The sequence below is a fragment of the Schistocerca americana genome, chromosome 2 (genome assembly GCF_021461395.2).
Source record: "Schistocerca americana isolate TAMUIC-IGC-003095 chromosome 2, iqSchAmer2.1, whole genome shotgun sequence".
Lineage (NCBI taxonomy): Eukaryota > Metazoa > Arthropoda > Insecta > Orthoptera > Acrididae > Schistocerca > Schistocerca americana.
The window spans coordinates 447,610,854-448,187,569 of NC_060120.1; the positions used below are offsets into that span (position 1 = coordinate 447,610,854).

Here is a 576,716-nt window from a genome sequence, read left to right on the forward strand (position 1 = left end):
TGGACGTGAGTCGTGCTTCGGTAGCTCAGATGGTAGAGCACTTGCCCGCAAAAGGCAAAGGTCCCGAGTTCGAGTCTCGGTCGGGCACACAGTTTTAATCTGCCAGGAAGTTTCATATCAGCGCACACTCCGCTGCAGAGTGAAAATCTCATTCTGGAAACATCCCCCAGGCTGTGGCTAAGCCATGTCTCCGCTATATCCTTTCTTTCAGGAGTGCTAGTTCTGCTAGGTTCGCAGGAGAGCTTCTGTAAAGTTTGGAAGGTAGGAGACGAGATACTGGTAGAAGTAAGGCTGTGAGTACCGGACGTGAGTCGTGCTTCGGTAGCTCAGATGGTAGAGCACTTGCCCACGAAAGGCAAAGGTCCCAAGTTCGAGTCTTGGTCGGGCACACAGTTTTAATCTGCCAGGAAGTTTCATTTAAAAACTTGTTTGATTTGCCAAAAAGCTAAACCATCGAGCAGGTGTAGTGCTATTGAGTTACATCCGGTCATACCAACCATACCCAGAGAATTAGTCTGTGCCAATATCATGGGTCCAGTCCCAGTTGGACGTCTGGTACAAAATGCCTAGTACTGTTTTATAATGTGTTCACAAAATATGTTAAGATGTATGCATTTAAGTCAGTAACAGCATCTGCCATAATATGAAGATTTTGCCAGCACCATCTCATCTGCCTATGAGAGGAAAACCTGACAAAATTCATAGAGACAATGCTAAAAATTTCACATGAAAAGTGGAGAGATTTTCTAGAGGAAAAATTCCATCCACAAAGTAATTTCATGGAGAGGATTCAATGAGAACTTTACAGAGTTATACATAATTATGTTAGTTCACATCATTCTAAATAGATAAATTACATAGAGATTATTGGAGAAAGAGTTAACAGTTTACCCATATACAGTACAACGTAGACACCTATTGAAGTAATGTTTAACAGAGGGGAGAGGAATGAATGACTGCAGCCTCCATCTTAACCGCCAAAAGAAGAATCATCGCTTCAGGACATGTTAAGAGACACACTAATTGCAATTACATATCAAGCAATGCTATGAAAAAGGGCGTGTCACAACAGACTGGGTGAAACCTAATAAAGCTCTGTGGGCGATCTAGTAATTCTACACACTCATCCAAATTCTTAGCTCGACTTAAGAAAAACTGTAAATGGCAGTTACTATACCCAGGTCCATACAGGATAGTAACATACCACACCCTGGAAGTTAAATTTTGGCATCACCTCAGTCGTTAAAGATCAAAGGACATTACTGTCACCATGATCTAAAAAGATATCTATGAGCATAGATATGGAAACTGCAATACGAAAAGTTAAATGTTAAGTATACTAGTGTATGAGCAATATCACACTATCAGAAACCAATGAAAACTCAACTACAAAATGTCAATGTATTCATGATAATGCGATTTTTTTCTTTAATGTTTGCCCAAGGCATGCTGATTTCTGTATTCAGTTTTGCTGACTGATGTTATTTATAAGAATATTTTACATGCAAAATGCCATGAATTTACTTATGTGTTTCTACAAACAGAACTGATATATAATGCTAAAATGTTGTTCCATGGTGTAGATTAGTTTAGTAACTTAAAGATAAGGTAACATGTCTGGCCTAAGACCAAACAAGAACAGTAATCTCGAATTATTTGAAGAGGTTTTCTGAGTAACGTGAAACTATGATTTTCTGTATATGTTAGTATAGAAATGGCAGTACTCAGATGAAGGAGATCACTTCAGACATCATTAATAAGTATAAATTGATGGAATGACCAGCAGAGAAACTAGAATTTTTCATTTTAAGGAAGTCTTTGCACGCATGTGTGTTGAAACCTTTGTGTAAATTTTGTATATGTGAACACAATTTTAATTTAACACATGTGAGTCGATGTTTTGTCTGTTAGTTAAGACTGAATAGTTATTAATGACCTAGTGATGGACATAAATTATGAATACATAACATTATGTGTGTCGATGAAGCACAAACACACTCTTTGTGAGCATGTTTCTCCAAATGCTAAAACAAAGATGATGCACTTGGCAAAGTCAAAGTCTCATATCCATTAAATAAACAGGTGTAAACTTTGTTGTCTTATTGTTAAATAGACAAATGGGCGAGCGACCGAATGACCTGTAAACTTATAGAAACAAAATGATGCGCTAAGCTCAAAAAGTCCCACTCACTAAGTGGAAATCTGACACATAATCGAAATGTATAAGCAATAATTAAAAATCAGTACTATATAATTATGAAAGTAACGACATTAGTAAAACCCAAAAACTTAAACCGATGGGTTCCACAGGGATGTCATTCATATCGTTAAGAGTAAAAAATACAGTGTGTGTAGTTGAAATCTGGACATTGGACTTCCTAGATGGGAAATGCTTGTGTCAAGTATAGACTCTTGTAAAAGCAACATGCGAAATTGGAACATGAATATTTAACAAACATTATGGTAGTCAATCAAACGTGAACACATACTAAGTGTTGGGAAACGCTCATCGAACGACAGTTGCAGCCACAGTGAAAAGACTTTGAATTTCAGTTACCAAAGCATGAACCTGTGACACTGTCGGTTGGTGCACCGATGTGTTGTGAGGATGGGAGATAATCTGAAAGGTTAAAACATCCAAACATACACATAAACCCACAAAAGCAGCAGCATTCACGGAAGATGCGAGCAAATAATCACGAAACCAACAAGCCTATGGCTGCGTGTAACTGCCATGTGCAACAACACCCACGGCAATGCTATTCTACTGTTAGTCCTGTGTGGGGGTGTGGAGCAGGGTTTCAAATAAACACTCAAAGTAATGATCACAGACACAACAAATGACCATAATTCGTAGGACGCTAAAAGTGCAGGATGGTAAACTCTGTGCTCTGCAACATTAAGAGCTGTGTAGATCGACCATGTACACTGTGTTTTGTGTACACCATTACTACAAAAAAATAACGATAGAGAAACGAAATCTAGTCTTAGCAAAAACAATATCGACCATATCCCACCTTAAAGACATTTATGTATTTTAACTAATCTCTGTGATATATTTTGTTTAAATAAATGAGTTGTTGTTTTATGTCTCTCTCAATGTCATGAGGAGACACACTTCTGTTTCACCTCTATTTACAACCAGATGTCTTTTTCCGTTACAGACCCTATGACCATTTTGTAATGTGCAGCATTTTATTTAAATATTGTAAAATATATTGAAGTTAATTAAATTGGTTGTTCTAATAATTTAATTAACATTGATCATCACTATATTAAATAATTATCTATGTTTCTCATTACAGATCTGGATTGTCTGTTGCCATATGCCGATACCCAAGAGATGCATTTGGCCAGCAGAAATTGTCAATGGTGTTAGAACAAATTGCATGATCAAAGTATCTAAGAACCTCATCAGTAGTGGGACAAGAGTGGCACCAACCCCACATTGCGTTGTTGCCAAATTTATACGAGATGGCGAATCCAAAATGGCGGCTATAGATGTGGCAATGTCACAGCTACATCATGGCAGGAAGTTCAGTTTTTGGCGGGAAAACAGGTCACTTGGGGTACCTTCACTAACCTAACCCCCTCTCCTCCGCCCTCCCTTCCCTCATCCCTCTCTCCTCTTCCCCACCTGGAAATTGGTGGGAAAGAGACACAGTTTGTGCAGGGCTGTTGGAAATGCTGGATGTAAGTCTTAATTTTGCATGCATGCTCCCTTCTTATATCTGAAAATTGGTAGAAAAAGGATTCAGTCCACACCGGATAGGGTAGACGTAAGTATGCAGTATTTATTTAAACATTTTGAGTTGTTGTAGACAGTAGCTCCACAAAGTGTGTCCACCATGAAGTCTGGAGTCCAACTGACGCATTTCATAACACCGCCAACAGAGGGCGCTGTCGTCCCTCCCCCTCTCACTTCCCATGACATAATCCAAGATGGCGGCATGGGGAAGAAATGGCAGGAAAAGGACTCAGTCTGCATCTAGCTGCCCTCCCCCTCTCTCTTCCCATGACATAATCCAAGATGGCGGTATGGGGAAGAAATGGCAGGAAAAGGACTCAGTCTGTGTCTAGCTGCTGGACTGGGAGGATGGGCGTAATTGTTTACTGTGTTCAATGGATGAGATGTCTGTGCTGGAGGAGTATATTAGCATCTGAGGACTGTGTCAATAGCAATTATATTTGATTAAGACTAATATGCTTCACAAAATAATGAAGATGGGATTAAGTTATGCTTCACATTTCATGCTGATAAATGCATATGCTGTAACCGCAGGTCATTCGATAAATGTCCAGTCAATCAGTCTTCCAAAGTGCAAAAGTCAAGATATGTACCCCAGAGTCCCTGTGCTCCGTTGGAAGAGAGGCAATGTGCTGGCTTACGGCACGGTCAGGGAGCGTTCTGGCTTACAGCACGGTCACACAGTAGCTGCTAAGAACTTCCTGTCACATTGGAAATACCCACGGCCTTCCTCCTTCTCATCCCTGGCGCATGGATATCTTTTGTCGTTGAACACGAAGTGCTTCAGAAGTTATTACATCTGGTGTTGTGGTATATTGTTACCTACGTAAGTTGAAGGTATCATAGGAACTAAATGTGTCACTGTATGAAGAGAGAGAGAGAGAGAGAGAGAGAGAGAGAGAGAGAGAGAGCTTTGCAGATGACACGAGAATATTTAAAGAAATACACGTTTTATTCCAAGGAATACCACCACCACCACACTCGAACATGGGCTCTAAAAGAAAAAGATCGCGACACAGTTGTGAAACTGTCACAGAGACACTTTACACATTTTGGGGGACATACCCTTGTCTTTGAGCACAAGTTGCTTCAGGAGTTACCAAATCCAATTGAATATGTCTCTAAATGCACTTTCAAAAAGATCGATGCACAGTAGTTTGCTTCAATTTTGCGATTATACTGCCACACTTGAACACATACTATAAAAATAGATTGCAGCAACCTTTTGAAACCTCTCAGTCGTACTTCACTACTCCAGAATATTTGCGTGCATAAACAAATTAGGTAAAGTGTTTGACACTACAATACCTTTGCAGATGTTGCTTTAAACAATTTGTTTCAAATACTCTCGGACATAAAACATTGCATTGTCTTCCTAGGTGCATGTGGAACGGAAATAAATTCTGGAAGAATACACTAGAAAAAATACATCGCTAAAATAAGTGAGCACAAACACACCACGTCGAAACTCTGAAGAAGATCCTGTAAAATATTCTTAAATGCACTGTCACAGTAGTTTGCTACACGAGGTACGCTCACAACTGGGGGACTCGCAAAGCGGCAGCACGTCCGCCAGCGGACGCAGCTCGCCACAGAGTGTTGTGCAGACGAGAAGGTGGGTTTTTCCAGCTGGATCCATGAGCGTGCGAAAGCCATTGCCAGCACCAACTTGTGCTGCGTCTCAGACCAGCATTCATCTGTAGGTAGAGTAGAATGTCGCTATGGCTCCGTGGGTAAAATGGCGGTTGGAGGGGTTAGAGGTTATATAAATCCTCGTCCTGGGTAGTCACTCTCATTTTGGCTTCGTCAGTTCATATGTGTACTTGATTGGTGCTTATCAGCATTCCTAACCTTCCTTTGTTCGCTTGTATGGAACTCATTTACAAGATGAAACGTTCAGTCAGCGACAGCATCAGCAGCGGTGGCAGTAAACTCCTTCACCAGGGCAGTCTACCAAGTAAATTAATTGTTCTAATCATTCAGTGTACCTACGTACGCACCATAATTTTAGTACCTATCAAAGAACTTGTTTAGGTCGTAGTCGGAAGGGGCAAAGCTCCAAACTACCGAGCTTTTGAAAGGCTCGTTGCTGTAATTTTAGTGTGTGACGAATTTTTATTCTGCAGCTGGTATTACAGCCCTTTTTTTCCCTTGTCCTATAGCCTACATCGCTGACATGCTGGCTGATGTAGATCGTCAGCTGGAGGCTGGGAGACTATTGAAGCAACAGCCTCCAACAATACTAACTGAGTTGGCGCAGCAAGAACGTAAGTGCAGTTATTTTCTTATTCTTAACATGTGCCTGTTTGAGAAAAACATTTTTTTGTTCATGTAAGATATAGTGGTTCTTATATATATTCGTGGGCAGGATAGAAACACACGCCCACGCAGCATGCAGCGCCGTGCAAAATGCCACTGACAGCTGCACAAGAGGCGGCAGCATCAGCTATGGCCGCTGCACCGCCTGCCCCTGCACCATCGCGTACCCCCTGGCATCTGTGCGTGGTTCAGTCAGAAGAAGAAGTTGAAGAGCGGCAACGATCTCCCATCCCCCAAGGCTGCCGATGGTGAAGATAACGGCATATAGCACCAGCAGCATCACTGGACACAATCGCCACAACCAGGGTGTTCCCACTGTCCCTCACTGCCGCCACCTCATCCTTCTCCACCTCTGCCTCATCACCCTCGCTGCCAATGGAAGGTACATGTGCCTCGACTCATACCCCTGTGCACCTCGCCAACTCCATCGTCCACAGGATGGACATCTTCGTCATCCTGTAATTGTAGTAGTAGTAGTAGTAGTAGTAGCAGTAGTAGTAATAGTAATATAGATGATCCTGTGGCTAACCGCAGTTTCCTATCCCATATTTTTAGTCAAGGACATCAGCTCAGTGACACCATACCACAGTTAGAATACTTGGTGATTGCAGACGCTTTTGAGGAGCAAATCTCTTTCATGAGGTTCGAGAATCCAGCAGCAGGGTACCGCAACCTATAACGATATGTCTACGTAATGCGTATACATAAACATACAGTTATAAATGTCCCCGTTCGTAATCGTTAATTATAACAATATGTTTACTTTTGTGCTGTAACATATAGCTATAATCAGCGGTGGAAATATATTTGCGAACGCCGACCGTGTGCGACTGTTTCTTGTTGGATCGTCTGATCAGTCAGAAGTTGCATTGCAGAGGAGAGTAAATGCCTATTCAAAATATAATTATTCTTGCATAGTTCAACATGAATTTCCTAAGGGACCGTAGTTTATCATGCATTTACCAATAGAATATGGCGCGGAGAAAATATTTCGCCACATACAATTATTCTTGCATAGTTCAACATGAATTTCCTAAGGGACCGTAGTTTATCATGCATTTACCAATAGAATATGGCGCGGAGAAAATATTTCGCCGCATACAACTTCCGTCCGATTTCGACGAAAGAATTCGTGACTGTGAACTCTCTATTTGGTAGAAACATAAAGAAAATTAAATAACTTCATGAAGGAGTGAGACATAGATTCTACACTAAATAAATAGTCCATACACCAGTTCCATTTAACTCTGAATTTATGGCAATTAATAGATGAACTTACACTACAATGAAGAATTTAAGATGGATGGCGTTTTGACTGGCACTTCTCTTCTCGTAACGAAAATAATTCCTTTGACGTTTTCAGATACACGTAGCACAATAAATCTACTGCTATGCAGTATTGCACTTTTAGTATTGCACATTTAATTTACACTAAAATAACATTATTTTTAACGATAATAATACGGCGGCAAGACATGCGCGTCCGACACAAGTTACAGGAGACAAGAGAAGAATGAGTAACTGTTCATCGAGAATATCTCGTACATCAAAAAAAAAAAAAAAAGTGTAAAAGTGTTCTTCTTCTGTCCGTTTTTCGCGCCGCGGTTTTCAAAGTCAATAACTCACTGCATCTCTGACGGCGCCTCGACAATAAACAAGTTACGTCACAGGTCGATCACCTTTTACATTCTCGCAACGTTATTTGCTAACTGTAGCTGTTGCCGAGCGACTGCTCGTTTAGTGAATGATTTAAAATGATAAGGCAATCACATAATGTTACAAACCCTGTTGGTTTTCTAAGGGCGTGACTTCCTGTCGTGGAAATGGAGCTCCTAAGAGTAGTCAATGTTCTGCAGTATCTCGCTACTAAATTCAGTGCGGTGCTCTGCGTCAAACTATCGCATCCCCCCCCCCCCCTCCCAAGTTAATTCTGGCATCGAAGAGACAAGTCTTCACTAATTTGGGAGGAAAATGACGTCATAACATGGAGCACGTCAATCGCCAAGTTGTTTCATAGATCCACCTTGAGTACTATACTGGCTCGGTTTTCTGAGATGGAAGTGAGAGCACCCAGCCGAATACTACACCTGGACATCGATTAACATGTCTACGATCTGGTAAACAGTGTGTCTAGCTATATCAAGCTCCCTAAGGCTATAGCTAATAAGCAGGCATGCATTAATGTCTAAAACAGAAAGGATCAGGTTTGATTTGCATGGTCAATCCTGGCTTGCGAGAGAAATTATAACTGCGGAGATCATCCTGAGCATCCCAGTACATACCATGTAGGTGATAATATTCATGGATGTTATAACTTTAATGGTATCCATCTTCCCATCAAGATTCAGAACATACCTAAATTTGAGGCACAGAATACCGGGATATCAGTTCATGTTAATGGCCCGGAGAAGAAAAGCAAGGCAGATGAGCAGGACAAGCATATTGTCGTCGGTCCCCTCCATTTCTCAAAATTGGCCAGTTAGCGTTAGTTGCATGCTAACGTGCTGCTCTTCTCTGAAGGTGATAATTATCTTTATGTTTGGATCAAAGACATGTCCTGAATCCTTTACAGCCTATTGTCGAAAAAATGTTTGCTGAAGGAGCATGAATTATCTTTCCTCAGGCAAGTTATTAGCAGAGCATCTAGCAGTTTACATTGCCAAGGACCCAGTAGATGTTGTTATGCCTACTGAGGAAAACAAATTCATGAAGTTTAAAAATGCTCACCACTAGGAGTGATGCTTGTTTGTAGTGTACACCGACTCTGAATGCCCCCTCCCTCCTGCGACGTGCTGTGAAGGTGATCCCACAATCTCACATACCACATTTATGGAGAAACACGTTCCACATGCGGCAGCGTACCAAATTGTGTCATCCTATGATTCCAGTTTTAACCTCTACAAATCTTACGTTGGACATAATCCAGCAGTTTGGCTGCTCACTGAGCTCAAAGAACTTTCAATGGAGGTTGATAAGCTTTGTAGTGACAACGTTCCCATAACCAAATTGAAGGAGAATGAAGATTTTTACAATAACGCAGTTTAATGGCATATTTGTGGGCTGCTGTTAGACAGAAAAGCGGAAACTCCTCGCATGGATCACTGTCAGCTTACGGGGTAGTTCCGCGGCACAGCTGATACTGCATGCAGTTTGAAGTACCTGCTACAAAGGCACATACCCGTTTTCTTCCGTAATTTAAGCAGGTATGACACTCCCTCACTAGTTGAGCACTTGGTTGTTTTCGCCATGGAGAAAGACCAGGTCAGTGACGCACCACTCCAGGAACTTGTTGAAACTGTACTTCAGGTGGAGCTGCATTTCCTCATGAGGAAAAGTTTCAAATTGTGACTAGGAAGGGCTTTTTCCCCATACGAGTATGTGGATAGTATGGCGAGTCTCAATTAAACCAGGCTACCCGATGTAAACTGCATTCTGCATGAACCTTACAGGCGATGCCATAACGAATGCAGAGTATGAGCATGCCATGAATGTCTGGCGGGAATTCAACATCTCCACCTTAGGAGAGTACAAACGGCTTTCCATAGACACAGACGTGAGCTTGCTTGCAGTCGTTTTCGAGAAATTCCGGAGCCTATGCATGGCCACAAATTCTCTGGGTCCTGTCTTTTATTTGCGGCACTGCATTCTTGTTGTTGTCTTGTTGTCTTGGGAAGCAATGCTCAAGAAAACGAACTGCAGTGTCAACTTATTGACCGATACCGATGCTGACATGTTTCTTTTCTTTGGGCGAGGGATCTGTTGTGGACTTTGCTAATGTGTCCATTGGCATGCCAAAGCAAATAACCCACAGATGGATAACTGATTTAATGCATCCAAAATGTTCAAATGTGTGTGAATTCCTAAGGGACCAAACTGCTGAGGTCATGGACCCTAGTCTTACACACTACTTACACTAACTTATGCTAAGAACGACACATACACCCATCCTAGAGGGAGAACTCGAAATTCCAGCGGGAGGGGCCTCGCAGTACGTGACATGATGCCTCAAACCACCTGGCCAATCTGCGCGGCCAACGCATCCCTTGGTTCGAGCTACATAATCTACCTGGATGTAAATAACTTACAAGGGCATGCCATGCAGCAATCACTGCCGATTGATGAGTTTTGGTGAGTGTCTGAAGACGAATGCAAGGGTTTAGGTGAAAAATCATGAGGTTTATGGCAGACAGCAGCTGAATAGAGGATATGTGGTGGATGTAGAACTCACATACCCCATTAGTTTGCATGACATGCATTCCGATTTGTCGCTGTGTCCAGAGCAACTAGTTCTGTAGGGAGGCTCCACCACAAAACTGATGACAACGCTGGAGAATAAGCAGAGATACACTATTCATTATTGTAATCTCCAGCAGCATCTCAGCTCAGGGACAGGGCTGGTTAGCATCACCCAGGCTGTCTCCTTCAAGCAGTCCCCTGGTTGAAGGAGAGTATTGATTTGAACACGAGACAGAGAGCTTCCGTGGCATGTAACTCTGAGAAAGATTTTTACAAATTAATAAATAACCAATTTTCGGTAAAGCAACTGAAAATTTGAGGGAAGGAAGTTTTATTAGAACCGAATGGGATGGGCATTACGGTGTAAGAAAATGCGTCTCCAGACCAAATTTTAAGGTCACCATATTCAATAACATCTTTGTTGCTGTGGAGATGGCGAAGACTGCAGTACAGTTTACAAAACCTATTTATGTTGGGATGTGCATACTAGACCTATCCAAACTCCGCGTGTATCACTTTCATCACGAGTTTAAGGAAACTCATTTTGCAGATCCTAAATTACTTTATACACATATCAAAACAAAATTTTTCGTCACCTCGGTTCCGAGAGTTCTGGAAGCTGTACCAGAAACTGGAATAGAGATCAACATAAACATCATTTCCGCCATTTTTATACCTAATGAAAACCACACATTGCAAGTTGTACCACCTACAGCAAGACCTTCAGAGGTGATGGTCCAGATTGCTGTACACACCTCTAATACTTAGTAGCACATCTTCTTGCATTGATGCATGCCTTTATTAGTCATGGCATAATATCCACAAGTTCATCAAGGCGATTCAGCGTAGATCCCTCAGAGTGGTTGGTGGGTCACGTCGTCCATAAACAGACCTTCTCAATCTATTCCAGGGATGTCCAATAGGGTTAATGTCTGGAGAACATGCTGGCCACTCTAGCCGTGGGATGTCGTTATCCTGAAGGAAGTCATTCACAAGATGTACACGATGAGAGTGCGAATTGTCGTCCATGAAGACGAATGCCTCGCCAATATGTTGCCAATATGGTTGCACTGTCGGTCAGAGGATGGCATTCATGTATCATACAGCCATTACGCGCCTTCCATGACCACCAGTGGCGTACGTCGGCCCCACATAATGCCACCCCAAAACATCAGGGAACCGCCACCTTGCTGCACTCATTGGACAGTGTGACTAAGGCGTTCAGCCTGACCGGTTTGAATGCACACACATCTCCAACGATTGTCTGGTTGAAGGCATATGCGACACACATCGGTGAAGGGAACGTGATGCCAATCCTGAGTGGTCCATTTGGCATGTTGTTGGGCCTATCTGTATCGCGCTGCATGGTGTCGTGATTGCAAAGATGGACCTCGCCATGGTCGTCAGAAGTAACGTACACTGTATACATTTTCATCTCACTGCAAGTGTAAATTGTCATATGGATAGAATTCTGAATTCAGGTAGATTCTGCCATTACTGAACTTGCAGCTGTCGAATACAATGGAATCATTTGCTATATTTTCTCTTCTATCAGTCAGAAACACAAATGTGATGAATCTAGGTGTCTCTAGCTGCGGGTTTAATAGCCCATGTTTGTCTGCTTGCAGTTGGTAGCACTCGCTACTCGAAAACCTCCCAAGAGCGAAATGTTAGTGATAGAAATGTAACGGAATTCAGGGCTCTTAAAAGCTTTAAACGCTCCTCTCTGATACACTGATGTGAGGCATTTTCCATTTTATCTTGCTGACTGTGTTTACATTCTCCTCTTGAGCTCCTTGAATGTATGGGTTATTATCCAATGCACTCCGTACAGAATGAGTTCCTATTTAGCATTCACAATAATCTGCCTCATGTCCTCAAAGTAACCCATAAGCATTTTTAAAGGTAGGCATGCAGTAAGTCGCTCGTTCTCTACAACTGCTCTATCTGCCGGATCGTCTATGAACCATCCCGCATTTTCTAAACCATTCACATCCATGGGTGAATCAGAGACGTATCTTTTAAGGGTTGATGTTATGCCATCATTGCGTGTAAGGTCGAACTCAGACCTTTTGAGTCCATAGCGTATCTCTTGAAACAGGAATGCTAAAGCGATACGTGTAAGCTTGGATCCCACTGTAGTGCTGCCGTCGGTTTTCTGGAATGATTCATCAAAATATGTGAAACTCTTGCATGGAAGCATCAGTGCATCTTTGTGCTGGATGACAATCATAATTTCATCATTCCTGTTAAGTGTGTTTGAAGCACAAGGTTTACATGAGAAGTATGTCTGATGTACGAGGGTGAGTCAAATGAAAAACGTAAATATTTTTTTAAATATTATTTATTGTGCAGAAGTGGTACAAAGCTGTATCACTTTTCAACATAATCTCCCCCACGCTCAATGCAAGTCCTCCAGCGCTTACAAAGTGCATAAATTCCTTTAGAAAAAAAAATTCGTTTGGTAGTCCGCGCAACCACTCATGCACTGCGTGGCGTACCTCTTCATCAGAACGGAACTTCTTTCCTCCCATTGCGTCTTTGGGTGGTCCAAACATATGGAAATCACTTGGGGCAAGGTCTGGTGAATATGGTCCATGAGGAAGACACTCAAAATGCGGATCTGTGATTGTTGCAACTATTGTTGGGGTAGTGTGGGGCCTTGCATTGTCATGTTGCAAAAGGACACCTGCTGACAGTAATCCACATCGCCTTGATTTGATGGCACGACGCAGATGATTATTTTAGGAGATCTGTGTATGATGCACTGGCGACAGTGGTCCCTCTAGGCATGTAATGCTCCAAAATGCCGCATTTTGCATCCCAAAAGAGAGTCAGCATAACCTTCCTTGCTGATGGTTCTGTTCGAAACTTCTTGGGTTTTTGTGATGAGGAATGGCGCCATTCCTTGCTCGCTCTCTTTGTTTCTGGTTGGTGGAAGTGAATCCAAGTTTCGTCCCCAATAACGATTCTTGCAAGGAAGCCATCACCTTCTCGTTCAAAGCGCCGAAGAAGTTCTTTACAAGCATCAACACATCGTTCTCTCATTTCAGGACTCAGCTGCCGTGGCACTCATCTTGCAGACACTTTGTCAAACTGGAGCACATCATGCACAATGTGGTGTGCTAACCCATGACTAATCTGTAAGCATGCTGCAATGTCATTCAGTATCACTTGGCGGTTTTCCTTCACTTTGGATTCAACTGCTGCAATGTTCTGTGGAGTCACAACTCGTTGTGCCTGACCTGGACGAGGAGCATCTTCCACTGAATTCACACCATTTGCGAACTTCCTATTCCATTCATAGACTTGCTGCTGTGACAGACATGTATCACCTCACTGAACCATCTTTCGTCGATGAATTTCAATAGGTTTCACACCTTCACTACGCAAAAACCGAATAACAGAACGCTGCTCTTCCCTGGTGCAAGTCACAAATGGGGCGGCCATTTTTTTCTGATACTGCGATGGTATGTGTGTATCTGCACTATGCTGCCACCTACAGGCCATTCTGCACGCTGTTTGTAGCACGCTTACTAACTTACACGATAACGGCGCGAAATTTCGAATTGTTATTACAAATTTAAGGTTTCACTTGACTCACCCTCGTATAATTCGCTCATCATACCCTACTGGACTTGTTATATTGAGTGATGACGTTATTGCAAGGTTTCAAGCCAACTGATTTAAGAAACTCATAGTTCACACGTGTTATCACTTTGCAGTTTGGCAGTGAAGTGACGTGCTGGGGATTGCATGCACTGGTTTTATACCAAACTCCTATCCTGCCTTAGATGTAATTGTACAATGATTTCCTCACCACAGACGTCAACATGTTGATTATTCAGATCCACAATACGCAACTCCAAATAACCCAGTGTCTGAACTGTCACTGGAAAGTATATAGCATTGCTAGGAGTCTCAACAATTTCATACCGTGTTGCAACTGAGGAGAAGAATCCGTAAATAGTATGAATCAGACTGTCGTTTAGATAGGAGTCAGTTCCAATGCTATACTCGTCTCGGATTTTGTTGATGGACGGTGTGGTTCAAATGGCTGTGAGCACTATGGGACATAACATCTGAGGTCATCAGTCCCCTAGAACTTACAACTACTTAAACCTAACTAACCTAAGGACATCACACACATCCATGCCCGCGGCAGGATTCGAACCTGCGACCATAGCGGTCGTGCAGTTCCAGACTGAAGCGCCTAGAACCACTCTGCCACATCGGCTGGCTGGACAATATGTCCACAGTCTGATGTGACTTGTAAAATTTGCTAGGATCCTTCTTCAAAACCTCCCTTTAGTGAAACCCAGTGGGCGCTCTATTGAACCTTTCTGGTAAAAGTCAATCGTTGCATTTACAGTCCTTATTTCAGATTTAAGTGTATTGATGTTGGAACAAAGCTCGATTCCTTTTCCAGACTATTTTAAGACTTCGTTTAAATCGTCAGTACCGTACACCAGACTCTATATCCACAATGTCTTGTTCACCATTGATATCCAGATAAAGGAGCTTACCAACTTGTACACTGAGTGGACGAACCATGTTAGTGAATACAAGGCTCTTGGAATACCATTGACACCTTTCCTTTTAACAATGTTAACACTTAATTGGTGTAAGATGGCAAGGAAAATCAAGGGAGCGTGGATTGAAAATTGCCAGTGTAGCATAGACCAGTTCCAGATAATACAGTTTATCAACAAGTATAGCTTATCCACCGCCTACTGCAGAGCATAAGTACTCCTGTTCCTTCATTGATGGCGAAGACGATCATGTCCATCTGAGCAAAGTTCTTATTTAAAGGGGAGTTGTTTCGAGTGCCTATGAATACAGAGATGTTGGATCCAAGCAATGGAGGAATAGGACTAAAGAACTAACAGCCATCAAGTCTAAAGCGATGGTACTGTGTGGCAAACGAACATTGAGTGTAGTGTGTATGAATCCAGAATGCGTTACAGCAAAACTGTACGAATTTGTCAGGCTGGAAAGTGTGGAACCGCCAGTAAATATACAAAAACTAACTTTTAAAGTAAAACATGTTAGGGAGTTTTATCTTGAACGAAGCTACCTTAGCAAAAACTTTTAAAATCCAGCAACATTATCACAGAGGTGATTTTAGCAGAAAGAAGGAAACATGAAGGGTAAAATAACATAAAAACTAATTATGATGGAATAGGATGAAATGTAGCCTGGAAAAATATCAGTACTGATGTTCACTCATCTGACGTGAGAACAGTGTGGCACAAAGTAGTCAATAACATCAGCAGCACTAATGAGCATCTCTTTGCCATAGGTTTAAGTGACACTAACTTCTGCAGTAAATGCAACCTTGTTGATACAGTGACTCATCGGTATGGGCGAGGAGATAGGATTATCACCTGGAGCTGAACCTGGGAGAAAATTGCTCAAATAACAAGAACTTCCACAAACAATATACCGTCTGACATTTTCTTCAGATCAGCAGAAGATTGCTACCCTCAGGCGAAAAATAATGCAGTGATTTGATTGATGGGCAAATAAACAAGCTGATTGTTTAACAATATTGGGAGTGATGAACATACTGAATGAAAATGTATATGGAAACCGCATAAGAAAAAAAAACACTGAAGAATATGAATCACAATAAGAAATATGGTAACACGTACTGAATTGTCCTTAAGGTATAGGTTAGGGACATGTGGATTCCTGGGATGGGATAGACCGTGAAGTACTAGGAGTACCATGGAGAGACATCTCTACTTCTGCGAGTAGAAGGACAAAGTTCGTTTCAGTGCAGTTTGTTAGTGCGGGTTGCCTACATCAGGGGCAGGGTATGCACTCAGGGTTAAACCTATTCTCCTTTGATTGACATGTCATTAACCTATTGTTCTCTTTAGATTGACAGGTCCTCAACCTATTGTTCAGCTAAGAGGATCATTCCTTTTGATTGATAGGTCCCTTAACCTATTGTTCCCCCACCCCCACACCCCCTTCAGGAAACCTCCTACCCGCTAGCTGCTACAGGTATACTTTCAGGTCTGAATTATTGGAATAGCCCCCCTCACTCTTAACAATTTGATTGAGTACTTAATTAAACTGATCAAGAAATCAGTAGCCAAAACAACCACCTCTGGCCGTAATAACGGCCTTTATACACCTGGGCATTGAGTCAAACAGAGCTTGGATGGCGTGTGGAGGTACATCTGCCCATGCAGCTTCAAAACGATACCACAGTTCATCAAGAGTAGTGACTGGCATATTGTGATGAGCCAGTTGCTCGGCCACCACTGACCAGACGTTTTCAGTTGGTGAGAGATCTGGAGAATGTGCTGGCCAGGGCAGCAGTCGAATATTTTCTGCATCCAGAAAGGCCCGTACAGGACCTGCAACATGCGGTCGTGCATTCTCCTGCTGAAATGTAGGGTTTTGCAGGGATCGAATGAAGGGTAGAGACACGGGACGTAACACATCTGAAATGTAACATCCACTGTTCAAAGTGCCGTCAAAACTTTCATCATGTCAGCATGTTGTAGGTGTCGCCACCGGCGCCAACTTTGTGTGAATGCTCTGAAAAGCTTAACATTTGCATATCACAGCATCTTCTTCCTGTCGTTTAAATTTCGCGTCTGAAGCACGTCATCTTCATAGTGTAATAATTTTAATGGCCAGTAGTGTATTTTCCATACACCGCCATAGAGAAATAAACAATATTCTACACATTGTCAAAAATTGTTTAAACAACTTTCCATACACTGCAATCGTGTTCCCTCCAAATGGCCGATCAACAGAGTCTTCTTCCCACCTATTTCCAAGAGAGAGGGTGGGAGGGGAGGGGTTTTACCAGAGAGGGAGAGGTTAATTAATTTGGCACTGAGCACTATGGGACTTAACTGCTGAGGTCACAAGTCCCCTAGAACTTAGAACTACTTAAACCTAACTAACCTAAGGACATCACACACATCCATGCCCGAGTCAGGATTCGAACATGCTGTCGTAGCGGGTGTGCGATTCCAAACTGTAGCGCCTAGAACCACTCGGCCACTCCGGCTGGAAATTAATCAATTTAATTAAGTAGTCAATCAAACTGTTAAGAGTGAGAGGAGCTATTCCAATAATTCAGACCTGAAAGTGTACCTATAGCAGCTAGCAGAGAGAGTAGGTAGGTGAGTGTTGAGGACCTGTCAATCTAAAGAGAACAATAGGTTAATAACTTGTCAATCAAAGGAGAATAGGTTTGCCCCTGAGTGCATACCCTGCCCCTGATGTAGGCAACCCACACTAATAAACTGCACTGAAACGAAGTTTGTCCTTCTACTCGCAGAAATAGTGATGTCTCTCCATGGTACTTCTAGTACTTCACGGTCTATCCCAGCCCAGGAATCCACATGTCCCTAACCTATACCTATTCTGTTAAGGACAATTCAGAGCGTGTTACCATATTTCTTACTGTGGTTCAGATTCTTCAGTGGTTTTTTTTTTCGAATTCAGCTTCCATATACATTTTCATTTAGTATGTTCATCACTCCCAATATTGTTAAAAATGTATCTTGTTTATTTGACCTTCGGCGAAATCACTGCATTATTTTTCACCTGAGGGTAGCAATCTTCTGCTGATCTGAAGAAAATGTCAGACGGTACATTGTTTGTGGAAGTTCTTGTTATTTGAGCAATTTTCTCCCAGGTTCAGCTCCAGTTGATAATCCTATCTCCACACTCATACCGATGAGACACTGTATCAGCAAGGTTACATTTACTGCAGAAGTTAGTGTCACTTAAACCTATGGCAAAGAGATGCTCATTAGTGCTGCTGATGTTATTGACTGATTTGTGCCACACTGTTCTCACGTCAGATGAGAGAACATCAGTACTGATATTTTTCCAGACTACATTTCATCCTATTCCATCATAATTAGTTTTTATCTTATTTTACCCTTCATGTTTCCTTCTTTCTGCTAAAATCACCTCTGTGATAATGTTGCTGGATTTTAAAAGTTTTTGTTGAGGTAGCTTCATTCAAGATAAAACTCCCTAATATGTTTTAGTTTAAAAGTTAGTTTTTGTATATTTATTGACGGTTTTACACTTTCCAGCCTGACAAATTCGTACAGTTTTGCTATAATGCATTCTGGATTCTTACACACTACACTCAATGTTCGTTTGCCACACAGTACCATCGCTCTAGACTTGATGGCGGTTAATTCTTTAGTCCTATTCCTCCATTGCTTGGATCCAACATCTCTGTCTTCATGGACATGAGCATCTTTGCCATCAATGAAGGGATCAGGAGTACTTACGCTCTGTTGTAGGCGGTGGATAAGCTATACTTGTTGATAAACTGTATTCTCTGGAACTGGTCTATGCTACACTGGCAATTTTCAATCAACGCTCCCTTGATTTTCCTTGCCATCTTACACCAATTATGTGTTAACATTGTTAAAAGGAAAGTTGTCAATGGTATTCCAAGAGCCTTGCATTCACTAACATGGTTCGTCCACTAAGTGTACAAGTTAGTAAGCTCCTTTATATGCAGAAATTTACTTTTGTATTCACTTACCTCGGCACCTAATGCGGAACAATATTTTATAAGTGCCATCTCTAGTTGTAACACATCTGCATGGACTCTGATGAATACGCCTACAACGTCCACGTCTGCACCTACCACGGTCTTTGTTCCTTGAACAGTAATGCCTGTCAATCTATGCTGTAGCTGTCTCAGGAAAGGTTTCAGCGATATGACGAACAGAAGCAATGATAAGGGGTTTCCGTCAGTAACACATGTTTTTATTTTGATTCGATTTGTCATTTGATAATTAACAGATATTTGTACAGCAACACTCATTTCCATGTCGTTGATGATGTCGATGGTTATTGGCAGGACGTCCATTGGGCGCATTGTCTCTCATCAGGTATTTGTGATAAATTTGATCAAATGCATTGTGGAAGTCTATGAAAAGCAGTCCATATTTAATGTTACTCGTCTGTGTTAGCGCAATATCATCGCGGTACAAAGCCACAGTTTGTAAAATAGTTGTTCTAAAAGCACAAGCCTGCTGTTGGCCCATAATATCAGTGGTGCACGGTATAAAGCGCTTATTAATTACTCGAGCTATAATTTCATAATCCGAATTTAAAAACAAGATCGGCATGAGTTATTTATTTTTTTGTAGCCTCTGTACTTCGAGATCAACACAGTTTTGCACTGTTTGAATTCTGCAGGCACTGGGTTTCCCCATAAGACTTCACTGACAATTTTGGTGAACTTTTCTCCTATTAGGGTCCTAAATCTTTTATTGAATTCGATGCGCACTCCATCAGGTCCTCGAGATTTCCAAGCGGTAGAGCTGTGCATGATTTCCACTCCTTCCTGTGTGATGTCCGAAGAAATGCTCTCATCTTCATCTCGCGATATTCGTGGAAGATTCTTCTTCGTTTTCTTTTCCCGATGCGTACATGCTTTCATAGCACGTGGAGATTGCTTTAATTTTTCCCTCCTGGGTGGTGATTATGTTACCATCACCTCTTTGAAGTCCATCAACGAAAATTCTTCTTCTGTTCTTGGCATGTCCGACAAGATGGTACAATACAGCAGTCTCATTTCCAATGACTGACTTTGCTTTGGATTTTATCATAAGTCCCTCCAGTTCCTTACGTTTCAAATTTATTAACTTTGTTTTATTTGCTTGATGTCTTTTAATCTTGTAGGAACTGCATCTGTGGACGCATTAATTTCTTCATTCTCAGGGCGCCGACTCTGTCTAGATTTAGGCAGTGAACCTATGAAGAACCTTTTGTAGCAATCCTCATGATAGCTTACATCTGAAGGGTGTAGATCGCTAACGGAACAGATACATCTTTGGATGGTATCTCCCTATTCGTCCTCCTCTCCTGTGCACGAACTAAAACGGTGTTATTGCAACTGAAGGAACGAGCACTGTGGTAAGGTGATGAGGTATGCCAGATGGCGTACAGCTAAAATCGTGGAAGTGGGCCAACACGCAGTGGGGACAACCACACCACGAGTGTGTGAGGGCATCGAGAGTAGATGGCACGGCAGTGCGTCATATGGTGCAGAATCTGCCGGCCACAGAGCGGGATTCGTCAGGAGTAAGGGTGGTGACATGACCGAGAGCACGCCGTCATTCGAGAAGTGGAAGTGAGGGCAACTGCACCGATCTCATTTGCAGTGCGATGGTTTTATGGAATGCCGCACGATGGAACCGTCTGTGCTCTCACAATCCATGTGTTGTCCTTCAGTGATGCGGTTGTTGTCTATAATGTTGAAGGTAAGAACCTTAGGATAGAAGTCACTGACGTCTAAATCGAGTTCGAAGGTCGATGATATACCGCTGATAGCATGAGGGTCGTTGGCCGTTGAGGAGGGTACTTGGCCCAAGTCGTCATTGGATGTGGTATTGTTTAATGTCCATGCGGTTTTCAGTCTGTTAACGGAAACGTTTTTGGTTTACTGTTCAGTAAGATGAAGAAGGTTCGATTGACTCATAGAAGCACTTTTTTGGGTCCTGTGTAGGGGTGTTGTAGTGCAAGACATACTGTGTCGTCTCTTAACATGACAAAGTCACAATCTGCAGGAGCTTTGTGGACGAACACTTTTAGTACTGAGTGTGGGAGAGGCGACGATTTCTGAGATGTGCTATGTGTTTTTTAACAAGAGCGACTAGGTCTAGCAGATCGTGGGTCGGTTTTCAGGAAAGACAGTGCCTTATCCTATAGGACTTCAGCAAGTGACGCTCCAACATCGTGTTTGTATCCTGAGCGGACTCTGAGAAGAATCCAAGGAAGTGCCTCCAACCATAGTCCTCCGTGGCGTATAAGGATCACTTTTAATGTGTGGTGCCAATGTTCCACCAGTCGTTACTTTGTGGATGATATGCAACAGTTCTTAGCTGTGTGGTACCTGTCAAATTACACAGTTCAGAGAAGAGTGCCTACTCAAACTGTCTGCGTAGGTCATTAATGATTGACGTGGGACAGCTAAATTTTGATTCATATCCATGTTTCAATGAATTCCTTTGCGTTGGCTTCAGTCGCAATTTTTTAAAGTGGTATCGTCACGACCCATTGTGTAATTCAGTTGATAGCAAATAGGATGTAGCAGTAGCCGTCTGATACTGGCAGAGGGCTGACGAGGTCGACATGGACGGTTTGGAAGCGTCCTTAAGGAATCTCAAGCTGACCAAATGATGGTCGTGCATGGCGCGAAACTTTACTTTGTTGACGTGGTATGCATGTGCAAGCCCAGAGTTTGCAGTCTTTTTTAACATTAAGCCAAATAAATCTCTCCATGAATAAGCGGATTGTAGGGCAAAAGCCTGGATGTGCCAGATTGTGAAGCTGTTCGAAGATGGTTTCAGGGAAGCTTTCAGGTACGTGAGTGCATATCTTCTTTTGAGAAGTATCACATATTATGAGCAGTGTCATTCTGGGATATAACGAAGTTAAGTTCTAAGGTTGCTGTGTGGGTCATGAGTGATGGCTTGTAACAGATGGCCGTTATTGTTTTGCCTTGGTAAACTGATCATAATTGATAATGGAAGACAAGGAACTGACCCATGAAAAATAATCCAGTAACGTTTTCTGCGACTTTAAGGTGGAGGATGTCAGTTGTAAACTGAGTTACATAGTCCAAGTGCCGATACCATTGGTGGATAGAGTCTACGAGAGGGCGGAGATCATTGCAAATAATAAGGGAGGAACCTTCAACGTCTTGCCTGATATCATACTGCCTTATGGAGCTCCAGGATCTCCCTGTTGTAAGATGACTACCTGCACTGGCACAATGTGATTTTACAAGAAAAGACCTGGAGCAGCAGTAGCATGCCTCCTGAATCTTGCTGTAACACACCCCCAAGAATGGAGTAGCTCGCTGTGCATTAGGATGGGGTGTGTCAAAACGAAAACTAGTGTGAGGTAGTGTTTGACGCGCTCAAACGCTGTTTGTATCTGGCTCAAATACTGCCTGTATCTGATCTGTGACTTTACGTTTGCCAGTGGTATGTTTGCCCGCCAGAGTTTGTGATAGGGATGCTTGCAAAGCTGCTGCTTGAGGCTGATGTCTCCTGTAGAAATTTTTCATGTCTGTAAATCTGTGTCATTCTTATGTAACTCTTCAGGCTTTCCCGGCGAGATCTTGACATGTGGAACAATCGGGTCTACTGCCGGATGTTTGTGTCGCTCTGGCACAATATTTCGCCCACGTAACTCGTTGCCTTCTTCAGGTGCTACCTCAGACTGCCGTGTTGGAGGATCTTGTACAGTATTTATGCCCAGAGGGCGCTAGGTGCTCTCTTTGCCGTCCGCGCCCGCCTGGCGCTGCTTGTAATGTGTTGTCTCTTCCCCGGTGTTCCCCCGGACGTCCGCGCCTGACTTGGGTGCCATCTGTGGCAGCTCTCTGAGGCCAGGCCTGTGTCGGGCGTTCCGTTCGCGGTCCGCGCCCGCCAGGTGCTGCTCCTGAGGTTTTTACCCCTCCCTGGTGCTCCCACGGACGTCCGCGCTCGGCTCGTCCACCATCTGTGGTCGTGGCAGTTGTCTGGGGCCGGACCCGCATGTGGCGATCCGTTCGTGGTCCGCGCCCGCTTGGCGCTACTCCCAAGGTGTTGGCACTTCCCTGGTGCTCCGACGGACGTCCGCGCCCGCCTAGTCCACCATCTGCAGTTGTGGCAGCTGTGTAAGGCCCGTCTCGCGTCAGGGGCTCTGTTGGCGGTCCGTGCCCGCCTGGCGCTGCTTGTAAGGTGTTGTTTCTTCCCCGGTGCTCCCTCGGACATTCGCGCCAGACTTGGTCTCCATCTGTGGCAGCTCTCTGAGGCCTGTCCTTTGTTGGGCGCTCCATTCGCGGTCCGCGCCCGCCTGGCGCTGATCCTGCGGTGTTGGCACTTCCCTAGTGCTCCAACGGTCGTCCGTGCTCGACTTGTCCATCATCTGCGGTCGTGGCGGCTGTCAGAGGCCCGTCCTGCGTCGGGAGTTGCGTTCGCGGTCCGCACCCGTCTGGCGCTACTCCTGCAGTGTTACTACTTCTTGAGGAGTTTGTTGGTTCATTTCGTTGAGCCCTGATAAGCTCCAGAGCCGGACTCCACGCCGAGATGAGCTGGTAACCGCTGTCTCGGTTTATTAGGTTGTCTGTGACCTTGATCTCGATGGCCCCCTTTATGACACTGTCCCAAAATCTTGGCGTCTGTGTCACAATTTTGGTGTTGTTATAGTCAATTGAGGGGCCGAGCTCCAGACAGTGCTCCGCTATGGCAGATTTTGTTGCCTGTCCAAGTCTGGTGTGCCTCAGGTGTTCTTTGCACCTGACATCCACCGTCCTGGTTGTCTGGCCAATGTATGACTTTCCACACTGGCATGGGATGTTGTAAATGCCTGGTTTACGTAGCCCCAGGTCGTCCTTCACACTCCCTAGCATGGTCCCAATTTTGGAGGGTGGACAGAAGATACTCTTTATATCATATTTTGAAATAATTCTGCTGATCTTTGCAGAAATAGGTCCAGCATACGGCAGGTATGCCACCTTCTTCGCCTCCTCTGGCTCCTCTTGTGTACCCTGTGGTTGACTGGTGGTACGAAGTGCCCTTTGGATGTCTGTGGAGGAGTATCCATTTCTGCTGAGCACCAGCTGTAGATGCTCTGTCTCTGTGGCCAGACTTTCCGTATCTGACAGGGCTCGAGCCCTGTGAACTAATGTTTTCAAGACTCCATTCTTCTGCGCCGGGTGGTGGAAGCTACTGGCTTGAAGGTATAAGTCAGTGTGAGTGGGCTTACGATACACACTGTGCCCCAAAGTGCCATCTGCCTTCCTCTTGACCAGGACATCCAGGAATGGGAGTTGTTCATTCTTCTCTAGCTCCATAGTAAATTTTATACTTGGGTGGCGTGAATTTAGATGTTCCAAAAAGTCATCTAGCTTCTCCCTACCATGGGGCCAAATGACAAAAGTGTCATCAACATACCTAAGAAAGCACTTGGGTTGGTAAGTGGCTGATGCAAGTGCCTCCTCTTCGTACCTTTCCATGAAAAGGTTGGCTACCACAGGTGAAAAAGGGCTGCCCATTGCCACTCCTTCCGTTTGCTCATAAAATTGACCCCCATAAAGAAAATATGTTGAGGTCAGTACATGCTTGAACAGGTCGAGCAGGGCACCATCGAACTTCTCTCCAATGATATTGAGTGAATCGGTGAGTGGCACTCGTGTGAAGAGCAACACCACATCGAAACTGACCATGATGTCAGAGTCCACGATGTGTAGCTGCCTTAGCCATTGTAGGAAGTCCTCCGAGTTCCGAATGTGGTGTTCACATTTGCTCACATATGGTGCCAATATCTTCTTCAGGTATTGTGCAGTGAGGTATGTCGCTGCGCCGATGTTACTGACAATAGGTCGAAGAAGGACCTTCTCCTTATGGACCTTGGGGAGTCCGTAGAGTCTGGGTGGTACAGGTGCTTTGGGATGAAGCTTCCCCATGTGTCATTCTCGTCATGTGGTAGAGGCAGTTGAAGGATGATCTCAACTTGTTGTGGTGTGGACCTAATTCCTGATTCCTTTAGGATGTGTTCGAGAAAAATAACTTCTAACAATTAAGTTGACATTCGTCTTAGCTTATTATGACACCATTCTAAATGAGAATGCCGGAACCTTGCTTCAATGCTTGTTGCACGATTCCCTATTGGATGAGAAAATTATTATTGCATCTAGGTAGGCATTAAGAAAATAATATGTTGAAAAGTATTCCATTAATGAAGCGTTGCAACTTTGAAATGCGTTTTTAAATATGTACTGCATGAACTTGAATTCGAATAGATCAGATGGGGTGATTATTGTTGTTTTTAGTTTCTGTACCTCAGCTGCTAAAAATGGAACCCTAATAGGATCACTTTGTTGCCCATCTTTTTGTCTTGTCTAGCTAACAGTTGAAAACTGTTTTTCTAAAAAAAAGGTGGATTATAAACTCGCAATTTATGCCACATATTAAAGTCTACAATTCCTTGTTGTTGTAAGGAAAAGCTTCTAAGTTAACGCAATCAAAAGATATGGCCATTTACGTTACATATGAAAACCTATACGTTACTTCCTTTTGATCTGAAATCATGAATCTGCCAAGAAGCAAGGTTCAAAAGTAAACGTAAAGAAAAAATCCGAAAAGTGTTAATTTGTAATTATATCACAGAAAAAAATATTTCTTTCGTCATTCGATGTCTGACTTTATCTCTGTCCATCTGTTAAAACCCTTTTTTCTCAGGAGCAGAGAGATGTATAAATATGAAATTTATGTCGCAGAGTAAGGTCTAAGGTCTTACGTGCAGCAGTAACGGTAACATACAGTAGTTGTTGCAACCAGTTTTTTTTTAGCATCTGGCCGATTACGTCTCTCTTTCTAAGACATAGGGGTAGCACCCCCAAGAAAAACCTGTGTTGATTTTCGGTCAGTATTATTTTGCATCGTGTGGAATCATTTATTGGTCAAGTATTATACTTAGTAGTAGTGGGGTATGTTTGATATGTTTGCATTTGAGGATCGGGCTTATAATATGTGTGTTTGTGTTCAGACATGTGTAAAGGTGATGGCTCTTTCCAGTTGTATGGAAGGTACATATATTTCCATTTCCCGAGCCACAGCCTTCAGCAGGGTGTATTTCCGATACTTCGCTAATTGTCTAATGCCGTTCAATTGAGACCATGATTATAACATCTAATTGTAAATATAATGATAAAACATATATGTGACCGGTTTTCTAGAATGATTCTGTGTATGCATGGCCTGTGGTGGGAACGATTCACGTTTCCCATTAACAGAAGCATCTGTCCGAATGTAGAGGCCTGTTGGAGTGTAGAAATGTATCTGAGCTAACTTTGCCGTCTTCTAGACGACTGATTAGCGAACTAATACCTCGTATGTGTTTGGCGGCTTTCGTGGTCAAGTGTAAATTTGAGAAGATTGTGTATGGAGTTCTGCGTGCCTGGACCGTTATTTCCTCCCATGTAAATTGTTCGGTTGATTGCTTCTGCACATTTCACGCCTTTATTTAGTTGAGAGAAGATCGATTGTGGTGTGTGCATCTACCATATGGAAGACACGTTTGCCTGTTCTCTAGACATGGGAAAGACCTTAGTTGGCTTGTAAATTATGGGGATTATTTGGAATCTGTTACATCACTGACACCGGTATTCGAGAGTGGAAATATTAGTTTTCTCTGTTTCTAGTTACTCAGTGGTTTACAGCTCACTGCACCTCACTAAAGTTTGGGGTTTGTGGAGGAATAATTTCCAGTCTATATCTTGGGAATTATGTTGCGCTAGCGATTGCTAGGATGCTACCTAGGTTCTGTTAGGGCAAGAATTTTCGTGCATACAAGCTGGGACATCAAAAAACCCCACGAGGTTGGCTGGGTTCTTATTTTTCACATAGTCCTGTTACTCTGTCATCAACGGTAAAGACACGTGCTGCCCAGAGGTGTCTCGCATATGGGGTCTGCCTGAGCACACCTTGGCGTTCTGTGATATCAGTATAACTGTGACTGTATTCTCGAAAATAGAGGCAACTTTCACCTGCATCCGGCGGCAGCTCACAGCTGTGATGGCGCGTCCCTGGATCGTCTGTACTCCCGCCCGGTCACTTCAGCACCGGTGTCTAGGTGAACACGTATTTCGAGAGGAATTTCTCAGGTATCAAGTATGAAAGGAATGCTGCCGCCTCATGCATGCGATACACTAACGGGCGTCTGTGTGTGGTTTGACAGCTGACGGTTTTGTCACTTCATGGGGGCTGTTGCTAGCCTCGTGTGCGCTCTACTGGACAGGGGGTTGGGGGGGGGGGCGGTGCCTGTACGCATTGTTTGCGTATCTGTTGCATTATTTTGCGAGCGGGCCTGTAGGCTGTGCTATGCACTATTTGGACAGTTTACAAGTTGATTTCGGGGCGTCTGTGTGTGGTTTTACAGTTGACGGTCGTGTCACTTCACGTGGGCTGTCGCTAGCCTCCTGTACGCTCTACTGGACAGGGGGTGGGGGGGGGGCGGTGCTTGCACATGTTGTTTGCATGTCTGTTGAATTATTTTCTGAGCAGGCCTGTAGGCTGTGCTATGCACTATTTGGACAGTTTACGACTTTATTTCGTGTACTGTGTACTGATTTATTTAGGAGCAGTTTGCGGGTTTGTACTGAAATCATTTTGGTAAATCAGGAGTTGTTTGCGTGTCTGGAAAGCGTTGTTTAGAAGTATTTTACAGGACTGCAGACTGTGTATTGTGACCACAATCACATCAGGGCGAGTGTTTTGGGTCAGTGTGATAAATTTACTCCACTCCTAAATAAAATGTTCCATAATGAATAGAGTACACTCCTTCCTCACTCTCCCCAGCAGCTCAGCCCAGGCTGAGTCATTTTCGCACCATTTTCCCCCTTCAGACCACCATCTTGTTTCATGTCACCCTCTCGTGGCAGTACTGTGTACTAGGTCGGTTGGAGTCTAGATCTCGTGGTGAAGACACTGCCTGCAAAATAAAAACTCATGTCCAGCACAGGCAGAGTCGTTTTCCCGCCATTTCTCCCCACCATCTTGGATTACGTCACAAAACGGGCGATAGTGCTCTCTGGTGGTAGTACTGTGTACTAGTCAGTTGGAGTGCGGACCTCGTGTTGAACACACTGGATTGTGGTGCTGACTCTAATTGTTTAAATAAAGACTGGTGTATGATTTCGACAGTTGACAATTAGCATTCATGTTTGCAGAATCTTTTAGGTGGATTATTATTTTGACAGTTTACGAATTGTTAGGCTTTCTAGACGTAAATGTATTGCATTATTTACGAGTGGTTTGCATGTCTGTAGGCTGTGCAATGTGTTATTTTGATAGTTTACAATTAGCAAGCACATTAGTAGAGCATTATACTTGAGTTATGTGGGAGTAGTTTGCAGGTCTATATGCTGTGTGGCATCTCAGAGCGTGTGTCATGTATCACTGTGATAAATATACTCCATCCCTAAATAAATTGGTCCAAATAAATAAAGCACACTCCTTCCTCTCTCCACCTACCCAGTGCTGGGTGAGTTCTTTTCCCACCAACCCCTAGGAAGATGTGGCGACCGGGCGTCTTACGTTAGTGGAAATGATCTTTGTTTCCCGCAATTTTATTAGGTTGGTAGAGAAATCCCAAGTGACCTCTCATTATGGCCAAAATTCAAACTTGGCACCGGTTCCTAGGAGGAGGTGGCAGTTGGGTGACAGGTTAGTGGAGGTAGCCCAAGTGACCTATCGTCCCGCGATTTTCTTATGTTAGTAGAGATAGCCATGGTGTGATGCATTATCCTATTGGAATTTGAACTTTCCGCCATTTTTCTGGGGGAAAGGAGGGGGGCGTGGCACTTTCCCACCAAAAGTCACCATATCTGATAATAGTAGTTGTGTCGTCAGCTGACGTCATGGCCGCCATTTTGGATGACTTCATGCACTGTTGCCAAGTCTACACGCCGCCATCTTGGATGACGTCATCGCCGCTATCTTGGATGCATCTGGCAACAAAGGAATGTGGGGTAGCTGGCGCATTTTGTTAGTGTGGGATGCCCACATTAGGGGCATGTTTGCCCCTGAGTGCGTACCTGCCCCTGATATAGGCAACCTGCACCAACAAATTGCGCCAGAACGACCCATGTGTCATTCTTGTGTCCTTTAACGGATTGTCCCTGTGTTATGTGTTTTCTGTGTTCAAATACCTATTTGGGCTATACTCTACAGACTGCTGTGCTCTTTAACAGAGTCTGTGTGTATTCAGTGTATCTGTTTTCTATGTTATATCTGTTTCGGACCGCAGTCAACACAGACTGTTGCATCCTTTAACGGATTTCTCTGTGTTCTATGTTCTGTGTTATATCTGTTTTGGACCATAGTCAACACAGACTGCTACATCCTTTAACGGATTTCTCTGTGTTCTATGTTCTGTGTTATATCTGTTGTGGACCATAGTCAACACAGACTGCTACATCCTTTAACGGATTGTGTGTTTGTTCAATGTTTGTCTGTGTTATATCTGTGTTTGACCGCAGTCAACATAGACTGCTGCGTCCTTTAACGGATTATGTGTGTGTTCTATGTTGATTGTTATATCTGTTTTGGACCACAGTCAACACAGTCTGCTGCGTCCTTTAACGGATTGTATGTGTGTTCTGTGTTACATCTGTTTTGGAGTGCAGTCAACACAGGCTGCTACATCCTTTAACAGATTCTATGTCTGTGTTATGTGTTTTCTGTGTTTGTCAAATATCTGTTTGGGCCACAGTCCACAGACTGCTGCGCCCTTTAACAGATCGTGTGTGTGTGTGTGTGTGTGTGTGTGTGTGTGTGTGTGTGTGTGCTACAGAGATTTTTTTCCATACTGGATATTATAATCAGTCTTTCCGCCTTTATAGAATTCATCCCTCGCATGTTGGCTGAGCAAGCCCATCAGCTAGAGGTCGAGACGGCTGGAGTACAGTGCGAATGTAAGTACATTTGTAAAACATAGTTCTTAGATAAAATAATTTCGTGTAATATATATTGGTTCCCTAAGTGCCTAGATTGAGCTGTCTGAGACATATTCTTTTCTTTTCTTTCTAGATAATTATATGCCTAGGGAGGGAGTCGCAGAGGGTTTCATGCAAACAGAGCAAGGTGGGGTGAAAGCCCTGACTGGGTTCATGAGACGGCGGCCGCTGCGGATGAAGAAGAATCCCAAAGGCGCAAGTGTATGACCCTCTTAGATGAGGCGGAGGGTATACTTGAGTGGGTGGTAGACCTCACTGAATATGCAGGTGAGTTGCTCAAGCCATGGAGCCAGAGTGGAGAAGGTGAATATTTTTGAACTTTATCATTACAGCAAATAATTACAATTATTTAGTCTTATTATTTATTGCTTTAAATCTAGATGATTAAACTTATTTTTTCTTATTTATGTTACAGGTGTATCACATGAAGTACATCGTGCATCTAGAGCAGTGGTTGTGGGGGCAGGAACTGGCCACACACCACAGAGACACACAGCACCGTGTATAGCGCTGATCAGAGCTGCACGAGAGGTGGCAGCAGCACCTGCCCCCGCACTGCCGCAACCCCTCCGGCGGCCATGGACAACTAAGCCGGCAGAAAAAGAAGAAGAAGAAGGGATCTGTCTCCTACCTCACCAGTAAGTAATGTAGACATCAGACCCCAGGAAACATCGCTGCAGCATGGTTGTTCCCACCGACCATCACCGCCTTCACCTCCTCAGAGAGTTCGCCCCCGCCATCAGCGAAAGGTGCATGTACCAAGGTGCATACCCCTCCCTACAGCTGACACACCCTCACCAGCTCCGTCATCAATGGGAAAGACTCCTAGTTGTAGTAGTAGTAATAGTAAAATTGATTATTCTATGACTAGCAGTAGTGCTCTCCCCCGTCCTATTGATAGTGAAGGACATCTGAATAACGGTATAAGGGCCACTCTAAAATACTCAGCAACTGCTAGGGTTTTTGTGGGATGCATCTCATTCACAAAGATTGAGAATCCGGGAGGGAGATGTCGCGACCCTGTCGGGTTTTTAGGAGTGTGCCTCTCTGTCTTGGAGACCGAGCTCCTCAAAGTCCTAGACGATCCGAGATTTAACGCCATTAAATGCAATGCAGTACTCTGCTGCGAGCTGAATCACCCCCCTAATCATCCAGCTGATGCAGAGGCTACAACTCTGCACTATACAGGGTGAGTCACCTAACGTTACCGCTGGATATATTTCGTAAACCACATCAAATACTGACGAACCGATTCCACAGACCGAACGTGAGGAGAGGGGCTAGTGTAATTGTTTAATACAAACCATACAAAAATGCACGGAAGTATGTTTTTTAACACAAACCTACGTTTTTTTAAATGGAACCACGTTAGTTTTGTTAGCGCATCTGAACGTATAAACAAATACGTAATCAGTGCCGTTTGTTGCATTGTAAAATGTTAATTACATTCGGAGATATTGTAACCTAAAGTTGACGCTTGAAACCTCCGACGTTCAGCTGCATGTTGTAACAAACACGGGCCACGGTCGGCGAGCAGCATCTGCAGGGACATGTTTACGATGACGACCGTGTTTACGAGTGTGGCTGTAGTGCACTGTTGTGGTTTGGTCTAGCTGTCGCAGTGTCCGCATGTAGCGCTTGCTACGATTGTTATTTTGCATTCGTCTCCGCACGCAGACCAACTGTAGTACACCGTGTTACCAGACGTCTGGGATAGTGTAGTGTTGTAGGAACTGTGACCATGGTGTATTCGAACTCTGAAAAGGCGGAGATGATACTCATCTATGGCGAGTGTCGACGAAATGCAGCTGAAGCCTGCAGGGTGTATGCAGAACGGTACCCGTACAGAGAGCATCCAACGTGCCGCACATTGCAAAACATCTACCGCCAACTGTATGCAACAGGTATGGTCGTAGCACGCAAACGGGTCCGTAACAGGCCCGTCACAGGAGAAGCGGGTGCAGTTGGTGTGTTAGCTGCTGTTGCCAGGAACCCACACATGAGTACACGGGACATTGCGAGAGCCGGTGGACTGAGTCAAAGTAGTGTCATGCGCATACTGCATCGTCACCGCTTTCACCCGTTTCATGTGTCGCCACATCAGCAATTACATGGTGATGACTTTAATCATCGGGTGCAATTCTGTCAATGGGCATTAACAGAGAATGCGTTGCAGTTCTACCTGTTTACCGATGAAGCGGGTTTCACAAACCACGGGGCAGTGAATCTACGGAACATGCATTACTGGTCCGTGGACAATCCTCGCTGGTAGAGCGACAGCGACCATGGACTGTAAATGTATGTTGCGGAATCATTGGCGACCACCTCATTGGTCCTCACTTCATTGCAGGGGCCCAAACAGCTGCAACATACATCGCGTTTCTACAGAATGATCTGCCAACGTTGCTCGAAAATGTCCCACTGGAAACGCGTCGACGTTTGTGGTATCAGCATGATGGTGCACCTGCACATTCCGCAATTAACACTAGGCTGACCCTTGACAGGATGTTCGACGGGCGTTTCATAGGACGTGGAGGACGCATAAAGTGGTCAGCCCATGCTCCTGATCTTACACCTCTGGACTTCTTTCTGTGGGGTACGTTAAAGGAGAATGTGTACCGTGATGTGCCTACAACCCCAGAGGATATGAAACAACGCATTGTGGCAGCCTGCGGCGACATTACACCAGATGTACTGCGGCGTGTACGACATTCATTACGCCAGAGATTGCAGTTGTGTGCAGCAAATGATGGCCACCACATTGAACATCTATTGGCCTGACATGTCGGGACACACTCTATTCCACTCCGTAATTGAAAACGGAAATCACGTGTGTACGTGTACCTCATTCCTCATGGTAATGTACATGTGCGTCAGTGAAAAAGACCAATAAAAAGGTGTTAGCATGTGGACGTAATGTGCTGTTCCAGTCTCTTCTGTACCTAAGGTCCATCACCGTTCCCTTTGGATCCCTACGTAATTCGGTGCTCTCCGATACACACGATCGAACAGCGGAGGAGTGGTACTCAAGCGTCAACTTTAGGTTACAGTATCTCCGGATGTAATTAACATTTTACAATGCAACAAACGGCACTGATTACGTATTTGTTTATATGTTCAGATGTGCTAACAAAACTAATGGGGTTCCATTTAAAAAAACGTAGGTTTGTGTTAAAAAACATACTTCCGTGCATTTTTGTATGGTTTGTATTAACCAATTACACTAGCCCCTCTCCTCACGTTCGGTCTGTGGAATCGATTCGTCAGTATTTTATGTGGTTTACGAAATATATCCAGCAGTCATGTTAGGTGACTCACCCTGTATATGGGGTGATAATGGCTTTATTTCTCGGAGCACATCCATTGCTAAGTGGTATCATGAATCCACCTTGAGCACTACTAACGGCCCAGTTTTCCGAGATGGAAGTATGCAGGTCCGCTAAAGTGCTCAGCAATATACCACATCTTGACATCCATATACATGTCTATGGTCTGGTAAATGGAGGGTCCAGTTATATTAAGCTGCCTAAAGATATAGCTAACAAGAAGAGGTGCATTAATGTCAAAAATAGAAACGATCAAGCTTGTTTTGCGTGGTCAATCCTAGCTTGCAAGAGAAAGTACAAACGTACAGATTATCCACAGCATCCGAATAGTTACAAAGTCTATGATATTAAGACATATTATAGCTTTGATGGTACAGTGTTCCCTGTCAAGATTCAGAACATACCTAAATTTGAGGTGCAGAATACCAGAATATTGGTTCACATTTATGACCTGGAGAAGAAGAGCAAGTGAGATGAGCAAGACAAGCACACCATCTTCGGCCCACTCCATTTCTCAACATTTGCAGGTGAGCGAGAGCTGCATGTAAACATACTGCTCTTCTCTGAAGGTGATAATTATGACTATGTTTTGATCAAAGACATGTCCTGGCTCCTTTCCTCCCAACTATCAGCTAATCCTCGTCCAAAACATACTTGTATAAGGTGTCTGAATTATTTTTCATCAGACGAGTTATTAGCGATACATCTATTAGATTGGCTTCCAAGGACCCAGTATGTGTTATTATGCCCACAGAGGAAAATAACTTTATTAAATTTCAAATTGCTCACAACCAGCAGCGATGTCCGCTTGTAGTGTACGCCGACTTTGAATGCCTGCTGGCTCTTATTACTCGCTGTGAATAGGACCCCTTAGCCTCACATACAACCTTCACACAAAAACACATACCTTATGCGGCAGCGTTCCAAGTTGTATGTGGATATGGTCTAAACATAACTGCTACGAGGCTTATATCAGGGACGATCCTGCGGTTTGGCTTCTCACTGAGCTTGAAAAACTTTCGTGGGTAGTTGATAACCTCTACAGCACCAACATTCCCATGACCAAATCAAAGGAAGATGATGAATTGTGAAAAAAGGCGGTCAATTGTCATATTTGTGGGCTACCGTTAGATAAAAAAGCGGGAATTCCCTGTAGAGATCATTGCAATCTTACATGAAAGTTCCACGGTGCAGCTCATAATGCATGCAATTTGAAGTACAAGTTACCAAGGTACATACCTGTCATTTTTCACAATTTGAGTGGGTATGACGCTCATTTTATCATTCAGTACTTGGCTAATTTCGGTATGAAGAATGATCAGGTCAGTGTCCTACCTGAAAGTGTTGAGAAGTACATTTCTTTCTCAAAACGAATGGAGCCAAAAATTACGCTCTGCTTCCTTGACTCTTTATGCTTTATGCAGACTTCACTCCACAAACTCGTTGAAACTCTACCTGAGAATAATATGCATATCACTCGATCTGCATTTCCTGATGAGGAAAAATTCCAACTTGCGACTAGGAAAGGAGTTTTCCCATACGAGTATGTTGATTGTATTGCCAAACTCAATGAAACCAGGCTTCCTAACATATCTGCATTTACCAGTACTCTCACAGACAATGCCGTAACTACAACAGATGATGAGCATGCCATGAATGTCTGGTGGGAATTCAACATCCCCAATTTGGGGGAATATGCAAGAGTATACATGGACACAGACGCGCATTTGCTTGCAGATGTTTTCGAAAAGTTCCGGAGTGTATGTATGGCCACGTACTCTCTGGACCCTGCCTTTTATTACATGGCACCTGGGTTGTCCTGGGACGATATGCTCAACAAAACGGGGCACAGCATTGAACTTGAGTCTAGTGCTACACTGCTTCTATTTTTTGAGTGCGGGATCCATGGGGGACTTAATCAATGCGTCCACAGGCGTGCCAAGGCAAATAACCCGCACATGGGTGTCGGGTTTAACGCATTCCTTGATTCGAGTTACATTATGTACCTAGATGTGAACGACATATGGGCAAGCCATGATGCAGCCACTGCTGGTTGGTGGGTTTTGATGGGTGCCCGAAGACAAATTGAAGGGATTAGGTGGAAAAATAATGGGCCTTGCAACCGATTCTGATGTAGGTTTTGTGGTAGAGGCAGCCTCACATATCCTAATAATTTGCATGGAGAGACAAGGGACTTGTCATGAAGTCCAGAAATCAGCATTCCTAATCTGTTGGCTTCTGTTGGAGATAAGCAGAGTTATATTATTCAATATCATCATCTCCAGCAGTGCCTCAGCTTAGGGCTGAAGCTTGTTAGAAAAACCCAGGCTATCTCCTTCAAGGAATCCCCTTGGTTGAAGGAGTATATTGAACTGAATACAGGAAAGAGGGTCGTTGCGAGTAATGATTTTGAAAAAGATTTTTATAAATTAATGAACAATTCTATTTTCAGGACAACTATGCAGAATGTAAGAAATTAACGCGATATTTTGATTAGAACCGCATGGGAAGGGCGTTATTGCGTAAGAAAGTGTATCATCAGGCCAAATTTTAAGTACGCCACCATCTTCAATGAAAACTTTGTTGCTATGGAGATGACTAAGACTGCAGTAGAGTTTATGAAGCCTATTTATTTGGGGATGTGCATGTTGTATATCTCCAAATTCTACATGTACCGCTTCCACTATGAGTTTGCAAGACGTCATTTCATAGAACCAAAGTTGCTTTATATGGATACAAACAGCTTTATCTACTGGACCAAGCACTGCGATCCATATGAAATAATTAGTTGCCATGGTAAAGAAGTCGACATCTCTTCTTATGAGGTCGATAATTCTTATGGTATTGTTCCTAAGAACAAGAAGAATATCAGTCTCATGAAAGATGAGGCGAATGGTTTACCGATTGTAGAGTTTGTTGGATTGAGGTCCAAAATGTAAGAATATCATACAATAGACAGGGGCACCCAGATGTGGGCAAAGGGTGTTAGATGTGCAGCATCTCACGCTCTCACAGTTGAAGACTATTTGCAGTGCCTGTATGGTCGCAGTGTTCAAGGTATTCCTCCACACATCGTTTGGCAAACAAGTATTCGATTGCGAAGTCACGAAGTGTACACTGTACTGCAATCTAAAGTAGGATTGTCACCTCATGACGATAAAAGAGTCATTTGAGTGAGGATGGGGTGGAAATCCTCCCATACTCACACTATTTACTTGAAGCAAAAGTAGGGATGGGGGCTCTGATTGAGAGATAGAGAATGAGTGTGTGAATGGGGTGGGGTTTATGTATCAAATAGTATGGCTCTTTTATCATAGTGTTATTATTGATTGTGTGTGTGTGTGTTGTGTGCTGTGAGTGTGTGTATGTGTATGTGGGAGTGCAAAAATATGTGTGAGTGTAAAATATGTTTGAATGTTTAAATACATCTACTTATATATATATATATATATATATATATATATATATATATATATATATATATATATAAGCACTATGTGCTGAAAAAAAAAACAATACAAAAATCATTTCCTTATGTATACATATAATCACCATGTCCTGGAAAATAAAAAATTATTGGGACTTTATATATCTATAAGCACAATGTGCTGAAAAAAATAATATTATTGTCTCTCTTTCGTTATTTGTGTGTGTGTGTGTGTGTGTGTGTGTGTGTGTTTGGATTGGATGCTTTAGAGCCACCCAATTAATTGTTATTATTAAAGTATTTCAGCTGTATGTGGTGGAAAACGTCTAGAGCCACCCAGTTCAGAAAAATATTTAGAGCTGCTCAGTTAAGTTGGGTCCACCCAGTTAAATATTGTTATTAAAGTATTTCAGTGATAAATATATATTTCAAACATATATATAGAACTTGTCTCGTTAAGCTGGAGCCACTCAATTAATTATTTCACGGAAAATGTCTACTTCAAGAAAAAATTTTAGAGCCATCTAGTTATGTAGGAGAACGTTAATTCACAGAGCAGCTCGGTTCAGTATAGTCTGTTTGGAAGGAATTTCATTAGTAATAGTGTTTAGCATGTAAGTTAGTCTACACCTCTGCTTTAGTTTTAAATATGGCTCTATAACTGACATTCCCTTCGAGGAATCTGCTACTTGTGTTGGATTCTAGCAATAACAATAAGTTAAGAATATCTCTGCATCGAACTGAACTGTATCTCTAAAACGTTACACTACATCGCTGTTCTTACTTTAAAAAAACCTAATCGTTATTTATTTATTTATTTACTTTTGCTAAAATATATCTGTGGACATTCTGCAGCCACATCTCCATTGCACGCGCGCTTGTCTACAATCATAGCGCCTTCAACACACATTTTCAGAGAATTCACTGCAGACGATGGGCGAGGAATGCGAAAGTGTACCTATTAATAGCACAGGTAGCGCAAGTCCCCAGGTGACAGCACACAAGGCTGTGGTAAGTGAGACACAAAGTTCCAGTGGAATGCAGGTATAGATGGAAGCAGGTATAGTACCATGAGTAAACTTACATGCTAAGGATGTAGGTTTAAAAAAAAAAGTATACAAGGATTGTTAAGGAAAAAATTTCATTTATTTCTCATCCAACTTAAAAGTAATTTGACATTTTCATAAGCAGATACAGTAGCACTTTTTTGATAAATGTTTTCGAGTTGGTGGATAGAACGATAACTGTAGAATTACAGGTCTTCCATAGAGGCAAATTTAAAGATTCCATGCATCCATGAGATCTTCTCCTTCCCCTTCACATAAACGATGATGTCCATGTGATCGAATAATTTAAGTGGTCACCATATCTTTATAGGGTATGCCAGGATCATCCCAGTGAATTCCATGGCAGAAATGTGTTAACCACTTTGCACTCTTCCGTGTCTTAGCACACCTCACATGCTTGTAAGACTTTGGTGATGCATTGTTTGCTGAAAATGTCCCCATTATTTCAGCATCTTGTGTGTAAGCTACAAACACAACGTCTTTAAATACGAACTGTCTGCACTCACGATCATAGAACCCCTGAGCACCAGCAATGATGTTCACACCATGAGCTCTAGGAATGCTACAGCAAAAATTCATTTATACAGCTCATTGTACAACACCGGTAAGTGGGCAGTAGTTGATCACACGGTCACGTAGAACTAGAGCATACACGGTAGTGTGTTCTGGGAATTTTGTCGATGATTCAAATTCAATTCGCACATCTATAGGTCGAGACTTAATTATCTCATTCTGTTTCGAGCAGTCTATTACGATGATTGGTGAAAGCTCCTTGAACTTACGCGGACTGAGCAGACACCCTCCTCTTTCTCCTCTGGCAAGTTTGTAGTAAGAAGCACGAAATCTTGCATGCATGTCATATGCTAGACTGTAGACATTTTTATTCCACTGCAGATGTAAATTGTCATATGGGTAGAATTCTGAATTGAGGTAGACTTTGGCGTTAGTTAACTTGGAGTTGTCAAACACTGTGGAATCATTTGCTGTATTACCCCTTCTATCAGTCTGAAATGCAAGTATGATGAATCTAGGTGTCTCTAGATGTGTGGAGGTTTTAATAGCCCAAGTTTGTCTGCTCACAGTCGGTAACACTGGGTACTCGAAAATCTCCCACGAGCGAAATGTCAGTGACAGAAATGTATCTGAATTCAGGATTTTTAAAAGCTTGAAGCGCTCCTCGTCTGATACACTGATGTGACGCATTTTCCATATTATGTTGCTGATTGTGATCATTCTCCTCTTGAGCTCCTTGAACGTATGAGTAATTGTCTGTCGCAATCCACACCAGAATGAGTTTCTGTTTAGCGTTCATAATAATCTGTCTCATGTCCTCAAAGTAGCCCATAAGCATTTTTAGAGGTATGCATGCAGTAAATCGCTCGTATCCTGCAACTGTTCTATCCTCTGGATCGTCTATGAACCATCCTGCATTTTATAAACTACGCAAATCTGCAGGTGATGCTGAGACATACGTTTCAAGGGTTGACGTTATGCCAACATTGCGTGTGCGAACGATCTCAGACCCATTGAGTTCATAGTGTATCTCTTGGAACAAGAATGATAAAGTGTTATGTGTCAGCTTGGATCCCACAGTATCGCGCCGTCGGTTTTCCTGAATGACCCCTCCAGATACATGAAACTCTTGCATGGAAGCGTGAGTGCGTCTTGGTGCTGAATGACAATCATGATTTCATCGTTCTTGTTAAACATGGTTGAAGCGCAAGATTAATGAGAGAAGTGTTCCTGACATGTAATTCTCACATCATACTTTACTGGACTGGTCATGCTGAGTGAGGACGACATTGCAGGTTCAGGCCAACTGACTTAACAAACTCGTAGTTCGCATGTGTTATCACTTTGCTGTTCCGTAGTGAAGTGGCATGCTGTGGATTGCGTGCACTTGCTTTATACTGTACACCCATCCTTCCTCAGATGTAATCGTACAATGATTTCCTCACCACGAAAGTCAACAAGTTGATTATTCTGGTCCACAATAGGCAGCTCCAAATAGTCCAATATCTGAGCTGTCACTGGAAGGTGACAGGGGTCTCAACAATCTTATAACCCGATGCAACTGAGGGGAAGAAACCGTAAAACGTGTAAATCAGACTATCGTTGAGACAGGAGTTCGCTGCAATCTTACACTCGACACGGATTGTGCTGATGGGGAGTATGTCCACAGTCTGATCTGACTTGTAAAATTTACTTCGATCCTTCTTCAAAATCTGCCCTTTTGTGAAACCCAGTGGGCGCCCTATTGAAACTTTCTGGTTAAAGTTCTTATTTCAGATTTAAGTGTATTGATGTTTGCATGTAGTTCAATACCTTTTCCAGACTGTTTTAAGACTTCGTTCAAATCGTCGATATCGTATGCACCTGGTTCTATTTCCACAATATCCTTTCCACCATTAATATCCAGATGCAGTTTATTGTTAGTCTCAGTGTTATTTGGGATGCTGTTGTACGTCTCCAGTCCAACTAATGCAATACTCCATTCACCAAAGCTCAAATAAAGTGGCGGGAAGTAATTTGTACGCAATACAGATGATCGTTCTTTTAATGTCAAAGTGTATGACACTGCATCTGAACCTCAACTGATGAATGAATGTTTAAACCTCCTCCTTACATAGCATGCTTCTTCTTCTTCTTTGTGAATGTCAAGAGAAACATGATGCATAGATGTACACAGAGGTGTGTATTAAAAGTCCTGATAGCTTCGATAACTGTAGAGCACCCGTCTTCTGTGAGTGAAGTATCGTTGTAATTCTTCTGGTGGTTGCAGGTCACCAAATCAGTCGAAATAGTAGATGGTATCCGCATTTTTCATAACATATGATACCCAGTGGGTGCTGGGGCCTCCAGCAACATCTAAATTCACAACAAGGCATTCACCAGTTTTCCACATTGTCTTCGGTAATGTATTCCGCATAACACACCACAGAATCTTGGTATCTTGAATATGGCTCTAACAAACTTAAGAAGATCAGTATTTGTGAGTGGTCGATGTGGTAGGATCGCTAATGGGCTTTTTTTTAATTATGAATAGACCAAGCCCTTTCCTGTATGGTTTCAAGTATAGTTCTTTTCCGATGGCTGCGGCTTCCATCATGCAGTTATGTCTTCTTAAGTCTTCTAAATGTGCTTGGGAGTTTTGCGCGTTCTTGACCCTTCGAGTTATAGCTGCAGCACCACCAGCAAGGGAACCTACCGTCGAGAGCGCGAAGAGGTCGGGGATGAGAAATGGAATAAAACATCCAGATGTCTTGGGTATTGTTAGAACTCGAGGTGCTTTAAGCGATCCTCCTCCTCCTCTTCTTCTTCTTCTTCTTCTTCCTGCATATTTCTGTTTCAGTGCGTTTTTAGCTGCATACATCGCTGTCAGGACACAGTTCTTCAAACAGCTCTGCTTCCCACCCTTGTCCTTCTTCTTTTTGTTTAGTGCACAACGTGCAGCATTCATAACTCGCTTGAAATTCATCACTCGCCAAACCCAAATTAATTTTCCCACGCATGGTTTTATCAACTGCAAATGCTGCGATGCTTTGACCTATATCAGTATTGCCTTAGCCTTATCAGCTAAAATCTTATCTGCAATGTGACGACTTGATAGATCTTTATTTGCAGCGTATCCAATGTCGTGTTCCATACAGGCTTCGTCGAGCAGGTTAACCCCCTTATCACCTTGCGCCAAGCGTTTCTGAAGTTTTGCCTCGGATCCACAGTAGTTATACCCACAGATGTGTAATTCCACTGGCAGTTTCCCTAGAATACCACCACCTCCTCTAATGCACCTCCTAGCACACATGTTATGCTAGTGTGGTGGTTGTGCACTATGCACGCCCATTATATAGCAAATCGCTGGCATCAATCCAGCTGTTTTGTGCAGCAGGAAAACCAAGCCATTTGACCAGTGCTTTATTTCTCCAACGTCTTATGACTCTCTCCACGAGAAAAACATCCGGTTCTGAGCTATTCTGCAATTCCTCGGTGTAGAAGCAGCCTGCAATTTCTTCACCTTTACTATCCTTCAATATATAAGTTCTAGGATTCGTTCGTTGCACCTTTGAAACTGTAAATATCTCAGGTGACCAGTTCAGTAGGTATGATTTCTCAAATGCCGTCTTGTGTTTTGAGATATGCACCAAATCACTTACTTCAAATTTATGTTTCCGTGGATTCAGCATCTTAATGCGATAGTACACCATATCCATGAGTCCATTATCATGAACATCGATTGGTCTCAGTTTTATTGTGGTATGTTTGGTTCGATTATACTAATAAATTTCTGGCAGGATATATGTCCATTTGTATGAGCTGCAGAGGATAAGACACATCCACATTCGACCTTTCATTGTTCTGTTCAGGTGCACCACGATACTTGCCTTCAGGTGAGTGAATGTTGAGTAGCGATGTATTCCATACTGCTGCATCACGGTCGTGAAATACCTATTGTAGAACTCCCCACCGTAATCGGTTTGGAGGTTGTCTGGGCATCGATTCGTCCCTGTCTGTAGCAAACGCTCAAAAACATCGGCAACCTTTGTACCCGGTTTTGTTTTGACAGGTAATGCCCAGGCAAATTTTGAGTACCGGTATGTATCAATAACCACTGAAATATATTTGAATCCATTATTCTCATGTCAACATTCCCTCATATCTACAAGATCAGCTTGCCACAAGTCATCCAGCCCTTTAATCATAACATACCTACGAGGGTGTGTTTTACGAGCTCGTTTGTGCAGTTCTCGAACTACCTTCTCCGTACTTTTTCTATGATACCTCTCTCTCTAAGCTCCGAGATTGTTGAAACAACCTCTTTCGAATGAGCTGTATTACCTGCAGCAGCTGATTCCATGAGCAGCCATAGTCGATTTATTAGCTCGCTGGGGTTCGTCTTAATACATATACAGTGGGATTCGATTGTTCACTACTTTATGCTCAATGTCAATACCGCTGCTGCTGTTGTTGTTTTCGCCTTCAAGCATTGATTTTATAATGGTTTTATATTTCTTGTTACACAGGCTTTTCATGATCTTGTGTACACCAGTCATGGGCAGTATTTCACGGTATGTTTCTGAATAATTTATAGGTTTTTAGGCAGGTCTTTGGAAAATAAGATTCATTAAGCCGGGTGTTCTCTCAAACCGTCTATCACCAATCTGTATTGTGTCATCAGTTATAGGATGTGTACCCAACATGTATGGTCTTCCTCTGCTAACGCTAAATGTTCTGTCTATCTGACTGAGGGTGTGACGAATAATAAATTCGTCAATGGCAGCATCATCGTTATCGTGTGTTTTTGTTTTTGGTGAGAGCTCTCAGAGAGATGCTCAAAGGTCTCTTTTAGTGTTTTCTGTCGATCCATATGCCCTAACCTCAGCAAACATAATTTCTAATGAACTGCTTTCCGTGCTTGAATCACTTTCTGCTTCGTCGATATCTCGGTGTATACTCTCCGCAGTGTGAAGCTTTATATATTCGGTCATTTTCTTCTTCCTCTTACTATGTACCTGATCCCCCCTCTCAACAACAAGGAACTCTACATCTATTTTCCCCTCAATTGCCTTGACCTTTTCAGTTAAATTGGCTACCTTCTTACCGACTTCATTAACTAATTCATTTAACGCATTCACCATTCTCAAAAGAGTCTGAATATGTCTCTAGTTCGCCGGCGAGTGCGGCCGTGTGGCTCTAGGCGCTTCAGTCTGGAACCGCGTGACTGCTACGGTCGCAGGTTCCAATCTTGCCTCGGACATGGATGTGTGTGATGTCCTTAGGTTAGTTAGGTTTAAGTAGTTCTAAGTTCTAGGGGACTGATGACCACAGATGTTAATTCCCATAGTGCTCAGAGCCATTTTAACCACGTCTCTAGTTCCTCCACACACCCCGCAGCTCGTGGTCTGCCGGTAGCACTCTCGCTTCCCGAGCACGGGGTCCCGGGTTCGATTCCCGGCGGGGTCAGGGATTTTTCCTGCCTCGAGATGACTGGGTGTTGTTGTGTCGTCTTCATCATCATCATTCATCCCCATTACGGTCAGAGGAAGGCAACGGCAAACCGCCTCCACTATGATCTTGCCTAGTAAGGCAGCGTGGGTCTCCCGCGTCGCTCCCCTACGCTCTATAAAGAATTATAGGACTCATCATCATCATCACCTCCAACTTTATGCGCAATAGCCTGAATTTTCGCATCCACATACAAGCGCATGTTCTGTCTGTGTACAACCATACTCTCGGGTTGAGAGCTAGACATACGCGCAAATTTGTCCATGGTGCGGCGTATACTGATGTACTAAGCTCTCTTAGCGTGTTATATATGCAAAAACTCTTGAAAGTTTCGCCTGTACCTACCATCACTCGGTTTTCTTGTTTTATCAATAACGAGAAACCCATACTGTTAATGATTCCAGCAATCTGTGCATATATCTACAAAATAATTGAACGACACGTAAGTTCTGACATGTGCCTGGTAAATGTGTTTTAAATTCAGGTTGTATTGTTTGAAGGTTATAATGAGGTTTGTGTTATCCGTAACCAACCGAATATGTTTGGCTCAGATAAAATACATCAACACCCATATGACGACTGAAACAGAAATATTTTCGAATTTGGTCTTGGTCTTCCACAGCAACATTGTCAATTATGAAGACGGTATTTGGCTTTGCTTTTTCAGGTGGAGGGATATCACCGTTTTCACTGAATGTTGTGTATGTAACACCATCTACACTACGCAATATCTCTTCCAGCAGCTGATACTTGGGTTGAAACAGTGTTCTTCAGAATACACAAACATGCTCAAATCTGACTCCATCTATATGTGTTAGCAATCATGAGGACATTAGTCTTCCCACAACTGGATGGACCTATAATAATTCCTCATATATTATCAGGAAGGAGTATTCTGATCTTCTTGTTCTTATCCAGGTCTTCCCTTGCATCTTCACAGGACCAGTCACCAATGATGAGGAAGTTTCACCCACCCTGCCTTGATACTAGCTACACCGGTACCGACAGGTAGTTAACATATAAAATACACTTGACAAGATATTAATGGTATGTGTAGTCACTATAGCTCCATCACTTAACCAACTGAGCTATATTGACTACACAGAGAAAACAGCTATGTATTTTACCAATGAAGAGTAACTTGATCAATCATCATCTCAATATTTCATATAGCATTGAAAAAAAATTAATAATTGTAATACTTTGGCTATAGTGAGAGAGGTATGAAATAAAACACAAACACAGTTTGAGATTATATATACGTAAATTATTTATTTAAATATCATACACAGGGTGTAGCACTTCAGGAATAACATTACAATCTCTATGTATCTTATCCTTCTTCGCACCTGTATAGTATTTACCAAATAAAGGTTTCTGACATGCAGTAAATTCAGCGCATATCTGCCTCAAGCCAATAGATGATTCACCATACTCAGCTATTTCACACACATTTAATCTGTTTCTCTGTAGGTTTAGCATACATGTGCGAACAAAGGCGCTGCTTTCAATCGTCAACATGTACACTATGCACACGTAGGGAGTTTACAACATCATTGTATGCAGAGTCTATGCTAGGCAACCAATGGTTCAGTCTGTCCAATGCAAGACGTATGGCAGTGCCCAGATTGTATAACTTCATAACTGAGGCATGTCTTAGATAAACACAGTTGTCACCCGATTTCACACGTAATGCACAGTCATCACACACTGTTGTAATAGGAAGTGTCACACCAGTAAAGCGAATGTCTGGGGGGGGGGGGGGGGGGGACGAGCTGGATAATACTCTATAGTCATCTGCTGATTGATGTAACACTCTGCACAACATATTTCATCCCAGTCGAACTCGGAAATTGGCACTTTAACACATTTGGATACATTTTCAATCTCCATCCTCGCTTGCAGCCCCCAGACATGATGTGCTTCTATAGCAATGTTCACACGTTTCGATCCACTGGGAGTTAAATTGTATGCAGAGGTGAAAAGCGTAGGTGCACTCGACGCCTTTTCATGCACTGTATCTGCACTCTGTGGTTGCGCTAACACAGGAGTGTTCTGCTGGGATGAGTCAAATGTTGATGACCAGTACTGACCTCCATCTTGTTGTTTAACACCGCCAGCGAGAGAATTCAATGTGCTGGGGGCAGATCGCATGTCCTCATCACACAAATCGATGAGTGGGATGGACAACAGCAACTCCTTGTCCTGCTCCATCAAGTGGGCTATGTGCACTACCGGATCCCATGTGGCCACTATTGGTTCAGACCTGCTGGATGCTGTTGCTGCAGGTCACAACAATATGACAGATGAGGTTGCTACAGGTCCGGACGTGGCATCAGAGCTTGGCATGTTGGGGCTTGACCCTGTTGAACAAAGATGAGGAGGCATTAGACATGGGCCAAGACGTGAAAACATTGAATAATAACAATAAAACTAAGGCTAAGCAGAGAGAAAGATGTGATATGGGATGCTTACTTTTCCGTTTAATCCTTTTCTGCATGACTGTGCTGGAGTGCTACTGCTGTTGACACTTTATTGTTCTTCTGCTGCTGCTGACTGACCGAACAAGACTGAGGTCCCAGAGCTGCTGAGCCTCACCTATATCTCCTACAATGACGCCACCAGATACTACCATCCTACTGGCTGAAGTCGAGCACGTGACTGGATTAAGTGTTCCCATTGGTTGGTCTGATAAATAGCAGCTAGCCCTAAATTTGGAAAAATGTAAGTTAAAGCGAATCAGCAGGAACTTCAGACCTGTAATGTTCAGATGGAGTATTACTAATGCTTGACAATAAAGTGCTTTAAATATCTGCGAGTAACGTTGCAAAGCGATATGAGGTGGAACGAGTATGTGAGAACTGTGGTAGGGAAAGAGAATGGTCGACGTTGGTTTATTGGGAGAGTCTTAGGAAAGAGTGGTTCACCTGTAAAGGAGACCACATGTAGGATGCTGGTGCGACCTGTTCTTGAGTACTGCCGAGTGTTTGAGATCCATACCAGGTTGGATTGAAGGAAGAGATCGAAGCAATTCAGAGGTGGGTTGCCAGATTTGCTACCGGTATGTTCGAACAAGAACTCAAATGGGAATCCCTGGAGGGGAAGCAACATTCTTTTCAAGAAATAATACTGAGAAAATTTGGAGAACCGGAATTTGAAGCTGACTGCTTAATGATTCTACTGCCACTAATGTACACTGCACGTGGGCCATGAAGATGAGATAAGAGAAATTACCACTCGTACAGAAGCAGATAGACACTCATTTTTCTCTCGCTCTGTTTTTGAGTCAAACAGGAAGGCAAATGACAAGTAGTGGTACACGGTATACTATGCCACACACCGTATGGTGGCTTGCGGAGGTATCAGTGTAGTTGTAGATGTAGAAACTATGTCATGCCCATCACCATTGTTGTCTACACTACTGATGCATAGTTAATGTTGCATGATCGAATGTATTCGACCCAGTAATGTAAGATGAGTGTCTAGAGATTCATGCTCATGGGCAACTATAGCCAGTTGTAACTGTAGAGGAAGTTTCACAATCCACAGAGTCCAAAGCATGTGATCGGGCATGAAATGAATGTCAATCTATGTATGAAGATGACGCCATAAATTATGATGGTGTTTTATCACTAAGCACTTCGTCCTAAATGACATGGTGATATTGATTCTCTGGGGAGTCATTGAGACAGCAAAATAAAATAGCTTCCGCAGTTTCTGTATATATTGTGTGTTGATGGTGCGAGGATGATATTACTTATTGGGTCTATATTTTCTCCTATGTGATTTAGGAGTGTAATGAAGTCCATGGCACCACTGACTGTATTGTCTGGAGCGAAGATATCGTCCATGGTGATGAACGACAACACTTGTTAGTCTAGTCTGAAAGGCAGTAGTTTGAGAAGGGTCCTCTAGTTGAACAGTTTGCCATGTCCTTGGGAGTACAGTCAGGCACATATAGACTAACAGCGAACAATGTGATGTACAGTAGACGGTATGGTAGGTGATGCTGCTAGCTGCAAGAGTACCAGTGCACTCGTATTTATGGGTGGTCCAGTTGACTGATCGAATGCGATTAAACATACACACCTGGAAATTGAAATAAGAACACCGTGGATTCATTGTCCCAGGAAGGGGAAACTTTATTGACACATTCCTGGGGTCAGATACATCACATGATCACACTGACAGAACCACAGGCACATAGACACAGGCAACAGAGCATGCACAATGTCAGCACTAGTACAGTGTATATCGCCCTTTCGCAGCAATGCAGGCTGCTATTCTCCCATGGAGACGATCGTAGAGATGCTGGATGTAGTCCTGTGGAACGGCTTGCCATGCCATTTCCACCTGGCGCCTCAGTTGGACCAGCGTTCGTGCTGGACGTGCAGACCGCGTGAGACGACGCTTCATCCAGTCCCAAACATGCTCAATGGGGGACAGATCCGGAGATCTTGCTGGCCAGGGTAGTTGACTTACACCTTCTAGAGCACGTTGGGTGGCACGGGATACATGCGGACGTGCATTGTCCTGTTGGAACAGCAAGTTCCCTTGCCGGTCTAGGAATGGTAGAACGATGGGTTCGATGACGGTTTGGATGTACCATGCACTATTCAGTGTCCCCTCGACGATCACCAGTGGTGTACGGCCAGTGTAGGAGATCGCTCCCCACACCATGATGCCGGGTGTTGGCCCTGTGTGCCTCGGTCGTAAGCAATCCTGATTGTGGCGCTCACCTGCACGGCGCCAAACACGCATACGACCATCATTGGCACCAAGGCAGAAGCGACTCTCATCGCTGAAGACGACACGTCTCCATTCGTCCCTCCATTCGCGCCTGTCGCGACACCACTGGAGGCGGGCTGCACGATGTTGGGGCGTGAGCGGAAGACGGCCTAACGGTGTGCGGGACCGTAGCCCAGCTTCATGGAGACGGTTGCGAATGGTCCTCGCCGATACCCCAGGAGCAACAGTGTCCCTAATTTGCTGGGAAGTGGCGGTGCGGTCCCCTACGGCACTGCGTAGGATCCTACGGTCTTGGCGTGCATCCGTGCGTCGCTGCGGTCCGGTCCCAGGTCGACGAGCACGTGCACCTTCCGCCGACCACTGGCGACAACATCGATGTACTGTGGAGACCTCACGCCCCACGTGTTGAGCAATTCGGCGGTACGTCCACCCGGCCTCCCGCATGCCCACTATACGCCCTCGCTCAAAGTCCGTCAACTGCACATACGGTTCACGTCCACGCTGTCGCGGCATGCTACCAGTGTTAAAGACTGCGATGGAGCTCCGTATGCCACGGCAAACTGGCTGACACTGACGGCGGCGGTGCACAAATGCTGCGCAGCTAGCGCCATTCGACGGCCAACACCGCGGTTCCTGGTGTGTCCGCTGTGCCGTGCGTGTGATCATTGCTTGTACAGCCCTCTCGCAGTGTCCAGAGCAAGTATGGTGGGTCTGACACACCGGTGTCAATGTGTTCTTTTTTCCATTTCCAGGAGTGTATTTTCAGTTAGTTGTGTTGTCTACATCTACATCTACATTTATACTCCGCAAGCCACCCAACGGTGTGTGGCGGAGGGCACCTTACGTGCCACTGTCATTACCTCCCTTTCCTGTTCCAGTCGCGTATGGTTCGTGGGAAGAACGACTGTCTGAAAGCCTCCGTGCGCGCTCTAATCTCTCTAATTTTACATTCGAGATCCCCTTGGGAGGTATAAGTAGGGGGAAGCAATATATTCGATACCTCATCCAGAAACGCACCCTCTCGAAACCTGGCGAGCAAGCTACACCGCGATGCAGAGCGCCTCTCTTGCAGAGTCTGCCACTTGAGTTTGTTAAACATCTCCGTAACGCTATCACGGTTACCAAATAACCCTGTGATGAAACGCGCCGCTCTTCTTTGGATCTTCTCTATCTCCTCCGTCAAACCGATCTGGTACGGATCCCACACTGATGAGCAATACTCAAGTATAGGTCGAACGAGTGTTTTGTAAGCCACCTCCTTTGTTGATGGACTACATTTTCTAAGCACTCTCCCAATGAATCTCAACCTGGTACCCGCCTTACCAACAATTTATTTTATATGATCATTCCACTTCAAATCGTTCCGCACGCATACTCCCAGATATTTTACAGTTGTAACTGCTACCAGTGTTTGTTCCGCTATCAAATAATCATACAATAAAGGATCCTTCTTCCTATGTATTCGCAATACATTACATTTGTCTATGTTAAGGGTCAGTTGCCACTCCCTGCACCAAGTGCCTATCCGCTGCAGATCTTCCTGCATTTCGCTACAATTTTCTAATGCTGCAACTTCTCTGTATACTACAGCATCATCCGCGAAAAGCCGCATTGTCTTGACTTAGCTGGCCTTTGTGGCCGAGCAGTTCTAGGCGCTTCAGTCTGGAACCGCATGACCGCTACAGTCGCAGGTTCGGATCCTGCCTCGGTTTGGATGTGTGTGACGTCCTTAGGTTAGTTAGGTTTAAGTAGTTCTAAGTTCTATGGGACTGATAACCTCAGATGTTCAGTCCCATATTGCTCACAGGCATTTGAACCATTTGAATTTGTCTTTACACACATGTGAAATGGTTTCCAAAAGGAGTGGAGTTCTGTATGGAAAGACAAAACATATTGTTTGGTATATTCCATTGTTCAACATTGTTGCACACTGTCATATCACCATCCAAGAGAATGTGACTATGATTGTGATCATGTGGAGTCACCAAGACTTAGCAGACAGTTACACTAAATAAACATACATTCCTAATACTCTGTAGAACTACTTTTATTGATGAAACGAACATTCACCAAATAGTAACCAAACAGAGTAGACTGACAACTATTACTGTTACCATTTTTTACCAGACCTGCATCAGTATCATCCATGGCTGGACTGACAGTGTCACATTTATAAGATTACTCAATTATAATACAAATAACATGCAGCAGCAGAGCTGGACTAAGCAAATGAAAAATTTTAATGTAAAACACATTTTCAACCAACATTTCCTTCATTAACTAGATTTAGTACATTTGGAGAACGTTCAGTAGATCCATTCATTGTCATCAAAGCAAAAAAATTCTCTATTGAGTAAAGTAGGAGTAGTTTTAGGTCTGTTGCAATTTTTTCTTGAACTTCCCCAACAGTACCATCACAATTTTTGAAAGTAATTAAATGAACATTCTCACATTGGTCATCAGAAAGCTATCTCTTGTTTTCTATAGCTGGCAGCTCAGTAAGTTCAGTCTCTTTGTTCCAAGTGTGGTTGTGTACCTTATGCCTCTTATGAATGTACCTAAGATGTCCCTGTCACAGATGAGACACTATAATATATAATGGCAATAAACAGTCATTATTACCAATCTCGTTAATAACTGCCTGCAGTGTTTCTGCTTACTGCTCACTGTGATAATTGCTACTGACTTCTTTTGAAGTAATCGCAAATTTGCAAACTGATGAATAACTGTTATTTCATTACTTGATCACCTATTACTAAATCAACCTATGCCTATGTTTATTAACAGTTTGAAACAATTCTCCTCAGTCACTTAAACTTTAGATGTATTACTGCTGCCTATAGCTTTTTCTTCTACAAATATGTGATATAACAATAAACTATTCCAAAATTAAAGTAAGAAGAATTTTGAAATATAACTGCAGCTGTAATACCATAAATGTGCATACGATAATAACAATAAGTCCCTTGCTTCACATTATAATAACTGACGCTGAATAATAGGAAATAAAAAAAATTCCAAAAGATTGGAAAGTGGCTCTACACCATCCATTGCACACGGAAGTAACAATTACAGAAGTGGTACTTACATCCATTTTACAAATTACTTATAATATGTTCTCAACAATATTATTAAACAGGTTGCAATCTATGGTTGACAGTCAATTAGATGAATATCAAGGTGGGTTTAGAAATTGGATAAATTGATGAGAACAGGATTTTAATTTGTAATCTGTAATTTGTTACATGTTAATAGTTCCTAAGACATAGTTGTAACATTCAGTTATTACGAAAATTCTTTTGATCTATTGATAGTGGAGCATTACATAAAGTAGACAGTGAATTTGGCGATAAAATTATGCTGGCAAACCTAATCTAAGAAACTCTGATAGGCACAACTTCAAAAGTAAAGTAGAAAGACAAATATGTGTGATTGTGAAATTTTTGTGGAAACGAAGATTTTAAACTACTGCATCTACAGAGAATCTGTTGTTCTCCAAAGATGACAGCAGTGAATGTTTGGTTTAAGGCTTAAACAAGATGAGTTATTTCATTAAAATCTGACGTAAAACTATTTACATAATTATAGAATATTACACTAGTGTCAAGTATCAAATTATAAGCTTGATAAATTAGAAACATTAGAAAGAAGAATTACACAGAAAACATTAAGTTCAACGAAAACAAAACACAAGATTATTATTTCTTGAACACATTGACAGTGTGGGTAATAATCGACTCACTAAAGTGATCATCAAATAATTTAGGGAAAACAAATTAACAATCACCTGGATACAAGAGGTAAGGAAATACATGGAAAGGAATAACGTAAGAGAAGAAGAGGTATTAGGAAGAGAGTTTTAAAGAATTAGTTTAGTACTGGAAGGACTCAAAGGCAGTAGGGAAAAGAAAACTGGCACATAGTGAAAGAATGAAGCAATACCAGAAGGAAAGAACAACAAAAGATTAAGAATTGGAACGGGAATGTGGTCCGTAGAAAGATGTAATGCAGGAAGACGAAATGATTTTGACACAGGCTTTAAAATCAAAATTAGAAATAAGACCTTCGCTACATGACTGTCAATAGCGACAAGAATCATTTTATATTATTTTACCAGTCCCGGCAGTTTTCTAGCTATCTTCCAACTCTCATAAATGATTTTTTATTTTACAGTGCTAAGTATCTGATTAGGCTCAGTGTTTATAATGAAGTTTAACAAGGCATGGAGGATGAGTGCACTCAAGGAGGTTATACTCTTGCAACATCAAAAGCCAGTAACTAGTCTACACAACACAAACAACTGTAACTTGTAGTAGAAGAGATTGGGACAAATGAATATAATTATTAGGTGTACTCTGTCCAGTTAGCAAAACCAGTGCAAAATATAAAGCTAAATCCAAATCTTCAATCATTACCTAACCACAATGACAATGAATGCCAATACTAATCAGTAATTGTCATTAACCCTTTTGTCAAGACAGCCCATTTAAGTAAGTGCTAAAAGTAGCAGATATTAAAGTAAAACAACATGCTGATTATATTTGTATGTAAAAAATGATTCTGAAAATATATGAAAAATTCACCCTGTAGCATTAGATAAGACCACTGTTAGTGCAGACACTAGACTGAGAAAAAGTGATAAAACATAAAAATCATAGAATCACCAATTTTTCTCAATAAATGACTAATAGTATCTACTTATGACCATTGGATTGGTCTGATACATAATGTGAACATCACCATTGGAGAAAAAGAGCTGCTACAGCCTTCTGTCTCATAAATACAAATATTCAGTATAAGGTGCTTGTACTGTGAATGGATAAATGCCTTAAGCGTTACTATTACAATTACAAGTAGTTACATTCAACACACAGATTGTGTCAGAATATGTAATAACCTATGGAACAGAATTTCAGGTGTATGTATCCATATATATCATCAGTATATTAATATACAACCATTTAAAATTCGGACTTATTACCAGGCAATGTACGCTATACAATCAAAAGTATTCAGACATCTATTAGCAGAAATTAATGTGTGATGTGCCCACACTTCGCCTTGATCGTGGTTTGAATTCTCCTGGGGATAATTTCAGAGAGATGCCTGAACGTCTGTGGAAGAATAATAGCCCATTCTTCTTAAGAGCCAGTATCAGAGAAGGTAGTGATGTTGCACACTGGGATATAGAACAAAGTCTGCATTCTAACTCATCCCAAAGGTGTTTTGTTCATTTCATGTGAGGACTCTGGGCAGGTCAACCCATTTCAGGAATTTTATTGTAGACAAACCATTGTCTCACAGATGTTGCTTTATGACAGGGTGCACTGTCATGCTGGTACAAATAATTGTCATCTCTGAAACTACTCATCTATCTGTACACAGTAAAAAAAGCTGTAAAATGTGATCATAACCTTTTGTCTTTAACGTTTCCTTTAAGTATAATAAGGGGCCCACACTATAATTACAAAAAATACCCCCATACTGCAATACAACATTATCTGTACTTCACTGTTGGCATTACACATGTTGGCATGTAACTTTTAGTAGGCATTCATCAAACCCAAAACCTTACTTCAGATTCTCACATGATACAGTTTGATTCATCACACAAAATCACTCGTTTCCAGTTGTTCATTGTCCAGTGGCGTCGCTCTTTTCAGCGCCTGAAGTGTAGCTTAGCTTTAACTTTAGAATGGTGTGGCTTATGAGGGGCTGCTCAACCACTGTACCCCATATTTTTTAACCCCCTAGACACAATCATTGTGTTAGCTGGACCGCTGGTAGCACTTGAGAATTTACGAGTGATGTCATCTACTGATTTCATTCGATTTTTTACGACCAACTCTGCAGTGCTCGGCAGACCCTATCAGTCAGGGCATTAAGTCTCTCTTATCTTGGTTTAGCAGTTGCTGTTATTTCGTGTGGCCAATTCTCAGTCACATCATCAATAGTCGACTTGAATAGCCTTAGAAGAATGTCTGTGATGAATCTGTTACTCAGGTGACATCCAGCAACTAGTCCATGTTAGAAGTCAGTGAGCTCCCCTGACTGACCAATTCCGTTAATATTTCTTCTCTGTCGACAATACAAAGTCCCCGTTCCTTTTATAGTGGTAGATCCACCTCCAATAACATCTAATGATCAGTTCTGTATTACGCAGAGGGTGTTCAGTAGAGATCAGAGTGAGATCTGTACAGTTGTATTAAACTCACTAGCAGCTCCTACGTCGTCATATCCGAACTCTCCGTCTCTGTATACTTGAAGACATGCCTCACAATTCACCATCACACTGCCCATTTAACGATAAACTCGTCGCTTCACTTTTTTCAGGTACAAATGGTAACGCAGGAGTGGAAGCATTGCTGCTCATTAGCAAATGTTGGATGTGACAACATTGTATACCAGTACAGTAACTGATCTGCTCTTTAGTAGCTTTCATTTTTTCTCCAAGGAATCTCTTTCTTTCCTCAGTCCACTTTGTCCCTGTTCTGGTGGTTATTTCATTTTCTGGCAGTACTTTACATTTTCCAATTTTTATCTTTATGATTTGTACGGTGCTCGTTAAACATCAATTACACAATTGATCATAATATCTGTGTAGAAGGTGCAAGATCAGAAGGTCTGGACATTGTATTGCAACGTAACACTGTCACAAGGGGGGGGGGGGGGGGGGGAAATTAGACATGCAGACAAACAGTTTATATTTACTTTTAAAAGGTTGCTTAAGTAGGATCAGTTGTAGCTAACAATTTGGCTCTGAAATTTAAGGCCAATTGCTTTATCTATGAAATGTCTAGAAACTCAGATTTTGGTGGGAAATTCAATACAGTGGGAAATTAAAAAATCGGCAAATCGGCCAATTGTGCTAACGTTTTTCCTATGGTAGCAGTGTTGTCCTAAGCAAGAATTGGCGGAAAAAGCAAGATGGCACATTGTCGTCCTGGCTGACTCGGAATACTGGCCCTGGCTATATGACTTCACAATCCAAATCGTGGAACACTGGTGCAACCTTAGTATGATGTCAGAATTCATGACAGCTGAACAGGAACACAAGGTGGGCTATCGAACATGGCGACCTGGCCATACTGGCACAACTCTATGTGGTCACAATCCAACTCAGACCTGTTAGACTATTTATAACAGTGTAGATTCTGGTGTACTGGCGGAGACTTGAAATATTGGCACATACGAAATCACAAGAAAACACGAACAATGTACATGCCAAGTTCAACGGTTTGTCAGACGATATTAGGTCCCAAATCGTGGCTGACCTAGGGCCTAAGTTTGAAAGTATGAGATAGTGTCTCGGGAAAATAGAACTACTTGTGAACGATCAAGTGAGAGCATGAGGGGACTGAAGCTAAGCGAATTACAGACATTAAGAGATGAATGCGCCCATGAGTGCGAGGAGCTGTTTGCCTTGTTGGCGAATTAACATATGTAGGAAAATGCATCTGTAAACCGGAAGGTTGAGAGTAATAGTGTGACCATTCTCTTGCTAGAAGGGCGCTTTAAACTCTTAAAAGTAAATGGTGAAGAGGAACAGCTGAAAGTCGAGATATGAGGTTTTGAAGCTCACAGGAAGTGTATTGAATCTTACTATGATGGAGAATAGTGATAGGACTGTGCCAGTAGCCAGTTGTGAAATGGAGAAGATGAGGTCACTGTTAAGATTTCAATAGTCCAATATAAAATTCAAAGGAGGGGCAGTGGTGTATTGCACATTAAGAACTGTCTGAGTTGCAAAATAGAAAGAGAATGCTGGGGTAGGACAGTGAGAGGCAGAAACTTTCGTGAGCGTTTTCTGCAGGAGGATGAGCATGGTTATGACTATGCGACTTTAACTGCAGTTACTCGAACCTTAGGTATATGGGCTATTGATGGATCTGTTCAAAAAGCATGAGTCGATGAAGTTGTAGGGTTAAGTCATGAACTTCTGCTTTCATGCCCAGCAGCTAACTCACTGCAAATAATAACTTGTACTTGTGATCCTCCAGTCAAATAGTCTATGCATTGGCTAGAAATGAGAACTGATAAAGTAAACAGTAAGATTAAATAGAATGTAAATGAATAATTAATAAAACCTTTGTATTATAACGTCTGAAACTGATGTAGGTGACACTAAAGAATTCTGTTGATTAATGCTTATTCAAGAAAATCATCTCAAACAAACTGAAAGTGGTCCTACGATTATCAATTACAATATGGACAGAACAAAAACAATATTAAAACGCAATAAAAGCTAAACAGTCATACAAGATGTGCGAAAAACGAAGTCTATTTCGTGAACACAATACACTAAATATTCACCAGCTTTAATTCAGATTACAGTATGACGATTTACACCTCAAACACGAGAGAACTGAGTAGGAACACATACACTAACCTCATGCACTCCCTACTGGTGTTGTGCCTTGCATGCATTTTCATCCAGACTGAAAACGCAAAAGAAATTACTGTTAAAAGCTGTTCACTGCGCTAAAGATCATGCACCACAGGTTAAAGTTCTGCACTGTAACACATTCACACCTCATGGAACTTAAGGTACCTTCAAAAGTTAGTTTTCTACCGGCTTTTCACCGCCCAGAATCAGTCATTCATACAACCCAATTCCACATGTTACCTCCGGCAAGTCTGCCTTCTTACAGGTCTAATGTAAAAGTGCTCTCACTCGATCCCTTGAGAGCACCACTCAAAAAGTGTCACATTCTACAGACAGGATTTCACTCAACTCGACCACTTTCCACATTAAACTATTATAACTGTATATAAATAAAATAATGTTACAAACAATCAGTCACAGACCATTTACAATAAATAAAAATAATTATTTGTTCATAAATAACTAAGCAGAGTTCTTGCACAAACTCGCTGTCTTATAGTCGAGGATATGACGTTCTGACAAACATTTGCATAATGACAAAGATATAAATATGTAATAAATCAATAAATAAAATAGATACAGACATGTGGCTTTCAAGGATGATAGCCATAGAACAATATTATCATCTGAGACAGTGTTTGTTGAAATTACCTAAAGCGTTTAAAAGTTGTTAATCCTGAAGTTCGTGGTGAAAATCTTTAGCCACTATAGAATATTAGATTTTCTAGTTTTTTAGATGTTTCATTGGATGAGCCTAAATTTTCTGATACCACAGATGTACTCAGATTTGCTTCAAAATGGAACTGTGATTCATTGTTGAATTTCTTAGAGTTGTAAGTAGTCATATTTCAGACTGCTGTTACGGCATTGAATAGTAAAGAGTAGAGAATCAGAAGTTTCTATTAACAATGCCACAGGCAAAATCAAGTCATGCCAGAGACAGAGGCAGGAAGCAAGCAAGTAAGTCGTGAGTGGCTCAGGCCCTCGAGGCATTACAACACCATCTGTTGATTGAGAATATGCAGAAGACAGTGACAGAAAAGCAAAAGAAGTGACACAAGCATATTCATTAGTTTGGAAGATATGTTACAAGAGTCGCTATCTCTTACACAAGAGCATGTAGCAAAGAACTGACACAGCAGTTAATAGCCTGTTAAGTGAACATAGCAGAGTCATTATGAACAGTCTTGTGTCACAGCCTCACTCTAGCTGCCTTTAAATACTCCAGTGTTCCAGCTCTTGTCATGAACTGATTTTTGAGATTGATGGCATTCACCATAGTAGCACTCGATTCCATGATTATGATACTGCAGTAAATCAATGTCCTAGATGCTCCAGCACAATCTGTGAACTAGCTGTTGATGGACTCGAGATGATGGTGAACTTCGTCTTGCTACCATCTGCTAATGGAGAAACTAATTCTCTTTCAACAACACCACATTGCAGGGCGTTGCCAGCACTGAACTTCAAGATGGAAGCCAACAACAGGGCGTCTTGGGGTCCACATTCTTGTTCTGGGAAGGAGATCAACCAACCACAAGACTACCAACACAGGTACATCGCTGATGGGTTCTCTAGGGTCACTGTGGAATTTGGAGTGGGACTGAGGACATTCCAGCAGCCAGTGTGAGATCACTTTGTGGTGCCCAATGGCAATACAGTTAATTATTATGCTTTTAACACATCCAAGAAGTGTGATAGTGATTTTTACTGGCTTTTTAAAACCTCAGACTCGTAGGTTCCATTTTTTTTTGGTAGGTGAGGCTTTTCAAATGTGTGTAATCATACATTTGTACTTTACAATGCAGATCGTTTTATGTTTCCTGTCATAATTTTTGAGGGGTGTAGTACGTACAAAACAAATACTTATAACTAACACATGTTATGTAAGAAGTCGGAAGATCCTAATAAAATTCGGTTTTGATATACTAAAGGGTGTTTGACATGTTATGGCCATCTCTGGCACAACGGCCTTATAGACAAACTAAGTGATGCTGGTTTCCCCGACACTCATATCTCACTAACAGATGTTTTAACACTGACGTGAAGGGCAAACAATAGACACAACACAGTATCCAAGCTGGAGTACCCCAGGGAAACTTCCTGGGGCCCATCTTGTTCAACTTCTACTTTAATGACTTTCCAGCAATACAAAACACGACGCAGATGACACGGCTATCCTTGCATAATGCTGAAAACCGTTGAACATAAACTCATGAATACAGTCGGCACGCAGAACTGAAGAGTCTTGTTTGGAACAATGGTGTATTAAAGTAAACGTCAACAAGTGTGAAGCAGTTCTGTTCACACACAGACTGAAGCTACTGCACAAACAGGAACACAGTTGACAGGTAACACTACATGCATGCCCAATACACTTCCGAGAAGGTCTGATATCTCGGTGTCTGGCTATACCAGAAACTTACATGGGGGTACCACACTGAATACACTGCCAACACAGTGCACACGAGGCTCAAACAACTGTACCCAATGCTCAACAGGGAAATTAAACTGAATAGGAGGGTGCCGAGCCCAATATACATGACACTGATTAGAGCTCTGATGACGTACGCAGCTCCTGTCTGGGAACACGCAGCTCCTACACGCCTGAGCCACCTGAGGATCATACAGAAGAAAGTGCTACATATGATTAGCAATGCTCTACGCTACACATGCACCATGTATCTTCACAATGAATACCGCTTTGAAACCCTCAAGGAAGTAGTTAAAAAACATGTCACACAACTATACCAGAGCTGGAGACACTCGAATAATCCTTTCATCCTTACCCTCAGAAACTATGATCACAACCATAGGTGAAATAATAAGAGGCCAAAGACTCTACTAGCTAGGGCATAATCACCTATAGCTAGGTAACATACACAAACAAACGACATTGGCAAGCCCCTGCAAATCGGCAGCATTGACTGGATATGCCAGCTACTACTAAAACCGACCAAAATGCTACATCAAGGAAACAGGCAAGCTCGCACACTAATGAAAAAAAAAACAACACTATCCTACACTGTGAATCCTATATATAATCTATCAAACACTAAACGATGATGAACCCAAGCATTACATGTACGCTGACTCTGACTGAGAAGCCAACACCGGCACCCAGCTGCAGCCGCCAAGTAATACCACTGCACATCAAAAGTATCCACCTACATGATACCCACTACTAATAAAACATACCCTTGCATAACCTGTTGCAGGCAACAAGAAAGTCGCTACTGCTCATACAACACGACCCAACTATTGCAGAGGTTTGCACTTTTTCTCCTCTGCCCTTCAAACCGCTACCCTTCGTTCAACTTTCGACCTACCTTCAGATGAGCGCGTATTAATGGCTAATCTTAACCAGACGTACGCAAACATCGCAGTACCCACATCCTGCAGACCTCACTTTAGTTAAAACTAACAGTTACGCAGAGATAGCAGACCTTTTGTGTTTGCCACCACGCCAGTGTGGGCATGGAGGGGCTCCACCTCTTCCTTATGTTATGGCTGGGCCAGAAGAGAGAATTTACAGAACTCCAGCCTATTCGGCTTTTTTGTTATCCAACTTGGTCTTCCGCTACACCAAACTGGACAGTTGAGAGTTAATGATTTAGCCACAGTTGTACCATGTGATGGTACATGTGATACCAATCTTGAAGATGTGCAACACAGCATTTCTGTAGAAATGGGGATATGTACTAATTGGCTTGAGACAAATGTAGCACAGAAGAATGACAATAAAACTAAAGACATAGTTACAGTAACAATGGTCTCACGAAACGTGAACAAAAACACGGTATCTTCTCATAGTCACTGGCCGTGGACTAACTATTGAATGAGGCGGCGATGGTCAGCTCGTAACAAAGAACAAGCGGCATTAGTGCTCCAGTCCCTTTGTTCTACGTGAAACACGAAAAGCAATCAATCACCAATTATTTCACACATCATAACGGATAAAGTCCCCTTAAGTATATTTTAAAAAGATATATTTACCTTACGTCGCTGAGGTGGCAAAGGCAGCAGTATGATCGAAAGTTCTCTCACACATCAATACGACAGGTGATTTTAAAATTATACATATGCAGAGGATTGGATAATATAGTACCGGTAACTAATTTGTCGATTTCTTCTACCGCATTTCAAGGCGTTTTTTGCACAACAGTAAATCTTACGTGATATAGCGCAGAATGAATTTTTATATCTGCCTGTCAAACACACTAGCCCAGTCTTGAAATGACGCAGCGGAACAGTGACCGTTTCTTGCAACAGTTCATATTGTCTTCTCTAAAAATTGGGAACATTCGATGTAATGGATTCACATGGGTGCAGAATCGCATAGCATTTTCTTTTGCATTCTAGTGACGCTTCGTGGCCACTGTGTTGCAGTAAGGCGCGAAACGAAATAGGAGGATCCTTATCCGACAAGTTCACATAGCAACAGTTTCGGTATCCAGTTTGGAAAGAGATCAACGACTGTGCTCGAATATTTCTTTCTCTGAGCTGATTTTTGTGACCGCCTTTTGACTGGCGGTGTTCCATATGTTAGTACGGACTTATATTTACGTTAGCTGACTGGTATTGCTGTAACGCAATGCTTAACTGAGCTATTTGTGTGAAAAAACATAAAAACATACATGCCAACACTATAGATAATAAAAGAAACAATAGTTATGCTAATTACGCTGCAGTCGTTTATACTGTGCTGTTATAACTTTTTAAAAGTTTGGTTACATTCAAAGAACGACTGATGGTCAGAAATATTATGTATTTAATTAGCAAATTCACTATTCTAGAGGAAAATAAAAGAATAAAATATAAACGTTACCCCATCAGTAACTGAACAGGTGTGCAGTTTCCGAATCTTGCAAGTGCCTAACTATTTAGTAGTGTATCTCATTATTTATAATAGGTTATGGGTCACGTAAGAAAATGGGTAATGTAAGAAACCCCTGGTATTTATTATATTACATATTTCTAGCAGTTGTTATGGCGCACGAAATCGAAATTTATCATAACGCAAGCATCACATCGATTTCGCATGCCACTTCAATCGATGCAACTTGTATTATCTCTATACATTTTAAGGATGTCGATATTGGGAGAAACTGCGCAATGCTCGTTTTACATAAGTTCCTAGTAAACAGTTTCTCCATCCCCTGTATTTAAAAAAAATATTTCTGTGCGACTGATAATTCGACTCTCTGGAGAAAAAAAAAGACTAAACGAACTGCACCGTCATTTTTCATAAGGTATTTATAGTTTGATAGTATTTGTTTTCTTACGTGCACAAAGGTTCTGTATGTTGTCCAATAAATGTTTAAAGTTAACTTCAAAGAAGTATCTAGTTTGGTTTATAGTGGGTGATGTCTGCACCCTTATACAGATGGACCATCACGATGAAATTTCCATGTTAACTGATGACACTTTCAGTAAAATATTTCGTTAGATTTCTCAGCGGTTTGCATATACTTTTGAGCTATAACTCGACCAAGAACGTCACATAACTCCCGGAAAGCTCATCACTTTGTTCACAAACATCTCGAGGATGAAGTATATTATGTGCTGATTATAGTGCTCAAAACACCCGTTTTATCACATCCAGCCTTGTGTACACGAAACAATTAGTGTTCTCGATGGGGATGCCATACCGTCAGCGATTATGCTTTTGAGACCCAGAATTATGATAGTGATTTTTACTGGACCCGTAAATTACCTTTTGCACAACATAGGACACAATTAGTTACTGAAATATACTGTGAAATAACAAGAACAATAGACGTTCCAAAGTTTTTGAATATATACAATTTGTAGTTCGATTTGGTACCGAAATGTTAACTTCGTAACTTACAAATGACAAAGTCTGTTAATCTGGAGTAGGAAAAGTAACGAGACATAAACTTTTAAATTCCGCTCTCTCACTCTCTACTAGGAAATCGTGTCTTGAGCATTCGAAATGATAGATTTTAATGACATGCCCTAGAACACTTTCCGTGAGCTGTGCAGTTACTTTCATATGTTAATATACTAACAGGACAAAGACGTTTGGCTTCTTGTAAGCCATCAAAGTTTGTTTCTGTGATTTCCTGAAATAATTCCAAGTTAAGACTTTATTCAGACCTACTTTCTTCTTTCACGAAATAGTACATCAATTACCTTCGAAGGGAATGCACACAAGAAAGGGAGTGGAACATTAGTTTCAGAAGAATTCTGAGAAGGGATACCAATTACTGTGTGGCAGTATAGGAGATGTTATGGATTACAGGAAAAGAAAGAAAAGAATATTTAATGATTTATGTTTTTGATATTGATTTTTATAGTTGGTGTTGCTGATGTTCTGATACTCAGACTATGTTTAAAAATTTTATTAGACAGCAAATAGTAGGCCAGAAATAATTTTTGTGCTCGGGAAATGGAGAGCAGTCCTTGACATTAGTTAAGACGAAAAACATTTCAGAGTGTAGCAGTTAGTTGAAACAAAAAATAAATCCCTTTGTTATGCAATGAAACTAGGCTATTTAAGAAAGCATGATCAAAATTTTTCAGGTGTTTGGTGTAATGAAAAATGTTTGATTTGTCCTGGCATTTGTATGACTGCATCATTGAGAGAGATCATTCTGAAATGTGAGCTATAATTAAACAAGGATTTAGCAAAGAGACACACAATTTTGAAGTTCACTTTGATATAATGTGCAGAGACTTGTTGTTATACATTAACTGTTGCTGGTGCCAAAATAGTAATAGTAATTAGCCTCTAGTGAACATTACTATAAACTCAAGTGAACATCTTTCATTGTTGCAGCTTCATAAGATAAATTTTGTATTCATTTGTAGAAACACATTATGTAACAACAATGAAATAGGTTGGTTTGGTACTCGCTGCATATAGGAAGCACTGAGTGGCAGACAGACACATTTAAAGCACAATTAAAAAGCAGACTAAGCTATCAAAGTGCTTCCTAAAAGGTAAAAAAAAAGAAGTGGGGGGGGGGGGGGGTCAAATACTGTCACATGGCCACAGTCAACTCCGCGCACTCAGGCCTAACTCCGGGAACTCGGGCGTGAATAGGCTACAGGTCTCGTTAGCCGGAGATAATGACTGTGTGTGAGGAATTTGTCAAGCAGCTTAGTCTACTTTTAATTTCGCTTTAAATCCAATTTAGACTCACAGAATTTTCAGGAAAATGAAAGAGAATTGAAGGGAAGCAGAGGGCTCTAACTATTTCAGTATGTGTTGCAAATTGTATAGTTTGTCACATTTGGAAAGAGTCAAATCAGAATAAATTTTTAATGTTTACTTGCCAAGATTTTAGGCACTTTTCGAGTTTAGGGGGACAAAATTTTCGAAAATATTTTTTCTCAGTTTTTGATCAGTTAGACTATGTTGATCTCTTCCATCCCCGATAAAAACTTTTTAATATATTGCCCTCTCTTGATGGAGCCACTGTGATGCTTATGTGGGTTCCTGGCCAAGTCAGTCTGACAGAAAACAAGGCTGCTGACACTACTGCCAAGACTGCAGTTCTTGTACCTCAGCCCGCTAGACCTTACATTCCCTCCGATGATCTCTGTGTTGACGTATGTCAGCAGGTGGTGTCACTTTCCCATTCCTCCCTTCATGGGATCAAGCTCCGGTTTATTAATCTCAGCGCCTTGGACGATCTTCTCTCGGCCTTCTTGCCGTGAGATAATTATTTTAACTAGGTTTTATAGCAGGCACTGTCTTCTTAGCCATTACCATTTGTTAAGTGGTGCTTGCCCACCAATTTGTGCTCAACCTTTGACGATCTGCCATTTCTGACAAAATGCCCTTTTTCTAACCACTTACATTCACATTTGTGTTTGCCGTCTGAGTTATCGGCTGTTTTAGCGAATGACGCGCGAGCTGTCAACTGCGTTTTACTTTTTATCCACCATAGAAATATGGTGTAGGCCATTTAATTTTTAGTTCAAGACCTCCGTTTCTTTTTGGCATGCTTTATAGACCTTTCTCCACATCACTGTTTTTAGCTGTCTTCTCACCCATTGATTGCGATTAATGTGTAGTCATGTTTAACTCCTCTCTTTGTCTTCATGTTATATAGTTCTGATGTGGGCGGCATATGACCCTAGTTGGTTTTGCGTTCTATAACAAAACAAACAGCAATATATTACTTGTATGAGGCCCATTCAATTAATTCTCTGCATTGTCTGACAATTTGAAACATTAATTGTGGTTATCTGAGTGGGGCAGTGTATGAGCTTGGCAGAAGAGATAAAGCACAAGTCACACAATTGTGAAAACGACAAAAAGTTTCCTTTTCAGCAACAACCTGCCTTGGAGATATTCTGTTTCGTAAATATGAAGGCACTATTACTACTGCATCTCTTATCACTGTCAGCACTAGTTGGCAGAAAATTTGAGAGTATTGTTCCTTTGCTCACTGGAGTGGTAGATCTTTATTCAGTGCTAAAGCAACAGTCAAGAGTTGGCATAAGACACTAGGCAATGTCTTTCAGTGATCTAAGATATGTTGAACAAGTGTAGAGAAGAACTAAACAGCACATGTAAAAATGTTAACTTTTTGAAGAACAATATGTTTGTTATCCTGTAAATTGTTCCATATTACTGTGAATGATATTCAAGAAAAGATAATCTGAAACGGTTATGTTGTGTATGACCTCAGAAATCAGTATACACAAAATGAGAGAACTAGCTCTCAGTTGTGAAACACGAAATGGTGTGTGTGTGTGTGTAGTCCTGTAGAAATTGTAGATGCCGTTTTTCCCTCCTTTTTATAAGGAATGGCAGTGGACATAAAGGAAAGATTTGAAATGCATTACTTTCTTATAATGTTTCAATTTCTTAAACTTCATATCAGCCTTTCAAGAGGCTCACGTAAATCCTGACCAGGTTTAAGAGGTATTCTTAGGTTACTACGTCTTTCATGCCACAGAAAAAAAAATCTGTGGTATTGAAGTATAGTGATCACACTTTGCAAGGGAGGCACTGAAATTCTTGAACTGTGTTAACACTAACAGAATATACCGGTCTACTGATGCACCCTTGACTTCAGTTCATGATCGTGAACAATATCTTTACAATATAATGCACATTGTCTAAGTTATTTGTGTAGCAGAGATTACATAATAAGAGGGAATGAAAGGCAAATGGATCTGAAAAATTTAAACTATGCAGAAACAAGAGGAAAGGTTTTGTGATGGAGAGAAATCACAGTTCGTACATGCTCCAGTTTTGGGTCCACCTATTTCTCTCCACTGCTCACTAAGCAGCTTGCAGTTTTCAAATGCTTTTTATAATCACAGTTCATATGTCACTGCTGTAAGTCAATATTTGGGAAACACAATGCTTGTGAACTTTCCTTCCTTTGTTCTTCACTCCATCTAGCCAACTTCAACTGTCCCAAATACAATAACACGATGTGTTAATACTTCCATTAGTTGTTGAAGCTTATCTACAACAGAGGAAAACAGTGAAATATCATTATCAAAACAAAAGTGGTTCAGGTGTGCTTCGTTAACATGTATTTCTGTTTCTCAGTTGATTGGTCTGAAGACATAATGAAGACCTGCTGACAATACTTTCTGTGGTATGACGACTCCCTGCCTAATTCTGTATTGAGAATTTCACACTTTTGAGATACAATTCAGTAGGAGCTGTAGGATTGATGTGTGAATTTCTTAGTATGCTAAAGAAAACTGAATTGAAGACTATTCATACAGATTTTGTCAGACTGAGTATGAATCCGAGACATATTCATTGCTCCATTAATAATTCCATTCACAGCTTGAATAATGGTCCATTTTAAAGTTTATATTACCTTCTAAGGCCAGTTTGTTCCTTTGCTTGATAAAAATCTAATGTACACTCCTGGAAATTGAAATAAGAACACCGTGAATTCATTGTCCCAGGAAGGGGAAACTTTATTGACACATTCCTGGGGTCAGATACATCACATGATCACACTGACAGAACCACAGGCACATAGACACAGGCAACAGAGCATGCACAATGTCGGCACTAGTACAGTGTATATCCACCTTTCGCAGCAATGCAGGCTGCTATTCTCCCATGGAGACGATCGTAGAGATGCTGGATGTAGTCCTGTGGAACGGCTTGCCACGCCATTTCCACCTGGCGCCTCAGTTGGACCAGCGTTCGTGCTGGACGTGCAGACCGCGTGAGACGACGCTTCATCCAGTCCCAAACATGCTCAATGGGGGACAGATCCGGAGATCTTGCTGGCCAGGGTAGTTGACTTACACCTTCTAGAGCACGTTGGGTGGCACGGGATACATGCGGACGTGCATTGTCCTGTTGGAACAGCAAGTTCCCTTGCCGGTCTAGGAATGGTAGAACGATGGGTTCGATGACGGTTTGGATGTACCATGCACTATTCAGTGTCCCCTCGACGATCACCAGTGGTGTACGGCCAGTGTAGGAGATCGCTCCCCACACCATGATGGCGGGTGTTGGCCCTGTGTGCCTCGGTCGTATGCAGTCCTGATTGTGGCGCTCACCTGCACGGCGCCAAACACGCATACGACCATCATTGGCACCAAAGCAGAAGCGACTCTCATCGCTGAAGACGACACATCTCCATTCGTCCCTCCATTCACGCCTGTCGCGACACCACTGGAGGCGGGCTGCACGATGTTGGGGCGTGAGCGGAAGACGGCCTAACGGTGTGCGGGACTGTAGCCCAGCTTCATGGAGACGGTTGCGAATGGTCCTCGCCGATACCCCAGGAGCAACAGTGTCCCTAATTTGCTGGGAAGTGGCGGTGCGGTCCCCTACGGCACTGCATAGGATCCTACGGTCTTGGCGTGCATCCGTGCGTCGCTGCCGTCCGGTTCCAGGTCGACGGGCACGTGCACCTTCCGCCGACCACTGGCGACAACATCGATGTACTGTGGAGACCTCACGCCCCACGTGTTGAGCAATTCGGCGGTACGTCCACCCGGCCTCCCGCATGCCCACTATACGCCCTCGCTCAAAGTCCGTCAGCTGCACATACGGTTCACGTCCACGCTGTCGCGGCATGCTACCAGTGTTAAAGACTGCGATGGAGCTCCATATGCCACGGCAAACTGGCTGACACTGACGGCGGCGGTGCACAAATGCTGCGCAGCTAGCGCCAACCGACGGCCAACACCGCGGTTCCTGGTGTGTCCGCTGTGCCGTGCGTGTGATCATTGCTTGTACAGCCCTCTCGCAGTGTCCGGAGCAAGTATGGTGGGTCTGACACACCGGTGTCAATGTGTTCTTTTTTCCATTTCCAGGAGTGTATTATATGTTTGGTGATCATTCTAATTATTATGCTGTATATTACAAAAAGGTTGATGAATCTACATTTTTTTGTCTTGTATGTTTCCTTTTGCATGGAATGATTACAGCAATTTTGCAACACGAGGGGTATTATCTCCTTAATAGCCCTTCAATGTATACTTTCACAAATTCCTTTTGTATTACTTTTTCTCCTTCTTTAGTCATTTATCTGAATAACAGTTGTATATCAATAAAATTGTTCTGGGTTTGAAGCCACATTGTCAGCTATGAAATTTTGACATTTCGGCGACTATTGCAAGGTGCCTTCTTCAGGGTGTATTTTATAGTTGACAGTGCGGCCTCAAAATGAGAAGAATTTTATTGACTGTGACAACTATTGTTATTGTTATTATTATTATTATTATTAAAAATGTCATCATCACTTTTTGTGTTTTTTCTTGAATATCTTGAAAATTACAGTGTGCAGTGAAAATGTTTCCCGGAATATAATTCAACTACATTCCTACAAAAACGGTCCTACTTATTTTTCTATAGACTAATATTTGCGTGTTGCAGAGGATGTTAAAGCTGCAGATTTCTAATGTAGGGTTTTAATATTACAAAATTAGTGTTTATTGTTAGATGAAGTAGGTAGAGAAAAATATTATATGTGTGTAATACGAGGGAAGGCAGGTGGCAGCAGGATTGTGGGCATGCACTTTGCTCCTTCATAGGTGCCCCACTACGTCACAAAAGCCAAAGATGTTCATGAAGTTACACTGATCCTTCCACAGCTTGCCGTATGAAACACTCATGACACAGTGTGCAGTCATTCCTGGGGTTTGTTTATTGTCCACAAAGTAGATTAACACTATATTGAATACAGATATGGGTTACTAGTAAAAATAATGCAAGAAAAACATACGTACAGATTCTGTGTAGATCTCTGCACACTGCTAGAGGAGAAATTTATTTTTATCATGCTGAACTGTAGCATTCTTCTGGGAAGGGCAATTTCATCTACCATGAGCACTATTTGCTTTTTAATTTGTTTCCCATCCAGTTCTTATGTACATAGACAAAATAGCATCACTGAGTTCATGTTTGTATAGTGGAGTTCATTGAGTGAGTACTAATTTGCAATTGTTAAGTGAGCATTTCTGTAAAATAAATTTCTCTAAACAGTGGCTGAAATGTGTTAATTTGTAAGTGTGATATTATTAATTATCTATGTAGTATTAGTAAGAAAGGGATTGGCTGGCTTGATAAAAGTGGCACCTTGCTGCTGTCTGTTGTTGACAGCACATTGTAAAACCATAGAGCTGTTTTTTGTACTCACCTGGTGGTGAATACATGAATGACCAGAAAGTTATTGCACTTCTCTCACCATTAACTGTGTTACTGGTACGCTGCATAAATCTGTTCCCTTTAGGAATTGCTGGCATTGTAGAGCTGGCTATACTAAGTGGAGCCACTTTTCACACATCCACAGTGTATATTGCAAAGTATGCGTCAGTATGTCAGATTTAATGGGACTAGTTATGTTCAAACCTAGAACAGTAATCTGGTGAAATGCGCTGAAGTTGCATAGTACCTCAGTGACCTAATTCTGTTATAGAGAGAGACAGTTTAAGACTCTGGACCTGTTGTGACGTTGGGTGAGCTTAGACTGGGGTGATGCTTTTGATACTCCCCCCCAAGGGAAAAGTATTTCAGCCACTGATAGTTAAGACAACGAAATCAACACTGTTGAATACACAATGACAGCATGTTATACTTGGGGCAGGCTCTTCAATGTAATAGACAGTTGACAGCTCCAGCTGTTGAGCTTTTTTTTCATGATTGTTCTTTTAACAACTGTAAGCAAATAATCACGTAAGAAGCTAAAAATAACTCCACTGTACAAACAGGAACTCAGTGAAGTTAGTCTACTCACATGGAAGAACCAGACAGGAAATTTTAGTGAGGTGCAACCCGCCTGTAAACCGAAAAGCATGCAGCACTAAATGGTAGGGGAAGTTGCCTTTCCTGGTAGAATGCTACAGCTTCTGTACAGGATGACTAAGAATCAATTTTTCCTCTACCAGTGTAAAACAGTGTGCAGACATTACGTAGATTTGGTCCATATGTATTTCTTCCATTAGTATTGTTGGTAACTCATACCTGTATTCCATGTAACGTTACTGCACTGCCGCCCGTGCATGTGTGCGCATTGTGGTGGCAGTGATTCATAAGGCGAGCTAAGGAAAGGCCCATATGACTGTACGAAACACCCTGTAGTGGCTTTTTATGATATAGTGGGGCAGAGAGAGTGGGGATTTTATTGCACGCTCTTCAGTTGGTAGACCTGCAAAGGAGGGGGGGGGGGGGTGCATCCTCAAAAACCCTTCACCTATGTTCCCCCATTCATCTACCCACCACCCATTCTCCCACCCTACAACATGCCCATCACGCAATTTATCCCTTAATATGGTTCTACCACTTAAATGTAGTATGCAACAAATTTAATACTGGATCTTAACCCACTTCTTTTAACAATAAACATTACTTTTTTCTGTTGAGTACCTCAGTAAAAACAGGACCCTCACAGAATCACACTCCTGTCCATCTGTCTGTCTCTCCGTCTGTTACAACCCCATTTTCTCAGAAACAGGTCAGGTTATCAAGTTGAAATTTATGTCAAACACAAAGATCTACGGTCTCATGTGGGTGTAAAACACTTAAGCTGCCAAGTCAATGCAGTCAAAAAGTATGGTCATTTATGTCACATATTTTGATACTCACTGCCTCACTCACCAAAACCTATAGACAAACTATCTATATACATAATTAAGTTTGTATGGTAACCCCAGAGTGCAAGTTATTCTGGCCTTTGTCCAGTATTATACCATTAAAACATTAAAATAATCTGATTTTACCATCCCTAGCAAAGTGGAAACTATTACCCCTAGAGAAAAAAGATAAAGATTTTTTGTAATAAATTTAATGTATATAAACGTAGGCTTCCCCGGCCATTGCCACAATCAATAAAATTTAAGAAAATGTTGGTAGTCTTACATATTAACAATGTGGTCACAAACCCTGAAGAATTTTATTGAAATTTAATATAGTTTAATTTTGTGTTGGGAAAGATTTTTGCAAGAAGCTTTGGTTCTTTAGTTATTTGAGAAAACATATGTGACCTTTAAAGGGCCACGTATCCCCACGCTCACACCTACCAGTAAGGATTTTTATTGTGTTGTTCATGGCTCTCCATCCCACCAATGTACAAAAATTTGTGACTATACAAAATTTTTCCCCTAATTTTCCTTAGCTGGAGTAAACCATCTTCATGTGGCCTTGTTCTTCATACATCAAACGACTTTACACACCTCATCTATCATTATTTCCAGATTATTATTATTATTATTATTATTATTATTATTCATTAACAATCTGATTTTCTAACTCATCTCTTGAATTGCACATACATTTAAAAGAAATGTGTGAACACTTACCTCTTTATAATTGAGTTGCTTGCTGCCTTCTTAACAGAACTTAAAATCATAATCGAAACTTAAACTGTTTCTTCAGAAAATCTTAGTCTTCCTCTTACTCTCATACCCAACTAGAAAGTGTGAAATTACGTAGCTGTTGAATTTGCTCCTCTCTCAATTTCTTTTTAGTTTTCTCAGTGAACTGTCCCTTGCATTCTTCTGTCCAGCCCAGTGGGTTCCAGTTTTCAGTTTCTTGGCGAACTTCTGAATGTTAACAAGTGTGCTGAAATGCCGATATGGAGGATTATTTTGGAATGTTGTTTGTTAAAGTCAGTTGGTTTGTTTCTTTTCTATCAGAAACTGAACAATATGTCTATAGAATGAAAAGCTTCTCTGAAATCCACAAATATAATCATTTTGTCTCCCTGTGCATATCTGTAAGTGGTGATGGTAAGGCACATTGTAAAGCTAGAGAGAATCGCTTTTTCAGGCATAATTTATAGAAGTATATATAAACGAGAACCAGTCTTTTTGAAACTGATATGTGGTGTGAGATGGGCAGTTAACATTGCTAGTCTATTAGGCAACGAAACAGTTTGCATAAAAGTTGTCATTACGTTATGCATTTATGTTTGTACTCGAATTTACCACTCTACTGGTGACACACATTCAAAATATCATCTGATTAAAGGCCTGGAAATCAAGATGTTAGGTGGCGCAGTGGTAGCACACTGGACTCGCATTCGGGAGGACGACGGTTCAATCCCATCTCCAGCCATCCTGATTTAGGTTTACCGTGATTTCCCTAAATCGTTTCAGGCAAATGCCGGGATGGTTCCTTTGAAAGGGCACGGCCAATTTCCTTCCCAATCCTTCCCTAACCCGAGCTTGTGCTCCGTCTCTAATGACCTCGTTGTCGACGGGACGTTAAACACTAACCTAACCTAACCATCAAGATGTTGCATTTGAAAATAAAGGAAATCGCTATGAGGCAGACAGTACCACGTAGCTGTAGCTTTATCTTTGAAATGTGTAAGCCTTTCTGGAACAGTGAAAAATTATATTGGAAAATGTCTCGCAAATAATCATTTGGTAACGCTTGGTTGGTTGTTGGTTGGGTGGGGTCAAGCAGTGAGGTCATCGGTCCCATCAGATTAGGGAAGGATGGGGAAGGAAGTCGGCCATGAGCTTTCGGAGCAACTATCCCAGCATTTGCCTGAAGCAAATCGTGGGAAACCAAATCAGGATCGCTGGATGCAGGTTTGGACCGTTGTCATCCCAAATGAGAGTCCAATGTGCTAACTGCTGCACCACCTCACTCAGTGACTCTTGATAAAAGAGCAGGCCCGAGTTGGAAATATTCTGTAACAACTCTCGTCAATTGGATGTGAATATGGTGGTATTTTTGGGACTTCAAATTAAGAAAAATCTTCAGATAAATAAGTATAGCTTGTTTCTTCTCTAGTGACCAAGAATAGCTTGGAGAAGGCTAATCTGCCCTCTACTGCAGTGAATACATTGTTTGCCGATTTCTCAGAATTAATCAGGTTAGCATTGGAGGTATACGGCATGACTGAGATATTCTCGATCTTGTACTGACCATCAACACATTTGATCTTGGCAACATTTTGTGTCAAGCAGGCACTATACTTTTTCACATGCCAGTGTTGCACCATAAGTAATTTGATTCAATATTGAAAAGCACCAACTGGTGAGTTGTGATACCACACAGTATCATCTCCTCATTGTAAGGTACTAATGGTGCCAATTCTTCTGGAAAACCTGGAATTCTCAGGAAATTACATTTTACCTCAAAAAATGAGAGAAATGCTGGCAAATTCTTTGTTTTATGACCTAGTACTGAAATTTAATTTTATTGAGTTTCATAAATCATAAATTTTAAAATACTTAATGTTTCAAAGTTTGTTAATTATATGAATATTACTCCATATAAACTATAAATTTTTAAAAACTGCAGTTTAACTACTGCTTATGGCAATTATATGTCAGCTGACAGGAAAGAAAAGTTATATTGTGGTATGCTCTCCCCCCCCCCCCCCCCCCCCCTTCATCATTAATTTATAAGGACCATTGTGACACTGTCGAGTTTGAGTGGCCACTCTGGTACAGAAGACATCAGCCCTGAACATATTCCTGGATTCAACACATATCACTGACCACAGAGATTACAGTGGGTGCAGGAAAAATGCCATTGGATTCTAAAACCATAGTACAACTTTGAGCAGAATGATGGGTGGTAGGGTAAGAATGAGGGAAAAACTGCATGGACTGATACTTCATGCTTAGTAATAGAGCTCCTTTCAGGCAGGTGGTGGAGGTATTCACACTTTTACACGGTGTACATACAGCTCTGCCATAATCTCTCGCATGCCACCCTCCACCTCAAAAAACTATCCAATCTCCTGGTTTCCCACCTCCGGAAAGGCAACTCACTCACCCTTCACAACCTTTCCAGCAAACCTCAACCTCCTCTCATTGCACACAGACCTAGTCTCTCCCATCTACTCAATCTCCCACTTCCAGCTCCACTCCCCCCAAAACCTCAAAATTCTAATCAACACAATCTGGAACCACAACACCCTAATTCAGTAGTTAACCTTTCCCCCAAACCTCTCTCCCAATCCGAAACCTGTGTCCTATCCAAAGGCCTCACCTTCAGCCCTACTCCCAGATTCAACCAAACAGCCCTCGTCAAAGATTTACTGTCCTACACTCGTACTCTCTGCTGGAAATATCACTTTGCCATGAAGAAAAATGATCCTAATCCTACTCCTAATGATACAACTCCCCAAGACACTATCCAAATTGAACCCTGCCTGGAACAGTTCTGTCCTCCGTCACAGTGGGACCCACCTCCTCTTCCTCAAAATCACCCTCTCCAAACCTTCCAGGAATTTCTGACCTCCAGCCTTGCCTCTCAATCCTTCTTAAAAAACCTTAATCCTACTCCCAACATCACCACTGCTGAAGCCCAGGCTATCCGTGATCTGAAGGCTGACCGATCCATCGTCATTCTTCCAGCGGACAAGGGTTTCACGACCGTGATACTTGATCGTTGGGTGTATGTGGCTGAGGGACGGAGTCAGCTTTCAGACAACACTACATACAAAGTTTGCCAACGTAATCCCATTCCTGATGTCCAGGCGGAGCTTCAAGGAATCCTCTGAACCTTAGGCTCCCTACAAAACCCTTCACCTGACTTCATCAACCTCCTGACCCCACAGACACCCCGCACCCCTACCTTCTACCTTCCTCCTAAAATTCACAAACCCAATCATCCTGGCCGCCCCATTGTAGCTGGTTACCAAGCCCCCACAGAACGTATCTCTGCCTACGTAGATCAACACCTTCAACCCATTACATGCAGTCTCCCATCCTTCGTCAAAGACACCAACCACTTTCTCGAATGCCTGGAATCCTTACCCAATCTGTTACCCCTGGAAATCATCCTTGTAACCATTGATGCCACTTCCTTATACACAAATATTCCACACGTCCAGGCCCTCGCTGCGATGGAGCACTTTCTTTCACGCCGATCACCTGCCACCCTACCTAAAACCTCTTTCCTCATTACCTTAGCCAGCTATATCCTGACCCACAACTTCTTCACTTTTGAAGGCCAGACATACCAACAATTAAAGGGGACAGGCATGGGTACCAGGATGGCCCCCTCGTATGCCAATCTATTTATGGGTTGCTTAGAGGAAGCCTTCTTGGTTACCCAGGCCTGCCAACCCAAAGTTTGGTACAGATTTATTGATGACATCTTCATGATCTGGACTCACAGTGAAGAACAACTCCAGAATTTCCTCTCCAACCTCAACTCCTTCGGTTCCATCAGATTCACCTGGTCCTACTCCAAATTCCATGCCACTTTCCTTGACGTTGACCTCCATCTGTCCAATGGCCAGCTTCACATGTCCGTCCACATCAAACCCACCAACAAGCAACAGTACCTCCATTATGACAGCAAGTGCCCCACTTGTGACAGGATACTTTCCGGGACTGGATCCGACTCTGAATGTGGCTCTCCAGCAGGGATACGACTTCCTCAAATCCTGCCCTGAAATGAGATCCATCCTTCATGAAATCCTCCCCACTCCACCAAGAGAGTCTTTCCGCCGTCCACCTAACCTTCGTAACCTCTTAGTTCATCCCTATGAAATCCCCAAACCACCTTCCCTACCCTCTGGCTCCTACCCTTGTAACCGCCCCCGGTGTAAAACCTGTCCCATGCATCCTGCCACCACCACCTACTCCAGTCCTACTCCAGAGCCACGTGTGAAAGCACCCACATGATTTACCAACTGACCTGCCTACACTGTGACGCTTTCTGTGTGGGAATGACCAGCAACAAACTGCCCATTCGCATGAATGGACACAGGCAGACAGTGTTTGTTGGCAAATTAGGATCACCCTGTGGCTAAACATACCTTGGTGCACAGCCAGCACATCTTGGCACAGTGTTACACCGTCCGTGTTATCTGGATACTTCCCACTAACACCAACCTGTCAGAACTCCGGAGATGGGAACTTGCCCTTCAGTATATCCTCTCTTCTCGTTACCCACCAGGCCTCAACCTCCGCTAATTTCAAGTTGCCGCCGCTCAAACCTCACCTGTCATTCAACAACATCTTTGCTTCTGTATTTCCGCCTCGACTGACATCTCTGCCCAAACTCTTTGCCTTTACAAATGTCTGCTTGTGTCTGTGTATGTGCGGATGGATATGCATGTGTGTGCGAGTGTATAGCTGTCCTTTTTTTCCCCCTAAGGTAAGTCTTTCCGCTCCCGGGATTGGAATTACTCCTTACCCTCTCCCTTAAAACCCACATCCTTTCATCTTTCCCTCTCCTTCCCTCTTTCCTGATGAAGCAACCGTTGGTTGCGGAAGCTTGAATATTGTATGTTTGTGTTTGTTTGTGTGTCTATCAACCTGCCAGCGCTTTCATTTGGTAAGTCACATCATCTTTGTTTTTAAATATATTTTTCCCACGTGGAATGTTTCCCTCGTGACAATAGTGCCTTTTGACGCTTAGAAAATTTGTAATTAATGTGAAACCTGAGTCAGAATATATGAAACAAATACTAAATGTACCACACTCACAATTATGACCTATTCCAACACTTCATGCTCCTTGTTATCTCTCTGACTTTAGGTTCAGATAGAACTGCTGATATACCTCCAATTACAAACTGCTGCTGCTGCTGCTACTGCTACTACTACTACTATTATTATGTATTCACTAATGTTCATTCATACAATGTAGGCCTACAGAGATAGATAAAGCTGGTTCACTATAAGATTAACAGATGTCAGGAGCGTGCGTATATAGTACAGTCTTGAAATTGATAAGTGTGCTTGAGGCCTTTATAGTTCTCAGCACCTGGACTGTTAGAACTACCTGCTGTTTAAAACTGAAAGGTTCATGGTTGCGTAACCTAAAAAACCGATATAGCACTGGATTTACATTAGGTGCCAGCAACAGACTGCGGCACTCTTCCCCCACCCCAATCCCCAATTTTTTTCCTGTGTAAATGTGATATTCTCATGTGTTTCATCGTTTCTCATGAGGCACTCTTGAGCTGCTTTATGGTATCCGCTCATTCTACATATTTCTGCCTGCGTCGCCACCATACATCCTTTAGTTTGTTAAAGATTTCAGGTATTTTACCTGTTTGTATTTCTTCGTTTCTCATATTTCACTCAATTCAAAGCGAATTTCGCTGTCGATTCTCTCTATTGCACGGTCTGCAAGTCTGCGCTATAAAATGCTTAAATGTTCTGACCCCTGCTGAAGGTGACCAAAACCTAGGAATGTTTTACTTGTACACCATGCTGTGGTTACCTACGCAGAAGCAAACTGACTCTGGCGTAAAAATCTGTGACTGGACATTATACTGGTACATTGTTGTACCCTCCTCAAAAGAGCCACGCAGTCGCAGCATCCTATCTACATGCAATCGCAGCATCCAATTTACCGTTTTGTTTATTTTAACAATGCACTGCAATTATATCCGATGAAACGACACACAAATCCGTTTTCTGTGAGAAGTATTCTGTCACAAAGCTATGGAGTAGAAACAGTAGCAGTCTTGTCTGATGGATTTTATTTATTTTCCAGGCATGTTTAAGAGTGTGTACATGTTCAGCTATTGCATTTGGGGTCACTTCCCCACTCACGGCCAAAGTAGTATGTCGATTCAACAAATTCAGGCCCAACGACATGTTCTTGATTTTAAAAAATTTGCAGGTATTGCAACTTTTTCTGTGTTTTTGTTGATCAGTGCAACCAGCAGCACAATCACCGTATAATTGCATGGATAGTCATCTTTTGAAAATTGGCTAGGGTAGAGTTCAATGTAACCCAAGAACAAAAACCTTGGCAGTTGAGATTTCTTTGACAGTTCAGAATCGGTATTAATATGGGAGTGTAGAAGTAACGACTTTATATTAAACCATTTTATGTGTTTTATTATTAAAATCCAAGGTATCTGTGACACGTGAGATGTGTCCGTGACAGCAAATTATACTTTCGACGTAGGGAGAGACTGATAAATTGTGAATGCTGACCATTCCCACATAAAGTCCTGGATCTTCGCATGTCAGGATCTTCACGAGTGGCTGGGGCACGTACAATCATACTCACTTTACTACAAATCGACTACTAGCCATAGCTACGCTGGAAAAAAACAAATACTAACAGCCGCCCCAGGTACTCGAAGTGTGTTTCTGTCAGCATTTCCAAAGCATCCAGGAGATTGGTTAAAGGCTCTTCTGCATACGATCTCCTTTCACAATCCCCTTGCTTGCAGAGCACCCAGAACACCAGCGTTTGTAGAGAAGTACGGAGTTCATACAGCGACATTTTGGCCTAAAGAGCAGATATGGTGCCGTGTAAGTCCCTTCTTGCCCAAATCCAAAACAAGCCCTCAGCACAGTTTGTTTTGAGCCCCTAGAGCAACTGTCTGTCTACTGAAACTTCTTCGATGTTTTGCCTACATCGTATAGTCTCGGATCCTGAGTATGCCCTTTGGACGATGTGTCGGTACATGAAGTCTGAGAAAACCACTTTGAGATGTGAAAGTTAATTTTTAAACAAAAAGTACAAAATTATAAACTTAGGCTGACCTTCATACAATTTCCTTTGAGGAAACAGGATCGTATAAAGAACTTTTGGATCCAGTTTAGCACGGAAGAATGCTGCTACAAGTCGGTCGAAATATCGGCATATATTTATTTTACAGTGCGAATCTGATTAAAGCTGTCATAGATCAAATGACACTACTTGAAAACTTAAATGCGATTTGTTCTAATAACGAATTGTTTTTCTTTGAAACTTTCACGTCTGTTTTTAGCTACTTTACTTTGTTGGCAGTCTGTCAGCCATTATCTAAATGAGCAGACTTTGACAGGCGTTCCTCTCTGGTGTTTGATTCGCCTGTTTCTTATTGGGTCCTGGTGGTACAGTGTATGTGAACGTTTGAGTCACGTGATAGTTTGTTCCGCAATGAGTGTCATTTTACACCAGTATTCCTTCCGTCAAATCTGTGTTAGAAAGAAAAAGTATTTTTTATCGTAGTAATTACAGGCTGCTGTTATTGTTGCGATACCCAGATTGACAGAAATCCTAGAGTGATTTTTCTCCACCGGTGCTCTTACTAGTTAAAGCACATGATTAACTTCTGAATAACTGCTTATCTTGGTGTGACCAAGAAAAACATAGTACAGTTGACTACGTATTTGATAAAAATTTAGGATTACAAAACCATTGGTCTAGCGGTTCTAGGCGCTCAGTCCGGAACCGCGCGACTGCTACGGTCGCAGGTTCGAATCCTGCCTCGGGCATGGATGTGTGTGATGTCCTTAGGTTAGTTAGGTTTAAGTAGTTCTAAGTTCTAGGGGACTGATGACCACAGATGTTAAGTTCCATAGTGCTCAGAGTCATTTGAACCATTTTGAACAAAACTATTCGCCAGCAGTGCACCAACCATGCAAACGAAGCTGCAAATTCTGTTACCCTACTGTGTGCACAAGTTGGCGCTCATTCCGCGCTGTGCATTTTGCGTGGTGCAGTAGCAACTCCTGTACGAACCAAAATGTTTAAGTTGTGATAAAATTATTTCATAGGTGCCAATTATGCTACCCTCTCCAAACTACTTTGCAGTGGTTTTACTCTGTGACTGAGGCGTAATGATACTTGCCGACATATTTCCGATTCGTTTCAACTGATACGAGGGTAGACTTTTAAGATTAAAAAAAAACGACAGTCTTTCATTTCATACCGATGTTTTTACTGTTTCTATAAATATTCGGGCGTAAAATTCACCGGCTTTTGCAGGTCTTCGAACCAACTATATATCCCCACGATGTCTGTACCTCAGAGACATGCTTGTTTGATGGATTCGACTGCTTCTTAAAGTGATGAAAATCCCTGATCAGGCGTTTTGATATAAAGGTAACAAACAGAAGTCATAGCGACAAAGTTGGTGAATCCATGCAATGACACACGAATTCCACGTTTCTCTTCGCCAATCAATCAATTGACGAGCCGTGAGCGAGCTGTCATTTTCCTTACGAATAGTGAAGTGATTGTTTCGATAATCTGTTGACCACAAGACTGTGCTTGACAGAGAGAACGATAACTGCTCGTACTAATTTTATTCGTGCCCAATAATGAAACAGGCGGTTGAGAGCCTTCCCCCCTGAATATCTGCTAGTGTCTTGTTTAATTTGTCAAAGGCCCAACGCCGACGAACCTAACGACCTCGAATTCCAATACGAGTCTCCATCGCGACAGCTTCGCCTATCACATGTTGACTGGTACCTTTTCTTTCGCTGCGATGGCGAGCACGGGCAGTATCGATCTATTATTGGTGAAGCATTTTCATTACGAATACCTGTGGTTTCTCTCTTGTTGACAAAGATGCAAAAACGGCCACAGCATCGCAACGGGCTGGCAGAACAGCTGATAATGGTATCTACTCAGCTCGCACGCGACCGATGTGTAGCTGTAACAGTTTCCCTCACTAGGATGAAACCCGCTGTTACAGTCGCCATTTTCGTAATGCGGGCGCGCGGAGGATACGTTAAATAGGTTGCATTTTTGTTAAACACAGTTTCGTGAAGCTGTCTGCTATAACGCTTCCTGGATTTCAGCCCAGTTCCTGTTTCTTGATACAGTATCGTTCCACATAAGAAGTCATAATTGTCGTTTGTATCGGTGAGTGATTATCGAACACTACTATTCCAAAAGGCTGTTGTAATCTGCCTTTGCAGTCAGCTATTGAAGGAATATAACCAATGTCAGCGTTTCTTTTCTAATGTCGTTGAAAGATTAACATAATTTTGTGTTTTTCTATTGTACTCAATTAGTATCCGTGGCGTTGTTCAGGTGGGAATCCCGTCCTCCACAACTCAATTAGCGCACGTGTACAACCGGACGAATAGCTATTTCCAGGAGACGATATGCTACTACCGCTTAACAGCGCCGCTGGAGTTGGTAATGGTCTCATCTAGGCGAAGAATAGAGTTCACAAGTTTCTTTGAATGTGTCGTATCCAAATAAAATCACTCACAGATCATTAGAATCCGCAGAGTTACCAGGGCAGGGGGTGCTAATTACGAAGTCTCATCTGCTGTTGCAAATAGTCACGAGCATTTTCTATGGTATTAAGATAGGGCGATCATGCGGGAAAATCGAGGTGCAACTGGACGTCTGAGAATTCGTCCAACCAAGAACATTTGTATGCAGCCCTACAGACACAACGTTTTGCCTTCTTGGAAGTGTTTACAGCATACTTACCACGAAGCTGTAGAGGAAAGGGAACACTTAATCACCGCGACTATTGGAATAATGATCCTGATTCATGCGTACTCTCCCATTTCACTCAACTCTGTTCCATGACCAACAATTCAGATCGTTTGCGCACCGCCCAAAAGCGGGTAGTCCAGCTGGGATCCGACTCTGGACTCTACTGAATGACCTCCAACAGCTTCCTTTAGTCTGTGTTCCTAGGGCTCCGTCCCAACACCTCCCCGTATCCTGTTCTGTGATACCTTTGGACCTCTCTTGTGGCCCCAAGAAGGTTGCTGATCCTACTCTTATCCCGTCCACACACAGCAACCTTCACATGCTGCGTCACATGTGAAGGTTGGTGTGTGTGGACGGATTACTCCTGTAACCGAAATATCAGATCTGAAGATGGTTCTAGAGGAACCGAAACCGGTCATATGAATAAACATTTTGCAATCAAGACGGATTATAAGTAACATTGTAAAACCACTGATTGCGGTTATTCCTTTAGACATTTGTCTGTTTTTGTAAAACTTGCAGAACTGTATCCACTATTTTCGCTGATAGTTAATGCCTGATAGTACCTTGCGAGTACTTTCAAGTTTCTGAGAGTCTTGCGGAAGCGTTTAAACACAGTAGAGTGAGTGTGTACGCGAGAGCTGAGAGACCACTCTCCGCGAGATTTTTCTATTTGCGTGAAGGAAGAGTTGCGATGGAAGAACGTCGGGCTGCGGCTGTACTTTTAATACTTTTAGTGGCAAAGAAAAAAGTAAACGATCGCGTTCGTGTTGGGTAAGAGACAGGATCAGGCGACAGGATTTTGGAGCGTGCAAGCAAGAACCTATCTCATTGTAGAGCTTTCGATGGAAAATCCGCGACAATATCGAAAATTTCCGAGAAAGCTTTGGAGATGGAGGAAATACTACTCTTTAATTAGACCCAAAATTTCTAATCTAGATGGTGATACGCGAAAATCCATTAGTGTTAAACACAGACTGCTTGTCACATTAATGTTTCTAGCGTCAGCTGCATTTATTGTCTGTAATATTAGGTTAAATAACAATTTCGATGAAATAACATTACACCAGTTTAGTCTTGATACCCATAGACGTTCAAAAGCCAAACAGGGCGGATATCTGATAAATGAAGTATTTCTGGGTAATATATATAAAGAACTTTTTTAATTTAATTGTCTTATGGAACCTCTGTTAAATTATCGAAAGTCTTTTCTTCAACACCCGGTATAATAATGTAACCAATAAATACCACGTAATTTAAAATTATAGATACAGCTGTATTACCTGAAATTAAATGGTAATTTTCCGAGTTCAAAACGATTACTTTCGCACATAACTTCACTTGTTTCTCTGCGTTAATTAATCTGTGTTGCAAAACTACTTTGCCGTACACTTGGATTATGGATATTCCGCTAAATGTCTTCAGTAGAGGTGTTACAAACTGTGTAATTTCAGCCAACAAACTTCATTACTTATCTCAGTCCCAGTAGTCTAGAACAGTACATTCATAACACTGGCTATCCCTCGTACAAACAAATTATGCGCAACTTCGTCTAGAGTCCATTTCCTGGCAGCTTTCTTCTACTTTTTTGCCGACACATCGCTGACATTCACTCACAGTATGTATCCATCGACAGTACTCGTTTGTAGAGCAACGTATTGCGCTGTTGATGTAACGCAGGGAATAGCGCAGTTTTTCACCCATATTTTCATACGAACGTGGGATCGAGTGTCTTCAGTGATAATTCTTATCATTTTCGTTTGTTAATTCTATACAATGTGTGTGCGATATTTTGTCATTTGCTGCGTAGCATTGTTTAAATCCAGACTTTTCGAAATAGCTCATGCTGTTCATTTAGGAGGTAAAACGGACGATTTCTTCGCTGAAAACATGTCGTGGGCACATGTAATGGCTCAAAAAATGCAGTTTCGTGGGACTTCTATTTAATGTGTACGTGATATTACCAAGATGTAGTGTAAAAACTGTGATATGCGACACAAATCTGGGACGCAATTTGGCCGTTCAGCACTCTCCGAGTACTCTGAGCACTTCCGATAACGCCGGTATAGTTAATAATCCCTACAAAAGAATGGCCCTGACTAACAATAATCTATATACCTTTCATGAATCACTTACCTCACAAAAATCTTTGTTACTCCAACTACTGCAATACAGCGAGCGCCAATACTGCCAGCTAAATGAAAGGTTCTAACTACGGAAGGCACTAACTACTGATAGGCATAGTTAGCAAATGAAATATTTTGATAGAGAACAAACAATGTATTTACCTTAATAATGTTCAAGTCATATGACATCCATCTTTACAAATTTCCTTTTTCTGGCTGACACACCTCAAGATCGTTTATAGTGACCTCTCAAAACTGCCATTTCTGTCCCCACATCCACCACTGCTGTTGGCTCACCTCAAACTGCTCAACACTACAATAGTGAATATTCCAACTATGCCAACCAGCGACGGACAGAGTCTGTGATTTTCATACAGAGCGCTACGTCGCGTTACCAACATAAAAACCTAAACAGCCTACTTACACTTACACAGGTATATGCGAATGATGCACTTAACATATATCGGGCAGAGTTGGTACTTGGTGCAGATGATAACAAAGTCTGTTAGATAACAAGAGAAGAAACGGTCACTAGAGTTTTTCAGGGATTTAAAACTGGCAGACAGGAGCGCCTGTGATGGTGTACTCAACGACGAACCTGGGTGCACAAATGGCAAAACGTCATTTTTTCGGATGTGTCCAGGTTCTGTTTACAGCGTCATGATGGTCGCATCCGTGTTTGGCGACATCGCGGTGAACGCACATTGCAAGCGTGTATTCGTCCTCGCCATACTGGCTTATCACCCGGCGTGATGGTATGGGGTGCCATTGGTTACACGTCTCGATCACCTCTTGTTCGCATTGACGGCACTTTGAGCAGTGGACGTTACATTTCAGATGTGTTACGACCCGTGGCTCTACCCTTCATTCGATCCCTGCGAAACCCTACAATTCAGCAGGATAATGCACGACCGCATGTTGCAGGTCCTGTACGGGCCTTTCTGGATAAAGAAAATGTTAGACTGCTGCCCTGGCCAGCACATTCTCCAGACCTCTCACCAATTGAAAACGCCTAGTCAATGGTGGCCGAGCAACTGGCTCGTCACAATACGCCAGTCACTACTCTTGATTCCTGATTTCTCAGGATCTATGCAGTCAAACTGCGTGAAAATGTAATCACATGTCAGTTCTAGTATAATATATTTGTACAATGAATACCCTTTTATCATCTGCATTTCTTCTTGGTGTAGCATTTTTAATGGCCAGTAGTGTATTTGCTCGTTCCGGATGTACTAGAGGTGGACAACCCTTTTATCTCCAGAACCATTAAATATATGGAGATGCCGGGGGGGGGGGGGGGGGATTTAAAGCACCTACCTCCGGAATACGAGTGCAGTGTCTTAACACTGCTCTCGGACATTATTTTGTAGTTGTATTTCCCATCATTCGTAAGTTTCTGTAACTCTTTGTAGTGGTCATCTACCTCTTCATCATAATAAGAGCACGTTGGTGCATGTACCTCAGTGGTTTACATGGAGTTTCTTTTTGTAAATATTTATTCGAGCTGTTATGTTTCGAGTATACGTGAAATAGTATGTTTTCTTGTGTATCATACAAGCTACAAGTAGAACACAAGTTCTGATGTTTATTCGAACTGACATTATATAGTTACAAATCTGATAAAGACTGTATCCCATTTGGTAATATATATCCCCTCCCCCCTTCTAAATTCACTAACTTAACCTCGGCTTCTAATGTTCTGCAATTTACTGCCCTAAATTAAAAAAGTAGCACAAGAACCTGGGTTTATAAGACCCGTGTTATAACTGTTTAGTTAAACTTCGTGTACGGGAAGGAACGGGCTTTCGGCCTAAATCATTGCCTAGTGTGCACAATCCATTGCTCTCTATACTGTGTCACTCGAACCGTGACACCACTGTTCCATGAACTCGCGTGGGGCAGAAGGATACTAATGTTACGCTCACCTGATGGGACCCGAGGAGTTGGGCGAAACACGTGCACAGTGCTTTTTAAACATCGACATAGCTATATTCAGAAGCAGCATCATACCAGGCCCGTGTGCGTCTAAATCTTTGGAATCAACACGAGCATTCCACTTGGCCCGTCCGTACATGGAGGGACGAAAAAGGTATGTAAAGGGAAGGTGATCTAAATCCGTAACTGGTTGCAACTGGCTGTTCCACACACTAACACACTACACAACTGTTGCAATGAGGAACTGCAGTTGCCGGTCGCAAGCATGGGATAGGAGAGAGGGAGTACGACTTGCTGCACCTCGCATGTCGAGTACAGATACAAGTTGAGAGAAAGTCATGGTGCTCCCAGGATTCATCCGTATAGCCAAGGAGCCGCAGAAAAAATCATCGCTTTCTATGAAGGACTAAACAGTGCTACAGTGATCTGACAGAGATGATTTCTTCCGCCATAACACAGTGTTTCTATTTTTAAAACCCAGAGGTCTTGAGATTTATATAAGCTACACCGAAATACGGTGAAAGTGGTTTAGCACACTTTCTGTGAATAGCATTGTGTTTACACGCATTAGAAATTGTGGCTTTCTGTCGTGTTCCCATCGTTATCGCTGTTTGTTTGCACATTACAATTTATTACGCTGGTGCATAAGTTCGTTGCGTTTAGTCATCAAAAATATATTATTCTCACTATATACAGACCTGGTGAACGAGGTAGGTGCGGAATGACTTCTGAATCCAAATCCTGTATAGTGTTTTTTGTAAGTGTAACAGAATGCGGGCGGGCTTTATAGTGTACTAGTATCACTTCACACTGTCTTGCAGGGTGGTGTTCTTGGAATGCGTGCGCAAGACGTCTCAGTTGTTGACAATAAATGTCAGCAATGATGATTAAGACTTCGGGAAATAAGTTGGAAGTATCCTACGCCGTTCGCTGTTCCGTCAGATGCATAACATTATCTTTCGCGGATGCGCGCAGGTCTTTTTTGTACGGGGAGTTGCTGCCTTTTTTTTACTCAACCATTCCTCTCCTTTCCTTAGCATAAAGACACAATTTCTCGTCACTCACCAGCAACGACACATGGTCGTGGTCGGCATTGTTGTCGAGCCAATTGACGACGAGCAAGCAGAAACGCCATCCGCTGATTTTACCCATACACCCGATTTTTTAACCTTGCCGATTGCATGTAAATGCCACAGAATGGTGGAATGATAACAGTCCATCACATTTGCCAGTTCTCGAGTACACTGACGTCGATCATTGTGGATTAATGCGTTTGAACAATCATCAAATCTCGAAGGTCTTCTTGAACGTGGAGTCACTAATGCCAAAATAACCACTTTCTTGCCGTGCTCTGCCCAGTAGCGTTATCTCCGGCGTTAATGTTTCTGGCTGTCCCCGCTGCTGGCACCCTTCTATTGAATTGAAACAGAATAATATGTCGGAAATGTTTAGATTCTCCACTGGGGGCACTCGGCATTTTCTAACTCCACAGTTCTACTCACTATCTCCAAATGATAAAATGACAACGTGTAAACTCAAATGGCAACAGTAAGTTACAAATAAAAAATGCCAATCGATAAATAAACCCATAGCAACAGGAGTACCAACATGCAAAACAAAGACGAAACGAACTTATGTACCAACCTAATAACGTTACGGAACGACGCAGGGGCTGGTAGCCAAAAGAATACTCCCGGTATGACTTTTCTTTATGCATTTGCTGTCATTTACGTACCGGTAATTTTATTTTAAACAATAGATGTACTGTACGCTAACCACTCGCCATATCGACTTCTCGGTTCACACGACGCCTGGTTGTCAAATCCCTCTTGCAATAGCATGGCATATTGTATTAAGTGGGATGTTTTCCACTTCCCGCACAAAGCTGGTGTCCAAAACCTGCTCGTTCATATTCAGCTTAAAGCAATACAGCGATATATTCGAGACACGACCACCTCGTATCGCTCAGCAATCGCGGATGCAGAGTCACTGGCAACTGGTTGGTATCGCGTTGCAGCCGATTTGCTGTCACTCTGAAGTTGCACCGTCTGCGGAGCCCTATTTAACCACACTGGAAATTATTCGCAAGCGACATTTAAACAACTCGCGTCGGCAATGTGTTTCAGTAGAGTAGTTCCGTGTGCGCAGGGCCTTACTGATCACGTGGCAGCAGGGCCCTCAAGGCAGAATTGTACTTTAAAGCCTGGCGGTACAGAACGCCGCAGTACAGACTCGCTACGGACAGGAGCTATGAGCCCTTGTTGGCGGATTTGACTTGGTGTGGTAGATCTATCGTACCGCGGTACAGGCGCAAGCTGCTACTGAGGGTTCGGCGGCTTCCACAGAATGACAACTGACGCAGCAACAGCAGCCGCTATGTTGCCCTCGTGGCGTCCCTTGCCGCTGTGAGCTCCGACCTTCTGTTGCGGAGAAACCCGCACGGCAGCCCGCGTTCTGTCTGGCCAGGCGTTTAAGCGGCCACACGCTCAATATTTATTGGGCAAAAATATTGTGCAATATATATCGCGAAAGTGCGAGCCCAAGAATGTAACAATCGTACTGCGCAATATTTACGCCTGAGACACGTAAGTTTAGAAAGAACTTGCCTTCGTTGCGAACTCGTGCTCGGCGATGTGGAAATCGGGTGTATTGGGAGTGAATGCTTGTCTTGCAAAACGTAAACAGAGTAATAAGTCTGAAAAGCTTCCAGTGAATGGATCAGGGACTAATTCACTGCAGAATATATTCGTAAACCAAAACAACAAGTAATGACAAATTCAACAAGTTAACTGTGTAATTTATAGAGTACATGAGCTGTTTTCTGTGTGTTTTTCTATTGTAACAACTGTTGCAATCGAAATAGAACAGTTATTTATCGATTCTGAGTGAAAGCTTACATGATATGTCAGTGGTGTGACAAGTGTTCCAAGAAATGAAAGTATGCTCACTCGACAGGCGATCTGATCTTATTTGTCAATTCTGAAACCCGCTACAAGTAAAATAAACATTTCTGCTTATTGTTGTTACCATGAGCGTCAGTTTCCTTTGCTACTGTGGAAGAAGAGGTACTGTGGCTGGTGTTTCGTAAACAGCCAGGAATTCAATGTCTCAAAGTACCGCAAGATGCTTCAATCAATATACATCCTCTAGCACACTGATATTTTTGTCTTTTCCTTTTTTCAGTTCTTTGCAAAAATTCATTCGGAGTGAATTTCTCTCGATCCCGGCAGGAGCTGCCTTTTCTTGTGCAATACCACCCTTACACGTTACCGTATATTGGGCGAACGTCAATATTTTTTTGCGCGGTAAATATTGAGCGTCTGAGGGCCCCATAGCAATCAGGACGGACGGACAGGTGGTCGATGTTTGTGATATTCAATGCATCCAATTCTAGAAAGTTGCAGACATACACAAAAAGCTGTGCAAAGTCAGAATGGTGAACAATCATCTCTAACGAACATTAAAATGACAACGCCAGAAAGGATAGTACATAACGAGCTTTTACTTATTGTACGTACTGAACCGAATATGGCAAAAAAAAAACACACACACAACCTGACTAAAAGAAGGGTCTGGTTGACGTGACACATCGTGAGATACCAGGAGACATTAAGGACTCGCCAATTTCTCAATTGAGGGAAGAATTTGTGAGGGGAGGGGGACTGCAGACGGAAACCAAGGCTTGAATGTAGTAAGCAAGTTCAACTGGGTTTAGGTTGCAGTAGTTACGCAGAGATAAAAATACTGTACGATCCGCATCATAAGGAGTTTTTGGACTGAAAGCAATCCATACACAGTAGAAGAATACACGATAAAATTTGTATACAGGCCTCCTGCCCACCTTGTATACCAGTCAGATTCCTCTCAGAGTATGCTGATACAATAGCTCCATATTTAGCAATTATATACGAGGTGCGGCTAGAAAAAAACCGGACTGATGCTGGAAAAAACATTTATTTACAATTATTTACAATTTCATGTTATCTCCTTCAATGTACTCTCCTCCTCGGTCCCTACACCGCTCCATACGAATTTTCCACTGTTCATAGCAATGCTGCAGATCATTTTCGGTAAGTCCATACATTACTTCCGTCGCTTTTTCTTTTACTGCTTCAACAGTCTCAAATCTAGTTCCTTTCAAAGCTGACTTGACTTTAGGGAAAAGAAAAAAGTCGCAGGGGGCCAAATCAGGTGAGTAGGGTGGATGATCTAAGATGGGAATGTTGTGTTTTGCCAAAAACGTCTTCACTGACAACGCACTGTGAGCTGGGGCATTGTCTTGGTGAAGGATCCATGACTCTTTTCTCCACAAATCGTTCCGTTTTCTCCGTACTCGCTCACGTAGGGTAGCCAGGACGCTAATGTAGTAATGCTGATTCACTGTTTGTCCCTCTGGTACTCAATCAATGTGCACAATCCCTTTGATGTCAAAAAAAAAAAACAATCATCATTGCCTTGAATTTCGATTTTGACATTCGTGCTTTTTTGTCGTGGAGAACCAGGAGTTTTCCAATGCATCGATTGGCGTTTAGTTTCGGGATCGTAAGTAAAAAACCACGATTCATCGCAAGTAATAACATTTTGTAAGAAGGTGGGATCACTTTCAATGTTTTCCAGGATGTCAGAACAAATCATTCCTCGGCGTTCCTTCTGTTCAATTGTGAGACACTTTGGAACCATTTTTGAACACACTTTGTTCATGTTGAAACTTTCCTTGTCAACTCTTGTTAACTCAGACACTGCTCTGATTGTTAAACGGCGATCTTGTCGAACAAGTTTACCGATTTTTTCAATGTTTGCATCAGTTTTTGCTGACAATGGTCTGCCAGTGCGAGTGACATCACTGGTGTCTTCGCGGCCATCTTTAAATCGTTTAAACCACTCAAACACTTTTGTTCGCGATAAACAATCATCGCCGTACACTTGTTGTAACATTACAAACGTTTCACTTGCAGATTTTCCTAGTTTGAAACAAAATTTGATGTTAACACGCTGTTCTTTCTGTACACTCAACATTTTTCGACGCACAGACAAAACGTCAACTACTTAAAACAGACGCCACTGGCAGACTGAGTGCAGGAGGCAGACGAAACTCGAGCAGTAGGCGGAGCGAGAGTCACGTGACAGGCCACGCGACTTTCAGCCTTATTGCATTCGTTTTATTGTTTCACCAGTACTAGTCCGGTTGTTTTCTAGCCACACCCCGTACAACCGCTCGCTTACAGAAAGATCCGTACCTAAAGACTGTAAAATTGCTCGAGTCACACCAATACCCAAAAAGGGAAACAGGAGTAATCCGCTGAATTACAGGCCCTCTTCACAAGCGTCTTCTAACCAGACTGCATGCCTATGGAATATCGCCTCAGTTGTGCGACTGGATTCGTGATTTCCTGTCAGAAAGGTCACAGTTCGTAGCAATAGACGGAAAGTCATCTAGTAAAACAGAAGTAATATCCGGTGTTCCCCAAGGAAGTGTTATAGGCCCTCTATTGTCCCTGATATATTAACGAATTAGGAGAGCCCTCTTAGATTGTTTGCGGATGATGCTGTCATTTACCGTCTTGTAAAGTCATCAGATGTCTAAAACATACTGCAGAATGATTTAAATATCTGTATGGTGTGAAAAGTGACAGATGACCCTGAATAAAGAAAAGTGTGAAGTTATTCACATGAGTACTAAAAGAAATCAGCTAAATTTCGATTACGCGATAACTCACACAAGTCTGGAGGCTGCAAATTCTACTAAATACTTAGGGATTAAAATTATAACCTAAATTCGAACGATCACATAGATAATGTTGTGGGTAGAGCCAACCAAAGATTGCGATTCATTGGCAAAACACTTAGAAGGGGCAACAGGTCTGCTAAAGAGACTGCTTACACCACGCTTGTCCGCCCTATTCTGGAGTATTGCTATGCGGTGTGGGATCCGCAGCAGGTGGGACTGACGGATGACATCGAAAAAGTTCAAAGAGGGGCTACTCGTTTTGTATCATCGCGAAGTAGGGGAGATAGTGCCACAGACATGATAACTGAATTGGAGTGGCCATCATTAAAGCAACGGGATCTTCTCATGAAATTTCAATCACCAATTTTCTCAACCGATTGCGAAAACATTCTGTTGGCACCCACCTACATAGGGAGAAATGCTCATCACGATAAAATTGAGGGAAATCAGGGCTCGCACAGAAAAAATTAAGTGCTCGTTTTTCCCGCGCGCCCTTCGAAAGTGGAACGGTAGAGAGACAGCTTGAAGGTGGTTCATTGAACCCTCTGCCAGGCACTTAAAGTGAATAGCAGAGTAACCACGTAGATGTAGAAAATGTAGTACATGGAACTGCCACCCTTGACAGCAACTATGGCTAACCTGGCAGTGTATTGAGTCGAACTGAGCTTGGGCGTTAGATACAGGTACGTCATTCGATGCAGCGAGGCAGGTGCTGTGCCCTTATAACGATGACGAATGCAGACCGACCCAATACTTCATCCTCGGGGCCTCCACACACAGATGCTGTACGCAGAACCGGGACTCGCCTGAGAAGACCACGTGCTGCCACTCACGAGCACACAGTATGTGCCAAGTATTATCGGTGACCGCACTGCTGCCTGCTTGCCTCTCGTTGCCGCCGTGCTGGCAGTCCGTAGTGCAGGGCTTCACAACATACATGCTCGCGGAGCAAGCTGTGAGCAGCAAGGCGCGAGCACGGAGCAGCGCAAGCACGCTACCCCTACTACCGGACCAGAGCGGAGAGTGGGGAGAGTCACGTGGGGCACACAACAGCTGCCGCCAGTCAATGTAAATCCGCGGCCACCTGCAGGGATATCACTCACGAATTATTACTGTGACAGATGAAACAAATAAAGGAGAATGTACACGTGCCACCTAATTTTATTACCTTAGTGTATGCCTCTACATTCGTATTAATTTGTGAACTGTTACACAATAAAAGGTGTCACTGAAGTGTGAGATTCTCGGTTATGTTGTACTTTTTGCCCTTTACAATTGCGTCTATGTTCGGAGTAATTGTTCTTGTGCATTGTAGGCGCAGCGTGCAGTTTAAATTTCGATCAGACAATGCGTTTCTCAGGCGCGTCTTGTTACATTTCATTGCGGAGAAAAGTTGTTCACAAACATACGTGGAACCGAACACTGATATTATTGTAGCCGCCAGTTTGTGCAAAAGAGGAAATCTATCCTGAGGGAAGTGTCTGTAGAATTCCAAAATGTTTTTCTTGTTCTGAAATTTGTCTCTGTATTCTCTGTCACACTGCAGGTCAGTAATTTCTAGTTGCAGCTGAGTGCTGTCAGATCTTGAAAGCGTTGATCAAATTCTTCCTTATGGGCAACTAAACTATGTGAATAACGATCACAGTCTTTGTGAACATCTTGCATGGATGATAATTTAGGAAAATGAGCTAGATTTCCTGTTTCCAGCTGACTCACCCAAAGTGTCAATTTCATTTTAAAAGCTCGTATTCGATCTATGAAATGAGTAATTAGCAGATCTTTACCTTGTAGTGAAATGTTCAAAGCATTCAGGTGGCTAGTTAAATCTATTAAGAACGCGAGATCACATTTCCATGAAGGCTCTTTCAATTCAGGAATACACATGTTATTTATGTCCGTGAACATGTTTATCTCAGCTAATAGGCAAAAAAATCGATTTGATAATTCACCACGACTAAGCCAGCGGACCTCGGTGTAATAAGGCAGGCTACCATACTTTCATAGGATTTGTCGACCTGGAAAAAGCGTTCGACAATATAAAATGGTGCAAGGTGTTCGAGATTCTGAAAATAGTAGGGGTAAGCTATAGGGAGAGACGGGTCATATACAATATGTACAACAACCAAGAGGGAATAATAAGAGTGGACGATCAAGAACGAAGTGCTCGTATTAAGAAGGGTGTAAGACAAGGCTGTAGCCTTTCGCCCCTACTCTTCAATCTGTACACCGAGGAAGCAATGATGGAAATAAAAGAAAGGTTCAGGAGTGGAATTAAAATACAAGGTGAAAGGATATCAATGATACGATTCGCTGATGACATTGCTATCCTGAGTCAAAGTGAAGAAGAATTAAATGATCTGCTGAACGGAATGAACAGCCTAATGAGTACACAGTATGGTTTGAGAGTAAATCGGAGAAAGACGAAGGTAATGAGAAGTAGTAGAAATGAGAACAGCGAGAAACTTGACATCAGGATTGATGGTCACGAAGTCAATGAAGTTAAGGAATTCTGCTACCTAGGCAGTAAAATAACCAATGACGGACGGAGCAAGGAGGACATCAAAAGCAGACTCGCTATGGCAAAAAAGGCATTTCTGGCCAAGAGAAGTCTACTAATATCAAATACCGGCCTTAATTTGAGGAAGAAATTTCTGAGGATGTACGTCTGGAGAACAGCATTGTATGGTAGTGAAACATGGACTGTGGGAAGACCGGAACAGAAGAGAATCGAAGCATTTGAGATGTGGTGCTATACACGAATGTTGAAAATTAGGTGGACTGATAAGGTAAGGAATGAGGAGGTTCTACGCAGAATCGTAGAGGAAAGGAATATGTGGAAAACACTGATTAGGAGAAGGGACAGGATGATAGGACACCTGCTAAGACATGAGGGAATGACTTCCATGGTACTAGGGGGAGCTGTACAGGGCAAAAACTGTAGAGGAAGACAGAGATTGGAATACGTCAAGCAAATAATTGAGGACGTAGGTTGCAAGTGCTACTTTGAGATGAAGAGGTCAGCACAGGAAAGGAATTCGTGTCGGGCCGCATCAAACCAGTCAGTTAAATTGTCTGTGTTTTAGCCCATGCTTCCTTATATAATTGGTTGTACGAACAACAACACTCATCACATTTTTTAGAGCGATACTCTTTGCACATAAGTTTTCCTGGTGGATCTCACAGTGAACGCCCCTTATTTCATTCGGCACGGTCAGTTTTTGCATTTTCTCCTTCAACAGCGCAACGAAACCTGATTTTTTTCCCCCGTCATCGCTGGTGCACCGTCTGTAGACACTGAAACTAAAGAATTCCACAAAAATCCTATATTTTCAACACTTTCTTCAACACTACTTAAAATATCACCTCCGGTTGTAGTGTTCTTCATGGATACTACATAGAGGAGCTCCTCCCTCACCTGAAGATCTCTATTAACACCTCTAATAAATATGGCAAGCTGCGCTGTTCCAGTGATACCAACACTTTCGTCCAGAGCTAGAGAATACGCCATAAAATCTTTACAGATATTAGCAAGCTGGCTCTGGACGTCGTCTGCCATGTCCTGTATGCGACGCATAATGGTCATGTTAGATAATGGCACAATCCGCAACTGTTCAACTTGAGATGGACACAGATGTTCCGCTGCAACTACCAAACATTCTTTTATTAAATCGCCATCAGTGAAGGGGGTAGGGATTTTGCTAAAAGCAAAGCAATTTTGTAACTCACTCTGAGAGCTGCCTCAGTTGATTTTTCTTAGTCGTCCAGATCTTCTTCGGATAGCTTCCTTTTAAGTTTAATAACTTCCTGTGCACGATCTGGTCCATCAAATTTTCCACTTCCGTAGTCTTTCGCGTTGTACGACATATAATGTCGTTGCAAATTAAATTTCGTAAAAGAATGCAGCGTTTTGTGACATACTAAACATTTTGCAACACCATCTCTTTCTGTAAACAGATACAATTCCTCCCAATGGGGGTTGAACTGCGAAAGCATGGTTGGGGTTACACAACGGCGACTTGTCATGATTCTGAACCAGCGAAGTGACTGTTAGAGCTGATCGTAGTACTTAAAACATTACACAGTCGGCGCGAATTCAATAGGCAAGCTGCGGCCCTATTCAAACGTGCGAGCGCATTTCCCCTCCCTCCCTACTCCTGGACATTGCACCTGCTCACGAGCACGTGCCTGAGCAGACGCGAGTACTCGCGCTCAAAACCGGCCAGATGCCGTAGTGCACCCGTTTTTCGACGTGTTTGATGCGACCCGCCGCGAATTCCTCTCCTGTATCAACCTCTACATCTTAGTAGCACTTGCAACCTAGGTCCTCAATTATTTGGTGGATGTATTCCAATCTCCGTCTTTCTCTACAGTTTCTACCCTCTACAGCTCCCTATAGTCCAATGGAAGGTATTCCCTGATGACTTAACACAGTGTATCATCCTTCTTTTCAGTTTTTCCTATATTTCTTATCTCCTGATTCTCAGAGAATCAATACTCTTCTATAGTACCACATCTCAAATGCTTCGTTTAACAATAGAAGCGAAAGACTACATGCCGGTCTTACACCCTTCTTTATTCGACCACTTCGTTCTTGGGCTTCCTTACTGTTCGCTCTTATCTCTTGTATATATTGTATTTTAACTCTTCTTTTCCCGCAGCTTATCCCTATTTTTCTCAGAATTTCGAACATCATCTAACATTTGACAAGGTCGAACTCTCTTTCCTGGTTGATAATCCTACATGGCCAAATGAACAATTTATGCTTCCCCTCTCAGGCGCCATCCGTGTAGAGCTGTTGAGATCCTGCATGGCGTTATGGCCGCCAAGATCCCATCGATTCCACATTCTAATGACAGTCACGAAGATCCCGATCAACGCGAGCAGCAGAATCGCAGAACAATAAACAACAGTATCGGTAGGCCACGATCCCGCCGCTGACGAATTTATGCTGTAAGACTCCCTCCCCCCCCCCCCCCTTTTTACAAGGAGTGTAACACGATCTGCTAGCAAACAAACAAGCAATGTTCAAATGCGATTCCCGAAAGTGAAACTCGTTGCCTCCGGGTGTTTCAGTTTTAATGGGCTGTAACGTATCTACGTTTGTTGCCCAGAAATCAATACTTTATGATGGTAATACCACTGTAGATGTATGAAACCTGAATTTGGTTGCAATAATTACACGTGTGTTGTTTGAAACTGATAAACAATATTTTATTCAAAATAATCCCCCTTGCTATTTATACATTTGTCCCATCTCTCCGACAGGCTATGAATGCCACGCAAAAAAAAAAAAATTCTTCATTTGAAGCGAACCAGTCAGCGAGCAATTTTCGTACATTTTCATACGAATTGAAGCGTTGTTCAGCGAGGGCGTATTCCAGCGTTTTAAACAGAAGATAATCGGACAGAACCAAGTCTAGAGAGTAAGCCGCATGCCCTAGCATTTCCCAACTGAACGCCTCGATCGTTTCCCTGACCCGTGTTTTGTTGTGTGTGATGGGCCGTTATCATGGAGCAATATGACTTTGTGTTGCCTTCTTACATATTCCGGTCGCTTTTCACATAATGCTCGATTTAAATCGATCTTATGCAGTTGGTAGCGACCAATGTTAATGGCTTCACCAGGTTTTAGCAGCTCATAAAAGATGACACCCTTCTGATCCTCGATCCTCTCAAACACAGAGCATTGTCTTTTTTCCAAAGTGATTTGGTCTTGCAGTGGATATCGATGGTTTGCTTGTATCTAGCGAGCTGCATTTGATAAGTGGTCTGTCGATTTGCTTGCTGTCTTTCATTCAGTTCATGCGGAACCCATTTTCCCACTTTTTGCACCTTTCCCATAGCTTCCAACGGAGGAGAAATGGCTTTCTGCGTCACATTCAATTGTACCGCGAGTTCCTGTTGTTTGGGTATCATCTTCATCCATTAAGGCCTGCAACTCGTTGTCTTCGAGCGTTCTCGGTGACTCCCTTGGCTCGTCGCATCTCACGTCAAAATCACCACTTTTGAATTTCTTGAACCACTCGAAACACTGTTTTCCCAAGAGCATGTTCCCCAAAGGCTTCTACAAGCATTCGAAGCGATTCTGCAGCAGTTTTCTTTAGCTGATAACAGAAAACCAATACTGTCCGCAAATCGTACTTCGTAGGCACAAAACTCGACATGTTTAAGGGTTTGAACAGATACCGATGTGTGGAGTTGGGTTACTACACATTAGCAGTCTCGACATTCGTCTTAAGCCGTTCCAGGCAGCAGATGGCGCTGCAGGCGCAGTCTCTCGGGCCCTACACTGACGGCTAGCACCCTCTGTAGGGAAATTCCGGTTTCATACTTCTACACTTGGTATCTATAGCCAAATGATTACTCTACAATTTACAATTAAGCGCTTGGCAGTGGGTTCATTAAACCATCTTCAAGCTATTTCTCTACCGTTTCACTCTCGAACAGCGCGCAGGCAAAGTGAACCCTCAAATCTTTCTGAGCGAGCGCTGATTTCTCTTACTTCATGATGATGATCATTCCTACATATTTAGGTGGGCGCCAGCAAAATATTTTCACACTCTGATGAGAAAGTTGGTGGTTGAAATTTCATGAGAAGATCTTCCCGCAACGAAAAACTCCTTTGTTTTAATGACTGTCACCCCAATTCACATGAGCTGCCCTTCTTTGAACTTTCTCGATGCCCTCCGTCGACCCTATCTGATGCGGATCTCTCACCGCACAGCAACTCTCCAGAAGTGAACGTACATGTAGTGCAGCAGTCTCTTTAGTAGACCTGTTGCATTTTCTCGTTGTTCTACCAATAAATCATAGTGTTTGGTTTGCTTTGCCCGTAACATTACGTGATTGTTTCAAATTAAGTTATTTGTAATTGAAATCCCTAAGAATTTAGTAGAACTTACACTCTTTAGATGTGTGTGCTTTGTCGTTTAACCGAAATTTAGCGGAGTAGTTTTGGTAATAATGTGTACAACTTCACTTTGTGGGTGAAAATCTGAATTTGACATCGTCATTTATCGTGGTTTGCCGTCTTAAAACTCCGGTGATGTTATTAATAGGTCGTCGTCGTCGTCGTCGTCCCCCCCCCCCCCCCCCTCCTCGTTATAAAGTAGTCATCTTTTGCAGTTACACATTGTGTTTTTCAGGGTACTGCAGCTTCAGTTATATCGGTCATCCTCGTTACCGAAATGTTTCGTCTTATGCCGTTCATAAAACATTTCACAGTGAGTTAAACACTTTTGATTCTACAAAATGATTTTCAGCGCGTGCATAGAGAATACCACAGTAGAACAATTTTTCGTTCGGCTGTCCTACCACGCTATTCAACCAGTTTCTGTATCACAAATGGACAGACGTGCTTAGCTTGTATTCAAAAAGCCATTGATAGGAGAAGTTATGTGATACAATACTGCTACGCCGACATTCTATTCCCATAACGGTGCTGAACCAATCCCGTTGCGGTGGGCCTCAGGCACACATCTTGACGAGTTGCTCACTGCGACACTTGGGTTCTTCAGATTGTGGGCTACTCACGTGGGACAAAACTGGTTATAGACGGATAACGTGATGACTTTCAGAACTAAAATGGAGCTAACAAGAAATCTCAGCGACTTCTCACGATTGTGATGTGTATATAACGCTAAACTGGAGTGAATTTGCCGGCCGGAGTGGCCGTGCGTTTCTAGGCGCTGCAGTCTGGAGCCGAGCGGCCGCTACGGTCGCAGGTTCGAATCCTGCCTCGGGCATGGATGTGTGTGATGTCCTTAGGTTAGTTAGGTTTAAGTAGTTCTAAGTTCTAGGGGACTGATGACCACAGATGTTAAGTCCCATAGTGCTCAGAGCCATTTGAACCATTTTTTTTTTTTTTAGTGAATTTATGAGGTACAAAAAACAAAAGGAAAACAGAAATCTATGGCATGCTCCAAAAGCGTTGAATGTCATTCACGTGATCCGGCTGATTTGCAGTTGATTTATCACGAAATATCACATCCTGTTCTTCAGATACAGTTCTTACTTTATAGTCTGTTGTATCATATTTTCAGTACGGTTACTTCGTGCTCCCTCCGCTGTATTGCTAGAAAATATTTCAGTGCACTCTGCGTGCAAATCGTATTTGCTTTTTTACTCTGCTCATAAGTTGGCGTATTTGCTTTTTTACTCTGTTGAAGTTCATGTTTGGAGTCCAAACGATATACACTGAAGCGCCAAAGAAGCTGATACAGGTATATTCAAATACAGGTATATGTAAAGTGGCAGAAAACGGCGCTGCGGTCGGCGAAGCCTATATAAGACAAGTGTCTGGCGCACTTGTTAGATCGGGTACAGCTGCTACAGTGGCAAGTTATCAAGATTTGAGTGAGTCTGAACGTGGTGTTATAGTCGTCGCACGAGCGATGGACACGGCATCTCAGAGGTAGCGATGATATGGGGATTTTTCCGTACGACCATTTCACGAGTGTACCGTGAATATCAAGAATCCGGTAAATATCAAATCTCCGGCACCACTGCGGCCGGAAAGGATCCTGCAAGAACGGGACCAACTACGACTGAAGAGAGTCGTTCCACGTGGCACAAGTGCAATCCTTCCGCAAATTGCTGCGGATTTCGAGTCTGGGCCATCAACAAACGTCAGCGTGCGAACCATTCAACGAAACATCGATATGGGCTTCCGGAGCCGAAAGGCCCATTTGTGTACCCTTGATGACTGCACGACACAAAGCTTTACGCATGCCAGGAGGGTACTCTTAGAGCTGGTGGAGGCTCTGTAATGGTGTGGGGCGTGTGCAGTTGGAGTGATATTGAACTCCTAATACGTCTAGATACGACTCTGACACGTGACACGTACTTGCGTCCTGTCTTATCACCTGCATCCTTTCATGACCATTGTGCATTCCGACTGACTTGGGAAATTCCAGCAGGACCATGCGACAACCACACGTCCAGAACTGCTACAGGAACACTTTCCTGAATTTAAACACTTCCGCTGGCCACCAAACTCCCCAGACAATAACATTATTGGGCATATCTGGGATGCCTTGCAACATGCTGTTCAGAAGAGATCTCCACCCCTTCGTATTCTTACGGATTTATGGACAGCCCTACAGGATTCACGGTGTCAATTCCTTCTAGCACTACTTCAGACATTAGTCGAGTCCATGCCACGTCATGTTGTGGCACTTCTGCTAGCTTGCGGGGGCCCTACACGATGTTAGACGGGCATATCATGTTCTTTGGCTCTTCAGTGTTTTGGCAGTGCAAATAGATCATATTTTTTTTTTACAACGAAAGAAGATTGAAGTTTTTAAATAAGTTTCTCCTGATATTTAGCGAAATTTTGTACATGAAGAACCAGTACATCATCTGCTTTTCCGTAACTGGGCTTCAGCCTTACTCGGTGCGAAAGTAGTGAAACGTAAGTTCTCGGATGGTTAACTTAAGGGAGGAGTGTGTTTCAGCAACATTCATAACCTCGTTGTTATCAAAAATAGTTTTCTGTTGGTTTTCAAATGTCTATGGACATTTTTTACTAGATAAATTTTGCGTATATATTAACACAAAGAGTAGACGCAATTTTCTCGCCCACATTGACCTCTGGTATCAATTGTATCGGTTATTTTCGTCAACGCAAATTTATTGCCTCATAATAATTCTATGGACTTTCCTCCTCCCTCTCGCTCCCTACCTTTGCAGAGTTTCACTGTTTTCTATTTGAAGTACACGGCGGCGTAGAAAACGAAGAATGCTTTTTTCCAAAACACAAATGCATCGAATTTGATTGCTCATCCCAGTTCGTTTCTGATATTTTATGGCATTTCCCGCACACCGTTTAGCTTACTCCGTAACCTGCAGCTGTTTCATCCATTCGGGACTCTTCATTTTGTGACAATATTTTCACCCGAAGTACAAAAACATTTTTATTAACAATTATAAATACATGATTCAGATGTAAGACATGCAGATAATATGCGTGTAACTCGGTTGTAAACTTTCATGCATCAACTTATTAGTAAAGCTTAATGGGTAATGTGTGTCCCTTCGCTCATGTGATTGTCTTCTGTGCCCTACTGGGGTTCGCTATAATTGATAACATTATACCGAGACTTTAGACAGAAATTATTTCATGTTTTATGTCATCCGCATTTCTCCGAGAAACTGGTCCAGTCATGGATCGATTCAGTATACACTTACGTGTCCATCTGAAATGATATGTGTTATTGAAAACTGTTTTTATTACTGTAAATCATCATCATTTGTGTTGATCTGTCGGCCGGAGTGGCCGTGCGGTTCTAGGCGCTTCAGTCTGGAACCGCGTGACCGCTACGGTCGCAGGTTCTAATCCTGCCTCGGGCATGGGTGTGTGTGATGTCCTTAGGTTAGTTAGGTTTAGGTAGTTCTAAGTTCTAGGGGACTGATGACCACAGATGTTAAGTCCCATAGTGCTCAGAGCCATTTGAACCATTTGTGTTGATCTAAATTGCATGACATGACCGCTGAACATGCATTGTAATACCAAATCGCGTTTTGGATTTGACCCGGCAGATCTTAGGCAACATGTATTTTCGAAGGCCTTCTCGACCGGAGTGAAATTCTACCAAATTCTTCCTGACCGAAGACATCATTATGTGGTCGAAACACTGGCACATCATTTTAGAAAATGACGACGTCCACAACCCAGGTGTTAAAGGGAATTAACACAAAATGAGCCGCGCGGGGTAGTCGCGAGGCTTAAGGCGACTTTTACGGTTCGTGCGGCTCCCCCCGTCGGATGTTCGAGTCCTCCCTCGGGCATGTGTGTGTGTGTTTTGTCTTTAGCGTAAGTTAGTTTAAGTTAAGACTTAGCGTAAGTTATTTTAAGTTAGATTTAGTAGTGTGTAAGCTTAGGGACCGATGATTTCGGCAGTTTGGTCCCATAGAACTTACCACAAATTTCCAAAAAAAAATAACACAACATGTATAATGGTTATATTAGTGATTCATTAAAAATTTAATTAATGTTCAACATATTTGAATATATATCGTTGAAAGAGAAACCGACAATCACTAATAGTGTACATGCAATGTAGACGCAAAATAAGTATACCGGTATTGTAAAAAAAGGTCGTGAGTTTCTCCTCAGTCAAAGTGTAAGTTTTTACCGATTTTTTTTTTATCTGCGGCAGCTGCTGTCATCAGAGGTCATCTGTAGATGTTATGGTAGATTTCATCTTTTGATTTCCATAGCAGATATCTAATTTAAATTGCTTGTAACGAGAAGGAGGTGGGTGGCGATTCCGCTTCACGTGGGACTGCAGCTAAGCTGTCTCGAGTACCGTCAAGTACTATAATAAGGCTACGTGCGTTACGCGCACATCGGCTTCGTTATAATACGGGACAACAGCTTTACTGGCGCGTTAACTTGGACAGCACTGGCCCGTCAGCTGATACAGTTAGCCTGCTCTGACATGAGCTGATGCTGCTAAGACGTACTGTAAAAGAGGCGAGCAGAGGAGCAATACAGTTTCGAATATCGTTTAATTTTTAAGCAGAATGAAATAATACACTGCAAATCTACCACAATACGCTCTTTTGACAACTAGACGAAAACCGAAACACGTTATCGTTTTTAGCTAACGTACTGTTGTAATTAAAAACAAGAATGATGAAAATTCCTGACTTAACCACAGGGTAATTTTTCTGCATAAGCTGTGTGCATCGTAAAAGAGTATTGAAGGATTTCACCGTATAGTTAAATATTGAAGCCACTGAAGGTATTACTTACAGTCAGTCATCTGGCAGTCTCTTAGGTCCTTCCTTATCCGAATCCGGGAGATACGTGTCAGTTCTGGAAGTGTCACCCGCTACGTTGATAACGAACCTATCAACAGCAGAATCCACGAAACCCAACAGGAGGAGCATTTTCTCTTCTTCTTTTATGACGAGCCGTTCTATATCCCGCCAGCGTTCGGCAGTGACGTGTGAAATGCTGCGTGCGTTAGTTCCAGTACGTCTGGCAGTTTAACAGTCTTGTTACTTCTCTGGCCAAATCTCGCAGCTTGGCTCCAGATCCGTTCTGTTGGGTTCATATTGTAATGGTACAGTAGCAAATGTAAAAATGCAGCATTTTTATCATGTGCTCGATGCTGTGAAATTTTTTATGTTTCTACGACACTTACCTACGTCTGTGGTATAAAATGGTGGACGTAGTCCAAATAAAGAGGATTTGCTTTTTCATTTTTGCCATAAAAATTAAATTCTTATGTCTTCTTAAACAAGTTTTGTGAACAGTCTTTCACAAAACATCGACAATTAAGAATTTGTATTTGAAATGAAAACAGGAATTTCTCGTCCAATATTTAATTACAAACAAGAAGACGTATTTCAAACTGAACGAGTAAAAAAATGGTACTGGGGAGATATAAACTACGCACTAATATCCGTATGTGGTTCACATTCCAATACGCTACCGACTACGCTACACGTTCAACGAAATTTTGTTCAACAACTGCAATATATACAACTTCAAAGCAGATTTTCTCCGTAAATTTATCAAAAACATTAAGAACAGCTATTTCTCGGCACTTCTTAACCGTGTTCTACGCGCTTGTTTCACTAACGAAAGGAAAGCAGCCTCAGCCATTTTCATACTGCGCCTTAACAGCGTGACAATCAGAGCACAACGCTGAAGAGGCTGTGACTGTACACGAGTTCTGAAATAAAAACTACGGTACGTAGCTAAAGCATGATTAAGAGAAACGTTGATGGCTGTTAATACAATTGAATATATTAAAGTTTCATTTAACGTAACTTAGTAATAAGAGACCTAATACATAAATACGTAGGACCTACTTCCAAGTGCGTAATAACACCAGTGTACCTGTGCTACGGCTTTTGACCGATCATCGCGTTTGTGTTTGTTTGTATCAGGTTTATTCTTATGATGAACAGATTATAGTGAAGTATTGTATAATATATTAGGACTTTTTGACCAGACGTATACTTCCTCTCTATTCTGGCCTTGCACACTGGACTCGCATTCGGGAGGACGACTGTTCAATCCCGCGTCCGGCCATCCTGATTTAGGTTTTCCGTGATTTGCCTAAATCGCTCCAGGCAAATGCCGGGATGGTTCTCTTGAAAGGGCACGGCCGACTTCCTTCCCTAATCCGATGAGACCGATGACCTCGCAGTTTGGTCTCTTCCCCCAAACAACCCAACCCTCTGGCATTGCGGTTGCTTCCGCTGTCTAAGGAATCGTGGCGCTGTTGCCTGTTTACTGAGCGTCGTGTCGGTATTGCATACTCTGATTTTCGACGAAGTTGATGCCAAAGTATGACTCACATATGTGTTATACATTTCGTACTTACCTGCAGCAAAAAAGAGAACTGTATCATGATTTGCGCCATCACATTTATAAACGTTCGTTTACTTTTTTTTTCCGATGCGTGCTTTTGCTTCTTCACAACTTAAAAGGGAACAGTCCCAAATGCCAGTAAATGTTCTTGATGAGATTTGGCGAGCGTGTAGAGGAGACAAAACAATTCAATACGTATTATTTTTTGTGTCCATTTTCACTTTTATGGGGTAAAACATAATCCGAAAGGTAACTCGGCGTTTTAGGTTTGGAGGGAATATCTTCGAAACGAAGATTTTTTAAAAAAGTTTCTTATATAAAAGAAAGTATGTAATTAACATTCTTGAACACTGTATAATCGAATTTTGTAATAATCCGAAATATTGCAAAATACCCCATCATCATTAATTAATTTTGAAAATGAAAACTTTTGTTGCAACATAAATTAAAGAAGCTTCCAAGCGGCGTACAATCATGTGTAATAAAGTTGGTTTCTGAAATACCATTTTTGTAAAAAGAAGCTGTACACAATGTGCTGTCAGAGTATTTTCAACAAAGCTAATTAAAATATCCAAACATTAATTATTAGTCTTGTTATTTTACATTTTTTTGTTTTCTAGTTTACCGTTTCACTTACGTGTATTTTGTTAACTGAAAATAACACGCAACTCATTATTATGATAAAAATCATTACAATAATGATAATCTGTAAATAATGCTTAAAATGTTTTCTTACACAATGCACATAAAATGAGTGAAATTTCTTCTCATAATACAACGGCACACAAATACATCGAAATTCAGGTGATCCTCTGTACTGATTTGTATCAGGCATATTTCAGCACATTGTTAAGCCTTGGCCGGCCTCTGTGACCGAGCGGTTCTAGGTGCTTCAGTCCGAAACCGCGCTGCTGCTACAGTCGGAGGTTCAAATCCTGCCTCGGGCATGGATGTTTGTGATGTCCTTAGGTTAGTTAAGTTTAAGTAGTTCTAAGTTCTAGGGGACTGATGACCTCAGAAGTTAAGTCCCATAGTGCTTAGAGCCATTTGAACCATTTGTTAAGCCTTGGCGAAAAGAAATGATTATGTACTAGCCACTGCAGCTTGAGTATATTGTTACTCAAGTGGAGACTGACATCACAATCATCCACAAAACTAGATCTGAAAATCTCACAGAGTTCTTCCAACATCGAAAGTGGTATACACTCACAGTACCTGTGCTGTCGAGTTATGTGGGAACATCAGATGAACTAGTTCCTTGCCCTCAGGTACGCTGCTTTTCTATTTGGTTCTTTCACATTGACAGCCTCAAGAATCTTTCCCTCATTGGGAAAGAAAAATCTTTAAAATATCATTTCACCTAGTCAGACGTTTGTTTACCCGATTTCGATGCAGTCACGAGGACATTTAGTGCTTCAAAAAGAGAATCTCGAATTCTCAGTCCAAACTCACTATTAGTTTCTTCTAAAACTATGAAAAGGCTGGTGGTCAGTGTCAAAAGCCCATTTTGATCATCATATCAGAGGACAAGAAACCTGTTCATCTGGTGGTCCCGAAGGACTCGACGACACAGGTACAGCCGTGACATGTATTTGGCTTTCAATGCTGGAAGAAGCTGTGTGAGAAGATTTTGAGATCTAGTTCGGTTGAATTATTATGATGTCAGACTCCACTTGAGAAACAACAGAATCAAGCTGCAGTCACTAGTAATAATCAGTTTTCTTAGCTGGGGCTTACCGATGTAGTGAAATATATCTGATACAAAATAGGAATGGGCAAGGGCGGAGAAAGGAATTGGTTCTGTCCTTTTCGGGGAACCTTCCAGCATTTGCACGAAGATATATACAGGAACCACGGAAAATTCACATCTAGATGGCTGTGCGGGGATGTGAACTTCCGTCCTCCCGAATGCGTGTCTATTGAGTGGCCTGACTTCTGCGCCACTACGCTCGGCACCTACGGCAAAGAGGCTACTCATTTACCGTTAGTCCGATGTCGTCGTATACAGGGCGCGAGGCGGAACTTTAAACTCAGCCAAACTGCGTGCTCTGCACAGTTTACACTGTGATGGAGCATCTGAGCTACACTTTCTCTGGCGATATCGTTAAACGCATGAGCTATAGTGAAACGTCACAGTCCGATCCGGACATGGACATAACGAGAAATTTCTCTCTCATCCTTCCTATGATTTGGTAACAACGTATAGTCTAGAAAAAATGTGGTAACATTAAGTTAGAATTGTGACTATCTCTTTGCCTAACGATTTTAAAGTCGTAACAGTAAACATGCCAGTCTAATACGTTTAGAGTTTGCATGTGAACTGTGTATATAATAGTTTCCACTTAGAGTCCTACAAACGAATTCTCTTTCGAATGCCAGGTGCCAATGAAATTAGAATTGTTGCGTTGTTGAGTTCTTACGAAGTGCCGTCGTCTCATTGAAGACTTTATGTATGGGGAGAGCACTGTATTTGCTTGTGTTTGATGTCCTTGGACTGCAGTTAGGCTGGTGCAACACTGGCTCGATCGGCAGTGAAAGCTTGAGTCCACTGAACTGCATTCCACTGGCGCTCGAAAGTTAAGGGCAATGGAACAGACTAACCGTTGCAGCTTGCCCAGCGTTTGCTCTAGCAAAGTGATTAAAGCACAGAGCTCGTACATTTGGGTAGTTCATATCCCTGGGTGGAGATTGTCTCCTTAAATCGCTTTTCTAATTTGAGCTTGCGATGCACCTTTTAATGACTGTATTGCCCAAGATTAATTGAACGTTAAACGTTCTTTTGTCTAGCGTTTAGTTTCAAATACTTCATGGCTCCTCAGAAACTTGGCTGAAACCTTTCAGGAACGGCTGAGATGATATCCGACATGCCTGGTGTTCGGCTTCATCGACTGTTGTAAAATACTAACTCGAGCCGTTTGATCGTTTCCTCTATGCTTCTATCGTAATCAGTTACTTCAATCACTATGCCAAAACACGAATTGCCACTTTCATAGGAAAGCAGCATTACGACAGTCGAATGTTTATTGCTTGAAGAGCACCACCGTCCACTCTCCGTTCACGCTTTAGTTTTCCTGCTTGCATTGACAACTTCTGTGATAATTGCGTAAGCTACAGCGTTTGTTAAAATAGGCCAACACAGTTGAGTACTTCTTCCGTTCCGTGAACTATCACAGAATTTATGTATGTTCTGTCTCTAAAGAGTAACTCCATCGGTCTGTGCTAATCTGAGTGGTAAATCATAGAAGTTACAGTTTTCCTTTACTAAATGTGGATATAAGTTCATAATGTGGCAATACAGAAGTTCATTTTGCAGCGAGAACATAGTATAACCTCATTGCAGTCCTTTAATTATTACAATTGGAAAGAGCAATATTCGGTATGCTCTACAGTATTACTTTATTATGTTAACCGGTTTCCGATAACAAGGTCCATCATCACACTTTGACTAACTATAGTCGTCATAGAGAGTACATTTTTTTCATTATTCATTCGTTTAATTGACCTCAGTTGTAGGCCATTTAGTCATTTCAGTGAAATAACGATACATTACAAAAATTATATCAGCATTTTTTTATCTAATTAATGCTTAATATCTCTTATTTGGTAGAATCGACCACTAAATCTTGACATGAGTAGTATGACAAAGAGACCAAGGCCCCAGGTCGCATTGTTTCCAAATATATTCAAGATGGCGGCGGTAGATCGATAGATGTGGCAACTTCGCAGTGACACCATGGTGGGAAGTGCAAATTTTGGTGGAAAAATAGGTCATTGGGCTACCTCCACTAACTCTCCCCCCCCCCCCCAATCCCCCGCCACCACCCCCCCCCCCCAAACAATTTGAGGCAGTAGCTCCATCCAGTGTGTTAACCATGAGGTCCAGAGTCCAACTGACCTAGTACACAATACTGTCGTCCCTCCCATGACGTAATCCAAGATGGCGGTCTGGGTGGTAAATGCCGGGAAAAGGACTCAGCCTGTTCTCGGCTGCTGGAGAGAGGAAGGAGTGTACATTATTTCTTTTGGAACAGTTTATTTAGTTCATTCGTTACACTGATACAAAACACTTGCTCTGATGTGCTTGGGGTCACACTACATAGCCTACAGATTTGCAAACTACTCGTAAATCACTTAAATAAGGCATGTAAAATGCTCTGCAGACACGCTCACTAATTATAAACTGTCGAAATAATGCAGTACACTGATGTACAGACACGCAAACTACTCGTAAATTGTCAAAATAATGCATGTAAAAGGCTCTGCAAACACACCCACTGTCGAAATAATACATTGCACAGCCTACAGACTTGTTCACAAAATAATACAACAGACACGTCCACTACAAGGAAAATTGGCAAAATAATGCTGTGTAACACTGTGCCAATACGCTCACAAATGCGCTTCGGAAGGCCAGCCGTACTCAGGCCACCGCCACAGAGACGAACGCCGGGGCGCGAGTGATCGCTCTCATGCCACTGCCGCTTGCACCCAAGAGGTGAAAGTGGCGTTTATTTTCGGGTATACATTTAGAATTCTTCGAGTGTTATACTGACTTCACATGTCTCTGTAAATAAGAGCCAGTTCACCCTCAGGACGCACACATGCTCACCTAACCACCGTGGCTGAGGCGTAACTGCCGGTCCAGCTCTGAGAGAGATGTTTGCATAGCGGCTCACCCTTGCAGATGCAGCTAGAAGGTTCTCAGTGTTATTCTGACGTCACAGGTCTATGTAAATAAGAGCCAATGTGTTGCAATGCTTCCAAGAATAACACAGGGTGCATTCTCCTCAGTGATGATAACGGGACATGCGTGATGCCTCCGGCCGCATATGGGTTTACTCAGCAACCATGCGTACCTGCTGTTGCAGCACAGGCCTAATTGCCAAGTGCAAGATGTTTGCTTAGTGCCACACCCACGCAGATGCAGCTAAAAGGTTCTCAATGTTATATTGACGTCACGTGTATATGTAAATAAGGGCATAGTCTACGTCTTGGAAGTAGTAAAATGCTCCAGAAATAGTTGACAATCGCCTTTTTATGTGCTTTTGTGATGTCTCAGCTTCTCTGAATGGAAATTCTTGTCATAACAGAGCCTATTTACGAAAATAGCTCAGAGTAACACCGAATGCATTCCTCCTGATGGTCCTAACGTGGCAGCCTATCCTGGAAATCGTGAAGTCCTGCTTTCAACAAACACCTCCAAACGAAAGCGTACGCACCGCTATGTAGAGGCTACTAAGTCCCAGCACAAAGGATATCTTGTGAATGAATGGAACATTCTTATCGGCTCTTACTGAATTTATCCGCCAAATTACTGATGCTGCCGGTGTGGAAGCACTGTCTGCCTTTTTCTTTCTGGAGACGAGACTCAGCGGCAAAACTATTTTGTACAGATCGCCATATGCACTGACAGTTAAACCCTGCAAAAGTGGCCTACAGATCGTCAAATACATATTCTTGCTCAGTTACACTATTCTGCCACTGAGTTGGATATTTGCTTGCATATTTCAGCGTGGACGCGTGACTAGAGCGCCCTCAACGGACCGAAGTCAATCTCCGAACTGTTGTACAAAGATGGGCTCGTTTCCCTTTGGCACAATGGCGTTACTGTTTCTGCCCCAAGCTACTTGCTTGCTTTCTTGCTTTCTACACCCATCTCCAGACTCTGGGATTACACGAACTTATGTAATTTCACATGGTTTGCCAGAACATCATCCCATTTTCGCGATGCTGCTCGATATCAAGTACATAGAAATATCACTTGCTTAGCAGTATCTCTTGTGCAGTAAATTTCAAAGATATAGAACGGAAACAATTTCTCTATAAACTCGAAACTTTAGTGAGGTGGAGCTTACTATAAACAACTGACTAACTAGAAACTAATCTCGTCTGAGAAGACCTTTACATGAAACCGCGAAAAAATAAAAATAGAGGAAACTGATAGTTTCACTCGCAAATACCGATGTCTGTGATATAATGCATCCCAAATCAGCCTTATAATTTACAAAGTCAGCTAAGGTGTTGTCTAGAGAACCAGCAAACGTGTCTTCCACGCGTCTTGTACTTGCTAGATGCGCACACTACAATCGAAGTTCTCTCAACCACACAAAGACGGCAAATGTGCAGAAGAAGCAGTCAACCAGATAATCTACAAGGGAGGGAATAATGGTCCAACACAAACACACGTCCATATTGAATCTTCTCAAATTTCCACTTGATCACGAAGACTATCCTACACTTACTAAGTATTAGTTCACTATTCTGCTGCCTAGAGGACGACACGGTTAATTCAACTGCATTCCAGCATCCCAACAGGCCTCTCGATTTGGACGGCTCCTGCCTTTAGTGGGAAATGTGAATAATTTCCGGCACAACCGACTGTCGGCGCGCCACGCACTCAAAGACAGAATCATCTTAGGAATGTGGCAACGTATATATATATTATCACTGTGCTTACTATTAAATATTACGATTGCAGTCTCAATTGGACAACATTCGACAATAAGGGAAGTATCGGAAATAAACCTTGCTGATGGCTGTGGCTATGGAAATAGATGTATCTGTAACATTCTTATGACCTGACATACTCTTCACTTTGCTATCACAGTATTCCACGTCAGATCCATACCTTCCTTACGACTGGACATATTTATTTCCTTCGCACATGTCGGAACACAAACACATACTTTACAAGCCTTATGCTCAAGGCAAACCTATCACGCATCCCCTACTACTAAGTATAATACTTCGCCAATAACTGATTGCTGGTGATACGAAATAATACTGAGTGAAATCAGCAATGGGTGGACATGTCTCGCAAGTTTTTCTTGCGAGTGCTACCACTGTGTCTTAGAGAGCCATAATCGTCTTATAAACTGCCAGATGTTAAAAAACACGATCTCAACAACTACTGTATGTTACTGTCACAAGCAGTCTTGGTTCTACAGGTGCATACAAATATCCACGTTAAAAGCTATACTGGCTTTATAAATCGAGGTATGACATTACCTACGAATGAAGTGGTTTTTCCAGACAAATACCGCGACACTGAATACTGATGGTGATCGCCAGAGTATGTATTATCAGACCAACTTTGTGGTTACACATCGCCGACGATGCAACCTCGTGATAAAATCACCGAATTTAGAAAGTGATTCGGCTAAGGAATGTGGTATGAAACCGGTATTTGCAACTCCCTCATGCCACCAATGGATATTTCTCCAGTAATTATAACACATTCTGTCTCAGTGCCACAGCAGAGGTTTGGTGATATCTCGACTGGGTTACAGGCGATAGTTGATTGAGAAGGATCACAAACACTAGATGGTTTGCTGATCGAGGTCATAAGAAATGCGCACTAGCTTTTCAGATCTCTAGTGTTACGGTATCCGCTAGAAATCATGTCTATGATTTGGAATCAAGTCTTTCCATTCAAGAATATACCTGCGTTGTATCCAACGGAGAAGTCCTTTAATGATTACGGCCACTAGTGAACCATATTTCTGTTACTCTCATATCTCGGAATGAGCCACCTTTTTTCAAACCTATGTGCTACACTTAAGTTTTAGATAGTCCCTATGACTGTAGCAACTGCTGCCATTTCTGCAGCTTTGAGCATGTGGTCGTTCCAACTTGAGTCTGAACTGAGCAGAAGTCGGAGAGAGCAATATCCACCACCTTCTGCAACCTGTGTAGAAACAGTGACCTGAGTTAGTGCGACAGGGACCGTGTTTTGGCCATTTGGTGGGAATGGGAACAATTTGTCATAGCAGAGTTGTGTAATTGAGCATGAGTCTTTCCATATTTGACGATCTGTAGACCACTTTTGCAGGGTTTAACTGTCAGTGCATATGGCGATCTGTACAAAATAGTTTTGCCGCTGAAAGTCTCGTCTGCAGAAAGAAAAAGGCGGACAGTGCTTCCACACCGGTAGCATCAGTAATTTGGCGGGTAAATTCAGTAAGAGCCGACAAAAACGGTCCATTCATTCGCAATATATTGTTTGTGCTGGGACTTGGTAGCCCCTACATAGCGGTGAGAACGTTTGCGTTTGGAGATGTTTGTTGAAAGCAGGACTTCGCGATTTCCAGGATGAGGTGCCACTTAGGACCATCAGGAGTAATGCATTCGGTGTTATTCTCGGCTATTTTCGTAAACAGGTTCTGTTAGGACAAGAATTTCCATTCAGAGAAGCTGAGACATCATGAAAGCTCCTACAAAAGCGACGGTTAACGATTTCTCCAGCACTTCGCAAATTCCAGGAAGGGACTGATAAGTAATGGACGGGCAGTCCCGTTAGGATCGAGAGGGAGAATGCAGTCAGTCTTATTCTGGGCTATTTTCGTTAACAGGTCCCGTTAGGACCAGAATTTCCGTCCAGGCAAGCTGAGACATCACGAAAGCTCCTACAAAAGCAATCGTTAACTATTTCTGCAGCATTTTGCTATTTCCAAGAGGTAGACTTGGCTCTTCTTTGCATAGACACGTGACGTTAGTATAACATTGAGACCCCTTAGCTGCACCTTCGCAGGTGAGCTGCTACACAAACATCTCATGCTTGGCAATTAGGCCTGTGCCGCACCAGCAGGTACGCATGGTGGCTGAGTAAACACATACGTGGCCAGAGGCGTCTCGCATGGCGCGTTATGATTGCTGGGGAGAATGCAAACGGTGCTATTCTGGGAAGCATTGCAACACATCTCTATAGCGCTTTCAGAGGGGAGACTTGGTTCTTACTTACACAGACCTGTGGTGTCAGGATAACATTGAGAACCTTCTAGCTGCATCTACGAGGGTGAACTGCCGTGCAAACATCACTCACAGTACTGGACTGGTAGGTACGCCTCAGCCACAGTGGTTAGGTGAACAAATGCGCATCCAAAGGGTGACCTGGCTGTTATTTACATAGACATGTGACAGCAGTATAACACTCGAATAATTCCAACGATATACCTGAAAATAGACGCAACTTTCACCTGCTAGCTGTAAGTGGCAGTGGTGTGTGTGTGTGTGTGTTGGCTAACGCCCTGGCGTTTGTCTCTCCAGCGGTGGCTTGAGTGTGGCTAGCCATGCAAGAAGCATGCACGGGGTCGGCGGCGCCGGCACGTGCACGCGCTAGAGTCTGTGATACGTCGTGCGTGGTTAATGGTAGTTCGAAAGCTGTTTTTGCATGCAATGAGTGTTTGTGCATTGCATTATTTTCGGCTGTTTAAGCTTTGTGAGCGTGTTGGCAGAGCGTTATATAGCATTATTTTGCCAATTTTATGCATAGTGAATGTGTTTGTTGCATTATTTTGTGAACAGGTCTGTAGGCTGTGCAATGCATTATTTCGACACTGAGCTTGTTTGCAGAGCCTTTTACATGCATTATTTTGACAATTTACTAGTAGTTTGCGTGTCTGTAAATCTGTGTACAGCTCTGTATGCTGCGTACTGCATTATTTCGACAGTTTATAATTAGTGAGCGTGGCTGCAGAGCATTTTACATGCATTATTTCCGTGATTTACGAGTAATTTGCAGATCTGTAGGCTTTGTAAGGTGACCCCAAGCACATCAGAACAAGTGTTTTGTATCCGTGTAATAAATGAACTATGTGAGATCCATCCCTGAATAAATTGTCCCAAAATAAATAAAGTACACTCCTTCTTCTCTCCAGCAGCTGAGAACAGGCTGAGTCCTTTTCCCGCCATTTTTCACCCGACCGCCATCTTAGATTACATCATGGGAGGGACGACAGTGCCCTTTGGTGGCAGTACTGTGTACTAGGTCAGTTGGACTCTGGACCTCATGGTGAACACACTAGATCGAGCTACTGCCTCAAATTGTTTAAATAAAGACTGCCAGAAAAAAAAGACTTACATCTGTCCTATCCAGCACAGGCTGAGTCCTTTTCCCAACAATTCAAAGGAAGAGTTGGCGGTCGGATGACTTAAGTTAGTGGAGGAAGCCGTTTTCTTAGGTTAGTGGAGGTAGCCCAAGTGCCCTTTTTACCGCCAAAATTTGAACCTCCCACCATTTTGGAGGGGGAGGGGGCAGTGAGGGGAGGTGGTAGGTTAGTGGATGTAGCCCAACTGACCTGTTTTTCCGCCAAAATTTGCACTTCCCACCATGATATTGCAATGTATCCACATCTATCGCCGCCATCTTCGACCCGCTATCTTGAATAAATTTGCCAACAATGCAACCTTACGTTTTCAGAACATAAAAAGGCGATTATAATGACGTAGGCTCTTGTAGAACTTTGCGTTTAAGAAATACTGAACCGGTATGTTGTTGATAGAAGTTAAGAAAACCGTGGCTTCTTAATATTTCTCGCATTAAAGAAGATCTTATTTGTGTCTCCATACGTCATAACTTCACATTCGGACGCAGGGGACAAATATATGTAACCGAACTGGTTTTTCTGGAAATGATCTGTGATTTACACTTATCTGCTTATGTTAGTGGTAGCTTGTCGTGGTCCGTTGAAGAAATAAAACCAAGGTCTGTTGGGAACTTGTATTCGAGTTTAATCATGTCCTTCGATCTGCGAGCTCCGAAACCATTTGCCTAGTCAGGTATGGAGCGCTCGTTTCCAAAAGATATGACCATGTTCCGTAAAAGGATGTTTCATGTCTAGTGGGGTTCCACTGTGTATAGCTTTCTTAACCACGTCGTCTGCTTTCTCGTTACCTTTACTTTCATGATGTGCGTTAATTCGCGTAAATGTAATTTGCCTTTGTATTCTTAGGCATTCGTAGTACTCAGGTAGAATTCTGAGTAGATGCTCGTTACTGATTCTCGGGAATTTAGTCCTAGATAGTGTTTTCAGCACTCTCATAGAGAGTGACAGAATTACAAAAGACGAGTAAAGTGCAACACTGTATCGCTTTCAAGCCTGCTGGAGCGTTACCGGGTATATCGAGGTGTGCTGGTAAATGAAATTTTTGCTGTATGCGAAGCTGAGAACTGAAAACAACGCATTCTATTTTATTGTCGTCTGCAGTGCTCAGCTGTATATGTGAATTATATAGCTCCCATGTTCCTCCGTCTGCGATGTTTTGTTTACCTGCAAAAAGGCAGCCTTTCCATCAGTAGTTTCAAATGCAGTCATATAGAAAAGCAAGCCACTGTGTGTTCTAGAATTTTTCGCGGCAAATGCTTGCAAATTCTTTGCAAGTTGAATTGAAATTAGCGTATCTTGCCTCATAGTTCAATGAGTACTGACCTAATATTAAACGGTGTCTCGTGTTCGAGTTGTGCATGGGTTGGTCTACATTTCATAGCCCCTAAGCAGGTGCGCTACAGTCTCTTTCATTCCTATGATACGCTGCTGGTTGATTATTTATATACTACGAACCCGTAAAACGGTCTGGATCGAATGAGAAAACGGTACAGAAGTATCAACGGCAAGAGCACCCCACCCCGTAGTCGTTAGGTATGTGTATGAAATAGAGTGGGAAAAGAAAGGGAAGGGGTGAGTGGCAGTACGTGATTTCCAGCGACACAGAGCAGCGTGGTAATGCAGTAGCAGAAGTTCAAAATTTGTGCCGGATCGGGACTCGAACCCGGATTTATCGCTTCTCGTGAGCGGTTGTCTGAACGGCTTCAGCCATCCTGACACGCTCCCTTACCGACTCAGATTTCCAACTTCTGCGCACACTGCAGTGCAGCGTCTCTCGTCCATTAACCCTCTACTCGCAAATTATTGATTCCCACAAGAGTGCGGGCGATAGTAGTGCATCCGCACTGAAACAAACGTCAGGTAGCCCTTACGTTGGTGCTCGTTGCATTTCATGTCGCTTTGCAACGTTGCGCCCAGCAATTTAATCGACGTGACTGTGTCAAGCAGCGTACCACCAATATTGTATTTGAACATTCCTTCTCATCTGCATTAGCTTATATTTTTCTGCACTTAGAGCAAGCTGCCATTCATCACACCAAATAGAAATTCTGTCTAAGCTGTCATGTATTCCCCTACAGTCACCCACTGACGATACTTTTTCGTTTACCGTCATTAGCAGTCAAAGATTGCTGTTCACCGTATCTGCCAGATCATTTATGTATATAGAGAACAATAACGTTCCAATCACACTTCCGTTGGGGCACTCGTGACGATACCCTTGTTTCTGATAAACACTCGCCGTCCAGTACTTAAGAAGTCTTCGAGCCACTCACGTATTCGGGAACCTATTCCTCATTCTTCGTCATCAGCCTGTTGGGAGCATTGCGTGAAACGGAAATGAAGGTCTATGAAGTGGGCACGTTCCCCTTCTTCCATAGTTGGCAGGATATAGTGTGGGCGAATGCTTCCTAAATTGCGCTGATTCGTTAACAGAAGCTTTCCAACATCATAGAAATTTATTATATTCGAAATCAGAATATGTACAAGAATTCTGCAGCAAACATATGTTAAGGATATTGGTCTGTAACTTGGCTGTCCCTTCCATTTACCCTCCACCTGCGCTTTTTTCCTGTCGCTTGGGACTTAGCACAGGGTGAGAGATTTGCGATAAATGTAAGCTAAATAAGGGGCCAATGCCGAACAGTACTCTCTCTAAAACCGAATTGAGATTCCATCTTGACCTGGCAACTTTTCTTTTCAACATTTCAGTTGCTTCTCAACGCCAGGGATGTCTATTTCTGTGTTCTTACGGGAGCCTGCACGGTCCTCTTGCGTAAACGATTTCTTGACTGCGAAATTTTAAACTTCGGCTATCCTTTTGCTGTCTTCTATTGGCATACCATACTGGTCGACGAGTGCATGTATGGAAACTTCCGATATGCTTAATGAAGTTCCGTAGGCCCAGAATTTTCTCTTGTTCTTGGCAAGATCTTTCGGTGACGTATGGCGGTGAAAGTAGTTGTACGCTCCGCTCATCGAACTTTTTATAGACGTAGAAAGTTTTGCTAAATTTTGGCTGCTGAAATTTCCTCGTCCTTCATTGCACCGAAAGTGCAATAATCTCTTCTTCATCAGCATTTTCCTCAGTGGGTCTTTTCTGTCCCTGATACGCTTAATCGGTACATACTGCTCCCGATCGCGATTGACAATGTTTAAACTTCCCCTGTCCTCTTGTTTTTATTGTTAATTGCCGTTTTGAAAATGACTTACTTGCCATGTGTAACACATGCAGTTCATAAGTTGTGAATAAACGGTGTGCAATGGTTGCTATTTATCATTTTACTGTATTTCTGAATCAAGGATTTTTCGGTATTTATACCAATCTGCAGTTTTCATGTTCCAAGTCGACTCATTAGAAAAAACTGTTTATTATTTTAACGGCTGATAGTCATAGTTAAAAAAAGTACTCTGATCCCTTGCTGTCTTACTGTACAGACAAGGATGTAATTTGATTAAGATAATGAGAGGCCACTGTCATATCCATTGATGTCTCGTGCCTATTCATTCATATAACATGCGCATGCTATAATGGGCGTTGAAATCGCCAGAAGCTAGGAATAGTTTTGTTAAAGTGTTGTTACATTATTCGTAGATATTGTCCACAGTTCCGGCAATCTGCGGGACGATATACAGATGCAGTGCAAAACTGATAGCTGCCAGTAATTTTTTCTGCCGCTGTTGCTTGAAAATTGAGGTTAGGGATTGAAATTTATTAGTACCGCATTTGCAAGTAAGTCATTGAAGCTATCCCCCCTTTACCATAATTCCGAACTAATGTTATCACTTGATACCCTCCCGATGTCAGAGTTTGGTTTTATCCATGTTTCAATTACTGCAACCAGTGGAAAATCATTTGAGGAAAGTCAATAATATACTGAGCAGCTAATAAATTTGAGCAGCTAATTACTGACGCCGGGGGAAACGTCGTGCGCGAAAAAAAAAACCGAAAATTTGACCAACAGATGGCGCTGTAAGCGTCAGAATACGCACTGCTACAGACGCACGGCACACGGCTGTTCTTCGGTTTGCGTCCCAGACGCCCGACATGACTGTCTCCATGAAGGATCGCGCAGTTGCTGGTAAAGCTCTCTTACAGGAATGGTGGCAGTGCCCCAACAGCCCTGCAGAAGTTCCACGTAACGGAATAAAAAAGGCATTGCTTTGAGTCTGGAGAAAATTATTACAACATTCGAAAAGACAGATTCTTTTGAAGTGCAGTGTGGCAGAGGGAGGAAGGCAGTTGATACGACGCGTGGCAAAGAAAAATTGGAAATTTGTGGTAAGTTCCTATGGGACCAAACTGCTGAGGTCATCGGTCCCTAGGCCTACACACTAATAAATAAACATATGCCCGGGGTCCAGACTCGAACCTCCTATGGGCGGAGCTGCGGCAAGGCACCCAAGCCCACGCGGTTACCCCGCGCGGCCAAATATGTCGAACACATGGCCACAACATTGAGGGGTTGAGCGGTGGTGTGCAAACATGCAGTGCCCGGGGAATTGGTCGAACGTTGGACATGCCTGCGAGATTTCTTAAAATCCTTTGTAACATTCTGCATTGCTATCCATACAAACTCACCTATGTTTAGGAATTACTTCCTGCTGACCTCCCAGCAATACAAACGCTCGCTCTGGAACTTCTCGCTCGCATGGAAGTGGGCAATGAACGGTCATTTGACATTCTGTGGACCGACGAAGCTCATTTTCGTCTTCAAGGACATATCAAAAAACGTTCAAATGTGTGTGAAATCCTATGGGACTTAACTGCTAAGGTCATCAGTCCCTAAGCTTACACACTGCTTAACCTAAATTATCCTAAGGACAAAAACACACACACACACACACACACACACACACACACACACACACACCCGTGTCCGAGGGAGGACTCGAACCTCCGCCGGGACCAGCCACACAGAAGGACATATCAATACGCAGAATTGCAGAATATGAGCAACGGAAAATCCGCACGCACATCAGCCAGTACCGCTCCAATGTGCGAATGTGACTGTGATGCGGGTTGACAGCGTAGTTTATCGTAGGGCCACACTTTTTCGAGATGAATTCTGCGGGTCCTCTTGCCTCTACCGTCAGCGCCGTTCGAACCCTTCAAACGTGGAATCGTTAAGCTCATTTTTATGCAAGATGGAGCTGCTCCGCGTGTTAGACAGCCAGTGAAGCGGCTGCTGCAGAGGCATTTCGGAAATGCTGGAATTATCTGTTGTCATTTCCCTACCGCTCGGTCGTCCAGATCACCTGATCTTGATTTGTGTGATGTGTACAGTGCTCCAATTACGAACATTGCTGAATAGAAGGCATGCACTGCGTAGTGCATTCTGGACGTGACCTCCAAGACATTCCAATCTTTTGTGCTACATGATGTTTTTCGATTTCCGCTTGTGGTAGAAAATGGTGTGCATCATACTGGACTTCTATTGCGCCAGTCTCACAATCAGGAACTGATATCATTTTGCTTTTTATGCCGTTTTTGGCCTCTGGACAATTGAAAACCGATTTTTCCCATTCGCTGTGGTGCAATTTTCTAGTGGTGGATGGGCTTAACTAACAGTGCCATACGGTGGCCGAGCGGTTCTAAGCGCTTCAGTCCGGAACCGCGAGACGGCTATAGTGGCAGGTTCGAATCCTGCCTCGGGCATGGATGTGTGTGACGTCACTAGGTTAGTTAGGTTTAAGTAGTGCTATGTTCTAGGGGACTGATGACCTCAGATGTTAAGTCTCATAGTGCTCAGAGCCATTTGAACCATTTTTGAACAGTGCCACAGCTTTTGTCTGCCGAACTCGTGCAGTCATGTGGTGCATAACTCGTGCAGTCTTGTGGTGCATTGAACAATACGGATGGTGTAATTTGCAACTCAAACAGTAGCAATCGTAATGCGATTCATCTATCATTCGTAGGCGACCACATTTACGTTAAGAAGCCTACAGCGCCAACTATTGCTAAAATTTCGTTTTTTTTCCCCACGAGGTCCTGTGTCACAATACGCTGTTCAAATTTGAAGTCATTCTGAGCAGTGATTTTCTTTCCATAGCATTTTAAAACTGGAATATTAATTACAGACATTACAATACATATCCACCACTCTCCTACCTTGAGCGTTGGTTGTTGTTGTATTAAACGAAACCTTGATTGCGAACTGAATACGCAATGAATGAATGGATAAATCGGCTGGGATCACCTGCACTTCTCTCCAGTTGCTGGATGTGCGAGGACACAGTAGCGGCTTCAGTGACAGTATTCAGCATACTTTTAACCTGCGAACTGGCAGGATTAGAAAGTTCCGGATGATCCAGATTATCTAATAGTATTCTAATCGTAAACCGATAAGCCATACAAATACATACTACATGTTTCCTGTTAAAACCGACTGCGAGGAAGAAAACAAAGCAGCACATTGTTGTGTTATCAAATTTTGTTTAAAATTGCATTTAAGGACAAAGAACAGTATATGGGCGAAACAGTATGTCTAATGGTTTAAATGCCCGCTATTGTAGTTAAAAGTAATTTGACTGAAGAAAACTAAACCACTCATTCTCGTTGCACGGCACAGCTTTGTCTTTCTTGTTGTCGCTTTGAATAGAAATCCTGTAAATTGTTGTTTAAAAAAAATTCTAACCACTGGGCGTCTGGATATTTACTACAGTATCGTGCATAAAATTTTAAGCAAAAACGTTTCGAGGTTTTAGCTATGTAAAATAAATTTGTCAAGAACTTGAGGGATTTTTGGTAACGCTGTGAAACATCGACTAGGCTTTATATACTGAAGTAGCGCGGATTTTAAATACATATTTCTCTCTCTTTCTCGTCCATCCTAACGTTTATTAGAACATCGTGTAAAAATTTGAAGTAAGTCGGTCTAAAACTTTCCGAGCGTTTTGCTAGAAATGTCGTCCTCTTGGATATACCATTATATATTAAAGGAACATGTAGCCTATGTCCATCAAAGTGTTTAATTAGAGCAGCATCGTGTAAAATTTGACGTAAATCAGTCTCGAACTCTTCGAGAGTTTAGGTAGAAACTTTCCCCTTTGTATATACAGGATGATTAAAGTTAAGCTTTCAAACCGCTGTAGAAATAACACCACTGGTCAGTATGACGTAAAATTGCAACGGAATATTATCGGAGAAGGGAGGAAACGTATGGCAGAAGAAAAATAAACAGTTACAAAATGTAGCAATAGATGGCGCTGTAAGCATCATAATTTAATAGTGGTAGACTACAAATGACAAATGAATCATACAACAATGCCTAAGGTGTACGTTTGGCGTTCAACAAAGTGTACTACTCAGTGTGCATGGGTGTACAGGTGTGATACTAATACTTACGTAAGTCCATCCACCACGGCAAGGTCACATCACATCGGATGGGAAAAACTGGTTTCCAATTGTCCTGAGGCCAAAAACCGCATAAAAAGCATCAATCAAAATCAAATCGGATTAATAATTTCCTGTGACTGGCGCAAAACGTGTTCAATATGCTGTTCACCGTTTTCTGCAACAAATGGGAATCGAGAAACAGCATGTTCCACAACTGATCGAAGTGTTTCTGGGGTCATGTTCAGACTGTGTTTCGCTATGCGTGCCTTCAATGCAGATAAGTTTGCAGTCGGAACACTGAACACATCTTTCAGATAGCCCCACAGCCAGAAGTCACGGATTAAGATCAGGTGATAGGGACAGCCAGCCTGTAGGAAATGACGGCTGATAATTCTAGTATTTCCGAAATTGCGTTGCAGCAGTCGCTTAAACTGGATTTGCAATGTGGGGAGGTGCGCCATCTTGCATAAAAATGATCCCATCCACTCTGTTGGAGAGCTGGAATGACTTGGTAGCGCAAAAGACACTCATAGCGCTTACAAGTGACGGTACGGGTAACAGGACCGGAAGCACCTGTCTCTTCTAAAAAATATGGCCCTATGATAAATGATGCCGTAAACCCTCACCACACAGTGACCTTTTCAGGATGAAGTGGTACTGGTTGATTTGCGTGTGGACTTTCCGTTGCCCACATTCCACAATTCTGTGTATTGACATATCCTATCAGATGGAAGTGGGCTTCGTCTGCACACAAAATCTTCCACGGCCAATCATTGTCCACTTCCATGCGAGCAAGAAATTCTAAAGCAAAGGTCTCTCTTGCTGGCAGGTCAACAGGAAGCCACTCGTGCACATGGATAATTTGGAATGGATAGAAAAGAAGGATATTTCGTAGGATTTTACGCACCGTGCTCACGGTCAGTGTCCGGAACTTCCGCCGAGCGACGTGTGCACTGTCGTCATTCTTGTAATACAGCTTTACAAGCAGAGCGCGGTCCTGCATTGAGACAGTCCCGGCGAACGTCGCAGACGCGAAAGGAGGGAAAGCCGTGTACCCGGCGTGTTTCTGCCAACTTCAATGGGTCGTGCGCATCACAGGCGTTTTCATTTACGTATTCTGACACATACTGCGCCATCTATTGATCAATTTCACACTTTTTTTCCTTCTGCCATACGTTTTCTCCCTTCTCCGATAATATTCTGTTGCAATTTGACGTCATTCTGACCAGTGGTGTTATTCCTACAGCTTTTTGAAAGTTTATCTTCAATTATAATTACCCTGTATTTAAAAAATATATAGTTATGTCTATCCAAGTGTGCATTAGAGCATATTCCAAAAATTTGAAGTTAATCGGGCAAGAACTTCCCGAGATTTTTGGTAACAACGTTAAACGCCAACTTGTCTTATATGGTCCAGATTGCCTTTATTAGGTTAGGTTAACTGTGTTATCAAATTTAATATTTCAGACACAAGCTTTTCTGTCAGCGACGGGTTCTTGTCGTCCTCTCCTGGAAGTTGCCCAAATATGCGCTACTGTTGAGATACTGGTAGGTGAAGTCCACTCTATAATGTAAGTGCAGTTGTCCAGTGGAACCAAAATTTTGCTCAAAGTTCAAGTGGATGTAGATTGTAATGTTTAGGCAGAAATGAAGAGGCCTGCCCGTGGAATGCTAAAGTGGATAGCTGCATCAAACTAGTCTTCGGACTTGAGACCATAACAGGAACAAAAACATGACCATTATTAGTCGACTAGAATATTATTTATTGCATCTGGGTGTTTGATTTATCGTGATATTTTTCGATTACACACTGCAGCAGTTGATAGTAGATGCACAACTGTCTGTCACAGTGCGATGCGATTTCTTTAGCCACCACCGTATTTGTTTACTGTAAAGTCACCGCGTGTTTCCGATGACGGTCACGGGAGGCCAAATGCAAATAATATTTTGGGTCAGGTAATACCCGCACTGGAGTGAACACTGGTTATTACTGGGAGTCCAAAAACTGATCAAGGTTTGGATCCGTTCTTTGTCCCCGTTACGGGGCTGATAGGAGCATCCTCAGTCTGTTTTTCCTGTATTAATGGCCTACTAAACACCTGTAATCCGTAGAACTCCGGGTACGATCTCCGCAGACTGTACCCGTATTTTTTAACTCTACCCTTGGTCCTGCATTGATTTGAAAATATATCTGCGCTTTTTATCGCCTGTTTTTACAACACCAAGCGGTTGTACTTCAAGCAGCTCCACATGCGATCTACACATGATGTATGTGGCTGTTTTAACTCTTATCTTTCCCACACCCATTGAAGAAGAAGAAAAAATTCAACCAACATCACAACTAGGTAGTGAAACACATGTCTTCTACTGAGCAAGTTATCACATCTGTTAGGGTACTCATTTTAAAACACATGTTTACTAGACTTCGTTGCTACGAATGATCTGTTAAGAGTATGGACTCTGCAAACCACCGCGAAGTGCATGGGAGAGGATACATCCGATTTACCCGTTATTATTAGGGATACTTCCCGTTCCATTCACGTACGGAGCGCGGAAAGACAGAGTGATTGAGCGCCTCTGTGCGTGCTGCAATTATTCTAACCACTATCCGTACGTGAGCGATACGTAGGGGATTGCAGTGTATTTCGAATCATGTAAAGCCCGTTTTTGATACTTTATTAATAGAGTTTCTCGGGATAATTTACGTTTATCGTCAAGAGTCTGTCTGTAAGTTCAGTTCCTTCACTTATCTCTGTGAAACTCTCCCATGGATCAAACAAACCTATGACCATTCGGCAAGTTTGGTACTTTTATGGCTTTAAGTTGGCATCGCTGGGATGAGCCCTGATCAGCTGACATATCAACATTGTTTTGTTTATAACCTCAAAAATACATTTCAAGATGGCGAGTCCGTTTGAAACGTCCCCATTAGTTGAACAGCGTTCGGATGTTCGTTTTTTACTTGCTGAAGGCGAGTAACCAGTGAATATGTACTGTAGAATGTTTAAAGTTTATGGTGAAGGTTGTATGAATCGTATAGGTTTTTCAAAGTGGATAGAGCAGTTCAAAAATGGTCGCAAGTCAGGACAGACGAACATCGTTCTGGCCGACCAGTTGCAGTTTGAACTCCTTCACTTGAAAGTCGAATTGATGACATTATTCGTGCCGACCGCCGTGTGACTGTGGAAACGGTAGTTGAAAAGGTTAAAGTTAGTACTGGTGCTGAAGCATCGCAAAACATGTGCACGATGGGTCCCAAAGGAGTTCATGCGGCTACACAAGGAAACAAGGTTGAGAGTGTGCACAGAGCTAAAGGAACGTTATGAAAGAGAAGATGAGCACTTCTTCAACAAATATTAACTTGTGGTGAAACTTGGGTTCACTATCGTGAGCCAGAATCAAAAAGACAAAGCATGCAGTGGAAGCACACCAACTCACCTGTCAAGAAAACATTCAAAACCCAAGCCCCAGCAGGAAAAGTCTTGTTGACGGTGCTTTGGGATGCTGAAGGTCCTGTTTTTTGTGATTTTCTCGAAGAGCAGCGTGCAATGAACAACCAATACTACTCGGATTTGCTTTTAAACAAGGTGTAGCCAGCCATGAGAGAGAGACGTCATGGATCTCAGAGAAGAGGTGTGATTCTTCAGCGAAACAACGCACGTCCTCATATTGCTCAACTAACCTGTGAAACCATCAACAAAATGGGCTGGCAAGTACTGCCTCATCCCCCTTACAGTCCTGATTTCCATTTGTTTGGTGCACTGAAGGAGGTATTACACGGGAAGATGTTCCAGAACAACGAGGACGTGAAAACGTTTGTGGGAAATTGGTTCAAATATCAAGATAAAAGAGTTCGTTGCAACTGGGATAACAAAGCTAGTAGCCCGTTGGAACAAGTCCATAAATGTTCAAGGGGATTCTGTTGAAAAATAGAAAAAGCATTGTTTTGTAAAAATTATGCTTTTTTTCTCCAGACCAATTTGTCTCTTTAATTACTGAATGACCCTCGTAGAACAGGTCGCACAAATGATTTGTAGGCAATCTCCTTTGTAGACTGATTGCACTTCCCTAGTTTTCTACCAATAAACCGAAGTCTACCAGCTGCTTTACGCACGACTGAGTCTATATTGATCACTCCATGTCATATCCTTACAAAGTATTACACCCACGTATTCGTAAGAGTTGGCCGATCCAGCTGTGACTCACTGATATTATAGTCACAGGCCATTACTTTTTTTTGTGAAGTGCAGAATTTTACATTTACGAAGATTTAAAGCAAGTTGCCAATCATTGCACCACTTTGAAATCTTATCAAGATCTAACTGAATATTTATGCAAGTTCTTTCAGACACTACTTAATGATAAGCAACTGCATTACCAGCATAAAGTCTGAGATTACTATTAACATTGTCTGCACGGTCATTAATAAACAACATGAACAGCAAGGATCTTACATATTTCCCTGGGACACACCCGAAGTTACCTGTATATCTGGCGATGACTCTCCATCCAAGACAACATGCTGCGTCCACCCTAGCAACAAGTCCTCAGTCCAGTCACAGATTTCACTTGATACCCAATATTACCGTACTTTTGACAATAAGCGTAGATTGGTACTGAGTCAAATGCTTTTCGGAAATAAAGAAATACGTTCAATCTGATTACCTGTATCCAAAGCAAAGCTTTCAGTGTTTCATATGAGAAGAGGGCGAGTTGGGTTTCACATGATCGATGTATTCAGAATACGTGCTGGTTGGCATTCAGGAGGTACCTAATCATGTTCGACCTCAGAATACGTTATAAAATTCTACAACAAATCGATGTCAGGTATGTTGGACGGTAGTGTCGTGGATCATTTTTATTGCCCTTCTTGTAGACGGGTGTTACCTGTGTTTTCTTCCAAATACTAGGCACGGTTTTTTGTTCGAGGGATCTACGACAGATAGATAGAAGAGGGACCAACTTAGCCGCATATTCAGTATAGACCCTGATTGAAATTCCATCGCACTCTGGAGCTTTGTTCAATCGTAACGATTTCACAGCTGCTGGTAAACCTTTCGGGATGTGAGGTCGTGGTCCAAGAAACTCTTCTGTTCCTGACGTTTCTTCCAGGAGTGCGCAGGACATCTTCAGAGGCGCTCCTCCGCTGTGTTGCCGACTGGAGGAGCGCCTCTGAAGATGAAGATGTCCTGCGCAGTCCTGGAAGAAACGTCAGGAACAGAAGAGTTTCTTGGACCACGACCTCACATCCCGAAAGGTTTACCAGCAGCTGTGTCATCTAGTCGTGAAAGCCTTCTTCTATTAACGATTTCAGTTGTTTCTCAACAGCACTGACGCTAATACTGATAAGAGTAGTCTTTTCAGTGGTACGGGGAAACAATTGGAGCAATTCTCCTGGATTCTCCTTTGCAAAGGAACTTTTGAAAACGGAGTAAGCATTTCAGCTTTGGCGGCTGCCGTCGTTCCTATCCTACTCTGAATGTTGGTCATTACAGCTAGGGCACCCTTTACATTGACTTTTGTTTAGGTGGCTGCATCGAAGAAAAAGGAGACTTCAATATATTAAGTCTTCAGTGATGCTTTCCTTTCTGATTGCCAGCCGAATAACGATTACATTATTTCGTCTTCGGAGGCCATGTCGTAGATAATTTTCTTCTAGGCCTCATATTCGTGTCTTAAGGGCGAGTCCGATGCGAAGCCGCGAACACGCTGCGTGCCAGTGTTTTTCTGAACTCGGCAGCAGTGCACGCTGACGCTACGGGCCGCCGGGTAGCAGCACCTGTAGAAATTCGGCCCCGATTACGCCGCCAGGGAGCAGCAGCGTCGCGTCGCCGATGCCGCCGTCGGCGCTACGTAACTAGTCAAGACTGAGCGGGGCTGCGGGCGGCGGCGGCACGGCCTTCTGGCGCGCGTAAGTTCACTCACCAGCCTAGCGCTGGCGGCTGCGCGCTCTGCTAGCTCTATATCTCGGTGTTATACTTTTAAGTGTGCAAGAGAGTGTGTGTTGTGTTGACGCGAACATCGCTACGAGTGGCATGCTCGTAATGGCGATCAGTTTTATGGTCACTAGTGAAGAGCGTGGGCAATGTGTAGTATCGTGTGATATTCGAATAGCTTTAGGCTTTCCTCTTCAAGTTACTGCCAGGGTTTAGCGAAGCATATCCTGACGCGCAGTTCGATGAACGAGATTGCGTCCCCAGTGCCAGAGGAATGCGTTAGGGCGGCGACTTCGATGACGTATCGAGCGGTTGCGAGTACAACCGAAGCGAACCGAACTTGATCCCCGGCCAGCTGGTAGCGCAGGCGCACTCGCACCGGCTGCGGCCGTATTGTGCGCACTGTGCTGTTTCGCTGACGGCAGGGAAGGAGACTGCTGACTGGTGGACGAATTGTCGGGGCGCACAAGGGACAGCGCAGCGCAGCGCGGGACGGGACATGGGAGTCCGGTGGAGGCGTGGCTTCGCCGGGGGCTAGGGAAGCGGCTCGGATCAATGCAGGCGGCTGCGCTCGCCGACCTTCACGCAGCTGCTTGTGCCTTCACATTATCGTCAGAGCGCCGAATTAGCGACACGTGATTTGCACGTTTTTTCGCGCAATTCTATTCTTCCGTAATGTACATACTTGGCCTGTATGCCTGTAATGTACTCTACATCCTGCATTCTGTCAGTGTTTTCTGCGCGTATCTTTTCCCCATAGCTCTCTTTTTATCATTACCACCGTATACTGGTCACTAACCCATAATCTGTTGCGCATTACCACAAGAGTCATAAGAGGGCTTTTTATCACATTTACATGCAGTGCATCTTCGGAACAGAAAAAATCTATTTCCACCGTCGTTTTTGTATGTTAGTCCTGAATTGATTGTGATAAGCCTGATCAAATATTGGTTTTCCCGAGTGATAGTTGTTTTACAGTATTAGGGCCAGGGAATCAGTTGTTCAGATATCATAAGCACAGTGAAGTGAGCTGAGGTATCAGTAGAGGGAGTGCAATTTCCTTATGAATGTCAGTTAACGCTTGAGGAGGAGATTGTTCAAAAAAAGATGTTTATAAAGATTTTATGCACTGTTAATAAACGCATTCAAAACTTGTATTCCTTTCACCAATACCGCGCGCGTCTTTGGGGAAAAATGTGCGAAGTGATCGCTATTTAAACATGATTGTACTCCAACACTTTAGAAACTTGTAGTGGTCAGATAGCCTTCGAACGAGTAAAGACGCTTTCATATTTCTGTACACAAGAGTTTGGGAATGTTGTGTTACCACCCATTGTTAGTTTACGAGAGGCATTGCCATAAAAACAGGCGAAACTGGTACAGCAGTTTATTCATTACCGAGCTACACACGCTAGAGGATTGTTGCCAACAATTTCGATTTTGATAATTCAGCAAACATATCGGCATTTATGTATCTTTTTTATCTAATGAAGATAAAATGTGTGTGCCTCTAATCAAGTAAACAAAATGAATAAATTTCTCGTCAGTCAATAATTCTTCTCATTCAATCCACTTAAATCACTCCCCCTTCATTAAACAACATTTTTAAAAAAATTGTAGCGAGCAACGACCCAACGCTTTTTCAGAATCGATATTCTATTTACATGTCCAACCAGAAGCAGTATTAGGAAATTGATTTTGCAGAAAATCCATATTTTATTTGCGAGCCCACGTACTTTAATGTATTAATTGGTGCGCGTTTCACAATACGGAGAAGCCGATTTGTTAACTTGCGAACGGAACAATCAAGCAGAAGCTTAACGCTAGACTTAAGCTCGGGGAAATTTTCTGCTGTCAACTAACCATACTTGTTTCTTGCCAGTATGTACCAGTAGCAACTTGCCTGCCAGCTGCAACCCACCTTTCAGTGGGAACTGGCCGAATACACGTGTGCGTGGAACACTGTTAATTTGTCAAGGATAAACGTCCCGTCACTAGGACAATACACTCCAGTGAGCCATGCGGGAGGTGAATCAACACCCCTCCCTCCCTCCCTCCCCTCTCTCTCTCTCTCTCTCTCTCTCTCTCTCTGAACGGTTTCAATCTGTCATACGACGAATATGGAAGAACGTTCACGCTTGTGTGACACAATCGTGACCACGGCCCCTCTGTCATCAATAGGTTATGTAGTTGTTATTCTTTGTGGATTTTTCCCTAACAAACCGTTTACGTTTCAAAACTGTTTGTCAGGAGTGTAGCGATTAGCCATAAGATAACACTGAATTGCAACTTCACATGTAAATAGTTAACTGATGAAGTAGGAAAATCATTGCAGTTCTTACAGAAACTAAATGACGAGCGTTAATATGAAACAGCAGGCGGTTTATTTAAGAAGTCCACCTTCTTAAAATGTTAACCTTTCTCTTGGTCTCACTGGTTCGCTACACACAGTACTCCTCGGACATCTATATATACGTGATACGTCTCTCTCTCTCTCTCTCTCTCTCTCTCTCGCAAGTCTAACGATTTTCTGGTACTCTTGAAAATATGGATATGAAAATTGTTAGCAGCTAGATTGGCGAAACCGGAACTATTTTTCTACTTTTTTTTCTATGGCTTGAGAACATAGCGTCATTTCCGAAAAAAAAATGAGGAAAAGAACTGCAGTCAACCATATTTTTTGAATGCAAAATATTTTATCAGGCTAATATCCACAATTGAGGAACAAGTTAACAGAATAAAAAAAAACCGTTTCAGTTATAAGTGATTTCTTGTTAATTTGATGACCGGTTTCGAAGCCCGAAATTTAGACTTCAGGTGCCACCAAAAAATTATGTTAACATAAGTTTGTGGCTGTCGGGCCAGTGAGCCATGGTGGGGTCACAGCCACATCAAACACACGCATGGGAGCACAGGACCAGCAACCGTTTTCGTGTGTGTGTGTGTGTGTGTGTGTGTGTGTGTGTGTGTGTGTGTGTGTGTGACCCCACCATGGGTCACTGGCCCGACCGCCACACACGTTAACATAATTAATTGGTGCACCTGAAGACGAAACTTAGGGCTTCGAAACAGATCGTGCAATAAATTCTTACTGACAACCGAAGCGGATTTTTATGCTATAAATACGTTTTGAATGAGTGATTGGTTTCACTGTAATTAGTTATGTGCCTAGGCATATAATAATCAGGCGCCAGAGTACAATTTTCGGCAAGTGTCAAGGAAAATTTTACTTTTGGTGCGTTACAACGTTTAGGTCTGCCGCATTGATGCGTGGCAAGCTGAACAATCAGCCAGACTGAATTCAAAGTGTCTGCCTTGGGAGACAGATGAAAAAAGAACTTTTTACTTTCGATGCATAGTGCACTGAGACGGCAGTGATAAAATTATGGAACAGTGCGGAAATAAAAATAATAATGTAAAATGAATTGTGAGACGATTCAAAGTTCAGGACATCTGCATCCTTTTCAAGGGAAGCTTTTAGTGGATACGGGTGACAATTTAAGTCCCGAACGTTTGCTGGATTATGTAGATGTATGGTGAGAGCTTACTTAGTTTAGTGTTGTTTAGTGTGTGGAATGATAGAATACGAGCCGTGATGTTACGAAAAGCGATGCTACTACTTCACCTATCCACTGGAATGTCAATGAGCTTAACGGTCTCGTCTGACGAAGAGATCACCAACAGCAACGCCAAATACGAAACTGCGGAGTTTGGAATTCAGCCCATGACATTTACATAATCTCTGGCAGTTAAGAGCTTTGCACTACAGCTTCCAACATTTTATTGGGTAAATTGTAATAAAACATTCTCCAACTAACAGGGCTTGAATTAGTTACCCCGGCTAGAGTGACAACACTTTAGCGACTACGGACGCTGATTGTGATATTCCCCCTCGCTGAAACCCTTAATCCAACGTTTGCATCTACATAAATACGCCACAAGCCTATGTGTGGCCCGTGGTAAGGTTACCTTTTTACAGTTACTAATAATTTCCTTTCCTGTACCACTTGCAAAAAGAGCGCGAGAAAAACGAGCGTTGACATTCCTCCGCAAGAGCCCTAATTTCTTTTATCTTCGTGGATGTTGTGCGATATGTGTGTTGGTGGCAGTAATCGTTCTGCGATCAACTTCTCTGCATTTTATCCATAGTGTTCCTCGATAAAAAAACGTCGCCTTCTCTCCAGGGATTCCCATTTGAGTTCCCGAAGCATCTCTCCATAATACTTGCATATTGATCGAACCTACAGACAACAAATAGAGAAGTCCGCCTCTGAATTGCTTCGACGTCTTCCATTAATCCAACCTGGAGGGGATCCCAACACTCCAGTAGTACTCATGAATGTATTTAAACGCGGCCCCCTTGACAGATGAACTACATTTTCCTACAATTCTTCCAATAAACCGATTTCTTACCAGGATCATATCGCTGTGCAATGCTCCAACTAGATATCTAATTGACGAGACTGTGTCAGGGAGCACACTACTAACGCTGAACTCGGAACATTATGGAATTGCTTTTCCTACTCAACTGCATTAACTTATATTTTTCCTACATTCACAGCAAGCTGCCATTCATCACACCAACTATAAATTTTGTCTGTGTCATCACGTATCCTCCTACAGTGACTCAAGAATGACACCTTCCCGTGCACCACAGCGTCACCAGCAAACATCCGCAGACTGCTGCTCAACTTGTACCTGAGGTTGTTTATGTACCAGCGGAAAAATGCTCTTGTCGAAGCACGAAAGAGGCGACTATGCCTCTGAAAAAAAAGGGCAGAAAAGGGAGGAACCAGCTACCTCAGTCCTCATCCCGCCTTCCTCTCTAAAATTTTCAGCATGCGAAAATATTTGAGCTCTTTTAACAGAACATTCCAAATCGTTTTATCCAAGTGTCTCTTTTAGTTATGCCTTCATACTCAGCATCTCTCTCCCACTTTTTCCTTTTTCTCCCTTTGATTTACAGTATGTCCCACAGCTACTGTCTCTTCTCTCACTTACACTGTCTCCTTTTGTCTCTCTTTCCCACTGCAACTGTCTCCACCATTTCTCAGCAATTAAAATTCTGGTAGGTCCAACTTATATTTCCCCCTATATCTACATGTTTAACATTTCGGTCCAAAATGCGGCCTGTCCCTATACCACTATTAATTAAATATTTTACGGACTTTGTAGTCTTTCCAGTTTTACATAATTTTTGTAGGTCATTTTTAGTCCTTTCCAGGTACTTTAACCCTTTCAGACCCGAAATTTTTCTGAAGGAAGAAAAATTTTTCTTTATATGGTAGTGGTCTTACGTGATTTTTTAATGATTTTAGGAGCAAGATTTATACAAAAATATGTACCCGTTTCCAAAACGTACTTTGTTCACTTGGCTTCACTTTAAGGACTAAAATAACTAATTATGAAATATTCTCTATTGTAATAAATAGTAAAATGATCATTCAATAATTTCTATGTAAAATAACAATAGCAATCTTCAGTTATACACTGGAATATATCGAACCATGTATTCTGGTGGTCACGAGTTGCTGCTCACTGCTACATTGACTTGCTGATATTTTTATAGTGATGCCCAACGGTTGGCAGCATTTGCGTGCGATGAAAAGGTTAAACATTTACAAGTGTGTAGCTCAGGTTCGCTTAAGGAAGAAATACTTTTGTTGCAGCTAACAGACTGTAAACAATTGTAGCCAGAGGGTCTGAAAGGGTTAAGAACTTTTTAGCTGTTTTTTGTCACAGAAGTACCTCTTTGGCAAATTTGCATAGGCGTGAAATATGTATTATACAGAGAAAGCGCTTCATAAAATTTTATTGGTGAATAAATGCTGACTAAAAACATAGTTTGGTGGCTTCATCAACCTTGCGACGACCCTAGAACCGTTGTCATATGTTCAGACCCGATATTTCTTACGTAACTATAGTATATTTCAACACATTGGGTCTAAGAATAATTATATAGAAAAAAATTTCGTTCATAAACCCTGCGACGACCCTAGAACCGTTGTTATATGTTCAGACCCGATATTTCGTACGTAACTATAGTATATTTTAACATATTGGGTCTCAGTCAAGAATAATGATATCGAAAAAATTTTCGAAGTTCCCCAAGAATATCATCTGAGCAATCCAAAGTAAAAATTTCGACGATTGGCCGTGAACTGGTGCTTCTCTCGGGGCTTTTATCACGCCAGTGAACAAATGTTACCTTTAGATGCCGTCTAAGGTCCGTCCTAGACCACACCTAATGCAAAAGAACTGATTTGCTAAATGTACCTGGGCTTGAGGAAGTGGGTAATATTTAAATTTTGACCCTGTACTGTATCGTAACTGCAGTGTACCCGTTCTTCCGATAAGTTACAAATGATCGGTAGGTCAAGGAATATCAAAAACGATTAACCCCTTATCTCTCTGACCAACAGAACCCGTGATACGGAAATTGAGGTGGTGTATCTGTCGCAGTCACAAGGAGCTCAAATCCACCGAGACAGAAACCGAAGGTGCATGTGATAATTGATTGTGCGAGACTCAGTATTAGGGGTGGAAAACGTGGATTCTTCCTTCACCTACCAGACTCACCTTGTGATGTATCCGAAAACTTCGAAAAACCTCGCTTCACTTGTACATAGGCTTCCCACTCATACTATAATCACCGGTGGAGACTTTAACCATCCAACAATTAACTGGGAAAATTACAGTTAGTGGTGGGGATTCTGTGATACTCTGTGAACCATTACTAAATGCCTTCTCTGAAAAGTACCTAGAATAATTAGAAACTCCATCCATGATGAAAATATATTGAATCTAATGGCAACAAATTGACCTGAGCTCTTTGAGGATGTCCATACCGAAACTGGCATCAGTGACCACGATGCCATTGCGGCAACAATGATTACCAAAGTACAAAGGACAACTAAAACAAAGATATATATGTAAAGTAAAGTAGATAAAACATCAGTAGTGTCGTATCTCAACGAAGAACTTGAAACTTTCAGCACATGGTAGGAGCATATAGAGCAAATATGGCTTAAGTTTAAAAGAACAATAGATCATGCACTGGATAAATATGTATCCAGTAGAACAATTCATAATGGGAGGAACCCTCCACGGTATACAGTACGCTGTGCCATGCACTTCACCGTGGTTTGCAGAGTATGTAGATGTAGTAGACGTAGATATGACCCTTAAAAATCACATTTTCCTCGCGGTATTACTGCATAATAGGTTTAAAACAAATTGTATGGTTATCGATAGAGCTGCTGAAAGAAACGCGTTTGGCTCTCAAGAGCAGCGCGTCATGCTTTCAGTGACTGCCGATATAGAATATTGTCATATGATATTTCACAAAACCCAAAGAAATTCTGGCCGTATGTGAAGGAAGTATTTGGCACCAAAGTTTAGTGATACCAGCCCCTAGCGAATGAGTCACGAACTGAAACTGAACGTAGCAAAGTGAACGGTGGAAACTCTTGACTCCGTTTTCAAATGTCCCTTTACAAAGGAAAACCGAGGAGAATCAGTTCAATCCTCGTACCACTGAAAAGATGATTCTAATCGCTATTAGTGTCAGCGGTTTTGAGAAACGGCTGAAATCGTTAAATCTGAATAAAGCGCCCATGGTCCCATGGAATCCCTATCAGATTTTATACTCAATTTGCGGCTGAATTAGCCTGTCCCCTAACTATAATTTATCGTAGATCTCTCGAACAAAAATGCATGCCCAGTTCTTGGAATTCTTGGAAGAAAACCACAGATCACACCCGCCTACAAGAAAGATAGTAGAAGCGAACCACAAACCTACCGACCATTATCCTTGACAGCGATTTGTTGCAGACTCTTAGAACATATTTTGAGCTCAAACATAATGAAGTATCTCGAACAGAATGATCTCCTGAATGCGAACCTTCATGGATTGCGAAAACATCGATCGTATGAAACCCAACTCGCACTTTTCTCACGTGACATACCGAAAGCTTTTGATCAAGGCAGTCAGGTTGATTCAGTACTTCTCGATTACCGAAAAGCACTTGACTCGCTACCACACCTACGCTTACTGTCAAAAGTAGCATAATTTGGGGTATCAAGTGAAAACTGTGACTGGATTAAGGACTTTCTGCTAGGCAGGACCCCAGCATGTTGCCTTGGACGGAGAGTCATTGTCAAATGTAGAAGTAACTTCGGTTGTGCCCCAGGGAAATGTATTAGGATCCTTGCTGTTCAAGTTGTTTACCAATGACCGGTAGACAATATTAATAGTAATCTCAGACTTTTTGCAGGTGATGCAGTTATCTACGATGAAGTACTGTCTGAAAGAACTTGCATAAATATTCAGTTAGATCTTGATAAGATTTCAAGGCAACTTGCTTTCAGTGTTCATAAATGTAAAATTGTACACTTCGCAAAACGAATAAAACGTACTAGCCTAGGACTATAATATCTGTGAGTCACAGTGGGTGAAGTAGGTGGTAGACTTTGGTTTATGTCCGCCCCGACAGCTGCGTGCTCAGCGCGACGGAATGCAGTGCAAAGGGGCCCGGGTTCGATTCCCAGCTTGGTCGGAGAATTTCTCCTCTCAGGGACTGGGTGTTGTGTTATCACCACCATCTCATCCTCATCGACGCGCAAGTCGCCGACATGGGGTCAACTCAAAAGACCTGCACCAGGCGACCGGTCTACCGGATGGGAGGCCCTAGCCACACATTTCATTTTTCGGTTTATTGGTAGAATTCTGGGGAACTGCAAGCAGTCTACAAAGGAACTGCCACCAAATCATTTTTGCGGCCAGTTATAGGATAATGCTCAATTAGGTGGGACCCGTACCAGAGAGGACCAACAGGGGATATTGAACGTATACATGAATGGTCACCGGTTTGTTTGATCCATGGAAGAGTTTCACAGAGATGAATGAAGCAACCGAACAGGTAGACTCTTAACGATAAATGTTAACTATCCAGAGAAACTCTACTAATAAAGTTTCATGAACCAGCTTCAAACGACGACTATACGAATATATTACACCTTCCTACGTAACGATCATATAGGGATCGCGAGGATACGTTTAGAACAGTTACTGCACCCACTGAGGCATTCAGACAATCATTCCTCCCGCGCTCCTTACGTGAATGGAACGGAAAGAAACCCTAATAATTGGTACAGTGGGACGTAAGCTGTGCCATTCACTTCACCGTGGTTTGCAGAGTGTATATGTAGATGAAGATACGACCCTTAAAAAATCGCACTTTGTTCGCGGCATTGTCATGTACGGACCGATGTATTACTTGGACGTGGAGAGAACAAGAGCGATCCTATCACACTTCCCTGGGGCCCTCCTGACAATATCCTTACATCTGATGAACACACACGAAACTTCTTCTGATAGTAAGTTGTGCCAGAGGATGACTGCTGGTGCTTCTCTTACACCAACATAATAGGGACCTCTGTAATGACTTGAGGCTTTAGCTGGTGATCAGAGCTATTTTGTTTCCTGGCGTTGTCGTTCAGTTTCTTGAGTCCACAAAGGTGTCAGAAATAAAATCAAGCATAATTTCTAGTCGACGCGAAAGTATAAAATGACTATCGACCATAAGGTGTGTAACATAAAATGGAAGCAAAGTGTAGCATTACCACGAACTGGAATATACAATGAAGTTACATGTAGTGGTTGTGTGTTAGTAACTCACACTTCTTCACAAAATATGATGACTTATCCAAAAGATCACAGCGTTAAATTCAGGATTGTCCCAGGTGCAAGTTCTTGTCAAGGACGCTCGTACCACCGGTGGAATGGTTCCTTTCGTGCTGAGAATTTCAGTCTGCTGTTGCAGCCCCTGTCAGTCTTCGAGTATAGTTCCGCCGAAGCTTCAATTTGATTCAATACGGTAATTTTGCCATCTAATATATATATATATAACACACATTTTCCCTAGGTAACTATTTTAAATGTGTTTTAGATCAACATACGTACTAGAGACCTCCTTCGCTTGGTTTTTTGTGCCCCTATAGCATATTTGTCTAGTGCTCCTGATCATTTCGCAAGGCTGTTGTTTGACGATATTCCAATGGGCATAACAGTTTTATTCAATTGCTGTCACAGTTCGTGCATATTCATAAATTGATTATCGCACGAAATTAATTTTTTGTCGATGAAACTACTGGATAATTTGGTCATGAGCAGTTTTTGGACTGCTTCCACCTACGCTGATAACGAAATTAGATATATCCCCAGAGGCACCAAAGAAAAAGGCACCCACAACTTAAGGAGATTTCTATTTAAAAAGTAATTTCTGGTAATACATTTATCCCACTGTTAGACAAGACGGCCAGCGCCTTCATGGAAAAATGTTTGCGGTTGCCTACGGAACCATAGTTGTACCCCTATTCGCCCGAAGCTTGTCAGCAGCCACGAAAGTTGTTCTGCGGGGCTCCAAAAATATGGAAAACTCCATGAGGAGAGATTGGAACTGTATGGAACATGCGTAAGGGCTCGCCAGCGAAACTTCTGCACCGTAGTCCAAACAGGCACGCCAGCTTCGGGAAAGGCGCGACGACCTTACGCTGTGACTGCAAGATCCCGCTGCTCACAGACTTTCTGGAAGAAGGGGGCCGCAATTAATGCACAGCGGTACGAGGTCACCTTGTAAAAATTGAAGCGCGCCATTAAATTCAGACAGACGCCCAGGCATGATGAAGGACGGCATCATTCTGTTGCGGTGTAACGCCCGCCCACATGTAGTCAAGGTTGTCCCGACTACACTGCAGGAGCCTCCTCCCAGGGGGCTCACAACTCTTTCGTGAGTTCGTGCTTGGCTACCACAGGGCCCTAGCCTTTGCAGCATTACTTCCTTATCGTGCTGCATTATTATACTTCAACTATCACATTCCCCCTCTGCCTCTCCATCAGATGGTTTTCTTGGTGCCGACCCTGCTTGGATGTGGTTTATGATTGGGCCTCGAGTTTCCACTTCCGGCGTATTCTACAAATTTCCATTATATAAATACAAGGTCCCCGTTGTTAGGTTTGACCTGCTACCATTTTCAAAATTTCTTCAGAAGTGCGGATTGTGCAAGGGAAGTCGCCCAAAGCGGCCATCTATGCACGCTTCTCTGTAATATGGTAATACACCCAAAACCCAGCTCACAAGGGAACCTCCCCATCGCACCCCCCTCAGATTTAGTTATAAGTTGGCACAGTGGATAGGCCTTGAAAAACTGAACACAGATCAATTGAGAAAACAGGAAGTAATTGTGTGGAACTGTGAAAAAATAAGCAAAATATACAAACTGAGTAGTTCATGGTAACATATACATCATCAAGGACAATAGGATCGCAGGAGCGCCATGGTCTCGTGGTAACGTGAGCAGCTGTGGAACGAAAGATCCTTGGTTCAAATCTTCCATTGAGTGAAAATTTTTATTTTCAGTTTATGTGACAAACTCTTATGTTTTCATAACTTTTTTGGGAGTGATTATCACATCCACAAGAAAACCTCAATCGGGCAAGGTAAAAGAATCGCCAAGTGTACAAGTTAGGTGGGTCGACAACATATTTCTGTCATGTGGTGCACTTGCCGTCACCAGTGTCGTATAGAATATATCAGATGTGTTTTCCTGTGGAGGAATAGGTTGACCTATGACCTTGCGATCAAATGTTTTCGGTTCCCATTGGAGAGGCACTTCCTTTCGTCTACTAATCGCACGGTTTTGCGATGCGGTCGCAAAACACAGACACTAAACTTATTACAGTGAACAGAGACGTCAATGAACGAACGGACAGATACTAACTATGCAAAAATAAATAAAGTAAAATTTTCACTCCAGGGAAGACTTGAACCAAGGATCTCTCGTTCCGCAGCTGCTCACGCTACCACGGGACCACGGCGCTCCTGAGCTCACATTGTGCATGATGTTGCCTATGTGACCCATGGACTACTCAGTTTGTATATTTTGCTTATTTTTTCACAGTTCCACACAACTTCTTCCTGTTTTCTCAATTGATCTGTGTTCAGTTTATCAAGGCCTATCCACTGTGCCAACTTATAACTAAATCTGAGGGGGGTGCGATGGGGAGGTTCCCTTGTCAGTAACAATCCCATGACATCTGGTGTGTTACTGCTCTCACCCTAATAAACTCCGCACAAGCCACCCCCACAATGTGGCTGCGGAACTAGACTGACGGTATCCTATATATTGGTGGAATGTCTTCTACTTTAGGTCCTTCGTACTAACTACAGTCTTCCAGATTCCATATCTGTAATATTAGTAGACATTTCACGAATGGTTGACCTGGTGCTCAATTATCTACGTGAAAGTGGTTTTTATTTTCAGCTATAAGGTTTTGCTGTACTCCTGGAGCAGGGGTAGGGTGATTGCGGTTGGAACCTCTCTTCTTGTTTTCTAGGTCTGGGACACATGACCACTCCGCCATCCAACGACCACTCTTTTATCCTTCTGTTTTTCTGGTTATGGGTTTGCCGTACCCTTTAATGCCTTCTACTGTGTGTGGTTTTACCTTCCTCAGTTCATATTTGACCCCTCTGGCTGGATCTCCCCACTTTTAGTGGACCCTCTCTTCTGCAAGTAACTTTTGAATCATGGAACTGATGACCTCAACATTTAGTCCCATAATCCCTCCCAATCTGTCAATCATAGTGGCCACCCCATTGTGGGGGGTCGTCAAGTACCTGCACAGTGGTAGCCCCCTAACCACACAGGGATTACACTGTTGGTACCTGAGCTGAGAACTCACCATGTATTCCAAGGAGTATATGCCCATCATGACTGGGGCACAGGGACTCCAAGTAACAGATTACTGACCAGATAGCTCTTGCTGAGGCTGGGTGGTGCCACGGGAAGAGCCACTGTTCAAAGGGGGTGGTCCCATGGCGAAGCTGCTGCAAATGAAGCGGGTGAAGTTATCTACCTCTGGTGGCCATGAGGCCCCAGAAGTCTTATGAAAGATCAGTCCTCTTTCAATGTGCAGAGAAACAACCCTAAAATGTTCCCTTCCTTGCTACGCCATGGGAGGAATGTGAGGCTATGCGGCAAGCATAGCAATACTTCCCCCCCCCCCCCCCCCCCCCCCCCCCCATATTTGGTTCGTACAAGGACTGATAGTGATTCCTTCTTGGCCATAAAACCCTTGTTTTTTTGTGGGGAACTTAGAAGACAGGTTTGAGGAAGTGGCAGCTATCTCTAAAATGAAAACTGGGTCAATTTTGATAAAAATGGCATCCACTGCCCAGTCATGGTCACTGCTCTCTTGTAAGGAGGTAGGGACGTAATGGTGACTGTTAGTCCCCACACAGTCTAAATTTAGTTCAGGGCATCATTTTCCACAGAGACCTGCTCTTACAATCTGATGATGAACGAAATGCCAACATTAGCAGCGGAGTGTGCGCTTTGCTTGGGTCTACATAAGGGGCAAAAGGACAATAGGTCTACTGATGCCTTCAACTTGGCCAGTGAGGGCGATTCACTGCCTGAAAAGATCAAAGTGATTGTATATCAATGCAATGTGAAACCATATGCCCCCCCCCTCTCCCCATGCAAGTGTTTTAAATTTGAGCACATGTCTTCGCGTTGCAACGCCTGCTCCATCTGTAGATTCTCGACGAGTGTTGCATGTGAACACTCCCTGTGGACCTTCTTCCATCTGTGTCAACTGTGGAAGCACCATTTTTTCCTGATCACCAGACTGTACTGTTTTCCAGAGAGAAAAGAACATACAAGAATAGAAGATACTGGACAAACTCGGATACCAAGAGACCAAAATGGAGAATGAGTGGTTGCACGCAGCACATCAAACATCATCTTAGTCTATGTCTATGATATCACCCCCTTTGCCAGCGGTACTCCCGCCGATTGTATCTCCTACAGTGGGCCCTCATGGCTGCTCAACCATGCCTGCCCCCGTGATGTTTGGGATCTCCACTCTTGCTGATTCGCCCACACCTACTTTGGAATCAGTGGCTTCACACCTTCCAGGTATATTGGTCCCAACCGCCCAGCTGGAGACAAATCACCTTTCTCTCGCCATGAAAGGGTTCCTCGAGACACTTTCTTCCAAGGTTTCCACTGGTCTGCAACTGGACACCAGCCAGCGGCTGAAGGAGCCACAGGCTGCTGGTCACAGGGTTTTGCGATCATCATCTTTATGTGAAACTGATTCAGAAAAGCCCTCGCAATCATCAAAATCCTCCAAGTAGACGAAAGACAAGAAAGAAGTCCACCAAGTAGGAGAACATTCCAGTACCCTCCCCCCCCCCCCCCCCCTGATCCCAGTGGCAGCAGATGACCGTAAGGTATAACCTGCCCCCTTGGTCACTTCATTCCCTCGCTGTACATTAACAGAGTTATTCTCAAGTGGCATTGTAGCGGTTTTTTCCATAACCTGACTGAGCTATGACATCTTTGAAGCACTTCACCTGCCTTCTGTATTGCCCTTCAGGAGACTCGGGTTTCCAGCAACACAGGCCCCAGCCCTTCGCGAATTCTGGGGATATTATAAGAATCGTGCCGCCTATGACAGGGTGTCAGGTAGAGTTTGCATATATGTTCAAGAGACACTATACAGGGTGATTCATGAAGATATGCAAATATTTTAATATGTTACTCTACAAGTAAAACTAATGAAAAAAGCTCATATAAACATAGGACCGCAAATGTTTAGTTACAGAGTTATGACTAATAAGATTTTGCCTGAAATTTAGCACCTTTGCTAATATGAATGCATCGCAAATCTCTATGAAGTTAAAGTAAAACACGATTTCCATTTATTTTGTAGTTATTGATCTGTAGAATCTAATAAAACATGTCCCAGACGTGTATCTGCAGTAGTTTTCCGGAACATCCAGAGAAGCAAAGATTATTATACAACTAAATGTGTTTACTTTCTATTAAGACTGTAGAATTGTTCATGCCATTGTTGGCAACCGTTAGTGAGTTGTTTCAGTTATTTCCTAACCTTGAAACGATTTAGTTTGCTGTATTGTTCATTGAAAGAACACAACAACAACAACAACAGTGTATGTAAGTGAAACCATATAGTAACTGTTGTAGTTTATAGATTATTTATTAAATTGGGATGGTGCTGTGGTATTGATAAAAGCAGAGTATCTGACACATTCATACAGTTTCCGTTGAAGTTAATACCATCATTTTTCCAAAATTAAATTCTCTACATTTTCTGTTGAAAACTTAGTGCAATTGTCTGGAATTTAAAAAAAAATTGGGCCAAGTAGTTAATAAAGTAAAAACTTCACGAAATTACTTCCTTGCTTTTCTGGATATTCTCGAAAACTACTGCAGATACACGGCTATTAGCGAAGTTGCACCGAGTGAGGTGGCTCAGTGGTTAGACACTGGACTCGCATTCGGGAGGACGACGGTTCAGTCCCGCGTCCGGCCATCCTGATTTAGGTTTTCCGTGATTTCCCTAAATCGCTCCAGGCAAATACCGGGATGGTTCCTTTCAAAGGGCACGGCCGACTTCCTTCCCCAGTCCGATGAGACCGATGATCTCGCTGTCTGGTCTCCTTCCCCAAACAACCCAACCAACCAAACTAGCGAAGTTGCGAAATTTCAGGCAAAATCAGTTGTTAACCATAACTCTGTAACCAAACATTTGCGGATCTATGTTTACACGAACTTTTATCTTTAGTTTTACTTGTAGAATAACATATCAAAATATTTGCATATCTTCGTGAATCACCCTGTATAGCGAACTCGTGCTCCTTCGTACACCTTTGGAGGCTGTGGCTGCTCAGAAAGGCCATTTCAGATTATTACTCTCTGCGATATTTACCTTCCTCTGTATGAAGTGTCTCCGAACATACTGTTTGCATTGGTTTCTCTGCTCCGCCCAACTTGCTCTGTCTTGGGTGATTTCAATGCTCATAACCCTTTGTGGGACGGAACCGTGGTCACTGGCCATAGTGAAGACTTCAGCAATTTACTGGTATATCTTGACCTTTGCTTCTTGAATACTGATACACCCACACACTTCAGTGTGATGCATGGAACCTTCTCGTCTATTGACCTTTCCAATTGCAGCCCTTGCCTTCTCCCACCCATCCACTGGAGGTCCACGATGACCTCTGTTGTTGTGACCACTTCCGATCTCCCTGTCCGTATCTCAGTGTCACTCCCTGGACGCCTGCCCCAACGGGCTCTCAACAGTGATGATTGGGATGCTTTCGCCTATGTTGTCGATGAGACAGACCAGAATCCTACCAATAAAAGACGGAAGTGAGAATACTGGGTAAGTTCCAACCATTGGGCCACGTACCTCTCCTTTGTAGGTTTGGGTAAGATCAGACGTCTCTATGGATACCAGACACCTGCAGGTGTACCTGTTATTACCTTGAATGGCGCTGTCTTCACCAGACGCCATTGTCGAACATTTTGCTCTGTGCACTGTGCTCCAGCCTCAGCCTCTGAGAATTACCAACCTGCCCTTTCTGTCCTAAAACAGTGGTTGGTGCAAAAGCAATTATCTTTTTTACTATAACCACCTGGAGCCGTATGCTATTCTACTCAGTGAGTGGGAATTCGTCAGTATCCTAACCCACTGCCCTGGTATGGCCCCAGGGCACGACCGCACCCAAAACAAAATGATCAAGCACCTACCAGTGGATTGTCAGCAGCATATCCTTGCCATGTTTAAACATGTATCGAGTGAGAGCAAGTCCCCATCCCAGTGGATAGAAAGCATCTTTGTCCCAGTACTGAAACTGGGTAAGCACCTTCTGAAAATTGACAGTTATCGCCCAGTTAATCTCTGTAAGTTGCTTGAACACATGGATAGCCGACAGCTGTGTTGACTCCTTGAGTCTGGGGGTCTGCTGGCTCCTCGCAGCGTGGTCATCGCCTAGGCCTTCCCACTACTGATAGTCTGGTATACCTGAAGTCTGCCATCTGAACAGCGTTTGCCTGATGTGAACACCTTACAGCTGCCTTCTTCGACCTGCAAAAGGCTTTATGACACCACATCCTTGCTATCTTACACGAGTAGGGTCTCTGGGGTCCGCTAACGATTTTCATCCAGAATTTCCTGTCGCACTGTCCGTTACAGATTCCAGTTGGTACTTCCCATTGCAATCCCTTATCCAAGAGAATGGGGTCCCGAAGGGTTCTGTAGAGTGTAATCCTTCTCCTTCTATTAGCCATCAATAACTTAGCAACAACTGTTTGCTCCTCAGTACCAATTTCCTTGTATGCTGACGACTTTTGCCTCTACTACTGTTCCTCTAGTGTGGATGTCACTGAACGTAGACTACAATGCTCCATACATACGGTGCAGGCGTGGCTCTCACCCAAGACTTTCGATTTTCTCCACCAAGACTCGCGTCACACAATTGTCGCCGTCGTGCTATTCACCCACAACCAGCACTTTACCTCGTTGAACAACTACTTAGTGTGGTGGAGACACACAGCTTATTAGGACTGGTCTTCAGTTCTCGGTTGACGTGGATTCCCCATCTTCTCCAGCTTAAGCGAAAGTCCTGGCTGCCCCTTAATACACTGAGTAACACCATCTAGGGTGCAGATTGCACTACCCTTCTGAAACTTTACAAAGTCTTGATACAATCCGACCTCAGTTATGGGAGGCTGGCATACAGTTCGACACTGCCCTCAGCGTTGCGGATACTGGATCTGATGCACCACTGCTAGGTTCGACTTGTAACAAGGGCCTTTCGAAGTAGCCCTGTGAATTGCTTACTCGTGACCTCTTTGACCCTGATCAGGGATTACGATTGCAGTAGGCATCCAGTCTGTCATCTCTGCACTGCAGTTGTTTCCTCTTCCACCTCTCCTCTGGACCCACTCCCACACACCTCCATGGTGCACACCCCAGCCACAGTTTCGTTATCACAAGGTCCAAAAGTTCTCCATCCTTCTGCAATTGTTCACTATCCTTGATGTATCCCAGGGTTCAAAAGTAGTCTATACTCATGTAGGACATACTGAACCGTTCTCCTTGCCAGATGGTTGTTTCTTCACTGCACAGTTGGTAGCCATCTCTTGTGCTCTTGAGCATATACATTTCTGCACTGGTGGGTCCATTCTCATGTGCAGCGACTCCTTGAAGAGTTTAGAAGCTCTAGACCAGTGCTATCCTCGCCGTCCCTTGGTCATTGTTATCCAGGATACCCTGTATTAAACAGGCCCCATCGGGATGCCGAGGGATGAACTTGCTGATAGCCTGGCCAAACTGATTACCAGTAAACCAACTCTTAATCGGGATTCCAGAAACAGAGCTCCAGTCAGCACCATGAAGTTGTAGGTGCCTGGAATGCAGAATGGCTCACTCTGACTCCACCAAACTAACTACAGGTGACGAAGGAGACTACAGATCTCTGGAGGTCCTCATGCATGCATCTCAGAAGGGCTCCACCATCCTTTTCCAGCTCCACACCGACCATACACATGGCACACCCATGATCATCTCCTCCAAATGGAGGACCCAACCCACTGTCGTTGTGGCTCATGTTTAATGGTGGTCCACATTTTGCTCTACTGTCCCAACCTAGCCACCCTTTGGCTGACTCTTTAATGTCCCTGACTTGCTACCCACTGGTGTTAGGCGACAATGCCCCAGCAACTGATTTAAGTTTTATTCATGAAGCAGGCTTTTATCACACTCTTTAGGAGGGGACCGCTTAACCTTATCGGTCCGTTGAGGGACTGGCAGAAAACACTATTGCATCCTCTGCAGCTGTCTGGGCTTGGTGTTCCAGCTCGGTCTTAATCCTGCCTGTTCTCTTACTCTTCTCGCCCCCCCCCTCCCCCTCCAAATGGTCAAATGGTCGTTTAGCCCTGTTCATCGTCTGCCTCTCTGTGCTTCTCTTGCACTGTTGCTAGTCTTTCCAAGGCAATGTCGGAGTAGAGTACCTTTGGTAACTGGCGGGGGCTGGAGATGAATGCCCTTCATTGCACTCTGCTTTCAGTGCCTTCCGGCTGCTCCCTAGATGGGGCATATGGCTTGCTTTTCTTCCTGTCTCCCTTTCTTCTTTTTGTCCCATACCACAGCTTTGCTGAGATTGGTAAATGGTGGGGTTTTCTTCCTCTGCGTTTTGCATAGTAGGCTATCTCTGATCTACAGTCATATAGACGTGTCTGTTAGAGGACAAAGGGACTGACGACCTAGTAGTTTGGTCCCTTTAACCAGCCATACAACCAACCAATCCGTACAGCTCATATCACTCTCCATGCGATTTACGTATTTTTGGAGCCCTGAGGAAAGACGTTCACGGCTGTCGATTTGCTTCGGACGAAGACTCGCACGCCTGAGTACAATCGTGCTTCCATAGGTAACCGCAAACATTTTTTCCGTGAAGGCATATGTGACCGTCTTGTCTCACAGTGGGATAAATATATTACCGGTTTTCACGGTTACTTTTGAAATAATAAACAGTTTACATACTTCTTTATCTGTCTCGTTTTCATATGACTCCCCCATAATTTATATAATATTTTACACTTGCACTGTTTACATTACCGTCAAGTCTTTCTTTACTCGTACGTAGTTCTTGCGCTTGAGCAGAACACGCTCCGTATCACGGATGTAACTAGGATCCACATTTTTCAGGGCAACATGGATCTTCAGAGTTATATTTTTTTGCCTGTGACTAGGATACAGGCAGCTGCCGGGACTACAGGCTTCTCATTGTTCGCAAGCGATGTATTCCGGCCGTCAGGTCGCATTCACACTGGCGCCGTTTTCAGATGTGGACTGTGCTCAGAACTGCTGTGGAAAGTCTCCAGTTGAGCTCTGCCTGTAATGCTAGACAGCTGATAGCACATAGCAACGCTCCGCCCAATCAGTCTCTTAGGAATCTGTCACAGACACATGTAATTTGAATACAAAATTCGTTTTGCGTAAATACAATTCAGGAGGAGCACTAACCTATTGTCTCCTTTTCATCCCTTCGGCTTCATTAATTTCATCCTTAAGCTGGTGCTCGATAACACCAATAATCGAAGGTTTCCCATTTATTTCAGCAGTGTGTTGCCGCTCGACCGGTCCTACCAGACAAAGAATAATATTTCACATCTTGCTAAGGAGTAACTGGAATGGAGCTATCGGTCGTGATTTAGTTTCCCTCAAATACTGCTACCTCTGTGCTGCATTATTTTTTAACAACTTGTTTGCGTCTACAGAAACGTACTTAAGTTTAACATATCTATGACAGCTGTGATTACCTGGTCCAAGACTAGAAATGAGATAAAGGTATAATTAAACCTTCACAACCACCCATTATCTGGACTGTTATTCGTTCAAACTTTTTTATCAAGTTCTCACTACAGACAAAATACTAGCGGCATGTACAGTTTTCTGAGCACTGCAAAGGCTGTTGGGATCGACTGAAAAGATTCAACGCACGAAAATGGAAATAGCGCAGCTGATTAATATCAGTTTTCCGTGAGAAAGGTAACGTCGAGAGCTTACCTAATTTCAGAGTAGCATAGGAAAATTGTTTAATTTCGTCCTAACGCGAGTGGGACGAGAAAATAAAAGGAAGTGCTCGTTTATGCTTTAGTAGTGTTACCAAATGACATTTTTTTTTTCGAACATCTGTATGTAATTTTATTTCGTAATTGCGTTTTGTAAACTGGAAGTTAAAGATATAAAAGGTAGAAATAAAGATCCTCGATTTAAACTCAATTGTTTAGGCTAGTTTCCGTGATTTATTTATGAAACTGGTGCAATGCCTGTTTTTTGTTTGCAGCTTTTCATCAGGCCGAAAGTCTCTCATTGTCATGTTATCGGCAGTACTTTAAACGGTTTCATAAAAGAAAAAAAACTTCTAACAAGTAAGTTTTTCACCTTGGCAACGTGAGTGATTCCAGTCAAGTCGGGTGGCTAGGGCCAAGGCCGCATCAAACAAGAATTTCGTTTGCAAAGCTGGTCTCCTAAGTAACATCTTCAGTTTTTAGCATAGTTGAATCAGAAAATACTCAGCAGTACCCAATTGATATCGTTTTAAACATGTAATTTGAGGTTTCCTCGTATAACTGGGAATAATGGTTGAGTTTGCCGACACTAGAATGATAGTTTTAACGCTGTCGGACTTTGAACTAATTCTAATTCTCGTGTGTGCCTTATGCAATAATGAAGACAGGCTTTGCTGACACTCAGATTTGTGATCCTTTCTTACAGTAGGTCTACGGCGTGTATCATCTTGCCAACAGGATGAATCGTCGCCTGCTCATGTAAACACAGAAGACTGGCTCCTGTACGCAAAAGAAATATCTATTAGTGAATAGTGAACTATGCGTTATTAAAAAAAAAGGTATACCCATTTTCTTCCCAAAGATGAAAAATATTCTCCCACTGCTCTGCAAGTCCCCGAAGACCGAAGAGGGTCGGGGGAAGTGAGATGTTGATGTTGTTTGGCCTTTCGGAATGATTTTAAAAATGTGCAGCGTTTTGAATAGCATCGCAAGGATCGGCGTTTGCAGTGTCTTTCGATATATTGAACTCTGATGCTTGTGAGTGACCCTGTGGAATGTTTACCGCTCTGTAAGTATCGCCTAGCTCGAGACGTGTATTCATTCGTTACTAAAGGAAGCTAACCACATGTTTAACTTCAGTGAGTGTGCTTTGAACGAAGCGGAAGAACACACGACTAAGTAGTATCAGCAGCACTGGAAAACAATTCAATTATTAAAGCATAAATACAGGATTGAACTACTTCGAAAATAGACCGCCGATACCACGAATCAGTTTTTCTAAAGATAAATGTTTGTCTCTGCTGTTAGTTTATGGACGACCGGAAAAAAATTATTATTCATCATTATGTTTCTCTTTTCACTGGAGTTACATTTCGATGGAACGAAACCAAGCAGAACTTCCACTGCGGAAGAACAGCACGTTGAAAGCGAGAGCATAAGATACGGAACGGAACACACGCTTGTAATGGACAAAGGTGAGACAAAATTCGACCGTAGCCTTTTCAAAGGAACAGCAGTGCCGCGCATCAGTAGATTTTTGGGAGTCTTTGGTAATCATGGTTGGGGTCCTGGACTGTTAGCTGTCGCAGTCGTCATTTTCTCGAACAATATTATAAAATGTCTTTCCCAGCAAACTAAGTTATTGACTGCACCGCCATTTATGTTTGAAAATGTGTTTTATAGCCTCAGGAACACAGGCCGGTGGGAACGGGTGAGAGAACACAGTTGCTTGCATCGCAACGACTGATGGCTGTTAGGCGCTCTGATAGATGACTGTCGAAAGAAACAGTAGGAAGGGTGCGGAGGAGCCAGGCAACCAAAATAAATAGAATTTTTTTCTACATTAGGCCATAAGCAGGATTCTGTGGTAAAGTACGAATATATATTGAAACGGTAAAATAATATACGTAGTCCTACGCAAGTGTAATATTTTGAGACAGCACCATTAAAGGTGTTCTCAGCAGTCATCATCTAATCTATGTACGGCATCATTCTTGAATGCAGATGTCATTGTAATTGACGGAATACTGGATGGCTTATCGCAAAATAATTCTTTCTCCAAGAGGTACAACCGTTTCACGTATCTGCCACAACGCCTATTATCCATCACAGTTATGAACTTGTCCTTCGTTTGTCTTACAGTTACAAAACTTTACGTCAACTGTACTGAACATCCAAATAGACGAGAAAACTAAAAGATGTAACGTTTGATTCATTTTCCAAGGGGCATAGATATGATGGCGCCAAGCTCGCGTTATGGATCTGTGAATCCATGCAATGTCGCGAGAACATGAAAGACGGAGGACTTTGTCGTGGTTTGAAATCGCACAACTGTGTTGATTTGCTGACTTTCGTCTTACCGGGTTACAAGTGGTTTGCGCCTGCTCATCTCACTGATTTCGTCAAATTTATGCTATAGCCAGGGCTTGGTCAGAATTGAAATAACAGAAGTGGGAGAGTTAGAGATAACCAAGCCTTTAGAAAATATAGAATGTATGGCGCGGGCGGCGAGGAATGAGCCATCTATGTTATCGTATGAGGGTAAACTCAAAAGTAAGGTCTCCTATTTTTTATAAGTACATAGATCTGTTTATTTCTACAATGGTTTACATCAGTTTACGGCTTGAACATTTAGCTATTTTTTGACATAATCACCATTTCTGTCGATGCATTTTTGTAGACGCTGTGGCAGTTTTTGTATGTCCATGTCATACCAGTTGGTCGCCATGCTGTTCAGAAAGTTATGAACCTCTTCTTTCACCTCGTCGTCGGAGCTGAATCGCTGGGACCACAATTAACGCTCACAGGTACTGTGAGACATTGAAAAAACTCAAAACGGGCAATTCAGAACTGGAGAAGAGGAATGTTGAGCAAGGGTGTACATATTCTCCATGACAACGCTCGCCCACACATCGCTCGGCAAACCGTTGCTCCCCTGCAACAGTTTCAGTGGAACATAATCACCCACCAATCCTATAGTCCTGACTTGGCGCCCAGTGACAACAGCCTGTTCCCTAGGTTAAAAGAACATTTGGGCGGATAGCGATTCAGCTCTGACGACAAGGTGAAAGAAGAGGACATACAAAAACTGCCACAGCGTCTACAAAAATGCATTGACAGAAATGGTGATTATGTCGAAAAATGGCTAAATGTTCAAGCTGCAAACTGATGTAAACCATTGTAGAAATAAACGGGTCTATTGCGTCACTTACACTGCAAATAAACTGATGTAGTACTCAAAAAACGTATCTTGGTTACTGACATTTTCGTAAAAAGGTTTGAAATGAAAAGTAATGGCAAAGGAAAATTTGGAATTGCATATAAATTTGCAGGGAAAGGACTGTAAGCCACACACGAGAACTTCATATATAAGATTAGATACTTTATTGTTGTAGAGTTGATGAAGCGATAATCAACGTAAAAACGGGGAAGCTGTAATTTCCGAGGCATCTTGCACACATTACAAACGCCGCATTACACAGTTATTTTAAAATAAACAACACGTAACGCATCTTTTCGCCAAATATTGACGAGGATAGCCGTTGATGTATAATGGAATGCATTTTGTTACAGCCTTCTCAGGATGTGATTTGTTTTTTTATCTAGCTATAGTAGCTAGCGCTTTTGAAGCTTTGACCAAATTGTTTGCCTGACGATAAAAGTAGACAGGGCTGAGTTGCATTTTTGCTGTAGAGAAAATCATGGTGTGAAACGAACTGAATCGCAGGACGATTTGCCTGGCGCAGCTGTAATCTATACTACTATACCACGTGTCTCTCCCATTGGTCGTCACGGGAATTTTCACGATGTTTTTCCAGATATTTGCAGTTTCGTTTTTGCAACGTGTGGTTCTATTAGCCCAAACAAATCTTTCTCATCGCGTTTTTCATACGTCGCCCAGCGTCGACGAAAAGGATCGATTTGTTTCATCATACAAAGAAAATGATTTTTGAGGTAGAATTTGATGCCCATTCGATAGAGGAGTCCCAGATTGGTCTAGTGCGTTATTTACTTCATCACACTGTATTAACAGGAACAGTAAAACATGAGAAATAACAAGTACTGCGGCAACGACTGAGCAGCATTTCATCATGTAACTCAGCGCCGGCCAGGGGGAGTCTTGTGAGATTGGCACCCGACTTTCGAGAAATATACTTCTTTCTTAGCGTTCTTGAGTGGTATACCAGAGTTCTAGAGTTCTCTGAACAAATCTTGAATAGTTCTGCAGAATTTAGCGAAGAAAACAATAACACATGGGAAAATTTTAATCTTGTGGAGAAAATAATCGCCACATTTGCAAAAAAAATAATCACAGTTCTGAATAGCGCTCCAAGAGTTCTACAGAAAATCCTAATGACATATCTTTGTGCAGATTATACTTTCAGATAATTACAATAATGAGGGACCCGTGGCCACAACCGTGTAAAGTTGGCACATGACTGTAGAGAAATATACATTCTTTTCAGAGTTCTTGGTTTATTACAGTTATATAATGCTCAGTTCTAAATTTAAATAGTTCTCCTTCTCTGTTCTAATTTTAAATAGTGCTGCAAAATTTCGCAAGGAAAACATTTGTAAACGGGAAATTTTAACGTAAAAAAATTATCAATTTGCGAAAGTAAAATTGTGGCCACAGTTCTGAATAGCTCCCCAAGAGTTCTACAGAAAATCTTAATGACATTTTTTTGTGCAGGTAGTAGTTTGAGAGAACTGAAATAATGGAACCCAATTTTCACTACAGAGAATATACGAAATCGCACTAATAAAAACTTTGATGTAATTTCTTGTGAAGATAATCGTTTATAACTGCAATACTGTGTGGCCCACTTCACTAACACAAAGCTTTTCGATCGGAAGCTTAGCTTTGGTGTCCTGGTTGTGATCGTTGCATGTAGGTACAAGTTGGCATACATCGTGTCGACCATCCTCATGTATCCGAGTGCTGACCTTAGCAATCTAATGGTAGTTCGAGTAATTGACGGAAAAAAAATTGGAATTTTGCGTGATTCTCAATAGCGTTAAGAAAGCTGAAAGGAATAGCGCGGTTGCGTGGCGTACAGTGACTAGGATAGCAGCGTCATATGCAGGAGGTTGTGGGTTCGAATCTCGCCAGATGCAATGAATTTGATTTATTTTTAAATCTTTATCGAAATGAATTTGATCATTTTTATTCAATTAATTGATTTCAATGCAATTTTTTAATTCCATTCCTTTGTCACATACTTTTAATCATAATATCAACTTCATTTGTTCTCATTTTTCTTCCTATCATACTTTCTCCATTTGATTTTTGTTCATGTGTTATTTTTATGCATTAATTACGATTTAATTTCTTTAGTTGCAACACCCAGTTTTTTGTCCGGGTTATTGCGATCATCAGATCAGTTTCTCATTTTACTTGAAGTTCGTTTTGCTTATAAACCCGCCTTTCTTATAAATTTTCATCTTGGTATTTTGCCCATAGTGCAATAGGTACTTCGGTTATGTTTTTAATGTCTGTAAGACGATTACCGTACAAAAACTTGTCGATCTCGTACCAAAGTACATTTGTCTCACACATTGCACGAATATAAACAGATTACTTCGCCTTTCGTTGTTTAACTGATGGATCGGAGTTGTCAGGTAATTCAATAGTATGATAGGTAAATATAATTAATTTCATATTCACAAAAATTCCGACTGGAAAAAGATTGATATAAAGATAATGTATAGAACAGGAAGGAGTGGTTCATGCAGTGTTATTCCTTCGTGAGGTAACTGAAAATTCCTGGGATCTTTTGGGTCTTGTTCAGAGAGAATGAAGTTACTCAGAATTCAGTCGGAGTGTGATACGGCTACTGCAGTAATAATCTTAAAAGGGCCCACAAGATAGCGTTCTTACAGCACCTGTCTCGACGTGTGGTGGTCACTACCACTCGACTGCCTCGCTGCAGCTCTTTGGAAGTCCGCCGCGACATGTGGGGAGCGGCCAGGCGCCGCGCGGGTCGCTCTGTCTATATGCTGTGGAGAGAGACGACGGCAACACCGCGGCGGCTGCCGTTAGCCCTGCCGCGGCCTGCGTGTGCCCGGCGGCAGTGGAGGGGGTAACAGCGGGGCGGGGGGCGGAAACCAGTCTGTTTCGCGGCGCATTTGCAAGTTGCTCGTCAGTCTGCAAATCTGGGCATCGTGTTGAATGACACCCGCGCTACACATGGAATCAAATCATGCTTTAGTTGTGGTTACTGATGATATTTTACAGCAAAATATCAGTATTGTACCGTTTGCATCAAAACTGACCCTTAACATACCATTCACACAGAACTAGGTTTCATTGCTCCCCGTAAAGTTTGTCGAATTTAACTGCGTTTTCTGACACAGTTTTCTATAATCTCAATACTATACACATTTGCGGTTTTAGAAGTGAACTACTTTCACAACCGTACCATTTTTGCTCACGCTGAGTGAGCGAAGTAGGCGAAGAACAATCTGTGGGATGTGAAAAAAAGTCTATCTCTCTGCAAAGACTGTTCGGTGATGGTTTTAAAATTAAAATCATACATTACCGGTCAAAGCCTTATTAATGTCCAACGCTAAGCGCGTCACGTTTTGTTATTTCATTCTTATTTTCAGTTGCTTTATCCTCCCAGGGAAAACGCCAAGAGTTCACGGGAACTCTCGAAAAGCATCGTTTTTAGTTGGATAAAACAGCAATTCAAGAAGTATGTGATAACATAAATAATCTATTTTCCATACGGAAAACCTTGTGTTTTTACACTGTTGTAGGTATTCCCACAAAAATATATGAAGTGACAATGTCTGATCTCAGAGCTGTTTGGTTGTTGAGTTTGTTGGTAATAATTTTTAAAGCAAGCAATTCCTGATATCTGCCGACATAAAAGTAATACGTTGTGCTGATCAATTTGCTGTTCGTTGTTGAGTCAGTGGGTTACAGTAATTTCTTCTGCTGCTGCATATCCACTGACGGATGTTTGCGAACACATTTGGCCTGTCTTCTCTATCTCTACCACCAGTATGAATCAAGTTCCCACGCATACCAGTTCACTGTCAGACGTTGCGGAGCCACGACAGTTCGCCTACGAATTCCTTTGTTGCCTTCAGGCTTCCCCTTCATTATCACTTGAAGAAAGTGATAACTTTCATTTCGAATCACATAATCTAAGTAAGCTGTTTTCTTACGTTTGATTGTGGTTAGCAGTTCTCGGTCTCTTTTTTACTATTCTCAAAATCGCTTAATGAGTTTTCCTTGCTGTCCACGGAGTTTTCAGGATTTTATGATATAACCACACCTCGAATGCTTCGAACTCGTTCATAGTGTTTACTTTCAGCGTCCAACTTTTTACGCCATGCGAAAGTACCGGCCACACATAACTCTCTCTAAATCCAATTCTGAGATTTAGATCAAAGTCAGTGCTTGTTAACATTTGGTTAAATTTCATGAACGCACTGCGGGCCTTCTCTATTTTACATCTGAAGTCCATGTCGGAAACCAGTTCTCGCATAACCACGTCCCTATTCTCACTTTCCATGGGTTGATTATTGTGCACTAATTCTACATTTTGATGTGCATTTTAATTGAGCGTGACTGCCATAAATTTTGTCTTTTTGGTGTTGATACTGAGGCCCATAGTCCTACTGTGCTCTGCAAATGCAGTAAGAAGTTCGTTCATGTTATCAGCAATTAAGACTGCGTTATTTGCATATCTTACGTTGTTAATCCATACCCCATTTACTTCGATACTTATCTCACGGTCTTCAGGCTCCTCCTGGAATATACAGATTAAAGAGGAGTGGTGAGAGCGCACGTCCTTTAACTCCTGTACAGATTCTTTGTGCTTCTGTCACTTGACTGCCAATTTTAACCTCAGCTGTTTGATTCCAATAGCCGGCCGAGGTGGCCGTGCGGTTGTAGGCGCTACAGTCTGGAGCCGCGTGACCGCTACGGTCGCAGGTTCGAATCGTGCCTCTGGCATGGATGTGTGTGATGTCCTTAGGTTAGTTAGGTTTAAGTAGTTCTAAGTTCTAGGAGACTGATGACCTCAGCAGTTAAGTCCCATAGTGCTCAGAGCCATTGGAACCATTTGATTCCAATAAAGATTTTTTTATGCAGCGAATATTTTTTTCCGTCTAAGTGTTCTCAAAATTTTTACAAGATCATGGTGTTGCACTGTTGTCAAAAGCTTTTCCGTAATCCGTGAAGCGCACAGTATCAACTCCCCCCTCTGATCGCAGCACTTCTGAACCAATACCTGAATTGCGACCCTGTCGAAATCCAAAATGTGAACATCCCACATTTCTTCACACTTCGCAGTGATTCTATGTTGAATGATCTTTAGGAATATCTAGAGGGTATGGCTTATTAGGCTAATTAGTCTAATCTCCGCATTTTGTTGCATTGCTCTTCCTGGGCAAAGGGATAAAGTGTGACATCAGCCATTTGTCAGAAAATTTACCCGTATTATAAATCTTATTAAATACATTTGGGAGAACTAAGATAGTGTTATCTAATAGTTTCAGCATTTCAACTGGTATTTGATTGGGACTGACTGCTTTCTTAGCTTTTGCCGTTCCTCTTTCTGTTCTGATTTAGACAATTGTAAAGGCAACATCTACAAAAAGATGGTAATATGGTCGCTGCAAACCCAATAATTTAGAGTTATATATCTGACAAGTTCTACGTCGTACTTTCGTTTTTTAACCAAATAAACGTACGTAACACTGCATTCTGTATGAGATAAATGCTAAACAGTGCAGGGGTTGCCATTATTTCTTAAAGAGTGGACCCCTGCACGAATGTCGAAGGAAGGCCAGAACACACCTCCTGTAGTAGGAATATACCTAGTAACGCCCTCTAGTTTTTAAACCAACCTTTTTACAATAATTTAATTTTACACTATTTAATTTTTTTCTGAGAGTCCTCACTTTCATGGATACAGCGATCCTTAACGCTCACATTTCGATGGAAGTCGCTAGCCTGTGTTGACTGAAACTCACGGATTCATTTAGTAAACACGAGATCGCTACAGAGATACTCACGAAAGACCTTTGGCAGATGCTACAAGCCAACATATTATTTCTTCCCATGTAAATCTCGCTAAATGATAATGATGGGAAGAACTGCCTGCACAGCATTCGCAAATAGAACAGGAAACTACCCCCGTCACATAATGTAAAGTAGCTTGTGGATTACAACTGGCATAGCAAACGGACCTTGGAAACAGCAAATAATTGGAATATATTTAGAGGATATAATTTTGATTTTCTTATGCTTGTGATTATAGTTTTTTGAAAAGCACGTGGGTGATTATTGATTGTTACTGGATCAGCATAGGCCTTTGAGATTTAGAAACATTACTGCATGGAAGATATTTCGCATATTTGACAGCAAGACTGCTGCAGATGACACCGTAAGGTCATTGTATGTCAGATCCCCTAATTTCGGAACATTTTCTGCTTGATCCATATGGATTTCGATGAAATTTTAAGTAGCCTAAACATTTACACATGTCCTCAATGAACATTTAAATGTTTGCCGTTCATCGAAGCATACTGACAGAGATTAGTCACTTGTTTACCTCCAAGCGCGGCTTGGCGCAGGGCTAGCGTGAATTTGTTGCGACTTCGAGGCTCTGTTTTGTTTGAAGACATGAAATGTCGCCATCTTGTACAACTTACTGCATTCCCTTAACAAAAATAAAGAAAAGGATTGCACGGACATTATTCAGCCAGTTAACTTTAGGCAAAGTCACCCGAAAAAATTCCTATATATCAGGGGCTAAAGGTATGACTAACGTGAAACTTGGCATGTACTGGTTGGCCACGATGACTTGACGATTTCACTTTTGCTGCCGGAAGCTGAGAAAATCGGCACTACTTGAAATATATTCATTTGTCTCCAAGTGATCCAACGTCAAGCTGACCCTACAACGAGAAGTATTACAAAAGGCTTGCGCCTACTAACAAATAACTTAAGTAAGCACTTGCTGTGGTGTTGACATTAGACCACAAACTTGCTCAAGTTTGTGTCTTCAAGTCACTGGGAAAGTTCATTTCAGGAACTCGCCGCAAATACTTGTTACAGAGGTGCAGTTGTTCTTAAAAACCAGAGCAGAATCGCGACGGAACACACAAATAAAAACAGAAAAAAATGTTAGAGAAATATATATTGATGTTACCAAGAAACACTATTCAGTTCATTAAAATCAGAGGACGTCACTTGGATTAAAAACTTTGAGAATATCGTTTGCACATTTCGAACAAGTTTTTGTCTAATGTGTAATCAAGGTACTCGACTACACGAAACAAAATTGAGGTGCGGTATCTCACCAAGAGATGTTCATTTCATTACTCTTCGATTTTTGCAAGCAATATTTTCTACCTTTATCATAAATACAATGCACTGATGTTTACAGCACCTTTCAAAAATCAGCTAAAATTTAAAGACGTCTGTACAGCCGTTCTGCTTTACGTTCCGGTGAAACAAATTGATTGGTATACTCTTTTCGCAGTTCCTTGACTGATGGTACAAATTACGTGTGTGAAATTTACTTCTGTAAATTTGAGAAGTACCCCGAAAAGACAAATCCGGCAAGTACCTGCAGCAAGATGGAAGAAACTAGAACGAATAGCACCCAATAGCCGAGTGAGCTCTGCTTTCAAACTTCCTTACAAATTAAAATTTTGTGGCGGGACACGAATCTGGAAACCCGACCTGGCACACAGTTCTAATTTGTCAGAAAGTTTCGTGCAAGAAACTGTTTCCACTAAGTTGCGTACTTCTTGAATTAAGACGTAACTAGTGGTCGAAGATTCGGAGGGGGTGGGGGTGGTTTGCAGATACCTACGTTCGTAACTATTCCACTCAGTTCTGTGATTGTATGGATAATACGCCAAACCACAGCAGAAAGTTCGACAGAATGCCTAATAAATACCTTTTCAGGATTACAATGTTAAGAATGGTTGCAAGATGAGGAAAGAAAAGTGCAACGATTCAAAGAGGAAGACCGAACTGTTATCCACAGAAAAAGAAAACAAACCAGCCTTGAAAGTGTAGGTCGTGAGGAAAATCGATGAGAGCAGAAGCCACAAAGTACACGTTTACCGCCCTACAACTGCGATCTAAATCATATAGAATTGGCATAGGCCAAAATAAAATACATTTTCAAGGCGAACAATGTCGCTGGTGACATGTCGAACGAAAGATTGCAGAAACTTCCTAATGTTGCTTTACTTTCAGTTACTGCACAGGACTGGCAAGGTTACTGCAGGAATCTGCAGCAGCTGGAGCAAGAGTACGGGACACGAGATGGAATAATTGAAGTGGCCATCAATGAAGTTATCATTAGTACCATGCCTTCAAGCGGTGATGACGATGATCTTGAAGGAAAAAAAACAACTGACACTGTTCTTTAGTGATCATCATTTTGACAGTTCTTTCAGGCATTAAATGATGCTTTGTAAACATTATTGCTGTCTGCGTTTGTGCAAACAAATCCCAAAAATCAGTTTTTTACTTTCGATTCATAGTGTGCTGTAAGTCGCACATTCATCTGCATTCACTTTTCATTTTTCCGATACATAAGTTATAGGTGAAAATCTCGAGCAGGAATGTCAACAAATTAGGCGATTTCCGATCAGGCAGAAGTGTCACTTAAGCGGGCAATGCTCCGCTTGTGCCGCCAACGATTTCGTGTTAAGCGCAAAACACGGGTAGTGCCACCAATGTTGCAAGCAGTTCCAATTATGTACCTCTTTCCATTGTTGTACCTCTTTCCACTACTGAATAAATTAAGTGCAAGAAGTGCAATTTGTAAGAAAATAAAAAATGCGGCATTTTCTACATGATTTAGAAAAAAATTATGTTCTATACAACTTTCCAAATTGGGCTCATTAGAAAGATCACCGTTTTAATCTCAAAAAAGTGTATTCGATTATCCAACGCGGGCTAACAGTGCTAGACGATTTGAATCAAAAGTTGGCGCGAAAATCGCGTCACGAAAAAAAGGTAAACTCCGGATTCTTTTATCTCGTAGAGTAAATGCATGGTGAACATGAAACTTAATACGCAATAGCTCGGCAGCACTAGGATGTGGTCTACAAAAATTAACACACCTGTTATTTTCCAGTAGTCGACGAATTTGGTGATAAGATGACGATTTTTGTGAAAAGATGTAAATAGAATATATTCGACATTTCTTTTACAAATGCCGTTCTTTAAGCTGCAAAACCAGTCTCATTCGAAACAACGTGTTGAAGCCCGTAAATTGAGGCATAGTAAGCGGAAATATCGCACTGCGAATAAAGTTTTAACTTTGGCTTTTTATATCTCGTTGATTAAATGCATAGTAAACATCAAACTTTGGACTCAACTACTTAGCAACATACGGTTTTCCAACATAAAATTGTCATTCACGTACGGGTACTGCTATATCTCGGCCAGTATTGCTTCCACGAATGTTAAACTTTACCAATGTTAATCAGGGACATGTGCAAGTGTTCGCATAAAATTTCAACGAGACCTCAGTGATAGTCCAGCAGGGAGGCCTAGGTGAGTTGACGTGGACTTGATCCCTTATATACAATATATAGCTGGAAACCTTTCACTCAATTGATTTTATTATATTATTTGTGACAGATAATCTTGAAATTAATGCTTTCAGATTCACAGAGATATCTACATGAAGAATTTGTCACCTTTGACGCAAAAAGTTGTAAGCACTGACGTCAAGTCTGTCTGAAAGCCCACTGCCGACTAAATAATGCCGTTCGTAGCAGGCATGTGCTGGCCTTGTTGTCACGACTGCATTGTTGTGTAATACTGTGTCGCGTAGTGACAGTGAAACTACTGTAATTACAAGAACGAACGGCGAGGCAGCTAGCAAATCAGCGGCGGGCCACGGTCAACCGATCTTGTGCCCCTCGTAAGATCTCATTCTGGACATTTGATTGGGATATTTGGTGCAGGATTCCGAATGCGTAAAACAGATGTATGAAGGTTCGTTTTACACAGTAAACTTAAAGGCTATCGTTAACTGGCAAGACGTTTCTCAGATAAGTGAAATGTAAGGGAACGCAAATCACCAATGTGCAATACGTAGTAAATAGTTGCGGTGTTCAGGTCAGTCTTTCGATGGAGTATGCCTACTGATTTGCTTTTCGTCCTAGAGCAATGTTCTAATAAGATGTGTTGTTTTTCTCAACAAGAAGAGCCAGTGTTGCCAATTAACAAGAATGAATTTAAAAAAAATTACCTTAGAAATTTGTTTTGTGCACACAAAATTATAATTATTCCTGTATGATCCAAACACAGAAAAACTCCATTAGTCAGCTGTCGTAGCAATACCGTCAGTCGCGACTGTATAAAGCCTTCCACCTCTTTCCTGCTAATCCATAATGTACAGGGGGAAAAATTATTTATTTGGACAATGTTGCCTCAACAGTGCAGGAGGTACGCAACTCTCAGTCCTAGTCTCTATTTTCGAATGCATTGTGGTTGTAACACAAATGCAGCGACAGAATAATAAATAATTAGTGGTTCTTGCATGTCGCCTGACCAAAGGAGTGGTCACGGTAACGTCACACTTTGTTGTTGTTGTTGTTGTTGTTGTATTCAGTCTGAAGACTGGCCTGATGCATCTCTCCATGCTTCTATGCCCTGTGCAAACCTGTTGATCTCCAAATAACTACTGCAACTTAGATCCTTCTGAACCTGCTTACTGTATTCGTTTCTTGGTCTCCTTCTAAGATATTTACTCACACACTTCCCTCCAACACTATATTGGCGATCCCTTGATGTCTCCTGTCAACCGATCCCTTCTTCTAGTTAACTTGTGCCACCGATTTCTTTATCCCCAATTCTATTCAGTGCCTCCTCATTAGTTATATAATCTACCTATCTTTACTTCAACACTCTTCTGTAGCACCGCATTACAAAAGCTTCTGTTCTCTTCTTGTCTAAACTGTATATCGTCCATGTTTCACTTCCATTCGTAGCTAAACTCCTCACAAATACGTCCAGAAAAGACTTCCTAGCACTTAAATCTACATTCGACGTTAACAAATTTATCTTCTTCAGAAACGCTTTTCTTGCCATCGCGAGTCCGCATTTTATACCCTCTCTACTTCCACAACTATCAGTCATTTTACTGCCCAAATAGCAAAGCTCATATAGTACTTAAATTGTCTCGTTTCCTAATGTCAATCCCTAAGCATGACGTGATTTAATTCGGCTACATTCATTTATCATTGCTTTGCTTTTGTTGTTCATCTTACATACACCTTTCAAAACACTGTCGGTTCTGTTCAGTTGTTCTTCCAAGTCATTTGCTGTCTCTGACAGAATTACAATGTCATCGGCAAACCTCAAAGTTTTTATTTCTTCTCCCTGAACTTTAATTCGTACACCAAATCTTTCTTTTGAATGCTTCACTGCCTACCCAGTGTACAGTTTAAATAACATAGGCTCTAACCCTGACTCATTCTCTTTCAACGACTGTTTCCCTTTCATGCCTCTCGACTCTTTATAACTGCCATCTGGTTTCTGTACAAGTTGTAAGTGGGCTCTCGCTCCCTGTATTTTACCCATGCTGATTTCACAAATACATTGTCCAATCACATTAATGTGACCACCTGTCAAAAACCTGAAAAACAGCCTGTTGCAGAGTGAACCGCTGCGAGACGTGTAGGGAGGTAGTCAAAGAAGTTCTGGAGCGGCGCGACTAACAAGGACGTGGAGCCGAGCCGACTCCACTACCGTGACCGGCTGTGCCAAGTTTCTCGCGTGGCACGAAGAGCCCGATTGAAGTGGTCCCATATATATTCTCGATTGGTTTTAAATCCGGGGAGTATGATGGCTAGGTGATTATGGTGAACTAATCCCGGTGCTCTTTCAACCACGCACGTACACTGCGAGCTGTGTGACACATTGCATTGTCCTGCTTGTAGATGCCATCGTGCCTAGGAAACACAAACTGCGTGTAGGGGTGAACATTGTCCCCAGGGATAGATGCATACTAGTGTTGATGCATTGTGCCTTCTAGAACGATGAGATCACCCAGGGAATGTCCTCCTGCAGCCTGTGACCTTCGCTTGCAGACGTTTCACACGCTACCGGCTATATGTTCGACGGAGCATCAAACGTGATCCATCTGAAAAGACCACCTGTCGCAACTCAGTTGAAGTCCAGTCGCGGGATTGGCGTGCCAGTTCCAGCCTTCGCCGCAGATGGACAACAGTGAGCATGGGTCCACTGTTTATAGCCCCTTGGTTCATCTTGGCGGTCAGCTGCTCAACAGTTGTTTGTCTGTTCACCCATGCACATCTTCGTAGCTGTCGTTCACCGATGGCATCCATGACCCTTGGTGCACCACTGTTCCCTCGGCGCTGCTTCTGGATAACGCTACGCTGTAAGCACGGCGGTGCGCGAACAGTTAACAAATTGAGCCGTTTCGGAAATGCTTCCACCCTTGGTCCGAAAACTAGTGATAGTGCCCTTTTGGACGTCAGATAAATCGCTCCGTTTCCGCATTACGACAACGAATGCATTGTTTTTCGCTCCCCCCTGGCACGATTTGTGTGTACCCTCCACTGCTAGTTCAGCCACCTACCAACTGTGGGGGTGGGGGACGACGACGACGTCGAACTTACGCAGTGGTCACATTAATGTTACTGGACCGTGCAGAAAGAGCACATGAAAGCTGACTGAAACCGGCAATAAAACAGTACACATTGAGTGGAACATGTATCACAAGGCTAGCCTGGACGTCTACGATGCCTGTATTTATTGCCTTAAACCATGTGATCACACGTTGTGTTATTATTACCAGTTACGAATGCGAAATAATTTGAATGAAGATAAATATCAGATCTGAGTTCAGCATCATAGTCGATTGCTGCTGTAGGTCATCTCTGTCTCTGGTGCCTTAGTGACAGGACGACTCAGCAAAAGCGTGCGTATAATCGATCATGCTGTAGTAACAGCTAGATTTGTGCTTAACCAGTAGATACTGGCAGAAAGTGTGCTTAAAACAGACAGCAGTGTAAGGATTTCGTTTGATGCTTTACTGAACGTGCTTTCCCAAATTTATTTTGAGAACGAATATACTAGGGTCGTGTCGTAATCTCCAGGTAACAGAAGAACCCACGCTTTTACTAGAGTCAGTTAACGCATTGGAGGTTACCGCCAACCATAAGCCTGCCTTAGTGTCAGTGACCGCTACCGTTGAAAAGAACATGTTAATAAATGTAGGAAAATAAACAGATCAGCAAATGCAACGAGAAACAGTTGGATGATTAATCGAACAGCCAACATTAAAAATTCATCTCTATAACTGCAAACACGGATGATCAATGCAAACAGTTCAAGAGTTTAGTGCAACAAGTTTTAGATATGCATGTATCGATATAAGGCGACGGATGTGAACGACCCGCTGTGATTCAATATCCAAACTGAAAAGTTAATATGAAAGTGCAGACAAGTCCAGCATATATTTAAGATATTATTAAAGTTATTCTGACGCACGAACTCTGAACGAAGTCAAAATCAGCATAAGGAAAGCAATATGAAAAGTGTTCAATATATTTGATAGCAAGGTTCTATCTTATGGAATTGACGTAAAATCGTAGGAAATTTTGATCTTAGTTGAAGTCAGCAAATAGGTGAAATGAAATGATCGTATGGCTTTGATGGCGGGGAGGCTACTTTTAAAGAAGTTCGGTCGCCGGGTTGTAAGTCTTATTGCAGGTGACACAACAGTGGGCGACTTGCGCGTCGGTAATGATGAGGATGCGTACAACCCAACAACCAGTCCACGAGCGGAGAAAATCTCCAACCCGGTCGGGAATCGAACCCGCACCCGCTGCACGTTACCACTCAGCTAATCAGGCCGACAGCAAACAGATTAGTCATCTTTACGGTCCTTATTGATCTACTGGAACCAATACAGGACGACACAAGAAGACCGAAATGCTGAATTTTGTCTTCCGAAACTGCGTTCTCGGTTAAGATTATGGTATTCATTCGCCTTCCGATTGTCTGAACGGTGCCGACTTGGTAAATATAGATATATTACCGAATTTTAAAAAATCAACAATACTGGGTAGACCACTGGACCTGTTGAGATAATCCGTGCAGTTTGACGTAAATAAGAAGAAACAACTTGCTGCCCACATAGCAATGGGACAACTAGTCGTTCTACACCATTGGAAAAAAGCACAGGTGACTTAATTTTTCAGAAAACATTGTCGGATTGAAGCGCATACCCACATACCTATACCCAAGGGTGCACCCAGCTAGCGTCCAAGGAAGGGCAAATGCTTCTTCAGTGTGTAATTGGCTTGCAGCGTCACCCACGGGCGTCTTCTTGGGTCGTTACTGTTTCCAACACGTGTTGTCCCAGGAGGAATGATCAATATTCAGGGATACGATAGGAACGATCATTCGAAGCAAAAATGTCTCAAAAATGAATATCTCAAGAGCTGTGAGCGTTCGTCCATCTTCGCTATTGTGTTAATAGCTCTTAAAAGTACACATTTTAGAGCCCTTGTCTACTAGACATTTTTTTTCTTATTTTGATCCATATTACCTCTTCCCAAATTGTGGAAAGCAAAAAGAACTTGCAGGAGAAGAGATATATTTCACATTATTGAAGACGTAGTGCTCATAGCTCTTAAGATATGCATTTTAGACTCCTTGTTTACTAGATTTTTTTTGCGCTTCGGATGATTGCTACCGCCATACCCCTGAATACTGAACGTAACTCCGGGGACAACCCACAGGTTGACAGATACCTTGCAGAACTTCAGGAGACTGATCGCGGATGATGCTTTGTATGTAGTATGCAGGGAAACTGCAACGCCCGAACAGTGTAGCAAAATGCAAAAGGACGTACGAGGATCGACACTTGGAGCGGAAACTATCATCTGACTCTCAACAAACACAAATAGAAACATTGCTCCAAAATCGATAGAAAGACCCAATGTTGTGCGATTAAACCGTTGGGAATTAATAACTGAAAACAGTCGAAGCTATAAACATTCGGAGCGATTAACAAATGAAATAGCAACATAAAACTAGCTTCAAGGAAGACAGGTTCCATACTGATTCATTGGAAAACTGCTATGTAATTGGAGAACGAAAGTAGTAGTTCCAAAATCGTAAGTATTGCTGGTCAGTGTGAAACTATTACTAGATGGGATTAATAATGACTGTGAGATCAAATTCAAAAAAGGGACGCCATGTATGTTGTGACTTCCGTTTAGTTAACACAATTATTAGAGGAAATTTAAAGTAGGCATAACAAATGTATAAATATGGAGCAATATTGGAATGTGCCTCTCTAGCCTGAAGGCTTTACTTCTTTCTGAGAAGGCGACATCGGACATGTGTAGACGTTTGTGACACCATCTGAAAAACTGTGCTCTAATAAGATGGTAGCGTCACACTGAAATGAGAAGACGTGCGCTTCTTACATCTGCAACAACTTGATGTACTAGGGGGAGGTGGCGGAGCTTGGACGCTGTTGATGGGACATACACAGTACATGTACTCAGTTTCATTACTGCAAGTTTTAATAGGTTTCTGTTGCGTACGTTAACGTTTGATAGTATTCACCCGCAAAGCCGCTAATTTTGGCGTTCAATGCACTATTGTCTCAAGCTTCTGTAAATATCATATCTAGAAGTACACACGATATATTTACTTCTTGACAGTTTGAACATCACCATCGGTTGTAAGCGTGATTTCAGGTATTTTTGGTTAATCTTTACAATAAAAGAAAATATAAGCAAATTAGTATTTGCTAGTATGATGCATGATTTTGTATCATGATTCTGTTTTATATGCGTAGATGTTGCGCAGTAAGCACCACCATGTTGTGGACATAACACTAATGTTACGACGTTGCCTGCGATACTAATGTGAGTCGTCGTAAAGGGGTACGAGCGCCTGCGGGCGGAGGTAGCGTTCACGGTATATCTGAATCTACTCATACTGAGAGGTAAAGGCGTCAGTATGAAGGCCACAAATATCGCCGAGGTCATAGTACTGACGCTTCTACTGGTCATTCTGAAGCATGGATAAGACTTCTCGCTACCAGTGGCGTGACTCAGCTGCCATGTTTTACGCTGGCTCGTACGGTCGAAAACTCAGTCGTACTAGTTACATCGTAGAAACGGTAAGGCCAGTAATATGCAGGTTGCAGGACGCCCTGAAGACATCAATAGTCACTCGGCTGTAATGTTCCCCGATACGATGCGCCCTCCGTGCACCATTACGGTGAGATGCACGAAATTAAGCTTCTTTACAGAAACTCTTTCCCTGCTGAACTTCGAAGGCTGTGAAAATTTAAGAGTGTGTTTTTGTGCTTCATCTACAATAGATATCTAACTTTTATTATAATGCGGAATTGTAGCCATTGGTGTTGATAGCAAGCGTCTTCGCGATGAACAATTGAATGATATCGACTTTTAATGTACAGTCTTAAATGTGTGTCATTCCATAATTTTTTTCTGTCATGTTGATACCCACAACACGCTGTGGTATTAGCAAACTTGCCAATTTACGACAGCTTTCGATGTCGGACACAGATCAACTCGTTTACTGCTGTTACGTGAAATAGGACTAGACGTTAAATTCTGATAAAAAAAGTTGACAGACGTCTGAGTACGGATTAAAAATTTATGTTTGCCACAGCAAGAAATGTGCTCGCTCGCCAAAACAGGATTCCAGCGATTTTACGCCACCTAACAAAAGCGATCACGAGTTTTTCGTGAAAAGACTGCGAGAACGTAGGAGAACTTTAATTACGAATTTAGGTACCACGAGAAATTTAATCGAAGCTGTTACTGTTCTCCGATACTCGTAACAATCAGGCGTGCAACAGCCTGCCAACTGGGCGCCTGTTTTACCAGGCGAAAAGTTTGACGTAGATAAACGCAACGAGTGTGGCGTATTGCAGGAACCATCCCAGAATTAGTGATTTGCCATACATTAAATCCACTGAAAATCTAAATAAGGATGAGTGCAAAGCAGTATTAAGAGTCCACAGGTAACGTTACGCTAGGGGACAGATTTCGTCTGTCGCTGGGTATGTTTACCTTCCACTGTGTTATTTAGCAAAGGACTACATAGTGTCTTAAAGTTACACTTGCTAACACCTCTTACATAGGCAGTCACTTCAGAATATGGAAGTTATTTTTAAAGAGCAGACGTGAAAATTAATTACGTTTCCAAATGCACAGACATTTACTTTGCGTCTGAGTGTGGGATGTAATAGCACATTTGTAAATCCAAAATATAGGTACGTTAACCTCTCTTTCTTAAGTAGGAATTGCAGGCTCACTTTTATGTGTGTCTCAAAAGGAAAGTTTACCAGATTTGACTTAACGGCAGTGAGACATGGTGCTAATGCGGAAACCGTTCCAAAACCGAGGATTACACTGTGGTCAGTGGGAAGATGCATGCCCGGGAGTCCTTAGGAGATTTCTTTGTTTATTTGTTGTTGATACAAAGTGAATTTATAGCCTTTTACTTGATACACGTTGTATAATACAAACCGTAATTGTGATAATAATTGCAACAACAGATTCATAAAACCATTACATATTTTTTAATCAGTGTATTTATCGCAGCTAGAATGACCCACAACATAATGTCTTAAAACTAAATATCAGGTTTATATTATGTACCTTTTGCTAGACAAGCCAAGCCGCACAGGAATTATGATCCGGTATTTCTGCACGTACTGGTACTCGGCGCTTGGTCTGTACTTACCTGTTCAAAGATAACAAAATACAATTGCTCAGTGTAACTGCGTACGGTGTTACTATGAGTTCATGTTCGATTAAAAATCTTTTTCTTTGTGCAATGCCAGCATCTAACACCGCATCCTCACCGGATTCACGTGGAGCCGGTTGCCTTGGATATCCCATGAGAAGACAGAGCCGGACGCCCTACCCTGTCCCTCTTTAATGAGATTCAAAAATCGCCTTTGTTCTTCCACATGGCATTGTTTGAAAGAAACATCTTGTAGTTTATAGTACAATTTTCTCCTTCTGCAGCAGTCGTTAAAAGTTGCTAGTCTGTAATTCTTGATGAACTGCGTAGGATGCTTTTTCTTCAGTTTCTTGATGGGGACTACTTGCATTCTGATTCGCGTCTAATTTGCCAACGCTGTGTCCAAAGCTAGACTATCAAGCAAAAAAAGACGTACCCACTATCAGATTTTTTGTTCACACACTGTCTAAATACAATGTGTGGAGCTCGTTTCCAAAGCGTACTAAATCCAACTGGAGAGATGTGTGAGTAGAGCAGAAAAATTTCCTGTACCCACAATAGTTCTCGTTTGTAAATCGCAGCTGATATACAGTTTGTCAGGGACTCTGATTCGCGTCTAATTTGCCAACGCTGTGTCCAAAGTTAGACTATCAAGCAAAAAAAGACGTACACACTATCAGATTTTTTGTTCACACACTGTCTAAATACAATGTGTGGAGCTCGTTTCCAAAGCGTACTAAATCCAACTGGACAGATGTGTGAGTAGAGCAGAAAAATTCCCTGTACCCACAATAGTTCTCGTATGTAAATCACAGCTGATATACAGTTTGTCAGGGACTCAATGACAGTTATATTTACAAAACAAGTATCAGTGACATGACTTTTAGAAAAATTTAAGGCATTCCTTATTATTATTGTACAATTATCAGCAACGTAATCTAGGATTTGGTACTTCTGTAATACAAATTATTTTAAAAGTGTACAAATTATACTTCATTAACAAATAAGGCTCTTCTCGCAAAGTAAATTCCAAATCGTAAGTATAGTTAATTCTGGAGGCAAGTATTTTCTTAGTGGTTTCTCTTTTTCTCCCCCAGTGCTGTTCTCTGCATTATAATTGCAGCGTGTAGTTTCATCACCACCAAGCCCTGCAGCACCTCTTGTTTCAGAAAATGCTGACAGACTATTCATTTTGTCATCAGCTGCATGCTCAACCCCCCCCCCCCCCCCCCCCTCGCAACGTTAAAAATACTTAGGAATGTAAATTTACAAACAGGGATCTTCCTCTGAAGAGCAGTTTGTATCCTGTAGTTTATAGTTTCCTTTTTGCTTGAACATTTTTTCATACCTTGAACGTTCTTTCTTATCTTCATCAGGCGTTCTTCTTTCAGGATAGTTCAAAAAAATATCCCCTTAAAAAGTTTCTCTGCCTTACAGGATCCGTCATGTTCCAATAGTTATTTTCACGTATCATGTCCTTCTGACATGCATAAGGCTTTGCAAAAGCTATCATTACCTTTTCACGTGATTTGAAGTTTTGTACTTGCAGGAGCATTATGTTTTACGCGTTTCGAAACACTTCGATTCCAGACAAGCAAACACACAAGAATATTACACGAAATAACACAATAACTAACTGCAGTTGGCGGACTGCGTTTGTGACGTCACAACACTCAACAAGATTATTGCAGGAGGATTTAGTACTTCTTGCTTGCTACGAAAGTTCAGAGAGATTTGGAATGTTTTGGTGTAAAATGCTGGATTTGACTGTGTAAGAGATTTGGTTCTTTTCGCGAGAAAATATTTACTTGTTAGATCCGACAAGCTATTAGGTAGGGACTACAATTCCTAAATTTTTTTTTTTAATTTTATGGATTCGGTACTTTTGGAAACAAGCTCCACGTATGTCACTTTCAAACAAATCAAGCCTGCCCAACACTGCACAATTACACGTCTGTGTTCTTATCCTGTTAATTCTACTCCTATGCACAGAATGTGAACTATATATCCTGTCAAAAAAAATTTTCATCGTTTCGGAAGGGTTTATAAAATTTAGTTCCGATCTTTCTCGAACCATAGGAGAAAACCCACGAACCCACCTGCTATGGTTGTCGCTTCCCAGCCACGTTTTCATTCAAAAAGCATCCATTCCTCTATTTGTTTTTTGATAGTACTGTCTTGCATTTTTGCTAGATTGCCTCTCCGCACGCAAAGACAAGCTCCTGGATGTACCTTATGTCTATGGGGCAAATGACTAAGACCAAGAGTGCCTCCATAGGCGGCGTGTTAAAAGCATGCATGTTTGGAGGCGACACAATTTGTCTGCAACGTGCACATTTTGTAATTTTACACTGAACACACTCCTTGTATAGCTGACTATTCCTGTCCAAATGGCATGACAATCGGCGGTCGTTTTCATCATTTTGGTAGACCCGTGTCTCCTTAAAACATGCAAAACATCCAATTTCCTGCCAGGAATGTCGTCCACATATCTGTATGTCTCGCTTATACAAATGAGGAAGTCTTCCGCCCTACTTCAAGTTAGGATATCTCATCACCTTACGTTTAAGAGAATATTTGTTCTCTACACTGCCGGTGAAAATTGCAACACCCTCAAGGACAAGGTCATTTTATTTGCAAGCGAAGTGACAGGTAGTTCATCATTGTAGCAATATAGGATAACAAATTCAGACAAAGTGAAACAACACGTCACAGTAAAGGGTGCCCAAACAATCGCATCAATACACGGCGTATCCCCCTGTGGCGACAATGCGGGGGTGTAACCTGCAACCAAGCGACCAGAAAGTTGCCGAATGGCATTCTGCGACAGACTGTCGCAAGCGTCTTGCCTTTTGTTACAATTCGACAATGGTTATTGCAGGTCTTGGAGAACGAGTAAGTTCCCGCTTCGCCGTTCCCGTTGCGTGTACAACTGGCGAGAGATCTGGTGATCTTGCTGGCCAAGGCAGTTATTGTACACCAAGAACAGACGTTGAGTCGCAGTGACTGTATCTGGACGTGCCTTGCCCTGCTGAAAAAGCGTATCACCTTCATGTCGAAGAAATGACAGCAGCCCGGGAATAGCAGCCTATGCAATATAGCGTGCTCAAGTTACTTTACCCTACAGAGAAACCAAATGTGGCCGGCCACGAGTTGTAACTGATGCACCCCCCCCCCCCCCACCCCAAACCGAGAAGCCTGGGATGGGAGGTATGTGTTGGCGAATGCTTTCTGGAACAGGCATGCCATATACATGTACGTCACTCACACGGACAGAACCTATTCTCATCACGAAAACAACAGAGCACCATTCCACTTTCCAGTCAACTCTTTCACGACGCCAGAGTAGCTGTTCTAGTCGTGTCAGTGGTAGCCTCGCCAGAGACATACGTGATCTTAATCCTGCTGCAAGTAGTAAGGACAGAGAAGGTGCAACATGCACCGGATTTCGTTCCTGGATGATATTCGGTGGGCCACTGCTGCTCGCACAACGCCTCACCCTGACACGCGGCATCCATAGACGTGGGAATGATCCCCAGAGCACTGTCGAGCAGTGGTAGCCTCGCCAGAGACATACGTGATCTTAATCCTGCTGCAAGTAGTAAGGACAGAGAAGGTGCAACATGCACCGGATTTCGTTCCTGGATGATATTCGGTGGGCCACTGCTGCTCGCACAACGCCTCACCCTGACACGCGGCATCCATAGACGTGGGAATGATCCCCAGAGCACTGTCGAGAGCAGCGACACATCAGCGATACACAGTGCCCAACACGATCCATCCAGCTTTCCGCAGGCCCAATATGCGACCCCGTTGAATTGGCTGAAGCTGTTCAACGGGAGTACGAATTCACCGGTGGGGCGAGGTTGTACGCTAGAATAAAATCAGCACAGGTATTGCCTGCAGAGCCAAAACAGAGGGCGTTCAGACAGGCCTCCAGAGCGCCATCTGATCGCCGACCACTGTGGCTAGTGAGTCTCTAACACTGCAACTCGTAAGTATGCACAAATTCTACCCTGGTGCCACTTGAGGGGTTTGTATTTTTTCCCGGCAATGTTTTTGCAGATACTGCAAGCTTTCGCCGTGAAACTATGTTTCGATCGTCTTGGGTTTGTTACTCATGAGTCTCCAACTTTTCCCTGGAGTTTTGGGATATAACAGTCATTAAAGTGCCATCAGCATATGAAATGACACCATCAGTTATTTTCTTCTAGTTTCCTTGACAGAGATTCGATTGTGCTCTGTGGAGTATTTTGTGCTCTGTGGAGTATTTTGTATCAGTGTTAGTTTCCTTCTGCAGTCATCCTACAATAATTACTGCCTTACACTAATCTGTGACAGTGTTGCGCTGGTATCTAGAAACGTCCATTTCGCTAAGCCATGCAAAGAAGATGGGCATAACAAATTATCCAGTGCTCCGGCCATACCTACCATTCCCAACTATATGCCTTCAATTGACAATAAAAGTCATAGCAAGATTGATTGCATCCTTTATTTCTTCCACATTGGCACTCAGTCCTGTGAGGTTGTTACCTCTCACGCACGAAGTTCTTTATCACTTTTCCTAAAATTCTTATTAAACAAACAGATGTGTATAACGTAAGTCAGCGTATCAGCGTATAATTCATTCAGCACCTGGCACAGCGAGAAGAGTACAGAACGGTAACGAGAAGACCGTGGGGTCGAGTCCCACTGCGATTACTTTTATTTTATACGTCTAGTTCCGAAGGACCAAATTGTAAATTTGTCTACCTGTGGGTTACAATTTCCTTGAACATAATTAATATTAATCTAATATACACCACAAAATATAAAGTAAACGATTAAAATATAATTTTTGTAAAAAAAAATATAATTTGTTGACAAATCGCGTTATACATTATACTACGTCCTTCTGTCCCCTACAGGTTACACTCGAATTCAAATATATTTTTAAAAGACAACTGTAAAATTATTAAAATTATTATTTTAAATAATTATTCTCTGGCTATTCATTTACATTATCCCATATTAATTATATTGATTAAAATAGAATAAAGTAGTAATAAAACGCTTAAAGAGCCTCTGTCTGTCAGCCATTTTCTATTCTGCCTTGGCAACAATCTGTTTCAACACGACGACGATGAACTACTGTTGCATGAGGTGCTGACATCTTTGAGCTTCCTTGATAAAAACGTTCCAGTGTTGGCAACATGATCCGAGCTCCGAAAAAAAAATTTCAAATAATGCTATGTGTGATGTCCCCCATAGGGGACACCAGGACTGAAGAGGTTAAGGAACAGAAGTAATTGTGAAACGACAGAATATGAATAAAGTAAACCACTCGTTCACAGTGCAATATACTGTAACCCTTTCTGGAAAATTATTACCAACGGTTACATTTGCTAGCGGGAGAGTACTGGCTCATCTGGACCGAGGATTCAATAAACGGTGGATGAGCATCCGACAAAATATAAGAATGCAATTATCTCATAAAAATCTGGGAGACTTAAAACAGACTTATACAAAAATTTTTTCACTAGTGTCATGAGTCCGCAGGTCGTGGTCCAGTGGCTAGTACTGCTCTGGACCACGGGGTCCCTCGTCCGATTCCCGGCCGGGTTGGGGATTTTCTCTGCCTGGGGGCTGGGTGTTGGTGTTGTCCTCATCATTTCATCATCATCATTCGTGACAGTGGCTAGAATGGACTGTGTGAATCGGGCTATGTAAAAATTGGGACATCGTACAGGCGCCGATAGCCGCGCAGTTGAGCGCCCAACAAACCAAACATCACCACCACTGGTGTCATGAAGTCCAACGTGCAGGAGGACGCATTTCTTCTTTTAACTGAATTGTAGGAAGGACAAATAAATTCACAATTATACGCAAATTCACTCCGCTAGTGCAACACTGCGATGTCTTTTTTTATCGTTAGGTAAATAATTTCGCCAAGAAGCCTCCAAATTACCTTTAAACCACATCTAGAAAAGACTGCATCAGAATACATTACACTGGACATCACCAGCTATCCTCGGCAATATTTGGCGAAATGATGCGTTATGCTTGGTTTGCTGCCAAACAGTGCTATGAAAGAGAACCTTTTAGGTATGCAAAGAAAGTTTGCTTTTGTATAGCAACACTATAACAACCGTGTTACTGTGCAAATGCTGCGTTTTAAATTGTGTAAGATGCCAAGGAAATAACTGCTTCCATATTATTACAATGAATATCACCACAGCACGTGTATATACCTGTAAAATAATAAAGTATCTAATTTTGTATCCAAAATTCTGTTGTACACCTTACAATCGCTTCCTGGAAATTTGTAATGCCAAATTGCCCATTGCCTTTCCTTTTCGTGATTTTTTAGGAAAATGTTAATAAATACAATATACTGAGCACTTTTTTAGTTTACTTACAATGCAAGTAACGCAAAACCTGAAAACAGAAAAATGTAATTGCATCGGGACTCGACCTCCTCCCACCTTCTGATTACTGTTACGTACTCATTCCGCTGGGCCAACCGCTGCCCGGAGAATATACTAACTTAATGGCTCATGTCGCGCTCGATTCGCAGAGAAGATGTATTTTTTTTCTAAACACTTGGCCATCTGGCGCTCCCACTTGTATCGCTTTTAGTTCTGGCCAAGCCCAGCAATACCATAAATTTGGGCGAAATCTGTGACGACGTGTAGGCGCCGTCCCCTTTTTAGTACATGCTGATACCATTGTTCGGTTTTTTATGGAAGATGAATAAATTTTTGTGCTGTTGTTTTGCAGCAAGATTATCTTGTAGTCGTCGCACTGTTACGGTTTTCCACAACTCTGCACTCCGCGCGTTTTAGCAAGCTGTGTGAACTCTTTGGCTATTGTTGGGGGCCAGTATACCGTGCGACTTTCCTTAAATACAACTGTTTTATACAGTGAGTCAAAAAAGTATTCGTCTAGCTGCATATCTTTTCTAAAACAAAGTATGTGTAACATGAAATGAAATGTGTACAAAATCTAAAGAGCCAGTCATATAAGAACAACCTCTGTAGGTCACTTTTGTTGAAAAGCAAGGAAAGAAATACGTCCAAATCGACAGCAAGGTTAACGAAATAGAAAATGTAATACAAGAGGTAGTTCATAAAGTATTCGACCACCATCTGAACACGCCGAAATTTTGCGCGCAGTGATTAAAGTACAAAGCTGACTAGAGTCGACCGTGCGTTGCCCCACTCTGTCGCCTGTTGTGTTTCTGAGCGCCATAGTTCGTAAGGGTAATGAGACGATGCTTATCCAAAGGAAACTTATTCTGCGCTTACACAATGAGTGCAAATCTTCTCTCGAGATTGCTTAAGTAGTCGGTAGACCTAGATCGACGGTTTAGTCGATGGTAGATCGATTTTGCGAAACAAAATCATAAAGAAACCAACCACGTACTGGACGCCGTCACACTTTGACTGATGCAGACGTGAGATTTATCTTGACGGAAATGAAGAAGAAACATAAAATCAGCGCTCCTAAGTTGGCTGGGGAGTTAGTCTAGGGGAAAGAAAGTATGTGCTAACACAATCAGAAATACCTTCAAAACGTATGGGTATCACGGCCGGGTAGGGCGCAAGAAATTTTGGGTCAGTGAACAGAATCGAAATAAACTTTTTCGTTTTGCGACAGAACATAGATTCAAAAAGGAAGACTTCTTGAATAGAGTAATATTTTCTGATAAGAGTGAATATAACGTATTCGGGTCGGATGGCAGGCTAATGGTGTGGCGTAACAAGAATGCGGAGATGTTGCCACGCAATCTTGTGCCAATGGTTAAACACAGTGGTGGCTCCCTGACGGTGTGCGGCCTATGAGTGGTGCAGGTGCTGGAAAATTACATCTCGTAGAAGGTACAATGGATCACCATATGTATATCAACATTTGAAAGGACGGTGTGAATCCTAGCGCCGAAAAATTCTGTCTGCAAGGAAATTACATTTTTCAACAAGATAACGACTCAAAGGATACGGCTCTAAATGGAAGGTTGTGGCTCCTGTAAAATACCCCAAAACAAAACCCCTCCTCAGAGCCCAGAAATTAATCCTGCAGAACACCCGTGGAAAGTACTGGAAGACAGTATCAGGAGAAGACACATTTCTAGCAAGAGAGACCTAAAAGAAGCACGTAAAGACGAATGGGACAAAATTCCAGCCTCACTGACGGCAAACTTGGTCAAGTCGATGCCCAGACGACTACAATCAGCAATAGCTGCAAAAGGAAACCCCACTAAATATTAATTTTTGTAATTGAAATCATATTTTCAGATTGTAAATTAAAAAAAAAGAGTGGACGAATACTTTTTGAAGTAGCCCTTGAATAAATTCTCCACTTTGTCAAATTTGTCATCGTTATGGATGTACTTATTTCCTTGTCAATCAATAAAAATGACTTACCATGGTTCGTTGCTTATGACTGGATGTTCACATTTTGTGTTCGCTTCCTTTCACGTGACATATACGTAGTTTTTTTTATTTTTTTTTATTTTTTTAATTAAAACTAGACGAATACTTTTCGGACTCACTGTACATCGTTGCTGTGGGAAAGCTTCTGTTAAAGTCGTGATTCCTGGGGACATCATGTGTACCTTCGCTCACCTGTTGAAAATGACATACTAAACCCCCAATATAAGATTAATTATGCCTCATTCAGTGGATGCTAACCATTGCGAACGAATTATCTGAGCGCGTAGAACTGTATTACGTGAACAAATATTTGACAGGTATAGGCTGCTGATTTCGTGAAGGAACTACCGTAAACTGTAAAAAATATTGTACAAACCAATGTATTTGCTAAACACATTGAGTAAAGTAGAATAAAAAAGTCGGCTATCGGCTAGCAACGAAAAGAAAGCTAACAGGATTTGTGTTAGACACATGGCATCCCACGATACATGGCCCTGTTTCAAGTACTGCTATACAGATGGGGTGGTAAACTAAACGGGCCTTCAAACGTCAGGCACGAAAGAAATCACGGAAGGGTGAGCCAATACTCACAAAAGCCATTGCCCGAATTGCTTCAGGATATTTATGTTGTAGTGCAGATTAGCCAACTATCATTGTCAAAGAAAAGACTAGAACAATGCTGGGTAAAAGCGCAGTGAAGCTCTCACCTTGGTACGCAGTAGTGTTACGCGAATAAATGCAGAGTGGCGGCTAATAGCACTGCGTGTGTGCGCTACTCAGCATTGAAATGACCATAATGACCAGATACACAAATTAAACTAAGCGCACAACTTCATTGTTTATGGAGGAGAATGTTCAATATGTACATTATAATGTATTCAAAAGTGTCAGTATGTACATAACAATAAACATTTGTTCAAAACCGTCTAGTCTTATCACATATAAATCAATATTGCGTTCACGAGGTTCGATCGACATGTCAGTAGGGTGATTCCATGGATGATAATAGAGATTTTCAGAAGTGCTGGAGAAGGGTGTATGTATCAATTTGGGTTAAGGGATCTCGGTCTGCAAATGATCCGTATCGGAAGTTGTTAGTGAAAATCGTTCTGATACCCCTCCGACAGTGAATACCGCTACCGGTACTATTGTCAAGTTCGTAGGGTAGGTAACTTTGTCAGAGGACCAAAACAAAAAAAATCTCTTGTAAACAAGAGCGCTAAAATGCATACCATACGAGCCATGCGCACTTGTTCTTAGATACTATAAAGTACATCTATTTTACCGCAAGCACTTTTGTATCCATATTTTTGGAGCTAGTAGTGTAAACAAAAAAAAGTCCACTAAATATGGGCTCTAAAATGTATATCATAAGGAGTTGTGACTACTTGCTCAGTAGTCGAAGTAGCGAAGATGAGCATAGATGTAAGATCTGTACAATGAAGAGCCAAAGAAACTGATCCATCTACCTAATATCGTGCAGTGCCCCCGCAACCACGAAGAAGTGCCGCAACACGGCGTGGCATGGACTCCACTAATGTCTGAATTAGTGTTTGAGGGAATCGACACCATGAACCCTGCAGGGCTGTCTATACATCCGTAAGAGTATGAGGGAGTGGAGACCTCTTCTGAATAGCATGTTGCAAGGCATCACAGGTGTGCTCAAATAATGTTCATGTCAGGGAGGTTTGGTGGCCAGCAGAACGGTTTGAACTCAAAAGAGTGTACCTGAAGCCACTCTGTAGCAATTCTGGACGTGTGGAGTGTTGCGTTGTCCTGCTGGAATCGCCAAAGTCTGTCGGAATGCACAATGGACATGAATGGATGCATGTGATCAGACAGGATGCTAACAAACATGTCACCTGTCAGAGTCGTATCTAGACGTATTAGGAGTCTAATATCACTCCAACTGCACACGCCCCACATCATTATAGAGCCTTCACCAGCTTAAATAGTCCCTAGCTGACACGCAGGGTCCATGGGTCCGTACGGTTGTCTCCATACCCGTACATGTCCATTCGCTCGATACAATTTGAAACGAGACTAGTCCGACAAGGCAACATGTTTCCAGTAATCAACAGTCCACTGTCAGTGTTGACAGGCTCAGCGAGGCGTAAAGCTTAGTGTTGCGCAGTCATTAACGATACATGAGTGGGCCTTCGTCTCCGAAAGCCCGTATCGACGATATTACGTTGAATGGTTCGCACGCTGACACTTGTTGATGGCCCAGCATTAAAATCTGCAGCAATTTGCAGAAGAGTTGCGTTTCTGTCACGTTGAATGATTCTCTTCAGTCGTCGTTGGTCCCATTCTTGCAGGATTTTTTGCCGGCCGCAGCGATGTCGGAGAGTTGATGTTTTCCCGGATTCCTGATATTCACGGCATACTTCTAAAATGGTCGTACGGGAAAATCCCCACTTCATCGCTACCTCGGAGATGTTGTGTCCCATCACTCGTGCGCCGACTATAACACGACGTTCAAACTCTAAATCTTGATAACTTGCCATTGTAACAACACTAACCGATCTAACAGGTGCGCCAGACACTTGTCTTATATAGGCGTTGTCGACCGCAGCTCGGTTTTCTGCGTGTTTGCGTATATCTATGCCTATACCAGTTTCTTTGGCGCTTCACTGTATTTCAGAGCGCATGTTTATCAGGCGTTGATTCTTGTTTTGGCCCATTCTACCAGCACTGAAATTGCTTACGCCACAATCTTATAAGGGAACCTCCCCATCGCACCCCCCTCAGATTTAGTTATATAAGTTGGCACAGTGGATAGGCCTTGAAGAAACTGAACACAGATCAATCGAGGAAACAGGAAGAAGTTGCGTGGAACTACGAAAAAATAAGCAAAATATACAAACTGAGTAGTCCATGTGTCAAATATGCAACATCTAGGCTAACGTAAGCCCAGGACCGCCGTTGTCCCGTGGTTAGCGTGAGCAGCTGCGGAGCGAAAGGTCCTTGGTTCAAGTCTTCCCTCTAGTGAAAAGTTTAATTTTTTATTTTCAGTTTATGTGACAAACTCTTATGTTTTCATCACTTTTTTGGGAGTGATTATCACATGCACAAGAAAACCTAAATCGGGCAAGGTAGAAGAATCTTTTTACCCATTCGCCAAGTGTACAAGTTAGGTGGGTCGACAACATATTCCTGTCATGTGACGCACATGCCGTCACCTCTGTCGTATAGAATATATCAGACGCGTTTTCCTGTGGAGGAATCGGTTGACCTATGATCTTGCGATCAAATGTTTTCGGTTCCCATTGGAGAGGCACGTCCTTTCGTCTACTAATCGAACGGTTTACCGGTGCGGTCGCAAAACACAGAAACTAAACTTATTACAGTGAACAGAGACGTCAATGAACGGACGGACAGATCATAACTTTGCGAAAATAAAAAATTAAACTTTTCACTCGAGGGAAGACTTGAACCAAGGACCTCTCCCTCCGCAGCTGCTCACGCTAACCACGGGACCACGGCACTCCTGAGCTCACGTTAGCCTAGATGTTGCTTATCTTACACATGGACTACTCAGTTTGTATATTTTGCTTATTTTTTCGTAGTTCCACACAACTTCTTCCTGTTTTCTCGATTGATCTGTGTTCAGTTTTTCAAGGCCTATCCAGTGTGCCAACTTATATCTAAATCTGAGGGGGGTGCGGTGGGGAGGTTCCCTTGTTAGTAGCAACAGTACCGATACATGTATTTCACTGGCAGAGGTATCACAACGATTTTCGCTTATAATTTTAGACACGTTGGTTTCCGGACCAGGGTCCCTTACCTCAAATTGATACATTCAGCCTTCTCAATCATCCTAAAAATTTGTATTATCATAATGGAAACACCCTGTATTACGAAGCAATTCCCAGGCTGTAGTACGTATGGGACAGCCGTCAAACACTTGCTTAAAGTAAAGTGAGGAGTACTTCTGAGACAAACTACGATCTTTAAAACAGCGCAGCACAGCTCGTCTGCTTGCAGTCCTCTGTCTGAATCCAGTAAATTGCAAATAAAAAGACATGTATCCTTTTTCCACTAAAAAAAATTTATATGTAGTGTAGGACATCGAAGGATAAAGAAGAAGAAACAAGAATGCGCTAAAGATTTGGATTATCAGTTAATTGTAGCATCTCGGAAACACTAGAAACTGGCAGGAGAATTCATCTGCTGTAGTGGACGGAATGTGTTCGGTGTTCAGCCGGATTGACGATTCATGTTTTGTATAAATTCGTTGCCTTTGTTATATGAGCTCCCCGCCTAGAGCTCAGCCACACTGTGGATGCATTTATGTGACATTGTTTCAGGGCTGGAGTATGTACAAACCTATACGCAAAGAAGCAGTGCTCACGCACCTGAAAATCTGACAACACACAAAGCTGAAAGTTGCAGCAAAGTACTCAGTCATAATTGGGAATCCTTATCAAAGCATGCGAGGAAGCTTCAAAACTCCGGTGCAAGAAGCCAGTGTTGCAATGAATAATTCTCGATAATATTTGCACCCAGTAAAAATTGTATCTCAAGATGTATATTGTCAGCTCTGTTGGCGAGTCTATGGCACTTAATCTGTACCACGTAAGACAGATCCAGATTCTCAGGAATAACGATTAAGCATCCTCTCAATGCCAAAGCCTTGTAACTTTTGTAACACCGACTTGGATATGTATGTGACGGCTCTTCGTGTGTGTATATTGGGTGACAGTTATTGAACTAGGCGAAATAAAATCGTTTTAACTTCTAAACGGTTTGTGTTAAGACGTTCAAACTGCACGGTTGGCCGCGGGGCATGATGGGAATTAGTATGCGTTGAATGGCTTCGCTTATGGACGATGCCCACTTTAATTTGGATGGGTTCGTCAATAAGCAAAAGTGGCGCATTTGGAAGGCTGAGAATCCACATTTCGCGATCGAGAAGTTTCTTCACCCTCAACGGGTCACTGTGTGGTGTGCTATGTCCAGTCGCGGAATAATCGGTGCGATATTCCTCGGTGGCACGGTGATTACCGTACGGTACGTGAAGGTTTTGGAAGATGATTTTATTCCCATTATCCGAAGTGACCCTGACTTCAACAAGATCTGGTTCATGCAAGACGGAGCTCGACCCCATCGAAGCAGGAGAGTGTTTTGGTGCCCTGGAGGAGCCCTTCGGGGATCGCATTCTATCTCTGGGGTACCCGCCGAGGCCACTGGCATGGCCCTCGATTGGCCGCCATATTCTCCGGATCTGAACACATGCGACTGCTTTTGTGGGGCTGTATTCAAGACAAGGTGTACAGCAACAGCCCTAAAACCATTGCTGAGCTGAAAACGGCCATTCAGGAGGTGATCGACAGCATCGATGTTACGACACTTCAGCGGGTCATGCAGGATTTAGCAATTTGTCTGCGCCACATCATCTGATGGCAGGCATATCATAACCGAATGATGCATGTCATGAGGCATGTCATAACCGAATATCTGTAGTGACGTTGATCCAAATATGTATAAAATGTACTTCAGAGATTTTTTCGCAGTGATGTACTTAACTTGATTGCTTAAAGTTACGTATAAAAGATTTACTTTAGGATGCTTATCTGCCTCTGTTTTCACATTTCGAGTATTGGCAGGTTATTTGATCACTTTCAGACAAAGCCTAGAAATACGAAGACAGATTAGTATCAACGAGCGGGGGACTTAGCGTAGCGTGACACAGCCGTTTATTGTAACCTACTGATTTCGCGGCTCCATTCGTAACAGTTCATTCGTCACTGAAATGCACTCCCGAACATGTAAATCATACATCTTCAATAGAGCGAAGGCTACAGCAGATGCTTAGGACAGTAATGTGAGACATAGAAGACAAATGAGTGCATATGTCTCTTCTCAGTACATTTATGAAGTGCAATACAATCAATGAAAAGCGACATTAAAGGGAACACAATTAGTGGTAAAAGAGTACAGTGTGTGTTCCATTTGCTGGCAGTACAGTAGACCAGTGTTTTTCAACCTGTGGATAGCGACCCTCTGTAGGGTCGCAAAGCCTTGCTCAGGGGGTCACGGTCGCAGGAGAAAGCAGTTACAGCATGGCTGGTAAAAATTAAAAATTAAAAAAAAAACTTACCCATTTTTTGCTCGCTCAGAGCGAAGTGGGAAGACAACAATCACGTCCGTACTTGCTGGCGTACTCGGACAACTGATTGCAGTGACCGAAAACGCGCGACTATGCCCCCGCTGACCCCTTCTCACCCGCACGCCTCTACCGCGGCAAAGAATACAATTATATCTCTGCCCGCAGAGCACTTTTCACATTGCACTTGATTACTCGATCAGTATAGTATCAATAGAAAGAAAATTAATTACGTTGCCTTTGAAATCGCTGACCTACTTTTATTATGGTTCTGGGGGTCGCCAGAACATTTTGGAAAGTTGGAGAGAGGTCGCGTAGTCAAAAAGGTTGAATAACACTGCTGTAGACTTACCAGATTCTGAAAAGGATATGACCAATTTGTTAAAAAATTTGTCTGATGCCTTGAACAATAATAAACACAAACAAGACTAAAATAATGGGGTTTGTAAAACCGAACATACAAGTAAGGGTGAACGTTGAAATAAGAATTACAATACTAATACAAATAAAAGGAATTGCATCAGTTTGGAAGTGGAATAACAAAGAGTAACAGAAGTACACTGGATATTAAGAGAATTGCAATGACCAAATAAGCCTTAAGAAATAAGTCATGTATTAACAAACAACAACTTTAATATAAAAAAAGAAAAAGGTTATCAAGACAGTTATTTGGAGCATTTTAAGGTGTAATTGTGATGGATAGCCTCAGGGAAACAGGAAAAAAAAATGCGGTAGAGATGTAGATACGGAGAAGCAGCACGAAAGCATCCTCGATTGAAAGAAAATACAATAAACAAATATTTAAAAAAAAATTTAAAGATGAAAAGACATTAACATGCTACAGAAAAGATAAACTAAATTGACTGGACGCCTTAGAAGTAAAAATCCTGGGAAAAACGAATATACAGGTGGGAAAAACGAATATACAGGTGCAGGACATTCGTATTACAAAGTGTTAAAAGTGGGATGAATTGGAGCAACTACAACCTAATGGTACAGATGGCAAGAGACAGATACAGATGGCTGCATCAACAAGGCGTTTCTTTGATTCTCTAATAATATGGAAGAGATAAAGCTGTCGTTGACCAGAAGACTGATTTCAGCACTTCAGTGTTTTGTTAGGAATAGACCTATTGGAAGTGGTATGCCAGTGTCTTCCTCCGACCTTTGCACTGACTTACCCAGAGTTATAGGGGGACCTAAAATTTAACGTGTTTTCTGGACCACGGTACAACTGGGCATTATTCGCATGAACAAACGTTGCCAGAGACATATGTGAAAAGAGAGAAGGAATCTAGTAGTGATTACTAACTTTGCAACGCGGGAAACTGAATTACAGATTAGAAGGCGCAAAGGTACATTTCTGGCTGCCTGGTCCGGTCATCTTGCGCTAGCGTGGTAAGCAATAACTTTTCGAGAGTACCCGGACACCAGTTAGTGAATATCATTATGGATTGTGACATCTTTTACCTTTGACAGATCGAACTCTCTTCGGATGCTTTCAGTGAGGTACCTGAATGTCTGTGGAGGAATGATAACACATTCTTCCTCGCAAGCGAGAAGATAGTGCTACGACGTTGGACACTGGGGTGTGGAGTAAACATTACGTTCTAACTCTTCCCAGAGTTGTTCCATGGGGTCCAGATCGGAATTCTGGGCAGGCCCGTCCATTTAAAAAATGTTGTGTCCACAAACCATAGCCTCCCAAATGATACTTTATGACAGGGTGCATTGTTATGCAGATACAGACATCGTCTCCGAAATGCTCCTCTACAGTACGCAGTACATAATGCACTAAAATGTGTTAATATCCTTCCACGTTTAGCATTTCCTTAAGCGGAGTAAGGGGAACACGCACTGACCACGAAAAAACCACCATGCCGAAACACCATCTCCGTACTTCCCAGTTGGCTCTAAAGATGTTGGCACTACTCATGTTAGGAGGTAACATTTTCCTGGCATTCAACAGACACAAACCCTTCCATTGGATTATTCTAATTCGTTTGCAGTCTTCTGCCGTCCTGTGGCGTCGCCCGGACACCATCTCAAGTGTCAGCATTGACTACAGAAATGTGTATGTTACGAAGAGTGGCTCGACCATTGCACCCAGTTCTAATTCCCTGCCCGCAGTCGTTGTGCTCGCTGGACTACTGTTAACACTTTGGAACTCAAGAGTGATTCCTTCCGGCGATTTCGTGCGATTTTTTTTGCAACCACTCTCCGCAATGCTCGCCAGTCGCCTTCAGGTATATGACACCTCCCTGGTCTTGGTTTAGCTGTGGTTGTTCTTTCCCTTTTCAACCTCACAGTACGTCAGAAAAAGTAGACTTTGAGAGCTTTAGAAGGGTTGAAATGTCCGTCATGGACCCTAATGAGCAGCCCTCATTGAAAGTCACTGAGCTCTCCCGACTGATCCATTCTGTTGTTGCAGCTTATCTACTGATAACACAACACTTTTCGCTTCCTCTTACACTGGGTCCGACTCTCGTAACATTTAGTGGTCAGTTCCGGATTATATAGCACGGTCGGGAGACTTGTGATCAAATAGCGTATACGATGTTCTGGTGGCGTACCATCAGAGGTGGTGGTGTATTTCCTGGTATAGTATCAATAGATACTGTTGGGGACGGGTAATTGAATCTGAGCACGCGAAATGCACGCCTCCCTTAAGAGTGTGTAAGGCAGAGTTTGATGTGGACAACGTAGGTCTTGATAACAATGCACGACAGAATGGTGCCATGCAGGTATGACTGCTTTGATTCCAGTCACCGAATCTGGTGGATTGAACTGCTGATCTGCATCACGCAGTCTGTATTTCACAAGTCGTCCTAGGTTTAGTCTATACTCTCCTTTTATTATTTTATCTGTTGTGTTTCTCACCAGTTGAGTAGTTCGTGTAAGTGAATTCCAAGGTATTTTACTTTTGCTTGTAGGATGATTTATTACCCCCAGAGTAGAGTTTTTAGTTGTGCTGTTCCTGTGCTTGTATTTTAATGAAGTGAAGTGTCGGGGTCGGAACAAAAAACTGGCGTTTTGTAAGGTTATGTCATATCCTCCACTTACTTAGCCAAGATTCCAGTCTCGTAGCCGTTGGTTTGTTAGTTAACTCTGTCACATGTCGAGGCGTAACACCAGTATACAGTATAAACTGCGTAGAAGGCCATTGCCTCATTCCTCCATCGAGATCTAGGAATGTCAACTGTGTATAGTTGTCGAGATGTGAATGCTTTCTGTGCTACCATTGCGTTTGTGCGAAACATCTCAACAGCTAATCATCGACTCAGACTTGTACTTTCGTGTCAAGGTGCGTACACGCTAGTCCTACGAAGACAAACAAACAACAGCCAATGGATTCGGCCGAACGCTGGTGGCCAACGCATTGGCTTGCGGCTTGTCGTGGGTTGGGACCAAGAGGTTAGACAATGTAGAATCGCAGTTGGCTGTGATAACTTGACGAGGTTGCTCCAGTTTTATTGTTTGTTATAAAGCAGCGTTTTAATAACAGTTTCACCGGGCGATATTATGAGAGAAGAAAAGGATTTGGCAGTCGTCGCATTTGTAGCATATATTTTACTGCAAGAAGTTGTTCATCAGAAAAAGTAGTCTAAGAAGAAACGACGCTGGTGTGATGAAACAAAATTTTCTGAGCTTAAAGCTGACTTGTAATAAGGGCTATTTCACTTTTTTGCGAATTAGAGCTACAGATTTCGAATGTGTAGGCTGTAAAATTCCATTTTCTTTTTCACATTGTACACTTTTTTTTATAACAGCTCACTTACTTCCCTTGCTTTATTTATGCAATCACAGTTCGTAGGCTCCCATAAACATTCCCGCTCACGATAAACTATCAGCTTTAATGCTGTCTCCGCATTCATCTCAATACTTCAATATTTTTAGACACAAGAAATACATACCCGTTCAGGGGACACCGAAAATCGCTACTGAACCAGCAAACATTCGACCCGGCGTTCGTCTTAGGGGATGGGTCTCAAGGCCCCCCTACACACCGCCAACATTTTGACGTTGCTGCAAGCAAGACCAGCCGCTTCGTTGATTCCGATTTGCCTCCCGTACACATCAAGCAAATCTCAGCCAACGAAGCGGTTAGATGTCGTTCGTTAGCCTTGTGGTCTAGTGTGTACCCGCCTTCACAGATAAGATTTGCTATTAACTGCATGATTTCGCATTAAAAATTGAAGCGTTACATTTTAAAGAGTAGTCCAGCATGTCACACCTTATTTGAAAGCGCGTTCGATGTTGAAGGAGGGCGCTGTTGTTGTCATGCTTCTGTCGCTTTATTGATTTCTTTCCTGCTGGCAGGAATGAAGCTGAGAGGGCGGGTCGTAATTCGCTCTTGGATGGCTCAGTTGACCACGAAAGGCAGTTCCCAATCGGAATATCAATCTGGAACATAGTTTTAGTATTTAAAAGAAGTTTCAGAACAGGGCACACTCCACTGCAGTGTGAAACATTCATTCTGTCAATCGCATTTAATTGACTAACAGCTAACCATAGCAGTTGTCATCTCTGTGGTGGAAGGAAATCTTATCGTGGAAATGCTGATTCTGATGAGGTAGGGGTCACAACCAGCCGTAGAACTGTTGGAAACAGCTGAGGCCATATGGTGTTCACTGTTTCATGGACTTGTCACATCGGAACCCTTTCCATTACAACGTAGATTTAGCGTACCAAGATTTCTCTCCATACCTGCAGTGTGTTATAAATGTGACTGCCCACCCGAGACATTTATTCTGAGGCCCGAATTGCGCTGTCAGATATTATTGATAAAACATTTTATAAAAACCAAAACTGCGCTACAACACTTACAAAGGAAATGACAATACCTTAATACCAAGATTTTGTAAACTGTCTTCTGTAAAAGACTTTTGCCAAAGCTATTTGACAGCATAATTCGGCCTTTAGGCGTGATTTTAGTAAGGATCTACTTGTCAGTCTTCTTCTACAATCAGTCCAAACGTCTGTGCAACAAACTCCTATGTGTGTGCTTTACAATCCCATGGTTAAGTGTCCATGGAATTTGGACAGGGTCATTTGGGATTTCTTACAGAGGAGTTTGACAGGGAAGTCCTTTTCAGTCAGTAAACAGACGAGGGTAGTGGCGAGAGGTGAGGCCAATAATGTGTGTACAGTTGAGATTCGAGAAAGCAGTCAACTCTTTATGTTCACCAGTAAATTTTCATACATAGCCCGTTCGTGCTAACATTTCACGTTAAAACTACGATGATTTTCGCCATATAGCCATAATCACACAAAAAAATTGTGCTTTAAACAAGTTGTATCAGTCAAGCTTGACTAGCTGCACCTCGTTGTACGTACAAAATTACAACAAAGCGGTGGATAGAAAGGAAAACAAGATGTAAAAATGTCGAAATGAAATAGACTGCAGACTAAAAATGGTCATTGAATGCTGGATATACCATAGCCCGCAGAGATCTTTATTTCCGCACACTCCGCGTGCCCAGTCTCTCTCTCTCTCTCTCTCTCTCTCTCACTGTTCAAGTAGACTTCATCTTCGTCATACGTTTGTAGTACCTGTCGTTCCACCCTTAACTAATTCCCTTGCATGTTCAGTTTAAGTAGTAAAACTAGTGAAAAGGTGGGCTTCACAGTTTCAAAGCACAGGGTGTCCCACTCAGACCTCCCTGATTTCAAAGACGCAGGAAAACAACCCCACAGTAGATACGACAGTGAAAAATGCACCACATTGTAGAGCATCTCAAAGAATTTATTTATTTATCATCAATACACCTCTACATGTGAACCATTTGTAGCATGAAGAATATCGAGCCTGTATTCAATTTCTTGCCAAGTACTTTGTAACATTTCCTCTGTTATTGTTGCAATTGCATTAGTGATATGATGTCGCAAAATAGAAAGATCGTCCACTTTGGTCGCATACACGCGGTCCTTCACGAATCCCCATACGAAGAAATCAAGCGGCGTAATGTCAGGTGAACGTGGTGGCCAGGCAATGGGTCCTCCGCGTCCGATTGGGAAATTTTCTATCCAGAAACTTGCGAACAGCCGTTGACCAATGCGGTGGAGCTCCATCTTGTTGAAAAATGATGTTGGGTTGCAAGTCTTGTATCTTAGGTTACACAAACTGCTCCAACATGCCCAGATACACTGGCCCATTCACTGTTTGTTCTGCAAAGAAGAACGGTCCAACAATCCTGTCGTGCATTAGCCTGCACCATGCATTTAGTTTAGGGCTATCACGAACATGTTCAATGACAACGTGCGGATTTTGCGAACCCCAAATCCGAACAAATTTGGAAATTTGTGGTAAGGTCTTATGGGACCAAACTGCTGAGGGCATCGGTCCCTAAGCTTACACACTATTTAATCTAACTTAAACTAACTTACGCTAAGGATGACACACACACTCATGCACGAGGGTGGCCTCTAACCTCCGTGTGGAGGGGGGGGGGGGGGGGGGGGACTGTGACAAGATACACCTCAGACCGCGGGGCAAATCCGAACTAACGTAACCTAACCTAACCAACCTGCCCTGTCTATTAACTCTTCCTGATAGATGAAAGGTTGCCTCATCTGAGAATAAACATCTTTTCAGGAAGCTGGCATCCATATCAATACCCTGCAGCAAATTGCTGTCGGCGTGGTTTGTCGTTCAGCATTTTATGTTGCAGAATTTGCGCTTTGTTAGCACACATACGACGACGCTGGTGAACTACACGATTGATCGAGGTACATCAAGTTGCCTAGATGCTTGACGAATTGACTTACGTGGGCTTCTAAGAAACATTTGTCTGATTTTCACCACTGTCTCTTCTGAAAGTCCGTAATGTGCACCACCAGAACGTTTCAGAACACCTCATGTTGCCAGAAACGTCCTATACCATTCCTTAATTGTTTTCACATCAGGTGGATCACATTCATACACACGACGATAATTTCTTTGCACAGTAATCAGCGATTTTGTTTCTGCAAAACCACACTACTGCTTGCGCGCAGTACTGTGGAGACGCCATTTTCACTTCATGCGACCATGCTGCACTCTGGCCGCAATACTTGGCACTTCTGACGCGGAAATATAAATTCTGTGACATTCTCTACAATGTGGTGCATTTTTCATTGTTGTATCTACTGTAGTTTTTCTCTCCTGGGTCCTTGAAATCTGGAAGGATTGGGTGGGACACCCTGTATTCTAAGACCGATATTGTGGAACTACGAAAAGGTATTAGTTATTTCCAGTCGCCTAACTTCGACAAAGCGATCATATGCAGGTTACTGATTGACACTACGTGAAGTTCAAGGGTGGGTCTAACATACCGCTACCCTAAATTTTCGGCAGTCGCATAGTGCAAAACTTGGCAGCCTGTTACCGTCTTACCGATGTACTTGACGCCACGTAGCCCTCTCTTAATTTTTATGAACTGGTATTAATCCGTGATTTGTAGATGGTTGATTGACTGAAACTAGTTGTCTGGAAACAAATACATTACTACAGCTTTTGGTTAGGCCACGATGTCATTCAGTAGCTAAAGAAACGCGTAGTAACCATACTATTCTCGCAATCCAACTTGACACTCGGCGCGGTGACAGGTGGGAAAGAAGGAAATGCTTTTAAGGCTAGTTTACACGACAATAGTTCGAGCAACTCGTTTCATGAAACGTGTTTCGCGCAGGTGGTTCATATGTGACTAGAAAGAGTGACACCAGTGTACCCTTGTTTCGTCATTTTGTGAACGGCGTAGTCTCGTCAGAAATGAATGTTTCTGCAGCTGCACGAGTTCTGGCGGAGTTAATGCTTGTCTGCAAGAAATCACTGCATAAGAAAAGAAATAAAGAGACGTGTTTGGGTTAATGATTTGAGTAAAGGAAAGCCAGCAGCTCGGTTGCTCAGCGACCTTGCTGAAAGAAATTGTCGTGGAAGACCCGAGAAGTTATTTCAGTCATCTGAGAATGTCACCAGAACTTTTCTTCATATTCTTCTCTACAGGATCGTGTTCCAAAATCAACAATTTGATGGTGGTATTTTTCCAAGCAATTCTCCAAAATCGGCAATAGGGTCCATAACTCTCGGTCTACTAGAAGATGCAGTTGGTTATGACGCATTTGCGCCAACGGCATATTCAGTGAAGACTTTTTTTTCAAAGCATGGTCATTTGAGTTTCCAGTTATAAACTGTCGACAGTTCGCCACGTTGTGGAATATGCATTTGGATTCTGGTTTCCAAATTTCCTTTACACAAATTTCCTTCTAGAAATGGCCAGCTTGAAACACGAGATTTTAGTCTTGCAGACGTGTTTTCTACAACCAGATATTTGGCTTGCTGTATTTTCCCTATCATTGCGTGTGTGTTTCTAATTGAATGAATGTTGCTCTGCAGCGTAGGTATTGTCAACCCATCCATGTTCAGATCGGTTAGGACGGCCTCAAACGCAGCAATATATCGCTGCTTGTTTTTTAATCCAACAAGATTGAAATCCCACAAACTTACATGCATAGCATGGATATCTAAAAATCGAAGTTTCCTCCGTTCCCCATTTTATATTTCCGTTTCCCACTCTACCGACAATACTGTGCAACTACTGTCGCCAAAGTTGGATCAAGCCAAAACTGTATGGTTTCACTGAGTCGCGCAAACGCGCGCCACGCATGCGCAGTGGTCAGTAGCGCAGCTGCGCGCAACGTAGTGTAAACTAGGCTGTAAGGTCGCTCCCATAAGCCACCTCGCCGTGTCAGCTAGAAGTGTGCGAGTAAAAAGGACTGCACAAGAAAAAAAAGTCTTTGGTAACAAAGTGAAAGAATGCAGCTGCTACCAACCAAAAATTCAAAGCTTCAGATCAGAAAAAGCTCGGTGGAACGCTGTTTGGACTATGGGAAGGACTGAAATGAAACGTTTAGAAGCCTTTGAAATGTGGTATAATAAGAGCCATCTGTTGAATGATAAGATGGATTGCTCGGGTAATGAATGATGTCCTGTAACGAGTCAACAAGGTAAAGAAAATTAATTAAAACTGTAAATCGCAGCGAAAGAATACTGGGATGCATATTACGGCGCATATTCATTCGGAAACAAACTATTTGAAGGTAAGGTGGAAGAATCGCAGAGCAATGCCTGCAGTTGAACATCTTTAACAAGTCGATGATCTAGGATGAAAAAGTTATATTTCACTGAAGACGATAACTGCGAATCGACAGAAATGGAGGACTGCATCAAACCCACGTTTGATGACTGAAATAACGAAGCATTAGTAAAACACTGTGGGGAGGGCGCAAAGCCAATTTATTTACCATTTCAAAATAGTAACACTTCTACAACTTGCTCTAAAACATGTGAAAACCACCAGGAAAAGCATCAATAACACGTGAAATAAGACATTAAATAATGTTGTTGTGAAATTAATGAGTATATTATGATCTTACAATGTTGTTATCTTGCCTATTAATGTTCTTCATGTATATTAATGTCTACCCTCTGTTTGCCCGCGTAAATCTTATGAGCCCATGTAATACCGGTTGCAATAATGTAGGTAAAATGCCCTGCTCAATCTACTTTCTCCGTGGCTGCAGGGTAAAAACAAAAAGTGCCAATAGCAAATTACCGTAATGTTTTGCCATTTGTAACTCTGCAGCGCAGTCGTCGTAAGAATGTGAAAAATTCTATCATAGTATTTCACAGTCCCTTTAAACTGAGTTTTTCTTATATTTTGTTCCGCTTCGCTACCCGTTGTGTTACCATCGCGATAGCGTGGCTAACGTGACAATAACACCCGCCATATTTACGATGTATTACCCAGGAGTCGTTCCAACAGTTTGGCAGCGCTGTCACCGGTGGCCTACCTTCGGTTGTTCGGGAGGTGCTCGGCACTTTCCGGCTGAGATCGGGTTAGTTGTCTCGTTCGCCCAGCAGAGCACGGCAGGCACAAAATGGCCGAAAAAGATTCGATTTGTACCATGGCCAGTGAAACAGGTTTCAATAAAATGTTCGTCCAACACCGGTATTGTTCTTATTCACCTTAATCCAGTTTATATTGTTGCTGATGCAATGTATGAGAAATGTCTTTAAATTTGTAATTTGTGTTTCTTTTCTCCATTGTGTAGTACTAAGAGATAAAACAATATATATTTATTTATATAAATACACATATATGTACTGTCGAAGGTGCAACGTGTTAACAAAAGCCGGCACTAACATGAAATCCAGTGTGAATTCTTGTTTCGTAACATATTTTACAGATAATACTTTTTGCAACATCTGATTGTAGTGGCTGGCTATCTCAGCAAAAGGCCGCACGCAGGAGGTAACCAGCGCCACGTAACGCGATCAATACAAACCGCAAGACATACATAAAAAAAATAAATTAAAACGGCCCGCTCCACAAATCCTTCCGCTTCAATAGTCGTGTACATGCACTATTAGGAGATTCATTTGATACCCAGTCCATGAAAGTTGCGAAAGAGCTTCCTGCTGAGAGAATACAGAAGGGTGCTAACCTTCTTGATGGACAACATCCTGAGTTCTTTATCGATTTGTAATGTGATTTCTATGTAGCGATATTGTTTTTGTTAACGCTCGTTAATTATTTCATACACTGGCAGAAAAATTTCTTGAATTATCATGCTGTTGTTTTCAGTAGTTAATCTGTGACACACACGCACACGGTGAGGGGGGAGAGAGAGAGAGAGAGAGAGAGAGAGAGATTCGTATGACAGATAAATAAACATGAAATTCGAGAGCAATGATTTTTCCAGATTTAAGCATGTAGTGTGCTATGCTACTCATTCAAAATGCCATTTGTAGAATGAGCAAGGATGGTTGCGCAATGAAGTATCGTATTGATGCTCAGTAAAACAACATGGATGCCAACAGCTTCTGCATACGCGTATTGTATCAGCTGTTGTGCCGTAGTTGCCATCATATTTCATTAAGACTAAACGGCTGTGTACGTTCCGTAACAATGTAGTAGGAATAGTATTAAATTAGCTTAATACGTTTCAGATCTGCCATTGTGGTTTGCAATGATGGCTGACGTCTTATTTGATAAGGTGAGCCAACAGACTTCATGTGAAAAATAGAGAATAGTATGTATTTTATCTGTTTAATGAATGTTTTTGTGCTTATTTGTCATAATGTGTACGATATAATGGTAATAACTGTAAGATTGTATAGCTGACGCGACTAGCTAGCAAAGTGTTACAGAATGTATTTACGTCGTCCTTTTCTTTTTTCAGATATCAGTTTCCATGTTTTGCCTGCCAAAGAAAAATTGAGCCCAATGTTTCCAAACGAATCTAGTTCAGATGAGATTTCTAAAGTAAATGTCGTTACACAAACGTTTAAGGTGAGTACGTTCGTAAACTTCATTGGTATAACCCCTAAGATACTGAAGCTCCTGCTCAGTCCTAAGTCACCACTGAATGTGGTTTATAATTATTTGTGTGAGTGCAGGTAACGGACAGTTCCGTCTCGTAGGAAGTGTGTGGTAGTATAGATGGAGATATGTTAGAGCTCGACGTGTGTGTGTGTGTGTGTGTGTGTGTGTGTGGGGGGGGGGGGGGGGGGGAGTGAGTCCTTTAGTCCTACACGAATTATCAGGTGCTTATATGTAATTTGCCATAAGACTTTGAGATATTTTTATGGAAGTACCTGTTAATTTTGTTTCTTAGCCAGTGTGTGATCCATGAACTGGAATACGACTTTGGAGATTGAAGCTGTTATGCTCTTATTTCTTTATTTTGACCAGTTACAAGAACTTTATTATACTCTTAGCAGTGGTATGTAGTACCTCATTGGGTTGGAATACTACACTGACAATTTTTTGGCTTTCACCAACATTTGGAAATTATATGACAGGGTACTGATGTGTTGTTAAGTTAATGCACTTTTTTATGGTAAACGAGAATACACAACTAAAGAATACTATGCATGAAGTGTTGGTAAAGCAATATATGATTTTAAGTCAGTAAACAGCTTCAAAATAGTCGAAACAGAGAAAATCTTAGTGAAAACAGCAGCATCATTATTTAAATGTGTGGTTCACCTTGATACGTAAGTGTGTATGTGTGTGTGTGTGTGTGTGTGTGTGTGTGTGTGTTATTCATAACTAAAACATAAAACAAATGGGTGATAAGTTTGTCACCTTGTATAGAGGCAGTTTCAACATCTTAACTATAGGTCAGTCACTCTAGTGCGTATATTGCCCATAATGTTTCAGAACATTTGTTAAATTTAACCCATAAATGAATTTCCAGTATTTCAGGCATATTTGTCTCACTTTTCCCCAACGTATAATGTTTGTCTCCTAGGTTTAATTTTTATTATGTACAGCATATTCTTTATCTCTAATAAAACCCACAGCAATGCCAGTATGATCTACATACCATACAAATTCTTTTGGTTATAACGGAAAATGTTGTGAGCTCATAGGGAATTTGAACTTCTTGATTCCCTTTTGCTTGATTACCGTAAAATGCTTCCACCCAACCCCCTCCCCCAGTTATTTTCATTGGTATAATGATGCTGTGTGAAAAGTTAGGCATACATAGCTTCAGTGCAGTCAAGGGAAAAGATGAAACATATTGCAAGGTTCATGAATTCCCACACATTGATAATTTGATTATACTCACTAGATTCAGCAATTATCAACAACTAGCGTACCCCTACATTAAATTTTTCTGAGAATGTATAGGTTCGTCAGCGGTTGAAACATACTACTTGGATCTAATAGAATTTTTAACTTCAAAATACTTGCCCAGTTCCTTGTTTTGAATACTAGGTGGCAGAGAAGTTGTACACTGATTAACTCCATAACATATTAATTTTTTTCCCAAATTATGTTGCAAAAGATAATATTTTTAATTTATCAAAAACATCCTATAATGAATGGCATGACATTTAGACATACAAAGAGAGCCATTAAAGCTAATAAAATCCCAAGTATACTTCTGCACTGGACTTTGACGAAACTATCCTAAAACAGAGAAGTCATTTTGTAGTTTTTTGAGCAGTGAAGTCTAACCATGTGTGTTTCACAACAGTTTCTGATGAACATAAATCCTGGAGGAGCTAGGTGGAATGCAGTGGTGGTATTTATCTCCTACCACTGTTGAGTACTTGGTACTCAAGTGTCGTCCCTTTCAGTGTCTGATGGAGTCACAGCATATTCTTCTTTACTTTCTGAGCTTCTAAATTCAATACCAAACTCAGTATTGCTATAGGTAGGAGACAAGGTACTAGCAGAAGGAAAGCTGTGAGGACAGGGCGTGAGTTGTGCGTTGGTAGCTCTGTTGGTAGAGCACTTGCCCGTGAAAGGCAAAGGTCCCGAGTTCGAGTCTCGGTCCGGCACACAGTTTTAATCTGCCAGGAAGTTTTAGTATCACTATAGCCATATTTTATTTGAAAGCATTGCCTAAACAGCAATACAGGAGAGTGGCAGAAAGTGCATGTTTTGCTGTTAGGTATCCAAAGATGCATCCAGTAAAGAGGATATCTAATGGTAAGCATCTCAACCAAAATATGACAGCCAGGCTGCAAATGTAGGGCCAGCTGCCTTTCAGGTAGCTGAACACTTATCAGTGCTGAATTGGAGATACGTGGGTTTACTTTTTTGAAGGTCTGTTCTTAAGCTGACAGAGTATACTTGAGATTTTAAGTTTCTATCAGCATAATAAAAATTAGATAACTAGCATTTTTAAGCTACAGAGTTTATTAAAAATTTTAAATGAAAATATTCAGAATGCAAATGTTAAAGAAATGTTGTATAGTCACCTAATCTAAAATTTTTTCTAACCCTTATCACTTTTGTTGATTCTGCTATACATGAAGTACTAATTACATCAATTAAATGTGGTTCAGGTAGAATACATGCTGATGTGAATATAGCACAACTTTTATGCCACATAAATACTAACTGTTAAATCAAATTTTACATTCTGTTTTTCTGAGAAAATTTCTGGTGTCACAGGTATATTTTTATGGAAGTGCAGCAGAACACTGAGAAGAGAAGTCGGCCTTTATGGATAAGCAAATTAAAACTTTATCAGTGAACATTGAAATACTTTACAGTTGTATGCTATTGCATAAAAGAACAAATCACATGATACATGGAGAGAGTTCTCCCTTTACCTGCAGGCAGAGTAGTCTCAAAACACTGGGAGAATCCAGAGACATTCGATTTCCAGCTAATGGATACTAGCGTACCCAGGGACAAGCGAATATTGTAGCAGAACACACATGAAGTGATATCCATACAAATTGTTTTCAGTAATTTGTATTTTGTGGTGGATTTTATATTGCCACATTTATTTACTTGTGAGTTTGAAAGTATGATAAATAACTAAAGGAAGATTTGCAAATTTTTGGCTCCCAAATTTAAATACAGTGTGAGCACGGATCTCTTAAATGTAAGTTAGACAAATGTAGCAGTGACATTTCATGATTGTTAGTGATATCGAAGTGCAGTAATTCAGTGTATAATTGTGGCAAAACAAAAACAAAAAAAAAACTTGGTCAGCTAGTTGAGCAGTTTCAGTTCTACACTTACGTTGTTCATATTTTTTTAATAGCCTAGTGCTCCTAGTTCCACTTACGGATATCATGAAAATTTGTTGCAGCAAAATTTCTTCCGGGTTGAAGCAGCTTGATGTGTCTATGTAGCTGTTTTAGAAACATCTCATTTTGTGATCTTATTGTTTAGTGGCTTGTTTATGTAATTTGTAAGCTTCATTACTTTTGAGTTCATACATTTTGAGACAAAGGCGCAGATGCCCGAAATCAAATTTGCTGCCAAAGTAAGTGATTTTGAAACTTTTATCCCAGAAGGATTACCTAATCCTTCCTTATGTTAACTACCATTTGAAAGAGCATCTTTTTCTCTACGAAATAATAGGTTTTCATAAATACTTTTTTTCTCTTGAAGGTCTAAAATTGCTCAATAAAATCTCTCACACATTCCAAATAAATATGGACATAAAGATACAAAATTAATTTTTAGCAAACTTAGTCCTCGTCTACATCAAATAAACCCTGAAGTTCCACATTTCATTGTTTTGCTGTCACTTTCTTTATTTGTAGGAATACAGCTTCTGGAACATGAGCTGTAGAGTATTTTCCATGTTCGTAGCCACATTTTTTGGCCTCCTGTGTGTTTAGAAGGCAGATGATGCAGCAGTCATTAACTTCAAGCTACTGCAGCTATTCATGGGGACTTGAATCATTTTGTTAGGTGCATAACTGTATTTTATTTTTGGCTGTTCAATTTTCCAAGAGTGTCATGTCCCACATGTAACATAATAACTATGAATATTTATGAAACATTATGCATATTCTGTCAGTCTTCAATATTTTAGAACCATATTCTCAAAAATGTAATTTAACTCCAAAAATTAAAGCAGAGTTTGGTTTTGTAAGTGACTTGATAGTTTTGATTTGAATACCTGAAGGATTCAGCATGTGAAAAACTTTGATAATTTGGTTGCTTCAAGTTCTTCTTTGCTGATATGTAATTCCAGCAAAAGGCTGCTAAATGGAGATTATTCTCCTGTGGGGAAGAAGAAAGGAGCTGTTGTTGAGTTGTTCTGTTCTGAGATTCAGTGGTGAACACACGATTTTTCTTCATAAAGTCATTTTACTGATATTTTGTATCTCTACAACGATCATGCTGTAATTCTTTTTCGAAGCTGAATGACCGTGGTAAAATATATATATATGTCTGCTTGTGTCTGTATGTGTGGATGGATATGTGTGTGTGTGTGTGCGCGAGTGTATACCTGTCCTTTTTTCCCCCTAAGGTAAGTCTTTCCGCTCCCGGGATTGGAATGACTCCTTACCCTCTCCCTTAAAACCCACATCCTTTCGTCTTTCCCTCTCCTTTCCTCTTTCCTGATGAGGCAACCGTTGGTTGCGCAAGCTAGAATTTTGTGTGTATGTTTGTGTTTGTTTGTGTGTCTATCGACCTGCCAGCGCTTTCGTTCGGTAAGTCACCTCATCTTTGTTTTTATATATATTTTTTCCCATATATATATATATATATATATATATATATATATATATATAGAGGGGGGAAACATTCCACGTAGGAAAAATATATCTAAAAACAAAGACGATGTGACTTACCAAATGAAAGTGCTGGCAGGCCGACAGACACACAAACGAACACAATCATACACACAAAATTCAAGCTTTCGCAACAAACTGTTGCCTCGTCAGGAAAGAGGGAAGGAGAGGGAAAGACGAAAGGATGTGGGTTTTAAGGGAGAGGGTAAGGATTCATTCCAATCCCGGGAGCGGAAAGACTTACCTTAGAGGGGAAAAAGGACGGGTATACACTCGCTCGCGCGCACGCGCGCGCGCGCACACACACACACACACACACACACACACACACACACACACACAAGCATATATATGTATATATATATATATATATATATATATATATATATATATATATATATGTGGGTTACTGGAACTGCTGCAGATTAGCTGAAAAATTTCAGGAACCATTGTTCAGTTGGGCAAAAGTTGTACGCAGTCTACTATAAGGAACTCTGTAATAAATTGACTGCTGTTGCAGCTTGGACTTCATCTGCTGAGGATCAGCAGATGGATACGTGATAGATTTAATAACAGCTTGAGCTCCGTCATTGTTTCCACTGTTAAAATTCAGAGCACCCATAAACACAATATTAAAGTTTGTGTCAAATGAAAAGTTAAATGGGCACAAGCTCAATCAGTAGCCCAAGTGACATATGCTAGTGGTGTCCAACCTGGTGAGTTGCTTCAGCCAGCAGTTACAACAGATCTCAGCAGAATTTGGTGTCTGAGAGAACAGCTAGAAATTTGAAAAATAAAAATGGCGTGCTGCTGGAGGAAAAGCAGGGCAATGTTTGTTACGAAGGCATAAAGGCTCTAGTACTTAAATTTTTTTTAGGACAGTGATTTCAGTAGGCTTTGCCCTGACATGAACAATTGTGTTTCAGTCTGAATTGATGGCTGAAAAGTTCATAATCAAATGTGGCTGTTACTAAGCAATGGAATAGAAATTTCCATTGCTTATCAAAACAAAAATGGCTAAGTAAGTGGCTTTTCAACTCGAATAAGTGTGTGCACAATTCACCAGAACGTCAAATTGATGCTTGCCAGTTGTAGTATTGACAAGGGCTATAAAAATTTTGCAGGATTGACAGTTCACAGTAGTGAATCAAAAGTTTGCATTCTGCATAGATATGATAGTTGCCCAGCAGAATTGCACCTCAGTAACATGTTACTGATCGGTATAAGCACATCGATTCTTCAGACATTCTGGAGTACAAACAGTGGGTCATTCTGAAGACACTATGGAGTATAACAGTGGCTCCAAACAAGTTGTACATCAATTGAAACTAGGCAACTACTTGTAGAGATGGGACCAAAAGTGTCTGATCCGATGTTTCACAACTTTATTTCAGAAAATAAGGCAGTATCTTAAAACTGTGAACAAAACATAGCCTGGTGAAGTAATTGCACCGCTTCGTTTTGCGGAGAACTACTACTTTGTTGCACAGGTTGCTGTGCAATGAACATTTCTTTTACATCCTATTAACAACCACATTTGGTTGCTGGGGAAACTATCAAGCTACTGTGCATACCCTCCATATTACTAAGTGACTATCCTGGAACCCAGTACCAGTTGCTGGTCGCCTATCTAACAGCTACTAGGGCTAACAAACATTTGATTTTCAATATTTTGCATAATTATTGACCAAATGTAAAAATTTAAAATGCTGTCGCTATGTACTCATTAAGATGTATAATCTTATATTAAAAGTTGAATGCAAAAAGACAAGTGTTACAGTTAGAAATTATGTGTTTGTCTTGAGGCAGCGTAACTGGCGGTATTCTAATACACATACTTCGTTCATCCTGTATTTGAGATTGATAACACTTAGCAGCTTCCAACAAACTTTATGCATAATTTCAAACCTTTTCCAAGCTTTTTCTTACCTACAACCTTAATGTAAAATATTTAAACCATTAACTCATTTATAAAGTAATCAAAATTTCAAAGCTTTTCTTACACATGCAAGTTCGATTCTTTAAAGAATGGGGATTTACTAGTTGTTCTCAGTTTTGTTGAAAATGAGCAAATGAAACATGCGTAATTATTAGCATCCTATGAAAAATACAACTGCAATTCATGTCTCTTTCACAAAATGTGGGTTGAATAAAAATAAAAAATGCCGAATTGGCAGAAAAGTACATACCTCAGCAATGGCTCCAGTCCCACACAAGAATTTCAAGAATTGGGCCAATCTTTGCTACCACCTCAAAGATGTTTAAAATACATTATTTGCACCAAGTTGTAGATCGTCTGCGTGTGATTGAATTAATGACTGTAAAACAACCACAAGCTTGCGCACAAAGAAAAATAAATTCCCACACCTTCAGTTTACATGCATTCTGTAAGCGAAACAAAAATAAAATTGAATTTATTTTTGTTGAGAAAGCCCAAAGTTTATCAGTCAGAGATTCTCACTAAGAAAGAAGAAAAGTTTTCTTTGGCTTTTGAGATTTGCTTGAATAAGAGAAAGTCGCCAGTTTATTGTAAAACAGTTAAAGTGAAAAGTATCAGAACCAACTGATGATGCCCCAGAATTTGTGGTTTGAACATGACATCCAGGCATGTTTGCCTGTATGACAACAGCTGGTGGGTTGGCAGCGTGTGTGAAATTTCATTTGAGGAGAAAGATGCACTTTTCAACTCCTTGCATCCTTGCTGTCTTTGAGATTGTTTCACTGGCCAGTACAAAAGGATAAATGCTGGATTCGTGATAAGCACGTTATCACAAATCTACCACTGTATTAAAACATTGGGTCGACAACACAATTTCCCAGACACAGTAATTACTAAACTTAATGAGAAAATTTAAATCACTCTAGTACTGATGCTGTATTGCAAGCACGCCAGTATGTCGAATTGGGAACCATAAAAAAATCACCCAAAGCTTGGGAACCTTTACTAAACAGTCTACTAGCAGGCTTGGGAACCTGGAAAAGGTCCCCCTGCCCATGGGTGACTTGACCTGGCCGTTTGGCTGTGAGGATGCCAGTTTTTTTGCTAACAGATAGTGACAAAAGACAACATGATCCAATGCAAGCATTCAGTTAAATTGTGACTGACAACTACTTTTTAAAAAATCTACGTTTCTCGTAACACCAAAATTTTGGTTTGTGTAAGATACTTTATTGGATAGTTACAGACCTTCAAGGAAACAGCATTTGTGGAAAATTAATATATTATGGAGAAAAAGATGCTTTTTTTAAATGGTAGTTAATGCAAATATGGTTCACGTCTCCCTTCTGAGATAAAAGGATTCAAAAATCACCTAGTTTGACAGCAAATGTGATTTCGGGCAACTTCACCTTGTCTGTCTAAAAAAAATATCAAATCAAAGTGTTAAAATATATAGGTGTTGTTTTCTTTCCTACAACACATAGGTAAAACACAGTTTACAATGCCTCGGATTGTTGTTATGCTGAGATGGGAGGAACGAGCTGGCTGTTTCTGAGGTCAATGACATTGATATTTGCAAAGTCAACAGTTAGCAATAGACAACTCTAGAGCATAGAAAAGTCATCTTAAGCTCTTTAAACAGTTCATGGAACAATTCGAATCAGAAATGTAATACAGGCAAGGTCAAAACTCGACTAATCAATGACTTGTATTTTAGGCATCAGTGACTAGGGAGAGACTGCCTGGCAGGAATGGGCTGTGATATTTACAAGTAGTCTCAGATCAGCGGATGGCTCCACATGACATGCCTGCAGTGGCACTGGTTCTGGGAGCAAGTTGTAGCAAGAGTAAGCAGTGAGAGTACCTCTAACCTGCCCTCCATATCAATACTCAGGCAGGGCAGGGATCCCAATCTCTTTCAGGTATTGAACCCCTCCACTCTTTAATCAGTATGTAGGACCAGAAATGGCTCAGCCTGGGTTGACTTCATTGCATAATGGGAGAAAAAGATTCCAGAATTCCTGCCAAAGGTTACCGCAATAGTACCTAGACACTACCGGGTAGGGCAGATGCTGGTGCCATTTCTGATAGTCCCAGCTGATCAGTGGGTTCTGGTGTGCAGCTTGATCCCACGTGGAGAAGGGGAGAGCAGTTCGGCCTCCATGGTCACTGCAGTCACATCGATTGTGTGATGAGGGGCTTGCCAGTACATCTGGGAGTCGGAAGTGGGTTAGTGGGTAAAAGCTGCTCCACCTCTATTGGCTTCCATCATTGGTCATGGTCAATGTCTGTCACAAGGGTGGAGGCTGAAGTGGGAACGGGCAGGCTGTTACGAAGGCTTGTGCTTGCCCCTGGCTTGGTTGTGAAGGTCGTGCTCAGCCAGTGGCTGAGGGGAAGGGGGGGCTGTACACCTTGTTGTGGCTGAAACTGAATATGATGCCAACTGGATGTTTCTGACAGGCTGCAAGCTCAAACTTTTGTCACCTCTTTAGCTGCAACCGCCGCCTTGGGTCAGTTCGGTGTCCTGGCTGAGAGTGCAAGCCCAGACGTGGGAGCTCATATGGTAATGAGACTGTGTGCATGGTCAATGAGTCGACTGAGTTCGGTTTAGCAGGCCGAAGAGGGTGTAGGGTCCTACATCTACGCCATACTTTGCAAGCCAACTAATAGTGTGTGTGTGAGGGAGAGTACCGTACTTCCGGTGCCACTAACTGATCCCCTCTTCCCTATTCTTCTGGCGAATGGTGCATTGGAAGAATGATTGTCAGTAAGCTGCTGTATTAACTCTAATTTCTTGAATTATTTTCATTGTGGTCATTTTGTGAGATGTATGTAGGAGGAAGTAATAAGCTGTCAGACTTTTCCCAGAAAGCACTCGCTCATAATTTTCAACAGTAAACCTCTCCGTGATGTGCCAATGACTCCCTTCATCTGCGAAGAGTCTTTAAATGCTTTCGGCACTTTCTTTTAGGTCATTTATGTACACTGATAAGCCTGAACATTATGACAACTGCCCACTGCAATGTAGGATGCCGCCTAGTTGCATTGTGGGCACATAACACAGAAACAAAAATATGTAAGCAGAGCAGACATGAACGGGGGACCACTGTAGCGAAGGTATGGGCTGCGAAAGTGGAAATCCATTGAGATAAGCAACTTTTGTACGAAGGGCAAAGCTGGTCAAATGTTCATGTGTTACTGTCGTGAGCATCTAGAGAATGCTACTGTTGTGAGCATCTTACAGAAAGCAGGAGGAGGACAGTGCTAATTTGTTAGATGTCCACAACTCTTCACAGAACATGGCGTTCAGAGTCTTGTCTGCTCTGTAATGTAGGGTAGATGTTGATCTGTGGTATCTCTGCCAGAAGAGCGCAGTGCTGGTGCACGCACAAGTGTTTCAGAGCACACATTTCATCGTACATTGTTGAACATGGAGCTCTGCAGCAGACCACCGCTGTGTGTTCACAGTTGACCCAACATCATCATCAGTTACGCTTGCAGCAGGTATGGGACCATTGATATTTGACAATCAATTAGAGGAAACATGTAGAAATGCTGTCATTGAGGCAAATGGTGGCTTGAAATGTGCAGCACGCCACAGATGTAGGCTGGTGGGAGCTATGGGAGACATTATCTTGCACTTTCATTAGATCTGTGGTAGTAATTGAAGACACGCTGACAGCTGCGAATCAGTTTCATCCCTTCATGCATGATATCTTCCCCAACAGTAATGTCATCTTTCAGCAGTATAATTGTCCATGTCTCGGAGCCAGAACTGTGCAAAATTGGTTTGAGGGGCGCTATAGTGAACTCACGTTGATGTCTCTGTGACCAGTTTCGTCTTATGTAAATCCTATGGAACCCATCTGGGTCGCTATTGGGCACCATCATGGCATACAAAAATCAGTAGCAATTTATCTGAATTACATGATCTGTGCTTGGACATCTAATGCCACACACTACCACAAACGTTCCAACAAACTGTCGGATCCCTGATTTGCAGAATAAGTGATGCATTTTGTTCCAAAGATGGACGAACTAACTGTTAAGTGGGTGGTCATAATATTTTGGCTCATCAGTGTACATGGTTAACAGTAACAGTCATATCGCACTTTCTTTGGGCACTCCATAAATTATCTTAACATCTCTTGAGTTTGTTCCATTAAGAGTGACGTTGTATGTATGAGTCACAAATCTGTCCAATACTTGGTAAGCTTGTATTTTTTCACTAAACGTTAGTGCAGAATGGTGTCAAATGCCTTCCTGAAGTCAAGGAACATGACACCAACCTGAGCCCCCTTGACTACAGCACTGAAAATCTCTTTGCAGAATAGTGACCTTAATTTCGCAAAATCTCTGTTTGTATAATCCATGTTTATTTTTGTAGAACAGGTTTTCGTTCTCCAAAAACATCACAATTCTTGAGCATGAAACATGTTCCACAATTCTGCAGCAGATTACGGCAACAGTACATGCTGATATGATAATTATGTGCGTCTGTCCTATGACCCTTCTTGAAAACAGGAATGATTTGCACTTGTTTTGAGTCACTAGATCCCCTTGGTTGATCCAGCGAACTATGATAAACTGCTGTTAGGAGGGGAACAAGTTCTTTCGCATAATATTTGTAGAATCTTACAGGTATCTCATGTGGTCCTGATGACATTCCACTAATAAGCAGATGTAATTGCTTTTATATACCATAATTAGTTATCTCAATATCTACTGTTTTGATGTTTATGTGATGATTGAAAGGAGGGACCTCGTAGTGATCTGTGATGAAACAATTTCAAAAAACCAAATACATTATTTCGGCCCTCTCTCTGTTATCTTTTGTGTTGGTGACAGTAAGGTCACTGAATGAATTAAAAAAGGATTTCAAACCTCTTACTGACTTTTTGCTAGACAAAAAGTCTTGGAGTTTATAGTCGGATGGTATGACAAACTTTTATTTTCAAAGTTATCAAATGATTCCTTCATTGTTCTCCTTATATTCAGCATTTGTATGTCAGCAAGGTTTGGACTTTTCACGAATATGTGGTGAAGCTCTCTTTGTTTATATAGCTTGCGTGAAGTGTGCTTGTCTAAGGCATATTGAACAATGCTTCTGAATTTTTTCCCTTTTGTGCTTCACATCTTCGCCCTGAGCCCAGAATATTTGATGCTGACTCCAGATACTCTGCAATTTGTGTACGGTCACTCTTGCTAAGCAAAAATGTTTTCCTTCCTTTTGTAACATTCCTTGTAAAACTCGTAGTCATAGTTGATATCACAGCCTTACGAGCATAGATACCCTTCATGTATATTAACTAATTCGATAAGTTCAGGTCTGTCCATTGCGAGATGGTCTGAGACATTACCTTCATGAATTGTTTCTCTGTTCACCATCTTGAAGTAATTTTCAAACAAGACATTCAGAATAATGTCACCCAAATACCTGTCTCTGGCACCAGTTTTAATAGCATGACTCTCCCAATCTCTACCTGGCAAGTTGAGGTCATCCCCAATTAAAATAGCACCAGGAAACTTATTAACAATGTTCTGCAATTTCTATCTGAAGTGCCCTATCACAACAGCTCCTAACTCAGGCAGTCTACAAAAGCATTCACTTACCATTTGTGGCTGACCTTTGTTGCTTATCTTAATCCATATTAATTTTCATTCGGAATCCATGATAACCTCATTAGATATTATCAGAACTGCAATGAATGTGCCACCCCTGTTGGTGACTAACCTATCCATAGGATAAATATTCCATTCTGAACTTTTGATTTGGTTGCTATTCTCTTAAGATTTCAACCAACTTTTTGTTCCTAATACTATCTGGGCATTGTAATCTGTAATAAGTGATACTAATTCTTGTACCTTTTCTTAGGTGCTCTTGCAGTTCACTAATTCATATTAACCTTTTCTATATCCAAAGTGTGAGGACGAGCATTCTCTGAGAACATTGTGGATGTTGGAACTTCAATTTTGGTTGGCAATTCATCTCTGATCTCAAGGGGGGTTTCTCTAACACAAAAAACTCACATGTGCATACGATATGTTCTCTGCTGCCGTGATAGCCGCTTTCTGTATTTAGTGCACATGTGACATATTAAGGGGAACTGTAAAATTCTCCTCCTTATACTGGAGATTGAGAAATTCATGTCCAGTACTGTCACAGAATCATCTGAGCCTCTGGTTTCGGCCTTCCAGTCTGCTGCAAATCAGATGACTGACTGACCCAGGGTACAATGCCACAGATAGTCAGCATAGCCTGCACTATGCATAGGATGCTAGTTGCCTTCACCCAATCGGCTGTCTACATGTGCATCTGTACTCTGCAAACCACTGTGAAGTGAAGTGAAGTGAAGTGCATGGCAAAGGATATGTCTACATGTGCATCTGTACTCTGCAAACCACTGTGAAGTGAAGTGCATGACAAAGGATATGTCCAGTTGTACTAGTTATGAGGGTTTCTTCAGATTCCATTCACATATTGAATGCAGGAAGAATGATTGTTTAAATGCCTGTGTGTGTATTGTAATTAATCTTATCCTGCCCTCGCAATCCCTATATGAAAGGTAGGTAGAGAATTGTAGTATATTCTTTTAATCATCATTTAGGCTGGTTTTTGAAACTTTGTAAGTAGGCTTTCGTTTTCAAGGGGTTGGCCAACTCCTGATTGGGACTCATTGGTATTATAGTCATAGGATACCACATGTTTTGTTTTTTTCTCTTTGTGAAGTATACAGTTTTACGTTTTCTGAATGTTTAAAGCAAGTTGCCAATCTCTGTACCACTCTGAAATCTTATCAAGATCGGATTGAATATTTTTGTAGCTTCTTTCAGGCAGTACTTTACTATAGACTATTGTGTCATCTGCAAAAAGTCTGTGGTTACCGTTAATATTGACCACAAGATCATTAATATACAAGATCATTAATATACAAGATTAGCAGCAAAGGTCCCAACATGTCTCTCTGGGGTGCACACAAAATTGCTTCTACATTTAACAAAGACTCTCCATCCAAGATAAAATGTTGCTCCCTTCCTACCAAAAAGTCCTCAATCCAGTCAGTCACAAATGTCACTTGATGTCCCATATGATCGAATTTTGGCAATAAAGGTAGATGTGGTTCTGAGTCAAATGCTTTTCAGAAATCAAGAAACACAGCATCTGACTGCCTTGATCCAAATCTTTTAGTATGTAATGTGAAAAAAGTGCAAGTTGGGTTTCACATGATAGATGTTTTCAGAATCAGTGCTGGTTGGCATGGAGGAGGTCATTCTGTTAGAGACACCTCATTATGTTTGAATATGTTCTAAGATCCTACAACAAATCAATGTCAGGGATATTGGATGGTAGTGTTGTGGATCACTTTTATTACCCTTCTTGTAGACACGTGTGATCTGTGCTTTTTTCCAACTACTCATCACAGTTTTTTGTTCAAGGGATCTGCGATACAGCGTGGTTAGAAGACTGGCTAACTCGGCTGCAAATTCAGTAGAGAGTCTGACAGGGATTCCATTGGGTCCTGGACCTTTGTTCAGTTTTAATGGTTTCAGCTGTTCCTCAACACCACTGACACTAATAGTGATTTCACTTATCTTTTCAGTGAGACGAGGATTAAATTATGGCACAATTATCCTAAGTTTTCCTTTGTAAAGGAACGTTTGAAAATAGAATTGAGCATTTCAGTTTTTGATTTGCTACCCTCAGTTTCAGTTCCTGTCTCATTTGCTAGGGAATGGACACTAACTTTGATGACACTAACAGTCTTTACATACGACCAGAATTTGTTTGGGTTTTGTGAAATATCATTTGACAATATACGGTAGTCATTGAGGGTTTCAGGGTTTCATGCATTGCTCTCTTGACAGCTAAATGCGTTTCATTCAGCATCTCTCATCTGTCGGCCTATGCTTTGTTTTACACCTATTATGCAGTAGTCACTGCTTCTTTAGAAGGTCCTTTACAGTGACTGGTAATAGAGGGGTCTCTCCCATTACAAAACTGTTCTACTGGTTATACAAATGTGTTCAGTGTATGATAGACAATTCTTTTAAACTTGACCTATAGTTCCTCTACATGCTCCAGCCCTGTGCTGAAAGTTTCATGTTTCTCATTCTGCTTTTTTAATATAATTTTCTGAATATATAGTCTTTCTACTTTCTTTTATTGTCCTTTGTCCACCATTGTTGCCACTACTGCATCATGGTCACTGATACCAGTTTTGATGTGGACATCCTCAAAGAGATGAAGTCTGTTTCTTGCTGTAAGATTTAATATATTTCAATGATTGGGGTTCCTAATTATTTGTTCTAGGTAATTTTCAGAGGAGGCATTTAGTAATGTTTCTTAGGATGTCTTGTCTCGCCCAGCACTAACAAAACTGTAAATTTTGCAATTAATTGTTGGGTGATTAAAGTCACCACCTATGATTACAGTATGATAGGGGGACTTACATACAGCGGAGCTGAGGTTTTCCCTGAAGTTTTCAATTACATCAGGAGGTGAGTCTGGCTGTCAATAGAAGGATCCAATTGATATTTTATGTCCACCCTTGTATACTGAGTCTTGCTCACACAATCTCGCATGCAGCTTCAATTTCTATCATGGTGTATTTGATTGTCTTGTCTGTTGCAACAAATACACAACCTCCATTTCCCATTAGCCTACCTTTTTGATATACAGTTAAATTTTCCCCAAAAAGCTCATTGCTATCACTTTCAAGTTTCATCCAACTTGCTGTGCTTAGTATTAAGTTAGCTTCACTGCTTCTCAAGAACATGTCAAACTCTGGTACTTTGTTGTGAATGCTTCGACAGTGAACCACTAGGATTTTAATACTCTTACCTGTAAGAGGCATTCTTTTGGCCCTTGAACTTATACTTACAGTTGTCTTGCAGCTGTTGTTACATAGACTGGCTTGGAGAGTCATCTAATCGGAAAAAACCTTGTGTGCACCCCCACACTAAGTCAGCTATCTGGGCACCAGCCTCTGATACCTAGTGCATACTAAATCGATTTAAGTGGACTATATAGTTCTCAGTCTATGGTGCAAGCTCTGCAAGTCATAGCGTAGCTTGTCACAGAACCCTCAAAGTCTCTGAATCATTCCTTCCACGCGACTTGGAATCAGGGGGTCACGATCCGTTCTGGGGACAATGCTGCAAATTGTGAGCTTTGTTGCAACTCCATTTGCAAGGCTGATCTTCGCAACTCTTCCAGCCTCTGGAATGGCCCAAGTATGACCTCAGAGCCCAGGCGACGGGCATCATTCGTTCCTACTTGGGTCGCAGTCTGCAGTTGGTTTCACCTTGTTCCCGCAGTGGCTGCTGGAGTAGCCTCTTCAATATGCTGAATGCCCCCAGGCATAAACATTGAGTGCATGTGATGTTCCTTCCTGTCCCTCACTGCCATTTCCCTAAGCGGTGGTGTTATTTGCCATACTTTTGAACTGCTGACAGTTAATAGACTCATATCTTTCTGTGTTTGTCTCTTGACACGGGACAAAGCAGCTTTTCTCAAAACAGGTGAGTCCCATTGGCTTAGTTTGTTTCTGTAAAAGAGAGCACTTCAAACTTGTTGGTTAAAGGGACTAGTATAACATCCTGAGTCCGCCATGGTCTTTGTCTGCCCTGTGCAGGATGCCTAGATGTAGCATTGGCACGCTACTTGCAGTCAGGTGGACAAGTAATGACGAATCCCATATTTCCTGCAGAGGAGAAGAGATCCCCAGGGCAGGATAGTACTTGACATATCTGTGTCATCACAGGTACATAATTCTCGGGAGCTCTTCCAATACATCGATTCGCAGCAGCTGCCAGTTGGGTGACAGTAGTCGGAGCAGTTTCCAGCTGCTCAGGAATGTCAACAAACTCGTCCAGTGTTTGAGAACAGTATTCACAGTGGGGCTGCTTTGTGGCTGGTGCAGTGTTTTACAGGACAGTGAAGAAGTAACTTTAAACTAAGCCTGCTGATTATTTTTTGATCTGTTGAGCTATAAAATTGCCAGTTCTGTATAAATAATTGAAGGAAATACACAAAACGAGATTTATAAGCCAAATACCTGTGGCAAAAAATTACTATGTAGTTTCCTAAAGCTTTTTGAATTTAATTCTACTCTCTAAAGACGCCAAAAGTAGTTAGTTTATGATAAATGTAGATAATATGTACTCTTCTTGGAAGGGAAAACTAAATGTAACACAGTATGTTAATTAATGATATCAATATAATGGAAGGAAACATTCCACGTGGGAAAAATTATATATAAAAACAAAGATGAGGCGACTTACCGAACAAAAGCGCTGGCAGGTCGATAGATACACAAACAAACACAAACATACACACAAAATTCAAGCTTTCGCAACAAACTGTTGCCTCATCAGGAAAGAGGGAAGGAGAGGGGAAGACGAAAGGAAGTGGGTTTTAAGGGAGAGGGTAAGGAGTCATCCCAATCCCGGGAGCGGAAAGACTTACCTTAGGGGGAAAAAAGGACAGGTATACACTAGCACACACGCACATATCCATCCACATGTACAGACACAAGCAGACAGTATGTTAATTATAATATCTAACTAAATCACAAACGCCAATTTAATACTACAAGTTAGTTTATGGACAGGACAGTGGTAACTTCCAAAAATTCGCAAATATGGATGTTTATTTGTGTCGATATACACCGACATTCTGGGTGATCTGTTCTTTGGCAGTAACTATGAGTCATAAATACTAATTTGTACGAAATAAGTCATCCACAACTTTTGTAGCTTCCGAAAATTTTCAAAAATATATCTACATCTGCATATGTACTCCACAAGCCACCATATGGTGCTTGGTGGTGGATACCCTGTGCCACTAATTCTTATTTTCTTTACTGTTCGACTCACAAATAGAGTGAGGGAAAAACAACTGTCTATATACCTCTGTATGAGCTCTAATGTCTCGTATCTTAATTTCATTGTCCTTACTCAAAATGTATGTTGGCACCAGTAGAATCATTCTGCAGTCACCTTCAAATGCTGGTTCTCTAAATTTCTCAAAAGTGTTTCTCGAAAAGAATTTTGCCTTTCCTCCAGGAGTCCCATTTGAGTTCCTGAAGCATCTCGGTAACACTTTCATGTTGTTCAGACCTACTGGTAACAAATCTAGCAGCCCACCGTTGAAGTGCTTCAGTGTCTTCCTTTGATCCAACCTGGTGTGGATCCCAGACACTTATGCATTACTCATGAGTAGGTCACACTAGTACCCTTATATGCATATCCTTTGCAGGTGAACCACACTTTCCTAAAATTCTCCCAATAAACTGAAGTTGACCGTTTGCTTTCCCTACAACAATCCTTGCATTCTTATCCCATTTCATATTGCTTTACAACATTATGCCCGGATATTTAAACAGCATTACTGTGTTAAACGGAACACTGGTAATGCTGTATTCTAAAATTGGGAGTTTGTTTTTCTTACTCATCTGCATTAACTTAATATTTCTACATTTAAAGATAGCTGCCATTCATCACACCAACTATAAATTTTGTCCAATTCATCTTGTACCTACTGCAGTGTCTCAATTTCATAATGTTTCCCTACACTATAGCATCATCAGCAAACAACTACAGATTGCTTCGGTTGCTGTCTGCCAGATCATTTATGTACATAGAAAATAATAGCAGTCCTATCATACTTCCACATCTTCGTTGATAGTCTGCAGAGGAGCATTGTGTAACATGCATCCTGGAAATTTAGAAATATGGAATCTGCCTGTTGCCATTCATCCATTGTTTGCCTTATACCATGAGAAAAGGGCAAGCTGAGTTTAACGTGAGTGATGCTTTGTAAAACCTTGTTGGTTCATGGGTATAATCTTCTTGGCCTTACGAAAATTTATTGTATTCAAACTGAGAATATGTTAAAGGATTCTGCAGCAAACCGATGTTAGGAACATTGGTCTTCAATTTTGCAGGTCGAGTCTTTACCCTTCTTCTGTACAGGAGTCACCTACACTTTTTTCCAGTCACTTCGGACATCGCACAGGGTGAGATATTCCTGATAAATGCAAGCTAATTAAGGGGCCAGAGCTATAGAGTATTGTTTTTGGGATTCCATCTGGACCTCGTGACTTATGTGTCTTCAACTCTGTTGTTTCTCCACACCAGGGATGCATATTAATATATCCTGCATACGGGAGTCTGTTTGATACTCAAGTGGTAGTATGTTTGCACAATTCTTCTGCGTGAAAGATTTCTTAAACACTAAATTTAAAACTTGGGCATTCAACAAGCAACAGGATGGAAGCCTTAGACCTGCTTAGTGACTTTATATAGGACCAGAATTTTTTTGGATTTTGGTCATATCATTTGCTAAGTAAGCATCCAAAAATTCTCAAAAATAATCCATGTCTCATGTAATTATCCAATGAAATTAGAGAACTATTGTTTTGAATGATGATAGGACTACTGTTCTAAAAAATTGTAAGAGAGTGCAAATAAGTTCAATCCTACAATTGCTAATAACAGTATGAGTTTATAACAGTACTTGCAATCGTCAGCCGAAGAACCTGATACAGAAGCCAATAGACAGTTTGTCAACAAGTGGCCACGAAAGCCTTAAGAACTTTGTAGTACTTGCAAATGTTTGAAATTTCATAATATATCACACTGCAGATGATTACTGATTCAATTAGTGAAAGATTATGCAGAATGATGTGAAAAATAAAATGTGTGGATCTAGAATTTTAAATCGGCCCACAAAGCTGGTACATGGAGTCTCAGACAAAGGAAAATTCCGAAGTCAGATTTTATGTAGAAATAAATGTGCAAATTGCATGAATATATATACTTATTTAATTCTGTGTTGACTTCTGCACTGTCGTGCTGGTGGTGAACACTGCAGCTTTGATTTACCTGAGTCTGAATCACGAAAATGTGCAGTGACAACAAAGCAGGTCTTCTGCATGGAGCAGCTAACAATGCTGAAAGGAATCAAGTATGGCATCAAAACCCAAGTGAGAGTAATCATTTGTAATGACATGCTACTATCTGCAGCCGGATGCACCCAGTGCACTCGATAGTTGTCAGCAGAGCTGCTTCCATGTCATGGATGAGACCCCCTGGCAAACATACTGGGACATTGGTGCTCCCAATGACTAACATGCACGCCCTTAGCACTTGCCCAGATTGGACAGGAAAATCTGCTGCTGGCCCAAATGAAGAGGCATGCTCTGCTGGCTCAGAAACACTAACAGCACTGGATAGCACCTAGTACCTGTTGCTGAGGTGTAAGGACCCAGCCATGCAGCTCATTCCCTCTTCCTCCTCCCTTCCAATGACATGCAAACCTACCTGCCACTCATCCTCGGGTGCGGGTGGACCAGTCAGTTGTTGCATATCGGAAGATGCAGTGACAGACAGGTCACGAGGGCAATCCAACAGTCGCATGTCTTGTCTCTGGCACCCCAATGTTGCCACAATTTTTTGAGAAGCACCTAGAAGGCTGTCGACCATGGTCAATGCAGCTTTCAGCTGCTTAAGGACAGCAGCCAATTCTCCTTGTGTCTACTCACAACAAGCAAAGTCTGTAGCAAATATCGTACTGTGATAAAAAAAAAAAAATAAATAAAAAAAATTGAACAGCCCAAAAAATACAAGCAAAACAGTCAGGAGTCGGCACTAACAAGACTCCCGCAAAGAGATTACCTGACTGTAGTGCTATTGATGTTGATCTGCACTCATATAAAGTTTCAGACAAGCTGCATCCATTTATGGAGATGGACCAGTAGGTGGTGAGGAAGTTGTCAAGAGCTTCCCTGAGAGTCAGCTGTTGTTATTTTCTTGTGCATTTGCATTTAGAATCGCCAGGCCGTTCGCTTGTCTTCCAAACTAACGTGGGATGGAAGGGGAGGTGGTCAGGTGCAAAGTGCTGTTGTGTTTACACAGATCCTTAAACACAGATGGTGAGAATTGAGGAACATTGTTGGAAACCAGGGTGGAAGTTGCTCCCTCTGTTGCAAATATGATGGACAGATAGCAGCTGTGCCATTTATGGATAGTTAGAGGGGGTACCATCAACTAGCAATTGCATTACTTGTCGCAGTGGTCTGGTGAGGTCAACACACATTGTTTTCTGGGGGACGTCAGAGTATGACCAATGGTTGAAACACTGTGCTGGTGCTGATCGGTAGTAGGTGCTGGCATTGTAGTTCGAGACAGTGTTCTATTGTGGCATTCAACACCAGGCCAATGCACAAGATGCAGTGCTGTTGCCTCCATTCTGCACATTCCCCACGTGTAGTGTGAAAGGGCTTTAGTATTCAGAAGTGGAATGAAGTGTGCCATTCAGGGTTGGTGCCAATAGGCAGGTGCTCTGGCCAACCTTGCCTTACAGCAGACATCACCCTGTCCGGTAGGGGATCACGGCCTGTTTCTGCTGCTACTTTGTGCACTGTAATTGGGTATTCATCAAGGGTGTGTCACTAATTTGAGTAAGAGACAAAATACAGCACTTTGTGTCAGCCAAAGGCAGCATGTGAGCTGCATGGTGAGCAGGAAAGTGCATCAGTGTTTTGGTGCTGCATAGTGGAGCAATAATGGATCTCTTAGGTGTAGTTACTGAGGAACAATGTCCTCAGTGGCATCTGCTGCATAGTCTTATTGGGGAAGTTTCAAATGGGAAACAAACAATGAAATGAGGGGTTTGGGATCAGTGATTGCGGGGAAACATAGTACCATAGAGGTACACGTAAAACTTTGTTACACCTTATATGATAGCCAATGCCTCCTTCTCATTTTCCAAATAATTCTTCTGTGCTGCATTTAATGTTTTAGACGCAAATGCATTGGGCTGTTCTATGCCATTGACATATTTGTGGGACAGCTCAGCACCAATGCCACAGTTGACATACCAGTGGCAAGCATTAAGTGTTTTGATAAACAAGGGCCCGAGCTAAGGCAATTTTTTAAATTGCAGGAAAGCTGGCATCTCTCTGACCATACAAATTCAACCCTTTTTTACCCTGTTGATTGAGCGGATGGGATAGATGAGCCACACTGGGGATAAATTTCGCATAATAATTAATTTTGCCTAGGACTGACTGTAGTTCCTTGTAGATGGTAAGTTAGTGATTGCGTCCTCATAATCGTATGGGGATTTGAGCCCTACTTTACTTATATATGTCCTAGGTACCTTACACTTGGCTCAAAGAAAACTACAATTGTCGAGGCGACAACGCAGACCATGGGCTTCGAGCCACTCACACATCATCTGTAGATTGCACAGGTGCTGCTCCCATGTGGCCACAGTAAGTAGCAAGTCTTATAAATAGTTAACACAGGGGGGGATATCTTGGATGAGTTGCTCAAGGTATCTCTGAAATATTGCTACAGTGTTGGTGACCTCAAATAGCAACCTTTTTTAGTTCTGAACATGACTGAGAAACAGCAATTGTGTCATTCTGAAGAGATTTGCCGTTGTTTGGCTGATTTTTCAACCTCTTCACCTTTTGTAATGATACCTGCCGAATGGTTTATTAATCACAAAAAGAGTCATCTATTCATTGACAGGCAGTTGAAAAATAGATGTCAGCAAGATATAACTGTGAAAAATAATGGCCCCCCAGGCAATTTTGCCAATAACTTCTCCAACCAAGGAATTAGATACAGGCCGACATATGCCTGAGCATTAATGGTAGTGTTAAAATCGCCACAAATTCTGAGTGAGCCATTTGGCTTCTTTATTACAACCACAGTCGTTGTCCACTGGCTCAATGACACTGGGGATAGTACTCCCATACTGCCCAATCTTTCTAGTCCCACTTTAACATAATCAAAAGGTACTGGGTGTGTTTGAGAAAACTTGGGCACCACTGAGTGCTTAAAGGATATGTGGCCTTGGGAACATATTGCACAACCTAATGTAGGTTCAAACAGTTCTTGTGCTGTGTGCATAATGCATCAAGTTGTGTGAATAGTAGTGTAGTTGGAATGAGTCACTTGATTTTGAAGTTAGAAACTAAATAGCACAAAAGCATTTAAGATAAAAGTAGTAGTTTTTGGTCAAGAGTTTACTTCCAGCAAGGTCAGTTGCTGAGCTACATTTATACACTTAGCTTGGACTATGATCTAACCACACAACAGGATTGACTGGCCATTGTACATCACTATATGACATTGAGTGTGCTACAGGTGTGGGGAGCTGTGACGTGTCCCCATTAATCAGATGTACATGGCCACGTCTGTGTCCAGCTGAAAATCTGCCATTGCTCCATTAATTTCGATCTGAAACATCAAGCTTAACCCCATCTACTGCTTGTATGGGATCCGGCAAGATACCATGCAGCATGCTGATGACCTCATTGTCATCACTCCCTGTCAAGAGGCAGACACTTGCTACACGGCCCAGTTTGTGACAAAACCGGTGACATCAGAGAAAGATCATTGAAGCTGCTAATGTCGTAGGCCATGATTTGATGGTATAAACTTTTCAGAGACCCATCACAATGATGGGGAGGAAACTGATTCATGATAATCCTCTTGCTTTAGGACACATGGACGGCAAACAAAGCACTTGTGTTTCTGCGTGTCTACCAACAATGAAGGCTGTGGATTACTAATTACTGCAGTAACTAATGAATTCGCCATTGCCAGATTACTGGATGGACAGGTGCTTGATAAATTGGAGGTAATTTTTAACACGTTGCTCAGGCTTGAGTTGGATGATTCTAAAGCCTTCATACTAATTTCTCTATCAGGAGTGAGACAGATTAAGGATTCTGCATGCAGAACGCTACACTATTTATAGGAAAAATCACACTTGCATGTCAAGTCTTGCAAGTCAGCAGCCCATGCTGAGTAGGATTGCATACTTTATTAAATACCTTGATTAAACTCGACCCTATACTGTATTTGTCATAAGAATCAACCTGATGGTACAATTACACCATATATTCTTCCGTATTTGCTTGAATCTCACTGGATTTCGTTTCATATGGAGCAGAAGCCAAGCTGTACCCAGTACAGTCAAGTACGATCATAAAGATACATTTTACGCTGTGTTGCGCTCACATACACAAAGTGATAAACTGGGACAACTGCTTTACTGGTGCATTTAACTTGAACAGCACTGGTCAGCCATCTGGTCCAACTAACCTGCAATGATGTGAGCAGTTGCAGCTGAGATGTAAAAAGAGACAAACAGAAAAACAACATAGCTTTGAATGTCATTTAATTATTAAAGAGAATGAAATAATATTTGGCAAAACTCTAGTACTACCACACACTTCTTAGGTGACCAGACGGAAAGCATAAAATGCTCTTGTTCTGGCATAAGGTAGCATTCTACTTACAAACAAGACTGATGAAAATTCCTAACTTAAATACAGGGTAGTTCTTCTAAGCAAGCTGTGTGTGGTGCAAAAGCAGACTTCAGGGATTTCACCATATTGTTGAATACTGAAGTCACTGAAGGGTTAATTAGTCAGTCATCTGGTAATCTCTTAGCTCCTTATCTGAATCCAAGAAATAAGTTTCAGTTGATAACAAGCCGATCAGAAACAGAATCCATGAAGCCAACCAGGTGCCGCATATTTTCCTCTTTGTTTGTGACTTGCCATTCTGTATCCTGCCAGCGTTCGGCAGTGACATGAAAAAGCTGTTTGTATTAGTTCCAGTATGTATGGCAGCTTAACAGTCTTGTTATTTTTCGTGACAAATCATGTAACTTGGCTGCAGGTCAGTTCTGTTGGGTTCATATTGTTATGAGACAGGTGCAAATGTAAAAATGCAGCATTTGTATGGTGTGCTGAATGCTGTGAAAAGGATTTTTTTTTTTTTTTTTTTTTTTCTTTTTTTTTTTTTTTTTTTTTTTTTTTTTTTTTCATATTTCTATGACACTTATCACTTGCCTCGTGTAAGACTACATCTGTAGTATAAAACAATGGGCATAGTTGAATTAAAGAGTATTTATTTTTTTCATTTTTGCCCTAAAATTTGTATTGTTATGTCTTCTTAATGTAAGCAACCTTTATTAACAATCTTTCATAAAATATTGATAATTAAGAATTTATATTTGAAATGAAAGCAGGAATATCGTGTGTGGTATGTAGTTAGAAACAAGATGATGTGCATTAACATAAAAAATGATAATGAAATTTGCAATTACGAGATTTAGGTATTTCAAATGGAATTAAAAAAAGGATAGCCAAGGCATGACTTGATCCAATAATCCCTAATTTGCACCAGATTATCGGTCCACCGATCAGTTTACCCATTCTGACATACATCCAGTATGACGGTTTTTAAAATAAAAACGACATAACTAAAGCAAAGCATGATTAAGAAAAAACGTAGATGGCTGTTGAATACATTAAAATATCTCAAAGTTTCATTTAACATAACGTAGAAGTAAGATATCTAATATGTAAGTAGGACCTACTTCCAAGAGTGGACCACCACCAGTGCACATGTGCTGCAACTTCTGACCAAACATTGTGTTTGTGTTTGTTTACATCAGGTTTATTCTTATGATGAACAGAGTATAGTTGTAACTAAGTGGATTTGGTGACTGTGATAGTCAATCAGCAAACCACAGACTTTAGAAAAACTCAAACTACTGCGGTCTGGGAGTGGATTTAGTTTCTACCCCACTTTGTACAATTTATTACTAGAAGATGGTAAGAGTGCACTCTGACAGTCAGGATCAGTTATTTGTCTTGCCTTGCTGTGAAGAACAAAATTAGGTAAATAGACCTCCCAACTCTTGTTTTCCACATCAAAGCAGGTGAATGGTGGCGGAAAATGGAAGGAAGCTGCAGCTGCCGACTGTTGTTCGTTTTGCTACAGTTGTTACCACAGTTCTTGCTGTTGCTGCTGGAATTCCCACTGTTTTTGTTGCTGTTGTAGCTGCAGCGGCCACTACCACGACTTTTGAAATTCAGTATCCTAGCTTCACTGGAATAATTGCATGGTGGGAAAGTTTTCATCACCACAGTTCTGTCCCATTCTTTATAGAGAGAAAACAGTTTACATTCACTCGCACTGGCAGTAACACACGGACTGGAAGAACAAACAGATAGTTTCTGAGATTGATTACAATGGAGTAAACAGCTAATGAAAAACAAATCCAGAATGAGAAGTGTATACAAACAGCCCAGGGAGTGATCCAAATCAGAAACATAATACAGGCAAGGTCAAAACTCTATTGATCATTGGTGTGTTCTTCAGGTGACAATGACTAGGGAAAGACTGACTGGCAAGCATGGCCCACAGTATTTACAGGCAGTCTTGCACCAGCTGACGGCTTGATGTGACATGATCCAGCAAGGGTGCTCCAGCAAGGGGTGCCACCACAACCACAAGCAAGCTGTGGCTAGATTATGGAGCCTGATATCTCGTGATCTATCATCCATATCGATACTCTGTTGAGGGGGGGGGGATCTGAATCACACGGTCTGATACTAAATTTTATAAACATGCTACTAGACAACGAGGTCACAAAAGAAGAGGTTTCTAAACCAGCTATGTAGAGATGAAGCTACTACGTGGGAGAAATTTTGTCATGACAAAATTTATTGCCAACATTGAGTACTACTTGGGACAAAACTAATGAGTCAGATTATGCAGTACTAACAATGTGCACAATGCAAATTGTTCAACTGTCATGCCACATTTTGCAGTTTTTGCAGTTATCCACTCTATTACTGCATTTTGAGCATGTTAGCAATGTTGCTGTGACATGTGTGCACCCTACCTTGAGTCTCCTACTCAAATTGTATTAAAATTTGGGAACTAGACATTTATGTATCTTCCTTTGGGAAATTTTTATATCTTCCTTTGTTTAGCAAACTTGTTCACAAAAATTGAACAATATCTGATATGGTCAACTGGGGACCATCTCCAAAACCAGTTGATGTGGAATCCATCCTCTTAATTATATGAAGGTCTTTCAGATGTAAACAGAATATTTCTCATTTTTTTGTGTGATTCACACAATTGACACTAGTATATTATTTTTCCACTTAACTTCTACAGAAATAAAATTCTCTATTATGTTGGAAAATTCTTGATGCCTTTATCGAAAAGAGTTGGGACTGTCCAACTGAAAGTCCAGATGTATAACTCGTAGGCTGCTGTACTGTCAGTGAATATTGGCCCAAATATGTGCAAGCTACATCGTAATAAATGAAGTGTGATAAATGTGTGATAAATGAAGTGTGATAAAGAGACATTTCTGTATAATTTCATAGGGCTTATACCTTGAAGTCTGGGGCAGTGCATAGCCATGCAGAAACAAAATTGATGAAATTTGGAAATCAACATACTGTTTAAAACCCAAAAGACAAATGCTAGAACTTTTTTTACTGACAGATGGATTCTGGTTTGTAATTGGTCCCCTCTTTCAGCATTTTCTTACTGCGTCTCTACCTCGGTCGGTTGACGGTCAGCAGTAAGTTGAAGACCACCCTTATGGTAGATAACAAAGTAGTCTGGACTTTCTCATTGTATACTTTACTGCTGTGTAATGCATATATTTTAAGGCTCCCATAAAGAAACAAACTTGTTTGTCAAATTAACCATTTTCTAGTCACAGATTTGTCAAATGAGCCTGTACACAACCAGCATTTCTCAGTTCAACGTCACTTCGAAGGAGGTGCTGTAAATGTTCAAGTATTTTAACAGTAATGAGAATGATAACAAATGCAGACAAAACAGTTCTGTGATTTTGTTTAAAGAAGAAGCAGTAAACAAGATGCTGGCCCAGACAATGTTTTAAAATGAGAGAGAAATATACAAAGGAAAACATTGTTGACGTGTTAAGCTCAGAAGCTGATGATGACACCTGCTTTCTGTGGATGGAGAGTGAAACCATCAATAACTTGTTTGAGTCATGTCGCCCACACACTGAAAACGGAGATGCAAGTATGTGAAAATTTATTCTTCTCTGCTTGGTTCCCTAATGACATTTCATTAAAATACCACATCATCATCCATGGAAGAACTGGAGAACTTAATTTTTTTAGATTTTTTATTTCATTGTCCTTCCACATGTATGTTATGCGGAAAATACTGTTTTTCCTCTTAAAACCTGCCTGTGTAGTATAGGACTGGGAAAAATGTGACACTGCTGTCATTTTGGTGATTGGCATTGTTATTTTGTTTTTATCCTTGATTTTAGTTCCCATAGTTGTGGAAACTCACAATACAGTGAGATAAATTATAATATAATTATTTTTACTAAAAATATACGCCAAAACATTCTCACAAACAATGTACGCCATCTTGGAAAACCTTTCTCGTAAACACGGAGTATACTTAACAAACATATCAAACGGCACCATACACTGTCAAATGTTCGGTAAGCGCCCCCCACCCCCCCAACAACATCACAATAACTGCAGATATTTTCTTTTTTTGTTCAATACACATATTGGCCATTTACAAAATCCATCTGTAAACAGTGCTTGTAGTCTAGCTAAAATGTCTTGACCTCTTTCTTCACAAGAGAACTAACAGTAATATGTTGTATGACAGAGGAATGTATACCCTGCTGTTCATAGTTGCCACTCGTGGGGAAATGATTGTATGATGGTGCTTAAGCTTGAGCCTTCTATGTACCCCACGTAAATCTGTCTATTACTCCACTACATTACCATTTTTCCCTGTGGCCGAAGTACAAAAATCCGATCAATTTTTGTATAAACCTCTCCTGTAGCAGCAGCTGAAACAGAAAAGTACAAAAGAATGGAGGAATAAATGTGTGATAGTTCCACCATTATATCAAATATGTAACATGTGGCACAAAGAGAACTAAATTTGAGTTTAATGTACTCCTTTACGTCAGTACAAATTTCCACTGTGTCAAAGGAAGCTTTCTGGTAATCAGTCTGTGGTAGCTACACAAACACACTAGTCCATTGTCACAGCCACAAGAGCCTTTGAAAATAAGAAGTTGGAATTTCATGTTTCGGGCTAAAGAAGACCAGGCATTATACAGCAGGTAACCGACCAGGATAGTTGCATTTATTGTAGTAAAAAAATGTTTCTTACAGACTTGGACCATAACTAAATGTAGACTGTAATGAAAATTTCTGAGTGAGGTGTTATTAAGAGTAGTTCAGCATTTATTAGTGAGAATCATCATGTTATTTTTTATGTTTTATTGGTTATAATAGTTTAGTACTGTATGTAACAGACTTTTGTACCATTGTTTCAGGATAATTTAGAGCCAAATGTTGTGCCAGGAAATTTAGCAGTATTGCTACCTGCTGCTGGCTGTGAATGTTTCGATAGTGTTGTAGGAGGGGCATCTATCCACACTGCCCATTTTGCCCCTCTGATGTCCACAGACCAAGTACCTGCTCTCAGGGTGAGTTTCAGGTTATTGTATTGATGATCTACTGTGTCATTAGCATCATACAAACTGTTCGTTTATTTACTTCAGTTGTTCGTACTAAAGTACATGAAATGTGGCGAGTGTTGTAATTTTGAAATTGGTACCATGGTACTGTGTTAATGCACCAATGTCACTTTTCATTACATTTTAGCACGTTCAGCTGTACTAAAAAGACACGTTTTGGAGTTGAATTTAATGTGTTGTGTCACTGAAACTGCGTATTTTAATAATATAAGTGTATAAACATGAAAACTACCAAATACGGCGTATCAGTTCCGTGAACACCAAACTGAGCTTGGTTTGCTTCTGTCAGTCAGTCATGTGACCTCAAGGAAATTACACTGTTTTGTCATGTGAACACACGAACACCTTGCATTGAACGCACATTGAAGTTCAGAATTAAAAACCCTAGAAACATTAAGCATGAAATATGAATAAGTAGTAATGGTAAATGTTTCGAATTAACTTAAAAACACTGCAATATGATGCAAAGCCATGGTGTCACATACCTTGAATGGTCAGGAAGGTAATCTTGTCAGAGTCCCCAAAAGTGGCAAAAAAAGCTGCTGGCATGGAATTGTAGCTGCCAGTCAGGCCTACAGCACTCTGGAAGGAACTGCAGTTTCTGCAGGTGTGTAAAATTTACCTGTTGCGACAAAAACATCATTAATAGTTCTTCCATGTGATATGCTCTGTGAAATGTGTCCCCAAGTAGGTAACGTAAAAAAACTTCAGTCTTTTTGCCAAATCATGGGATGGCACCTCTAATGTCTCACAGCGTTCTCTCCATGTTTTGCACGTGAATGGAATGATCTATTAGATGCACAAAGTTCACATTATGGTTGACGCTTTAAGGGCTGAAAACTGTCAGCACCATGAGTTTTGTATTACTTCCAACTGTCACTTACAATGCTCATCCAACGAAGGATCTTTTCTTCAATTATTCCTATCATGACTCACATAGTTTGTGCTTCCACAAGAAGAAGGAAGGCTTCTGTAGATTGACTCCGAATTCCACCAGACACACACTGCCTGATGATTTGACGGCATTTACCGTGTTTCTTTTCCCCAGATTTTGTCTCGTACATTTAAACGACAATACCTGATTCCCCTAATGCTTGTGAACTGTTAATTGGTCCACCCAATACACACTTCATGACAGATGGAAGACCAATCACAACAGTTTCCTCTCTCCTGCATTTTTTCTCTATGCCATTATATACAAGCTTTTTTTTAGTTAACAATACAAGGAAAGTGATAGATTGCTACTCACTGTAAACATGACACATTGAGTTGCGAACAGGCGCAACGAGAAGACTGTTACACAATTAGCTTTCGGCCAAAGCATTCCTTGGTAAAGAAAACACACATTCCATTCACACAAGCAAGCACACCTCACATATATCACCACAACCTCTGGCAGTTTGGACTCGAATGCAGCTGTCACGTGGAATGAAAGCAGCAGTCTGAAGAGGGCAGGGAAGAGGGAGGAATAACAGAGTACAGCTGGGGGGGGGGGGGGGGGGGAGAAGAGAGCTGTCTAGTGAGGTGTGCAGGAACTGGATGGATACATGACAAGACTACCACCAGGTCCAGTGTTGGGAGGCTGTGGAGCAGGGAGTTCGGAGTTGGGGGGAGGGGAGGTGGGAAGAAGAAAAGGAGAGGAGCAGTGCAGGGGAAAGTTGGACGGATGTTTGACAAAGGATGGCACACAATGACGACGACGAGGGGATGTGAGTAGGAGAGCAAATTATAGGAAAGGGGATGGAAACGGTTGGGTGGAGGGTGCCGGGACAGTAGGTTACCATAGGTTGTGGTCAGAATAATGTACAATTGAGAAAAGCTGTAGGTGGAAGGGAGCATTCAGATGGTCTGGTTCTGTCTATGGATTAGTTCTGGAGGATAGTGCCTGTTTATGAAGGACTTGACGAGACCTTCAGCATTCTGGGCAAGGGAGTTCTTGTCACTGCAGATATGCTATACCTGGCTTGGCTGACCAGGCTGTATAGTAGGGCTCTCGAAATGCGGATACTGTTAGTGGCTGTAGAGAGGTGTGTATGGAACCATCAGAGAAGACATCAGCACCCAGGAAGGTGGCATGCTGCATTGAGGAGGACTAGCTAAAGTGAATGGGAGAAGTGTTGAGGTTGTGAAGGAATGAGGATAAGGTGTCTTGGTGCTGAGTCCAGATCAAGAAGATATCATCAGTGAACTTGAACCAGACTGGGTGTTTGGTGTTTCAGGAGGCTCGGAAGATCTCCTTTAGATTGCCCATAAAAAGGTTGGAATATGGGGATAGTATGTGAGTGCCCATGGCTGTGCTCGGATTTGTCTGTGTGCCTTTCTTTCAAAGTAGTAGTAGTTGTGAGTTAGGATAAAGTTTGTATGCTGTATGAAGAATGAGGTAGCAGGTTTGGAGGCTGAAGGACATTGGGAAAGGTAGTGTTCAGTAGTGGCAAGACCATGGGTATGAGGCGTGTTGGTGTATAGGGAAAGGGCATCAGCAGTGACGCATAGGGTACAGGAGGTGAAGTGGTGGGGATAGTGAAGAATTAATGAAGGAAGTGGGTGGTATCATGGACGTGGGAGGCTAGTTAAATTTTGGCTACATGATAAATCAGTCAAATCTAATGGCCGTAAATTCAACTAAATACCTAGGAATTACAGTTACGAACAACTTAAATTGGAGGGAACACACAGAAAATGTTGTGGGAAAGGCAAACCAAAGACACTGTTTTATTGGCAGGACACTTAGAAAATGTAACAGATCTGCTAAGGAGATTGCCTACCGTATGCTTGTCCATCTTTTTTTAGAATACTACTGATAGATGGGATTGGCGGAATACATCGAAATATTGAAAGAAGGGCAGCACGTTTTGTATTATTATGAAATAGGGGAGAGAGTGTCACTGAAATGATATAGGATTTGTGGTGGACATCATTAAAACAAAGGCATTTTTCATTGTGGTGAAATCTTCTCACGAAGTTCCAGTCGCCAACTTTCTCCTCTGAATGCAACAATATTTTGTTGACACTGACCTACATAGAGAGAAATGATCACCACGATAAAATAAGGGGAATCAGAGCTCATACGGAAAGATATAGGTGTTTGTTCTTTCCGCGCAGTATACAAGATTGGAACAATAGGCATTTAAATGTGATTTGCCGAGTATCCATGTAGATGTAGATGAATGATTCACTCAAGGAAGAACATCTCATGCACACATGACCACTACCTCCAGCAGCTGGGACTGAAATACAACTGTCATGTGGAACGAAAACAAAAGCAGCAATTTGGAAGGGATGGGGAAGAGGAAGGGATAACAGAGTATGGCTGCAGGGAGAGAGGAGCACTCTCTACTGGAGAATGCAGGGACTAGATGGAGGCATGACAAGATTGCCACCAGGTGCAGCTTAAAAAGGCTATGCAGTTGGGGGGGGGGGGGGGGGGGGGGGGAGTGAGCAGGGTAGAGGAAAGAAGGGTGAGTGCTTTGGCAAAGGGCGGCACACAGTGAGGGTGAGGGGACATGAATAGAGGGAAGGTCATAGGGCAGGAGGCGGAAACTGTTGGGTGGATGGTGCGGGGACCATAGGTTGAGGCTGGGATAGTTTTGGGAATGGAGCATGTGTTGTAAGGATAATTCCCATCTGCACAGTTAGAAAAGTGGTGATGCAGGGGACTATCCAGATAGTCTGGGTTGTGAAGCAGCCATTGAAATTAAGCATGTTATGTTCAGCTGCATTTTGCTCTATGCCACAGTTTTTTGCTGGCCGTTTATTCTATTGGACAGCCACTTGGTAGGCACGCCAAAGAAAAACCTGCGTAATGACAGCAGCAGGGTTGGTATGCTCCTGTCAGGCCCTGCACACACTATTGTGTATTTGTAGTTTTGCCTGCTGTATTTGCTAGGAAATTCAGGCCTGCACTGTACAATCATGTTGGGGGGGAGTTGAGATGTGGGAAGCCTTTTATTTCCACAATTGATCACTGGAGGGCACCAGCAGTCATCATCAGACATGTGGTTAGAGTTATGGTGGTGGCCAAGAAGCACACATTTGACTGTTTGTCTGTGTTATCATAAGGAAAGTTGCTATTCACCATATAGTGGAAATGCTGCTTTGCTAAACCTGTAAGATGCAGATGATTTAAGCAATGATGATGATATCATTGATTCTGCTTCACTCTAAACTGCAAAGAGAAATGCGGAAACTCCTGGAAAAATTTTTCTGGTTCGTTGTCATAAAGTGAAGATTTTTAAGAAGCATCCACTTCACAACTTCCCTTCTAATAATACTGTTACATTCCATTCTAGATTTTCCATTGCATTGTCATAAGTTTGGTTTAGATAGCTTTCATGACTTAAATCTACTTTACATTGATCATATTAAGCAAATATCTTATAAACTGTTCATTTAATTGAAAATTATTGGAAATATAAATGGAAACATTTGCACATGCACAATTGTGTATGTATTGGGCCTAATGTTAAATTTTTAAGACCAAAGCATGTTGTCAAAGTGCTTATATCTGTATTTGTTTCAACATATTTTTCTGTTATGTCTGACAGCCAGTTGGTTTTATATGATCCTGTGACACTGTTTTGTCATTACTTTGATAATATCACCCGTCTAGAAATTAATTGAAAAAGAAAATTAAATTATTGGTTTCAGCACATCTGAGTGATTCTGCGATCACTGCTTTGCTAATCCTGTAAGATACAGATGATTTAAGCATTGATGATGATACCCTTGATTCTGCTTTGCTCCCAACTGCAAAGAGAAATGCAGAAATTCCTGGAAAAATTTGTCTGGGTTGTCGTCATAAAGTGAAGATTTTGAAGAAGCATCCACGTCACAGTTCAGTGAAAATGACATGTAAAAACAAAACCTGTAGAACATCAACCAGCAACATTATAAGCAGCACCAGGAGGAACAAAACATACACGTTCTGGCTACAGCTGCACTAGCAAATGTTAAAAAATCAGGTCAACGGAATATTTGGGGAAAGCAGCATTTTCTCAGGTGCCACCATCTTCTGAAGGTCAAACAGAGCAGTACACCTTACCACCTACCTATGTTAAAGCAGAGGTTTGTTTGTGTACAATATTTTTCAAGAAAAATTTAATTTCATTTGTTTCAGGATGTTGTCAAAGTTATAAATCCAGCATCTTATTTCCTAAATCATTTCAATGAACAATTGTATCAAGAAGCTGCAGTCTTCAGAGACATTTACTGCATGATCAAAACAAAGCAACAACTTGCAACATTCGCAGGAAATCAAGAAGTTGTTCAGTGTGCCCATCAATTGTATGCAAGTGCAGTCAGTCAATGGAAGGAATTGGTGTGTGTGTGTATCAGCAGATGGAGACGTATTGCACACACGTAAACTTAGGAGGAGATCCTAAACATAAATTTACATCTGGTAGACATGAAGTATGAATTCAATATAGGAATGACAGTAAAGCCAATAAACCTCTAATGAAAGACATAAATTATTTGCTGGTATCTGGATGGCCATAGAGGGATTGATGATCATTTTGAAACAGGAGGAGGACATTTATTATAATTGAAACTGAAAGATACAAACCATCACACTCACAGATAAGAGATTAGACAAATTTGATCAATGGCCTGTTGTTGATGGTTTAGAATCTACAAGAAGTTACCAAAAAATCCATTGCAAATGGCTTTCAGAAACAAAATTCGATAGATGTGATGTGTACCTGTGTTTACCCAAATATGTCAGCTGCTCTTGCTTGCATCACAGAAAGGAATGTGAATGAAAACATTACTTAGTTACTGTGTGTATATCGCAAAAAATGTTGTGGTAAAGGACCAAACATGCAATTGTGCAGTTCCAAAATTTTGAGAAATTTCTGAAAATAATTTTTTCTAACAAATTGGAGACTGGTTTTTACACCCTAAAAATTTCTATTTTCAAAATTACGTATAAAAGGCAACCCAGGGTCTGAAGGAGATACGTCATGGCCGCTTTCGCTGGTGGCCTGGCCTCTGATGCGGTAGAATAAGCCTGTGTGACAGGACTGGAATAGGAGGTGCTCGGTGGCTGAATTGGGCAGGTCTTGCACCTGGGTCTTCCACTGGGATATGATCCCTGTGGCGGGGGGATGGGATCGGCATAGGGATGGACTAGGAGGTTGAGTGGGTGGGGGAATACCACTTCAGGAGGGGTGAGAAGGATCTTTGGTAGGATGTGCCTCATGTCAGGGCATGATTATAGGTAACCAAAGCCCTGACTAAGGATGTAATACAGTTGTTCAAGTCAGGGTTTGTGTTGGGTGATGAAGGGAGCATTCCTTTTGTAACTGTTTCATGGGGTAGTGAGAGAATTGGAGGGCGTGAGTGAGGGAATGTTAAGAGAGATCTGTTTGTGGACTAGGTCGGGGGGGGGGGGGGGGGGGGTTGTATCACCTGTTTGTGAAGGCTTTGGTGAGACTTATGGCATTCTGGCAAAGGGAGTTCCTTTCACTGCAAATACGCAGTCCCCAGCTGGCCAGGTTGTATGGGACAGATTTTTTGGCGTGGAAGGGATGACAGCTGTTTAAATGCAGGTACTGTTGGTGGGTTTTAATACGGATAGAGGTGTGAATGGAGCTATCATACAGTAGGGTGGCATGCTGTGATGGGGAGGACCAGATAAAATGTGTATGAGAGAAGGTGTTGAGGTTGTGAAGGAATGAAGATAGGTTCTCTCTTTTTATTTTTTGTTGAAAATCTGTGGTATGACATATGACAAATGAAGAAAAGTAAACTGGAGAACTAAAATTCCTCACATAAATATTCAGTTATTGTTGGATATCCGTCATCAACCCTTTTGACGGACAATCAGGCCATGGGTACCAAGCAAGATGACACAAGGGTAAGATATGGTTGACAGATACTTCAAAAGGACACCACCAGTTTCCTTCCCCATACCCTCTCAATGCGAGCTTTTGTTCAGTCTCCTTAATGACATTGTTATTCATGGGACTTTAAACCCTAATAATCATCTGTTCCTTTATTTTCTGTCTGGTTGTACTTTATGGTAAGTTGTGTGTGACAAGATAAAATTTGGAACTTAAGTTGATTTCAACACTACTCTCAATTACTACCTTAGTGACCCCCAAATGTATTATTAAATGCAGATCTCTTGTCAGTTTGTTTCCTCCTCTATGAGATATTTCTTAGTATACATACAATCTATACTGCTACATAAAGGCAAGTCATCATTTAATGTTGTTACCATAAGACTCGGAAAGGTCTTGACAGATTTACTTCAGATTTTCACAAAATATTCTAATTAACATTCAGATGGAGTAGGCTGTATACACTGATCAGGCAGAAATTATGACCACCGACATACTATTGAAATAAACCCATCCAGATGATAACAGCGCCAACTGGTGAAAAGTCACTGCTAGTCAGACATATGCACTTTGCACGTAGTATCGGAGAGCATGCTGTCTGTGTGTAGAATGGGCAAGGTGCTCTATCTATCTGAGTTTGATTGAACGCAGATTGTGATGGCCCAGAAACTCGGCACGAGCATTTCGGAAACTGCACTACTTGTTGGGTGTTCGAGGAGTTCTGTGATGAGTGTCTTCAACACGTGGCAAAACCAAGTCCAGACATTGTGAGATTGAGATGCCTTCTCTCATTACAGATGTCAGACGTTGTAAGCTGGGTAGACTGGTAAAACAGGGCAGGCAGCAAACTGTATCAGAACTAACATCAGACTTTAATGCTTGGCGGAGTACAAGTGTATCTGAATGCACATTGCACCAAACACTCCTAACGAAGTGCTTCCCCATCCGATGACTCACGCACGTGCCAATGTTAACATCACGACATCAGCAACTATGACTGTAACTGGCAGTTTGCCATCGGCAACTGGATGTTGGTACAGAGGAAGAGCGTTGCATGGTCTGATTAATCCCGATACCTGCTTCATAATGCCAAAGGAAGGACATGAATCCGTCATCCTCCAGGGGAACAGATCCTTAACACCTGTTCTGCGGGACAGAGAGAAACTGGCAGCAGCACCATTATGCCCTGGGGAACATTCACGTAGGCATCCATGGGTCCAACAGATATGGTGCAAGGCACCATGATGACCAAGGAGTATCATACACTAGTTACAGACAATGTACACCCTTTCATCACGATAATGTTTCCCGATGTTGGTGTCATTTTTCAACAAGATAATGCTCCGTGTCATAAGGCCAGGAGTGTGATGGAGTGGGTCGAGGAACACGGTGGCAAGTTCCAATTCATGTGCTGGCCCCTTAACTCTCTAGATCTGAACTTGGTCAAACACAGTGAACATTGATAAAAGCTGACAAACTGCAGGAATTGATTCCTGACTGGAAATGGAGAAAAGAAGATACTACGAATATGTGTCTGGAAATGGAAGGTGTGTGTCAATGACAAATCTTCCCAGAATGCAGTACAGAGCTGCATCGCATCCACGTCACGACAGATGTTCAAAGTGGCCTCCATGGGATGCAGTGCACATGTTCACGCCTTGCATAATGGATTGCCGAACTCTTATGCACATTTTGACCTCTCTCCAAACAGCATCACAGGTGTCGCGAACATGCTGTTGAATGTGTCTGCACATCAGGAACTGGTTCAGCATACACAGGACTTTCCACATGCCCTTACCTCAAGGTAAAAATCCGAGGGGTTTAAGTCTGTTGATCTAACAGGCTATGTTATAGGGCCTCCACATAATATCCAGTGTCCAGGAAAGATGTTCGTGAGGTGAGGTGTCTGCAAACAGTAATGCAGAAGTGGGGGGGTGTGCTTTGTTGTGCAGAAACCACATAATATGTCTATTGCCAAAGGCACTTTCTCAAGTAGCCCAGGCAGAGTATCCGGTGTAAGGTCAGGTGCATTCCTCCATCTAGATGTTGTGGAATAATGACTGGTCCAAGGATATGGTCATGAAGAATCTCCGCCAACACATCGACAGTTAACTGATGCAGATGAGATGTTTCAACCATCCCCCAATGATTGATGATGCCAGTTCTGGTAAAGTTTGATTTGTTGGTAAAGAAGACTAATGACAGAAATCCAATAATGGTGATGGCCTGGTGGAAAAATTATTAACAAAATCCTTCCCGTAGAGGGAAATCCACTGCTATAATCCTTGCACTCATTGCAGCTGGAAGACACAGTAGTGGTTGTCATGCAGTATACACATAATTGTTGGTGGTGGTCATCTCTCTGAAAGAACCCATGGTCACAAACATGCCCAAAAAGGATGTGAAATTTTGTGTGATGTGATCGGTGTCTGTGAGGGTACTCATTTTTGTGCAGCCTCTCAAGCATTTCCATCTGCTTGGCCGTACCCAAGCAGCATCTCACCTTCTTCCCGGCGTGAATACTGTAAATACCAGACCATTCTGCTGCGTACAGTACGCTGTGTCAATCGCACTGCCTGCAACACACAAGGAACACGCGATATGTGGTCAGAGAAACTTCCATTGATCAGTGCCTTCTACCGTGCCAATGATGCATTTCTGGACTCATGTTCATAGGACTTTTTTTTCTCCATCTCCAGTCAGGAATCCATTCCTGCAATTTGTTGGTTTTATTAATGTTCACCCTGTGCATGTATCTGAGTGTGGGGGAGCACACACGCGTGTGTGTGTGTGTGTGTGTGTGTGTGTGTGTGTGTGTTACATTGTGGTGTAAAGCAAGTAGTGTATGCTGGGACATCAGCACAACATGTTGTATGTTTTAATTGTACGTTATTGTATTTGTGACACGCTGATGTTCTCTGCCACTTTTATTTGACGCAACGTCACTATGTGACTTTCAGTGTTGTAGCAAGCATATACATCTAACAATGTTAAAAGATTCAATGATGACAGCGTAGATATTCAGACTTGCACTAAAAGTTTTTAACTGTTAGTTCTATTGAGCTAGAATTTGAAGAAGGCAATTTACACAAATATCAGCTGTGAGCACACAGGCAACAGTAACAAGTGGAATCAAATACACAAAACACATTCTTACGTGGGAGCTAACAGCAAGTGACTGGCAAACCAACAACTTTTAATGTTAAAGCTGTCAAGTCCAAGTAGAGACTTGTGTCTGCACTCAGATCCATTTATAGAGAAGTGCACAAAATTTTAAACTTCAAGTATCAGATAAACGTCAAACAGGCAAGCAAGGGAAGACAGTTAATTTGAATAATTCACTACACTGTATGAATGACCACTGTGCAAATTCAAAGCATGATTGCTTACAATTTAGACAGCAGAGCACCACAGTAAGTGAATTTAAATAGAAAAACCCTGTTAATAGAATACCAGTTTACGTATCTGATCTGGATGTCTGCTCTGGTCCATCAGAGCAGACAGTACTCTGCCACGTATTACAAAATGGTGGCACCTTAGGTGTACCTGGACACACCAGATTTAAATGACAATGACAGTATTCTAGAACCGGAGAATAATATATTGTATTAACACATGGAATGTAATTTACCAAATCGCTTAGCAGCACACACCCTGTCACAGCTGCCTCATAATCCTGCTCAACCAACATGTTGTATGACATTTGCACTTACAGTGCCAAAACAAGTGCTAGAACAAGCAGCAGGAGTAACATAACCACTACTCACTATTAACATTACATCGGATAGAGCAAGCTCACAAAAGGTTGTCCGTAGGAAGTCTGGGCATTGAAGTGTACGATGTGATATGCAGTTCCAGTGCAGCAGGAAGGCAAAGTTCCTATTCGCACACTGCAGGATCTGTCCTTGTCACACCATAGAGCCTTTCTGCAGCAGAAGCCTGCAATACCTGTGCCTAATGATGCTGGGAGGTGCCACATACTATCGGATCCCCTGCACGGTTGCTCAGACACTGCTCTTGCTTTCCCACCTCGTGCATCACTATTTGAACACTCCTCAAGTCAGAGACAGGGCACACCCAGGGTGCCACATGGAACCTTCCTGAGACAGTGGTGTGGTAGTTTGAAAAGAATTGATATTGACATATCAGTCTCACTAAGATAGAGATGGGGTAAGGGGCTAAAAGAGACAAGTTTAGTACACCTGTTTGCTGTCTGCTGGATCTCCCAGCTTAACCTTATTCACTTGAACACTGACCTTGCAATGCATCTGCAAGTACTCCATAAGAAAGTTAACAGGTGACAGAACTTTGAACACCCTGCATGGGCCTACAAATTGGGGCAGCTTCTTCACAGTGATCGCATCTGTCCCTTTACTCTCTTCCCGGACATCTATTCTTTACGTAAATGGTGTCCCCCACTGCCTTTTGCACTGCATGCCACCTCCCGGTTACAAATTCATGTCCGTCTCTGTTAGTTGCGGCTGACATGGTTGTGCACCAAGTCTTTCAGCGACCAGACATTGCTCAGGGGTGCGTTAACATCATATGTCAGCATTATCTGAGGGGGAATCATTTTATGTGACTCGTGGTTCGCTGTGTTAAAAGCCATGCTCAGCCATCTCAAGAAGCTGTCCCATACACGCTGAGACTGTAATTGGTAAACCATGAGTGATGATTTGAGATTTTGGTTTATCTGTTCCACGGAGGAGGACTGAGGGCAGTATGGTTTTATTGTAATGTGCCTGCATGTTGTTACTTACAAGTGCCCTAGGAGAGCCAAAACTCACGAAGATGTCTGATAAATTCTTCACACTGTATGCAGTAGTGGTCTATCTACAGGGGATTGACCAAATGAGCCTGGTGAAGGTATCTACAACAACAAATACAAATCTGTTTCCAGCCTTAGTGTGTGGGAGGGGTCTCGACAGATAGTTTGTCTGTGGGATGTATCTCTCTCTCAGGGTGGAGTGTAAAAGAACCATTCTTATCAATGGCATCAGTGTTTTCCCCACTTTCACTCCTGACATTTTGAAACTACTTCTTGGATGTTCTTGCCCTTACCTTTCACACCATCTGTTCATTGCTTTTAATTTTCGTTTTGTGGTCCACTATTTTCCTGGGCAGGTAAATTGAATTCATCATATCTTGTCTTGGAGTATAAAATTCCCTTTTCTAATGTATGCCTGTCAACTTGATGTCCCTTCCCTAGTTCAATCCTTCCTTCAGCTGATCGTCCCTTTCTTGCTCCTCACTGAGGTTAGAGAATAATTTTGGAACCTCAGTCAACATGGGTCATGGGCATCTCTGCTATCGCTGCAGCTACGGGTGCTTTCTCTTCTCCATTAGGTGTTTCTTCCTTGGGACTAAACATGTTACTCAGTGCATCAACTATGGGGTTCTGGGTGCCCTTGGTATGGACCACTTCAGATTGGGCGGATGATATGTGCACTGCCCGTCTTGATATTTGGATGATCTTGCGCAGTTTGACCAGCACCCAGCTCAATGTTTGGTTGTCTGTCTCTGGTTTGAAGTGGCGGTGTTACAGATAAAATTTAAATCTTCCTAGGGTCAACAGTACAGCCAGCACTTAAAGTTAACAAATGGAGTAGTGTTTCCCCACCCCTGGCAGTGCCCTGGAGGCATAGGCTAAGGGAGGGTGTGCACCACCCTGCTCCTGCAGGACAACAGCTGCAATGCCTCCGTTTGAAGCATCAACCTGTACAGTGAAAGGTAAATTAAAGTCAGGCTTACATAACACTTGGGGCCTCACTAAGGGCACATTTCAGTGTGTTGAAAGATGTCTGTTGTGATGCCCCCCCACTCAAACTTTGCGTCTTTTTTCCAAAACGGTGTTAAATGGTGAGACCAAATGACAAAATTGGGGACGAACTTTCTAAAAAAATTGGCCCTGCCAATGAATCAAGAAATCTGATTCTTGTTGTGGGAACTTGTGCACGGTGGTCATCCTTGACTGGCCCACGCTGACTCCTGTGGCTGACATGATGCATCCCAAGAAGAAAATTTTCTTGCAAGCTGGCGTTAACATTACTTGGTTTTATTTTCAAGGCAGGTTGCCTCAGCTGCCACAAGATGTCACCCAAGTGTTCCAGGTGGTCTTCAAAGCTCTTTTTATAGATGAAAATGTCACACACTAAACTTTAAATCCCTCAGCACAATCTTAACAAACAAGAAAGCACTATGGCCCAGGTGAACAGACCTTGTGGCACTCTGTTGAATTCAAACATATTGTAATCCATGCAGAATACTGTCAGTGGTTTAGAGTCCTCTGTTAAAGGAACTTGGTAATAAGCATGATTTAGATTTAGTACTGTAAAGTTCTTGACTCCACTGAACCAAGTGAAGCAGTTGCAAAGATCTGACAACAGCACTGACTCCGTTACCACCTTTTGGTTCAATGCTCAGTAATCAGTTATTGGCTGGAATCCTATGTTGTTCTGTTTAGGCGTGAAAAAAAAGGGAGCTGCATATGGTGACACTGATGGTCTGATAACCCCATCCTTTAGTAATTGTTTCACTATTTTATACAATTTGATTATTTTAGGTTGTGACAATCTGTAAGGTACCTGTCACCCCAGGACTTGGTTCTTCAATTGGATTTTATACACAATTTTGTTTGTAACTTCCAGTCTGTTGGTGAGCACCTTGGAGAATTGTTCTAAAACTTCAATTAATTGCCTGGCTTTATACTCTGGCAAATGCCCCACATTGACCTCAGAACTTCTAGTTTGGACCTGACTTACACCCATTGAGTCCCAATGCCTGCAGAACTTAATTTTGGTGGCAGGGGAAAATTTAAAACCTAAGTCATGACTGACATAGTCCAATGTGCACCCCGTACCCATTAAAAAATAAAGACACAATCACTAATTTAATTAAAAGCCCCATTAACTATTAAAACCCAGTATGACCAAGTAAAATCTCCTATCCTAAGCTTACATCTAATTTTACCAGCCACCTGCAATGGATTCTCTGTCGTGGAGTTGCATTTCCCTTTGACTTGTGTTCCAGCTGAGGCAACTTGGCTATCTGCGTATGTTTGCACAACCAGTCATAATCTAGTTAGAAGACACTGCTGCCTGAGTCCACTAGTGCACTCAGTGATACGGCTCCAATTAGTGTGCACATAATCTGCTAACCCGCCTAGTGGTTTCCAGGAACCCCACCCCTGTGCTTGGTCCTGGCATTTGTCATTCTGACACTGTTTCATCAGATCTTTGCAATCCCTCACCAGGTATAGTGTATAGCTGAACCTAAAAGAGTCACACGACATGTCCCTCTTTATGTCCAAGTTCCCAGCCCAGTCTCTGAAGCACCTGTTATGGTTATCTGGTAGCCTCTCGCAGCCCTGCTTCTCATCACCATCTTTGTGATTTTCGATACTCATTATCATACCATCCAAGTAGAAAATGAGCACAGCTTGTTTAAAAATATGGCATGCGAGTGATCCTTCGGCCGCATGCCTTTCAAGACACTCGTGACAGTCTGTTCCTTACTAATGTCTAGAGATACGCAGTTCTAGGCCCTTGCACATGCTCTGTATAGAAGTCTGTAAGTTATAGGAGTGCTCTTCAATCAAGTCTCCAAGCCCATGTGTCCCTATACAATCAAATAAAATTCTTCTATGGAGTGCAGGAAACAAACCACCACTTTCCAGATTTTCCGTGGTCAATTTAGCTAATTGCCCTGTGCTAGTCGGTAAATAAGCTTGCACACTACCTTGTGTGGTATTTACAGTGTTTCGGCTAGGTTTTGTACTTCCACCAGTAACCAGATACCTCCACAGTATGATTGATATTACTGATTGGCAAGGTACGGATATTTTGAATGACCAAAAGCAAGGGATTTGGTACTTCACTGAGTTGGTCTGAAACATCTCTTCGGACCTCCACATCCTCTGCAACCTCTGGAGTGTGCCCTTCACCCTACTCGCTCTCCTGCTGCTTCTTGATGAAGGACGTAAGCTGTTATATTGCTATGACATCCTCCTGCAAGCTTTTAACCTCAGTGATCCACTTAAGTTTTTTATCAGTTAGCTCAATATTCTTAATCGTATTTGAGATATGATCTATAAGAGTGTTCAGCTGTGTCGTCTGAGTGCACGAGGCAGATGTACCGTGCAGTGTACCTATCACACTGATAGTTTCACCAAAAGTGTTAAATGCTGAACACTTTGACCCAGTGGCGTGGCACAGTGATTAACATTGTGGAGTCTTCCATTCAGTAGAATGACATTTCAAATACCCATCTGGTCATCCAGATTTAGATTTTCTGTGATTTTACTAAATTGTTTAACGATATGCCAGGATGTTTCCTTTCAAAAGGGTACAACCAATTTCCGTCCCTATCCTTCCTTAATCTGAGCTTGAACTTGTGTACGCACAGTGCTTTCTCGGACTTGACATTCCATATGCTTTTGATGCTTTCAACAATGCAAGTAAGGTAACTGTTTTGAGAGAAAAGGTAGAGACACATAAAAACACACAGCTTTCCATTCATAATGGGAATCTTTCCTGCTGTTTGACTGAAAACGAAGTAGTGTAGTCAGCCTATTTACAAACTGTATACAGGAAAGACAGCAGAGCTAATGGCAGTATTTGTAACACTACAAAATACAGTAGCAACATTCTTATTTCTTATTACTGACAGACCTGCTATAGTCTTGTTATCTAAACTCATCAGTAACCTTACAGAAATTTCTGAAGTCATCCAGGCATTGCTGTTGAAGTCAAAAGTTTAAGGTAATGTTGTTCTATTCAAAATGCACCTAAATTGAAGCTTTCCAGTTGTAAGTGGCACTAACTTTATCTTTCCATCTGTGTAGTCACACATCACTACTATAAGTTTATTTTTTTATTTTTTGCCTTTGTGACATATTTCTCCATAACAAGGTAGATTACATGTCTGAGGGAAGGACATACATTTGAGATTGAAAATTTTAAATTTTCTGGCTTCAGGACTCTGCATCAAGCATAGTAAAAACGTATAAGCTGTATAATCGAGTACACCATCAGCTCACTGAACACTAAATGATGTTTTAATATATTTCTTGGTAGTACCTTTCTCTTTTTCCGTCAGAACATAAAGAAGTCTTCACTTATGGAGTAGTGGGGATATTTGTTTACCTTCATCCTAATTGCAGGTGGGTTTGTATGTTTGCTGAAAGGACCATGTGTTGGCTGCCTTTGCCAAAATAGAGATCCGAGGTTGAAGGAGAAATGCAGACAACAGAGATGTGTGGAAGCATATTTGTTAAGGAGCCAAAGTCAATCCAGAACAAAATAAGATGATTTATAAATTAGGAGACGAAACTGCTAACCAATACTTACTTACTTCCAGGATGCAAAACGTGTAGTACAGCTGATACACACACATGAAAGATAAAGCGATAAATTTCCTAACTTTTGGAGCTATTAGTTCCTTCCGGAGAGAGAGAGAGAGAGAGAGAGAGAGAGAGAGAGAGAGAGAGAGAGAGAGAGAGAGAGATGATATGAGTTGGGAAAGATTAAAAATTAAGGGCAGGTCATACAGGCCCCAGGATAACAGGAACATAGTGATTGATCAGTCAATATAATTACACATACTTCTGACAAGGTCACTAAGTGGAATGCATAGTGATAATAGTGATACTACCACCAGCGCCAGGTCATGCCAATAAACAAACAGTGGCAGATTTAAGGACTGCCCCAGATCGTCTTTAACTCACTTGTCTCAGCTCACCGATTTGTACTGTGTGCTCTGATGTATTTATTCATGACAACCTTGCAATATTCAGCTCTTATATAAACACGTGCACAAACACACACAAAGAGAGTGCTTTCCAGCCTGACAAAGTTAGATGGTCCTCGAGCACTCACGTTTTGAGTTATTCGGTAAATCCCATAGTACTTTTAATTGGCAAGAAATATCCTCGTCTAGAAGTTTTGTTTCTGTTTGGTTCAAGAAGATTGAAGCTCTGCAATTCATGTGTACTTAATTGCTGTTCAATAAAAAGAGTAACAGACACTATAAAATTGTTCATGCTAATACTTTTACCTCTTGCATATCCATGTATATGAATATAATTACCACTTTGTACCACAGGACTCAATGGACTGCAGTACCAGTGGATCCACTACCCTGGAAGCAGAAGTAGCAACAGACAGTCGGCCTCCTGTGCAGCATTCTCCATGCGCACAAAGTGATCTAATGGGACATGCGTGCACAGAATTTTCTGACCACTACCAGCAGCAGCAGCAGCAAATCAGTTCCAAAGAAGTAGCAGTTCATTCAAATGTAGAGCAATCTGTCCTTCCTCCAGCATCTACCACTGCCAGCAGGCTGGGGGATGGGACAAACCACAAACAAACTAGTGCAGGTGATTTTACGACCTCTCTGCTTCAGTGGTATCATTCGTGTTGTTATAGCATATCTCAACATGTTTTTTTGTAGGAAAGCCTTATAATAAGATCAGTATTTATTGCCCAATTGTAAGTTTTCTTATGAAATTAGTGGAATAATGTCAGTAAAAATTGTCAACTGACTATAAGTCACATCTACAATGTGAACTACATTGAAAGACTTGAGTTTATGGTATACTTTTTTCAACAGTGTCTCAGCACTACCTGGGAAATGATGTAAAGGAAGGAAATTAACAAATTCAAGTATGAACTTAGTTTGTTTGAATTTTGTTTTACATTGAACTAATTGTGTATGTTATAATTACTTTATATTTTTCAGGTTTTAAGTCTTGTGAGCATATAGAAAGAAAATATACAAGTATGTAAGAATATACAGTATTTACTCGAATCTAAGCCGCACTTTTTTTTCCGGTTTTTGTAATCCAAAAAACCGCGTGCGGCTTAGAATCGAGTACAAAGTATGTGGAAGTCCTGAAAAATGTTGGTAGGTGCCGCCACAACTAATGTCTGCCATCTAATATATGTAGCGCTACACAGGCATGCTTTGCAGGCACAAAGATAAATACTGGCGCCAAAACCTATGCGTCAGTAAATAAATTAAAAGAAAAGGTAGAAGAATGTAAACATTATGCCGCGTATTCTATCGTGTTTGTTGCTATCTCATTTAAATCCTGTCTGTGTAATAAACTACGAAACTAGAGTGAGACAACAGCAAACGCGGAAGAATATACAGGGCTATTACAAATGATTGAAGCGATTTCATAAATTCACTGTAGCTCCATTCATTGACATATGGTCACGACACACTACAGATACATAGAAAAACTCATAAAGTTTTGTTCGGCTGAAGCCGCACTTCAGGTTTCTGCCGCCAGAGTGCTCGAGAGCGCAGTGAGGCAAAATGGCGACAGGAGCCGAGAAAGCGTATGTCGTGCTTGAAATGCACTCACATCAGTCAGTCATAACAGTGCAACGACACCTCAGGGCGAAGTTCAACAAAGATCCACCAACTGCTAACTCCATTCAGCGATGGCATGCGCAGTTTAAAGCTTCTGGATGCCTCTGTAAGGGGAAATCAACGGGTCGGCCTGCAGTGAGCGAAGAAACGGTTGAATGCGTGCGGGCAAGTTTCACGCGTAGCCGCGGAAGTCGACGAATAAAGCAAGCAGGGAGCTAAACGTACCACAGCTGACAGTTTGGAAAATCTTATGGAAAAGGCTAAAGCAGAAGCATTTCTTAAACAGGAGATTGGAAAACCGATGGATCGGTCGTGGTGGAGATCATGATCAACAATTCATGTCATGGCCTCCACACTCTCCCGACTTAACCCCATGCGATTTCTTTCTGTGGGGTTATGTGAAAGATTCAGTGTTTGAACCTCCTCTACCAAGAAACATGCCAGAACTGCGAGCTCGCATCAACGATGCTTTCGAACTCATTGATGGGGACATGCTGCGCCAAGTGTGGGAGGAACTTGATTATCGGCTTGATATCTGCCGAATCACTAAAGGGGCACATATCGAGCATTTGTGAATGCCTAAAAAAACTTTTTTAGTTTTTGTATGTGTGTGCAAAGCATTGTGAAAATATCTCAAATAATAAAGTTATTGTAGAGCTGTGAAATCGCTTCAATCATTTGTAATAACCCTGTACATACCATGTCATGTTTATATTCGTGTTATTCTTATGCCTAATACTGATAGTCATAAATGAAGCACGAATCTAAGATGACTAACTTCTGTGCAGAATGTAATGTACTAAAGAGGCGTCTGCAAAGATTTTCAAACGGGAAAAATTTTCACTAAGCTCTCGTTCGGAACAAATTCTATCATACGCTGTGTATTATTTGGTTCTTGTGGATCATTATCAAAGAAAGCAGCAGTGTAAGTAACACCAAATAGCAATCTCTTGCCATTGTTTTGGTTATGAGACAATTCCTCTCTTTTTTTTATTGTAAGCGACGGTAGCGCGCACAAAAGCAAGCCGTGCCGCAAGCGGCGACAGGCCGTAAACACTCATTATCAGAATGTGACAAACAGTGCATGACACAGTACAGTAACGCATTTTCAGCTTAGAGTGACGTAAACACCTATAACAAAGAAACTGCACTTATCAGATCAAAGCAAAATAAGCAATCGATTCAAACCAGACGAAGCACGTGAAAAAGGAAGGGTACCCGTATAAATATGGACGGAGCACCTGACGTATAGCAATGGCTACCTGGTAAAGCTTAAGTGCTAAGCTTACGACTCAAACCAAACTACTGTAGCTGTATCGTCATTCATTCGACCTAAATTTTGTCTCGTATTACAATGGACCAACTTTGTTTCTATTTGAAGGTGCGGCCTAAAACTTTTCTCTCCCTTTGAATTTCGAGTCTCAAATTTCACGTGTGGCTTAGATTCGGGAATTTTTTTTTTTTTTCCTTTATTTCGAGTCTCATTTTTCAGGTGCGGCTTAGATTCGAGTAAATACGGTAAATGCTAGTTTATCAGTATTTTTAAAGTTAAGTAATTGCTTGTTACCTTTTCAAATGGCGATCACCAGAACTTCCATTATGTTAAAATGTAATACGTGCTTACCATGATGGGTCCTTGAAACCAAGGTATTCTAAAGTAATATGCAGTCAGCTTGCAATTACTTTGACCTTTAGAAACTAAAGCTAACTAAACAAATACTTTAAATAATAGACTTAAAAACACTATAAATGTGTTCTACAGCGAAGCGACACATTTGTTTGCATTATGTTCCACTTGCAGGGCTACATGCTTTGCACCTCAGCAGTAACAAGTCTGAGGCCTTGGGCCAGCAGGGGGGCACAGGGGAAGCCGGAGGGAGGGATGGAGCTGAACCACCCTCTGGCTCATCCCCTGAGCTGGAGATACTCTCAGCATCTGTGATAATCAGCTCAACTTCTAGTGGCACCGCAGGTCTTCCGTCCCTTGTGGTGACCAGCCACAATGCAGTGCAGCACCAGGTAATTCTCAGAGCCCTCAAGAACAGTTTTCATACAATGTGCTTTCATTTGAAGTAGGTCTCTCACAGTTTTGTTCATAGATTGATTTTAATCATTGTTTTGCACTTGACATAAATGTTTTGTGAAACATTTTGTAATTTGGATCTCTGTAAAATATTCTAATTTGATAAGGAAATACTTTTTTTCAAAATATACATAGGAAACAGTATAGGTATGCAAACATGGACTCATTGTGGCTTGTTGAGTAACCCCAGTCTGTTCTTACATGTTAAAGGGTTATTTAAAGTATGATCATGACAAGAACGTGTTGAGATAGTTAAGTATTTTTTCCATCTGAAAAAAATGAGCTGTAACCATTAAAACTAATTGCTGTGAAAAGTAATATACAGTGAAACCTCTTTATAACGTTCCTCGATATAATGTTTTCCTCTATGTTACATTTTTTTTTTTCCCAGTCCCGATTAAAAGCCCATATAAACAATGTTAAATTTTCCTCTTTACTGCATTTCCTCTATATTACAATTTCCTCCATGTAACACTCATATTTTTGGAACCCTGGTCAATTATTTACCTCTTTATAATGGTTAAGTGACTGGATGTAGGTGCATCATTTTCCATTCTGTGGATTCACAGTTTGCACCGGCTTGGAAAGCCAGCGTTCAGCGTGTTTCATATGTCAGCGGCAGGACCTGGTCACGTGACGTGACGCGCATTCTGCTTGCGATCCTTTTGGTGCCATTTACTTTCATCCATCCACCCACCGGGCCCCATGTTTTAATTACAATAAACTAATCATTTGATACATTGATTATTTGCAATGAATATCATATTACAGTGTTGTGAAAATTTAAAATGTCATCTATGGCACCATTTGTCAAAGCTGATTAGTGGTATCCCGATCTTCAGTAATGTCCTATAATTATTACTTGGAAGCCTTCCTCTTTATAGTGTTTCCCTCTATACAGTGTTCAGAATTTGTGGTCCCTTGAAAAATGTTATATAGAGGTTTCACTGTATGTATTTAATGGCTGTGTACATCTTGGCTGAGAGACTGATATTAACGCAAAAGTTCAATTCTTCTGCCAGAAAGTAAGCTTCTGGCCAGCAAGGGCTTCATCTCAGAAATAGACAACCCCCCACCACCACACCTCTCACACAAACATGCAAATGCAACTTACACACACATGATCACATTCTGTGGCTGCTGAGGCCAAAGAGTGTGTGGTGTGTGTGCGTGCGTGCGTGCGTGCGTGCGTGCGCGCGCGGTCTATTTCTGATGAAGTCTTCATTGGCCGATAGCTTACTTTCTGACAGTCTTTTTGTTGTGCCTACGTGCATCGCATCATCTCCGCTATATGGTGAGTAGCAACTAACCTTTTCATAATATTGTCACATTCCATCCAGGTTTTTCCATTGTTTGATTAAGTTCCATTCTTGTGGTAGATAGCTTGTGTACCTTCAAAATGCTTATAAACATATCACTGAATATAGTGAAAGGTGGATAAACATATGTAAATGCTGAGTATTCTGCCACTGAGATAAAGAAGTATTATTTTTGTGAGGATTAGCACACACATTGTAGTGAAATGGATATTAATACGACAATAACGAACAGGTTTTCTACATACTAGGGTATGATTAGGAAACAGTCGATGAGCATCCACAGGGGCATTTACATGAAAGTGAATTAAAACTAGAAAATTATACAGATTACAAAATGCAAAGTCTCTCTTGTGAAAAGCTGCCTGGAAGCATTATTGAGAACTCTTGTTTTGTCACAGTAATACTGCACTCAATAGTTAGTAGCGGTGGCTATTGATTTACATTTGTGGTACAGATGAGCAGGTTGAGAGAGAGAGAGACAGAGAGAGAGAGAGAGAGAGAGAGAGAGAGAGAGAGCAGGGGGGGGGGGGAGGGGGGAGAGTGTGCGTGTGCGCGCGCTCGCATGTGTGTGAGTGTGCGTGTGCGCGCGCTCGCATGTGTGTGAGTGTGCGTGCTCGCATGTGTGTGAGTGTGCGTGTGCGCGCGCTCGCATGTGTGTGAGTGTGCGTGTGCGCGCGCTCGCATGTGTGTGCGCGCGCTCGCATGTGTGTGCGCGCGCTCGCATGTGTGTGCGCGCGCTCGCTCGCATGTGTGTGTGCGCGCGCTCGCTCGCATGTGTGTGTGCGCGCGCTCGCTCGCATGTGTGTGTGCGCGCGCTCGCTCGCATGTGTGTGTGCGCGCGCTCGCTCGCGTGTGTGTGTGCGCGCGCTCGCTCGCGTGTGTGTGTGCGCGCGCTCGCTCGCGTGTGTGTGTGCGCGCGCTCGCTCGCGTGTGTGTGTGCGCGCGCTCGCTCGCGTGTGTGTGTGCGCGCGCTCGCTCGCGTGTGTGTGTGCGCGCGCTCGCTCGCGTGTGTGTGTGCGCGCGCTCGCTCGCATGTGTGTGTGTGCGCGCGCTCGCTCGCATGTGTGTGTGCGCGCGCTCGCTCGCATGTGTGTGTGCGCGCGCTCGCTCGCATGTGTGTGCGCGCGCGTTCAACCGCACGTGCATATTTAAGCTGGGACATAGATTGTATGATATAAGAGTTACACAAGGATCACAAAGCATTCAAAGCACATTAGTTCATTAGTTTTTATTTTTATTCACTCACCTAAGTGGTGTGTAATAGTGTTGAATGGGGTAAAGTAAGTCACCTTTTCCTATATCCTTTTATTAACTGGCAGTTTTTTAGTATTTTCAACAAAATACAGATTCCGCCAGAAAAATGTATACACACTTTAAGGAACGAAAGCATTACATATTTATTTATTTTACATTTAATAATTGATCACACATGTTGTACAACTTTGTTTATCACATGGATACTTTTAATGTTCGGAATCTTCACTGTTGGTGGCTGTACACAGGACGACGAGCAGTCGCCGCAACATCATCAGCCAGTGTTACAATGGAGATCGCTGCACATGTCACTGTAATCTACTGGAGAAGTTCCTGCAATATGTGTGGCGTACGTCCATAGGTGTTATCTTTCACAGTTCCCCACAAGTAAAAGTTCATAGGTGTTAGATCTGGTGGCCGTGGAGGGAACTCAGTGGGCCCTCTCCATCCAATCCAATGCCCCGGAAAATTGTCGTCCAGGAAAGCTCGTACAGCTAGGTGGTAGTGTGGTGGCATTCCGTCCTGTTGGTACAAAAACTCTTCATCAGCTCCATAAAGTGCACGTGTACCTGGCAAAATTGATGTGTGGCAAAATTGATGTGCGTAACATTTCCAGGTACACTTCTTCAGTGACAGTAGCATCAAAGAAAAAGGGTCCTACTAGGCCACTATATGATAGTCCACACCACACATGAACTCCTGGTAGATTGACCGCATATCCACATAAAGATGCGGATTTCCCGGTGCCCAGTACACACTATTACACTCATTCACAGTTAAATTTAAATTGTGCCTTGTCACTCCATACTACCTTCATCATAAATTGTTCGTCATCAGTTACCATTTGCTGATACCGTTGGCAAAATTTCATTCGGCGATCAGGATCGTCATTAATTACTTGCAGTAGTCATGGAATGTAAACTTTCCACTTTGCAGCTTTCAGAGTTCTGCTAACCCCCACTGCACATGCACGTTGCATAGCAGACTTCTGTGGAGAATTAACAAATATTATCAACACGAGAGCCAACGAGGCAGGACTTGTATCTGTACGCTGTTTTCCTGATCCTCCTTTGTGAATATCACAAATCGTTCCATGCAATTCAAACTTGTCAGAGTTGGCGGTTGTGCTTCAAACTCCTGCCTCCACTGACATTGCACTTCAACAGCATTATCAAGCTTGAAAAACCCCTTCACAATATGTTTTCGTTGCTCAAGTGTCAAGTGTGCTGCAGCCATCTTGTTTTCTCAATACTGAGATTAAAGTACTAACAACTGTTAAGCCAAAGACCATACTACAACACACTTGTAACTCAAATCAAACGACTATATCAATATCTCGATAGAGCCTGACAAAGTGTGTATACATTTTTCTGGCGGAATCCCAGGGTAGTTGTTTCTTTCACATTGAAGTGAACCTTCTGAGTTCTACGTGTATTGTATGTATGATTTTGTACATTTTTTTTTCTTCCAGGACACCAGTGCGTCACTTGCAAGTCATCTCGGTTCTTCCAACACCAATAGTCCACCAACCAGTGCACAAACTTGCACGAAATCAATCAGTAATTGCAATCCACTGTCAGATCTAAAATACTTGGACAAGTCGGCACATGTTCCTGAAACTTCTAATAATTATAAGAGTGACAGCAATATTTTAAATTCAACTGAAGGCCCTGCAACAAACTTACGATGGGGAATTCCCAGGGGTGTAGGATTACGTGGTGGTGGAGAGAGCTCCCTAACTGGAGGCAGCGGAACTAGTGGCTGGGGTTCCGGTGCTGGGGGGACAACTGGCGGAGGCTGGGGATCCTCCGCAGGGTCTTCACAGCAGCAGCAACAGTCGGGCTCCAGCCAGTGGGGTAGTAGTAGTGGTAGCAGCCGTTCCAGCTCTGCAGTCTCAAGTGGCCCAGGATCTACTGCTGCGAACAGCAGTGCTCAGCAAGGGTCAGGTGAGGAATATGCTGTTTTTTATGTTTGGTTTTTCATTGAATGGATAATCAGTTAAGTTTCATATTTTGTACGTTTGAAATTTATGATACTGCTGGTGTTTTGTGAGTTTTCTTGTGTTGTTGAGTGCAGATGATAATGCTGTGTGTCTTCCAGTAGTACCTATTTCTTGCATGGAATGTCAACTATGATGCTCTGCTGTACTATTCAGATGCTTCTGCCTTCCACCCATCCTCTCCCCTACTCTTGTAAGTGCCAGTCAGAGTGTGGATACTTTACAGGTTAGGTGTATAATGGGGTTTATTATTTAAGATCATTGTGGATGCTACTTTGGGAAAAAAGTTCTCTGATAGTATCGCAATAATTCACTACTTTTCAGAATAAAATTTTCATGTTTGGTTTGTTCAAATGACATCAACCTGATAAATAGTAAATAAAATTTTGTTGTTTTTAGATGCTAAGCTTGTGATTGCTTGGCCTGTTGTATAATTATGTAACACTCAAACTATGGTTGTAATATACTGCCTGACAGAAAAGTGAAGCATGCAGAAGACATGGTTGGATGTCAATGTAATTTTGTCCATGTGTGCACCATTGGCAGGTTTGTAAATGATTAAGGGGCATATAACATGGCATAAACATCGTCAGATATTGAGGAATCGCTGTGAAGGACATGTGGATATCAGATAGTCGTATTCGTGTGAGACAGCATTATCGGTAACTGACAGAGTTTGAAAGAGGCTTCATAGTGTGTCTCCATTTGTCCAGCTGATCAGATCTTGCAATATCTACATTTTTGGGGCATAGTGGCCCAATGGTGGGTTGCTAGGGAGCTTGAGGGTAGGCATACTTGCCATCAAGGTTCTGGCCTACAATGACTGACCACGCCAAGTGAGGTCCACTGCATTGTGCAACCACACACGCAGTAACCCTTCCTTCATGTCTGCACCTGTCATCTGAGAACAGGTAATGGACTCCCACCAACATTTCATGTCAACTTGCACTATTGGTCCGAGTCTAGCTCCAGCCAAACTAGGGAAATACCATCTCGTGCATAGGCTTCCCATAATAGCTCAACACTAAAGGCTGCATTTGGAGTTGTGCCATGACAGAGAAGAATGGACTGGCATTGTGTTGTGTTCTGTGATGAATCGTGATTCTGCACTACCTCGGATGATCATCATTGGCGAGTATGAAGGCAACATGTGAAAGATCTCATTCTTCCAAAGTTTTGTAGAGGCACTACGGTGTTACTCCAGACAGCATGCTGTGAGAATCCATTGAGTATGATTTCAGCTCATGACTCGTAGTCATCGAGGGAACTCTGGCAGCACAGCAGTATGTCACGGAATCTTGCATGACAATTCCTTTGTGCCATTTCTTCAAAAGGACAATGTTCATCTACACATGGCACCATTTCTCGATGAACTCTCTTCTTCATTTTGAGGTGCTCTCCTGATCTGTCTCCAGTAGAAAATCTCTGGGACTAGCTAAGATGTCAACTCTATCCCAGTGCCAGTATCAAGGACGTCAAGGACCAGCCACAGCAGTTGTGGGCCAATTTGCCATAGGAGAGGATGCAATGGCTTTATGGCACCCTTCCCAATGAAATCAGTGCATGCATACAGGCCAGAGTGGATGCAACGTCATATTGATAAGTGGGCACTTACTGCCAAGTTCTTTGTGAATTTGACTCAGTTTTGTAATCACCAAAATAATATCACAAGCTATTTCAACCAGTGAAGTTTCATTTTTTTTCCACCCCCCTTTCGGGTGCTTCATTTTGTCAGACAGTTTAGTTACTCTCATATAGGCTGTTGTGCAGCAGTCATTTATAGAAGTTGTGATGATTCATTGTGCTGTTTATATACCGAGCCTGAGAAACCTTATAATTCATCCATGAGCATCCAGCTGTCAGGCACAACTTCGGACAATTTTTGGAGTAGTTAACATTAACCCAAAAATGCTAAATAGGATTTCAGGTTACATGGCCTCAGTGACAAAAAAAGTAGCATCTTGTCATATCACTCGCATAAATAAGAAAATTATGAGATGGTGGTTTTTCTGAACATACAGATGGCTGGTGTTGAGTTAAAGGCAAACAGGTGGACACGCATAAGATGTAGCAGATCTCTGCCATGTTTACCTGTGAAAAATTGCACAATGTGATGCATTTCTTTAAGGCCGCAACCATCTACTAACCTGAAGTGCACCCTACTGTTGAGAGGAATCAATTCTAACATGAATTTTGACACGCATATAGTCTACTATACCAGTGTATTATGTATGTTCAGTAATTCATCAGCAATGATATTGTCACATCTGCAGCAAAACATGGGATAATCGAATGCAACTAGTGGACTGTCCACATCTTAACACACTAGAATACCCCATTATGTAAAGTATTAGACATATGCGGAAAATGTGCTCTTAAAATATGAATAGGGCATACCTGTTTTAAAACCTGCACGTAGTATAATGAAGCCATATTGGCAGCATCAAAATATACACACAAGGTCAGCTTAGCATTGTTGCAGATATTTAAAATATGGCAAATATTAGGCCACAGTGTCGACAGAGTTCTGTGGTTGACAGCGCTACTGTTCATAACAAAGTGAAGTATAGTAGCCACAAAATGTTTGTACTTAAGCTTGCTACTGTTCATGTACATACATTCATCAATTATATAATTGTACAGAATGCAATAGAAAGAACAATACAGTATATAAAGTCTACAGTAGGCTTACAAAGTGATAAGTTATTACAGTGGTTGGAGGAACTTTACTACCAGAACTCCTTTCATACCCTGTGACATGCTGTTCCAAGAAAAGAATGAGAAAATACCAAGATTATCTGGTTACTGAAATATATAATCAGAGAAGGGACAAGTACGGAGTAATATGCTCAACATAAGAAAATGAAGGAAATATGTAATGCACTCTATACCAAGTTAAGACAAAGGCAGACAATGGAAACTCCAGTAGGAATATCAACAATGCAGGAAAAGACAGATTGCAACTTACTGTAAAGAAGAGACGTTAAGTTGCAGATACGCACAATTAAGACACTTCGTAAAAGCTTTCGGACACAGCCTTCGTCAGTAAAAAAAAAAAAAAAAAGACACACACACACACACACACACACACACACACACACACACACACACACACATGACCGCCAACTCCAGCACCTCAGGCGAAAATATACATAAGAGATGTGTTCAGTAGTCAAATGAAGCAAAGTAGGCATTGGGTACAAAATCGCTGTGACCATTGAGCACTCTGCTGCCTCTTGTTTGTTCACTTTGTAAAGTTCCAAGCTCTTCTAACAATCTGAGAGTATGGCCTTTTTGCATCATGTGGAGAATGCGCATACTAATCTCAGGACAACCAGTTTCTGTTTGATCTGAGAAGTTTCAGACTGATCTGTGTAAAAAGGTTGACAACTCCCAATTTCTTCTTAACAGTTACAAAAAGAAATTGCTTAAAATGGTGAATGCTATACATCCCCAGCTTAAATCTCAACTTAAGATTCAAAAAGATGGAAATATGATTTGCCCAACTGTGAACATATCATCACCGTGCTATAAAGTAAATAATTTTCTTAACACTAAATTTAAATCATTTTACACATGTGGTACATATTTACAGGCTAAAAACAGTTTTTAGTTTGCAAATGCAATGAAGGACACACAAATAGCTAATAATGAGACATCATCATTCCTGGATGTAACAGACCTCAGCAGTAATGTTCTAATAAAAGAAACTATTGAAATAAAATATAATAGAAAGAAACATTCCACATGGGAAAAATATATTAAAAACAAAGATTCCATGACTTACCAAACGGGAAAGCGCTGGTAGATAGGCACAATAAATAAGCACACAAACTTTGTGCTGTGTGCTTTTTTATTGTGCCTGTCTACCAGCGCTTTCCCGTTTGGTAAGTCATGAAATCTTTGTTTTTAATAAACTATTGAAATTATTAGACGTAATCTGTTAACAAGTAGAAAGATCAGTACTGCAGATTGTGCAGAACTAACAAAATTTTTGTATTCTGTTCGAGCTTTTTTTTTTCCGGTGACAAATATATTATCAAAAAGATAGGCTTGGGATGGGTAATAGTCCGGCTGGTACATTTGCCAGATTTTTTTTGCTAAGATTCCACAGGTAAAAGAAAAAAAGCTATTTATTATAAATGGTATGTTGATATTTTATTAGTGTTAGAGGCTGTGACTTGTGAGGTTAATGCACTTGCCCAAGCAATAGGTAGCATGCACCCAAAAATAACTTTTACTATGGAAGTAGAAGAAGGGGACTCCATTAACTGCCTTGACCTTACTATTGAGAAAGTTGAAAAAAAACATAAATTTCCAATTTTCAGAAAACCTACATGTGCAGATATTATCATCAGTGGCAGTTCATGGCATCCTGCATGATAAAAAAAAAAGCGTTCTTCACCTCAGTGATTCACCAGTTACATAGGCTGAACTGACCGCTCTTTTAAAGTAAGGTTTAAGGAGTGTTCACAGCCACATGACATAACTGCTTTGTGTTTGAATTTATCAAAAAACAGTCTTACTATAGGGAGTATTGAGAAAAGTGTGTGTGTGTGTGTGTGTGTGTGTGTGTGTGTGTGTGTTCTCCACAGGGTGCAGAAGGGCCATGCTCTCAGCTTGTTAGAAGAGTGCGAAATCAATAAAGTGAAAAGCAAGGGTCACCAAGAGTGCTCAATGGGCAGAACAATTTTGTACCCAATGCCTACTTTGCTTTATTTGACAATGTTCTACTTTAATTATTAAATTCCTCTCTTACGTATATCTTTGTCTTTACTTAGTATGAAGTGCATTACATATTTGCTTCATTTTCTTAAGTTAAGGGTACTACTCCTGTGTTTACTTGTTCCTCTCTGTTTATTTGATATACCAGCTGACAAACCTGACTTTGCCTGGGTATTCATTTTAATAATTTCCTGTAAGAAATGAAGAAAAAAAAACTGTGTTTGTAGTTTAATATCAAAAAAGTTTCATTTCCATGTACTCACAAAAACACACTTGAAATTAAGAAACAATTTCTGTAGGTTGGGCGTCACTGCTTCATGTGTGTACAACATGATATTGTAAATGTCTCTATGGCAATGCCCCTTCATAGTTCTAAGGATGACAGTTGTTTTCACCTACACAGCTGTTTACACTTTGCAGTTGAAAACTGTCAAAAGTGCTGCCAGGTGTCAGGGATTTCCTTTAGTTGACGTGACTCTAGGAGTATCTTAGTAGTAAAGAGTACATGAATCAAAACATCATGCATGACGTGGTATTTCACACATGTCAGCACTGGCATGAACTATGACTGGGAGGTTATTCTTACCCTCACTTCCATTATTACTTTACAGTAAGGAATATGTGTACCACATTTGGTTGAAATCGGACCAGCAGCTTAGGAGGAGACGTGGAAAACGCATACACTTTTTATAATATGTATGGATTTCATTAACTAGAGTATCTTGTTAATTAACTAGTATGATATTTTGTCATTCTTTTCTTGGAATGGCATGTCACTGGGGACAAGAAGCCCTCTGGCTGATCAGTTCCTCAGGCCACTTCTCGCGTATAGTGCGGTCTGGTGGCCACACCAACAGAGGAATGACACTGATTACTCACTTCTGCTTCCCCTATTTATTTTATCATTTTATATTATTCTGTTAGTTCCATAAGCTTGTTCCTAAGAATGTCACCATTATCTGCAGTTGCCATAAAAGCATCTCAGAATTAGAATCACTTAACCCTTTCCTTTTTAATACTCTAAATTTAAACTTTAGTCTTGTTTGTAATTTATTACAGTCATTGTAATAATGTTTACACTGAGTAAACACACTATACACTTTACTGGTTGTATCTTTTTTAAAATTGGGTTTTGTGCAATTATATAATTGACGAATTGTGTGTGTGACGAAATATATTGTGTGTGCTTACAGTAGTGACACCTAATGAGCTTACGATACAAACATTTTGTTGCTGCTGTACTGCACTCTGCTATGAGTGGTAGTACTGTTAAAAATATATCTCTGCCGGCAGTGTCTCCTAATATTTACCGTATTTTAAATATCTGCAACACTGCTAAGCCGATTTTGTGTGTCTCTCTTGATAATGCCACTGTGGCTTCTTTATACTATGACCTGTTTTAAAACAGGTATCCCTTGTCATGTTTTCAGTGCCTGTTTCCCGCATGTATGTATGTATGTATGTAATACTTTTCGTAATGAGCTATTTTGTTGTTTTAAGATATAAACAGTCTCCTAGTTCTATTTGTTTTTCCTGTGTTTTGCTGCCGATCTGAATATAGTTTTTGCTGACCAGAACTGGTAGTCTAAGGACCTAACACTTTTGTGATCAGAGATGGAAATAAAAGGAACTTATTTCACACCTTCTGGGGGTCATTGTTCTATCTGTGACCATGTTACAGTGATGGTGAACTACTTTCTTAAATTTTTGTGATGTTCTACCAATGAATAGATTAAAGCCTTTTACTAATGTAAAGGCACAAAGGTGAAACTGCATTGTTGCATAGTCTATGCTCAAGAAAAAGTTATCTTAGTAGATATTAAATTAATTTTATGGTTACTTTTTCACTGGTTCACACACACACACACACACACACACACACACACACACACACACACACACACACACGAAAGCTGGAGGGACAGCAGCCATTTGCTTACACTCTGAATATTTCTTGTGTTGACTGTGAAACAGTAAGCTCCTGAAGAGAAGTATGAAACCAAAATTATTTGTCAAGTGATGCCCGTGGCTGCATGAAAAAGTAAAACTGCACTTATCATCAGCACCTCAACAACCTGTTAGAAAAATTTCTATTGAGTTTGGAAATGACAAACACGGCACAAATCCTTTCCATGGAGCGGCAACATATTGAACTCCTAGTTCTGAACTTGGACGTAAAGCACTCAGTATACCACAGTGGTGTAGTAGGCGCAGAATGAGGTGAATGATATGATATAGAGGACTCTTGTGATCTGTGATCTTGGGAAACAAGTCAAATAGTGTTAGAAAATCTGCCTAAGCTACAGCGTAGGCATGCCATGGGATATTGTGAATATCTCACTTTCTTACACCACTGGCTTACTCGGTCAGGTTTTGAAATTTATTTCATTAACATTACTGAGTTAAAGTTTTCTGTTAGGGCAGTGAAAGAATAAAGACTTTTGTAAAAATTGTGAATAAACTAATTATGTTTACAATTCAGTCTAATCTTAACCCTTTTGGATGCTGTGGGGGATATACTTCCCACTAAATGTATTTCTGTACAGTGTTTAAGGGAATATGTTAACCACCTCTGTACACTTGGCATCTGGTGGCAGTCCAGTGCACCAGCTGTAGTTTCTGTTTGTCGAGAAATGCAGCCTTCAGGACGGTAGGAAGTACGTATCCCACCAAACAACTGTGTTTTAATGATTCTTCGGAAGTATGGTTACCACCAAAGTAGTTTCTGAAAGGGGCTTGGGAAGTACACTTGATGCATAATTAATCTATCACTTGTGGTTCTGGGGAAGCATACTTACCACCAACTTAGGGGTATCCCAAATCTTCTGGGAATACGTCACACCACCTCTGTCTATGCCAGACATCTTGTGGTAGTACACTGCACCAGATCTATAAAAATGCCTACAACAATCAGTTTCTGTTTGTCGTGAGGTCACTAGTGTTGTCGGAACACATTGCTTCACTTCTGCAATGTTTGCACGTTGTGGTAAGTAAACTTCAAATATCACTAAAAATATTTTTTAAATAAAGTAAAAGAAAACAAAATAAAAACAGAAAACAGTGTTAATTATTGTTTTACATGTAATGGCAACACATAACAGTTCTCAAAACGCATGTGGGAAATGCATTTCCCACCATAGTTTTAATACCTCACAAAGGCGCCTTGGTGATATATGTACCACCACAGTTTATGGTCCTAAATCACAAAATAAAATTATTAAAAAAATAAATAGTCAGTTGATCACAATCCTAATAGACCAGCAAAAAAATTATCTTTGCTGAGTTACTACAAAAACTGCACCTTCAAAAGGTTTAACTCTTGCAAACACAGCAGTCTCACAGTAAGATGATCAGAGAAATAAAACAATTTGTTAATTTTACTCTGCTGAAACTCACAAAGCTTAGAGGTAAAATTTATGCAAACATCAGTTTTAAATTTGTGAGTGCAAGAACAAAGTGTGTTTTATTCAACACCAATTTCAATGAGAAAAAGTAATGAGCTTCAATCAGTTAAGACCGACTAAGCAGATGGCATAAGAAAGCGAGAGGATATTCAAAATATTGCTTGGTGCACATGCACTGTAGTTCTGACTTTCGTAGGTCAGTTTGTCATCGTTTCTCAGTTTGACTGACCACAGGTGTCCAGTATCAAACTGTTTGTCTCTACTTCCCCTACACCACTGTGGTATGTTGTTTCTAAAAAGTTACCATTTACAATCTGTATAGAAAACTGATATGCGCCACTAGGTATCTGCATGTACAGTCCACCACAAAAGCATGTTGTTCTGTGTACATTGTGCTAAACCAAGCTCACCGGGTTAAGGGACAGTGATTACTGCCACCATGAACTAATAAAAGTTCGAACAACATTCAGTTCAGATTGATACAGCAATAAAGAGACACAGTGAGCTGTGAGGTGCAGTGGGGACAAAAGCAGACAAAAGAACAGGAAAAAAAAACTCCCTGTTGCTCACCTAACATTACATGAGAGATGTCTGTGACAGGATTCTTCACTGCAAATGATTTAAGCCTCTTATTTCAGAGCAGCCTCAAGAAATGAGATCTGCAGTGATATAGTTTCTCTCCATGCTGTAGGTGTTTGCTGACTTCAATGTGAACGTCGCAATGCCTACATTGGCGAAACCAGGTTACTGACTGCAGGTTTGCCACAAGTTCTGGAAATCAGGGAATATCAGAGAATTTGAAACATGTCAGGGAAATTTGGAAAAAAAGAATAAATCTCATTTTTGTCTCAGTAGATGAAATGGTTTGTTTACTGAGATGTTATGCATTGTCTCTGGCTGGGTGCAGCTGATTATGTGCACTGCTTCCCTGCTCACTCATTCTTACTGCTTCTCCCATTCCTACCATTCCCCTCAGCTTGTAGTCAGTGCTGCCACCACTTCTTGCCACTAGTCTAGCAGCAGCCGATGAGAGGCAGGGAGGTTTGACAAGTGGTTTGTTTGGATCTGATTCTCAGATAATACTGATGCAGTCACCGGAGACAGCAGTCGTGGGTGCACGAGTTGTGTCTGAGTGATTGTGTGAAAGTGTGTGCACTCTTAAATTTCTGACAAAGGCTATGGCCAAAAATTTAGTTGTGGGAATAGTCTTTCCTGTGTGCCAGTCTGCGGCTCAGTGATTGTCGTCACGGTGAGTTGCTACCTATCCTCATTAGTACTGATTCTCAGAGTATTTGTGCAAGTTATCTGATGCTTGGATTAATCACTGCAGTCTCATTTCATCAACGTGGTGTCTGTGACACTTGAATAGCTGGCAACATGAGTGGACTTCCACAACAGTCCAAAACAGCAGGCCATTTCTGCAGGCATTTCTTAACGGATCTGGCCTGCCTGCTGATCTGAAGCCCACCATTTCCCACTAATGTGCAGGCCCTGTCTGTCTGATCAAGTCACACCGACCTGTGTGCAGGCCGGGTCTGTGTGACATAATGCGGTGGATTTTCATCATGGACCCAGGACTCTGGTGCTCCTCAGCAGGCCAGAGGGCACAGAGAATGGATTTCAGGAATTGCAACTTTCTTACTGCAAGTAAATTGTGCAGTGCGGTGTTTTATAAACATTTTATTTGTTGTAGAAGATTGTGGCACTTTGAAAGTAGTCCATACATTAGAAAGTATGGATGATAAGGAGAAAATTATGGCGATCGCTGGCAGTTTGTACACTGTGTACTCAAATATTTTTCGAAAGAAAAATCATACAATGCCTGTAAAATGAAATTATCGTGTGGCATTGATGTCTGGGATGCCCTATCCAGGGAAGTTTGGCCACCGAGTTGCAAGTCTTCATTCAGGTGATGCCACATTGACTGACTTGTGTGTTGGTGATCATGAAATGACAATGAGTGCAACACAACACCCAGTCCACGAGTGGAGAAAATCTCCAACTCTGCAAGGAATCGAATCCGGACCTGCTGCATGGCAGGCAAACATGTTACCACTAAGCAGGCGGACACACAATACCACTAAAATAATAGACATAACACAGTGGGTAATAAGTGACAACAATGAACATAGTAGAACCAACATTTTATTGGCAGTCACCTGTAGTGTTGGTTTATGCAACCTTCCCAACCTTATAGACTTCTTGCAGGAGGCTTAGTCTTCTCTGAGGTTATTTCGTCAGGGGAAAATGCTAAAATTTGTCTGGAAATCAGGGAAATACCAGACAGTTCCACTTGGGAAAGCTTGTGGCAACCCTAGATTAGGACCTGTCTTCGAATATGAGTGCTACGTATGATAGAAGCAACACACCAAATTGACAGTAGTCAACACCTTCAGGAATGTGGCAGGTACATCCATTTTCAAGAAAATTGTATAATTGCTTGACAACTAGGGACACAAAAGCAGAAGGTAAAGCTGTTGTAATAATTGATTGTCCGAGGGAGGATGACTAAAAGATGTTGGCAGCGTGGCTGTTGGTGATCCCAGTCCAACAGGATGCGTGACATTTGTTAAGTCCATACCGTATGCATTTTATGACACACTGGAAAGGGGATTCATCCTACACAATTTGTCTCCCCATTCTGCAGGTTTTGTCTTGCTAATACTGGTTAATATTTACTTTATTTTGCTAATGCAAATATTCATATGTTTTGTAAGATTACAGCATGCACAATTAATAATTCGTGGTTTTTTTAATTGAATTTCTAGATTGTGTGCTTTTTCATCTTTTTTCCACAGATGAGGACTCAGTATGTTAGGCCAGCTGGGGAAAGTGGCATATTAATGACACACCACAGTCACGAACAGTGTAGTGTGTGTGTGTGTGTGTGTGTGTGTGTGTGTGTGTGTGTGTGTGTGTGTGTGTGGAGAGAGAAGAGAGAGAGAGAGGGGGGGGGGGGGGAGTGATAGTTGATGAGGGAATAATGATCCTTTAATTTACAGGTAACTCAAATAAGGGCAATAATTCACAAAGTGGACAAAATTCATCACAGCAGAGCCAGCCACAACAATCACAACAACAAGGAGGTAGCTCTGCATCATCAACACAGTCTACATCCTCCCAGATGAGTCAACAAAGTGGCCAGACAGGTGGAGGTGCACAGCAGCTTGGGGGAGGTGGAAGCGGTCAATCTCAAGGTTCACAACAGCAGCAGTCTGGTAGCAGCTCAGTAACTCAGCAGCAGACCTCCAGCGCAGCTGGACAGCAAGGCAGTTCCACAAATCAATCCTCTTCCCAGCAACAGCAACCAGGGACATCAACTGGTCATATTCAGACTGTGACATCTGGCCAGAGTTCAGTACAGCAATCTCAACAACAGCAAGGCAGTAACAATGGTTCCAACTCTAGTGCATCTGCTTCATGGGCTGCTGCCGCTGGCAAAGGTCTAAGTGGCAGCGGAAGTGTAAATACAGGAACATCTAGTTCGGGACAACAGTCTTCTGGAGCAACTTCAGGTTCTTCCAAGCAGCAGCAACTTGAGCACCTGAATTCCATGCGAGAAGCACTCTTCAGTCAAGACGGTTGGGGAGGGGTGAGTAGATTTGTCAAATATGACAATGAGAGATAACTGGGAGCCTGTGTGTGTTACTTTCACTGCTTCAAATGTTCATGAAATGGCTGCCACTCCCCCTGCCCCCTTCCACCAGTCTGTTTGCCCACTTTATCCCTCCACTTAAGCACAATTCTGCCCAACCTCTCACTCCACTTCGCACAGCTATGCCCACAATCCCTCTCCACTCCGCACAGGTCTGCCCGCGATCCCTCTCCACTCCGCACAGCTCTGCCCGCAATCCCTCTCCACTCCGCACGACACTGCCCGCAATCCCTCTCCACTCCGCACGACACTGCCCGCAATCCCTCTCCACTCCGCACGACACTGCCCACAATCCCTCTCCACTCCGCACGACACTGCCCACAATCCCTCTCCACTCCGCACGACACTGCCCGCAATCCCTCTCCACTCCGCACGACACTGCCCGCAATTCCTCTCCACTCCGCACGACACTGCCCGCAATCCCTCTCCACTCCGCACGACACTGCCCGCAATCCCTCTCCACTCCGCACGACACTGCCCGCAATCCCTCTCCACTCCGCACGACACTGCCCGCAATCCCTCTCCACTCCGCACGACACTGCCCGCAATCCCTCTCCACTCCGCACGACACTGCCCGCTATCCCTCTCCACTCCGCACGACACTGCCCGCAATCCCTCTCCCCTCCGCACGACACTGCCCGCTATCCCTCTCCACTCCGCACGACACTGCCCGCAATCCCTCTCCACTCCGCACGACACTGCCTGCAATCCCTCTCCACTCCGCACAACACTGCCCGCAATCCCTCTCCACTCCGCACGACACTGCCCGCAATCCCTCTCCACTCCGCACGACACTGCCCGCTATCCCTCTCCACTCCGCACGACACTGCCCGCTATCCCTCTCCACTCCGCACGACACTGCCCGCTATCCCTCTCCACTCCGCACGACACTGCCCGCTATCCCTCTCCACTCCGCACGACACTGCCCGCTATCCCTCTCCACTCCGCACGACACTGCCCGCTATCCCTCTCCACTCCGCACGACACTGCCCGCTATCCCTCTCCACTCCGCACGACACTGCCCGCTATCCCTCTCCACGCCGCACGACCCTCTCCACGCCGCACGACCCTCTCCACGCCGCACGACCCTCTCCACGCCGCACGACCCTCTCCACGCCGCACGACCCTGCCCACCCTGGCCATCCTGTGGTGCACCCTTCTTACTCTGCCTAGCAGCCCCTCTCCGTACGCCTGTTACTCTGCCCAGCTCCCCCTCTCTGTACCCCTCTTTCTCTGTGAAACTCCCCCTCCCCTACCCCTGTTTCACCTCCCCATTTGCCCTCCTTCTACCCCCCTTTCTCCTCCAACTCACCCTTCCTCTCATTTTCCTTCTTGCCTTTCCAATTCCCCTTCCTCCTTTCCTCTCCCAGCTTCCTGTTATGTCTTCTTTCTCCCAGCTCCCTTACCCCTCTTCCTCCTTCCAACTCCCTCCCCCTTCCCCTTCTTTTCCCTTCCTCCTTCCTATTCCCTCTTCCATTTCCTCCCAACTCATCCAAACATGCACCCCGTCACCTACTTTCCATGAGTTCCCATCCTTACAAGCATTACATTATCCAGAAACTCACCAAATTTTTTCTCTTCTGTGTGCTTGTCTGCTACATTACAGCCTTGATTTTACAGTCATTAAAACCTGTTGCCAAAATATTTCCTTCGTGGTCAATAGACCCTTCAATTAATATAGTGGAGACTATTATCCAGGTCTCAGTTATATGCATTTGAGATTATCTAGATTGTCAACTGTGAGCAACGTCTTTGTGGTCTAGTCCGTGTATACATGGACGTGTCATGCTGGCACTACCTGCTTGCACCCTACATGATCTCTACGCAACACATTTCATTGTTATTTTAGTTAGTACAAGTGCAGCAGATTGGTATTATTGCTTTAAGGTAAAATGATTGTTATTATAACGCTAAAAAAAAGAGAAAGCTATTGTAAGTTAGACAATTAGTATGGTGTAGATACTTCTATGATACATCAATTTAAGAAGCCTACTGATTCAATTTTAAAATCCATCTGCAAAACCTTATTGTGAAGGCAGGAGTAAACACAGAAAAGTGATGAAGAAACCGAAAAATGAAGCTTTTTCTTGCTGGTTTTTACAAAAATAATCAACTGGGTAATCAATATCTGGTCCTTTGCTCTGTGAAAAGGCATTGCAGTTAAAAAAATGGTGATGAGTAATTAGTGGTAACAGATGTTTGTACAGATTTATATCTCATTATGGAATTTGCAGATCGGAAATACAGTGTGAAAAATGGCAGCTGATTGTGGGCTTTCAAGTAAAAAAATGTGACCCTCAACTATGTACCCTCAGACTTGGAGTTCAAATATTAAAAGTTTACCTGGTTTCATTGTCTAGGGGCTGGGATATGTAGTTGCTGTATTACATGCCAAATACTGATGAGTCTACAGTATACAATATGAATTTACACATGAATTGAATGGTCGAAGGTTCCTATCACTTGTCAATTGCGAATTTTGAATGCAACATAGAAATTTATATGTGAAAGATTGCAATTAAATAAAATCTGCAGGTACTATTTTAACAACTTTAAATGATGAGTACGATAGCAGAAGTACCTTTAAGCATACAGTTTATTTCTGAAAAACAGTTACTGGTGTCGATGGTCTAGCAATTAAATAAAATATAAGTTGAATAACAGGGAAACGATAGATTCCTATTCCATTAAGTTTTGGGTGTGCAGCTGTAAGAATTCTCCTTCTTCTTCGATTATTTCGGCTGTATAATGTTCAGCCATATTCAGAGTGAGCCGCAAGACTGCCCCTCCAGTGCTCGCCTTGTCCCTTTATACTCGTGTACTGCACAACTGTGCATGCGGCCACAGATGCAAATGCGCCAGGGATGTTGGTCAGCAGCAGAGACTTTCACAATGCGCGAGTTACATCTATGACTCCCCAATCGATCTGTGTTGGTATGTCGACACATCATTGTGAGCTGCACTGTGACGACATCTTTGTGAGTTTATTACACAAAGTGCCGTATTCCACGATTTATCAAGGTTGAAACCACTATCTCTATTGATTAAATTAGTTGCCAAGTGAATCTCAGTTGCCTCCTTCATTATCGGATCCCAAAAAGATGATGTGGTTTTCAAAATTTCGACGTTGTCATACAACATACTGTGACCAGTGCCAATACAGTACTCTGCCACTGCCGCCACTTGTTAGGTTGTAAAAGTCGTGTGTACCTCCGGTTTTCTGTACATCTTTCTTGGACAGTACGAGTTGTTTGTCCAATGTAAGAAAATCCACATTCACATGGAATTTTGGACACTCCATATTTTCAGAGTAGCAAATCATCTTTGACAGAGCCCATGAGTGCAGCTGGTTTGGGTGGACAACGAAAAATCACTTCACTGTGGGTTTCAAGTTAGCAGATTCAAGCACATTCTCCTCGAAGTCTTCACAGATGGACGGAGTCGCCATGTGTAGTCCCTTATGCCCTCTGGTGGCCAACTTATTTATGGAAGACCCGTGGTTTTCTGGAAGTTTGTTGGTGGTGGTACCTTTGTAGTTTGGCCACATGGTGAAGATAACTTGCAAGACTTCTCAAGACATCTGAACTCCCTCCACGATCAAATAGGGCTCACAGTGGAAATTGATAAGGAGGGATGCTTTCCATTCTTGGACGTTCTGGTTTGGCGCAGAGAGGATGGCACTCTGGGACATGAAGTGTTTCAGAAGCCGATGCACACGGATTTATATTTACGTGCAAATATCTGCCACCATCCTGCCCAGACGATGATTGATCTCCGAACTTTGACCCATAAAGGGCATATTATTTCTGACGAAAGCAGTCTGCAAGATGAACTTTCCCACTTACAAAGAGTGTTTGAAGACAATGGGTACTCCCCACAGCAAATACAGAAGGCACTGAAAATGAAATCGAAAGAGGCCACAAAGAAAGCAGAAGAAGATGAAGAAACCTTTAAATTGATGGCCTTCCTGCCATATGTGGGTAGCCTCTCATAAAAAATAGGACGGATTCTCAGCAGACACAAAGTAAAATGATTTTTCATCCTACACCCAAGACAGTTGCACTCGTGGGCTCCGTCAAAGATGATTTGCTACTCTGAAAATATGGAGTTTCCAAAATTCCATGTGAATGTGGCTTTTCTTACATTGGACAAACAACTCATACTGTCCAAGAAAGATGTACAGAAAACCAGATGTACACACGACTTTTACAACCTAACAAGTCGGCAGTGGCAGAGCGCTGTATTGGCACTGGTCACAGCATATTGTATGACAATGTCGAAATTTTGGCAACTACGTCATCTTTTCGGGACTCGATAGTGAAGGAGGCAATTGAGATTCGCTTGATGACCAGTTTAATTAATAGAGGTAGTGGTTTCAACCTTGATAAATCATGGAATCCAGCACTTGGTGTAATAAGCTCACAAAGACGACATCACAGTGCAGCTCACAATGACATATCAACATATTAACACAGATTGACTGCGAACTCATAAATGCAACTCGTGCATTGTGCACATCTCTGCCGCCGACCAACGTTCCTGGCGCATTTGCACCTGTGGCAGCATGCGCAGTACATGAGTATAAAGGGACGAAGCAAGCACTGGAGCGGCAGTCTTGAAGCTCACTCTGACGATGGCTGAATGTTATACAGCCGAAATATTAGATGAAGGAGAATTCTTGCGGCTGCACACCCGAAACTTAATGGAACAGTCTTTGAGCCGCCAAAACCTGAAGATTCACAATAGATTCCTACTTCACATAATTAGTTATGAACAACACCATAGCTCACAAGATAGTCACTTCTAAACACATACTACGTCTTCACTGCAGAAACCACAGAAATCGCACAAGTGCACCCACATCGGCTCTACAAAATAGTTCTATCTCCCATGACCACACGCAAACTGTTCAACAATCTCCAAGTATTTCCTGTGACCATCTGTTGCACCTTCCCGCCCAGCACTCCTGTGTCCTGTGCCATCCAATGCTCCTCCCCACTTCCATACAGTCTCTCCATTGACTTCAGTAGTCTCCTGGTGTAGTAATGAGCACTGTGATTGGCTAAAGTGCTCCCACCCTGTCTCCAAGCTGACGCACACTCACAAATATATTGAAACGCATACAGAATATTGGATTTACATTTAAGTAAATTAAAATTAAATAAATATTCCTACGGCTGGGCCATAAACTCGCTCTAACACACATTATTAAATACATAAACAAATCAAATAAACATATATCACAGGAATAGAAACAAAAGTAGGCCAGTAGCATAATGTCTCTGTGCTTTCTAAAACACAGTAAATATTGTACCAGTTTCTTCATGAGTAGTATATATCTGATATAAACAAAGACATAACGAATAAATATATTTATAAGCATGCTACTACTGTTTTCTCGCATAACTGTGGAGTACTGATGGCCTGACGTGGTCAATAGTAATCGGCCAAGTTGACCTCCAATAACTCATATACTATTCAAGTTACAAGCCGGTAATTCATACCAATTTAGGTTTACACTAATAGATTTCTAAAGACACGTCGATCAACAAAATCGTGTGAACCGTTAAGATTTTGGAAATTCGTTGCTTGGTGTTACTTGTATAATTTACAGTCAGATGCTAAACTTTAAACTAATAAAGATATTGAAAATCTGATTACACCATCAGAATCATCATGCGAATAATGGCAGTGTACATGTTTCTTTTTAAGGTATCATGATTCTTCTGGCTATTATTAATTTCTACATGAACTGTGAAATATCTACCATTATGGTTTCTCAAAGTCCGCCATCTTTGGCACTCTTGGCATACAAATCTCCTTCATTGACATAAAGCACAATCCTCGCCACAGCCTTGGCCTGGACCACGCGCTGGGTCTACGCCTCTTGCTCTGGCTAGTGTTCGGCAACACACGGTTGCTGACGAGCCCCAGTGTGCCGAGCAGCCTTTGCGGCCATGCTAGCTCCGAACTTAGAATATTTTTGGGGTGCCACAACTCGTTCGTTACCTCACATCATGTAGACACAGTAAATTCTGCTAAAGGTGGTTTAAAAAAAAAAAAAAGAGTTGGTTGAAAATGTCTAGGAGTTAGACTTTATTTACAACGCTGGTAGAATGGGTTTATGTTGGATATCATTACAGTCAAAATCTTTAATTGACAAGACTTCAGTTAGCTTGTGCAAATGCTATTGAGACCCGTGAAATGCCTTAGCTTTTCCTAAGAAATTCCAAAAGCCCTATGTGCTTAAAAAATTTTGGGGTTCCCTCAATTAATAAAAACCAAAAAAGTACTTGAATTGGATGAAAACTGAAATATGCATGGAGTGATATGACACAACACTTTTATCCCTGAAGGAAGAAAAAAAATTCAAAATGAAATTGATTATCATGGAGCAGTCCTACTTTTACTTTATAATTGCAACAACTGGTAGAGAGAGAAAATGGAGTGCTTGCAGGAAAATTTTTTCCTTTTAATTGTTACAACCAATGGATCAGATTGGTAATAAACATTAAAATGACTTTATAGAAAACAAATTTTACATAGATTGTTGACTTATTTTGTCACTTTCTGGATTTAATTAAAAGGAGACTTCGAACAAAGGTTGGAATAGAATACTAAAAACTGGCCCATGACATTCACTACCTGATATGGATGATTTTGTTTTGGAGGGTGCAAATGAGCTAATGACTGACAAAATATGCCAGGAATGTGATTACCAGTGATATGAAAGAGTGGTTCACTTGCAACAGTAATGATCCAAGGTTTTCAGATATTGTCAGATGATAACATTATTGGAAACATTGTGTGCAAATGAACAGCAGGAAATGAAAGAAAATGGAAGAAAAAGGACATGCAAAAAATTATGTGCAGGACCTTCTGATGCAGAAGCATTTCGAGCCCCAGAAACTACTTTCAAATGGTTGGAAAAACAAGTTGTGTGTGATACCATGAATTTACTACAGTTAAAATGAGTTCAATATGTAGCAATAATGAAGAGAAAAAATCTTAATAAACATGAATTTTTATTGATTTCATTAAGTTTAATTTGTTTTTGTTGTTTTGAGGAAGCACTAGAAAGCCCTAGAAAGATTACCATGTCACAATGATCCTAAAAGATAACCGTACGTGGGCGACATAGGTCATCTTTCTATAGTTAATAATACAAAAATCACTTTTCTTCATTCATTCAGTTATTCGGAATTTTTAGTATCCAAATGATTTATGACAAAAATTAATCCAGTTAGTCGAGTCTCCACTGTAATCTTTTCCTGCCACTCAAAATCAGCTAAATTTGTTTTCTCCCCAATATTGTATGCAGATGAAATGTAAAGTTAATGTATTACTCTCGTGTACTTGACAAGATTCCTTACCTTACAGGTTTGACTTGGTTAATAGTGCCTGCTCAATAATACATTCATTGCAAACTGTCAGTTCAAGAATTTTATATTTAGCGCAGTGCAGTTAATCAAACTCAAATATCAGTTAACGTAATTTGTAATTCATTTCGTTCTGATATTAGCTTATTTGTGAAGTAAATTCTGAATGGTTACCAACTGTCACAAGGGTGATGGCCCTCATTTGAGAAGAACTCTGGGATTAATGTGTTTCTTAAAGACTTTAGTTGGGTCATTAATAGCGTATCAGTTGAAATTTTTATGTACAGTAATTCGTGTAACAGTTTGCATACAGCAGGACATTGTAGTTAAAATATGTTGCACAAGTATGCTGCATTTTTAATTGCACTGCATATAGTAAAACTGTGTGTGTGTTTATTTAATTATTTATTTGCAGCAACATGTCAATCAGGATACAGGTTGGGACATCCCTGCTTCACCTGAACCAGGTGTTAAAGATGGTGCTCCTGTCTGGAAGCCAAATGTCAACAATGGTAAATTATTTGACTTTTAGACTCTTATCTTATATGTATAACATGATTGTGCAATATAAGAAGTATTTGACACTCTATAACCAGGTATTAAATCCAATCTAATGTATTGTATCATATTTTTACATTACGTCTCGTATGGGATGAAGAGACTAGACAAAAATTTCGGGAGAGAGGGTTTAAATTTCCAACTTTTGAAATTTCTGCACGGAAGAGGAGTGCTGCTGAGGAGGAAAAATTTTTAATATTATTTATGGTGATACATTCAACTCTTATGCTACTAAGGCAACGTTTTTGCTTTCTGTATTGGATTCTTCTATGTACTTTCTTCTCTTATTGCAAAGCTCACTATCAACTTTTTGACTCGTGGACCGTAATTCTCCTCATTTCACATGAGATCAATAATTTATTTTTCTGACCAAGGTACTACTTTGTTGGCTGATTGTTTTATGAATTATTTTGACTGTATTGTTTCTATTGCATTGCATAATGTGTGTGTGTGTGTGTGTGTGTGTGTGTGTGTGTGTGTGTGTGTGTCATTATCTGACTGAAGTAGAATTGCTTCAAATGTATAATGTATGTCAACTAATCTATTTCCTGAATAACTTAAAACTTTGTTATTAGTTTTATAAAAAAAATTTTGTGGGTACATACAGGTAAATGTTTGTGCATTATAAGCTCATACTGTAACTGCCAACCTTGATAACTAACTACTTCAAAGTGAGAAATGTTCCAAGGGGCTGAATCTGTGTTATGTGAGATACTGTGAGGCATGTTCAGAAATTGAGAGTACTCAGTTGTTTAAAAATTGAAAAGACGATACATTTATGAACAACTTACAAATTCACAGATATACATCTAACAACATTTTTTGAAGTAACTGCCTTTGTTTTTACTATATATTGTGAACCAAGGGATGAACTTCTTGATACCCCCATCAAGAAAGTATTCCAGTGCCCCACAAGCTCATTGTTTGACAGCAGTCTGAACCTCATCAGTTGCTTAGAACCCTTTTTCACTCGTGAACGACTTCAGAGAGGTGGTAAGATGAAAGTCTGAAAGTGCTGCATCAGGGCTGGGGGGGGGGGGGGGGGGGGGGGGGGGTTGGGTGTTGATGATGTCCCTACTGAATGAATCCAAGAATTGCTTTATGGTGTTGCGGGTGTGGGGATGCCCATTGTCGTGCAAAAAGCACACACTGTTCATTTATGTTCTCCTTATTATGTTCTATATTGCCCTCAGATTTCACAGTACTGTGCAGCATTAATTGTTTTTCCATTGGGCAGCTGAGGAAGGATGTTGCCACTTTATTGATGGTGTTTTCCTCTCAGGGGAGTAGTCGACCACTCATGTTTCATTATCAGTGACTGTAGAACAAAGTAACAGTTCACTTTTCACTTCAAAGTGCTGGAGAAATTCCAATTAAGATGCAATTTTATTGATCTTGTGTTGATCTGTGAGCTGCTTTGATACCCATTTTGCACACTGTTTGGAAAACGTAGGGTGTTGGGGATGATTTCATGCAGAAGAGACATGGAGATTTTGGGAAACATTGAGTTTATCCCTATGAAAGTCAATGGACTGCTGCCACTAGTCCTATCTTTGCTATTGAGTGAGGTGGCACAGTGGTTAGCTTGCAAGACTTGCATTCATTCGGGGGGGGGGGGGGGGGAGGGGGATAATATCTCAAATCCGCATTCGACCATTCAGGTTTAGAGTTTCTGTGCTTTTCTTCAATTGCTCCAGGCAAATGACAAATGTTGTGATGGTTCGTATATTTTCTGTGAAAGGACATAGCCGATTTCCATCCCCATTCTTGAAACAGTCCAAGCTTGTACTTCATCTCCCACTTCATCAGCCTTGATTGAAGGCTGCCCAGTCCTTCATTCATCATGAACATCTATTCTGCGAGTATTAAACTCACAATACCACTTGACACATTAATATGATTTACCACTCCACCCCCTAAACAGTTTTGATTTCATCAAAAACCTGGAAAGGTCCATTTTCCTTTGCGAGAAGAAACCGGATTACACTCCTCACCTCCAGTCAGCAGTTTTTGGAACACACACAATTATTTTAACTTTGGACTACAACAACAGATTTCAATCAGTTGAGACAAATGACCTGCATTCTACTGCCAACACCTTATCCTTAACACAGTGCTGTCAGCTCCTTTCAAAACAATCTCTTCGATTGTTAGAGGCTCGATGCTGTTACTATCTGAGCATACCTTGTAGATTATATGCAAGGATTTCAGAACCTTCCTATACTTTCCGTTGTGTAAAGCTTAATTATGCAGGAGTGATGGACTGTTACAGCCTGCATCACATAGGAAGGCACTTGCGCGCATAGAGCAGGAGGAGGAGATTAGTGTTTAACGTCCCGTCAACAACAACGTCATTAGAGATGGAGCCTAAGCTCTGATTAGGGAAGGATTGGGAAGGAAATTGGCCGTGCCCTTGCGAAGGAACCATCCCGGCACTCGCTTGAAGCGATCTAGGGAAATCATTGAAAACCTAAATCAGAATGGCTGGATGCGGGATACAACAGACGTCCTTCTGAATGCAAGTCCAGTGTGCTAACCACTGTGAAACCTCGCTCGGTGCGCGCATAGAAGCTGAGTGCTAAGGAAGCGTGGAGGGGATGAAGTCTGCGCATGTGTGGCGACAGAGAGCGGGCTGACAAAAGTCCATGTTACCATACTGTGTTGCTGTGGACAAAAATTACAGTAATTTGTCTGTGGTACATCGTATTAAGTGTTCAGATCTATGAAGGCAATAATAAATTTTTAAAACTGATGTAGGTCAATCATCATGAGAGAGAATTTACTGCACATCTTGATGACATTACATCAACAGCTCCACAGCTTTAGTCCGTGCCATGTTCGAAGGTGAGAACAACTGGCACAGCTTTGCAGAGGCATAAAACACAATTTTTCTCAAAATGACAATCGGCTAACAACAAGGTCATTGAAACTGCTTGCAATAGTTATTTATTGCAGTTTTAACTGTATTATACGTAAAAATGTAATACACAGCAAAATTAACTTCAAACACAAACCGAAATCATTAATTTGCTTGACAACTGTTTCTACTCCATAGAATTTTTTGAAAATATATATAATGCATTTTTATGGGTGTGTTGGACTTCAGTTAAGTGTAATTACTGTGCGTAAAAAAGAATTACTAGTAGAAAAGACCAGCACAAAAGACAGTTGTAGAAATGTTTAGTATGTTGTTATAATTTTCACTGTCAACAGATATTATTAGGGTAAATTAACTTGTTCAACATTACAGTGAAAGACCACATGTACAATCCATTGAACAAGCAAGCAGTTAAGTCTTCTGCGAATAACTTGAGGGAATGCTTACCAGTAACGTCGAAAACCATTAATATCTCGACAGGTAAACTTCCCTACCATTTTAAGGCATTTTCCAATTTGTGACTTAAAAAGACAGGGGTTACATGTGGAAATAAGTTTTTGACCGATACATCTGGCCACTTTCTCTTATATTATTAGAGCATACAACATGTTGGGAAGGGCTTAACTTCTCCTCGGGCAATATGTTGAACTCTATAGTCTGCATACTTCATTGGATACAAATTTCTAAAAAATAAAGGCTAGGAAGCTCTCATATACTATCTATGCAATGTAAATGTTGGAATCCACATTTTGTTTACCATGAGTCACCAAAACTAAGAAATATTATTACTTTAATTTGTTCCAAAGTCTACATTGTAATACTATAATCACTGCTATCTGAGTCTCTGCCTGAATCATCTGAGTGAAAATTTACGTTGATGGATTCGAGGCTTGTGTCGGTCTTCACTTCCGTATTAGTCTTCTTCCTGAAGCTTTCCAGCCCACACTGAAGAGAATTTCAAGCTTTCGCAACCCACGATTGCTTTATCAGGGAAGAGGGAAGGAGAGGGAATGACGAAAGGATGTGGGTTTTAAGGGAGAGGGTAAGGAGTCATTCCAATCCCAGGAGTGGAAAGACTTACCTTAGGGGGAAAAAGGGACAATACCTGTCCCTTTTGTCTTTCCCTGTCCTTCCCTCTTTCCCTGTCCTTCCCTCTTCCCTGAAGAAGCAACCGTGGGTTGCGAAAGCTTGAAAGTTGTGTGTGTGTTTGTGTGTTTTTTTATTGTGTCTATCTACCAGCGCTTTCTCGTTTGGTAAGTCACAGCATCTTTTTTTAATATAACATTCAAAATAATTATTCAAGGACTTATTCCTATGAGGACTTTACAACTGCTAGGGCCATGTTTCAGCAGGTATTCGTGGAATGATTCTGATTCAATCAGGCTTTATCTAGGTAACACACTCTTCAACTACCGCCATCTCTTGTATCGTACATAAGGAATGTGGTTCATGCTGCTCCTGTGTCACTTTCTTCAACTAGAACCTCTCTCCTTAACTTATTTGAAACCAGTGTTGTCTAAAATTCTTTACATTGACCAAGTGCTACCTTTGCAGCCAATTTTTTCATTCACAATTGTAACAAATTTTTGTGATGTCAGTTATTAACCATTCATACGAAGCACTTTGAAGCAGCGTTGTCAAAAGAATCCTTTTGTGTTAAAATTTTCTCACAATTTTGATGCTTTTAGATGACATGAAACCAACTTTCCCTAAGCTTGCAATACAATAGCTGTGTCGCTTTTGTTTATAAGTCTCTTCACAGTTCTCTTGCCAAAACCACATGCTTCTGTAGTGCCTTCAAATGTCAGTAGTTAGAGTTCAGATTCCAGATTCATCTTTGAAAAAGTTACAAATGCAACAAATAATCACCCTAGCCTGCTTGGGAAGATTTCACATTATTGCCATCACATAACTTTTATTTTTAATCACACTAAAACATTAACAGATACAACGATCACATGGCAACCCGATTGTCGAAAATTTGCTAAACTGTCTCCATGTGTCCGTGTTCTGACAGTTTGTGCCAGGTATAATTTTCATTATGTCTTAAATGCTTTTTTTTTTTAATGTAATCTTTGCGATTTTAGCAGAACAAATGTAGATAATAAAGTGAGATTGAAACAAAATGTGAGAGAAACATTCATTCCACCTCTAACGGCATGCTGTAGAAACCACTTGTTTTTGCCTCTCTGCCTACAGTTTAGATGTTGTAAGTATTTTTCAGGGAACAATTCAGTGCATATAGTTTTATTAGGCATATTTTCTTGTACCGACAATCAGTAACAATATAAATTGCTCTTTGTGATGTGTTGTACAGAGGTACAGATTTTCGAATTTCCAAATATGGCATAATATGAAACCAAGCCACATGCAAGCTGTTCGTGTTCCTGGCTCGACTGCACTGCTATGTAATTCTGCACTTTTGCAGGTTCCCCACTTCCTACTCAGGCAGCATGGCATTTTAGCGGGACACACACACACACACACACACACACACACACACACACACACACACACACACACACACGAGAGAGAGAGAGAGAGAGAGAGAGAGAGAGAGAGAGAGAGAGAGAGCTCCACATGCATGATTACTTCATATCCATCCCTGATTTAGGTGTAGTAGTGCTTTAATGTCCACTGGTCATTCCAAGTTTGTTTTTCTATGGTTTTTTTCCCAAATTTGGCAACATCCTGTTAGATTTACTCTCCTGTTCTTGTGTGACTCGATCTACATTATGTCTGTCAAGAGTTGTCATTTATTGCAGGTGCTGAGCTAAGCACGCATCCAGTTTGAAGACTATGTGTACAGTCACACAATCAAAATTGTTTTTATTTTGTGGAGAACTTCTACCTGTCTCTGCAGTTAATTTGTTACCTTTTGTTGTTAGTAAATTAGACTCATTTATGAGTCTTCTTCTTTCACTCTTTATGTTATTAAGCTTATTGTATCTATTAAAGTATATTCTGCCTATCTGAAGAGTAAATTATCAGTGTTACCATCACAGTAAACAGTGCACATTGATCTTTTGGGTTTACACACACACACACACACACACACACACACACACACACACACACTCACACACTTTTTAAAGTGTGGTGGAATTTGTACAGTTGCGTTCTCCATGACCTGCATCATTTTTGTTTGCTGTGGCTTTCAAGTTTTTTATGATGTTAGCAATTATTAAAAATTGTAATTTTATTATAGGGACAGACCTGTGGGAAGCAAATCTTCGCAATGGTGGTCAGCCACCACCCTCGCAGGCTGTTCAAAAGACACCATGGGGCCATACACCGAGTAGCAACATCGGAGGCACGTGGGGTGAGGACGACGATGTGGCAGATAGTTCAAATGTGTGGACCGGTGTCCCTACAGCTCCCCCTGGCCCAGGCCCCACGGCATCAGCGTCTCAGTGGGGTGGACCTGCAGCTCCTGGTGCGGCGGCGGCAGCTGCAGCTGCTGCAGCAGCCGTTTGGGGTGGTCAGTACTGCACATGTGCATTGCTGTTCTGCGTAAGATAATTATTCTGATGGATTCTATTCTAAAGAATAGTTTTTTTAATGGTCGTGTTTCCTCTTGTAAAATCTGTTCTTGAATTCACACTTTCATGGAATTTTTTTAAAGACTATGAGATGTTGTGTTTAGTATTCACATACACAATGTGACTGACAGAGGGTAGAGTTTTTGAGTATACTGAATTGTGAACAAAACTGTTGGTTTTTATTGAATTTTGTGTCATGCAGGAGGAAAGCCCTACTGATTTGTAAATTCTTACTTTCAGGTGGAATGTTAGGCCCACGAGAGCATATGCACGGTGTCGTTGAGGGGGGATTGCGTGGAGATGTAGGGGTGAGGGACATTCGGGGCGTGGGTGAGATGAGAGCTGCAACTGGAGTGGGAGTGGGGGATCCTCGCCGCTTGAACGGTAGTGGTGTTGGGGTCGGGGCAGGAGGTGACACGAGTGCTATGTGGGCAGCACACCCCACAGCAAGTGCTCCACATCATGGTGCTGCACAACACCACACTGGGCAACCGTCACAGGCGAAGATGGTGCCACCTACAGTCCCTACAGCAGGTCTGTTCCAACATTGTAAATTTTAGTGGAAAATATGTCAATCTTTTTTTCCCACCTCATAGGTATTTGAAAAATGACACGTTTCAATTAACTGACCATCATGAGGTTCTTAAAACCATTTACGGTATCATATTAGGTCAATATAAAGTCGTTGAAGGCCAATAATAAAACCACGAATTTGTCACATCAACAATTGGCATTAATGCTGTGAACGATTGCGTACTGCAAAGAGCCAACTCTGTGGTATGCATCTGTTCGCAGCCTTAACACCAAGTCCTCATGTGATACAGAAGAGTGCATTGCCTAGCACAGTTAACATATAGGCAATTTAATTTATATTAATATGTGTTTATCATTTGATGTCAACGATTTTATGTTTATATGATGCTGTAATTGCTTTTAAGGATTTGATGATGGTCAGTCAACCAAAACTGGTTGTTTAAATAAAGATTTTATCAGCAGCTCAGGGTGGAAATAATGAAATTTTTCTTGTGTCAATGTTTCTAAACTTTGTTAAAGACGGAGCACGGTGGAGTCTGCCATTGGGCGGTGTATACCATCAGTGGCTCGAACTTGAATGTTCCGTCAGATAGTGTAAAATACCAACTAGAAAAATTTGCCATATAGCTGAAAATTTAAATAATGGAAATTTAACATACATTAATTGAAAACAGTAGTAGTACTTGTATTTCACCTGAAAATCATAAACATAACTAACAAAATTGCAGTATTAAAAACAATGGAGTTTCGTATTATAAACTTAACTGAACATTATATTATAAACATAATGAACAAAAAATTGTTTGTAAAAACACAATACTTCACTGTTGTAAACTTAACGTATTGTTTGTTTGCTATGCAATTTTTCAAAGCATTTCAGGGTGCTGGCTGGCTCTCACGGTGATTGCAGTAAATTGCCACTCTTATAGCTTTCCTGGTGGAATAATCACCACCCCTTGTTTTTACTTCTTGCAGGCTCTTTATATGATTCAAGGAAATGTGAAACTCTTTTTGTAGGTGTTTGCTTTTCAGTGTACATTTGTTAAGTGTGGTGAATGTTGATCTAAAGATGACCAAGGATTTGTTCTCTGAAGTGTAGAATATTGTGTGTATATTATCCCATCTATGATTTACATACCACATATTTATTATGCAATTCCTATTTATTAATTGTATAACAAGTTTTATATACCATTTAACAGTTTCCCACAAACAACTGTAGAAAGGATAACTGCTGTAAAGCCATCATACAACTGTTATTCAAGCAGTTTGAGGATATTAGGCACAGTTGTCAAGCATGTCAGCTGTAGCAAACCATCTTGAGAATGAGCAGTATTCATTGGGGATATATTGGAAAGCATGAGGGTGTTACACATTGAGGAAAAAGGGGGGTTGGTATCAAATTCAGAGGAGGTAGAGATTTATTGTGCCTTGAAAAGAGGAGTGTGTCGGTGTTTTAAATGAGAGGACGGAAGTACCTAAAGGTCATTTTTGGGCACACTTTAGCGATACCCTCCTTAAGAAGCAGGCACCAACACATTTTACCTAGTGATATAAGTTTTTGCATGCTGTTTTCATTCAGATTGCAACATAGAGGTGGCTTTAAGTTAGAATGAGTCAGGACCAGACAGGCGTTTCTCAAAGATCTTATGACAGACAGTATTATCAGTAGTAGCATTGATGCTGATCATTAGGCTTTACGTAAATATCATTGTTGCTAGGTGATGGCAGCGACTTTGTTTTGCAACTGTACCTCGGGAATGGTGGATGCACTGTTTTGTTTGTGATTTTTTATGGTTTGTGATTTTTTATGGTTTGAGTTGACAATGCATGCTTGCAGCTTGTTTTCAAGTTGTAATGAGACCTAATGGTATTTTGGGGGGGGGGGGGGGGGTCGTAGGCTATAACTCAGGAAGTCTGTAAGCCATATATATGTATCTGGTTTCCTTGATTTTAGCCCTTGTGGGATAATGTTCTTCTAAAACATGTTGTGGCAATAATCACACGATTGACAACTGTGCTGAATACCCTCAACTATAAGACGATGTCACTTGAACGGATAAATCAGCACCCTTTTTTTGCTTATTATATTATTCATTTTTTAAAGGCAGCATCAGGCTTGTATTTAATTTTTTTCCCTGTGAAGAATTACACATGCTTGACTCTTGAACGTAGTTAGCCTACACTTGTGTCACTTCATCTCAAAAATTTAATACTGCTATGATTTTCAAGCATCATTATGTCACCCAGTTTTTGTTTTGCGATGGTGACAAATTTTTTTGTTTGTTTTAAAGTTCCACAATTTTTTTTCCAAAAGATGTTCAGCCAAAGAGACACTCATGTATTAACTATGTATAAATATCCCTCGAATAATAATGCCTGTACTAATCTCATTACCACATCCTGCATTTTTTTTCCGGCATAAATGTCAATTTTACAAGTGTAAGCTCCAAGAAAACACAATTCATATACTTTTATACCATGCTTATGTTGCATGCCTGAAATATATTTGTGAAAACTGTGACGTTCTCCATGAAAGTATATTTTCATTGACAACAATGTTATTGCCAGGCATAACAGCATTGTTGATAGTATAAAAAATTGCTTCAACAGTATTTAGAAATTTATTCAATCACTCTTCAGTTTTAACTGTGGTATTGTCCAAAAAAAATGTAAAAATTTCAGTATGCATAAAAAGATAACATTCATGGCGTCTTTTATGCATGTGTTTGTATACTTGTTATTTTTAGACCAGTTGTTGCTTTCCACCTGTGATAAGCAGTATGTCAATAAAAGTATCCATTTTGCCTCCCATAATAAGCTGCAGTGCCTGTTGGTGTCCTCCGCTGCTAGGTAAAGAATTTATTCATTGTACAGCATATTTATTTGCTTCTTCAGATATCATTCCTAGTATCTTTATTCAATCAAGAATGATATCTATAAAGAAAAAGTGTAATTGCAGTCAACATTTTCAGTTACCAGTTCCTCTTCTTCCAATACTCATTTGTTATTATTATTATTATTTTTTTTTTCTTATTTGCTGCTGTTCCTTATCTTCACTATCTTCCCCTGACAATGAATGAAACTTGGAGTCTTCTTCCTCCATGGTAGATTTGTTTACTTCAGTAAAGAAAGTCACTTGATAGCTCAGAGTGAATTGGTACAAATATAATTACAGAAGTAACTGCAAATACATAAAGTACACTTGGTTTTGATGTCTCATTAAAATGTTCGTTCATTAACAGTATCTCTGGCAACACTTGAGAGTAATGGTTTGAACAATACATTCATCGTGTCATGCACATGCCTTAATTGGACCGTTTATTGTGAAGGTGATGTAAGCCCATTTGTTTTATTTATTTCTTTTTATTATTCTTAGTGGATTTACTTCACTTTCAAAATAAAATATTACTATATTAAAATAGTAGCATAGGGCATTTGAATATGACAGCCATCCCAAGGGAAGAAACAAGAAAAGCTGTGCCGTCAGATGACGATAAGCATGAATAATCCCCACAGCGAGGGGAAAGTTATCTGTACCGACTTGAACGTATTAGAGTTGCAAAATTACTTTTTAATATGGTGTTGATCAACAGATGGTGAAATGTTTGATGGATTAAAGTGCAGTGTGTTTAATGTTTGAAGTTGCTTATCCTAATTTGGTTCTCATTGTCATTTTCATTGTTAGTCTTTCTATAGTTGATTTTTTCTGAGCAGCCTCTGGTTTTCTCTGAATATTCCTTTTTCTACTGTTGTTGCTATGGTAGGAACAGCAAATAACTTTTACAAACCCCACTGTTGGACTTCTTTCAGGCGTAAACCAGTGGGCTGGCCCACCCCCAAAAGATCTCACCTTGGGAAGCAGTGTGGGTGTCACCAAACCATCAGGTTGGGAAGAACCATCTCCTCCAGCACAACGCCGTAATCTGCCAAACTACGATGATGGAACATCATTCTGGGGCAGCCAATCTAGTCGCATTGGTATGTTAAACAGCAGTGAATTCTAATGTAATCTAATACAACATCCAGCACATTAGTGTGGCTACTGCCTAGGTTCGATGTCAGTGTGCGAGAATCATTTGCAGGTGGCAGTGGAGGGTGTATAAAGCGTGCAGTTGTCATAATATGGAAACACAGTGATTGGCACTGGAGTTGAAGGACATGGTCATCTGATTTCAGGCCAAAGATGAAGCAATTCCAGAATGGTTACCTTTGGAAACTGGTTGCTTGCCGCTGTGATTGAAGTATACCGTGCATTGATTCGATCCGAAACCAGTGCAAAGGCAGCTGTGATGCACCACGAGCCATAGATAAGGATGAATGACAACTGTGGATATGTGTACGGGCTAATAGCTGTGCAGGTGTTGAGCAGCTGACCATCAAGTGAACCAAGGGGCTACCAACAGTGTCTCCTCAATGACCATTCAACAAAGGCACTATGTATGGATCTCCACAGCAGGCACCTGGTTCGTGTACCCATGCTGACTGCTGTACTTCGGTGACGAAGGCAGGAATTTGCACACCAATACTGCAATTGGTTTTCCACTGAGTGCGACAGGTTGCCTGAGTAGATGAATCGTATTAATGCTCCATCAGACAGTTGACTGTTGACAGTTATGACGTGGAACACCTGAAGGCAGACATCCTGCAAGAATTGTCAGAAGGGTCCAGGCAGGAAGGCATTATCAGGGTGATCTTGTTATTCTGGAAGGCACAGTGCATCAACACAAGTATGCATCTATCTATGGGGTCTGTGTCCACCCCTACATGCAGTTTGGTTTTCCGATGGCGTCTACCAGTAGGATAACATGTGAGACAGCTTACAGTGTATGTGCACAGTTCAGAGTACCAGGATGATTTTGCCGTACTCTCGTCACCACCCATCTCCCCAGCTATAAATCCAATCGAGAATCTGTGGGACTACATCGATCAGGCTGTTCGCACCATTGCCTCTAGACCGAGAAACCTAGTGCAGGCGGTGATAGCAGTGGAGTATGCTGGGATGCGAATCTGTCAGTAGGTTCTGGAACCTTTATATTCGCTCTCTTCCTCCATGTCTCACAGCAGTCGGAGGAAATCCTCTGTGGCTTCCGGCGGCTATCTGATTTGGTGAAGACTGCCAGTCTCACTAGCAGGATGAAAGCAGAGCTCACCATCTGCAGCATCGTCGACAGGACTGACTGCAGACCTTTGGTACAGAGCCGAGTGGAGGGTCTGAATCAGAGGCTGAGACGGTTCTGGGACCGTGTGGGCTGCAGATTCCTTGACTTGCGCCATAGGGTGGTGGTGTTTCGGGTTCCGTTGGATAGGTCAGGAGTCCACTACACACAGAAGGCGGCTACACGGGTAGCAGAGGTTGTGTGGCATGGACTGGGTGGTTTTTTAGGTTAGATGTCTTCGGGCAAGACCAGAAAGGGCAACAGCCTCAAAGGGTGCGGGGCAAAGTCAGGACATGCGGGGACCAAGCAGCAGTCAGTCGGTATTGTAATTGTAAACTGTCGAAGCTGCGTTGGTAAAGTACCGGAACTTCAAGCGCTGATTGAAAGCACCGAAGCTGAAATCGTTACAGGTACGGAAAGCTGGCTGAAGCCAGAGATAAATTCTGCTGAAATTTTTACAAAGGCACAGACAGTGTTCAAAAAGGATAGATTGCATGCATTCGGGGTGGCATGTTTGTTGCTGTTAGTAGTAGTTTATTCTGTAGTGAAATAGAAGTGGATAGTTCCTGTAAATTGTTATGGGTGGAGGTTATACTCAACAACCGAGCTAGGTTAAAAATTGGCTCCTTTTATCGACCTCCTGACTCAGCAGCATTAGTGGCAGAACAACTGAGAAAATCTGGAACACATTACACATAAATTTCCTCAGCATGTTATAGTCTTAGGTGGAGATTTCAATTTACCAGATATAGACTGGGACACTCAGATGTTTAGGACGGGTGGTAGGGACAGAAGTTTGAGTGACATTATAATGAGTGCACTATCCAAAAATTCCCTTGAGCAATTAAACAGAGAAGCGACTCGTGGAGATAACATCTTGGACCTACTGATAACAAACAGACCCGAACTTTTCGACTCGGTAAGCGCAGAACAGGGAATCAGTGATCATAAGGCCGTTGCAGCATCCCTGAATATGGAAATAAATAGGAATATAAAAAAAGGGAGGAAGGTTTATCTGTTTAGCAAGAGTAATAAGAGGCAGATTTCAGACTACCTAACAGATTAAAACGAAAATTTCTGTTCCGAAACTGACAATGTTGAGTGTTTATGGAAAAAGTTCAAGGCAATCGTAAAATGCATTTTAGACAGGTATCTGCTGAGTAAAACTGTGAGGGACGGGAAAAACCCACTGTGGTTCAACAACAAAGTTTGGAAACTACTGCAAATGCAAAGAGAGCTTCACTGCAAATTTAAACGCAGCCAAAACCTCTCACACAAACAGAAGCTAAACAGTGTCAAAGTTAGCGTAAGGAGGGCTATGTGTGAAGCGTTCAGTGAATTCGAAAGTAAAATTCTATGTACTGACTTGACAGAAAATCCTAGGAAGTTCTGGTCTTACGTTAAATCAGTAAGTGGATCGAAACAGCATATCCAGACCCTCTGGGATGATAATGGCATTGAAACAGAGGATGACACGAGTAAAGTTGAAATACTAAACACCTTTTTCCAAAGCTGTTTCACAGAGGAAGACTGCACTGCAGTTCCTTCTCTAAATCCTCACACGAACGAAAAAATGGTTGACACCGAAATAAGTGTCCAAGGAATAGAAAAGCAACTGAAATCACTCGACAGAGGAAAGTCCACTGGACCTGACGGGATACCAATTAGATTCTACATAGAGTACGCGAAAGAACTTTCCCCCCTTCTAACAGCCGTGTGCTGCAAGTCTCTAAGAGCAACGGAAGGTTCAAAATGATTGGAAAAGAGCACAGGTAGTTCCAGTTTTCAAGAAGGGTCATCGAGCAAATGCGCAAAACTGTAGGCCTATATCTCTGACATCAATCTCTTGTAGAATTTTAGACCATGTTTATTGCTCGTGTATCATGTCATTTCTGGAAACCCAGAATCTACTCTGTAGGAATCAACATGGATTCCGGAAACAGCAATCGTGTGAGACCCAACTCACTTTATTTGTTCGTGAGACGCAGAAAATATTAGATACAGGCTGTCGGGTAGATGCCATTTTCCTTGACTTCCGGAAGGCATTCGTTACAGTTCCGCACTGTCGCCTGATAAACGAAGAAAGAGGCTACGGAATATCAGACCAGCTGTGTGGTTGGATTGAAGAGTTTTTAGCAAACAGAACACAGCATGTTGTTCTCAATGGAGGGACGTCTACAGACATTGAAGTAATAATCAGGTGTGCCACAGGGGAGTGTTATGGGACCATTGCTTTTCACTATATATATATATATATATATATATATATATATATATATATATATATATATATATATATATATATATATAAAAACCTAGTAGATAGTGTCGGAAGTTCCATGCAGCTTTTTGTGATGATGCTGTAGTATACAGAGAAGTTGCAGCATTAGAAAACTGCAGCGAAATGCAGGAAGATCTGCAGTGGATAGGCACTTGGTACAGGAAGTGGCAACTGATCGTAAACATAGACAAATGTAATGTATTGCGAATACATAGAAAGAAGGATCCTTTATTGTATGATTATATGCTAGCAGAACAAACACTGGTAGCAGTTACTTCTGTAAAATATCTGGGAGTGTGCGTGTGGAACGATTTGAAGTGAAGTGGAATGATCATATAAAATTAATTGTTGGTAAGGCAGGTACCAGGTCGAGATTCATTTGGAGAGTCCTTAGGAAATGTAGTCCATCAACAAAGGAGGTGGCTTAGAAAACACTCGTTCGACCTATACTTGAGTATTGTTCATCTGTTTGGGAACTGTACCAGGTCGGGTCGACAGAGGAGATAGAGAAGATCCAAAGAAGAGTGGCGCATTTCGTCACAGGGTTATTTGGTAACCGTGATAGCGTTACGGAGATCTATAGCAAACTCAAGTGGCAGACTCTGCAAGAGAGGCGCTATGCATCGTGGTGTAACTTCTTGTCCAGGTTCCGAGAGGGTGCATTTCTGGATGAGGTATCGAATATATTGCTTCCCCTACTTATACCTCCCAAGGGGATCTCGAATGTAAAATTAGAGAGATTTGAGCACGCATGGAGGCTTTCCGCCCGTCGTTCTTCCTGCGAACCATACGCAACTGGAACAGGAAAGGGAGGAAATGACAGTGGCACGTAAGGTGCCCTCCACCACACATCATTGGGTGGCTTATGGAGTATAAATGTAGATGTAGTCTGCATTGGAAAAGATGGTTATTCAGGCAATTGACAGGTAGTCTCGTTAGTGTGACTGGACAGTGTAATATATGTATAATTTTTAAAATGAGAGAGAAGCAGCTGAACATCAAACTAGATTAGCTGTAAGGCAGTATTAAAGTGTCCTTACATGAGTGTGTTTGTGTATGTGAAAAAGGTTATAGTACCACTCTAAGATACACTATCTGCAGACATGAAAAATAGAGTCAGCATTATTTAGACATGCTATTTACAAAAGCTGCATTCCTCAGGCAATAATAAAAAAAAATATATATGTTAAGGGAGAAATGAAAATACATCAATAAAAATGGATCTTAAATAAAACATCTAATGTAGAGTCTAACATTCTTTAACAAATTTGATCCAGTATTATATAAAAGAATACATTAGATATAAGCTATATATCCAAGGGCAAATTGTACTTTGGATACGTAGTTCATAATGGGATTGTTAATGGTTGTCAGTTTATTTGTGTGATGGACAACTATCATTGGCATGTACACACAGGTTTGCACTTCTGAAACAAACTTTAAATTTGTGTATGTAATCATGATTTGTAGACACTGGTGGTGGAACTGTCACGAAGTTTGCAATACACTCACAAAGCAAATTTCTGTCCCCTGTGACAGTAATCAGCAGCAGCTGTTTTGGCTATGTGTCTGTTTATAACTTTTTCCAATGCTCCATATTGTGCAACATCTCAGAAGAATGTGTAGATAATCTGTGTTACTTACAACTGCAATAATGTGGTAAATTCCTGCGATAAAATGTAGCTTTTGCTTACCCTATCTTGTGTCCCACAGACCTACAGTAGCTAAGTGAAATGTTAAGTATTCATGTTTATGCAAACATGGTTAATTTCCAGTAATTGTGGATAGATGCCAAGTGATGGTCTAACAGCTGAAATGCAGATTATGGGTGAAAAATAAATTTTGTAAGTTCATTGTTGTGACTGGCAGCAGTTTATAACAAATCGTTCATTATTTTATTTCATGAAAAACTGCTTTTGTGCACAAAGCAGCCACCACACATCAAGGGAAATGATTTAAGGTTGTTTGCTGTAGATACTGCAAATTCACAGCGTGCTATGTTTCCTGGTTTATTAGTCTATGTAAACTCCGTCCATTTATTTTAAACAAAACATACACATGTATGTTAACAGGTAAGGTGTCCCATTGGAAGGAAATGCCAACTCCAAATGTTGGGCGAGGAAGCATGCCATGTCCTCCAGGCATGCCACAAAACAGACTTCCAGGAAACACATCTGGAGGAGCAAAACCTGATGGTACACCAATTTGGGCCCAACCAGGAAGGTGAGTGCTGTGATTGGATCTACAGGCAGCAATGCTTTACGCAGTAATTTACTACAGTATCAAGTGAGTTTGTAACTCAGTGTATTAGGAGAAAATTATTTATCCCTGGAATCTACTAAAATAAATGGTTTATTTAGTTTGAATCAGTAGAGGGAAAAGTAGATCATTGAGCAACATCCCCATCCCAACCAACTTTCCAGTGACGCACCACTGGACATCTCTGAACAAAACGTATTGATTACATTTCAGTAATAGTCAGTCTAATAGTAAATATACTACAGCAGTCCCTTTGTGATTTCTTGGATATGTTTCCTCTCTGCTACACCCCCCCCCCCCCCCCCCCCACGCACCTCCCTTTTCATTCTCTGCCCCCCTCCCCCTCTCATGCTCTAGCCCCCTCCCTCTCTTTGTGTTCTGCCCCTTGCATTCTTTGTCTGCCCCCCTCCTCTTCCTTTCTTTGCACTACCCCCTCCCTCCCTCTCCTATTCTCTATACCCCCGCCCTCCTTCACTCTCCCATTCTCTATGCTCCCTCTTCCATTCTCTATGCTCCCCCCTCCCTCCCTCTCCCATTCTCTATGCTCCCCCCCTCACTCCCTCTCCCGTTCTCTATGCTCCCCCTCTCACTCCCTCTCCCATTCTCTATGCTCCCCCCCTCACTCCCTCTCCCGTTCTCTATGCTCCCCCCCTCACTCCCTCTCCCGTTCTCTATGCTCCCCCCCTCACTCCCTCTCCCGTTCTCTATGCTCCCCCCCTCACTCCCTCTCCCGTTCTCTATGCTCCCCCCCTCACTCCCTCTCCCGTTCTCTATGCTCCCCCCCTCACTCCCTCTCCCGTTCTCTGTGCCTCCCCTCACTCCCTCTCCCATTCTCTATGCTCCCCCCTCTCCCCCTCCCTCCCTCTCCCATCCCTATGCTCCCCCCTCTCCCCCTCCCTCCCTCTCCCATTCCCTATGCTCTCCTCCCTCTCCCCCTCCCTCCCTCTCCCATTCCCTATGCTCTCCTCCCTCCCTCCCTCCCTCCCTCTCCCATTCCCTATCCTCTCTCTTCCCTCCCTCCCTCCCCCATTCCCTATGCTCTCTCCTCCCTTCCTCATTCTCTGTGCTGTCCCTTCCTCCCTCATTCTCTGTGCTGTCCCTTCCTCCCTCATTCTCTGTGCTGTCCCTTCCTCCCTCATTCTCTGTGCTGTCCCTTCCTCCCTCATTCTCTGTGCTGTCCCTTCCTCCCTCATTCTCTGTGCTGTCCCTTCCTCCCTCATTCTCTGTGCTGTCCCTTCCTCCCTCATTCTCTGTGCTGTCCCTTCCTCCCTCATTCTCTGTGCTGTCCCTTCCTCCCTCATTCTCTGTGCTGTCCCTTCCTCCCTCATTCTCTGTGCTGTCCCTTCCTCCCTCATTCTCTGTGCTGTCCCTTCCTCCCTCATTCTCTGTGCTGTCCCTTCCTCCCTCATTCTCTGTGCTGTCCCTTCCTCCCTCATTCTCTGTGCTGTCCCTTCCTCCCTCATTCTCTGTGCTGTCCCTTCCTCCCTCATTCTCTGTGCTGTCCCTTCCTCCCTCATTCTCTGTGCTGTCCCTTCCTCCCTCATTCTCTGTGCTGTCCCTTCCTCCCTCATTCTCTGTGCTGTCCCTTCCTCCCTCATTCTCTGTGCTGTCCCTTCCTCCCTCATTCACTGCCCTCCCTCTTCTGTCCCTCATTCTCTGCCCTTCTCCCTCCGTCTCCCATTCTCCATCCATCCTCCCTCTCCTTACCATTATCTGCCTTTCCATCCAGACCCTTTCCCTCCTGGCTTCCGCCTGCTATAGTACGGTATGAATGTCATCTCATTTTTATTTTTCGAAAGTCGTGTAGTTTTTCTTCTCCAAAGTAGTGTTAAGCCTCCACACTCACTTACTAAAAAATCTGTGATAAAAATCTCAGTTTTAAACATGTAGCTCAAGTTAGAAAGTCATAAAATACAGTTGATGACTTACTTTACTTCACCCACCTAACTGTACATTCTATTTCTGTTTAACTCAACAGAATGACGTTTTTTTCAACTAATGCTTGTCTCCTTACAAACAGTTTTTCTTACTAGAATGGTTGCAAATAGCATACAATATACTGTATGCAGAGACACTAATTAAATATTAAATAGGTTTACACATTTGTCAATAGGTACAGCGAGTGGAGAACTTGGTTCAGGTGTGACTGATACCAAATTGCACATAATCACTCTCCACTGTCCAGAAACCTTTGCATTGCAATTAGCAACAAATATGTATGAATCCATACTTAATGACATATTTGAGGGGAAGTTATAAAGTTCAGATAACACTTGAAAAAAAATAATTTTTTTTCCATAAAGAAAGAGGGGGGGGGGGGGGGGGGGGAACATCATCAGTTGTGGTACATATTGAATTTCCCGCACTATATTACCGTAACATCCTGCTAGAGGAGCCGAAACATAATGTTGTAGCCCTTCTGCACTTTATCATTGGATTGTGTCAAATAATTAACTACGTAACTCCCCCCCCCCCCCTTTCCCCCTGAAGTGATAATTAGAACATTGACTGACCCTAATACATAATAATAGTGCATTTGTCATTACATAGGACAGACCTCACTCAGTGAAACTTGTATACAACAGTTGTTGGTCGTTAGTCATGATGAAATTTAGATATGCAAATCTTGAACCATCTTATTGTTACCAACTGTGTTAACGAAAAGGATAAAAACTGGTGTCATTGTGGATTCTAGTCCACTGTCTGAACCCACCGTGAACATATTTTGTGATAATTAGCTCTCCTGCACTTAAAACTGTGTATATATTGTATGACTCTTTTACTGGGAATAGTGGAAATGTTATTTGAGTAGAGGGATCGAAGACTGTCTTGAATACTTGAACCATGAAGGTTTTTTTTATGTATTTATTTTTTATTTATTTATTTTTTTATTTTTTTAAAGGTGTACATGCAAATAAATAAACTTCCAGCAGAAGGATGTAAGTGTCTCCTGCTAAATTCTGGACAGTGGGCTTACACTTTTACCAAGAGAACAAAAAATGAAACTTACCATGAATAATTGTGTGGACAGTTGAAACATTAAACATACACAAAACACAATTTTTATATGTTGGCTTCACAAATAATGCCGTTATGCAATTTTGTAATGTGGCAGTTGAGATTTGAATTCGTCATATACTGTGATGAGTATTGCTGACATATATGAGATATTTAAACTGTTTAATCCACTTGTACATGTTTCTGCACCTCAAACACTATTTACTATAGTATTTCTACATTCTCAAGTTTATGTCAAACAGTTTCATATTTTCACTGAATACATATATCATTTTTGAATGTTGCTCTCCTGATATATGTGAGAATATGTGACATTTTGAAATATGTAACAGAATTTGTTTGCTTTAACTTCTATCACACTGTTGACTGTCTTAATTTTTTAAATTTTATTTTTGAAGGATGCTAATATGACTCGCATGAAGCTCTGTATAACAATATTCAATTATTATACTACTCATGCCGTTTACCTTGTATGTAAACTGGCTCCTACTAACTAGAAATTTGGAAATAAGTTTCAAGTATCAGAGAGGCATTCATTGTCTTTTGTTATTTACCTTTCAGAGATTTCTGTAATATCTGTTGGAATCCTTCTGTGTGTAATTATTTTTTATTGAAGAGTTCATTTCTAGTCATTACCACAGCCTGAATTATGTGTATTTTGCAGCAAAAGTCTATGAACTGTCATTTTACTAATTACAGAAATGGGTCGTGGGGTGATACCACTCATGATGCAAGTAATGCTGGCTGGGGTGATGAATCAAAGGTTGCTGCCAGCATTAATTCTTGGAATGAGCCACCTCTCACTCCAACTTCTTGGGCTGGACCGAAAGCAAAGAATCCTCTCAACCCGGGTGGCTGGATGGATGGTGATATGGACACAAGTTCTTGGGGGCATCCTCCAAAACAGGTGAGAAAATTTGATCCCATAGCAACTTGTATGAGGCTACTATGCAGCTTGCATAATTGTGAATTGCTGAAACAATAAAAAGTTTGACACCTGTGCTCTGCTTTGTTTCTAAACTACACTCAGCTGTTATAGTCACATTACTTAGTTTTTCATTATTCCTGTCTCCTTTCTTGTTTTGTCTCTAATAAAGAAGGGTCTATTAATGAATTGCTTCAGTGTGGGAATCCCACAACAAAATATTCACGCACACAAGTGGTGAGAGATTCAAAACAAATATAGAGTTTTTGAAACTTAGAATTTGTTGCTGTAGTTTTGGCATGAGATAAAGGCATGCGGCTATTCATACAGAGGGCAGTATAGATGTTAAATATCTGTCTGCTGGAGACTTGATATATCTGTTATTTCTTTTTGATATTTCTGGAGTTGCCATTATTTCAGTCATTGATAAAAAAAAAACGTGCTGCTGTTATTTCATGTTACAGAAATCTGCATTTGCCATTTTTATTATAATTGTCAGTAAAGTATATAAAAAAGATAAAATGTAGTATTTTATACATCTTCAGCAACTGTAGTTGTATGTAACGAAATAATAAGCAGCCAGCTGCATAAAAGATAATTAATTTCTTTACTAGCTCTTGGGACTTAGTGCCCTTCTTCAGAAGGTTATACCTTTCGCATTATTTGTGAGTTCAGCTATAAGAGGCATACAGCAAAATGCCATGGTCATATGGTTCATAGTATCTGTACAATTTGCTGTATGCCTCTTTTTGTTGACAGTCGCAAATAATGCGGTAGGTATAATCTTCTGAGGAAGGGTACCAAATGTTCAACACCGGTAAAGAAATTAAATTTCTTTTATGAAACTCATTGCTTATTATTTTGTTACAAAAAGATAAAGCTGTCATCAAACTGATCACTGGTTTGAACACTGCAGTTCTGTACTAGATATGATTCTATTGGAAGAGGTCTGTCTTCAGCTTCCTCTGACCTGTCAGCTGACTTACCCAGCCAGCCTATAGTGTGATCGCTGTGCTGCTCAGCATTTTTCACATTCTCAAATGTTGCCAGGGGTAAAAGTGGTGATAAGTGACAGATAAAAATGTAATACGTAAAATTAGGAAATGGCAACCACTCACCTACAATGGGATGATGCGCGGAGCACAGTAACAGATGACAGAAAACTGCATTCACACTAGATTTCGAGCACTAGCTCTTTTTCCAGGAGTACCACAAACAGTCTAAAAATATGTAAAATATATATATATTTTTTAAAGTAGCATGTGCACTTGATAGTTATCCATGCCATTGAGACAGATTCAGTAGTGTTACATACAATCTGTGTCTTTTTCTTCTAATGTCGCACATGATCCACTGAATCTGTTACCCGCAAGATTCGCCTACTGTATATACCAGATTTTCAGTATGTACTTTGTTGACAAAGAATTATGGTTTTAATTCTAGAGACACCATTTACAAATGGTGAAAGTGAGAAAAAAATTAGAAACCATTTGATAGGGAAAGAATAAATAGTTATGTAGCTACTTCCAAGGAAGGGTTGTCTTTTTTGGTGATGCAGTGTTTTATACAGTGTACTGATTTACATGTCACAGTATGATACAGTGTACTGATTTACATGTCACAGTATGATACAGTGTGATTTGTTGAGTTACTTAACAGGGTGTTTGTAGCCTTGGTGTATGTTCCTATCACTGTTTTAAGATGCCTTTTTTGTTTTAATTTTGAAAGCATTCCAAGAACGACAGATTATAACTGAATTGCTGCATCTGTACCTGAGAGAAATTAACTATGATGGTTTACAGTTCTTGACTTCTGCTAGCAGGTTATGGTATGAGCCAGCTTGTTGCGAAGATCACTGCACTATATTCAGTTCTACACACACAATTTTTTTGTGATATTTCAGAAGCGATTTTACAACTACACAACACATTATTATGACTTCTCACTGGTGTATAAAGAAAAAACACTGATTCGATGCAGCAGCTGAAGAACTTTTTTGTTAATTCTGTAGTCCCATCAGTATGTGCGTCTCTTGTGAGATATGCAGCAGATGACCAGTGTGCTAACTAAGCCCTCTTGTGACAGGTGGTCATCAAAATTAACTACATTACTGTCATGAAACGAGAACACAGTGGTGTGAAAATAACTTCAAAAGATGATAGTTGCCTGGAGCAAGGTTCTGTAAATATGAGAGTTCCAGCTTACCCACATGATTTGCTTCTGTTCGTTTTGGTTTACAAATTATACTATTCTTGATGATTTGGCAGATAGGTGGTTGATATGAAACAGGAAGAATGTACAGAGATGTAACTTTGACTAAAGAATGAATCTGAGGGTTGACAAACAATTTCAAACATCTATGCTCATATATTTACTTGTGTATTTAAATGAAGGTAACCAAAATAATACATAAAAATAAAATTATTAAAACTATATGGTGAAGCGATCTCAATTTTAGTGACATTTTCCTTACAGCTAATGAAGGCCAAAGTAGCAAGCCCATTCTTTTGTCTGCACACTAAGTGAAATTTTTCAAATTTTTAAGTTTTCCTATTTTGCTGCACAGTTCTTCTTGATAATTATTATTTTTATTAGCTTTTCTCTAGGTAAACACATAAATATAAGTGCATTTATCACTGAAATTGGCAGTTTGTACTCAATTTTATTCTTTAGTCTTCGTTACATTTTTGCACATTGTTCTCATGTATGTGAAACGACCATAAAAAAAACCTGCAATTTGTATAAACTAAAATAAATGGAAGTACATTGTGTGGATACATTGCCATTGTCATACATGTGATAAGCGAGATGCTTTCAATAATTTACTTTCACTGCGCGATAACAACGGTGAAGTCACTGATGACAGTGCCACTAAAGCAGAGTTATTAAACATGATTTTCCGAAACTCCTTCACCAAAGATGACGAAGTAAATACTTCTGAATTCCAATCGAGAACAACTGCCAAGATGAGAAACCTAGAAATAGATATCCTCAGTTTCGCAAAGCAGCTTAAATCACTGAATAAAAGCAAGGCTTCCGGTCCAGGTTGTGTACCAGTCAGGTTCCTCTAAAAGTATGCTGATACAATAGCTCCATATTTAGCAGTTACATACAACCACTCGTTCACAGAAAGATCCGTACCTAATGACTGGAAAATTGCTCAAGGGTCAATCCATATGAAGTGGTCCAGTGATGGTTTCTTGACCATTTTAAAATATTTTAATTTTTTATATGTGATTGCCCTTTACTTGAGCAGTTCAAAACATTTTTAAAAAAAATTTGCCTCTCACCTTTACCGAGTGGCGGCCATTTTCATTTGTAAGCGCGCAACGATGTTTCAGTTTAGAGTTAGCAAAAATATGAATATCTCTGCACTAGGTTAAGTTACAACATTGCAATTGACATGATTGTTTTTAGAAAAGTGTCCTCTACAACATTGTCTATTACACAAATACCATAAATTAATAAATAACCAGTCAAAATTACCTCAGAAGTTTGGTATCCAAATTTTCAAAAGTCAACTTCTTAGGCCCAAAAATAACAAACAAGGAGTAAGTTATGAGAGTCTATTTTTTTCCTATAGTTAGGTATCATACCCTACTAGCCTCATAAAGAGCAAGAGTAGTTAAATGTGTCCTTAATTTTTTATGAATTTTTGAAATTTGAGTATTTTCATTTTTTGTAGAGTTTGGGGTTAGTTATCTCAGGTGGGACTGAATATAAAAATACGATTTTTGCACAGTTTGTACACCTATCACCCAGTATTCATTTAGTTTATTTATTTTTAATAATGCAATATTAAACCATAGGAGCTTTCGCTTTTGTTCTATGGTAATAAAATTGCACATTTACGTTTAGGTTTATTGTTAATAAAGAAGTAAATTATTGCTGGGTGTGGCATTGTTGTAGTCAGTCCGTTCGGAAACATCTGTTAGAGCGACTGTACATACCTCATCGAGAGTGTAGAATGTGTTATGTGCTTTGTTCTGTGTGTAATTAATTTTGAGATATTAACTGGAATGCAATTACATGGATGAACAGTGCTCTGTTGGACAGATAGCAAGTGAAGTGTGTCACAAGACAGTTTATGGTTTAATTTCAAAAAACTTGAAAAATGTAAATGACTTTGATGAAGTTAGACAAACTTTGTTTAAATTTCAAGTATGTTCTTCTGTAACATGTGTGACTATCAAGAGAACAAATATATTCTGAAAAACAACCACATTTTTGGAAGAAAGTGCTGTGATCCACTTATAAAGTTCATAAAAAGCCTAACACTAAAGGTTTGAGGGAAATAAAACTTGAACATTTGTCCTTGTTGTGTGAGAGTGAAACAGCTTCCCAAATGAAACGTAATGTGATTCCTGGAAATTCCCTGTGCCCAAATTGTTACTCAAAAATATTTGTTGTGAATCCAGAACCAGAATCATGTAACCTTGTTAATGACATTTATATTCCTAATGAGGAAGCTGTTAGCATATTGGATTTTGCTTGTTCTAAGTTAGACATATCTCCTGCTTCAAAACTAATAAAATTAAGTAGCAGAAAAAGAAAAGCAGCTACTGAAAATAAGGTACAACAAATTTCAGACAAAATGAGAAAAGACTTGGATTCATGCTTTAATAATACAGATACCAACATTATTTCTAAAGAAGAAGAAAACCTACCACCAGCATCATCTGACACTGAATATTTGAGCTTAATAGAGAAATTAAAAATTAAATGTCAGTGACATCTAAAGAGGAAAAAGTTAAAATTTTAAGTTTGCTCCCCGACTCATGGTCAAGAGAAAAAAATAGTTCACGAATTCAATGTTTCTCATCATTTGCTTAAACTAACCTGAAATTTAGTGAAAGATCAAGGCATTCTTCGAGTTTTAGGAAAGAAGAAAGGAGTAGGTATAAGTGAAGAAACAATTCAAAAGATCCAGCAGTTTTTTGCAGACGATGAAAATAGTAGAATGTGCCTAGGTTGCAAAGATAGCAAAAGAGTTGTTATAAATAGAGTTAAAGTAACAAAGCAGAAATGACTAGTGCTGTGAAATTTAAATAAACTTATGTCGCATTCAAAAATTTTCATCCTGAATGCAAAATTGGAAGGTCAAAATTTTGTGACCTCCACCCTAAGTGGTGTATTTCGGCTGGATCCTCAGGGACACACTCCATATGCATTTGTTTATATCATCACAATGTCAAACTGATGATTGCGGATGCAAAACTCGGTGATCTTAAATACAAAGAGTTACTAGATTTAATGATTTGTGATACTAACAGTTATGACTGCATCATGAGTTTATTGAATAAATGCCCTGGTGAGGAAACCGTTATTGAATTGTTTCATGAATGTGATGAGGATATGCCAGACAGTATTACCTTCAAACAGTGGATGACAATTGTGGTGTGCGTACTGTAAGACCTTCGGTACACACACACACACACACACACACACACACCATCAGATTATTTGACTCGTCGCTCTAACGAAGTAGGCATATGTCTCGTGGTCTTATTGTGGCATGTTTATCTTCTGCCTTTAGGTCGGACGATAGAAATGCCACTTGCACTTTTTTAGAGTCGCAGATTGACAATGACCAACTTTAAACAGAACTTGATTAATTTTCACACACATTTATTAAAATAATAACAAGCATTAACATTACGTAACTTGATTCTGGATGCTATTTACAATTGACAATCTGAAGTTCTTTTGGTCTTGGTACGTTAATCCTATTCTCACATCTCTCTGATACTTGACAAAGTCTCTATACCTTTATCTTCATGGCTATGTACAGGAATATGGTAATCTTATTAGGCACAGACTGAAACTTGACTATAGACTGGTACAGAGTAATGCAGACTCGTACAGACTGACTAATTGGGGGTCTGTACACTCGTTATAATACCTTGCGCGTTCAGGTATCACTGCGCGCGTGTGATCCGCGAGGAGAAAAGGTTCTATGTTAGCGGCAATCTCATTGGCTGCGTTACATATTAATACGCGGATCGGCGGAAGCAGAATTTGGTCCATCTCTAAGGCAGCGCCATCTCGTAGTGCAGAGACGGACGAGCGCTGTGCCTGCGCTGTTGTGCTTAGCGGGGCGCCCTCTAGTGGGAAAATTGTGTACGCGCTAACTACGCGGAACTATGTACACAACTGCAATTGACAGGGCAGAAATGATAACAGTGGTTAAATCTCAGGAAGAGTACATGGAATCTTCAATTGATAACTTACAAAAACTCAAAAGTCGCCACTATGTTTCTTAACTCCAAAGTAAGTTTTGGAAGGACAAAAAAAGCACAGCTTTATGAAACTGAATGCCTACTGCCAGCTGATTTTGCAAAAAAAAATTACATTTGTAATTCAGGATGCTATACAAGAGTACCACTGGGTCAATGACAAGGCAACAGTGCATCCATTTATTCTCTACTTTAAAAATAAGATAGATGAATGAATGCAGAGTCTCACGGCGATAACATTGAATAAAATGTTTTTGGCTGCCTTGGCCACAGCGTCTACAGAAAACCCACCCACACAGACCTGTACCTGCACGCCACCAGCCATCATCATCCAGCACAGAAGCGCAGAGTATTGCAAACATTGGTGCATCGTGCAAGAGTAATATCAGATGACGACAACCTGCCCCACGAACTGAGCCACCTACGCAAGGTTTTTCAGGAATAACGGCTACAGCACCCATCAAGTGAAAGAAGTGATTTCTCGGAAATATCAGAATAAGACCAGCGACGAAGAGCAGAAAAAGAAACTTGCTTTGCTGCCATTCTGTGGCTCTGTGTCAGGCAAGATAAGCCGCCTGTTGAAAAGACACAAGATCAAATCGATCTTCAGGCCTCCAACGAAAATCCGTCAATTACTGAGACCAGTTAAAGACGCTGTAGGTCTCAGAACACCTGGAGTTTACGAAATACCTTGTGAGTGTGGCCAGAAGTACATCGGACAAACAGTGCACACTGTGGAACAACGCGGGAAAGAACATGAGAGGTATTATCGCCTACGCTATCCAGAGAAATCTGCGTTAGTTGAGCATGCGTTAGAAAACGGTCACCACATAAAATTTGACGATACTTCTGTCGTGGCTCGCACTGACGGATTCTGGGACAGTTAAATACAGGAAGCTATTAAAATAAAAATTACCACAAACACCCTGAATAGAGATGGTGGCTTACAGCTCAGCGCTGCATGGGATCCGGCAATCGCGCGGTTGAAGAGGGCACATCGAACGCCGACTCAAAACATGCCCAAATATGGCAATGTCACGGGCACCAGTGACGTCACAGCCGGCAGCTAGCATATACGAGGGCAGTTCAATAAGTAATGCAACACATTTTTTTTCTCGGCCAATTTTGGTTGAAAAAACCGGAAATTTCTTGTGGAATATTTTCAAACATTCCTGCTTCGTCTTGTATAGTTTCATTGACTTCCGACAGGTGGCAGCGCTGTACGGAGCTGTTAAAATGGCGTCTGTAACGGATGTGCGTTGCAAACAATGGGCAGTGATCGAGTTTCTTTTGGTGGAAAACCAGGACATCTCAGATATTCATAGGCGCTTGCAGAATGTCTACGGTGATCTGGCAGTGGACAAAAGCTCGGTGAGTCGTTGGGCAAAGCGTGTGTCATCATCGCCGCAAGTTCAAGCAAGACTGTCTGATCTCCCGCGTGCGGGCCGGCCGTGCACAGCTGTGACTCCTGCAATGGCGGAGCGTGTGAACACACTCGTTCGAGATGATCGACGGATCACCATCAAACAACTCAGTGCTCAACTTGACATCTCTGTTGGTAGTGCTGTCACAATTGTTCACCAGTTGGGATATTCAAAGGTTTGTTCCCGGTGGGTCCCTTGTTGTCTAACCGAACACCATAAAGAGCAAAGGAGAACCATCTGTGCGGAATTGCTTGCTCGTCATGTGGCTGAGGGTGACAATTTCTTGTCAAAGATTGTTACAGGCGATGAAACGTGGGTTCATCACTTCGAACCTGAAACAAAACGGCAATCAATGGAGTGGCGCCACACCCACTCCCCTACCAAGAAAAAGTTTAAAGCCATACCCTCAGCCGGTAAAGTCATGGTTACAGTCTTCTGGGACGCTGAAGGGGTTATTCTGTTAGATGTCCTTCCCCATGGTCAAATGATCAACTCTGAAGTGTATTGTGCTACTCTTCAGAAATTGAAGAAACGACTTCAGCGTGTTCGTAGGCACAAAAATCAGAACGAACTTCTCCTTCTTCATGACAACGCAAGACCTCACACAAGTCTTCACACCAGAGAGGAGCTCACAAAACTTCAGTGGACTGTTGTTCCTCATGCACCCTACAGCCCCGATCTCACACTGTCGGATTTCCACATGTTTGGCCCAATGAAGGACGCAATCCGTGGGAGGCACTACGCGGATGATGAAGTAGTTATTGATGCAGTACGACGTTGGCTCCGACATCGACCAGTGGAATGGTACCGTGCAGGCATACAGGCCCTCATTTCAAGGTGGCGTAAGGCCGTAGCATTGAATGGTGATTACGTTGAAAAATAGTGTTGTGTGGCTAAAAGATTGGGGAATAACCTGGTGTATTTCAATGCTGAATGAAACAACCGCTGTTTCAGAAAAAAAATGTGTTGCATTACTTATTGAACTGCCCTCGTATAAGGGCGCACCAACAGGCCACTGGCAGTCATACACTTGACAATGGCCAAGTAGTGCTTGGCCGAAAGGTCGTGTAGTTTTAACCAATTGACTCGGTTGGAACCCGAGAACATTTTATTCAAGAAAGATGAAGTTTGCAGTTACTCAATTTGCGTTCTAAATGACTACTTGGAACACAATACTTTGGCTGTACATGTGTTCCAAAAATATGCAATAAACCATATAAAAGAAATTTTTTTCAAGGTGGAGAAGCTGATGAAAACAACACTTCAAACCAGATTTGAAAATCGAATAGCAATAAAAAAAAAAAGGCATTCCCACAAATTCCTTGGCATTGCAGAGAACTTAGTTTGATGCTATGTAACATCAGAAACTGAAATTTATGAGGACCATTGTGTCTGTAAAATTACGTATCTTGTCTTTAATGTTGAATGACATAGTGGCATGTGTGTATGATGGACAGTGGTGGCTTGCAGAGGTTGAAAGAATAAGTTTGGAAAACAATTATGTTTTTGTACATTTTTACCGCCCTACTGGCCCAAGAACATCATTTAAGAAATCTAATAGTGACAAAGTTTGAATACCAATGATAAATGTAAGGAAACTTTCAGTGCTTGAACTTACCACAGCAAGTGGGAGGTCTTATTCTGTATCACAGAAGCTGTCTGAAGAAATAAGTGTTCTTATCATTTACCACCAGGTTTAGAAACAGTCGCACCTCGAAGGATATTAATTGAAAATATTTATATGAAGTTTGTCAAAATAATATAAATGTTAATTTCAATGATGTTTCCCCTTTCTGTATATAATTCAGTACCTTACTTCAATAATAATTGATTATATTCTGCCAGTATCACACATCAATGTGTGAATTATTTCCCCATTTTCAAAAATTCATATCTTTGTTCACAATCAGAAATCAATATTGAAATTTTTACAGTGTGTTGGTATCATATCGGTGTACAAACAGGGCAAAAATCAAATTTTTATATTCAGTCCCACCTAAGATACCCAACCCCAAACTTTACAAAAAATGAAAATTTTCAAATTTCAAAAATTCATAAAAAATGAAGGAAACATTTGTAAATGTTCTTGCTCTATATGAGGCTAGTAGGGTATGATATCTAACTGTAGGAAAAAATAGGGTCTCATAAATTACTCATTGTGTGTTATTTTTGGGCCTAAAAAGTGGATTTTTGAAAATTTGGATACCAAACTTTGGAGGTAATTTTGACTGGTTGGTTTTGAATGTAGGATATTGTGTGTAATAGACAATGTTGAAGAGGACACTTTTTAACATAACCCAGTGCAGAGAGATTCACATTTTTGCTAACGTCTCTGATCTGAAACATCGTTGCGTGCTTACAAACAAAATTGGCCACCATCCGGTAAAGGTTAAAAAAAACTGTTTTGAACTTCACAATTATAGGGTATTCACATATTAAAAAAATTAAAATATTTAAAAATGGTCAAGCAACGAACTTAATTTTTATTGGGCCTCTTCATTTTAATTGACCCTGAAGTCACACCAATACCTAAAAAGGGAAGTCGGAGTAATCTGTTGAATCACAGACCCATATCATTAACGTCGATTTGCCATAGGGTTGTGGAACATATACTGTATATGAACAATATGAAGCACCTCGAAGAAAAAGATTTATTGACATGTAATCAGCACAGATTAAGAAAATGTGGTTCCATCTAAACACAACTAACCCTTTATACTTGTGAAGTAATGAGTGCTATCGACAGGGGATGTCAAATTGAGCCCATATTTTTAGATTTTCAGAAGGCTTTCGACACTGTTTCTCACGAGCATCTTCTAAGCAAAGTTCATGCTTCGGGAATATCGCCTCAGTTGTGCTGGATTCATGATTTCCTGTCAGTAAGGTCACAGTTCATAGTAATAGAAGGAAAGTCATGGAATAAAACAGAAGTAATATCTGGCGTTCCCCAAGGAAGTGTTATAGGCCCTCTATTGTTCTTGATCTATATTAACGGCATAGGAGACAATCCCAATAGCCGTCTTAGATTGTTTGCAGATGATGCTGTCATATACCGTCTTGTAAAGTCATCAGATGACCAAAATAAATTGCAATATGATTTAGATAAGATACCTGTATGGTACGAAAAGTGACATTTGTCCCTGACTAAAGAAAAGTATGAAGTTATTCACACGAGTACTAAAAGAAATCCACTAAATATTGATTATGCGATAAGTCACACAAATCTGAAGGCTGTAAATTCAACTAAATGCTTAGGGATTACAATGACAGATACCCTAAATTGGAAAGATCACATAGAAAATGTTGTGGGTAGAGCCAACCAAAGATTGTGATTCATTGGCAGGACACTTAGAAGGTGCAACAGGTCTACTAAAGAGACTCCTTACATAACACTTGTCTGCTGTATTCTGGAGTATTGCTGTGCGGTGTGGGATCCACATCAGATGGGACTGACTGATGACATCGAAAAAGTACAAAGAAGGGCAGCTCATTTTGTATTATTGCGAAGTAGGGGAGATAGTGCCACAGACGTGATACGTGAATTGCAGTGGCTATCATTAAAACAATGGCTTTTTTTGTTGTGATGGGATCTTCTCATGAAATTTCAATCGACAATTTTCTCCTCCGATTGCGAAAACACACTGTTGACATCCACCTATATAGGGAGAAATGATCATCATGATAAAATTGAGAGAAAAATTTAAGAGCTCGTTTTTCCCGCACGCCGTTCGAAAGTGGAACAGTAGAGAGACAGCTTGAAGGTGGTTCATTGAACCTTCTGCCAGGCACTTTATTGTGAATAGCGGAGTAATCACTTAGATGTAGATGTTGTTCTAGGTGACTATCTTTGTTGCATTACATTCACATGTTTTTCAATTTTGGGGCAGGATTGTGCTTTTTTTTATGCAGGTAAATATTTGGTAAAGAATTTGAAAACTGAAGCTGTTGGTTGAATGAAGTTGTCGTCTGAGAGTGGTAGAATACCCTTCATTTTATAAATTCAAAGCTTTGGTGTCCATTACGGGGAAGACTGGTAAACCCTGTATTTAACATAACGTCAGAGTCTCGGTAAAGGGCAAAATATGTGTCATTTTGAGGCCGAGACCTCAGCAAATAAACATCCAGAAGTATATGTAAAACTTCATGCCAGATTTAAAGTGTGTGCTGGACTGTGATTTGTTGTCTTCCGCAGATGAGCACTTGCCTGTGAAGTCCAAGTCCATCACACAGTTTTAATCTCCCGAAAGTTTCAAATCAGTGTCCACTCCACTGTGAACCGAAAATTTATCATAGATCCAGAAATTTGTTGTTCAGAACGCGCCTCACTTTGAGAGCATATAATGTTGCACCATCTTGTTTCAAAATAATAAATGCTGTGGACTAGTTACAATATCGTAGACAACACCAATAACTGAAGACGATTTGTACTATCAGAATGTTTTCTGGAGAAAAAAAAGATTCAGTGATGAAACCAGCCATCAAAGCATATGAATTCGAATCTAGCATATGGGTTTGCTGAGTATCAGATTTGGGCTTTGGGTGTTGGCTGTCCAAATACACAAACAGTTTTCTCAATAATAACCACACAATATTTACGAAGCATTCATTTTCCTCCAAACATAAACAATATTCTCAGCAAATGATGTGTGTTCTGATCTATTGTCTGTTTTAAATACATTCAGTAATTACTGTCAAACATTTCATGTGTGAAAGACAAACTTAAAGCACTGAATACAATTTGGAATACGATTTGTACTATAATCAGACTGGCAATAGTTACTTAGTTACTGGATATTGTTTGCTGTGCGTTTGCAAAATACCATTTAGAACACATTGTTATGTTCTGTTTCTGTGGTTACTACATTTGTGTTTTTTTTTCCCTTCCACCGTATGTTGTGTGTGTGTGTGTGTGTGTGTGTGTGTGTGTGTGTGTTGTGTATTTATTTATCTATTTGTTTATTTTTCAGGGTCCAAAGCAATTAACGAGAGATATTGTGTGGTCCAGTAGACAGTTCAAACTACTGTCAGAGTTGGGATTCAAGGTATGGCACACGTCATTGTGTTGATTTGAGTAAATAGACTTAAAGATAACTATTGTGCTTGGGTGCTGGCAGAGATTCATATATTTCGCTCAGCGTCTTTTAGTATCACTCACATTTTCTTGGTCTTCAAAGAGACAGCAGCTATTAAGTAGAGAGATAAATTTAATGCATTTCAGATGACATCATTTTACAGTAGTGAGAATGGTGGAATGTTTAACCAGAAGCATCTGTATGTAACATACAATCACCTTGTTGTTCCTCATGTAATTGGGTATTAAATCTGCTACCTGTGTACCTTATCTCTTTTATATCTCAGTAATGCAACAGTGACAGTGGCACCAACATCGAGGGTGGGGGGTGGCACTACCAACAACTGACATCTGCTGGTGATGGCCGATGTTTTCAAACCAGTACACCATTATGTGCACAGTCTTAGTATTTCGTACAAGAAAGTAGTAGTTTGTGACATCCTGAGGGTGAGAAAGATAATAACTGGGATATATCTCTGAATATGTGTTCTGAAATTTTTCTTTGATTGGAGGTAACAGACTTCAAACAACATAAAAACAGGGTGTTTATGACCCGGTACAACCGGGAAATATAGAAAAAACCTGGGGATTTTTTCATCTGGGAAAAACCCGGGAATTTTTCGGAATTACTGGAATTTTTCGGAATTCCGGGAATTTTTCGGAATTACTGGAATTTTTCGGAATTCCGGGAATTTTTCATTGTTTTAGCTTTCAGTTAAACTTTTGTAATTTTAGCTGGTAACAATTGGATCTCTAGCAAAGATTGTTACTGTATCCTGCTACTGGAGAATGATACTGCAGCAATAAAATATAAATGAGAGTAAAAAAAAACTTTAGTGGCAAAGGAAATGCACAATTTACAACAACAAAACACCGAGCACGCGCAAGTGTCCACAAATAGCAAAAATATGTCATAGGCTGTAGGGTGAAGAATACGTAATTCTTCGTAACAATAAACTGCTTGCTATGAGCATGAAGTCACAACTGTTCACATTAGGTTTGTTTGACCAGTTGCCAGCGGGCTGATGAGGATGTGCAGTTGACTCGCGTATGAGCAGTACCTTCTCGTGCTTCCCACTACTGGAAATGTGGCTGTTAGCTGTATCAGCAGTAGCAGCAAGCAGCCAGATGCAAACCAGAAACATTTTTCTCATGCGCCCTAGCTGCCACATTCGCGAATGCGCAGAGTTGTCCGAGTTGTAGTGGGGAGGGGTTTAGTCTCCATGTGACCTGTGTTTGCGTTAAGTGATTTCGCTGCTTCTCTTCGTTTACAGCCCCAACGTCAAATGAAAACAAAATGGATTTCTGTGGCCGGGAGCTATCAAGTGAATTAAAATACATTCACATAATTATGAGGAAAAATATATTATTAGTTTCATTTTTCTGATTTTATTTTATTTCCAAGTTATTAGCAGTCAAGCATCAATCACCTTGCAGAACAATGAAGTTAATTTTGCTAGTTTGCTAAACAAATTTGGCTTTATTAATCTTTCCTCAGAGGCAATCATTCTATTCCAAACAAAGTGTTTCATTCCACAGTATTGGCTAGTTCCAACTGTTCGCTGAATTTCAAGTGCATGGTATCATCTTCTGCCTTGTATGGCATGCGATAATAAAGAACCAAAAATGAGATCGTAGAGTACTGGTACTCCAAGAAAATTTACATCCCGAAAACCACACTGAAAAGCTTAATATCAGGTTGGACCTACTTCATTGAGAATCGGGAAAAAACTAATGTGCACTTCAAGCAGAATTATGCATTTCAGTGATGTTGCTCTTGGTAGTATCCTCTGATGCCCTGTTTCTTTTATGGTGTAATATAAGCTCTCTTAGTGCTTTATACATATGAACATGTGGGCTTCCTACATCACTGCAGCTGCGCACGCGCAATAATGCCTGTTTTCTGGCGTTCTCTGGCAACTGGTAAATCGAACCTATTTCTAACAGTCTCCGGATACTATTGCGAACGGTGGTTCGAAAAGCGTTACTTTCAAAGTAAATTTCTTTTTATGCTACATGAATTATGTTATGTGTTAGAAAGTGGGATGAATTTCTAAATCGCAGAGCGTTTAAAACTGAACACTTTGAGGATCAGCCACCTACAAGAATTTCGAGCCCAGTCATTTATGTCATAATTTTAAATTTACTGGCACATTTGTGTGATGAATCTTGAAGTGTAACATGCGCAAAAAAGATCAGTAGTACATGTGAAAGCCTAGCTTCTGTTGTAGCTTGTTAATGTTAGAGACCAGTATTATATGTGAAAGCTTAGCTTTCCTTGTAGCTATACTATGTATATTAATGTAAACCGTTAACTTTTGCTCTTTGTGTGTTCACGTTATGTAACAGTGATTTTGCTATTGGCTGACTATAACACGTGTCCTATGCTGTGAATATCTGCTGTCATCGGCTGGCAAGATCACGTGGCATGAGATATGATTGGCTTACAAAAGGACATCGCAACCTCGGTTTCAATGCTCCGGAAACAAATGCACTTTGTTTGGCGCAATTCGAATTTATACTTTCGTAATACTAAAATATGCAGCGTATATGTTGCTGCAAATCAAAGGTCTTCTGAAAACTTCTCTCCTTTTTTTTCATTAAGTCTTTCCAAAACTTCTCTCCTCCGTCTTTGCTTTTTTTCCAGTAAGTTCCACGCGAGTGTATAAAATGTTAACCATTCAAAGGATTGATAAGTTTTACAGTTCCGAGGGAGAATCCACGGAAAATGTACTGTCACTTAGCACGGAAAAAGTGTATTTTTGCCCAGGAAAAAGAATCTTTGTAATAGTTCATTGAATGTTACCTTATATTACTCACATGATGCATGTTCTGTGGCTGTGTAGCCATTTCATACTTAATGCACACAAAATCTATAACAGAAATTTTTGGCCTTTGTTATAACCTCAAAAAACTGTGTGTTAAAATGAGAAGTGTGACAGTTGTCTATTTTGAAGCTGAAGTTTCTGTAATGGATCTTTTTTGATATGTGGCAGGTGGGCATTAACACTCTACAAATTATTATTACTGATTACTAACATTTTTATTGCAGAAGGGTGCTAACTCTCGTATGATGTGGTTTGCAAGGTGGTGTATGTTTTTCCACTTTGTCTTTCACACGTGAGTTGACAGTTATTGAAGTTTAATTGGCATATGTCTGTTTTGTTGAATTATTTGAAGTTGTGCAGAATGTTTGTAATACTGCTTTTCAACATCACCACGGATCCTCTAGAGTACAAAATAGAACGTTTCTCTCTTCATCTCATATATTCATAACATTTGGCTGATCATTCCAGTAACTGAGGGAAAAGTGTACAGACACACCACTTTTGTTTCGAGGCAGGTGTAGCTCATTCACATGCATTCGGATCTTTTTAATAGCAAAATCCCCAACCTAGCACTTGCCTTGCCTTCAAGCACTGAGGCCTTGTGGCATCTGTCCCACCCACGGAGGTTAAAATAGATTCTGACCTCCTTGCTAGGATAGGTCCTAACTAACTTAACCTAACCTCCTGGATCCTGCCAAAGATTCGTGGAGATCACATTCGCTGCGATAGAGTTGTCGGCTGAGGTTGTTGGTTGACCTGTGGCAATAGTGTCTGGGCTTGTTGTCATATGCCACAGTGAATGCAACCTAACTGATAAGATGATGCCTTTTACAGTTCTGCAGTTCCCATCTTATGTGTCTGACTGAGTGCTTGATTGTATTGTGATGAGGCACCCAAATACGAAAATATGCCAAGTTTTAGAAAAACATTCACCTGCCCATTTTGTGTTTATTTGCATCAGACTTACAAAGCATGTTAAAAAATTATGGAAATTGCTTGCAAAATGTGGAGCCGTTGGCGGGATTCAGAGGAAAAAAAACAGTAAATATCTGAGGAAGTGATAATGTGAGAAGTTTAAGGTCCGGCAGCCATGGAGTTATTTATTGGTGGTTTTTATAAAAAGTCAAAGAACACCATTCTGGCTGTAGAAAGTTTCTTATTACAACCCTGACAGGTTTCATGCCAATTTAGGAGCCTCCACCTGTGATCTAAATGAGAATCCTCACCTGTGGATGTGCCTTAATTGTCATGAAATCGGTCATGTTTTTAATTTTTTTTTTTTTTTTGTGGTTACAGTGACGCTCTTTGCCAACTTGTAAAAATCTGGACATTTGGCTGTGGTTGCCCACAATTCTAAATAATTTATAGATACGTATGTCCTCTGGGAATAGAAGTATAGCTTCCACTAGTTTCCATTTAAATTGTCTCAAAAGCCACTTTACAATCACATGTATAGTGCCTTTGAGGTTTTCACGGATTTGTATGAAGTTAACAATGTTCATAATGTGACCAGTGTGTTTCTCGTGTTCTCTGGGTTTGTTCTCCAAAATATACCAGAAGAGGAGGAATTTCTTCGCATAGAATATACATTTAAGTGTCAGGAAGTCTTTTCTGAAAGTATTTGTACGGAGTGTAGCTGTGTAAGGAAGTGAAACATGGGCATTAATCAGTTAAAACAAGAAGAGAACAGAAGTTTCAGAAGGATGTAGCTTGTAGTTGGTATTCCAAGATGAAGAAGATGAAGAGACTTTCACAGGATAGAGTAACATGTAGCATGGAGAGCTGCATCAAACCAGTCTTAAGACTGAAGACGACAACAGTAACAACACATACCAGCGTATATAATCTGAGAGACAACATGAATTGTGTGGTATAGGGTGCATTCTCAGAACATCAGAAAGAATTGTCTGCTATACTGTATAATGTAGTGCAACAATACTTAGAACATGTGTGACTAATGAACTTCATTGCCGTCACAGTTGGCATTCTGTCTCACTGCTTGAAATTGAGTTGCATCTGTTATGCTGATGTTGTAACCAAAGGGAGTCACTTTCAAAACTAGTGGGAGTTCATTTTGGGTGTTTCTATATACTGTGGAGAGTAGGCTTAAGTAATTGATTATAGATCATGCCATGCCATTCCAGACATGTAGTCGGACAGTCCACAAAAATGTGTAAATAATACACACACACACACACACACACACACACACACACACACACACACACAGCTTATGGATGGGGGGAGGGGCAGGTAAAGCTTAATACAGGAATGTGGCACTGGTTTGCTCACCCTGGTGCTGGCAGGGGGATTTGGATGTGACACATGAAGTAGTGGCAGAGTGGGCTGGGAGTGGCATTAGGACAGAAGAAGGAGACATTGAAGACAAGAGTATGCAGAAGTTACAACAGAACTAGTATATGACATAACTGCTTCTACGGGTTGCCCTGCACCTGGTACAACAAATGTCCGTCACAGGATGTCTGTTGGATAGGTGCAGAAGACAGACTTTGTTCTTGGGATATGACACCTGTAGCAAGCAGTTGTGATTTCTTTTTTTGTTGCTACACCAAGCTGGAATGTCCAATCAGCCATATGTGATGTCCTGTGTAACAGCATGAACTTCCACATGCAATAGCAATAGGTTTGTGTTCAAAACAGATAAATCCTAAGTTCTCAACATTGTGAATTTTCTGAAACTACTTAATGGGTTTTGGAGAGTACTATATGGCCGAATTTGTCTCTCTGATATCTATGATACTAAGAGCAAACATATTTGAAAAAAATGTAGTTGATACCAATATCTCTGTATGAAATATAGTTGTGGCAAGAGACTAATGATTTTTAGCGAGGACTTTCTTACAATTCGCCACATCAGTTATGATGTCTGAAATGATTCCAGCAGTTTTGAAACAAATAGCTTAGATGAATCGCCCTGCTTATAAAATGAGTTGAAGGGCATTAATGACTCGGCTGTTTAGCATCCTAAGCCATAAATAATCACCAAAATGAGTGGAACGTGCTGAAATAAGACAAAAGCCTGAAAATTAAATGAAGTAGAAAGACAAGTGAGACTAAAAAAGATATCACTAGATTGTTGGAATGGTAGTATGATCCTTAGTGTGACACTGTCAAAATCATGAATGTCAAGATGATGATAATGTTATCAATATTGTGGTGTTTCTCACCTTCTTGTGGCTGATTCAGGGTGTCAAAGTGGTCAGTGCTGCTAGGTTACAGCATGTCCTGTAAAAAATGTCATACTGTGAATGATTGCATATATCTTTAAGTGATATGTTATTTAGATTATATTGATTTCAAGATCATGAAAATGAAAATGTAGAATGATCTTATCAATAGAGGTGTGTCATTTAGGATAAACCCGAGATACAGGTTCATATATGTGAACTGGGTTTATTTATAAGGGCAAATATATTTAAACAAAATAGGTTTTAGATTTGGGCTCTTTAGTGTAGCCTCAAATCTATATGAATGCTACTGATGACTGTTGTAAATTTGAAGAAGGAAAAAAAAATCAACCTATTGTGTCAAAATAGAAAACTAGTCCAGCCAATGTGTAATAAAAATTTGGCAACAATACCAGCAGCTTTTCTATAACTGAAAAGAGAATTCCAAGAATTGCAAAATCATAATGCTTATGTCCTATTAGAGTTCTGTGAATTGTTAAAGTTCATAAATATAGAACTGTGGACACAATTGAAGAATTTATCACAGACCTCCCAAACGCACTTAGTTTAGAAATGCGGTAACGGTTGACAGTGGTGAAAACTGCTCTTCAGGGCAAGATTATCAGTGGTGATACTCTTGTTTTAAAAATATCAAAATATTCCTACCTGTTTTTAACTTTGCACCACACTCGACACCTTCAGTGTTATGTGGTTAATAATGCAGATTTCAATACTATAATTGAAATCACTGCTTACTGACATCTGTGACAACCACTGCCATAGCAAGTCATCTGCTGCTCAGTTCAGAAGAAAAGACTGTAACATTAAAATTTTTGTGTATGTATCTACGCTGCTTGTTACCTGGAGGCAACTGCATTGATCTGAATTGGGCAATCATCACATGGTTAAAAGCCAATTTAGCTTTTTCATTGTGGGCATTTAGTAATTTCCATTACACCCTGTTTCAAGAGATCTACAAGATTTCTAGGTCCTGAGAAGTAAGTCTTCCAATTTCAGTGATAATGAACTTTTTTGGCACAGCAAAATCATCATTTTACTATTTGAACTGTTTGACTTCATCCCTTCTGATAAATGTATTAACAAAGTCTCGGGTTTTTATTTACACTCATTTAAGGACTGTACAGACTGTGTGTGCCTCGACTCGCTATACTTCGTTGATAATAATTACTCAGTTATACTTGTCGTGTAGTAGAAACAGCACGAGTGCTCATGACCAAGCTAATATACACCGAAAGACAAAATATTGATGAAGGTAATAATAAACATAATTTTCCTTTTCCTTGTGCACAAATAAATACAGTTGCATTAAAGTGGCAGTTATAAGAGGTAATTTTAAGATACAGTGTATGTATAAATTGCCTTGTGAATAACATACACCAAGACTAGAAGAGATGGCCGTACCGTCAACAGGATCTTCATGTAGTTGTAACCCATAACAATTTCCGTAGCTACAGACTGCAGAAGAAATAAACTTTAAACCAAAAAAAAAAAAAAGGTTATGAGAATGGATCAAATGTAAACAAACATTTTTGCATTTCTTGTGTGCTGGATGTATGAGGCATAAGAGTTTCTATAGTGAGGTGAGGAGAGATCCCTGGAGGGGATAACTGCTGCGATCAGAGAGAGAGACACGCACACACACACACACACACACACACACACACACACACACACACACACACACAGGCTGCCAGACACTGCAGTCATTTGTGTGAGAGGTGCGTGTGCGTGTGTGTGTGTGTGTGTGTGTGTGTGTGTGTGTGTGTAGTCTATGCTGATGTAGGCCTGTTTGCCGGAAGACTTTGTTTGACAGTCTTTTTGTTGTGCCTATCTGCGACTCAGCATCTCTGCTATATTATGAGTCGCAACTATCCTTTTCATAATATTGTACTCAGCATCTCTGCTATGTTATGAGTTGCAACTATCCTTTTCATAATATTGTCATTATACCGTCCAGGATTTTCCGTTGTTTGGACTTTGGAAAAAAGAAGAATGAGAATATGCTGAAAACATTGCCCATGTTCAGCAATACTGCACTACAGCAGAGAACATCAAGGCTAATCAACAACTCATCAGAAGTGATGGGCACTTATCTATGCCTGAAATTTCTTAGAAACGTCACATAAGTGTCCAGTCATTCAATAAGAATGAGTTGCAACTCTGTAAAATGCCAGTTATTTGGGTTTTCTAACTGCTAAATGAAGCACAATAAGCTGCTTCATATGCTTCTAACAAGTTAGGCCTTTTTTGACAAAATCAATCATACTTGATGGGGCTTGGCTCCATCATTGCTCCCTCGAACTGAAGAATGCCGGTATAGAGTAATAGAAGAGCGCAACATGGTACTAGTGAAACCTAAGCACAGTTGTGTGCTCGTTAGACCAGTATGCATTGGATTGCTGTTGTGCATTGTGCCTAGCTTCCTGTCTTATAAATATGACTTGCTGTATGTTTAGACTCGTGAAGAATGCTCGGGGTGTAGAGTGTTTCAGAAACAAAACAAAGCTGCTACAATTATTGTGCTATTCACTTCAGTCACATCCTCATATTTTCTTTGAAAATTGACTTACAGAAGGGTAGCTAATTATGTAGAAAAATAACAAAAGTAAATTTTAATTTAGTTTAAATAGCAAAAGTTTTATTACTGAAGGTGTATTTATGTTTCATCCACCCTCTGTATAGTGGTGCACGTGCGTGCGCATACAGTCCACCTCGATGTGTTTTCTTCTACCTGAAAAGCGATTGACTGCTGGAGATAAAACAGTGGCATATACTATGAGGGGTATTCAAAAAGTAATGCAACACCTATTTTTCTTGGCCAATTTCAGTTGGAAAAAATGCAGAATATATTGTGGGACATAGTGGATTATTGCCACTTCAGCCACAATAGTTTCATGAAGTTCATTTGGGTGGTGGCACTGTGTGTAGCCTTCAAAATGGCATTCATAACAGAGGTGCATTCGAAGCAGAGAGCTGTCATTTGAGTTTCTTTTGGTGGAAAAGTAGAGCATCAAAGATAATCATAAGCGCTTACAGAATGTCTACGGAGACCTGTCAGTGAGCAAAGGCATTGTGATTCACTGGATGAGACATCTGTCATCATTACAACCAGATTTGCGCAAACCTGTCCAGACTGCCGTGTGCCAGCGACTCAGTGTTGGAATGTGCAGACGCTCTCGTTGTAGATGATTGACAGATTAGAGTCAAAAACCTTGCTGCTCAGCTGCCTGCCACATGAGAGGAGACCATAAGGGGCAATGAAAGACCATTTGTTGATGCAGCAAGACATTGGCACCAAGGTCGACCAGTAGAAGGGGTATCATGCAGGCATTCAGGCCCTCCCAGTAAGGTGCTGTAAGGCTATCGCATTGAATGGAGAGTATGTTGAAAAATAGGATTTTGTAGCCAAAGCAATGGGGAATAGTATGGTGTATTGGAATCCTGAATAAAATGAATGTGCTTTCAGAAAGAAAAGTGTTGCGTTACTTGTTAAATGCTCCTCATAATATACCAAGCATAAATCGACTACCTCTTCTACCAGAGGGACTGTGATAACCTCCCTCTTAACATCGGGCTAATTTTTTGGAACACTATGACTAGCTTTTACCCACATGTCGTCAATCCACTCTGTACCCAAAATTAATGTCTTCCATTTCACGTGAAAATGTATATCACCTGACAAGTCAGAATGATGATTCAGTTTGAATTGAATGACTGAATTTGAATCAACAGATTTATACAATGCTATGTGAAGTTTATGCAATGTAGGATGCTCTCTTAAGATGTTGGTGATAATTGTATATGCAATGTCAAATTGTCTCTAGGGCAAAAAAATTCAGATTTATTATTTACTTTCTAAAATGTGTGGTGTATAGTAACATGAGATTCATACACCCTTTCAGTCAGTTTTTTATGTCATCATGGTTATAATTCATGCAACTGCATTTGAAACGTTCCTTCCGCTTCATGCATGGATATTCCGTAACAGCTCGTGATATTCCACGCAACCCTACAGGCAGATTCCACGTACTCATTGGCAATTCGCTGCATGCAAAACACAATAGATAATGTACTGTCTATTTGTTGGCAAACCTGGATTAATTCTCTACACTACCACAGTATTAAAACAGGTGTAAAATAAGAGTCACAAGCCCTGTTTTGAGCCATGAGATAGGGTTAAACGTCTCACTATTCCCATATCACTCATAAATTCCCTGCAGAACTCTGCTACTTTCGAGACTATGATACAGCCTCCAGATAGGAAACAAGCACTTGAAACAGTCGTTACATCTTCCCCAACTGGTTTGTTACAATTCCCTTCATTCATCTCTTCCATAAACAAAACAGGAAAACAGTCCAAAGAAAAGGAGATGGTCACGCACAAAAATTCCACATTGGAAAACGGAATTTGTCCTTTACTACACCTAATTCATTAAATTACCCAGGATGGTAACTAATGGCGCCACTCTCTGCTATGAAACTTCTTCCTGCAGAGTATACACTGAGGTGACAGTGTCATGGGATAGCAATATGCCCATATGCAGATGGCGGCAGTATCATGTACACAATGTACAAAAGGGCAGTGCAATGGCAGAGCTGTCATTTGTACTCAGGTGATTCATGCGAGAAGGTTTCCGAAGTGATTATGGCCACACGATGGGAATCAACAGACTTCTAACATAGAATGGAAATTGGATCTAGACATATGGGAATCCATTTCAGAAATCATTAGGGGATTCAATCTACTGAGATCCACGGTGTCAAGAGTGTGCTAAGCGTACCAAATATCAGGCATTGCCTTGCACCGCTAACACTGCAGAGGCCGACGGCCTTCACTTAACAATAGAGAGCAGCAGCTTTTTCGCAGAGTTGTCAGTGCTAATAGACAAGCAACACTGCATGAGATAACCGCAGAAATCAATGAGGGACATACAACAGTTGTATCCAGTGCGGTAAGACTTGCCATTAATGGGCTGTAGCAGCATAAAGGCATAAGTGCCTTTGCTAACAGTTTGACATGTGGCTTGCAGCACCTCTCCTGGGCTCATCACGATATTAGTTGGACCCTAGACTACTGGAAAACTGTGGTGTGGTCAGATAAGTCCCAATTTCGGTTGATAAGAGCTGATGGTAGGGTTTGAGTGTGATGGACCCAAGTTGTCAGCGAGGCACAGTGCAAGGTGGTGGTGGCTTCATATGATGTGGGCCATGTTTACACGAAATGGACTGATGTAACTGGTTTTGTTTGGCTGCTTGGAGACCATTTGCAGCCATTCATGGATGTGATGTTCCCAAACAGTAATGGAATTTTTATGGATGTCAATGCGCCCTGTCACTTGGCCACAATTGCTCATCGTTGGTTTAAGGTCATTCTGGACAATTTGTGTGAACAATTGGGCCACCCAGATTGCCTGACATGATTCCCATTGAACATTTATGGGATATAATCGAGAGGTCAGTTCATCCACAAAATCCTGCACTGACAACACTTTCACAATTATGGATAACTGTAGAGGCAGCATAGCTCAATATTTCTGCAGTGGACTTCCAACAACTTGTTGAATCCATGCCACACGGAGTTCCACACTATGCTGGGCAAAAGTAAAATATGTTGAAGTACCGTCCACTGATCTTAAGTTAAATGGCTCTTATGGGTGTGGAGTAAGTTTTAAAATTTTTTTAAAAGTAACAAATAACGTTTCACAAAATATGTAGATGTTCAGTACTCTGAGGTGCATATGGTTATTCTTAGGCTGTAGTAGCCATGCACCATCAAATAGAAAAATCATTTTACAACACTTATTTACAGTGATTGCATTATTGTACCAAATTTGTACTGAAGTCAGATTGTACATAAAACACACACACACACACACACACACACACACAGCAGTTGGTTCTAGTAAAAATTCATCAACTGGAGGAGTTAGCCACCATTAAATCGTTTAGGCTCCTCTTGAACTGAACTTTGTTGCTAGTTAAGCTTTTTATTGCTGCTGGCAAGCTATTGACTTAAGTAAGTGACTTAAAACCTTTGTCAAGATTATTCTTATTTCTAGTATCAGTCCCATGAACTGAGCTGTTGGTTTGAAAAAGGAATTATGTTTGTAATTACAAATTTCATTAAGGAGTACTTATATTGGGAAGCAGTAATTAGTATCCCTAGTTCCCTTAACAGGCATCTGCAGGATGTTGAGTTCATGCCAGAAATAATTTGTGTTACTTATTTTTGCACCAGGAAAACTGTAGACTGGCATGATGAGTTACCCTTAAAGTTATCCCATGTGACATAGTGTGACGAAAGTAAGCAGAGCATGCCAGCTTTCTTATTTTTCTGTTATATATGTCTGACAATATTCGCATTGCAAATATAGAGATTTTTCTAAACACTTCAGCATTACTGTGGTATGATCCTCCCAGTTGAATTTATCATAAAGCTGTACTCCCAAGAATTTTATATTGTTATCTTCTTCTATCTATCTATCTATCTATCTATCTGTCTGTCGTCATCATTTTAGGCATATACTGTCAAGAACTGTCAGACAAGTTCTAAACTGTGTGTAGCGGGTTTTTTCAAAGTTGAATGACAAATAATTGCCTAGGAACCATTTATTAATGCCCATGAAAATTTCACTAATCGATCCTTCAAAGTCTACAGTCGATTTGCTACGTATTGCAACCTTTATATCATCTGCAAACACAACACACTTGGCATGTGGTGATGGTACAGGAGAAGGTCATCAATGCAAGTGAGAAAAAGTAAGTGCCCTAAGATGGAACATTGTGCATCACCACATGTAATTTGTTCCCATGTGGATGATGCCTGATAATTTAATCATGTCTCTTTCCTAATGAAACATTTGTTTCCTGTCAGAAATACAGCATTTGAAACATTTTGCTGCATTTCCTGTTACAGCATAATAGGAAAGGATATTGTGATTACACAGTCAGATGCCTCTTGACACATCACAAAATATACCAGTAGCCTGTATTGTGTAATAAATTAAGCACATTCTCACTGTATTTGTAGAGAGCCTTCCCAATATCAGAACCCTTTAAAAATCCAGATTATGGTTTCGACATGTTTGTTGTCGGGTAATTAACAAGCTGATTATATATAACCTCTCCTAAATTTGAAATTGGGCGGAAATTTTACAGTATTTCTTTACCTCCTTTATAAAATTTCACCATGTATATTTCAACTATTCAGGAAATACTCCACTGGCAAATGACTGGTTACACAGATAACTTGATATATCACTAAACTCAGAGCCACACTCTTGAATTAACTTCGTTGATATGTTGTCATAACCACTAGCTTTTTATTTTCAAGATTTTATGGTAGACGTTACTTCTTTGCATATAGTGAGGGTTATACGCATATTACTGAAGTTATTGGTAGTTATTGGATGAAGCATTCCATGGCAGCATTTGCTGAACCTGGTAACCCCATCTTTTCAGTAACTGCTGTGAAATGCTTTTTACTATCTGATGTAATTAGTTATTTCTCGTCGCACTTGCTTTGATTTCTGTATTACAAACCTATTTTGCGGTATGTCTTGTAATGAGTTACAGCTTCAACATCAGAGCTATTTGTCACTGAAACATACAATTTCCTTCTCATCCTACTCAACACCTGTGTCCTTTGAGTAATCCATGGCTTCTTTGTAGACATTGGTCTATTCTGGCTTAGTTCCGGGGCAAATAGTATTCAGGTAAGGTAAGTTCCTCATTCATGCCGTGAGTACAGTGTACATAATTCCAGTTCGTGTCTTTGAGGAGTGTTATAAAGTAATCAACTTTTGGGCTAATGACTACTGTCTTGAATTGAATTCAAATTTAGTAAGATTTTATATCCTGTTCAGCATTAACATATAACAAAAGGAACTGCCTATCATGGTCTGAGAGGCGATTGATAATCGCTTTTGTAGTACAATTTTGTTCGTAAAACCCTTGTACAAAAATATTACTATGGCACTTTGTGAGCAATTACTTACCGTAGTTGGGAAGTTTACGGTAGGAATTAAGTTGAGTGATAATGTTACTGACTGTAATAAATTCTTACTATAAATGTTTTCAAGAAAGGTTACGTTAAAATCACCAGAAACAATTCCCCACCTTCTCCCACCTCGCCCATCTTTTCTTTAAGTATGCCTGTAGAGCTTCAAGGTGGTTTATGAGCAAATTACAGTTGTGTGTGGTGCTTGGTACACGTGCTATTTGTAGGATTTGTTATGAAATTCTGCTTTTGTTGCGCATATTTTTGTACACTACTCAGCAAAATTTATGACAATCCCTGATAAAAGTAGCAACTTCCATTTCTCCAGCTGTACCAGTAGTCACATGATGTTCCAGAGATGACTTTTAATTCATCAGTAAAAATAAGTAGTTCATTAATTTTATTTCTTAATGTGCAAATTGGGTGGAAATAAAATTTCCACCAATTATGGAACATGCCAGAATTAAGTCATTGGTGGTTTTTTTCTCTCCAGACTGAAGGTTTGTTGCAATCCTAACCTTTCTTAAAACTTGCATTCCTTCTGCCCTCCCTTCCCATAAAAAGGTGCTGCTGTGACTCTTTTATTTTAGTCGTCAGTCCTCTGAATGAACGGATTTAATTTGAAGTGGCGTGCCACAAATTCCTCTCCTGGGCCAACCTCTTCATCTTAGGGTTGCACTTGCAACCCACGTCCTCAGTTATTTGCTGCATATATTCCAATCACTGTTTTCCACTACAGTTTTTACCCTCTGCAGCTCCATTTAGTTCCATGGAAGTTACTCCATGATATCCTAATACACTGAAGTGCCAACGCATCTTTATAGGCATTCGTATTCAAATACAGATATATGTAAACAGGCAGAATATGGCACTGCGGTCGATAACACCCATGTAAGACGACAAGTGTCTGGCACAGTTATTAGATCGGTCACTGCTGCTACAATGGCAGATTATCAAAATTGAAGTGAGTTTGAATGTGGTATTACAGTCAGCGCATGAGCGATGGGACACAACATCTCTGAGGTAGCGATGAAGTGAGGATTTTCCTGTATGACCATTTCACGAGTGTACCGTGAATAACAGGAATCTGGTAAAACATCAAATCTCTGGCATCACTGCTCCCAGAAAAAGATAATGCGTGACAGAAGTGCAATCCTTCCGGAAAATTCCTGCAGATAACAACGCTGGGCTGTCAACACATGACAGGATGTGAACCATTCAACAAAACATCGACATGGGCTTTCAGAACCAAAGGCCCACTCAAGTACTCTTGATGACTGCGTAACACTGAGTTTTATGCCTCACGTGTGCCTGTCAACATCGTCATTGGACTGTTGAAGACTGGAAACATATTGCCTGGTCAGACGAGTCTAGTTTCAAATTGTACTGAATGGAAGGAGATGTACTCGCATGGAGACAACCTCATGAATCCATGGACCCTGCGTGTCGGCAGGGGATTGTTGAAGCTGGTGGAGACTCTGTCATGGTGTAGGGTGTGTGCAGTGGGAGTGATATGAGACTCCGCATATGTCTAGACGAGACTCTGAAAGGTGACATGTATGTAAGCATCATGTCTGATCACCTGTATCCAATCATGTCCATTGTGCATTCTGACAGACTTGGACAATTCCAGCAGGACAATGCAACACTCCACATGTCCAGAATTGCTACAGTGTGGCTCCAGGAACACTCTTTTTGAGTTCAAACACTTACGCTGGCCACCAAACCTTCCTGACATGAACATTATTGAGCATTCATGGGATGCCTTGCAACGTGCTGTTCAGAAGGGGTCTCCACCCCCTCATACTCATGGATTTATGGGCAGCCATGCAGGATTCATTGTGTCAGTTTCCTCACACATTAGTCAAGTCCATTCCACTTCATGTTGCGGCACTTCTGCGTGCTCACGGGGGCCCTACATGATATTATTCAGGTGTACTAGTTTCTTTGGCTCTTCAGTGTAGATATTGTACCATCCTGTCCCTTTTTCTTGTCAGTGTTTCCCATATGTTCCTTTCCTCGTGATTCTCCGGAGAACTTCCTATTCTTTACCTTATCAGTCCACCTAATTTTCAATGTTCTTCTGTAGCACCACATCTCAAATGCTTCACTTCATTTCTTCTCTTTTCTGGTTTTCCCACAGTCCATGTTTCACTGGCATGCAATGCTGTGCTACAAATATACATTCACAGAAATTTCTTCCTCAAATTAAGGCCTATTTTTGGTATTAGTAGACTTCTCTTGGCCAGGAATGGCTGTTTTATGAGTGAGTGTTAGTCTGCTTATGATATCGTCCCTGCTCCGTCCGTCATTGGTTATTTTGCTGCCTAGATAGCAGAATTCCGTAACTTGCTCTAGTTCATTATCACCAGTCCTGATGGTACTTCCTCGCTGTTCTCATTGCTGCTACTTCTCATTACTTTCACCCTTGTGTGATTTATTCTCAATCCATGTTCTGTTCTCGTTCGACTGTTCATTCCATTTAACAAATGCTGTAATTCTTCTTCACTTTCACTGTGGACAGCAGTGTCACCAGCGAATCATATCATTGATATCCTTTCAACTTTAATTTAACCCTTTTAGTGCCAAATACGATCTGATTGTGATCCAGATTTTCGGCGAAAAATGCCAGTAACGATCTGATCGTGATGCCTTTCTCATTCGCTAGGAAATACTAACAACTTTGCCTTCAAGCGCAGAAAAAATGAATGAGAAAGGCATCACGATCAGATCGTTACTGGCATTTTTCGCCGAAAATCTGGATCACGATCAGATCGTATTTGGAACTAAAAGGGTTAAATTCTTCTCTTGAACTTTTATTTTATTTTTGTCATTGCTTCATCGCTTTATAGTTGAACAGTAGGAGTGAAAGACTACATCCGTGCCTTACTCCCTTTTTTATCTGAGCACTTCATTCTTTGTCTTCCAGTCTTATTGTTCCCTATTGCTCTTGTACGTGTTGTATATTACCTGTCTTTCCCTGTAGCTTACCACAGTTTTTCTCTGAATTTCGAATCTCGTATACCATTTGACATTGTTGAACATGATTTAAAGGGTGACAAATCCTGTGGACATGGATTTTTCTTTAGTCTTGCTTCTGATATCAACCACATCAGAATTACCTCTCTGGTGCCTCTACCTTTCCTAAAGCTAAACTGATCATCTGGCACATCCACAGTTTTGTTTTCCAGTTTTCTGTACAATGTTCTTGTTAGCAACTTGGATGCACGAGCTGTTAAGCTGATTGTGTGGTGATTCTCGCACTTGTCAGATCTAGCAATCTTTGGAATGTTTTTTCAAAACTCAGATGGTGTGTTGCTGGGCGTATACATTCTACACACCAACCTGAATAGTCGTTTTGTTGCCACTTCCCCCTTTAATTTTAGAAATTCTAATGGAATGTTGTCTATCCCTTCTACCTTATTTGATCTTAAGTCTTACAGACCTCTTTTAAATTCTGGTTCTTGCTCCGGATCCTCTATCTCCTCTATATAGATTCCTGTTTCTTCTTCTGTCACAGCATCAGACAAGTCTTCCCCTTGTAGAGGCCTTCAATGTACTCTTCCCATCTATCTGCTGTCTCCTCTGCATTTAGCAGTGGAATACCCATTACACTCTTAATGTTGCCACCCTTGCTTTTAATTTCACCGAAGGTTGTTTTGACTTTTCTCTGAGCTGAGTCAGTCCCTCTGACTGTCATTTCTTTGCATTTTTCATGCAGCCATTTTGTCTTAGCTTCCTTGCACTTTCTATTTATTTTATTCATAAGTGACTGATATTTCTGTGTAGCAGAAAATTAAAGGAGTTTGGGGGGGGGGGGGGGGGGGGTGTTGATGCCCGTGACATAAACGGTAAGATACCAGTGCTGCATCTGTAACCACTTATATTTTACCACTTACAAGAGTGCCACCAACTGCCTCCCCCCTTCCCCCATAAATTTTCTGCTATTAGCCCAGCCTGTTTATCCTTCCCTTTCCTGTTGTGGTGAAAGGCGTACTTAGTAAAAGTCCATCTACTCAACAGGAACCATGCCAGTATGTGACCCTGCATCACATAAGCGGCTGTTCAAACGTTATATTAACTCTCCTCTCATAGAGGTCAAATGAAGTTGGTCAGGATTTTCAGGACCGATACAAACTCAACATTGCTATGGCTCATTTGTGGCAATCTTCCCAAGTCACACTCTGTATTGTACCTCAGTACTCTTGTCCTGTGCACCCACTATAGCGACTGTGTTTATATGGTGAAATCTTTGCAAAATTATCCTAAACCCTCTGTCATCTGTTCCTCACCAGCTTCAGGCTGGGAGGGATAGTGACCTAGTATTCTGATCCAAGATAATGTTGCAAAAGTTGGCCTACATGTCTGGCATGAAAACTAGCTAACAATTAAACTTCCTTTCTCTTTACTGGCTTCCCTGTATTCTTACTTATCAATCTACTGCTGAAAGTTTGTTGTGCCCTATCTACATGAGGCTCATTAGTTTCTAACTGAAGCAAGAGCTCAAACTTATTTGTCACATTTACCATAAAGCTATCAGATGAGGTTCTAAGCCTGTTCCTTCTATTACCAGTTGCCACTTCCCACCTCATTTTACCCTTACCCCCCTTTAATCTGTCCAGATATTTCCTACCCTCGTCAAATTCAGTCTGAAGGGCAGCAATTTTATGATAATTAAATGGACACCCTAGATGCAAACAGGCGTTGATGTACTTCATTGGGGACATGTTGAAAATGTGTGCCCCGACCGGGACTCGAACTCGGGATCTCCTGCTTACATGGCAGACGCTCTATCCATCTGAGCCACTGCGGGCACAGAGGATAGTGTGTCTGCAGGGACTTATCCCTTGCATGCTCCTCGTGCTCCTCTGTGCCTGTAGTGGCTCAGATGGATAGAGGTTCTGCCATGTAAGCAGGAGATCCCGGGTTTGAGTCCCGGCCGGGGCACACATTTTCAACATGTCCCCAATGAAGTACATCAACGCCTGTTTGCAGCTAGGGTGTCCATTTAATTATCATTTCATTTCTAGCAAAGCTGCATGGTCATCCACGGTAACTGTTCTTTTGGGAACAGATACTACCGTCACATATAGTTCAAATATGGCTTCCCGGCCATTGACCTTCTTGTGCGAACGCACACGCTATGCCCGGACTCGTACGGGACTTGGTAGATTAATCTGCCAAGAGTAATGAGTATGATGGGCAAACATCTATTAGGCGCACTACGAATAGTAGTGGTGTGGACATGTTGGGAATGTGGATCTCATGGGGAGCGTGCAAGGGATAAGTCCCTGCAGACACTCTATCCTCTGTGCCCGCGGTGGCTCAGATGGATAGAGCATCTGCCATGTAAGCATGAGGTCTCAGGTTCGAGTCCTGGTCGGGGCACACATCTTCAACATGTCCCCAATGAAGTACATCAACGCCTGTTTGCAGCTAGGGTGTCCATTTAATTATCATTTCATTTCTAGCAAAGCTGCATGGTCATCCACGGTAACTGTTCTTTCGGGCACAGATACTACCGTCATATATAGCAGCAATTTTAGGCTCCTGTTCAGCTGTCTTCATATTGTTACTACATATCCTACAAAACCATAGAAGGGCCTCGTTTACTTCTCCAATTTCCACACAACTACAGTCAACTTATAGAGGGGGGAAGAAAAATAAAACTATAGCACCCATCACACCAAACCTTGGATCTAACAGTTCAGTGCCAAGACAGCACTTCTCACTTGTGATAAAAATAATACATTGTGATGCAGAAAAACAGGAACATTTGTAGTTGATGTTGGCAGCTGTGTAAATGTTCAATAAGTAGGGGAAAACACCAGACTGTTTAGTAGTAACAGACTCTTAAATACTATGGATCGTGTGGGTCATTGTGAAAGTATTTTACCAGCGTGGTGGCACTGTGACAGCTTCACAATGAATGTGATCTCACTTAGCATTAAAGTTCTTTCTTCACAAAAAACTTATTGGGCATGCATTGGCTGTATGTACACTAGAAAACATTGATGCTGTGCATGCTGCAGTGCTAAGGAGTCCTCATCATCTGGTGGAAAAATTACCTTGTCATTGGAACTCTTACATTGATGTGTCCCAAGAATACTCCATAGCCTTCAATTTCATACTTAAAAGTTCAGGTTATTCAAGAACTGAAATGAATGATTCTGTATTGCTAGTGCAGTTTTGTGAAAACCTGTTAGCTAAAACCAGTCAGGATACTAACATTACTGAAACTTTTTCAGTGTCAGGCAGAACCCATTTTCACCTAAGTTGGTACATGAGTTGCATAACATGTATTATTGGTCACAAACAAATCATTTTGCACTTCACTGGCATCTATAATGTAGAGCTAATGTTACTGTACAGTGTGCAGTGTTGTGTCGTGGAATGATTGGCCCTTACTTCTTCAAGGAAGAAGGAAACACTGCTTTCAATGTGTTGTCTCAGTTTTATGTCAACATGACAGACATCTTTGGCTTCAAGACTCCATTCTCTTCCAGATCTTGACATTCAGCACACATGGTTTCAACAGGATGAAGCCACCTCAACACAGTGCCCGACATTCCATGGCTGTAGTGGAATGTTTCTTTAGAGATTACATAGTTTCAATGAATGCTAACTTTGCTTGTCTGCTCTGACATCCAGACTTCAGTTCATGACTACTTTTTGTGGTAACATCTGAAGTGTGTTGTTTACCAAACTAGACAGACTAATTTTACCCAGCTCAAGACTCAGAAAGAAGAAACATCCTCAGTATCCCAGAGAACATATTGCACTACATTGTGCTAAATCTTCAGAGTCAACTTACCAGAATGGTCAACACTTGAATGACGTAATTTTTAAAAAGTAATGCCTAATGAGATTTTCAACTCTTCTAGAACACGCATTTAAACATGAAATAAGTTTCATTCATTTTTATAATATTCCAGATTTTCATGTTTCTTTGTGCCACCCTGTACTTTAATAAGAAAAAGTCAGTTAAATGACCGATAAACAAGAAAACGTGTTTATGAAAGTTAAGATAACTACTATTGCAACATTTCTGAATTGAACAACTTAAAATTTACGATACTTTCCGGTAATTTGAACTATTTCTGGAACAAAAACGGAACAGTACAATGAGATTCTGTAAGTTCCCTATGCCAATACATAAAAAATATGACAACTTGAACTTACATCTTTTCATGTTTTCATTAACAGTGTGTACAGAAAATTAAAACCTTTAATAGTAAGTTTAAAAACACACTTATGTAAGTATTTAATGAGTAATCTGTGCTAAAATAACTATTATTTCATGCTCAATAACTTTCATGAGAGCTCGGAGACTCGTGCATCTCTTCTAGCTCAGGTCTGCTGCCAACAGCATTCAGGTACTGTCAGCTAATAATTTTTCAGTGATCTCCATTAGTACTGACGTCCAAGGTGTAATGACATTGAGAGTAGGGATGGTACACAGAAACAGTGTTTGAAAGCAATTTAAAGTTTGTGATATGGAATATATATCAAAGTACATGTTTTCTAAATTCAAAAGTTTCTTACAGTTACGATATTGTTTGGAAGAACATCTTTATGTTGTGCTCTAAATCATTTGTAGAATTGCGTCGTTTGTAAAAGGGAAATGTTTCACTGCTTACTTATGTATTTGTGTTGTAAGGCAATGTATATATGCCTCAGGTCAAATGGCATCTCATTGAATTTGATGAGAAGTGTGTTGGTGTTGGTTGAGATTGGTGTGGTGACCCTCGTGATGATGAGATTAGTTCAAATATGTTAAATGACAACTAATGAGCAGTTTGAAATCGAGCTGTAGTCATTTCTGCTGTATGGGTTTCAGGATTAACATAATATTGCATCTGTCATTTCTTCTGTTGCCACACAGTTTTTGCAAAATAATTTTGAGCTTTGCGTCTGCTTCATTGTATTTTTCTGCCTCTGTTAGTGTTTATGTTTACAGTGGATAGTTATGCTTCCACAAAAAAGAAAGAAAGAGCAAAAAGACAGAACTTCTTGCAATTTGAATGGAGACAGAAAACATGTTAAAACAGTTTTGTAAAAAAAAAAATATTTGTAATTGAGTAACAGCCATCTCGACACTGAAGTTTGGTTATTCTTGCATTTTTACAGAAGGAAGATATCGAGAACGCCTTGCGTGCAAGCAACATGATTCTTGAGGATGCTCATGAGCTACTGTCCACTGCTAGTCGTGTGGGTGTAGAGAGCTGGCGTCGTCATGATGATCATTCGCCATTTGATCTCACAAGTGGACACCCAAATGTTGGAGCATGTGCTGCTGGTGTAGGTGTTGGTGTTGGAATGGGTGCCTTTCCTGGTCAGAGATTCAACCCTGTTGCTGCTCAACAGATGCCCTTTGCGCCACCGGTTAGTCTAATTGGTGAAAGTTTATATTAAGCTGCAAATCTAAATATTCAATCTTTGTTTATAGCAAACTACATTGATTGTGACAGTAAGATATATTTTCATATATGTTGAGTGATTACTGTAATATTTTTTGCATAATTAGCAGAGTAGCTGGATCAACTGGAGCAGTGTGAAAGATAAGTAAACTGAAGAGTAAGGAGATGTTAAAAAATTGGTTATAATCAAGAAATTTGGAATACTTTTTGAGTAATGTTCTGTGGTAATAGAAATACGAGATACATTCAAAAAAAAAAATCTCAGTGGATGTTTGCTTGATTTTGGGTCCATTATTCCTTCTTCTCATGATTTACCATCTCATAGTTTTCAGTATTTGCTGTATACATCTATTATGTTTCTAAGTGAAAGTATATAGATTCAGATTTCGATCTGGCACACACTTGTAAATTGTCACACATTTTTAATTCATATTCAGTTTGTTTCGTTAATGTTATGTTTGTGGTAGATTAAGTCTTCACACATTGTGTTGTGATAAATATTAAAACAATGATTTTGTTTTGTATTTTTGCATCATTTTTGAAAAACAGATACTGCTCATTTTCACTTTAGGGCCCTGGTGGTGGTGTGAGTAATGCAGGACCAAACCTTTTGAATAATGCGGGATTAAATATAAACAGCATGAGCCCAGCTATTATGCAAAAGATGCTCAGCCAACAGCCACCCCCAACACCGCAGCAGGCTCACCCTGGTGCTGCTGCCCAGGCAGCCGTGCAGCAGCCCACAGGTGCGGGTGTTGGTGTGGGCGCATTCAGCTCACCTGCAGCTGCGGCGGCTGCTGCTGCTGCACGTGCACCCCAGGCGCAGCCAACTGCTACTCAGTTACGCATGCTTGTGCAGCAAATACAGATGGCCGTTCAAGCTGGCTACCTCAATCATCAGGTACGTATTGTTCACTAATGGAACAGTGCAAAACTTGAAAGTTTAGTTTTCAACACTATTGTAAATGGATGTTTAAAGATCTAGAACACTTAGTAATTGGTGACACAGAAAGCTCTATCTGAGGGTTCTAAATTCTCAGTTACAAGCAAGAAGAGTCGCCAAATTTAGGTGTTTGTTTAATAAAAAGCATGTTAAATTAGCAGTAAAAAATAAAATGTAAAGAAGATGGACAGATTCATTTGGAATGAGAACTTCTGGCTGCTGCTCAAAAGTGCACACTGAAAAACGTCTACACTTCTTCACTTTAGTGTCTAGCTTCAGGCAAGAAGCAAGTGAGAACTTTCACTAATGTCGATAACGTAAGAAAACACGTTATTCTAGGTGCACATTTTGTGACGATGAATTTGAAGCCTTTCAACTTGCAGTGGTGGCTGAATAGCATGTTCATCACTGCCACACAGACCAGATACAGAGATTAGTCTTAGAACAGTAATTATTAAACAACCCAGTACCAAGGTGTTATACAACTTTGTGTTTCTACTCTTATTCTCACTGCATGCCTAAACCCAAAATCGGTAATGCTTTGCTTTAAAGTGCTGGAACAAAAATAAATAAATAAATACTGTATTGCAGTGATTAAACTAAACTGTTAGCATTATGCTTGATAATGGCTTCCTTTTTAATGTGTAATTGAATGCATTGGTGCATTGCTATTCCATATTTAGTCTTGTGTGTTACATGTTTGTTTCCTGCTCTTTCAGATTCTTAACCAACCATTGGCTCCACAAACTTTGATATTGTTAAATCAATTGCTGCAGCAGATAAAGGCCTTGCAGAACTTGATGCAACAACAAGCTGTTGTGCAAGTGCAACCCCATAAGAATAGTTCCAATGCCGTTCTGCAAATTTCTGTGCAAATAACGAAGACTAAACAGCAAATTACAAATTTGCAGGTACACTTTGAATACCTTTTTTGATTAAAATTTCATTACAGAGTCTACTTTTATTGATAAAAATGTTACCACTAAAGTGTAGAGCAAATAAAGTGGCCTGTGTCATGTTCACTAAGACTGCAGTCTTTACACTCTTGAATGTCCCTTTAAAGCTATCTAAAATATTTATTCCAATTTCTTTTAAAATACATTCTGTTGCTTTCAGTTTATTAATGAATACTGCAGGTAAAAAAAAGGAGGGACGCTATAGTAAAAAATCATGCTTCAGATATTTCATGCAGACTGTCTCATTGTTTCAAACAGATGCACACTTCTTGGGAACTTTTCTGGTGGTTATATTTTTTATTACCTGAACCGTAACAGACAAACACAGCAGATCACTAGTTGTTTTCTATATACAACATGAATAATGCACTGTTGAATACTTGATCGCATATTGATTCTAGAATGTAAGAAAAAGATGAAGTTCAAATTAAAAATAAATAGTTCTGTTCTTTCCAACTCACATAAAAGCAGATTTGTTCCTGCTCATATTTTCATGTAACCCATCGAGTGTAGATATAACAGTTAACTCGGCTTGTGAAATTTTTTCAGATAAAGTGCTAAAGTGTTGACATTAACTCATTTCAGAACATAATACATCAACTGAATTATTAAACTTTTTCTGCATTGATAACTGGCTCATGTCTGGTTTCAGTATTTTTGAGTTTGAATGAGACATTTGTTGGAAGTTGCATACCATTGTTTTATTCATTTGTGGATGGTCTATGTCGTCTTTTGTTCGTTCATTTGAATTAGTTGTTCTGAAACTGTGCATTTACTCAGAATTTATTCTTCATGTGACATTGCTTTCATATTTGTCAAGTCCAGGCTTACATTCCTTGAAATAATAGAAATAGTTGCAAATGTCGGACTAAGTCTTTACTTATGCTGTGACTACTTCATATGTTTGTTGTTTTTGAAAATTTTGTCACTCTTACTTGTGCATTTGTTGCCACTTGGTAAGGAATCTTTATTTAATTGTTGTTTAATTAGGATATTGTTTTCTTTGTGACTGTTCCCTTTACTGTGTAGTAAGGTGAGGTTTCTAATTTAAGACGATGAGCTACTAAGTGATTATCATGTCATGTATTATGTGAGGAGATCTCATATCTTTTCATTTATATGCTCATAAATATTTTTCGTTTTTACTGCTTGGTATCACAGGGTGGTGCAAAATAGGTCTTAGAAAGTTTTTATCTGCTAGACATAATATGGAGTGATAGATTCTTATCATATTTATGACAACCTGAAATTTAATAGAAAATATTTTCAAAGTTATCTTCTTCTGCAGCAGCGAGTCTGCAAAATTTTGAACTGAATTCCATAATGAATTACCAAAGATCACAATTTTCGACTACACAGATCTTTCTGCAAATGGCAGTACAAAGGTACTGGAGTGTTGCAAGGTACCTCTGAAGACTGTCATTTAGATAGTTATAGAACAGTTATGGCATATGATTAAACCACTTCAGACACACTTTCTAATGCCTTTCACCCTGTGCATAAAATCGGGATAGGATACAGCAGTACCTACACTTACTTTTCCTTCTCTACTCATAAAAAGGAAAATCCACCAGCCTTTGGTTCCTAAAGTGTTTTGTTTATGTTAAATCATAGTTGCTTCATATCACGGAAGTCTTGTGATGTAGAGCTCTGAATTTACTGTAGTGCGTAGAATTTAAAGAAACATGCAAAATTCCCAAAGAAAATACTTCGGGTGTGCAGCAGTGATTACAGTTTTTATTGGTGACTATAATGTAGTCAGAATTGTCACATTCAGGACCTACGTTTTGTTGTAAGTCAAGGTAGTAATTGTCGGGCAGAATTAAAAAGTCTCTAAAGTTGGAGAATGTGTTATCGTAATTTATTTAACAGTGCACATCGGTATTTATGGTATGGACTAGGTGGGTTTTATGCTTATATATTTGTAGATTCATTTGAGTTTCATTTGAGTTATGCTTCATCATAGATAGCTGTTAATGCTATCTTATGGTTAATAACCAATGTTATCTTCAATTTGATTTACTGATACAGGAATATCTAAGACTATCTGTTCGTGCTCTGGCTTATGCAAGTAGGAGCTCATGAGTTTGCTGCTGCAGCTGCTACTGTAAAATATGTTTATGAGAAATCTTAACTCTGGTTGATGATTTATGTTTGATGACTGTTTACTTAATTATGTTCCTTTATGTTGTGCCTGTCACTAAAAGTGTTGGCACTATTGTGCAAACAACTGAATCAGATCACTTGGCAAAAGCATACCAACAAATGATATTTTAAATCTTGATTATGTGGTGTTATGCAGACACTAAAGCAGAAATGGTTGCTATATACTGATCCTATACTAGATTCTTGACAGAGGGGGGCAGGGCATGCCTACAAGTTTATTTAGAAGTCTTGTCAAAATACAGTTTTTCTGAATGGGAACATCCGTAATGCCAAAATCAGTTTGAAGGAGGATGGAAGCACTTTCCATATTGGAAAATTTATTAAAACACTATGTGATGGAGTGACTGATGACTTCACTGTATAGTGTCTTTTTAATCCCACTAGTGACTCAGTTTATATTAAATTAATACTTGTTCCATATATCATGAATACAAAATTTTGTAGTGATGTGGTACGTGTCAGTTTAACATAAGTTTTCTTTACACAGTATAAATTTCTCTCTCTCTTTTTTACAGTTACTACTCTATATCTAAAAATTCATGTATTGAATAGAAGGAATCATCATTCAGAAATTCTTTTAATTTGGTATTAAATGTTTATTGCCTGTCAGTCAGACATTAAATGCTATTTGGGAAATGACCAAAATTTTTGTGGCAATGTAATTCACTCCTTTCTGTGCCAAAGTCAGATATAATCCAGACTAGTGAAGATCATCCTTTCTTCAGTGTTGTAGCTGCTACACACTTCGCTTTTAGTTTTGAATTGGGATGGTAACAAATTTCATAAGCGAATATATGTATCACGAAGGCACTGTGAATATCTGGAGTTGCATAAATAAATTTTTGCAAGGTGGTCTTTGGTTGCCTCCAGCCATTATTTTGATTACAAGCTTTTGTGCAATCATTAAGAGAAAATCTTAATGATGAATTACCCCAAAATATGTTGTCGTATGAAAGCAGTGAATGAAAATAGGCATAGTAGGCTAATTTACTGATATGTTTATCACCAAAATTTGCAATAACCCTAATAGCATAAATAGCAGAACCTAACCGTTTAAACAGATCATCACTGGTTTTTTTTTTTTTTTTTTTTTTTTTTTTTTTTTTTTTTTTTTTTTTTTTTTTTCCCCCCCCAATTCAGTTTCTCATCAATGCAAACACCCAGAAATTTCAAATATTCTGCCTTAGCAATAGACTTCCATTCAAAGTCTATATTTATCAATGGTGTTATGCCATTTACTGAACAGAACTGTATATGCTGTCTCTTCTCAAAATTTAATGAAAGTGCATTTGCAGAGAAACACTTAATAATGTTCTGAAAGACATTACAATTTCCTCAGCTGATCCTTGTTTGTTGGGTGTGATTACTACACTCGTACCATCAGCAAAAATAACTAGCTTTGCATCTTCATGAATATAGAGTGGCAAGTCATTAATATCTATTAAGAACAATAAGGGACCCAAGATTGAACCTTGTTGGACATCATTCTTAACACCTTCCCAGTTGCAGTAGTAGTAGTAGTAGTAGTAGATATTCTGCCTTATGGCAGGTCTTGTCATGGATTAAGCCTCTTCAACTTTTGTCTGTCTATAGCTAACCTTTCATTTATGAATATTTGTCTCCTTTGATATTATCCAGTATTTTATATCTCCTTTTTCCTCTTCCCCTTTTTCCCTCCACCATTCCTTCTATTCCTTCCTTCAATAAACAGTCCCTCCTCAAACAATGTCCAATCCAGTTCCGTATGACTTTCAGCATGTTTCTTTCTTCTCCAACTCTCCTTAATATTTCTTGATTCCTTACTCGGTCTTCTCATTTCACTTTTTCCATTCTTCTCCATATCCACATCTCTTGTGCCTTCAGTTTTCCTTTTCTTCCTTCCTCAATTTCCAGGTCACCGCACCGTACAGTTCATTGCTCCAGATGTTACACTTGGCAAGTCTTTTCCTCAGATCTTTGTTTAGTGGTCTGCAAAGTAATTTCTATTTCCTCTTGACTCCTCCTTTTGCCATTGCAATTCTTTTCGTAATTTCTGTTGAGCAATATATTATTAGACTTTTCAAGTAATTGAAGTTACTCACTTATTCTATTTCCTCTTCCCCTATTTTCGTACAGCATTTTCTCCCCTTTCCTCCAGTTACCATGCTTTTCATATTCTTCTTGTTAATCTTCATTCCATATTCTTCTAATTTTGTGTTTAGACCGTCTAACATTTGTTCCATCTCCCTTGCACTCTCTGCCATCACAACCATGTCGTCTGCAAATCTTATACACTCCACTCTCTGACTCCCCCCCACCCCCCCCCACCCAATACAAACTCCTCTCCTTCCACCAAAACTTTCACTAATAATTTCCTCCAGATAGATATTGAACAGTGTTGTTGATAAACAACCACCTTGTCTTACACCTCTTCCCAGTTCAATTTCTTCACTCATCACACCTCCTATTCTTACTCTTACTCTTGCTCTCTGGTTCAAATATAAATTTCTAATTAGCTGTCTATCCCTCCAGTCAACTCCATGTTTCCTTAGGATTTCCATCCGTTTGTCTCATCTGATCAAAAGCCTTCTCAAGATCAATGAACACAACATACACCTTCCTTTTCTTCTCCATGTAACTCTCCCCTATCACTGTCAGTAGCCCAATGGCATCTCTAGTTCCCACTCCTCACCTAAAACCAAATTGTTCATCTCCTATTACGTAATTCAACTTTCCATGTAGCCTTCTGTTGAATGTCCTCAGCAAGACTTTGTCTGCATGCAATATCAGGTTTACTGTTCTATGTTCCTCACACTTTTTGCTGTTCTTTTTCTTTTCTGTAGTTATTAAGATACTTCCTGTAAAGTCCGTATGACACAATTCAATCAACTCCCTTTTCCCTTCTTTTTCCAATGACTTTAACAGCTCCACAGGAATCTCATCAATTCCCAACGCCTTTCCATTTCTCATCTCCTTCCTAGATGCTGCAACCTCACTAGTTAGTATTGCATTTCCTTTGTCATCATCTGCAACTTTATCTTCGTCTTCTATCCCAAGCTCTTCTTCACTTGGTCGGCTGTCTGCAGCGTACAGCCATTATGTGTATTCTTCCTATGCTTTCATTATTTCTTGGGGTTCACTCACCATTTTACCAACTGCTGCCTCTACTTCCTTCAGTCCATTGTTGTTTCTCTTTTCCCTGAATGTCAAATCCATTGCTTCTTTGTACATCGTATTTTCCTTCTTTCTCTAATTTCTCTATTTTGTCAAACTTTTCTGTTAGCCATTTCTCCTTTGCTTTTTCTGTCTCCCCTCTTAATTCATTATTTAACCTCCTGTAGTTGTCCTTCCCTTCTTCTGTGTTTACAGTTTTCAATTTCCTGTGGTCATCCATCTTGGTTATCATATCTGGTGTTACCCATTCTTTCTTTACTTTTTTCCTCTCCTTGACTCAAGTGTTTCCTTAGCTGCCTTTTTAATCCCATTTTTACCTTTTTAATCCCATTTTTAAAACAATCCCATCTTCCTTCTGTGCATTCCGTTTCCTGTCCTTGCATCATGATTTCACAATATGCATTCTCTAATTTTTCTCTGGCACTCTGCTGATTTTTGCAGACTAGCGGTACTGTTAATTTCAACCTTCTGCATTCTTCCAGTATCTAGAAAGATTTCTTGATTCTCACAGTCAAAAGCCTTTGAGAGGTCACAAAATATCCCAGTGATTGATGTTGGGTTATTCATAGCATTTAATGTTCGATCAGTAAAAGCATATATAGCATTTTCTGTTGAAAAGCCTTTCTGAAAACCAAACTGACATTTTGTTAGTACTTCATTTTTACAAATATGTGACGCTACTCTTGACTACAATACTTTCCCAAGAATTTTAGGTAAACCTGTCAGAAGTGACATTGGACAGTAGTTGTTAGCATCAGACTTATCCCTTTTTATGCAGTGATTTAACAACAGCATATTTCAGTTTATCTGGAAAAATGCTGTTTCAGTGAGCTGTTATGGATGTGGTTGGGAACAAGCGTGTAGTACTGTGTTGGAAAAGCCGTCAATTCCAAGTGAACTTTTACTTTTGAGTGAATTTATTATTTTCTTAATTTCAGTAGGAGAGGTGGGTTGAATTTCAATTTTATCAAATTGGCTTGCATTGTCTAATGAATAGCTGGATCCTATTTTCTCTACAACACATACCTCATGGCAGAAATATAGTGGGAACTGTAGATACATTTAGAATTTTAATTGACAAGATTAATATGTGTGGCTTAAGAAGGTAGTGTGTAGTGTTGAAGAGTATGGAAAAGGAATATGTGAAATATTGTGAGATGTCTGAAGTTGATTAGACACATGGAGCTCCACAGACTTTGTTATAAGAAGTAATTTACCCATAGTATTGTGTGATGCAATATATGGTTGCCTTTCCAAGTTTCTTTCCCTGTTACTAAGAGTCTGTCTTAATAATAATACAACTGCAATGTAATTCAGTCATAAATAGGATTTGAAATGTGATTGAGTTGCTTACATAGATTTTTTTATGTGAGTAAAATAACTACTTGAAATACATTTAAATTACTAGATGTAATAAAGAGTAGGAATCTTCTTAACCTGAGTAGGAATCTTCTTAACCTGTTTGTTTTTATGTTCCCACCAGAACCAGATAGCATCACAGCAGGCAATCTATGTGAAACAGCAGCAACAACAACAACACCAGCAGCAGCAACAGCAGCAGCAGCAACAGCAGCAGCAGCAGCACCAACAACAGCAACAGCAGCAACAACAGCAGCAGCATCACATTGCTGCTGTGCAAGGGGCACAGCAGTCTGAATTTTTCAAATCTACGCTGCATGATCAGATGATGCTACCTCACAAGTTTGCTGATCTCACAATTGCTACAGATCCAACTGCGCAGATGGTTAGTCATTTATTCATTCTGTGAGTGAATGATTGGAGAAAAGTCCCACCTCGAAGAGAAAATTTGTGGGGGCAGCAGTTTCCTAAACTGTATTATAAATGGTTATCAATAGCAAGCATAAAGACCACAGGCTTTGCAGTTACAGTAGTTCATAAGCTCCATTACCTGTGAAATAGTCATCTGTTCTACATCTTTTCTTCTCTTCATTGTCGAACTCTGCACTTCTAACATTGTTTCGCATAACACACCAAGCTAATAGCAGTGTGCATTACAACTGAAGGTAATTATTGTTGTTGCCAGATACTGTGAATTACAAACAGTTTAACATGACCTGAAAACTGGAAACATTAATTTCTCTGATTCATTTGTGGCTGAAGTGTTGGTGACACACCTCATACCCCATTACATAAGTACAATTAACTTTTGGATCTCAAGGGGGGAAACCTGCTGGGCTATTTCACTTGCATGTGGAATTACATAATAATTAATTTCCTGGCATGTTATTACATGAGATATGAATGCACTTTTAGATGGCCAGACATCTGAAATGTGGAGTTTGTGGGGAGTGGATAAGTGATACGAAGATATGTGGGTAAATATGTCACTGGTAAAAGACAGGAACTGTTGAGATTTACACTGATTCAGTATTCACTGAATAGACAAATCGTGAGCAAGAAGTGCATAATCACACAGTCCAAGAGTAGTCTGGGTCCGAGGTGGCAGTCGTTATCACAAGGCAGCCAGCGTCATATGTGGATCATATAGAGCACCAGTGAGAATTGACATTCCCAGCAGAGCAACTGCTTATATCAGCCAAGTTGGCCATGGGGTCCTGTCAGTTGACATGGTGATCGCCTCGAGGGCATAGCTTCTTTCTCGTTTTTGTCTTGTAATGACCACTTGCTATGTCATTGGCAGTGCAGGCGGCAAGTTTGGATCAAATTTGGACAGTTGCAATAACTCTCTCTCACTGTCTTGGTTGGTTACATAAGTAACAGTTGTGTGTTATATAAACAGCAATTGTAAAATTCCCGTTTGAAGTCTGTACAATCTAGAATCTGCATGCCAATCGGGCAGAATTACTGTGAGCATTGAGAGAGTCATCCTACCGACACATCAGGTTGAAGGTACCCATTTGGTAAAACAATGTGTTCTGCTGCATGAAGAAGTCCACAACAGTGGATTCTGACAGACATGTTGTCCCATAAAAATTATTCATTCTCCTACGGATGTCTATTGGTATTTGTCCTTTGTCAGCCAAGGAAACAATAACAGCACATTAGTTCTGTTTCAAAACAATGTAATAATGTCCCATAGTTCACGTTTCTCCATTTACTGGATGCACGTTGTAAAGACATGAATGCCACACAAATCGCTTGCCTACATGTCGGTGCTTATATACTCACCTTGGAGTTGCCCTGTGTTGCATGTACTCTGCAGCAACTAGAATATTAAGACTGTATGTTTGTACACTTGACATTCAAAGCAGTGTCTCCAACATAAATCAAGCAACTTGCGTCGCACCATAATATGCAAAAATGTGGATTGCAAACAGACTTCTACCTACACCCTGGCATTCTGATTTTTTGATGATCATTGTACTAAGAGGCATATTTTAAACCCAAACTTGATTGCATGAGTGATACAAAAGTAAAATAAAATCACATTCCCCTGTTTCATAAGGTTGCATGGCTTAACTCAAGGCTGTAACTTTACCGTTGACCTCATCTTAATGCAGTTTGAAATTTTTGGCTAAAAAACTATGACCTAATTTATAGACTGTAAGAATTGACTATTGATTACTGCCATTTATTACATTAATATTTTAGTACAGCCTGTTAGAAAATTAAAGAAACAACTGCACAGCCTTGTGATAGAAATTTAAGCTAAAAATGTGTTTACTATTTGTTTCATATCTATTCCTTTAAACCTACTGCTAAGTTGCTGTGGCATTGTTCATATGCCAGTTTCAGTGGGACCATCAGAAATATTTGTTACATTCCCAAATAAAGAAATGTGCTGTGTGTCCTGTTTGTACAGGTAAATAAGACTGATTAATGAATGTGGATCCTTCCTAACATTGGCTTTCATGAGTTGGTCTCATGTTATTTTCCCCCACAAATCTAAGACTGACAACAAGAAGTAGTGAGGATGCTGTAATGTTGCAGTTGTAGTTCTTAGTTCTCATACTATTAGTTTAGGTTTTAAATTATCTATCCTTTGCTGTTGTGTAACTTTACTTTCTATTTCACAGCCATCATCTTATCAGACCAGTCAGCAGTCCCGTCTGAATCAGTGGAAACTGCCATCTCTGGAGAAAGATCAAGACGTGACCAGTAATGAATTCAGCAGAGCTCCAGGCACAACTACTAAGACTGCACTTCCTCAGAGTCATTCTTCACCAAATATGAATCCTCTCCTCGGACCTAGTGATGGGTAATTTTTCTTTATTTGTATTCATTATATAAGTTTATATTTGTAGGTCTATAGTTGTTGTTGAGCACCAACCAAAAGGGGCACTTAACAATAATTTTATTGAGTAACCCACTGTGAAACAGGAAACAGTGTTGTGACAGATTTATAAAATTTAGTTTGCTTTGCCACAGTTTTGTTGCAAGCATTGGAAGAGTATGTAAGAAGGGTCCCTGAATTAAGAGGCGGCATGTTTCCCCTTGTCATTGTGCGAATGAATATTGCCATGACCACTTATTTTTTGACATTTCCATTTTGGGTTCAGAAATAGGTGGTGGTTGATTCGTTTAAAACTACCTTAGCTCTAAGCTTTAAGAAGCAACTGAGCTGAATAAGTTTCAAACAGGTTAGTATAACTTCTCCATGCATCTGGACTTGGTTGAATAGTACATGATTTACTTTTACCTTAGCAGTCTGATTCCAGTATTGATTTTTGTGCATATGAGATCACTGCTATCAAGAAAGAAATTCAATATTTTTATGACATTGCACCCTGTCTGGTAATCTGTTAAAAGCAAGTGAAAATAAGGCTTGCGTAAACCACAAAGTTAAAGTTTGTTAAGTGTAATGCATGAAGGGAAACAATAGCTTTATTTTCATTGTGTAACATTCTGTAGTTTGTATAATGTTGTTGCTCAGTACTCTTTGCGTTTGTTTAGAAATTTCAAGCACAGCATTTGTAATATTTTTAACTGGTCAAAATTTGGACTGCGTGGAAAGGAGATAAAGCTTTTCGTAATCATAAGTTGTGTTCAAGTAAGACCTAATTTTTAGAGAAGAGTGGACCATTTGAAGCATTTGTCAACAATGGGAGGAGGGAACAGGTGGAACTGAATATTTATCTAGACTGATATTGAATTTAGCAATATTTTTCTGAAGCTGTGTAATTAAAAGAACAGTAGGACTCTCTTCTGGTTGTAGGCTGATTATTGTTCTGGTGGAAAACATATTTCCTAATCAGCACAGCACAAGCATATGTATTATGGACATTCTTATTGATACAAATGTTTCAGCATAAATTTTGTATACTTCAGCTATTGCAAGGAATTCATCCACTAACCTCACAGTTGTGTGCCCAAGTTAACAACTTTCCACTGTTAGGCAATCTGCATTAGAGGAGCTGTAGTGAGGCTTTCGGTGTCTACTGAAGACTGCTCAGCCTAAAAACCTAAGCATTATAAGATTGTGAGTCTTTCTTCATCTTTCCACCCATTTTGCCACCTGAGGACCATGTTAATTTGGATCAGCTTGTTATCTTTTTTTATTCTTGTCTAGTATCCTTTCACCTTCATATTTTGTAACATTCTTCTCCAATTCTACAGGAGCATACGGCAAGCTGAAATTGTTATTTGAAAGCCACTATGCTCGAAATGTCATTTCCTGTATTCCCATTTTCTGCAGATGCTTTAGTACTCTGGATCCTCTATACTTTGGCTCTGCTGTTCACAAGAAACTTTATTACCTGGTGAGTCAACATTTCCTGAACCATTCTGAGGTGTTTCAGAACAACGTAAGTCCTTCATTTCCTGGCAGTGTCAGAGATCCTCTTCATCTGGTTGTACAATTCTTTGTTCACTTACAATAATTGTCTCTTGTTCTTCGAGGTCCAAACACCCACCTGAGAGTATCCACTCTTGCAAAGGAGACTGGTTACAAATCTGTTGCGGGACCCATCCTAGAATACGTTTAAAGTGTTTGGTACCCATAGGAAATGGGATAATGGGGGATATTGAATTAACACAAAGAGGGGTAGCACAAATTACCACATGATTAATTGACCTGTGGGAGAGTGTCACAGAGATGAAGATGACATTTAGCCAGCAAACACTTGAAAGTAGGTGCAAGCTATCATGAGAGAGCCTACTTAAAAAGTTTCAGGTATTGTCTTCAACTGATGGCTCAAGGAATACACTACAAACCCCTAAGTATCGCTCCTGCAGCAATCGCGAGGACAAGATTAGATTAATTATAGCACGCACAGAGGCTTTTCAACAATCATTCTTTTCCTGGGAATAACTCTGCCATGCACTCCATAATGGTTTGCAAAAGTATGGATGTAAATGTAGACGTAGAGAATACTTACTTCCACAAGTTCTGGCCTCCTAAGTAACACTGTTCTTACAAGGTTAAGACTTTGTCGCATATAAGGCTTCGGGGGGGGGGGGGGGGGGGGGGGGGATTTCACTGTCTGGTAATGTCAAAATTTTGCATTCAGAGAACGATTCTTCTTATTTTAGATGTTCATAATGATTTTGTATGCAAAAGCACTGTAATGTATTTCTGTTCCCATAGCTTCTTTTTCTGTCAGAACAGTTTCTACACATTCACCAAGATGTTTAAAATAATCCAGTTTCTGAATTTTCCTTCCAATGCCATCCTTCCAGGTGGTGTCTTGATATTAGTCATGTATATTCTCTCTTCTCAATAGGCATTTGTAGACGAAAAAGTCGCTGGATTTAGGGGGTTGATTACTTGCGTCATCTGCTTAATATCACAATGCCATCTGTCAATGCCAGACAGTCCATCTGTCTTCATTTTCATCTTGCATTCCAATTGTGATTAACTCACTCCTTTCACTTGGTGTCACCATTTCGTGATCACCTGATCAATTGCACAGTTAAAGAGTAAAGGGGAGACTTTGCCTGCACTAGACACCGAATGTTTAAAGTCTGTTTAATCAGTTCACTGGTTTTACTGTCTAAACTCACTTCCTCCATAATTTAGAACAATGTTTATCTATTTGCTGTGTCACAGACTTTCTTGATGTCTATGAATGTGAACACAAAATTCTTGCTTCTCTGTTTGTGATGCAAAATTATCAGTTTCAGTTTGAAGGTTTATTCCATACATGATTTGTCCTTCCTAAAGCCTCCTTGGCACACCAATTAATGGATTTAGTTGTCTTTTCATTCTGTGCAGAATGTCTTTTCACAAGATCTCACAGTTCACTAGTACTAACAATATTCCTCTGTAGGGTCCATTGGCGTCCTGATTTGATTCATGTTAATTGTAACTGAATATTTTAGATGCTGCTTCAGTTTCTTGAATGAAAGTACTTGGCCAAGATCAGACAGTTTCCTTCTTTGTTACAGGGTGTATACGACCCGGGACAACCGGGAAATCCGGGAAAAACCAGGGAATTTTTTCATCCGGGAGAAAACCGGGAAAAACCCGGGAATTTTTCATTGTTTTAGCTTTCAGTAAAATTTTTGTAATTTTGACTGCAGAATTGATTCTCTAGCAAAGAATGTTGTTGTATCCTGCTACTGGAGAATGATACTGCAGCAATAACATATAAACGAGAGGGAAAAAAATAAAACTTTAGTGGCAAAGGAAAAGTGCAATTTACAACAACAAAACACCGTGCACGCACAGGCGTCTGCAAATAGCAAAAATATGTCAAAGGCCGTAGGGCGCAGACTGTAATTCTTCGTAACAATAAACTGCTTGCTATGAGCATGACGTCACAACTGTTCACATTAGGTTTGTTTGACCAGTTGCCAGCGGTATGTTGCGCATGCGCATTTGACTCGGGTATAAGCAGTACCTTCTCCTGCTTCCCGCTACTTGAAGTTTGGCTGTTAGCTGTATCGGTAGTAGCAGCAAGCAGCCAGGTGCAAACGAGAAAATTTTTCTCACGTGCCCTAGCCGCCAGATTCGCGCTTGCACAGAGTTGTTCAGTTGTGGTGGGGAGGGGGTTAGTCTCCACGTGACCAGTGTTTACGTTAAGTGATTTCGCTGCTTCTCTTCGTGTACAGCTCCCACGTCAAGTGAAAACAAAACTGATTTCTGTGGCCGGGAGCTATCAAGTGAATTAAAATACATTCACATAATTACGGAGGGCAAAAATATATTATTAATTTCAGTTTTCTGATTTTATTTTATTGACAAGTTAGTAGCAGTCAAGCATTAATCGCCTTGCAGAAGGATGAAGTTATTTTTGCAAGTTTGCTAAAGAAATTTGGCTTTATTAATCTTTCCGCTGAGGCCATCATTTTATTTGAAATGAAGTGTTTCATTCTACAGTATTGGCTAGTTCCAACTGTTTGCTGAATTTCAAGTGCACGTTATCATCTTCTGCCATGTATGGCATTATGCCATAATGAAGAAGCAAAAATGAGATCGTAGAGTACTGGTACTCCTAGAAAATTTACGTCCCAAAAACCACACTGAAAAGCTTAATATCACATGGGACCTACTTCATTGTGAATCTGGAAAAAGCCAATTTCCACTCCAAGCCCAATTATGCATTTTAGTATGGTTTACGATATTCCGATGCTCTTTGGTGTATCCTCTGATGCCCTATTTCTTTTATGGTGTAATGTAAGCTCTCTTAGTGCTTTATACACACGAACATGCGGGCTTCGTACACCACTACAGTTGCAGACGCACAATAATGCCTGTTTTCTGGCGCTCTCTGGCAACTGGTAAATCGAACCTATTTCTAACAGTCTCCGGATAGTATTGCGAACGTTGGTTAGAAAAGCGTTACTTTCAAAGTAAATTTCTTTTTACCCAAGATGAATTAAGTTACGTGTGAGAAAGTGGTATGGATCTCTAAATCACAGAGCGTTCAAAACTGAACAGTTTGAGGACCAGCCACTTTCAAGAATTTCGAGCCGAGACATTTATGTCATAATTTTAAATTTACTGGCACATTCGTGTGATGTATCTTAAAGTATAACACACGCAAAAAAGATCGATATTACATGTGAAAGCTTAGCTTCTGTTTTAGCGTGTTAATCTTAGAGACCAATATTATATGTGAAAGCTTAGCTTTTGTTGTAGAGATACGGCACTGTGTACATTAACGTAAACCGTTAACTTTTCCTCTTGTGTGTTCGTGCTATGTAACCAGTGATCTTGCTGTTGGCTGACTATAACAGGTGTCCTATGCTCTGAATAGCTGCTGTTGTCGGCTGGCGAGATCTCGTGGTTTGAAATATGACTCACTTAAAAAAGGACATCGCAACCTCGGTTTCAACGCTCCGGAAACTAATGCGCTGTGTTTGGTGGAATTCGAATGTATACTTTCGTAATACGAAAATATGCAGCGTGTATGTTGCTGCAAATCAAAGGTCTTTCCAAAACTTCTCTTCCCGTCTTTCCTTTTTTTCCGGGAAGTTCTACGCGATTGTATAAAACGTTAACCATTCAAAGGATTGATAAGTTTTACAGTTCCGAGGGAAAATCTACGGAAAACCTACTGTCACTTAGCACAGAAAAAGTGTATTTTCGCCCGGGAAAAAGCATATTTTTTAAACGGGATATCCTGGAGAAATCCGGGAATAATCCGGGAATTTTTTTTCCTTGTCCTCGTATACACCCTGTGTTACTAAAGCTGAGATTCATGGGATCATATCCAATTCAGTTAATCTCTAATGTACTGTAAAATTTTACTACATTGTTATTTCAGAAGAACTCTTTTTACATGAGTTAAACATTTATTCTATTATTTTCTGTGATTCCCTGTAGTTTTGGCAATGCTTCTTTTTACTTCTTGGAAATTCTTTAGAGTTTCTGAATTTTTCTGAGACCACTAATAAACCCACTCTTTCTAACATTATTCTAATTACCACGTACATCTTCTCCATTTCTTTAGACAAACACCGAGTGAGATGGTGCAGTGATTAGCACACTGAACTTGCTGTAGAGATGATGACAGTTCAAATCATCCCACCCCAAGCGCCTTGCTAGGTCACCAGCACTTGTAGCCAGTCTGTGTGGTGGGGCTGTTATGCACCCTTCTGGCTGAACCCCCCCTGGCAGTACAGGAATCACACTTCTGATAACTATGCTGTTGCCTCCTCCTGTATGCATAGGAGTGGTTGCTTGTCTTCTGGAGCTTCGGAACTCCCGGCAACAGCAGGCATGCCACACAGCATTTGCTGTGGCTGGGTGGCGCCATGGGGAGAACCCTGATTGGAGAATTGGAGCATCAGGGTGGATTCTAGGCATATGAAATGTATTAAGCTCCAAAGAACTAGCTATTCTTCCACAGCCATTTCTTTGATTGGTAATGGATCATTTAATGCTGCTTCTTATGACTCTGTGGCCTTCCATCTCCTGGCTACATCCTGGGAGGAGAGCCAGGTTCGCTGGCTTGATGTGAAACACTTTCCGCACTACCTGGTCTGCACTGATACTGACAGAGACATGTTTACTGCCACCAAACTGTTATGTCTCATGGAAAATATTGAAGACTAGTTTGACGAAGTGGCATGTCTCGGTAAGAAGCTGTCAGATTTACTGTTGATGACAACTACTTCTGCTGCCCAATCTGCTGCCCTTCATGCTTGTGACTCTCTTGGTGACATCTCGGTGTGCGTTATTCCCCACCAGTCTTTGAATATGATTCAGGGAGTCATTTTTCGTAGGGACCTCATCCTTCAAACTGATGAGGAACTCCATGCCAATATGGAATGACAGGGCGTTCATTTTGTTCGCATGTTCTGGAAGGTCGTAAAGACAATTGCATCGATATGGGTGCCTTTATTCTGGCATGTGAGGGAGGTAACCACCTGGAGGAGGTGAATTTTATGTGTAATCGGTGTGATGTGAAACCGTATGCCCCGCCACCCACAAGGTGTTTTCGGTGCTTTCTTTTCATGCACATGTCTTCTCACTGTCCAGTGGACCCTCTATGTAGTGAATGTGGACACCCAATCTATTAGGGGAGCCCCTGTGTTTTGCTGCCCTTGTGAGTGAACTGTCATGAGCATCACTCTCCATGCGTGCCAGATTGCCAAATTTATGAGAAGGAAAAAAACATACAGGAGTATAAATAAGCCTCTCCTGGATCCCTCCCCAGGCATCTCCGAGGCCAGAGGCCTGCTGCCACAATTCGGCCTTGAGACCCACAGGCCATGTGCCTCAAACTTTCCTGCTCTCTTTCTGTTCTTGGTCTTGCAGAAGCCTGCTCTCCCTCCATGCTCTGTCCTCCTCGACACATGAAAGAGAAGAAAAAGAAACATAAGTTCCTGGACAACGCCCTCTGGTGCCCCTGGAGATGCTATTCCTGTGGTGCCCCTGGAGTTATTGTCTCCTCCTTCACAACCTGCATCTGACCTCTTATGTCACCCAATCCTAATTGGTAACGGATAGTGATCAGGCGACGTGATTAAACTTCAGGCCGTTTGCCTCCCATTTGGATCCTCTCCCGTGCTTATTCAGTGGAATTGTAATGGATACTACTGTCATTTCCCAGAGTAGCAATCGCTTACTTCCTTTTACTTGGCAGCTTGTGTTGTTCTCCAGGAATCTCATTTTATTGATAGTAACTCACCAAACCTCATGGGTCAATGCTTTCTGTTGTAACTGGGTCGGCCCTTTGAGGGCTTCCTGGGGCATTTGCGTGTTATCCGTGTAGACGACATTAGAATCCCCTTCCGTACCACATAGGAAGCAGTTGCCATCTGAGTCAACTTAAACTCTGCGGTCACGATTTACAGTCTCTATCTCCCTTCTGAGGGAGGCCATCTACACCTGCTACCCTAGCTGTCCTATTGACCTTGTTTTTCATTTATATTTTCTAAGTATTTATTGGCACTTCTTAACAAAAAATGGGAATTAAATTTATGAATTATTTATTAATGATACGATTTTCATATAAATAAGCACCATTAAGTGTACAAATGCTTTATTACTTAAGTTTTACATAAAGTCTACAAAATAATCACTTTAACAGCTCTTAACTTTACATATTTTTTAAAAATCTACAAAACCATACATTGTCATCGACAATTCAGATTTTTTGCTAAGTATTTATGAGATAAATCCTCTTTGAACACAAAATGAACAATAAACTTTTGACGTAAGATGTTAATCATCTCTTACCACAGCACATTGTTGGCCGAATGGAATAATGTGTTCTTGACAACCTCCACAAACATGAGTTGTCTTATGATGTCCAGCATAGGGACACTCTTTACATCTTTTTTGTACACCTTGGACTCTGGCAGTTGATTATTGTGAAGATGCTCCACTAAATTCTCTGATTCAATGTGCTTGGCAGTTGAGGTATTTCTTGTCAGACACTGATGAGCATACGGCCTAGTGTTTTTATGAAATTACGACGCTTTCGGTTTCTATTATTATAGATTGCTGAACAATAGCAGTATTTATGCTAGCCATATTCAGTATTGCTTAGAAGAGAGTCTGAAGCCATTTTTTGAGTTGTGGCTTACATCATAAGTAGCTGACAGCTCACCTGCAACGTCAACTCCACCTTTCGTAGAATTATAAAACGTGTTTATCTCTGGTTTCTTTTTATCTCCTGTTGATTCATCAATTTTACCAGTGTGGTGAATACTAGACATGAGCAAAACGACTTTGTTTTTCTTGTATATGAGAAACAAGTGTAATATCCTTTTGGAAACCAAACTAAGATGAGCAGATTACTCTACCACAAGTTTTGCAAAATTCGTGAGGGATTTGCCTCTTGTTTTGACATACTGTTGCCACAGAAGTTAGCCTGTGCGGGGTCAAATTGACCCCACCACATCCTCACCGAGTTAATACCCATTACTCTTTGTGGGGCATTGCTTTTTCGTCTAATAGGGGGCTCCTCATTGACCAATTTCATGCAATCCACGACCTGTGCCTTCTTCATGATGATTCCCCTAGTCATTTTAGTGCCGTGCATGGCACTTTTTCTTGCCATTGATTTTGCACTCGCTTGCTGTCACCCTTCTTCCTTCCTTACACTGGTTGCCACAAGATGATCGCGATAGTGACCATTTTCTGTTGATTTTCTCATTACCTTCCCCCCCCTCCCGATGGGCAGATTATTCCGCTGGGGTTTCCATTGTGCTGATTGGCTTCTTCAGGGTGATTCGTGAAGATAGGAAAATCCTTTAAAATGTTATTCTACAAGTAAAACTAAAGAAAAAAGTTCATATAAACATAGGTCCGCAAATATTAGAGTTATGGCTAATAAGGGTTTGCGTGAAATTTAGCAGCTTCGCTAATATGAAGCTATTGCAAAACTGTACGAGGTTAAAGTAAAGTATGATTTCCATTTATTTTGTTGTTGTTGATCTGGCAAATCTAATAAAACAGTCCCAGATATGTATCTGCAGTAGTTTTCCAGAACATCCAGAGAAGCAAAGGTGTAATTTTGCAAAATTTTTTGACTACTTGGCCCAATTTGTGCATTTGCCTGGAATTAAAAAAACAGTTTTCTACAGAAGTTGTAGAGAATTTAATTTTGGAAAAATGATGGTAATGATATTAGATAATCTGCTTTTTTACCGTAGCACAAGTGAATTCATGTTAAACCGGAAAAAACAAAGCTCAGTGTTAAGGAAGTTGTACAGCGTACACACAGTTTCATAATAAATGTTTTAAAATGTCTCCACCAAGTTCAGCATAGTTAGCTGCACGTTAATGAATAGATTCTGTTGCGTGTTTCAGTTTCACAGGGTTGCTCTTTATTTTGTCTGTTGCATTCATAACGCGAGCAAGTAATGCCTCGCGTGTATTGACTTCGTTCTCATAAACTATGTCTTTCATACATACACAAATATCCACACAAAAATCCATTCGTTTTGAATCAGGCGATCTGGATGGTCACAGACGTGTAGCACCATGACCAATCCATTTCTGGGGAAAATGTTCATTTAAATGGATAGTAACAGCGTTGGTGAAATGAGGAGGTGTGCCATCATGTTGAAAATACATTTGCAATCACATAGCAAGTGGAACACCTTCGAGCAAGCGGGGCATTTCTTGTTGAAGGAATTGTAAGTATGTCTCGCCAGTTAGACGTCCTGGGAAACAGTTAGACATCCTGGGAAAATGAATAATCCAATAAAGCATGTGTTGATTATACCACACCACACCACACATTTATGCCAAATCACTGCTGGAAATTGTGATGCACTGTTGCATGTGGGTTTGCTTTAGACCATATATGCACGTTATGTAAATTGTTTATACCATCTCGAGTAAACTGTGCCTCATCAGTAAATAAAGTGTATTGTGTAACTACCGATTGGTATTTAACCAGTTGCACAACTCCAAGTGAGGGGAGGATCTCACAGATGTAAATGATGCACTTTTTGTTTATGTTAAGGATACAGATTATTGTCTTCAGTGTACACCATACCTTAGATTGTGAAATGCCTAATGGTTGAGAGATGTGTTGTGTACTGGTGCCCGGGCTACACTGAACAGCATCCATAATATCCTCCTCATTGTCTTCACGCATTGAGCGCTTGTACTGATTATGAATGCTACATAGAGAACCTGTCTCCTGTAACATTCAAAATACTCCAAAAATGGTTCGTGCATTCGGAATCCTCAGAGTTGGATAACATATACGACATTCGTTAACTGCATCCATAGCATTACCATCACTTTTGCCATAAACAAACACCATACCAGTATATTCCTGTGTTGTAAATTTGAAAGGCATCCCTATTTCATAAATAATCTATAAACTACCCCAATGGTCTTGTCGCAATGGTGACAATGGTTCCCATCAGATCACCGAAGTTAAGTGCTGTCGGGCTAGGCTAGCACTTGGATGGGTGGCCATCTGGTCTGCCGAGCGCTGTTGGCAAGCGGAGTGCACTCAGCCCTTGTGAGGCAAACTGAGGAGCTACTTGATTGAGAAGTAGCGGCTCTGGTCTTGGAAACTGCGTATGGCCAGGAGAGCAGTGTACAAACTGCAAAAGATACTATGTGGTTTCACTTAAAAACACTGTTGTTATTATGTTCTGTCACTGAACAATACAGAAAACGAACTTGTTTCAAGGTTAGGAAATGACTGAAACAACTCGCAAACAGTTGCCTACAGTGACATAAACTTTTCTACATTCTTAATGGAAAGTAAACAAATTTACTTGTATAATTATCTTTGCTTCTCTGGATGTTCTGGAAAACTACTGCAGATACACGTCTGGGACATATTTTATTAGATTCACTTGACCAATAACAACAAAATAAATGGAAATCGTGCTTTACTTCAACCTCGTACAGCTTTGCAATGGTTTCATATTAGTGAAGTTGCTAAATTTCAGGCAAAATCTTTTACTCTCTGTAACTCTGTAACTAAGCATTTACAGACCTATGTTTATATGAACTTTCTTCTTTAGTTTTACTTCTAGAATAACATATTTTAACATTCGTGTGTCTATGTGAATCATCCTGTATATGCCTCCCAGATTGTGCTTACACCTTCTTCGTCAGGTTGTATTAGTGAAATTGTTCGTGATCTGTCCAGTAGGATAATTTACACTGCTGGCATTGCTGTTCCCTGCTTGCTGGCCCCTGTTTGCTGGCAGCCAGTTTCACGGTAGAGCACGGCCATTGCCACTGCCATCTGATTGTTTGCAGTATCTTAAACGTCACCCGTCCCTCACCAGTGTTATTACTTAAATGTCTTCATGCCAAAGCTTGTTGCTTAGTAAAACACTGCAAGCAGGTGTGTTGGGAATAGTTTGCTTCCTCCATAGATTCTTCTGCCACGTATCACAGGCATGGGCTACACTTTGCACCCTGCCAGGTTGTCAGTAGCATCCTTCCAGGTGGCCGTTGTACAGATCCATCAGTTCTCACGGAACACTGTGGAGCCCATTTTGTAATGGCATTGGTGTCAGCCTCCTATCCAACTGCCTTTCTTGTGCAGAAAGAGTGGGCTAAAGCTTCCCACTTACTTTTTACCCCTTGTCAGGCAGAATCCTATAATAAACCTTTTACTGAATGGAAACTACTTGTGGCCCTTTCTTCTTCCCACAAATCAGACTCTGGTTCTGATTACATCCATTACCAGTTGCTTCAACATTTCAATTCTCCACAATGACAGCATCTCCTCCAGGCATTCAACCATATTTTGCTCCAAGGCATTTTCCCCTCTCAGGGAAGGACAGTATTGTGATTCCTGTCCTTCCAAGAGCAACAAGGATCCATCGTCCCTTGATAGTTACCATCCCATCAGTTTGACCGATGTCCCCTGCAAGTTGCGTAAGCAAATTGTGTCTCGTCGGCTCAGTTGGGTACTTGAATCTCGGGTCCTTTTATCACCTTACCAGCATGGCTTTCTGGGGGGACAGTCTAAGATGAATCATCTGCTTTAATTGTAAACACAGTTTGGCAGGCCTTCCCTCAGCATCACCAACTTGTTACAGTTTTCTTTGATCTTCGTAAGGCCTCACTTATGTCCATGTGTGTTCCTGTCCCACTGGTCATTCAGAGTCCGGATTGACACCTTTTTCAACTTTCCATAAACCCAGGAGAATGGCATTCCACAGGGCTCCTTATTGGTGTCTTTCTTTCTCTCATTGCTATTAATGAATGTGTGGCCTCTACTGGACCATTGGTCACCTCTGCTCTGTACGGGATGATTTCTGTGTTTGGACTAGTTCCCACTTGGTGGCCTCTGCAGAATGACGACTCCAGGGTAGTCTGGCATGCCTGTACATGGACACACTAGCACTGTTTTCAAAACTCTCTGCTTAGGTCAAGGGTGGTGCATTTTTGTTGCCATACTGTGGTCCATCCTGATCAGCAGCTGTGCCTGTTCGCCCACAACCTGACAGTGTGCCTGCGCCTGCACCTGCACCTGTCCTGTCCCTTCTCCCATGACCCCTCCAGGGGGAGATTTGCGGCTTTGTCATATACCTTTTTGCACAATTGTGGCTTCGTAAACTTCACACAATGGAGACTCGCACCACATGGTGTTCTTCCTTCCGCATCTCCCGATGGGAATTAACCATCCTCTGCCATCTCGGCATCAGCCATAGTAGGTTGATCTGTCGTTTTTTACTCTGAAATGAGCTGCCCCTCATTTGTAGTTGCCCTGTCCCCACCCCCTCACAGTAATTCATTTTTTGCTGGACTGTCCTCATCTTTTGGCCCTTCACACTAAATATACCCCTGCCCATCCTTGTCCTGGGTGTTAGCGGGCGGCCTCACACGGCTACATCTGTCCTGTTTTCTCTGTAAAAGTGATTTTTCCTCCAGTCCTTGAACTTCCCTCTGGAATTGGAGTTCATGGTTAACATTGGCATTGATTATGGAGGCCCCAGCCTTTGCCTCCACACTGGTCAGTACTGCCCCCCCCCCCCTTTCCCCAGGTTTTTCCTGGTCTTTTGTGCCATTTTGTTTTGCCTTTTCTTGTGTCTTCTTCGCCTGGTGTTGTCCCAATTTTGTCGTAATAATGCAGTGACGTGAAGATCAGGAAAGGTTGGTGGCAGTGCTGGTGCTCCAACTCTTGTAGTGGTAGCATTTGTGGGGTGCCCTGCTCTTGCTTTTCCTCCTGCTCTCACTTTCTTTCCTCTTTCTGCTACCCTGACATTCATTTTACCTCTTCGTTTGCCCGTATTCCCTTCTCCTTGACTAGACTGTGCTGTTTGTGTTCCTCCTCCCTTGGTTCCTGCCACCTTGTGACCGATGGTCACCTCCCCCAATCAACCAACCAATTAATAATTCTGAGGGAAGGTCATCTACTCTCAATGCTTTGTTTCCACTTAGAGCTTCCATTGCTCTGTCAAATTATTCTTGTAGTATATCTCCCATATCAAATTATTCTTGTAGAATCAAAATACCCGTCTCATCTCATTTACTTCCTCTTCCATGATTATAATATTGCTGTAAAGTTCATTTACTTTTTGTACCTCTTTTATGAATTCCTTTCCCCCTTCCCATATGAGCTCGTGATATTCACACAGTTGCTTTTCTCCAAATGCCTCTTTAATTTTCCTATTTGCTACATTTTCCATAGTCGTGCATGCTTTGATTTTCTCCTTTCGTGAATCAAATTCTATATCTCCTGTCTTATCCAAGGAATTCTTCTAGGCCTCTTCTTTTTACCTATTTGACCTTCTGTTGCTTCACCATTTCATCTCTGAGCTACCCATTTGTCCTGTGTCGCATTGCTTGCTCTCAGTATAAGTAGTATTTTAGTTTGCTAAAGTCTTGGGAGCATTTTGACCTTTATTTTGGAAATAAAATGATTAGAGTCTAAATCTGAGGACTTTGGCATTTTGATTTTCTCTGTTTGCATGTTGTGAGATCACCAAATGATAAATCTTAAATGCTCCTAGTTAAGCATTGTGAGATACCCATTATTATTATTATTTTTTTTTTATGATTTCATTATCAGATCTAAACTTACACAGAGTTCCACCATTCATTGGCCATACTAATTAATCCTGTGGAGGGATGAATAGTCCCTAATGATCTTCCTGAATTTCTTTCTTCCAATTTGAACATTTAATTCGCAAAGAACTATGTTGATGTTCTTAAATAAAATCTTGAGTAACGTCTCCTCCAGGTCGTTCTAAATTTTTCTACTTTCTGTGGCTGTTCTTTTAGTCTTGATTTATGGCAGTATTAGCAGTGACTAAAGAAGTGTATCTCATTTGCGTCCATAAAGTGTGGAGATCAGACTATTCTGGAACTGAAGTCAGTGATAGCTCACAGGATTTGTTTATTGACTTTAGAACCTCCTCCAGCATGAGTTATTCTTTATTACTCTCTTGCCTGGCTTTCTGTTCAGAAATTCTTTGTTACTCTTTTGCCTGGCCTTACGTTCGGAATGTTCTCATTGCTGTCTTGATTGGGCTTCCGGTCATAATGCTTTATAATGATCTTGTGTTAGGCCACAGTATCTGTAAGTTTTCAGTTTTCCTGGATTTTGAGGAGTAAGTTAACTCTGGAGGCAGCAAACTTCGACACTTGTACTTTTCAAAGTTTGTGTATTGCTGTGAACTCCTCAGGATCTGAGGATCTTAGACGATTGTGGATTGCCTACCACCTGGAAGAGTACACTCTTTGACCAACTTTGTCACCATTCTGAATTGAATGACCACTGTTGGACACAAAAGTGTCAGCAGGATTAAAATAGGCTGTTAGCATCCCAGGTACCTCCATGTGTGTTCAAGCTACTCTAGCTTCTTTAGGCACAAACCTTCTCCTTTCTGTGGTCTTGGACCTGTCTGCAGGGCTACTTAATTCTCCTGAAGTGATGACACTGTTCTGGCTTTTGAAACTATTAGTTCCTTCCTGGGGAAGAGGGGGGGGGGGGGGGGGGGGTAAGTTGGGAAAGACTAAAAAGGGAGGGCAGTCACTTAGACCCCAGGATGGGAGGGGCACACTTGTGAGGTCGATGGTACACAAGGATAGTCTCGTCACTTTTGCTTTTATTTGTTTGTATTGGCAGTAAATATTTCTCTCCTCAAATTCATAAACTGAACACTCAAAAATAAAAATTATTTTAAAAATCTGGGTTTATGATACAGCTTGTCTTAAAAAGTTGACTTAGTAAACTTGAAAGCTGTAAATATAGAAACTCGGGAGAATTGTTGGATGGCTGTGGTTAATGTGGTTGCTGCCAAAGTAACTGCAAAAAAGCTTGCTGCATGTCTTTATTGTTGTTGCTGTTTGATTCTTTCTGCTGCAGCGTTACTATTTGCACAGTGACAGTTCTTGAGATGGACTTACTGCATTTGTACTTAAACATCTTCACTTTTTTTGTGTTGGTAATGACACAAATTTTACATCATCATTGATGCAAGCATCTGCTTGTGGCAGCTACGTAACAACACTGAGGGGATGAAGGAAAGATGTTACATCATATACTAATGCACTATCTGGTAATAAAAAGAATGAAGTTTGTCCATGTCTGTAACTGAAGATAGTTGCCATGCTAATGATAAACACTGCCAGACAAGTCCCACATTCCCAGCCATTATCTTAGTAGTGAGACAAGTAAGCCTTCATCCAGTTTGTAGTTTAGTTGAAGCTCAGCACTCACTGTGCCTGATGTGCAGCAGTTTTGCCACCCTGATGACTTGCAGCCATCCAATGACACTGTATGGTGGTGGTGGTGGTGTGGTAATATGTTCACATTTGATGGGAAGTGATAAAGGAACCATTGATGGATAATCAAATAAAGAGAACCTTTGTAATTTCTTGAATCGTGGAGATCTCATTATATGGAAGATTTTTTTGTCTGTAAGGTGCTGAGGGGAGGAAACAAAGTTGGAAAAGTTGTGAACAAGTGAATTCTAGATAGGTTGAAGATACAGTAAAAGACCTGCAGAACACTGTGCTAAACTATATACCAAATTTGCACTGTAAATAGAAAAAAAGCTACATAAATCAACTGTGAAAGACAGCATAGCTTCATGTAGAACTTGTTGAGGTAACAAACTGAGTTTGATTGGACCTAATTACAGGGACAATCTGTTATGTAGCAAATGAGTAAAGTAACTAGTAAGGAGTACTTGGATTTAATTCCTAGCAAGCATGTGGGGTTTTGTGTGTAGCACTGTTCAGTCAGTTAATACAATTAATTCAATGACTGCATAGTTCGCAACACTGCTCTTTCGTGTGTGATGTTGCATGCTTCATGATAGTGCCTGCTGGTGGTATTTTAGTCCACTTGGCATACCTGCTGCATAATACAAGGGGATGGAACCTTAATAGTGGCAACTATTTATTTAATAACTTGTGCAAAATGGATAAATGTTTCAGAGAATGCCATTATTCTTCATGTCTACTTATTTATCTTTCAATGTTGTTACCCTGGCAATGGAAGCATTTCTCCCAATGAGAGACGAGTTTGTTGATACTGTCACTATAGAATGTTTGACTTTGTCGATCGAGCCACAACCTCACATCTGCTTGCACTGCTTCTTCATTATCGAAGCATTCTTTACGTTTTGGAAACATGAAAATCAGGTGGGTCCAGCTCAGGATTGTATGGTGGATGATCGATGACTGCGAACGCAAGGCATCAGATCGTGACAGATGTCACAGCTCTCATTTTGGTGTGGCATGTCATGCTGAAGGAGAGGTGCTCAATGTGTGGATGAACTCTTCGAATTTGAAACTCTGTAACATGACACTGTTTCTCATGCACCATTTACACTACTGGCCGTTGAAGTTGCTACACCAAGAAGAAATGCAGATGATAAACGGGTATTCATTGGATAAATATACTAGAACTGACATGCGATTACATTTTCACACAATTTGGATGCATAGATCTTGAGAAATCAGTACCCAGAACAACCACCTCTGGCTGTAATAACGGCCTTGATACGCATAGGCATTGAGTCAGACAGCTTGGATGGCGTGTACAGGTACAGCTGCCCATGCAGCTTCAACACAATACCACAGTTTATCAAGAGTAGTGACTGGCATATTGTGACGAGCCTGTTGCTCGGCCACCATTGACCAGATGTTTTCAATTGGTGAGAGATCTGGAGAATGTGCTGGCCAGGGCAGCAGTCGAACATTTTCTGTATCCAGAAAGGCCCGTACAGGACCTGCAACATGCGGTCGTGCATTATCCTGCTGAAATGCACGGTATCTCAGGGTCGAATGAAGGGTAGAGCCACGTGTCGTAACACATCTGAAATGTAACGTCCACTGTTAAAAGTGCCGTCAATGCGAACAAGAGGTGATGGACACGTGTAACCAATGGCACCTCATACAATCACGCAGGGAGATACGCCAGTATGGCGATGAAGAATACATGCTTCCAATGTGCGTTTACCGCGATATCGCCAAACACGGGTGCGATCACCATGATGCTGTAAACAGAACCTGGATTCATCCGAAACAATGACGTTTTGCCATTCGTGCACCCAGGTTCATCATTGAGTACACCATCGCAGGCGCTCCTGTCTGTGATGCAGCGTCAAGGGTAACCGCAGCCGTGGTCTCCAAGCTGATAGTCCATGCTGCTGCAAACGTCGTCAAACTGTTCGCGCAGATGGTTGTTGTCTTGCAAACGTCCCCATCTGTTGACTCAGGGATCGAGACGTGGCTGCACGATCCGTTACAGCCATGCGGATAAGATGCCTGTCATCTCGACCGCTAGTGATACGAGGCCATTGGGATCCAGCACGGTGTTCCGTATTACCCTCCTGAACCCGCTGGTTCCATATTCTGCTGACAGTCATTGGATCTCAACCAACGCGAGCAGCAATGTCGCGATACAATAAACTACAATCGCGATAGGCTACAATTCAACCTTTATCAAAGTCGGAAATGTGATGGTACGCATTTCTCCTCGTTACACGAGGCATCACGACGACGTTTCACCAGGCAACACCGGTCAACCGCTGTTTGTGTATGAGAAATCGATTGGAAACTTTCCTCATGTCAGCACGTTGTAGGTGTCACCAATGGCGCCAACCTTGTGTGAATGCTCTGAAAAGCTAATCATTTGCGTATCACAGCATCTTCTTCCTGTTGGTTAAATTTCACGTCTGTAGTACGTCATCTTCGTGGTGTAGCAATTTTAATGGCCAGTAGTGTAGTTACCTTCCACACTGCCACATTACATGCTATAGTTCGGAGTTCTCTGGCAACAGAGGGCTACAAATATGAAGAAATGAAGAATAAAGATGTAGAATGTTAATAATGTTAGTTTTATTTAAAAATCTTTGAGAAATTACAAATAAAAAATTCAGAGGTATTACTTTTCAGCACACCAGTCATCAGCATTGTGCATATCCCATTGCCAGCGATGTGGAAGGTAGATTACCTCAGCAGCGCCAGTTGTGTTGATAGTTAGAATTTGCTGGTCTATTGCAGAAAGTTTCTCCACTTCTGTGTCTAAGCTGTTACTTTTTGGAATATAGTCTGCGACCAGCTTAGTGAAAGAAGTAGTATAACATTCTGCAGTACCCGCCCATTATTTTGCGGGACAGCACTTGGCCACAAGTGACACGTGTTGTGACTAATTTGTTTAGTCAATGGAGCTGGGAAGTTCTGAACCACCCACCACACTCTCTGGACTTAAGGCTTGTGACTACAACTTGATTCCTAAATTGAGGGAAGCACTTCGTGGCATTTGCTTCAGAACTGGTAAGAGAGATTCATCGGGCAATAGACCGCTCCACACCAACAGTCAAAACAACTGCTACTGCTAAGTATAGCCTACAACCTCCACATTGGTGGCAACAGCTTGAGGTGTTACCTGTGTTCTGCCTCAGCTAATTGCAGTTAGATTAAAATTGAGAGCTGAAAGGATACAGGACCATTAGTATGATCACCTGAGGGCCCTTCCTGCTTTACTGTGCTCAGGTACTGTGCTTATTCTTATTGACTTCATCTCTGTAGTCTGAAATCAAAGCTGAAAATGTAACTCATAGCTCTCTCTCAAATCCACAAAATAAGACTTGTAGCTTCTTCATGAAACAGTACACTTTTAACTGAATAAGATAGCAGGAGACACTGCTTTTAATACATTTCTGTCCATAAATATGTTAAATTAACTGAACAGACTTTACACTTCATGGGATATGGGCAGAATGAAACTTATGCTGTCCTCACAGTGTTGTCACAAGCATCAGCATTCTTTAGAGCACTGAATCTTTCCAAGAAGGGGTGCATCTTTATGGAACAACTACCAAAATCAATGGCAAGTGACGAATGGTGGTCAGAGCCACCACATCTTGTAGAAACTCGGTGTCCCGCCTTCCAGTTTCATGCACATACAAATGAATTTGCTGACAGTTGCATATTATCATTTATTACATACTTTGAGCAATTTCTACGTGTAAATGACAATCATCATTCGTTGGTAACAGATACATTACTGCCTTTATAAAGTGATGCATTACATTTCACGGTTACACACACCGCTGGTGACTGCTTTGAAGAACAGTAAAAGTTTGAAACATCGATGTATTTTGTGTAAGCTGCAGATAAGTAGCTACCATATTAAAAGTACCAACTTTTATACATTGTTGGTTTTTGTCTGCATTGATATCATTAGACCTCCATCATGAAGTAAAGGATGAACATTTGAAAACAGGTTTTTGTGTTTATATGTAGTGACTACCTACAGAAGACGGGAACGACTAGTCGTAACTGACTGGATCAAATATAGGAAGCAAGAACCAATTCATAGCTTGGGGGGGATAGAGAAGGGACACACAACAGAAGTGCAAGGCTGAAGATTAATTAAAGTGCAGCGCACAGCATCCAGGAGAAACTACAGCATCCTACATTCAAGACGTCTTGGAACTGTGTAAAACAGTGGATCCTAGAGTGAAGGAGGAAGATAAGGCTGCACATCTTCATGAAGGGTGTTGCTGAGGACATGTATCAAGCCGTACTCCTGAAGGAGGTTTCGACAGCAGATGACTTCATAAAATGGTGCCAGTATATCGAGACAATGCATCAAAAAAGATTTACATGCAAGAAGTTTGAACAGCTTCCAAATGTCGAATCGATGTCTGTGATGGAGGAAACAACTGATTTCACAAGTGTTCATCAGATAGTAAGAGAGGAAGTTCAGAAGGCACTTGGATTGCATGGAGAGCAAAAAAACTGAGACGCCACAAGAGGTCATAAGAGAGGAAGTGGAACAGACATTGAACCCAATCTCGTCTTTCATTTCCCTTTAAAATGTTGAAAAAGTCGAGACCCAGGTGAAGTTACATTCCTACAATGCCACATGAGGAACCTGTTTGTGCACCAAGGAAGACTGATATCTGGAGGACCCAGGATAACCAACCAGTATGTTTCCACTGCGGATGACTGGGACATGTGGTGTGCTGTTGTCGAGAAAGGCGGCAGATATTTGATGACGCCTGCGCCTGAACACAGCAGACCGATCTTAGACGACACTAACTCGGGGACGATGAAGATGAACAAGAAGATGTGGGTGCAGGACGACATAGGTCACCATTGCTGCAAGCTTGCCGCTGGAGAAGACGCTCCCCAACATGCCAATCAAGGTCTCCATCGCCATTTAGAAGCTCCAAACCAATCACCTTGGCACTGCAACATGGAAAATTAAAGGGTGCGACCTTCCTTGGAGGTGAGGCCACCGAATAGAAAAATCCTCCACCATGTATCACTACAAAAATGATAGGAAACTATGTCAATTTCCTCATGGATGGCTGACCAGCCCAAGATCTTGTGCACTCTGGAGCATCATATGCAGTCATTTCGGAGAAGTACTGTTGCCAGTTGCAGCAAATCATATTCGTCGACAACAAAACATCACTGCTGAAGGTGGCTAATGGTAAATATGTAAAACCTACAGGAAGATATCATGCGTATGGGTATAAGTGGCCATAAACAGCCCTTAGAATTCATTGTCTTACAAGAGTGTAGTCATGACATCATTCTCGGATGGGACTTTTTGAAAGCTTCTCAGGCAATTACAGATTGTGGCTACTTGAAGATTATCCTAGACGAGATGAGATACTGTGGACTGGAAGATGCGCATCCAAGTGTGTGGAGACTGTGTTGGATGAAGTGATCATTCCTGCAGTCAGTGCAAGAAAGGTAACTGTCACGCGTCATGCCATGTATCAACCCATGGATCTTGTAGTGGCATGTAAGAGAAGCATACCACTGAAGAATAATTTTGTCATCCCAGCCCCTGTCGTGAGTTCAAGGTAACGCCGTCTGGCTTGCGTAATGCACCAGCAAGTTTAGAACAGATGATGGATAATCTTCTAATTCACCTAGAATGGACGATGTGTCTTTGTTATTTAGATGACATTATAGTGTTCTCAGAGACATCTGATGAACACGTAACAAGACTGAGGGCCACTCTTAAGTGTCTCCAACAAGGTGGACTGAAACTTAATCCAATCTCTTTTGAGTAAAAGAAATCAAAATTCTTGGACACATTGTCAAACGAAGGTGTGCGGCCAGGCCCAGAAAAAGTGAGATCCAAACGGAATTTCCTATTCCTAAAAGTATTAGAGAGACATGAGGCTTCCTCGGATTATATTCTGATTACTTTTGTTTTATCAATGGCTTTAAAGCCAGACCACTCCAAGAGTTGTTAAAAGCCGATGCTAAAAGTATCTGGGGTGGTGTTTAACAAGTTTCTTTCGATGTGCTGCGAAAAGCTCCGATGACTGACCCTGTACTTGGTCTGTATGATGAGAGAGCACCTAGAGAACTTCACACAGATGCCATTGGATATGGGATCGGTGCAGTTCTGGTGCAAATTTTGGATGGAAGGGAGAAGGTTATAGCCTATGCTTCTAGGACACTTACAAAAGTCGAGAGAAACTACGCAACTACAGAAGAGAATGTCTCGCTGTGATCTGGGCCATGTGCAAATTTCAACAGTATCTCAATGGAAGGCCATTCACAGTTGTTACGGACCATCATTCACTTTGTTGGTTGACAGGTCTTAAGGCTCCAACAGGACGACTTGCCAGCTGAGCACTACATCTCCAAGAGTACGACAATACCATAGTGTACAAAAGTGAAAGAAAACACCAAGATGCCAATTGTGTCTCAAGAAACCCTGTGCAAAACCATCAAGACTTTGATGAAGATAGCGACTGCCTCGCTGCACTCCAGGATCTCTCTGCTGAGCAGGAGGAGGACACCACGATATCTCAAATTATGCTTGCCTGAAATCGGTCAGAGGGTGTGAAAGGACAATTTAAGGTGGTTAATGGATTACTTTGCAAGAAAAACTTTGATCCGTTTGGAAAGAGGTGGCTGCCAGTGATTCCTAAACACATGCACTTGGATGTTTTACAGAATTTCCATGACACACCTGAGGGCAGACATTTATGATTTATTAAGACATAAAATAGGATCCGCAAGAGATTTTTCTGGCCAGGTTTATTTAGGAGTGTCCGTCACTGTGTGTCGCACTGTCGAGAGTCCCAGAGGAGAAAGGCAGTTCCTCTGAAACCACCTGACCGACTCATACCAATTCCACCAGCCGAAATGCCTTTCCAGCGTGTTGGGATTGACCTCCTTGGACTATTTCAAACATCTTCTAGTGGCAACAGATGATTATTGTTTGTACTGATTATCTGACAACTATGCCATTACAAAAGCCGTGAAAACAGCCGAAGCATTTGAGGTAGCCAAATTCATCGTGGAAGACATTGTAGCAAAACAAGGTGCCCCAAGGTCATTAATTACCGACCGAGGAAAGTTTTTCAATCAAATCTTGTGACCGAGATAAACCATTGGTGCAACATTACTCATCACATGATGACTTGCCTACCATCTGCAAAATAACGGGCTTACTGAACTTCTTAATAAGACATTGGCTGACATGCTATCAATGTTCGTCAATGTTTATCAGAGCAACTGGGATGTGGTGCTACCTTTCGCTATGTTTGCCTTCAACACCGCCAAACAAGACACCACAGGATTGACGCCAGTTTTCCTGGTGCAAGGCTGTGAGACAACTACGACAATGGACAGTGTTTCCGTTACATCCTGATGACGTGGACGATAACTACATCAGCCAAGTGTTAACCAGAGCTGAGGAATCTCAGCAGTTAGCTCAACTCGGCATGCTGCAGGCTCAAGAAAACGATTGTAGAAGGTATGATGCGAGCCACAGCCCTCTTGTCTATTGGCCTGGTGACCTTGTCTGGATCTTCACTCCTGTTCGGAAGGTTGGTCTCTCTGAGAAGCTCCTCAGGCACTACATTGGACCTTATAAGGTTGTAAAACAGTTGTCCTGATGTTACTTATGAAGTTGAAAATTTCAACCCCGACACAAGATGACGAAAGATCAGAGATATGGTCCACGTCCTTCGAATGAAGCCCTATAAGGATCCTGCAACCCAGGGTAAATTCGAAGGTCCATTGACAGGCAACAAGCGGAAATGTGGACAAAAAGCATAGTGGCAAAGGAAGTTCTAAGAAGATCACCACCAGGGCGAGAATCGGTCATCGGGAGTTGGACTATGTAGAGGACCGATGACCCGTTCCCAGACTAGGAGAATGTAACACCAAGACGCTGTTCTCGTAAGGATGGAACAATGTCGCAGAAGAAGCTGAGTAGCTCAGTCACCGTGGTGTAGTGGTTATGATACTAGACTGTTGCATAGAGGGTCGTGAGTTCAAAACTCACCTGAACTGTAAAATTTTAATTTCTATATTCGGTTCGAGTACATTCTAGAAGTATCCACAAATGTGAAGAATCATTGTACTGGAATGTTCTGTAACTGTATACATACCGTACGTGTTCCGGCTGGAGCAGTTCACTCCACGCTGTTGTATGTGCAAGTGCTGAATTAACCTTCGTTAAGTGAAGTTAGTGTTCGTAATTCATCTAATTACACCTTCTTCTACATGACTATATAAAATGTAGACTGACGATAGCAAGACAGAATATCTGAAAAAAAGAAGTGTGTGGAAGTTTTTACTGAAAGTCTAGTGGAGTGTGTTATATATGGAAGTGAAACAACAATAAGTAGCACAGACAAGAAGAAAGTGGAAGCTTTTGAAAAATTGGGGTACAGAAGAATGCTGAAGAGTAGAAGGTTAGATTGAGTAATTAATGAAGACACACCTATAAAATTGTGGAGCAGACACAACTTGTCTGAAAGAAGGAATAAGGTGATAGGATATGCCCTGATGCATCTAGTGGGAACAGTTAGAGAGAGAGAGAGAGAGAGAGAGAGAGAGAGAGAGAGAGAGAGAGAGTGTGTGTGTGTGTTATTAGCGTTATTATTATTCCAAGGTGAAAAGACTTGCACAGACTAGGCTAGCATAGAGAGCAGCATCAAACCCATCTTCAGACTGAAGACCTTGATAATGGTAACAGCAACCACCACCTCCTCCTCCTCCTCCACTGTTACAAAGTTGAGAAAAAAAATGGATGTAATGCACAAATCCATTGGTTTGTGGATAGCATCATCTTATGGGAGAGAAGGCATTTTCCCAGTAATCTGTGTCTTTAGCAATAATTCTCATCTCTTGTTCAGTTTTCATTCGAACTGTGTGAGGTGCCACTTGATTGTTTTATGAGACGTGCTCAAAGAGCTGCCTGTCCTACCAAACCAGTTAATGCAAATGCTGGGATTGCACTAACGACAAAATTGACCCCTCCTCCCCATTCTGGTCCAGGCTTGTAAGTTTGTTCTCTGCATTTAATGACATTGAATCCTAATCTCCTCCTTCCATCAGAGTAATCATTACCATTCTTGATTTAATAAAAGATTACAGCAAAGAAAAAAAAGTTTACTTTACAAACACATTTATGAGGTTATTCTCCAGAATGTCATCACTCTGAACGGAATATTTTGTAATAAGTATTAGCACATTAAGAGAAACTAACTCAACTGATAAGAAAGAAAATTAAGTAAATGATTTAAAGAGTTTCCAATAGTTTTATGATTGTGAGGGTAACATTCACATCCAGGTCTGTCACTGTATATGGCCCCTGGTAATGCTTGTTTGTTTTGTCCTTTTTTTCTGGTGACAAGGTTTCTCCTCCTCCTCCTCCTCCTCCTCCTCTTGATCACCTGGTACTGGCAGAAGTAAAGCTGTGATGACAGGTTGTGAGTTGTGCTTGGGTAGCTCAGTTGGTAGAGCACTTGCGCTTGCTTGCCCGCAAAAGGCAAAGGTCCTGAGTTCGAGTCACGGTCTGGACACACAGTTTTGATCTACCAGGAAGCAAAAACTGATTTGACATTAGATGTTAGATGGCTAAAATCTGGCTGTAACCACATGATCTACATTTATAGACAAAATATCCACAAATGTAGCTTTTGCTTCTTCATCTTAAAAAGAGAGAGAGAGAGAGAGAGAGAGAGAGAGAGAGAGAGAGAGAGAGAGCTTTCATATCTTCAAACATTGTCATTACACATTCATATTGCAGCAGGCCATCAAATATCAAATTCCATGAGTTAACAAATTTATTAGGAACAGGAGGAGCTGCAAAATTCTTATCATGTATTCACCTCAGACCATTTCACATGAAAATGGCGGGACACGTATACAGTGTCATTCCATGCCAAGTGGCCTAAATTTAAATTAGGTCCCCACTCAGCCCTCTCCAGTTTTGATGAAATTTTTACAGGATGTATGTATGTATGAGGGGACATGAAGCCATGCCAAATTACACCTTGATAAGTAGATTGGTGCAGCCATTAACTGTGCTTTTGTAAAGCTTAGTTTTTTCCATTTTGCAACAGATACCAATAAAACACAAAGTTTGCTTTACTGTTGACCATGAGTTAAGAATACTCAATTGTTGTAACTCCATGATTCCGTTCAACTTCTTAGATACAACTGTGTAATTACTGAACCTGTGCTCAATGTACAGCAGATTTATCACACTTTGCTATCAAAGCAGCTCACAAATCATGTTCTGACAAATTTGGATCATGTTTTGGCAGCTTGTTTCATATAAGAGAATGACTTTTTGATGATGATTTCTTCCTCATTTGCAGCCAACCGACATGTCATAAAGCTGTTCACATAATTACCAAGTTATCCTAGATTAAAATAGATAAAAAAGTAGGAAAAGACAGATAGCTATTTATCGTAAAGAAGACACGTCAAGTTGAAGACAGACATAATTAAGACACTTACATATAGCATTTGGCCACAACCTTCTTCAGTCAAAGGGTCACACACACACACACACACACACACACACACAGACACGCACACACAGTTATCTATGTGCATCCATTTTTATAATATGTGTGGGTATAGATCATTGCCTTTCTTTTAGCATTGCTCATTACCTGAACAGAAGAGTGTTGATTTATGTAATGTACATTTGTCGTTTCAGTTTCTGCAAAAAGTTTATTGAGATACAGCTTACTGCTAATAGTAAATATACACCTCACTTGGGAAATTTTAGAAGTTCGAATATCTGGTACAGTTACTACTCTTCATTTATATTTTTGTCACTGTTGTAGTTTGTATTACAAAATTGCATGATGGTTTTGGCATGTGATTATACTTACAGGACTTGGTCAACTGTAACTGCACGGGCTGGATCAGATACAGGTTGGCCTGATGTGTCTGGAGCAGGCAGTGGTGGGGATGGCAGCATTCAGCCCGGAGGTGACAGTAAAGACCCATGGCCAGCAGTTACTACCAGTGCAGCAGCTGCATTCACAGACCTTGTACCAGAATTTGAACCAGGAAAGCCATGGAAGGCAAGAATCATAAATCATTTTGTCTCCTTTATGTATTTCCTTTGTACATAGGAAGAGCAAGATGGTTAAGCTTAAACATTTTCTTCAGTTTTACTTACCTTCCCATACTTGCTACACTCAGATCTATGTGTATAATTTTTTCCATGCTAAAGGTTTTGTTCTTTTTGCTGAGCACTTTGTTCCATTGGTGGATATAGAGACTGCATGTTCCATTAGCGGATATAAAGACTGCACACAGTGATTGATTACATCTCTCTCTGCAAGCTCTTATTTATACAGTTGATTCTTGTGGGAAAAATATGTAGAAACCATCTCATTATTCATAGATATTTGTTGAAAACTTTTCTTACAATTCTGAAATAATTTTTCTTCACTTATTTTGCATCCTGAAGCATTTCTTGCATCCTGAAGCATTTCTCTGAACTCAGATGTTTGTTAAACGTGGGTACTGCTCCACTGCCTCCTCCTACTGCTCAGTAGGCCTAAACATTCTCAAAATGTTTTTACAAGTGTTTTGTAAACAGACTCCTATACAGATAGACGATAATTTTCCAATATCACACCAATATATTTTGATGAGAGGTCCTCAGCAGTGGGATAATTTTTTGAAACCATTTATATGGTGATGTAGATTAATGGCACTGGTATAACACCCTGCAGCCATTCGCCTTGGTGGGCCTTTGTATGCGAGTAATCAACACAGAAAAACAGTCCAGAATTTTGAGTGATGCTCTAGTGCTTTAAAAAGTAAGGATCAACGCACGATTTATGTAAGTAAGGGTTAAGGTACAAGCCTCGTGCAGAAGGTTGCGGGTTCAAATCTGTTCAGGTGCTTTGAATTTTTTATGTTAAAATGACTTTGGTCATTATTATTAATCAATTAATTGATGAAAAAGTAATTTTTTATTTCTGTTCATTTGTCACGTCGTTTTAAACATTGTATTGATTTTCCATTTGCTCTCATTTTTCTTCGTATAATTTTTTTCTTACTTGGAACGTTTGTTCATGTGATGTCTATTATTTTTGTGTGTTAACTTTGATGTAAGTTCTTCCATTTTATCATCCTATATTTCCATTCATGTTACCACAATCATTAAACAATTCCTAATTTTGTTTTACTTTTAAGTTTACCCATAATCCCCTCTTTCGTTTGAATTTTCATCTGTGTTATTTTGTCCACAGTACAATAATAATTTAGGTCCTACATGTTTGTATTATGATTACCATCCAAAAAAGGAAAAATAAATTTTTGACACCAATGCACAGTCAATATAAATACAGTGAAATCCTGCTTTTACACTTCTCAAGGGGCTTCAAAAATGGTGTAAAATTCAGGAAAATGTAAAATGTGAAAATAACATTCTAAGTGGTAAAAGTTATGTATAGTATCCCCCTTGCATTTTCACGCTTTACGTAGGCTTTATGCACATAATATGCATCACAACTCTCCTCAGGGACTTGTCTATCACCCAAAAATAGCCTGTCTGAATTTTGTGGTATGTTTAGCCACGGATGTAAGTGGAACTGGTAACTGCCTGGGAAGTAGAAATGTCAGGCTTAAATTCATACATCATAATCGATGCTTTTGAAAAGCCTGTGACTGTCATTCATTATTTAAATAATGGAACACTGCACTAGTTAAGTATTTTTTCATGCTTAGAACAACGCATTTCAAAAATTTATTCTCGTTGTGAAGTGCAAATATTTACATATTTTGTGTGGTGTTTGCATATATGTTGTTCTGCATCTCTTGTGCTACAACCATCTTTTTGAGGCTATAAGAAACCACATACACGCAAACTATCACTCGCATTCTTTGTTTGTGAAACACAAACGAAAAATGCTTACATAAATACGAGGTATGTCCACAGAGTAAGTTCCGTTTGGTTATATAAAACAAACGTGTACAGATACAGAAAAAATATTTATTGTACAAAAATCTAAAACTGTCAAACTACTTTTCTACATAGCTTCCAAAATTTTGTAGGCACTTGTCATAGCATGGCACAAATTGTTGTATGCCTTCTTCACAGAAGGTTGCCGCCTGTGTATTCAACCATGTGTTGACCACCAAGGACAGATTTTAGGTGTAAGAAGAGATGAAAGTTGCTAGGAGCGATGTCCTGGCTGTACAGAGGATGATCAAACGCGTCACAATGAAATTCCCATGAGAGTTGTTTGGTCACATTTGCCATGTGAGGTCGGGCATTATTGTGGAAAAAAAACACCACCTTTTGACAGTAATACTTGTTCTGTATTGCGTGGCGCAATTTCTTAATGGTCTCGCAGTAACCACGTGTGTTGATTGTTTGCCCTCGTGGTAAGAAATCAATCAGCAAAATGCCTTTTTTGTCCCAAAAAACGGTGCATGTGACTTATCGAGGCGTCAAGATTTGCTTAGGCTTAACCTTCGTTGGGGATGAAGTGCACCACTGTTCCATTGATTGCCGTCGCCCCCACCCCCAGCGGTGTCGTACGATACCCAAGTTTCATCCCCCGTGACTATCCGAGAAAGAAAACCATCGCCTTCTTCATTGTAGCGTGTCAAAAACTGAAGTGCACTGCCCATCCATTGTTTTTTGTGTTGTTCAGTAAGCATTTTGGGTACCGAATGTGAGCAAAGTTTTCGAAATGTCAGTTTTTCAGTAACAGTTCCATGAATTAGTGATTGTGAGACTTGCGGAACTTCCCTAGCAAGGGCACTAAGTGTAAACTTAATGGTTGTGTTTACCTTCTCTTCAGTTGTGTGAACCAGCTCATCAGTAACCACAGAGAGGCATCCACTTCGTTCTCATCATGCACTTGATCACATCCTTCATTGAACACGCTGACCCATCTTCTAACCATTGAATCACTTATGTAGATTTGCCGATAAATTTCCTTTGGTTTTAACTTTCTTCGCATTTAGAAAACGAATCACAAATCTGATTTCACACGCAACGGCGTTTTCAATTATGGCTGACATGGTCAAGAAGCACTATTTCAGCAGCAGCGATCTGAAAGTGGTGTACATGTCGTCTCCTTGAGTCAGAGTAATTGCCACGCTTGCTCGGAACTGCGATCATAGCGCTGCCCTGGATAGAAATAGAAACGGAATTTACTTTGTGGACGACCCTCGTATTTGCAATTGACAGCAAGAATAAATTATCAAAATGTGTCCTGCTGACTGTGAAAAAAGACGTGACTGGTGCTCTGTTTAAACCAGAAACATTTGAGTGATGCAAAGAAAGCAAAGGTGTCAACTATCGCAACTAAGTGGCCCAGCAGTGAATGCATCATGCGAAACATGTGGCCGAGTAATGCAAAGCTGTCACGTCAGAACAATCACAAAGCCGTGCTTGTGCAGCGGAGACTGTTTGGAAACGGTTGTAATGGTCACGATATATGTATTCGAACCAAGGAGCTTAGAATCTAACTTCCTTGATTCGAAGGAAGCTACACTCAGCAGCTAACATGCCAAGTAGAACTTGGCAGCAGCGAGAGATAAAGCACAAATTGTTCTGTTTTCTACTGATTCAGGTCTGCTAAACCTGGTGTCAGGAAACTTGACCACATAATATTTGTAAACACTACAGGAAGTTGAATGCCATGTCAGCATCGTTTTACACAAGTTGGCAGTATTTTCTCCATAATCTTCTTTTCGTAAAGTGTAAATTGCCGGACAATTATAAATTTGTTAACGCAAAACCAAGTGCAAATTAAGATTTTGAACATAAGAAATTTGGCGGGAGCAATCAAAAATGCCATAAACTGTGGGAAAATGTTAATTCTGGGAATGTAAAAGTGGAGTTATGCTGTAGATTATGTCATCTTTTGTTTTTTGACTGACAGCTCACGAGTTTCAAATGTTTAAATACTATGATAGATAAAAATAATTAAATTGACATGCAAAAAGATTGCAATTGAAAACATTAATGTGGTGATCAAAATGATGTGACAATGTAATTAATATAAGAAAATTACATTTCAATCAGTTAATTGAATAAAAATAATGATCAGTCATTCTGATAAAGGTTTAAAAACCAATCATTTCAAAGGATCTGATGATTTTTGAACTCACAACCTTTAAATTGTGAGACCTGTACCATAGCCAATATACTACACAACTATCCTGTGTAACATACCTTTTTAAAGCTGTGCACCACCAAGTGAAATTCCAAAATTCTTTTCATCGATTACTTGCAATAAGACGCTACCAGGGCAAATGGCTGCAGGGTGTGACACCTGCGACCTTAACCTACATCGCTGTATAGATGGTTTCAAAAAGTCTATCCCACCACTGGGGACCTCTCATTGTTGGTGTAAGTGATCAGTCCATCACATCGCCCATATGTCTGTTTTTCTCTCTAAAGTTTTGTAATCACAAACATGTGACTCGTGAATCCTGTAATTGAAGGTTACTGTGTTCATTTTTAGTGTAATGCGCACATTTACACATTCATCTCATTTAATGTCAGTTGCCAATTTTAATAGAGAGATAGAAATCAAATCAAAGAATTTTCTTTGGATAACAATTAATGGCAGATAATTGCACAACATTCAAATGCCTGAAGGTACAAGCAGTGTTGTTTACAACTGCCGGGATATTTTGGCTTGCATGTACATTCAGACACAAAAATATGGTATTTAATATAGTTTCTGGATTGCAACATCATTTCCTTCACATAACAATCAGACAAGTCGAATTGAGTAATGTCTTACCAATCGTGTGAATACGATAAGAGTGTTGCAGATAGTCTGTTCCAAGCATGAAAGATACCTTTTGCAAATATTGACCTTCTGTCAGCCCTCCATAAATATTACATTTCTAACCTATTTTCTTATATTTAAACACTTCTTGATTATTACTTACAAGTAGCTACAACAGAACTGATAGCACCAACTTGAGCTGTGGACAGCAGTGATTGAATAGGTATTACTAAACGTTTACTGACTACCCGTGTGAAGAAAATTTTTCACTGCACCCCTTGTGCCAGTAAGGGTATAACGTACTTCTCCTCCTTCAATGTAGTACAACATGGTAACATTATTTATATGCAGAAAATAAAGCTAAGACAAACTATCTCTCGCAAAACAGTTCATATGGATATAATTTTCTATAAAATACAATTTGTTAGCAAAGGCACCATTTTCAAATTTTGAGGCAGAATTTGCGCGTATGTTCATGATTATCACAAATTACAAATTTTTCAGGTCCCTAGTAATCCCTTATGTAGCATTTATCGCTGAAGAACTGAACATCTCTAAGTCAAGTGTTCAGGACATTCTCAAGAATGTTTTGAAGAAAAGAAAAATGTGTGCAAAGTTTGTCCTGCACCTCTTAACTCTCAAACTAAAATGCCAACACATGGATGCCAGCTGCACCTTGATTGAAATGAAAAAGTGGACGATTCGTCCTGAAAAAAATGTAACTGGTGACAAGACTTGTGTTACCAATATAACCTAGTACAAAGTGCAGAATGGGTCTCTGATGATTCACCAAAAGTAAAGAAGACAAAGTGAAGACAATGCTCACTGTCGTCTCTGGTGCTTACAAAATTATCCACAGGGAATTTGTTCTCAGCAGCGTCACTGTAAATTCCTGTCACGGACCAGTTGTGCATGAGAGGTCAGAGGGTTTGCCCACAACAGCGGAAGGGAAGGGATTTATTCTTGCTGCACGACAATGCGTCTGCTCACACCATTGTAGTTCTAGTGCAGTTTCTAGTGATAAACAAGTGCCATTTCTAAACCACCTTCCATATTCATGTGATTTTACACCAAGTAATCTTTTTTAATTTCCAAAAATTAAAAAAAAAATCATGTGAAGGCTCAACACTTCAATAATATAACAGACCTTCAAGCCAGTGTGATGCCCAAGTTGATCGTCATCCCAAAGAACGATGATCTGTTGAGAGGCCAGACAAACATATGGTTCCTGAAGAGGGGCAGCAGCCTTTTCAGTAATTGCAGGGACAGCAGTCTGGATGATTGACTGATCTGGCCTTGTAACACTAACCAAAATGACCTTGCTGTGCTGGTACTGTGAACGGCTGAAAGCAAGGGGAAAGTACGGCCCTAATTTTTCCCGAGGGCATGCAGCTTTACTGTATGGATAAATGACGATGGTGTCCTCTTGGGTAAAATATTCCGGAGGTAAAATAGTCCCCCATTCGGATCTCCGGGCGGGGACCACTCGAGGACATTATTATCAGCAGAAAGAAAACTGGCATTCTACAGATCGGAGTGTGGAATGTCAGATCCGTTAATCGGGCAGGTAGGTCAGAAAATTTAAAAAGGGAAATGGATAGGTTAAAGTTGGATATAGTGGGAATTAGTGAAGTTCAGTGACACCAGGAACAAGACTTCTGGTCAGGTGAATACTGAGTTATAAATACAAAATCAGATAGAGGAAATGCTGGAGTAGGTTTAATAATGAATAAAAAATAGGAGAGCAGGTAAGATACTACAAATGACATAGTGGACGCATTATTGTGGCCAAGATAGACACCGAAGCCCACGCCTACTACAGTAGTACAAGTTTATATGCCAACTAGCTCTGCAGATGACTAAGAGATTGATGAAATTTGTGATGACATAAAAGAAATTATTCAGATAGTGAAGGGAGACGAAAATTCAATAGTCATGGGTGATTGGAATTCGACAGTAGGAAAAGGAAGAGAAGGAAATGTAGTAGGTGAATATGGATTGGGAGTAAGAAATGAAAGAGGAAACCGCCTGGTAGAATTTTGCACAGAGCATAACTTAATCATAGCTAACACTTGGCTCAAGAATCATAGAAGAAGGTTGTATACATGGAAGAAGCCTGGAGATACTGGAAGGTGTCAGATAGATTATATAATGATGAGACAGAGATTTAGGAACAAAGTTTTCAATTGTATGGCATTTCCAGGGGCAGATGTGGACTCTGACCACAATCTATTGGTTATGAACTGCAGATTAAAACTGAAGAAACTGCAAAAAGGTGGGAATTTAAGGAGATGGGTCCTGGATAAACTGACTGAACCAGAGGTTGTACAGTGTTTCAGGGAGAGCATAAGGGAATGATTGACACGAATGGGGGAAAGAAATACAGTAGAAGAAGAATGGGTAGCTTTGAGGAATGAAATGGTGAAGGCAGCGGAGGATCAAGTAGGTAAAAAGACGAGGGCTAATAGGAATACTTGAAAAATAGAAGAAATATTGAATTTAATTGATGAAAGGAGAAAATACAAAAATGCGCTAAATAAAGCAGGCAAAAATGGAATAGAAACGTCTCAATAATGAGATCGACTAGAAGTGCAAAATGGCTAAGCAGGGATGGCTAGAGGACAAATGCAAGGATGTAGAGGCATATATCACTAGGGGTAAGATAGGTACGGCCTACAGGAAAATTAGAGACACCTTTGGAGAAAAGAGAACCACCTGTATGAATATCAAGAGCTCAGATGGAAACCCAGTTCTAAGCAAAGAAAGGAAAGCAGAAAGGTGGAAAGAGTATATGGAGCGTCTATACAAGGGCGATGTACTTGGGCAATGTTACAGAAATGGAAGTGGATGTAGATGAAGATGAAATGGGAGATGTCATACTGCGTGAATAGTAGTAGTAGTAGTAGTGGTAGTAGTAGGTAAAAAGACGAGGGCTAATAGAAATACTTGAGTAATAGAAGAAATATTGAATTTAATTGATGAAAATACAAAAATGCGCTAAATGAAGCAGGCAAAAAGGAATACAAACGTCTCAAAAATGAGATCGACAGGAAGTGCAAAATGGCTAAGCAGGGATGGCTATAGGACAAATGTAAGGATGTAGAGGCATATATCACTAGGGGTAAGATAGGTACGGCCTACAGGAAAATTAGAGAGACCTTTGGAAAACCAAAGTCGAAACAAGGCCTCGGGAGTAGACAACATTCCATTAGAACTACTGACAGCCTTGGGAGAGCCAGTCCTGACAAAACTCTACCATCTGGTGAGCAAGATGTATGAGGCAGGCGAAATACCCTCAGACTTCAAGAAGAATATAATAATTCCAATCCCAAAGAAAGCAGGCGTTGACAGATGTGAAAATCACCGAACTATCAGTTTAATTAGTCGTGGCTGGAAAATACTAATGCGTATTCTTTACAGACGAATGGAAAAACTGGTAGAAGCCAACCTCAAGGAATATCAGTTTGGATTCCGTAGAAATATGGGAACACGTGAGGCAATACTGATCCTACGACTTACTTTTGAAGCTAGATTAAGAAGAGGCAAACCTACATTTCTAGTATTTGTAGACTTGGAGAAAGCTTTTGACAATGTTGACTGGAATACTCTCGTTCAAATTCTGAAGGTGGCAGGGGTAAAATACAGGGACCGATCAGATGGCAGTTATGAGAGTCGAGGGACATGAAAGGGAAGCAGTGGTTGGGAATGGAGTGAGACAGGGTTGTAACCCCTCCCCGATGTTGATCAATCTGTATATTGAGCAAGCAGTAAAGGAAACAAAAGAAAAGTTTGGGGTAGGTATAAAAATCCATGGAGAAGAAATAAAAACTTTGAGGTTCACCGATGGCATCGTAATTCTGTCAGAGACAGCAAAGGACTTGGAAGAGCAGTTGAACGGAATGGACAGTGTCTTGAAAGGAGGATACAAGATGAACATCAACAAAAGCAAAACGAGGATAATGGAATGTAGTCGAATTAAGTCCGGTGATGCTGAGTGAATTAGATTAGGAAATGACACACTTAAAGTGGTAAAGGAGTTTTGCTGTTTGGGGAGCAAAATAACTGATGATGGTCGAAGTAGATAGGATATAAAATGTAGACTGGCAATGGCAAGGAAAGCATTTCTGAAGAAGAGAAATTTGTTAACATCGAGTATAGATTTAAGTGTCAGGAAGTCATTTCTGAAAGTATTTGTATGGAGTGTAGCCATGTATGGAAGTGAAACATGGACGATAAATAGTTTGGACAAGAAGAGAATGGAAGCTTTCGAAATGTGGTGCTGCAGAAGAATGCTGAAGATTAGATGGGTAGATCACATAACTAATGAGTAGGTACTGAATAGGATTGGTGAGAAGTGGAGTTTGTGGCACAACTTGACTAGAAGAAGGGATCGGTTGGTAGGACATCAAGGGATCACGAGTTTAGTATTGGAGGGTAAAAATCGTAGAGGGAGACCAAGAGATGAATACACTAAGCAGATTCAGAAGGATGTAGGCTGGAGTAGGTACTGGGAGATGAAGGAGCTTGCACAGGTTAGATTAGCATGGAGAGCTGCATCAAACCAGTCTCAGGACTGAGGACCACAACAACAACAACAACATGTGGATATTGTGTACTGCTGTGCATTGTATTTAAGTGGGAGGAGTCTATGTGGAACACCAGAAGTGTTGAAACTACTGTCTTAACTTTCCTCTCTTTTTTTTTTTATTAATCCAGCCCTGAAACTTTTTGGGCTGACAGAGTACTGGAAATTATGACTCACATGAGAGATTGTGCAGCAAATAAAAAATTCTCTATTACATGGAAATACAGCAAATTGGACACCAGACCCTGAGACACTCAAAGTTAAAATACAATTTCTGGGTTTATACAGTCAAAAAGACTCCATGGAATGAACACTGGCAACAAATATTTCCTTCTAAGATTGTCATTAGGAACTGAGTTTCTATGCACCCGTTGTTATGATGAGGGCAGGGCGTAAAAGGAAGTCCTTTTAAGACCAGCCAAAGACCTGTTAACAGAAACAGTGGTAATCATTGTGTGACACTTACAATACAGGAAGTTTCAAGAAGCTGAGATCCATTCTGAATTGTCCTGGTAACTGTGAAAGACATCTGGAATATAATCCTGGAATTCACAGAAAAGGAAAAATGTGTACCATAGTAGCTGTGCTACCATCGGGTGTTGACAAGAAAGTTAAACTGCTGGAACCAGTATGTCCGACCCGATGAACTGCAAGTGTACAATATTTGAAACACTTCATGGAAAACTATAACCATGTCCAGAAAACAGTGATTGAAGTATTGAATGCATAGAGCTCAATTAGAGATGAAAGATGATCACTCCTGCAGGGTTATGTGATGTGGATCATAAATTCTGAGACTTGGTGATATTTAAGTCATTATTGAAGTTTTTGGATTATGTGAAGATCTGTCCAGATCTGTACATAATCCAGATCTTAATGCAGCTGGACAGATGATGTTTTTAAAAGCAGCTCTTGCAAATCTTAGGACTTCAGAAGCATTTGATAAGCTTTTAGAGAAAACCACAGATTATTTTAAGAACCTAAATCTGAAAGATCCAGATATCTCTCACCCAAGAAAAAATCAATAACATTGAAGCACACAGAAACGTCTTCTCTTCCTGAGGAATTATTTCATGAACAGAGATTTAAGAAATTTGTTTTTTAAGTTCTTGATCTATTTTTGAATGAAATTGATCAAAGATTCCATGAAGAGGATCTAAAGAGACTAACTAGTTTTGAAGAGAGACTTGTTACATTCCTCCAAACAAATCCTCCATCTGCACAATATTTGGAAGAGAGACACAGGGCACATTGTAACTTGTACAACCTTCATGCACAGCTCGAAATGCTGTGAACCATGAAGATAATTGTACAATCATGAAATGTATCCACTATTTGAGACAACATACTGCTGAATGTGGTAGGTTTATAAAGAATGGTTTTAGAAAATCATTCGCATTATTATTCTGATTATGATCTATCCTTAGCATCCTCTGAGAGGTCATTTGCTGTCTTGTGATGACTTAAAACTTGCCTCAGGTTTGTAACTATGACAGAGTCAAGACTCACCCAAATACTCCTTCATGTTCATCAAGAGAAGCCTATGAAAATCAGTTCTGTGGATGTCAGGAAAGAATTTTGTCACCCAGATGATGGGGAGGAAAACTTAGGTCCAGAAAAAGTAAAATCTTTGGAGTCCAAAAAAGAAGCCCTCCCAATTTTCAAAGAAATAACATTTTTCTTTTTTTCCATTAAGATGCAATGCACAGTGTCTCTTTATAATAATAATAATAATAATAATAATAATAATAATAATAATGTTATTGTTATAACTTCTTGACTGTGTTCTACACTCAGTCTGCACTGTTCATAGGTGGCCACAGAGAAAGCTGTAAGTAATGTATTCCCAGCTATGTGATGCCTTTTGCAAAGTCAAAGGAACAAAATGGTTACTAAGAAGCATGACCTGTGAAACAGAACAAATGTTACAACATTTAATATTGATGAATTATTTTTGTCCATAGAACGACATAGCAGTATCTGCCTATCATCATCTCTCACTACAAAGATACATATTTGGTCCATGGTTTTGTTGAAAGATGTATGAATCACATTAGGTGATACCAGTGAATAGCTTTGCTTTGCCTCCCTCCTAAAACGTAGTTTGCTTTCCACTATTAGTTTGTCTTGTTTTGCAAGAAAGTAAACACAGTTCTTATAAACAAAAGTAACCTGTTCTTGTTTGCAAAGGAGGATGTGCATTGATAGAGGAAAGGTAAATCAAAATTAATCAACGAATGAAGTGTCGATATCTCTATTTAATATCTGGACACATTTTTGATCTCGGAATTTGGCAGCAGTATATACATGCACTGCATGGAATCAAAATGTTACAATGTCAAAGAAATGTAGTTGAAATTGCAAGAGTAAGTTCAGGCAGATATGAAAGAAACGTATAGTATCCAGTAAAAGAATCTCTTCGTGCTGCCGTAATTGATACTGGAAAATGTTACCGTCTGTACCTCGTAATCACTGAACATACCTACTGATCAAAATCTTCAGTGTGACATATGTTGTGTCACAAGGACTGGGGAAACACTTCTCAGTCTGTGTGGGACATTTTATGCTTAATTGCACGCAATATTATGATACATTGTTAATAATTCCTTAAAGAATGGAAAATCCAGGATGGAATATAACAGTATTTTGAAAGTAAAGTTGCTACTCACCATACAGCGGAGATGCTGAGTCACAGATGGGCGCAACAGAAAGACTGTCACAAATAAGCATTCAGCCAGCAAGACCTTAGCCAGAAATACACACACACACACACACACACACACACACACACACACACACACACACACACACACACACACACGCGCGCGCGCGCGTAAGAGCAACTCGCACACATATGACTACAGTCTCTGGCAGCTGAAGCCACACTCCAAGCAACAGCACTGATGCACGATGGGAATGGCGACTGGCTGACACTAAGGAGGAGGTTGAGGCAGGGAGGGGAAGGGATAATAGGATAGGGCCGGGGACAGTGAAGTGCTGCTGGGGAGTGTGCAGGGACGAAATGGAGAAAGGGTCTATGTGCAGTTGGGAGGTTAGATGGAGGGCAGGGAAGGAGGTGGAGGGGGTAGCAGAAAAGGAGATAAATAAAAACACTGGGTGTAATGGTGGAATGAGGCCTCTGTTGTGCTGGAATGGGAACAGAAAGGGGGCTGGATTGGTGAGGGCAATGACTAACGAAGGTTGAGAATAGGAGTTTCACAGGAACATACGATATATTGCAAGGAAAGTTCCCACCTGCGCAATTCAGAAAAGCTGCTGTTGGCGGGAAGGATCGATACAGTGCAGGCTGTGAAGCTGCCATTCAAATGAAGGATGTCGTGTTGGGCAGTATGCTCTGCAACAGGATAGTCCACTTGTTCTTTGCCACAGTTTGTCGGTGACCATTCATGCGGGCAGACAGCTTGTTGGTTGTCATGCCCACATAGAATGCAGTACACTGGTTGCAGCTTAGCTTGTAATTCAGATGACTGGTTTCACAGGTAGCCCTGTCTTTGATGGGACTGGTGGTGATTGTGACCGGACTGTTTACGTGGTGATGGGAGGATGTATGGGACAGGTCTTGCATCTAGGTCTATTACAGGGAGGTAGGGGGTTTGGAGCAGGGGTTGTGCAGGGATGGACAAGTGTATTGTGTAGGTTCAGTGGATGGAGTAGTACCAATATGGGAGGGCCGGGGATGATAGTGGATACGACATCTCTCATTTCAGGCACAGCAAGAGGTAGTCAAAATCTTGGCAGAGAATGTAATTCAGTTGCTATAGTCCTGGGTGGTAATAAGTTACAAGGGGATCGTTCCTCTGTGGCCGCACAGTGAGTCAAAAACTGGTGGGAGACTGGAAAGTGAAGGCGTAGGAGATACATTTTTGTACAAGGTTGGGAGGATAATTATGGTCTGTGAAGGCTTCAGTTAGACGGTCAGAATATTTTGAGAGGGGCTGCTCATCAGTGTAGATGCGGCAACAGCGGGTGGCTAGGCTGTACGGAAGGGACTTCTTGGTATAAAACGGGTGGTAGCTGTCGAACTGGAGGTATTGCTGGTGGTTAGTAGGTTTGATGTGACAGAGGTACTGATGTAACAATCTTTGAGGTGGAGGCCAACATCACTACACAACCCCTGCTCCCAGCTCTCTACCTCTTGTCTCATATCCCTGTAGTAGACCTAGATGCAGGACCTGTCCAATACATCCTCCCATCACAACCTACTCCAGTGCAGTCACAAACATCACCTATCCCATCAATGTCTGGGCTACCTGTGAAACCAGTCATGTGATCTACGAGCTAAACTGTACCCACTGACCCACTGTACTGCTTTCTACGTGGGCACAACAACTAACAAGCTGTCTGTCTGCATGCATGAATGGCCACTGACAAACTGTGGCCAAGACACAAGTGGACCACCCTGTTACAGAGCATGCTGCCCAACACAACATCCTTCATTTCAGTGACTGCTTCACAGCCTGTGCCATATGGATGCTTCTCACCAACACCAGCTTCTCTGAATTGCGCAGGTGGGAACTTACCCTGCAATATATCCTACGTTCCTGTAAAACTCCTGTCCTCAACTTTTGTTAGTCATTGGCCTTAATAATCCAGCCCCCTTCCTGTTACCATTCAGCACTACACAGGCCTCATTCCACCATTGCACCCAGTGTTTTTATTTCTTTCTTTTTCTGCTACACCCTTTGCCTCTTCCTAACCTCCCGACTGCTCTTAGTACCCTGCCCTCTCTCCATGTTGTCCCTGTGTGCTCCCCAGCAGCACTTCACTGTCCCCGGCCCTACCCTACTATCTCTCCCCCTGCCCCAGCCTCCTCATTAGCCCCACCCAGTCGCCACTCCCATCATGCACTACTTCTGCTGCTGCTGCTGCTGCTCACAGTGTGGCTTCAGTTGCCAGAAACTGCAGTTGTATGTGCGAATTTGTGTGTGTGTGTGTGTGTGTGTGTGTGTGTGTGTGTGTGTCCTTCATCTATTTTTGACGAAGGCCTTACTGGCTGAAAGCTTAGTCTTTTTGTTGTGCCCATCTTTGACTCAGCATCTCCACTATATGGTGAGTAGCAACTTTCCTTTCATAATACTGTTAATTTCTTAAAGGTTTAGAACTGGATTTGTCATGGTGGAAGTTAATTGACTACCCATACATATTGCAACATGGGTTTTCTAATGCATTTATGGAATGAGAGTTTTCAACTTCGTTTTATGCATAGGTTTATGTATAGAATTTATCTGTTGACTGTATATATTTAGACTTATTTTTTTTGTATTGTATTGTCTGGTGGATTGCATGCATCTCTTTAAAGTGTTTTTTTTGTGTAAACAATAAGTGTTTCACTTTTGTAACAGGGTACTCCAATGAAAAGCATTGAGGATGATCCGAGTATCACACCAGGGTCCGTTGTGCGCTCTCCACTATCATTACCGGTAATAAAAGATGAAATTTTCACTGGAGGCAGCAAAACCTCTCCTACTGTCAGTTCATCAATGGATACACCTGTACCACCTCTTAGCCTTTCCTCATCTACGTGGACTTTTAATCCTGCTCCACCAACGAGGTATGGCATTTATTTTGATCCTTAAAACTATTTTTTTTTTTTTTTTTAAGTCATAGTTTTGAAATACTACAAATGCAGTTTTCTGATTCTGATAGTATTGTGTACTATGAGAAGCCACGTAAGAAAATAATGTTTAGAGCAATCTTTGTAGCAGGTAACTTGTCCTAATGAATTCTTTGATTCAAAATCTGTTGTGGATGAAGAGTTTCTCCTCAAATGTTGTTTACTGCCTTCTCTGGAGAAACAGCTTTCATATTGCAATCTTGTGAAGATACTTTGTTACTGAAGAAGAAGTGAATTAATAATATAAATGGATAAAAATTTAAGCACAAGAAAATGTACCGAGCAGATATGTAGCAAGTCAATATACTGGGTGATCAAAAAGTCAGTATAAATTTGAAAAATTAATAAACCACGGAATAATGTAGATAGAGAGGTAAAAATTGACAAACATGCTTGGAATGACATGGGGTTTTATTAGAACCAAAAAGAAATACAAAGTCCACAAAATGTCCGTCAGACGCGTGATAGATCTCTTGCGCCGTCGTTTGGTGGTGATCGTGTGCTCAACCACCACTTTCGTCATAGTTGGCCTCACAGGTCCCCAGACCTCAGTCCATGCGATTATTGGCTTTGGGGTTACCTGAAGTCGCAAGTGTATCGTGATCGACAGACATCTCTAGGGATGCTGAAAGACAACATCTGACGCCAATGCCTCAGCATAACTCCGGACATGCTTAACAGTGCTGTTCACAACATTATTCCTCGGCTACAGCTACTTTTCAGGAATGATGGTGGACGTATTGAGCATTTCCTGTGAAGAACATCATCTTTGCTTTGTCTTACTTTGTTGTGCTAATTATTGCTATTCTGATCAGATGAAGCGCCATCTGTCTGACATTTTTTGAACTTTTGTATTTTTTTGGTTGTAATAAAACCCCATGTCATTCCAACCATGTGTGTCAATTTGTACCTCTCTATCTACATTATTCCGTGATTTATTCAGTTTTCAAATTTATACTGACTTTTTGATCACCCGGTGCTTTGAAACTTTAGTGCGAAAGTTGCCTTTCATCCTTAATGGTGACCACAGGAGTGTAGTTTGGGTGTCCGTGTAGTCGTGTCAGTCTGTCTAGATGTGTGTGTGTGTTTCCCGTATTTTACTTATACTGATAGTTCTTTAGTTCTTTAGATTTATTCACTTGTTTTTTTGGCTCCTTTCTTTTGGTGAATGCAGCATCAATGTTTCCTACAGCCATTTCTTGTTAGGTTTATCTGCAGTCTCTCTCATCGATTTTTATTTTGATTCCATTACATGTCTCATTGAACATAATTATTTATAATAAGTGTTCTGCATAATCTATGATTCACTCTAATTGCTTGACAAAATTAAAACTTTTTTATGGCTGGTAGCCTACCCCTTACAAATCAGCTATTGTAGCATAACATTCAACATTATGTTCAGCATAATAAGTTGACCCTTGGCCATGAGGTTTCATTTTGCCACTCTGCCTTCACTAGGTGTCAAGAATATAAACTTTTATTATGGATGTGTCTCATTAAATAATATTTCATTGTATACGCATTATTTCATATTATTTGTGTATTCTTGGCCTATTGATATTTGTCTGGGATTCGTTTTCTCTAAGTGAAGTTCTCTCTCTGTGGTAATTGCTACCCCAAATTTGGCAACAGGAAGTTACTGTTTCAATAAATCGTTGTGCAGTGTGCTTGTTGTACATGAGTGATATCCCGGGACACTCGTAAATGGCCCATGAAGTCACCTTCTGATGGAGGCATTAACACATTCTTTGTGTTAAGATGAATATTATTATGCCTACATTACTCTGAATATTAAACCTTAGTGTGGACATGCAGTCTGCAGCGAACATCTACTGTTGCAAGTTTTGGTGTGTGGTTTTCTTACCACAATGTGACCCTCTCTCACCCACATCTTCGTGTTGTTGGGGTGCTCAGTGATGTTCATAGTGTAAATAGTTCCAATATTTCAGCTCTCCTTTCTTCCATTACTAACACCATCCAAAATATGTCTGTGCATAGACTTTTCTTCTCATTGTAAAAATAGGTCTTTCGTCGTACAGTTTGGCAGTAGTACTTACAAGGGAACCTCCCCATCGCACCCCCCTCAGATTTAGTTATAAGTTGGCACAGTGGATAGGCCTTGAAAAACTGAACACAGATCATTCGAGAAAACAGGAAGAATTTGTGTGGAACTATGAAGAAAAAAAAAAAAGAAAAATATACAAACTTAGTAGTCCATGCGCAAGATAGGCAACATCAAGGATAGTGTGAGCTCAGGAGCGCCGAGGTCCCGTGGTTAGCGTGCACAGCTGCGGAACGAGACGTCCTTGGTTCAAGTCTTCCCTCGAGTGAAAAGTTTAATTTTTTATTTTCGCAAAGTTATGATCTGTCCATTCGTTCACTAACGTCTCTGTTCACTGTAATAAGTTTAGTGTCTGTGTTTTGTGACCGCACTGCAAAACTGAGCGATTAGCAGACGAAAGGACGTGCCTCTCCAACGGGAACCGAAAGCATTTGATTGCAAGGTCATAGGTCAACCGATTCCTCCACAGGAAAGCACGTCTGATATTTTCTATACGACACTGGTTACGGCATGTGCGTCACATGACAGGAATATGTTGTCGACCCACCTAACTTTTACACTTGGCGAATGGGTAAAAAGATTCTTCTACCTTGTCCGCTTTAGGTTTTCATGTGGATGTGGTAATCACTCCCAGAAAAGTGATGAAAACATAAGGGTTTGTCACATAAACTGAAATAAAAAATTAAACTTTTCACTCAAGGGAAGACTTGAACCAAGGACCTCTCGTTCCGCAGCTGCGCATGCTAACCACGGGACCACGGTGCTCCTGAGCTCACACTATCCTTGATGTTGCCTATCTTGCGCATGGACTACTCAGGTTGTATATTTTGCTTATTTTTTTTTCATACTTCCACACAACTTCTTCCTGTTTTCTTGATTGATCTGTGTTCAGTTTTTCGAGGCCTATCCACTGTGCCAACTTATAACTAAATCTAAGGGGGGGTGCGATGAGGTGGTTCCCTTGTTAGTGTGTTCACTGTTTCAAAACATTCCCATACTTTCTGTTAACAAAGCTGTATGTTAACAAAGAAAAATACAGAAATCAGTTCCCATTCATTGCATTTGTTTACAGTATAAACCTAATTAGCGCGAACTCGTTCAAGACGAACTTCCTGTTAACATGAAAGAAATATTGGCCCTGGCAGGAATACATTAGTTCTTATGGGAATTTAGTTGGTCAACACAAATTTCGGTTAAAGCAAATTATGAACTTTTTTTTCAGCCTCTAGCGTATTTAAATTTCGTTGTAATGCAAACTTCTGATGTTCAGTATTTTTAATTATTAATTTTTTTCCGAAATGAATTCAAGAAATGTAATTACAAAGCTAACTTCCCACAGTTGACTTGTTTCTAAAGTATTGTAGGTCAGCAGCTGTGATTATAACCTCAAGAATCGGCTTGTGGGGTACATTTAAATAAATTCATTAATGCATTTAGAAATGTGTTTGATGCCAGGTGTCCTTTTAGTCGTAGCCAAATTGTTAGACAGCACAAAAAACATGTCAAAGAGGAAACAGACGGCTCTAAATGCACAGGTAAAACATAAGATTCTATATGAAGTGGACTGTTGTCAAAAGAAGAGAGAGAGAGAGAGAGAGAGAGAGAGAGAGAGAGAGAGAGAGAGAGAGAGAGAGAAAAGAAAACCAATTGCAGAGCAGTTTGGAATTCCCAAATCCAATTTATCTACAATAATTAAGAATCGAGGAAAAATCATTAATGCTGCCTCATCAGTCTCCAGGAACAAATATAAACGACTTTGTAGCACTAAGAATGAAGACATCAAAATGTTACTACTAGAATGGTTCAGTCGTGTGTGTATCTAACATACCTTTAAGTGGCCATATGATTCTGTCAAAAGCAAATTAGATTGCCAGAAATATAGGGATCAGAAACTTCCATTCTGCTGGTTGGATATATCAGTTCCAAAAAGAGACATTTGGTTTTGTCTGTTCAAATTTCTAGTGAAGCAAATAAAGTTGAGGAAGAAAGTGCAAACAAGCTGGTTGCTTGAATTCGACCGAGTGAGGGAAAAGTATGTGTTCAGCATGGACGAAACTGAACTCTTCTACAAACTTTTTGCAGATTTCAGCCAGGGGATAAAACGTGATAAATGTCCCGGTGGAGCAAACAGAAAATAACTTATAATGGTTGCCCTTGTATGTAATGTGGATGGCTTTAAAAAGTTTTGTCTCTGGGTTTTCGCTAAGTCGAAGAAACTGTGTTGTTATAAAAACATGTATATGATCACTTGACTTTGCATCTGCTCTCACCTTAAGAAAGCTCAGATCGACGCCACATCATTTCGCAAGTGGCTTCTCCATTTCAACAGTTTCATGGTTGCTCAAAACAGACATCATCATCTTACATGGACAGATGTACTGCCCATGCCGTATGGGATCTGAACCTAACCAACATAAAGGTTCAGTTTTTTCCCACCAACTGTGACAAGCCGCCTTCGGCTCTTGAATCAAGACATTATTTCTCCCAAGAAGAGCACTTATCACAAGCAAAATGTAAAAGCTGCCACCCATGCTGCTGAAAATAGTACTTCAACCACAAATTGGAATCTGCTTGATGCAATAAAAGCCATCACAGCAGCCTGGAACCCCAAGTCGCTGCAAGATGTGCAGAAGTGCTTTAACAGAGCATGAACACATGACAGCACTTACAAGTTGGACGGTGCCATTTCAAGTAGTGAATGGATAGCTTTGTGAGATGTTGCAAACTAAGGGATTAGTTTTGAGGAATTCAATAGTGCAGACAATGGTGTTGCCATATATGCTTCTGTGGAATCTTATGTGCCAAAATCTGTGACCAAGGTGCAAGAATGGACATCAAAAGAAAATGATGAGGAGGAGAATACAGATACCATTCCACCTACCAGTCAGGAGATGCTTACAGCCTTGGCCAGTTTAGCATGATTAGCTTCAACATCTGACATCACTACTGGACTTACGGATGTTATAGTTACAATTGGTTGTGAAATTACAAGATATATTGTGGGGAAGGTGAAACAAAGATTGCGCTGTGTTGGCAGAACACTTAGAAGGTTCGACAAACCCACCAAAGAGACAGCCTACATTACGCTTGTCCATCCTCTTCTGGAGTATTGCTGTGTGGTGTGGGATCCTTGCCAGGTGGGATTGACGGGGGACATCGAGAGGGTGCAAAGAAGGGCAGCTTGTTTCGTGTTATTGCGCAATAGGGGTGAGAGTGTCACTGATATAATACTCGAGCTGAGGTGACAGTCACTGAAACAAAGGCGGTTTTCTTTGTGGCGAGATCTATTTATGAAATTTCAATTACCAACTTTCTTTTCCGAATGCAAAAATATTTTGTTGACACCCACCTACGTAGGGAGAAATGGTCATCATAATAAAATAACAGAAATTACAGCTCGAATGGAAAGATTTAGGTGTTCCTGTTTCCCACGCACCATTCGAGATTGGAATGGTAGAGTAATAGTATGAAAATGGTTCGATAAACCCTCTGCCAGGCACTTAAGTGTGAATTGCAGAGTAACCAGAGTAGATGAGTTATTTTCATTCCCATGAATATGATTGAACCATTCTTGAATTTCTTCCAAGAAATTAGTGTAGTTTGTCAGTACTAGTACTTTTAGAGTCACTTATACTGTTATAAGTCTACAGCAATATAAAGTGACTGAGACTGTAGTGTATTACGCATAGCTGCACTACTGTTCATATATGCATATTAAAATCTGTTTTTTTCACTTAACACAATTTTTTTTAAAATGAACTCTTCATTTTTCTTCGGATTTGTGTTTACAAGGTTATACTGTATTACATACAAGATTATGTATATATTTAATTTTCACTTGATAACAAAATGCAGCTATGCAGACACATTGTGTGTGACTAGTTGTGGTGTCTTCTTATTTGTTGGGATGATAAACATAACCCATGTCATTTAAATAGAAAAATGGAGTCACGTTCCACAAAAGCCCGACTGTCAAAGCACTCTACCAATGCCTAGAAAATGAAACAAGTTGAATAGTGTGCTAACTAGTAACCTAGTAAAAGCAAATCTTCAACGAAAATACAGCTTCAAATTATAAACCCTAAAATTTAATTTACTAATCACAATCATTGTTTTATTTCATAACCACTTTCACTTCATTACTGACATCTTGTTACAGTTCCATGGGAAAATTGGGAGGTGGTGGTGGAGCAGGTGCTGGAAGTGGCAGCAAGGGTGGTTGGGGTGAACCACCTCCCTCTGGGGGCGTCGTTACTGGTGAGTTGTGGGGAGCCCCTTCTGGCGGAATGGCAGCAGCCAGCAAAGCACGAGGACCACCACCTGGCCTGGCAGGTACTGGTGCAGGCGTTGCTGTAGGAAAGAGCAATGGCTGGGGAGGCCTCAGTGGTTCTGTTGTCACAAATGCTGCTGGCACTGGTGGCACAGGACGCTCTTCTTGGGGCATTCAGACTCCTGCATGGGGCTCCACATGGTTGCTGCTCAGGAATCTCACACCACAGGTATAAAAAGTGCCTGTTTTGACACAGTATGGGTATTCAGAAATTGATACTATTTGATAAATATTTTAATTAAATTATTTGGATTGCATAGTGTTTCAGAGGGTCTACAGTTACTTGTTAAAGGAATTAAAAAGTAATATAAGAAAGCAATGTGGAGCCATGCTGCAGTACACACACACATACAGAGAGAGAGAGAGAGAGAGAGAGAGAGAGAGAGAGAGAGAGAGAGGGGGGGGGGGGGGATATGAGCTGTGGCTTGATTGCAAAATAATGTGTATACTAGTGATGGAGAAACTGTGTGTGTGTGTGTGTGTGTGTGTGTGTGTGTGTAATTCATTTAAGAATGAACTGTTTGTAATTTCACTCGTTTCAAATATACATTAAGCAATGTAATAACCATTGTCGCATAGTGATTGTTACACTTTGCATTCGGCACCAGTTGACTAAATTTTGTAAAAAGGGTAAGCTCTTTTTGATTGATTCAGTTTTGATTTTTTAGAAAATTATATGAAAACAGTGGTAAGAGATGGAGAAATCAGCACGAAACAATTTCATGCACTGCTGAAGTTGTGCAGTTGAAAGCAATAACTCTTCTGCACATTTTGATCCCCCACTTAAAATTATTACATCTGCCAGATTGCTGTTCACTTTCCCATGAAATCTGTTCCAAATTGTTATAAATGTTCTTACTTATGGGGTACTCTACATTGCCTCTCCATAACATTGGAAGAATAGGACCTTTCACCAGGTCACCAACATGTTTGCCAACAGTGGTCATCCCGAATAGTTCAGAACTAAGATTCACCACTGAACGCAATGCAATGCAGCTTGTCAATAGTCCGTGCTTCCCTGTCACAGCTTCACTCAAAATGCAACCATTTGCGTTTTGGTGTTAAACAAACCCTATACATGGGACAGTAATTCCCTAGTCAGGCTGCTACTAGTCTTTGACCAATGGTGTGGGATGACACAGAATGTGCAGGGAATCCATCACTTGTAATTGTATGTCAAAATGTTGATCATAAGAGTGCTTACCTTCTCTCCTCCACTACCACCCCCCCCCCCCCCCCCCCGCCCCCCTCTGTTTCTTTCACAGTGATCACTCAACATCTGATGCTGTTCACAACTCTTATTTATATTACTTAAAACACCTGCCCAGTACCCGGTACAAGTTGCGGCGCAGGAATTCCAAGTGCTGTCATAATCTACTCATTAAGAAGTATAATATTATGTAAAAGGTTTTAACACAGTAACACAAGTATTTACAGTTAGAAACTCCAGCTAAAGATACCTGTCATATGTGTGTTATGTGTTCTTACGTGTGCGTGTGTATCCTCTTTGAGGAAGGCTTTGGCCAAAAGCTAAATGTGTAACAAATTTTTTGTCATGCCTGTCTGGAAATCAGTGTGTTGTCTTTACATTGAGTAGCAATCTATCCTTATAATATTTTGATTCAAAGTGATTGTAAATTTTCTCATAATACATCAGGACGTTCTAGTCACTTTCAACATTTTTTGCCTTAGAATCATGTTTAGTAAGAATGTACTTGAAGTGAACTGAATGGCGCTTTTTCTAAGAAAACAAGAAATGTAAACATGGATGACTAGTAGAATACTATACACAATTAAGAGAGAAGTATTCTTATTGCTGATGGGAAAAATAATTCGTGACAAACTGAAATCAAATATCTGCTTTAGTGTTCATATACTGATATTAATCAAGAACAGTTTTGATAAAGATTTTTAAACTTCTTTTAGAACATACGTCTTTCATGGTTTTGCAGAAAGAAGCATAAATTCTAGACCAAAATATGTACTCTTTGTTATAAATTCTTAGGGATGACACAGTCTTTCTAGTTTGCCTCAGTTGGAGAGCGTGTTTTGAAAGATTTTAAAGTGGTTTTCAAAAGTCTCCTGATTTTGAAGAAATAGTGAAGATCTGATGTAACATAGGGATGCTGTGTGCTTGATTCTAGCTAATGTAGTGAAACGGGCAAAGAGCCGAAAGCCAGACTGAACACTACAGTGCTTTGCTACTTCTGGTGCTATGGAAATCTATTCAGGGTGAACATTAATAAAACCAGTAAACTACAGGGACAGATTCCTGACTGGAAACTGAGGAATAAAGGTCCTCTGAACATGGGTCCAGAAATGCATTGTTACCATGGTAGATGGAGCTGATGAATGAAAGTTCCTCTGACCATGTGCATATGTTCCCTATGTGTTGCAGGCTGTGTGATTGACGCAGTGTACTGTAAGTGGCAGAATGATCCGGTATTCGTGTCAGAAGAAGCCGAGTTGGTGTTTATGTTCGGCCAAGCAGCTGGAAATGGTCAAGAGACAGGATGGCTACACCAAAACAAGTACCTTCACAGACACCCACATTACACAATATTTCAACTCTCTGCATATTCGTCTATCTGAAACAACCCATGGTCACACAAACACCCAAAAAGGGCTGTTGCGTGATGTGGTTGGTCTCTGTGAGAATACGTGTTTTCGTATAACTGTGCTGCCTCTTGACCATTTCCATCTGCTTGGCTGTACACAAACACCATTATGGCTTGTTATCGACATGTATACCTGACCATTCTGCTGCTAACATTATGCTGTGTCAGTCTCGCAGTCTGCAACATGCAAGGAACACATGGCATATGGTCAAAGGCATTTTCATTGTCAGCACCACCTACTGCAACAACAATGCATTTCTAGACACCTTTTTCTCTCATCAGTCAGGAATCTGTCCCTGCAATTTGTCTGTCTTATTAATGTTACCCTGTGTATATCCTCTTGCTGTCTACTTATATGCAGGGTAGGGCAAAGTGGAGCCATTCGGTTTTCATATAGATTGTAGTTCATCATTTGAAAATCATGTTAATGCTTAACCAACTGAACAATTTCATAATAATCAAAAAGTTTTCCACATGTACATTTTTCAAGAGGCATAAATAAATTAAAGTCGGAGGATGGTGAACTCTTCAAATAAAATTTACATTCCAGCAATCATACTTCAAATCCTTCAGTCCTACTGTTGTCATGGCATCTCTGTAGGAAGCTTCTTTGTGCTGACTTCCACCAGCTATCATTGTTTTGAAAGGTAATCAGTAAGTATAATTTCTTATGCATCCCAGAAACCATTGGCAGTAGTCTTTCCTGCAAATGAAATTAATTTCGCCTGTTTGTGTAAATGGGTACTGTCTTCCATCTACTGCTTGGCTTGCAGTTGTAATTATGGTGTAAAGTAGTGGGCCCACATCTGATCCACAGTAAGAAATCAGCCCACAAAATCAGTTTCAGACCACAGATCAGTTTGATGACTGTACAACATCCACCAATATAACTATTGCAGAGTTGATTGATATCAATTGTATCATAGTTCAGTGCAAGAATTTTTCGCCTTGTCCTCATTTATTCAAATTGTCCTTAAATGTTAGCACATAGTATTATAAAGTTGCTTTTTAACATTGCCTCATCAGCTATGGGTCATTCCACGTCAAATTGTGCAGGTTATATCACCCACCAGGTCAGATTTTAATGGAACTTTGCACATTTGCTTATACGTATAACATAAGAACTTGTGCAAAATCTTTCTGCTCTCAGACTAAAACTTTTCTATGTCAAATTTTAAATTTAGTGGTATTCTGATAAGTGGGCTCTGCAAGAATGTCAGTGCAAAATGGCACTTATCTACGTAAATGCCCATAACTCGAGCGGTTATGAAGTTTTTGATTTGGAATTTAAAGTTAAGCATGTACTAAACAGACATGTGATAATTTAAGCAGTAAAGTTACAAAGAGCAATACAAAAAAGTTTAACATCTGTCACTTTCCAGTTTCTGGAAAAAGTGCAGTCACATTGAAAACTGCTGAGATCACATTTCTCCAACCTGGTGGGAACTTATTATTGGTCTTAAATAATTCCCAATACAGTTCACATTGTAATAAAATAAAATTATTAATGGTTTTCTACCAGTGGACACACAAATAAATCTGAAATCACAATACTTTTTGTGGTGGTGGAAAAAAATAATTCTGAGATAGATCATTCATACCTGACACCACCTGCTTCAGATTTTCACGAAACTTTTTCTACTTGGTACTTCCTTCACGGCAATAGTCAATGAAAAATTTCTCCGCGTACTTCATGTAGTCTGAGGGCATAAAGTGAAAATTTTTTTTACAAACATAAATGTTGCAACTGGATTTTATTTGGATTGCACTGCTTCAGACAAAAACAACAATGATAATCATAATAATATCAGAAAGTATCTTGTTTTCAACACATCACTGTCATATTTCCCCAGATGTCACAGAAGGGGTGTATCTTTATTGGAAAAAAATTAATAATTGTTCTTGTAGCTCGGTACAGGATTTTTTTGAAGTTTCGAGAACATACCTTCACCGAGGAGTCAGCAATATATTGCTCCCTCCTACGTATATCTCGCGAAGAGACCATGAGAATAAAATCAGAGAGATTAGAGCCCACACAGAGGCATACCGACAATCTTTCTTTCCACGAACAATACGAGACTGGAATAGAAGGGAGAACCGATAGAGGTACTCAAAGTACCCTCCGCCACACACCGTCGTGTGGCTTGTGGAGTATAGATGTAGATGTAGATTTATGGGAATATAGAAAATTAACTTAAGCTGCCGTTGTCCAAACGATGATTTTTAAGTATGTAAAACACTTTTTGATAGCAGGTAGAAGATTTATTTTTGTTGAAACTCTGATATTTTTTTAAAAAAGAAGAAAAAAGCAGCAGGACCCTGAGTTTTGATAGATGTTGGATGTTCATTTAATATATATCACATCATTGTTCAGATTATATTCTGTTAACTTCATATATTTTTCATTAAAGTGATACATTCAACCTAATGATGTTGATTTAGGTACACCAACAGCACAGAAAATGTTTTCCAAATACACAAAACAAGAGACCTCCTTCTCAGGCCAAAAGAATGACACTGCTGGTCCAGGGGGGTGGAGAAATAGTAGTTAAATGCCGCCTTCCCTGTCATCACATACAGCTGCTACAAAAGAATTTTGTTGAGAACGAGTGCATGTCCATTGCGGGGCATTTTCATTGAATGAAAAAAATCAAGGAAGGCTTTTCAGAAGAAGTTACTCATCTAATCTCTAAAGAATCACAAAAAAGTGGTTTGTTATGGTGAAAATTCCTCCTACGTGGTATTGTGCGGGTTGTCAAAAATCTCTTCTCGAGGTTTTTGCGTAGGAAATCTACATTGACTTTCTTTAAGAAGGGAAAAAAATATGTCAATATTAGCATAGCAGAAATCGTAAACACCAGATGCAGTTGTTGTTTGCGCATCATCCACTAGTTGAAGGGTAACTCTTCTCAGTATATGTTTTATAGTTCCTCCCAAACTGTCACACACTGATTTACAGTTGCTAGTAGCAAAAAAGAAATGCTCAGCCTCAGTAGAAAAATAGTTTTGGTGCTCCTACAAATTTTTAAAGCTTTTTCTATGTTAATGTTTGGATTCTTTCTAAATGCTGACTGTGTCTTTTGCTCCTGGTAACATTTGAGTATATTCATCATTGGTAGAAATCGGTGATAATCTTGAACACTTCATCAGCAATAACTTTTCTCCGTCTTGGTTTGATTAAATACCCATTTCTTTTTTTCATTCACCTTGCTTGTCGAACCACATTCTCACTAACATTGAATTCTGATTGTTTTCTTTTGACCAGGAGGGTGGAGCTAGAGTTAAACTTTGAATTTTTTCAGGTACTGTTACACTAGCCACTTTTTCTTTCGTTATCAATATCATGGCATCAAAATCTTTGGCTTTCTTAACAATTTCATCATCAGATTTTTCTTCTCTACGGTCAGTGTGTTCAATACGGCAGTCTAATGCGCGGAACACTTTTCTTTCCAAAACATGCTCCACTTATTCTACTGTCTTTTTGCTTTATAAGGCCCTGCTGTGGTTTTGAATGGAGTGAAGTTTTAAGGGAGAGCACCCTAAATCATGTAAAGTTTTATTTGCATCCTCAATTCTTTGACTTTTTAGTACTGATTCGTGAAATGTCACCTCCAGGTCATTTGCATGACTTTCATTTCTACTTTTTTGTTCACAAATCTTACGAATGTTGTGCACAGTGTTCGGCCTATCTTTACGTATATTCTTTTGGCACTTAATGTTTTTAGACAAAAACAAGTGAACTGACCTCAAAAGATTTTTTTAAACTGTTTGTGTTTTTATGAAAGGATCACAAGAAGTTCCTTGATGACTTTCAGAAACTTTTAAGTAATACACTCCTGGAAATTGAAATAAGAACACCGTGAATTCATTGTCCCAGGAAGGGGAAACTTTATTGACACATTCCTGGGGTCAGATACATCACATGATCACACTGACAGAACCACAGGCACATAGACACAGGCAACAGAGCATGCACAATGTCGGCACTAGTACAGTGTATATCCACCTTTCGCAGCAATGCAGGCTGCTATTCTCCCATGGAGATGATCGTAGAGATGCTGGATGTAGTCCTGTGGAACGGCTTGCCATACCATTTCCACCTGGCGCCTCAGTTGGACCAGCGTTCGTGCTGGACGTGCAGACCACGTGAGACTACGCTTCATCCAGTCCCAAACATGCTCAATGGGGGGCAGATCCGGAGATGTTGCTGGCCAGGGTAGTTGACTTACACCTTCTAGAGCACGTTGGGTGGCACGGGATACATGCGGACGTGCATTGTCCTGTTGGAACAGCAAGTTCCCTTGCCGGTCTAGGAATGGTAGAACGATGGGTTCGATGACGGTTTGGATGTACCGTGCACTATCCAGTGTCCCCTCGATGATCACCAGTGGTGTTCTGCCAGTGTAGGAGATCGCTCCCCACACCATGATGGCGGGTGTTGGCCCTGTGTGCCTCGGTCGTATGCAGTCCTGATTGTGGCGCTCACCTGCACGGCGCCAAACACGCGTACAACCATCATTGGGACCAAGGCAGAAGCGACTCTCATCGCTGAAGACGACACGTCTCCATTCGTCCCTCCATTCACGCATGTCGCGGCACCACTGGAGGCGGGCTGCACGATGTTGGGGCGTGAGCGGAAGACGGCCTAACGGTGTGCGGGACCGTAGCCCAGCTTCATGGAGACGGTTGCGAATGGTCCTCGCCGATACCCCAGGAGCAACAGTGTCCCTAATTTTCTGGGAAGTGGCGGTGCGGTCCCCTACGGCACTGCGTAGGATCCTACGGTCTTGGCGTGCATCCGTGCGTCGCTGCGGTCCGGTCCCAGGTCGACGGGCACGTGCACCTTCCGCCGACCACTGGCGACAACATCGATGTACTGTGGAGACCGCACGCCCCACGTGTTGAGCAATTCAGCGGTACGTCCACCCGGCCTCCCGCATGCCCACTATACGCCCTCGCTCAAAGTCCGTCAACTGCACATACGGTTCACGTCCACGCTGTCGCGGCATGCTACCAGTGTTAAAGACTGCGATGGAGCTCCGTATGCCACGGCAAACTGGCTGACACTGACGGCGGCGGTGCACAAATGCTGCGCAGCTAGCGCCATTCGACGGCCAACACCGCGGTTCCTGGTGTGTCCGCTATGCCGTGCGTGTGATCATTGCTTGTACAGCCCTCTCGCAGTGTCCGGAGCAAGTATGGTGGGTCTGACACACCGGTGTCAATGTGTTCTTTTCTCCATTTCCAGGAGTGTAATATCTGTGATGTCCACATATAGTAGCACTTTCTTGATCTTGTGGAAAGCTTACACTGGATCACAGCAATATCAAATCTTGTTAATCTTCACTCAGCTCTTCTATTTTTAGTAAAGTTTTTACTGAGGTATAGGTTGTCAAATGATGATGTGTTTTTTACTAATTTTTCAACAGTGCAATAATTCACATTTTCCATTGGAATTAACTGAACACCAATTAACGTAAAGCATACTTTATACAAGTGGAATGATAGGGCTGCCCCACAAACAGATATGACCTGTCTCACAGAAAGACAGAGAGCAACTGAGGCCAGATAGATTAATTGTTGCATGCCACTTATTCTCAACCATGAATTTCAGCAATTGTTGCATTATTTTGATGCCTGTAAAGAAACAAGCTACTGGTATCTAACAACACTAGTTTATCACTGTGAGCAAGTGATTGGCTAAACACACAAATCATATATATTATTGCCTTTAAAAAATTACTGAATTAGTCAAATGAAAGGAAATAAATTTTCACACTTAAAATTAAGTTGCCTGCTTAGATTGAGTTAAATATGCTAATTTGATACCCTTGCACCTGAGGCAGAAGGCAGTGAGTAGATGAAGTTATTTAAAATGAGCCTTTTAATTACAGCAACAAGTATTTTGATTTCATATGTCTGTGTCAATTAGCAGAAGACCAATTAAAATTTTTATTTTATTAGAAAGCTTACAATCTAGGGGTTATTTAAAACCAAAATTAGGTTCCCAGCAAGTTGAAGAAATGTGATTATAAGCATTTTGCCGCATCCTCGCAATTTTTCTGTAACCAGAAATTGACACATTAATTTTTAAGCAAATGTGCAAAGTTTTGTGGAAATCTGAAATAGAGGGTCACAAATCATTGAATTGTTGCGCACTTTGGCGTGGAATGGCCCCTGCTGCTTTTCTAATCTCTTGAAAGTTTGTTAAGTACACTGCATTTCCTGCCAGAGTATGCACATTGTGAATTTTTAATTTAGTATCATCATACAAATAAATACTAACACTAGTAGTAGTAGTAATAATCCTTATTTGCCCGTAATAACTTTACAGTCTTGGACATGATCATTCTTTGTACATTTAAAACAAAAGTAATCATCCCATAAATATAATTAATATATACAAGTAGCACATTAAGCACTATTACATAAATATTTACCACCAATAATATACTACTCAGCAAACCAAACTTGTAACCTGACCGTGGTGGCAGCACTGTCGTATTTGCACCCAAGAAGCGGGGAGGTTAGCTGCAACAGCATACACTCCAGTACTCTTATGTGTGGAGTGCTGTAGTGCTCTATACGTCTGCACACCACTGAACGATGAGCCTATTTAGAACAAGAGCAGAAGCAGAACATACAATATTTCTCACATCAGCTGCTAACTACACTTCATTGGCAGTATCCATAAAACTACCATCCCCACTGATGCCGCTATTTTCTACTGGATTGGCTGTTCATCATTTGCTGTTTTGTTCAAATTATTATATTTTCAATTTCATCATCTGTCACTGATACCTCTCACATTCTTGGCTTGATACACAGCCGTAAAAGTCTTACAATGCCAAAACACTAAAAACTAATATCACAATTGCACACACTGTCTGACTGCATGGTACAGTGGTCAGCATTTTTTAGCTACTAATGCCAAGGTTCTTTGTTCAGAACCAGGCAACTACTTCAAATTTATTTGTTTTTGGTGGGAAAGGATGGAAGGAAATCTAGACAGCCCTGTGAGGGCAATAGAAAAGATATTTCCATATAAAAACAGCAAAATTGATGTACAGGCTTTATATTGAAAGGCTTGCACTGGGAAGGATAGTGGGTAGGACATTTCTCATTTCAGGGCACAATGAGAGGTTGTCGATATCGTGGCGGAGAATGTAATTCAGTTGTTAGATTCCTGGGTGATACTGAGTTAAAAGGGGAGCGCTCCTCTGTGGCCGCACAGTGAGACATTGGAAGCTGGCGAGAGACTGGAAAGACAAAGCATAGGAAATTTATTTTTGTACAATGTTGGAAGGATAATTATGCTCAGTGAAGGCTTCAGTGAGACCTTCTGTATATTTCGAGAGGGACTGCTCATCACTGCAGATGCAACAACCACGGCTAAGCTGTACGGAAGGGACATCTCAGTATGGAATGGGTGGCAGCTGTCAAAGTGGAGGTAATGCTGGTGGTTAGTAGGTTTGATATGGATGGAGGTACTGATCTAGCTATCTTTGGGGTTGGCAGTCAACGTCTAAGAAGGTGGCTTGTTGGGTTGAGTAGGACGAGGTGAAGCAAATGGGGGAGAAGTTGTTGAGGTTCTTGCTGGATGAATATGGATAGGGTGCCCTCACCTTCAATCCAGATAGCAAAGATGTCACCAGTTAATCTGAACAGGTGAGGGGTTTAGGATTCTGGGTGTTTAGGAAGGTTTCCTTTAGATGGTCCATGATAAGTTGGCATAGGATGGTGCCATGCGGTTGCCTGTAGCTGTGCCCTGGATTTGTTTGTAGGTAATGCTTTCAAAGGAGAAGTAATTGTGAGCGAGGATATAGTTGGTAATGGCGACTAGGAAAGAGGTTTTTTTGTTTGTAATCCATCGGGCATTGGGAAAGGTAGTGTTAAATAGTGGTAAGGCCATGGGCATTAGCAATGTTAGTGTACACGGAGGTGGCATCAATAGTGACGAGCAGGGCACTGTGTGGTAAAGGGACAGGAACTGTGGTGAGTCAGTGGAGGAAATGGTTGGTATCTTTTATATATGAGGGTTGGTTCTGAGTAATAGGTTGAAGGTGTTTATCTATGAGAGCAGAGATTCTCCGGGGGGGTGGGGTGGGGGGGGGGGGGGTGTGTTAGGTTTATTGACTTTAGGAAGCATGTACAAGGTAGGAGTGCAGTGAGTGGTAGGGGTGAGTAGAGAGATGGACTCCTGCCAGAGGTTCTGGCATGGGCCTAAGGATTTGAGTAGTGACTGGAGATCCTGCTGGATTCCTGTTTGGAATTCATCATTATGATATCACATTTTGCTAGGCAAATAACATAAACACACTGGAATAATCTTGACCTGTTCATTGTAAATGTTAAGAATCTAGCGTGTTCTTTTCCTTACATTAAGCCGTATATGTTCGGTGGTCATCAGCCGGCCTTTAGACAGTGTACACATTAGCGACCAGGTTGTGTCCCACCAGTGACATTCAGAATGAAACTTCCTGGCAGCTTGAAACTGTGCCAGGCCGAGACTCGAACTCGTGACCTTTGCCTTTCATTGGCAAGTGCTATACTGACTGAGCTACCCAAGCATGATTCCGACCTGTATTCACAGCTTCAACTCTGCCAGTACTTTGTCTCCCATCTTGCAAACTTCACAAGAGCTCTCCTCATTCTTGTTGAATCTGTTTTTGTGATAACTGTCACTGCACAATTTCATATTTTATTAGAGAAAGGAGAAGGTCTTTCATAATTGGTGAAGAAAATTTACAAATATTGTAATGGTACATGTAAAGTTTTTTCCTTGGTTTTGTTATTAAAATATATGTATACATAGACCACTATTTTCAAAGTTGTGTAACACTAGGGAACTAAAGGGGCATATTTTCTTACAGCCTTTAAATATTATAACATTTAGAATGGTGACATTGAAAAGGAAATACCTCAGACGGATTTACAGAGAACTACTTAAAAAATCTTGGCAAAATGAGATTGGGTGATTCAGGGAAAAGTACATCGAGGCATTTCCACGTGGCCTTGCTTTCACCACATAATCTTTTTAAAAAATGTTTTAATTAAAAGACTTATGCATAGTTCCTTGTAAGTGGAAACAGAACCTAGGTAAATGAGGTTACCTCAAGAATTTTCACTCTTCAATCTATTTTCCACAAGATGATCACCTGAGGGGTCATTAATAGCTCTTGTCAATGAATCATCACCACTGCCAAATACTGCATAATTGAAAACAAAAGAAAAAAAGTTGTCGAAAAATATTGACAAATTTTAGTAGCTCAAGGAGGACAAATTAGTTTTGATGAAGACACACTAAGACACCATCAAAGATGACAACATTTTACATTCTGAGGTGTCTCAAGAGTGCAATAAACGCCCTTCTTCTTCAAACATAAATATTTGTAAAGCTTAAAAAATACAAGAGTGTCTGTATGATGTATGGATATTATGAAAAGGAAAGTTGCTACTCACCATATAGCGAAGTTCCTTACTTGCAGATAGGCACAACAAAAAGACTGTCATAAATAAAGCTTTCGGCCATTGAGGCGTTCGTGAACAATAGATGACAGACACACAGGTTTCAGTTGCCTGAAGCTGTAGTCGTGTGTGTGTGCGTGTGTGCATGTGTGTGTGTGCGTGTGTGTGTGCGTGTGCGTGTTGATGAGGGCCTTAATGGCTGAAAACTTTATTTGTGACAGTCTTTTTGTTGTGTTGTGCCTATCTGCGACTCAGCATCTCCGCTGTATGGTGAGTAGCAACTTTCCTTTTCAAAATATTGCTGCATTCCATCCTGGATTTTCCATTGTTTGATTTGAATAATGTATGGGACGCAGTGGGTTCTTTGCAGAGTTGTCTTTCAAAACAGTGTGCACTGATTCATCTTACTTTAATGTCATACAGAATTTTTCTTGAGTATTCTATAATGTAAATAAACTTTTTCAGAAGAATTTTTAGCTCTTTATTTAAGGGAAAAACAAGTTGCTAAATGTGGTCAATATTCATGGTATGAGTCCTCAACCTCCTGTCTCCTGTGCACTTCAAAACTGTATGAGTCTCTGTACTGTCAAAACTATACCAATAAAACAGTGGAGTCATTTTTCGAGAAGTTGATTCAAACTGACTGGCAGTGAGTGACTGATTGCTACACCTGTGTATCTGTGACAGAATATGTCAGCCGTTGGAGGGTGGGGAATTCCTTTGTTGTGGATTAGCCACTCAATGAGACAAAAAACAACAACATAGAAATAAATATAAGGAAAGAAACGCACTTCTCATGGTTTACGCTACGTGAGGGTACAACACTACCCCTGCATAGATTGAAAGTAATTCATTTACCAGATCTGTAGTGTTCGAGGCTATGCTGAACTTTCAAGTCATTCTTTCTATTAAAATAGAAATTAAAATGGAAACACTTCAGAGACAGAGAGAAGAATTCAAAAATTTGTCAAGGTGAGATCAGGTGATGAATTACAAGTCCATTAAAATGGAGTTCCACTTTGGCTTGGTTTCATCATATGAATTTTCTAAAAGAAATATGGTCATTAAGAGCTGTGTGCTGTTCTTTGAAACTGGAAGTAGGATAATTATTTACAAGATGTGGTACTGCACTCTCCCAGAAATAGGAAAGCAAAAAAGTCAAACAGGGAAATTTTGTGTATTAATCACCTTAGACGCAGTAACGTCTATAAATGTACTTCTATTTTTGGCATCTACTTTTTCCATTTCCAGCTAGAAAGCAGTTAAATAAAATCTCCCAAGCTTTTATTATAGTCAATCCACAGCAAAGTCTTAATCTTACGCTAATTTACTCTCCTCTTCTAGTTTCATATACAAAATATATATTCCACTTAATTGTAAGGTATGGAAAAAATTAACTGCGTGTCTTTTATGATATAACGAGTTGGCTACTGTAACACTGTAGCAGATGACTTTACAGTGTCACCATTTGTCGCTGCTATATCCATGAGTAGCTGGATATTAGCCATTCATATGTGTCAGAATCCAAGAGAGAAATGAGTGAAGCCACATGGCGGAAGGGCCTCCTGCGGAAGAGAACACAATCCCAAGCAGTAGTCTAGATAAACACTGCTAGCTGACTGTGGACAAGACACAGACTAAGACAAGCCCAAAGCAACCTATGCAACAAAGAAGTGCAAATCAGAAACCCTCTCCACAATGATGTCCTCAGATCAAGTAAATCTACATCTACAATAGAGAGAGAGAGAGAGAGAGAGAGAGAGAGAGAGAGAGAGAGAGAATCTGAAACACACCCTGAGAAAATAATCAAGTGTGAAGCAACGTTGTTATTGAATACAGTTCACTGGGTGGCTGTGTTTATACTGGTTGCAAGATGGGTGGTACACTCACTGTGAGAGCACAGTGCTGCGGCAATGCTGTGGTCTCCGACGGCCATCATGTCCATTTCCTCTGGCAGGCGTTCAACTTCCCTGAAGCCTGATGCAAGAGTTGTTAAGGGAAAAATTTGTAGTGTTCTGAATATGAATGATTTAAATCTTACGAGGGTCTGATATTTTGCCTACGTTGATAGCTAGTAAATTGATTTTCTTTACTGCAATCTTTGACACTATACTAAACCTGAGCAAGCTCCTTTGACTTATACTCACAGCATTGAGGTCATTCTACAACTCAATACTGTGAAAAGGATGAATTGCTTCTCACAATATAGCAAAGATTCTGATTTGCTTATAGGCACAACAAAAAGACTCAAACAAGTAAACTTTTGGCCAAAAAGGCCTACATCAGAATAGACAATGCGCGCGCGCGCACACACACACACACACACACACACACACACACACACACACACACAGAGGCTGAAAGCTTACTTGTTCGACAGTCTTTTTGCTGTTCCTGTTTGCAACTCAATGTCTCTGCTATATGGTGAGTAGCAATCAGTCCTTTTCATAATATTCTCACTATTCCAACCTGGATTTTCCATTGTTTCATTTAATGACTTGCATTTACTTTTGAAAGAAGACAGGTATCATTGTCACTCACTACCATTTCAGAAACACTTTTGTATTTTTAGCTCTGTTGCACGAGCATTAATGTACAGTCTAAAACATTGCGAATAGTTAGTTGCACCCTACCACACTTTTCAAATACAACATTTGTAAATCAGTGCACATTCTTGACAAATATCGTCATTTAACAGTGACTATTATGAATTGTGAAAAGGTGGGTGATTTGTTAAAGATCTAAGGTCCCACACTACCAAGCGCAAAAATTTCAGATTTTTAAACCACGTACTTTCTTCAAAACCAATTGAGAAATGTGCAAAAAATCACATGAAATGAAAAGTAGCTGCTTTCTTTTTTCACGAGGAAATTAAAACTTCTAATAAAAAAATAATTCAAGAAACAATGTGTCATAGCCGTAGACACCTTATAAAGTTTTTACAGTGTGAAAATTGGGAAAGCGGTTTTCCCCCTCCTTCAACCAGTCGCACGTACCATACCATTACCCAATGTGAACAGTCAGGTGTGAACATGATCACTCGTGCACACATATTGAGCTGAGGTTATATATATATATATATATATATATATATATATTTTAATGCAATAAACTGGGCCCAACTTGGGTCACGCAACAAATCACATCTATATTCTCTCGTAAGTTCTTCCCCTTGATCATGTATGTTTTCTTTGTGATTGGGGTAGTTATTTAGTACCAAGTGGACGTGGAGGGTATATTCTAGAAATCACTGTTGGTTGATGATGAAGGTCTAAGGGTGCTGCAGAACCTTAAGAGTTACAGAAGTTTGACTGATGATCCAAGATACTTCCCACACCTTTCACAATAACCTTGTGCCACAATCCAACATCTGCACACTTCTGTAAGCTCTAGGCTGCATGAAAATTACATATCATTTGTTGCTCGCTTTTTACACTGTCAATGTGTGCAGTTGTTATTTCCCCCATCTTATGGTCCATAGTCAGTGAATCATTACTCGGTAATTAAGTAAATAGTTACCAATTTGGTTTTTGCCTTGAGCTTTTTTTTTCTGCCAGTAATAATAAGTCAAGGCTCAGTCAACTCCACATCGTTCTTTATACATGTATGTCAAAGAATCAATATTTGAGTCAATTGTGACACTCCATATTAATTATTGTATTCTTCTTCTTCTTCTTCTTCTTGTAGATTGATGGCTCAACACTAAAGACACTTTGTGTGCAACATGGTCCTTTGCTCAGTTTTCATTTGTACCTGAATCATGGAATTGCTCTTGCCAAGTATTCTACACGTGAAGAGGCTAATAAAGTGAGTAAATCCAATTTGCTTAATCTTTGTGTGTGTGTGTGTGTGTGTGTGTGTGTGTGTTTGGGGAATAATTCGTTTTTATATTCAACATCTTAAACATATATGAATGGTTGCTGCTTCATTTAAAACCATGTATTCGAGTGTTATAAAAGGACGACCTGATTGAGAGATTCATTAGAGTTCCAGTTGTTAAACATCTGTTTATGTTTAAATAATAAACCTGATACAGATATGGCACTAGTATAATACAATTGTTACCATGCTCACTTGATTTCCACAGTGTTAGTTATATGTAATACTCCTCTGTGACTCTACAGTGAATCATTGTGTACAGTGGTGTGCAAAAAAGGATGAAAGTAACTTTTGCTTGATGTGTCTCTGCTACATTATAATAAAGAAGATAAATGAGAGAAATATGCAATGAGACAAATGGAAATGATACTTTTAATTTCAAATACAATAAATACAACAAAGCTACTGCGATTCATGATCACCTCCTGGACATTGCAAAACATGAGACATAGTTCTTAAAAGGGTGCATGATCGTCATGAATGGCAGTGCATGCTATGCAGTATGCTTAATGCTGGCCACAAGAATGGAAATGAGTTCTTGCATTCCTCTACCAGCACGGTTGGCAACTTCTGGATGGTTGTCGGTGCATGTGGAAGTGTTGCAGTGCATTTCCGCAATGCATCCCAGATGTGCTTGATGAGAATTAAGTCATTGGAGTGGACAGGTCATTCCATTCACCAAGTAACCTCTCATTCCAAGAGCTCCTTCCCCTGCGTTCTTTGATGCAGTCACGCATTGTCGTCCATGGAAATGAAATCAGGGCTGAATGCAACACTTAAGGATGCACATCAGGAAGGAGTACAGTCTCACAATAACAGTGACTCGTGAGAGTACTGTGTTCAAACAGGTGGTGGTTAGTATGCCTATGCAACGTTATGCCACCCCACACGTGGACCTCCAAAACGATCATGTTCGACAATGTTCTGGTACAATATATGTTCTTACTCTCGCTGTGTGAGGGTATGTCCAGCATTGTCGAACATGATCATTTTTGGTGGTCCAAGTGTTGTGATATGAGGAGCCATAATGTTGCATGGGCGTATGGACATCCAAATCCTTGAACATGGTACACTTGCCAATCAGCATTATTGTGACATTGTACTCTTGCCCCATGTGTGTCTTCCAGTGGTTCAATCGGCCCTGACTTCATCTTTATGGATGACAATGCACAAACACATTGCACAGGAGAGGGTTTTTGGTGAATGGACTGGCCTGCCCATTCTCCCAACTTAAATCCAATCGACCAGGTGTGGATTGCATTGGGGAGGCATGTTGCAGCACATTCACATGCACTGACGACATCTAGCAGGTGTCAGTCACGCTGGTGGAGGAATGGAATGCACTACCACAAAAACTCCTTATGAACCTTGTGACCAGTGTGGGAGTATGTTGCAGATCTGCATTGACATGCTTAGTGATCACACACCCTGTTAAGAACCATATCCCACTATTTTCAATGTTGAGGGGACCATCGTGATTCACGGTGACTTCGATGTAATTATTGTCTGCGAATAAAAGGATCATTTCTGTTCATATTATTACATATTTCTTTCATTTACCTTCAAAGATTCAAAGTTTTATGTTCACACACACACACACACACACACACACACACACACACACACACACACACACACACTATACCATACACTCAATGTTAGTACCATGTGTTGGTCAAGAAACATCAAAAAGTAGTCCATTTAATTCCAAATACAAATCAACAGGTCCCTGTTTATTGAATTGATTGCTTCAACAATTTCATTTCCAGGTCTTGGAGAGTAGCTGCCATAGACGAGATAAAGACTCTGTCTTATATGTACCCCCCACAAAAAAAAGTGCAGGATTTTGTTGTCCTCCTTTTGCAGTTCAATGTTGTGGGATGGTATTGTTAAGTTCACTCTTCACCTCAATGGGAAAATGATATGGGTCGCCATTGTGCATAAAAATGAAATCATTGTAATCTTCTTGAAGTTGAAGAGACATAAATGTTGCAGCATGTATGAATGCATGATTTCGCAGCCATATGAATTAATAAAATTTTCTCAGGCTTCCAGCTGCATCAGGTGATTAAAATGCCACGAGCCTCTTCAGTCGTCGTCAAGTGGTAAGACTGACTGCTGTGTCACCGTGACCGCATTGTTATATAGCCACACTGCTGGCTGTGACGTCACTGGTGCTCTCTTCCTTGCCATATATGGGAATGTTTTCACGCCACATCCATCGCGCCTGTTTTAACTGGGCTGTGCTGAGCTGCAAACCGCTGTCCTTGTTGATGGTGTTTTCAGAGGTTTTTATTTCAATAGCTTCTTTCATGACTCTGTCCCAAAATCCCTTCATTCTCATAACGACAGATGTTTCGTTGAATAGAATTCAGTGTCCATTTTCTAAGGCATGTTCTGCCACTGCTGATTTTTCTGGATAGTGTAGGCATAAGCACCTCACGTGTTACGTCTGTTGTTGCTCCACAGTGTGTACTGTTTGGCCGACGTAGTAACAGCCACACTGACATGGTATCTTGTACACTCCAGGCATTCTAAGCCCTAGATCATCCTTCACGGGCCTCATTAGCTGTCGAATGTTTGCTGGGGGCCTGAACATCAATGAAATGTTATATCTCTTCAGGAGCTGGCTAATCTTTCCCAACACTGTACCACAGAAAGGCAAAAACACAAGCTTCTTGCTTTCTTCTTCAGTAGTGTTCTCTTCCCTGTTGGTGTGTTTCTTGCATGTCACACCAGATATAGCCTGTGACACGTGTCTGTTGCTCTTTCCATTTTCCCAGAATACTTTTCGGAGTTCTAGTGGCAGACTTTCAGCGTCTGAGATGACTTTAGCACTATGTACGAGGGTATTCAGAATGCCGCATTTTTGTACCGGATGGTGGTGGCTGAGAGCGTGCAGATAACCGATCTGTGTGTGTCGGTTTCCTGTAGACGTTGTGGCTGAGGTACCCATTGGTTTTCCGTCGAACGAGGACGTCAAGGAAGGACAATGCACCATCTGTCTCGACTTCCATCATAATGCCCAGATGTGATATTCTTGTCACAGATTCCTCTGCAAAAAAGAAAAATCCATGAACTTTGTGAACAGAAACGGCACAAAATGCATTCAGTTTCATTGAGTCTCATTCATGTTTGATGACAATGCCATGTTTTTGTGACCCCCTAATTTGTACATTATGACTGTTTACATTATCCGATAATTAAAACATTGATTTGTCTGAAAAGGTGAGTCGCTATGAAAAAGTGTCCTCTGCCACATCGTGGAAAGCTGAAATGCAAAATTCCTACCTTTTGTTATGGTCACCAGGACACAATTGCTGCAGTAACTGCAACTTGTAAGGCTTCATGTGCAGGTATTATCTGAGAACATGCCACAATATTGTTGAGGAAGTTGAAGCTCGTGGCGTGCTCCTCTTGCGATTTCTGAGGGCTCCATGGGAACACACATTGGATAAGCACAACATTTTCATCAGATGTAGTGGCCAACCAGTACTTTTCCCTTTGTGTATGCAATGAACTTCCAAAATAAAATTTTTGCCAGTCATAAATCTGCTTGCAAGTAGGTGGCTTCTTGCTGAATCAACAACAGAATGCTCACTGCACGTGAACAATGGGTTGGCTCAGCATGACTTCCACAAACAGAATGGTTTTATCTGGTAGTGTAATTGCCATACTGGTACAAACAACAGCGCTGCTGTGTCAAAATTTTGAGCCTTCATCCATCCAGTGACATACGAGCAATGTGTTTCTATGTTTTATAGTTTGCCTGTAATAAACAATTGAAATCCGTTCTTTCTTTTTGAATCGTCCTGTGCTGTAGCAGTTCTTTCTATGTATGGTCCAAGTTTCATCGAGCTGTGTTACTCAGCAATGTAACATCATGCTAGAGTTAATTTCGTCCTTTAGTTTTGCACAACAGCATATAGTGTTCACAAGGGCTTTACATGTCTCAACTGTTGAGTAGCAAACTGACACTCTTTATGGAATTGCAAAGGCTGTAGAGTAGCGGAACATTCCAGTATTTATTAATAATTAATTAATTAGTATTAATATTTAAATAATTAATTAAACAATTTTACTCACAATTACATTATTCACACACGCACACACAGAGATTGTCAGTGCTGAGAAAAAAGGAATATGTTTTCGAAATATTAAATTTTATATTTGGTGGAACACCACAGTAGAAATTGTCATTCATAACACCAAAAATGTTTCATAGTAAATGGTTACACTTTTGTTGGCCGCTTTGATTAATTTGAGAAATTACAGTTTCTAGTAAACTAAATTACTGATGTTTGCACATTATTCTAACCATTGTGTTATGTCTTTGGATCATAAATAGTTGAATTACATGTAATTAACATAGTTGGTTGAATGTCCCATCATATGACCAGTATGACGATTGGGTTAGGGTTTCGAGTAAGAGCTGACCACTAGTAGTGGCACTGCCAGAAAAAAAGTTCTCTTCTAGAAAATTCAGTAGTTCTCATTTTCATTTGACTTGTTCTAATATTTCATGATTAATAATGTATGTGACTGGTATCACTCTTGTCTGTATTGCAGTACAGAATCTTTCTGCTTTTTTAAATCTTTAGGCTGACTGACATGTTAACACTATCTGCTTACCCATAATTGAAATCCAAATCTCTGTCTTTTGAGGGAAGTGCTATGCCACCGAAGCCATCTCACCAGCCAGCCTACCCACCTTACGGCTTCAGTTCACTGAAAATAATTTTGTGTGTGTGTGTGTGTGTGTGTGTGTGTGTGTGTTTGTGTGTATTCACAACCAGCAAGTAGAATTGCTCTGCCCACTGTAATTCAGGGAAGAGGAATTGATAAATTTTGATTTCAGTTTTTTGAATATTTTCCTTGTTCAAATGTTTCTGCTGAGAGACACTGTTTTGTTAAAAAATTCAGTCGGTGTTTGACAATTTTACTGAAGTTTCTTGTTTGTTACTCATAGCATTCCATCAGTCCTAGACAGCATTAAGCTACTTTGTCGTCGGTTGGTTGGTTTGGATATTAAAGGGAAACTTCGTTGTTGCATGCTGAGTATTTGGTCTTTGTTGATATTGCATCAGGCTGTCAATTTGCACCTTAGTTGCTGTACCCAAGTCATTTTGAAACTTTTTTGGTGCACATTTTGTTCCTCTAATGGAGATGGATATCAGAACATAACAGCTCCATCAGAATAGAGCTGCCTTTTTTCTGAAAAGTAATAAAGGTTGTATTTTGACTTATTTCCATCCTCCGAGATCTGTAGTCAGCTCATATAGACAAGATGATAAACTTCAACCTGCCTCGCTTTTGTAATAAAATCAGATGCACCAAAAAATGTTTAACACTAAATAAAGACACAGAAATCTTGTAGGTATACAGGGTGAGTCAGGAGGAAAGATACATGCTTCAAGTGGTGATAGTATTGGAGATAATTAACATATACCCTTTTCTTAACCATATTCAACATACAGCTGTTTGAAAATCATGGGCCTAAGTCGTATGTCCTTCATTGCCAGCACTCACATGCGAATACTACAAAAGCAACATTAGGTAAGGCAGTGTTACCCTTACTGAGGATAGGTCACTTTCCTGGAACCACGCATTTTTTGCCACATACACATTGACTTAGTGGGCCTTCTGCTTCCAGCAGTAGAGTTCCGATATGTCTTCACAGCAATTGTCTTGTACACCAGTTGGTCTGCTGCTACCCAAATTGTGAATATTTCAGCAAAAACACCTGAAACTTCTCAGACGTTTTTTACATGTGCGTGTGCTCATGTAAAGGATTGTATACATGAGCTCAGATCAGCAACACAGCAGGTGTCTGCAAGAGCTGCAGAATGAATTGCTGCATTCGTCAAATATGTCTTTGTCGTATACAGGAAATTGATTTATTGTGCTCTGAACAATATCCAAAATGCCGTGGTCAGTCTGTCATAATTGTCAGCAGTAACAAATTCATCCTGTGGTACTGTAGAACAGTGTAATAATTAGGAGCCCGAAAAATTTGCTTTTGTGATACAGTAAATTCCGATGTAGATACGAACTCTGCCCCAAAACATGAAAATGCCGTTTACATAATGAAAGCTCTGCATAGCGAATTGTATCTAGATGGATTATTTTATCAGGGATAGTTTGAAGTAGCCTTATTTTCTGAATATTAATATTGCAAAAGTAACCAATTTTTGGTTAATAATATAGCACATCAGGTGGTGAAGCCCAATTAGGAAACATAATGTGTTTGAGCGTGCTTGCAAAGTAAAGAACACACCTCTGCACAAACGCAGTGATGTATCAGTGTTGTAAAGTTACGCTCGGGTGCCACATCAGACAGTGAGCAGTTGAATGGTCTCTTACAAGCTACATACCGCATTTTGGTGATTAGGGACTCAGTTGTCGGACCTAGCATGTTGGAACAAAGAAATGTGTACATTTGTATTCAAGCTAAAGTTCCTGTTGTACGAAATTGCAGATACTTCAACATGATGTATGGTATTTTGAAGTACGGTTGCATAAGATATCAGTAGAAAGCAGGCCTGAACTATGTAGTTTATGATGCCGCCAACTTTAGCTATTCCCAAATGCTTTGCGCACTCCGCTTTGAATTGCATTATTTGTAGCTCCTGTATGAGTGAAGGGACCAAGCAAAGTCCATCATAGTGCTGATTGTAGTTTCTGCAGTACAGTGTTTGGAAAACAAAACTGGCCAATTCGGGCATAAAATAAGTCTTGTAGATTCATATAAAAATATTTCTCAACATAAATTACTGCGGTTTTACAACTTTGCAGCTATGCTTACAGCTATGTACTAATGTGACTGTTTTCTGCAATGAAGAGAACAAAAATTACCCACAGGAAATCACTCACGCACTGCAGCTTAAAAGATTGTCTTCGTAGTAGCAGCGCTCAGAAAATTGCACCAGGCCAAAAAAAGGGGGGGGGGGGGGTATTCATTGACATCCATTATTTTTATGTTTAGTGTTTGAAGAAAAGTCACAAAACACAAGTTTATGTCTTTTTAAACTTTGTCCAAAAGGACATTTGTCATAAGGCTACACCAATTGTAAGAAATATCATTTCATACTTAAGCTGTCCCGTGTTCTTTTCCTCATCAATTAAAAGAAATGAGAATTTAATTTCATTATCATTTCTCATCAGTGCAACAGTCCTAGGAAATAAATTTGCTATGAAAGCAAAGCTTTACATCTCTGTAGAACTAATGTTATTGGCTATGTAATGGACTCGGTGACAATACTTTCTCCTGTCGGGCTGCCTTGTTCCTATTTCACCGAACCTCCTCTCCCTTTCCGTACCAATACAGTCCTTGCATCTTCATGTCTACCCGTCCTAATATATTTTCTCTCGGTTAGAATGTTCTGCATTCAAATATTACCATAATTTTATCTCTATTTTCAATTATCGTTTAGTGTGTACCAAACTCTTTACTGATTTCAATTTTTTACTTCTATTTCTCATCTGCTGCCTTAAGCAGTTCAGTCTTCATTTTAAGTCATATAGCAATTTCTCCTCTATTATGCATTTTGATAAAGTCCACTACATTTAATTGAAGAACAAAAATGGTTTTGACCCAGAAATTGTTAGTTGCCCATGTTACGCTATTTCCAGTACTGTTCGTACATACTAAACATATATTTTTGTATTTAGGAATTATTGTCAGTTTAAATTTTTCTGCTGCCATCATTATCCACACACAATAGTTAATCTTCATTTGATGTCACTAATATCCATCTTAGCTCCCCCCCCCCCCAATTAGGTTTTGCCCATTATCTTTCTCACCTAACTTACTGATGGCTCTTTCAATACACATTCTAATCCAGGTTTCCACGGGTGGTGTATCGTATCTTTTAATTCTCTTACCCTGTTATCTGTTTCAGAAAGCTTGCCTACAATCCCAATTAACATTATGTATATTCAGTTTAACATTATTTCTTTTCTGTGCAACTGTATTTATGGGTCCTGTTCATTTTCATGCTTGGATTAATTTAAACCTCACTTTGCTTCACTTCCACTCTGGAATTTCCTTCAATCTGTTTGCATCTAAATTAATTTCTTATGCTTGGATCCAACACCCTTCAGTTGTGTAGATGATAATCATCTTGTTTCCATTTTAGTATCTTTACCAACTTATGCTTTGATGGAGTGTTACTTAGCCATGCCACATCGAGTTAAATTACTTTGTATGCTTTTTGATTGATTTATTAGGACTTCTATAACAGTTACTTAGAAAAACTAGTAATATTTCTGCATTTTAATTTTTCATTTTATTTGTAAATAATTTGTTAAGCTGTGTTTTTCCCATCAAATAGCCACCTGTTATTTGATTTCCACTTTTCCGTGTGATTGTGATATTATATTTTATTGATCTGAGTTCATGATTTGCCGTTCAGAAAACAAGCCATTTCCTAATAAGGGTTCACGTCTTAACTTGTTCATCCACTGCCTGCGCCTAGAAGAACCATTGACAGTGGATGGACCGCTCAACGCACATTCACTGTTGCGTTGTTAAAGTTCAGTGAATGGTGATGCTGTTCAGGAAATGAAATTGTTATAGCAGTCAATCAGAAAACACATTTTTTTCACTGCAGTGCTTCTACATAGCACTCTTGTTGTAAAAGAATTAAGTGATAGTTCCATTTTGGATCCCTGTTAATTTTTTAAAGAGCACTGTAAGATTATAATCAAACACTTGTGGTGACTGTTCCATTGAAAGTTTAAAGATACGTGTGAAATGTAAAAAGTGACATTTTTTTAAAAAAAAAAATATGCTGCATTAATTCCAGGCTCAAGGGGCACTTAACAATTGCGTCCTCGGCAATACGACGATTTTTGCCGAGTCACCTGGTGAGTCGGAGGTGCACTCATTGCTACAGCACCTGGGCCATGGTGGTGGTGGTGGCGCTGGTGGCCAGCAGACATCTGGCAGTGGTTGGGGTCCAGGACCAGGTAGTGGACGTGGATCAGGAGGCAGTGGTGCTGGGGGATCCCAAGGTGGTCCAGGGCCTGCGAAGTCGGCATCTGACGCATGGGGTGGAGTTGCAGGTAGCCAGCTTTGGCCACCTACTCCATCATCTGTCTCAGGTTCCTTGTGGGGAGACGGAACGTCAGGTGGTGATCAACACCGCTCGACGCCTTCGTCTCTCAATTCGTTCCTGCCAGGTGACTTACTGGGTGAGGGCTCAGTGTGAACTAAACTTGTGCCTACCTACAGGAATTTAAAATCCTTTCCTTTGTCCCATCTGTGCACGTAAACGTATATTGGGCATAATATTGAGTGAAGAATGAGCTTCTATCGAATCTTCTCCATAGTGACGTACTCGAAGTTTTCCATCCTTTTACATAAGGAAACTGCTCCCAAATTCCATCTCCTATCTATCACCTCAGTGCCGGCATGCTGTCCAACTGCAAAATGTGTTGGATAGTAGCCATTGTAAAACAAAACTGAATTTAAAATAGAATGACTTGGAGAACCTGTGCGCATTGCTGTGGAGAAGAGAGAAATCTCCATACCTGTGATCTCAGTTTCCTATTTGCGCTATACGGTTGCTTCTGTCCCCATAACTATGAGAGTCTAGTTAGTGACAGCAGTTGTATTCTTATTATTATGTTACTTATATAAATATATATATATGTATATAAAATATATGAGGATTGCAGTTTTGACTGTTAAGATGTGAGGATTAATTTTTAAAAATATTTAATGTTGTTACAATCAGACTGTGTGCCAAATACCTGGCATTAGTTTTTGAAGGCTGTCCTGTAAAAGTGCTGCCTTCCCATTTCTTTGCGGCTGTACACAATCGAAGTGTTCCCTTGAAATAATAGTGTTCAATGTTTGTGATCCATTACTTCAAAAAAAAAAAAAAAAAAAGAAAATATAGACATAGTGATAAATTTTGACCAGCACTAGTAGGTGCTATGCATACACTCGTTTCTTTGTTGCATTACCTGTGTGTGCATAGACGTAAATTGGTGCAGAGTAATCAAACTTATCCACTTAACAACTGGAAAGAATAAAATTTTGTATGTGTATTGTATTTTCAACTGTGCTGTGACTCTAAAGTGGCTTTATGTTGAATGTAAGATGTTCCATTTGCCCAGTTTTGATTAATGAAAATGCTCTCTCTCCTTCAGAATTGACAAAAGCAACGAGAGATTTGCTTTTCTTTTCTTTTCTTTTAGATGATAGTGCAAAACTTATACTCCTGAGTATACTAAGGTTTTCTTTATAGTAATAACAGCCAAAAAAGAGTTTAGTATAGTATTGTAGAAGCAGACTCAGTGTTGTTGAAATTGTGGCTCTGCACAGTTAAATAAAGTATTGTAAGCTACAAATAAAAGCCATGGTTAGACTAGAGCCATAATTATAGATGGATGCTGTGATGATAGTGAAAGAGATGACAACCATGCAAATGCCATCAACAGCCACCACATCTTCAACAGCAGCAACAACATCCACAACAGCAACAACATCCATCAACATTTACTATCTACTACTACTACTACTACTACTATTACTACTACTACTGCAACAATAACAATAATAACAACAACAACAACGACAGCAGCTGCAGTGAACATATGGAAGATTTTTCAAAAAGAGCCAAGTATTGTGTACATAACAAGCTTACCTGTAATTATTTTTCTCCAGTGAGTATAGTACCAAATTCTGAATCGAAACACAAGGTTTTTATGTAGATTAAGATCAATCGTAAATACATAGGGATTAAGATTTTAAGGTAAAATATGAGGTATTTAATATATTGCGTTTAAAAAACACATTTTTATGAAAAGTGGTAATATTTAAAAACCAAGTGCATTCTAATTATTATTCTATTGTAGCCAGTGTAAGTATAAACATGTGTATTTATATAAAAAGTTTGCTGCATCCTTATTAAATGTGATATAATCTTGTAAGTGATCCTGTGCAAACTCGTCAATTTTTGTGAACTTTTAACTAGAGAATAATGTGTGATTTCCTTTATTTCTTTTTAAAAAGTGAATGTGTGTGTGTGTGTGTGTGTGTGTGTGTGTGTGTTTTGACGCGCAAGTTTGCGCGTTTGTGTGGCGTGCATGTTTAGTGCAAGATCTTGGGCCTGAGTGTATTTTGATGTCAAAATAGTTAGAAAAATCTATGATTTTCCTTGCTTTCCCACTCCTCCTCTGAAGATTATGCTCTTGATGGTGCATGGACACATGTAATTTGTAAAAAACTAGTATGTATGTACATAAAACAAATTTTTGAAGACATGGATTTCAAAAATATTTTTGACACAAAACAGATAAATTAAGGAGTATTTTCTGCATTTTTCTTTCAATTTTTAAATAGTTCATTGCTTTTATGAGGGGGAGAATTATAGTATCTTACATTGCAGTATGAGCTTGAGACAAATAGTTGATCTATTTAATTAAATAAGGTAGCAAGATCTTAACACAAGTGTGCGCAACTAAAAACGTTGAATCCATCCTTGCCATGTTTGTTTTTTAATCATGTGAGAAGAATGAGTGTGTGAAGGCTGTTATACTCTTTTTTTCTTTTTTTTTATTGGAGGGATAAGGAAATTTGCCTCTTAAGGGGAGAATAAAAATACCTCTGTGACCAAACATGTTATACATATAGAAATAAGAAAGATACATATATATAAAATATAAATATATATTTGTGGTCTTGTAATAGAATAACATATATTTCATCAAAAGTAATTGTCTTTTATGAAAAGTGAAAGCTTTCAGTTGCAGAACTTTAAAAATGACACATAGTGTGAAATATTTTGAGTGTACATTTAAGAACTGGGCAGTCTTATCTACTTTCCGCAACAGTTACTAACAGGAGAAAGTGGATTTAATAATACCATTACTGTGCTTTACTAGCTAGTATCTTTTCCTTGATTTGTAATGCAAAATATTGACATGACAAAAGTTGACTTGTTAGTATTTTCACCTCCAGATTTGCAGTATTTTGTAGAAATGTGGTCACATTTTCCATGATTGTACAACTTCTATGTGATTAACTGTGAACAATACTATAAAATGCAAAAAGTGTGATTTGTAGACAGTAATGACAGCATTTTAATCAAAGAATGTTAAGTAACTGCAATTTTGAGCCATATCAGTTGCTTTGTTGTAATTATTAAGGTAAGAGTTATGTATTATAGCTTTTTAAAAAAACAAGAAAATCTAACAAAAAAAGTGTACTAATAAGAAATCATTGCAGTGAACACCATTCTGGTGAGGATGTGCAAACTGTGCACATTTTGCCTCTCAGGCCACTAAAATCTCAGTTAAATTAACGCCAAATGATTTTGCAACAGACAACATTATAGTAATATAAGTAAAATGTGATTAAATTGTGTAACACTGATCAAAACATTCTGTACTAACAGCATGAATTGTGACAAAATTTATGTGCATTGACCAATTCAGAATTTTACTGTGTTCGGTAGGTTAAGATATTGAGTGGCAGATAGAGCACGATACATTGTCTTTCTGAGGTGGTGGTTCTTGTGCCGAAGACTTTGGTGAGCCATATTGGTGATATATTTCTTCCATTTGTCTTTGAGTAAAGATATATATAACAACTTACACTTAGTGAGTGCCTGTTTGAGAAGCATTTATCTGTCTGACAGTATGGGACACACATTCCTGCTATTGAAGTGTGCCAGCTGCTAGTCGTTTATTTTCAGCAGGTTGTGTGCCACATTATTGAAGGATGCTAGAGGCTAGTTTTTGGTTATTTTTATGGCTTGTGATGCTCAAGATTACTTGAGTATGAAATGTCTCATGGTTGTCCCCCCCCTCCCTCGTCCCCTCCTCCAAATATTCTCCTTTTCTCAGTACTGATAAATTTGAGCACTAAAGAAGTATTAGCTATATTTTGTGGAAAGTGATTGAATCATTTAGGTTTTCCATAACCTTATGGAGTATGGTCATTTTGAGTGATTTACTTTGTAATTTGCTGCGAATTTGAGCAGTTAATTCATAAAGTTTCTATTTGAGTGCTTATGAGGTTCTACATATGTAAATGTGAAAAGTATTGCATTTGAAAACATGCTAGTAATGTGGAGGTACCATTCAATTTTCAAGAAACATGCCTCTGCACATTACCATGTTTTGTCACAATGCCACACATCATCATATTTTAACTGTTGCATTAAAGAATTAGTGGAGGAAGTGAACATCAGATGTACATTAAACGGCCCTCTTTACCATTCACAGCCATAGTCTCTTTTTTTTTATTATATATATTAATTAGTATGTGTTGTCTGAGCTAGTCACAGATAATTTCTTGCAGTGATCTGTCTTAACTGTTTGCTAAAAATCTTTTTAAGTTGCTGATTCCCAGTGTAAGTTGTTGTTCCTTTTATGGGAGAGGGAGACTACTGACCAGTCCAGTTAATTTGCAGGGCCCGTAGCAAGGAAGTACCTAATTATCGGTCTCTTGGCTTTGCTGTGTTGTGTAGTCTTCCTCTTCATATCCTCCAACAAGCACCATAAAGGCCTGTGCCTTTCAAATTTGCTGTGGTGGCACTAGCATTTCATTTGAGACAGTTTGTTGTTTTCATGTGTTACAATTTTTTTTCCAAATATCATATGTGCCTAAGAGACTTTATCCCTCAAATTATGAAGCTAAATGATTGCTCTCTGTGGAGACTTTGTCCTAAAACAAATTGTATAATGTAAATACTGTCTGTCTGCTGAAGTAAGTTTAGTGACTGCAGTTAGAACATAAAGTGGAGTTCTGCATCCTTCACGTTATTGGCTTCAGAGCACTGGTGTTGCTTTCCAGGGCTCATATCAGTAAACATTGTTGCTCTGCTTTGCTGACTTTAATAGTTCAAGAGTGTTTGATTGGAAATGTCAGTCTCATTCATACCTGTAACCATAAACATTGATCAGATGACCAGGGATCAAAGCAAATCATCAGGGTGAGTGTTGGATATTTGATACTTGTGTATTACTGGCTGATGTGCACAGTTTGTGAAGTGAGGCTTTGAATTTTCTTATCTAACCATCCATTATTTCTCTGCTGAAAATCTTATTAAACTGTGTCTTCTAGAAGTTAACGCTTTGGTGCACTTGGATAAAGGAAAACTGTTGATATGGTATGATTGGTTAGGATTTATTCACTTGTCTTGTTTTATTTTTATTTACAAACCGAATATATCCTTTTTTCCAACATGCTCCAAAATAAATGGAGACCAGGCAAGGTTTCAGTTCAGGCTCAAGAGACCAAAATTGTGATACATCTGTAAAGTGCACATTGCATTCGATCGAGCATCATGTAGAGTATCCTATTTTAGGTGCTGTACTGTGATGCTCTGTTTTTATTGCAAATGAAAATTTTATTTCCTTGTTTTCTTTAGTAAAGAGGGTTAGACAATTGTAAAATTAAAAGAAATAACACGATTTTTTAAACTGCATGTTTGTATGGAAAGCAGCAGTATGTCCATAGCTGGTTAGTCATTGCATTGATTGAATTTGTGGTAACATGTGCCTGCTATTATAAAGACCTGCAAATGTCATACTTCTCATGTGTAGGTGCTTGTTCACAGAAGGATACTTGTGTTATAATCCAGAAAGATGTAATTGTTTGGTGTGGGACTTAAGCAAAAGAAAAAAATAGTTTCAACCAAAAAATCTCCTCCTGATACACTTTGTGCCCTCTGTAATTAACCAAACGCAGTAAAACTTTTGATGTCTGTGTTAGGGAATAGGGATCTTGATAAGCAGATACATAAAAAAAATGCTAATGATTTTTGCTCATTGTTTAAATAGCTTTAGCTTCTTGTGTTCACAAGACAGTGGAATGTCACACAAGGAAATCAGACTTTAAAACAAATCTGAGCTGTATATTGTGCTAACATTCTGGTGTTCACATATCTTGCTATTTTTCTGTGTAAGATTAGAGTGTATTTTTCCTTAGGAATTGTCAGTTGACTTCCCCAGTGAAAGATGAAAACAAACTGAACATCAATTAAATCACATTCATGTTGTAATTGCTAAATTTTGTATCTCAACCATTTGTATAATCAATATTGGTTACCACAAATTTATTTTTATGAGTATTTTGTAATCTGTCAATTTTAAAATTTGAAATCCAATTTAATTTATTTGTATGAGTGAAAGAATTAATCTGTGCCTTATATGGGTAATGAATGACATGAACAGTTCGAATGGACCACAGCATACTCCATGCTTGTGAACTAATGTACATAAACAATGAACAGAATTGATACCAGCATTCTTATTGTGTTAGCATGCTATCTGTCTGCTCATATTGCTGGTGAACTGTTGAATTTTTTTAAAAAAGTAGGCAGTTTTGAAAACTTCTATCAATTGTTCAGTAACAATAACTCAGAATAATAAATTTCAGTGGCCTTATATTACATACAGTAATTGAGAACATTATTTTGTCTTGGAAGTAATTTTGGTGTTTGCTTTAAAAATATTTATTCCACAATATTTTACACAGAGTTTTTGTGAACAACTTATTTCAGGTCCTCCTATAATTATTCTCAATATAGAAGAAATCTTTGTATTTCATTGTTTCTAAAAAGCAAAAAGGGATGTGCTTCTAGAAGCCTCAGGGAGTTTTAGGATGTTCAACCATAAATGGAACTTTTTTTCTGTGGAAACAATTTTGTCACACTGTCCAATGTGTTGAAATTTAATCTGGATGCAAAATTTACTTATTTTAAAGCCTGTTGATCTGACAGTGCTGTGGGCCTAACAGTGTAGTGGGGAAAAAAGTTAAACATGAATTCTCGGACTTCATAAGTATTGGAATCGACACATTGGCTTTGTGAACTAGCATTTGCAGAATGTGTCAGTTTGTTCAGGAATCTGCTTGTCATAGGTAATATTGAAATGAATGAAATAATGGTGGGGGTTGGGGTTGGGGAGAAAGGTTGCTCAGTTTTGTTAAATGGCATATTACACCAATCTTGAGGAGTAGTAGTGGCTGAATAGAATAAATGTTTTCATTAATGATTTATTTGCATAATTTCTTACAGTTGAGGGCATGACTTCGAAATTTTGTGTGACATATCAGTGAATAGAAGTTTCCAGAGGCTCTCTAACAGTCTGCAAGATTATACTGGATATGGGATAACCCTGTGACTCAAAATTATACTGTTACGCTTATGCTGTGTAGGAACACTTGCATTTTGAATACATTAGCAGTTAAGTCTGTACATAGTGATGTACATGTGGAAGATATTCAGTATTGTAATATAATTTGTGCTCAGAACTGTCAATATAAGCTGACTTTTTGTGTAGATATTATTTGACATGTGTTGAGGAAAACAGATTGTGGCATTCTAGATGACTTGTCACGTGTGAGTCACTATTTTGTAATAAAGAACTATATTTCATTACCGCATATTTAACTCCAACTGTAATGGTGCTCTGTGTATCTGTAGAGCTGTATTGTTTTACAAGCTGTACAAAATGTGCATTTTCACTATAATATTTACTATGTAAGTATGTAGCACAAGAAGCGTTGGCCACAGAGAACTGAAATTTGGAAAAGTTTGCTGAAGACAACTAATTGTAATGTACTTTAATTTGAGAGGTTGTGAGATAAACTCCTGGCATAGTCTTGTTTCCTGTCTGTGATGTTACGTGGAGTTGATTTCATATGGAAATAGACTAGCAACCTGATGATGATTGCTAGAAAGACAGTTTTGAAAGTAACTCCAGTTCTTCCATGAAGGAAGCTGGCTACCTTCACACTGAAATATGAATGTGAATCCTTTCCATTGTGATATTATATGCACCAATAAATCTCTTTGCCACTTTCTTTGTGGCTAAACTTTTCTCTTCTTGTATTAATATAGACTTAATAAGATCAGGCAAGATGTGGCTTCATCATAATGGGTGATCGGTATAGTACCTGACAGAATAATCATTCTTGTTTTTAATGTAAATTTTTAAAACCCAATAAAAATTAAATATGAGAACACGTACAGAAAGTTGTGACGAATCACATCATTACACAGCTTTCCTGCCAAGTACAAATGTCTCATTATATTTACCGTTTGGCAGCCTCAGATTGCAATAACTAATATAACAGTAGGGTAGAAATATTTCTGTAACTAGAAATACCTATGAGGATTCTGTGTATTGGACACTCTTAATGTTGTGATCTATCTGTTGAGACTTACAAATAGTTAATGTGAATTTATATGTATGTCATGCTTCGTTATTACCCTTGTTGTAACATGTAGAGTTCTGTGCAGCAGACAGCTTTTCCTTAGGACTGTATTACATGATAATGTGAGATAGTACAGTAGACTAAAATATGTTTGTAAAAGCTGGCTTGTAAATATTGGTGTTCTTATAAAAAAAAATTCTTTTTGGCCTTGGCACATGTTTGAGCCATTATAACCTTTCCAGTACTAAGAGAAACATTTAGCACAAGCTAGAGCCATAGGACCAATGGCTGTGTGGAGTTGAAATGGCAGCTAGCAGTGATCAGCACATTACTTGACGCAGACACGGCCTTGTGATAACTTAGTAACTAATTTACCATTACTCATTAATTTTCTTACGGATGTATTTATTTGTTGCATTTTATCTTGTAATAAGCTGTTAGACTGGACATTTGATTAAGAATGACTTATGTTGAAACTGGGAAGAAAAATGGAAACTTCGTTTTCTCTCAAGCGCACAAGAAATCATGTTAAAGTCAAATTGATGTGCAATAATCAATAAGTCTATTGGGGTAAATAATTAGCTGTTCCGGTCACGCTTAATTGTTTTTCTTCTCATGTGTTAAAATGTGTTCATTATACAGTAGGAAATGGTTGACACTGTTCCCCACACACCCATACTACAAAATTGATGCCTTAATTTATGGAATAGTATTCTGGTCCTAAACTTAATGTCATGGCATATTTGTAGAAGAAAGAGTCTGCCTGTTGGTGCTTGTAATTGAGTGTATGTTTATGCTTCCACATTGAAGAAAGACGTACAAAGCCTGGTACTTTGAATTGAACCAAACATTTCAAATGTGATCTAAAGTAGATATGTAGGTAGATAGGTAAAAAGTATATGGGAGAGAGAGAATGAGCTATAGATTATATATATATATATAAAGATATGTATTCAGTACTTTGGTAACAAATGTTTTAATTTTGTGTAATTTAGAAGTGTATGTTTTACATGTATCCTTTTGTGTAGACAATGGATGTCTTGGCTCAGTTGTGTTAGCAATTTGTGGACTGTCCAGTTAAGACTACTATTATAAATTCAATTTTTCTTGAGTACCAGATAATTATTGTACTTTGTGATGTTGCCAGAATTAGACTTATAAGCAGAGGACTTAGTTGATTTTTACCGAAAGTTCAAATTATGCTGCAACTTGTCTTATCCTGTAATTTTTTGTTTTGTTTTTGTGTTCCATATTTGTTCATCCCTGTTTGACTGAAAGCTGTGAGAGATAGAGAACATTTTCTGGTTAATAAAGAGTAGCAATTCTCAGTCCATCCATTTATATTCCATAACAGGCAGTCATGTTTCATAAAGAAGCATTGGTGCAAAATGTGTGAAATGTTGATGTTTTATGTATGTATAAATAAATTTAAAAAAAAATATAACAGCTTTGTTTAGTGTTAGGGTTTAACAGATTTATTTTTGTTTCCATGTAAGTAAATATTACATATTGGTTACTGTATAAGTGTTGTTCTGATTGTGGCAATGATTGTACATTGTCTGTATTAGATCCACATGAATACTGAAATATGTTACCTAGTTTTTGTAAATATAGTTTGTAGTTGAATATAACCGCTTGTTTCAAGTACCTTAAATGATCAGTCATAACAAGCCAATTTTATTTGCATTGTTTGTGAATCAGTATTGTGAAAAAATCTCATGAAAATTTGCATTGTATCCTGTTTGCTTAGGTTACAGTCACACAGTAATGAGGTATACATATTGCACAACATGTGCATAAATATGTGTTAGTGCGTGAGAACATATTCAAAATACACTAAGCATTATATAAAATGTTAGCATATCCAAAATGAAGTGCTTTAATAGATGTAGAACTGGCCATAAGCTGTTTGGTGCTGTGGTTTAAAACGAGTGATGATGATTATCATTCTGAATACTTATCTTTTCGTTCTCTGGTTGCTTAGAGTTCCTGAAAACATTTATTTCTTATTTTGTTTGAATATATGATATTCAGATATACTGCCTCTTTTCATTGAATTCCAGCTTTATGTTATATTTGCTCATTTCATTTTACTACTAATAAAACAGAAACATTTTACTGAATCTCGCCATTTTTCCACATTTGAGATATCAGATGTGTGCCTCTTTACACACACACACACACACACACACACACACACACACACACACACACACACGTACATTCACACTTTATTTTTGCAAGTGCCAAACAGAAACGAACTTTATTTTACTGTTGGTGTTAACATGCTTTTGGACCACTCTGAATTCTTCAAAATTTGACTAATCAATTTAGAAATAAGCATTGCACTTCCATGATTGAGTTTGTGCAAGAAATTAAGTCTGCTGTTAAATTTTGTTACCAGTAGGAATTATTACTATTATGAAGTTCTGATAAATAATTTCTTTCAGATTATTTTTATGCCTTTATCATACTTTTTCCCTAGGGTTATAATGTTTATAGACCTTTATTGAACAGATAATTACCAAGAAAAAACCAAATTCAGAGATGCCATAAGTGTGCCAATCACTGTTATTAAGAACTTCTGGTTTAGACTTTGCTACATCTGCAGGACAAAAACAGTTGCATTTACTTGACCTTTTACAAAAGTAAAATGAAACCAGAGCAATATTGTAGCATTTTAGCTTGCACAAGAAGACTGTGTGTGTGTGTGTGTGTGTGTGTGTGTGTGTGGGGGGGGGGGGGGGGCGAGAGAATTGTATCTCCGTACTGGTTTTGTATGCACATGTGCATGTTTCAGTATGAGCATGTGTAATTAGTGGAAGTGCACTGTTTCTAATTTTCAGTGTGGTATTGTCTATTGCTGAAATATTCACATCATTCTAACTGTTTTCTGTCCATTGTTAAATTTATGCAGACTGATTCTTAAATAGACTCTACATTATATCATCAGGCCACATTATTATCGTAATGTTTTATTTAGGTGACTTTAGATTTGTGTTATTACAGTAATAGTATTAAGGTGTTTAAAAAAGAAATGTATTACATCAGCCACTCAAGACTCCTCTGAACATTCATTTTTGTATAAAGTGTTTGTTGCATATTAACAATGGGGTGTTTGTTTATTATTATTATTATTATTATTATTATGTTATTGTCAATGTCTGCTGGTCATAAGTTTTTTATTTACACATTGGTTATGGAAAAATCATTGTTTTATTTAAATCTGTAGACTTTATTTTAATCGTGTACTTCATTGAGAAACAAGTGAGAATTATTAGAATAAAAATCCAACATTGCTCAGGGCAAATTTGATTAAAAAAAAGAAAAGCTTTTTGTGATCAATATGTAAAAGAGTTATTAAATAATACAGATTCTTTCCATAATGAAAACGCTTTACAGTCACCTATAGCATGAAAACAAGTGTTTTCTCCTAATGTTGCTTTCTTAGTGATTACCATGTATAATAATTTTGTGACATTTGTTTATAAAATAAAATCTTTTAATAACATGTATTAAAAGTTTATTGAGACTGGGTAAGTTAGTTAAACATACTGCAATCAATACATCACTTATGTCTGTGTGTATTTCCTGCAGCAATCAGTGTCCAGATTCTTGTATTGGTCGTATAATTTTTTTTTTATTCAACTCGATTCATATTTTGAAAGAAACTTTTGTGAAATTATTGCAGGCTGATTTCACAAGGAACAGGCTATATTCTCTATTGGCAGTGTCTTGCAATAACAGGCAGTACTCTGTTCCCTACTGAACTGTCGTAGAACATATAACTACATTTTAGTTTGAAGCTCGTGAAAATGACAGGTTGATAACCTGTTTTGATTGTGTAGTCTCCTTTTACTAAAACTTTTTTTCACTTTCTCTATTTATTTTCTATGAGCGATTGTGGATCAGTTGGAACCAAAATACTCACATCACACATGTATTTTAGGAAATTAATGATGTGGACTGAGTATTCTGTCAAGTTTACACTAACGTATTATCAGAAAAATGCTTTAGGTTAACTCACTTTATTTATGGTTATTTTATAACCAGTTTACAGTTAAATTGGTAAATGGTTTGTGAAAAGGATGCAATAATAACCACAGTTGTTAAAATTGTGAACTTGACACTGGAACAGTTTGTTGAGATAGTAATGCTATCTTGAATTTTAATGCCATTAGAGGCATAACAAATTCCATTATTTTTTGTTGTAGTTGCCACATTTTTCTGTGTATCCATTTTGATGTGGAGATTCTTGTATTCCCTTCTAGTCAGAAAGGAGTAAATAATTTAATTTGGCACAATCATTGTACTTCCATCCTAAATAACATATCTTTTCAGATTGCTAAACTCAACACGCAGTGAAATGGTGGCCACTGGTGTTGTGAAAAAGTGTTGGTGTTTTCTAATAGATACCCATAACCAATAATTTGTTAAAATCATTATTCAAAATAAAAACAAGTCACTGTTCATTCTTATGAACTACAAAAACAAAATTTCACCTGTAGTGTATTTGGGAGCTTTGTATTAAATAAATTACTTTGGAAAACTCTTACATGTAAAGACTTGTTTCATCTGAGCATTATTTTTGGCTGTTTGGTGTATAGCTTCTTTTTCTAGATTACTTGCTTTTGTTTGAGTGTAATTTTGGAAAAGAAACATAGTGTTGTTTCAGTTTTATTTGTTTCTGCTTTGCCATATAAGTACTAAATGTATATATGATAGTATTTGAGTGAACAATGTCATGAATCAAAGTAGCACTAGTGATCACAGGATCATGCAAAAAATGATAAAATAGAGTGAAATGGAAGTTGTCTTACATGTCTCGTTCATGAAGATTAAGAACTCAGGGACCAGAATTGGTATGCCAAAAAGTTAACATTATTTTAACTTTTTTTCACATGTATTAGTTATTTAAAAGTGTTCTAACGAGACACAATGTACTTTATTTGCATATTACAAAATGTCACATGGACCTGATTGCCCAGATTAAATTACCTTGAAAGTATTTATACCAGTCCATTGAATGTACTATGACCAGTTGCATTGAAATAAAGGCTGTCTGCAATGTAATGAGGGCATGCTCATATGTAACTTTATTACTAACATATCACCTGCCAATTTGCAAAGTATTACACAGAGTCACAGGATGCATGAATATTCTCAATCATTTTTACAACCCATGTGAATGAATTCAGCAACTTATCATTCCTTTTTTATTTCTTCTATTGTTTATTGTCAGAGTCCATTGCTTAACTGAATTTAAAATGCAAAGAAATGAGAACATTGAGAGGTGGTATTCAGCCTATTAGTTAATCGTTGTTTGGTTACAGTTCTTGTTCTAGAAGAGGAAGCATTTTAATTCTGTTAATTTCAGAAACGGCATCTGTATACCACTCTGTGACCGACATCATTGTTGGAAATATCATTAGGCAAGATTAGAATATGGCATTGGACAAGAAGGAACAGAGGCCCCCCCTGCTTTCCATAGGAACTATTTACCATCCCACACAACTGCAATGACTGTGTATCAACCTTGTTACACCGAGACAAGTTTAATAAAACTCTATCAATCCAGTAATATTAGACAAGTGGTTGATTACAGACCATGGATTTTGCTGGAAGAGCTCCTGTGCCGCTTCATGGAAAATTCAGTTATTTGCCTGTTCCGTGGAACACCTCAGTGTATAGAATGCCTCAGTTTACAATTACAGTACATCCTCTCAACAGAAAAATGGCAACATGCTGACCATTTACATGTTATTACTGGGTTCAGTGTCTGTACCTTTAAGAAGGGGGGGGGGGGACTACTGTTACACATTGAGAAATTATTCTGTTGAGTCAGAGGAGTTGTCAGGAGATATAATTTCAGTTTGTACTTTATTTTCTTGTCCTTTAAATTCCTTACATCACTGACAAGTGACCAGAAATGTTATAAACCGAGGAAGAAATAAATGAAGATGTGTGGCCAGTCGCCCTACATTTACTGTGCATTGCACAAGAACCCATTTGCAGTCCACTGATGCTGAGTCCCAGTGTACGTATGTGGTTTAAATCTGAAAAAAGAGTTGTACAGTATTCCACCATGACAAATAATCCCTTAGGAATAAGGCCAGTCTCATTTCTTTTTGGTTGCTTGTATTTTGGTATCTTAATGTAACACAAGTACAAAAGTGTAAGTTTGGATCTCTCTCTCTCTCTCTCTCTCTCTCTCTCTCTCTCTCTCTCTGTCTTAAAAACCTATTTCTATACTTCAAAATTTATTTAAAGATGAGAAATGTCATGTAATTTTAATATTGAATGTGATTTTGTTCTTAGTCGTGTGAAGATGAGAAATATGAACTATTCAGTAGCTGCAGTACCCCCCCCCCCCTAAAAAACTTAGAGAACAAACACCAGGTCTTCAATTTATATTTCACACTACAGATCAGAAATGAAATCCTCAGTGCCAAATGTGTGTGTGACAAATCTGAAACTTGTGTTTTATTTACTCTCAATTCTATTGCCTTTGAGTACACATGCAGAAGGGGAGAAATTGTACACCTGTTCTAATTCCACACAGGAGCTACCTCCATCTGGTGTTAGCTCCAAACCATTGGACTAGTTTATTACGATTTTTTCCCACTTTTAAAACATTCACTTCCACCATGAAGGAAACAACTATTTTATGATCAATAAATCTGTGTGTATGGTACAAAATGTACTAGAGAGTGTATTCATGTGGATACTAATTTTTTGAAACAATATTTTTGTTTTTTGGTATGAGTATATTAATGTAAGATTTGTACAGAAACCAGAAGAGAGTGATAAGAGTTGAGGGGCACGAAAGCGAAGCAATGGTTGGGGAAGTATGAGACAGGGTTGTAGCCTATCCCCAATGTTATTCAATCTGTACATTAAACAAGCAGTAAAACCAAAGAAAAATTTGGAGTAGGAATTAAAATTCAGGAGGAAGAAATAAAAACCTTGAGGTTTGCCGATGACACTGTAATTCTGTCAGAGATAGCAAAGGACATGGAAGAACAGATGAACGGAATGGACAGCGTCTTGAAAGGAGGAGTTAAAATGAACATAAATAAAAGCAAAACAAGGATAATGGAATATAGTTTAATTAAATCAGGTGATGCTGTAGAAATTAGATTAGGAAATGAGACACTTAAAGTAATAGACGAGTTTTGCTATGTGGACAGCAAAGTAACTGAGGATGGTCGAAGCAGAGAAGATATAAAATGTAAACTGGCGATGGCAAGGGAAGTGTTTCTGAAAAAGAGGAATTTGTTAACATTGAGTATAGATTTTAGTGTCAGAAGTATTTTCTGAAAGTATTGTATAGCCATGTATGGATGTGAAACATGGGCAGTTAACAGTTTAGACAAAAAGAGAACAGAAGCTTTTGAAATGTTGTGCTACTGAAGAATGCTAAAGATTAGGTGGCCAGATCACGTAACTAAGGAGGTACTGAATAAAATTGGGGAGCAGGAATTTGTGGTACAACTTGACTAGAAGAAGGGTTCAGTTGGTAGGACACGGTCTGATACATCAAGGATTACCAGTTTAGTACGTGAGAGAAGCGTGAAGGATAAAAACCATAGAGGGAGACCAAGAGATGAATACACTAAGCAGATTCAGAAGGGTGTAGGTTGCAGTAGTTAACTCGCGGAAGGGTAACATGGAGAGCTGCATCAAACCTGTCTCTGGAATGAAGACCACAACAACAACAACAACATATTAATGTGTCAGTGGCACAAAATTTGGTACTTGGGAGGCAAACTGAGTGAGGTGGCACATTCCTGAACATAATGCACAGACTTTTTTGTTGAAGCAGTATTCAAAGCTCAGTCCAGCCATCCATATTTAGGATTTCAGTTATTTCCCTGTCACTTAAGGTGAATGCTGGGAAGGTTCTTTTCAAAGAGACAACTAATTGCCTCCAGTATTTTGAGCTTATGCTCCATTTCCACAGATTTTCATTGCCACCTCTATAGGTAACACTAATCATATATTTAAAAACAAAGATGATGTGACTTACCATACGAAAGCGCTGGCAGGTCCATATGTGTGGATGGATATGTGTGTGTGTGCGCGCGAGTGTATACCTGTCCTTTTTTCCCCCTAAGGTAAGTCTTTCCGCTCCCGGGATTGGAATGACTCCTTACCCTCTCCCTTAAAACCCACTTCCTTTCGTCTTTCCCTCTTCTTCCCTCTTTCCTGATGAGGCAACAGTTTGTTGCGAAAGCTTGAATTTTGTGTGTATGTATGTGTCTGTTTGTGTTTCTATCGATCTGCCAGCACTTTCGTATGGTAAGTCACATTATCTTTGTTTTTAAATATATTTTTCCCGCGTGGAATGTTTCCCTCTATTATATTGGTAGCACTAATCATATAGATGAGGGCATAGTCCGTATCAATCCAGGCAGGCTAGGAAAAAAAATCTTACCTTTGTAGTCTCAGATGTTATTAAATTTAGCATATGTTAAAATGAAGGACTAAATAAGGAAGACGAATTTTTTTGTTTTCTCCAATAAAATTTCTGTTCCAAGATGCACTGCACATACCATTTTGAAGATGCAAATTTTGGAAAACAGTTGTAGATATTTTGTTGTTGTTGTTTTTTTTTTATTTGGAAGATAATTGCTTTCTGATAACAAAGAAATCCTCCATTTGGACTTACGTGTCGAGGTTGTATTACTATAATCATAGTTAGGTTTAAAGGTTTCAATTTATACAACTAATGTGCAGTCTGTTTTGTCCTGAAATTAGCTAGTCAATGAACTAAAAATGTGTTTCACTGCTTCAGTATCTTCCTTTGATATAGAGTGATGTCCTCCTGTTGAACCAATAGGAATTGGAGCACTTACAGTCTTCAAAACATTGTGAACAGGAAGTGAGCACTGATGGCGTCGTTGCTGTCCTTCAGCTGGAAACCTATACCCAGCAGCTACATCCTCTTCTCAGGTTTTGAATCTGAATATTATCCTTCTGTTGCCCGAATGAACACAATTTCTTCTTTCTTGCTCTTTATAGTGCGTGCAATGTGAGTTCGCCCATCACTTTGAGTCCAAAAATGTGTCTTCTGAATTCCTTTCACAGTAGTAGTTTGTTTGGACCATTCTTTTTTCTGCCCACAAAATTCTTCGATTTCCTCTTTGGACAAAAGAAAGAATGAGGGCTGTGGATATGTAAGATTTCACAACTTTCATAAAATCTTCATCATTCTGCATCACAGCTGTATTTGGTCTGGAAAGATTATGTTTTGTTGCATGGTGCTTCAGCAGGCCTCCTACACCATCAAAAGGCCCCTTCCCGTGACCAGTAGCACTGTCAGTTGGAACAAGTGACTTACTCAATTTAAACAGCTGCTAATGATTCTTACAATGACTAGGAGCACCATCAGAAATAATGGTGATCTTCTCTGCCCCTGTTTGCAGTTGAAGAATTATGCACATTGCTAGCAAAGCATGTGCTGAGTCATGTCCTGTGTCATCACTTATAACTGCAACACTTGCAGTCTTGTTTTGAAAATATGTTACTCCTGTAAAAATTGAAACCTGGTCATTACTCCAATGATACCCTTGTACTTCTTGTGAGAGAATTACATGCCAGTTCTCATCAAAATCGTAATGAAGCACTAAACATAGTTCTACAGCCTGTACACACCCTTTCACTTTTTCAGTGTGTTATTGCAATTTCTTCAGATGCTAGTGTGTTACTGCTTTACTGACCATTTACCAGGTTCATCAATGAAACTGTCAAAGGCAACAGTTTTCTTAATTAGTTTACTTTCCTCCCATGTCGGATATGTAATTTCTGCAGAGTTATCTGCTACATCTTCCAAGCCAAGTGTCTGTAAAGACAGTCCTCCCTTTCCAGAGCAGTCACCACATTCTTTAAACAAACAAGTCTCTCGCTTTATGTCACAGACTTTTAATGACTTCACACACCCAATCAAGGTGTCATATGTCATGTGCTCCAGTAAGTTCTTCCAAGTTACCACACAAAGTTCAAAATTCGTCCAGCACACAAACAAACATCTCTAGATGGGTGTGTAACTACCCACTTAGGTCATAGCGAATAAAATTTTTATCTTCCGTATGTGAAGTTGTATAGTTGCTCTTATAAACTGCAAAAGGTTCTTTAATACTGCAAGTCATGTACCTCTTCACTTTCACAACTCTTTGACCTTCAGCTGTTGCAGTTATAGTCTATTTTTTGTTGGCACTCTGGCGAGAACAGTCCCATTTATCTTCCAGACTGCACTGTTTGAACTCGAGCTGCTTTTACAGGATGACCATAATAGGGATTTGGTCTTCCAAAGACTCCTTTTACAGACATCACATTTCTTGATTTGTTTACCATGTACTCTGATACTGATTGGAACATGGTTCAAAATTGTTTTCTTTGAAAATGTCTCTAGAATAATAGTTAAAACTTGTACTTTTTCACTGTAGGATGCACAATATTCAACAGCTGAATTGATATTTGTGAAAAATTCCTGGCAAGAGGTACAATAGTGCGTTGGTTCATTTTCTTCTGAAGATGGAATTTCTGCTTTGAAGAGTGTGGTCAGTTTTGCTGTTGTGTTTTCATCCACAGCTTTAGTAATTTCTCTGCACTTTCTTGACGCATAGAGCTTATGACTCGACTTCACTGACCACAGTTTCTTAACAGGACTATCACCTACCTCTGTAGTTGACTGATTCACAGTATTCAATTCTTCCTCTATTGATGCAAAATCTGCACTGTGTGAGGCTTCACCTTGTTCAGATACGATCATTGTTTTTATTCTGTCAAATCATTTATAACACAAAAAGTCGTCACTGGAAAATCTCTTTGAAACAGTCTTCAAATAAGAACACTTATTCCCAACCTGAACAAAGTCTGTTTTTTTACCATATCACTCTTTTATGAATATGCAAATAGTCAGCACACTGCACTCTCCTTTGACCCCAGTCAGAATACATTTCAAACAGTCCTTTTCACAAAACACACTGCAACTGTGTCAACTGGCAAATTACTCACAAAAACGCAGAACTTACTGGATGGTCTTAGATTTTTTAGAAGCCTCTTCAGTAAACAAATTAGCACTGGACTACTACAAAACAGAAACCTGCAATGAACAACCACGACAAAGAAACTGACAAGAAACTAAAGTTTTTTTCTGTAAATTATAAAAAAAATTCAAAAGGAGACAGTGAAATTACTTTGATAGATATTTCCAAACGGAGGATACCATTGTAATCATAAAGCAATTGTCTTTCAAATAACAAAATATCTAGAGCTGTTACTAAGATACAGAATTTTTAAAAAATTTCCAAAATTTGCATCTTCAAAATGGTGTTCACAGTGTCATCTTTGGAGATCTTTATCTCGAGGCAGGAATTTTTTTTGGAGAAAACAAAAAATTACGTGCGATTCTTCAGTTTCTCCTGGCGTATTTGTTGCTCGAACAGTCCACGGGTATACTGCCGGTTCATAGTGTCCAATGGGCACAATATTTCAATGATCAGACATGTCGCCATCGTCAGGTGCGCTAATGAATTGAGCTCCTCCCGTGGGGGGAGGGGAATTAAATCAGCTGCCCGCCCACAGGAGCTCAGTTCGTCAGCGCACCTGACGATGGCGACTTGTCTGATTGCAAAAATATTGTGCCCATTGGACACTATGAACCGGCAGTATACCCGTGGACTGTTCGAGAAAAATTACGTGTTTCTTACTTATATATGTTAAATTCAATAACATAAGATACCGTGAAGGTAACCCCCCTGCATGAAGTGACCTGAGGATTATGCCCAAGATATTGAGTGGTCAGTAGGCGCTCAGTCCGCCCCCAGTGGCTGAGTGGTCGGGCGGGGGAATGCCACGCCAAGGGGCCCAGGTTCGATTCCCAGCTGGGGCATGAGATTTTCTCCGCTCAATGACTAAGTGTTGTGTTGTCCTCATCACCATTTCATCCCCATCTCCGATGCGCAAGTTGCCCAATGTGGTGTCAAATGCAATATGTACTTGCCCTTGGCAGCCAAACTTCCCTAAATGGGGGACTCCTGGCCCACAATGCCATACGCTCATTTCCATTTCAATAGGCGCACAAAACAGAAAACATTGCTAAGCTTTAAGACAGTGTTCTTATTCAGAGCTACGTAAAACCGAACACACACCTGGTTGATTAACTTGTACAGCACTGTAGCTCAGCTGCACTATTCATTGCGTAGACTCATTGTGAGGAAATGATAGAGGATATTGAACCTATCAAAAAAACGAAATACATGTTTATGAAAGAACTAACATGCTAAGATTTCTTCAACAAAGCCTCAATCAAATGCTCATTAACATTGGGGAATAAGTTAAAAATCTTATAAATATTTCCATTTAAAAAAAACATCCTTTTTTTACAGATTTAAGTGTGTAAAATAATTGCTAGGCTATTGCAATTGAGTGTTATCGAAAGAGAACATTAACATTGCTTGTTTACAAGAATCTTTTACTTGTTAAAGGAACCAGATACAACCAGTTATTATGTTGCAGCAAGTGAGTATTCGATGGAAGAATTGTAGAAAGTAAATCAGATAAATATAATGGAATACGGCAATTGTAATGGAACAGGAAATCTAATTGTGATACACAGTGAAGTATGAAAGAATTTAATTATCATCTACTGCTATTTTGTGGTGCAAATTATGTGTAAGTGGTGCAAGAACTAAAGGAGCTGAGAATATCCAAAGTATGTTTCTGTCTCTGCATGGAGTGCCTGTCGATGTCAGATAATCACTTACTACCTTGAGCACAAAGAATCATTAATTGCTGTATTGAACTGTGATTTCATTATAAGGGACAATCAAAAATTTTTCGTTTGAAGGCCATAGTGTCCAGAATCGGTATGATACCAATCAAGCAATATCGCCATGGGGTCATTCCATGCCAAACTGAGCCTGCGGCTTATTTCTTGAAAAAATTCCAAATTTAACAATGTTATAGTTTTTTGAATCAACAAAAGTAGAATTTTACTGCCCTGAAAAAATTATAAAAATTACATAATTAGCTGAGGAAATATAATTAAACAAAGTTGGCGATTCTACAGAGAGGATGGAAAACAAAAGGTTTGCTGTTTAAATTTGGGTTGCACCGATTGTTGATGTTTTGTTAAATTTCAAGAGCAGAATCTTATCTTTCTGACAAACTTCAGTTTTTAAAGAAAGGTAAGTTATTGAGTATGCAGCTAATTCACAAAAGTTACTATGTATTTAGTGTCCCACCCGTGACAAAAAACATGAAAAAGTTTATCTTTTAACCCAGGAACTATAGTAATTCTATATATTTTAGGTTAGGAGTAAGAAAAACGAATTTAAAAAATCCAATGAACTGTAAGGCACCTTTTAAGTTGTAAATGATCATTTATAAATATGTTAAAAGAAATTGTGTCCCACCCATGACAGTTTTTTGGATGTTACTCAAATCTAAACCATTTAACACTTCTTGTTATTGTTAAGTTGGTTCATATAAGAAGTGCTTTGATGGTTTACGCTAAATAAAAACTAACTATTTATTAATAAAATGGGGAAAACATCATCAGCAGAGCATATGAGAAAACTTCGAGAAAAACTGAAGAAAGATACCAGCAAGTCAACGTCCATAAAGAAAAAGAAAGAGAGCGGAATAAAAGAAGAAGGAAAAATATGAAGATGAAGGTATCCTCCAGTGAAAAATCTTTAATGGAATATTGAAAGAAGGAAGCTGAAAGAAAAAGGAAGTACAGACTTAAACTAAAATCAGTATTAATTGAAGATCAGTCCAAGACCTGTGTTTCCCAGTTAGGATCATATAAATGTCCTCAGTTCCTTGGCAAAGCTGTTTCTCGGGTAAAGAAGGTGCTTCCTTCAAGCCCCTCAACAAATCAGTAGTAATAAAAAAGCTTATAAGTGAAAGCTTACCTAAAAAGGTAATAAAGGAGATTTTCCCGGTAGTGAAGAAAACGTCTTGTAAACTTACAGGTGATAATCTGCTCAAAATACAAAAATTTTTAACGAATGATGAAATCAGTAGGCAGACACCTGGTATAAAGGATGTAAAGTCTATTGTAGACCGTGAAACTGGGAAAAAGAGTCAGCTTGCAGAAACGTCACATGGATATGACAGTTAAGGAAGCATTTTTTCTTTTTAAGCAAGACAATCCAGATATTGATGTCAAGATTTTGAAATTCTACAAGTTGTGGCCTAAAAATGTTGTTCTAACGTCTCAAATGCCTCACAATGTATGCGTGTGCATATATCATGCTAACTTCAACTTCATCATTGAAGCCATTCACAAAAAAAATAGCTAGTTTCCCTGCTACTCATACTCACCTTATGAATCTTGTTTGCTGTGATGTAGAAAGTGAAATATGCATGAGAAGTCAATGCAAGATGTGCATCATGAATTTGCACACATTAATAGATGGAAAAATATATCTAAAAACAAAGATGATGTGACTTACCAAACGAAAGCGCTGGCAGGTCGATACACACACAAACATACACACAAAATTCAAGCTTTCGCAACCAACGGTTGCTTCATCAGGAAAGAGGGAAAGACGAAAGGATGTGGGTTTTAAGGGAGAGGGTAAGGAGTCATTCCAATCCCAGGAGTGGAAAGACTTACCTTAGGGGGAAAAAAGGACAGGTATACACTCACACACACACACATATCCATCCGCACATACACAGACACAAGCAGACATTTGCAAAGGCAAAGAGTTTCGGCAGAGATGTCAGTCGAGGCAGAAGTGAAGAGGCAAAGATGTTGAAAGACAGGTGAGGTATGAGCGGCGGCAACTTGAAATTAGCGGAGGTTGAGGCCTGGCGGATAACGAGAAAAGAGGATATACTGAAGGGCAAGTTCCCATCTCCGGAGTTCTGACAGGTTGGTGTTAGTGGGAAGTATCCGGATAACCCGGACGGTGTAACAACTGTGCCAAGATGTGCTGGCCGTGCACCAAGGCATGTTTAGCCACAGGGTGATCCTCATTACCAACAAACACTGTCTGCCTGTGTCCATTCATGCGAATGGACAGTTTGTTGCTGGTCATTCCCACATAGAAAGCTTCACAGTGTAGGCAGGTCAGTTGGTAAATCACGTGGGTGCTTTCACACGTGGCTCTGCCTTTGATTGTGTGCACCTTCTGGGTTACAGGACTGGAGTAGGTGGTGGTGGGAGGATGCACGGGACAGGTTTTACACCGGGGGCGGTTACAAGGGTAGGAGCCAGAGGGTAGGGAAGGTGGTTTGGGGATTTCATAGGGATGAACTAAGAGGTTACGAAGGTTAGGTGGACGGCGGAAAGACACTCTTGATGGAGTGGGGAGGATTTCATGAAGGATGGATCTCATTTCAGGGCAGGATTTGAGGAAGTCGTATCCCTGCTGGAGAGCCACATTCAGAGTCTGATCCAGTCCCGGAAAGTATCCTGTCACAAGTGGGGCACTTTTGTGGGAGGTTCTGGGCTTGAGGGGATGAGGAAGTGGCTCTGGTTATTTGCTTCTGTACCAGGTTGGGAGGGTAGTTGCAGGGTGCGAAAGCTGTTTTCAAATTGTTGGTGTAATGGTTCAGGGATTCCGGACTGGAGCAGATTCGTTTGCCACGAAGACCTAGGCTGTAAGGAAGGGACCGTTTGACGTGTAATGGGTGGCAGCTGTCATAATGGAGGTACTGTTGCTTGTTGGTGGGTTTGATGTGGACGTACGTGTGAAGCTGGCCATTGGACAGATGGAGGTCAACGTCAAGGAAAGTGGCATGGGATTTGGAGTAGGACCAGGTGAATCTGATGGAACCAAAGGAGTTGAGGTTGGAGAGGAAATTCTGGAGTTCTTCTCCACTGTGAGTCCAGATCATGAAGATGTCATCAATAAATCTGTACGAAACTTTGGGTTGGCAGGCCTGGGTAAGCAAGAAGGCTTCCTCTAAGCGACCCATGAATAGGTTGGCGTACGAGGGAGCCATCCTGGTACCCATGGCTGTTCCCTTTAATTGTTGGTATGTCTGGCCTTCGAAAGTGAAGAAGTTGTGGGCCAGGATGAAGCTGGCTAAGGTAATGAGGAAAGAGGTTTTAGGTAGGGTGGCAGGTGATCGGCATGAAAGGAAGTGCTCCATCGCAGCGAGGCCCTGGACGTGTGGAATATTTGTGTATAAGGAAGTGGCATCAATGGTTACAAGGATGGTTTCCGGGGGTAACAGATTGGGTAAGGATTCCAGGCGTTCGAGAAAGTGGTTAGTGTCTTTGATGAAGGATGGGAGACTGCATGCAATGGGTTGAGGGTGTTGATCTACGTAGGCAGAGATACGTTCTGTGGGGGCTTGGTAACCAGCTACAATGGGGCGGCCGGGATGATTGGGTTTGTGAATTTTAGTAAGAAGGTGGAAAGTTTGATTTGTGTGATATAATATCTTGGAGAAAATGGACCGAACATGAGTGTCACCCTAAACAGACTACTACCAGTGGACACTTTGTGAAGCTCTCTCTGAGCTTCAGTCTCAACTAAAAACATTCAAGGAGCACTTCTTTGTCAAAAGGATGCGATCTGGAGCTTTCAAGACTGTGAACGCATCAGTTAGTGATGATGAAGTGATATTGGAAATAGATTTTGCAGAAAACTATGTAGCACTGGCACTAGATGAGATACAAAGTGCCCACTGGAGTCATACACAGATTACAGTGGTCACTACTTGTGTTTGGATGAAAACAGGGCTACAGTCATTTGCAATTGTGAGCGATGAACTGTGCCATGACAAGTACTCAGTTTATGCATGTTTGAAGATTATAATAAGTTAGCTGAAACAAGAGCTTCCCAATTTGACCTCGATACGAATTTTTTCTGATGGTTGTGCAGGTCAATTTAAGAACAAATTCACCATTTCTAACCTCTGCTACATGATGCAAGACTTTGGAGTGTCTGGAGAATGGTTTTTCTTTGCAACATCACATGGGAAAGGTGCAGTGGATGGCATTGTAGCTGTAACAAAAATTGCTGTTTGGAATAAAGTTAAGCAAAGAAAAGTCATCATCAGCAATGCACAGGAATTTTTAGACTGTGCCAAATCATCTGTTTCTGGAATAAACTTTCTTCTTCTGACAAAAGATCATATTGATGAAAACAAAGACCTGGATGAATGCTGGAAAGCTGTTAAAAAATAAAAGATATTCCCAGCAAGCATTACTTCAACAGTTACAATACCTGTAACCTACTATGTGGTAGAACTTTCCTAAAATCAGATTTAGAGAAAGTGGAGGTTTTTCCACTTTCAGCCAACATATATTCACTAATCTACACAGATTCTGAGATGAGTGATGAGAAATCATATCCTGATCTCCTGTTGACAACCAATTCCCAAGAAGTTACAGGTTCGGAACCAGCTATGGAACAAATCGTGCCAGGAACATTTATTTTAGTTGAGTTCCAAACTGCAAGAAAGAAATAGATATGCTGCAATTGCACAGAGAAGTGTAGAAGACAATGGGGAAATACAGATTATGTGTATGGGATCTGTTGGACTCAGCAAAGGTATTCAAAGCTGACAAGCAGGATGTATCCCACATAGAGTTTAAACAAGTTTTTGCTATTCTCCCGAATCCAAATGTCAAACATGTTAGGGACACCTTATATTATGAGTTTCCCGGCAATTTATACATTTTCGAAAGTGGGTGACAGGTCAAGTGTATATTTTTTCGAAGTGGTACATTCTTCAAGTGAAATAATTAAGTACTCAGAACTGTAAACTAATACTATACCAAAATTTATATTATTTATAGGCAACAAAAATGTTCTACAAAGTTATTAAAACTTAAAGTGCCCTCTAAATGTATGTTACCTATTGATTCATAGCTAACTGACATAATAAAATCAGTTTAAATAAAAAAAAAACATTGTACTTCACATGAGTCCCACCGCATGACAATTCCTTGTCCCACCCGTGACAGTCTTTGATTGCAATTATTGTAAGTAAGTATTACTAATCTAATATTTATTGATATTATGCCATTTAGAGAATTGTTTTGTTAATGTGAATTCAATATTTTCAAAATAAAATAAGTGCATACATCACAGATTTCTTCTAAAATGTTGGTGGTTATTCATTGCTACGTCTATTTGTTGTCCCACCCGTGACAAAGTTTTAAAGATGAATAATAGCTCAATTTGTAAACTTCTGACACTCAGATTTAAAGGGAAGGTAAAACAATTATTTGTATGGCAACCAGTCAATCTTTACTTTATTTCTATTTATACTTTATGTTATATCAGCATCTGACTGTTGAAAAACGTAGTGCAACTGTCCCACCTGTGACACTGGAATCTCCCCATGAGCATTGAGGCAATCATTCCAGTGACACATGAGGTTGAAGATATCCATTCTGTGAAAAACCATATCCTGCTGCTTGAAGAAGCCTGTTACTATCTACTGCACTTCCTTGTCCAAAAGGAATCTCAATCCTTCAAGGCCTATTTTAAGAGAGCGGAGGTGTGATATTTGCAGGGGGAGAGATCAGGACTATAGACCAGATGCTTGAGTGTCCCCCACATGAGTTAGTGTTACTACATATTTGCAATATGGGGCATGCGTGATCATGAAGCAGCAGCACAGAACTTGGTGTACAATTCCACAATGGTGGTTTTCGATAGATATGCTACCACATACACATTCTCTGCTGGATGTCTACCAGAGTTTGTCTTTGGCAGCCAAGAAAGGAATAATAGCATGTCGGCCCTGTTTGGATGTATTTGCTAAAAACTTCACCACAATTCACATTTTCGTGTATGAGCCATGTCCCAAACACATTCTAATTAAGATGGTGATCATTCTCTTAGACTTAAAAAAAATCATTGAAACTTGTAGCTATCTATTGAGTGATTGTATATCTATTGAACAATTGTATCTAGAGACTTTGAAAAATGTATGTAGAGAAACCAGATGAAGCATGTTATTCTCAGCTATTTGTTGCAAAAGAAAAGGGTAATTCAACAGGTTAAGGAGAATACACTGCAGCAAAGTGTAGTCTTTGTGGGACAAGAAATTTCCTGTACTCAAATTCATTCATTCCACACATCTCATCAAGATAGAGAACATTTAGTGATGTGAGATGAGTCGAAATACACATTAACAGAAGAGGCAAGTCATAGAAACTTAATCTGTAGATTGTATTAACAGTAAACACTGTAGTACTTAATACTGGTGCCAGATAAATTTAATCAAGTAAATTAGAAAGAAAACTGAAACTTGGAAAAAAAACTGCTGATGTCTCATTTCTCATTTATAGTGAGTACCCGCTGTTTATCACCCTTTGGTAACTTAATGTCTTCTTCATTAGAGTGGTGTTTTTCAAAGACAGAAGTGACCTGCATCTTCAAATGATGAGGCCTGATTGCATTACATTAATACTTGTCATGCACATTTAGAAGAAACTTTGCCACTTGCCATCTAGGTAATAGAAAATTTCAATTCTTACATTACATATTCATATACATTTAGAAGGGGGTGGCTGATGGTTATTTTTATTTTGTTTTTGAATGTGCCGGAATTCCAAATTTCCTAGGTGAGAGCTTGTTGAGTAGCTTTGCTTCTGAGTATGTAACTCCATTCTAAACTCTTGAAAAGAAGGAAAACGTACATGAATATTAATTGGTGCAATGTATTATGCTTGTGAAGATCACAATGCAGCTGAAACAGATTTTTAATGTCAACATCAAAAACCATTTAAGGATTGTATGTGAGAATTCTACGGTTCTCGGTGTGTGTGATAGGAATGTTCATAAATTAACTTTCCATTTACTATTTAAAAAAAAGAAAAAACTACACACACACAAATCCTCACTTCCATGCTGACATTACTTCTCCACATAGTCAAGAATGGTGCTGCCTGGTGCTTCAGCCAGTTACTGACAGCATTCTTGAGCTCATCGTTGGTCATGATGTACTGAGTAGCCAGACTTGCCTTCATCTTAGGGAAGAAATGAAAGTTGCTTGACTCTGTGAATGATGTCGAAAAATCTCCCAGGTGAAAAGTCTAGAGTTTTTCCTTCATTCAATTTTAGTGCCGAGCCGTACATTATCATGAAGGAGAATGATTCCTTCAGTTATTATCTCGACTATTGTTTTGGTTTAACATTCAAAGTTTCGCTAAGAGTCTCACAATAAAAATGGGATCGCACGGTAATCTCATGCACTACCGTCATGAAGTCTGTTGTCAAAATTCCATTGCAATCCCAAAAAACTTAATTGTTATTTTGTAATTTCTACTGTCTGGGACTGTTACTTAGTTTGAGAGTTCACATATTGCACCAATTTCTCATCTCCAGGCATGAGTCTGCTAAAAATACTTTCCCCTCGTCATGGTAGTGTTGAAAGAATGTCAAAGCTGAACAATTTCTTTCAGTGAACATCAGTTAGATATTTTGGTACCCACTGTGCACAAAACTAATGGTAACCTAACCTCTCTGTGACAGTGTTAATGGTTGTTGTACTTGAAATCTGAAGCACATCCCCAGAAAATTTGGAAATTTTGAACCAATGACACACACACACAATTTTATCAACATGTTGCACGAGATCATCAGTCACATCTGAATGTCGTTATTGCCACTTTCATCACACACATCTGTCCAGCAAGATTTGAATTTGTTGCACCACTCCTTCACACCACCATCACTTGTGACCCCATTCCCATACACACGGCACAATCAACAGTTAATCTTGGTGTCATTCACTCGTCCTGATTGCAAGAAACAAACTGACGGATCGTACCTCACAACTAACGGGAGACTTGCTAACAATGTCTATTTGAATTGCTTGCTGCTTATACACTGGTGAACCAGGCAGAGCACTGACTGATCTTCAAGAGTCTCCTTTTCTGATCATGCAAGCACTGTGATGCCATAAGCATTAGTTAATTTTTATAGCCAATGGGAGGTTAATTCCTGAATAGCACTAGTACTTTATACAGTATTCTTACTGCTCAGTTCTGTTACATAAACACGTTATTTACTTTAAGGTCACCACTCCTGAAGATAATCCATAAGACAGAAGGAACTGAAAATATGTAAAATAAGCCTACAGTGTTATCTTAGGTCAACAAACTGAAAGATGTCCCTGAAAGCTAAAGATGCTGAATTGAGCTTTTTGATGATTTTCCCCTTGTGTTCATATTTTAACTCATTACCTAGCTCCCAATATCATACCTTTTAATTTTTTTCTCGTTATTAATTTGTATGAATGTTTTCTTTCCGTCATTAGTAATAAGAAATTTGTGCACTGCCACAGAAGACGGCAAAGATAGGCTTTTAAAATTATCATTGTAACACAAGAGCAGTGTCCGGAGAATATTCAGTTTTTTTGTGCCTCAACGACTTTTGTTTCAACCTCGTGTGAGGGTACTTATGTTTAAGATCTCACTTTAAAAGGAACTGTAATTTTTACTCTTGCCTCAACAATGTGTGTAGTAAATAGGCTGTGTGTGTATAAAAAAAGTAAGAAAATATGTATGTAAAAAATCATCATAGCCGCAAGAATATTGTTATTTATTACGCCAAAATATTCCGAAATTCATTCATAAGCATGATTTTTGCCTGCAATCATAAGAAGAGGCAGCAATTTCTTCCATCCTGCAAGACATCTAAAATATATATGTGCTAATCATCAAGATTTACTGGATGGACTGCATAATCGGCGTCCACAGAAAATTACAGGTACATTATGATATCAGTGCAACCTAATAGTGACTAATATTAAATATTTATGTGTAGTTGTTGAACAATTGACTTTTTATTAAGCACCCAAGTTTGCTGCAAAATCAAACATTCTAGAAATCTCCATGGGCAGAGTAAGAAAAATTATCCTATTATGTTATTGTATTTGTACGTTACATTGTATTTTTCTTACGCTACGAGGAAGACTCTTCATGACACCAATTTAGTTTCAATAAGAATCCATGCTTTAATTCCAGTACTGCAAGTAGTAATTATCTCTCATTACGTAAATTTCATGCTGATTGATACTCTTTGTGTTAGCTGTTGGGCTGCCTCCCAGCACGGTTATTCCAAAACCAACCAACAGACTAGAACAATTGGCACAACCGATTTTCCAGGACAAAGTCATAGCTTCAAAATTTTGTACTGTGTGTAAGAAAAATTAATTTTTGTTTATTTTCTTACTGTATGAATACGAGTGCAACAAAAGCCATATTATTAGAAAACGAGGAGCATAATATAAAAAACGAGAAGCAGAGGATTAAAAAGACCAATTTGTCCACCAACGGGAGACATAAGTGAGCTGCTTGACTACGTAGAGAATGTAGGACATTTGCTCAATAGCTTGCATGATTACGCTAAGTAGTACCTATCTCCTCGTAGCTAGCTTTCTTTCCTTTTCCCTCGGCGTTCCCTCTAAGAAAATTTATTAATCGAAAGGACGCAAAAATCATACCAAACTCTGACTCATCAGTATAGTGTAAATTATTACAAATATTTCAATCATTGGTGTCCTAATACTGTTTGACAAAATGACAGGAATTTATTGAAACGCGATTTCACAGGAAATTGCAGATTTCAGGTGCAACATTTATTTGCATAAAAAAATTTCTATTGATGTTTATTAATTTTTTTGTTTTTTGGTAATTACTAGTACGATCAAAATGGCTGACCAAAAATTACCCATTGTTGATCGTAATACAGAAGGTGTAATCGGCCAAGACGACGGTGGTTTGCACGAACAGATAAATGAAAACGAAGCACCAACCGCGCAGCTAGCAGGAAGCCGGCATAAATCAGACATAGGTATCACAGATGTAATCTTCATAAGCTGTTAAAGTTACAGGAGAAGGCTGTAGGAATAATTTGTGGTGCAGAACTAAGAGACTCATGCTGTGTTCTAATTCCTAAAGTTGGGATATTAACTGTTATAAATTTGTACACTGAGCAGCCAGAACATTACGGCCACCTACCTAATACCCATTATGTTCACCTTTGGCATGGATAACAGCAGTAACACATTGTGACATGGAAGCAGTGAGGCATTGGTAGGTCACTGAAGGGAGTTGGCACTACATATACACACACGTCACCCAATTCCTGCAAATTCCGGGGATGAGCTCTGACGCCACGTTCAATCACATCCCAGGTGTATTTAATCGAGTTCAGATTTGGCTTGTTAGGCTGCCAACACATCAACTGGAACTCGCCACTGTGTTCCTCGAACCACTCCATCACAGTCCTGGCCAGCTGGTCCCGGCGAAGGTTGGAGTCCTCCCTCGGCCATGGTTGTGTGTGTTTGTTGTTAGGATAATTTAGGTTAACCTTCATAAGATTTCACACTCTTTTGAACACAGTCCTGGCGTTGTGACATAGCACATTATCTTGTTCAAAAATGCCTGTACCGTGAGGAAACATGATTATTTGGAAGGGGAGTACATGTGCAACCAGTGTACGATACTCCTTGGCCATCATGGCGCCTTGCACAAGCTCCACTGGACCCATGGATGCCCAAGTGAACGTTCCCTAGGGAATAATGGAGCTGCCGCCAGCTAGCCTGCATCCCACAGTACAGGTATCAAGGAGCTCTTCCCGTCGAGGATGACAGATTCGCACCCTCCCACCAGTATGATGAAGCAGGTGTTTGGATTCATCAGAGCATTCAACATTCTGCCAGTGCACCAATGTCCGGAGCCGATTCTCACATGCCCATTTCAGTCGCAGTTGCCAATGTCATGTTGTCAACATTGACATATGCATGGGTCGTCGGTTGTGGAGGCCCATCATTAGGAGCGTTCGGTGCACTTTGTGTCCAGGCACACTCGCACTCTGCCCAGCATTAAAGTCTGATGTTCATTCTGCCACAGTTTGCCACCTGTCGTGTTTTGCCACACTTCCCAGCCTACAGCATCCAACATCAGTACTGAGGGCCACGGTTGCCCAACTCCATGATGTCTGAACTTGGTTTCACCACGTGTTGAAGACACTCACAACAGCACTCCTCGAACACCCAAGTCGTGCAGTTTCTGAAATGCTTATGTTGAGCCTCCAGGCCATAAAAATCTGTTCTTGGTGAAACTCAGACAGATCATGTGCCTTCCCCATTCTACAAACGGACAGCACACTCACTGATACTGCAATGCACTGTGCATGTGTCTGACTAGCAGTCATTCCTCACCAGGTGCTGCTGCTATTGCCTGGCTGTGTTTATGTCGATAGTCGGTTGGTGATCATAATGTTGTGGCTGATTAGTACATATTTTTAAACCAATTATGTTGCCCAAAACAATTTAAAGGTAAACTCTGACATGAACAAACACAAGACAAAACATAGATCAGTTTCATCTCATAAGCCACCAAACTGCACTTTAGCAGAGAAACCTACTTTATGCTGGATTGAGGCTTGTCAATTCATTACAGAATTCAGTCAGATCTCTCCCCACTGCAAAATTTAAAGCCAAACTAGGAATAATGTTGCTCATCAACCCACATTAACCACTAGACGAGTGTGTCTGTTTTGCACAGAATAAAGGCAATTTCGTATAGACTTCATTATGTATGTTTAACATCATTTAATATAAATGCTTTATCATCCAGTTTTAGTTTTAATTTATTTCTTAAAAAAACTAATCTAAAATAGATCTTCGATGAAATCAAACAACGGAAACTCCAGGTTGGAAAAATCAACAATATAAGGAAAAGATAGATTGCTACTCACCATAAAGATGACACATTGAGATGCAGACAGGCACAATGCCTAGTAATCCATCTTTTCCTTATGTTGTCGATACACATCTTAGCTGCTAAAGTGAAATGCTCTCTTCCTTCGAATCAAGCCTCACCTATAAGTAAATTACTTATAGACCTGTGACTTATTGTATCAGTTTATTGTAAAAATGTACTATGTGCAGCCATTTGTTATGAACTGACGAATTCAGCAAAATGATACTTGTATTTATGATGTTGAATAAAGTTTTTGTCATTATAATAATAATAATAATTATTATTATTATTATCGAAGAGGACCAGTTATCCACTGTCACATTTCTAAATGATGAAACCATTATGAAAAACCAGTGTAGGTTGTCTGTTTTACTATGCAAGATGCCTTTATTGCATTACTGGCCAGTTTCGGTCTTTTTCCAGTTTCAAATGTATAATGCTGGTAATGTGTAAGCAGTTTCATACTGTGTGGACACACACACACACACACACACACACACACACACATTTCAGTCTCTCCCTAACTAGAACAAAAATTGGTGTAGTCACAAACTTCCCTGCTCTAAACATGACCAATCTGTTAGACAATTCAGAGCGGATGGACTGAAAGGTACTGAGATTGCAATGTTACAAACATTCAAACTAAACAGAAAACAAAATTTCCTGCAGTTTACAAGGCCCCCACTATACTAGTTACAGGTTACATAGGTTAGGCCTCATGACTTGGTAGGCATTTGTGAAAACAATAAAATGCAAGGAAGTTAAATGGGGCAGTGAAGTAAAAGAAACAAGTGAAAGTACAGAGTATCTATAACTAAAGTAAAGATGCACTTGAAATCAAAATACAGGAAATAAATTCTGTCTAATAATTGGAATATATTTTCAAATCTCATGTATTCTAGAAACCACTGAACTTTCAGGTGATGTCAATAATGAGAGTTTAAATGATTGTTTTGAGAGTTCTCTGTAAAGTGATCTTAACCACATTCATTCCATAGAATTCCTGGAAGTTATGTGACTAAACTCTACTTAGTATTTCAGTGGCTTGTATGAGTCATCTGCTATGTACTTTTAAATACACTAAAGATTGCAAAAAATTGTAAAATGATTCAGTTAAAAAAAAGTAAAAATTGAAACAATGGCAGGAAACAGAACAAATGAAGGTGGGCTTTCCAACAATGAGGTACTGTTATTTCTGAGTTGGGAGTATTTTTAATTATGTATCTTTTTTAAAAAAAATAAACACACAAGGAAATGGGGTAGAATGTAAGTTTTTAATGGATGAATCACCAGCATTGGTGTAGATACTTGACTAAATGTTAAACAAGCAATAACAGGTAAATGACAGCTAATTATTGTAAATGGAACACAACAGCTCTTTTGAGATGCAAGATATTCTAGGCCCTGTTTGGTTAAATTTTCAAACTCAATTCACACAAGAGTCCCACAACAATTATACAAGTAACTGTGCATGTTCCTATCAACACTTTAAATGTTGCTAGTAACGGGAGTAGAATTGTTATTGAAATTTTCTTATTAATGCATTTTAGGCATTGCCCATCTTCAGAATATCTGTTAAAAAAACATCACAGCTGCTGTACAAGCACAAATTATGTATTAAGAACAAACAGGAGTTCTTCAACAAAAAAGTTTATGTTCCACAGAAAAACCTCACTTCAGATTATCAAGAGAAGTATTATCTACTGCAATTGGTCAGCTTTCATAACATTCCTCTGGGTAGTATGATTGTAGGGCTGCTGGAATCTTGTGTCAAATTTTGATGGACAGTTGTCAACAGAAGCAAATATAAAACCATAAAATAACCGTAAACAATGGTAAAGCATTTTTTTTCTTTATGGAAACTAAGAATCATGAAAGTGTGAAAGTTTACATTCAAACAAAAGTTCATCATTGATACATGTGGTCTGAGCAACGGATGATGGGATGGGAAGGGAAGAAACAGAGGACAAGAGGGACACAGTGGGAGGAGTAGAAAATAATCTCAGCTTATATAAACGACAGCCAGCAGTCTATAGTATTGGCAAACTTAAAATATGGAAGGAAGACCTACTGTAAGTCTATTAGGTGTTGCAAAAACACATAAGATGAAAGTGAAATTTCTTCATAGTGCATAAACACATTATCACAGCTGTATATGTGTGAGCAGGTAATGTATTGCATATAATATTACCTACAATCGATGAGTAAGCAAGGATAGGAAGAAGCATGGGTGAATATGCACTGGAATGGGTAGGAGGATTGTGGAGGAGCATAGGGCACTTGGAAAATTTATCTTTATTTACTTATAATGCACCACTGCGCTAACAAAGTCACAATACAGTAAAATATCTTAACATTTACAAATACCAAAAATGAAATGAAGAGCAGCAGTAGTGTTCACCAGGCCTTAGATGAGATCACATACTCCAATATTAAACATAGGAAAATGATGTGCATTTGAATACACCATGAATAGCATTAAAATTACAGTACTGTTTTCCATATCATCCACTCTATCAATTGAACACAAATCACTCAACATGGTTAAAAAAAACATATCAGTTTATTTTTACAATGATTACTTGTGGGATGCAAAAGTTAGGGGAGGGGACCAAGAAAGAAAAGGTGGAGATGATTGTGCACGATTAAATGGAAAGTGACCATGCATGCATGATCAAAGGAAGGCGTAAACAGAAAATAGACTAAAGCTGTTTGAGGAAGGGGGAGGCGGGGAGTTGGTGCAGGGAGGCATATGAAACAAGGGCAGAAGGAAATGGTGCCTTTGTTTGATTGTGGAACCACAGGCCAGACAGACACCATTTTACTGTTCCTGGTACTGGTGACTGTGAATGCCAACACTAACAGGTAAATCTAGATGTCATCTCATAATGACTTGTATTGACAGTCATTAGGTGCTGGGTGCAGTAATATGATCTTTGTGAAACTGGTCTGGCCTGTGGTTTTGCAGTCAGGTGAAGGCTTTCTTTCTTCTCCCTGTTTTTGGATATTGTTTCCTGTTGTGTATAATTAATTACTTGCTTTTTTTATTTTCATGGAGTATTAATGAAATGTTGTATGAGTTTGCATATTCAGCGAAACATGAGATTGTTTATAATGTTTGCATTCTTTGAGATATTATGTAATATATGTATTGGCTACCTAACAAATTAGTAGATGAAAGTGGGGTTGCTATTATTTCGTGTAGTACACTGCTACAAAAATTGCAGTTATACATTAGGATGTGTGGTCCACAGTCTTATCTTAATGTTGTGATATGATCTCCTATGTCTTTGGACATTTCATCACCCCAAGCCCTCACCCCTTTATTTCTTGTTTAGCTTAGTTCTTCCCTTGCCCATACCTGCCCACCTTTCCATTACTCATGCAAAATCTAACCCACCTCCACTCCAACCCAAAGCATATTCTGACTGTGTAATTAGGTCAAATCTGTCAAGGAAACCAAGGTATCATACAATGAAGACTTTCACGACCATATCTTTCAGCTGCCGAGAATTCTTCTGGGTTGTATGGCCGTGGTCCATGGAACTCTTCTATCCCTGACGTTTCGTCCAAAGCTACATTGGACATTTTCGGAGGAGCTCCTGGTTGTGCTGAGTCTTGCCGACTGACGAGTCAGACGTCGAAGAACGGCCATTCTTCAATGTCCGACTTGTCAGTCGGCAAAATTCAGCACAACCATGAGCACCTCCGAAGATGTCCAACGTAGCTTTGGACGAAACATCAGGGATAGAAGAGTTCCATGGACCACGACCATACAACCCGGAAGAATTCTCGGCAGCTAAAACCAAGATACGATACCATCCAACTGAGCCACAAGGCTCAACACATAGAACAACTTCCATTCTGTAGCACAACAACAAGTAAGATAAGTAGAGTCCAAACTGGCCAACCACGAAAATTAAAGAAACATGATATGTCAAAAATACTCTCGGCCTCAGAGTACTGGGGGTTTAGAATATTCCTTGCAAGTGTGGCATCAGTTATGTAGGGCAGTCTATACAGACTGTTGCTAATTGCTGTGTTGAACATTGCCACCTTAAGTACAGAAAAACTAAAAATAGCAGTTTCCGAGAACAGTCTAATGAAGATTGTTAGTACAGATGAGGATTCAGGCCCATAATTCCAACTGTTAGGTGTCTGTGATTAGGGAAGCAGTAGAAATTAGACTGTGTGGTCACAACTTCAAGACACATTGGTAATGCACTTAGCAGTTTATTTGTTTATTTATTTGCTATTGTTTTTAGCCTAGAAAACATCAGATGTCACACATAAGTTAATACATATGAATATAAAACATAATATTTTAACATAATTTCAATTGAGGTAGTATAATTAAAGCATTGCATGGAAACGCGCACTTGAGAAAAAGAAACTGCGAAAGAAAACTTTACAGTTTTACATCTACACACATACTCCGCAAGTGAGCATATGATGTGTGACAAAGAACATCCTGTGCCACTGGTAGTCACTTTCTTTCCTTGGAGTTTTCAAATTGATGTGGCTTGAACACCCAGAAGATTTTATTCATTTCCTTTCCTGTTCCACTCACAATTAGAGCGAGCTGAAAAATGACTGTTTACATGCCTCCTCATTTATCTTTGTGGTCCTTATGTGAAATGTACATTAGTGGCAGTAAAATCATTCTGCAGTTAGCTTCAAATGCCAGTTTTCCAAATTTTCTCAGTAGGGTTTCTCAAAAAGAACATCACTTTCTCTCCAGGGATTCCCATTTGAGTTCCCAAAGCATATACATAATACTTGCAAGTTGTTCAAAACTACCAGTAACAAATCTGGCAGCCCACCTCTGAATTGTTTCGATGTTTTCCGTTAATCCAGGTGGGGATCCCAAACACTCTAGCAGTATTCACATATGTGTTGCACTAGTGCCCTATGTACAGAGTCCTTTACAAATGAACCACACTTTTCTAAAACTCTCCCAATAAACACCACAGTCAACCATTAATACCTTATGAACTACAATCATTACATGTCTTTTCCATTTCACATTGCTTTGTTACATTATGCCTAGATATTTAAACAACATAACTGTAATGCAGTATTTTGAATATTGCACAGCTGTTTTTCCTACTCATCTGCATTACATACATTTTTCTACATTATGGCCAGCTGCCATTCATTGCACCAACTAGAAACTTTGTCTAAGTAGTCTTGTATCCTCCTAAGGACATTCCCATACAGCACAGCATCGTCAACAAACAGCTGCAGATTGCTGCTCACTCTGTCTGCCAGATCATTTACATATACAGAGAATAATAACAGTCCTATCACACTTCCCTGGGGCACTCCTGAGGATACCCGTGTCTCTGGCGAATACTCACCATCATGGACAATATACTGGGTTCTATTACTTAAGAAGTCTTCAGCCACTCACTCATATATCTGGGTACCTATTCTCCATGATATTCATCATCCAATATGAGTGATAGTGCCGCAAGCTATGCTAGACAGCAACACAAATGTAGCCTATGAATGCAGAGAATATCACCTTAGCACGCCATCTCCAAGATGTCATCATGATGTAATTTAGCCAATCAGGTGCCACCAACTGGGCATAAAAGTATGAGCCTCACCATTTTAAGTCAGACTTAGTCCCTGCTGATGGTGATGGAGGCTGGAGTGAAAAGCTTGGAATTTTATACAAATGTTTTGTGGCAAGTTAACAGAACTTTTGATCCATGTGAGTAAAATTATTGCGTGAAGCTGATAGCTCAGTATCTTACATAAATCTCTTCAGGGTCCATGGAAGTCTTACACTTACATGGCAATATATTTACTCCCTAATGGTATTTGTTGTTAATAGCAGCTGTAATTTTACTATGTTCATTGGAAGGAACTTGCAAAATACTGGAAGTAAAAATAATGTCCATGTAGACTATGCATCCCTGCCTATGATTCAGAATGGAATTTTACATTCTGATACAAAAGTCTTTAACATATTGGTGCTAGACATCAGGCAGAAAACTGGAAATCCCAAGATATTAAAAAAAAACAAATTAAAAAATTATTTTATCAGCCTCTACTTCTACAATTAATTATAATTAAGCGTAATGTTTCGACGCAAGGATGCATCTGCAAGTTAACACTAAGGTTTGTGTTAAATGGAATTTCAACATTACTGTGATATGTAAAGCTGACAGTACTCTCGGTAAAATTATGAAATGCATTGTATGAAATGTGAGAGAAAAACACCACTTGAATAAAAACTATTTCTAGCTTTCCTAAACATTAGTTCTTTCCTCTGGGAAGATGGATGCGGTTTGAAAGGCAGAACGAGGTGAAAATCACTTAGACCACCTGTATAGAACAGTAATGTGATCCATTCATGACTACTGATCCAAGTTTTTGAGATCCTCAGCGAGTCAGATAAAACCAATACATTGCAGCAACTCAGGGGCAGGCTGCTATATAGGTTACCAGTAGGCTCAAACAACATATGAGTATAATGAAGATGCTTGGCAAACTTTTATGAGAATCCCTGGAGGGAACACAACGTTCTTTTTGTGGAAGACTATTGAGAAAAATTAGAAGATATAAGAAATTAGGGTTCATATGGAGGCATTTAGATAGCATTTCTTCCCCCACTCTATTTGCGAGTGGAACATGAAAGGAAATGATTTGTAAGTGGTACAAGGTACCCTCCACCATGCACAATTTGGTTGCTTGCATAGTTGTTGTTGTTGTTGTTGTTGTTGTTGTGGTCTTCAGTCCTGAGACTGGTTTGATGCAGCTCTCCATGCTGTGCAAGCTTCTTCATCTCCCAGTACGTATTGCAGCCTACATCCTTCTGAATCTGCTTAGTTTATTCATCTCTTGGTATCCCTCTACGATTTTTACCCTCCATGCTGCCCTCCATTACTAAATTGGTGATCCCTTGATGCCTCAGAACATCTCCTACCAACCAACCCCTTCTTCTGGTCAAGTTGTGCCACAAACTCCTCTTCCCCCCAATTCTATTCAATACCTCCTCATTAGTTATGTGATCTACCCCTCTAATCTTCAGAATTCTTCTGTAGTACCACATTTCGAAAACTTCTATTCTCTTCTTGTCCAAACTATTTATCATCCATGTTTCACTACCATACATGGCTACACTCCATACAAATACTTTCAGAAACAGCTTCCTGACATTTAAATCTATACTTGATGTTAACAAATTTTTCTTCTTCAGAAACACTTTTCTTGCCATTGCCAGTCTACATTTTATATCCTCTCTACTTCGACCATCATCAGTTATTTTGCTCCCCAAATAGGAAAACTCCTTTACTACTTTAAGTGTCTCATTTCCCAATCTAATTCCCTCAGCATCACCAGACTTAATTTGACTACATTCCATTATCCTCATTTTGCTTTTGTTGATGTTCATCTTATACCCTCCTTTCAAAACTCTGTCCATTCCGTTCAACTGCTCTTCCAAGTCCTTTGCTGTCTCTGACAGAATTACAATGTCATCGGCGAACCTCAAAGTTTTTATTTCTACTCCATGGATTTTAATACCTACTCCGAACTTTTCTTTTGTTTCCTTTACTGCTTGCTCAATACACAGATTGAATAACATCGGGGATAGGCTACAACCCTGTCTCACTCCCTTCCCAACCACTGCGCACCTTTCATGTCCCTCGACTCTTATAACTGCCATCTGCTTTCTGTACAAATTGTAAATAGCCTTTCGCTCCCTGAATGTTACCCCTGCCACCTTCAGAATTTGAAAGAGAGTATTCCAGTCAACATTGTCAAGAGTTTTCTCTAAGTCTACAAATGCTAGAAATGTAGGTTTGCCTTTCCTTAATCGTTCTTCTAAGATAAGTTGTTGGGTCAGTATTGGCTCACATGTTCCAACTTTTCTACGGAATCCAAACTGATCTTCCCCGAGGTCGGCTTCTACCAGTTTTTCCATTTGTCTGTAAAGAATTTGCGTTAGTATTTTGCAGCTGTGACTTATTAAACTGATAGTTCGGTAATTTTCACATCTGTCAACACCTGCTTTCTTTGGGATTGGAATTACTATATTCTTCTTGAAGTCTGAGGGAATTTCGCCTATCTCATACATCTTGCTCAACAGATGGTAGAGTTTTGTCAGGACTGGCTCTGCCAAGGCTGTCAGTAGTTCTAATGGAATGTTGTCTACTCCCGGGGCCTTGTTTTGACTCAGGTCTTTCAGTGCTCTGTCAAACTCTTCACACAGTATCGTACCTCCATTTCATCTTCATCTACATCCTCTTCCATTTCCATAATATTGTCCTCAAGTACATCGCCCTTGTATAGACCCTCTATATACTCCTTCCACCTTTCTGCTTTCCCTTCGTTGCTTAGAACTGGGTTTTCCATCTGAGCTCTTGATATTCATACAAGTGGTTCTCTTTTCTCCAAAGGTCTCTTTCATTTGCCTGTAAGCAGTATCTGTCTACACCTTGTGAGATAAGCCTCTACATCCTTACATTTGTCCTCTAGCCATCCCTGCTTAGCCATTTTGCACTTCCTGTCGATCTCATTTTTGAGACGTTTGTATTCTTTTTTGCCTGCTTCATTTAGTGCACTTTTGTATTTTCTCCTTTCATCGATTAAATTCAATATCTCTTCTGTTACCCAAGGATTTCTACTAGCCCTCATCTTTTTACCTACCTGATACTCTGCTGCCTTCACTATTTCACCCCTCAAAGCTACCCATTCTTCTTCTACTGTATTTCTTTCCCCCATTCCTGTCAATTGTTCCCTTATGCTCTCCCTGAATTTCTGTACAACCTCTGGTTCTTTCAGTTTATCCAGGTCCCATCTCCTTAAATTCCCACCTTTTTGCAGTTTCTTCAGTTTTAATCTACGGTTCATAACCAATAGATTGTGGTCAGAGTCCACATCTGCCCCTGGAAATGTCTTAAAATTTAAAACTTGGTTCCTAAATCTCTGTCTTACCATTATATAATCTATCTGAAACCTTTTAGTATCTCCAGGGTTCTTCCATGTACACAACCTTCTTTGATGATTCTTGAACCAAGTGTTAGCTATTATTGAGTTAAGCTCTGTGCAAAATTCTACCAGGCGGCTTCCTCTTTCATTTCTTAGCCCCAATCCATATTAACCTACTATGTTTCCTTCTCTGCCTTCTCCTACTCTCGAATCCCAATCACCCATGACTATTGAATTTTCGTCTCCCTTCACTATCTGAATAATTTCTTTTATCTCTTCATAGATTTCATCAATTTCTTCGTCATCTGCAAAGCTAGTTGGCATATAAACTTGCACTACTGTTGTAGGTGGGCTTCATGTCTATCTTGGCCACAATAATGCGTTCACTATGCTGTTTGTAGTAGCTTACCCGCACTCATATTTTTTTTTATTCATTATTAAACCTACTCCTGCATTACTCCTATTTGATTTTGTATTTATAACCCTGTAATCACCTGACCAAAAGTCTTGTTCCTCCTGCCACCAAACTTCGCTAATTCCCACTATATCTAACTTTAACCTATCCATTTCCCTTTTTAAATTTTCTGTCCTACCTGCCCAATTAAGGGATCTGACATTCCACGCTCCGATCCGTAGAACGTCAGTTTTCTTTTTCTTTCTCCTGATAATGACGTTCTCTTGAGCAGTCCCCGCCCGGAGATCTGAATGGGGGACTATTTTACCTCCAGAATATTTTACCCAAGAGGACGCCATCATCATTGAATCATACAGTAAAGCTGCATGCCCTCGGGAAGAATTAGGGCTGTAGTTTCCCCTTGCTTTCAGCCGTTCGCAGTACCAGAACAGCAAGGCCATTTTGGTTAGTGTTACAAGGCCAGATCAGTCAATCATCCAGACTGTCGCCCCTGCAACTACTGAAAAGACTGCTGCCCCTCTTCAGGAACCAAATGTTTGTCTGGCCTCTCAACAGATACCTCTCTGTTGTGGTTGCACCTACGGTACGGCTATCTGTATTGTTGAGGCACGCAAGCCTCCCCACCAACGGCAACGTCCATGGTTCATAGGGGGGGCGGGAGGGGGGGGGGGCACTTGCATAGTATGTATACATATTAAAATATGGAAGGAAGTTGTGACTGCCTACATGGTTAAAAAATATTAGTTGAAACTAACCTAAAACTTTGTGATTTATTTCAAATGTTATGTGCCACATTCAACTGTATCTGATACACTATGATAATAGGTGACTTGCATCTATAACAGTCTTACAATCTGGAGATCCCAGTAATGCTTAGATCTATTAATAATCCCTCAGTCAGCTCTTTTTATCAAAATATCACTTAAAAATAAACTGGATTTTTTGAGAAACTACATATAGGAAGATGCGATTGGTGTATAACTGTTTGTTTACAGAACAACAAAGATCAAAATTTAAGCAAATCGGTAACACAGATTGGGCAGGAGCACATATCTGGACTGGAGTTGGATTTTGCCCTCCATCCCCTTTCCCAAGAACCTTTCGCTGGAGTAACAAATTTATCCGTAACATAGTCGGAAGTCTACCTTAGGTTAAAAAGCGATAACTTTGTTGACAGTTGTGGAACTTGGCGAATGAGAAATATAGGTTGTGGTAACAGACAGATGTGTGGCTTTGCCTAATATTTTGTTTGCGTCATATTTAAATGCACTTTCCCATATTTAATGCATTTTTCATAATAAAAAACAAAGCTACTATGTCATGCCCAAAAACATATATTAGAAAATGGAACAAGCATCCAACATGTGTTCTGATGAATATTAAGTACAGATATTGTACACAAACTGGAAAAATGCAAGGAGCGTTCCATTACGTATCCTTCAGCATATTTGATCCGTTTTTCTGCATTTGTTACTGCTGGTATTGACACAAAGGCCCATCTGTTTAGCCGTGTGGTCTAACGCCCTGTTTTCCAGGCAGAAAGGAGTGCCGGTCCTCGGCACGAATCCGCCCAGCAGATTAGTGTTGAGGCCCAGTGTGCCAGCCAGTCTGTGGATGGTTTTTAAGGCAGTTTTCCATCTGCAAATGTGGGCTGGTTCCCCTTATTCCAACTCAGTTACACTGTATCGGCGGCTGCTGCCCAAACACTTTCTCCACATACGTATACACCGTAATTACTCTACCACCATTGGGGTTACACCCATCTGGTGTGAGATGTTCCGAGGGGAGGTCCACTGGGGGCCAAACTGTACAATAACCCTGGGTTCGGTGTGAGGCGGCGGTGGGGTGAGTGGACTGCTGTAGCCTGTTGTGGGAACAAAGCCTCTCTGTTGTTTCTAGGTCCCCAGTTCCATACAATACAACACAATAGGTGCAAAGAAAAATTTGTACTGCAAATGTCTCAGTGGAAATAACATTAGTAAGCTGCACTTAATACGTTAAAAAACACTTAGAGACATTGTCCTAAATGTGTAGTATGTATTATGCTATAAATCATCTGCCACTCAACTAATAATTTGTAATCAGCTGGCTTCCATCAATCACATAAGACTCTAACCTGTAACTCTGACTATGCTGTGGATTATTATGTCACCATAATCGAGATTATTCGTATCCAAAGCTAGTTTCTACATTTAATTCTCTTAACGGAAGCTACATTCAAACAATCTGGATTGACTTGACATTCAAAAGCAACAGCTGAAGGCAAGTCTGTATAAAGGCTGTGGCCATCAGGTGATGACATCACTTATGTCCACAGAGCTGCTTACAGGCAGTGCTGTCACACTTTCAGCCTTTCTGATTATGTCATGAAGCGATTTCTCAGGGCCCACGAGACGCACTTACAAATGACAGCACAGGTACACATGTGCGTCTCAGCGGCCCCAAGGAATCATTTCATAATATCATCAGAAAAGCCGAAAGCGTGACAGCGCTGCCTGGTGAATAGACCTGTAAGCAGCTCTGTTGACACAAGTGACGTCATCACCTGTTGGTCACAGCCTATATACAGACTTGCCTTCAGCTGTCGTCTTGGAACGTCAAGTCAGTCAAGATTGTTTAAATGAAGCTTCAATTAAGAGAATTAAATGAAGAAACAAGGTTCAAATGTGAATAACCTCGATTATGCGAACTATAACAATACAATGATGACTATCGATGAGACTGATTCACAGATCTCCCAAAGTGATATATTGCTGCTGAACGAAACAGAGGAATGTGAAACAGCAATGTATCTTGACAACATAGGACAGACACCGATTATCGGTAAGCCAGTTATTAACATGCAAAGTACAGCTGATAGCCCCACCATGAACCATAGACCTTGCCATTGGTGGGGAGGCTTGCGTGCCTCAGCAATACAGATAGCTGTACCATAGGTGCAACCACAACGGAGGGCTACAGCAACAACTGGTAGAAACTGACCTTGGGGAAGAACAATTTGGATTCCGTAGAAATGATGGAACACTTGAGGCAATACTGATCTTATGACTTATCTTAGAAGATAGAATAAGGAAAGGCAAACCTACATTTCTAGCATTTGTAGACTTAGAGAAAGCTTTTGACAATGTTGACTAGAATACTCTCTTTCAAATTCGGAAGGTGGCAGTGGTGAAATACAGGGAGCGATAGACAATTTAAAATTTATACGGAAACCAGATGGCAGTTATAAGAGTCGAGGGGCACGAAAGGGAAGCAGCGGTTGGGAACGGAGTGAGACAGGGTTGTAGCCTATCCCCAATGTTATTCAATCTGTACATTGAGCAAGCAGTAAACAAAACAAAAAAAATGTGGAGTAAGAATTAAAATCCATGGAGAAGAAATAAAAACTTTAAGGTTTGTCAATGACATTGTAATTCTGTCAGAGATAGCAAAGGACTTGGAAGAGCAGTTGAACGGAATGGACAGTGTCTTGAAAGGAGGATATAAGATGAAAACCAACAAAAGCAGAATACGGATAATGGAGTGTAGTCAAATTAAATCAGGTGATGCTGTAGGAGTTAGATTAGGAAATGAGACACTTAAAAGTAGTAGATGAGTTTTGCTCTTTGGGGAGCAAAATGACTGATGATGGTTGAAGTAGAGAGGATATAAAATGTAGACTGGCAATGGCATGGAAAGCGTTTCTGAAGAAGAGAAATTTGTTAACATGTAGATTTAAGTGTCAGAAATTCTTTTCTGAAAGCATTTTTTTATTGGGTGTAGCCCTGTATGGAAGTGAAACATGGACGATAAGTAGTTTAGACAAGAAGAGAATAGAAGCTTTCAAAATGTGGTGCTACAGAGGAATGCTGAAGATTAGATAGAGGAGGAATTAAAATCGAAAGAGAAGAAATAAAAACTTTCAGGTTTGCCAATTACACTGTAATTCTGTCAGAGACAGGAAAGGACCTGGAAGAGCATTTGAATAGAATGGACAGTGTCTTGAAAAGAGGATATAAGATTAACATCAACAAAAGCAAAACATGGATATTAGAGTGTAGTCAAATTAAATCAAGAGGTACTGAATGGAACAGGGGAGAACAGGAATTTGTGGCACAACTTGACCAGAAGAAGGGATCGTTTGGTAGGACATCTTCTGAGGCATCAAGGGATCACCAGTTTAGTATTGGGAGGGCAGTGTGGAGGGTAAAAATCATAGAGGGAGACCAAGAGATGAATACACTAAGCAGATTCAGAAGAATGTAGGTTGCAGTAGTTGCTTGGTGATAAAGAAGCTTGCGCGGGATAGAGTAGCATGGAGAGCTGCATCAAACCAGTCTCTGGACTGAACACCACAACAACAACAGCTGATAGCTACGATAATAGTACCAGCATTGCACTGTTACTGCAATTACTGACAACTGTGAACACTAAATTCTATGATATGAACACGAAATTCAATGCAGTTACACAACAGCTTAGTAACTTGAACACAAAATTTAACGATTTGTCAAAAAGTTTTTCAGATTTCAAAACAGAATAAAAACAGATTTTGGAAGATTTACAAAACAGTGTCACACAAATATTCAATGATCTGACAGAGAATGTACACACAGAGATATCTGAAAATTTAAAAGAAATGAAAAAAAAAAAAAATTAAAACAGGAGGGTATTTCTGACCATAAAGGAAGTATTGATGTTTTGAATGAAAAGGTTGATTCAATTAGTGACAATCAAGAACATGTAGGAAGTGAATTAAAGAAAATCACGGACACGAATAATAGTATAAGAGCAAATCAAAACCAATTAAGTAATACTATGAAGAAAGTGACCGCTATTGTCAACAACCTACACACGGACTATGAAGGTTAACCATTGGCAGTAGAGGAGCTGATATTAAAAGTAGGAAGCTTGGAGTTAGAATCTGAATGTGCTAAAAGAGAAAGAACTCAGATAGGGAAAAATTTGGACAACATAACCGAAAGAACAAAATAAGGTACCTTAGATCAAAGTAGTTCATTAGCGCAGAAGGTAGTATCTGAATGCAAAGCATATGTAGACATGGTAGAAGAGGCCGTGAAGAAAAGGGAAATCAATCATCAAATGAAGTAAGTCAGGTTGCTAAAATTCAACTGCCTGTGCCCAAGACAGAGTCATCCATATCTTGTCACAACCCTGACAGCGAGTGCAAGTGAAGATTGCAAAATTCGCAATTTACCTACAGCAGTACCTTCAACACATGCGCAATTGCCATACGGTGCTCCTCACACCTGTAACAACACACTGATGTCAGATAATGCCGCATGTTTAATATCCATCTTCGCTGATGAAGGACTGCTTAGACATAGGCAGTTTTCCGCATATTTGATAGATGGAAAGCAGACGAAGCCGGTAGCTTTTATCAGTGTGTTCTGCAACATACTTCAGCATAACTGGACAGAGGCTCAAAAGATAAGATTTTGTGGGCCACTGAAATGGTAGAACATTGTCACAAGTATGAACAGTCTGAACATGCTTTCTTAGACAAGTTCTGGTCAGAAGCCATTGAAGAGAGACTAAGACGTGAAGTCTTTAACACGGCTCCATTTAATAGCAAGCATGGAAGTTTGTGGGGTTATTTTGAAAAGTATTTAAATAAGACCAGATATTGGACCAATCCCATATCACAGGTGGATGTATTGAAGATATTAAAGAGCCGACTTCCGCCACATATAAGGGAAAAATTAGTAACCACACCACAACACGACGCTGAGTACTATTTTGTCATTTTTTGATTCCATTGACCTGATTTATGAAGAGGGAGCACGGCACATAAAGCAGCAGATAAACAAACACCTCAACCCGTCTTTAGAAACCACCTGTAAATAATAATGTTACTACACAACAAGCATGGTAACCATATCCAACACAGTACATATAAAAATGGAATGGATGTGGTAATGGAAATGGGAATAACAAAAGATTTAAGCGAGGTTATCAGAACAACAGGAATAAATACAATGGACAAGTGAACTACGGTCCGCCAGTACAAGGCTATCCACTGCCTATAAGTGGTAACAGCCAGCCAATGCAGAGGCAAGCGGTTAGCAGCAATAAAATGCCACATGCTGTGCTGCAGCCAACCTCTGGACAACATAATAGTGCAAACTATAATTTCGCAACTACCAACACAAATTCGCGAGAAGGTGGGTCACACGCAGCCAATGACACGAATTGACATAACACAACACTCACTGTACAGCTCACTGCAATTACTCTGGTCACCGAAGTCAATGCTCGCTCCTGCACCGGCGGAAAACTCCCAACTGGTCGCAGTGAGGCCCCACACTGTTGAACAGGTAGGGAGTGGAGGCAATACACTTATAAACACATTTTTTGTGAGATACAATGAACAAGGTGACATGAAAGATGATTTATACTGACATGAGGAGGAAGTTAAGGAAAACTTGTACAAAGAGCACGTACAGGTAGTTTATAAGGACAACAATATTTGACATGGAGGTACACTTAGTTCTAGACTCAGGTGCAATGACTAACTTAATGTCAACTGAATTTATCCAAGAGTTAAAGAAAAGAGGTAAAACTCCCACATTCCCAGTGCAGAATTGTAGAATATAGACAGCCACTGGAAACAAATCACAAGTAGCAAAGTTACAAGCACTTATTCCATTGAAAATAGGACACATTGTAGTCAAATGTAATTTCCTCATCATTGACCAATTAACAGTAAATTGTTTGATTGGGATGGACATGTTATAACATATAAGATACAAATTGGTATAGGAAATGGTAAATGCTACTTCAGTGTGAATGAACAGGTATTTTCTGTTGATTTAATACAAACGTCACACAAGAAGGTCAAGCATAAGGAGGAATCTGGTGTGACAGCTCAATTTGTATTTCCTACTGTATTATTTGTAAACACTCACTACAATGAATAAGTGTCAGAATCAGATGTAAACTATGAAATGGTAGAGCAAAAGGTGTGTGCGTCCAACAACTTAAGTGGAGAGGAGCAACAATCTGTTATTGAAATATTTGGAAAACAACTCAGAGCAATAAAGGATTATCAGTACAAAATGGATGTTTACCCACACAAAACTTTTTGTGTGTCGTCACATCCCATTCTTTGTATGAAAAGAGAGGCAGTATGAGAAAAAAAATCAATCAAATGATTAAATGGGAGATCATTCATCCTTCCTTTCACCTTATTGTAGCCCCCATACTGTCTGTACGTAAACCATACGGATTGGTAAGTTTGGTTCTGGATGCTCGAGGTATTAAGAAGAAGCTAATACTAGTTCAAATCAAGCCTGACAGCTTGGACAAACAACTGTTGAAGTCCCATAATATCCCGTATTTTACCATATTGGAATTGAGGTATTGTACTGGCAAGTCAAACTCCATCCAGAAAGTAGAAAGTACACAGCTTTTGTACGTGTGTTTGTATTCTGCGTCCTGCCATTTGGCATGAATATAAGTGCAGGTGTATTCATCACAGTGTTGGATAAAGTATGAGGACCTGAGCTACTTAGCAAGGTTACGGTCTATGTTGACGACTTACTAATCGCAACCCCCACTTGGTCAGAACACATTCAGCTGATTGAAAAAGTTTTACAACGTTTTTCAGAATACAGGGTGACAGCCAATTACCCTGATCCTAAGAAACTCGATGCCACACGCAATTGTCCTGCACCTAGGAACAAGAAACGACTTAAAGCTTATTTAGGATTAGTCTCATTCTTCTTGAAGTTCATAACCAAACAACTGCAAAAACAAACCATCGATGTGGAACGACAAGTGCCAAGAGGATTTCAATAATATTAAAAAGACATTAGTGAATGCAAATATACTTAGTCACCCCAATAAGGAGAAGGACTTCTGTCTGTTCACAGACACTTCTACGCAGGGTCTAGGGGCATGTCTGTTCCAGATGAGAGAGAAAGATGGTAAGATGTTGACAAAGGTAATTAGTTTTGTTAGCCACACATTAACTGAGGCAGGAAGATTATACTCTGTATCAGAATTACAAAGTTTGGCAGTAGTCTGGGCATTCAAACAATTTGAGTACTTTTTTATGGGGTAAGAGTACGAAAGTTTATTGTGATCACCAATCCCTTTCATTTTTGTTGACTTGCAGATTACTGCACAGGAGATTGGCAAGAATTTAACTTCAAAATTATTTATATCAAGGGCAATCACATCATCATTGCCAATGTTACCTCAGGGTCTAGATGAATTTAGTGAACTTTTAGAAAAGGATTCTGAGTTAAGAACTTTTCTTATGGAAAGCAAAATACTGCAGTCTGACTACAGTAAGTTTTGTAAACAAATAAAAACCATTCAACAACAGGACCTAAGATGGAGCAAGGTCAAACAAAACCTAACACATGAAGGTAACGAAGAGGTAAAAATGTGGTACAGGGAATATAAAGGTGTTTTATTCCATCACAAACACCCTGACTCAGAACAATGGTGCATTTGGCTTCCTGAGAAATACATTGATGAAGTCATAGTGTACACTCATGAAGTGTGGGAACGCTTTGGGGCAAGTAAATGTACCAAGAAGATAGGTAAACATTGCTACTTTCCAAATTTGAGATTACAAGTATGGTACTTCAAGTACTATGAAAATGTATAATGTGTCAGAAGTCAAAACATTCTAACTGTTCTAAATATCTTGAGCTTCACCCAGTTTTAACTAAGAAATCTCTAGATTTAGTGTGTCTGGATGTGGCTGGCCCGTATCCAAAAGGTAAGGGTGGAATAAGATATGTAAGAGCAATATACGTTTTTAACAGCATATTAAGATATATGCTATACGTAGTGCAACAGCGACCTCCATCAGCAAAAGGATCAAAGGATAGTGAGGAGGATAGGAAAGCCACGAGTGATACTTACTGATAATGCCTCATATTTTATAGGACAGAAATGGAAGCAAGTTATGACATCACAGGGTATAAAACACATTTTAGTATCAAGATTCCACACTGAGATATTGCATGTAGAATGAGTATTCAAGGAAATCAATCAGTTCATAAGAACACACACACACACACACACACACACACACACACACACACACACACACACACAATGGGTAGAATATGTCACACCTGTCATGCAGGTCATTACCAATCTTACAAATTCTTCCACTGGTTTCACACCAAATTAATTTATGGTTTACACCAGACATAAGGACGAATGGGAGTCACCCCTACTAAAAATAACAGCAGTGGAAATGGTATTAAAGGAGCAAATTAAAACAGCAGCAATCACACAGGAAAACAGGGCTGGATATAGGAAGAAAATCTGTGATCAGAAACTGAAGCATTTTACACAGTTTAGTGAAGGCCAACGAGTTCTGTTACAAACCCAAACTAAGTCAAGAAAAATAAAAAAGTTAAACAAGAAGTGACAATTACTTTATACAGGAGCATATAGAATTTCCAAAATCCCATATCCTAGAGCTTATAGATTGATTTGCGAGAGGACTGGTTGAGATAGAAGTCTCTACCCCCACAAGGACTTAAAGGCATTTGTAGAATAAGTATTTTTGACACAAGTGTTTTTACTGAAAATGACTGTACATAGTGTACGCAATAGTAATTTAATTTCTGGTTTCTTTTGAATACTAGTACTAAGGAAACATTTTTAGACATAAGAGATTTTACTTGTATTTTGATATATAAAGCAGCAAGTAAATGAGAGAGTTGTTAAATGATACAGCGCTTCGCTTGGCACAAGGAGCAGCGAAGCAGAGCAGACTTTGCAGCACGCACTGTGGTGTAATCATGGAGGTTACCTCCATGGGTGTAATTGTAACGGTGAGCTCTCAGCAGATGAGGTGAAAGCAATGACTCGCAAGCATGCGCACGTAAACACGGCCGCAGGAGTTTTAATTATTATACAGTTGGCATGATAAGTGACCACCAGCTAACGCAATTAAATGCAACTTGTCCACACACTTATATATAAGAATTATATACGTCTAGGACAAATAAGGAATAACTATATTATAACTATAAACTTAAGATAGATTACATCTAATATACAGGGTGGTCCATTGATCGTGACTGGGCCAAATATCTCACAAAATAAGCGTCAATCAAAAAAACTACAAAGAACGAAACTCGTCTAGCTTAAAGGGGGAAACCAGATGGCGCTATGGTTGGCCCACTAGATGGCGCTGCCATAGGTCGAACGGATATCAACTGCATTTTTTTAAATAGGAACCCCCATTTTTATTACATATTCGTGTAGTACGTAAAGAAATATGAATGTTTTATTTGGACCACTTTATTCGCTTTGTGACAGATGGCGCTGTAATAGTCACAAACATATGGCTCACAATTTTAGATGAACAGTTGGTAACAGGGTTTTTTTTTTTTAATTAAAATACAGAACGTAGGTACGTTTGAACATTTTATTTTGGTTGTTCCAATGTGATGCATGTACCTTTGTGAACTTATCATTTCTGAGAATGCATGCTGTTACACAGTGATTACCTTTCAATACCACATTAATGCAATAAATGCTCAAAATGATGTCCGTCAACCTCAATGCATTTGGCAATACGTGTAACGACATTCCTGTCAACAGCGAGTAGTTCGCCTTCCGTAATGTTCTCACATGCATTGAGAATACGCTGACGCATGTTGTCAGGCATTGTAGGTGGATCACGATAGCAAAATCCTTCAACTTTCCCCACAGAAAGAAATCCAGGGACGTCAGATATGGTGACGACCAATCCACCTGTCATGAAATATGCTATTCAATACCGCTTCAACCGCATGCGAGCTATGTGCCGGACATCCATCATGTTGGAAGTACATCGCCATTCTGTCATGCAGTTAAACATCTTGTAGTTATATCGGTGGAACATTACGTAGGAAATCAGCATATATTGCACCATTTAGATTGCCATCGATAAAATGAGGGCCAATTATCCTTCCTCGCATAATGCCACACCATACATTAACCCGCCAAGGTCGCTGATGTTCCACTTGTTGCAGCCATCGTGGATTTTCCGTTGCCCAATAGTGCATATTATACCGGTTTACATCACCGCTGTTGGTGAATGACACTTCGTCACTAAATAGAACGCGTACCTTTGTGAACTTATCATTTCTGAGAACGCATGCTGTTACACAGTGATTACCTTTAAATACCACTTTAATGCAATAAATGCTCAAAATGATGTCAGTCAACCTCAATCCATTTGGCAATACGTGTAACGACATTCCTGTCAACAGCGAGTAGTTCGCCTTCCGTAATGTTCTCACATGCATTGAGAATACGCTGACGCATGTTGTCAGGCGTTGTCGGTGGATCACGATAGCAAAATCCTTCAACTTTCCCCACAGAAAGAAATCCAGGGACGTCAGATATGGTGACGACCAATCCACCTGTCATGAAATATGCTATTCAATACCGCTTCAACCGCACGCGAGCTATGTGCCGGACATCCATCATGTTGGAAGTACATCGCCATTCTGTCATGCAGTTAAACATCTTGTAGTTATATCGGTAGAACATTACGTAGGAAATCAGCATATATTGCACCATTTAGATTGCCATCGATAAAATGAGGGCCAATTATCCTTCCTCGCATAATGCCACACCATACATTAACCCGCCAAGGTCGCTGATGTTCCACTTGTTGCAGCCATCGTGGATTTTCCGTTGCCCAATAGTGCATATTATACCGGTTTACATCACCGCTGTTGGTGAATGACACTTCGTCACTAACTAGAACGCGTGCAAAAAATCTGACATCGTCAGAACTGTACACGATGTTCAAAGTCGTCGCCATGCAATTCATTGTGCATAGAAATATGGTATAAGTGCAATCGATGTTGATGTAGCATTCTCAACACCGACGTCTTTGAGATTCCCCATTCTCACGCAATTTGTCTGCTACTAATGTGTGGATTAGCTGCGACAGCAGCTAAAGCACCTACTTGGTCATCATCATTTGTTGCAGGTCATGATTGATGTTTCACATGTGGCTGAACACTTCCTGTTTCCTTAAATAACGTAACTATCCGGTGAACGGTCCGGACCCTTGGATGATGTCGTCCTGGATACCGAGCAGCATACATAGCACACGCCCGTTGGGCATTTTGATCATAATAGCCATACATCAACACGATATCGACCTTTTCCACAATTGGTAAACGGTCCATTTTAACATGGGTAATGTATCACAAAGCAAATACCATCCGCACAGGCGGAATGTTACGTGATACCACATACTTATACGTTTGTGACTATTACAGCGCCATCTACCACAAAGCGAATAAAGTGGTCCAACTAAAACATTCATATTTCTTTACATACTACACGAATATGTAATAAAAAATGGGGGTTCCTATTTTAAAAAATGCAGTTGATATCCGTTGGACCTATGGCAATGCCATCTAGCAGGCCAACCATAGTGCCATCTGGTTTCCCCCTTTAAGTTAGACGAGTTTCATTCTTTGTAGTTTTTTCGTTTGATGCTTATTTCGTGAGACATTTGGCCCGGTCACTATCAATGAACCACCCTGTATATATGCAATGTTGAACTAAGGAAATGTACAAGAGACTACGAGTAATATCTACATAAAATAATAATGTTAACCTACTATATGCAAATACGTACAGGTGTTTACAGAAAGTGAATTACATGAGATGTAAGATACATTTATGGATATGAGCGATGACAGCTAAGATGAAAACAGGATACAGAGATGAGGAGCATAAATATCTCACACTTTATAGAATTTTGTAGATACTTCTCTTCACAGGGTAAAGGGTGAAACTGCTGATGTACTGGGCACACCAGGTGAATACAATGGCTGCATACTGACATAAAAGAATGACTGAATCAGTGGCCACTGAGCTACTTCACATTTAGTTTTAAGTTTTTTCTTTTCAGCGACCAGTGCATTGACACGGTGTGAAAAAAGAAATGATAAGCTTCAAGACTGGCATGGTGCCATACAAATTTAGCAGGCTGCACCTCAAGGGAAAAAAAATTAGTTATAAGAAGTACTATATACATAACTGATATGAATGAACAATTCAAAGCTATGCAGTAGCAGTCTGGAAACTGACATCGTAATGATGTAGGTTTGATGCTACTGTACAAGTAAGGGGCTGACCTACACACAAGGTACAATCACTGTTTCAGAAACTCTCAACACCCATTTTTATCTTTACAATACGTATATGTACGTGAACACTATAAACAGGATTATTATTTGTGCCTTGTGGTCTAGGGTGCCTTGCCACGGTTCACGCTGCTCCCCCCCCCCCCCCCCCCCCATCGGAGGTTCGAGTCCTCCCTCGGGCATGGGCATGTGGGCTGTCCTTAGCGTAAGTTAGTTTAAGTTAGATTAAGTAATGTGTAAGCCTAGGGACCGATGGCCTCAGCAGTTAAGTCCCATTGGAAGTTACCACAAATTCCCAAAAATTATTCATCACATCAAAGAGAAGAATAACTCCCACAATTTCTACACATTGAATGGCAACAACATTTATGGCATGAATAGTTAAGTTACATGCCATCTGGAGTAAACAATGTCTATTTCATGTAGTAGGAACATAACAAGAATCTACAATGCTATGTGTCTATAAAAAGCCAAAAAAATATATATGTTAAAAATCATCATAGCTGCAAGAATATTTTTCTTAAAATATATATGTACTAATCATCAAGATTTAGTGGGTGGACTGCATGATCGGCAAACCACAAAAAATTAGAAGTGAATTAATGATATCAGTGCAACCTAATAGTGACTTCTATTAAACATATATGTGTAATAATCGAACAACTGACTTTTTGTTAAGCACCAAGTTTGCTGCAAAATCAAGCATTCTAAAAATCTCCATGGACAGAGTAAGAAAAATTATCCTATATACATTATTAATTTTTGTGACTTCAGTATTTGTACATTGCATTGTATTTTTATTATCCTACAAGGAAGACTGTTCATGGCACCAATTAAGTTTCAGCAAGAATCCATGCTTTACTTCCAATACTGCATGTAGTAATTATCTCTCATTACATAAATTTCATGTCAGTTCATTCTCTTTGTATTAGCTGTTGGGTTGCTTCCCAGCACGGTTATTCCAAAACCAACCAACATACGAACACAATCCCAAACATTTTATGTGGTGTGTTTCATTAAGCATCCGACCATCAATATCTGCATATGGTGCTTAGCAGGCCGTTTTTGCTTATTTCAAATCACATAATATGAGACTTCATAAAGTTAAGAATTAAAACATTTGTTGTAGGTTTGTTTAGTAATCATCTCAGCTGTGTGTTGTGAGTTTGGGTTACAAAAAATCAGCTTTTTAACTCTCCTTTAAAGTTATTGGGAGATCATTCATGTATTTAAGGACAACAGTGGGCCCAGCACTGAGCCTTTGATCCAAAGAAGAGCGGCGCGTTTCGTCACAGGGTTATTTGGTAACCGTAATAGCATTACGGAGATGTTTAACAAACTCAAGTGGCAGACTCTGCAAGAGAGGCGCTCTGCATCACGGTGTAGCTTGCTCGCCAGGTTTCAAGAGGGTGCGTTTCTGGTTGAGGTATCAATATATTGCTTCCCCCTACTTATACCTCCCGAGGAGATCACGAATGTAAAATTAGAGAGATTAAAGCGCGCACAGAGGCTTTCAGACAGTCGTTCTCCCCGCGAACCATACGTGACTGGAACAGGAAAGGGAGGTAATGACAGTGGCACGTAAAGTGCCCTCCGCCACACACCGTTGGGTGGCTTGCGGAGTATAAATGTAGATTTAGATGTAAACATATTATTCTCCCCCATTCTGATGATGGTTTAATGCATGTAACATAGCCTATCAAGAAAGAAGACTTTGTGTTCAGTTATGAAGGTAAGACACCATACATTCAAGGGGGGGGGGGGTGCCATTAATACCATAACATTTTAGTATGGCAGATGGAATTTTGTGATCTATACGATAGGCTTTGGCAGGGCCACAAAATATACCAACAAATTAATTTTTCTTGCCAGTTCTTCATTTGTGGGATCTTGCATTGCTTTCTCTGTACAGAATCCTCTACAAAAGCCAAAATGAGAAGCAGTTATCAACTTCTGCTCAGGTAAATGACTTAGTATTTTATTATAAACCATTCTGAAAAAAAAAAGAAAAAAAAGAAAGAACGAATAGGAAATAGCTCAATTAACGGAGCTAGACTGCTTATATACAGGGACTTGTTTTGCAAAAGTAACTACGTAATTTTCGAAATGCCAGTTCCCCACAGAAAAAAATCAATTAGGAGAACATTCAGACTCACTAACATTGCAACCATTTGCTGTCCATCACAGTAGATACGTTTCATGCAGAAGCAAGATGCGTGGTGTAACAATCATGCTTAAACCACATACTCTGATGTTTGATTAGGAGTGCATCTTCAGAAACAGTTGGCAAATTGTCTTTGAGCAAAACCAGCAAAGGCGTGGCTGATTAGTGTCTTTCTTTATTGTTGAAAGATGGTCACTGTGGATTCCACCTAAAACAGTGATGCTCCATTGTCACTGAAAGTCAACTTGTTTGAGCCACTGAAGATTCTTTACTACCCAGTAATGCATACTCCATAAATTTACATATTCATGTTATGTGAATGCAGATTTGCCAGTAAAAAAAAATTATCATCTCTTATTAAAATCAACATAAATCTGCAAAACAATATGAGTTTCTTTAGAACATATTTAGATAATTGCTGAAGAAAGCTCTTATGACCAAATACATTATATTGGAAAGTAGATATTAATCATTCTGACTCCAGTACTGCACAGAATCATCTTTCAATGTCTGCACTGCAGATGGAATGAGGGAAAAACCACTGACTATATACTTCTGTACAAGTTGTAATTTCTTTTATCTTGTGCGTTGGTGGCTGTAGAACCTTTCTGCAGAAAGCTGCAAATTCCAGTTCTTTAAATTTCCCCAATAGTTGTGATCCAAAGAAAATAAAGACATTCGCTGCTATTGGGCAGTGAAACACATTAATAGGATTGAAAACTTGTACTGGACCAGGACTTGAAACCCGATTTTTCTGTTTCTCGTGAACGGTCACCTTGACTGCCTTGGTCATCTGGAAATGTGTGGTGTCTGTTCCTGTGGATGTGTCTGAAAGAACAGCACACCACATATATAATTCTCAATAGTATTCCACAAACAGTTTTTTGTCTTCCCTCCAGGGATTCCAATTTGAATTCATGAAACATTTTCTCATACTCAGTTTCTGATCCAACCTGCGACTAACAAATCTAGCAGAATGTCTCTAAATTGCTTCTGTCTTCCTTTAATCCTACTTGATGGGGATCTGAAACACTTTGCAGTACTCAAGAATGGATTGCACTAGTGTTCTGTATGTGATTTACTTTATGCACGAACTAAACTTTTTTTAAAAATTCTCCTAATAAACCCCAGTCAACCATTTTGCCTTCCCTCTTACTGACCTTATGTGCTCCTTCAATATCGCTTTCCAATGTTACACTTAGATATTTAACCACCAAGCAGCAGCATGAGAATCTGTCAGTAACAAATCTAGTAGAATGTATTTGCGTTGCTTCTTCTACTGCTGCCACTCAGTGAGTAGATTTTTATCCATCCAGTTACCATTAGAAATTCTGACTCTCATCCTGTATCCTCCTGTTGCCATTCAATGAAAATACGTTCCAGTTTACTACCACGTCATTGGCAAACAGTTGCAGTTTGCTGCTCACCCTATCCATCAGATCACGAGTGTATATAGAAAGAACAAGAGTGGTCTTATTAAACTTCCCTGGGGCACTTCTGCTGATACCCCCGTCTTTGATGAACAGTCTCTATCCAGGACCTGTTCCATTCAATCAGGTCTTCGTTAACAGTCTCCAGTTAGACTTTGTGTCACATTCTTTCAAGACATAATGGAACATGGAATCTGCCTGTTGTTCTTCATCCCCAGTTTGCAAGATGTCATGTGAGACTGTGTTTGAGACTGAGATATAATTGAGCAATGCTTTCTAAATCCGTGCTGATTTGTGTACAGCTTTTCTGTTACAAGGAAAGTCATTGCATTCAAAATCACAATATGTTGATGAATTCTGTAGCAAAACAGATGTTAAGAATATTGGTCTGTGATTTTGCAGCTCTATTCTTTTACCTTTATGCAAAATGCCCCTGGGGTCACGATCAATATTCAAGTACATGAAAGGAACAATCATTTGAAGCAAAAAAACTTCTTATGGACATATGCCCTATTCCAAGTGGTTTCAGAGATGGTACACATTTAATGAGCATTGTTATTTATTTCCTTAACAATTCAAAACATTGTCAGGTTTCGACACACACAATATTAATAAATATTATAAAACGCGTTTTAAAAATTATAAATTGAAAATGTGTATTTTTATTACCTTCACATAAACTAAAAGTACTTCTGTCCTGTCATTCACTCTTCTAAATTGACGGCAGCTATCAGCACGCTACTGATCATGTCACACCAACCATTGATTGGAAAATAAACGTTTCCACTGTAGTATGTGGATTTTCCTGCAACAACTGATGACTTTGTGTGTATTGTTGATTCCAGTCTGTGTAAACGTGGCTCCACTAGTGAACAGTATTAATGGAAGCAAAAGATGATTGTCATTTAACAAGTAACAAAATTGATGTTGTGTGACATTGTCGCCAATGTGAAGTTTGTGGACATGTATGAAACCAGATATCAATGATTTTATACTTTAATCTTTTTTAGGATTACAAAAATATAACCTAACCACTAAATGATTGTGCAAAGATTTATTAAAGTGCCAGAACTTAACCCGTAACTGGTACACCTATAAATTGTAACACATAAGGTACATCTGGGTCCTCGGGACCCACCCAAGTTTTGAGTATATTTTGGTAAAAAAAACACATTTAAATGAAATTTAAATATGAAACTTTTATTAATGTTTTGTTACTAATGTTTTAAAACCACATTCCTCATTTATGGTCATACCTTAAAGATGTTACAAAAAAGGACAATAAACTGCATAAAATACGAAATGTGAAAAATATACTTTTGGAAAGTCCTGCACATCAGTTACAAATAGTAAGATAGACAACTGAAACTTCACGTTTAAACACAAAATGTACTATGCTTCACAACAGTAAGCCAGAAGAAAAGTTCAAAATCAATATAAAAATTTCTGCAGGCACAACTTTTGGATAAATTTTAGTACATTTCTCAGCTAAATGACTATGTGATCTTTGAAAATAGCAGAAATTATGACAAAATATTAGGTTTCAATTATACAGCATCTTCACCAGTCCATTTCAGTTATTTCATTCATCCAGACTACCGAAACAGTTTGGACATAAAGCAGTGGAACATTCCAAACATAATGGTGTTCGACATCTGGCACACGCCCGGGATGCTTTCCTGTCTTTTTTAGATGGGCACACTGAGCATCTTTTCCTCTTCGATTTAGTAGCACCAGCTTCACTGTGAACCTGGGATGTTCCTGATGCCTTGGAGGGGGTCATGCCTAGAATATCACAAATGGAATTTCGGATATCTTTTCTCAAAAATGGAGAATCCAATCTTCTTTTCATACAATCACTTATGAGTTGTGTACCTAGTTCAATGAGGAATTCTCTGCATGTCACATCATCAGTATCTTCTTTCCCATGGTACAAAACAAAAGCATTTACACCTGCTATATCTAGCATAGTGTAGAAGACTGCCATAGGCCACCGCCTTGTTCTTCTAGAAGTCGTGTAATTATGCGTCTTTTCGTCAAGTGCGTCAACTCCACCTTTTGTTTTATTGTAGTCATGGATTATTTCAGGCTTATTTTCCACCATACATTCTCCATGGTGCATTGTCGATATCAGGTTGACAACCTTGTTCTTTTTGGGGACGTGTGAAAGTATTGTTACAGAACCAGAGTATCCGTAGATTGAAGAAGACACATTTCTGCCCTTTGCTGTTGAAAAGCTTGGTGGTAGCTCAGCCTTGTTCTTTCTCATGGTGCCAATATAAGTCAAATTACAGTTCGACAACTCATTGACCAACTCCACACTTGAGAACCAGTTGTCCCCTGTCACATTTCTGTTACTTCCCTTGATTGGTTCAACCAACCGCATGACAACAGCTGTTGGTAAGAGGACACGGCGCGGGATGGCTACAGCTGATTTTCCCGAATATATCTCTGCATTCAAACAGTAGTGCATTTTGGCATCAGCTAGAATAAATATTTTTATACCGTATTTCCGTGGCTTGGATGGAATGTACATCCTAAATGGACATCTACCACGGAATCCTACAAGCATTTCGTCAACAGTGACGTACTCTCCGACTGAATAGTTTTCTTGACAAGCTTCTATCAATGAATTGAAGAGCCAAGAGATGTGGTACAGTTTATCTGTGAGTTTCCTTGCGTCACGGGTTGCTGCATCATCAAAACGAAGGCAACGTAATAAAAACAGCAAACGTTTCAAGGGCATAGTTGCCCTAAAAATTGGTCTACCAGTGCCGTTTGTAGCATATAAACCATTCAGATCTTCGTTGTTTGACTTGAAGGCTCCCCACAAATAACAAAGACCTATGACAGCTTTTATTTCAGTACTGTCTGTTAGATTTGAAAAAGAATTCTTTTTTGACTCAGGTGGCAATGACATAATCTTTTCATTGGTTCTGAGTACTACCTCTGCAATCATTTCTTTGCTGAAAAGTAGTTCCCAAAATGCTAGAGGGGTCTTTTCTGTTACCTGTCTAGCTGCATTACGTATGCCAGGAAAGTGAATTGGAGCAATGATGTTGGTTTGAGAGGTTCTTCCACGTATGCTGGGTGTTGTTGACCACTTGAATCTGTTTCTTCCATAGATATAATTAGTTCCAGATTGTTCGTTGTTACTGTCTCCATCATCACTTTCATCACTTCCAGTTTCATGTTCACTAATTTCATAGTCACTGTCGCTTCCACTTATGTCTTCAATATCACTGTCCAATGGTTCGTTCAGATTATCTGTAGTATCTTCCTCGCTCATTTTTCTGAAGCACTACACCGTAAATCCAAGATACCGGAAATAATGCCACGAAAAGAAAACTTTCACTAACGGTACACCTGGGTCCACGGGACCCGATCACCTTTATAGAAACAAAACTAACAAAGAAACGCCTGCAACAATGTTGTGGGCTGGTAGCCAGTTGATTGTTAGGAGAGTACAGGGAGAGGGAAGTCAGTGCTACCACACACATCACGGAGCTGGAAAAAAGAAATTTCGCTCGGGTCCCTGGGACCCAGGTGTACCAGTTACGGGTTAACATAAGATCAACAACATATATTTTTTTAAACTTCACAGATCTCTAATACAAAGAGAAAGAACAGCTACATCAAACATTAACTTTGCATCAAAGATACTTGCACACATACAACAGAAACAAATACGAGCTTGTAATATTATTTACAATCCTTTAACACTCTCCTGCAAGTTCATATTTCATCACCAAATCAAGAATTTAACTCAGTCTTTATTTCCATTAGTTACTTCTATCCCAATCAAAGTTTTATTTCTTGATAGCTTCTTTCCTGATAAGCCCTTAGTAAAAATGTCAGCTGCTTGATCTTACGTTGAAACATAGTCGACACTGGTTTTCATCTCATTGACTGTCGTACATACCGATAGCATGTTTCAATATGCTTAGAACATTCATAGAATCCTGCACCTTTGATATATTTAATAGCACTTTAATTGTCAATGCGTAAAGTAGGAAGTGAACTCTTTTCAACAATGTAAATTTCTTTCAATAAAAGATCAAGCCATTCTAAAGATTTACTTGCCTGGCAGCAACAAATTCAGCTTCCATTGAGGATTGTGCGACACATTTCTGTAGTTAACTTTTCCACATTACTGGTCCACCACAAAACTTCATTAAAACTCCCCTTGTTGAACGTCTAGTCAATTTTTCATCTGCATAATCAGTATCGCTATAACATTCTATAGCAAATAGCGAAGAATTCGTTTAATTTTAGGTGTGCTTTGGTAGGTGAATCTTGTGCTCTTGAAGCAACATTTACAGCATAAGCTAGATCTGGGACGTGTCCCCAATGTTAAATATGTGAGACTGCCTATAATTTCCCGGTAAGTATCGGTATCAGTAGCTGGTGGTGAATTATGAGGTATCCATCCAGGCTCAATTGCTAATGATATTGGCTTTGCATCAGTCATATGATACTTGGCTAACACTCTTTTCACATATGCAGTCTGATTAATCTTCATACAATCATTTAATCATTGGTCTTGCAAGCCAAGATAACAATCCAATTCACCTACTACCATATCAAACTCTTCATGTAATTGTTTTGTGTAATTATGAACTGTTTCACCAGGTCCCATTATCAATCCATCATCCACATGAAATAAAACGATTAAGTTTTCATTAAAATACATACAAGGATCAGCACTAATCTCCCGCAAATTTGATTTCTTAAGGTATAACTTTAAACACACATACCAACATTTTGCAGATTGCTTCAGTACGTACAAGCACTTCAGTCCATACAAACTTCAAAGCAATCTGCAAACACGGCCTATGCCATCATAATAACCTTCTGGTTGTTGCACCTAAATTTATTCCTCCAGTTTACCATTCAAGAATACTGTCGAATTGTTAGATGTTCCAATTTCTTTGAGCAGCAACACACAAGAAGACTCTCAGTGTTTCAAACCTAACCACAGGACCTAAAGTTTCAGAAAAATCAAGCCCTGGCCTTTGGCGAAGCCCTTTTGCAACTAGCCTTGTTTTGTACCGTACAATGTCATTGTTATTATCCAATTTAATTGCAAACACCCATCGATTTCCAATAGCCTTCCTTCCAGCTGACAAATCAACTAATTTCCACTTACCAACCTTTTGATGTGAGTACATTTCTTCATCCATTGCAGCTTTCCAATTTTCTACATCTGAGGATTTCACTGCTTCATCACAGTTCCTTGGAACTTCTCTCAGCATCATCATCTTGGGTCGCTCAGGTTCATCTAGTTAACGTATCAGCCTTCTAATTATTTGTCTGGCCCTCAAAACACAATGACCACCTGCATTTTCGGTCACTTCTACATGGTCTTGATGATCCAGTCTTGTAATATCTGCTTCTGATATTTCGTCACCATTAGAATCAGATATTTCTGTATCATTCATAGTCGATATGTCAACTAATGTGGTAACATCACTCTTCAATAATTGCTTCAATATTTCATCATTCAATTTTACATCTCGGCTAACAGCAAGTGAATGCATATCTCGAAGGTATACACAATAGCCACAGTCATCGTAACCAGTCTATAACCTTTCAAAGATCTGGCATCAAACTTTCTCCATTTCTGTGCTGGAATCCAGACAAAACATGCTGTCCCAAATACTTTTAGATGATTAAACTGACTCTTCCTTCTCAAAAATTATTCGATTGATGTCTTTACGTTAACCTTTGTTGGCCCAGTTCGGTTCAGAGTATGAGTAGCTGCAAGTGCAGCTTCTCCCCATAAAGCTTTTGGAATATGCTTTGCTGACTGAAGCCATGAACGTACCATTTTGCAGATAATCCTGTTTTCACGCTCAGCAACTCCATTTTGCTGTGGTGTATATGGCACAGTCAAAGAATTTCCAATCCAATTGATTCAGCATATCTTCTCACATCATTATTGTCAAACTCCTTGCCACCATCAGTCCGCAGTTCTTTAATGGTACATTGAGCTTGTGTTTTCACCATCTCAATAAATATTGGCAATTTCTCCTTTACCTCGTCTTTTTTCCCTAAAAGATATGTCACTCTGAAGCTTGAGAAGTCATCATTCAAAAGAAGAAAATATCGATGATCAGCTAAATCGTTTTCTTCCATTGGACCACATACATCAGTGAAGATTAATTCACCTGGGCTAGATGACTTGTCAACTTGTGAACCAAAAACTAGCCTATGATTTTTTCCTAGCATACAAGCTTCACATAATTCAATGTCTAACCTTACATTCATGTCATGGGCAGTCAAACATGATTGTACACGTTGTTTGTTCTGGTGCCCAAATCTTTCATACCACAATTGAATAGTGTCAGAAGTTTCCTTTACTACACAGGACTTTCCTTGCTTAATCGCTTTCACTGCCAAGCAATAAATTTCATTCTTGCTTTTACATAGAGCAATAGCAATTGGAATATTGTCTCTATAAAATGACCATATTTTACCATCATTTTTGATACTTTGATCAATAACTTTTTCTCTGGCCTTTTTAACAGAAAATAAATTACAAGCACCATCTGGACAATACCATACATCTTCAAAATATCGTCTGTTCCACTCTTTTCCATTAAAAGTTTCAACATCAATACGACCACTCTCAAATACAGATGCACATTATTTTTAGTGCTGTCCATTTTCTGTAGCACATCAAAAGGAGTGTATAAAACATACCAGTCTTGATTATTTGTAACGTGATGTGTCGCACCACTATCAATATACCACTCATCACATTCTGATACATCTACATTTGTACGTAAATTACATACATTAAACAAATTATCTTCTGGAATTTCTCGTGACAATGTTTTCACAGCTGGTAACATTGCAGAACCACCACAACCACTAGGACAGTTCCTGTAGACATGACCTTTGCTTTCGCATTTAAAACACACTATGCCTGTTTTGCAGTCTTTCGAAGTGTGTCCAATCTTAACCACATGAAAAACATTTCATCACATCGCGGTTGCTTCAATTTTGCACCTTTTTCAAATTACCCAATTTAATTTTGCTTCGCTGCTGTGTAGATACACTTCCCTTGGTTCTTGAAAACATTGTAGCAGCTACATTTGTTTCTTCTCTGTCTTGAATTCGCAGCTCAAAATTCAGTCACCTTTTCTGTAGTTAATGCCATGTTTTGTCAGCTTGTGGTAAATCATGCCAAGTTACGTAAATCTGATCAAATTCTTTTGGCAGTGTCTGAAGCAAATGTGCACACAAATCAGCTTCCTCTATTGGTTTATTTAGCATAGATATCTTCATTTGTACTTCGTCAAATTTTGCTAAATGACCTTGCATAGTGCATACCACCTGACCATTCCCATTCGATATTGTGATACTTATGTCGCAGCAAGTCGATATTTTCGGCAGATTGAATATCATAAATCCGGTGTAATTTATCCCAAACATCTTTTGCAGTTTCACATGTAGCTACGCGAAGTAGCGGTTTTGTTTCTAGTGACAAAACAAGACATTTCTTCGCTTTTGAATTCGGTTTCGTCCAAGCACTTAACTTCGTTACATAATCTTCAACACTTGTTTCCGGTTTCACAAAAGATCCACAAACAATATCGTAAACAGCGTCACATTCCAAGACAGCCTTCACGAGAATATGCCAGGTAGCCCAATTTTCTTGGCCATTTAATTTTTCAACCTATTTTTCTTCTGCAGTCCTGATGTTTTGCCTTTATTTTCTGATTACGCTTACTTCGTAAACTGTCTGCAAAAAGGGTGATCGTCTCACAAGCCGTCTGCTTCAATTAGTCGATTCTGACACAATTAAACAGGTCTCAATTATATATCTAATCAATGCTAATCACAACCACACTCGTCTGCTACCATGTTAGGATAAAATAAACTTACCACATCAAAAAAATTTCTTCACATCGCGGTTGCTTGAATTTTGCACGTTTTTCACATTACCAAATTTAATTTTGCTTCGTTGCTGTGTAGATACACTTCCCTTCGTTCTTGAAAACATTGCAGCAGCTACATTTGTTTCTTCTCTGTCTTGAATATGCAGCTCATAATTCAATCATTAAATGATAGCGCAAATATTTATTAAAGTGCCAGAATTTATCGTAAGATCAACAACAGAACAACTATATATATTTTTAAAAAACTTCACAGATCTCTAATACAAAGAACAAATACATCAAACATTAACTTTGCATAAGATACTTGCACACATGTAACAGAAACAAATATGAACTTGTAATATTATTTACGATCCTTTAACAATCTTACTGGGCAAAAATATTTCTTTATATCTGATACTCCTTACCATTTCCAGAAGATTTTTTTGGTATGCAGTATCTTTATTTCAATGTCTTACAAAACCAAACGATTAAATGGCTAGACTGCTGTTCCTGAATTCAGATACATATTTAACATAGAATATTTAACTGTGCAAAGGGTAATCCCTCAAACAGTAATTAGCATTCTGTATCGTTTTAGCAAAGACTCCTATAGGTGCATGTACTTCATGCTCAACGTTTCTAAGAGACTGCTTAACATATTGACTGCCATATTGTTCACACTGGTGACAGCCAAACCACAGTCTGATTTGGTGTGGCTCCTGCCGGCCACAGCAGAGCAGCACACTTTGTGCTGTTGACTGACCTAGTGGTGAAACATCCATCATAAACCATGTAACTAAACTTATTAAGTGTGGAAAAATAAGCCCAAGAAAGCCAGCAAGATAAACTCTCTGGGAATACTATAATCTAAGAACATAAAATTACAACTAAAAATGCAATTTCCAACCAAAAATGTAATTTCCAATTATGTGAGCCAAACAAATTATGCTTGGAGTCAGTGATTTCTTTTGCCACAACTGACTAGTAAACAGGAAGGACTGGTGAGTAATCATACTCTACCTGTGAAAAGCAGCAAAGCCATTAGAAACAGCTATGACAACTGTAGGCAACAGGATAAAGGAAACAAACGAAACAGGCAATAACTGAATTAATTTCTTTATTAACAACGCTCGGATTTCCACATGACTATAGAGGTACCAATCTTTATGCGTTACTCGATCTTTAGGTGGCGAGCTTGTCCAGTAGGCCTATGAACCATGAAACACACAAAAAGCTCGTTCTCGCTGTCTTCTCTTCTTTGGACTTTCACTTCAGGCAGTCTGAAACATCCATTACAAAAACAGATTACACTACTCACAAATCTGGTTTCTTTCACTCCAATTCATAGCTATTTTACTGTAAAAAATAAAGACTAGGGCCACTGCTGTAATTTTAAACTTTCAAAAGTTTTCATGTGTGCAAGAACGTGTTACTGAAAGCAAATATTTGAACAAAACTAAATTTAGAATACAGTTACTACACAATTGCTGACCAACAAAAAGTTACTATGGTTGTAACTTAAATACCTAAGCCATTTCTTATGAGAATACGCCGTTACCACAAATAATCCACACAGATGCATTGAAAGAAACTTTGAATTGTAACATTGTATCAGAATACGGTAATTTCCAAAAATGTTTGCCTATCGAAGACGCGAGCTGCAACCGATAGATATCGAATGTGCGATTATAAATCGATGATGCGACGGTGGCGGGTGTTATGATAAATTATTTGCGAGATGCGTGGAAAACCCAAAATATTTATGATACATAGTGAGTGGGATGCATGGTATTGTAGATGTTTCTTCGGCCGATTATCTCACGTGGAAGATTCTAATTCCATAGGTATGCAATGTAGAATATTTTGTTAGAATTTTTGTCGGAAATGTGTCACTCTACCCATATTTTTGTGAGACATTGACAGAGTCTACACATGTTACGGCAAAAAGGGAGTGCTTCCGTAGCATACACATCAAATGGACTTTCTCATGACGACAACGTCGATGACGAGTGAGATAAGTCGTTTCCTTTGTAATTCCAACTATTTTAGTAACACTCTTCTTTTGTCGTTTCTATAGTGACTACTATAAACATGCTCATAACGCCCGCCACCACAGTCGCGTGATCGATTTAGAATCGCAGGTTCGATATCTACCGTTTGGTGCCCGCGGCATTGATAGGCAAACATTCCTGGAAATTACCCAGAATACTGTAGGCTTCAAGAAAGAAATTCTATAGATTTTGCAGACTCCACTTACTTGCACGTCGTAAAATTAGTATACGAAGTTACTTACCGTCCATCGTCTGATATATAAACTTTCCTTTCTCCGTTCCAACCATGTGCTTTTACTCCACATGTGTTCTCAAATTAACCAAGACGTTGAACGAAAAACTGCATCGTCCTGGACACTTCACCATACCTTCCGCATTTGGTTCTGTATCATGAACTTTTCCTGATGCATGCATGTAAACTTTTCCGCAACTGAAATGTTTTATCGTACACAAAACACAAATTCTGGCATTATTCATCCACCCACAACGGACAAAACAACAACAAAGAATTACTTGGTTCAAACAATAGCCGCGGTTCGAAAACTACCAGCTGGTTTGGAAGTAATTGTGATTCCTCGCGGCCCGCGAGCCGCATTAATATACTTAATACTAGCAATTTCGTAAACAGTATCATTGGCGTCACTGAAGCCAGCGGTTTCAAACAGCAATATTTTCATTTCATTTGATTTTATTATCTTCCTGTAAATCATTTACATGATGTAGGAATTGTCACAACAAAGTTATCGTACTAGTACAAGTACGACAGACATAATAATTGAATATCACTTTCAAGGCATTTTTTAAAAGTACAAATTTAGACATATAAATTAAAATTTTTGGCAATAAATTTATACACAATCAAAGTACTCATCTACGTCATAGAAAGTTTTGCTTAAAAGGTAAATTTTAAGCTCAGTCTTAAATTTTACTTCATCTGTTATTTCCTTCATGTACACTGGCAGAGCATTGTAAAGTTTTATTCCAAAATAACGTACATGCTTTTGGGTTTGTGTTGTCCTTACCCTTTCTACATACAAATTCTTATGAGTTCTAGTATTATAATTATGGCAGTCCTCATTTGCACATAGATTTTTCAAATGTGCTCTTGTACACAGAAGGCTTTTAAAAATATACAGCGATGGTATTGTGAGTATTTGCAGTTCTTTGAAAAGGGGCCTACAATGAGTTCTTGGAGAGTTATGTGTTATGATTCGTACAGCTCTTTTCTGAAATTTGAAGATATCTGTTAATCTTGATTTAGTTTTACCCCAGAACACTATCCCATAACACACGATGGACTGAAAGTAAGCAAAATACACTAGTCTAGTACAGTCTGTGCTGCATACTCTAGATAATATCCTCAACGCAAAACATGCCAAATTGAGCCTGTGGGATAAGTACTTGAGATGGTCTTTCCAACTTAAGTTTTGATCAATGTGCATGCCCAAAAACTTTGTGGATTGTACACTCTCTACCTTCTTATCCATTAGTTTTAACTGGAGGTCCATATCTTGAGATGCTTTGCCATACAGTATATAATTTGTTTTACTTAGATTAAGTGTTAACTCATTAGCATTAAACCAATGTTGAATATATTTCAGGACTATATCAGTTGTGGTGGTTAATGATTTTTTATCATCACTTATAATTATGCTAGTGTCATCTGCGAACAACATTATTTTGGTAGAAATATTAGGATTTTTTATGTCATTTATATAAAGCAAGAATAATAAGGGACCAAGAACACTGCCCTGTGGGACACCTATTTCCAATTTCTTTGCATCTGAGACCCACTTGATTTTCTGATTTTTATGTTCTGTGATGATTTCTACCACCTGAGTTCTATCTTGAAAGTAAGATTCAAACCACAGCTTCACAACTCCCCTTACACCTATTGCCTCCATCTTGTTTAACAGAATTTTGTGATTTACTGCATCAAAAGCTTTAGATAAATCTAAGTTAATTCCCACTACACATTTTTTAGTGTCGAGACTCCTAACAATCTCTTTGGTATAGGCATGGATAGCTGATTCTGTGCTGTGGCCCGAGCGAAAGCCATGTTGATTGCAGTTTAGAAGTTTGTGAGCATCTAAGTAATTTATGAGCCTGGTTTTCATTAATTTCTGTAGAATTTTTGAAAATGATTGGAGAAGGGATATTGGTCTATAATTTTCTACCTTGTATGGATCTCCATTTTCAAACAGAGCTCTAACCTTAGAGATGTTAAACCTCTCAGGAAACACACCTTCGCTGAAAGACAAATTGGCAATATGTACCAGGGGCTATATAATTTGTTGGGCAACTTTTTTTATTGTTGACACAGGCACTTCATCCACACCTGCAGACATTTTTGATTTTAGACTCTTTATCACCTTTAATATTTCATTATCATTTGTGGGAGTTAAAAACATACTACTGTCTACTTTTGGGGCTGTTAATTTCTCATGTTTGGTAAAGTTTTTACTTAATGACACTGGTTCACTTAAAAAGTTATTGTTAATGTAATTTGACAGAGTTTCATCTTTTAATTCAATATTTTCACTATTTTTGAGTACTATTTCCTGATCCTTGAGGCCCTTACCTGTTTCCCTTTTCACAATTTCCCAAATAGTTTTTGATTTATTGCCTGATTTTCTTATTAATTTATCATTACTTTGTAATTTTGCTTTTGTAATACCTTTCTATATATATATATATATTTTTGTAATTTGTTACATCTTCTTTAAACTTGGGGTCAGTCTATAGTTAAGCATTTTCATGGTCCTGGAGGAATTTCTAATACCTGTTGTGATCAAGGAGTTAGCATGTGTACGCCCATATGTGTTTGTTTTGACAAGTGTCTTAGGAAAACACATTTCAAAATTCAACATAAACAGGGAAGAAAAAACATTATATGCAGTGTTTGCGCTAGTTTGTAACAGTACTTCTGCCCATGATTGGTTAGTCAGTGTATTTACGAAGTGACTGCAACTATTTGTGGAGAAGGTTCTTTTGTACATTTGGTATGAACTACTTTTGGTCACAGGGGCTATGGGAAATTTAAGGATGAGTGCATTGTGATCAGATATTCCTAGGTCAGCATTTATTACATCTATATCTATGGCATCTATATTTGTGAAGATATTATCTAGGAGACTTTTTGAAGAGTTTGTTATTCTTGTAGGGTTACTTATATGTGGATACAAATTGAAGCTCTGTAAAACATTCAGGAACTGATCTTTGGATGCACCTTCAGTCAATAAGTTGACATTAAAATCTCCACTTATAATTATTGTTGATTTTTTATGATGTAATATTTTGAGCAATGCCTCTAACTTATTTCTAAAAATTTCAGGATCACCACATGGTGATCTGTACACTGACATTATTATTAATTTACTCTTTTGCATATTCAACTGTATTGCTGCAGCCTCAAAATATTTTTCTTCACTCAAGGATTCTGCTACAGTCATATTTTTAACCTTTACTCCAGGTTTTACATAAATGCAAACACCACCATGTCTTGTTTCCTTCCTGCAATAATGACTTACTAATTTGTATGGGGAAATGCAAATATTTTCTAGTTCATAACTCATGCACCAATGTTTTTGAATGCAAATACAATCTATACTAGCTTCACTGGCTGCAATCTCAAGTTCTAATATTTCATTTTTAATGCATTGTATGTTAAGGCCCATTATTTTTAAATTATTGAAATTAGATTGAGAGGAGTTTGTACTTATGTTTCCCAATGTTACCGGCTGTTCCTTGCTGAGGCTGGGTACCAAAAATCCTTAAGTATTACATGCTTCCTGCTCCTTGTATTTCTTACCCCTGGACGTGCCACCATACTTGTTGTATCTGTAGCTGTTGCTGCTGTTTCAGTGGATGCTGGAGGTGTTTCTGAATATGGGGGCGACTGAACAGGAAGTGTAAACAGCTATTTATTTACTCGTAATAAATGGAAATAAAACGATACAATTACGTTACCTTTAGAGATTTGACATAATAGTCAATACATGCGTCGTGTTTGGCTGAAATTTTTCGTATAGCTGACGCAAAACACAAGGAAAGGAGCACATCTCAATGCAAGGTAATTAGAAAGATGTCAAGAATATTTCCTTTTGAACAGTCTGTAAGCCTATATCATTACATTACAGTTTGCCTTATCCAAAATGCCGTCGGTATGTAAACAGTTTATGTCTGTTTTAGGGGGTTTACAGATTAATGATGTGCTTTTAACCAGTTTCGACCAACTTCAGCTTTTCTTCAGATAGTAAGTTATACTCGTTATGAAAGTGCTCCTATAAGTAGAACATGCATTTGTCGTTGTTTTTATTCATTTGAGTGTTCTTACAAAAAGTGCAGTCTGCTTTAAACGTGTGTATATGCAAACTAATGCTCTTCTCGAAATACGATTCTACATTGTATGTGTTAAACTCAACTAGTACGCACATATTTGCTCAACAGCAGAAATTCTTTAAGCCACCTCGTACAGCCTACAATGACATTTTGTTTCAGAAAATCGTGTTAGTACTACACACAAACTTCGCGCAGCACCATCTTACGTCAGGTTTTAGCAAAAGCTACATCTTTGCCAATCTAGTAATGTGTGTCAGTGGTTTAAGAACCTTTAACTACTCTCTGCGATGTATTTTGTTTCAATAGATGAATGATTGTTTCATGCATGGAGGTTAAAAAAAAGGGATATGGCACTAGAGGCTTTACGCCATTTCAAAGCCAGAGTGGGCGGACCTGCCGCCAATTTAAGTAGCCGTAAAACATTAGCAGACTATTGTTTACCATTGCTTCTTGCACATTATTTCCGTCGTGTACATGCAACAACTGTTTTAAATATTTAAGTGACAGTGGTTACGTGAATTACATACCCACATCAAAAAAAGTTTTGCGTCACCCAGTTCCAAGAGTTCCAGAACCTGTACATAAAATTGGAATAGAGAGCAACATGAACATCATTTCCATCCTTTTTATTACTCATGAAAACCATCCTTTTTATTACTCATGAAAACCACACATTGCACTTTGTACCACCATACAACGAGACCTTCAGAGGCGGTGGTCCAGATTGCTGTACATACCGGAACCTCTAATACCCAGTAGGATGGCCTCTTGCATTGATACATGCCTGTATTTGTCGTGGCATACTATCCACAAGTTCATCAAGGCACTGTTGGTCCAGATTGTCCCACTGCACAACAGCGATTTGGCATAGATCCCTGAGAGTGGTTGGTGGATGACGTCTTCCATAAACAGTGCTTTTCAATCTATCTCAGACATGTTCGATAGGGCTCATGTCCGGAGAACATGCTGGCCATTCTAGTTCAGCGATGTTGTTATCCTGAAGTAAGTCATTCACAAGATGTGCACGATGGGGGCGCGAACTGTCGTCCGTGAAGACGAATGCCTTGACAATATGCTGCCGATACGGTTGCACTATCAGTCGGAGGATGGCATTCACGTATGACCATCAGTGGTGGACGCCGGCTCCACATAATGCCACCCCAAAACAGCAGGGAATGTCCACCTTACTGCACTCACTGGACAGTGTGTCCAAAATGTTCATCCTGACAGGGTTACCTCCAAACATGTCTCCGACAATTGTCTGGTTGATGGCATATGCGACATTCATCGGTGAAGAGGACGTGATGCCGATCCTGAGCGGTCCATTTGGCATGCTGTTGGGCCCATCTGTACCATGCTGCATGGTGTCGTGGTTGCAAAGATGGACTTCGCCATGGACATTGGGAGTGAAGTTGCACATCATGCAGCCTATTGTGCACAGTATGAGTCGGAACACGACGTCCTGTGGCTGCACAAAAATCATTATTCAACATAGTGGCGTTGCTATCAGGGTTTCTCTGAGCCATAATCCATAGGTAGCGGTCATCCACTGCGGTAGTAGCCCTTGGGTGGCCTGAGCGAGTCATGTCATCTCCATACAACATCGCTTTGGTTCACTCCGAGATGCCTGGACGCTTCCCTTGTTGAGAGCCCTTACTGGCACAAAGTAACAATGTGGATGCGATCAAACCGCGGTATTGACCGTCTAGGCATTGTTGAACTACAGACAACACGAGACATGTATCTCCTTCCTGGTGGAATGACTAGAACTGATCGGCTGTCGGACCCCCTCTGTCTAATAGGTGCTGCTCATGCATGGTTGTTTACATCTTTGGGTGTGTTTTGTAAAATCTCCGAACAGTCAAAGGAACTGTGTCTGTAATAGAATATCCACAGTCGGCGTCTATCTTCAGGAGTTCTGGGAACCGGGGTGATGTAAAACTTCTTTTGATGAGTGTAGCATCAGGAAGGCAATTTCGAAAGTTTTTCTATATTTGAATGTGTATTCGCTCTAGTAATCTGACACATTTGGTCTCATCAGTGTACCTTTTTTTGTATAGTTCTAAAAACAAAGAAGAGAAGGAAGTGATGTGATAAACATGCTTTCGTGATCCACTTAATTCCACTTTTACTCAATTTGTGTCTATAGCAAATGAAGTTGGAACTCGAGTCTTGGTCGGGCATACAGTTTTAATCTGCCAGGAAGTTTCATATCAGCACACACTCCACTGCAGAGTGAAAATCTCATGCTGGACACATTTTTAATGTTCATATTTGCGAGAAACTTACCTATGTGTGCTTTATTAGTCTACAAATGAATGCAATGAAGAAAGAAGCAAGGGATGCTATCATATTTTGTGCATGTCAACAAGTGAAAGATGATTGAAATCTCAAAGAAACAGAACAACATACCTCCATATAGAATGGAGTTCGTGTTTCATTAGATTGCTAGTGCATTTGTCTCACTGCAGTTCACACATCTTCTCACTTTGAAATCTTACGTATGACGTGTCATTCAGTGTGTGCCCAATAATGGCAGTTTACAGGGTAAAAAAAAATATTTAATTTTTTAAACATGTCGGAGAGAAGTCCCTGAAGGTGATGCAGGAGCAGGGCCTGAAATTGTTTTTAGGGTTTTTGCATGTCACCGTCAGGGTTCTCAAAGACCTCAAAGATGGCGGCAAGACAGAGACTGGTGGTGCTGCAGATTAATCTGCAGCACAGTAAAGGGGCCTCTGCTGACCTGAGTCGCTGCCTGGGGAGGCAGGAAATGGACGTGGCCGTGATACAAGAATCCTACTTATATAAAGACGGTGTATCAGCTGTCAGGGGCACTGGAGATAAACTGATTTATGCTAGAAATCTAAAAAACTCGAGAACATGTATCTATGTAAGAAATGGAATTTCTTTCATGCCAGTGATGGATTTCTGCTCTAGGGACTTAGTGACCATTAAATTGCAGCAATGTGAGGAAGGTATCACAAGGGAAATTGTTTTGGCCTCAGCATACCTCCCTTACAAAGACAGCTCTCCTCCTTCTTTTGAGGTGAGGAGACTGGTAGAGGCTTCCCATCAGCAAGGTGACCAACTGCTGGTGGGATGCGACGCCAATGCCCACAACCTAGTATGGGCAGCAAGGACACCAACAGAAGAGGTGAGTACCTTCTTGAATTCCTTTAGCTAAAAACTTAGAGGTCCTGAATAGGGACAATGAACCTACATTCAGGAATAGCAGAAGGAAAGAAGTAATTGACATAACCTTTAGTTCCATGATGATGGGCAGCTATGTCAAACAATGGTATATGGTATTGGAGCCATCCTCATTGGACCACATGTACATTAAATTCAAGCTTGAAATGGGAATCAGGCAGACCATGACCTATAGGAATCCCAGGAAGACACACTGGGAGACATATAGGAGGGACCTTGAGTTTAGCTTATTGGAAATTAAAACCTCAGTAAGGAATCCAGTAGAATTTGAGGAAGTAGCAGAGGCTGTTACCTCTGCCATAATGACCTCATACCAGTACAACTGCACAATCACCAAGAAGTGCACAAATAGGAGTGTGCCTTGGTGGAACTTAGAAATGCAAAGAAAACAGGTATGGAGACTGTCTGATATTGCAAGATGTATAGGACAATGGGCTAAATATCATGAGGCCCTTCTCCACTACAATCTTGCAATCAGACAAGCAAAGAAGGCATCCTGGAAGGCATTCTGTGAGGAAGTGGAGAGCACAGCTGCACAAGCCAGACTTCACAGGATTCTCACTAGAGTACCAATCAATCAAGGAGGTATGTTGAGGAAGGAGGATGGGGAATATACAAAGACAGCACATGAGATGCTGGAACTGCTCCTCAAAACTCACTTTCCTCAATATGCTCTGCCGGACAACACAGTCCAGAACGTGATCCCAGAGAGTCAATGGTTCTCAGGCACTCGAAGAGAGGACTGGGAACCAGCCAAGGAGTGTGTGAACTTTAATAAAAATCCAATGAGCAGTGGGAACATTTCAACCGTTCAAGTCACCTGGCCCAGGTGGAATTTTTTCAGCTCTCCTGCAACAGGCAGGAGAGAAGCTCATAAGAGTTCTATGGAGGCTATTCAGGGTTAGCCTAGCAGTAGGAGTCATTCCCAATGCTTGAAGGGCAGTGAAGGTTGTCTTCATTCCAAAGCCAGGGAGAATTGTTCACACCAAGGCTAATCAGTCTGTCCTCCTTCATTCTCAAAACATTGGAAAAACTGGTTAATGTGTATGTTAGGAGAGGAGGCTAAGCAGGCCCCCTCTACATTCAAACCAACACGCATATCAACCAGGCAAATCATGCAAGTCAGCTCTCCACCAACTCATTGGGAAGGTGGAGAAAGCACTTCACTTCCAAGAAATAGCCCTCTACATCTTCCTGGATATTGAAGGGGCCTTCAGTAACACGATCTTCGATTCCATGGAAAGGGCAGCAGAAGTGCATGGCCTGGGGACCACTATATGCAGGTGGACCAGGGCCATGTTTAGTGGAAGGAATGTAGAGGCTACCATGATGAATGAAAAGATGCTGATTAACACCACTAGAGGCTGCCCACAAGGACGAGTTTTGTCCCCTCTATTGGGGAATCTAGTGGTGAACAAACCCATTGAGGAATTAAATTCCATAGAGTGCTTCTGCCAAGGATATGCAGATGGCTTGTCATAGTAATACTTCGAAAATTTACTGACACAGATAGAAATATGGCACAATGAAATTTGGACATTGTCCAAAATTAGTGCATCAAACAGGATCTGAGGGTTAATCCTAAGAAGACTGTTGTGGTGCTGTTTACAAAGAGATATATTCAACACACAAGTTGGAATCTAAAGCTCTTCAATGAAACTATACCTGTGAAAGGGATAGTGAAATATCTAGGGGTAACCTTAGATGAGAAGCTAACATGGACCCCTCACATTAAGAGTATCTGCTCCAAGGCAAAAAGTACTCTAGTGAGTACTAGAAGGGCTTATGGCAAAAACTGGGGCCTAACCCACAGGGGTATGCACTGGATATACACCACAGTGGTCAGACCTAGGATTTCCTACAGGCTGTAGTGTGGTGGAAGAAGGTAGAACAGCAGATTACAGTTAAGGAGCTTGCTAAGGTGCAGAGATTGGCCTGCTTAGCAATAACAGGTGGAATTAGCAGCACACCAGCCGCTAGAATTGAAGCCGTGCTGGGCATGCCTCCACTACACCTTTGGGTCAAGATGGAGGCAGCAGATGGGGTACACAGACTTAAAACTGGCAAAAACTGGGTCTCATTCGGATATCCAGAATCACACACTAACATAGTGAATGAGGTAAATATAGGAATGGCTGGGGAAATGACTGCCGACTATATAACAAGTCCCAACTACTTCGACATGCCTAACAATATAATAATTACAATTGGAAGCAGGGAGCAGGGGGAAAAAAAAAGTTTGACACTGTTCGGAGGACATTGTTTGGTTCATGGATCGAAAGTAGACCAAGGCATTGTGGCAGGTGTGTACGGGGTTCAGCCAAGACTGGAGGGCATCATCTCTCTAGGAAAACTGGCCTCTGTATTCCAAGCTGAAATTATTGCAGTGAGGGCATGTGTGGAGGAGAATATGCATAGGTGCTGCAATGATCATAGCATCTACATCTATTGAGACAGCCAGGCAGCCCTGAAATCATTGGCAGCTCCTGCAACAAGATCTAAGATTCTTGCAGAATACCACAGGGCTCTGGTGGAGCTAAGGGGGAAGCAATAGGGTAAACCTAGTGTGGGTCCCTGGCCACTCGGGGATCTATGACAATGAACAAGCTGACAGATTGGCTAAGATGGGGGCAACAATTCCATTTATTTGACCAGAACCTGTCCTGACAATCACCAAGGCTACGATCAAATTAGAACTACGGAACTGGCTTAGGAAAGAGCACATAAGATATTAGACCAAGGTTCATAAACAAAAACATGGTAAGACAATGATGCCCAAGCCATGTTTTAAAAGAATCTTTGTAATCCTGTGATTGAATAGGAAAGAGATCAAACTCATGACTGGACTGATGACCGGTCACGGGAGTTTAAAAAAACACCCACACACAATGGGTATGATGGAAAAGCATCCTACATGTAGGATCTGTGATGAGGATGAAGAAACTGCATCACATCTAATCTTCGAATGCATGGCATTGGAGAGTAAAAGATACTGAATCTTCAGGACAACTAGACCTTAAGAAATTGTGTCTAACAAAAAACTGGTGGAGGGGCTTCTTGCACTATTTAAAGGCACTGGTTGGCTTTACTAGATATACAGAGAGAGATACCGCACAATAAACTTAGTTTCAATGCAGGCAGTGGTGGGTTAGACCTAAGCTATTTTAGCTTCCCTTTTAAAATCAAATAAAAAAATATCAAATCAAACATGTTCCAGCATAGTGCGATGCTATAAAAGTGATTATGGGAATGATCTCAAACACTTAGAACCCGTAAATTGAATATTTTGCTTTAACATGTATGTACGTCATTTTTAGTAATTGTAGTCTGACCTACATGACATTTAGGCCTACCTTTCCATTAGTAGCCTATTTGCTTCTTTTCCAGAATGTTTATTGCCAGTAACTCTGTCAGTTTTTCAGGAATAACCAGACATAGCACAACTGGAATATACGTCTACTTTGATCATCTGATTGATTTTACTTTTGAATTTCATTTTGAGGTTTTCGATGTATACAAACTTATACTATGCTTTTGGATATACCAGTAATTAGTTAGTTATTTAGTTTTATATTCCATGTGTCATTTACAGGATAAATTGTAATTCTGTGTAACGACTCATCATGTACTTACATTAGTCAGTAATTCCTACCTATCACCATTCACACATAACAGTGGCAGTGACACAAATCTTCTGTGGAATACAAAGAGAAACTTTTTCAGTTTTGTTTCAAATTTTACTTTGCTGCCTGTAAGGTGTTTTATTTCAATTGCTAAGTGATCAAAACTTTTGATTGCAGTGTTGTGGACACCTGTAATGAATGTCATTTTTTCTGTTGGTCTTGTAATTATGTACATCATTGTTCCTGTTGAAATATATAGGATTATTTACAATAAAGTTCAAGAGGGAATAACTATACTGTGAAACGGATAGACTGCTACTCACATGCCGAGCAGTAGGCAGGTACGACGAAAACAGTGTTCACATTTCAGCCAAGGCCTTCTCCAGAAAGGAAGCAAAGCACACATACGCATTCACACAATCATATACACATAGCTCACACAGAAATGACCGCTGTCTCTGTCTGTTCTATCCAGGATCTTTTTTAGAGGAGGAGGAAATGTGAACAATGAATAATTATCGGTGGTAGGAATTTAGGGCATGAGATGCTGCCCCAACAATCAGCACTGTTATAACCGTGTGTTGTGCAGAGACGGGACTGTTGATACAGTGTGGCTCTTATATTGGAGCGTTTGCAATTTCGAAGGGAATGAAAAACACGGGGAAGTAGAGAAATAGCAGACACAGATTCAAGTAAGGCAAATCTAAAGTCAAACAACAGAAAAAAACCAAGTAAAGAGTGCAGGTATAATTCATGTATACAAAAGGAAATACTGCTTGAACACCTCCACATACGAATGAATTGTGATTCCTTTAAACTTTGAATTATGATCTGATCGATTAGCACACCTGCAAACAAGGCGAGCTGGCATTATTGATAAAACAACGACGTCTTCAAACATTCAAATTGCCCAACACGGCCGAAACTGGGCACAAGAAACTCGGAGTGATGTCGGAGAGACATGTCACTATGGTGAACCTAATGTTTTGGGCTACTTAAGATGGCGGACTTAGGCTTCAAGTTTGTGATGTAATGACAACTCCCTTCTTTTTTTTTATCTCCATTGTTTTACGTGTTCTTCACGGCAGTGAACACACTTCTGTTTTGCATTTAGTTATGACTTAGATGCCTCCATTACAGGTATGGTAACCATTTTGTAATATTTAACTTTTATGTAAATATTGTAAAGTATATTTAAATCAAGTCAGTCAGGTGTTCTAATAATTTAATTAACCTTAATCACCACTATTTTAAATGATTATCTATGTTTCACATTACAGATTTAGATTGTCTGCGGGACAGTCACCATATGCCGATAAGAAAGAGATGCACTTGGCCAGCAGAAACTGTCAAAGCTGTTAGCTCAAATTTCACGACCGAAATATCTAAGAACCTTGGCTTCTCGAATGTTTAGTTTGGAAATTTCAAAGTCCAATGCTTCAAATTATTCTGTCATTATTTTAGTTTCAAATGACACAGTCACGGCATCTCTTTGTTAAATAGGCAATGACACAACAGCTAATATTTTCTCAATAAGATTACAGATTTTCCAGACAGCCCCACGCACTTGCGCTGTTGAGTAAGATGCTTCTTTATATCTGATCCTCCCATTTGGGCTAAATTTTATTGCCATCATTAAATCCAATATCCAACCACTAAACCTTTCATGGGACTATCTGGTAAAAGTCAGCGTCTCTTTTCATAGCATCCCTTCTTAGTAAGTGAACAGATATGAACTGACGAAATACACAAGGGAGGAAGATACAGATATAAACTAACGATTCCATGATAGGACTCGTTTTGAATGTTTGCTATATAAATCCTTTTTCTATTTCATGAAAAATATGTCATCAGAATTTCTAACTCACTTCTGATGATTCAGAGTACAAAAGAAAAATCTAAAGAACGAAGCAGAAAGGTTGGGTTGTTTGTGAGAAGAGATCAAACAGCGAGGTCATCGGTCTCATCAGATTAGGGAAGGACGGGGAAGGAAGTCGGCCATGCCCTTTCAAAGGAACCATCCTGGCATTTGCCTGCAGCGATTTAGGGAAATCACGGAAAACCTAAATCAGGATGACTGGACGTGAGATTGAAGCGTCGTCCTCCCAAATGCGAGTCCAGTGTGCTAACCAATGCCCCACCTCTCTCGGTGACAGCAGAAAGATGAAAAAGTAATAGCTTCACCTGTCCCATGAAATCTGCCGACTTCACTTCCGCAGTTATGGTAAGACAGCAAACTTTTACGTAAGAAATTATCTTCCATGGATGCACGTAATTTATCATTTATACCAAGTTTATGTCCAGAAGTTAATTATTGTGTTATAAAATAGAACTTCGATTATATTCAGTTTAAATGTTGTATTGTGAATTTCAAAATGGCTACTTCTTGGCAGTAGTGACATGTAATGGTGAAGAAGCCAGACTCAGTTGTTAGACGTAAATGCCTTTATTGACGAAGATGCTTAAGATGAAAGATATTTCAAATACTTGTAGATATTTTTCTAGATCCATAGCTTCAAAATTTTCTCTGTCGAATTTTATTTCGATTCCTATGTATGATGGAAGATAGCCAAATTTAACACAATAGCTCTGGAAGACAATGCCAATTTGCCGATAGGCGAAATTGAGTCAGATAATTCGGCTGAACAAATTCTCCCTGCAGAATCTGAACCAATGCCAAGTCCTGAAGTTCAAGAAATAGAAATTTTGAAAAGCAACCTCGTGCACGCACAAATCCATGTCGAAATTGAGCAGCATGGAGAGAATGTCATGCTGGATACGTTTCCTTGCACACATAAGTGCACAAATTACACTGCCCCCACCAGCCTCTATAATGGCACACTTGCAACATATGTTTGAGAAATTACAATCAGATAACAACAATTCCACTGTTCAGTTTGACAAACAGCAGAATGAGTTAAAATCTTTGAAAGCCAGTTTAAATGCTAGTCATGACAAACAGGACAGTGACATAAAAACTCTGCATACCAATTTAGATATGAAATTCAGTCAATTAAAATCTGAACTGAAAACCGAACTAACTACCCTTATTGATAAAAATTTAGATGAAAGAATAAAAGATCTTGCCACAAAGCAACAATTAGATGATATCCATACACAATTGCAGACGCACTCGGACGACATACATTTGATAAATGCAAATTCTGATAATCTGTCTTTGCAGTGTACCACCGTGTATAAAGAAATTACAGAATTACAAAATATATGCAAGGACTTGCTAGTAAAAGTACACAAACTTAGTGAAAATCAGTATAAGCTAGGAAATACTGCGAAATATGTGGAAACCTGTATGGAAAATGTTGCCAGCGAGCAGTAGGCCATAGTCACCTAAAACAAAAGATTAGTGCACATTGTCTGACTACAACGGATAGCTACACTGCTCGGTGCAAAAGAAAAGACGCCAAACTACCAGAAAAGATGACCCAAGATCTGAATAAAATAGTCACAGAAAACATCACTGAAATCATAGGATAGCCTGATAGTATCAGTGAAAAATTGCAAAAGGAATTGTCTCAGGACAGTGATGTATTACAAAATGATTTTCCCAAATGGCATGATGAAATATACATGCGGTTTAACACAATACACAACAAACTGTGAGCAGCTAGGGAATATTGCCTGATGGATCACATAAAGTTCGCCAAACATTTGGCAATAGTCCAGCAGTGACGAAGCGGACACAAATGAAGTTTCTCCACAAAATGAACAAACCCTGCACTTTCTACGATATTGCTGGAGAAAATTGTAATAAAAACACAAGCATTCCAAAGCTACTATTCTGAAAAACCAACCCCACATCCTCTAGTTTTTATTAAATCTTTCCGCAGTGTATATGCATCGACAAACGAGAACCAACCACGTTAAGCCCTTGAATGTTGGCCACAGCACGGTCTGAGCACGCAGAGCGAATAAAAAGAAACCTACTTACATACAATAATGGCACTGACAGATGGGACGAACTAACACAGGAGTCACACATGTGTCAACATGAGGTACAAATAGCAGTACAGGCTAAAATAAAAGGAACTGTAGGCAAAATACCAACTAATATAGTTCTCGACAAAGGCGCAATGACAAAGTGTATCTCACAAAGGGAGGCCACAAAAATTCCTATACTCCCAGTATGAGGTTGCAAAGTCTTTGGCAGTTGGCACTATTGGTGCAAAAGCTGTATTAGTGAAATGGAGGACACAGGTCGACATAATAACAGGAGATGGAGCTATATTGTGCACGTTCCTGGTAATAATTGGTCTCAGACAGGGATGACTCCTCGGCATTGAATTTTTTTGAGAAAAGAAAGCACTGATTGACTTTTCCAAAGGAAAATTCTTTTTGTTGCATGAGGTAAACAAATAAAAGTTGGATTTATTGCTCATGCCTGAAAGATACAGAAGTTTTTTCTGGGTTAAAGGTACAGTTTCTCAAACACTAAAGCACACCATGTGAATTTACTACAACTCGAAATGAGAGTAGTGTAAACAATAGAGAACAGATTAATAGTAAGATCACAGAATCCACATATTTAAGTGAAACACAACAACAAGATTTGATGAAAAACCAGGCATAATTAATATGTGTGTCTATAAAATGAATGTCAAGTCACTTGAAACATTCTGTGGACCAACCATGAGACCCTTGATCATGAAATTAAGAAAATGATTATGTGGAAGGTTATAGACCCACATTTATCTTAATACTGTGGCCCTCCGCTAGCAGGAAATGAACAGATAAGACTCATTTTAGATGCAAGAACCTTTAATAAAATTATTGTACCAGTTTGTTCTCAATTGGAGAACTTAGGTCAACAATTACAAAAATTCTATGGTGTAAAATACCTCACTATCCTAGATCTCAGGAGTTGTTATTGGAAGGTAAAACTTCATAAAGAGTCAAAAAAATACTGAGATTTTTCACACCAGAAGTAGTTACCAGTTTTGTGTACTATCTTTTCGATTAAATGTAAGAGCAAAAATTTTCACTGCAGAACTTGAGACAGTGTTGATTCTGATCTTTTAGATAAAGTAATTAGGTATCTTGCTACTGAAATATGGTCAGAACATGTTGAACTACTTGACAGAATTTTACATAGATTTTTCAAAACCGATGTTACATCTAACTTCCAAAAAATATAAATTTGGTTGAGAAGAATTAAAATTTTTAGGGCATATTATTTCGCAGTAGGCATCAAAACTGATCCCAGTAAGTTAGATGCTACAAGAAATGTTTCCCATTCTACAATGAAACGGCAATTAAAAGCATTTTTTGGATTAACTTCATTTCATCATCATTTCTTTCCTAAACAACTACTAAACAGTCTGTCAGTTTTGAAACTCTTGAGAAAGAATGCCATCTGGTGTTGGGCAGATGCCTGTAAAAAATAGGTATTTTGAGGGTGTAAAGCATGCCTTAGTAAATTAAAATATGTCATCCAAATATGAATTTAGATTTTTGTCTGGCTGCTGATGCTTCATTACATGGTCTTGAGCTTGTCTGTTCTAATCAAACACAACAGACTCCAAACATGAGATTAACATAATAAGTTTTGCTAGCAGAACACTTCCAGGGTGTGAATGTTTATATTCAACCACTGAATTAGAAGCATTGACTGTCCTATGGGCTTTCAAAAAATTCAACCAATACATCTGTGATATGCATATATGTGTGTACTGTGACCATCAAGCTTTTATACTGACATGAAAATTGCTACATGCGAGAATTGCTGGGAGGACTGCTGGACTGCTACCCTTAAAGAATATTCATTTGAAATTGTATATGTACCAGGACATAGGTCCATGCAGGATAGTAAAGATACTACACCCTGGAAGTTATCTTTTAGCATTACCTCAGTTGTTAAAGATAAAAGGACTTTACTGTCACAAAGATATCTATGAACATAGATATGCAGATAATAATATGAGAAATGAAATATAAAGTATACTAGTGTATGAGTAATGTCACACTATCAGAAATCAACTGATGCAAATTTTACTATAAAATGCCAATGTAATCATGACAATATGATTTCTTCCTTTAATGTTTGGCTAAGGCATGCCGATTTCTGTATGTGATTTTGCTGAGTGATGTTATTTATAAGAATATTTAACACACAAAACATATCATGAATTTACTTGTGTGTCTATAAGATCTATAATGCTAAAATGTTGTTCTATGATGTAAATTAGTTTAGTAGCTTAAAGAAAAGGCAATACCTTTCCCCTAAGACCAAACTGGAACTGTGATTTCCAATTATTTGAAGAGGTTTTCTGAGTAAAGTGAAACTATGATTTTATGTATATATTTGTGCATAAGTGGCAGTACTCACATGAATTAGATCACTTCAAAAACTTCTAGTAAGTATAACTTGATGAAATGACTTGCACATAAACTAGAATGTTTCATTTGGAGGAATATTTTGCATGCATGTGTGTGGGGGAAACTGTGTAATTTTTTATGTATGAACATAACTTTAACTCAGCCCAATATGAGGTGATGTTTCGTCCATTAGTTAAATCTGAATAGCTATTAATGACTTAGTGAGAACATTTTTACAAATTCTAAAATGAAGATAGTGCATTTGATCCAGGCACATATCCATTAAATAAACAAGCATAAAGTTTGTCATTTTATTGTTAAATACTGGAATGCACAAATGACCTATAGCCTTATAGAAAAAAATGATGAGCTATGCTCAAAAAGTCCCACTCTCTATGTGTAAAGCTGACATGTAGGTGAAATGTATAAACAATATTTAAAAACCAATGTATATAAATATAAAATTATGAAAGTAATAAGATAAGTAAAAACTGTAAACTTAAACTGGTGGGTTCCACAGGGAAATAATTCAGATCATATAGAGCAAAAAATACAGTGTGTACAGTTTTACACCTGAAGTCGGACTTTTTGTATGGGAAACACGATATGTCAAGTATAGATGTTTGAAAGAAATGTGAACATGAACATTAAACAAACAGTTATGTAGTGAATCAAACATGAACACAAACTAAGTGTTGTCCTGGGCAATGTTCTTCAAACTACAGTGCCAATGCAGCCACAGTAGAAAGACACTGAATTTCACTTACCAAAGCACGAACAAGCGATCCACACTGTGGGCCAGTGCCCCAATGTGATTCAAGGATGTGAGATAATCCAAAAGGTTAAAACATTCACACATACACATTAACACAGATAAATGATTGCACCCACAAAACAGCAGCATTCGCAGGAGATGCGAACAAGTACCGTAATCTCAAAGGCAGCAGGCTAACTGGCTGCCACAAGCAACAACAATTCCCACAAAAATGCTCTTCAATTGCTTCATGAGCACATGTGGTGGTATTTCAAATAATACTCAAAGTAATGATCACAGACACAATAAATGAACACAATTCCCAGGACACTAGAAGTGCAAATGGTAAACTTCATACTCCCCAGCATTAAGAGCTGTGTAGTGCTAGGATAATTTAAAAATGTTGTAAGTGACCATATGTACTGTGTTCTATGTATATCACTAATAGAAAAGAACGACAATAGAGAAAATCTAGTCTTAGCAGAAACAATATTGACCACATCCCATCTTAAAGACAAATAAGTGGACCCACAAAAAATTTACAGTAACATTGTGTATATATTCTTTGTTACAGAAAATCTTTAATTACTTATACATGTATATATTTTAGATGTAAATATTAGTTGTGTGCTTATTTCAAGGGCATGCCAAACCCCTGATACTGCTGTATAATGTGTTACTCTACACGGTTTGGTGAAGTTTTTCCTGCTACTATCTGCTTCTGCAACTGGAGTAATGCTGAGGTGCTCCAGATTTGGCGCCCATGGCTTGCAGCTGCTTTGCCCAGCAGGTGTAGGAGTACGACACGTATGTTGCCACAAACATATGTGAGATGCTGATGAAATAGGACAACACAGGAGAATAAGAAACTGTTAAATTTTTCAAACATCAGTTAATGTGAAAACTTAGGCTAAAAAGAGCAAAGACCTTTTTCAAAGAAAAACTACTCAGAAACATAATGTATTTATGTATATTTATGATTGTAACTTGTGATGTTTATGTTTTATTTTTATGTCACTTAAATCAAATTAATACAAAATAAGTACTATCAAGAAACATGAACTGTGAAATGCCACCATCTGGTGGGGGACAGACTAATAGACTCATGAATGAAAGAAACAAAAGACTGATGCAAATGGTTGAATGGCACTTACAGTACAATATATGTATTATCACTACCATTTGAGGGGGAATATGTAAAAGCCCCATACCGATAAATCAGTGATGAGCATTTACATAAATATATTAAAGTATATTTAAGTCAAGTCAATCAGGTGTTCTAAAAATTTAATTAACCTTAATCACCACTAAATTAAATGATTATTAACATTTCTCATTACAGCTTTAAATTGTCTGTGGGGCTGTCACCATATGCCGATAAGAAAGAGGTGCATTTGGCTAGCAGAAATTGTCAATGCTGTTAGTGCAAATTGCACAACCAAAATATCTAAGTACCTCATCTTCTCAAACATTCAGTTCAGGGATTAAAAAGTCTAATGCCTTCAAATTATCCTGTTATTACTTCAGCTTCAAATAACATGGTCACAGCATCCCTCTGTTAAACAGGCAAGTGCACAACTGCTAATATTTTCTCAGTAAGATTACAGGTCTCCCAGACAGTCCCATGCACTCATGACATTAAGTAAGATGATTGTTTATATCTAATCCTCTCATTTGAGCTAAATTTTATTACCATCACTAATTCTGAAATCCAGTATCCAGCCATTAAACCTTTCATGGGATTGTCTGGTAAAAAACATTGCCCTCTTTTATGTCATCCATTCTCAGTAAAAGAACAGATGTAAATTAATGGAATATGTGACGGAGAAAGATACGGATATACTATCTGACTTGACTATTCAAGCTTCAGGGAGAGAACATGGTTCGTTATTAAATAAACCTGACCATGTGCCTAAAATAACAATGTGTCTCTTACACTTTTCAAATATTAACACTACAAATCAATGTGAATTCAGTTTATTATCCTTCTGGCTTGTAACACACTGCCTAACTCATCGACTCCAGTGTAACAGTTAAGCTCATTTCACATTCATACTGAAAAAGCTATTATTGTATTGTATTTCCCCAGAACTTAACAGGTAATCACTTATCATGCAAAGCTTTTAGTACATGTGTAAATAGCAATATGTCCCACTGACTGAACTTATTGACCAACAAACATGATGCTGTTTCATCTCCAAATTTCATAAAAGTCCTGCGCACTTATTCGCAAAATAAACTGAACCACAAATCAAACAATGGAAAATACAGGATGGAATAATCACAGTGTTATGAAAAGGATAGATTGCTTCTCACCATATAGTGGAATTGTTGAGTTAGTAGGCAAAACAAAACAACCGTCAAACAAGTAAGCTTTTGGCCTAAGAGGCTTTCAGCAGAATTAGACAACATACACACACACACTCACACAAATGCAACTCACACAAACATGACCACAGTCTCTGATTGCCGAGGCCAGACTGAGCAGCAGTGCATGATGGGAGACTCAATCTGGGTGGTGAGTGTAAGGAGGAGGCTGGTGCAGGGAGGTGGCGGCACAGCAGGGAAGACGCAGGGAACAGTAAAGTGCTGCTTGTGAGAGCATACAGGGATGAGACGGTGAAACGGTAGGGCAGCTAGATGCAGCCAGGAGGTTAGACAGAGGGGTGGGGGGGTTGGGGTGGGGAGGTGGGGGGTGTTACAGTGGAAAAAGAGAGAAGTAAAAAGAATGTGGGTGCATTGTTGGAATAGAGGGCTGTGTAGTGCTAGAGTGGGAACAGGGAGGGGGATAGGTGAGTGTAGGACAATGACTAACAAATGTTGAGGCCAGGAGGGTTACTGGAATAAATATATACTGCCAGGAGAGTTCCCACCTATGCAGTTCAGAAAAGTTGGGTGTTGGTAGGAAGGTTCCAGGTGGCACAGGCTGAGAAGTAGTCATTAAAACAAAGTACGCTGTGTTGGGCAGCATGCTCAGCATCTACTTGGTCCACCTGATCTTGGCCATAGATTGTCAGTGGCCATTCATGCGGACATACAGCTTGTCGGTTGTCATGCCCATGTAGAACACAGCACAGTGGTTGCCGCTTGGCTTGTAGATCACGTGACTGCTATCACAGGTAGCCCTGCATCTGATGGAATGGGTGATACTTGTGACCAGACTAGAGTAGGTAGTAGTGGGAGGATGTATGGAATGGGGATATGAGCCATGAGGCAAGGGTTTGGGATCACAATTAGTGTATGGATGGATAAGGATATTGTGTAGGTTCGGTGGTTGGCGGAATACTATTGTGCGAAGGGTGGGAAGGATTGTGGGTATAACATTCCTCATTTCAGGACACAAGGAGAGGTAGTAAATAACATGATGGAGAAAATGATTCAGTCACTCATCCTGGGTGATACTGGGTCATGAGGGGGCATGCTCGTTGGTGAACCCCTTGGTATATTTTAAGATGGACTGCTCATCACCACAGAAGTGACAGTCGCAGGAGGCTACGCTATATGGAAGGTACTTCTTGGTACAGAATGGGTGTCGACTGTCGAAGTGGAAGTATTGCTGGTGATTGGTAGGTTTGATATGTATGGAGGTACTGATGTAGCCATCTTTGAGATGGACGTCAACTTTGAGGAAGGTGGCTTGTTGGGTTGAGGAGGGCCAAGTGAAGCAAATGGGAGAGATGTTGAGGTTCTGGAGTCACTCTCTATCCATATCACAGAGATGTCATCAGTGAGTCTGAATCAGGTGAGGAGTTTGAGACTCTGGGTGTTTAGAAATGATTCCTTTAGATGGCCCATGAATAGGTTGGCATATGATGGTGCCATGAGGGTGCCCATTGTCATACCCCAGCTTAATTTCCAGGTGATGCCTTCAAAGGAGAAGTGATTGTGGGTGATGATATACGAGGGTTGAATGAAAAGTAATACCTTTGTTAATTGGGTTTGGATAGGAATATTTAAATAAATCAAATGCAGAAATAATCCTTAGAACATGATCTTTAATTACCAATATTCATTTTTCCACATAATCATCAGCCAATTGGATACATTTCTGCCAACGATGAACAAGTTTTCTGAAGCTGTCATGGAAGAAGTTGACACACAGTTTCTTCACTACAGTCTCACAGCTCTCTCAACGTCTTCATCAGAAGCAGAATGATGTCCCCACAGATCATCTTTCATTATCGGGAACAGATAGAAGTCAGACGGTGCTAAATCTGGACTGTATGGTGGATGCCGTACGGTGGTGACATTCAGGTCTGAAATTCTGCTGTGAAGGTATGTGAAGTGTGTGGTTTGGCATTGTCATTCTGCAGGAAAACATTTACCTTTTCCTTTTGGACCCTTGTTAGCTGTCGTTTCAGAGCTCGCAGTGTTGTAATGTAACGTTCTGAATTTATTGTTGTTCCACGATCAAGGAAATCAACATGGATAACACCATCAGCGTCCCAGAACACTGTGGCCATGATTTTTCCAGCTGAGGGCTGCGTCTTGAATTTCTTTTTCTGGGACGAGTCTGTGTGTCGATATTCCATAAACTAACATTTCGTCTCCGGGTCATAATGGTGCACCCACGTTTTGTCTCCTGTCACAATTGCATGGAGAAAGGCATCACCTTCATCATTCTCATGATGCGAGAGGAGTTCCTGGCAAACTCCAAGTCTGTGCACTTTCATTTTAGAAGTCAGAATCAGGGGTACCCATTGTGCACAGATCTTCCGATAGCCAAGCAAAGCAATAATGCGACCCACACATTCTTGTGAAATGGCAGTTATGCTTGCAGTTTCCCTCCAAGTGATACGATGATCATCCTGAATCAATCTATCAACATTTTGCTTGTGAAACTCGGTAGTTGCTGTCACAGAAGGTCCAACTCTTTGTTTGTCACGCACGTAAGATGTTTCCGCCTCAACATCTTCAAACTTACTTGCCCAGCGATGCACAGTACTCACATCGTCACAATCACGACAAACTACTTTCATTTTGACTCTCCTTTGGGGTGACACCTTCTGCTGTCAAGAATTAAGTGACTGCACATTGTTTAAATCCCATTGACCGACCGTCTGTGCAGGGTTCTATTCTTTACATTGTAACAACACAACCGTTCAATGCTAAGGCTTCCTGCCAACTGGAGCTGTAGAGAAGAGGCTATGGAACAAACCAGTATCTGCCACATACCAATGCTGCCAACTGCTGAAGAGTTACGAAGGTGGAGGCATTACTTTTCAGTCAACCCTCGTAGTTAGTCATGGTGATTAGGAAGGAGGTTGTAGGTCTGGAATCCATCAGACCTTGTGAATGGTGGTGTTCAATAGAGGCAAGACTATGGGTATTAAGGATGTTAGTGTTACGGGAGGTGGCATCGATAGTGATAGCAGGGCACCATGTGGTAAGGGAACAGGAATTGTGGAGAGATGGCATGGGAAATGGTTGGTATCTTTTACATAGGGGGGGGGGGGGGGGGGTAGATTGTGGGTAATAGGCTGAAGGTGGTGGTCTACTAGAGCAGAGATTCTCTCAGGGTAGGAGTGTGGCGAGTGGTAGGGGTGAGGAGAGTGATAGACTCTGGGGAGAGGTTCTGGGACGGGCCCAAGGATTTGAGGAGAACTGGACATGCTGCTGTATTTCTGGAATAGGGTCACTGTGGCAGGGTTTATAGGTGTATGAATCAGAAAGCTGGTGAATTTCTTCTGCCAGGTAATCCTTGTGGTTCAAAACAACAGTGGTGGAGCCTTTGTCAGCAGGTACGACTATAAGATTTGGGTCAGTTTTTAGGTGGTGGATTGTGGTTCTTTCTGCAAATGTTGAGGGATTTGGAGAATGATGATGAGGCAAGGTTTGAGGTTAAAAAATTCTGGAAAGTTAACAGGAGTGATTAGGGGGCTGTGAGGGCAGATCACAGTTCGATGGAGGAGTGAACTGAGTCAGGCAGGGTTCAATATTGGTCTTCAGTTAAATATGATTGGTGGGGTTGGTGGCGAAAAAGTTTCCACTGTAGGGACCGGGAGAAGGAGAGAAGGTCTCTAACAAGTGATGCATGATTAAATTTGGGAGTGGGGCAAAATGTTAAGCCTTTCGAAAGTACTGACACTTCTGTACTACTAAGGATTTTGGAGGAAAGGTTCATTACTGTGTTCTGGCAACCCATCCCTCCCCACCCACCCACTACCTCTCCTCTCTTATTTTAATTCACACATACTAGCTCCACCTAGTCTAGTCACATCTGCTGTCCTCCTTCATCACACTTATCTGCCCACAGACATGCATCCACATTACAATCTTTTAATTTATTTTTTTTGTAATCTCATCATCTTTTCACATTGATTTCAGCTGGTTTTCAGCTTTCACTATTGGCCTACTCCCTCAGGTTTCATCTTGTTTCCACATAATTCATTCTTTTCATCCTTCTTGTGACTTTTCACATGAATTTCTGTGTTACTTATGTATTTTTACCTGTTTTTATCCTCCACCATGGATACTTGCTCAGTCCATCTGCATTAATACAGATGAGTTCCCTTATCCCTAACTAGAACCCAGTCCCACATACTGTTTCTGCATTGTTGCTTGTTTCATGGAATTCTCTCTAATGGCCTTAACATCAAATTACCCATCTCTTCTCCTTCCACAATTATTTCCATTGTTCAGATTCCACCAGTCCTTAACCCTCACCAACATAGTTCTGCAAAACCATGACAGTCAGGCCCGAACCTCCTTGCAGTGCCTTCTCTCCTTCTGTAAAATTCTCCTGCTATGTAATCTAAAATTCCTGGACCCCACATCACACATTGAAATACTTACAACCCCCCTTCCCCCCCCCCCTCCCCAGGAACTAGAGCAACATGCATACCACCCCCCCCCCCAAATAAAAGACCCTCCAACCTATTCACTTCCTACCCCTGCCTTGAACTACCACTATCTACCACCTCTAAAACAACTTCCAAACATTCTCCACATCCTGACAAACCCTGCCTCAAAGACCTACTACATTTACCCCTTCCTCAGAAACCCCCTCTCACCACCATACAGAATCTGGAACCTAAACAGACCAAAACACAGTCATTAACGTTTCCTCCAAGAGCCTTAGCCCCACAGAAGTATCAGTCCTTCCCAGAGGCTTCACATTTCACCCCATTTTCAAATTCAATATGCTGGACTTGTTAAAGTCCTCTCCTTCTCCCAGTCCTTACAGTGGTAACAATTTTTTGCCACCAGCCCTACCAATCAGACCCCACTAAAGAACAATGTTGAGCCCTGCCTGACTCAGTTCACTCCTCCACCCAACCATGATGCACCCCCACTTTCCCCTAATCACCACTGTTAACTTTACCGAATTTCTTAAGTTCAAACTTTGCCTCTCCATCAATCCCTAAATCCTTCAACATTCAATCGGACCTTACATCTGCTGTCTGTTTTGTACACCTACAAATCCTGCCACAGTGACTCCATTCCAGAAATCCATTAAGATCTCCAGTCTCTCCTCAAATCCTTAGCCCCATCCCAGAACCTCTCCCTGGAATCCATCTCTCTACTCACCCCTACCACTCCCCACATTCCTACCTTCTGCACTGTTCCTGAAGTCCATAAACCCAACCCCTCAGGACACCCAATTGTGGCCGGTTACTGTGCCCCACTGAGAGAATTTCAGCTCTACTAGACCAACACCATCAGCCTATTACCCGCAACCTACCCTCCTATATAAAAGATACCAATCATTTTCCCCATCAACTTTCCACAATTGCTATTTCTTTACCACATGATGCCCTGATCATTATTATTGTTGCCATCTCCCATCTAATATCCTTAATGCCCATGTTCTTGCTGCTATTGACCACCACCTTTCACAAGGCCCGATGGATTTCAAACCTACAACCTCCTTCCAAGTTGCTGTGACAAACTATATCCTCACCCACAATCAATTCTCCTTTGTAGGCATCACCTACAAATTGATATGGGTTCGGCAACAGGCATCCATATGGCACCATCATATGCCAAACTATTCATGGACCATCTAGAGGAATCGTTTCTAACCATCCAGGATCCCAAACTCCTCACCTGATTCAGATTCATTGATGATGTCTTCGTGATCTAGATTGTGGGTGTGGACACTCAGTCCACATTCCTCCAGAACCTCAGCACTTTCTCTCCAATTTGCTTCACCTGGTCCTCCTCAACCAAACAAGCTGTCTTCCTCGATGTTGACTTCAACCTCAAAGATAGCTACATCAGTATCTCCATCCATATCAAACCTACCAATCACCAGCAATAACTCCACTTCAACAGCTGCCACCCATTACATACCAAGAAGTACCTTCCATACAGCCTATCCACCTGTGGCCATCACATCTGTAGTCATGAGCAGATTCTCTCAGAATATGCCAAGGGTTACAATGAGCTCTTGACAGACTATAATTACCCTCCCAATCTTGTGCAGAAACAGATCTCCGATGCCTTATCTCTCCAGTCACTTCCCGTCTCCCAGAGTTTCACCGTCTGGCCACAGAGGAGCATTCACATCACGGCTCAGCTCAGCTCAGGATGATCTACTGAATCACTTTCTCCACCAGGTTTTCGACTACCTCTCATTTTGTCCTGAAATGAAGAATGTTCTACCCACTATCCATTCATACACAACACATGCTCCCAAACCCTTGCCTCATACCTCATATCCCTGTCTCATACATCCTCCCACAACCACCTAATCTAGTCTGGTCACAAGCATCACCTATCCCATCAGAGTCACTGCTACTTGTGGAAGCAGTCATGTGATCTACAAGCCAAGCTGCAACCACTGTGCTGCATTCTAAGTGGGTATGACAACCAACAAGCTATATGTCTACATGAATGGCCACCAACAAACTAAACACGCTGCCCAACAGAACATTCTTTATTTTAATGACTGTTTCACAGCCTATGCCATCTGGATCCTTCCTACCAACACAACCTTTTCTGAACTGCACAGGTAGTATATATATGTCCCTGTAACCCTTTTGGCCTCAATCTTTGTTAGCCTTCGTTCTACACCCACCTATCCCCTTCCTTATTCCCACTCCAGCACTGCACAGCCCTCTATTCCACCAATGCACCCACATTCTTTTTACTTCTCTCTCTTTCCACTGCACTCCCCCTCACTGTCCTCTGTCTAACCTCCTGACTGCACCTAGCTGCCCTACCCTCTCTCCACCTTCTCCTTGTATGCTCCCACAAGCAGACCATACTGTCCCGCACCCGTACACTGCTGTGCTGTCACCTCCCCACCAAAGTCCCACCATCCAGATTGCTTTTTCCATTATGCGCTTCTGCTCACAGTCTGGTCTTGGCAACAAGAAACTGTGGCCATGTGTGTGAGAGCTGCATTTGCTTGTGTGTGTGTGTGTGTGTGTGTGTTGTGTTGTGTTGTGTTCTTTACTTCTGAAGAAGGCGTTTTTGGCCAAAAGCTTATTTGTTTGACATTATTTTTATTGTGCCTATCTGCGACTCAACATCTGTGAATCATAAATCACTTTTACCTTATGAACTGACATAATAGTTTTAATTTATAGTATTATTTTCTAACTAATTTTTTAGACAACTTATGTATACATGACCTCTCCATACTTAACCCACGCAATGACTGCACACTCTCTCAGCATGGACCAGTAGCACTTGGACAATGTTGACGTTAAGTAGCAAGACAATGCCCACCACAGAAAAAAAGTACTCATCTCTGTAAACAACAGAAACCAGTGATAAGTAAGGAGTTCAATATCGCTATGGCATAACATCAAAGTCTTCTTACATACCCACCGCACCCCACCCAGTAAAATTTTTTCAATAATGCCAGAAAACTTCTTTTGAAAACCCAAAAAGGAACTGTGGGGATCGAGATGTTACGCATGGTAATATCGAACCCAACATTAAGTATTTGCTAATTTTTAATGAATTAACTTTATTTTAATCATGCCGGTACAAACACATCCACTTGAATACAGAGTTCGGAACACACTGAGATCAACAGTTTTCAAAGAAGTTCGTTCTCAAAGATGAGGCGGTCGACTCTTGCAGTCAATAACCACCACAGAGCCACCACCGGTAGTGCGGAGCACGGTAAGGATGATGAGAGGCGCGTGTGCACCCGGCCGGATGATGACACAGGTGCGCGTGACCGATCGTGTCGTGGCAGGCGCTAGTGCAAGGCACTATCGGGGTGTTTCTCAATGTCTTGGTAGGCGGTTGGTAGTGGAAGGAAGGAGGCACAGAAGGCATCCACAGGTTGACTGTGCTATGCTGCTGATGGCACGGTGGAAGCAGAAGGCGGCCGTGTGTCGGTGGGGAAAACATTGTCGTGCCGAGGCTGTGCGGCACAGTGGGGTTTGGATCCGATTAAAGGCGCGGACTGCGTTGAAGATGCGATGCAATGTATTGCCAAAGTATTTGCCGGTGAGTGCTGCAGTAAGTGCAATGTGTCCGGTAACAGTTTGTTATTGGCCGTATGACATAAAGGAGCAACCATGCTGTGGCTTAACAGGTTGCGTAAGAGATGCCGGATGAGCAACACTTGCGGTAATGACTGAGTTATAGAGGCGCTTGATGTCGTAGCAGAGGAGAAAACAGCAAGCTGCACATGACTGACCTTGGCGGCGGATGACATCGGTGTAGATGGAAGCATCACCTCAGAGTCCGTGGACGGTGAGTGTGTTACAGCGGTAGATGGCAGGATGTTCCGAGCGGAGTTGACAGTGTCAGTGTTTTGATGTGTGAAACAGCCGTGATCGAAGGTTGGGGGGCGTGGCCGTGAGCCCTGTGCTTGAGGCATGGCGATGGCGAGAGGTGATGGAAGGCGGACGTGGTCGGCGAAACCATAGTCGGAGCAGGAAGGTGATGAGACATAATGTGAACCTGAAGAAGTCGAAGCGGCGGATGAATTACTGGTCCGTGGTGGAGAGGTGACACAGTTCGATGGAACTGGAGCTGTGTGTGTGCTGTCACTGTCGGCGCTGCGGTCGAGTCGTAAGGCTGCAAGCTGCTCGCACAAAACTGCTGCACGGTCGTGTGTCGGAGCGGAAAGATGGTCCCCCGTCGAAGCAGAAGTGGCAGATGTGTTGGTCATACATTGCGAAGGAAGTGAAGAGGGCGAAAAGCAAGCGGCATTGGAATGCAGCTGGTTATGCCGTGGCACAGAAACGAAGTGTCTGGAACTACCAAGGAAAGGTGGCAGTGGCGTAAATAAGTTGCTTGTATCACATCAGTAATATAGAATTTCCACTTGAGGCGGCATGATGATGACAGTTGTGGCATCTGGGACATAGATCCATATAGCGTGATCGTCAGGGTATTTTTTGTAGCTGGTAGTAACAGCAAAGGATTGTCAGCAGTCGGAGGTGGAACAATGACAGGAGCATCTCGTTGCATGTCGTGCTCAGTCGATGTCGGTTGCAGCATATGTAACTCATCTTGTACCAACAAGTTGTATGTTGCAATTTGCTCACGTAGCTGTTGCAGTTGTTCAGGCGAAAATGTGTGCTCGGTCGGTGTCGGCTGCAGCATATGTAACTGATCTTGTACCAACAAGTCGTATGTCACAATTTGTTCATGTAGCTGTTGCAGTTGTTCAGGCGAAAATGTATGTCATGAAGCAGTCTGCTGTATATCACTGAGTAAGATGAGGTCAAAATCAGAATCTGTCTCTATCAAAGGGTAACCTGGCGTACAAGACAAGGTCGGCGGCACAGTATTGACGTAACAGTTCGAGTAGAAGCGATTGTGTGTGCGATCACGAATGTGAAATTCAGTACTCGGCGGCGGCGGAGTGAGAACATGTTCACTGCTGTATGAAGCATTGATACGGCTGAAATCGTCTTCTCGGGTGGTTGAACAAGTTGCGGGCGCGCTCGAGTAGTGAACAGCCGGGCGGTAAGTGTGTATAGTGTTGGCGAGTTGTTGACAAGATGCGGGTGTGGTAGCCGTGGCAGGATCGCATGTCTTGCAGCTGTTTGTTTTGACTGGGTTGAGGTCAGTGAGCCAGCAGGTGGTGCCCGTGACGTCGCTGTTGGTAGCGGTCGTGCAGAGTCGGTGCAATTCGGGTGCTGCGTAGAGGGAGGCGTGGCACGTCCAGTGTTGCACTGAGAAACAGCCAGCATTGTCGTCGGTGTAATTGGTGCATTGTCGTTGATCGGTAGGATGTCCTTGATGAACTTGTTCCTGAGAATTCGACCAGGCATGCGATTAAGGGATTTGCAACATAGTCCCTGTTTGTTGCAGTCCATTGTTTGGCATGATTGTCCGGTATTGAAGCACTGCACAAAGTTGATTCATTACACAAAAGCAAGTCAAAATAGTCCAAATTAATTGGTGAAGGAGCACTGCACTGTCCGGAAGTGAAATTACCGACGCGTTGAGCGGGTTTCGACGGATGACGTGTGCGCCTCGGTCGCATTGTCGATGTGTGAGAAAGTGACAAAAGTTACCAAAAAGCATGATTCACACAAGAATCGGGAATTTACAAACTAATTATACTTCCTGTACACTGCATCCAGATGCGATGCGATGCGAAGTCGATGGACGTAGAAATCCGAAAAAGGGCTGCTGCATTGTTTGTTCATGGCGATGTTCTAGTACACATTTCTGGCGTCGTAAGTGGTGTTTGTGAGCGTCGGGGACACCAGTGTGGGGATCAAGATGTTACAACCCGACATTAAGTATTCGCTCGTTTATAATGAATTAACTTTATTTTAATCATGTCAGTACAAACACATCCGCTCGAGTACATAGTTTGGAACACACTGAGATCAACAGTTTTCAAAGAAGTTCTTTCTCAAAGATGAGGCGGTCGACTCTTGCAGTCGATAACCACTACAGAACTATAAATCCCAAAGAAATTTCTGAACCAGGAATGGTATACCCAGAGGAATAAATCACTACATAATAACAAACAACTCAGGGTGATGACACACTTTCTTACTCTCTCCACACACGGGCTCCTCACTCTGTTGTTCATAGTTGTTCCTATTACTGAATACCAAATTCCTATTCGTTACCAAAAAATCAATTGTCCATGCATTACACACCAACTGTAAAGCTCTTTTTTTTTTTTTTTTTTTTTTGCTGTCTGGCTCACTTCATTATGAAATAAACGTGGCCGAAAATGTGTCCTTATCATACAAACATACAGCCATTTGACTATTGGACAACTCCTGTGTGGATGACACAGTAATAAGGATCCCTGGCATAGAAGAGAAACAACTGAAAGATTTGAAAGCAAATAAGTCACTATGTCCAAATGCAATCCCAATTCAGTTTTACAAAGAGCACTCTATGGCACTTGTCCTTTACCTAGTTTGCATTTATGGTGGATCTCTCACCCAACACAAAGCCCCAAGTGACTTGAAAAAATCACAGCTGACTCCTGTGTATAAGAAGGGTTAAACAAAAAACTTAGGCACAAAATTACAGAAAAATATTCCTAATTTCAGTTTGCTGCACAATCTTTGAACATATTCTGAGTTCAAATATAATAAATTTTCTTGAGATCTAGGAGTTTCTGTCCATGAATCAGCATTGTTTTAGAATGCTTCACTTGTGCTAAACACAGCTTGCCCTTTTCTCACATGATATACTGTGAATCAAGGATTAAGGGCAACATGTAGATTCCATATTTCTAGGTTTTCAGAAAGCATTTGACACTACCTCCTTGCAGGCTGTTAACAAAGATACAACCAAATGGGATTGCACAGATATTTGAGTAGCTCGAAGACTTTTTAAGCTATAGATGTTAAGTTGTCCTCGACAGTGGGTGTTCATCAGAGACAAGGGTATCATCAGGAGTGCCCCAGGGAAGTCCGATAGGACTGCTCTTCTTTTCTATACATGTATGATCTGGTGGACGTGGTGAGCAACAATCAGTGGCTGTTTGCTGACGATCCTTTGGTGTATGGTTAGATTGGAAGTAGAAAGACTGTAGGATGATATGAGATGACTTTGACAAAATTTCTAGTTGGTGTGATGAATTGCAGCTAGCTCTAAATGTGGAAAAATGTAAGTTAATGCAGATGAGTAGGAAAAACAAACCCATAATGTTCAGATACAGGATTAGTAATGTCCTGCTTGACACAGTCACATCTTTTAAATATCTGGGTGTAATATTTCAAAACTCTATAAAATGGAATGAGCGTATGAGGACTGTGGTAGGGAAGGTGAATGGTTGACTTCAGTTTATTGGGAGAATTTTGGGAAAGTGTGGTTCACCCGTAAAGGAGACCACATATAGGATGCGAGAACAAGCTGTTCTCGAATACTGCTCAAGTGTTTGTGATTCGTACCAGGTAGGATTGAAGAAAAGACATCAGAAGCAATTCAGGTGTGCACTGCCAGATTTGTTACTGGTAGGTTCAAGCAATGCATAAGTGTTACAGAGATGTCTGTGGGAATGCCTGGAAGGAAGGTGTCATTCTTTTTGAGGAAAATTTTGAGATGTAGATGTAGAGATACTCCAATTAAAATTAGTTTGTGACTAACAGATTGCTGTAGCAAGCAGCAGTGTTGCTGCCATCCAGGCAGACACGTTTCGCAAGGCACTGCATGTACCTACAAAACTGGCATCTGAGTGAGCAGGTGACTCTCAAGACAGAATTACGATTGACTGGCCCCTACCACTTTACTTGATGAAACATCAATAACAAAATAATTTTAATCGGAGAATAACAAAGCTACAAATCAATAAAACTTAGATTTATTATCTTTTTGGCATGTTAACACTCTCCCTAACAATGCCTCAATTCATTCACTCTTGTGTTAATAGTTATGCTCATTTCACATTCATATTGAAGAAACCAGTACTGTATTGCATTTCCACATTAACAGGTAATCAATGTCAAGAAAGCCTTTCTGTATCTGGTTAAACAGCAATACATTCCACTGGCTTACATTAATGACCAACAACCACAATGGCATTTCACCCTCAAGGTTCATAACTAATTCCACATGCCTTTCTGCAGAATAAACCAAACTGTAAATCACTATTACCCTATGAACTGAAGACAATTCCACCCCTCTGAGAAACAACATGCTCAGCTTTGAAAATACCAGAAGTCAGTGATGAATAAGGAGTTTGACATCATTATATCATAACATCATAGATAACGGTACTCTTTACAGCTTGTAAGCAAGACTGTGAGCCTAGGGTGCTAATATTTATGTCACCAAGATTAATATTATGACTATTAAATATTAATGTACTAATAATAGGATCAAAGGGTTTTATTAAGAAATCAAAATATCCAGAGGAGACATATGAGGGGTGACCCACAAATAACTGGAATTTCTTTCTAGAAAGCAAATACTGTATTGTTTTCAAATACAACCTTAATCTCCTTTGAAGTACTCTCCATTAGCATTAATACACTTGTCCAAACGTTCATTCCAGTTTTCAAAGCACCTTTTAAATTTGTCCTCTTTGATACCTGCTAGCACTTTCATGACATTGCATTTTACATCTTCCACATCCGCAACACGCTTCGCTCTCAAGTCTCTTTTCATCCTCAGGAATAGGAAGAAGTCCAAGGGTGCTAAAGCCAGTGAATAGGCACATGGGTCAAGATAGTCATCTTTGTTGAGGCCAAAAACTGGCAAATGCTGAGAACCGTGTGCACAGGAGCATTGTCGTGATGCAGGAACCACACGCCAGAATCCAACCAAGCCGGACGTTTTCGCGACAAACTTCTGCGAAGCCGTTTCATAACCTCCAAATAGAATTGTTGGTTTACCGTCTGGTTTTCAGGGACAAATTCAGAGTGTATGATCCCTTTGATGTCAAAAAAAAAACAGATCAACATCGTTTCACATTCGATTTCACTTGTTGAGCTTTTTTTGGTCAAGGTGAGCCAGGTGACTTCCATTGTGATGACTGTTGTTTACTTTCTGGATCGTACCCATAGCACCATGACTCATCATCTGTAATGATTTTGTTGAAAAAATGTGGATCATCTTCGAACACGTCCTTCATTTCGAGATAGGCTTGAAAGCGTTGATCCCTTTGATCTCCGGTAAGAAGCTTCGGCACGAATTTTGCTGCCACTCTTCACATCCCCAAATCGATGGTCAAGATGCGCTGAATTGAGCTCCAGGACAACCTGGACAAGTTTTTGAGTTGGTCAATAGTCCTGCGTCAATCTTCACTGATGATATCACGGATTTTGTTGATGTTGTCTTTGCTTTGAGCAGTTGAGGGTCGACCGGAACGGGGCTGATCTTCAACCACCATTTCTCCCTTTTTAAACTGAGAAAATCATTCGTACATTTGCGTTTTACTAAGAGCATGGTCTTTGTAGGCTGTCTGAATCATTGCAACAGTTTCTGCTGCGTTCTTGCTGAGCAAGAAACAAAACTTCACTGCCGCAAGTTGTTCGTAAGAACTAGCCATTTCCTCATGTCACGTCTGCACTGTACGCACTCTCAGAGAACTGCCAAAGAAACCACACTTCTCACTGTTGGGTGATGCCGCGTGGCAGAATGACTCAACAGAGCTCCTACTACAACCCCTGGCAGTGCAACCTGCTACTACAAGTACACAATTTGCAGCATTACGATTCCGGTTACTTTTGGGTCCCCCCTCGTACATATATGCCTGCATGAAGAATTCATACTGATGAGAAATTTTTTTAACTGTTTCTGTATTTTTTATCTTCACAAAATTCAGGCAGCCATGATAGATTTTCCACAAAGCTGATGTACATTATTATTATTATTTCTTTCTTGTCTCAGACGGTATGTCTGGTTAAAAATGGAAGGTGACGCGGACCTTGATCAAGCGTGACTTCCTTTTAACTGTACGGTATATGTTACATTGCATTTAGGAACATTTGGGTAATTGAACAAGTGTCAATAATTACAGATTTCTGTAGTTGTATATATAAGTTTGGCTGTAGCTGTATTGCATTGATGTACTGGTGGATATTGTGTGGTATGACTCCTGTAGTTGATAGTATAATTGGTATAATGTCAACTTTATCCTGATGCCACATGTCATTGACTTCCTCAGCCAGTTGGATGTATTTTTCAATTTTTTCTCCTGTTTTCTTTTGTATATTTGTTGTATTGGGTATGGATATTTCGATTAGTTGTGTTAATTTCTTCTTTTTATTGGTGAGTATGATGTCAGGTTTGTTATGTGGTGTTGTTTTATCTGTTATAATGGTTCTGTTCCAGTATAATTTGTATTTGTCGTTCTCCAGTACATTTTGTGGTGCATACTTGTATGTGGGAACATGTTGTTTTATAAGTTTATGTTGTAAGGCAAGGTGTTGATGTATTATTTTTGCTACATTGTCATGTCTTCTGGGGTATTCTGTATTTGCTAGTATTGTACATCCGCTTGTGATGTGATCTACTGTTTCTATTTGTTGTTTGCAAAGTCTGCATTTATCTGTTGTGGTATTGGGATCTTTAATAATATGCTTGCTGTAATATCTGGTGTTTATTGTTTGATCCTGTATGGCAATCATGAATCCTTCCGTCTCACTGTATATATTGCCTTTTCTTAGCCATGTGTTGGATGCGTCTTGATCGATGTGTGGCTGTGTTAGATGATACGGGTGCTTGCCATGTAGTGTTTTCTTTTTCCAATTTACTTTCTTCGTATCTGTTGATGTTATGTGATCTAAATGGTTGTAGAAGTGGTTATGAAATTGCAGTGATGTAGCCGATGTATTTATATGAGTGATTGCTTTGTGTATTTTGCTAGTTTCTGCTCGAGCTATAAAGAATTTTCTTAAATTGTCTACCTGTCCATAATGTAGGTTTTTTATGTCGATAAATCCCCTTCCTCCTTTCTTTCTGCTTAATGTGAATCTTTCAGTTGCTGAATGTATGTGATGTATTCTATATTTGTGGCATTGTGATCGTGTAAGTGTATTGAGTGGTTCTAGGTCTGTGTTACTCCATTTCACTACTCCAAATGAGTAGGTCAATATTGGTATAGCATAAGTATTTATAGCTTTTGTCTTGTTTCTTGCTGTCAATTCTGTTTTCAGTATTTTTGTTAGTCTTTGTCTATATTTTTCTTTTAGTTCTTCTTTAGTATTTGTATTATCTATTCCTATTTTTTGTCTGTATCCTAGATATTTATAGGCATCTGTTTTTTCCATCGCTTCTATGCAGTCGCTGTGGTTATCCAATATGTAATCTTCTTGTTTAGTGTGTTTTCCCTTGACTATGCTATTTTTCTTACATTTGTCTGTTCCAAAAGCCATATTTATATCATTGCTGAATACTTCTGTTATCTTTAGTAATTGGTTGAGTTGTTGATTTGTTGCTGCCAGCAGTTTTAGATCATCCAGGTATAGCAGATGTGTGATTTTGTGTGGGTATGTTCCAGTAATATTGTATCCATAATTTGTATTATTTAGCATGTTGGATAGTGGGTTCAGAGCAAGGCAGAACCAGATAGGACTTAATGAGTCTCCTTGGTATATTCCACACTTAATCTGTATTGGCTGTGATGTGATATTATTTGAATTTGTTTGGATATTAAGTGTGGTTTTCCAATTTTTCATTACTATGTTTAGGAACTGTATCAATTTAGGATCTACTTTGTATATTTCCAATATCTGTAGTAACCATGAATGGGGTACACTATCAAAAGCTTTTTGGTAATCAATGTATGCATAGTGTAGAGACCTTTGTTTAGTTTTAGCTTGATATGTCACCTCTGCATCTATTATCAGTTGCTCTTTACATCCTCGTGCTCCTTTGCAACAGCCTTTTTGTTCTTCATTTATAATTTTGTTCTGTGTTGTATGTGTCATTAATTTCTGTGTAATGACTGAAGTTAATATTTTGTATATTGTTGGTAGGCATGTTATGGGGCGATATTTAGCTGGGTTTGCTGTGTCTGCTTGATCTTTAGGTTTCAGATAAGTTATTCCATGTGTAAGTGTATCATGGAATGTGTATGGGTCTGCAATGTAACTGTTAAATAATTTAGTTAGATGTGAATGTGTTGAGGTGAATTTCTTTAGCCAGAAATTTGCTATTTTATCTTTTCCAGGGGCTTTCCAATTGTGAGTAGAATTAATTGCTTGGGTGACTTCATGTTGCAAAATTATCACCTCAGGCATTTGTGGTATCATATTGTATGTATCTGTTTCTGCTTGTATCCACCGTGCATGCCTGTTATGTTGTACCGGGTTTGACCATATGTTGCTCCAGAAGTGTTCCATGTCTGTTATGTTTGGTGGATTGTCTATTTTAATGTGTGTGTTATCTATTGTCTGGTAAAATTTCTTTTGGTTTGTGTTGAATGTTTGGTTTTATTTCCTTCTATTTTCACTTTTTTTGTATCTTTTAAGTCGTTTGGCCAATGCTTGTAATTTCTGCTTCTTTTCATCTAATTGCTCTATCACTTCTTGTTGTGAGATTTTACCTAACCTTTTTCTTTTTTTTTTCTGACATTTCATTTCTTATAAATTGTGTTAGCTGTCCGATGTCTTTTCTCAGTTTTTCTATTCTGATCTGTAGCCTGTATTGCCATGCTGGTTTTGTGGGTTTCTTCTGTGTATTGGTTGGTTCTGATCTCTGCCTAGTGTGTATATTTAGTGTAGTGAGTGCTCCTATATAAACCAGTAGTTCTAACTCTTCCATAGTTGTGTTTTCATTTATTTTGTTGTGTATGATTGTGTTGATAGTTTTTATTGTTGTTTCAACTTGTGGGTTATTTAGCGGTCTATGCAAGAATGGTCTAATGTCTGTATTTGTGTCTTTGTATTCTATATATGTCAGCTGAAATTTTTCTTCTACATCTAACATGTGTGTCACTTCGTGTTCTTTTTGTGCTTGTTCTGGTGGCTGTCTTAAGATTTTGTTTTCCTATGATTATTTAATTGATGCGTGTTGTTCTTTGTTTGTTTGCTCCTGGATGTTTGAGTCCATTACTGTATTTTCTTCTTCTTCTGATTGCACATTATTTTGTTCCAGTATTTGTTGCACTTGTTGTTTGATGTTTTCTAATTCTGACTGGGGTATCCTGTTATTTTTGATTATTACACGGATCTGATCAGCTAGTCGTCGTTCTGTTAAAAATTTTAATTCTGGGTATCTGGTAATAAATGTTGTGTATACTTGTGATCTGTATCCAGTTGTGTTGGTTCCTAGGTTTGTTGCTTGGTAATAACAGAACATGAGGTGTCGATTAACTTCATCTGACCATCTCATCCTCTGTCTTTGTTTTCCTTCTAGGGTGGTTGCAGGAAGCATATCCTGCAAAACACCTCTATTTGGATTTGAGTCATTTTCCAGTTGGCTAGCAGTGTCGTTACCATTGAGGGCGGGCATAGGGTTCAAGCGTCGTCCCCGACCATGAAGGTGCTTGTCCGAGGCTTCTTTAGTTCTGTCCTGAATTATTATTGTTATTCTTTACTTTCTCAGACGTTAAGTCTGGTTAAAAATGGAAAGTGACGCGGACCTTGATCAAGCGTCACTTCCTTTTAACTGTATGGTATGTGTTATACTGCATTTAGGAACTTTCGGGTAATTGAACATGTATCAATAATTATTGATTTCTGTAGTTGTATATATATGTTTGGATGTAGCTTGTATCCACCGTGCATGCCTGTTATGTTGACCATATGTTGCTCCAAAAGTGTTCCATGTCTGTTATGTTTGGTGGATTGTCTATTTTCATGTGTGTTATTATTATTATTATTATTATTATTGTTATTATTAGTGTTATTATTATTATTATCATTATTTTGCTTTAAATGTAAAGCCACCTTTCCTTTTAGAGTGCAATAGGACACAGCTGATAATAGTCTATCAGTTAGTAAGTCCAAACATTACTTATAGTATTTGGTGTTCAGTAATCACTACTAAGTGTGTGACACTGTAACTCAAATACAGCCTTCAGAAACATCCATCTTATTGCTTAAATCATCTACATTATAAATGTAAAAAGGATATGTTTTCCTCTTTAGAGCACATATGTTCAAACATTCATTCAAGTGTATTTTCTTATTTAACAGTACTACAGTCCTTAAGTATCCAACAAAAAAAAAAAAAAAAAAAAAAAAAAAAAAAAAAAAAAAAAAAAAAAAAAAAAAAAAACACCTGGCACTGCCGTAAGTAGGCTGTGCTACATTATAACTTATTGTAATATTTTAGTAAATACATCTGTTGTTGCAGTCTTCTGTCTGAAGAATGGTTTGATGCAGCTCTCCATGCAACTCTATCCTGTGCAAGCTTCTTCATCTCCTAATACCCACTGCAACTTACATCCTTCTGAATCTGATTACTGTATTCATGTCTTGGTCTCTCTCTACCATTTTTACCCCCACACTTCTCTCCAGTACTAAATTGGTGATCTCTTGATATCTCAGAATGTATCCTATCAAATAACCCCTTCTTCTAGTCAAGTTGTGCCACAAATTTCTCTTCTTCCCATTTCTATAAAGTACATACTCATTAGTTACATGATCTACCCACCTAATCTTCAGCATTCTTCTGTAACACCGAATTTCAAAACCTTCTATTCTTGTCTTATCTAAACTGTTTATTGTCAATTACATAGCTACACTGAACACACACATCATCAGAAAAGACTTCCTAACATTTAAATCTATATCTGTTATTAACAAATTTCTTGTTATTGCCAGTATACATTTTATATCCTCTCTACTTTGGTCATCATTAGTTGTTATACTCCCCAAATAGCAAAACTTACCAACTACTTTGATTGTCTGCTACTTTCAATTGTCTTGCTACCTAAGGATATGTTCCCTGAACATATCCTTGTTTTCCTTTTCTTGGTGTTCATCTTATATTCTCCTTTCAAGACACTGTCCATTCCATTCAACTGCTCCTCAATGTCCTTTGCTGTGTCTGACAGAATTACTAAGTCATCAGCAAACCTCAAAGTTTCTATTTCTTCTCCCTGAACATTAATTCATACTCCAAATGTTTGTTTTCTTTATCACTTGCTCAATGTACAGATTAAGTAGCATCAGATATAGGCTACAACCTGTAAACCACAAGCAATCAATGCAGTTTAACTTTATTTAACAAGTGTTTAGTCGTTATTAGTTAAGTTCTTTGGATCATTGGAGTGAGGTGGTACTTTATGGTGCATAAATTGTTTAACATAATATTGTGTTTAAATAATGGAATTTTACTAAGTATGTTTGTTTATGTATGAGAAACTGCAGTGTAAAATCTGGTTCATACTTAGGAATTCTGTATTGTATAATATAAAAGACGTAGTGTTTCCCCTCTGCTGCTGAAGTGGTTTTGCACACAAAGAAAAGGTGGAAGTGGCAGTCAGGCTGAGCGGGAAGTAAGAGAGCTTAATAGGCAGTCAGTAGCCAGCTGCCGATCAGTCAACAGCGCAGGTGCTGAGTGAGGCATCTAGTACCTAATTTGAGATGGAATGGCCTCGGGTGTAATTGTGGCTGTAAAATGGTGCTCTTGCATTAGAAATTGCCCTAAAAAATGATATTCACATTGCCAAGAAGAACTAAATAGAATATATTACTGAAAAGGAGAGACAGGTAGTCCCCACTACTTCACCAGATCCAAGAGGTTAGAACTGTATAACAGTATGAACCAGAGTGTTTCTGTGAATTAATTTGCAATAATAAATCAAATATTGTTGAATTTTGTGTTTGAACCATGAATTTACTCCTTTCATGGTACCTAACAGGGTCCTCTCCTCAAAATTACTAAGACCGAGTATCCTGTGTGTGAAAACTGATAACAATATGTGTTATCTGATTGTGCCTAATTTCTATATGCAAAAAAATATGTACGTGTGGATAGTCAGATTAATGGTTCCACTGAAATCAAGGGAGGCACTTATTGATGAATTTATAAAAATCTCCAATGGGTTTTTGTTTGCTTCTATTTTGGAAACGTCAGTATTTTGATGTTCTGCAGAATAAAGTTGTCAGTGAAAATCACTTGCTTCACAAATGGTGTTATAAAGAATTTGGATTTGACGCTATTTGAAGTTGAACTTTTACTTGAAGTGATTTCTGAAGTAGTAGAGAGTATTTACATTGCAAATAATGTTAAAATTTTGCAAGATAAATCATCTTAAGTGGGGCAGTAATTCAGCTTTTAACATAATGCAATACATGTTTGAAAAGTATGTATAGTTTGCTTATATAAAGAAGGGATGGTTTGTGGTCCCCCTTTTCATTCTTTTACATCAGCAAGAAACCAAACTGAATAGTTGTTTTCTAGCTAAAAAAATCTGAAGAAATCATTTGAAAGAGTATATATAAAAGGTATGTGTTAGGTGTTACCTTATTGCATTTGTGATGTGTATACGTGTGTTAGTCAAACTTTAATTCTTATCAGATGCCACTTAATATTTTGTAAGCCTTTGGGAACAATTCCTATGCTAAAATAGTGAAAAGTAAAAGTAAAGATTATGGTCAACAGGGATTGCTTACATATGCTGTTTGTAACTATTGCTATTCACTGTGTAGTCCGTATAGTTATTGTAGGTGTTCATTGTACTTTAATGAGTAAGAATTAATGAAAGTTCTTTTTGCAAGAGTAAAGATAGATTCATCCAAAATAATTTTTTCACATTATTATGCCTAATTAGGCTGGCGACCATTTTAGTATTTCTTTTACAAGAACTCTGTTACTGTAACTTCTTGTAAAATTTTAGTCTCTCTGTCATCTACCAACTGCTACCTTTATGAAATTCATGTACGATACCCTCTTCCTGTTAGGTAACACATGGTCAAATTAAAAAATCCTCCCAGAGGGTAACACTTTTGGTTAATTTATGCCATATTTGGTGCAGTGCTATAGTGTTATACCTGGCTTCTTTGTGACAGGTTGGAAAATTCTGTTACCAGGAAACTGTAGCACACGCATGCACGCACAACGCCAGTAAAAGTGTTATATGTGGCGCCACGTCACAGGACGTTATTGAATTTTACTGTCATAGTTAGTGAGAAACTAAAATATTAAGCGAGAAACAGAAATAGAACGAGCAGTAACTGTCCAGCGGCATGAACCTGTAACATATTAGGAGAAATTGTTGGTAGACCTTTTCCTAGGGCAGAAAGCTGAAGATACAAAATAGTAACAGAATATAGTAGATGAACACAAGAATGAAATTAGATCAAGACGGACAGGACGGGAGAGTACAGAATGCATTAGATGGCAGTAGTTCGCCAGATATAACAAAGTTCTAGGAGACTGATGACCCCAGCAGTTAAGTCCCATAATGCTCAGAGCCATTTGAACCATTTTTGAATGGAGGTAAGTGATAACTGTCATGTTGTATTCTTTGTTGGATATATTCCAATGTCTGTCTTCACCTACATCTTTCACCCTCTACGGCTCTCACCAACGATGGGTTTATCACTGATACCACGCTGCGTGTCCTGTCGTCTTGTCCTTTTCTCTCATTAGCATCGTCCACGTATTCGTTTCCCCGCTAATTCTACAGAGCAACCTCCTCACACCTTATTAGGCGGAAAGTACGATAACAGCATAGGTATACGGCGAGAGCGTCCAGGTGCTAGCAGCGAGCGTCACGTGACCGAGCTTGCTCCGCGCCACCACCTGCTCCCGTAGTCTCCAGCCGCTGTCACTGGAGTCCTCCTACACGCACTTGGCAGTCGGCACCCCCGCATTACCAACGCCACCGGTGCAAAAGCGATTGTGTGTGCCGCACGCGCTCCCGCGGTAGCCATCATTATTGGGTACCGTAATTAGCCGACTCCACGGCCCACCCCTCCCATGCCACCTACGCAGCGAAAGAGTGAAATTAGCAGCAGCTGTCGCCGCGAGCAACGGTGAGCATCGCCCGCCAGCCAACCAGCCCGCCCCAGCCGTAGCCGCAACCCGAGCCAGCCATAAAGTACGACTTTATCAACACGTTTCGGCGTCTCACGCGCTGCTCCGCGGGGGACACTGCCCGCCTGCGTCCAGAGCACAAGGGTAAATCACCAGATCCCGGTTTCATTATTTTGCCAGGTTCAAAGGACGAAACAGCCAGAGGCCTTTCTTTACACAAAACATTCATTCGCCTCGTCTTTTCATCTTTGGTTGTTTATAACTATGGAAAAACTGGGGTGAGATGTAAATCACGACGGAATGGTTTTTATTAAAAACAAAACAATAGGAGAGAATAGAGGGAGCGGAAAGGGAAAGAAAGGCTGTACAAGCAATCCGAAAATTTGCAGACCCTAACTGTTTAGAGTCTAAGGGCAGCGCTTTTCCACTGTTTGCTCGTGCATTGCTGTAGAGAAAATCACAGCTCGACTAGAACTGTCCATCCTTTTATTGCTAAGCCCAGACTATGAGCCGCAGAAGATGACACCGCAAGACGACAGCAGGCATAGTATATCACACACATGTGAATGATCAGCTTTGTACGATGAATGTATCGCAAATGGAACAAGGCAAGGAAGAGGAAGTGAGCAAAGACAGTGGATATATCAACAAATCAAGGGATATGTTTGATTTCCCAAAGGTTGTAAGTGAGTCGCGAGAAGTAGGATTCTTAAATTTGAAGTAGACACTATCAATGGTAATGTTGCTAACATGCAAGGACAAATAAACGACAGTAATGAAAGATTTGACTCAGAAATAATAAAAATTCAAGACCAGGTAGAAAATTTACTAGTAACAAAAGTTGATGAACAAGTGATACTAACTAACTGTAACACCAAAATTGCTCAAATGGGACAATCGGTGACAGAAACCAAAAGAGATTTGTGTAAACAAATAACAACCTGCAAAAATAAGTGCAAGTACAACACTTCTCAAATTCAAGGAAAAATGTGCGACATTGAAAAAAAAAATAAGAGAAAGACCTAACCATGTCACTGAAAGAGTAATTAGTAGTAAATTACTAGAGGGAGAAGAACGGTTCAACATAGCTAAAAGATATAGTGGGTGGCAGGAATTTTCCAGATTATTTGACAGACCAGGAGAAAATCAATGTAATGATTAGTGCTTTAGCAGGTGATGCTAAAAGATGGGGATTAAATTTAGAAACAAGTCAGATGTCATTTGATGAATTCAAACAAAAATTTGTCAAAGAATACAGGTCTGAACAGAAGCAGGACTATTTGTTAACAACACAGGCTATATGATAATAGGGGCAGAAATTCTTTGAAAGAATTTTGTGAAACATGGTACAGAAAATTAATTCATTTAAGATCTGTACCAACAGAATCCAAAATAGTGTGGAAACTGTGGAAGGAGCTAACTCTGCACCAGAAAGGCTGTTCTACTAGGACAACAACGACAGTATTTGAACTCTCTACAGGTATGCTGCTGAATACGGTCGCCTTCACTTCCGGCTACTTCAGCGACCCATCCAGCTGCCATCTTCAGGTGTGTTCGCTCAGTACTTAGTAACGAGCTCCCAGAGGATTCAAAGAGATATGTGGGAAGCAAACATAAAAGGTTCTACTCATTCTTAGAGAGATTTGAGGACGATGATCACTGGAGGGGAAATCATGACTACTGTCCGAATAATAACAACAGGATGAGAGAAAACCATGATCAAAATGAACAAACTGAAAATGAACGCTATCACATGAATATAATTCAGAGAGGCAGAGGTAAAGGACGCGGTAACCTGTCATTTTGCGGTAGAGGATTTACGCCACGAAATTTCCAAAATAGGGATGAAGCAGAAACTAGAGGCAGCGTGTTTTACGGGCCAGATCTGCGTGGACAGTTACTTTAGGCCCAAACAAGAGAAACCATACAGAAACAATAGAAGTAATGACTGCAAGCAACGAGTTAATTGTAAGACCGCATCGCTAGTAGGTGTACACAGGGTAACAGATGGTATCGCATACAAGTCACGCTCATGCGACAAGACTACAGGCAAGCACTTGCACTTTAAGCTGCAGCGTACGTTGAACCTTGAGAAGCAAACAGCTGGCTGCTGTGCAGTCGAGATAGCTGTAGTGAAAAGGGAGAGTGGAATCAAAGACTTCAGTAAACCAGTTTCGATGATAAATGACTATGAAACTGATAATAGTATGGACGTGTTAACTAATAAAAGCAATTGTAGAGAAATATTGTGCAAGTAGGAGTTATTAAGGAACAAAACAGAGCGGGAAGGTGTAATTAAAACAAAAAAATTACATGGCCAATGCGTTATAAAGGGAGAAGGCGTAGGAGTAGAAACAGTATCAGTGAGCAGGAATGAATTGAAAGTAGGAAGCACCATGCAAGGTGCGCATGCAGCAATATTAAAGGAGGCAAATGAAAGAAACAAAGGCGACGTGGAAGGTATACGAGCTGCCATTATTAAGGAGAATAAGGGGAAAAGTGATAAAATGGCCAGCATAAACAAAAATAAGGTGGAGGAAGAGATCCTCTACAGTATAGATGAGGTTAGTATGGATAGGAATCTTGCACAATCAATTGTTAATAGTAGTGAGGAGGAATATGAGTCTGAGTATGGCATGCGAATTACTGAAGTCCATGATGATTACACTAAATACGAAATAAAAGCTGATGTTATTCAAAGTGATATCAAAAAAGTGCCTCTAACCACAGATCAAGTGCATTATGTAGAAGACAGCCAAAAAACCGAAGTCGATGAAACAGCAACTAATGAATTATCTTGTTGCCTAAACATTGCATTCTTGCTTGAATCAGATGCTGAAGAAAAACTCAAGTGATAGTTCAGATGAGGAAGAATATGTAGAAGTAAAGGAGAATGAACACACTTTTACCAAAAGAGGATATGAAAAAATAAATGAAGTTCTTTCGATACAAAACCCAGGTATTGAAACTGAACTGAAAAAGACTGAGCCATCAGATAATACGGTGCTGGGGCACGAATTGAGAGAGCCTCCAGGTGATACTATACTGGGGCAAGAATTAATTTCAGTTGTTAAAGACTTTGAACTGTCAAAAACGAAAAAACCACCTGATGATACGTTACGATGGCAAGAGTTGGAAAGGATCATAAGCGATGTAGAAAGTACGAGACCAAAGAAGCCAACAGACATAGGTATTTGATCCAGTGAGTAAAAACTTCGTCACCACAAATTCAAAGCTTGGAGCAGGTTTGTTTCATATTTTGAAAACATTATGAATACCCTTAAGTAAAAATTTCTCGGTGTACATGCCGCGTCAAATCAGGATAAATCTCCAAGCTTTCGACCACTACCTCCATGGTCGTCGTCAGGGCTAAAACTGACTGTCGTGAACTAGCGAGGTTCCCACTTTTATATGCAAAGGACGGCTTCTTATTGGCTGGGATACGTCAGCGATATGGCGCGTACCGAAGTGGTGCCCTCTACTTCCATAGATGTAGTTGCTATCCCGCGTTGCTTGCAGCGCCATCCCTTAAATCAGGAGGTAAAGTGCGAGAAGTTTTTCTCTGCGATATTTCTTTATCCAGTGCACTCTTCCAAGTGTTGCTAAGTGCATAGCCGTTGTCTCTATTAAAGTTATTATTGCTAAGTCTAATTTTGACTGCTTCCCGGATCACAGATAGTCTCGGCTTAAGAGTGCCGGGAATTTATACTATTCCTTGCGAATGCGGCAAGAATTACGTGGGCCAGTCTGTAAGAACCGTTGCCGACCGCTGCATCGAGCACCAACGCCACCTGAAATACAGGTATTTGGAAAAATCAGCGGTGGCTGAGCATAGCCTGCTTAACAAGCATAAGATTTTATTTGAAGAAACCAGAGTAATAGCCCACACATCGAATTACTGGGACTCTGTGATACGGGAAGCAGTCGAAATTAGACTTAGCGATAATAACTTTAATAGAGACAATGGCTATGCACTTAGCAACACTTGGAAGAGTGCACTGGATAAAGAAATATCGCAGAGAAAAACTTCTCACACTTTACCTCCTGATTTAAGGGATGGCGCTGCAAGCAACGCGGGATAGCAACTACATCTATGGAAGTAGAGGGCACCACTTCGCTACGCGCTATATTGCTGACGTATCCCAGCCAATAAGAAGCCGTCCTTTGCATATAAAAGTGGGAACCTCGCTAGTTCACGACAGTCAGTTTTAGCCCTGACAACGACCATGGAGGTAGTGGTCGAAAGCTTGGAGATTTATCCTGATTTGACGCGGCATGTACACCGAGAAATTTTTACTCAGGAAATACGTCGCGAAAGACTTCGTAGCCATTATGAATACCCTTTATCATGAAACCACAGGTTTTACACCTGAAGAAATTCTGCTAAATCATAAAAGTAAAAGTATTATTGAAGAGACTTTGCAATTTCCACCCATTGTGGGGATTGACCTAAATGAGAAAAAAGATTTGGTTGAGAAAAGAATGAAAGAAAAGGCATGTAAAAGGCCTTAAGATAACCAAATTCAAAATTGGTGACTTTGTTTTAGTAAAAACTCACGAAAAATCTAGTGAGATAAACCATGAAATATCTAAATTTAAATATATTTATAATGGTCCATTTGAAGTGCAAGGAACCCTACATACCAATGCTTATTTTCTCGTGTACCCAAAGTCTAGAAAACCCTTGGGGTTACACAATATTGTGGTTGTTGTTGTTGTTGTTGTTGTGGTCTTGAGTCCTGAGACTGGTTTGATGTAGATCTCCATGCTACTCTATCCTGTGCAAGCTTCATCATCTCCCAGTACCTACTGCAACCTACATCGTTCTGAATCTGCTTAGTGTATTCATCTCTTGGTCTCCCTCTATGATTTTTACCCTCAACACTGCACTCCAGTACTAAATTGGTGATCCCTTGATGCCTCAGAACATGTCCTATCGACCAATCCCTTCTCCTAGCCAAGTTGTGCTACAATTCTATTCAATACCTCCTCATTAGTTATGTGATCTACCCATCTAATCTTCAGAATTCTTCTGTAGTACCACATTTCGAAAGCTTCTATTCTCTTCTTGTCCAAACTATTTATCATCCATGTTTCACTTCCATACATGGCTACACTCCATACAAATACTTTCAGAAACGACTTCCTGACACTTAAATCTATACTTGATGTTAACAAATTTCTCTTCTTCAGAAACACTCTTCTTGCCATTGCCAGTCTACATTTTATATCCTCTCTACTTCGACCATCATCAGTTATTTTGCTCCCCAAATAGCAAAATTCCTCTACTACTTTAAGTGTCTCATTTCCTAATCTAATTTCCTCAACATCACCTGACTTAATTCGACTACATTCCATTATCTTCATTTTGCTTTTGTTGATGTTCATCTTATATCCTCCTTTCAAGACACTGTCCATTCCATTCAACTGCTCTTCCAGGTCCTTTGCCGTCTCTGACAGAATTACACTGTCATCGGCGAACCTCAAAGTTTTTATTTCTTCTCCATGGATTTTAATTCCTACTCCGATTTTTTTTTTTTCCATTACTGCTTGCTCAATATACAGATTGAATAACATCAGGGATAAGCTACAACCCTGTCTCATTCCCTTCCCAACCACTGCTTCCCCTTTCATGCCCCTCGACTCTTACAACTGCCTTCTGGTTTCTGTACAAATTGTAAATAGCCTATCGCTCCTTATATTTTACTCCTGCCACCCTCAGAATTTGAAAGAGAGTATTCCAGTCAACATTGTCAAAAGTTTTCTCCAAGTCTACAAATACTAGGAACATAGGTTTGCCTTTCTTAATCTATCTTCTAAGATAAGTCGTAGGGTCAGTATTGCCTCACAAGTTGCAATATTTTTATGGAATCCAAACTGATCTTCCCCGAGGTCAGCTTCTACCAGTTTTTCCATTCGTCTGTAAAGAATTCGCGTTAGTATTTTGCAGCCGTAACTTATTAAACTGATAGTTCGGTAATTTTCACATCTGTCAACACCTGCTTTCTTTGGGATTGGAGTTATTATATTCTTCTTGAAGTCTCAGGGTATTTCACCTGTCTCATACATCTTGCTCACCAGACGGTAGAGTTTTGTCAGGACTGGCCCTCCCAAGGCTGTCAGTAGTTCTGATGGAATGTTGTCTACTCCCGGGGCCTTGTTTCGATTTAGGTCTTTCAGTGCTCTGTCAAACTCTCCACGCAGTATCATATCTCCGATTTCACCTTCATCTACAGCCTCTTCCATTTCCATAATATTGTCCTCAAGTACATCGCCCTTGTATAGACCCTCTATATACTCCTTCCACCTTTCTGCTTTCCCCTTTTTGCTTAGAACTGGGTTTCCATCTGAGCTCTTGATATTCATACAGGTGGTTCTCTTTTCTCCAAAGCTCTCTCTAATTTTCCTGTAGGCCGTATCTATCTTACCCCTAGTGATATATGCCTCTACATCCTTACATTTATCCTCTAGCCATCCCTGCTTAGCCATTTTGCAGTTCCTGTCGATCTCATTTTTGAGACGTTTGTATTCCTTTTTGCCTGCTTCATTTAGTGTAGTTTTGTATTTTCTCCTTTCATCAATTAAATTGAATATTTCTTCTGTTACTCAAGTATTTCTATTAGCCCTCGTCTTTTTACCTACTTGATCTTCTGCTGCCTTCACTACTTCATCCCTCAAAGCTGCCCATTCTTCTTCTACTGTATTTCTTTCCCCCATTCCTGTCAATTGTTCCCTTATGCTCTCCCTGAAACTCTGTACAACCTCTGGTTCTTTCAGTTTATCCAGGTCCCATCTCCTTAAATTCCCACTTTATTGCAGTTTCTTCAGTTTTAATCTACAGGTCATAACCAATAGATTGTGGTCAGAGTCCACATCTGCCCCTGTAAATGTCTTACAATTTAGAATCTGGTTCCTAAAACTCTGTCTTACCATTATATAATCTATCTGATACCTTTTAGTATCTCCAGGGTTCTTCCATGTATACAACCTTCTATCATGATTCTTAAACCAAGTGTTAGCTGTGATTGAGTTGTGCTCTGTGCAAAATTCTACCAGGCAGCTTCCTCTTTCATTTCTTAGCTCCAATCCATATTCACCTACTACGTTTCCTTCTCTCCCTTTTCCTACACTCGAATTCCAGTCACCCATGACTTAAATTTTCGTCTCCCTTCACTACCTGAATAATTTCTTTTATTTCATCATACATTTCTTCATCATCTGCAGAGCTAGTTGGCATATAAACTTGTACTACTGTAGTAGGCATGGGCTTTGTGTCTATCTTGGCCACAATAATGCGTTCACTATGCTGTTTGTAGTAGCTTACCCGCATTCCTATTTTCCTATTCATTATTAAACCTACTCCTGCATTACCCCTATTTGATTGTGTGTTTATAACCCTGTATTCACCTGACGAAAAGTCTTGTTCCTCCTGCCACCGAACTTCACTAATTCCCACTATATCTAACTTTAACCTCTCCATTTCCCTTTTTAAATTTTCTGACCTACCTGCCCGATTAACGGATCTGACATTCCACACTCCGATCTGTAGAATGCCAGTTTCCTTTCTCCTGATAATGATGTCTTCTTGAGTTGTCCCCGCCCGGAGATCCAAATGGGGGCTATTTTACCTCAGGAATACTTTACCCAAGAGGACGCCATCATCATTTAACCATACAGTAAAGGTGCATACCTTCGGGAAAAATTACGTTTGTAGTTTCCCATTGCTTTCAGCCGTTCGCAGTACCAGCACAGCAAGGCCATTTGGGTTAGTGTTACAAGGCCAGATCAGTCAATCATCCAGACTGTTGCCCCTGCAACTACTGAAAAGGTTGCTGCCCCTCTTCAGGAACCACACATTTGTCTGGCCTCTCATCAGATATCCCTCCATTGTGGTTGTACCTACAGTACGGCTATCCGTATCTCTGAGGCACTCAAGCTTCCCCACCATATGTTCCTGGATGTGAAGTGTACAAAAACTGCAGTAAGGACAGGTGGTGGTAGTATGACAAAAGTGACTGCCAGAAATGTTTTTGGGCAGTTAAGTAATAATGAAGAAAATATCTAAAGACTACCTGGAATATTATGTGGGTAGTGAGAATGACTTGCCAATATGGGGCAAGAATGCATATATTTAACCTCGACTGCCATGCATCAAGGATGGGCAGTGTGTAAAGTTGAAATGTTCCTTTTGAGGGTTTTCTATGTGAATATGTGTTTAAGTGTTTACAAAACACACTGCCAAATGCTCCTGCAAGCTGCTAAATAATTTGCTGTTTATCTTGATTAATGTTATGTGTGCTTTAATTATGCTTTTCTAAAATGGACTGCCTATTTCTATTGAGATCAGTGAGGAATAATGTTAGGTCAAAGATAAACATATAAATGTAATTATTTGTTTGGTGATTAACTGAAACAAATTTGAACTGCTATTAATGAAAGCAATATTGAAACATCTGTTTCTTGAGAAATCTAAAAATGTGTTTTAGGATTTGAAGTGTAACGTGTAAAAATGTTTTGTGCTTTTGTTATTTGTGTTATTGTATATGCATACTTATTTTTCTCAAGGATGCTATACCATTTTCTCAAGTTATGTAGGACATATTGTGTACTATTTCTTTATTGTTTTATAGAATAAGAATGAATTGTGGTACGTATGCATGAAATGAATATGTTTGATGAAGTTTTGTTTAATGATGGACTTGTTGTTTCATAAAGTAATATGAAAGTAAATTGTTATATGTGTATATGAGAATGAATATTACAGTATGTCTTATTTTGAAAATAACACACACACACACACACACACACACACACACACACACATACACATACACATATATATATATATATATATATATATATATATATATATATATATATATATATATATATATATTTTCTTTTTTTTTACAGCTGACACCACACAGCTGTTATTGATGTTTCATTAATGTATCACTGATGGGAAATCTCAATGAAACATGGGGCGTGTGTAACACCACAATAGATTGTGAGCAATCGGTACAGTGTAACTTTATTTAAGAAGTAGTTACCAGTTAAGTACTTTGGATCATCGGAGGGAACTGGTACTTTATGATGTATAAATTGTTCAACATAATAGTGTGTTTAAATAATGGAATTTTATTAAATATGTTTGTTTATGTATGAGAAACTGCAATGTAAAAACTGGTTCATACTTAGGAATTTTGTATTGTATGATATAAAAGACATAGTGTTTCCTCTCTGCTGCTGAAGTGGTTTGGCGTGCAAAGAAAAGGTGGAAGTGCCGGTCAGGCTTAGCGGGAAGCAAGAGAGCACAATAGGCAGTCAGTAGCCAGCAGGCGATCAGTCAACAGTACAGGTACTGAGTGAGGCATCTAGTACCTAATTTCAGATGGAATGGCCTCGGTTGTAATTGTGGCTGTAAAATGGTGCTCTTGCATTGGAAATGGCTCTAAAAAATGATATTCATGTCGCCAGGAAGAACTAATTACGGTCTATTACTGACAAAGGAGAGACCAGGTAGTCGCCACATGTTCGCCACCACTATTGCACCACTACTTCACCAAATCCAAGAGGTTAGAACTGTATAACAGTGTGAACCAGAGTGTTTGTGAGAAATAATTTGCAATAATAAATCAAATATTGCTGAACTTCGTGTTTGAACCATGAATTTACTCCTTTCATGGTACCTAACAGGGTTCTCTCCTCAAAATTACTAAAGACCGAGTATCCTGTGTGTGAAAACTGATAATAATCTGTGTTATGTGATTGTGCCTAATTTCCAAGTGCTAAAAATATATATATATATATATAAAAATGTGGATACTCAGATTAATGGTTCCATTGAAATCAGGGAAGGCACTTATTGATGAATTTATAAAAATCTCCAATGGGTTTTTGTTTGCTTCTATTTTAGAAACGTCAGTATTTTGATGTTCTGCAGAATAAAGTTGTTAGTGAAAATCACTTGCTTCACAAATGGTGTTATGAAGGATTTGGATTCGATGCTATTTGAAGTTGAACTTTTACTTGAAGTAAATTCTGAAGTTGTAGAGAGTATTTTCACTGCAAATAATGTTAAAACTTTGCAAGATAAATGATCTTAAGTGGGGCAGTAATTCAGCTTTTAACATAATGCAATACATGTTTGAAAAGTGTGTATAGTTTGCTTATATAAAGAAGGGATGGTTTGTGGTCCCCCTTTTCATTCTTTTACATCAGGAAGAAACCAAACTGAATAGTTGTTTTCTAGCTAAAAAAACCTGAAGTAATCATTTAAAAGAGTATATATAAAAGGTATGTGTTAGGTGTTACCTTATTGCATTTGTGATGTGTATACGTGTGTTAGTCAAACTATAATTCTTATCAGATGCCACTTAATATTTTGTAAGCCTTTGGGAACAATTCCTATGCTAAAATAGTGAAAAGTAAAAGTAAAGATTATGGTCAACAGGGATTGCTTACATATGCTGTTTGTAACTATTGCTATTCACTGTGTAGTCCGTATGGTTATTGTAGGTGTTCATTGTACTTTAATGAGAAAGAATTAATGAAAGTTCTTTTTGCAAGAGTAAAGATAGATTCATCCAAAATAATTTTTTCACCTTATTATGCCTAATTAGGCTGGCGACCATTTTAGTATTTCTTTTACAAGAACTCTGTTACTGTAACTTGTAAAATTTTAGTCTCTCTGTTATCTACCAACTGCCACCCTTATGAAATTCATGTTCAATACCCTCTTCCTGTTAGGTAACACATGGTCAAATTAAAAAATCCTCCCAGAGGGTAACACTTTTGGTTAATTTATGCCGTATTTGGCAAATGCGCTGCTACAGCGTTATACTTTGCTTCTTTGTGACAGGTTAGAAAATTCTGTTACCGGGAAACTGTGTAGTACACGCAAGCACGCACACGCCAGTAAAAGTGTTATAAACCCTGTCTCACTCCATTTCCAACCACTACTTCCCTTTCACGACTCCTAACATCTAAAATATTTTTAATTATACAATTAACAATTCCATTGTTTGATATGTTTAATTATTATTTTTCCCCAGACTGTTTTAAATACATAGCACTGGTAGAGTGATATCTTTTTCTTATTTCATTTACATTTATAAAGGTGCAGTTTGATGTTTTGCATTTCCAAGTTTGCTCTTTCATCTTCAACTTCCAGACAGGATCAAGTTGGATTTCCATCATGATATAGAGCAGAAAACACAATAAAGTTTTCTTTAAAGCACATGATGTTCACCATTGAGTGTAGAAATTATTTATTTCATACCTGTAATTTTGGCCTTTGGGCCAGTTGATTTTGAACATTACACAAAATATCTAAAATATGCCGATGTCCCCAGGTCCCTTCGATGTGCATAGCCTACATTCCCTATTTTGAAAGCAACGTAAAAAATTTTTTGTCGATGCCTAATTGTAACAAGCAGCTCCCCTTTCATTCCTTTCCTGCAGTCCATGTTCTCCTGATATTTTTCCTCCTCCTCCTCCTCCTAATATCCAATTCCAGTCTTCCATCACAATTTGGATAATAATTTCTGGTATTTTAATGTATGTTCTTGTATTTCAATGTATGTTCTTTCAATCTCAACTATGTTGCTTAAAGTACTTTCCCCATATTTCTGTTTTCTTATTCATTATTAGACCTACTCCTACATTGCCCCTATTTGATTTTATGTTGATGACATTATTCTCATCTAGCCCGAAGTCCTGTTCTTCCTGGCACTTCACTTCCCTAACTTTTGCTATATCTAACAACAACCTATCCAATTTTTTTTTAAACTCTCTACTCGATTATGTGATCTAATAAACCACACTCCAACCTACGGAAACTAGATCTGTTTTTCCTGGTGACAATGTCCTCCTGAGGAGTTCCAGTCTAAAGACCTGAATGGGGAACTGTTTTACCTCTAGAATATTTTATTCAAAAGGATGCAATCATCATGAAACCATACAGGAGAGCAGCACATCCTCTGGGAACATTACAGCTGGCTTCCCCTTGCTTTCAGGCATTTACAGTTGTAACACAAGGTCAATCATCCAGACTGTAGTTCCTGCAATCACTGAGATGGCTGCTGCTCCTCTTCAGGAACCATAGTTCAGTCAGGTCTCTCTATAGATAATTCCCCCCACCAAATATGATTACAGCTATCATACTGCTATCTGTGTCTACAAGACCACGTAAGTGCATCAAGGTCTGTAATCATTGCGGAGTTTGCTACAGCTGTAGATTTAAACAGGAGACCAAAAGTAGTTTGCTGATTTGGACAATGGACTGAACTTACAAAGAAGACCTGATTGTATAATCTGTACAGAGGTATCAAAATAAGAACTAAGGCTTTCAAATATTTATTAACCAAAATAAAATGTTTTGGAAAAAAGAAATTTCAGTAGATGAACAGAAAGTGTGTGATGTATGTGAAATCTTTTTAAGATGATATCCTTACAGAAGAAATAATATATCTGCATAAATAGAAACACAAATCCCCTATTCTGTGATGTAATTGTCCGACAAAATACTCTTGTGGCAGGTCAATTAAAATGTTGAAGTAGGGTAGTGTGTGTGTCTTGAAATTATTGTTTATTCCAGGACTCTCGGGTGTCCAATCAGTTGTGATCATTGAAGTCCCACGATATTTCGGCAAATAACCTTTCTGCCATCATCAGGTGGTTCTGATAGAATGGTCTGTCTGCTCATTGTCAGTGCTATTTATGTCTGTCAGTCGGGCTTCGATTCCCTGCGCTGATGGTCCGATTGCGAACTTCCGGTTGCGGATGCCGACATTCGATTTGCGAGCGCTGATGCTTCGATTGCAGCCGCCGACAATCCATTTGCGGGTGCTGACCCAGGTCCGTGCCCATCCCGGAGTCGCGCTGGGTGGTGGAAGATGCAGAATCCCGTGGAGTGTCCTCTGCGGTCGTTGTAGAAGTGTCTTGTGTCCGCTTGTGGCGTGACTCCTTGATGGAGTTAAGTAATGGTTGCCATGCCTTGCTTAGTTGAAAACCTGTGTCTCGGTTTATGGGATTGTCCATTACGTGAATTTCAATGGCCTCCTAGAAGATGTTGTCCCAGTAGAAACTGGTAGGGGCCAGAATCTTGATCTTTTCATATTTCCATTTGTGTCCAGTTTCCAAGCAGCGTTCAGCCAGTGCTGATTTGGTGGGTTGGCCTAGGTGCATGTGGGATTGGTGTTCTGCAGAAACCCAGATGAAGAACAGTCTAAAGCTGAGGAAACAAGCCTTGCACTTGAAACATGCATGATTACAGGAAAGATAGATGCCACCTAAAGGAAAATAAGTGATGTTTGGAGAAAAGAGAAGGACCTGTATGAAATGTAAATACTCAGATGGCAAGCAAAGAAGATAAATCTGAAACATGGGAAGAAACACACTTGAAGACAATATTATGGAAAGGGAAGGGGAAATAGGTAAAATGTTGCATCCAGTGAATGGGCTAGATGTTGCTCAACAGTAATTGTGGAAAATTCCATTCAGCTAGCTGTAATGCGGTTCGGCTATTCCTTACCTTTCCATAATACTGTCTTCAAGTGCGTTTCTTTCCATGTTTCAAACATATCTTCTTTGCTTGCCATCTCAGTATTTACATTTCATACAGGTCCTCCTCTTTTCTCCAACTGTCTCTTATTTTCCTAGATGAATATTTTCTGAATTATGGAACAAGCTTATGGAAATTCAAACAAGGTTGTAAGAACAATAGTGCAAATTACTTGATTATTTTTACTGTTCTCTTATCAAATTCTTGAAGGTACAATGGTTAATGCGTTAAGAGAGAGGTGCCCTCTTGAAAGAGAGATGCTAACAAGGGAACCTCCCCATCGCACCCCCCTCAGATTTAGTTATAAGTTGGCACAGTGGATAGGCCTTGAAAAACTGAACACAGATCAATTGAGAAAACAGGAAGAAGTTGTGTGGAACTGTGAAAAAATAAGCAAAATATACAAACTGAGTAGTTCATGGGAAGATAGGTAACATCAAGGACATTAGGAATGCAGGAGCGCCGTGGTCTCGTGGTAACGCGAGCAGCTGCGGAACGAAAGATCCTTGGTTCAAATCTTCCATCGAGTGAAAAGTTTAATTTTTTATTTTCAGTTTATGTGACAAACTCTTATGTTTTCATCACTTTTTTGGGAGTGATTATCACATCCACAAGAAAACCTAAATCAGGCAAGGTAGAAGAATCTTTTTACCCATTCGCCAAGTGTACAAGTTAGGTGGGTCGACAACATATTCCTGTCATGTGACGCACATGCCGTCACCAGTGTCGTATAGAATATATCAGATGTGTTTTCCTGTGGAGGAATTGGTTGACCTATGACCTTGCGATCAAATGTTTTCGGTTCCCATTGGAGAGGCACGTCCTTTCGTCTACTAATCGCACGGTTTTGCGATGCGGTCGCAAAACACAGACACTAAACTTATTACAGTGAACAGAGACGTCAACGAACGGACAGATAATAACTATGCAAAAATAAAGAAAGTAAAATTTTCACTCGCGGGAAGATTTGAACCCAAGACCTCTCGTTCAGCAGCTGCTCATGCTACCACTAGACCACGGCGCGGCTGAACTGAAATTGTCCATGATGTTGCCTATGTGGCCCATGGACTACTCAGTTTGTATATTTTGCTTATTTTTTCACAGTTCCACACAACTTCTTCCTGTTTTCTCAATTGATCTGTGTTCAGTTTATCAAGGCCTATCCACTGTGCCAACTTATAACTAAATCTGAGGGGGGTGCGATGGGGAGGTTCCCTTGTAAGTATTGAGCAGCAGATCAAGAGCAAAATTCGAAATCTGGGCCTGAGGCTTGACCAACACGAAGTCCCTCTCACTATCTATCTAGCAACCAATTAAACCCCTGCAGAATTTTTGTGATGGCCTCGTATGTGCACTCACGATGTCACCCACCCCTTGTGGAGACACTTTCCAGTTGTGTCCTGTAGGCTTTAGGCTAGGCTATGCTGACTGATATTACCAGCAGCAGCCACACGTGTGCCATCCACTTCTTATCGCTGTGCAAAATCTACACCCCGACACAAGGAGACCCCATTACTTTCAGTGTCGAGCCAATAAGCTGCTAGCCGACTCTGCTGCTCTTCCTCCTGTTTTGGCTCTCGGGCACTGCATTGCATTGCATTCCCCGAAAATGTGACAGAAACTCTGATACTGTGAAATAGCTTTGACAGTACTGAAAAACCTAATTAGAAACAAGGCACCTGAAGTAGCCAACGTTCTCTCAGAATTATTGAGAATCTTGGGAGAACATATTTGAAAAACAATTCCCTCTGGGATACAAGAAATGTGATACAGGCAAGATACCCTCAGACCTCAAGAAGAATTTAATAATTCCAATTCTGAAGGAGGCAGGTGCCGACAGATGTGAATATTATGGTACAATGGGACCATCAATTTAATCAGTTACAGTTGGAAAATACTGACATAAATTATTTGCATTAGACAGATAAACTGGTAAAACAGATCTTGGGATGGATTAGTTTGGGTTCCACAAACATCTAGGAAAACACGAGTCAACTTTTAGAAGATAAAATGAAAATAAATAAATTAATTAAAAGAAAAGGAAAGAAAAATGCAAACCTAATTTTGTAGTAAATGTAGATTTAGAGAGTTTTAGACAATGTCGGCTGAACTACACCTTTGAAAGTCTCGAGGCAGCAGGGATCTAGGGAGTGAAATGTTATTTATATCTTGTACAGAAGCTAGACTGCAGTTATAAGAATATAATAAAGTGCAAGGAAAGCAGGAGTCCGTTGACAATTGTGAGAGAGCTCGGTGCCTGTCACCAATATTATTCTGCACCAAGGTGACAAATATCGTGTCGGACCTCCTTTCGCCTGGCGAAGTGCAGCAACTCGACGTGGCACCGACTCGGCAAGTCGCTGCAAGTCCCCTGCGGGAATACCGAGCCGTGCTGCCTCTGTAGCCATCCATAATTGTGAAAGCGTTGCCAGTGCAGGACTTTGTGCACCAACTGACCTCTCGATTATGTCCCATATTTGTCCGACGAGATTAATGTCCGGCAATCTGGGTGGGCAAGTCATTCACTCGAATTGTCCAGGATGTTCTTCAAACCAATCAGGAACAATTGTGGCCCTGTGCCACGGCACACCATTGTCCACGAAAATTCCACCGTCGTTTGGGAATGTGAAATCCATGACGACTGCGAACGATCTCCGAGTAGCCAAATGTAACTGTTTCTCGTCAGTGATCACTTCAGTTGGGCCAAAGGATCCAGTCCATTCCATGTAAACATAGCCCACACCATTATGAAGCCACTATCAGCTCGCACCGTGCCCTGTTGACAACCTACGTCCGTGGCTTCATGGGAAGTGCACCACACTTTAACCCTACCATCACTTCTTACCAACTGGAACTGGGACTTACCTGACCAGGCCACGGTTTTCCAGTCATCTAGAGTCCAACCGGTATTGTCACAAGCCCAGGAGAGGCACTGCAGACAATGTCATGCTGTTAGCAAAGGCACTCACATCGGTTGTCTGCTGCCGTAGCTCATTATATCAAATTTTGCTGTACTGTCCTGACAGATATGTTCGTTGCACATGTCACATTGATTTCTGTGGTTATTTCGTGCAGTGTTACTTGTCTTTTAGCACTGACAACTCTATGCAAACACCACTGCTCTCAGTTATTTAGTGAAGGCCGTCAGCCACTGCGTTGTCGTGGTGAGAGGTAATGGCTGAAATTTGGTATTCTTGGCGCACTCTTAACATTGTGGATCTTGGAAATATTGAATTTCCTAATGATTTGTGAAATGGAATGCCCTATCCATCTACCTCCAACTACCATTCCACATTCAAAGTCTGTTAATTCCCGTTGTGGGACTATGACACTGTGGATCTTAGAATACTGACTTCCCTAATGATTAGTTAGCAGGACACAAGCAGTCGGCTTCGGTGAACTCAAGTTAATTATTGGACGTTTTAAGCAGCCATCCAATTCGACCATAACAATTGTAGAATAGTTCAAAGAAAGTCTACACTCAGTAGTGTGGAAATACTCAGAGCATGCAGTATTAGTTGGAGTAAAGAATGGGATCCTATGAATTCACTGCAGGTATTACGGGCAGTCTTGTGAAGTACTCTTGAAGAACTAGTGCAATAACTCAGATGCAATGGAAATATTTTAAGCCTTGTAGCTACAAACAGGCCTGACCTTATCGACAGTGTCAGTATAGACTCAGATCAGTAATCACAATGTCATCATAACGACGACGATCACTAATACCCATGGTTAATAATACTCATCAAAAAGGCTAGGAGAGTATTTTTGCTGGAAAGAGGAGATAAGCATTTGTCAGCATCCGAGTTAGACAGTGAAAGGGCATCAATTAGCTCCAGCATGATGAACGTACAGGAATTATGGGAAAATTTAAATGAGCTGCAAATCACGCTCTGAAGAAGGGTGTGTCAAGTAAGTGGTTAAAAACTCATCATGGTTTAATAATGAAATTTGGAAAATGCTAAGGAAGCAGAGGCTGTTGCACTCTCAGTTCAAAAACCAGTTTGTGCATCTGTAAAAAAGATCAATGCTAGAGGCAAACAACAACTTCCACTTTCGTACCTTCATGAACGTTCTTGCCAAGAACCCAAGAAAGTTCTGATCCTATGTAAAATTACTAAGCGGGTCAAAGGCTCCTATCCGGTCATTCGTCAACCAGTCCAGGATGGCAATACAATACAGCAAAAGGAGAGGTGAATTTTTAAATTTCATACTTGAAAAATCATTCACACAGGAAGAGCATGCAAACATACTGTTGTTAGACTAACACACAAGACTCCCTCGTGTTGATAAGTAAAGAGTTTAAAAAATAAGTCGGCAGGTCCAGATGGAATACTAATTCACTTTTACAGAAAGTACTGTATGGCAATCATCCTTTATTTCGCTTGCATTTTTCATGTATCTATCACGGAAGTTCCAAGTGACCGATAAAAAGCATAGATGATTTCTGTGTATAAGAAAGGAAATAGGGTGGACCTGCAAAATTACAGACCAATACCCTCAACACTGGTTTCCCACAGAATTCTCTGATATATTCCTAGTTCAAACAAACTAGATTTCCTTGGGGTGGGAAAGCTTCTGCCCACAAATCTGAACTGATTTAGAAAACTCAGCTTGCTTTATTTTCCCAAGATATCATGTGAACCATGGTTAAAGGGCAAAAAGACAGATCCAATTTTCCTACATTTTTGGAAAGGATATGAAGGTGCCTCACTGAAGACTGTTAATGACAATCTGAGCATACAGAATAGGTTCTCAGATATGAGAATGCCTTGAAGAATTCTTAACAGTATCCAGTATGTTGTCTTAGACGGTGAGTGTTCAGAGACAGGGGTACAGTCTGTATTGCCTGAGGGAAGTGTGTGATAGGACTGCTCTTGTTCTCTGCATACATGTATGATCTGATGGACAGGGTGCACAATAATCTGTGGCTGTTTGCTGATGATGCTGTGGCACACAGGAAGGTGTCAGCACTGAGAAACTCTTAGATGTTACAAGATGATTTGGACAAAATTTCTAGTTGGTGTGATGCATGGCAGCTTGCTTTAAACGTAGAATTATTAAGGTAATGCAGATGAGTAGGAGAAACAATCCTATAATGTTCAAATACAGCCTTAGTAGTGTGCTGTTTGGCACAGTCGCCCCGAGTAAGTATCTGGTCGTAGTGTTGCATAGCGATATGAAATGGAATGAGTACGTAAGGTTATTAGCAGGACTGGCAAATGGTAATCTTTGGTTTAGTGGAAGAATTTCAGGAATGTAGCTCATCTACAAAGGAGACCCCACGTAAATCACTAGTGCAACCCATTCTCGAGTACTACTTGAGGGTTTGGGATATCAATCAGGTTGGGTTAGAGAAAGAGATCAAAACGACTCAAAGGCAAGGTTCTAGATTTGTTACTGGTAGGTTCGAACAACATGTAAATATTACCAAAGTGTTTCAAGAGTTCAGATTGGAAGACAACATTCTTTTTGTGAAACACTACTGAGCAAATCTAGAGAACCGGCTTTTGAAGACAACAGCAGAATGATTCTACTACTGCTGACATACATCTTGTGGAAGAACCACATACGTAAAATAAAGGAAACTAAGGCTCGTATGGAGGCATATAGACATCTGTTTTTCCTTCATTCCATTTGAGATTAGAATAGCAAAGGAAAGGATTATTAGTGGTACAGGATACCCTCTACCATGCACCATACAGATGCAAATTTTTTCAAAAAATTTTCTGCAGGTAGATTGTTGAATACCACAGTATACAACTCTACTCTATATTTTACGCAGTTAACCAAAAATTATTTTTCTTTTGTATTATGAGTGTATACACACAGATCAACTAAAATTTATTTTTATTTCTAGGCACACAGACAAGCAGTTGTCTATTCCACAAAAACTTTTGCTCACTTTTTCTTAATAAATAACTCTTAATTTAGCTACATCTTCCCATAACAAAATTCCATATGACAACTTGGAGTAACGGGAAGCAAAATACGCTGGAATATCTAAATTCAAATCACAATTAACTTTATTTGTTTGATTGCATACACTGATGGTTTCATTTAGTGTGCGATCATTAAGATGTTTCCAGTATCTCTAGTCATTGCTATTTGTTTTGAACTGCATAATTGTTTTTATTGAGAGAGTGAAAGGAGTAAAATTATATAAATATATAAAACGAAAGTGTTGGTATGTTGATAGAGACAATAAACACACACACACACACACACACACACACACACACACACACACATTTCAAGCTTTCGCAACCCAAGGTTGCTTCATCAGGAAAGAGGGAAGGAGAGGGAAAGACTAAAGGATGAGGGTTTTAAGGGAGAGGGTAAGGAGGCATTCCAATCCCGGGAGCAGAAAGACTTACCTTAGGTGGAAAAAAGGACAGGTATACACTTGCGCACGCGCACACGCACACACATATATACAGACACATACATACACAGACACAGGCCATGTATAGAATCAATTTTTGATTTTTTAATGTGAATTATTTTACAGAAAGTTAGTGGACAGTTTATTTAGCTACTTTTTGGCTGTGTTGGTTATGGTTGGATTTGAACCTGGGACTAACATATGTATCAACAAAATATAAATGTATTGCTGTCCATTATTAGGTTTTCACCATACAAGCAATCTGCTTTACCGCCTGCTTTCTCGAGAATACCATTTAATTATCTTGCTGAAAAATCTGCTCCAAATATTTCACTCATTAATTTATATGCTACCCAACTGAAGTTAATACTGTGTGCCACATACAAATTCACATTTAGTCCTTTGCTCTTTGTTGCCTACTGCAGCGTAGAAGTTCTGTTTCCCACCTTCAGTTGACAGAATCAGTGAGTGAACTTTATATTTCACGTTTGAAATTCATGATGGACTCCACATGCACTGAATAATATCAATACAATAGTTTTTTCTTATTTGCACACACATATAACATAAAATTTACACACATCAAAAAAAGTTTTGCATCACCTCGGTTCGGAGTGTTCCAGTACCTGTACAAGAAATTGGAATAGAGATCAACATAAACATCATTTCTGCCCATTTTATTGCTCAGTAAAACCACACACTGCATGTTGTACCAATATACAGCAAAACCTTCAGAGGTCTTGGTCCAGATTGCTGTACACACCGGTTCCTCTAATACCCAGTAGCACATTCTCTCACATTGACACATGCTTGTATTCGTTGTGGCATACTACCCACAAGTTCATAAGGCACTGCTGGTCCAGATTGTCCCACTCCTCAATGGCGATTTAGCATAGATAGCTCAGAGTGGTTGGGAGGTCACATTGTCCATACACGGCCCTTTTCAATCTATCCCAGGCATGTTTGATAGGGTTCATGTCTGGAGAACATGCTGGCCACTCTAACCGAGCGATGTTGTTATCCTGAAGGAAGTCATTCACAGGATATGCACGATGGGGGCAAGAATTGTCATCCATGAAGACGAATGCCTAGCCAATATTCTGCCGATATGGCTGCACTATCGGTCGGAGGATGGCATTCACGTATTGTACAGCCGTTACGGCGCCTTCAATGACCACCAGTGGCGTATGTCTGCCTCACAAAATGTCATCTCAAAACAGCAGAAAACCTCCACCTCGCTGGATAGTGTGTCTAAGATGTTCAGCCTGACTGGGTTGCCTCCAAACACATATCCGACGATTGTCTGATTGAAGACATCTGAGACACTCATTGGTGAAGAAAATGTGATGCCAATCCTAAGCGGTCCATTCTGCATGTTGTTGGGCCCATCTGTACCATGCGGCATGGTGTTGTGGTTGCAAAGATGGACCTCGCCATGGATGTCAGGAGTGAAGTTGCAAATCATGCAGCCTATTGCGCACAGTTTGAGTCTTAACACCACGTCCTGTGGCTGCACGAAAAGCATTATTCAACATGGTGGCATTGCTGTCAGGGTTCCTCCGAGCCATAATCCATATGTAGCGGTCATTCACTGCAGTAGTAGCCTTGGGGCGGCCTGAGTGAGGCATGTAATTGACATTTCCTGTCTCTCTGTATCTCCTCCATGTCCGAACAACATTGCTTTGGTTCACTCCAAGACGCCTGGACACTTCCCTTGTTGAGAGCCCTTACTGGCACAAAGTAACAATTCGGATCTGATCGAACCGCAGTAATGACCGTCTAGGCATGGTTGAACTACAGACTGCACGAGCAGTGTACCTCCTTTCTGGTGGAATGACTGGAACTGATCGGGTGTTGGACGCCCTCCATCTAATAGGCGATACTTGTGCATGGTTGTTTACATCTTTGGGCAGGTTTAGTGACTTCTCTGAACAGTCAAAGGGACTATGTCTGTGATACAGTATCCACAGTTAACATCTTCAGGAGTTCTGGGAACCAGGGTGATGCAAAACTTTTGATGTGTGTGTATGTAACACTTATGGCATTTCATAATTCAGCTTCCATCTACTTTAGAATATAACAGCTCTCCCTTTTCTTCCAGGGCACAAACTAATTCCTTTCACTGTCTCTGCTCATAATAAAAATCTTATTTTCTTACTACACATAATACTGCATAACATTTATATTTGGGCTGTGAGCATTATTTCATACACTATTCTTCAATATAAGGAAGCAAACTGCATAAATTACTGAGAAGTCAGAGGGACGGAAAACAAAAAAGAAATGACAGACATAGGCTGTTGTTTTTCAGTTATGTTTATTAATAAATTTCGGTTTCCAATTATTATGAATAAACATTCTTTGTTACGTATGTACATTCATTCACAAACATTCATTCCTGCATTTAAAAATACAAGAACTTAAAAAGAATTTAAATACAGGTTTAGAACTAAGTACGTAATAGTGTTTTACTGTCACATAAATTATTTGAAGTATTTCACCCTTCTCTGAATGTTTTATTTCAACATTTGAAAATTATACCTGTCACCATTTTTCTCAATGTTTATGCAGAAACTGAATATGAATTTCTCTGCAAGACTGTACAAAAACATTTCGCTGTTTTCCAGTAACACTAAGCAGAATCTTTATTTCTGCGTCCTCCCTCTCCTCCAGCATATTAAACTTCTCCGCTTTAAACTTTTGCACCTTCTCAGACGCAACAAACAGTGACTCATCACTATTTCCACAACATCACGCTTACAATGATTAATAAATTCACACTTCTGAAGGAAATCTTTTTGTACCAATAGTCCAGTGTTAGTGGTAGATTATAAAAAATACCAACTGTATTCAATACTGCTAGACTTACTTAAGCAAAAAAAGAGTGGAATGACAGAAGTCCCTCAGAATGCTGAGAGTAACACTTTTACAAAAGTAGCTTTAAAAAATAACAAATGGCAGTCTATTGACGTCATCAGGGTAGGCTTACTACAGAAAGCTGCTTCCCATTTAGACTATTAGGCACGTGAAGATGAGACCGAGGCCACAGTATTGGGAGTCATGTTTTTGTTTGTTTAGTTGGGGGCTTCTTCCCCATCAACGGTGTCATCCTGTGCAGAACTGTCATCACCAGTACCTGTCTGGATGGATCCTCGCTTAGTTCCACCAGCTAATCTTGAGCTGCTTAGTGCCAGTCCACCACCACCACGTCTGTAAAGACGAAATAACATGAAAACTTAATTGTAGCTTAGGATAAAATATTTTTCACATTGCAGTTCTCCTCCTTTATGACTTCTTTCAGTTTGTAGTGTGCGCATGTGCGCACATGAGCAAGCATTTTAATAAATTTTGCTCAATCCTATGGTACTGTATTTTTAAAAGAAACCGTAATGCAGAATAACTTAGACAATGTCTCAAGGCAACTTTAGTAACGTACATACAACTGTGTGCATCATTCACAAACCTGGATTGCTTATACCAAGCAGTAACAGGAGATTCTATTGAGTTGTGTTAGTTGTAAGGTACCTCTGATATTAGTGCTGTCAGTCTGCAGCAATTTTGCAAATGTACTTTCAGTAAAAGTGCATACACATGCACCCCCCCCCCCCTCCCTCACACACACGCATATGTACTTTCAGTTAAAGTGCTCACTCAAACACGAACACACCTCCCTACCTCTCCCCCCCCCCCCCCCCCCCTACACACACGCACACACGCGCACACACACACACACACACACACACACACACACACACATTTTGAAGCAGCTGTTTTAATCTAGACAAACCACATTCCATCTCCTCCAGCCATTTTTTAACTACATTGCACATTAGTCCTGCATTCTTCAAAAGGAATACTCTAGTCCAAAGTAACATGCATCTGAGAAAACACTAATATAAAAATGTCCTATGGTCAAAATAGACATGACACCCCCCCCCCCCCCCCCCCCCAAAACACACACATGTATACAAACACATGTTAGTACGAAACACTGCCACAATATTACTAGACACACATTTTAACTCAGTGCACTACTGGCCTGAACTTCTTTGATGGCGGTCTATTGGTTTCAAAGTCAGGATTTCACTGCTGATTCCTGGCAAGCAAAATGCATAACAAGAAGATATTTACTTTGCTATGAACATTAAAAGTGAAGCTACAGAATTTATTCTCATCTATTAATATGCACAATATCATTTAGCTTGATTTTTATATTGTCATCCAGTACAACTGCCATCTATAACTAGTCACTAGGCCACTAATTTCTTCTTACCTAAGCTTGTTCTTGAGGTTGTTAATCTCCCTTGTCATTGTCTCCTGGCTTTCCATCATATCTTCCATTTCTCGTTGAGCTTTACGTTTCTGAGCCTTCTCCCGGCTTATTTCCTCTTCAGCTTCATCAAGTTGTCGTTTAAGAGCCTTTACCCTTACATTGCTCTGTAGTGATGTGAAAGCAATGGACAGTATTAAAATTAAACAAACAGAAACAAATCTTTCAAAGTTAGGTACTACACATTATTCAACCACTCATCAAATACATGTTTCATGACATGCAGTTTAAAAGTTCAATTAATATGAGAATGGAGACTCAAGAACACACGAGTTCATTTATGTATTCTGATAATGACGATGATAAATATCCAATTTTATTTATAATTCAACTTTTACACAAATAACAGAAAAAATATAGAATTTCCCTCATTACAGTTTTGCATACCAAATGAAGTACTTACTGTCAAGCTCTCAGAAGTGGTGAATCATTATTGTAGAGTACAAAGGAAAAAGCAATAAGAGGAAGATGAATATACTCCTTTAAATCTGTAGTAGTTGCAAATTAATGGGGGCAGGACACCAAATGGGCCGAGTTGGAGCACGAGAGGCACCACAAGACATTTTAATTTCCACTGTCTATACTTTTACAAATAAATTCACAAAACTTTGACAGCGTGACCAGGAAGGATTCAGGATTCACACTCATAGCAGTGGAAGAACAAAAACATAACAAAATAAATTTTTTTTTCATGTGAAATTTCATCATTTTTTCACTTGCTATTGGCTGCATTTGTTGCTATAGGTACACTTTCCCTTCAATAGTAAGAGATTCTTCGATTTTTTTTTTTTTTTTTTTTTTTAGGGCGCACAACTTCAATGGTCATTAGCGCCCTGACTACTCTAAGAATGCACCGCGAGGCACAAGTTGACCACAACAACTAAAAGGGAAAACACGATAAAAGACAGACTGACAGGCATAGGATTAAAAAACAGCATCATCAAATGTCCTTAGCGAGGTTTGTCAAGTTGATAAAACGAAGAACACGAGCAGCTGCTCGTGGGTCATCCGCTAAAATGGCATCGAAAGTATCTGGCAGGTTAAGATCGAGGCGCAGTGTGTTAAGATCTGGACAGGACATTAAAATGTGTCGAACCGTCAGCAAGTGCCCACATGGGCAGAACGGCGCCGGCGCAGCCGTCAGCAGATGGCGATGGCTGAACCGGCAGTGTCCAATTCTTAACCGGGCTAAAACGACCTCCTCCCGCCGAGAAGGGCGTGAGGAGGACGTCCAAGCCACGGGAAGAGGTTTCAAGGCCCGAAGCTTGTTGTCGGTAAGTGCAGCCCAATCGGCATGCCACAGAGATAAGATGCGCCGACAAATCACCCTGCTAAAATCGGACGAAGGGACGCAACAAGAAGCTGTCCGAGGCTGGAGGACTGCAGCCTTGGCCGCGGCATCTGCAGCTTCGTTCCCAGGGATACCGACATGGCCAGGAACCCACATAAAGCTAACTGGAGAACCGACGTCCACCAGCTGCTGAAGAGAGCGTTGGATCCGGTGTACGAAAGGGTGAACCGGGTACGGATCACTGAGGCTCTGGATGGCGCTCAGGGAATCTGAGCAGATGACATAAGCAGAATGTCGGTGGCGGCAGATGTAAAGAACAGCCTGGTAGAGGGCAAAGAGCTCAGCTGTGAAGACCGAACAATGGCCATGGAGCCGGTATTTGAAACTTTGTGCCTCGACAATAAAGGAACACCCGACCCCGTCATTGGTCTTAGAGCCATCTGTATAAATGAAAGTCATGTCGATGAACTTCGAACGAAGTTCCAAAAAACGGGAGTGGTAAACCGAACCGGGGGTGACCTCTTTTGGGAGCGAGCTGAGGTCAAGGTGAACGCGGACCTGAGCCTGGAGCCAAGGTGGCGTGCGGCTCTCGCCCACTCGAAAGGTTGCAGGGAGTGAAAAATTAAGGTGTTGAAGGAGGCGACGGAAGCGAACTCCAGGGGGTAGCAGGGCAGAGACATACAACCCGTATTGACGGTCAAGAGCGTCGTCAAAAAAGGAACGATAAGACGGGTGGTCGGGCATTGACAGTAGCCGACAGGCATACTGACAAAGCAGTATATCGCGCCGGTAGGTGAGTGGCAATTCGCCAGCGTCAGCATGAAGACTCTCTACGGGACTGGTATAAAATGCTCCGATCGCAAGTCGTAAACCCCGATGTTGTATGGAGTTGAGGCGGCGTAAGATGGATGGCCGTGCAGAGGAGTATACGAAGCTCCCATAATCCAGCTTGGAGCGGACGATCGACCGATATAGACGAAGTAGGACGGTTCGATCCGCTCCCCACGACAGACCACTGAGAACACGGAGGACATTTAAAGAACGGGTACAACGGGCGGCCAAATATGACACATGTGGAGACCAGCTAAGTTTCCTGTCAAATGTGAGGCCTAAAAATTTGGTTGTCTCCACGATTGGGAGAGCAACGGGACCGAGTCGTAAGGACGGTGGGAGAAACTCTTTGTAGCGCCAGAAGTTAATACAGACCGTCTTCTCGGCAGAAAAACGGAAGCCATTGGCGACACTCCAGGAGTAAAGACGGTCAAGAGAACGCTGAAGACAGCGCTCCAGAACACGTGTACACTGCGCGCTGCAATAGATGGTAAAATCGTCCACGAAAAGGGAGCCTGATACATCAGCTGGGAGGCAATCCATTATTGGATTGATCGCGATGGCGAAGAGAGCGACGCTCAAAACTGAGACCTGTGGCACCCCATTCTCCTGGCGGAAGGTGTCGGACAGGGCAGAACCCACACGTACCCTGAACTGTCGATCCATTAAAAAGGAATGAATAAAAAGAGGGAGGCGACCGCGAAGGCCCCATGTATGCATGGTGCGGAGAATGCCCGCCTTCCAACAGGTGTCGTAAGCCTTCTCCAAATCAAAGAACACAGCCGCGGTCGGGCGCTTCCGCAAGAAGTTATTCATAATGAAGGTCGACAAGGTAACCAGATGGTCAACAGCAGAGCGGCGCCTACGAAATCCACATTGTACATTGGTAAGTAGGCGTCGAGACTCTAGCAGCCAAACCAATCGAGAGTTAACCATTCGCTCCATCACTTTACAGACACAGCTGGTAAGCGAGATAGGTCGATAACTGGAAGGCAAGTGCTTGTCCTTCCCCGGCTTAGGAATCGGGACAACAATAGACTCGCGCCAGCATGCGGGAACATGTCCCTCAATCCAGATGCGATTGTATGTATGAAGAAGAAAACCTTTACCCGCAGGAGAAAGGTTCTTCAGCATCTGAATATGAATAGAATCTGGCCCTGGAGCAGAGGACCGTGATCGGCCAAGTGCGTTTTCAAGTTCCAGCATGGTGAATGGGGCATTATAACTTTCACAATTCGAGGAGCGGAAGTTAGGTGGCCTAGCCTCCTCTGCCTGTTTGCGGGGGAGGAAGGCAGGGTGGTAATGAGCGGAGCTCGAAACCTCTGCGAAAAAGCGGCCGAAGGCATTGGAGACAGCCTCAGGGGCCACAAGGACGTCATTCGCGACCTTCAAGCCAGAAACTGGTGAGTGGACCTTAGTGCCAGATAGCCGGCGCAGGCTACCCCAGACAACAGAAGAAGGAGTAAAACTGTTGAAGGTACTTGTGAAAGCAGCCCAGCTGGCTTTCTCGCTTTCTTTGATAATACGACGACACTGAGCACGTAATCGTTTATAATTGATACAATTCGCCACTGTAGGGTGGCGTTTAAATGTGCGTAAAGCACGACGACGAGCACGTAAAGCGTCTCTACATGCTGCGGTCCACCAGGGGACCGGTACGCGACGTGGAGAAGGAGGGTGAGGGATGGAATATTCAGCAGCAGCGAGAATGACTTCCGTGAGGTGTGCGACCTGACGATCGCAGCTTGTAAAGGTTTGATCCTGAAAGGTCGCCCTGGAAGAGAAGAGCCCCCAGTCTGCCTTGGAGATGGTCCAATTAGAGAAGCACGGAGAGGGGGTATGCTGCAGGAGATGGATAACACACGGGAAGTGGTCGCTCGAATATGTATCAGAAAGTGCATACCACTCAAACCGGCGTGCAAGTTGGGGAGTACATATAGAGAGGTCTAAATGGGAATAGGTGTGAGATGTGCCCGAAGGAAAAGTAGGGGCGCCAGTATTGAAGCAGACAAGATCGAGCTAGTTGAAAAGGTCTGCTAACAAGGAGCCCCTCGGGCAGGATGCTGGAGAGCCCCAAAGGGGATGGTGGGCATTGAAGTCTCCAGTTAACAAAAATGGTGCAGGTAGCTGAGCAATAAGTTGCATCACGTCTGCCCTGGTAACGGCAGATGACGATGGAGTGTAAACGGTACAAAAGGAAAACGTAAAAGAGGGGAGAGTAATGCGGATGGCAACTGCCTGCAGGCCGGTGTGCAACGTGATGGGATCGTAGTAAATATCATCCCGGACCAGCAACATAACCCCTCCATGAGCTGGGATACCTACCACAGGGGGTAGGTCAAAACGCACAGAGGTGTAGTGTGCCAAGGCAATTTGATCGCATGGGCGTAGCTTCGTTTCCTGGAGGGCTACGACGAGCGGACGGTGCAAGCGGAGCAGCAACTTCAAGTCCTCTCGGTTGGAGCGAATGCTGCGAATATTCCAGTGAATAAGTGCCATCGTAAGAAAAGGAAGATGAGAGAAGTGGTCACCTCGAAGGCCGCTTAGGGCCTGGCTTCGAGCGAGCACTGCCGCCGCTATCAGTAGGCGGACAGTCATCGTCCATTGGGTCTATAGGGTCATCGGCCATCTCGGGAGGATGGCCGGGAGGTGGAGCTTCCTCCGCCAGTGAACGGCCAGATGTACGGCTACCAGCGGTGCGGCCAGGCGAAACGGATGACGGCCTGGGGCGGCAACCGCTGGGTGGCGCAGGAGAAGAAATGCGCCGTGGCGGAGAAGGAGAACTGTGCTTCCTATGCGCCTTTTTGGAAGGACGTGTAGTGGAAGTACCGGTCGAAGGCTGGGAGGTCGAGGTACGGAGGAAGTCTGCACGGGATGGTTCCTTTTTGAAGGCCCGTGCATCTGACTTCGATGTCTTCGTCTTAGCAGAAGCTGAGGAAGGTGCTCGTGTCTGTGGGGTGATGGGAGGAAGAGGAGACGTCGACCGCGCGATCTTAGCACTGGCCGAACGGACGACCGTGGTGCTGAAGGTCAGATCGCTTGTCTGGGTTGCTACCTCCCGGGTAGTCCGAGGAGAGGCGAGGACAGTACTGTATTTCCCCGCTGGGAGCAGCGTGGGCTTCCTACTAGCCAATAGCCTGCGAGCAGCCGAGGTGGACACTTTCTCTTTGACCCGAATTTCTTGGATACAGCGTTCTTCCTTATAGACAGGACAGTCGCGGGAGGATGCGGCATGGTCACCCTGACAGTTCACACAACGAGGAGACGGAGGTGGACAGTCACCCTCATGGGCATCCCTGCCACAAGTGACACATTTAGCCGCATTGGAACAAGACTGTCGAGTGTGATTGAAACGCTGACACTGGTAGCAGCGCGTAGGTGTCGGGACATAGGGGTGAACAGAAATGACCTCGTAGCCCGCCTTGATGCGCGATGGCAGCTTAACACTATCGAAGGTCAAGAAAATTGTCCGGGTCGGTACAAGGTCATTGTTGACCATTTTCATGACCCTATGGACAGCCGTCACGCCCTGCTCAGTGAGGAATGATTGAAGCTCCTCGTCAGTCAATCCGTCGAGGGAGCTAGTATAGACTACACCACGAGACGAATTCAAAGTTCGGTGGGCCCCCACCCGGACAGGGAACGTGTACAGGAGGGTGGCCCGAAGCAGTTTTTGTGCCTGAAAGGCACTCTCAGTTTCTAGTAATAAGGTGCCGTTACGCAACCTGGTACAAGATTTGACAGATCCGGCTATGGCATCTACGCCCTTCTGAATAACGAAAGGGTTGACAGAGGAAAAATCCTTTCCGTCCTCAGATCGAGAAACTACGAGGAACTGTGGGGCAGGCGGTAGTACTTTTGTCACTGTTGGCTGGTCACGTTTCCGTTTTTGGGTCGAAGTCGAAAGAGATGGAGTAGAATCCATTGCGGAGGAATCCCCCATGATTGCCAGCGTCTCCAATGGCGCGCTCCTTCCTTGTGGGGACCCTCTCAGAGGGCACTCCCGCCTTAGGTGAATGTTTACACCTCAGGTCACACCTCCCGAGAAACAGACGGAGGGACCAATCGGCATGGTCAGAAGGTATCAGCTCAGGCAATCACCCCTCCCCGGGCCTGGCCTTTACCAGGGGGTACGCACGTGCCTTACATGTCTACCCAGGGCGGGGACTTACGCGTTACCCCGTCACCGGCTACGCGTGCGAACGCGTGGGTCGGCCTTCAGGCACGCACAGGGAGGAAGGAAGAAGAGAAAAAAGAAGAGAGAGAGGGAGAAAGAGGACAGACTGTCTCAAACGCCGAGGCGGAGACCAGAGAGGGCAAGGAGAAGAAGGCAATGAGAAAGCAAGGAGAAGAAGGCAATGAGAAGGCAAGGAGAAGGAGGCAATGAGAAGGCAAGGAGAAGAAGGCAATGAGAAGGCAAGGAGAAGAAGGCAATGAGAAGGCAAGGAGAAGAAGGCAATGAGAAGGCAAGGAGAAAAAGGCAATGAGAAGGCAAGGAGAAAAAGGCAATGAGAAGGCAAGGAGAAAAAGGCAATGAGAAGGCAAGGAGAAGTCAACGGAAAGAGGAAGGAAGACAGTGAGGTGGAGAAGAGCAAAGAAAGGAACCAACAAAAGGAAGGAAGAAACGAGAAGTGAAAAACCAAAAAGACCACGATGATAGGTCGTGGAACCGTCCGTCTCCGGACGCAGGCGCTAACTACCCCCGTGAGGGGGATGGACTCCTTTTAGTCGCCTCTTACGACAGGCAGGAATACCGCGGGCCTATTCTAATCCCCGGACCCGCAGGGGGGGGAGATTCTTCGATGAATTTTGCACAGCATAAAACCATACTTACAGGTGTGTGAAAATCTACAATTTATTTAGTTTATGAAAAAAGAATGCTGCATTTTAAACTTCATGCTTAGAAAAAACTCAAATTTTATCATTAATTATCTAAATTTTTACCAGAGTTTTTAATAGATTTGGAAAATTCTGGCGTTTCATTGATCTGCAAGTATGGTTTGTATACTGCGCAAAATTCATCGAAGAATCTCTCTTACTTATGAAGAGAAAATGTACCTATAGCAACAAATGCAGCCAATAGCAAGTGAAAAAAAATGATGAAATTTCACATGTAAAAAAAAATTATCTTGTTATATTTCTGAACTTCCACCGCTATGAGTGAGTGTGAATCCTGAATCCTTCCTGGTCATGCTGACGAAGTTTTATGAATTTATTTGTAAAAGTACAGACGTGAAAATTAAAATTTCCTGTGTTGCCTCTCCTGCTCCTAGTTGACCTGTAACATTCTACCACCCTTAAGAGCAAGACAGATGGTGTCCTATGTACTGACCTTATCCAGTTGTTCTTTGTACTGGTCAGTCTGGCGACGCTCATCTTCCAGCTGCAGAGTGAGCTCCTTTATCTTCTTGTCTTGCTTACGGTTCAGCTTCTGCTGTGCTAGTCTTTCCTTAACCTCCGTGTCCATCTGCTCTTCCAAATTTGCTATCTTCGCTTCCAATGAGGCAATTGTAGCTTTCGTCTTAGTGCGCTGTGCTGTTTCAAGTTCTACAAGTTTTGCCTTCAGTTCCTTGTTCTGCCGTTCCAGCAACATGCGCTGAGTTTCCAGTTTCTGCGTTGTTGAGCGTTCGGCAGCTAAGTCTGAAAAATCAAACAGAGTGTAACATGCTTTAGTGTAATGCGTACTAATCGCCAATGGACTACAGACTGGGTGAAGTTAAATTACCTTAGTATTTGTAACCTCTGACACAAGTGAAATGACCAAGAACACTTCAGGGTGACAATTACTGTGGATTTTTTCTTCTTCTCTTCATTCATGCAAAGACTTTAAACACTGTCTGCCAAGTAGTAGTTAGAATCATGGCTGATGGAAATTGGGCCAAGAATGTATGATGAAAAGACTGAGAATAAGTGCACAGCTTTACAATTAGAAACAAATATGTGCAGAACTGTAATGTGCACCGACTAGATAAGACATATGATAGATACTTAACAAACCTATTATAGTAGCACCAACAACAGTCCAGATACAATATTAAATATGTATCAATTAACTCCATCACATTTTTTGCCAATTTGCTCTCTAATTTGCTGTCTTCAACTAAACAGAGCAAACTTTACTGGCAATGCATCTTCTGTGCTTGATAAAGCATTAGCATTCCATAACTTTAGGGGAGTTACAACAGGGGGGTAAAAAAAAAAAAGTTTTTGGATTATCTCATTATAAAATTCACAAATTTCCGAATAAAATGATATATATCACTTATAATCTCACATGGGAAATATTTTATTTTATTTTTTTAAAATATAATCTACACAGACTAAAAATGTTAAAATTTTTGTGTGCATTACTTCAAGATCTAATAAAACTGGTAATTTTTAATACAGGAGGCTGTGGATTGCTGTCATGTCCACAAGAGGATGGGCACCAGGTTGAGGAAGTTGAAACAAAGTTTGAGAGACAAGCAACTTTCTGATGGTAAAACTACAGTATTATTATTGCATGGCCATTAGAAATAATACTGAGGATTTGTTGAAAATGAAGCAGGCAGTATGGGCTAACTTCTTCCACAGACTGTCAACTGATGAAAAACCAGTACACCACCTTTGCCCTCCTGGACCCGATTCAAGGTGCACTTACCGCAATGCCCAGTACTCAAACAGTTCATACAGCCATAAACATTCCATCCCAGCAGCAGTCATGGATATCATAAAACCTATTTACAGAGACCTGGGAAATTCTGAGTTACTGAAGAAGTGTCTGCATAGTCAGGCTCAAAATCCCAATAAGTTGTTTAATAATCTTATATGGGCTCCATTATCAAAAAAATGTTTTTGTTGGAAGTGTGTGTGTGTGTGTGTGTGTGTGGGGGGGGGGGGGGGGGGGGGGTCAGTGATGCTGTTACTGATTGTAATGATGGCAACATCGGTAGGGTGAAAGTGCTTCAGCATATGTGAATTAATCTGGAGCAAACTGCATCAGATAACTGGAACGAATGGACAAGGTTCCCATTGATAAAGCAGAGTATGCAGCACAGTTGGTCACTAACAAGTCCAGAAAAAAAGAAAAGCTTTGGAACAGGACCAAGAGGATGATATACAGTATGGTGCAGGGTGCTTCTGAGCCACTAAATGTAAAAAATTAAGCATATATTGAGTTACTGTCTATTGAAATTTTAGAAGCCGTTCCCGAAAAATTAACATTTTCCTAAATCTCAGAAACCACTTCGAGTAGAGTATTCAAATTTTCAGGGAGTAATAACATGCATATCCTGAGTCTATTGAACTAAAAGAAGAACATAATGTTATGTATAATTAACTTTATTTAGGATAACATACAAAAAAGTACACAAAATTTTAACTGTGTGATTAAAAAATTGTATTTCCGAAAGCAGTGGCTGAAATGCAATTATTGTAGTTCAGTAGACTCTGAACATACAGTTTAATGTCTTGAGAAAGTTTCATGTCAATGGCTACAGTGGTTCCTGAAATATAGGGAAGCCAAGTCATTAAATTAGACATTGTCGGGATACGGCGTTCCAACTCCCCTTAAAGCTGGTTCTGTGGTCCTGCGAGCATGATGGAACAGAGCACTATTTGTAATTTAATTTACATCCACGTTACTACTTTTCGTAAGTTATTCATTGTTTACGACTTCCTCCAAATTCTCTCAAAATTCGCCATACATTTACTACCTGTCTCTTTGCTTGCCACTGTGGATCTAATCCCTCAATACGAGGAAATTCTTTTTATGAATTGTTTTGCCACAGACCAACATCACATCTAGCAGTATCTTTTGGAATCCAAATTCATTACTTTCCTTGTATGAATGATCCACCGCACTGTTACTTGACTTACTTCTCCATTGACACATTTGGTGAGGTGGTGAGGGAAACTACCCATACGGCACCCTCCCAGCTACTCACCTAAACATGTTTCAACAAATGCTTTGTTACCAGGACTGGTGGTAATTGTCCCATTTCAGTAGTCCTCCAAAAATCTTAACATGATATCTAGTGCACAGTACAAGGGTCATTCAATAATTAAATAGATAAACATATATAGTGCAGGCAGTGACTACCGCAATGAACTGAAATTTTTGTGAGATTTAGATGGAAATCTTGTCAAGAGTGTCATGTCATTTGCTTCATTACCATTTACATAAACATAACATCTAAGTTCTCAGTTACGATGGCGTGCCCCACGAAGATAGTACTATTTTGAAATGAAAGTGTACAACCATCAGAAAAATTTTCTCTGACTAACACACAAAACTGCAGCAGTTGAGTGAACTGTTCAAGTTTATACATGTGGATAGCAAAATTTAAAGGTAGACACACAAGCACAACTGTTGACCACTTTTCCAAAGGCATTCACTAGCAGTATCAATCTTTGTGTTTCAAGCTCATTTTGATTCTCTTGTCCAGGAAGACTGATTATGTACAGTTGAATGAATTGCAGAAAAATTTAAACAAGTGTTGGCACAACTCATTTAATCTCTCAAAACGAACTGATCTACCATAACGCTTGTGCAAGGCGGGTTCCCAAAGTGCTTACTGTTCGTCATAAACAACATTTTGATTTGTATCAAATTCAAAATTCATATCAATAGTTAATTTGATGTGCTTTTGAACAGGATTTTAACCCGTGATAAAATGTGAATACATCATTTTGGGCCAGAGTCCAAGTATCAAAGCACGCAGTGGAAACATCTTGAAACTCGTGTCTGTAAGAAATTCCGAATGCAAGCCCTGGCTGTTGAGATCAAGTTAGCCATTTTTTTTTTGCGTACCTATGGTCCAGTTTTCCAGGACTTTTTTTTTCTTTTTGAGAAGCAGCACACTATCATCATCCCATACTACCTAGGCGCAACTGAGAACAAAGTTAAGCAGCCACTGAGGAGGAAATGTCCATGATGTCAGGGGAAAGATGTGCTACTTCGGCGTAAAGTGGCACCACTAATGCTGAAAAACACTGGTAAAGTGAGTTGGGAGTGCCTAACTCCCTACTGCTCTGTCCTTACCCTCTTCAGATATCTATCTGTTTGGTCTGATGAACAAAGCTTTGCACGGCACAAGTTCAATGGCAACTAAGAGGTAAAAAAACTACGAAACTGTCTTTCAGATCAAGGTAACGAACTCTTCACTGAAGGGATAATAAAGTACTAAAGGAGATGTTACAAGTGCAAAGAAGTTGGAGGACAATATGTGGGAAAATAATTTTTATTTATTTAATTAACCATTATTACTGTACAGCTATCTGTCTGGTTAATGAATGATTTTCATAAATGGTTCTTACCTGGCACCAACAATATAATAGCCTAGAATTTTGTAGCGCAACAGATTGGGCACAATCCACAAGCTTTTATCACCAGAGCACTCGAAGAGTGAATAAAGTTGATAAGATCCAGACTTTTGTTACTGATATTTGTAGTATATGATAGTTATGAAGAGTATTAATACGAATTGTGAAAAGAGTAAAAGTAATCACCAAACAAATAGTTGAGGCCCTGAGCAGTTGACAAGAATATTAAGAAGACAAACTGTTGCTAAGCTTTTAGACAATGTACTTTCTAGGAACTGACTAACAAAACAAATGAACACTCAATGCATCGACTAAGGTTAAGTCATTACTTTTACTTCTTCAGAGATTTTCTAGTATTGTATTAGGGAGGGTTAATGTTTTCTATTTCATGTACTCAGTAAACATTCAAAGAAATGTGGTAACCACGCCACCATGATAAGAAAATACACCAGGGCCTGTTTGCTGGTCACTAAACAGGTGCAACAGGTGGCTACTGGCAAATGGCTGAAATAAAGGGGAATTACAGCTGTTATTTTTTCACTTAGGCAAGCAGCTGTACGGATGGCATCCTCTTAGGTAAAATATACTGTAGGTAAAATAGTCCCCCATCTCAACGTAGGAATTACTCGGGAGGTTGACTCATCAGGAAAAACAGAACTGGCATTCGAAGAGTCAGATGCAGGACTGTTAGATCCCTTAATCGGGAAGATAGGTTACATAATTTTAAAAAAGAAATTGATATGCTGAAGTTAGATATAGTGGGAATTACAAAAGCGTGGTAGTAAGAAGAATGAGACTTCTGGTCAGGTAAGGATTGTCAACATAAATCAAATAGGGGCAATAATTTACCAAACAAATTCAACATTTTTGCACTTCTAAATATGAAATTCACTCATGACCTACCTGTTGTTAGCTGTTCAATACTGAGCTGAGCCTTGCGTGCACGATCCATTAGTATTTCAGAGTTTCCTTGCTCCTCCTCCAGTTCTTCTTCTAAAGTGGCAATACGAGCCTCGAGACGTCGCTTATCATCCAGCAGAAGCGATCCCTTGCTGGCTGAACTACCCATTTCTTCTTGCAGCTCATCTCTCTCTGCTTCTGCAGCTCTTCTTGCTCGTTCTGCTGCTGAGAGTTCTTCACTCACCTGTATCAATTTACTGAAATGTTACTAACAGTTCCACAAATGAAATGCTGGAGAGTAAGAAACTGTTAAGACTAGAAATTACTATCCACTTCTTAACTGCTTGCATTTCATTACTACAAAAAATGTGGTTGGGCATAACAGGGACTACTTGTCGGGACTACTATAATGTTCCGACGAATCTAACCAACTTTGTCAAGCAGATTAGAGCAATAATCTATAAAAATAATTTGTAGTTGTGACATTTAAAGGTATCCTGCATCCATTTTTAAAATACTGTACCAAGGGTCTTCAAACCACAATGACACTTGAGTATACTAAGTCCACTTTTAAATAACTAAAGCTTTCTTCATAAAAACACTCAATTTACTTGTGTCAATAAGGACAAATACATCTGTGTTGGAACACTCCATAACCACCATCAAAAGATGGGATGTACTTGCAATGGGTCCGCAAAAATCACATGAAGCATATGGAAGCACAGTTGTGGCACTGAGGGGAGTGTGCAACACCTAAATAATCATCATCATCATCATCATCATCATCATCATTTAAGACTGATTATGCCTTTCAGCGTTCAGTCTGGAGCATAATCCCCCTTATAAATTCCTCCATGATCCCCTATTCAGTGCTAACACTGGTGCCTCTTCTGATGTTAAGCCTATTACTTCAAAATCATTCTTAACCGAATCCAGGTACCTTCTCCTTGGTCTACCCCGACTCCTCCTACCCTCTACTGCTGAACCCACGAGTCTCTTGGGTAAATGTGTTTGTAACATGACCCAACCATTTAAGCCTGTTCACCCTGACTGCTACATATATAGAATTCATTCCCAGCTTTTCTTTGATTTCCTCATTGTGGACACCCGCCTGCCATTGTTCTCATCTATAATTACCTGCAATCATCCTAGCTACTTTCATATCCGTAACCTCAACCTTATCGATAAGGTAACCTGAATCCACCCAGCTTTCACTCCCATACAACAAAGTTGGCCGAAAGATTGAACGGTGCACAGATAACTTAGTCTTGGTACTGACTTCCTTCTTGCAGAAGAGAGTAGATCGTAGCTGAGCGCTCACTGTATTAGCTTTGCGACACCACGCTTCTGGTTCTTTCACTATGTTGCCATCCTGTGAGAATATGCATCCTAAGTACTTGAAACCGTCCACCTGTTCTAACTTTGTTCCTCCTATTTGACACTCAATCCGTTTATCTCTTTCCCACTGACATTACTTTAGTTTTGGAGACGCTAATCTTCATACCATAGTCCTTACATTTCTGATCTAGTTCTGAAATATTACTTTACAAACTTTCAATCAAATCTGCCATCACAACTAAGTGTTCACATATCTTAATCTCACCCAGCCAGTCTATTGTTTTCAACATATGATCCATAAATAATATGAACAACAGTGGAGACAGGCTTCAGCCTTGTCTTATCCCTGAAACTACTCTGAACGATGAAGTCAATACACCTAAATTGTACATTTATTTACAGATTTATTTGACCAATGGGAAAGCATCATGGAGATGCTGAAAAATGTGAACTGGCAGACACTAAGACATATGCCAACTATTCCACAGAAGCCAGATTTAAAATGTTTGAGGAACCAGCTTACAGTGAGAAATTTAAGAATTTATTGCATCGCTCCCACAGTGATTGTGAAGACAAAAATCACAGCAATTACAGCATGCTCAGAAACATTTAAGTGCTCATTCTTCCTAAACTCAGTACTCCAACAGAATGGGAAGTTCTGTCTGCCCACAGAAGAGTTAGATGAATTTACAAAAACTGAAAGAATCCAGGAGTCACTATTCGCGAAAAAATAATAACTTTTTGGATTTCACTACTGCAGTTGGAGCCAACTGACACTGTAGACTCACCTTGGTGGGGAAATGGGGGTGGGGGGGGTAAGTGGGGTGGGGTGGGGGGGGGGGGGCGCAAGACGAAGGGGAGCACTTAGGGGGGTTGAGTTTTATTTGTTCTATCACATGAAAATTTCTTACAACCAACTTTGAATACACGTACTTCACTGTGTGGACAAAGGACGTTATGTAAAGGTCTGTGAGTACTTTATTTTGACTATTATTATGTATTCCCTCTTGACCATACAACCTTTCCTATTTTAATTAAAATTCGTACATGACAGATTTTAGTGACTCAACCCTGGGATGTCACATATAATTTAATTTTTAAAAAAATATGTCTGATAAAGATGTAATACTTAATAACGCATGCACTCCGCTTTTCCTCCAAGAAGCAAGTGGCCAATATGTTTGTTTACATGCTTTCAAAAACTTACAGTATTCCTTCATCTGCTGGACTGAGTTTATTCTGTTTATCTTAGTCATGTTTCGAATTTCCAGTCACCATGCATATTTAGTCAGGGCGTATACGTGGACAAGGAAAAAAATTCCTGTATTTCTCCCAGATTTCCCGGTTAAAAATACACTTTCTCCTAGGTGGAAACATAGTTTTTCCCTGTTAATTGACAGTATATTTTCTTTTGGAACTGTATAACTTATCAATCCTCTGAATGGTTATGGTTTTATACATGGGCGTAGAATTTCCCGGCGCTTTAGAAAACGAAACTCGCGGGAAAAAAAAACACCTTTTGGAAAGATGTTTGATGTGTAGTAACATGTACGCTGCATATTTTTGTATTACGAAATTATAAATTCGAATTCCACCAAACACCACATGTTACTTTCCGAAGCATTGAAATCTAAATTGCGATGCGTATTTGTAAACCAGTCATAGCTCATGTCACGTTATCTCGCCAGCCAATGACAGCGGATATTCAGAGCTTCGGACAGGTGGTGTAGTCAGCCAATAGCAACATCACTGTTAAGTAGTGCGAACACACGAACAGGAAAAGTTAATGGTTTAAATTAATATATATAATGTAGCTACGAGAAAAACAAAACTTTCACTTACAATATTGGTCTCTAAGGCCAACACGCTGCAAGAGAAGCTAAGCTTTCACATATAATGTTGGTCTTATATGCACGTATTACATTTTAAGATATATCACACAAATGTGCCGTAATTTTTTTAATAACGACATAAAAGTGTGATGATCTGGGCTATAAAATCTTCTACATGGCTCGTCATCAAAGAGTTGATTTTTAAATGAGTCCCAGATTCCCAGTGAAGTAGGCATCGACCTGATATTAAGCTTTTCGGGATGTAAATTTCCTTGGGTACCAGGAACTTTGTTATCTCATGTCTGGTTCTTTGTTATGGCATAATGCCATAGATGCTAGAAATCTTAAAAATGGACTTCTCTTTTCTTATATCTGTTGTTGCAACAGACGGTGAATATTTTTATTCAAGTAGAAGCAAAACTGACCTGTGCAAGTTCTGCTTCCAGGCTCTTCAGCCGCCGTTCTGCCTCTTTGGCTGCAGCTGCCAGCTCGTCACGGGCAGCTCTCGCCTCTTCTGCATCACGTGCAGAGTCCTTAGCTTGTGCCTGGAATTTATGTAGTACTTGTGAAGCGTAAAAGATGATGAAGGACGAGTTTATAGAAATAAGATGGACATTTGGCAAATGACTCTTGTCTTTTTATCAAATTTAAATACACACAAAACTAACCTGCAACTTCCTTAGTTGTTTCAGAGCATCTTCTTTTACTTTGTCATGCATTTCCAACTGTTGCTCTAGGTCTTTCATGTCTGCCTCCAGCTTCTTGCGCTGCTGGGTGGTGGCAGCACGTTGCTTACGCTCATCTTCCAGTTCCGCTTCCAGGTCACGTAACTGTTTCACTAGCGCACGACGTTTCTCTTCTGCCTGTTCCTCCCGTGCCTGCAGGTCCCGCTCAAACTGTGCTCGCAGAGCCTGCATATTTACTTCCAGTCGCAACTTAGCATCCTCAGTCAATTGTAATTCGTCTTCCAGTTCTTCATATTGTGCCTTGTGCTCTGCAAGCTGACTCTCCAATGCTCTCTTCGCTTTCTCAAGCTCATGTACCTGTAGTGTAAAAATAAATAGTTACTAATTGTTTCTAAAGAGCTAAACCGCAAAGGCAACTGTAAAGATATACATAATATATATTAATACCTTACACCTCATCAGTATTAAAAATATTTCTGTGCCTGTCTATATGCGGAAGAGAGGGGGGTGAGGGGGACAGGGAGAGAGGGGGGTGAGGGGGACAGGGAGAGAGGGGGGGAGAGAGGGGGGGAGAGAGGGGGGAGAGAGGGGGGAGAGAGGGGGGAGAGAGGGGGGGAGAGAGGGGGGAGAGAGGGGGGGGAGAGAGGGGGGAGAGGGGGGAGAGAGGGGGGAGAGAGGGGGGGAGAGGGGGGGAGAGAGGGGGGGAGAGAGGGGGGGAGAGGGGGGGAGAGAGGGGGGGAGAGAGGGGGGGAGAGAGGGGGGGAGAGAGGGGGGGAGAGAGGGGGGAGAGAGGGGGGAGAGAGGGGGGGAGAGAGGGGGGAGAGAGGGGGGAGAGAGAGAGAGAGAGAGAGAGAGAGAGAAGAGGGGGGGGGGGAGAGGGAGAGGGGGAGAGGGAGAGGGGGAGAGGGGGGGAAAGAGAGGGGGGGGGGAGAGATTGGCAATCCTGATTCATAACCAATGAAACACAAAGCTGGAATGACTATAAGAAAGTTATGGCACATTTAAGTTTTTATAACCTTACTACTGTTTTATAAGTTTAAATACAATTTTCGTTACAAGTTTTTTAAAATTATGAAAAAGTTTGCTACGATTGTGACCTCTTTTTTTCCATTATCAACTGTGACTTCTTGTTCCTTTTCTTCCACTTCCTTTCTTTCATGATATCTTTCACAATCATGCAAATGCAAAGTGATTCTCTCTTTGTAATGTCACCTTGGCTGAAAATGGTTGTTAGTGTCTTTTCACCAATTGCGTTTTTGGGGGTAGGAGGGGTCTTCCTTACTACTTTCTTTCCTAAATCAAGATTCACTATTTTTGAACAAATTTCCCAATGCATATAAAAACACACATACTAAAAATATTCAGCCTAGTTTTCATAAATTCTATTATACAGTCCCTCTTTTAGAGCCAGTAAGCTCCAAATCATCAGACAATGTTACGACATACATATGGCATCAGTTTTGAAATGCCACTGCTGTGCTTTTGTGATTATATTATAGCTTTTTTTTTTATAAAATTTCCTACAGCTTCATTTCAGATATTGAAAAGTAAGCAATAATCTATTTCTGCCTTATTAGGTATATCAGTGAAAGTAGCCTTTTCCCCTTCATCATGGCAACTTCCCTATCAAATTTATCTCTGAACTGCTGCTTCTTCTCTCTCTCTCTCTCTCTCTCTCTCTCTCTCTCTCTCTCTCTCTCTTTTTTTTTTTTTTTTTTTTTTTTACTGAAACAAATACTTTGCTTTATCATTTTTTGTGTTTATATATCAAACAGAATCAACTGAATTAGAATGAGTAAATGTTTTATTCATTTTGTATTTGCATTCATGTGCCCCACCTGCCCCCTCCCTTTCCAAGTTGTTCTACATTTATCTTTGTCTTTAACCTATTTTCCTTTGGAAATAACTACTTTTGCACTACAGTGGGTAACCTTACTTACAGGAAAGTGAAGTCTTAACAAAATCCTTTTGGTTGTCAACCTTTGTCTTGTAAAACTAAGTAAAAACTACAAACCAAAGCTTTTGCTTCAAAATACAGTTTCATCAAGTTTTGCTGCTGTATTTTACTTCATTGCCATACAAATAAAGACAGTTCCCACATTATCACTGACTACTACTACTACTACTACTACTACTACTTCCACCACCACCACCACCACCACCACCACCACCACCAATAATAATAATAATAATAATAAAATATTTTACACACTATAATTAGGAAAGGCAGTTTTAAAGCACAGATGTAATTCAAAGATGGAACTACTACTAATTAAAAGGATATTAGAATTATGGTACTAGACAAACATTTGGCTCCTATGAAATGAGCACAGGTATGGCAAAGAACAATTTGATACTTTTAAGTTAAAATTAGGAGCAGCTTGTTATTTAGTTAATAGTGCAAAAAATAGTATATATTTATTAAAGTAATACAAAACTCATTGCTGCTGGGAAAAATTGCCTAATCCTTACCTCTGCCTGTGAATTTGGGCAAAAAAAGAAGGGAAAAAATATGTTAACTGTGAAACCATGCAATACTGAACAATGTAGGAAACACACACACACACACACACACACACACACACACACACACACACACACACACACACCAAATTAACAATTTTGTGTAATTAAATTTAATTCTTTGCGTCTTATCTTTATTACCCATAAGCAAATTGCACATAGCAACTGATAGCTCACAACTTCAATAAAGTATTCAGATTCCCAAAATTATTCAGTACAAAACAAATACAAGTAAGAATATTTTCATACACCTGTGAGGCAAAATAGGAGCATCTGATAAGTCTCAGAACAGCTGGGGCAGCACTGACGCACACTAATGATAAAAACATGCAATGAATCGATAGCTTTTGGAACTGGACAGTCACTTCTTCAGGAGAAAACAAAAGAAATTAGGAAACTGAAGCAAGGATCTGCACATGCAACACCAAAGGAATGATAACACCCATCCTCTGACAATAAAGGAAAAGCAGGAAGAAAGATGGAACTATTGTAATGGCAGAATTTAGAATTCAAAACAATAATCAATGGACCATAGGCAACTGATATTTGAAAGACAGTCATAAACTGTGATTCTGCATTTTATGGTTTCTTTGAACTGTAATTCAAAAGCCAGAAGAATGGTAAGAAGTAGATGGTACATCAATAATAAATTTAAGAAAGGGCAACAGATCCTATGGGCCAAGAGGGAGAAATATGATTGAGTCCACATCTATTTCCTCTCTCTTTTCTATCAGGTTCTAACTCCTATGGGAGAAAAAAATCTCAAAAATTTAGCTTTTACTTATGTCAGTCTATTCCAGTAGTTCCTATTCCGACAATTAGTAATCTCACCTGTCCAACAAGGAATGTACAGAGACTGAAAACAAGCCTGTCTCACAATTCTTTAATCACTGTTCATGGAAGTACTATCAAAAATAATAAATATATACTATTGCTATGTGCCAGGCACACGACAGTACACTTGTAGCATTATATAACCTACTGTAATTCAAGCATGCAAACAGCAGAGTTACTCAATAGTAAGCTATAGAGCACTTAATTCATAAATTAGTTCAATATCTCCCCTGCATGCACTTCTACTGTTAAAACATACATACATAACTTACTACTTCAATACTGCTGTCTGGCTTCCCATTTTCAAGTGAAATGGGGTGACAGCTATTGCAAAACTTCAATATAAACATCCCTATAAATTCACTGCTCAATGAATTGTAGGAGACATACTGAATGATACGTACATAATCTGAACTATCTTACTATGACAAGAAGAGAAAACATGTTCTAGATGACAACACCATGATTACCTACAACCTAACGTTTGGCAACTGTCTGAATCTTACAAATATTTTATTGAATGTTTATAAGTAATGGAAGTACCCCAAAGATTTCCTCAAGTAAAGCTAAGGCAACTTTTGAACTGAGATTAAACAGAATCAAATAACAAAAAGACATACATTTTTATCAGCAGTCCCTTGGCTGTTCACTAGTTCATCGAGTTCAGCTTGCAGTTGCCTCCTGCCACGTTCCAACTCCTCAACTTTTTCACTCATGTCGTCAAGCTCCCGTGTCAGTGACAACACTTTGGTTTCCTTTTCTCGTGCTTCACGCTCTGCAGCATCACGTTCTTGAGCTATCTGCTCCGATACAGCCTAAATAAAAACAGTTTAGATGTAATCATAGAATGCAAATTTCATTTCAGATGTTCACCGTGTCTGTAGTATCTAATGATTAAAAACAACTGCATGGTTAAGAAATGACTAAAAAAATTGTTATGTTATTCTGCTTTATACACATTATTATTTCCTTTAGTTATCACTAAACAAACTTTATGACACTGTGTAGGAAAAATCTCTTGAATTTACAAAGACCTAGAGATTCACAATGTAATGCACAGCAATGATTCACAAACGAATTTTAATTACCTTTTCCTCTGCTAGCACCTTGTCAAAATTACGCTGTTTCTTCTCCAGTTCCAGCACCTTTGCACGTTGAGCTTCAAGATCAATGTTGGCATCTTCAAGTTCAGCCTGTAATTTCTTCTTTGATTTGTCCAATTTATCATTTGCTGCTTGAAGCTCCTCTACTTGTCTCTGTAATGCTTCAATATCCTAAAATTAAAGCAAGCACTCACGTCAGTATTGTCAAGGTTATTATGACATAATGTGTGAACACAAAATAGGCATTGTCTCCTCATGAAGAACGAAAAGTGTAAGACAATTAGATGGATATATAAAATGTAGTGCATCCTTATTACACACCACAATACACTTTTATAAGATGTGAGATAAATAGAGTATGCAACACAAGCTAATGATTAATATAAAGGAAAAGGTCATCAAACTTCATACAAGAGATACTTGCAGTCCTACAATGATTCAAAATTTGCAGCATGACTCATACAAGAACTAAGATGAATGGGAAAACTGAAGGGTACAGAGGTAATCTAAACTGTCTTTATTACAGTAGAAGGAAGTTAACTCAAAAGTTAAAAATCAGAAATGAAAGAGATTGAACAAACTGAGACAGTAAGGAATTTTTGCATCCTAAGTTCTGAATGTAATTAAAAAAGGCAACTGAACAATGAAAGAATATAGTAGATGAAGAGTACAGGATGATATGAATTAAAACAGGAACATAAGAACACAATAAAGGCGTAATCATAATGCATTGCGTTCCAGTTACAGACATTGTTTTTCCCCTTCCTCCATGTCCACCACAGTCCCCTAAAAATATTTTTTTACAGAAAAGAAATCTAAACTTCCTACTGTAGAGTAGAAAACGTGACTCAGTTGATACTTTCGCTTGTAGTTCATATTTTGTTGATAAATAATGGTTGGTTGATTGATTGATTGATTTGGGGGAGAGGACCAACTGGCAAGGTCATCAGTCCCATCGGCTTAGGGAAATCACGGGAAACCTAAATCAGGATGGCTGGACGCGGGTTTGAACCGACATCCACCCGAATGCAAGTCCAGTGGGCTAGCCTCTGCAACATCTTGCTCGGTGATAAATAATGGTGTGTGTGTGTGTGTGTGTGTGTGTGTGTGTGTGTGTGTGTGTGTGTGTTTGTGTGTGTTTAAGAAATAACGCTAAGTGCCCTGATGCCATTCAAATCAGTGTTTAGTGCAATGAATTAGCAGTTTCAATTTTTCCATGTAAGGGATGTGAACAAGGTATGGTTACAGATTCAGGTATAACAGATGCTGCAATTCTCAAGTGCCATCAGTCCCTGTGTAAACTAACTTAAAAGAACAATTTTCCCAGGGTTTCAAAATTGTTGTAATACTACTTTTGGTAGCCGTAAGTTGAAGTACAAAAGAAACCAGTGATTTTATGGTCTACAAGGCACACCTTAATTTTTAAGCAATATTTTCAAGAAATAACATAGATTGCAAAGCCAGACTAAAAAATCAGTGTATAAAACTGAACTGACCTTCAAAATCCCTGAAAATTGTCATGTGAACTTTCTTCTTCTTCTTCTTCTTCTTCTTCTTCTTCCTCCTCCTCCTTTCCTCATCATCATCAACATCATCATCATCCATTTTAGAAAAATTTAAAAATAATGTCTTCTCTTCCTCTAGACCATGACTGTTTTATCCACTGTCACACTTGTTTGATTGTAGGTGGTTTTAAAGCTCCCTTCAGCATGAATTCATGTTAGGTTTCATCCATCATCCACTTGTTCCATTTCTCTCTCACATACACTTTAAATCGTGTACTTATCACAGCAAGAGGGTGAAATTGTGAAGTTAAGTTCTCCCAGAGTAATGCAAGCTCTGCATTTCCCTGTCTCCATTTCTCTTCCACAGAATTTTGCAAATGACTACTGAATTGGTCTAGCACAAGAAGAGAACTCTTCTTCAGTAAAGCAACTTTCCTTCTCTCCCACACTCATTAATCAATAATTTCATACCAGCCTCGTCCATCCAACCCTTATCAAGTGAGTGATCATCATCTGGTGGTATTTCAGAAGGTTTTGGCATTGTTTTGCACTTGAAAATGATCATTGGGTCATAGTACCATCAGCACAACATGAAAGCACAACAGCGTAGTGCATTTTTTTCATGTCCACTAGTTTTTATGGATACAGTTTTAGTACCTTTCACAGCAACAGTTCTGTTATTCGGCTCATCAAGTCTCATAGGAGTTCCGTCCATATTCGCTATTTGGCTTAGTTCCACACTGATTTTCTTTCGATGTTGAGTAATAAACTGATGGAAAGATAATATGATTTTTCTCTTCACACTCTTGTGGCATTTTCTGATTATTTTGGTTCTGGTTTGCTAAATCCATAATTCTTCATAAACCGACAGCACTAACCAACACTGTCCTCAAAGTCTGTTAACTTCTACTGCAGTGCTAGCATACAGGCCTGCATTTGAATGATTTTTTTGTATTGATTCCAGTGCCACTTTGACAGTGTCCTCGAATCAATTTCAATATGTCATAGTCTAGTTTTGACCATTTTGCATTCGGTCTTCTATTTGCACATTTGATCTTCCTCATTTTTTTTCAGTTCTTCTTTACTGGCCCACCAGACACGAATGCTTTTCCTGCTGGCAGAGGGCCGAAATGCCGCTCAGCTGTTCTGTTCCTATGTTGTTCTGCATATGTTATTACTTTCAATTTATAGCCCACATCATACGAATGTCTTATTTGTTTCCATTATGAAACTAGATACTAACTAAGATATAGTATTGTTACCAATAACACAAATCACTATCAATTCAATTCACTGGTACCACAGACTGGATTGAGGCATCATAAGCTACATTTAGGGGGCTGTGGTGGACATGGAGGAAGGGGAAGAACAATGTCAGTAACTGGAACACAATGCATTGCGATTAGTGTCGATTTACATTTATCATACAAATAATTCTATGCTGTAGGGTGTTTGAAACAGCTAAGCATTTTTACCTTTGCCATCTTCTTTTTTGCTTCCTCAAGTTGCTGTATCTGCTCAAAGTCTTCCTCCTGCCTCTTCTTGGCTTCCTGCAGTTGGCTGGCAGCAGCCGTCAGCTGCTTGTCGAGCGCCCTCCGCGCCTCCTCCTCCTCCTCCACCTGCTCCTGCAGAGCCTCCCGCTCGCTCTCCAGCTGTCGCAGCCTCGAGCTGATAGCCAGCTTCTGTCGTGTCTCTTCTTCCAGTTGGCCCTGAAACATTTTTCTCTTTTAATGAAGCCTGCACGACCACATAACTATTAAAACATTAACTGAGTGACTAGTAAAACATTTACCTATTTACTTTTAGGCATGTGTTACAGTTAGAGCTTTCTCTTTTGTCTCTACCTTCTTTACCTTCCTCCACTTACTCTTCAGTTGGTCCTCAACTTTCATAATATCGATACAGACTTCGAACGTGGTCAGGTGATTGGGTGTCACTTGTGTCATACGTCTGTACGCGACATTTCCACACTCCTAAACATCCCTAGGTCCACTGTTTCCTATGTCATAGTGAAGTGGAAACGTAAACGGACACGTACAGCACAAAAGCGTACAGGCTTAATGTGAATTACCTACACTTCCCTCCCTGTGAGAAATATGTCACTTGCAAACATCGCAGGAGTATAATACTATAATGAAATGAAGACCAAGTTTTGTCTGCAAGAATATAGTCCTACTTTGAAGTTGACACAGAGTTAAGTTCTCCTGATTTGACCACCGGATAATCATATTTGTGAAGTGTGGTTTCTTAATTTTGTGACACACATTTATAATAAATACAGTTTGCATACAGGAGGAATGTCAAAAATTTGCGTTATGGTTACAACAGTTTTTCCTCTAATAAATAATAGTGTAACACTAAAATTATATATAATGCAATTGGATAGGTTTAAAAAATTCTACTCACCAAACAGCAGCAGCAGCCGGGGAAAAAAAAAAACCACATGCACGCACGCACACAACCTTTTGGAGCTAGTGGCACCTTCTGCTGGTGGAAGAGTTGAAGGGGAAGGAAGAGGGGTGGAGGAGAAGGACAAGAGGTTTAGGAAAAGGGGGTACAGTTCGGAAAAGTCACCCAGAACCCCGGGTAAGGGGAGAATACCCAGTTGGGATGACAAGGAAAGAATTTCCTTCTTTCGTCTCTACCAGTCCTTCTCATCCCATTCGGTAAGTCTCCCATGACCAGGGGTTCTGGGTGATTTTTCCCAACTATATCCCTTTTACTTCACCCCTCTTGCTTCCCCTTCAACTCTTCTGTCAGAAGAAGGAGCCAGTGGCTCCAGAAGCTTGCACAAGTTAAACCTTTTTGTGTTGCTGCTGCTTGGTGAGTAGATTTTTTTAAGTATCCAATTACATTATACTGTCAAAACTTCACTAAAATTATAGTGTGGGATATGTAACAAGTATCCATTTCAAATCATCAGTTTGTCCTGCACCAGGCCATCCACTTCACAACAGCACTTCAGTATCAGTGCTTCGTATAGCTCTCTTTTCAGTCAGCCAATACTCACCTCCAGTAACTTGGTCCCTTTTAATTTATAATATGAAGTTTTCATTCCCATGTATTGAGATGTCTGGACATACAGTCTATGGTGACGGATGGGAAGCGTAAAGTTTTATTTGGTTCTTGTATAGTATGTGAGCAAAATGGTTTCCCTGAAGTAATTCCTGTCTGGTTTACAAAGAGACGATAATCTCATCAATATATACAGATGGAAGAGTTCACATTTTAAATTTTCTATATAATGGGCAACATGGTTCTTTATAATTACAGTGCACATATTCTGAATAATTTTTTTTGTCTTTAATACCCACACTATGTTAGCCTCCCCTCCCCCCCCCCAAAAAAAAACAACAACAAAAAACAAAAAGCACCCATACATAATAACACATTGATACTCAAGTGTGTGGTTGCCAGATCAATTTTTGATCCAAATTCAATTCTAAAAATCTGATTTTGTCAGTTTCTACTATGTGCTAGTTGTCGTGAACAATCTTGATCATTTCACATTTTGACTGTTTGGCCTTGACCTTCATCACGTAAGTCTTAAATATGTTTAGATTCAACAGATTTAGCTAAGATCATGTTCCTAAAGTACTAATGATACTGATCAATGATTCAGGAATTTTTTCTGCATCCTGATTTTCAGCTGAAACAGAAGCATCTCCTGAGAACAGAAACGATTGAAAACTTATATTTTATCATAAATCACTCACACCGAACAGAAATAGAACTTTACCTTGTGTGGAGCCTTGTGGGACTATCGTAATCAGTCACATAGTTCAGGAGGAAGCATTTATAAAGCAGTGTACATCTAATGGTTGACAATATTTTGATAAAAATGTCTTCTCTTTTCCTATACTCTATAAAATTAAGGAACACTACCAACTCCACACTGAAACAGTTCCCAGGTTCGGCAACTAATGACTGTCTCTGCAGAGCCCATTTACCTGAACATCAGCGAGCTGTGACTCTACAGTGGCAGCACTCTTGGCTGCTGCAGAGGCACGGAGTTCAGCTTGCTCCAACTGCTGCTGCGCAGCCTCGGCCTCTTGTGCCAGGCGCGTAGCCCTCTCGGCGAGTTCTGCCCGGGTTCTCTCAGCCTCTGCCGCTTTTGCCTGCAACTCTGCCAAGGCGGCTTCTGCCTGCTTCCTTCGGCGTTCGCATTCTTGCCTGCTGGCCCCGGCAGTTCGCAGTTCTTGGGTAAGGTCTGCGTTCTCAGCCTCTAGCTGCTGTTTTGCTTTTTCTAGGCTCGCCTTTGTCTGAAATTAGTTACATTATTTTAAGAATTTGAAGTTCTGAGCAACAGATGATAAATTTTTTTCTGAAATCATTTTTAAGTATTATTAGCCAACAGCAAAAATCTCATATTCAGACATCATCATCATCATCATCATCATCATCGTCATCATCATCAACAACAAGTTTACCTTCTTGACAGATTCCATCTGTTCATTGATAGCTGCTATCTCTTGGCTATATTTGTGTCTCATTTCTTGCACTGTGACTTCATGGAGAGAGGCTTCCTCCTCCAAAGTTTTCTTCAAGGTTGCCAATTCCTGTGAAAATATTTTGCTGTTTCAACTTTTTTGTTCCCTCATAAAAAAGTTACAAAATTCAGCATTATTAAGCACAAAATATTTGTTATCAGGTACTATTCACACTAGATTACCTCAAATTCTACTTTTGCACACGATGTATGTTGTAAGATTAAATAGACTTCTGGAAACAACTTCTCAACTATAGTCAACAAAAACTTTAGTTATAAAACTCAAAAATTTGTTGTGTTCCACATCATCAAATATGGGAATCATGCACAATTTCAACAACCATTTAGTTACCCAGAAGAAGTGTGAAAACATACCATCATTGATAGTCAACACTTACAAAATTATCTGGTATATGAAAGTTTGTATTACATACACAAAAGGAAGTAACTTTTTTCTCCTTGAAGCAAGTTAGGAAAAATGCTACAACAGAGATCCTCTGCCTATCAAACATGAAAATGGGATTAATAACACTAATGTAAATTAGCCCAACCACTCTGAAGCGTAACGTATCACCTGTTCTCTCTTGGTACGCAACTCTTGTTGGGCAGCTGTTGTGTCTAGAGAGTCGAGCAGCTCATTCTTGAGTGCCTCTAGTTCCTCATTAAGATCCCTCTTTTGTTTTTCTGCCTTGCTGCGTGCAGCTTTCTCAGCTTCCAGGTCTTCTTGAAGCTACAAGAAAAATTTATTAATTTTTCTGCCATGGCAAGAAAAGTGAACATGAAGTAGCAATGATTGTAAAACACACTCCCCCCCCCCCCCCATTAAAATACAAATATTTGTCACCAGTGTCAGTAGTATCACAGCAACAGTGCTTACTAAAATTAATAAATCCATCAAAACAACTAGGAGAGTGTTTATGCTGGAAAAAGCAGATAAACTAGTGTTAACATTTTACTTAGACAATGAATGGGCATCACTTAGTTGTGGTCGAATTAAGTCAGGTGATGCTGAGGGAATTAGACTAGGAATGAGACGCATAAAGTAGTAAAGGAGTTTTGCTATTTGGGGAGCAAAATAACCGATGATGGTCGAAGTAGAGAGGATATAAAATGTAGACTGGCAATGGCAAGGAAAGCATTTCTGAAGAAGAGAAATTTGTTAACATCGAGTATTGATTTAAGTGTCAGGAAGTCGTTTCTGGAAGTATTTGTATGGAGTGTAGCCATGTATGTAAGTGAAACGTGGACGATAAATAGCTTAGACAAGAAGAGAATAGAAGCTTTCGAAATGTGGTGCTACAGAAGAATGCTGAAGGTTAGATCACATAACTAATGAGGAGGTACTGAATAGGATTGGGGAGAAGAGGAGTTTGTGGCACACGTTGTCTAGAAGAAGGGATCGATTGGTAGAGCATATTCTGAGGCATAAAGGGATCACCAATTTAGTACTGGAGCGCAGTGTGGAAGGTAAAAATCATAGAGGGAGACCAAGAGATGAATACACTAAGCAGATTCAGAAGGATGTAGGCTGCAGTAGGTACTGGGAGATGAAGAAGCTTGCACAGGATAGAGTAGCATGGAGAGCTGCATCAAACCAGTCTCAGGACTGAAGACCACAATAACAATAACAACAACAACAACAACAACAGATGTAGCGGAATTATGAGTTAAGTTTATACCAATTGTAAATTGTACTGCAGAAGTATGTCCTGATTAAACAGGAAAGGTTGGAAAAGACCTGCTGGGGTTTAACTACAAACTGCAAAAAAATGCTGAGCAAGCAGATATCGTTGCACTTTCGGGTCGAACAACAGTGCAGAAATGGCGACAAGCAAAAGTTAGATCTTTGTGGATCTGTACAAAGATCGATGTGTGACACATACAACGGCTTCCACAGTTATACTTTAGCGTAAGATCTTGCCGAGAAGGTGAGAAAATTCTGGATATTATATATAATCACTAAGCAGGTCAAAGATTTCTACCCTGTCACTCGCTGACCAGCCTGGTGTGACAATGAAAGACAGCAAAAGGAAAGTCACAGTTTTAAATTTCGCATTTAAGAAATCACTTGTGCAGAAGATTGTGCAGATACACCATCAAATTAGTTGAAAACAATTAACTTGCTGGGCCTGAATGGAATCCCAGTTCGGTTTTATAGAGAGTTTTACAGTGGCCCCTTATTTTGCTTGCATTTATAATGCATATCTCAATCAGCAATAAGTCCCAAGTACCTAGATAAGATGCAGGTCTTGGGGCAAAAGAATGGAGCCAGAAAATGACAGATCAATATCCGTAACATCTATTGGCTGCAGAATTCTCTAGCATATTCTCAATTTGAATATGAAAAATTTCTTTAAAACTGAAGAGCTTTTGTACACAAATCAGCATTCATTTAGGAAACAATGCTCATATGAAATCCAGCTGTCCCTTTTCTCACATGATATCTGTGACTCAGGGATGAAGGTTAACAGACAGATTCCATATTTTTAGATTTCCAGAGTGTTTGACACAGTGCCCTATCGAAAACTGGATGAAGGTTCAAGAATACGAGAGAGGTTCCCAGACTTGAGAGTGGCTTCAAGAATTCTCAGATAATAGAACCCAGTATGATGTCCTCGGTGGTGAGTGCTCATCAGAGACAAGGGTATCGTCAGGACTGCCACAGGAAAAGTAATAGGACAGCTCTTGTTCTCTATATACAAATGATGTGATGGACAGGATAAGCATTAATCTGCAACTGTTTGCTGATGACTCTGTAGTGTAGGGGAAGTATTGCTGTTAGTTGAATGGGGATCACTGCTATCATCAGCAGTGATGAGCGAAAATGAATGCTTTACTGGGATTTTCACTTATCACTGCTGATTCCACTAAATATCCTGCTGCAGCTGATAATAGTGATCCCCTTTCAATTTACATATAATATTTCACAGCTGTAAGATCTGCGTGGTGTGTTCTTTCGAAGGAACAGATGCCACGCATTTCAATATTGCTGTCAAGTGACTGTAGGAGAATACAACACATCTTAAACAGAACTTCTATTTGGCATGATGAATGGCAGTTAGCTCTATAAGTAAAAAAATGTAACCTGATGTCAATCATAGAAAAAACAACACTCTACTGTTCAAATACAGTATTAGTGGCTTGCTGCTTGACATTCATGCCAATTAAATATTCAGGTGATATGAAATGGAATAAGGACATAAAGACAGTAACAGGGACCCATTCTTCAGTAATGCTTGAGTGTTTGGGATCCCCACCAGGTCAGACCAAAAAAAGACAGCGAAGTAGTACAGAGATGTGATGCTAGATTTGTTGCCAGTAGGTATGATCAACTAGCTAGTGTTACTGACACGTTTCATGAACTCAAACGGGAATACCTGGAGGTAATAATGATGATCTTCTTGTCAAATTTAGAGAACAGACATTTACAACTGACTGCAGAACAACTCTATTGCTGCTGACATACATTTCACATGAGGAGCATGAAGACAATAGAAATAAGGGCACCTACAAAGGTTTATAGAAAGTCACTTTCCCCCCCCTCTCCATTCACAAGTATAACAGGAAACGAAAAGCACAATAGTGATATATGTACCCTCTGTACTTGTGGAGTAAGTATGTATGTAAATGCAGGTCACCATAAAATCTTAATATTACAAGGACAGAAACTGATATATCTTAAATTTAATACAGTACTAGTTACAGAGTTGTTCCTCACACCTACCTTCCTCCAATAAAACTATTTCAGAAACTGAGTCTGTGTTGCTAGTATTAAGTTTCACAGAAAATACTACATATGAACAGAACTAAAATACTGAAAGACATAATCAAAATCCATGTCAAAACCTCCATTTACCTCTGCTAATTGTGATTCAAGCTCGCGCAATGCCTTCTGAGATTGCGCTTTGCTTGCTGCCTCTTCATCTATCTTCATAAGTGCCTGTGTTAATTCTTCCTCTCGTTTTCCAAGCTGAAGCTGCATCTCCTCAAGCTAAAAGAATACCAAACTGACATAAATAACACACTTTTCTCTAACATTTATTAATTACTACAAGGTGATGCAAGAAACTGCTGTCAAGACATTAGAGAACTAGTGTAACCAATACTAAACATGATTACATAACTGGTTCTTCACTTTGAAATATGCCTCAGGTATATTAAACAAGCCAGTTAAGATATCAAAATGAGTGATGACTTTACTATCTCAGTACTTTGCTGTCATCAAAGGAATGCTGTGTATATAGAAAGCTCATGCGTATTATAGAGAAACGTCCATTGAATAAAAGCAGGTGAAAATAAATACTGTAAATCAATTTCAAGATTCAAGTAATAGAAACATTCCATTTTTGTAACCAGTGAATGAAATCTAACTAGTTTACTACATATATATATTATTACTAAATAAACATAGGTGGTATGTATCACCCACCTGTATCCGCTTCTCACTGAGCTGCTCGCGAAGATCACTGACTTCGGTTTCAACTTTCCGCTTGCTACGGTCCATCTCTTGACGCTGTTGGTGGTCTTTTAGCAGGCGCTCCTCAAGTTCGGCAATGGTTGCTTCATGTTTCGCCTTTAGCTTGCTGAGATGCTTTGCTTTCTCTTCTTCTTCTGCCAAGGTTTGAGATAGATCTGCTGCTCGTTCTTCTAGAACCTTTTTTTCTTTCAACAGCTGTAATCACGTAAGCAATTTACCCTCACCTTACGAAAATAATAAATATAATTTCTTCTATGAAGGTCACTCAGTACACGGGTTCATATCATTCTAAAAAGAATATACAGCCCAATTAAAATTACTTGATAGTTAGCCATCACTTGCCACTATAATGCTGCCACATCAGCTGCAGGCTACCACTTGGTTGTAGATGACACACAAACATGTGGCCCACTTAACAAATGAGGTTAATGTGTAATCCAGAGCAATGTTGGAAGTGGCCACTGCAACGTATTTCAGGAACACAAGATGTTCTGCCAAAAGCTGATTTTAAAAGTCCAATGACTAAACTGTGGCAGACAAAGCTGTTTTGTAGACCCGAATCTAAATGCATGGCCTAAGCTAAGCACAATCTCACATTGCGCAATGTATCCGAAAAAACAACCTTTGGCAGAATTAAAATCACAATTGCTCTGTTCACGATGATTAAGCTA

The 576,716-nt window shown here is 40.5% G+C and overlaps 2 protein-coding genes and 1 long non-coding RNA gene across 5 annotated transcripts in view; 2 read left to right on the forward strand and 1 right to left on the reverse strand.

The window, feature by feature from the left end:
• The first annotated feature begins 127,582 nt into the window (after positions 1 to 127,582).
• Positions 127,583 to 411,259, forward strand: LOC124592855 (protein Gawky). The gene is made up of 24 exons (XM_047131874.1): positions 127,583 to 127,607; positions 194,600 to 194,709; positions 223,550 to 223,702; positions 240,697 to 240,970; positions 243,773 to 243,990; positions 248,099 to 248,573; positions 259,758 to 260,347; positions 268,205 to 268,301; positions 274,434 to 274,706; positions 275,008 to 275,301; positions 279,115 to 279,282; positions 284,814 to 284,964; positions 288,718 to 288,925; positions 301,571 to 301,645; positions 323,841 to 324,095; positions 324,702 to 325,031; positions 325,793 to 325,984; positions 332,832 to 333,092; positions 335,347 to 335,528; positions 362,245 to 362,437; positions 377,075 to 377,283; positions 383,568 to 383,907; positions 399,512 to 399,631; positions 408,511 to 411,259. Exons 2-24 carry the CDS (start codon positions 194,644 to 194,646, stop codon positions 408,913 to 408,915), a joined length of 5,529 nt encoding a protein of 1,842 aa, XP_046987830.1. The 5' UTR covers positions 127,583 to 127,607; positions 194,600 to 194,643; the 3' UTR covers positions 408,916 to 411,259.
• A 68,387-nt stretch (positions 411,260 to 479,646) lies between these two features.
• Positions 479,647 to 497,101, forward strand: LOC124595555. The gene is made up of 4 exons (XR_006978223.1): positions 479,647 to 479,697; positions 481,481 to 481,688; positions 481,808 to 481,871; positions 496,519 to 497,101. It is a non-coding gene; the product is annotated as an uncharacterized LOC124595555 (long non-coding RNA).
• A 45,802-nt stretch (positions 497,102 to 542,903) lies between these two features.
• Positions 542,904 to 576,716, reverse strand: part of LOC124595676 (myosin heavy chain, non-muscle) — a 280,898-nt gene continuing 247,085 nt past the window's right edge. For 2 of the 3 annotated variants that reach the window (XM_047134535.1, XM_047134534.1), the window contains 14 exons: positions 575,998 to 576,240; positions 575,425 to 575,559; positions 572,143 to 572,298; positions 571,510 to 571,638; positions 571,030 to 571,341; positions 568,555 to 568,788; positions 565,560 to 565,745; positions 565,092 to 565,286; positions 561,097 to 561,471; positions 560,854 to 560,973; positions 557,262 to 557,502; positions 552,388 to 552,695; positions 544,877 to 545,040; positions 542,904 to 543,813 (listed from right to left, as the gene is read on the reverse strand). In XM_047134535.1, coding sequence (XP_046990491.1) covers positions 543,678 to 543,813; positions 544,877 to 545,040; positions 552,388 to 552,695; positions 557,262 to 557,502; positions 560,854 to 560,973; positions 561,097 to 561,471; positions 565,092 to 565,286; positions 565,560 to 565,745; positions 568,555 to 568,788; positions 571,030 to 571,341; positions 571,510 to 571,638; positions 572,143 to 572,298; positions 575,425 to 575,559; positions 575,998 to 576,240 — 2,934 coding nt within the window. In that variant the 3' untranslated portion in view covers positions 542,904 to 543,677. Of the gene's footprint in view, positions 543,814 to 544,642; positions 544,700 to 544,876; positions 545,041 to 552,387; positions 552,696 to 557,261; positions 557,503 to 560,853; positions 560,974 to 561,096; positions 561,472 to 565,091; positions 565,287 to 565,559; positions 565,746 to 568,554; positions 568,789 to 571,029; positions 571,342 to 571,509; positions 571,639 to 572,142; positions 572,299 to 575,424; positions 575,560 to 575,997; positions 576,241 to 576,716 lie in introns of all 3 variants that reach the window. The other variant, XM_047134536.1, reaches the window with a different exon arrangement.

Bases quoted from the DNA above. Each gene is read 5' to 3' on its own strand.
- LOC124592855 (XM_047131874.1), top strand. From the start codon at position 194,644: ATGTTTCCAAACGAATCTAGTTCAGATGAGATTTCTAAAGTAAATGTC. The intron at 194,710-223,549 runs GTGAGTACGTTC...CCATTGTTTCAG, and splicing joins TCGTTACACAAACGTTTAAG to GATAATTTAGAGCCAAATGT. The intron at 268,302-274,433 runs GTAAATTATTTG...ATTTTATTATAG, and splicing joins GAAGCCAAATGTCAACAATG to GGACAGACCTGTGGGAAGCA.